This window comes from Coturnix japonica, chromosome W, assembly GCF_054131305.1.
Source record: "Coturnix japonica strain WE chromosome W, WE-NBRP24, whole genome shotgun sequence".
NCBI lineage: Eukaryota > Metazoa > Chordata > Aves > Galliformes > Phasianidae > Coturnix > Coturnix japonica.
Window position 1 is genome coordinate 30410721 of NC_140701.1, and position 576716 is coordinate 30987436.

At 35.5% G+C, this 576716-nt stretch overlaps 8 protein-coding genes and 1 long non-coding RNA gene across 10 annotated transcripts; 1 reads left to right on the plus strand and 8 right to left on the minus strand.

Annotated features, from left to right (window-relative positions):
• Positions 1–11192: 11192 nt before the first annotated feature.
• LOC146754673 (uncharacterized) lies at positions 11193–175071 on the minus strand. 2 transcript variants are annotated; one of them, XM_085527660.1, is made up of 3 exons: positions 173340–175071; positions 18790–19052; positions 11193–12766 (listed from the first exon to the last, which is right to left on the minus strand). In XM_085527660.1, the coding sequence occupies exon 1, from the start codon at positions 174709–174711 to the stop codon at positions 173782–173784; it is 930 nt and encodes a 309-aa protein (XP_085383786.1). In that variant the 5' UTR covers positions 174712–175071; the 3' UTR covers positions 11193–12766; positions 18790–19052; positions 173340–173781. The 2 variants fall into 2 exon arrangements, with proteins under 2 accessions (XP_085383786.1, XP_085383785.1); XM_085527659.1 differs by lacking the exon at positions 18790–19052 and having other exon boundaries at positions 11193–12168; positions 172526–175071.
• LOC146754674 (endogenous retrovirus group K member 8 Gag polyprotein-like) lies at positions 13871–15346 on the plus strand. Its single transcript, XM_085527658.1, has one exon. It carries the CDS (start codon positions 13959–13961, stop codon positions 15030–15032), a length of 1074 nt encoding a protein of 357 aa, XP_085383784.1. The 5' UTR covers positions 13871–13958; the 3' UTR covers positions 15033–15346.
• Positions 171518–456615, minus strand: LOC146754675 (uncharacterized). The gene is made up of 2 exons (XR_014938936.1): positions 455506–456615; positions 171518–171695 (listed from the first exon to the last, which is right to left on the minus strand). It is a non-coding gene; the product is annotated as an uncharacterized LOC146754675 (long non-coding RNA).
• On the minus strand, positions 245460–252847 carry LOC107308085 (uncharacterized). The gene is made up of 4 exons (XM_085527475.1): positions 250536–252847; positions 250164–250398; positions 247736–249990; positions 245460–247565 (listed from the first exon to the last, which is right to left on the minus strand). The coding sequence occupies exons 1-4, from the start codon at positions 252493–252495 to the stop codon at positions 245824–245826; spliced, it is 6192 nt and encodes a 2063-aa protein (XP_085383601.1). The 5' UTR covers positions 252496–252847; the 3' UTR covers positions 245460–245823.
• On the minus strand, positions 365638–368537 carry LOC146754676 (uncharacterized). The gene has a single exon (XM_085527657.1). The coding sequence runs from the start codon at positions 367754–367756 to the stop codon at positions 366251–366253; it is 1506 nt and encodes a 501-aa protein (XP_085383783.1). The 5' UTR covers positions 367757–368537; the 3' UTR covers positions 365638–366250.
• LOC146754677 (uncharacterized) lies at positions 379613–383539 on the minus strand. The gene has a single exon (XM_085527655.1). It carries the CDS (start codon positions 383196–383198, stop codon positions 379974–379976), a length of 3225 nt encoding a protein of 1074 aa, XP_085383781.1. The 5' UTR covers positions 383199–383539; the 3' UTR covers positions 379613–379973.
• LOC146754678 (uncharacterized) lies at positions 393084–396594 on the minus strand. The gene is made up of 2 exons (XM_085527661.1): positions 393790–396594; positions 393084–393557 (listed from the first exon to the last, which is right to left on the minus strand). The coding sequence occupies exon 1, from the start codon at positions 396092–396094 to the stop codon at positions 395366–395368; it is 729 nt and encodes a 242-aa protein (XP_085383787.1). The 5' UTR covers positions 396095–396594; the 3' UTR covers positions 393084–393557; positions 393790–395365.
• Positions 456616–458726: 2111 nt separating the features above from the next.
• LOC146754679 (endogenous retrovirus group K member 8 Gag polyprotein-like) lies at positions 458727–461177 on the minus strand. Its single transcript, XM_085527656.1, has one exon. The coding sequence runs from the start codon at positions 460871–460873 to the stop codon at positions 459044–459046; it is 1830 nt and encodes a 609-aa protein (XP_085383782.1). The 5' UTR covers positions 460874–461177; the 3' UTR covers positions 458727–459043.
• Positions 461178–531950: 70773 nt separating this feature from the next.
• On the minus strand, positions 531951–538965 carry LOC146754680 (uncharacterized). Its single transcript, XM_085527813.1, has 4 exons — positions 536911–538965; positions 536480–536815; positions 533929–536087; positions 531951–533874 (listed from the first exon to the last, which is right to left on the minus strand). The coding sequence occupies exons 1-4, from the start codon at positions 538691–538693 to the stop codon at positions 532222–532224; spliced, it is 5931 nt and encodes a 1976-aa protein (XP_085383939.1). The 5' UTR covers positions 538694–538965; the 3' UTR covers positions 531951–532221.
• Between the last annotated feature and the right edge of the window lie 37751 nt (positions 538966–576716).

The window sequence follows — 576716 nt, forward strand, 5'->3', positions numbered from 1 at the left end:
AATTGTGGACATTACTAACAGAAATACCTTTTCTCCTCTACAAAATAAGGACATTTCCAACAGATATATCCTTTTCTGACAGATTTTAGAAAAATTTCCCAGGAATATCAATACTTATACCAGAAATAAAAAGGTCTATCTTAGGTATCACTCTTTACCCTTGCAAAAATATGGTTTTCTTACCAAAATAATGCTTTTCATCTCTACAAACAGCATTTTCTAAACATAAAAGTGGTTTTCATCACCAAAAGAAATCGATTTCTCTACACAATTATCGTTTGTAGTTAAATATGACACATTGTTTCCAGAATAACTCTTTTCATTTAAAAAAGAATGACATTTCCAACAGAAATATCGATTTCTGACCAATTTTAGAAGTAGGCCACATGAATATCGATACTTATCCCAGAAATGAAAAGTACGCTCTTAGGCATCATTCTTCATCCTTGCAAAACTATGGTTTTCTTCCCAAACTAATGCTTTTCATCCCTACAAATAGCAATTTCTCCCTAAATTACTGGTTTTCATCCCCAAAAGAAGACACATTCTCTTTAAAATGATGCTTTGTAACAAATTATGACTCATTGATTCCAGAATATCTGTCTTCCCCTACAAAATAATGACATTAACATAAGAATTATCCATTTCAGACAAATTTCCGATGTATTTCACACTAATATCAATACTTACGCCAGAAAAAAATGTGTTCTCTCTTAGGTATCACTCTTGAATCTTGCCTAAAATTCATTTTCTTACCAATACAAAGCTTTTCATCATTACAAGTAGCATTTTCTACCCAAAAAAGTGGTTTTCATCCCCAATAGAAATCGTTTTCTCTACAAATGGTCCCTTGTAGCAACATATGAAACACTGTTTATGGAATACCTCTTTCCCTCTTCAAAATAAGGACATTTCCAACAGAAATATCGATTTCTGACAAATTTTAGAAGAATGTCACACAAATATCAGTACCTATCCCAGGAATAAAAAGTTCTCTCCTAAGAATCATTCTTTATCCTTGCAAAAACATGGTTTTCTCACCAAAATAATGCTTTTTATCCCTTTCAAATAGCGTTGTTTCCCAGAAATACTGGTTTTCATCCCCAAAAGAAGACATTTTCTCTACAAAATGAAGCTTTGTAGCAAAATATGACACATTGTTTCCAGAATACCTTTTCTCTTCTACAAATTGAGGACATTACTAACAGAAATACCTTTTCTCCTCTACAAAATAAGGACATTTCCAACAGATATATCCTTTTCTGACAGATTTTAGAAAAATTTCACAGGAATATCAATACTTATACCAGAAATAAAAAGGTCTCTCTTAGGTATCACTCTTTACCCTTGCAAAAATATGGTTTTCTTACCAAAATAATGCTTTTCATCTCTACAAACAGCATTTTCTAAACATAAAGGTGGTTTTCGTCACAAAAAGAAATCGATTTCTCTACAAAATTATCGTTTGTAGCCAAATATGACACATTGTTTCCAGAATAACTCTTTTCATCTAAAAAAGAATGACATTTCCAACAGAAATATCGATTTCTGACAAATTTTAGAAGTCGGCCACATGAATATCGATACTTATCCCAGAAATGAAAAGTACGCTCTTAGGCATCACTCTTCATCCTTGAAAAACTATGGTTTTCTTCCCAAACTAATGCTTTTCATCCCTACAAATAGCAATTTCTACCTAAATTACTGCTTTTCATCCCCAAAAGAAGACACATTCTCTTTAAAATGATGCTTTGTAACAAATTATGACTCATTGATTCCAGAATATCTGTCTTCCCCTACAAAATAATGACATTAACATAAGAATTATCCATTTCAGACAAATTTCCGATGTATTTCACACTAATCTCAATACTTACGCCAGAATCAAATGTATTCTCTCTTAGGTATCACTCTTGAATCTTGCCAAAAATTCATTTTCTTACCAATACAAAGCTTTTCATCATTACAAGTAGCATTTTCTACCCAAAAAAGTGGTTTTCATTCCCAATAGAAATCGTTTTCTCTACAAATGGTCCATTGTAGCAACATATGAAACACTGTTATTGGAATACCTCTTTCCCTCTTCAAAATAAGGACATTTCCAACAGAAATATCAATTTCTGACAAATTTTAGAAGAATGTCACACAAATATCAGTACCTATCCCAGAAATAAAAAGTTCTCTCCTAAGAGTCATTCCTTATCCTTGCAAAAACATGGTTTTCTCACCAAAATAATGCTTTTTATCCCTTTCAAATAGCGTTGTTTCCCAGAAATACTGGTTTTCATCCCCAAAAGAAGACATTTTCTCTACAAAATGAAGCTTTGTAGCAAAATATGACACATTGTTTCCAGAATACCTTTTCTCTTCTACAAATTGAGGACATTTCCAACAGAAATACCTTTTCTCCTCTACAAAATAAGGACATTTCCAACAGATATATCCTTTTCTGACAGATTTTAGAAAAATTTCACAGCAGTATCTATACTTATACCAGAAATGAAAAGGTCTCTCTTAACTATCACTCTTTACCCTTGCAAAAATATGGTTTTCTTACCAAAATAATGTTTTTCATCTCTACAAACAGCATTTTCTAAACGTAAAGGTGGTTTTCGTCACCAAAAGAAATCGATTTCTCTACAAAATTATCGTTTGTAGCCAAATATGACACATTGTTTCCAGAATAACTCTTTTCATCTAAAAAAGAATGACATTTCCAACAGAAATATCGATTTCTGACAAATTTTAGAAGTAGGCCACATGAAAATCGATACTTATCCCAGAAATGAAAAGTACGCTCTTAGGCATCACTCTTCATCCTTGCAAAACTATGGTTTTCTTCCCAAACTAATGCTTTTCATCCATACAAATAGCAATTTCTCCCTAAATTACTGGTTTTCATCCCCAAAAGAAGACACATTCTCTTTAAAATGATGCTTTGTAACAAATTATGACTCACTGATTCCAGACTGTCTTCCCCTACAAAATAATGACATTAACATAAGAATTATCCATTTCAGACAAATTTCTGATGTATTTCACACTAATATCAATACTTACGCCAGAAAAAAAATGTGTTCATTTCAGACAAATTTCCGATGTATTTCACACTAATATCAATACTTATGCCAGAATCAAATGTATTCTCTCTTAGGTATTACTCTTGAATCTTGCCTAAAATTCATTTTCTTACCAATTCAAAGCTTTTCATCATTACAAGTAGCATTTTCTAACCAAAAAAGTGGTTTTCATCCCCAATAGAAATCGTTTTCTCTACAAATGGTCCCCTGTAGCAACATATGAAACACTGTTATTGGAATACCTCTTTCCCTCTTCAAAATAAGGACATTTCCATCAGGAATATCCATTTCTGACAAATTTTAGAAGAATGTCACACAAATATCAGTACCTATCCCAGAAATAAAAAGTTCTCTCCTAAGAGTCATTCCTTATCCTTGCAAAAACATGGTTTTCTCACCAAAATAATGCTTTTTATCCCTTTAAAATAGCGTTGTTTCCCAGAAAGACTGGTTTTCATCCCCAGAAGAAGACATTTTCTCTACAAAATGAAGCTTTGCAGCAAAATATGACACACTGTTTCCAGAATACCTTTTCTCTTCTACAAATTGAGGACATTACTAACAGAAATACCTTTTCTCCTCTACAAAATAAGGACATTTCCAACAGATATATTCTTTTCTGACAGATTTCAGAAAAATTTCACAGGAATATCAATACTTATACCAGAAATAAAAAGGTCTCTCTTAGGTTTCACACTTTACCCTTGCAAAAATATGGTTTTCTTACCAAAATAATGTTTTTCATCTCTACAAACAGCATTTTCTAAACGTAAAGGTGGTTTTCGTCACCAAAAGAAATCGATTTCTCTACAAAATTATCGTTTGTAGCCAAATATGACACATTGTTTCCAGAATAACTCTTTTCATCTAAAAAAGAATGACATTTCCAACAGAAATATCGATTTCTGACAAATTTTAGAAGTAGGCCACATGAATATCGATACTTATCCCAGAAATGAAAAGTACGCTCTTAGGCATCACTCTTCATCCTTGCAAAACTATGGTTTTCTTCCCAAACTAATGCTTTTCATCCCTACAAATAGCAATTTCTCCCTAAATTACTGGTTTTCATCCCCAAAAGAAGACACATTCTCTTTAAAATGATGCTTTGTAACAAATTATGACTCACTGATTCCAGACTATTTGTCTTCCCCTACAAAATAATGACATTAACATAAGAATTATCCATTTCAGACAAATTTCCCATGTATTTCACACTAATATCAATACTTACGCCAGAAAAAAAATGTGTTCATTTCAGATAAATTTCCGATGTATTTCACACTAATATCAATGCTTACGCCAGAATCAAATGTATTCTCTCTTAGATAGCACTCTTGAATCTTGCCAAAAATTCATTTTCTTACCAATACAAAGCTTTTCATCATTACAAGTAGCATTTTCTACCCAAAAAAGTGGTTTTCATCCCCAATAGAAATCGTTTTCTCTACAAATGGTCCCTTGTAGCAACATATGAAACACTGATATTGGAATACCTCTTTCCCTCTTCAAAATAAGGACATTTCCAACAGAAATATCGATTTCTGAAAAATTTTAGAAGAATATCACACAAATATCAGTACCTATCCCAGAAATAAAAAGTTCTCTCCTAAGAATCATTCTTTATCCTTGCAAAAACATGGTTTTCTCACCAAAATAATGCTTTTTATCCCTTTCAAATAGCATTGTTTCCCAGAAAGACTGGTTTTCATCCCCAAAAGAAGACATTTTCTCTACAAAATGAAGCTTTGTAGCAAAATATGACACATTGTTTCCAGAATACCTTTTCTCTTCTACAAATTGAGGACATTACTAACAGAAATACCTTTTCTCCTCTACAAAATAAGGACATTTCCAACAGATATATCCTTTTCTGACAGATTTTCGAAAAATTTCACAGGAATATCAATACTTATACCAGAAATAAAAAGGTCTCTCTTAGGTATCACTCTTTACCCTTGCAAAAATATGGTTTTCTTACCAAAATAATGCTTTTCATCTCTACAAACAGCATTTTCTAAACATAAAGGTGGTTTTCGTCACAAAAAGAAATCGATTTCTCTACAAAATTATCGTTTGTAGCCAAATATGACACATTGTTTCCAGAATAACTCTTTTCATCTAAAAAAGAATGACATTTCCAACAGAAATATCGATTTCTGACAAATTTTAGAAGTCGGCCACATGAATATCGATACTTATCCCAGAAATGAAAAGTACGCTCTTAGGCATCACTCTTCATCCTTGAAAAACTATGGTTTTCTTCCCAAACTAATGCTTTTCATCCCTACAAATAGCAATTTCTACCTAAATTACTGCTTTTCATCCCCAAAAGAAGACACATTCTCTTTAAAATGATGCTTTGTAACAAATTATGACTCATTGATTCCAGAATATCTGTCTTCCCCTACAAAATAATGACATTAACATAAGAATTATCCATTTCAGACAAATTTCCGATGTATTTCACACTAATCTCAATACTTACGCCAGAATCAAATGTGTTCTCTCTTAGGTATCACTCTTGAATCTTGCCAAAAATTCATTTTCTTACCAATACAAAGCTTTTCATCATTACAAGTAGCATTTTCTACCCAAAAAAGTGGTTTTCATCCCCAATAGAAATCGTTTTCTCTACAAATGGTCCCTTGTAGCAACATGTGAAACACTGTTATTGGAATACCTCTTTCCCTCTTCAAAATAAGGACATTTCCAACAGAAATATCAATTTCTGACAAATTTTAGAAGAATGTCACACAAATATCAGTACCTATCCCAGAAATAAAAAGTTCTCTCCTAAGAGTCATTCCTTATCCTTGCAAAAACATGGTTTTCTCACCAAAATAATGCTTTTTATCCCTTTCAAATAGCGTTGTTTCCCAGAAATACTGGTTTTCATCCCCAAAAGAAGACATTTTCTCTACAAAATGAAGCTTTGTAGCAAAATATGACACATTGTTTCCAGAATACCTTTTCTCTTCTACAAATTGAGGACATTTCCAACAGAAATACCTTTTCTCCTCTACAAAATAAGGACATTTCCAACAGATATATCCTTTTCTGACAGATTTTAAAAAAATTTCACAGCAGTATCTATACTTATACCAGAAATGAAAAGGTCTCTCTTAGGTATCACTCTTTACCCTTGCAAAAATATGGTTTTCTTACCAAAATAATGTTTTTCATCTCTACAAACAGCATTTTCTAAACGTAAAGGTGGTTTTCGTCACCAAAAGAAATCGATTTCTCTACAAAATTATCGTTTGTAGCCAAATATGACACATTGTTTCCAGAATAACTCTTTTCATCTAAAAAAGAATGACATTTCCAACAGAAATATCGATTTCTGACAAATTTTAGAAGTAGGCCACATGAAAATCGATACTTATCCCAGAAATGAAAAGTACGCTCTTAGGCATCACTCTTCATCCTTGCAAAACTATGGTTTTCTTCCCAAACTAATGCTTTTCATCCATACAAATAGCAATTTCTCCCTAAATTACTGGTTTTCATCCCCAAAAGAAGACACATTCTCTTTAAAATGATGCTTTGTAACAAATTATGACTCACTGATTCCAGACTATCTGTCTTCCCCTACAAAATAATGACATTAACATAAGAATTATCCATTTCAGACAAATTTCTGATGTATTTCACACTAATATCAATACTTACGCCAGAAAAAAAATGTGTTCATTTCAGACAAATTTCCGATGTATTTCACACTAATATCAATACTTATGCCAGAATCAAATGTATTCTCTCTTAGGTATTACTCTTGAATCTTGCCTAAAATTCATTTTCTTACCAATTCAAAGCTTTTCATCATTACAAGTAGCATTTTCTAACCAAAAAAGTGGTTTTCATCCCCAATAGAAATCGTTTTCTCTACAAATGGTCCCCTGTAGCAACATATGAAACACTGTTATTGGAATACCTCTTTCCCTCTTCAAAATAAGGACATTTCCATCAGGAATATCCATTTCTGACAAATTTTAGAAGAATGTCACACAAATATCAGTACCTATCCCAGAAATAAAAAGTTCTCTCCTAAGAGTCATTCCTTATCCTTGCAAAAACATGGTTTTCTCACCAAAATAATGCTTTTTATCCCTTTAAAATAGCGTTGTTTCCCAGAAAGACTGGTTTTCATCCCCAGAAGAAGACATTTTCTCTACAAAATGAAGCTTTGTAGCAAAATATGACACACTGTTTCCAGAATACCTTTTCTCTTCTACAAATTGAGGACATTACTAACAGAAATACCTTTTCTCCTCTACAAAATAAGGACATTTCCAACAGATATATTCTTTTCTGACAGATTTCAGAAAAATTTCACAGGAATATCAATACTTATACCAGAAATAAAAAGGTCTCTCTTAGGTTTCACACTTTACCCTTGCAAAAATATGGTTTTCTTACCAAAATAATGTTTTTCATCTCTACAAACAGCATTTTCTAAACGTAAAGGTGGTTTTCATCACCAAAAGAAATCGATTTCTCTACAAAATTATCGTTTGTAGCCAAATATGACACATTGTTTCCAGAATAACTCTTTTCATCTAAAAAAGAATGACATTTCCAACAGAAATATCGATTTCTGACAAATTTTAGAAGTAGCCCACATGAATATCGATACTTATCCCAGAAATGAAAAGTACGCTCTTAGGCATCACTCTTCATCCTTGCAAAACTATGGTTTTCTTCCCAAACTAATGCTTTTCATCCCTACAAATAGCAATTTCTCCCTAAATTACTGGTTTTCATCCCCAAAAGAAGACACATTCTCTTTAAAATGATGCTTTGTAACAAATTATGACTCACTGATTCCAGACTATTTGTCTTCCCCTACAAAATAATGACATTAACATAAGAATTATCCATTTCAGACAAATTTCCCATGTATTTCACACTAATATCAATACTTACGCCAGAAAAAAAATGTGTTCATTTCAGACAAATTTCCGATGTATTTCACACTAATATCAATGCTTACGCCAGAATCAAATGTATTCTCTCTTAGATAGCACTCTTGAATCTTGCCTAAAATTCTTTTTCTTACCAATACAAAGCTTTTCATCATTACAAGTAGCATTTTCTACCCAAAAGAGTGGTTTTCATCCCCAATAGAAATCGTTTTCTCTACAAATGGTCCCTTGTAGCAACATATGAAACACTGATATTGGAATACCTCTTTCCCTCTTCAAAATAAGGACATTTCCAACAGAAATATCGATTTCTGACAAATTTTAGAAGAATATCACACAAATATCAGTACCTATTCCAGAAATAAAAAGTTCTCTCCTAAGAATCATTCTTTATCCTTGCAAAAACATGGTTTTCTCACCAAAATAATGCTTTTTATCCCTTTCAAATAGCATTGTTTCCCAGAAAGACTGGTTTTCATCCCCAAAAGAAGACATTTTCTCTACAAAATGAAGCTTTGTAGCAAAATATGACACATTGTTTCCAGAATACCTTTTCTCTTCTACAAATTGAGGACATTACTAACAGAAATACCTTTTCTCCTCTACAAAATAAGGACATTTCCATCAGATATATCCTTTTCTGACAGATTTTAGAAAAATTTCACAGGAATATCAATACTTATAGCAGAAATAAAAAAGTCTCTCTTAGGTATCACTCTTTACCCTTGCAAAAATATGGTTTTCTTACAAAAATAATGATTTTCATCTCTACAAACAGCATTTTCTAAACATAAAGGTGGTTTTCGTCACAAAAAGAAATCGATTTCTCTACAAAATTATCGTTTGTAGCCAAATATGACACATTGTTTTCAGGATAACTCTTTTCATCTAAAAAAGAATGACATTTCCAACAGAAATATCGATTTCTGACAAATTTTAGAAGTAGGCCACATGAAAATCGATACTTATCCCAGAAATGAAAAGTACGCTCTTAGGCATCACTCTTCATCCTTGCAAAACTATGGTTTTCTTCCCAAAATAATGCTTTTCATCCCTACAAATAGCAATTTCTCCCTAAATTACTGGTTTTCATCCCCAAAAGAAGACACATTCTCTTTAAAATGATGCTTTGTAACAAATTATGACTCACTGATTCCAGACTATCTGTCTTCCCCTACAAAATAATGACATTAACATAAGAATTATCCATTTCAGAAAAATTTCTGATGTATTTCACACTAATATCAATACTTACGCCAGAAAAAAAATGTGTTCATTTCAGACAAATTTCCGATGTATTTCACACTAATATCAATACTTACGCCAGAATCAAATGTGTTCTCTCTTAGGTATCACTCTTGAATCTTGCCAAAAATTCATTTTCTTACCAATACAAAGCTTTTCATCATTACAAGTAGCATTTTCTACCCAAAAAAGTGGTTTTCATCCCCAAAAGAAATCGTTTTCTCTACAAATGGTCCCTTGTAGCAACATATGAAACACTGTTATTGGAATACCTCTTTCCCTCTTCAAAATAAGGACATTTCCAACAGAAATATGGATTTCTGACAAATTTTAGAAGAATGTCACACAAATATCAGTACCTATCCCAGAAATAAAAAGTTCTCTCCTAAGAATCATTCTTTATCCTTGCAAAAACATGGTTTTCTCACCAAAATAATGCTTTTTATCCCTTTCAAATAGCGTTGTTTCCCAGAAATACTGGTTTTCATCCCCAAAAGAAGACATTTTCTCTACAAAATGAAGCTTTGTAGCAAAATATGACACATTGTTTCCAGAATACCTTTTCTCTTCTACAAATTGAGGACATTACTAACAGAAATACCTTTTCTCCTCTACAAAATAAGGACATTTCCAACAGATATATCCTTTTCTGACAGATTTTAGAAAAATTTCACAGGAATATCAATACTTATACCAGAAATAAAAAGGTCTCTCTTAGGTATCACTCTTTACCCTTGCAAAAATATGGTTTTCTTACCAAAATAATGCTTTTCATCTCTACAAACAGCATTTTCTATACGTAAAGGTGGTTTTAATCACCAAAAGAAATCGATTTCTCTACAAAATTATCATTTGTAGCCAAATACGACACATTGTTTCCAGAATAACTCTTTTCATCTAGAAAAGAATGACATTTCCAACAGAAATATCGATTTCTGACAAATTTTAGAAGTAGGCCACATGAATATCGATACTTATCCCAGAAATGTAAAGTACGCTCTTAGGCATCACTCTTCATCCTTGCAAAACTATGGTTTTCTTCCCAAACTAATGCTTTTCATCCCTACAAATAGCAATTTCTCCCTAAATTACTGGTTTTCATCCCCAAAAGAAGACACATTCTCTTTAAAATGATGCTTTGTAACAAATTATGACTCACTGATTCCAGACTATCTGTCTTCCCCTACAAAATAATGACATTAACTTAAGAATTATCCATTTCAGACAAATTTCTGAAGTATTTCACACTAATATCAATACTTACGCCAGAAAAAAAATGTGTTCATTTCAGACAAATTTCCGATGTATTTCACACTAATATCAATACTAACGCCAGAATCAAATGTATTCTCTCTTAGGTATCACTCTTGAATCTTGCCAAAAATTCATTTTCTTACCAATACAAAGCTTTTCATCATTACAAGTAGCATTTTCTACCCAAAAAAGTGGTTTTCATCCCCAATAGAAATCGTTTTCTCTACAAATGATCCCTTGTAGCAGCATATGAAACACTGTTATTGGAATACCTCTTTCCCTCTTCAAAATAAGGACATTTCCAACAGAAATATCCATTTCTGACAAATTTTAGAAGAATGTCACACAAATATCAGTACCTATCCCAGAAATAAAAAGTTCTCTCCTAAGAGTCATTCCTTATCCTTGCAAAAACATGCTTTTCTCACCAAAATAATGCTTTTTATCCCTTTCAAATAGCGTTGTTTCCCAGAAATACTGGTTTTCATCCGCAGAAGAAGACATTTTCTCTACAAAATGAAGCTTTGTAGCAAAATATGACACATTGTTTCCAGAATACCTTTTCTCTTCTACAAATTGAGGACATTACTGTTACCTCGATCTGGTAACCTGGAAAGTCAAGTCCCTTTGTGAATGTGTATCGACGGCCCCGACCAAGTCACAGCTGTTTGTTACACCATTATGGTGAGCTGTAAAATGGCGTTTATTGGAATGTGAGGGTCCCTTATATAGGTATCCAGTTTCATCCTTATCTTTTTTACATATGCATGACCCAGCAGGAGAGGGCCTATCACGTTACATCCCAAGGGTCCGATTTCGCCTAATACAACATCTCCCTCTCCCCATGCTTAACAAAACCATGCCCCGTTACAACGCAAGCTCCAATCCTAATCCTAGTATATAAAAGTGTTAGTACTTATATAAATTTTTGTGGTGAGTTATTTAAAAAGTGACGTAAACATGCAGAGGTATGTGGTGCAGTGTGTAATAATGTTAGTGCTTCTTTAGTTAGTATTTTCAAGGCATCTTGGGCTATATTATACAGTTCATCCTTCTGCTCAAAGCTTCTCATATATCTGCTGGAACTCCATTTTCTCATTCAAAGTCCTTGCACCTGTGCCTCTTGAGCCAGCAGCAGGAAATCTATTGCAGCTTTATTCTGTAAAACAGTATGCCTGAAAGAAAAGTACTCAGCATTCGATTAGTTTTCTGTTTCTCCCAGACCGCCCTTTTGGGTGATCACTGCATCAGGTTTTACTTTTCTCGATGGGACCCATAAAATTTTTCCTGATTCTCTGTCCTTTACTGCGGCATAACCTCTTCGTTCAAAATGATTGATTGCATAATGTGCTGTGCCAATACTTCTGCCTGCTGGGCTACCAGGATCCAACCTCTGTGACCTTCCCGCTCCCCAAGGACACGTATCTTGTCCTTCAGGAGATGGTTGGCCCTTTCCACAATGCTTGTCCCTGGGAATTCCCAGGGATGCCTGTCGAGTGAGATATTCCCCAATGCTCCTTGAGTAGATCTCGAGATGAAGCACGAGCCATTGTCTGTCTTGATGTGTTGCAGCACACCAAGGACCACGATGGCAGTGGCCCAGTGTCGCTGAGCTTCAGGGGACTTAAATGTTAACATAATCATCATCACTCAATCAAAACCTTGACTGATAATACACTAAACAGAAGATTACATGTAACGTCATAATTTTTTGAGTTGACATATACACACTCATTCCAGCATTCATTTTAGACAATTCTATAAATGGAAATTTCTAAGCTAATGTATTATTACTTATCGATAACTATGAGGTGGCAAACCACCAAAATGAGAGAGAAGGAACACAATAGTGATGGATGCGATAGGCAGTGCCTGCAGGGCGTCCCCTGCTTCAAAATGCACTTTGCCCTTCTCACCCATCACAGATTCTCTCCTGTTTTAATTCTTGCTAAAGATTGCAAGGTTTTTTCACATGTGCTCCATATATGCATGGCCAGTGCATGATACAGAGCCCAGATGAAACACCTGTTCTTAAAAGATAACAAACCACTATATTAGATCTCTCTACAATACAAACTACTCAGAAAAGTTATTAATAGCTATAGTCACTTATTTCTATTGTTACTTGCTTCACCCTTAGCTTTCTTCTTTTTTCTTTTAATTGGTAAGCTTTTTCTTGTTGACCTACTCCTACTATAGTTACAAAAATCATCTATGGGTAGTATAGTAATTCTTGATGCAGTATAGAGTGAGATGCACCTGTGTTGTATTAGGCGAAGTACGACCCTCGGGATGTAACGTGATAGGCCTTCCCCTGCTGGGTCATGCATATGTATAAAAGATAAGGATGAAACTGGATACCTATATAAGGGACCCTCACATTCCAATAAATGCCATTTTACCGCTGACCATATTGGTGTAACAAGCAGCTGTGACTTGGTCGGGGCCGTCGATACACATTCACAAAGGGACTTGACTCTCCAGGTTACCAGATCGAGGTAACAATTGGTGCCCCGTGTGAGGCAAAGTCCTGGAGGTGAGTGTGCGACGGCTAAAACCGCGCTGACGGACGCGGTATCCACGGTTCGAGCCCGTGGAAGCACTCTCGGTGGGGTGCAAAGGGGAATGCAGCGCTGCGCCTATCCTACGGCCGATAGTTCGTAGAAGACCAGGAAGACTTCAGGTCTCTGGGTAAATGGATTCCGTCTTTAGAGTAGTATTGCAACTTTGTAAAACCTATTGTGGTAAGAATGCTCCTTCTAAGAAGGATATTGCCGCTGTTGCCTCTTGCTTGGAGTCGGCGCGGCTTTTACCCTCCCCTGGCGTTTTGCTCGATTCGGGGCGGTGGGACTCTTTCACTGAGGCCCTGCTCCAGAGAGCCACCCGCGAGCATAAAGCGAAAGAATTAAAAACCTGGGGTTTGGTCCTAGGTGCGCTTAAAGCGGCTAGGGAGGAGAAGCAAGTCCAGGCCATCGCGAAAGGGGTCTTTGGTCTGGATTCCGGGACGTCTGGGGTCTCGGGGGGTGCGGGGGATCTGCTTTCTTGCAGTGACTCCGGATCCAAGATGGCGTCGGCCACGCCGGCTGATTCCAAGATGGCCATGGCCGCGCTCGAAACAACAACTCCGGAAAAGAAGGCGGAAGCTGAGTCATCAAAGGAGGCGCCACCATCATATCCCCGCCTTTACCCCTCTTTGCAGAGCTTTCACTCACCCGAAGGGGGCGGTTCTTGTCCGGAGGGTGGAGGGTTTATGGAGGCGGCGCGCCGTGGAGGCGTGGGCTCGCCCTCATACCCGCCCCCCTCAGAGGAGGGATCGTGTTCCAAAAAGGGGGAGGAACGGAAGGCTTTGCCCAGCCCCACAGTATCGGGTTCGCCTCCATGGAGGGAGGAGTTGTGGGGGGAGCAAGAGTTATCACGCAGGCCCACTAATTGGGCTGACATCCAGGAATCAATGCGTGAGTCGGGACTCAAGGAGCGAGATCATGCAGTGTTCCCGATTGTCGTCAGACAGGAGGGACCGGTTTGGGTACCTTTGGAAGCAAAAGCAGTTACTCGGTTTGCAGAAGCGATTGAGAAAAAGGGGCTGAGATCTCCGATGACACTAAGTGCTTTTGAGGCACTCATTGCCCCAGGTCCCCTACTCCCGTATGACATTGAGAGTCTAATGAGAGTCGTTCTCGAGCCAGTGCAGTTTACTTTGTGGAGGGAGGAGTGGATGATACAACTTAAAGCTATTGTAGCTGAGGCTGGACGTGATGCTCAACACCCTGCTAATGGGAGGGAGGGGGAACCGAGAACTGATATAATGAGGCTTTCAGGAGTAACTGCGGAAATGGCTGGGTCCCCAGAGAGACAGCTTAGGCTCCTGCGCCCAGGGGAATTGCTTTCCACTACAGGGGCGGCTGCTACTGCCTTTAGAAACTTTATAAGAAAGGCAGAGCCTGCAGCCCCGTGGTCAGAGATTGCTCAGGGTCCCTCAGAGTCATTCTCTGATTTTGCTAATCGATTGATACGAGCAGTAGAAGGATCAGATCTACCTAAGGACGCGCAAGCTTCTGTTTTAAAGGATTGCCTGAAGCAGAAGGCTCACAAAAATGTTAGGGACATCATTCGAGCTGCCCCTGACGATCTTGAGACTCCGGGTGAAATTATTAAGTATGTGCTGGACAAACAACAGACAACACCGCTGTCTAATGAGGGGCTAGCAAGCGCATTGCTTTCTGTCATGGCCATACAAAATGGTCAGTCCAAGGGCAATTGCTTTAAATGTGGTCAGCCTGGCCATTTCAAGGTACAGTGTAAAGCTTCAGGTGGGCAGCTCAAGACTAACAGCAAGTGCCAAGCCTGTAATAGACTGGGTCATACAGCTCGTCATTGCCGAAAATACACTCTTATGCCGCAGGGAAACGAGAATGGGAGGGCACCTCAGGCCCAGGGTCCCTCCCGCAGTCAAGTACTTGGGCCCCACATGCCATTGAGTTTGGCGCAGGGGAGAGTCCACATCTCTCACCCGCAGTGGCCTTAACTATGGATCTCAGTCAACGGCCTATAGTCAAGATAATTATGGCTTTTATGGGACAATTGCCTTATAAAAAGGTTCCTCGCTCCGTCCTTATCACAGCCTTGCTTGACTCAGGAGCAGATGTTACGGTAATAGCAGAAAAGGACTGGCCTCCATCCTGGCCAGTGCTTGGTTTGGCGAAATCCATCTCTGGGGTTGGGGGTACAGTGTCAACTGGCGAGTCAGCGGAACGGGTGGAAATCACTCTGATTAATAGGGACGGTTCCATAGACAAACCTGTACTGATTGGACCTCTGATTGGGTCTGTTCCAGGCACAATTTTGGGCCGGGACTTCCTTGATGCCTTAGGGGTTCGCATGACAAATTTATAGTAAGGGCCACTGTCTACCAATTAGCAATGAAACACGCCATTCCCTTGCGCTGGAAGCAGGATGCTCGTCCTGTTTGGGTAGATCAGTGGCCCCTTACTCATGAAAAGTTAACAGCGCTCAAGAAGTTGGTTTTGAGAGAGCTATTTTTAGGCCATTTGGAGCCTTCTCTTAGTTCTTGGAACACTCCTGTTTTTGTTATCCGAAAATCTTCAGGGTCATTTCGGTTGTTACACGACCTTCGCATGGTTAATGCACAGCTCATCCTCTTTGGTCCGGTGCAACAAGGTGGTCCTCTGCTATCAGCCATACCGGAGGGATGGCCTTTGGTGGTTATTGATCTTAAAGATTGTTTCTTCTCTATCCCCTTAGCAGTGAAGGATCGGGAGGCCTTTGCTTTTACTGTACCCACTCTCAATAACCAAGGGCCTTCGGAGAGGTTCCATTGGAAGGTACTTCCTCAAGGTATGGCATGCTCTCCCACAATCTGCCAACTCGTGGTGGGAAGAATAATTGAGCCGGTACGAACATCACTGCCTGATTGTCGAATTACTCATTATATGGACGACTTGTTGCTTGCAGCTCCCAGTGAGGTTCAATTACACGATTTGGAAAGGCGGGTGGTTGACGCTCTCACTACAGCAGGTTTTACCATCTCCCTGGAAAAGATACAGAAGGGGCCAGGGATTGAATTTCTGGGATATCGTTTTGGGCCCACAATGGTAGCTCCCCAGGGCCTGGATATTAAACCCCACGTTAGGACCTTGTGGGACGTCCAGAAGCTGGTGGGGGCTATTCAGTGGGTGCGCAATGCCCTTGGCATACCTCCACGACTTATGAAGCCATTTTATGATCAGTTGAAGGGTTCGGATCCCAGGGAAGAGAGAGCATGGACACAGGAAATGGATTTGGCCTGGCGGGAAATCCTACAGGCTTGTTCTTCCAATGTCCTTGCTCGATGGAGCCCTGATCGACCCTTGGAGGGGGCTGTCACCAAGTGCCAAGATGGGGCGGTGGGGATACTTGGACATACTCTGGGTTCCCGGCCACATCCACTCTGGTGGCTGTTCTCTGTACAGCCAGTGAGAGCATTTACCTCCTGGCTTGAACAGTTATCCTCCTTGCTTCAGAAGATTAGGCTTGCTGCTGTGAGAGCGTTAGGAAAAGAACCAGATATCATATACATGCCAAGTGCCTTCAGAAATGTAAACCCTCTGCCTGATGCCATTTTACTTGCTTTGCAAGGCTTTGGTGGAAAAATCTTCTACTCGGATTCATTGCCGATCTTTGAACTTGCAAAGCCCCTTCAGGTTTCATTAAAGCTCAGGGTACTTGACACCCCGATGGAGGGACCAACTGTATTCACAGATGCCTCTTCTGCCACGGGTCAGGGAGCGGTGGTTTGGCAGAATTCATCCAATAGGTGGGAACACAAGCTGATAACAGATAAAACAGTCAGTGTTCAGGTGCTTGAAGCCAGGGCCGTAGCAGTGGCTTTACGTTTGTGGCCAGAAACTCCGTGTAATGTGGTCACTGATTCAGCATTTGTGGCTAAGTTACTGCTTCGCATGGGCAATGAGGGTGTGCCTAACACTGAGATCGCTTTCTTGCTGGAGGAGGCTCTGGTCTCCCGATCTGCATCTGTGGCCATTCTTCATGTCCGCAGTCATTCGGAGGTTCCAGGGTTCTTTACAGCTGGAAATGCGGTGGCTGACCGGGTAGCAGGTGGACAGGTGCTTACCAAAAGGCACGTGACTTACACTCCTCTCTGCACATTGGAGCACGAGCTTTGTCACGAGCATGTTCCATTCCTCTATCCGCAGCTCGAGAAGTGGTTCAAACATGCCCGATCTGGCAGACTGACTTCACTTTAGAACAACGTATGGCTCCAAAGCAATGGTTGGCGGTCACCGTGGACACATCATCGACGATCATCATTGCCACCCAACACACGCGTGCTAACTCTCCTGCTGCTCAGCAACATTGGGCCACTGCCATCGCGGTCCTGGGGGTGCCGCGACACATCAAAACAGACAATGGCTCGTGTTTCATCTCGCGGTCTACACAAGATTGGCTTGAACGGTGGGGAATATCTCACTCTACAGGCATCCCTGGGAATTCCCAGGGACAAGCAATTGTGGAGAGGGCCAACCGCCTCCTGAAGGATAAGATACGTGTCTTTGGGGAGGGGGAGGGTCACAGAGGTAGAATCCCAATAGCCCAACAGGCAGAAGTATTGGCCCGAGCACTTTATGCAATCAATCATTTTGAACGAGGAGAGAGTAAGCACACCCCAATACAGAAACACTGGCAACCAAGAATCATTGACGAGGGGCCACCAGTAAAGATAAGACGGGATGATGGTACCTGGGAATCAGGGTGGTCTGTTTTAGTTTGGGGCAGAGGTTATGCTGCAGTAAAGGACAGAGAATCGGGAAAAATTTTATGGGTTCCGTCGAGAAAAATAAAACCTGATACAGCGATCGCCCAAAAGGATGTTCTGGGAGAAACAGAAAACTAATCGAAAAGCTGAGTACTTTCCTTCTAGGTACGGTTGGTGGGAGCCCGCCAGCTGCATCCGTGAAACGACCCCACAGGAAAAAGAAAAGGGACGAATGAAGAACAGCTGTCAGTACTCACGAGAAGGACATCTGTTACATTATTGACTGTGTGCCTTTGTGTGATTGTTATAAGGGGATGAAGTTCGTTTGTGGGGTTCTACAGCCAGAATTTTTTGCATTTATTTTAGCTCTAGGAGTAGTTGTAGTCTATGCTTTTAGAGAAATTGAGAGGCTGGCATGCTGGCATGCTGGTCTGTTAAGCTAATGCCACCACAGTGTTCCTATCATTTTAGTCTTTTAGTTTTAAGAATTTGTTTACCTTGTTTGTTTCAATGTATTCAGGGTTGTTTACAGCGCATGATAATGAGCTGCATAAGCCCAAGATGCCTTGAAAATACTAACTAAAGAACCACTAACATTATTATACACTGCACCACATACCTTTGCATGTTTACGTCACTTTTTAAATAACTCACCACAAAATTTATATATGAAAACTAACACTTTTATATGTTAGGGATAGTTTTAGCGGTCGCGTGTTACGGGTCTTGATTTTATTGGGCATGGGGAAGGGGAGATGTTCCTGTGTTGTATTAGGCGAAGTACGACCCTCGGGATGTAACGTGATAGGCCTTCCCCTGCTGGGTCATGCATATGTATAAAAGATAAGGATGAAACTGGATACCTATATAAGGGACCCTCACATTCCAATAAATGCCATTTTACCGCTGACCATATTGGTGTAACAAGCAGCTGTGACTTGGTCGGGGCCGTCGATACACATTCACAAAGGGACTTGACTCTCCAGGTTACCAGATCGAGGTAACACACCTGTAACTGTCAGAAAACAAATATCTTTGCACTGCTGTGTGCACATTGCATTCAGCCCACTGCGGGCAAAACTCATCCTGGGATCTTCAGGACCTGCTCTAGTACGGCTGCCACCGTTCCATCCAACTCCACCACCACAATTCCCCCTCCATACAATTTCAAGCTCCATCAACAAATTTGTCCAAGTACCCTACCCTAGTTCCCTAAATGTGTATATTATTGGGAGAAAATGAAGGCATTCTTGCTCCGACTAGCAAGAGATACTTCTAATGTCTTGCTTTTGTCCCATTCGGAAGTAACGATTTGTTTACTTTCACAAGCGGCGGAGGAGAGGGGCGGGGGGGGGGTAAGCAGTGAGGGGGGGCAGCGCGGGGGTTTGCATTCTCTTGCTGGCACTTAAACTTCTCTGGCTAGAGCAGATCACATTCAATATTTTAACTCACTATTCTTCTGTAACCTTTTTCCCGTTTTTTTGTTTTTCACAGTTCCACTACTCGAACCCTCAATTACACTTCCATGTAACATTAATAATTCCACTTCCATATAGCATTCATGTTTACACATCCCTATTACATTAACAGTTCCATACACCATTTGCATTTATACTTTCACATACCATAAACATTTAACAATCACAAAGACAGTGACAATAATCAATACAGTTTATCCTAAGAATTCTTCCTCTCCTCCAAGTTGTCAGCAGGAGTTTAACCGACTCCAACTCGGGCTGCCGTGGCTCGCTCGTCAGCTGGACTTGTTCCAGCTTCAGAGACTCCACTCGAGCCCGGGGCCCCCTGACCGGGCCCCCAATTAACGATAAAAAGGAATGCCTCCCTTATCTTTGACCAATCCGAGACTTGGTCGCTCTTGTTCTCCCCTCTCCCTCCCCCCAAGTAGAGCTGGACCAGCAGCCCACCCTCTTGGGGAAGGGTTATGATGACTAGGAATGCCTCCGCCTCCGCCCCCGCTGATGCGGATTGGCTTCCATCTTGGTTAGTCCTATCCACCCCGCCCCACGGGGCGGAACCACACCCACAACACATCCCATCTCGAGGAAGGGACCCATCCTCCCGCCCCTGCTCACTCCCCTTCCCCACCCCCGAGGATGGGCGAAGGAACGCAGGTTGCTTTGGATACCGTGATGGGGCCTCCGAGGAAGGCTTCTGCTGGTCAAGAGATAAGGATGTGGAATGTGTGGAATGCTGCTGGATAGGGCCATCTGGTTGTTGTTCGGCCGGATCAATAGGTGCGGTTGGGATGGCAGGCGCCACCTTGTCTTTGTCTCTCAAATCCTCGGATCTGCAAGAGAAAAGGCTTCCCGACCCACATTCCGCCGTCCCAACCTGAGTTTCAGTCTTCCCCTCTTTCCGAGCCGCTTTCAATGCCCGTAGCACCAATGCCCACGTTTTGAGCTCAGAAGCTTTTTGCTCATTCATTGTGCGCTCAAAGAGCGAAAAAGTTAGAGTCCCACTTATTGTGATCCAAAATCACCCGAGGAGAGGAAAGCTCCCTCTCCTTTTAAAGACAACTAATGACGACTGCAATGTCCTTCTTAGAAGGCGTAGCTTTCCTACCATAGTAGGTTTTACAAAGTTGCAATACTACTCTAATGACGGAATACATTTACCCAGAGACCTGAAGTCTTCCTGGTCTTCTACGAACTATCGGCCGTAGGATAGGCGCAGCGCTGCATTCCCCTTTGCACCCCACCGAGAGTGCTTCCACGGGCTCGAACCGTGGATACCGCGTCCGTCAGCGCGGTTTTAGCCGTCGCACACTCACCTCCAGGACTTTGCCTCACACGGGGCACCATTTGTTACCTCGATCTGGTAACCTGGAAAGTCAAGTCCCTTTGTGAATGTGTATCGACGGCCCCGACCAAGTCACAGCTGTTTGTTACACCATTATGGTGAGCTGTAAAATGGCGTTTATTGGAATGTGAGGGTCCCTTATATAGGTATCCAGTTTCATCCTTATCTTTTTTACATATGCATGACCCAGCAGGGGAGGGCCTATCACGTTACATCCCGAGGGTCCGATTTCGCCTAATACAACACATTACTAACAGAAATACCTTTTCTCCTCTACAAAATAAGGACATTTCAAACAGATATATCCTTTTCTGACAGATTTGAGAAAAATTTCACAGCAGTATCTATACTAATACCAGAAATGAAAAGGTCTCTCTTAACTATCACTTTTTACCCTTGCAAAAATATGGTTTTCTTACCAAAATAATGTTTTTCATCTCTACAAACAGCATTTTCTAAACGTAAAGGTGGTTTTCATCACCAAAAGAAATCGATTTCTCTACAAAATTATCGTTTGTAGCCAAATATGACACATTGTTTCCAGAATAACTCTTTTCATCTAAATAAGAATGACATTTCCAACAGAAATATCGATTTCTGACAAATTTTAGAAGTTGGCCACATGAAAATCGATACTTATCCCAGAAATGAAAAGTACGCTCTTAGGCATCACTCTTCATCCTTGCAAAACTATGGTTTTCTTCCCAAACTAATGCTTTTCATCCCTACAAATAGCAATTTCACCCTAAATTACTGGTTTTCATCCCCAAAAGAAGACACATTCTCTTTAAAATGATGCTTTGTAACAAATTATGACTCACTGATTCCAGACTATCTGTCTTCCCCTACAAAATAATGACATTAACTTAAGAATTATCCATTTCAGACAAATTTCTGAAGTATTTCACACTAATATCAATACTTACGCCAGAAAAAAAATGTGTTCATTTCAGACAAATTTCCGATGTATTTCACACTAATATCAATATTTACGCCAGAATCAAATGTATTCTCTCTTAGGTATCACTCTTGAATCTTGCCTAAAATTCATTTTCTTACCAATACAAAGCTTTTCATCATTACAAGTAGCATTTTCTACCCAAAAAAGTGGTTTTCATCCCCAATAGAAATCGTTTTCTCTACAAATGGTCCCTTGTAGCAACATATGAAACACTGTTATTGGAATACCTCTTTCCCTCTTCAAAATAAGGACATTTCCAAGAGAAATATCAATTTCTGACAAATTTTAGAAGAATGTCACACAAATATCAGTACCTATCCCAGAAATAAAAAGTTCTCTCCTAAGAATCATTCCTTATCCTTGCAAAAACATGCTTTTCTCACCAAAATAATGGTTTTTATCCCTTTCAAATAGCGTTGTTTCCCAGAAAGACTGGTTTTCATCCCCAAAAGAAGACATTTTCTCTACAAAATGAATCTTTGTAGCAAAATATGACACATTGTTTCCAGAATACATTTTCTCTTCTACAAACTGAGGACAGTACTAACAGAAATACCTTTTCTCCTCTGCAAAATAAGGACATTTCCAACAGATATATCCTTTTCTGACAGATTTGAGAAAAATTTCACAGGAATATCAATACTTATACCAGAAATAAGAAGGTCTCTCTTAGGTATCACTCTTTACCCTTGCAAAAATATGGTTTTCTTACCAAAATAATGCTTTTTCATCTCTACAAACAGCATTTTCTAAACATAAAGGTGGTTTTCGTCACAAAAAGAAATCGATTTCTCTACAAAATTATCGTTTGTAGCCAAATATGACACATTTTTTCCAGAATAACTCTTTTCATCTAAAAAAGAATGACATTTCCAACAGAAATATCGATTTCTGACAAATTTTATAAGTTGGCCACATGAATATCGATACTTATCCCAGAAATGAAAAGTACGCTCTTAGGCATCACTCTTCATCCTTGCAAAACTAGAGTTTTCTTCCTAAACTAATGCTTTTCATCCCTACAAATAGCAATTTCTCCCTAAATTACTGGTTTTCATCCCCAAAAGAAGACACATTCTCTTTAAAATGATGCTTTGTAACAAATTATGACTCACTGATTCCAGAGTATCTGTCTTCCCCTACAAAATAATGACATTAACATAAGAATTATCCATTTCAGACAAATTTCTGATGTATTTCACACTAATATCAATACTTACTCCAGAAAAAAAATGTGTTCATTTCAGACAAATTTCCGATGTATTTCACACTAATATCAATGCTTACGCCAGAATCAAATGTATTCTCTCTTAGATAGCACTCTTGAATCTTGCCTAAAATTCATTTTCTTACCAATACAAAGCTTTTCATCATTACAAGTAGCATTTTCTACCCAAAAGAGTGGTTTTCATCCCCAATAGAAATCGTTTTCTCTACAAATGGTCCCTTGTAGCAACATATGAAACACTGATATTGGAATACCTCTTTCCCTCTTCAAAATAAGGACATTTCCAACAGAAATATCCATTTCTGACAAATTTTAGAAGAATGTCACACAAATATCAGTTCCTATCCCAGAAATAAAAAGTTCTCTCCTAAGAATCATTCCTTATCCTTGCAAAAACATGGTTTTCTCACCAAAATAATGCTTTTTATCCCTTTCAAATAGCGTTGTTTCCCAGAAATACTGGTTTTCATCCCCAAAAGAAGACATTTTCTCTACAAAATGAATCTTTGTAGCAAAATATGACACATTGTTTCCAGAATACCTTTGCTCTTCTACAAATTGAGGACATTACTAACAGAAATACCTTTTCTCCTCTACAAAATAAGGACATTTCCATCAGATATATCCTTTTCTGACAGATTTTAGAAAAATTTCACAGGAATATCAATACTTATACCAGAAATAAAAAGGTCTCTCTTAGGTATCACACTTTACCCTTGCAAAAATATGGTTTTCTTACCAAAATAATGCTTTTCATCTCTACAAACAGCATTTTCTATACGTAAAGGTGGTTTTCATCACCAAAAGTAATCGATTTCTCTACAAAATTATCGTTTGTAGCCAAATATGACACATTGTTTCCAGAATAACTCTTTTCATCTAAAAAAGAATGACATTTCCAACAGAAATATTGATTTCTGACAAATTTTAGAAGTAGGCCACATGAATATCGATACTTATCCCAGAAATGAAAAGTACGCTCTTAGGCATCACTCTTCATCCTTGCAAAACTATGGTTTTCTTCCTAAACTAATGCTTTTCATCCCTACAAATAGCAATTTCTCCCTAAATTACTGGTTTTCATCCCCTAAAGAAGACACATTCTCTTTAAAATGATGCTTTGTAACAAATTATGACTCACTGATTCCAGACTATCTGTCTTCCCCTACAAAATAATGACATTAACATAAGAATTATCCATTTCAGACAAATTTCTGATGTATTTCACACTAATATCAATACTTACGCCAGAAAAAAATGTGTTCATTTCAGACAAATTTCCGATGTATTTCACACTAATATCAATACTTACGCCAGAATCAAATGTATTCTCTCTTAGGTATCACTCTTGAATCTTGCCTAAAATTCATTTTCTTACCAATACAAAGCTTCTCATCATTACAAGTAGCATTTTCTACCCAAAAAAGTGGTTTTCATCCCCAATAGAAATCGTTTTCTCTACAAATGGTCCCTTGTAGCAACATATGAAACACTGTTATTGGAATACCTCTTTCCCTCTTCAAAATAAGGACATTTCCAACAGAAATATCCATTTCTGACAAATTTTAGAAGAATGCCACACAAATATCAGTACCTATCCCAGAAATAAAAAGTTCTCTCCTAAGAATCATTTTTTATCCTTGCAAAAACATGGTTTTCTCACCAAAATAATGCTTTTTATCCCTTTAAAATAGCATTGTTTCCCAGAAATACTGGTTTTCATCCCCAAAAGAAGACATTTTCTCTACAAAATGAAGCTTTGTAGCAAAATATGACACATTGTTTCCAGAATACCTTTTCTCTTCTACAAATTGAGGACATTACTAACAGAAATACCTTTTCTCCTCTACAAAATAAGGACATTTCCAAGAGATATATCCTTTTCTGACAGATTTTAGAAAAATTTCACAGGAATATCAATACTTATACCAGAAATAAAAAAGTCTCTCTTAGGTTTCACACTTTACCCTTGCAAAAATATGGTTTTCTTACCAAAATAATGTTTTTTATCTCTACAAACAGCATTTTCTAAACGTAAAGGTGGTTTTCATCACCAAAAGAAATCGATTTCTCTACAAAATTATCGTTTGTAGCCAAATATGACACATTGTTTCCAGAATAACTCTTTCCATCTAAAAAAGAATGACATTTCCAACAGAAATATCGATTTCTGACAAATTTTAGAAGTAGGTCACACGAATATCGATACTTATCCCAGAAATGAAAAGTACGCTCTTAGGCATCACTCTTCATCCTTGCAAAACTATGGTTTTCTTCCCAAACTAATGCTTTTCATCCCTACAAATAGCAATTTCTCCCTAAATTACTGGTTTTCATCCCCAAAAGAAGACACATTCTCTTTAAAATGATGCTTTGTAACAAATTATGACTCATTGATTCCAGAGTATCTGTCTTCCCCTACAAAATAATGACATTAACATAAGAATTATCCATTTCAGACAAATTTCCGATGTATTTCACACTAATATCAATACTTACGCCAGAATCAAATGTATTCTCTCTTAGGTATCACTCTTGAATCTTGCCTAAAATTCATTTTCTTACCAATACAAAGCTTTTCATCATTACAAGTAGCATTTTCTACCCAAAAAAGTGGTTTTCATCCCCAATAGAAATCGTTTTCTCTACAAATGGTCCCTTGTAGCAACATATGAAACACTGTTATTGGAATACCTCTTTCCCTCTTCAAAATAAGGACATTTCCAACAGAAATATCCATTTCTGACAAATTTTAGAAGAATGTCACACAAATATCAGTACCTATCCCAGAAATAAAAAGTTCTCTCCTAAGAGTCATTCCATATCCTTGCAAAAACATGGTTTTCTCACCAAAATAATGCTTTTTATCCCTTTCAAATAGCGTTGTTTCCCAGAAATACTGGTTTTCATCCCCAAAAGAAGACATTTTCTCTACAAAATGAAGCTTTGTAGCAAAATATGACACATTGTTTCCAGAATACCTTTTCTCTTCTACAAATTGAGGACATTACTAACAGAAATACCTTTTCTCCTCTACAAAATAAGGACACTTCCAACAGAAATACCTTTTCTCCTCTACAAAATAAGGACATTTCCAACAGATATATCCTTTTCTGACAGATTTTAGAAAAATTTCACAGCAGTATCTATACTTATACCAGAAATGAAAAGGTCTCTCTTAACTATCACTCTTTACCCTTGTAAAAATATGGTTTTCTTACCAAAATAATGTTTTTCATCTCTACAAACAGCATTTTCTAAACGTAAAGGTGGTTTTCCTCACCAAAAGAAATCGATTTCTCTACAAAATTATCGTTTGTAGCCAAATATGACACATTGTTTCCAGAATAACTCTTTTCATCTAAAAAAGAATGACATTTCCAACAGAAATATCGATTTCTGACAAATTTTAGAAGTAGGCCACATGAATATCGATACTTATCCCAGAAATGAAAAGTACGCTCTTAGGCATCACTCTTCATCCTTGCAAAACTATGGTTTTCTTCCCAAACTAATGCTTTTCATCCCTACAAATAGCAATTTCTCCCTAAATTACTGGTTTTCATCCCCAAAAGAAGACACATTCTCTTTAAAATGATGCTTTGTAACAAATTATGACTCATTGATTCCAGACTATCTGTCTTCCCCTACAAAATAATGACATTAACATAAGAATTATCCATTTCAGACAAATTTCCGATGTATTTCACACTAATATCAATACTTACTCCAGAAAAAAAATGTGTTCATTTCAGACAAATTTCCGATGTATTTCACACTAATATCAATACTTACGCCAGAATCAAATGTATTCTCTCTTAGGTATTTCTCTTGAATCTTGCCTAAAATTCATTTTCTTACCAATACAAAGCTTTTCATCATTACAAGTAGCATTTTCTACCCAAAAAAGTGGTTTTCATCCCCAATAGAAATCGTTTTCTCTACAAATGGTCCCTTGTAGCAACATATGAAACACTGTTATTGGAATACCTCTTTCCCTCTTCAAAATAAGGACATTTCCAACAGAAATATCGATTTCTGACAAATTTTAGAAGAATGTCACACAAATATCAGCACCTATCCCAAAAATAAAAAGTTATCTCCTAAGAGTCATTCCTTATCCTTGCAAAAACATGGTTTTCTCACCAAAATAATGCTTTTTATCCCTTTTAAATAGCGTTGTTTCCCAGAAATACTGGTTTTCATCTCTCAAAAGAAGACTTTTTCTCTACAAAATGAAGCTTTGTAACAAAATATGACACATTGTTTCCAGAATACCTTTTCTCTTCTACAAATTGAGGACATTACTAACAGAAATACCTTTTCTCCTCGACAAAATAAGGACATTTCCAACAGATATATCCTTTTCTGACAGATTTGAGAAAAATTTCACAGGAATATCAATACTTATACCAGAAATAAAAAGGTCTCTCTTAGGTATCACTCTTTGCCCTTGCAAAAATATGGTTTTCTTACCAAAATAATGCTTTTTCATCTCTACAAACAGCATTTTCTAAACATAAAGGTGGTTTTCGTCACAAAAAGAAATCGATTTCTCTACAAAATTATCGTTTGTAGCCAAATATGACACATTGTTTTCAGAATAACTCTTTTCATCTAAAAAAGAATGACATTTCCAACAGAAATATCGATTTCTGACAAATTTTAGAAGTAGGCCACATGAATATCGATACTTATCCCAGATATGAAAAGTACGCTCTTAGGCATCACTCTTCATCCTTGCAAAACTATGGTTTTCTTCCCAAACTAATGCTTTTCATCCCTACAAATAGCAATTTCTCCCTAAATTACTGGTTTTCATCCCCAAAAGAAGACACATTCTCTTTAAAATGATGCTTTGTAACAAATTATGACTCACTGATTCCAGAATATGTCTTCCCCTACAAAATAATGACATTAACATAAGAATTATCCATTTCAGACAAATTTCTGATGTATTTCACACTAATATCAATACTTACTCCAGAAAAAAAATGTGTTCATTTCAGACAAATTTCCGATGTATTTCACACTAATATCAATACTTACGCCAGAATCAAATGTATTCTCTCTTAAGTATCACTCTTGAATCTTGCCAAAAATTCATTTTCTTACCAATACAAAGCTTTTCATCATTACAAGTAGCATTTTCTACCCAAAAAAGTGGTTTTCATCCCCAATAGAAATCCTTTTCTCTACAAAAAGTCCCTTGTAGCAACATATGAAACACTGTTATTGGAATACCTCTTTCCCTCTTCAAAATAAGGACATTTCCAACAGAAATATCCATTTCTGACAAATTTTAGAAGAATGTCACACAAATATCAGTACCTATCCCAGAAATAAAAAGTTCTCTCCTAAGAATCATTCTTTATCCTTGCAAAAACATGGTTTTCTCACCAAAATAATGCTTTTTATCCCTTTCAAATAGCATTGTTTCCCAGAAATACTGGTTTTCATCCCCAAAAGAAGACATTTTCTCTACAAAATGAAGCTTTGTAGCAAAATATGACACATTGTTTCCAGAATACCTTTTCTCTTCTACAAATTGAGGACATTACTAACAGAAATACCTTTTCTCCTCTACAAAATAAGGACATTTCCAACAGATATATCCTTTTCTGACAGATTTTCGAAAAATTTCACAGGAATATCAATACTTATACCAGAAATAAAAAGGTCTCTCTTAGGTATCACTCTTTACCCTTGCAAAAATATGGTTTTCTTACCAAAATAATGCTTTTCATCTCTACAAACAGCATTTTCTAAACATAAAGGTGGTTTTCATCACCAAAAGAAATCGATTTCTCTACAAAATTATCGTTTGTAGCCAAATATGACACATTGTTTCCAGAATAACTCTTTTCATCTAAAAAAGAATGACATTTCCAACAGAAATATCGATTTCTGACAAATTTTAGAAGTAGGTCACACGAATATCGATACTTATCCCAGAAATGAAAAGTACGCTCTTAGGCATCACTCTTCATCCTTGCAAAACTATGGTTTTCTTCCCAAACTAATGCTTTTCATCCCTACAAATAGCAATTTCTCCCTAAATTACTAGTTTTCATCCCCAAAAGAAGACACATCCTCTTTAAAATGATGCTTTGTAACAAATTATGACTCATTGATGCCAGAGTATCTGTCTTCCCCTACAAAATAATGACATTAACATAAGAATTATCCATTTCAGACAAATTTCCGATGTATTTCACACTAATATCAATACTTACGCCAGAATCAAATGTGTTCTCTCTTAGGTATCACTCTTGAATCTTGCCAAAAATTCATTTTCTTACCAATACAAAGCTTTTCATCATTACAAGTAGCATTTTCTACCCAAAAGAGTGGTTTTCATCCCCAATAGAAATCGTTTTCTCTACAAATGGTCCCTTGTAGCAACATACGAAACACTGTTATTGGAAAACCTCTTTCCCTCTTCAAAATAAGGACATTTCCAACAGAAATATCGATTTCTGACAAATTTTAGAAGAATGTCACACAAATATCAGCACCTATCCCAGAAATAAAAAGTTATCTCCTAAGAATCATTCCTTATCCTTGCAAAAACATGGTTTTCTCACCAAAATAATGCTTTTTATCCCTTTTAAATAGCGTTGTTTCCCAGAAATACTGCTTTTCATCTCTCAAAAGAAGACATTTTCTCTACAAAATGAAGCTTTGTAGCAAAATATGACACATTGTTTCCAGAATACCTTTTCTCTTCTACAAATTGAGGACATTACTAACAGAAATACCTTTTCTCCTCTACAAAATAAGGACATTTCCAACAGATATATCCTTTTCTGACAGATTTGAGAAAAATTTCACAGGAATATCAATACTTATACCAGAAATAAAAAGGTCTCTCTTAGGTATCACTCTTTGCCCTTGCAAAAATATGGTTTTCTTACCAAAATAATGCTTTTTCATCTCTACAAACAGCATTTTCTAAACATAAAGGTGGTTTTCGTCACAAAAAGAAATCGATTTCTCTACAAAATTATCGTTTGTAGCCAAATATGACACACTGTTTTCAGAATAACTCTTTTCATCTAAAAAAGAATGACATTTCCAACAGAAATATCGATTTCTGACAAATTTTAGAAGTAGGCCACATGAATATCGATACTTATCCCAGATATGAAAAGTACGCTCTTAGGCATCACTCTTCATCCTTGCAAAACTATGGTTTTCTTCCCAAACTAATGCTTTTCATCCCTACAAATAGCAATTTCTCCCTAAATTACTGGTTTTCATCCCCAAAAGAAGACACATTCTCTTTAAAATGATGCTTTGTAACAAATTATGACTCACTGATTCCAGAATATGTCTTCCGCTACAAAATAATGACATTAACATAAGAATTATCCATTTCGGACAAATTTCTGATGTATTTCACACTAATATCAATACTTACTCCAGAAAAATATGTGTTCATTTCAGACAAATTTCCGATGTATTTCACACTAATATCAATACTTACGCCAGAATCAAATATGTTCTCTCTTAGGTATCACTCTTGAATCTTGCCAAAAATTCATTTTCTTACCAATACAAAGCTTTTCATCATTACAAGTAGCATTTTCTACCCAAAAAAGTGGTTTTCATCCCCAATAGAAATCGTTTTCTCTACAAATGGTCCCCTGTAGCAACATATGAAACACTGTTATTGGAATACCTCTTTCCCTCTTCAAAATAAGGACATTTCCAACAGAAATATCGATTTCTGACAAATTTTAGAAGAATGTCACACAAATATCAGCACCTATCCCAGAAATAAAAAGTTATCTCCTAAGAGTCATTCCTTATCCTTGCAAAAACATGGTTTTCTCACCAAAATAATGCTTTTTATCCCTTTTAAATAGCGTTGTTTCCCAGAAATACTGGTTTTCATCTCTCAAAAGAAGACATTTTCTCTACAAAATGAAGCTTTGTAGCAAAATATGACACATTGTTTCCAGAATACCTTTTCTCTTCTACAAATTGAGGACATTACTAACAGAAATACCTTTTCTCCTCTACAAAATAAGGACATTTCCAACAGATATATCCTTTTCTGACAGATTTGAAAAAAATTTCACAGGAATATCAATACTTATACCAGAAATGAAAAGGTCTCTCTTAGGTATCACTCTTTACCCTTGCAAAAATATGGTTTTCTTACCAAAATAATTCTTTTCATCTCTACAAACAGCATTTTCTAAACATAAAGGTGGTTTTCATCACCAAAAGAAATCGATTTCTCTACAAAATTATCGTTTGTAGCCAAATATGACACATTGTTTCCAGAATAACTCTTTTCATCTAAAAAAGAATGACATTTCCAACAGAAATATCGATTTCTGACAAATTTTAGAAGTTGGCCACATGAATATCGATACTTATCCCAGAAATGAAAAGTACGCTCTTAGGCATCACTCTTCATCCTTGCAAAACTATGGTTTTCTTCCCAAACAAATGCTTTTCATCCCTACAAATAGCAATTTCTCCCTAAATTACTGGTTTTCATCCACAAAAGAAGACACATTCTCTTTAAAATGATGCTTTGTAACAAATTATGACTCACTGATTCCAGAATATGTCTTCCCCTACAAAATAATGACATTAACATAAGAATTATCCATTTCAGACAAATTTCTGATGTATTTCACACTAATATCAATACTTACGCCAGAAAAAAAATGTGTTCATTTCAGACAAATTTCCGATGTATTTCACACTAATATCAATACTTACGCCAGAATCAAATGTATTCTCTCTTAAGTATCACTCTTGAATCTTGCCTAAAATTCATTTTCTTACCAATAGAAAGCTTGTCATCATTACAAGTAGCATTTTCTACCCAAAAAAGTGGTTTTCATCCCTAATAGAAATCGTTTTCTCTACAAATGGTCCCTTGTAGCAACATATGAAACACTGTTATTGGAATACCTCTTTCCCTCTTCAAAATAAGGACATTTCCAACAGAAATATCGATTTCTGACAAATTTTAGAAGAATGTCACACAAATATCAGCACCTATCCCAGAAATAAAAAGTTATCTCCTAAGAGTCATTCCTTATCCTTGCAAAAACATGGTTTTCTCACCAAAATAATGCTTTTTATCCCTTTTAAATAGCGTTGTTTCCCAGAAATACTGGTTTTCATCTCTCAAAAGAAGACTTTTTCTCTACAAAATGAAGCTTTGTAACAAAATATGACACATTGTTTCCAGAATACCTTTTCTCTTCTACAAATTGAGGACATTACTAACAGAAATACCTTTTCTCCTCGACAAAATAAGGACATTTCCAACAGATATATCCTTTTCTGACAGATTTGAGAAAAATTTCACAGGAATATCAATACTTATACCAGAAATAAAAAGGTCTCTCTTAGGTATCACTCTTTGCCCTTGCAAAAATATGGTTTTCTTACCAAAATAATGCTTTTTCATCTCTACAAACAGCATTTTCTAAACATAAAGGTGGTTTTCGTCACAAAAAGAAATCGATTTCTCTACAAAATTATCGTTTGTAGCCAAATATGACACATTGTTTTCAGAATAACTCTTTTCATCTAAAAAAGAATGACATTTCCAACAGAAATATCGATTTCTGACAAATTTTAGAAGTAGGCCACATGAATATCGATACTTATCCCAGATATGAAAAGTACGCTCTTAGGCATCACTCTTCATCCTTGCAAAACTATGGTTTTCTTCCCAAACTAATGCTTTTCATCCCTACAAATAGCAATTTCTCCCTAAATTACTGGTTTTCATCCCCAAAAGAAGACACATTCTCTTTAAAATGATGCTTTGTAACAAATTATGACTCACTGATTCCAGAATATGTCTTCCCCTACAAAATAATGACATTAACATAAGAATTATCCATTTCAGACAAATTTCTGATGTATTTCACACTAATATCAATACTTACTCCAGAAAAAAAATGTGTTCATTTCAGACAAATTTCCGATGTATTTCACACTAATATCAATACTTAATCCAGAATCAAATGTATTCTCTCTTAAGTATCACTCTTGAATCTTGCCTAAAATTCATTTTCTTACCAATACAAAGCTTGTCATCATTACAAGTAGCATTTTCTACCCAAAAAAGTGGTTTTCATCCCCAATAGAAATCGTTTTCTCTACAAATAGTCCCTTGTAGCAACATATGAAACACTGTTATTGGAATACCTCTTTCCCTCTTCAAAATAAGGACATTTCCAACAGAAATATCCATTTCTGACAAATTTTAGAAGAATGTCACACAAATATCAGTACCTATCCCAGAAATAAAAAGTTCTCTCCTAAGAATCATTCCTTATCCTTGCAAAAACATGGTTTTCTCACCAAAATAATGCTTTTTATCCCTTTAAAATAGCATTGTTTCCCAGAAATACTGGTTTTCATCCCCAAAAGAAGACATTTTCTCTACAAAATGAAGCTTTGTAGCAAAATATGACACATTGTTTCCGGAATACCTTTTCTCTTCTACAAATTGAGGACATTACTAACAGAAATACCTTTTCTCCTCTACAAAATAAGGACATTTCCAACAGATATATCCTTTTCTGACAGATTTGAGAAAAATTTCACAGGAATATCAATACTTATACCAGAAATGAAAAGGTCTCTCTTAGGTATCACTCTTTACCCTTGCAAAAATATGGTTTTCTTACAAAAATAATGCTTTTTCATCTCTACAAACAGCATTTTCTAAACATAAAGGTGGTTTTCGTCACAAAAAGAAATCGATTTCTCTACAAAATTATCGTTTGTAGCCAAATATGACACATTGTTTCCAGAATAACTCTTTTCATCTAAAAAAGAATGACATTTCCAACAGAAATATTGATTTCTGACAAATTTTAGAAGTAGGCCACGTGAATATCGATACTTATCCCAGAAATGAAAAGTACGCTCTTAGGCATCACTCTTCATCCTTGCAAAACTATGGTTTTCTTCCCAAACTAATGCTTTTCATCCCTACAAATAGCAATTTCTCCCTAAATTACTAGTTTTCATCCCCAAAAGAAGACACATTCTCTTTAAAATGATGCTTTGTAACAAATTATGACTCATTGATTCCAGAGTATCTGTCTTCCCCTACAAAATAATGACATTAACATAAGAATTATCCATTTCAGACAAATTTCCGATGTATTTCACACTAATATCAATACTTACGCCAGAATCAAATGTGTTCTCTCTTAGGTATCACTCTTGAATCTTGCCAAAAATTCATTTTCTTACCAATACAAAGCTTTTCATCATTACAAGTAGCATTTTCTACCCAAAAGAGTGGTTTTCATCCCCAATAGAAATCGTTTTCTCTACAAATGGTCCCCTGTAGCAACATATGAAACACTGTTATTGGAATACCTCTTTCCCTCTTCAAAATAAGGACATTTCCAACAGAAATATCGATTTCTGACAAATTTTAGAAGAATGTCACACAAATATCAGCACCTATCCCAGAAATAAAAAGTTCTCTCCTAAGAATCATTCCTTATCCTTGCAAAAACATGGTTTTCTCACCAAAATAATGCTTTTTATCCCTTTAAAATAGCATTGTTTCCCAGAAATACTGGTTTTCATCCCCAAAAGAAGACATTTTCTCTACAAAATGAAGCTTTGTAGCAAAATATGACACATTGTTTCCGGAATACCTTTTCTCTTCTACAAATTGAGGACATTACTAACAGAAATACCTTTTCTCCTCTACAAAATAAGGACATTTCCAACAGATATATCCTTTTCTGACAGATTTGAGAAAAATTTCACAGGAATATCAATACTTATACCAGAAATGAAAAGGTCTCTCTTAGGTATCACTCTTTACCCTTGCAAAAATATGGTTTTCTTACAAAAATAATGCTTTTTCATCTCTACAAACAGCATTTTCTAAACATAAAGGTGGTTTTCGTCACAAAAAGAAATCGATTTCTCTACAAAATTATCGTTTGTAGCCAAATATGACACATTGTTTCCAGAATAACTCTTTTCATCAAAAAAAGAATGACATTTCCAACAGAAATATTGATTTCTGACAAATTTTAGAAGTAGGCCACATGAATATCGATACTTATCCCAGAAATGAAAAGTACGCTCTTAGGCATCACTCTTCATCCTTGCAAAACTATGGTTTTCTTCCCAAACTAATGCTTTTCATCCCTACAAATAGCAATTTCTCCCTAAATTACTGGTTTTCATCCCCAAAAGAAGACACATTCTCTTTAAAATGATGCTTTGTAACAAATTATGACTCACTGATTCCAGAATATGTCTTCCCCTACAAAATAATGACATTAACATAAGAATTATCCATTTCAGACAAATTTCTGATGTATTTCACACTAATATCAATACTTACGCCAGAAAAAAAATGTGTTCATTTCAGACAAATTTCCGATGTATTTCACACTAATATCAATATTTACGCCAGAATCAAATGTATTCTCTCTTAAGTATCACTCTTGAATCTTGCCTAAAATTCATTTTCTTACCAATACAAAGCTTGTCATCATTACAAGTAGCATTTTCTACCCAAAAAAGTGGTTTTCATCCCCAATAGAAATCGTTTTCTCTACAAATAGTCCCTTGTACCAACATATGAAACACTGTTATTGGAATACCTCTTTCCCTCTTCAAAATAAGGACATTTTCAACAGAAATATCCATTTCTGACAAATTTTAGAAGAATGTCACACAAATATCAGTACCTATCCCAGAAATAAAAAGTTCTCTCCTAAGAATCATTCCTTATCCTTGCAAAAACATGGTTTTCTCACCAAAATAATGCTTTTTATCCCTTTTAAATAGCATTGTTTCCAAGAAATACTGGTTTTCATCCCCAAAAGAAGACATTTTCTCTACAAAATGAAGCTTTGTAGCAAAATATGACACATTGTTTCCGGAATACCTTTTCTCTTCTACAAATTGAGGACATTACTAACAGAAATACCTTTTCTCCTCTACAAAATAAGGACATTTCCAACAGATATATCCTTTTCTGACAGATTTGAAAAAAATTTCACAGGAATATCAATACTTATACCAGAAATGAAAAGGTCTCTCTTAGGTATCACTCTTTACCCTTGCAAAAATATGGTTTTCTTACCAAAATAATTCTTTTCATCTCTACAAACAGCATTTTCTAAACATAAAGGTGGTTTTCATCACCAAAAGAAATCGATTTCTCTACAAAATTATCGTTTGTAGCCAAATATGACACATTGTTTCCAGAATAACTCTTTTCATCTAAAAAAGAATGACATTTCCAACAGAAATATCGATTTCTGACAAATTTTAGAAGTTGGCCACATGAATATCGATACTTATCCCAGAAATGAAAAGTACGCTCTTAGGCATCACTCTTCATCCTTGCAAAACTATGGTTTTCTTCCCAAACAAATGCTTTTCATCCCTACAAATAGCAATTTCTCCCTAAATTACTGGTTTTCATCCCCAAAAGAAGACACATTCTCTTTAAAATGATGCTTTGTAACAAATTATGACTCACTGATTCCAGAATATGTCTTCCCCTACAAAATAATGACATTAACATAAGAATTATCCATTTCAGACAAATTTCTGATGTATTTCACACTAATATCAATACTTACGCCAGAAAAAAAATGTGTTCATTTCAGACAAATTTCCGATGTATTTCACACTAATATCAATACTTACGCCAGAATCAAATGTATTCTCTCTTAAGTATCACTCTTGAATCTTGCCTAAAATTCATTTTCTTACCAATAGAAAGCTTGTCATCATTACAAGTAGCATTTTCTACCCAAAAAAGTGGTTTTCATCCCCAATAGAAATCGTTTTCTCTACAAATAGTCCCTTGTAGCAACATATGAAACACTGTTATTGGAATACCTCTTTCCCTCTTCAAAATAAGGACATTTCCAACAGAAATATCCATTTCTTACAAATTTTAGAAGAATGTCACACAAATATCAGTACCTATCCCAGAAATAATAAGTTCTCTCCTAAGAATCATTCCTTATCCTTGCAAAAACATGGTTTTCTCACCAAAATAATGCTTTTTATCCCTTTAAAATAGCATTGTTTCCCAGAAATACTGGTTTTCATCCCCAAAAGAAGACATTTTCTCTACAAAATGAAGCTTTGTAGCAAAATATGACACATTGTTTCCGGAATACCTTTTCTCTTCTACAAATTGAGGACATTACTAACAGAAATACCTTTTCTCCTCTACAAAATAAGGACATTTCCAACAGATATATCCTTTTCTGACAGATTTGAGAAAAATTTCACAGGAATATCAATACTTATACCAGAAATGAAAAGGTCTCTCTTAGGTATCACTCTTTACCCTTGCAAAAATATGGTTTTCTTACAAAAATAATGCTTTTTCATCTCTACAAACAGCATTTTCTAAACATAAAGGTGGTTTTCGTCACAAAAAGAAATCGATTTCTCTACAAAATTATCGTTTGTAGCCAAATATGACACATTGTTTCCAGAATAACTCTTTTCATCTAAAAAAGAATGACATTTCCAACAGAAATATTGATTTCTGACAAATTTTAGAAGTAGGCCACGTGAATATCGATACTTATCCCAGAAATGAAAAGTACGCTCTTAGGCATCACTCTTCATCCTTGCAAAACTATGGTTTTCTTCCCAAACTAATGCTTTTCATCCCTACAAATAGCAATTTCTCCCTAAATTACTAGTTTTCATCCCCAAAAGAAGACACATTCTCTTTAAAATGATGCTTTGTAACAAATTATGACTCATTGATTCCAGAGTATCTGTCTTCCCCTACAAAATAATGACATTAACATAAGAATTATCCATTTCAGACAAATTTCCGATGTATTTCACACTAATATCAATACTTACGCCAGAATCAAATGTGTTCTCTCTTAGGTATCACTCTTGAATCTTGCCAAAAATTCATTTTCTTACCAATACAAAGCTTGTCATCATTACAAGTAGTATTTTCTACCCAAAAGAGTGGTTTTCATCCCCAATAGAAATCGTTTTCTCTACAAATGGTCCCCTGTAGCAACATATGAAACACTGTTATTGGAATACCTCTTTCCCTCTTCAAAATAAGGACATTTCCAACAGAAATATCGATTTCTGACAAATTTTAGAAGAATGTCACACAAATATCAGCACCTATCCCAGAAATAAAAAGTTCTCTCCTAAGAATCATTCCTTATCCTTGCAAAAACATGGTTTTCTCACCAAAATAATGCTTTTTATCCCTTTAAAATAGCATTGTTTCCCAGAAATACTGGTTTTCATCCCCAAAAGAAGACATTTTCTCTACAAAATGAAGCTTTGTAGCAAAATATGACACATTGTTTCCGGAATACCTTTTCTCTTCTACAAATTGAGGACATTACTAACAGAAATACCTTTTCTCCTCTACAAAATAAGGACATTTCCAACAGATATATCCTTTTCTGACAGATTTGAAAAAAATTTCACAGGAATATCAATACTTATACCAGAAATGAAAAGGTCTCTCTTAGGTATCACTCTTTACCCTTGCAAAAATATGGTTTTCTTACAAAAATAATGCTTTTTCATCTCTACAAACAGCATTTTCTAAACATAAAGGTGGTTTTCGTCACAAAAAGAAATCGATTTCTCTACAAAATTATCGTTTGTAGCCAAATATGACACGTTGTTTCCAGAATAACTCTTTTCATCAAAAAAAGAATGACATTTCCAACAGAAATATTGATTTCTGACAAATTTTAGAAGTAGGCCACATGAATATCGATACTTATCCCAGAAATGAAAAGTACGCTCTTAGGCATCACTCTTCATCCTTGCAAAACTATGGTTTTCTTCCCAAACTAATGCTTTTCATCCCTACAAATAGCAATTTCTCCCTAAATTACTGGTTTTCATCCCCAAAAGAAGACACATTCTCTTTAAAATGATGCTTTGTAACAAATTATGACTCACTGATTCCAGAATATGTCTTCCCCTACAAAATAATGACATTAACATAAGAATTATCCATTTCAGACAAATTTCTGATGTATTTCACACTAATATCAATACTTACGCCAGAAAAAAAATGTGTTCATTTCAGACAAATTTCCGATGTATTTCACACTAATATCAATACTTACGCCAGAATCAAATGTATTCTCTCTTAAGTATCACTCTTGAATCTTGCCTAAAATTCATTTTCTTACCAATACAAAGCTTGTCATCATTACAAGTAGCATTTTCTACCCAAAAAAGTGGTTTTCATCCCCAATAGAAATCGTTTTCTCTACAAATAGTCCCTTGTACCAACATATGAAACACTGTTATTGGAATACCTCTTTCCCTCTTCAAAATAAGGACATTTTCAACAGAAATATCCATTTCTGACAAATTTTAGAAGAATGTCACACAAATATCAGTACCTATCCCAGAAATAAAAAGTTCTCTCCTAAGAATCATTCCTTATCCTTGCAAAAACATGGTTTTCTCACCAAAATAATGCTTTTTATCCCTTTTAAATAGCATTGTTTCCAAGAAATACTGGTTTTCATCCCCAAAAGAAGACATTTTCTCTACAAAATGAAGCTTTGTAGCAAAATATGACACATTGTTTCCGGAATACCTTTTCTCTTCTACAAATTGAGGACATTACTAACAGAAATACCTTTTCTCCTCTACAAAATAAGGACATTTCCAACAGATATATCCTTTTCTGACAGATTTGAGAAAAATTTCACAGGAATATCAATACTTATACCAGAAATGAAAAGGTCTCTCTTAGGTATCACTCTTTACCCTTGCAAAAATATGGTTTTCTTACCAAAATAATGCTTTTTCATCTCTACAAACAGCATTTTCTAAACATAAAGGTGGTTTTCGTCACAAAAAGAAATCGATTTCTCTACAAAATTATCGTTTGTAGCCAAATATGACACATTGTTTCCAGAATAACTCTTTTTATCTAAAAAAGAATGACATTTCCAACAGAAATATTGATTTCTGACAAATTTTAGAAGTAGGCCACATGAATATCGATACTTATCCCAGATATGAAAAGTACGCTCTTAGGCATCACTCTTCATCCTTGCAAAACTATGGTTTTCTTCCCAAACTAATGCTTTTCATCCCTACAAATAGCAATTTCTCCCTAAATTACTGGTTTTCATCCCCAAAAGAAGACACATTCTCTTTAAAATGATGCTTTGTAACAAATTATGACTCATTGATTCCAGAGTATCTGTCTTCCCCTACAAAATAATGGCATTAACATAAGAATTATCCATTTCAGACAAATTTCCGATGTATTTCACACTAATATCAATACTTACGCCAGAAAAAAAATGTGTTCATTTCAGACAAATTTCCGATGTATTTCACACTAATATCAATACTTACGCCAGAATCAAATGTATTCTCTCTTAAGTATCACTCTTGAATCTTGCCTAAAATTCATTTTCTTACCAATACAAAGCTTTTCATCATTACAAGTAGCATTTTCTACCCAAAAAAGTGGTTTTCATCCCCAATAGAAATCGTTTTCTCTACAAATAGTCCCTTGTAGCAACATATGAAACACTGTTATTGGAATACCTCTTTCCCTCTTCAAAAGAAGGACATTTCCAACAGAAATATCCATTTCTGACAAATTTTAGAAGAATGTCACACAAATATCAGTACCTATCCCAGAAATAAAAAGTTCTCTCCTAAGAATCATTCTTTATCCTTGCAAAAACATGGTTTTCTCACCAAAATAATGCTTTTTATCCCTTTTAAATAGCATTGTTTCCCAGAAATACTGGTTTTCATCCCCAAAAGAAGACATTTTCTCTACAAAATGAAGCTTTGTAGCAAAATATGACACATTGTTTCCAGAATACCTTTTCTCTTCTACAAATTGAGGACATTACTAACAGAAATACCTTTTCTCCTCTACAAAATAAGGACATTTCCAACAGATATATCCTTTTCTGACAGATTTGAAAAAAATTTCACAGGAATATCAATACTTATACCAGAAATGAAAAGGTCTCTCTTAGGTATCACTCTTTACCCTTGCAAAAATATGGTTTTCGTACCAAAATAATTCTTTTCATCTCTACAAACAGCATTTTCTAAACATAAAGGTGGTTTTCATCACCAAAAGAAATCGATTTCTCTACAAAATTATCGTTTGTAGCCAAATATGACACATTGTTTCCAGAATAACTCTTTTCATCTAAAAAAGAATGACATTTCCAACAGAAATATCGATTTCTGACAAATTTTAGAAGTTGGCCACATGAATATCGATACTTATCCCAGAAATGAAAAGTACGCTCTTAGGCATCACTCTTCATCCTTGCAAAACTATGGTTTTCTTCCCAAACTAATGCTTTTCATCCCTACAAATAGCAATTTCTCCCTAAATTACTGGTTTTCATCCCCAAAAGAAGACACATTCTCTTTAAAATGATGCTTTGTAACAAATTATGACTCACTGATTCCAGAATATGTCTTCCCCTACAAAATAATGACATTAACATAAGAATTATCCATTTCAGACAAATTTCTGATGTATTTCACACTAATATCAATACTTACGCCAGAAAAAAAATGTGTTCATTTCAGACAAATTTCCGATGTATTTCACACTAATATCAATACTTACGCCAGAATCAAATGTATTCTCTCTTAAGTATCACTCTTGAATCTTGCCTAAAATTCATTTTCTTACCAATACAAAGCTTGTCATCATTACAAGTAGCATTTTCTACCCAAAAAAGTGGTTTTCATCCCCAATAGAAATCGTTTTCTCTACAAATAGTCCCTTGTAGCAACATATGAAACACTGTTATTGGAATACCTCTTTCCCTCTTCAAAATAAGGACATTTCCAACAGAAATATCCATTTCTGACAAATTTTAGAAGAATGTCACACAAATATCAGTACCTATCCCAGAAATAAAAAGTTCTCTCCTAAGAATCATTCCTTATCCTTGCAAAAACATGGTTTTCTCACCAAAATAATGCTTTTTATCCCTTTAAAATAGCATTGTTTCCCAGAAATACTGGTTTTCATCCCCAAAAGAAGACATTTTCTCTACAAAATGAAGCTTTGTAGCAAAATATGACACATTGTTTCCGGAATACCTTTTCTCTTCTACAAATTGAGGACATTACTAACAGAAATACCTTTTCTCCTCTACAAAATAAGGACATTTCCAACAGATATATCCTTTTCTGACAGATTTGAGAAAAATTTCACAGGAATATCAATACTTATACCAGAAATGAAAAGGTCTCTCTTAGGTATCACTCTTTACCCTTGCAAAAATATGGTTTTCTTACAAAAATAATGCTTTTTCATCTCTACAAACAGCATTTTCTAAACATAAAGGTGGTTTTCGTCACAAAAAGAAATCGATTTCTCTACAAAATTATCGTTTGTAGCCAAATATGACACATTGTTTCCAGAATAACTCTTTTCATCTAAAAAAGAATGACATTTCCAACAGAAATATTGATTTCTGACAAATTTTAGAAGTAGGCCACGTGAATATCGATACTTATACCAGAAATGAAAAGTACGCTCTTAGGCATCACTCTTCATCCTTGCAAAACTATGGTTTTCTTCCCAAACTAATGCTTTTCATCCCTACAAATAGCAATTTCTCCCTAAATTACTAGTTTTCATCCCCAAAAGAAGACACATTCTCTTTAAAATGATGCTTTGTAACAAATTATGACTCATTGATTCCAGAGTATCTGTCTTCCCCTACAAAATAATGACATTAACATAAGAATTATCCATTTCAGACAAATTTCCGATGTATTTCACACTAATATCAATACTTACGCCAGAATCAAATGTGTTCTCTCTTAGGTATCACTCTTGAATCTTGCCAAAAATTCATTTTCTTACCAATACAAAGCTTTTCATCATTACAAGTAGCATTTTCTACCCAAAAGAGTGGTTTTCATCCCCAATAGAAATCGTTTTCTCTACAAATGGTCCCCTGTAGCAACATATGAAACACTGTTATTGGAATACCTCTTTCCCTCTTCAAAATAAGGACATTTCCAACAGAAATATCGATTTCTGACAAATTTTAGAAGAATGTCACACAAATATCAGCACCTATCCCAGAAATAAAAAGTTATCTCCTAAGAGTCATTCCTTATCCTTGCAAAAACATGGTTTTCTCACCAAAATAATGCTTTTTATCCCTTTTAAATAGCGTTGTTTCCCAGAAATACTGGTTTTCATCTCTCAAAAGAAGACATTTTCTCTACAAAATGAAGCTTTGTAGCAAAATATGACACATTGTTTCCAGAATACCTTTTCTCTTCTACAAATTGAGCACATTACTAACAGAAATACCTTTTCTCCTCTACAAAATAAGGACATTTCCAACAGATATATCCTTTTCTGACAGATTTGAGAAAAATTTCACAGGAATATCAATACTTATACCAGAAATGAAAAGGTCTCTCTTAGGTATCACTCTTTACCCTTGCAAAAATATGGTTTTCTTACAAAAATAATGCTTTTTCATCTCTACAAACAGCATTTTCTAAACATAAAGGTGGTTTTCGTCACAAAAAGAAATCGATTTCTCTACAAAATTATCGTTTGTAGCCAAATATGACACATTGTTTCCAGAATAACTCTTTTCATCAAAAAAAGAATGACATTTCCAACAGAAATATTGATTTCTGACAAATTTTAGAAGTAGGCCACATGAATATCGATACTTATCCCAGAAATGAAAAGTACGCTCTTAGGCATCACTCTTCATCCTTGCAAAACTATGGTTTTCTTCCCAAACTAATGCTTTTCATCCCTACAAATAGCAATTTCTCCCTAAATTACTGGTTTTCATCCCCAAAAGAAGACACATTCTCTTTAAAATGATGCTTTGTAACAAATTATGACTCACTGATTCCAGAATATGTCTTCCCCTACAAAATAATGACATTAACATAAGAATTATCCATTTCAGACAAATTTCTGATGTATTTCACACTAATATCAATACTTACGCCAGAAAAAAAATGTGTTCATTTCAGACAAATTTCCGATGTATTTCACACTAATATCAATATTTACGCCAGAATCAAATGTATTCTCTCTTAAGTATCACTCTTGAATCTTGCCTAAAATTCATTTTCTTACCAATACAAAGCTTGTCATCATTACAAGTAGCATTTTCTACCCAAAAAAGTGGTTTTCATCCCCAATAGAAATCGTTTTCTCTACAAATAGTCCCTTGTACCAACATATGAAACACTGTTATTGGAATACCTCTTTCCCTCTTCAAAATAAGGACATTTCCAACAGAAATATCCATTTCTGACAAATTTTAGAAGAATGTCACACAAATATCAGTACCTATCCCAGAAATAAAAAGTTCTCTCCTAAGAATCATTCCTTATCCTTGCAAAAACATGGTTTTCTCACAAAAATAATGCTTTTTATCCCTTTTAAATAGCATTGTTTCCAAGAAATACTGGTTTTCATCCCCAAAAGAAGACATTTTCTCTACAAAATGAAGCTTTGTAGCAAAATATGACACATTGTTTCCGGAATACCTTTTCTCTTCTACAAATTGAGGACATTACTAACAGAAATACCTTTTCTCCTCTACAAAATAAGGACATTTCCAACAGATATATCCTTTTCTGACAGATTTGAGAAAAATTTCACAGGAATATCAATACTTATACCAGAAATGAAAAGGTCTCTCTTAGGTATCACTCTTTACCCTTGCAAAAATATGGTTTTCTTACAAAAATAATGCTTTTTCATCTCTACAAACAGCATTTTCTAAACATAAAGGTGGTTTTCGTCACAAAAAGAAATCGATTTCTCTACAAAATTATCGTTTGTAGCCAAATATGACACATTGTTTCCAGAATAACTCTTTTTATCTAAAAAAGAATGACATTTCCAACAGAAATATTGATTTCTGACAAATTTTAGAAGTAGGCCACATGAATATCGATACTTATCCCAGAAATGAAAAGTACGCTCTTAGGCAGCACTCTTCATCCTTGCAAAACTATGGTTTTCTTCCCAAACTAATGCTTTTCATCCCTACAAATAGCAATTTCTTTCTAAATTACTAGTTTTCATCCCCAAAAGAAGACACATTCTCTTTAAAATGATGCTTTGTAACAAATTATGACTCATTGATTCCGGAGTATCTGTCTTCCCCTACAAAATAATGACATTAACATAAGAATTATCCATTTCAGACAAATTTCCGATGTATTTCACACTAATATCAATACTTACGCCAGAATCCAATGTGTTCTCTCTTAGGTATCACTCTTGAATCTTGCCAAAAATTCATTTTCTTACCAATACAAAGCTTTTCATCATTACAAGTAGCATTTTCTACCCAAAAGAGTGGTTTTCATCCCCAATAGAAATCGTTTTCTCTACAAATGGTCCCTTGTAGCAACATATGAAACACTGTTATTGGAATACCTCTTTCCCTCTTCAAAATAAGGACATTTCCAACAGAAATATCGATTTCTGACAAATTTTAGAAGAATGTCACACAAATATCAGCACCTATCCCAGAAATAAAAAGTTCTCTCCTAAGAATCATTCCTTATCCTTGCAAAAACATGGTTTTCTCACCAAAATAATGCTTTTTATCCCTTTTAAATAGCGTTGTTTCCCAGAAATACTGGTTTTCATCCCCAAAAGAAGACACATTCTCTTTAAAATGATGCTTTGTAACAAATTATGACTCACTGATTCCAGAGTATCTGTCTTCCCCTACAAAATAATGACATTAACATAAGAATTATCCATTTCAGACAAATTTCTGATGTATTTCACACTAATATCAATACTTACTCCAGAAAAAAAATGTGTTCATTTCAGACAAATTTCCCATGTATTTCACACTAATATCAATACTTACGCCAGAATCAAATGTATTCTCTCTTAGGTATCACTCTTGAATCTTGCCAAAAATTCATTTTCTTACCAATACAAAGCTTTTCATCATTACAAGTAGCATTTTCTACCCAAAAAAGTGGTTTTCATCCCCAATAGAAATCGTTTTCTCTACAAATGGTCCCTTGTAGCAACATATGAAACACTGTTATTGGAATACCTCTTTCCCTCTTCAAAAGAAGGACATTTCCAACAGAAATATCGATTTCTGACAAATTTTAGAAGAATGTCACACAAATATCAGTACCTATCCCAGAAATAAAAAGTTCTCTCCTAAGAATCATTCCTTATCCTTGCAAAAGCATGGTTTTCTCACCAAAATAATGCTTTTTATCCCTTTTAAATAGCGTTGTTTCCCAGAAATACTGGTTTTCATCCCCAAAAGAAGACATTTTCTGTACAAAATGAAGCTTTGTAGCAAAATATGACACATTGTTTCCAGAATACCTTTTCTCTTCTACAAATTGAGGACATTACTAACAGAAATACCTTTTCTCCTCTACAAAATAAGGACATTTCCAACAGATATATCCTTTTCTGACAGATTTCAGAAAAATTTCACAGGAATATCAATACTTATACCAGAAATAAAAAGGTCTCTCTTAGGTATCACTCTTTACCCTTGCAAAAATATGGTTTTCTTACCAAAATAATGCTTTTCATCTCTACAAACAGCATTTTCTAAACATAAATGTGGTTTTCATCACCAAAAGAAATCGATTTCTCTACAAAATTATCGTTTGTAGCCAAATATGACACATTGTTTCCAGAATAACTCTTTTCATCTAAAAAAGAATGACATTTCCAACAGAAATATTGATTTCTGACAAATTTTAGAAGTAGGCCACATGAATATCGATACTTATCCCAGAAATGAAAAGTACGCTCTTAGGCATCACTCTTCATCCTTGCAAAACTATGGTTTTCTTCCCAAACTAATGCTTTTCATCCCTACAAATAGCAATTTCTTTCTAAATTACTAGTTTTCATCCCCAAAAGAAGACACCTTCTCTTTAAAATGATGCTTTGTAACAAATTATGACTCATTGATTCCAGAATATCTGTCTTCCCCTACAAAATAATGACATTAACATAAGAATTATCCATTTCAGACAAATTTCCGATGTATTTCACACTAATATCAATACTTACGCCAGAATCAAATGTGTTCTCTCTTAGGTATCACTCTTGAATCTTGCCAAAAATTCATTTTCTTACCAATACAAAGCTTTTCATCATTACAAGTAGCATTTTCTACCCAAAAGAGTGGTTTTCATCCCCAATAGAAATCGTTTTCTCTACAAATGGTCCCTTGTAGCAACATATGAAACACTGTTATTGGAATACCTCTTTCCCTCTTCAAAATAAGGACATTTCCAACAGAAATATCGATTTCTGACAAATTTTAGAAGAATGTCACACAAATATCAGCACCTATCCCAGAAATAAAAAGTTCTCTCCTAAGAATCATTCCTTATCCTTGCAAAAACATGGTTTTCTCACCAAAATAATGCTTTTTATCCCTTTTAAATAGCGTTGTTTCCCAGAAATACTGGTTTTCATCCCCAAAAGAAGACACATTCTCTTTAAAATGATGCTTTGTAACAAATTATGACTCACTGATTCCAGAGTATCTGTCTTCCCCTACAAAATAATGACATTAACATAAGAATTATCCATTTCAGACAAATTTCTGATGTATTTCACACTAATATCAATACTTACTCCAGAAAAAAAATGTGTTCATTTCAGACAAATTTCCCATGTATTTCACACTAATATCAATACTTACGCCAGAATCAAATGTATTCTCTCTTAGGTATCACTCTTGAATCTTGCCAAAAATTCATTTTCTTACCAATACAAAGCTTTTCATCATTACAAGTAGCATTTTCTACCCAAAAGAGTGGTTTTCATCCCCAATAGAAATCGTTTTCTCTACAAATGGTCCCTTGTAGCAACATATGAAACACTGTTATTGGAATACCTCTTTCCCTCTTCAAAATAAGGACATTTCCAACAGAAATATCGATTTCTGACAAATTTTAGAAGAATGTCACACAAATATCAGCACCTATCCCAGAAATAAAAAGTTCTCTCCTAAGAGTCATTCCTTATCCTTGCAAAAACATGGTTTTCTCACCAAAATAATGCTTTTTATCCCTTTTAAATAGCGTTGTTTCCCAGAAATACTGGTTTTCATCTCTCAAAAGAAGACATTTTCTCTACAAAATGAAGCTTTGTAGCAAAATATGACACATTGTTTCCAGAATACCTTTTCTCTTCTACAAATTGAGGACATTACTAACAGAAATACCTTTTCTCCTCTACAAAATAAGGACATTTCCAACAGATATATCCTTTTCTGACAGATTTCAGAAAAATTTCACAGGAATATCAATACTTATACCAGAAATAAAAAGGTCTCTCTTAGGTATCACTCTTTACCCTTGCAAAAATATGGTTTTCTTACCAAAATAATGCTTTTCATCTCTACAAACAGCATTTTCTAAACATAAAGGTGGTTTTCATCACCAAACGAAATCGATTTCTCTACAAAATTATCGTTTGTAGCCAAATATGACACATTGTTTCCAGAATAACTCTTTTCATCTAAAAAAGAATGACATTTCCAACAGAAATATTGATTTCTGACAAATTTTAGAAGTAGGCCACATGAATATCGATACTTATCCCAGAAATGAAAAGTACGCTCTTAGGCATCACTCTTCATCCTTGCAAAACTATGGTTTTCTTCCCAAACTAATGCTTTTCATCCCTACAAATAGCAATTTCTCCCTAAATTACTGGTTTTCATCCCCAAAAGAAGACACATTCTCTTTAAAATGATGCTTTGTAACAAATTATGACTCACTGATTCCAGACTATCTGTCTTCCCCTACAAAATAATGACAATAACATAAGAATTATCCATTTCAGACAAATTTCCGATGTATTTCACACTAATCTCAATACTTACGCCAGAAAAAAAATGTGTTCATTTCAGACAAATTTCCCATGTATTTCACACTAATATCAATACTTACGCCAGAATCAAATGTATTCTCTCTTAGGTATCACTCTTGAATCTTGCCTAAAATTCATTTTCTTACCAATATAAAGCTTTTCATCATTACAAGTAGCATTTTCTACCCAAAAGAGTGGTTTTCATCCCCAATAGAAATCGTTTTCTCTACAAATGGTCCCTTGTAGCAACATATGAAACACTGTTATTGGAATACCTCTTTCCCTCTTCAAAATAAGGACATTTCCAAGAGAAATATCAGTTTCTGACAAATTTTAGAAGTATGTCACACAAATATCAGTACCTATCCCTGAAATAAAAAGTTCTCTCCTAAGAATCATTCCTTATCCTTGCAAAAACATGGTTTTCTCACCAAAATAATGCTTTTTATCCCTTTCAAATAGCGTTGTTTCGCAGAAATACTGGTTTTCATCCCCAAAAGAAGACATTTTCTCTACAAAATGAAGCTTTGTAGCAAAATATGACACATTGTTTCCAGAATACCTTTTCTCATCTACAAATTGAGGACATTACTAACAGAAATACCTTTTCTCCTCTACAAAATAAGGACATTTCCAACAGAAATACCTTTTCTCCTCTACAAAATAAGGACATTTCCAACTGATATATCCTTTTCTGACAATTTTTAGAAAAATTTCACAGCAGTATCTTTACTTAAACCAGAAATGAAAAGGTCTCTCTTAACTACAACTCTTTACCCTTGTAAAAATATGGTTTTCTTACCAAAATAATGTTTTTCATCTCTACAAACAGCATTTTCTACACGTAAAGGTGGTTTTCATCACCAAAAGAAATCGATTTCTCTACAAAATTATCATTTGCAGCCAAATATGACACATTGTTTCCAGAATAACTCTTTTCATCTAAAAAAGAATGACATTTCCAACAGAAATATCGATTTCTGACAAATTTTAGAAGTAGGTCACACGAATATCGATACTTATCCCAGAAATGAAAAGTACGCTCTTAGGCATCACTCTTCATCCTTGCAAAACTATGGTTTTCTTCCCAAACTAATGCTTTTCATCCCTACAAATAGCAATTTCTCCCTAAATTACTGGTTTTCATCCCCAAAAGAAGACACATTCTCTTTAAAATGATGCTTTGTAACAAATTATGACTCATTGATTCCAGAGTATCTGTCTTCCCCTACAAAATAATGACATTAACATAAGAATTATCCATTTCAGACAAATTTCTGATGTATTTCACACTAATATAAATACTTACGCCAGAAAAAAAATGTGTTCATTTCTGACAAATTTCCGATGTATTTCACACTAATATCAATACTTACGCCAGAATCAAATGTATTCTCTCTTAGGTATCACTCTTGAATCTTGCCAAAAATTCATTTTCTTACCAATACAAAGCTTTTCATCATTACAAGTAGCATTTTCTACCCAAAAGAGTGGTTTTCATCCCCAATAGAAATCGTTTTCTCTACAAATGGTCCCTTGTAGCAACATATGAAACACTGTTATTGGAATACCTCTTTCCCTCTTCAAAATAAGGACATTTCCAACAGAAATATCGATTTCTGACAAATTTTAGAAGAATGTCACACAAATATCAGCACCTATCCCAGAAATAAAAAGTTCTCTCCTAAGAGTCATTCCTTATCCTTGCAAAAACATGGTTTTCTCACCAAAATAATGCTTTTTATCCCTTTTAAATAGCGTTGTTTCCCAGAAATACTGGTTTTCATCTCTCAAAAGAAGACATTTTCTCTACAAAATGAAGCTTTGTAGCAAAATATGACACATTGTTTCCAGAATACCTTTTCTCTTCTACAAATTGAGGACATTACTAACAGAAATACCTTTTCTCCTCTACAAAATAAGGACATTTCCAACAGATATATCCTTTTCTGACAGATTTCAGAAAAATTTCACAGGAATATCAATACTTATACCAGAAATAAAAAGGTCTCTCTTAGGTATCACTCTTTACCCTTGCAAAAATATGGTTTTCTTACCAAAATAATGCTTTTCATCTCTACAAACAGCATTTTCTAAACATAAAGGTGGTTTTCATCACCAAAAGAAATCGATTTCTCTACAAAATTATCGTTTGTAGCCAAATATGACACATTGTTTCCAGAATAACTCTTTTCATCTAAAAAAGAATGACATTTCCAACAGAAATATTGATTTCTGACAAATTTTAGAAGTAGGCCACATGAATATCGATACTTATCCCAGAAATGAAAAGTACGCTCTTAGGCATCACTCTTCATCCTTGCAAAACTATGGTTTTCTTCCCAAACTAATGCTTTTCATCCCTACAAATAGCAATTTCTCCCTAAATTACTGGTTTTCATCCCCAAAAGAAGACACATTCTCTTTAAAATGATGCTTTGTAACAAATTATGACTCACTGATTCCAGACTATCTGTCTTCCCCTACAAAATAATGACAATAACATAAGAATTATCCATTTCAGACAAATTTCCGATGTATTTCACACTAATCTCAATACTTACGCCAGAAAAAAAATGTGTTCATTTCAGACAAATTTCCCATGTATTTCACACTAATATCAATACTTACGCCAGAATCAAATGTATTCTCTCTTAGGTATCACTCTTGAATCTTGCCTAAAATTCATTTTCTTACCAATATAAAGCTTTTCATCATTACAAGTAGCATTTTCTACCCAAAAGAGTGGTTTTCATCCCCAATAGAAATCGTTTTCTCTACAAATGGTCCCTTGTAGCAACATATGAAACACTGTTATTGGAATACCTCTTTCCCTCTTCAAAATAAGGACATTTCCAAGAGAAATATCAGTTTCTGACAAATTTTAGAAGTATGTCACACAAATATCAGTACCTATCCCTGAAATAAAAAGTTCTCTCCTAAGAATCATTCCTTATCCTTGCAAAAACATGGTTTTCTCACCAAAATAATGCTTTTTATCCCTTTCAAATAGCGTTGTTTCGCAGAAATACTGGTTTTCATCCCCAAAAGAAGACATTTTCTCTACAAAATGAAGCTTTGTAGCAAAATATGACACATTGTTTCCAGAATACCTTTTCTCATCTACAAATTGAGGACATTACTAACAGAAATACCTTTTCTCCTCTACAAAATAAGGACATTTCCAACAGAAATACCTTTTCTCCTCTACAAAATAAGGACATTTCCAACTGATATATCCTTTTCTGACAATTTTTAGAAAAATTTCACAGCAGTATCTTTACTTAAACCAGAAATGAAAAGGTCTCTCTTAACTACAACTCTTTACCCTTGTAAAAATATGGTTTTCTTACCAAAATAATGTTTTTCATCTCTACAAACAGCATTTTCTACACGTAAAGGTGGTTTTCATCACCAAAAGAAATCGATTTCTCTACAAAATTATCATTTGCAGCCAAATATGACACATTGTTTCCAGAATAACTCTTTTCATCTAAAAAAGAATGACATTTCCAACAGAAATATCGATTTCTGACAAATTTTAGAAGTAGGTCACACGAATATCGATACTTATCCCAGAAATGAAAAGTACGCTCTTAGGCATCACTCTTCATCCTTGCAAAACTATGGTTTTCTTCCCAAACTAATGCTTTTCATCCCTACAAATAGCAATTTCTCCCTAAATTACTGGTTTTCATCCCCAAAAGAAGACACATTCTCTTTAAAATGATGCTTTGTAACAAATTATGACTCATTGATTCCAGAGTATCTGTCTTCCCCTACAAAATAATGACATTAACATCAGAATTATCCATTTCAGACAAATTTCTGATGTATTTCACACTAATATAAATACTTACGCCAGAAAAAAAATGTGTTCATTTCTGACAAATTTCCGATGTATTTCACACTAATATCAATACTTACGCCAGAATCAAATGTATTCTCTCTTAGGTATCACTCTTGAATCTTGCCAAAAATTCATTTTCTTACCAATACAAAGCTTTTCATCATTACAAGTAGCATTTTCTACCCAAAAAAGTGGTTTTCATCCCCAATAGAAATCGTTTTCTCTACAAATGGTCCCTTGTAGCAACATATGAAACACTGTTATTGGAATACCTCTTTCCCTCTTCAAAATAAGGGCATTTCCAACAGAAATATCGATTTCTGACAAATTTTAGAAGAATGTCACACAAATATCAGTACCTATCCCAGAAATAAAAAGTTCTCTCCTAAGAATCATTCTTTATCCTTACAAAAACATGGTTTTCTCACCAAAATAATGCTTTTTATCCCTTTAAAATAGCATTGTTTCCCAGAAATACTGGTTTTCATCCCCAAAAGAAGACATTTTCTCTACAAAATGAAGCTTTGTAGCAAAATATGACACATTGTTTCCAGAATACCTTTTCTCTTCTACAAATTGAGGACATTACTAACAGAAATACCTTTTCTCCTCTACAAAATAAGGACATTTCCAACAGATATATCCTTTTCTGACAGATTTTAGAAAAATTTCACAGGAATATCAATACTTATACCAGAAATAAAAAAGTCTCTCTTAGGTTTCACACTTTACCCTTGCAAAAATATGGTTTTCTTACCAAAATAATGCTTTTCATCTCTACAAACAGCATTTTCTAAACGTAAAGGTGGTTTTCCTCACCAAATAAATCGATTTCTCTACAAAATTATCGTTTGTAGCCAAATATGACACATTGTTTCCAGAATAACTCTTTTCATCTAAAAAAGAATGACATTTCCAACAGAAATATCGATTTCTGAGATATTTTAGAAGTAGGTCACACGAATATCGATACTTATCCCAGAAATGAAAAGTACGCTCTTAGGCATCACTCTTCATCCTTGCAAAACTATGGTTTTCTTCCCAAACAAATGCTTTTCATCCCTACAAATAGCAATTTCTCCCTAAATTACTGGTTTTCATCCCCAAAAGAAGACACATTCTCTTTAAAATGATGCTTTGTAACAAATTATGACTCATTGATTCCAGAATATCTGTCTTCCCCTACAAAATAATGACATTAACATAAAAAATTATCCATTTCAGACAAATTTCTGATGTATTTCACACTAATATCAATACTTACGCCAGAATCAAATGTGTTCTCTCTTAGGTATCACTCTTGAATCTTGCCAAAAATTCTTTTTCTTACCAATACAAAGCTTTTCATCATTACAAGTAGCATTTTCTACCCAAAAGAGTGGTTTTCATCCCTAATAGAAATCGTTTTCTCTACAAATGGTCCCCTGTAGCAACATATGAAACACTGTTATTGGAATACCTCTTTCCCTCTTCAAAATAAGGACATTTCCAACAGAAATATCGATTTCTCACAAATTTTAGAAGAATGTCACACAAATATCAGTACCTATCCCAGAAATAAAAAGTTCTCTCCAAAGAATCATTCCTTATCCTTGCAAAAGCATGGTTTTCTCACCAAAATAATGCTTTTTATCCCTTTTAAATACCGTTGTTTCCCAGAAATACTGGTTTTCATCCCCAAAAGAAGACATTTTCTATACAAAATGAAGCTTTGTAGCAAAATATGACACATTGTTTCCAGAATACCTTTTCTCTTCTACAAATTGAGGACATTACTAACAGAAATACCTTTTCTCCTCTACAAAATAAGGACATTTCCAACAGATATATCCTTTTTTGACAGATTTGAGAAAAATTTCACAGGAATATCAATACTTATACCAGAAATAAAAAGGTCTCTCTTAGGTATCACTCTTTACCGTTGCAAAAATATGGTTTTCTTACCAAAATAATGCTTTTTCTTCTCTACAAACAGCATTTTCTAAACATAAAGGTGGTTTTCGTCACAAAAAGAAATCGATTTCTCTACAAAATTATCGTTTGTAGCCAAATATGACACATTGTTTCCAGAATAACTCTTTTCATCTAAAAAAGAATGACATTTCCAACAGAAATATCGATTTCAGACAAATTTTAGAAGTAGGCCACATGAATATCGATACTTATCCCAGATATGAAAAGTACGCTCTTAGGCATCACTCTTCATCCTTGCAAAACTATGGTTTTCTTCCCAAACTAATGCTTTTCATCCCTACAAATAGCAATTTCTCCCTAAATTACTGGTTTTCATCCCCAAAAGAAGACACATTCTCTTTAAAATGATGCTTTGTAACAAATTATGACTCACTGATTCCAGAGTATCTGTCTTCCCCTACAAAATAATGACATTAACATAAGAATTATCCATTTCAGACAAATTTCTGATGTATTTCACACTAATATCAATACTTACGCCAGAAAAAAAATGTGTTCATTTCAGACAAATTTCCGATGTATTTCACACTAATATCAATACTTACGCCAGAATCAAATGTATTCTCTCTTAGGTATCACTCTTGAATCTTGCCTAAAATTCATTTTCTTACCAATACAAAGCTTTTCATCATTACAAGTAGCATTTTCTACCCAAAAGAGTGGTTTTCATCCCCAATAGAAATCGTTTTCTCTACAAATGGTCCCTTGTAGCAACATATGAAACACTGTTATTGGAATACCTCTTTCCCTCTTCAAAATAAGGACATTTCCAACAGAAATATCCATTTCTGACAAATTTTAGAAGAATGTCACACAAATTTCAGTACCTATCCCAGAAATAAAAAGTTCTCTCCTAAGAGTCATTCCTTATCCTTGCAAAAACATGGTTTTCTCACCAAAATAATGCTTTTTATCCCTTTCAAATAGCGTTGTTTCCCAGAAATACTGGTTTTCATCCCCAAAAGAAGACATTTTCTCTACAATACGAAGCTTTGTAGCAAAATATGACACATTGTTTCCAGAATACCTTATCTCTTCTACAAATTGAGGACATTACTAACAGAAATACCTTTTCTCCTCTACAAAATAAGGACATTTCCAACAGATATATCCTTTTCTGACAGATTTCAGAAAAATTTCACAGGAATATCAATACTTATACCAGAAATAAAAAGGTCTCTCTTAGGTATCACTCTTTACCGTTGCAAAAATATGGTTTTCTTACCAAAATAATGCTTTTCATCTCTACAAACAGCATTTTCTAAACATAAAGGTGGTTTTCATCACCAAAAGAAATCGATTTCTCTACAAAATTATCGTTTGTAGCCAAATATGACACATTGTTTCCAGAATAACTCTTTTCATCTAAAAAAGAATGACATTTCCAACAGAAATATCGATTTCTGACAAATTTTAGAAGTAGGCCACATGAATATCGATACTTATCCCAGAAATGAAAAGTACGCTCTTAGGCATCACTCTTCATCCTTGCAAAACTATGGTTTTCTTCCCAAACTAAAGCTTTTCCTCCCTACAAATAGCAATTTCTCCCTAAATTACTGGTTTTCATCCCCAAAAGAAGACACATTCTCTTTAAAATGATGCTTTGTAACAAATTATGACTCACTGATTCCAGACTATTTTTCTTCCCCTACAAAATAATGACAATAACATAAGAATTATCCATTTCAGACAAATTTCCCATGTATTTCACACTAATATCAATACTTACGCCAGAAAAAAAATGTGTTCATTTCAGACAAATTTCCCATGTATTTCACACTAATATCAATACTTACGCCAGAATCAAATGTATTCTCTCTTAGGTATCACTCTTGAATCTTGCCAAAAATTCATTTTCTTACCAATACAAAGCTTTTCATCATTACAAGTAGCATTTTCTACCCAAAAAAGTGGTTTTCATCCCCAATAGAAATCGTTTTCTCTACAAATGGTCCCTTGTAGCAACATATGAAACACTGTTATTGGAATACCTCTTTCCCTCTTCAAAATAAGGACATTTCCAACAGAAATATCGATTTCTGACAAATTTTAGAAGAATGTCACACAAATATCAGTACCTATCCCAGAAATAAAAAGTTCTCTCCAAAGAATCATTCCTTATCCTTGCAAAAGCATGGTTTTCTCACAAAAATAATGCTTTTTATCCCTTTTATATAGCGTTGTTTCCCAGAAATACTGGTTTTCATCCCCAAAAGAAGACATTTTCTCTACAAAATGAAGCTTTGTAGCAAAATATGACACATTGTTTCCAGAATACCTTTTCTCTTCTACAAATTGAGGACATTACTAACAGAAATACCTTTTCTCCTCTACAAAATAAGGACATTTCCAACAGATATATCCTTTTCTGACAGATTTGAGAAAAATTTCACAGGAATATCAATACTTATACCAGAAATAAAAAGGTCTCTCTTAGGTATCACTCTTTACCCTTGCAAAACTATGGTTTTCTTCCCAAACAAATGCTTTTCATCCCTACAAATAGCAATTTCTCCCTAAATTACTGGTTTTCATCCCCAAAAGAAGACACATTCTCTTTAAAATGATGCTTTGTAACAAATTATGACTCACTGATTCCAGAATATCTGACTTCCCCTACAAAATAATGACATTAACATAAGAATTATCCATTTCAGACAAATTTCCCATGTATTTCACACTAATATCAAGACTTACACCAGAAAAAAATGTGTTCTCTCTTAGGTATCCCTCTTGAATCTTGCCTAAAATTCATTTTCTTACCAATACAAAGCTTTTCATCATTACAAGTAGCATTTTCTACCCAAAAAAGTGGTTTTCATCCCCAATAGAAATCGTTTTCTCAACAAATGGTCCCTTGTAGCAACATATGAAACACTGTTATTGGAATACCTCTTTCCCTCTTCAAAATAAGGGCATTTCCAACAGAAATATCCATTTCTGACAAATTTTAGAAGAATGTCACACAAATTTCAGTACCTATCCCAGAAATAAAAAGTTCTCTCCTAAGAGTCATTCCTTATCCTTGCAAAAACATGGTTTTCTCACCAAAATAATGCTTTTTATCCCTTTCAAATAGCGTTGTTTCGCAGAAATACTGGTTTTCATCCCCAAAAGAAGACATTTTCTCTACAAAATGAAGCTTTGTAGCAAAATATGACACATTGTTTCCAGAATACCTTTTCTCATCTACAAATTGAGGACATTACTAACAGAAATACCTTTTCTCCTCTACAAAATAAGGACATTTCCAACAGAAATACCTTTTCTCCTCTACAAAATAAGGACATTTCCAACTGATATATCCTTTTCTGACAATTTTTAGAAAAATTTCACAGCAGTATCTTTACTTATACCAGAAATGAAAAGGTCTCTCTTAACTATAACTCTTTACCCTTGTAAAAATATGGTTTTCTTACCAAAATAATGTTTTTCATCTCTACAAACAGCATTTTCTATACGTAAAGGTGGTTTTCATCACCAAAAGAAATCGATTTCTCTACAAAATTATCATTTGTAGCCAAATATGACACATTGTTTCCAGAATAACTCTTTTCATCTAAAAAAGAATGACATTTCCAACAGAAATATCGATTTCTGACAAATTTTAGAAGTAGGCCACATGAATATCGATACTTATCCCAGAAATGAAAAGTACGCTCTTAGGCATCACTCTTCATCCTTGCAAAACTATGGTTTTCTTCCCAAACTAATGCTTTTCATCCCTACAAATAGCAATTTCTCCCTAAATTACTGGTTTTCATCCCCAAAAGAAGACACATTCTCTTTAAAATGATGCTTTGTAACAAATTATGACTCATTGATTCCAGAGTATCTGTCTTCCCCTACAAAATAATGACATTAACATAAGAATTATCCATTTCAGACAAATTTCTGATGTATTTCACACTAATATAAATACTTACTCCAGAAAAAAAAAGTGTTAATTTCTGACAGATTTCCGATGTATTTCACACTAATATCAATACTTACGCCAGAATCAAATGTATTCTCTCTTAGGTATCACTCTTGAATCTTGCCTAAAATTCATTTTCTTACCAATACAAAGCTTTTCATCATTACAAGTAGCATTTTCTACCCAAAAAAGTGGTTTTCATCCCCAATAGAAATCGTTTTCTCTACAAATGGTCCCTTGTAGCAACATATGAAACACTGTTATTGGAATACCTCTTTCCCTCTTCAAAATAAGGGCATTTCCAACAGAAATATCGATTTCTGACAAATTTTAGAAGAATGTCACACAAATATCAGTACCTATCCCAGAAATAAAAAGTTCTCTCCTAAGAATCATTCTTTATCCTTACAAAAACATGGTTTTCTCACCAAAATAATGCTTTTTATCCCTTTAAAATAGCATTGTTTCCCAGAAATACTGGTTTTCATCCCCAAAAGAAGACATTTTCTCTACAAAATGAAGCTTTGTAGCAAAATATGACACATTGTTTCCAGAATACCTTTTCTCTTCTACAAAATAAGGACATTTCCAACAGATATATCCTTTTCTGACAGATTTTAGGAAAATTTCACAGGAATATCAATACTTATACCAGAAATAAAAAAGTCTCTCTTAGGTTTCACACTTTACCCTTGCAAAAATATGGTTTTCGTACCAAAATAATGCTTTTCATCTCTACAAACAGCATTTTCTAAACGTAAAGGTGGTTTTCCTCACCAAAAGATATCGATTTCTCTACAAAATTATCGTTTGTAGCCAAATATGACACATTGTTTCCAGAATAACTCTTTTCATCTAAAAAAGAATGACATTTCCAACAGAAATATCGATTTCTGACAAATTTTAGAAGTAGGTCACACGAATATCGATACTTATCCCAGAAATGAAAAGTACGCTCTTAGGCATCACTCTTCATCCTTGCAAAACTATGGTTTTCTTCCCAAACTAATGCTTTTCATCCCTACAAATAGCAATTTCTCCCTAAATTACTGGTTTTCATCCCCAAAAGAAGACACATTCTCTTTAAAATGATGCTTTGTAACAAATTATGACTCATTGATTCCAGAATATCTGTCTTCCCCTACAAAATAATGACATTAACATAAAAAATTATCCATTTCAGACAAATTTCTGATGTATTTCACACTAATATCAATACTTATGCCAGAATCAAATGTGTTCTCTCTTAGGTATCACTCTTGAATCTTGCCAAAAATTCATTTTCTTACCAATATAAAGCTTTTCATCATTACAAGTAGCATTTTCTACCCAAAAGAGTGGTTTTCATCCCCAATAGAAATCGTTTTCTCTACAAATGGTCCCTTGTAGCAACATATGAAACACTGTTATTGGATACCTCTTTCCCTCTTCAAAATAAGGACATTTCCAACAGAAATATCGATTTCTGACAAATTTTAGAAGAATGTCACACAAATTTCAGTACCTATCCCAGAAATAAAAAGTTCTCTCCAAAGTGTCACTCCTTATCCTTGCAAAAACATGGTTTTCTCACCAAAATAATGCTTTTTATCCCTTTTAAATAGCATTGTTTCCCAGAAATACTGGTTTTAATCCCCAAAAGAAGACATTTTCTGTACAAAATGAAGCTTTGTAGCAAAATATGACACATTGTTTCCAGAATACCTTTTCTCTTCTACAAATTGAGGACATTACTAACAGAAATACCTTTTCTCCTCTACAAAATAAGGACATTTCCAACAGATATATCCTTTTCTGACAGATTTGAGAAAAATTTCACAGGAATATCAATACTTATACCAGAAATAAAAAGGTCTCTCTTAGGTATCACTCTTTACCCTTGCAAAAATATGGTTTTCTTACCAAAATAATGCTTTTTCATCTCTACAAACAGCATTTTCTAAACATAAAGGTGGTATTCGTCACAAAAAGAAATCGATTTCTCTACAAAATTATCGTTTGTAGCCAAATATGACACATTGTTTTCAGAATAACTCTTTTCATCTAAAAAAGAATGACATTTCCAACAGAAATATCGATTTCTGTCAAATTTTAGAAGTAGGCCACATGAATATCGATACTTATCCCAGATATGAAAAGTACGCTCTTAGGCATCACTCTTCATCCTTGCAAAACTATGGTTTTCTTCCCAAACTAATGCTTTTCATCCCTACAAATAGCAATTTCTCCCTAAATTACTGGTTTTCATCCCCAAAAGAAGACACATTCTCTTTAAAATGATGCTTTGTAACAAATTATGACTCACTGATTCCAGAGTATCTGTCTTCCCCTACAAAATAATGACATTAACATAAGAATTATCCATTTCAGACAAATTTCTGATGTATTTCACACTAATATCAATACTTACGCCAGAAAAAAATGTGTTCATTTCAGACAAATTTCCGATGTATTTCACACTAATATCAATACTTACGCCAGAATCAAATGTATTCTCTCTTAGGTATCACTCTTGAATCTTGCCTAAAATTCATTTTCTTACCAATACAAAGCTTTTCATCATTACAAGTAGCATTTTCTACCCAAAAGAGTGGTTTTCATCCCCAATAGAAATCGTTTTCTCTACAAATGGTCCCTTGTTGCAACATATGAAACACTGTTATAGGAATACCTCTTTCCCTCTTCAAAATAAGGACATTTCCAAGAGAAATATCAGTTTCTGACAAATTTTAGAAGAATGTCACACAAATATCAGTACCTATCCCAGAAATAAAAAGTTCTCTCCTAAGAATCATTCCTTATCCTTGCAAAAACATGGTTTTCTCACCAAAATAATGCTTTTTATCCCTTTCAAATAGTGTTGTTTCCCAGAAAAACTGGTTTTCATCCCCAAAAGAAGACATTTTCTCTACAAAATGAAGCTTTGTAGCAAAATATGACACATTGTTTCCAGATTACCTTTTCTCTTCTACAAATTGAGGACATTACTAACAGAAATACCTTTTCTCCTCTACAAAATAAGGACATTTCCAACAGATATATCCTTTTCTGACAGATTTGAGAAAAATTTCACAGGAATATCAATACTTATACCAGAAATAAAAAAGTCTCTCTTAGGTTTCACACTTTACCCTTGCAAAAATATGGTTTTCTTACCAAAATAATGTTTTTCATATCTACAAACAGCACTTTCTAAACGTAAAGGTGGTTTTCCTCACCAAAAGCAATCGATTTCTCTACAAAATTATCGTTTGTAGCCAAATATGACACATTGTTTCCAGAATAACTCTTTTCATCTAAAAAAGAATGACATTTCCAACAGAAATATCGATTTCTGAGAAATTTTAGAAGTAGGTCACACGAATATCGATACTTATCCCAGAAATGAAAAGTACGCTCTTAGGCATCACTCTTCATCCTTGCAAAACTATGGTTTTCTTCCCAAACTAATGCTTTTCATCCCTACAAATAGCAATTTCTCCCTAAATTACTGGTTTTCATCCCCAAAAGAAGACACATTCTCTTTAAAATGATGCTTTGTAACAAATTATGACTCATTGATTCCAGAATATCTGTCTTCCCCTACAAAATAATGACATTAACATAAGAATTATCCGTTTCAGACAAATTTCCGATGTATTTCACACTAATATCAATACTTGCACCAGAAAAAAATGTGTTCTCTCTTAGGTATCACTCTTGAATCTTGCCAAAAATTCATTTTCTTACCAATACAAAGCTTTTCATCATTACAAGTAGCATTTTCTACCCAAAAGAGTGGTTTTCATCCCCAATAGAAATCGTTTTCTGTACAAATGGTCCCTTGTAGCAACATATGAAACACTGTTATTGGAATACCTCTTTCCCTCTTCAAAATAAGGACATTTCCAACAGAAATATCGATTTCTGACAAATTTTAGAAGAATGTCACACAAATATCAGTACCTATCCCAGAAATAAAAAGTTCTCTCCTAAGAATCATTCCTTATCCTTGCAAAAGCATGGTTTTCTCACCAAAATAATGCTTTTTATCCCTTTTAAATAGCGTTGTTTCCCAGAAATACTGGTTTTCATTCCCAAAAGAAGACATTTTCTGTACAAAATGAAGCTTTGTAGCAAAATATGACACATTGTTTCCAGAATACCTTTTCTCTTCTACAAATTGAGGACATTACTAACAGAAATACCTATTCTCCTCTACAAAATAAGGACATTTCCAACAGATATATCCTTTTCTGACAGATTTTAGAAAAATTGCACAGGAATATCAATACTTATACCAGAAATAAAAAGGTCTCTCTTAGGTATCACTCTTTACCCTTGCAAAAATATGGTTTTCTTACCAAAATAATGCTTTTTCATCTCTACAAACAGCATTTTCTAAACATAAAGGTGGTATTCGTCACAAAAAGAAATCGATTTCTCTACAAAATTATCGTTTGTAGCCAAATATGACACATTGTTTTCAGAATAACTCTTTTCATCTAAAAAAGAATGACATTTCCAACAGAAATATCGATTTCTGTCAAATTTTAGAAGTAGGCCACACGAATATCGATACTTATAACAGAAATGAAAAGTACGCTTTTAGGTATCACTCTTTACCCTTTCAAAACTATGGTTTTCTTCCCAAACTAATGCTTTTCATCCCTACAAATAGCAATTTCTCCCTAAATTACTGGTTTTCATCCCCAAAAGAAGACACATTCTCTTTAAAATGATGCTTTGTAACAAATTATGACTCATTGATTCCAGAATATCTGTCTTCCCCTACAAAATAATGACATTAACATAAGAATTATCCGTTTCAGACAAATTTCCGATGTATTTCACACTAATATCAATACTTGCACCAGAAAAAAATGTGTTCTCTCTTAGGTATCACTCTTGAATCTTGCCAAAAATTCATTTTCTTACCAATACAAAGATTTTCATCATTACAAGTAGCATTTTCTACCCAAAAAAGTGGTTTTCATCCCCAATAGAAATCGTTTCCTCTACAAATGGTCCCTTGTAGCAACATATGAAACACTGTTATTGGAATACCTCTTTCCCTCTTCAAAATAAAGACATTTCCAACAGAAATATCGATTTCTGACAAATTTTAGAAGAATGTCACGCAAATATCAGTACCTATCCCAGAAATAAAAAGTTCTCTCCTAAGAATCATTCTTTATCCTTGCAAAAACATGGTTTTCTCACCAAAATAATTCTTTTTATCCCTTTCAAATAGCGTTGTTTCCCAGAAATTCTGGTTTTCATCCCCAAAAGAAGATATCTTCTCTACAAAATGAAGCTTTGTAGCAAAATATGACACATTGTTTCCAGATTACCTTTTCTCTTCTACAAATTGAGGACATTACTAACAGAAATACCTATTCTCCTCTACAAAATAAGGACATTTCCAACAGATATATCCTTTTCTGACAGATTTTAGAAAAATTGCACAGGAATATCAATACTTATACCAGAAATAAAAAGGTCTCTCTTAGGTATCACTCTTTACCCTTGCAAAAATATGGTTTTCTTACCAAAAAAATGTTTTTCGTCTCTACAAACAGGATTTTCTAAACATAAAAGTGGTTTTCATCACCAAAAGAAATCGATTTCTCTACAAAATTATCGTTTGTAGCCAAATATGACACATTGTTTCCAGAATAACTCTTTTCATCTAAAAAAGAATGACATTTCCAACAGAAATATCGATTTCTGACAAATTTTAGAAGTAGGCCACACGAATATCGATACTTATGCCAGAAATGAAAAGTACGCTTTTAGGTATCACTCTTTACCCTTGCAAAACTATGGTTTTCTTCCCAAACTAATGCTTTTCATCCGTACAAATAGCAATTTCTCCCTAAATTACTGGTTTTCATCCCCAAAAGAAGACACATTCTCTTTAAAATGATGCTTTGTAACAAATTATGACTCATTGATTCCAGAATATCTGTCTTCCCCTACAAAATAATGACATTAACATAAGAATTATCCGTTTCAGACAAATTTCCGATGTATTTCACACTAATATCAATACTTACACCAGAAAAAAATGTGTTCTCTCTTAGGTATCACTCTTGAATCTTTCCAAAAATTCATTTTCTTGCCAATACAAAGCTTTTCATCATTACAAGTAGCATTTTCTACCCAAAAAAGTGGTTTTCATCCCTAATAGAAATCGTTTTCTCTACAAATGGTCCCTTGTAGCAACATATGAAACACTGTTATTGGAATACCTCTTTCCCTCTTCAAAATAAGGACATTTCCAAGAGAAATATCAGTTTCTGACAAATTTTAGAAGAATGTCACACAAATATCAGTACCTATCCCAGAAATAAAAAGTTCTCTCCTATGAATCATTCCTTATCCTTGCAAAAACATGGTTTTCTCACCAAAAAGATGCTTTTTATCCCTTTCAAATAGCGTTGTTTCCCAGAAATACTGGTTTTCATCCCCAAAAGAAGACATTTTCTCTACAAAATGAAGCTTTGTAGCAAAATATGACACATTGTTTCCAGATTACCTTTTCTCTTCTACAAATTGAGGACATTACTAACAGAAATACCTTTTCTCCTCTACAAAATCAGGACATTTCCAACAGATATATCCTTTTCTGAAAGATTTTAGAAAAATTTCACAGGAATAGCAATACTTATACCAGAAATAAAAAGATCTCTCTTAGTATCACTCTTTACCCTTGCAAAAATATGGTTTTCTTACCAAAACAATGCTTTTTATCCCTTTCAAATAGCGTTGTTTCCCAGAAATACTGGTTTTCATCCCCAAAAGAAGACATTTTCTCTACAAAATGAAGCTTTGTAGCAAAATATGACACATTGTTTCCCGATTACCTTTTCTCTACTACAAATTGAGGACATTACTAACAGAAATACCTTTTCTCCTCTACAAAATAAGGACATTTCCAACAGATATATCCTTTTCTGACAGATTTCAGAAAAATTTCACAGGAATATCAATACTTATACCAGAAATAAAAAGGTCTCTCTTAGGTATCACTCTTTACCGTTGCAAAAATATGGTTTTCTTACCAAAATAATGCTTTTCATCTCTACAAACAGCATTTTCTAAACATAAAGGTGGTTTTCATCACCAAAAGAAATCGATTTCTCTACAAAATTATTGTTTGTAGCCAAATATGACACATTGTTTCCAGAATAACTCTTTTCATCTAAAAAAGAATGACATTTCCAACAGAAATATCGATTTCTGTCAAATTTTAGAAGTAGGCCACATGAATATCGATACTTATCCCAGAAATGAAAAGTACGCTCTTAGGCATCACTCTTCATCCTTGCAAAACTATGGTTTTCTTCCCAAACTAAAGCTTTTCATCCCTACAAATAGCAATTTCTCCCTAAATTACTGGTTTTCATCCCCAAAAGAAGACACATTCTCTTTAAAATGATGCTTTGTAACAAAATATGACACATTGTTTCCAGATTACCTTTTCTCTTCTACAAATTGAGGACGTTACTAACAGAAATACCTTTTCTCCTCTACAAAATAAGGACATTTCCAACAGATATGTCATTTTCTGACAGATTTTAGAAACATTTCTCAGGAATATCAATTCATATACCAGAAATAAAAAGGTCTCTCTTAGGTATCACTCTTTACCCTTGCAAAAATATGGTTTTCTTACCAAAATAATGTTTTTCATCTCTACAAACAGCATTTTCTAAACATAAATGTCGTTTTCATCACCAAAAGAAATCGATTTCTCTACAAAATTATCGTTTGTAGCCAAATATGACACATGGTTTCCAGAATAACTCTTTTCATCTAAAAAAGAATGACATTTCCAACAGAAATATCGATTTCTGACAAATTTTAGAAGTAGGTCACATGAATAACGATACTTATCCCAGAAATGAAAAGTACGCTTTTAGGTATCACTCTTTACCCTTGCAAAACTATGGTTTTCTTCCCAAACTAATGCTTTTCATCCCTACAAATAGCAATTTCTCCCTAAATTACTGGTTTTCATCCCCAAAAGAAGACACATTCTCTTTAAAATGATGCTTTGTAACAAATTATGACTCACTGATTCCAGAGTATCTGTCTTCCCTACAAAATAATGACATTAACATAAGAATTATCCATTTCAGACAAATTTCCGATGTATTTCACAGTAATATCAATACTTGCACCAGAAAAAAATGTGTTCTCTCTTAGGTATCACTCTTGAATCTTGCCAAAAATTCATTTTCTTACCAATACAAAGCTTTTCATCATTACAAGTAGCATTTTCTACCCAAAAAAGTGGTTTTCATCCCCAATAGAAATCGTTTTCTCCACAAATGGTCCCTTGTAGCAACATATGAAACACTGTTATTGGAATACCTCTTTCCCTCTTCAAAATAAGGACATTTCCAACAGAAATATCGATTTCTGACAAATTTTAGAAGAATGTCACACAAATATCAGTACCTATCCCAGAAATAAAAAGTTCTCTCCTAAGAATCATTCCTTATCCTTGCAAAAACATGGTTTTCTCACCAAAATAATGCTTTTTATCCCTTTCAAATAGCGTTGTTTCCCAGAAATACTGGTTTTCATCCCCAAAAGAAGACATTTTCTCTACAAAATGAAGCTTTGTAGCAAAATATGACACATTGTTTCCGGAATACCTTTTCTCTTCTACAAATTGAGGACATTACTAACAGAAATACCTTTTCTCCTCTACAAAATAAGGACATTTCCAACAGATATGTCCTTTTCTGACAGATTTTAGAAACATTTCTCAGGAATATCAATTCATATACCAGAAATAAAAAGGTCTCTCTTAGGTATCACTCTTTACCCTTGCAAAAATATGGTTTTCTTACCAAAATAATGTTTTTCATCTCTACAAACAGCATTTTCTAAACATAAATGTCGTTTTCATCACCAAAAGAAATCGATTTCTCTACAAAATTATCGTTTGTAGCCAAATATGACACATGGTTTCCAGAATAACTCTTTTCATCTAAAAAAGGATGACATTTCCAACAGAAATATCGATTTCTGACAAATTTTAGAAGTAGGCCACATGAATATCTATACTTATCCCAGAAATGAAAAGTACGCTCTTAGGCATCACTCTTCATCCTTGCAAAACTATGGTTTTCTTCCCAAACTAATGCTTTTCATCCCTACAAATAGCAATTTCTCCCTAAATTACTGGTTTTCATCCCCAAAAGAAGACACATTCTCTTTAAAATGATGCTTTGTAACAAATTATGACTCATTGATTCCAGAATATCTGTCTTCCCCTACAAAATAATGACATTAACATAAAAATTATCCGTTTCAGACTAATTTCAGATGTATTTCACACTAATATCAATACTTACACCAGAAAAAAATGTGTTCTCTCTTAGGTATCACTCTTGAATCTTTCCAAAAATTCATTTTCTTACCAATACAAAGCTTTTCATCATTACAAGTAGCATTTTCTACCCAAAAAAGTGGTTTTCATCCCCAATAGAAATCGTTTTCTCTACAAATGGTCCCTTGTAGCAACATATGAAACACTCTTATTGGAATACCTCTTTCCCTCTTCAAAATAAGGACATTTCCAACAGAAATATCGATTTCTGACAAATTTTAGAAGAATGTCACACAAATATCAGTACCTATCCCAGAAATAAAAAGTTCTCTCCTAAGAATCATTCTTTATCCTTGCAAAAACATGGTTTTCTCACCAAAAAGATGCTTTTTATCCCTTTCAAATAGCGTTGTTTCCCAGAAATACTGGTTTTCATCCCCAAAAGAAGACATTTTCTCTACAAAATGAAGCTTTGTAGCAAAATATGACACATTGTTTCCAGATTACCTTTTCTCTTCTACAAATTGAGGACATTACTAACAGAAATACCTTTTCTCCTCTACAAAATAAGGACATTTCCAACAGATATGTCATTTTCTGACAGATTTTAGAAACATTTCTCAGGAATATCAATTCATATACCAGAAATAAAAAGGTCTCTCTTAGGTATCACTCTTTACCCTTGCAAAAATATGGTTTTCTTACCAAAATAATGTTTTTCATCTCTACAAACAGCATTTTCTAAACATAAAGGTCGTTTTCATCACCAAAAGAAATCGATTTCTCTACAAAATTATCGTTTGTAGCCAAATATGACACATGGTTTCCAGAATAACTCTTTTCATCTAAAAAAGAATGACATTTCCAACAGAAATATCGATTTCTGACAAATTTTAGAAGTAGGTCACATGAATAACGATACTTATCCCAGAAATGAAAAGTACGCTTTTAGGTATCACTCTTTACCCTTGCAAAACTATGGTTTTCTTCCCAAACTAATGCTTTTCATCCCTACAAATAGCAATTTCTCCTAAATTACTGGTTTTCATCCCCAAAAGAAGACACATTCTCTTTAAAATGATGCTTTGTAACAAATTATGACTCATTGATTCAGGAATATCTGTCTTCCCCTACAAAATAATGACATTAACATAAAAATTATCCGTTTCAGACTAATTTCAGATGTATTTCACACTAATATCAATACTTACACCAGAAAAAAATGTGTTCTCTCTTAGGTATCACTCTTGAATCTTTCCAAAAATTCATTTTCTTAACAATACAAAGCTTTTCATCATTACAAGTAGCATTTTCTACCCAAAAAAGTGGTTTTCATCCCCAATAGAAATCGTTTTCTCTACAAATGGTCCCTTGTAGCAACATATGAAACACTGTTATTGGAATACCTCTTTCCCCATTCAAAATAAGGACATTTCCAACAGAAATATCGATTTCTGACAAATTTTAGAAGAATGTCACACAAATATCAGTACCTATCCCAGAAATAACAAGTTCTCTCCTAAGAATCATTCTTTATCCTTGCAAAAACGTGGTTTTCTCACCAAAATAATGCTTTTTATCCCTTTCAAATAGCGTTGTTTCCCAGAAATACTGGTTTTCATCCCCAAAAGAAGACATTTTCTCTACAAAATGAAGCTTTGTAGCAAAATATGACACATTGTTTCTGGAATACCTTTTCTCTTCTACAAATTGAGGACATTACTAACAGAAATACCTTTTCTCCTCTACAAAATAAGGACATTTCCAACAGATATGTCCTTTTCTGACAGATTTTAGAAACATTTCTCAGGAATATCAATTCATATACCAGAAATAAAAAGGTCTCTCTTAGGTATCACTCTTTACCCTTGCAAAAATATGGTTTTCTTACCAAAATAATGTTTTTCATCTCTACAAACAGCATTTTCTAAACATAAAGGTGCTTTTCCTCACCAAAAGCAATCGATTTCTCTACAAAATTATCGTTTGTATCCAAATATGACACATTGTTTCCAGAATAACTCTTTTCATCTAAAAAAGAATGACATTTCCAACAGAAATATCGATTTCTGAGAAATTTTAGAAGTAGGTCACACGAATATCGATACTTATCCCAGAAATGAAAAGTACGCTCTTAGGCATCACTCTTCATCCTTGCAAAACTATGGTTTTCTTCCCAAACTAATGCTTTTCATCCCTACAAATAGCAATTTCTCCCTAAATTACTGGTTTTCATCCCCAAAAGAAGACACATTCTCTTTAAAATGATGCTTTGTAACAAATTATGACTCATTGATTCCAGAGTATCTGTCTTCCCCTACAAAATAATGACAGTAACATAAAAAATTATCCATTTCAGACAAATTTCTGATGTATTTCACACTAATATCAATACTTACGCCAGAATCAAATGTGTTCTCTCTTAGGTATCACTCTTGAATCTTGCCAAAAATTCATTTTCTTACCAATACAAAGCTTTTCATCATTACAAGTAGCATTTTCTACCCAAAAAAGTGGTTTTCATCTTCAATAGAAATCGTTTTCCCTACAAATGGTCCCTTGTAGCAACATATGAAACACTGTTATTGGAAGACCTCTTTCCCTCTTCAAAATAAGGAGATTTCCAACAGAAATATCGATTTCTGACAAATTTTAGAAGAATGTCACACAAATATCAGTACCTATCCCAGAAATAAAAAGTTCTCTCCTAAGAATCATTCCTTATCCTTGCAAAAACATGGTTTTCTCACCAAAATAATGCTTTTTATCCCTTTCAAATAGCGTTGTTTCCCAGAAATACTGGTTTTCATCCCCAAAAGAAGACATTTTCTCTACAAAATGAAGCTTTGTAGCAAAATATGACACATTGTTTCCGAAATACCTTTTCTCTTCTACAAATTGAGGACATTACTAACAGAAATACCTTTTCTCCTCTACAAAATAAGGACATTTCCAACAGATATGTCCTTTTCTGACAGATTTTAGAAACATTTCTCAGGAATATCAATTCATATACCAGAAATAAAAAGGTCTCTCTTAGGTATCACTCTTTACCCTTGCAAAAATATGGTTTTCTTACCAAAATAATGTTTTTCATCTCTACAAACAGCATTTTCTAAACATAAAGGTCGTTTTCATCACCAAAAGAAATCGATTTCTCTACAAAATTATCGTTTGTAGCCAAATATGACACATGGTTTCCAGAATAACTCTTTTCATCTAAAAAAGAATGACATTTCCAACAGAAATATCGATTTCTGACAAATTTTAGAAGTAGGCCACATGAATATCGATACTTATCCCAGAAATGAAAAGTAGGCTTTTAGGTATCACTCTTTACCCTTGCAAAACTATGGTTTTCTTCCCAAACTAATGCTTTTCATCCCTACAAATAGCTATTTCTCCCTAAATTACTGGTTTTCATCCCCAAAAGAAGACACATTCTCTTTAAAATGATGCTTTGTAACAAATTATGACTCATTGATTCCAGAATATCTGTCTTCCCCTACAAAATAATGACATTAACATAAAAATTATCCGTTTCACACAAATTTCAGATGTATTTCACACTAATATCAATACTTACACCAGAAAAAAATGTGTTCTCTCTTAGGTATCACTCTTGAATCTTTCCAAAAATTCATTTTCTTACCAATACAAAGCTTTTCATCATTACAAGTAGCATTTTCTACCCAAAAAAGTGGTTTTCATCCCCAATAGAAATCGTTTTCTCTACAAATGGTCCCTTGTAGCAACATATGAAACACTCTTATTGGAATACCTCTTTCCCTCTTCAAAATAAGGACATTTCCAACAGAAATATCGATTTCTGACAAATTTTAGAAGAATGTCACACAAATATCAGTACCTATCCCAGAAATAACAAGTTCTCTCCTAAGAATCATTCTTTATCCTTGCAAAAACATGGTTTTCTCACCAAAATAATTCTTTTTATCCCTTTCAAATAGCGTTGTTTCCCAGAAATTCTGGTTTTCATCCCCAAAAGAAGACATCTTCTCTACAAAATGAAGCTTTGTAGCAAAATATGACACATTGTTTCCAGATTACCTTTTCTCTTCTACAAATTGAGGACATTACTAACAGAAATACCTTTTCTCCTCTACAAAATAAGGACATTTCCAACAGATATGTCCTTTTCTGACAGATTTTAGAAACATTTCTCAGGAATATCAATTCATATACCAGAAATAAAAAGGTCTCTCTTAGGTATCACACTTTACCCTTGCAAAAATATGGTTTTCTTACCAAAATAATGTTTTTCATCTCTACAAACAGCATTTTCTAAACATAAAGGTGGTTTTCCTCACCAAAAGCAATCGATTTCTCTACAAAATTATCGTTTGTAGCCAAATATGACACATTGTTTCCAGAATAACTCTTTTCATCTAAAAAAGAATGACATTTCCAACAGAAATATCGATTTCTGAGAAATTTTAGAAGTAGGTCACACGAATATCGATACTTATCCCAGAAATGAAAAGTACGCTCTTAGGCATCACTATTCATCCTTGCAAAACTATGGTTTTCTTCCCAAACTAATGCTTTTCATCCCTACAAATAGCAATTTCTCCCTAAATTACTGGTTTTCATCCCCAAAAGAAGACACATTCTCTTTAAAATGATGCTTTGTAACAAATTATGACTCACTGATTCCAGAGTATCTGTCTTCCCTACAAAATAATGACATTAACATAAGAATTATTCATTTTAGACAAATTTCTGATGTATTCCACACTAATATCAATAGCCAGAAAAAAAATGTGTTCTCTCTTAGGTATCACTCTTGAATCTTGCCTATAATTCATTTTCTTACTAATACAAAGCTTTTCATCATTACAAGTAGCATTTTCTACCCAAAAGAGTGGTTTTCATCCCCAATAGAAATCGTTTTCTCTACAAATGGTCCCTTGTAGCAACATATGAAACACTGTTATTGGATACCTCTTTCCCTCTTCAAAATAAGGACATTTCCAACAGAAATATCGATTTCTGACAAATTTTAGAAGAATGTCACACAAATATCAGTACCTATCCCAGAAATAAAAAGTTCTCTCCTAAGAATCATTCCTTATCCTTGCAAAAACATGGTTTTCTCACCAAAATAATGCTTTTTATCCCTTTCAAATAGCGTTGTTTCCCAGAAATACTGGTTTTCATCCCCAAAAGAAGACATTTTCTCTACAAAATGAAGCTTTGTAGCAAAATATGACACATTGTTTCCAGAATACCTTTTCTCTTCTACAAATTGAGGACATTACTAACAGAAATACCTTTTCTCCTCTACAAAATAAGGACATTTCCAACAGATATATCCTTTTCTGACAGATTTGAGAAAAATTTCACAGGAATATCAATACTTATACCAGAAATAAAAAGGTCTCTCTTAGGTATCACTCTTTACCCTTGCAAAAATATGGTTTTCTTACCAAAATAATGCTTTTTCATCTCTACAAACAGCATTTTCTAAACATAAAGGTGGTTTTCGTCACAAAAAGAAATCGATTTCTCTACAAAATTATCGTTTGTAGCCAAATATGACACATTGTTTTCAGAATAACTCTTTTCATCTAAAAAAGAATGACATTTCCAACAGAAATATTGATTTCTGTCAAATTTTAGAAGTAGGCCACATGAATATCGATACTTATCCCAGATATGAAAAGTACGCTCTTAGGCATCACTCTTCATCCTTGCAAAACTATGGTTTTCTTCCCAAACTAATGCTTTTCATCCCTACAAATAGCAATTTCTCCCTAAATTACTGGTTTTCATCCCCAAAAGAAGACACATTCTCTTTAAAATGATGCTTTGTAACAAATTATGACTCACTGATTCCAGAGTATCTGTCTTCCCCTACAAAATAATGACATTAACATAAGAATTATTCATTTCAGACAAATTTCTGATGTATTTCACACTAATATCAATACTTACGCCAGAAAAAAATGTGTTCATTTCAGACAAATTTCCGATGTATTTCACACTAATATCAATACTTACGCCAGAATCAAATGTATTCTCTCTTAGGTATCACTCTTGAATCTTGCCTAAAATTCATTTTCTTACCAATACAAAGCTTTTCATCATTACAAGTAGCATTTTCTACCCAAAAGAGTGGTTTTCATCCCCAATAGAAATCGTTTTCTCCACAAATGGTCCCTTGTAGCAACATATGAAACACTCTTATTGGAATACCTCTTTCCCTCTTCAAAATAAGGACATTTCCAACAGAAATATCGATTTCTGACAAATTTTAGAAGAATGTCACACAAATATCAGTACCTATCCCAGAAATAAAAAGTTCTCTCCTAAGAATCATTCCTTATCCTTGCAAAAACATGGTTTTCTCACCAAAATAATGCTTTTTATCCCTTTCAAATAGTGTTGTTTCCCAGAAATACTGGTTTTCATCCCCAAAAGAAGACATTTTCTCTACAAAATGAAGCTTTGTAGCAAAATATGACACATTGTTTCCAGATTACCTTTTCTCTACTACAAATTGAGGACATTACTAACAGAAATACCTTTTCTCCTCTACAAAATCAGGACATTTCCAACAGATATATCCTTTTCTGAAAGATTTTAGAAAAATTTCACAGGAATAGCAATACTTATACCAGAAATAAAAAGATCTCTCTTAGGTATCACTCTTTACCCTTGCAAAAATATGGTTTTCTTACCAAAACAATGCTTTTTATCCCTTTCAAATAGCGTTGTTTCCCAGAAATACTGGTTTTCATCCCCAAAAGAAGACATTTTCTCTACAAAATGAAGCTTTGTAGCAAAATATGACACATTGTTTCCCGATTACCTTTTCTCTACTACAAATTGAGGACATTACTAACAGAAATACCTTTTCTCCTCTACAAAATAAGGACATTTCCAACAGATATGTTTTTTTCTGACAGATTTTGGAAACATTACTCAGGAATTCATATACCAGAAATAAAAAGGTCTCTCTTAGGTATCACTCTTTACCCTGGCAAAAATATGGTTTTCTTACCAAAATAATGTTTTTCGTCTCTACAAACAGCATTTTCTAAACATAAAGGTGGTTTTCATCACCAAAAGAAATCGATTTCTCTACAAAATTATCGTTTGTAGCCAAATATGACACATTGTTTCCAGAATAACTCTTTTCATCTAAAAAAGAATGTCATTTCCAACAGAAATATCGATTTCTGACAAATTATAGAAGTAGGCCACACGAATATCGATACTTATAACAGAAATGAAAAGTACGCTTTTAGGTATCACTCTTTACCCTTGCAAAACTATGGTTTTCTTCCCAAACTAATGCTTTTCATCCCTACAAATAGCAATTTCTCCCTAAATTACTGGTTTTCATCCCCAAAAGAAGACACATTCTCTTTAAAATGATGCTTTGTAACAAATTATGACTCACTGATTCCAGAGTATCTGTCTTCCCTACAAAATAATGACATTAACATAAGAATTATCCATTTCAGACAAATTTCCGATGTATTTCACAGTAATATCAATACTTGCACCAGAAAAATATGTGTTCTCTCTTAGGTATCACTTTTGAATCTTGCCAAAAATTCATTTTCTTACCAATACAAAGCTTTTCATCATTACAAGTAGCATTTTCTACCCAAAAAAGTGGTTTTCATCCCCAATAGAAATCGTTTTCTCCACAAATGGTCCCTTGTAGCAACATATGAAACACTGTTATTGGAATACCTCTTTCCCTCTTCAAAATAAGGACATTTCCAACAGAAATATCGATTTCTGACAAATTTTAGAAGAATGTCACACAAATATCAGTACCTATCCCAGAAATAAAAAGTTCTCTCCTAAGAATCATTCCTTATCCTTGCAAAAACATGGTTTTCTCACCAAAATAATGCTTTTTATCCCTTTCAAATAGCGTTGTTTCCCAGAAATACTGGTTTTCATCCCCAAAAGAAGACATTTTCTCTACAAAATGAAGCTTTGTAGCAAAATATGACACATTGTTTCTGGAATACCTTTTCTCTTCTACAAATTGAGGACATTACTAACAGAAATACCTTTTCTCCTCTACAAAATAAGGACATTTCCAACAGATATGTCCTTTTCTGACAGATTTTAGAAACATTTCTCAGGAATATCAATTCATATACCAGAAATAAAAAGGTCTCTCTTAGGTATCACTCTTTACCCTTGCAAAAATATGGTTTTCTTACCAAAATAATGTTTTTCATCTCTACAAACAGCATTTTCTAAACATAAATATCGTTTTCATCACCAAAAGAAATCGATTTCTCTACAAAATTATCGTTTGTAGCCAAATATGACACATTGTTTCCAAAATAACTCTTTTCATCTAAAAAAGAATGACATTTCCAACAGAAATATCGATTTCTGACAAATTTTAGAAGTAGGCCACATGAATATCGATACTTATCCCAGAAATGAAAAGTACGCTTTTAGGTATCACTCTTTACCCTTGCAAAACTATGGTTTTCTTCCCAAACTAATGCTTTTCATCCCTACAAATAGCAATTTCTCCTAAATTACTGGTTTTCATCCCCAAAAGAAGACACATTCTCTTTAAAATGATGCTTTGTAACAAATTATGACTCATTGATTCCAGAATATCTGTCTTCCCCTACAAAATAATGACATTAACATAAAAATTATCCGTTTCAGACAAATTTCAGATGTATTTCACACTAATATCAATACTTACACCAGAAAAAAATGTGTTCTCTCTTAGGTATCACTCTTGAATCTTTCCAAAAATTCATTTTCTTACCAATACAAAGCTTTTCATCATTACAAGTAGCATTTTCTACCCAAAAAAGTGGTTTTCATCCCCAATAGAAATCGTTTTCTCCACAAATGGTCCCTTGTAGCAACATATGAAACACTCTTATTGGAATACCTCTTTCCCTCTTCAAAATAAGGACATTTCCAACAGAAATATCGATTTCTGACAAATTTTAGAAGAATGTCACACAAATATCAGTACCTATCCCTGAAATAAAAAGTTCTCTCCTAAGAATCATTCCTTATCCTTGCAAAAACATGGTTTTCTCACCAAAATAATGCTTTTTATCCCTTTCAAATAGCGTTGTTTCCCAGAAATACTGGTTTTCATCCCCAAAAGAAGACATTTTCTCTACAAAATGAAGCTTTGTAGCAAAATATGACACATTGTTTCCAGATTACCTTTTCTCTTCTACAAATTGTGGACATTACTAACAGAAATACCTTTTCTCCTCTACAAAATCAGGACATTTCCAATAGATATGTCATTTTCTGACAGATTTTAGAAACATTTCTCAGGAATATCAATTCATATACCAGAAATAAAAAGGTCTCTCTTAGGTATCACTCTTTACCCTTGCAAAAATATGGTTTTCTTACCAAAATAATGTTTTTCATCTCTACAAACAGCATTTTCTAAACATAAATGTCGTTTTCATCACCAAAAGAAATCGATTTCTCTACAAAATTATCGTTTGTAGCCAAATATGACACATGGTTTCCAGAATAACTCTTTTCATCTAAAAAAGAATGACATTTCCAACAGAAATATCGATTTCTGACAAATTTTAGAAGTAGGTCACATGAATAACGATACTTATCCCAGAAATGAAAAGTACGCTTTTAGGTATCACTCTTTACCCTTGCAAAACTATGGTTTTCTTCCCAAACTAATGCTTTTCATCCCTACAAATAGCAATTTCTCCTAAATTACTGGTTTTCATCCCCAAAAGAAGACACATTCTCTTTAAAATGATGCTTTGTAACAAATTATGACTCACTGATTCCAGAGTATCTGTCTTCCCCTACAAAATAATGACATTAACATAAAAATTATCCGTTTCAGACAAATTTCAGATGTATTTCACACTAATATCAATACTTACACCAGAAAAAAATGTGTTCTCTCTTAGGTATCACTCTTGAATCTTGCCAAATATTCATTTTCTTAACAATACAAAGCTTTTCATCATTACAAGTAGCATTTTCTACCCAAAAAAGTGGTTTTCATCCCCAATAGAAATCGTTTTCTCTACAAATGGTCCCTTGTAGCAACATATGAAACACTGTTATTGGAATACCTCTTTCCCTCTTCAAAATAAGGACATTTCCAACAGAAATATCGATTTCTGACAAATTTTAGAAGAATGTCACACAAATATCAGTACCTATCCCAGAAATAACAAGTTCTCTCCTAAGAATCATTCTTTATCCTTGCAAAAACATGGTTTTCTCACCAAAATAATGCTTTTTATCCCTTTCAAATAGCGTTGTTTCCCAGAAATACTGGTTTTCATCCCCAAAAGAAGACATTTTCTCTACAAAATGAAGCTTTGTAGCAAAATATGACACATTGTTTCCAGATTACCTTTTCTCTTCTACAAATTGAGGACATTACTAACAGAAATACCTTTTCTCCTCTACAAAATAAGGACATTTCCAACAGATATGTCCTTTTCTGACAGATTTTAGAAACATTTCTCAGGAATATCAATTCATATACCAGAAATAAAAAGGTCTCTCTTAGGTATCACACTTTACCCTTGCAAAAATATGGTTTTCTTACCAAAATAATGTTTTTCATCTCTACAAACAGCATTTTCTAAACATAAAGGTGGTTTTCATCACCAAAAGAAATCGATTTCTCTACAAAATTATCGTTTGTAGCCAAATATGACACATTGTTTCCAAAATAACTCTTTTCATCTAAAAAAGAATGACATTTCCAACAGAAATATCGATTTCTGACAAATTTTAGAAGTAGGCCACATGAATATCGATACTTATCCCAGAAATGAAAAGTACGCTTTTAGGTATCACTCTTTACCCTTGCAAAACTATGGTTTTCTTCCCAAACTAATGCTTTTCATCCCTACAAATAGCAATTTCTCCTAAATTACTGGTTTTCATCCCCAAAAGAAGACACATTCTCTTTAAAATGATGCTTTGTAACAAATTATGACTCATTGATTCCAGAATATCTGTCTTCCCCTACAAAATAGTGACATTAACATAAAAATTATCCGTTTCAGACAAATTTCCGATGTACTTCACACTAATATCAATACTTACACCAGAAAAAAATGTGTTCTCTCTTTGGTATCACTCTTGAATCTTTCCAAAAATTCATTTTCTTACCAATACAAAGCTTTTCATCATTACAAGTAGCATTTTCTACCCAAAAAAGTGGTTTTCATCCCCAATAGAAATCGTTTTCTCTACAAATGGTCCCTTGTAGCAACATATGAAACACTCTTATTGGAATACCTCTTTCCCTCTTCAAAATAAGGACATTTCAAACAGAAATATCGATTTCTGACAAATTTTAGAAGAATGTCACACAAATATCAGTACCTATCCCAGAAATAAAAAGTTCTCTCCTAAGAATCATTCTTTATCCTTGCAAAAACATGGTTTTCTCACCAAAATAATGCTTTTTATCCCTTTCAAATAGCGTTGTTTCCCAGAAATACTGGTTTTCATCCCCAAAAGAAGACATTTTCTCTACAAAATGAAGCTTTGTAGCAAAATATGACACATTGTTTCCGGAATACCTTTTCTCTTCTACAAATTGAGGACATTACTAACAGAAATACCTTTTCTCCTCTACAAAATAAGGACATTTCCAACAGATATGTCCTTTTCTGACAGATTTTAGAAACATTTCTCAGGAATATCAATTCATATACCAGAAATAAAAAGGTCTCTCTTAGGTATCACTCTTTACCCTTGCAAAAATATGGTTTTCTTACCAAAATAATGTTTTTCATCTCTACAAACAGCATTTTCTAAACATAAATGTCGTTTTCATCACCAAAAGAAATCGATTTCTCTACAAAATTATCGTTTGTAGCCAAATATGACACATGGTTTCCAGAATAACTCTTTTCATCTAAAAAAGAATGACATTTCCAACAGAAATATCGATTTCTGACAAATTTTAGAAGTAGGCCACATGAATATCGATACTTATCCCAGAAATGAAAAGTACGCTTTTAGGTATCACTCTTTACCCTTGCAAAACTATGGTTTTCTTCCCAAACTAATGCTTTTCATCCCTACAAATAGCAATTTCTCCTAAATTACTGGTTTTCATCCCCAAAAGAAGACACATTCTCTTTAAAATGATGCTTTGTAACAAATTATGACTCATTGATTCCAGAATATCTGTCTTCCCCTACAAAATAGTGACATTAACATAAAAATTATCCGTTTCAGACAAATTTCCGATGTACTTCACACTAATATCAATACTTACACCAGAAAAAAATGTGTTCTCTCTTTGGTATCACTCTTGAATCTTGCCAAAAATTCATTTTCTTACCAATACAAAGCTTTTCATCATTACAAGTAGCATTTTCTACCCAAAAAAGTGGTTTTCATCCCCAATAGAAATCGTTTTCTCTACAAATGGTCCCTTGTAGCAACATATGAAACACTCTTATTGGAATACCTCTTTCCCTCTTCAAAATAAGGACATTTCAAACAGAAATATCGATTTCTGACAAATTTTAGAAGAATGTCACACAAATATCAGTACCTATCCCAGAAATAAAAAGTTCTCTCCTAAGAATCATTCTTTATCCTTGCAAAAACATGGTTTTCTCACCAAAATAATGCTTTTTATCCCTTTCAAATAGCGTTGTTTCCCAGAAATACTGGTTTTCATCCCCAAAAGAAGACATTTTCTCTACAAAATGAAGCTTTGTAGCAAAATATGACACATTGTTTCCGGAATACCTTTTCTCTTCTACAAATTGAGGACATTACTAACAGAAATACCTTTTCTCCTCTACAAAATAAGGACATTTCCAACAGATATGTCCTTTTCTGACAGATTTTAGAAACATTTCTCAGGAATATCAATTCATATACCAGAAATAAAAAGGTCTCTCTTAGGTATCACTCTTTACCCTTGCAAAAATATGGTTTTCTTACCAAAATAATGTTTTTCATCTCTACAAACAGCATTTTCTAAACATAAATGTCGTTTTCATCACCAAAAGAAATCGATTTCTCTACAAAATTATCGTTTGTAGCCAAATATGACACATGGTTTCCAGAATAACTCTTTTCATCTAAAAAAGAATGACATTTCCAACAGAAATATCGATTTCTGACAAATTTTAGAAGTAGGCCACATGAATATCGATACTTATCCCAGAAATGAAAAGTACGCTTTTAGGTATCACTCTTTACCCTTGCAAAACTATGGTTTTCTTCCCAAACTAATGCTTTTCATCCCTACAAATAGCAATTTCTCCTAAATTACTGGTTTTCATCCCCAAAAGAAGACACATTCTCTTTAAAATGATGCTTTGTAACAAATTATGACTCATTGATTCCAGAATATCTGTCTTCCCCTACAAAATAATGACATTAACATAAAAATTATCCGTTTCAGACAAATTTCAGATGTATTTCACACTAATATCAATACTTACACCAGAAGAAAATGTGTTCTCTCTTAGGTATCACTCTTGAATCTTTCCAAAAATTCATTTTCTTACCAATACAAAGCTTTTCATCATTACAAGTAGCATTTTCTACCCAAAAAAGTGGTTTTCATCCCCAATAGAAATCGTTTTCTCTACAAATGGTCCCTTGTAGCAACATATGAAACACTCTTATTGGAATACCTCTTTCCCTCTTCAAAATAAGGACATTTCCAACAGAAATATCGATTTCTGACAAATTTTAGAAGAATGTCACACAAATATCAGTACCTATCCCAGAAATAAAAAGTTCTCTCCTAAGAATCATTCTTTATCCTTGCAAAAACATGGTTTTCTCACCAAAATGATGCTTTTTATCCCTTTCAAATAGCGTTGTTTCCCAGAAATACTGGTTTTCATCCCCAAAAGAAGACATTTTCTCTACAAAATGAAGCTTTGTAGCAAAATATGACACATTGTTTCCAGATTACCTTTTCTCTTCTACAAATTGAGGACGTTACTAACAGAAATACCTTTTCTCCTCTACAAAATAAGGACATTTCCAACAGATATGTCATTTTCTGACAGATTTTAGAAACATTTCTCAGGAATATCAATTCATATACCAGAAATAAAAAGGTCTCTCTTAGGTATCACTCTTTACCCTTGCAAAAATATGGTTTTCTTACCAAAATAATGTTTTTCATCTCTACAAACAGCATTTTCTAAACATAAAGGTCGTTTTCATCACCAAAAGAAATCGATTTCTCTACAAAATTATCGTTTGTAGCCAAATATGACACATTGTTTCCAAAATAACTCTTTTCATCTAAAAAAGAATGACATTTCCAACAGAAATATCGATTTCTGACAAATTTTAGAAGTAGGCCACATGAATATCGATACTTATCCCAGAAATGAAAAGTACGCTTTTAGGTATCACTCTTTACCCTTGCAAAACTATGGTTTTCTTCCCAAACTAATGCTTTTCATCCCTACAAATAGCAATTTCTCCCTAAATTACTGGTTTTCATCCCCAAAAGAAGACACATTCTCTTTAAAATGATGCTTTGTAACAAATTATGACTCACTGATTCCAGAGTGTCTGTCTTCCCTACAAAATAATGACATTAACATAAGAATTATCCATTTCAGACAAATTTCCGATGTATTTCACAGTAATATCAATACTTGCACCAGAAAAAAATGTGTTCTCTCTTAGGTATCACTCTTGAATCTTGCCAAAAATTCATTTTCTTACCAATACAAAGCTTTTCATCATTACAAGTAGCATTTTCTACCCAAAAAAGTGGTTTTCATCCCCAATAGAAATCGTTTTCTCTACAAATGGTCCCTTGTAGCAACATATGAAACACTGTTATTGGAATACCTCTTTCCCTCTTCAAAATAAGGAGATTTCCAACAGAAATATCGATTTCTGACAAATTTTAGAAGAATGTCACACAAATATCAGTACCTATCCCAGAAATAAAAAGTTCTCTCCTAAGAATCATTCCTTATCCTTGCAAAAACATGGTTTTCTCACCAAAATAATGCTTTTTATCCCTTTCAAATAGCGTTGTTTCCCAGAAATACTGGTTTTCATCCCCAAAAGAAGACATTTTCTCTACAAAATGAAGCTTTGTAGCAAAATATGACACATTGTTTCCAGATTACCTTTTCTCTTCTACAAATTGAGGACATTACTAACAGAAATACCTTTTCTCCTCTACAAAATAAGGACATTTCCAACAGATATGTCCTTTTCTGACAGATTTTAGAAACATTTCTCAGGAATATCAATTCATATACCAGAAATAAAAAGGTCTCTCTTAGGTATCACTCTTTACCCTTGCAAAAATATGGTTTTCTTACCAAAATAATGTTTTTCATCTCTACAAACAGCATTTTCTAAACATAAAGGTCGTTTTCATCACCAAAAGAAATCGATTTCTCTACAAAATTATCGTTTGTAGCCAAATATGACACATTGTTTCCAAAATAACTCTTTTCATCTAAAAAAGAATGACATTTCCAACAGAAATAGCGATTTCTGACCAATTTTACAAGTAGGCCACATGAATATCGATACTTATCCCAGAAATGAAAAGTACGCTTTTAGGTATCACTCTTTACCCTTGCAAAACTATGGTTTTCTTCCCAAACTAATGCTTTTCATCCCTACAAATAGCAATTTCTCCTAAATTACTGGTTTTCATCCCCAAAAGAAGACACATTCTCTTTAAAATGATGCTTTGTAACAAATTATGACTCATTGATTCCAGAATATCTGTCTTCCCCTACAAAATAATGACATTAACATAAAAATTATCCGTTTCAGACAAATTTCAGATGTATTTCACACTAATATCAATACTTACACCAGAAAAAAATGTGTTCTCTCTTAGGTATCACTCTTGAATCTTGCCAAAAATTCTTTTTATTACCAATACAAAGCTTTTCATCATTACAAGTAGCATTTTCTACCCAAAAAAGTGGTTTTCATCCCCAATAGAAATCGTTTTCTCCACAAATGGTCCCTTGTAGCAACATATGAAACACTCTTATTGGAATACCTCTTTCCCTCTTCAAAATAAGGACATTTCAAACAGAAATATCGATTTCTGACAAATTTTAGAAGAATGTCACACAAATATCAGTACCTATCCCTGAAATAAAAAGTTCTCTCCTAAGAATCATTCCTTATCCTTGCAAAAACATGGTTTTCTCACCAAAATAATGCTTTTTATCCCTTTCAAATAGCGTTGTTTCCCAGAAATACTGGTTTTCATCCCCAAAAGAAGACATTTTCTCTACAAAATGAAGCTTTGTAGCAAAATATGACACATTGTTTCCAGAATACCTTTTCTCTTCTACAAACTGAGGACAGTACTAACAGAAATACCTTTTCTCCTCTGCAAAATAAGGACATTTCCAACAGATATGTCCTTTTCTGACAGATTTTAGAAACATTTCTCAGGAATATCAATTCATATACCAGAAATAAAAAGGTCTCTCTTAGGTATCACTCTTTACCCTTGCAAAAATATGGTTTTCTTACCAAAATAATGTTTTTCATCTCTACAAACAGCATTTTCTAAACATAAAGGTCGTTTTCATCACCAAAAGAAATCGATTTCTCTACAAAATTATCGTTTGTAGCCAAATATGACACATGGTTTCAAGAATAACTCTTTTCATCTAAAAAAGAATGACATTTCCAACAGAAATATCGATTTCTGACAAATTTTAGAAGTAGGTCACATGAATAACGATACTTATCCCAGAAATGAAAAGTACGCTTTTAGGTATCACTCTTTACCCTTGCAAAACTATGGTTTTCTTCCCAAACTAATGCTTTTCATCCCTACAAATAGCAATTTCTCCTAAATTACTGGTTTTCATCCCCAAAAGAAGACACATTCTCTTTAAAATGATGCTTTGTAACAAATTATGACTCACTGATTCCAGAGTATCTGTCTTCCCCTACAAAATAATGACATTAACATAAAAATTATCCGTTTCAGACAAATTTCAGATGTATTTCACACTAATATCAATACTTACACCAGAAAAAAATGTGTTCTCTCTTAGGTATCACTCTTGAATCTTTCCAAAAATTCATTTTCTTAACAATACAAAGCTTTTCATCATTACAAGTAGCATTTTCTACCCAAAAAAGTGGTTTTCATCCCCAATAGAAATCGTTTTCTTTACAAATGGACCCTTGTAGCAACATATGAAACACTGTTATTGGAATACCTCTTTCCCTCTTCAAAATAAGGACATTTCCAACAGAAATATCGATTTCTGACAAATTTTAGAAGAATGTCACACAAATATCAGTACCTATCCCTGAAATAAAAAGTTCTCTCCTAAGAATCATTCCTTATCCTTGCAAAAACATGGTTTTCTCACAAAAATAATGCTTTTTATCCCTTTCAAATAGCGTTGTTTCCCAGAAATACTGGTTTTCATCCCCAAAAGAAGACATTTTCTCTACAAAATGAAGCTTTGTAGCAAAATATGACACATTGTTTCCAGATTACCTTTTCTCTTCTACAAATTGAGGACATTACTAACAGAAATACCTTTTCTCCTCTACAAAATAAGGACATTTCCAACAGATATGTCCTTTTCTGACAGATTTTAGAAACATTTCTCAGGAATATCAATTCATATACCAGAAATAAAAAGGTCTCTCTTAGGTATCACACTTTACCCTTGCAAAAATATGGTTTTCTTACCAAAATAATGTTTTTCATCTCTACAAACAGCATTTTCTAAACATAAAGGTGGTTTTCATCACCAAAAGAAATCGATTTCTCTACAAAATTATCGTTTGTAGCCAAATATGACACATTGTTTCCAAAATAACTCTTTTCATCTAAAAAAGAATGACATTTCCAACAGAAATATCGATTTCTGACAAATTTTAGAAGTAGGCCACATGAATATCGATACTTATCCCAGAAATGAAAAGTACGCTTTTAGGTATCACTCTTTACCCTTGCAAAACTATGGTTTTCTTCCCAAACTAATGCTTTTCATCCCTACAAATAGCAATTTCTCCCTAAATTACTGGTTTTCATCCCCAAAAGAAGACACATTCTCTTTAAAATGATGCTTTGTAACAAATTATGACTCACTGATTCCAGAGTGTCTGTCTTCCCTACAAAATAATGACATTAACATAAGAATTATCCATTTCAGACAAATTTCCGATGTATTTCACAGTAATATCAATACTTGCACCAGAAAAAAATGTGTTCTCTCTTAGGTATCACTCTTGAATCTTGCCAAAAATTCATTTTCTTACCAATACAAAGCTTTTCATCATTACAAGTAGCATTTTCTACCCAAAAAAGTGGTTTTCATCCCCAATAGAAATCGTTTTCTCTACAAATGGTCCCTTGTAGCAACATATGAAACACTCTTATTGGAATACCTCTTTCCCTCTTCAAAATAAGGACATTTCAAACAGAAATATCGATTTCTGACAAATTTTAGAAGAATGTCACACAAATATCAGTACCTATCCCAGAAATAAAAAGTTCTCTCCTAAGAATCATTCTTTATCCTTGCAAAAACATGGTTTTCTCACCAAAATAATGCTTTTTATCCCTTTCAAATAGCGTTGTTTCCCAGAAATACTGGTTTTCATCCCCAAAAGAAGACATTTTCTCTACAAAATGAAGCTTTGTAGCAAAATATGACACATTGTTTCCAGATTACCTTTTCTAATCTACAAATTGAGGACATTACTAACAGAAATACCTTTTCTCCTCTACAAAATAAGGACATTTCCAACAGATATGTCATTTTCTGACAGATTTTAGAAACATTTCTCAGGAATATCAATTCATATACCAGAAATAAAAAGGTCTCTCTTAGGTATCACTCTTTACCCTTGCAAAAATATGGTTTTCTTACCAAAATAATGTTTTTCATCTCTACAAAAAGCATTTTCTAAACATAAAGTTCGTTTTCATCACCAAAAGAAATCGATTTCTCTACAAAATTATCATTTGTAGCCAAATATGACACATGGTTTCTAGAATAACTCTTTTCATCTAAAAAAGAATGACATTTCCAACAGAAATATCGATTTCTGACAAATTTTAGAAGTTGGTCACATGAATATCGATACTTATCCCAGAAATGAAAAGTACGCTTTTAGGTATCACTCTTTACCCTTGCAAAACTATGGTTTTTTCCCAAACTAATGCTTTTCATCCCTACAAATAGCAATTTCTCCCTAAATTACTGGTTTTCATCCCCAAATGAAGACACATTCTCTTTAAAATGATGCTTTGTAACAAATTATGACTCATTGATTCCAGAGTATCTGTCTTCCCCTACAAAATAATGACATTAACATAAGAATTATCCGTTTCAGACAAATTTCCGATGTATTTCACACTAATATCAATACTTGCACCAGAAAAAAATGTGTTCTCTCTTAGGTATCACTCTTGAATATTGCCAAAAATTCATTTTCTTACCAATACAAAGCTTTTCATCATTACAAGTAGCATTTTCTACCCAAAAAAGTGGTTTTCATCCCCAATAGAAATTGTTTTCTCTACAAATGGTCCCTTGTAGCAACATATGAAACACTCTTATTGGAATACCTCTTTCCCTCTTCAAAATAAGGACATTTCCAACAGAAATATCGATTTCTGACAAATTTTAGAAGAATGTCACACAAATATCAGTACCTATCCCAGAAATAAAAAGTTCTCTCCTAAGAATCATTCTTTATCCTTGCAAAAACATGGTTTTCTCACCAAAATAATGCTTTTTATCCCTTTCAAATAGCGTTGTTTCCCAGAAATACTGGTTTTCATCCCCAAAAGAAGACATTTTCTCTACAAAATGAAGCTTTGTAGCAAAATATGACACATTTTTTCCAGAATACCTTTTCTCTTCTACAAATTGAGGACATTACTAACAGAAATACCTTTTCTCCTCTACAAAATAAGGACATTTCCAACAGATATATCCTTTTCTGACAGATTTTAGAAACATTTCTCAGGAATATCAATTCATATACCAGAAATAAAAAGGTCTCTCTTTGGTATCACTCTTTACCCTGGCAAAAATATGGTTTTCTTACCAAAATAATGTTTCTCATCTCTACAAACAGCATTTTCTAAACATAAAGATGGTTTTCATCACCAAAAGAAATCGATTTCTCTACAAAATTATCGTTTGTAGCCAAATATGACACATGGTTTCCAGAATAACTCTTTTCATCTAAAAAAGAATGACATTTCCAACAGAAATATCGATTTCTGACAAATTTTAGAAGTAGGTCACATGAATATCGATACTTATCCCAGAAATGAAAAGTACGCTTTTAGGTATCACTCTTTACCCTTGCAAAACTATGGTTTTCTTCCCAAACTAATGCTTTTCATCCCTACAAATAGCAATTTCTCCCTAAATTACTGGTTTCCATCCCCAAAAGAAGACACATTCTCTTTAAAATGATGCTTTGTAACAAATTATGACTCACTGATTCCAGAGTATCTGTCTTCCCTACAAAATAATGACATTAACATAAGAATTATCCATTTCAGACAAATTTCCGATGTATTTCACAGTAATATCAATACTTGCACCAGAAAAAAATGTGTTCTCTCTTAGGTATCACTCTTGAATCTTGCCAAATATTCATTTTCTTACCAATACAAAGCTTTTCATCATTACAAGTAGCATTTTCTACCCAAAAAAGTGGTTTTCATCCCCAATAGAAATCGTTTTCTCTACAAATGGTCCCTTGTAGCAACATATGAAACACTCTTATTGGAATACCTCTTTCCCTCTTCAAAATAAGGACATTTCAAACAGAAATATCGATTTCTGACAAATTTTAGAAGAATGTCACACAAATATCAGTACCTATCCCAGAAATAAAAAGTTCTCTCCTAAGAATCATTCTTTATCCTTGCAAAAACATGGTTTTCTCACCAAAATAATGCTTTTTATCCCTTTCAAATAGCGTTGTTTCCCAGAAATACTGGTTTTCATCCCCAAAAGAAGACATTTTCTCTACAAAATGAAGCTTTGTAGCAAAATATGACACATTGTTTCCAGATTACCTTTTCTAATCTACAAATTGAGGACATTACTAACAGAAATACCTTTTCTCCTCTACAAAATAAGGACATTTCCAACAGATATGTCATTTTCTGACAGATTTTAGAAACATTTCTCAGGAATATCAATTCATATACCAGAAATAAAAAGGTCTCTCTTAGGTATCACTCTTTACCCTTGCAAAAATATGGTTTTCTTACCAAAATAATGTTTTTCATCTCTACAAAAAGCATTTTCTAAACATAAAGTTCGTTTTCATCACCAAAAGAAATCGATTTCTCTACAAAATTATCATTTGTAGCCAAATATGACACATGGTTTCTAGAATAACTCTTTTCATCTAAAAAAGAATGACATTTCCAACAGAAATATCGATTTCTGACAAATTTTAGAAGTTGGTCACATGAATATCGATACTTATCCCAGAAATGAAAAGTACGCTTTTAGGTATCACTCTTTACCCTTGCAAAACTATGGTTTTTTCCCAAACTAATGCTTTTCATCCCTACAAATAGCAATTTCTCCCTAAATTACTGGTTTTCATCCCCAAATGAAGACACATTCTCTTTAAAATGATGCTTTGTAACAAATTATGACTCATTGATTCCAGAGTATCTGTCTTCCCCTACAAAATAATGACATTAACATAAGAATTATCCGTTTCAGACAAATTTCCGATGTATTTCACACTAATATCAATACTTGCACCAGAAAAAAATGTGTTCTCTCTTAGGTATCACTCTTGAATATTGCCAAAAATTAATTTTCTTACCAATACAAAGCTTTTCATCATTACAAGTAGCATTTTCTACCCAAAAAAGTGGTTTTCATCCCCAATAGAAATTGTTTTCTCTACAAATGGTCCCTTGTAGCAACATATGAAACACTCTTATTGGAATACCTCTTTCCCTCTTCAAAATAAGGACATTTCCAACAGAAATATCGATTTCTGACAAATTTTAGAAGAATGTCACACAAATATCAGTACCTATCCCAGAAATAAAAAGTTCTCTCCTAAGAATCATTCTTTATCCTTGCAAAAACATGGTTTTCTCACCAAAATAATGCTTTTTATCCCTTTCAAATAGCGTTGTTTCCCAGAAATACTGGTTTTCATCCCCAAAAGAAGACATTTTCTCTACAAAATGAAGCTTTGTAGCAAAATATGACACATTTTTTCCAGAATACCTTTTCTCTTCTACAAATTGAGGACATTACTAACAGAAATACCTTTTCTCCTCTACAAAATAAGGACATTTCCAACAGATATATCCTTTTCTGACAGATTTTAGAAACATTTCTCAGGAATATCAATTCATATACCAGAAATAAAAAGGTCTCTCTTTGGTATCACTCTTTACCCTGGCAAAAATATGGTTTTCTTACCAAAATAATGTTTCTCATCTCTACAAACAGCATTTTCTAAACATAAAGATGGTTTTCATCACCAAAAGAAATCGATTTCTCTACAAAATTATCGTTTGTAGCCAAATATGACACATGGTTTCCAGAATAACTCTTTTCATCTAAAAAAGAATGACATTTCCAACAGAAATATCGATTTCTGACAAATTTTAGAAGTAGGTCACATGAATATCGATACTTATCCCAGAAATGAAAAGTACGCTTTTAGGTATCACTCTTTACCCTTGCAAAACTATGGTTTTCTTCCCAAACTAATGCTTTTCATCCCTACAAATAGCAATTTCTCCCTAAATTACTGGTTTCCATCCCCAAAAGAAGACACATTCTCTTTAAAATGATGCTTTGTAACAAATTATGACTCACTGATTCCAGAGTATCTGTCTTCCCTACAAAATAATGACATTAACATAAGAATTATCCATTTCAGACAAATTTCCGATGTATTTCACAGTAATATCAATACTTGCACCAGAAAAAAATGTGTTCTCTCTTAGGTATCACTCTTGAATCTTGCCAAATATTCATTTTCTTAACAATACAAAGCTTTTCATCATTACAAGTAGCATTTTCTACCCAAAAAAGTGGTTTTCATCCCCAATAGAAATCGTTTTCTCTACAAATGGTCCCTTGTAGCAACATATGAAACACTCTTATTGGAATACCTCTTTCCCTCTTCAAAATAAGGACATTTCAAACAGAAATATCGATTTCTGACAAATTTTAGAAGAATGTCACACAAATATCAGTACCTATCCCAGAAATAAAAAGTTCTCTCCTAAGAATCATTCTTTATCCTTGCAAAAACATGGTTTTCTCACCAAAATAATGCTTTTTATCCCTTTCAAATAGCGTTGTTTCCCAGAAATACTGGTTTTCATCCCCAAAAGAAGACATTTTCTCTACAAAATGAAGCTTTGTAGCAAAATATGACACATTGTTTCCAGATTACCTTTTCTAATCTACAAATTGAGGACATTACTAACAGAAATACCTTTTCTCCTCTACAAAATAAGGACATTTCCAACAGATATGTCATTTTCTGACAGATTTTAGAAACATTTCTCAGGAATATCAATTCATATACCAGAAATAAAAAGGTCTCTCTTAGGTATCACTCTTTACCCTTGCAAAAATATGGTTTTCTTACCAAAATAATGTTTTTCATTTCTATAAAAAGCATTTTCTAAACATAAAGTTCGTTTTCATCACCAAAAGAAATCGATTTCTCTACAAAATTATCATTTGTAGCCAAATATGACACATGGTTTCTAGAATAACTCTTTTCATCTAAAAAAGAATGACATTTCCAACAGAAATATCGATTTCTGACAAATTTTAGAAGTTGGTCACATGAATATCGATACTTATCCCAGAAATGAAAAGTACGCTTTTAGGTATCACTCTTTACCCTTGCAAAACTATGGTTTTTTCCCAAACTAATGCTTTTCATCCCTACAAATAGCAATTTCTCCCTAAATTACTGGTTTTCATCCCCAAATGAAGACACATTCTCTTTAAAATGATGCTTTGTAACAAATTATGACTCATTGATTCCAGAGTATCTGTCTTCCCCTACAAAATAATGACATTAACATAAGAATTATCCGTTTCAGACAAATTTCCGATGTATTTCACACTAATATCAATACTTGCACCAGAAAAAAATGTGTTCTCTCTTAGGTATCACTCTTGAATCTTGCCAAAAATTCATTTTCTTACCAATACAAAGCTTTTCATCATTACAAGTAGCATTTTCTACCCAAAAAAGTGGTTTTCATCCCCAATAGAAATTGTTTTCTCTACAAATGGTCCCTTGTAGCAACATATGAAACACTCTTATTGGAATACCTCTTTCCCTCTTCAAAATAAGGACATTTCCAACAGAAATATCGATTTCTGACAAATTTTAGAAGAATGTCACACAAATATCAGTACCTATCCCAGAAATAAAAAGTTCTCTCCTAAGAATCATTCTTTATCCTTGCAAAAACATGGTTTTCTCACCAAAATAATGCTTTTTATCCCTTTCAAATAGCGTTGTTTCCCAGAAATACTGGTTTTCATCCCCAAAAGAAGACATTTTCTCTACAAAATGAAGCTTTGTAGCAAAATATGACACATTTTTTCCAGAATACCTTTTCTCTTCTACAAATTGAGGACATTACTAACAGAAATACCTTTTCTCCTCTACAAAATAAGGACATTTCCAACAGATATATCCTTTTCTGACAGATTTTAGAAACATTTCTCAGGAATATCAATTCATATACCAGAAATAAAAAGGTCTCTCTTTGGTATCACTCTTTACCCTGGCAAAAATATGGTTTTCTTACCAAAATAATGTTTCTCATCTCTACAAACAGCATTTTCTAAACATAAAGATGGTTTTCATCACCAAAAGAAATCGATTTCTCTACAAAATTATCGTTTGTAGCCAAATATGACACATGGTTTCCAGAATAACTCTTTTCATCTAAAAAAGAATGACATTTCCAACAGAAATATCGATTTCTGACAAATTTTAGAAGTAGGTCACATGAATATCGATACTTATCCCAGAAATGAAAAGTACGCTTTTAGGTATCACTCTTTACCCTTGCAAAACTATGGTTTTCTTCCCAAACTAATGCTTTTCATCCCTACAAATAGCAATTTCTCCCTAAATTACTGGTTTTCATCCCCAAAAGAAGACACATTCTCTTTAAAATGATGCTTTGTAACAAATTATGACTCATTGATTCCAGAATATCTGTCTTCCCCTACAAAATAATGACATTAACATAAGAATTATCCATTTCAGACAAATTTCCGATGTATTTCACACTAATATCAATACTTCCACCAGAATCAAATGTGTTCTCTCTTAGGTATCACTCTTGAATCTTGCCAAATATTCATTTTCTTACCAATACAAAGCTTTTCATCATTACAAGTAGCATTTTCTACCCAAAAAAGTGGTTTTCATCCCCAATAGAAATCGTTTTCTCTACAAATGGTCCCTTGTAGCAACATATGAAACACTCTTATTGGAATACCTCTTTCCCTCTTCAAAATAAGGACATTTCCAACAGAAATATCGATTTCTGACAAATTTTAGAAGAATGTCACACAAATATCAGTACCTATCCCAGAAATAAAAAGTTCTCTCCTAAGAATCATTCTTTATCCTTGCAAAAACATGGTTTTCTCACCAAAACAATGCTTTTTATCCCTTTCAAATAGCGTTGTTTCCCAGAAATACTGGTTTTCATCCCCAAAAGAAGACATTTTCTCTACAAAATGAAGCTTTGTAGCAAAATATGACACATTGTTTCCAGAATACCTTTTCTCTTCTACAAATTGAGGACATTACTAACAGAAATACCTTTTCTCCTCTACAAAATCAGGACATTTCCAACAGATATGTCCTTTTCTGACAGATTTTAGAAACATTTCTCAGGAATATCAATTCATACACCAGAAATAAAAAGGTCTCTCTTAGTTATCACTCTTTACCCTTGCAAAAATATGGTTTTCTTACCAAAATAATGTTTCTCATCCCTACAAACAGCATTTTCTAAACTTAAAGATGGTTTTCATCACCAAAAGAAATCGATTTCTCTACAAAATTATCGTTTGTAGCCAAATATGACACATTGTTTCCAGAATAACTCTTTTCATCTAAAAAAGAATGACATTTCCAACAGAAATATCGATTTCTGACAAATTTTAGAAGTAGGCCACATGAATATCGATACTTATCCCAGAAATGAAAAGTACGCTTTTAGGTATCACTCTTTACCCTTGCAAAACTATGGTTTTCTTCCCAAACTAATGCTTTTCATCCCTACAAATAGCAATTTCTCCCTAAATTACTGGTTTTCATCCCCAAAAGAAGACACATTCTCTTTAAAATGATGCTTTGTAACAAATTATGACTCATTGATTCCAGAATATCTGTCTTCCCTTACAAAATAATGACATTAACATAAAAATTATCCGTTTCAGACTAATTTCAGATGTATTTCACACTAATATCAATACTTACACCAGAAAAAAATGTGTTCTCTCTTAGGTATCACTCTTGAATCTTGCCAAAAATTCATTTTCTTACCAATACAAAGCTTTGCATCATTACAAGTAGCATTTTCTACCCAAAAAAGTGGTTTTCATCCCCAATAGAAATTGTTTTCTCTACAAATGGTCCCTTGTAGCAACATATGAAACACTCTTATTGGAATACCTCTTTTCCTTTTCAAAATAAGGACATTTCCAACAGAAATATCGATTTCTGACAAATTTTAGAAGAATGTCACACAAATATCAGTACCTATCCCAGAAATAAAAAGTTCTCTCCTAAGAATCATTCTTTATCCTTGCAAAAACATGGTTTTCTCACCAAAATAATGCTTTTTATCCCTTTCAAATAGCGTTGTTTCCCAGAAATACTGGTTTTCATCCCCAAAAGAAGACATTTTCTCTACAAAATGAAGCTTTGTAGCAAAATATGACACATTGTTTCCAGATTACCTTTTCTCTTCTACAAATTGAGGACATTACTAACAGAAATACCTTTTCTCCTCTACAAAATAAGGACATTTCCAACAGATATGTCCTTTTCTGACAGATTTTAGAAACATTTCTCAGGAATATCAATTCATATACCAGAAATAAAAAGGTCTCTCTTAGGTATCACTCTTTACCCTTGCAAAAATATGGTTTTCTTACCAAAATAATGTTTTTCATCTCTACAAACAGCATTTTCTAAACATAAAGGTCGTTTTCATCACCAAAAGAAATCGATTTCTCTACAAAATTATCGTTTGTAGCCAAATATGACACATGGTTTCCAGAATAACTCTTTTCATCTAAAAAAGAATGACATTTCCAACAGAAATATCGATTTCTGACAAATTTTAGAAGTAGGTCACATGAATATCGATACTTATCCCAGAAATGAAAAGTACGCTTTTAGGTATCACTCTTTACCCTTGCAAAACTATGGTTTTCTTCCCAAACTAATGCTTTTCATCCCTACAAATAGCAATTTCTCCCTAAATTACTGGTTTTCATCCCCAAAAGAAGACACATTCTCTTTAAAATGATGCTTTGTAACAAATTATGACTCACTGATTCCAGAATATCTGTCTTCCCCTACAAAATAATGACATTAACATAAGAATTATCCGTTTCAGACAAATTTCCGATGTATTTCACACTAATATCAATAGTTACACCAGAAAAAAATGTGTTCTCTCTTAGGTATCACTCTTGAATCTTTCCAAAAATTCATTTTCTTACCAATACAAAGCTTTTCATCGTTACAAGTAGCATTTTCTACCCAAAAAAGTGGTTTTCATCCCCAATAGAAATCGTTTTCTCTACAAATGGTCCCTTGTAGCAACATACGAAACACTGTTATTGGACAACCTCTTTCCCTCTTCAAAATAAGGACATTTCCCACAGAAATATCCATTTCTGACAAATTTTAGAAGAATGTCACACAAACATCAGTACCTATCCCAGAAATAAAAAATTCTCTCCTAAGAATCATTCTTTATCCTTGCAAAAACATGGTTTTCTCACCAAAATAATGCTTTTTATCCCTTTCAAATAGTGTTGTTTCCCAGAAATACTGGTTTTCATCCCCAAAAGAAGACATTTTCTCTACAAAATGAAGCTTTGTAGCAAAATATGACACATTGTTTCCAGAATACCTTTTCTCTTCTACAAAGTGAGGACATTACTAACAGAAATACCTTTTCTCCTCTACAAAATAAGGACATTTCCAACAGATATGTCCTTTTCTGACAGATTTTAGAAAAATTTCACAGGAATATCAATACTTATACCAGAAATAAAAAGTTCTCTCTTAGGTATCACTCTTTACCCATGCAAAAAATATGGTTTTCTTACCAAAATAATGCTTTTCATCTCTACAAACAGCATTTTCTAAACATAAAGGTGGTTTTCATCACCAAAAGAAATCGATTTCTCTACAAAATTAAATAATCGTTTGTAGCCAAATATGACACATTGTTTCCAGAATAACTTTTTTCATCTAAGAAAGAATGACATTTCCAACAGAGTTTTCCAATAGAAATATAACACACTAGAGATGTGAGAAGTAAAAGAAAATGTAAAACAGCATTCGCCACTGTCTTCTACCTCCTCCTCCAGAGGGGGAATAAATGCTTGAAGGCTAAGGAGAAGCTTCTGAAATCCAACTGAAAAAAAAAAAAAAAAAAAAAAGAAAAGTGCACCACCAAAGAAATCAAAAGCTACGAGAGAAGTGGATGTATTAAAGGTCCAGGTACATTGTTTACCTCAAGCAACACAGAGAAATAGGGAAAGGATTCTCTCCCATATACTTATCATAGCAGTATTTTCCTCTCTAAAATCAGTTCTCCCAGATGTATAGTCAATATCACTCATTGCTCAACTCCAGCCAGAAGCAGGTCCTTTTCTGAGCCGACTTGACAGAGCTCATTTTGATCTGACATGGAGAATCAGTAGAGCTCTACTCACAGAAGCCTCCACAGCATCCCCCTACCACCAAAACCCTGCCATGTAAAACTAATTGACAAAAGGATGCAGAAGATAAGACACAAGAACTGGAGATGCCAATGGCCCAAATACTTAGCATCTCTTACAGAAACTTAAATAATTTAAATTTACATTCTGGAAGGCTTAAGAAGTTTTCTTTGCTAAGGGATGCTTAACTAACCTCCTACAGCCCCAAAGTCAGCAGGGACCTGGATTCTCCGCCCATGATGAGTTATGTGGGTTCTACAATGAGTGAAAGTCATATTATTTCTTACGTAAACTTGATCTAAAGATCAGTGGTTCCAGTTCTTCCCATGTTACAGAAAGCTTCTGTCTACCTCCAAAACACCAATACAAACAATCTACAAACTGCGTAAAGTAGTGTCCTAATTTCAACCAAGACAGTGTTGATAGCATACCAATGTTTTGGTTGTTATTCTGTGATGATTTTGCTGGGCCGGGCTGCTCACCAGCGAAGAAAATCCACTACTCAGCATCTGGGCAAGGGGCAGAGCAAGCATGTGGCTGACCCAGGAAAACTAACCTGATTTACATAAGGGATCATTCCATGCCACATGATGTTATACAGAAGTCTGTAAAGCTGTGGGGAGCTGGTTGGGGTTGCATTGCTTTTCAGGGATTGACTGTGTTTTGTTTGGCAGATGTTGAGTAATTGTCCTGAGGGTATATTGTTATGATTGCATTTTCCTTCTTTTCCTTTTCTTTTGTAGTCAATACAAAAAATGAATAAATTAAGTTTTTATTTTAACACAAGTTCTACTTCTTTCCCAGTTACCACAACAAACTGTGTAGTGATCAGCCACCCGCTAAACAACTTCTATTTTCTAAAGCAAAAATCACTCAAAATTGATGTCTAAGAAAAAATACATAGTTTTCTATTGATGAGGGACCATTTATAAGTTCTCGTATACTATCCTGTAAATCTGAGAACATTCTTCCCATTTTCAAAATTCAGTAGAATTTGTTTATATCTAGAAATGATTAAATTTCAGATGAAGCAAATATGTATCATAGAAATGTGTTGTATTTCTAATCTCACTGTCTAGTTTTATGGAAAATAGATTTTTTTATGGAAAATGCACTTACATGTAGATGTAAACTTGTGAGATTTGCCAATTTTAGATATAAATGGTAGTACTGTCCACTTTGTGGGAATCACTTGCTCTCAAGAGCAGTATCATAAAATTCTGGATAAATTTATCTATTTATATTGAGTCGTTAATGTACAGCATATTATGCAAAAACAAAATCCTGCTGTGGCTCTTTTGGGTGTTTTTGTGAGCAGTAATGCAATTCAGATCAAAGATCCAAGACAGCTGGATGACCGTCCAAGTCTTTTGGCTTGCCTGCACCCACATCAAATGAAGAGGAACTGTCTTGGCCTGCAGTTGCTCTGAAAAGAATGCTTCCAATTTTATTTCTATATAACTATGAGAGATAGAAATAGTACAAAACATCATTTGGGCACATGAAGATTTTGTTTGACCTTCATGACTGGCTCCCAAGAGAACCTCTCAGTCAACATCATAAACAGTCCAAAGTCAGCTCGAATCCCAGGGGCTGGACTCGATGATCTCTAAGGTCCCTTCCAACCCGCATGAGACTATGATACTATGATACTATGATGATATGATGAACATCATAAACAGTCCAAAGTCAGTATTTCAGAAATCCAGGGAAGCAGTTTTCCTGACGCCCCAATTTCTTATTTCACCAATAATCAGGATCTAAATAATTTTGCATTTGCTATGGCCAAGACTGCATCCAACAAACTTCTCTACTCATAAACAGCAAGCCTAGCAGTGCACTTCCATTGATAGGCTGTCTTAACATATGTGTCAGGAAGTGATCTACCATACACTTCAGGAATGTTCTGTGATGTTTAAAGACTCTGTTATATTTTATCGCAGCTAAGGCGTTATAACTTGAATTCCCTCTCTAGAATAAGGGCTAGTAAATGCGAGACTATCTCTAAATGGTCTTCATGCATTTGGCAGTTCATAAAAGAACCTTAACAGGATGTCAGTCCTATTAGCCTTGTCTCACTCCATTTGGTGGATTTCAAGGGAGATAAATCTTTTTCTGTATCCTGAGTTGTGATTTACCTATTTAGCAAGGGTCTCAATAATCCAAAACTCAGGGAAATACTACAAATCATTTTATTGAGAGCTTTTGTAACAACTAATACTCTGCCTAGATGTAACATTTTCTCATGAGTAATAACAATTAGTGTTACATGCAAGACAACAATAAGCAACAGCTACAAAAAAAGAGCAAAAGAACATAGAAAATAGGGAGAGACACATAAAAACAAGCAGATATACAGACATGGAAAAGCAGTTCATCTGCCCTCAATACAGCAAAGTGTTCTGGTGCTGATCTTTGGTACTGTTGTTTCATTCATGACTGTGAAGATCAGCTGATGATGGATTACTTGTTAATATTCCAGAGTGGTCAGCTGATATCCTTTAAATGACATCTTCAGACTAGAAAAATCTCATCAGTAAATCTCTTTTTTTTCACGGCTTCCAGGCCATGCAAGTTTAAGTCAGCAGATAAGAGGAAGCAGGGAGACACCTACTTGTATCATGCCTTCATAGAATATAGCGATATCAAGAATTATTATTCTCTATAAAGCTAGAATCATTTACTCCCAGTCAAAGTCTTCAGCCAGAATAAATTCCTATGTCACCCCATTTGAAAGAAAACTGTGCTTATACATTAAAACTTTCAAATGGAAAACTGTCCAAAAAAGTGCTTTTGGTTATCTCATGTTGATTTGAAACAATCTTTACCCATCTGAAAAAGCCTTCCCCTGATAGTTGTCCATGAGGATTCAGCTTCTTTACCATGGCCTCTAGTGAGATCCACTAGACCAAAACAGCCTGCACATACAGAACCACCCCACCATTCCTGCTTCCCTGCCTGTCCCTTAGAGCTTACAGATGGTCACTGAAGAACAAAACCATGTTTCAGTACTGGCAAGTATGTCATACATTTTCTGCAACACAATGGCATCTAGCTCCTCCTGTTTGTTGCCAATGCTATATTCAGTGGAATAGATGCATTTCAGATAGGCTACCAGTCTCACTCCAAACCCTGCCATGCAGCTCCTAGGCTTGTGTCTGGTTTTATTTATCCCCTTATAAACTAGCCTAAGGACAATTTGCAGTTTAGCTTTCAGAGAATAACTTGCAGGGAGAGAAAGAGAAGTGCACAAGGGAAGCCCCTTCCAAACCTCTTCATGAAAGACCAGTGAAAAACAGACTTAGCATGTTCAAAGGAGACTATAAAAGACACTGAGGACCTGTGTTATTATTATGGCGCTTAACATTGAGGGAATTTTCTTCAGTCCTCATTCTAACATGTTGAAAAACTTGTGCACTGGGGGACAGAGACCATCTCACATTCCAGCAAGGGTACAGCAGATAAGCAGAGACAGGCTTTTGTGTTTGATGCCCCCCAAGCCTGAGTCAAAGGAGCATATCCAGGTTGCACTGCTTCCACTCAGTCTCCTTCGACCTCCGTGGGTGGATGTGTGAGCTAGTAGGAGCATACGACATTGAGCAGTAAGTGTTTCCTGCCTTCCTGCTCTGCATCTACGTGGTGGGACTAAAAGGAACCTCAGAGCAAAAGTGGCAAGGCACCAAGGTTTACCACTGCTTGGAGCCGCGCACTTCAGGAGAGCTGGGACACAGCTCGCACTTTCTCCTGTCAGCAGAGCCCTCCGAACTTCTCTGATAGCCCATGTGAGGACGATTTGTAGTGTTGGACTAACCTCTAGCACCGCCAGTACGGCAGGGCTCGGCAACAGACTGCGAAGCTCCGAAAGCCTTGCTGGCAAGTTCTGCTGGGCAATTGCAATCCTCAGACACGGAGTCACATCGTCGCCAAAACAACAGGCTCCGATCTTGACTACGCCTCACCGTACTAGCAGTCCACAATGACAAAGCTGTCAAAAAACTCCCGCTCACACTGAAACCAGAGCGATGCAGCATTCCCTGCAAGACTGTTCACAGGGACAACATAGTGTCACCACTGTGGACCTAAATGCCACGACAGCTGTGATAGTCATTTCTCATAGTTGGCAAGAGTAATGAATGCATACTTGTCAAAGTTAGTATACCCTGTATCTCGAGGGTGGTCCTAGTGTGTTCAGGCAGTAGCAGCATCTACACTCCTGGTGGGAGAAAGCAGGAAATTAACTTTCAGGGGGCAATTGATTGTTAGTCCTCATCAGGTAATAGCAGTTTTCACTCAGAAAGAAAAGAGATGGCTGATGGATTCCAGAATACCTAAATACAATGCAATGTTGATTGAAAAAGATTATTTAACTGTTATCTCTGATGCTATCGTGAATTCTGCTTCCTTCTTAATAAAGATGCTATAGACATAGAACATATTTCTTGACTTAAGAAATTACCAAATAGAAATAAGGTTAGAAATGCAGAATGTACCTTTAGGTGCAGAAGAAATTTTGTTAATAGATGAATCTCCCAGAGTCGTAAATGGGAAACAGTGTAATGGTTGTGCAGTTACTGGGGGAACAGATGGGAAGGTAGCAGAAATGGGAAGATTCATGAATTACTGGTCAGCTCAGACTTCTGGAAGAGACCTCTAGAGATCATGTAGTCCAACTCCCCTGCCAAAGCAGGCTCTCTAGACCAGACTGCACAAGTAGACATCGAGGTGGGTCTTCAGTGTTTCCAGAGGAGGAGATTCCATAGCCTCTGTGGGCAGCCTGTTCCAATGCTCTGTCACCCTTACCAAGAAGTTTTTCTTACATACATTTGTGTGGAACTTCCTATGCTTCGGTTTGTGGCCATTTCCTTTTGTCCTTTTGCCATGCACTGCTGAAAAGACTCTGGCCTCATCCCTTTCCTTCCCACAACATAGATATTTACAGACATTGATCAGATCCCCTCCAAGTCTTCTTTTCTCCAGGCTGATCAGACCCAGGTTGTACAAACTTTCCTCATTAGAGAGGTGCTCCAGGCCCTTTATCATCTTTGTGGCTGTCCACTGAACTCTTTCCAGGATATCCCTGTCCTTTTTATACCAGTGAGCCCAGAATTGGACACAGGGCTCCAGGTGAGGCCACACGTGGGTAGAGTACAGGGGGAAATGATTGATATGCCTTGAATCAAACATTAAAACTTTCACAATAGGGAATTACATAGACAGAGACATGTTATTTATATAAATTTGTACATACACTTGAAAAAAAAAAAAAAAAAAAAAAAAAAAGGAAGAAAGTGGTAATAAACAGCAGAAAGAAGGAGCTGGCTCATGAAGACAGATCTTGCAAAACCTGTTACTACCCTAAGAAATTTCTGTAGTACATATAAGGGGACATCCAAAAGGAAATTCTTTGTTAGCACAGGAAAATAGAGTTGCTGATGAGAAAGTGAAGGAGACTGCTTTTCTCTTAGAAAAAGTGATGAAACCATCATCATGGTATTGTGTATTCCTTCCCAACTCATAGCAGTGAAGAGCCAACAGAGACAAAACCACTGGAGGTCCAGGATGTTCACAACATATTCACGACGTATTCTGGAAGCTAGCTTCTGAAAAATGCTTGAGCTAGGTTAGGATTATTATTTCTGGCATTCAGGATCCTCCATAAAATCCTCATCCAGAGTATGAAGTCCATCTTGGAAAGTAACTAGTTGAAAAGCAGAACAGTCAGAGATAGAGATTATCATGGTTAAAGGACCCATGAGGGGACTACGATTCAGATTCCTTTCCTACAGATTCTAACCACCTTGCCATTCCTTAGACAGCCACCTACCTGTTGAGCAATCCCCTTTGAGTCTTCTCCCTGGAGAGAAGTTTAACTCTCCAGGGAGTTAAACACTAGATAGTCAAGCACCGAATGAAAACAGTTTCATGGAGCAGACACCACATTATTTGCACCTATGGAGTTTACTTATTTTGCTCACCTTCCAGTACACTAACAACCCTGGCTATATGATGTCCAAAAGCAATCCCTTTGCCCTGAGAAAGGATGAGATACAGATATAGCTCAGTTCCTAAGCAAAATGAAGGAAACTATTTCAGGAACCCCCCCCCCCCCCCCCCCATTTTAGGCAACACCCCTAACCCCTAAGTACACCTAAGAGTGTACTTTTCATTTCTGGGATAAGTATTGATATTCATGTGAATAAAAATTTGTCAGAAATCGATATTTCTGTTGGAAATGTCATTCTTTTTTAGATGAAAAGAGTTATTCCAGAAACAATGTGTCATATTTGGCTACAAACGATAATTTTGTAGAGAAACTGATTTCTTTTGGTGATGAAAACCACCTTTATGTTTAGAAAATGCTGTTTGTAGAGATGAAAAGCATTATTTTGGTAAGAAAACCATATTTTTGCAAGGGTAAAGAGTGATACCTAAGAGAGACCTTTTTATTTCTGGTATAAGTATTGATATTCCAGTGAAATTTTTCTAAAATCTGTCAGAAAAGGATATATCTGTTGGAAATGTCCTTATTTTGTAGAGGAGAAAAGGTATTTCTGTGAGTAATGTCCTCAATTTGTAGAAGAGAAAAGGTATTCTGGAAACAATGTGTCATATTTTGCTACAAAGCTTCATTTTGCAGAGAAAATGTCTTCTTTTGGGGATGAAAACCAGTATTTCTGGGAAAGAACGCTATTTGAAAGGGATTAAAAGCATTATTTTGGTGAGAAAAGCAAGTTTTTGCAAGGATAAAGAATGATTCTTAGGAGAGAACTTTTTATTTCTGGGATAGATACTGATATTTGTGTGACATTCTTCTAAAATTTGTCAGAAATCGTTATTTCTGTTGGAAATGTCCTTATTTTGAAGAGGGAAAGAGGTATTCCAATAACAGTGTTTCATATGTTGCTACAAGGGACCATTTGTAGAGAAATCGATTTTTTTTGGTGATGAAAACCACATTTACGTCTAGAAAATGCTGTTTGTAGAGATGAAAAACATTATTTTGGTAAGAAAACCATATTTTGCAAGGGTAAAGTGTGGTACCTAAGAGAGTCCTTTTTATTTCTGGTATAAGTATTGATATTTCTGAGAAATTTTTCTAAAATCTGTCAGAAAAGGATATATCTGTTGGAAATGTCCTTATTTTGTAGAGGAGAATAGGTATTTCTGTTGGAAATGTCATTATTTTGTAGAGGAAAAAAGGTATTCTGGAAACAATGTCTCATATTTTGCTACAAAGCTTCATTTTGTAGAGAAAATGTCTACTTTTGAGGATGAAAACCAGTATTTCTGGGAAAGAACGCTATTTGAAAGGGATAAAACCATCATTTTGGTGAGAAAACCATAGTTTTGGCAAGGATAAAGAATGACTCTTAAAAGAGAACTTTTTATTTCTGGGATAGGTATTGATATTGGTGTGACATTCTTCTAAAATTTGTCAGAAATCGATATTTCTGTTGGAAACGTCATTCTTTTCTAGATGAAAAAAGTTATTCTGGAAACAATGTGTCATATTTGGCTACAAACGATAATTTTGTAGAGAAATCGATTTCTTTTGGTGATGAAAACCACCTTTATGTTTAGAAAATGCTGTTTGTAGAGATGAAAAACATTATTTTGGTAAGAAAACCATATTTTTGCAAGGGTAAAGAGTGATACCTAAGAGAGACCTTTTTATTTCTGGTATATGAATTGATATTCCTGAGAAATGTTTCTGAAATCTGTCAGAAAAGGATATATCTGTTGGAAATGTCCTTATTTTGTAGAGGAGAAAAGGTATTTCTGTTGGAAATGTCCTTATTTTGTAGAGGAGAAAAGGTATTCTGGAAACAATGTGTCATATTTTGCTACAAAGCTTCATTTTGTAGAGAAAATGTCTTTTTTTGGGGATGAAAACCAGTATTTCTGGGAAACAACGCAATTTGAAAGGGATAAAAAGCATTATTTTGGTGAGAAAACCATGTTTTTGCAAGGATAAAGAATGATTCTTAGGAGAGAACTTTTTATTTCTGGGATAGGTACTGATATTTGTGTGACATTCTTCTAAAATTTGTCAGAAATCGTTATTTCTGTTGGAAATGTCCTTATTTTGAAGAGGGAAAGAGGTATTCCAATAACAGTGTTTCATATGTTGCTGCAATTGACCATTTGTAGAGAAAACAATTTCTATTGGGGATGAAAACAACTTTTTTGGGTAGAACATGCTACTTGTAATGATGAAAAGCTTTGTATTGGTAAGAAAATGAATTTTAGGCAAGATTCAAGAGTGATACCTAAGAGAGAACAAATTTTTTCTGGTGTAAGTATTGATATTAGTGTGAAATACATCGGAAATTTGTCTGAAATGGATAATTCTTATGTTAATGTCATTATTTTGAAGGGGAAGACAGATATTCTGGAATCAATGAGTCATAATTTATTACAAAGCATCATTTTAAAGAGAATGTGTCTTCTTTTGGGGATGAAAACCAGTAATTTAGGGAGAAATTGCTATTTGTAGGGATGAAAAGCATTAGTTTGGGAAGAAAACCATAGTTTTGCAAGAATGAAGAGTGATGCCTAAGAGCGTACTTTTCATTTCTGGGATAAGTATCGATATTCATGTGGCCTACTTCTAAAATTTGTCAGAAATCGATATTTCTGTTGGAAATGTCATTCTTTTTTAGATGAAAAGTGTTATTCTTGAAACAATGTGCCATATTTGGCTACAAACGATAATTTTGTAGAGAAATCGATTTCTTTTGGTGATGAAAACCATCTTTACGTCAAGAAAATGCTGTTTGTACAGATGAAAAACATTATTTTGGTAAGAAAACCATATTTTGCAAGGGTAAAGAGTGATACCTAAGAGAGGCCTTTTTATTTCTGGTATAAGTATTTATATTCCTGTGAAATTTTTCTAAAATCTGTCTGAAAAGGATATATCTGTTGGAAATGTCCTTATTTTGTAGAGGAGAAAAGGTATTTCTGTTAGTAATGTCCTCAATTTGTAGAAGAGAAAAGGTATTCTGGAAACAATGTGTCATATTTTGCTACAAAGCTTCATTTTGTAGAGAAAATGTCTTCTTTTGGGGATGAAAACCAGTATTTCTGGGAAACAACGCTATTTGAAAGGGATAAAAAGCATTATTTTGGTGGGAAATCATGTTTTTGCAAGGTTAAAGAATGATTCTTAGGAGAGAACTTTTTATTTCTCGGATAGGTACTGATATTTGTGTGACATTCTTCTAAAATTTGTCAGAAATCAATATTTCTGTTGGAAATGTCCTTATTTTGAATAGGAAAAGAGGTATTCCAATAACAGTGTTTCATATGTTGCTACAAGCGACCATTTGTAGAGAAAACGATTTCTATTGGGGATGAAAACCACTCTTTTGGGTAGAAAATGCTACTTGTAATGATGAAAAGCTTTGTATTGGTAAGAAAATGAATTTTAGGCAAGATTCAAGAGTGATACCTAAGAGAGAATACATTTTTTTCTTGCGTAAGTATTGATATTAGTGTGAAATACATCGGAAATTGGTATGAAATGGATAATTCTTATGTTAATGTCATTATTTTGTAGGGGAAGACAGATACTCTGGAATCAATGAGTCATAATTTGTTACAAAGCATCATTTTAAAGAGTATGTGTCTTCTTTTGGGGATGAAAACCAGTAATTTAGGGAGAAATTGCTATTTGTAGGGATGAAAAGCATTACTTTGGGAAGAAAACCATAGTTTTGCAAGGATGAAGAGTGATACCTAAGAGCGTACTTTTCATTTCTGGGATACGTATTGATATTCATGTGACCTACTTCTAAAATTTGTCAGAAATTGATATTTCTGTAGGAAATGTCATGCTTTTTTAGATGAAAAGAGTTATTCTGGAAACAATGTGTCATATTTGGCTACAAACAATAATTTTGTAGAGAAATCGATTTCTTTTAATGATGAAAACCACCTTTATGATTAGAAAATGCTGTTTGTAGAGATGAAAAGCATTATTTTGGTAAGAAAACCATATTTTTGCAAGGGTAAATAGTGATACCTAAGAATGATCTTTTTATTTCTGGTATAAGTATTGATATTCCTGTGAAGTTTTTCTAAAATCTGTCAGAAAAGGATATATCTGTTGGAAATGTCCTTATTTTGTAGAGGAGAAAAGGTATTTCTGTTAGTAAGGTCCTCAATTTGTAGAAGAGAAAAGGTATTCTGGAAACAATGTGTCATATTTTGCTACAAAGCTTCATTTTGTAGAGAAAATGTCTTCTTTTGGGGATGAAAACCAGAATTTCTGGGAAACAACGCTATTTGAAAGGGATAAAAAGCATTATTTTGGTGAGAAAACCATGTTTTTGCAAGGATAAGGAATGATTCTTAGGAGAGAACTTTTTATTTCTGGGATAGGTACTGATATTTGTGTGACATTCTTCTAAAATTTGTCAGAAATCGATATTTCTGTTGGAAATGTCATTCTTTTTTAGATGAAAAGAGTTATTCTGGAAACAATGTGTCATATTTGGCTACAAACGAAAATTTTGTAGAGAAATCGATTTCTTTTGGTGATGAAAACCACCTTTACGTTTAGAAAATGCTGTTTGTAGAGATGAAAAACATTATTTTGGTAATAAAACCATATTTTTGCAAGGGTAAAGAGTGGTACCGAAGAATGATCTTTTTATTTCTGGTATAAGTATTGATATTCCTGTGAAATTTTTCTAAACTCTGTCAGAAAAGGATATATCTGTTGGAAATGTCCTTATTTTGTAGAGGAGAAAAGGTATTTCTGTTGGAAATGTCCTTATTTTGTAGAGGAGAAAAGGTATTACTGTTAGTAATGTCCTCAATTTGTAGAAGAGAAAAGGTATTCTGGAAACAATGTGTCATATTTTGCTACAAAGCTTCATTTTGTAGAGAAAATGTCTTCTTTTGGGGATTAAAACCAGTATTTCTGGGAAACAACGCTATTTGAAAGGGATAAAAAGCATTATTTTGGTGAGAAATCATGTTTTTGCAAGGTTAAAGAATGATTCTTAGGAGAGAACTTTTTATTTCTGGGATAGGTACTGATATTTGTGTGACATTCTTCTAAAATTTGTCAGGAATCGATATTTCTGTTGGAAATGTCCTTATTTTGAAGAGGGAAAGAGGTATTCCAATAACAGTGTTTCATATGTTGCTACAAGGGACCATTTGTAGAGAAAACGATTTCTATTGGGGATGAAAACCACTTTTTTTGGGTAGAATATGTTACTTGTAATGATGAAAAGCTTTGTATTGGTAAGAAAATGAATTTTAGGCAAGATTCAAGAGTGATACCTAAGAGAGAACACATTTTTTTCTTGCGTAAGTATTGATATTAGTGTGAAATACATCAGAAATTGGTCTGAAATGGATAATTCTTATGTTAATGCCATTATTTTGTAGGGGAAGACAGATACTCTGGAATCAATGAGTCATAATTTGTTACAAAGCATCATTTTAAAGAGAATGTGTCTTCTTTTAGGGATGAAAACCAGTAATTTAGGGAAAAATTGCTATTTGTAGGGATGAAAAGCATTAGTTTGGGAAGAAAACCATTGTTTTGCAAGGATGAAGAGTGATACCTAAGAGCGTACTTTTCATTTCTGGGATAAGTATTGATATTCATGTGACCTACTTCTAAAATTTGTCAGAAATCGATATTTCTGTTGGAAATGTCATGCTTTTTTAGATGAAAAGAGTTATTCTGGAAACAATGTGTCATATTTGGCTACAAACAATAATTTTGTAGAGAAATCGATTTCTTTTGGTGATGAAAACCACCTTTACGTTTAGAAAATGCTGTTTGTAGAGATGAAAAACATTATTTTGGTAATAAAACCATATTTTTGCAAGGATGAAGAGTGGTACCTAAGAGAGACCTTTTTATTTCTGGTATAAGTATTGATATTCCTATGAAATTTTTCTAAAATCTGTCAGAAAAGGATATATCTATTGGAAATGTCCTTATTTTGTAGAGGAGAATAGGTATTTCTGTTAGTAATGTCCTCAATTTGTAGAAGAGAAAAAGTATTCTGGAAACAATGTGTCATATTTTGCTACAAAGCTTCATTTTGTAGAGAAAATGTCTTCTTTTGGGGATGAAAACCAGTATTTCTGGGAAACAACGCTATTTGAAAGGGATAAAAAGCATTATTTTGGTGAGAAAACCATGTTTTTGCAAGGATAAAGAATGATTCTTAGGAGAGAACTTTTTATTTCTGGGATAGGTACTGATATTTGTGTGACATTCTTCTAAAATTTGTCAGAAATCGATATTTCTGTTGGAAATGTCCTTATTTTGAAAAGGGAAAGAGGTATTCCAATAACAGTGTTTCATATGTTGCTACAAGGGACCATTTGTAGAGTAAACGATTTCTATTGGGGATGAAAACCACTTTTTTGGGTAGAAAATGCTACTTGTAATGATGAAAAGTTTTGTCTTGGTAAGAAAATGAATTTTTGGCAAGATTCAAGAGGGATAGCTAAGGGAGAACACATTTTTTTCTGGTGTAAGTATTGATATTATTGTGAAATACATCGGAAATTTGTCTGAAATGGATAATTCTTATGTTAATGTCATTATTTTGCAGGGGAAGATAGATATTCTGGAATCAATGAGTCATATTTTGTTAGAAAGCATCATTTTAAAGAGAATGTGTCTTCTTTAGGGGATGAAAACCAGTAATTTAGGGAGAAATTGCTATTTGTAGGGATGAAAAGCATTACTTTGGGAAGAAAACCATAGTTTTGCAAGGATGAAGAGTGATACCTAAGAGCGTACTTTTCATTTCTGGGATACGTATTGATATTCATGTGACCTACTTCAAAAATTTGTCAGAAATCGATATTTCTGTTGGAAATGTCATTCTTTTTTAGATGAAAAGAGTTATTCTGAAAACAATGTGTCATATTTGGCTACAAACTATAATTTTGTAGAGAAATCGATTTCTTTTGGTGATGAAAACCACTTTTACTTTTAGAAAACTCTGTTTGTAGAGATGAAAAACATTATTTTGGTAAGAAAACCATATTATTGCAAGGGTAAAGAGTGGTACCTAAGAGAGACCTTTTTATTTCTGGTATAAGTATTGATATTCCTGTGAAATTTTTCTAAACTCAGTCAGAAAAGGATATATCTGTTGGAATTTCCTTATTTTGTAGAGGAGAAAAGGTATTTCTGTTAGTAATGTCCTCAAGTTGTAGAAGAGAAAAGGTATTCTGGAAACAATGTGTCATATTTTGCTACAAAGCTTCATTTTGTAAAGGAAATGTTTTCTTTTGGGGATGAAAACCAGTATTTCTGGGAAACAACGCTATTTGAAAGGGATAAAAAGCATTATTTTGGTGAGAAAACCATGTTTTTGCAAGGATAAAGAATGATTTTTAGGAGAGAACTTGTTATTTCTGGGATAGGTACTGATATTTGTGTGACATTCTTCTAAAATTTGTCAGAAATCGATATTTCTGTTGGAAATGTACTTATTTTGAAGAGGGAAAGAGGTATTCCAATAACAGTGTTTCATATGTTGCTACAAGGGACCATTTGTAGAGAAAACGATTTCTATTGGGGATGAAAACCACTTTTTTGGGTAGAAAATGCTACTTGTAATGATGAAAAGCTTTGTATTGGTAAGAAAATGAATTTTTGGCAAGATTCAAGAGGGATACCTAAGGGAGAACACATTTTTTTCTGGTGTAAGTATTGATATTATTGTGAAATACATCGGAAATTTGTCTGAAATGGATAATTCTTATGTTAATGTCATTATTTTGCAGGGGAAGATAGATATTCTGGAATCAGTGAGTCATAATTTGTTACAAAGCATCATTTTAAAGAGAATGTGTCTTCTTTTGGGGATGAAAACCAGTAATTTAGGGAGAAATTGCTATTTGTAGAGATGAAAAGCATTAGTTTGGGAAGAAAACCATAGTTTTCCAAGGATGTTGAGTGATACCTAAGAGTGTACTTTTCATTTCTGGGATAGGTACTGATATTTGTGTGACATTCTTCTAAAATTTGTCAGAAATCGATATTTCTGTTGGAAATGTCATTCTTTTTTAGATGAAAAGAGTTATTCTGGAAACAATGTGTCATATTTGGCTACAAACGATAATTTTGTAGAGAAATCGATTTCTTTTGGTGATGAAAACCACCTTTACGTCTAGAAAATGCTGTTTGTAGAGATGAAAAACATTATTTTGGTAAGAAAACCATATTTTTGCAAGGGTAAAGAGTGGTACCTAAGAATGATCTTTTTTTTTCTGGTATAAGTATTGATATTCCTGTGAAATTTTTCTAAAATCTGTCAGAAAAGGATATATCTGTTGGAAATGTCCTTATTTTGTAGAGGAGAAAAGGTATTTCTGTTAGTAATGTCCTCAATTTGTAGAAGAGAAAAGGTATTCTGGAAACAATGTATCATATTTTGCTACAAAGCTTCATTTTGTAGAGAAAATGTCATTTTTTAAGGATGAAAACCAGTATTTCTGGGAAACAACGCTATTTGAAAGGGATAAAAAGCATCATTTTGGTGAGATAACCATGTTTTTGCAAGGATAAGGAATGATTCTTAGGAGAGAACTTTTTATTTCTGGGATAGGTACTGATATTTGTGTGACATTCTTCTAAAATTTGTCAGAAATCGATATTTCTGTTGGAAATGTCCTTATTTTGAAGAGGGAAAGAGGTATTCCAATAACAGTGTTTCATATGTTGCTACAAGGGACAATTTGTAGAGAAAACGATTTCTATTGGGGATGAAAACCACTTTTTTTGGGTAGAAAATGCTACTTGTAATGATGAAAAGCTTTGTATTGGTAAGAAAATGAATTTTAGGCAAGATTCAAGAGTGATACCTAAGAGAGAACACATTTTTTTCTTGCGTAAGTATTGATATTAGTGTGAAATACATCAGAAATTGGTCTGAAATGGATAATTCTTATGTTAATGTCATTATTTTGTAGGGGAAGACAGATACTCTGGAATCAGTGAGTCATAATTTGTTACAAAGCATCATTTTAAAGAGAATGTGTCTTCTTTTGGGGATGAAAAGCAGTAATTTAGGGAGAAATTGCTATTTGTAGGGATGAAAAGCATTAGTTTGGGAAGAAAACCATTGTTTTGCAAGGATGAAGAGTGATACCTAAGAGCGTACTTTTCATTTCTGGGATAAGTATTGATATTCATGTGACCTACTTCTAAAATTTGTCAGAAATCGATATTTCTGTTGGAAATGTCATTCTTTTTTAGATGAAAAGAGTTATTCTGGAAACAATTTGTCATATTTGGCTACAAACAATAATTTTGTAGAGAAATCGATTTCTTTTGGTGATGAAAACCACCTTTATGATTAGAAAATGCTGTTTGTAGAGATGAAAAGCATTATTTTGGTAAGAAAACCATATTTTTGCAAGGGTAAAGAGTGATACCTAAGAGAGACATTTTTATTTCTGGTATAAATATTGATATTCCAGTGAAATTTTTCTCAAATCTGTCAGAAAAGAATATATCTGTTGGAAATGTCGTTATGTTGTAGAGGAGAAAAGGTATTTCTGTTAGTAATGTCCTCAATTTGTAGAGGAGAAAAGGTATTCTGGAAACAGTGTGTCATATTTTGCAACAAAGCTTCATTTTGTAGAGAAAATGTCTTCTTTGGGGGATGAAAACCAGTATTTCTGGGAAACAACGCTATTTGAAAGGGATAAAAAGCATTATTTTGGTGAGAAAACCATGTTTTTGGAAGGATAAATAATGATTCTTAGGAGAGAACTTTTTATTTCTGGGATAGGTACTGATAGTTGTGTGACATTCCTCTAAAATTGGTCAGAAATCGATATTTCTGTTGGAAATGTCCTTATTTTGAAGAGGGAAAGAGGTATTCCAATAACAGTGTTTCATATGTTGCTACAAGGGACCATTTGTAGAGAAAACGATTTCTATTGGGGATGAAAACCACTTTTTTGGGTAGAAAATGCTACTTGTAATGATGAAAAGCTTTGTATTGGTAAGAAAATGAATTTTTGGTAGATTCAAGAGTGATACCTAAGAGAGAACACATTTTTTTCTTGCGTAAGTATTGATATTAGTGTGAAATACATCGGAAATTTGTCTGAAATGGATAATTCTTATGTTAATGTCATTATCTTGTAGGGGAAGACAGATATTCTGGAATCAATGAGTCATATTTTGTTAGAAAGCATCATTTTAAAGAGAATGTGTCTTCTTTAGGGGATGAAAACCAGTAATTTAGGGAGAAACTGCTATTTGTAGGGATGAAAAGCATTAGTTTGGGAAGAAAACCATAGTTTTGCAAGGATGAAGAGTGATACCTAAGAGTGTACTTTTCATTTCTGGGATAAGTGTTGATATTCATGTGACCTACTTCTAAAATTGGTCAGAAATCGATATTTCTGTTGGAAATGTCATTCTTTTTTAGATGAAAAGAGTTATTCTGGAAACAATGTGTCATATTTGGCTACAAACGATAATTTTGTAGAGAAATCGATTTCTTTTGGTGATGAAAACCACCTTTACGTTTAGAAAATGCTGTTTGTAGAGATGAAAAACATTATTTTGGCAAGAAAACCATATTTTTGCAAGGGTAAAGAGTGGTACCTAAGAGAGACCTTTTTATTTCTGGTATAAGTATTGATATTCCTGAGAACTTTTTCTACAATCTGTCAGAAAAGGATATATCTGTTGGAAATGTCGTTATTTTGTAGAGGAGAAAAGGTATTTCTGTTAGTAATGTCCTCAATTTGTAGAAGAGAAAAGGTATTCTGGAAACAATGTGTCATATTTTGCTACAAAGCTTCATTTTGTAAAGAAAATGTCTTCTTTTGGGGATGAAAACCAGTATTTCTGGGAAACAACGCTATTTGAAAGGGATAAAAAGCATTATTTTGGTGAGAAAACCATGTTTTTGCAAGGATAAAGAATGATTCTTAGGAGAGAACTTTTTATTTCTGGGATAGGTACTGATATTTGCGTGACATTCTTCTAAAATTTGTCAGAAATCGATATTTCTGTTGGAAATGTCATTCTTTTTTAGATGAAAAGAGTTGTTCTGGAAACAATGTGTCATATTTGGCTACAAACAATTCTTTTGTAGAGAAATCGATTTCTTTTGGTGATGAAAACCACTTTTATGTTTAGAAAATGCTGTTTGTAGAGATGAAATGCATTATTTTGGTTAGAAAACCATATTTTTGCAAGGGTAAAGAGTGATACCTAAGAGAGACCTTTTTATTTCTGGTATAAGTATCGATATTCCTGTGAAATTTTTCTACAATCTGTCAGAAAAGGATATATCTGTTGGAAATGTCCTTATTTTGTAGAGGAGAAAAGGTATTTCTGTTAGTAATGTCCTCAATTTGTAGAAGAGAAAAGGTATTCTGGAAACAATGTGTCCTATTTTGCTTCAAAGCTTCATTTTGTAAAGGAAATGTTTTCTTTTGGGGATGAAAAAAAGTATTTCTGGGAAACAACGCTATTTGAAAGGGATTAAAAGCATTATTTTGGTGAGAAAACCATGTTTTTGCAAGGATAAAGAATGATTCTTAGGAGAGAACTTGTTATTTCTGGGATAGGTACTGATATTTGTGTGACATTCTTCTAAAATTTGTCAGAAATCGATCTTTCTGTTGGAAATGTCCTTATTTTGAAGAGGGAAAGAGGTATTCCAATAACAGTGTTTCATATGTTGCTACAAGGGACCATTTGTAGAGAAAACGATTTCTATTGGGGATGAAAACCACTTTTTTGGGTAGAAAATGCTACTTGTAATGATGAAAAGTTTTGTATTGGTAAGAAAATGAATTTTTGGCAAGATTCCAGAGGGATACCTAAGGGAGAACACATTTTTTTCTGGTGTAAGTATTGATATTAGTGTGAAATACATCGGAAATTTGTCTGAAATGGATAATTCTTATGTTAATGTCACTATTTTGTAGGGGAAGACAGATATTCTGGAATCAATGAGTCATAATTTGTTACAAAGCATCATTTTAAAGAGAATGTGTCTTCTTTAGGGGATGAAAACCCGTAATTTAGGGAGAAATTGCTATTTGTAGGGATGAAAAGCATTAGTTTGGGAAGAAAACCATAGTTTTGCAAGGATGAAGAGTGATACCTAAGAGTGTACTTTTCATTTCTGGGATAAGTGTCGTTATTCATGTGACCTACTTCTAAAATTTGTCAGAAATCGATATTTCTGTTGGAAATGTCATTCTTTTTTAGATGAAAAGAGTTATTCTGGAAACAATGTGTCATATTTGGCTACAAACAATAATTTTGTAGAGAAATCGATTTCTTTTGGTGATGAAAACCACTTTTACGTTTAGAAAATGCTGTTTGTAGAGATGAAAAACATTATTTTGGTAAGAAAACCATATTTTTGCAAGCGTAAAGAGTGATACCTAAGAGAGACCTTTTTATTTCTGGTATAAGTATTGATATTCCTGAGAACTTTTTCTACAATCTGTCAGAAAAGGATATATCTGTTGGAAATGTCCTTATTTTGTAGAGGAGAAAAGGTATTTCTGTTAGTAATGTCCTCAATTTGTAGAAGAGAAAAGGCATTCTGGAAACAATGTGTCATATTTTGCTACAAAGCTTCATTTTGTAAAGAAAATGTCTTCTTTTGGGGATGAAAACCAGTATTTCTGGGAAACAACGCTATTTGAAAGGGATAAAAAGCATTATTTTGGTGAGAAAACCATGTTTTTGCAAGGATAAAGAATGATTTTTAGGAGAGAACTTGTTATTTCTGGGATAGGTACTGATATTTGTGTGACATTCTTCTAAAATTTGTCAGAAATCGATATTTCTGTTGGAAATGTACTTATTTTGAAGAGGGAAAGAGGTATTTTAATAACAGTGTTTCATATGTTGCTACAAGGGACCATTTGTAGAGAAAACGATTTCTATTGGGGATGAAAACCACTTTTTTGGGTAGAAAATGCTACTTGTAATGATGAAAAGCTTTGTATTGGTAAGAAAATGAATTTTTGGCAAGATTCAAGAGGGATACCTAAGGGAGAACACATTTTTTTTCTGGTGCAAGTATTGATATTAGTGTGAAATACATCGGAAATTTGTCTGAAATGGATAATTCTTATGTTAATGTCATTATTTTGTAGGGGAAGACATATATTCTGGAATCAATGAGTCATAATTTGTTACAAAGCATCATTTTAAAGATAATGTGTCTTCTTTAGGGGATGAAAACCAGTAATTTAGGGAGAAATTGCTATTTGTAGGGATGAAAGGCATTAGTTTGGGAAGAAAACCATAGTTTTGCAAGGATGAAGAGTGATACCTAAGAGTGTACTTTTCATTTCTGGGAGAAGTGTTGATATTCATGTGACCTACTTCTAAAATTTGTCAGAAATCGATATTTCTGTTGGAAATGTCATTGTTTTTTAGATGAAAAGAGTTATTCTGGAAACAATGTGTCATATTTGGCTACAAACGATAATTTTGTATAGAAATCGATTTCTTTTGGTGATGAAAACCACCTTTACGTTTAGAAAATGCTGTTTGTAGAGATGAAAAGCATTATTTTGGTAAGAAAACCATATTTTTGCAAGGGTAAAGAGTGATACCTAAGAGAGACCTTTTTATTTCTGGTATAAGTATTGATATTCCTGTGAAATTTTTCTCAAATCTGTCAGAAAAGGATATATCTGTTGGAAATGTCCTTATTTTGTAGAGGAGAAAAGGTATTTCTGTTAGTAATGTCCTCAATTTGTAGAAGGGAAAAGGTATTCTGGAAACAATGTGTCATATTTTGCTACAAAGCTTCATTTTGTAGAGAAAATGTCTTCTTTTGGGGATGAAAACCAGTATTTCTGGGAAACAACGCTATTTGAAAGGGATAAAAAGCATTATTTTGGTGAGAAAACCATGTTTTTGCAAGGATAAAGAATGATTTTTAGGAGAGAACTTGTTATTTCTGGGATAGGTACTGATATTTGTGTGACATTCTTCTAAAATTTGTCAGAAATCGATATTTCTGTTGGAAATGTCCTTATTTTGAAGAGGGAAAGAGGTATTCCAATAACAGTGTTTCATATGTTGCTACAAGGGACCATTTGTAGAGAAAACGATTTCTGTTGGGGACGAAAACCACTTTTTTGGATAGAAAATGCTACTTGTAATGATGAAAAGCTTTGTATTGGTAAGAAAATGAATTTTTGGCAAGATTCAAGAGGGATACCTAAGAGAGAACACATTTTTTTTCTGGTGCAAGTATTGATATTAGTGTGAAATACATCGGAAATTTGTCTGAAATGGATAATTCTTATGTTAATGTCATTATTTTGTAGGGGAAGACATATATTCTGGAATCAATGAGTCATAATTTGTTACAAAGCATCATTTTAAAGATAATGTGTCTTCTTTAGGGGATGAAAACCAGTAATTTAGGGAGAAATTGCTATTTGTAGGGATGAAAAGCATTAGTTTGGGAAGAAAACCATAGTTTTGCAAGGATGAAGAGTGATACCTAAGAGTGTATTTTCATTTCTGGGAGAAGTGTTGATATTCATGTGACCTACTTCTAAAATTTGTCAGAAATCGATATTTCTGTTGGAAATGTCATTGTTTTTTAGATGAAAAGAGTTATTCTGGAAACAATGTGTCATATTTGGCTACAAACGATAATTTTGTATAGAAATCGATTTCTTTTGGTGATGAAAACCACCTTTACGTTTAGAAAATGCTGTTTGTAGAGATGAAAAGCATTATTTTGGTAAGAAAACCATATTTTTGCAAGGGTAAAGAGTGATACCTAAGAGAGACCTTTTTATTTCTGGTATAAGTATTGATATTCCTGTGAAATTTTTCTCAAATCTGTCAGAAAAGGATATATCTGTTGGAAATGTCCTTATTTTGTAGAGGAGAAAAGGTATTTCTGTTAGTAATGTCCTCAATTTGTAGAAGGGAAAAGGTATTCTGGAAACAATGTGTCATATTTTGCTACAAAGCTTCATTTTGTAGAGAAAATGTCTTCTTTTGGGGATGAAAACCAGTATTTCTGGGAAACAACGCTATTTGAAAGGGATAAAAAGCATTATTTTGGTGAGAAAACCATGTTTTTGCAAGGATAAAGAATGATTTTTAGGAGAGAACTTGTTATTTCTGGGATAGGTACTGATATTTGTGTGACATTCTTCTAAAATTTGTCAGAAATCGATATTTCTGTTGGAAATGTCCTTATTTTGAAGAGGGAAAGAGGTATTCCAATAAGAGTGTTTCATATGTTGCTACAAGGGACCATTTGTAGAGAAAACGATTTCTGTTGGGGATGAAAACCACTTTTTTGGGTAGAAAATGCTACTTGTAATGATGAAAAGTTTTGTATTGGTAAGAAAATGAATTTTTTGCAAGATTCAAGAGGGATACCTAAGGGAGAACACATTTTTTTCTGGCGTAAGTATTGATATTAGTGTGAAATACATCGGAAATTTGTCTGAAATGGATAATTCTTATGTTAATGTCATTATTTTGTAGGGGAAGACAGATATTCTGGAATCAATGAGTCATATTTTGTTACAAAGCATCATTTTAAAGAGAATGTGTCTTCCTTAGGGGATGAAAACCAGTAATTTAGGGAGAAATTGCTATTTGTAGGGATGAAAAGCATTAGTTTGGGAAGAAAACCATAGTTTTGCAAGGATGAAGAGTGATACCTAAGAGTGTACTTTTCATTTCTGGGATAAGTGTTGATATTCATGTGACCTACTTCAAAAATTTGTCAGAAATCGATATTTCTGACTGAAATGTCATTCTTTTTTAGATGAAAAGAGTTATTCTGGAAACAATGTGTCATATATGGCTACAAACAATAATTTTGTAGAGAAATCGATTTCTTTTGGTGATGAAAACCACCATTATGATTAGAAAATGCTGTTTGTAAAGATGAAAAGCATTATTTTGGTAAGAAAACCATATTTTTGCAAGGGTAAAGAGTGATACCTAAGAGAGACCTTTTTATTTCTGGTATAAGTATTGATATTCCTGAGAAATTTTTCTACAATCTGTCAGAAAAGGATATATCTGTTGGAAATGTCCTTATTTTGTAGAGAAGAAAAGGTATTTCTGTTAGTAATGTCCTCAATTTGTAGAAGAGAAAAGCTATTCTGGAAACAATGTGTCATATTTTGCTACAAAGCTTCATTTTGTAGAGAAAATGTCTTCTTTTGGGGATGAAAACCAGTATTTCTGGGAAACAGCGCTATTTGAAAGGGATAAAAAGCATTATTTTGGTGAGAAAACCATGTTTTTGCAAGGATAAAGAATGATTCTTAGGAGAGAACTTTTTATTTCAGGGATAGGTACTGATATTTGCGTGACATTCTTCTAAAATTTGTCAGAAATCGATATTTCTGTTGGAAATGTACTTATTTTGAAGAGGGAAAGAGGTATTCCAATAACAGTGTTTCATATGTTGCTACAAGGGACCATTTGTAGAGAAAACGATTTCTGTTGGGGACGAAAACCACTTTTTTGGATAGAAAATGCTACTTGTAATGATGAAAAGCTTTGTATTGGTAAGAAAATGAATTTTTGGCAAGATTCAAGAGGGATACCTAAGAGAGAACACATTTTTTTTCTGGTGCAAGTATTGATATTAGTGTGAAATACATCGGAAATTTGTCTGAAATGGATAATTCTTATGTTAATGTCATTATTTTGTAGGGGAAGACATATATTCTGGAATCAATGAGTCATAATTTGTTACAAAGCATCATTTTAAAGATAATGTGTCTTCTTTAGGGGATGAAAACCAGTAATTTAGGGAGAAATTGCTATTTGTAGGGATGAAAAGCATTAGTTTGGGAAGAAAACCATAGTTTTGCAAGGATGAAGAGTGATACCTAAGAGTGTACTTTTCATTTCTGGGAGAAGTGTTGATATTCATGTGACCTACTTCGAAAATTTGTCAGAAATCGATATTTCTGTTGGAAATGTCATTGTTTTTTAGATGAAAAGAGTTATTCTGGAAACAATGTGTCATATTTGGCTACAAACGATAATTTTGTATAGAAATCGATTTCTTTTGGTGATGAAAACCACCTTTACGTTTAGAAACTGCTGTTTGTAGAGATGAAAAGCATTATTTTGGTAAGAAAACCATATTTTTGCAAGCGTAAAGAGTGATACCTAAGAGAGACCTTTTTATTTCTGGTATAAGTATTGATATTCCTGTGAAATTTTTCTCAAATCTGTCAGAAAAGGATATATCTGTTGGAAATGTCCTTATTTTGTAGAGGAGAAAAGGTATTTCTGTTAGTAATGTCCTCAATTTGTAGAAGGGAAAAGGTATTCTGGAAACAATGTGTCATATTTTGCTACAAAGCTTCATTTTGTAGAGAAAATGTCTTCTTTTGGGGATGAAAACCAGTATTTCTGGGAAACAACGCTATTTGAAAGGGATAAAAAGCATTATTTTGGTGAGAAAACCATGTTTTTGCAAGGATAAAGAATGATTTTTAGGAGAGAACTTGTTATTTCTGGGATAGGTACTGATATTTGTGTGACATTCTTCTAAAATTTGTCAGAAATCGATATTTCTGTTGGAAATGTCCTTATTTTGAAGAGGGAAAGAGGTATTCCAATAAGAGTGTTTCATATGTTGCTACAAGGGACCATTTGTAGAGAAAACGATTTCTGTTGGGGATGAAAACCACTTTTTTGGGAAGAAAATGCTACTTGTAATGATGAAAAGTTTTGTATTGGTAAGAAAATGAATTTTTTGCAAGATTCAAGAGGGATACCTAAGGGAGAACACATTTTTTTCTGGCGTAAGTATTAATATTAGTGTGAAATACATCGGAAATTTGTCTGAAATGGATAATTCTTATGTTAATGTCATTATTTTGTAGGGGAAGACAGATATTCTGGAATCAATGAGTCATATTTTGTTACAAAGCATCATTTTAAAGAGAATGTGTCTTCTTTAGGGGATGAAAACCAGTAATTTAGGGAGAAATTGCTATTTGTAGGGATGAAAAGCATTAGTTTGGGAAGAAAACCATAGTTTTGCAAGGATGAAGAGTGATACCTAAGAGTGTACTTTTCATTTCTGGGATAAGTGTTGATATTCATGTGACCTACTTCAAAAATTTGTCAGAAATCGATATTTCTGACTGAAATGTCATTCTTTTTTAGATGAAAAGAGTTATTCTGGAAACAATGTGTCATATTTGGCTACAAACAATAATTTTGTAGAGAAATCGATTTCTTTTGGTGATGAAAACCACCTTTATGATTAGAAAATGCTGTTTGTAAAGATGAAAAGCATTATTTTGGTAAGAAAACCATATTTTTGCAAGGGTAAAGAGTGATACCTAAGAGAGACCTTTTTATTTCTGGTATAAGTATTGATATTCCTGAGAAATTTTTCTACAATCTGTCAGAAAAGGATATATCTGTTGGAAATGTCCTTATTTTGTAGAGAAGAAAAGGTATTTCTGTTAGTAATGTCCTCAATTTGTAGAAGAGAAAAGCTATTCTGGAAACAATGTGTCATATTTTGCTACAAAGCTTCATTTTGTAGAGAAAATGCCTTCTTTTGGGGATGAAAACCAGTATTTCTGGGAAACAGCGCTATTTGAAAGGGATAAAAAGCATTATTTTGGTGAGAAAACCATGTTTTTGCAAGGATAAAGAATGATTCTTAGGAGAGAACTTTTTATTTCAGGGATAGGTACTGATATTTGCGTGACATTCTTCTAAAATTTGTCAGAAATCGATATTTCTGTTGGAAATGTCATTCTTTTTTAGATGAAAAGAGTTATTCTGGAAACAATGTGTCATATTTGGCTACAAACGATAATTTTGTAGAGAAATCGATTTCTTTTAATGATGAAAACCACCTTTATGATTAGAAAATGCTGTTTGTAGAGATGAAAAGCATTATTTTGGTAAGAAAACCATATTTTTGCAAGGGTAAAGAGTGATACCTAAGAGAGACCTTTTTATTTCTGGTATAAGTATTGATATTCCTGTGAAATTTTTCTAAAATCTGTCAGAAAAGGATATATCTGTTGGAAATGTCCTTATTTTGTAGAGGAGAAAAGGTATTTCTGTTAGTAATGTCCTCAATTTGTAGAAGAGAAAAGGTATTCTGGAAACAATGTGTCATATTTTGCTACAAAGCTTCATTTTGTAGAGAAAATGTCTTCTTTTGGGAATGAAAACCAGTATTTCTGGGAAACAACGCTATTTGAAAGGGATAAAAAGCATTATTTTGGTGAGAAAACCATGTTTTTGCAAGGATAAAGAATGATTCTTAGGAGAGAACTTGTTATTTCTGGGATAGGTACTGATATTTGTGTGACATTCTTCTAAAATTTGTCAGAAATCGATATTTCTGTTGGAAATGTCCTTATTTTGAAGAGGGAAAGAGGTATTCCAATAAGAGTGTTTCATATGTTGCTACAAGGGACCATTTGTAGAGAAAACGATTTCTGTTGGGGATGAAAACCACTTTTTTGGGTAGAAAATGCTACTTGTAATGATGAAAAGTTTTGTATTGGTAAGAAAATGAATTTTTTGCAAGATTCAAGAGGGATACCTAAGGGAGAACACATTTTTTTCTGGCGTAAGTATTGATATTAGTGTGAAATACATCGGAAATTTGTCTGAAATGGATAATTCTTATGTTAATGTCATTATTTTGTAGGGGAAGACAGATATTCTGGAATCAATGAGTCATAATTTGTTACAAAGCATCATTTTAAAGAGAATGTGTCTTCTTTAGGGGATGAAAACCAGTAATTTAGGGAGAAACTGCTATTCGTAGGGATGAAAAGCATTAGTTTGGGAAGAAAACCATAGTTTTGAAGGATGAAGAGTGATACCTAAGAGTGTACTTTTCATTTCTGGGAGAAGTGTTGATATTCATGTGACCTACTTCTAAAATTTGTCAGAAATCGATATTTCAGTTGGAAATGTCATTCTTTTTTAGATGAAAAGAGTTATTCTGGAAACAATGTGTCATATTTGGCTACAAACAATAATTTTGTATAGAAATCGATTTCTTTTGGTGATGAAAACCACCTTTATGTTTAGAACATGCTGATTGTAGAGATGAAAAGCATTATTTTGGTAAGAAAACCATATTTTTGCAAGGGTAAAGAGTGATACCTAAGAGAGACCTTTTTATTTCTGGTATAAGTATTGATATTCCTGTGAAATTTTTCTCAAATCTGTCAGAAAAGGATATATCTGTTGGAAATGTCCTTCTTTTGTAGAGGAGAAAAGGTATTTCTGTTAGTAATGTCCTCAATTTGTAGAAGAGAAAAGGTATTCTGGAAACAATGTGTCATATTTTGCTACAAAGCTTCATTTTGTAGAGAAAATGTCTTCTTTTGGGGATGAAAACCAGTATTTCTGGGAAACAACGCTATTTGAAAGGGATAAAAAGCATTATTTTGGTGAGAAAACCATGTTTTTGCAAGGATAAAGAATGATTCTTAGGAGAGAACTTTTTATTTCAGGGATAGGTACTGATATTTGCGTGACATTCTTCTAAAATTTGTCAGAAATCGATATTTCTGTTGGAAATGTCATTCTTTTTTAGATGAAAAGAGTTATTCTGGAAACAATGTGTCATATTTGGCTACAAACAATAATTTTGTATAGAAATCGATTTCTTTTGGTGATGAAAACCACCTTTATGATTAGAAAATGCTGTTTGTAGAGATGAAAAGCATTATTTTGGTAAGAAAACCATATTTTTGCAAGGGTAAAGAGTGATACCTAAGAGAGACCTTTTTATTTCTGGTATAAGTATTGATATTCCTGTGAGATTTTTCTACAATCTGTCAGAAAAGGATATATCTGTTGGAAATGTCCTTATTTTGTAGAGGAGAAAAGGTATTTCTGTTAGTAATGTCCTCAATTTGTAGAAGAGAAAAGGTATTCTGGAAACAATGTGTCATATTTTGCTACAAAGCTTCATTTTGTAGAGAAAATGTCTTCTTTTGGGGATGAAAACCAGTATTTCTGGGAAACAACGCTATTTGAAAGGGATAAAAAGCATTATTTTGGTGAGAAAACCATGTTTTTGCAAGGATAAAGAATGATTTTTAGGAGATAACTTTTTATTTCTGGGATAGGTACTGATATTTGTGTGACATTCTTCTAAAATTTGTCAGAAATCGATATTTCTGTTAGTAATGTCCTTATTTTGAAGAGGGAAAGAGGTATTCCAATAACAGTGTTTCATATGTTGCTACAAGGGACCATTTGTAGAGAAAACGATTTCTGTTGGGGACGAAAACCACTTTTTTGGGTAGAAAATGCTACTTGTAATGATGAAAAGCTTTGTATTGGTAAGAAAATGAATTTTTGGCAAGATTCAAGAGGGATACCTAAGAGAGAACACATTTTTTTTCTGGTGTAAGTATTGATATTAGTGTGAAATACATCGGAAATTTGTCTGAAATGGATAATTCTTATGTTAATGTCATTATTTTGTAGGGGAAGACAGATATTCTGGAATCAATGAGTCATAATTTGTTACAAAGCATCATTTTAAATATAATGTGTCTTCTTTAGGGGATGAAAACCAGTAATTTAAGGAGAAATTGCTATTTGTAGGGATGAAAAGCATTAGTTTGGGAAGAAAACCATAGTTTTGCAAGGATGAAGAGTGATACCTAAGAGTGTACTTTTCATTTCTGGGATAAGTGTTGATATTAATGTGACCTACTTCAAAAATTTGTCAGAAATCAATATTTCTGTTGGAAATGTCATTCTTTTTTAGATGAAAAGAGTTATTCTGGAAACAATGTGTCATATTTGGCTACAAACAATAATTTTGTATAGAAATCGATTTCTTTTGGTGATGAAAACCACCTTTACGTTTAGAAAATGCTGTTTGTATAGATGAAAAGCATTATTTTGGTAAGAAAACCATATTTTTGCAAGGGTAAAGAGTGATACCTAAGAGAGACCTTTTTATTTCTGGTATAAGTATTGATATTCCTGTGAAATTTTTCTCAAATCTGTCAGAAAAGGATATATCTGTAGGAAATGTTCTTATTTTGAAGAGGGAAAGAGGTATTCCAATAACAGTGTTTCATATGTTGCTACAAGGGATCATTTGTAGAGAAAACGATTTCTATTGGGGATGAAAACCACATTTTTGGGTAGAAAATGCTACTTGTAATGATGAAAAGTTTTGTATTGGTAAGAAAATGAATTTTTGGCAAGATTCAAGAGGGATACCTAAGGGAGAACACATTTTTTTCTGGTGTAAGTATTGATATTAGTGTGAAATACTTCGGAAATTTGTCTGAAATGGATAATTCTTATGTTAATGTCATTATTTTGTAGGGGAAGACAGATATTCTGGAATCAATGAGTCATATTTTGTTACAAAGCATCATTTTAAAGAGAATGTGTCTTCTTTAGGGGATGAAAACCAGTAATTTAGGGAGAAATTGCTATTTGTAGGGATGAAAAGCATTAGTTTGGGAAGAAAACCATAGTTTTGCAAGGATGAAGAGTGATACCTAAGAGTGTACTTTTCATTACTGGGATAAGTGTCGATATTCATGTGACCTACTTCTAAAATTTGTCAGAAATCGATATTTCTGTTGGAAATGTCATTCTTTTTTAGATGAAAAGAGTTATTCTGGAAACAATGTGTCATATTTGGCTACAAACAATAATTTTGTATAGAAATCGATTTCTTTTGGTGATGAAAACCACTTTTATGTTTAGAAAACGCTGTTTGTAGAGATGAAATGCATTATTTTGGTAAGAAAACCATATTTTTGCAAGGGTAAAGAGTGATACCTAAGAGAGACCTTTTTATTTCTGGTATAAGTATTGATATTCCTGTGAAATTTTTCTAAACTCTGTCAGAAAAGGATATATCTGTTGGAAATGTCCTTATTTTGTAGAGGAGAAAAGGTATTTCTGTTAGTAATGTCCTCAATTTGTAGAAGAGAAAAGGTATTCTGGAAACAATGTGTCATATTTTGCTACAAAGCTTCATTTTGTAGAGAAAATGTCTTCTTTTGGGGATGAAAACCAGTATTTCTGGGAAACAACGCTATTTGAAAGGGATAAAAAGCATTATTTTGGTGAGAAAACCATGTTTTTGCAAGGATAAAGAATGATTTTTAGGAGAGAACTTTTTATTTCTGGGATAGGTACTGATATTTGTGTGACATTCTTCTAAAATTTGTCAGAAGGCGATATTTCTGTTGGAAATGTCCTTATTTTGAAGAGGGAAAGAGGTATTCCAATAAGAGTGTTTCATATGTTGCTACAAGGGACCATTTGAAGAGAAAACGATTTCTATTGGGGATGAAAACCACTTTTTTGGGTAGAAAATGCTACTTGTAATGATGAAGAGCTTTGTATTGGTAAGAAAAAGAATTTTTGGCAAGATTCAAGAGGGATACCTAAGGGAGAACACATTTTTTTCTGGTGTAAGCATTGATATTAGTGTGAAATACATCGGAAATTTGTCTGAAATGGATAATTCTTATGTTAATGTCATTATTTTGTAGGGCAAGACAGACACTCTGGAATCAATGAGTCATAATTTGTTACAAAGCATCATTTTAAAGAGAATGTGTCTTCTTTTGGGGACGAAAACCAGTAATTTAGGGAGAAATTGCTATTTGTAGGGATGAAAAGCATTAGTTTGGGAAGAAAACCATAGTTTTGCAAGGATGAAGAGTGATACCTAATAGTGTACTTTTCATTTCTGGGAGAAGTGTTGATATTCATGTGACCTACTTAAAAAATTTGTCAGAAATCGATATTTCTGTTGGAAATGTCATTCTTTTTTAGATGAAAAGAGTTATTCTGGAAACAATGTGTAATATTTGGGTACAAACAATAATTTTGTAGAGAAATCGATTTCTTTTGGTGATGAAAACCACCTTTATGTTTAGAAAATGCTGTTTGTAGAGATGAAAAACTTTATTTTGGTAAGAAAACCATGTTTTTGAAAGGATAAAGAATGATTCTTAGGAGAGAACTTTTTATTTCTGGGATAGGTACTGATATTTGTGTGACATTCTTCTAAAATTTGTCAGAAATCGATATTTCTGTTGGAAATGTCCTTATTTTGAAGAGGGAAAGAGGTATTCCAATAACAGTGTTTGATATGTTACTACAAGGGACCATTTGTAGAGAAAACGATTTCTATTGGGGATGAAAACCACTTTTTTGGGTAGAAAATGCTACTTGTAATGATGAAAAGCTTTGTATTGGTAAGAAAATAATTTTTGGCAAGATTCAAGAATGATACCTAAGAGAGAACCCATTTTTTTCTGGTGTAAGTATTGATATTAGTGTGAAATACATCGGAAATTTGTCTGAAATGGATAATTCTTATGTTAATGTCATTATTTTGTAGGGGAAGACAGATATTCTGGAATCAATGAGTCATAATTTGCTACAAAGCATCATTTTAATGAGAATGTGTCTTCTTTTGGGGACGAAAACCAGTAATTAGGGAGAAATTGCTATTTGTAGGGATGAAAAGCATTAGTTTGGGAAGAAAACCATAGTTTTGCAAGGATGAAGAGTGATACCTAAGAGTGTACTTTTCATTTCTGGGATAAGTGTTGATATTCATGTGACCTACTTCAAAAATTTGTCAGAAATCGATATTTCTGTTGGAAATGTCATTCTTTTTTAGATTAAAAGAGTTATTCTGGAAACAATGTGTCATATTTGGCTACAAACAATAATTTTGTATAGAAATCGATTTCTTTTGGTGATGAAAACCACCTTTATGATTAGAAAATGCTGTTTGTAGAGATGAAAAGCATTATTTTGGTAAGAAAACCATATTTTTGCAAGGGTAAAGAGTGATACCTAAGAGAGACCTTTTTATTTCTGGTATAAGTATTGATATTCCTGTGAAATTTTTCTAAACTCTGTCAGAAAATGATATATCTGTTGGAAATGTCCTTATTTTGTAGAGGAGAAAAGGTATTTCTGTTAGTAATGTCCTCAATTTGTAGAAGAGAAAAGGTATTCTGGAAACAATGTGTCATATTTTGCTACAAAGCTTCATTTTGTAGAGAAAATGTCTTCTTTCGGGGATGAAAACCAGTATTTCTGGGAAACAACGCTATTTGAAAGGGATAAAAAGCATTATTTTGGTGAGAAAACCATGTTTTTGCAAGGATAAAGAATGATTTTTAGGAGAGAACTTGTTAATTCTGGGATAGGTACTGATATTTGTGTGACATTCTTCTAAAATTTGTCAGAATCATCTTTTGGTGATGAAAACCACCTTTACGTTTAGAAAATGCTGTTTGTAGAGATGAAAAACATTATTTTGGTAAGAAAACCATATTTTTGCAAGGGTAAAGAGTGATACCTAAGAGAGACCTTTTCATTTCTGGTATAAGTATTGATATTCCTGTGAAATTTTTCTAAAATCTGTCAGAAAAGGATATATCTGTTGGAAATATCCTTATTTTGTAGAGGAGAAAAGGTATTTCTGTTAGTAATGTCCTCAATTTGTAGAAGAGAAAAGGTATTCTGGAAACAGTGTGTCATATTTTGCTACAAAGCTTCATTTTGTAGAGAAAATGTCTTCTTTTGGGGATGAAAACCAGTATTTCTGGGAAACAACGCTATTTGAAAGGGATAAAAAGCATTATTTTGGTGAGAAAACCATGTTTTTGCAAGGATAAAGAATGATTCTTAGGAGAGAACTTTTTATTTCTGGGATAGGTACTGATATTTGTGTGACATTCTTCTAAAATTTGTCAGAAGGCGATATTTCTGTTGGAAATGTCCTTATTTTGAAGAGGGAAAGAGGTATTCCAATAACAGTGTTTGATATGTTACTACAAGGGACCATTTGTAGAGAAAACGATTTCTATTGGTAATGAAAACCACTTTTTTGGGTAGAAAATGCTACTTGTAATGATGAAAAGCTTTGTATTGGTAAGAAAAAGAATTTTTGGCAAGATTCAAGAGTGATACCTAAGAGAGAACCCATTTTTTTCTGGTGTAAGTATTGATATTAGTGTGAAATACATCGGAAATTTGTCTGAAATGGATAATTCTTATGTTAATGTCATTATTTTCTAGGGCAAGACAGATACTGTGGAATCAATGAGTCATAATTTGTTACAAAGCATCATTTTAAAGAGAATGTGTCTTCTTTTGGGGACGAAAACCAGTAATTTAGGGAGAAATTGCTATTTGTAGGGATGAAAAGCATTAGTTTGGGAAGAAAACCATAGTTTTCCAAGGATGAAGAGTGATACCTAAGAGTGTACTTTTCATTTCTGGGATAAGTGTTGATATTCATGTGACCTACTTCAAAAATTTGTCAGAAATCGATATTTCTGTTGGAAATGTCATTCTTTTTTAGATTAAAAGAGTTATTCTGGAAACAATGTGTCATATTTGGCTACAAACAATAATTTTGTATAGAAATCGATTTCTTTTGGTGATGAAAACCACCTTTATGATTAGAAAATGCTGTTTGTAGAGATGAAAAGCATTATTTTGGTAAGAAAACCATATTTTTGCAAGGGTAAAGAGTGATACCTAAGAGAGACCTTTTTATTTCTGGTATAAGTATTGATATTCCTGTGAAATTTTTCTAAACTCTGTCAGAAAATGATATATCTGTTGGAAATGTCCTTATTTTGTAGAGGAGAAAAGGTATTTCTGTTAGTAATGTCCTCAATTTGTAGAAGAGAAAAGGTATTCTGGAAACAATGTGTCATATTTTGCTACAAAGCTTCATTTTGTAGAGAAAATGTCTTCTTTTGGGGATGAAAACCAGTATTTCTGGGAAACAACGCTATTTGAAAGGGATAAAAAGCATTATTTTGGTGAGAAAACCATGTTTTTGCAAGGATAAAGAATGATTCTTAGGAGAGAACTTTTTATTTCTGGGATAGGTACTGATATTTGTGTGACATTCTTCTAAAATTTGTCAGAAATGGATATTTCTGTTGGAAATGTCCTTATTTTGAAGAGGGAAAGAGGTATTCCAATAAGAGTGTTTCATATGTTGCTGCAAGGGAGCATTTGAAGAGAAAACGATTTCTATTGGGGATGAAAACCACTTTTTTGGGTAGAAAATGCTACTTGTAATGATGAAGAGCTTTGTATTGGTAAGAAAAAGAATTTTTGGCAAGATTCAAGAGTGATACCTAAGAGAGAACACATTTGATTCTGGTGTAAGCATTGATATTAGTGTGAAATACATCGGAAATTTGTCTGAAATGGATAATTCTTATGTTAATGTCATTATTTTGTAGGGCAAGACAGACACTCTGGAATCAATGAGTCATAATTTGTTACAAAGCATCATTTTAAAGAGAATGTGTCTTCTTTTGGGGACGGAAACCAGTAATTTAGGGAGAAATTGCTATTTGTAGGGATGAAAAGCATTAGTTTGGGAAGAAAACCATAGTTTTGCAAGGATGAAGAGTGATACCTAAGAGTGTACTTTTCATTTCTGGGATAAGTGTTGATATTCATGTGACCTACTTAAAAAATTTGTCAGAAATCGATATTTCTGTTGGAAATGTCATTCTTTTTTAGATGAAAAGAGTTATTCTGGAAACAATGTGTCATATTTGGCTACAAACGCTAATTTTGAAGAGAAATCGATTTCTTTTGGTGATGAAAACCACCTTTATGTTTAGAAAATGCTGTTTGTAGAGATGAAAAACTTTATTTTGGTAAGAAAACCATGTTTTTGAAAGGATAAAGAATGATTCTTAGGAGAGAACTTTTTATTTCTGGGATAGGTACTGATATTTGTGTGACATTCTTCTAAAATTTGTCTGAAATCGATATTTCTGTTGGAAATGTCCTTATTTTGAAGAGGGAAAGAGGTATTCCAATAACAGTGTTTGATATGTTACTACAAGGGACCATTTGTAGAGAAAACGATTTCTATTGGTAATGAAAACCACTTTTTTGGGTAGAAAATTCTACTTGTAATGATGAAAAGCTTTGTATTGGTAAGAAAAAGAATTTTTGGCAAGATTCAAGAATGATACCTAAGAGAGAACCCATTTTTTTCTGGTGTAAGTATTGATATTAGTGTGAAATACATCGGAAATTTGTCTGAAATGGATAATTCTTATGTTAATGTCATTATTTTGTAGGGAAGACAGATATTCTGGAATCAATGAGTCATAATTTGTTACAAAGCATCATTTTAATGAGAATGTGTCTTCTTTTGGGGACGAAAACCAGTAATTTAGGGAGAAATTGCTATTTGTAGGGATGAAAAGCATTAGTTTGGGAAGAAAACCATAGTTTTCAAAGGATGAAGAGTGATACCTAAGAGTGTACTTTTCATTTCTGGGATAAGTGTTGATATTCATGTGACCTACTTAAAAAATTTGTCAGAAATCGATATTTCTGTTGGAAATGTCATTCTTTTTTAGATGAAAAGAGTTATTCTGGAAACAATGTGTCATATTTGGCTACAAACGATAATTTTGTAGAGAAATCAATTTCTTTTGGTGATGAAAACCACCTTTACGTTTAGAAAATGCTGTTTGTAGAGATGAAAAGCTTTATTTTGGTAAGAAAACCATATTTTGCAAGGGTAAAGTGTGATACCTAAGAGAGACCTTTTTATTTCTGGTATAAGTATTGATATTCCTGTGAAATTTTTCTGAAATCTGTCAGAAAAGGATATATCTTTTGGAAATGTCCTTATTTTGTAGAGGAGAAAAGGTATTTCTGTTAGTAATGTCCTCAATTTGTAGAAGAGAAAAGGTATTCTGGAAACAGTGTGTCATATTTTGCTACAAAGCTTCATTTTGTAGAGAAAATGTCTTCTTTTGGGGATGAAAACCAGTATTTCTGGGAAACAACGCTATTTGAAAGGGATAAAAAGCATTATTTTGGTGAGAAAACCATGTTTTTGCAAGGATAAAGAATGATTCTTAGGAGAGAACTTTTTATTTCTGGGATAGGTACTGAAATTTGTGTGACATTCTTCTAAAATTTGTCAGAAATCGATATTTCTGTTGAAAATGTCCTTATTTTGAAGAGGGAAAGAGGTATTCCAATAAGAGTGTTTCATATGTAGCTGCAAGGGACCATTTGTAAAGAAAGCGATTTCTATTGGTAATGAAAACCACTTTTTTGGGTAGAAAATGCTACTTGTAATGATGAAAAGCTTTGTATTGGTAAGAAAAAGAATTTTTGGCAAGATTCAAGAGGGATACCTAAGGGAGAACACATTTTTTTCTGGTGTAAGTATTGATATTAGTGTGAAATACATCGGAAATTTGTCTGAAATGGATCATTCTTATGTTAATGTCATTATTTTGTAGGGGAAGACAGATATTCTGGAATCAATGAGTCATAATTTGTTACAAAGCATCATTTTAAAGAGAATGTGTCTTCTTTTGGGGACGAAAACCAGTAATTTAGGGAGAAATTGCTATTTGTAGGGATGAAAAGCATTAGTTTGGGAAGAAAACCATAGTTTTGCAAGGATGAAGAGTGATACCTAAGAGTGTACTTTTCATTTCTGGGATAAGTGTTGATATTCATGTGACCTACTTAAAAAATTTGTCAGAAATCGATATTTCTGTTGGAAATGTCATTCTTTTTTAGATGAAAAGAGTTATTCTGGAAACAGTGTGTCATATTTGGCTACAAACGATAATTTTGTAGAGAAATCGATATCTTTTGGTGATGAAAACCACCTTTACGTTTAGAAAATGCTGTTTGTAGAGATGAAAAACATTATTTTGGTAAGAAAACCATATTTTTGCAAGGGTAAAGAGTGATACCTAAGAGAGACCTTTTCATTTCTGGTATAAGTATTGATATTCCTGTGAAATTTTTCTAAAATCTGTCAGAAAAGGATATATCTGTTGGAAATATCCTTATTTTGTAGAGGAGAAAAGGTATTTCTGTTAGTAATGTCCTCAATTTGTAGAAGAGAAAAGGTATTCTGGAAACAGTGTGTCATATTTTGCTACAAAGCTTCATTTTGTAGAGAAAATGTCTTCTTTTGGGGATGAAAACCAGTATTTCTGGGAAACAACGCTATTTGAAAGGGATAAAAAGCATTATTTTGGTGAGAAAACCATGTTTTTGCAAGGATAAAGAATGATTCTTAGGAGAGAACTTTTTATTTCTGGGATAGGTACTGATATTTGTGTGACATTCTTCTAAAATTTGTCAGAAGGCGATATTTCTGTTGGAAATGTCCTTATTTTGAAGAGGGAAAGAGGTATTCCAATAACAGTGTTTGATATGTTACTACAAGGGACCATTTGTAGAGAAAACGATTTCTATTGGTAATGAAAACCACTTTTTTGGGTAGAAAATGCTACTTGTAATGATGAAAAGCTTTGTATTGGTAATAAAAAGAATTTTTGGCAAGATTCAAGAGTGATACCTAAGAGAGAACCCATTTTTTTCTGGTGTAAGTATTGATATTAGTGTGAAATACATCGGAAATTTGTCTGAAATGGATCATTCTTATGTTAATGTCATTATTTTGTAGGGGAAGACAGATATTCTGGAATCAATGAGTCATAATTTGTTACAAAGCATCATTTTAAAGAGAATGTGTCTTCTTTTGGGGACGAAAACCAGTAATTTAGGGAGAAATTGCTATTTGTAGGGATGAAAAGCATTAGTTTGGGAAGAAAACCATAGTTTTGCAAGGATGAAGAGTGATACCTAAGAGTGTACTTTTCATTTCTGGGATAAGTGTTGATATTCATGTGACCTACTTAAAAAATTTGTCAGAAATCGATATTTCTGTTGGAAATGTCATTCTTTTTTAGATGAAAAGAGTTATTCTGGAAACAGTGTGTCATATTTGGCTACAAACGATAATTTTGTAGAGAAATCGATATCTTTTGGTGATGAAAACCACCTTTACGTTTAGAAAATGCTGTTTGTAGAGATGAAAAACATTATTTTGGTAAGAAAACCATATTTTTGCAAGGGTAAAGAGTGATACCTAAGAGAGACCTTTTCATTTCTGGTATAAGTATTGATATTCCTGTGAAATTTTTCTAAAATCTGTCAGAAAAGGATATATCTGTTGGAAATATCCTTATTTTGTAGAGGAGAAAAGGTATTTCTGTTAGTAATGTCCTCAATTTGTAGAAGAGAAAAGGTATTCTGGAAACAGTGTGTCATATTTTGCTACAAAGCTTCATTTTGTAGAGAAAATGTCTTCTTTTGGGGATGAAAACCAGTATTTCTGGGAAACAACGCTATTTGAAAGGGATAAAAAGCATTATTTTGGTGAGAAAACCATGTTTTTGCAAGGATAAAGAATGATTCTTAGGAGAGAACTTTTTATTTCTGGGATAGGTACTGATATTTGTGTGACATTCTTCTAAAATTTGTCAGAAGGCGATATTTCTGTTGGAAATGTCCTTATTTTGAAGAGGGAAAGAGGTATTCCAATAACAGTGTTTGATATGTTACTACAAGGGACCATTTGTAGAGAAAACGATTTCTATTGGTAATGAAAACCACTTTTTTGGGTAGAAAATGCTACTTGTAATGATGAAAAGCTTTGTATTGGTAATAAAAAGAATTTTTGGCAAGATTCAAGAGTGATACCTAAGAGAGAACCCATTTTTTTCTGGTGTAAGTATTGATATTAGTGTGAAATACATCGGAAATTTGTCTGAAATGGATCATTCTTATGTTAATGTCATTATTTTGTAGGGGAAGACAGATATTCTGGAATCAATGAGTCATAATTTGTTACAAAGCATCATTTTAAAGAGAATGTGTCTTCTTTTGGGGACGAAAACCAGTAATTTAGGGAGAAATTGCTATTTGTAGGGATGAAAAGCATTAGTTTGGGAAGAAAACCATAGTTTTGCAAGGATGAAGAGTGATACCTAAGAGTGTACTTTTCATTTCTGGGATAAGTGTTGATATTCATGTGACCTACTTAAAAAATTTGTCAGAAATCGATATTTCTGTTGGAAATGTCTTTCTTTTTTAGATGAAAAGAGTTATTCTGGAAACAATGTGTCATATTTGGCTACAAACGATAATTTTGTAGAGAAATCGATTTCTTTTGGTGATGAAAACCACCTTTACGTTTAGAAAATGCTGTTTGTAGAGATGAAAAACATTATTTTGGTAAGAAAACCATATTTTTGCAAGGGTAAAGAGTGATACCTAAGAGAGACCTTTTTATTTCTGGTATAAGTATTGATATTCCTGTGAAATTTTTCTAAAATCTGTCAGAAAAGGATATATCTGTTGGAAATATCCTTATTTTGTAGAGGAGAAAAGGTATTTCTGTTAGTAATGTCCTCAATTTGTAGAAGAGAAAAGGTATTCTGGAAACAGTGTGTCATATTTTGCTACAAAGCTTCATTTTGTAGAGAAAATGTGTTCTTTTGTGGATGAAAACCAGTATTTCTGGGAAACAATGCTATTTGAAAGGGATAAAAAGCATTATTTTGGTGAGAAAACCATGTTTTTGCAAGGATAAAGAATGATTTTTAGGAGAGAACTTTTTATTTCTGGGATAGGTACTGATATTTGTGTGACATTCTTCTAAAATTTGTCAGAAGGCGATATTTCTGTTGGAAATGTCCTTATTTTGAAGAGGGAAAGAGGTATTCCAATAACAGTGTTTGATATGTTACTACAAGGGACCATTTGTAGAGAAAACGATTTCTATTGGTAATGAAAACCACTTTTTTGGGTAGAAAATGCTACTTGTAATGATGAAAAGCTTTGTATTGGTAATAAAAAGAATTTTTGGCAAGATTCAAGAGTGATACCTAAGAGAGAACCCATTTTTTTCTGGTGTAAGTATTGATATTAGTGTGAAATACATCGGAAATTTGTCTGAAATGGATAATTCTTATGTTAATGTCATTATTTTGTAGGGGAAGACAGATATTCTGGAATCAATGAGTCATAATTTGTTACAAAGCATCATTTTAAAGAGAATGTGTCTTCTTTTGGGGACGAAAACCAGTAATTTAGGGAGAAATTGCTATTTGTAGGGATGAAAAGCATTAGTTTGGGAAGAAAACCATAGTTTTGCAAGGATGAAGAGTGATACCTAAGAGTGTACTTTTCATTTCTGGGATTAGTGTTGATATTCATGTGACCTACTTAAAAAATTTGTCAGAAATCGATATTTCTGTTGGAAATGTCTTTCTTTTTTAGATGAAAAGAGTTATTCTGGAAACAATGTGTCATATTTGGCTACAAACGATAATTTTGTAGAGAAATCGATTTCTTTTGGTGATGAAAACCACCTTTACGTTTAGAAAATGCTGTTTGTAGAGATGAAAAACGTTATTTTGGTAAGAAAACCATATTTTTGCAAGGGTAAAGAGTGATACCTAAGAGAGACCTTTTTATTTCTGGTATAAGTATTGATATTCCTGTGAAATTTTTCTAAAATCTGTCAGAAAAGGATATATCTGTTGGAAATATCCTTATTTTGTAGAGGAGAAAAGGTATTTCTGTTAGTAATGTCCTCAATTTGTAGAAGAGAAAAGGTATTCTGGAAACAATGTGTCATATTTTCTACAAAGCTTAATTTTGTAGAGAAAATGTGTTCTTTTGGGGATGAAAACCAGTATTTCTGGGAAACAACGCTATTTGAAAGGGATAAAAAGCATTATTTTGGTGAGAAAACCATGTTTTTGCAAGGATAAAGAATGATTTTTAGGAGAGAACTTTTTATTTCTGGGATAGGTACTGATATTTGTGTGACATTCTTCTAAAATTTGTTAGAAATCGATATTTCTGTTGGAAATGTCCTTATTTTGAAGAGGGAATGAGGTATTACAATAACAGTGTTTCATATGTTGCTGCAAGGGACCATTTGTAGAGAAAGCGATTTCTATTGGTAATGAAAACCACTTTTTTGGGTAGAAAATGCTACTTGTAATGATGAAAAGCTTTGTATTGGTAAGAAAAAGAATTTTTGGCAAGATTCAAGAGTGATACCTAAGAGAGAACACATTTGATTCTGGTGAAAGTATTGATATTAGTGTGAAATACATCGGAAATTTGTCTGAAATGGATAATTCTTATGTTAATGTCATTATTTTGTAGGGGAAGACAGATATTCTGGAATCAATGAGTCATAATTTGTTACAAAGCATCATTTTAAAGAGAATGTGTCTTCTTTTGGGGACGAAAACCAGTAATTTAGGGAGAAATTGCTATTTGTAGGGATGATAAGCATTAGTTTGGGAAGAAAACCATAGTTTTGCAAGGATGAAGAGTGATACCTAAGAGTGTACTTTTCATTTCTGGGATAAGTGTTGATATTCATGTGACCTACTTAAAAAATTTGTCAGAAATCGATATTTCTGTTGGAAATGTCATTCTTTTTAAATGAAAAGAGTTATTCTGGAAACAGTGTGTCATATTTGGCTACAAACGATAATTTTGTAGAGAAATCGATTTCTTTTGGTGATGAAAACCACCTTTACGTTTAGAAAATGCTGTTTGTAGAGATGAAAAACATTATTTTGGTAAGAAAACCATATTTTTGCAAGGGTAAAGAGTGATACCTAAGAGAGACCTTTTTATTTCTGGTATAAGTATTGATATTCCTGTGAAATTTTTCTAAAATCTGTCAGAAAAGGATATATCTGTTGGAAATATCCTTATTTTGTAGAGGAGAAAAGGTATTTCTGTTAGTAATGTCCTCAATTTGTAGAAGAGAAAAGGTATTCTGGAAACAGTGTGTCATATTTTGCTACAAAGCTTCATTTTGTAGAGAAAATGTGTTCTTTTGTGGATGAAAACCAGTATTTCTGGGAAACAACGCTATTTGAAAGGGATAAAAAGCATTATTTTGGTGAGAAAACCATGTTTTTGCAAGGATAAAGAATGATTCTTAGGAGAGAACTTTTTATTTCTGGGATAGGTACTGATATTTGTGTGACATTCTTCTAAAATTTGTCAGAAATCGATATTTCTGTTGGAAATGTCCTTATTTTGAAGAGGGAAAGAGGTATTACAATTACAGTGTTTGATATGTTACTACAAGGGACCATTTGTAGAGAAAACGATTTCTATTGGTAATGAAAACCACTTTTTTGGGTAGAAAATGCTACTTGTAATGATGAAAAGCTTTGTATTGGTAAGAAAATGAATTTTTGGCAAGATTAAAGAGTGATACCTAAGAGAGAAAACATTTGATTCTGGTGTAAGTACTGATATTAGTGTGAAATACATCGGAAATTTGTCTGAAATGGATAATTCTTATGTTAATGTCATTATTTTGTAGGGGAAGACAGATATTCTGGAATCAAAGAGTCATAATTTGTTACAAAGCATCATTTTAAAGAGAATGTGTCTTCTTTTGGGGACGGAAACCAGTAATTTAGGGAGAAATTGCTATTTGTAGGGATGAAAAGCATTAGTTTGGGAAGAAAACCATAGTTTTGCAAGGATGAAGAGTGATACCTAAGAGTGTACTTTTCATTTCTGGGATAAGTGTTGATATTCATGTGACCTACTTCTAAAATTTGTCAGAAATCGATATTTCTGTTGGAAATGTCATTCTTTTTTAGATGAAAAGAGTTATTCTGGAAACAGTGTGTCATATTTGGCTACAAACGATAATTTTGTAGAGAAATCGATTTCTTTTGGTGATGAAAACCACCTTTACGTTTAGAAAATGCTGTTTGTAGAGATGAAAAGCTTTATTTTGGTAAGAAAACCATATTTTGCAAGGGTAAAGTGTGATACCTAAGAGAGACCTTTTTATTTCTGGTATAAGTATTGATATTCCTCTGAAATTTTTTTGAAATCTGTCAGAAAAGGATATATCTTTAGGAAATGTCCTTATTTTGTAGAGGAGAAAAGGTATTTCTGTTAGTAATGTCCTCAATTTGTAGAAGAGAAAAGGTATTCTGGAAACAATGTGTCATATTTTCTAAAAAGCTTCATTTTGTAGAGAAAATGTCTTCTTTTGGGGATGAAAACCAGTATTTCTGGGAAACAACGCTATTTTAAAGGGATAAAAAGCATTATTTTGGTGAGAAAACCATGTTTTTGCAAGGATAAAGAATGATTCTTAGGAGAGAACTTTTTATTTCTGGGATAGGTACTGATATTTGTGTGACATTCTTCTAAAATTTGTCAGAAGGCGATCTTTCTGTTGGAAATGTCCTTATTTTGAAGAGGGAAAGAGGTATTCCAATAACAGTGTTTCATATGTTGCTACAAGGGACCATTTGTAGAGAAAACGATTTCTATTGGTAATGAAAACCACTTTTTTGGGTAGAAAATGCTACTTGTAATGATGAAAAGCTTTGTATTGGTAAGAAAATGAATTTTTGGCAAGATTAAAGAGTGATACCTAAGAGAGAAAACATTTGATTCTGGTGTAAGTACTGATATTAGTGTGAAATACATCGGAAATTTGTCTGAAATGGATAATTCTTATGTTAATGTCATTATTTTGTAGGGGAAGACAGATATTCTGGAATCAATGAGTCATAATTTGTTACAAAGCATCATTTTAAAGAGAATGTGTCTTCTTTTGGGACGAAAACCAGTAATTTAGGGAGAAATTGCTATTTGTAGGGATGAAAAGCATTAGTTTGGGAAGAAAACCATAGTTTTGCAAGGATGAAGAGTGATACCTCAGAGTGTACTTTTCATTTCTGGGATAAGTGTTGATATTCATGTGACCTACTTAAAAAATTTGTCAGAAATCGATATTTCTGTTGGAAATGTCATTCTTTTTTTAAATGAAAAGAGTTATTCTGGAAACAATGTGTCATATTTGGCTACGAACGTTAATTTTGTAGAGAAATCGATTTCTTTTGGTGATGAAAACCACCTTTACGTTTAGAAAATGCTGTTTGTAGAGATGAAAAGCTTTATTATGGTAAGAAAACCATATTTTGCAAGGGTAAAGTGTGATACCTAAGAGAGACCTTTTTATTTCTGGTATAAGTATTGGTATTCCTGTGAAATTTTTCTGAAATCTGTCAGAAAAGGATATATCTTTAGGAAATGTCCTTATTTTGTAGAGGAGAAAAGGTATTTCTGTTAGTAATGTCCTCAATTTGTAGAAGAGAAAAGGTATTCTGGAAACAATGTGTCATATTTTCTACAAAGCTTCATTTTGTAGAGAAAATGTCTTCTTTTGGGGATGAAAACCAGTATTTCTGGGAAACAACGCTATTTGAAAGGGATAAAAAGCATTATTTTTGTGAGAAAACCATGTTTTTGCAAGGATAAAGAATGATTCTTAGGAGAGAACTTTTTATTTCTGGGATAGGTACTGATATTTGTGTGACATTCTTCTAAAATTTGTCAGAAATGGATATTTCTGTTGGAAATGTCCTTATTTTGAAGAGGGAAAGAGGTATTCCAATAACAGTGTTTCATATGTTGCTACAAGGGACCATTTGTAGAGAAAACGATTTCTATTGGTAATGAAAACCACTTTTTTGGGTAGAAAATGCTACTTGTAATAATGAAAAGCTTTGTATTGGTAAGAAAATGAATTTTTGGCAAGATTCAAGAGTGATACCTAAGAGAGAAAACATTTGATTCTGGCGTAAGTACTGATATTAGTGTGAAATACATCGGAAATTTGTCTGAAATGGATAATTCTTATGTTAATGTCATTATTTTGTAGGGGAAGACAGATATTCTGGAATCAATGAGTCATAATTTGTTACAAAGCATCATTTTAAAGAGAATGTGTCTTCTTTTGGGACGAAAACCAGTAATTTAGGGAGAAATTGCTATTTGTAGGGATGAAAAGCATTAGTTTGGGAAGAAAACCATAGTTTTGCAAGGATGAAGAGTGATACCTAAGAGTGTACTTTTCATTTCTGGGATAAGTGTTGATATTCATGTGACCTACTTCAAAAATTTGTCAGAAATCGATATTTCTGTTGGAAATGTCATTCTTTTTTAGATTAAAAGAGTTATTCTGGAAACAATGTGTCATATTTGGCTACAAACAATAATTTTGTATAGAAATCGATTTCTTTTGGTGATGAAAACCACCTTTATGTTTAGAAAATGCTGTTTGTAGAGATGAAAAACTTTATTTTGGTAAGAAAACCATATTTTTGCAAGGGTAAAGAGTGATACCTAAGAGAGACCTTTTTATTTCTGGTATAAGTATTGATATTCCTGTGAAATTTTTCTAAAATCTGTCAGAAAAGGATATATCTGTTGGAAATGTCCTTATTTTGTAGAGGAGAAAAGGTATTTCTGTTAGTAATGTCCTCAATTTGTAGAAGAGAAAAGGTATTCTGGAAACAATGTGTCATATTTTGCTACAAAGCTTCATTTTGTAGAGAAAATGTCTTCTTTTGTGGATGAAAACCAGTATTTCTGGGAAACAACGCTATTTGAAAGGGATAAAAAGCATTATTTTGGTGAGAAAACCATGTTTTTGCAAGGATAAAGAATGATTCTTAGGAGAGAACTTTTTATTTCTGGGATAGGTAATGATATTTGTGTGACATTCTTCTAAAATTTGTCAGAAGGCGATATTTCTGTTGGAAATGTCCTTATTTTGAAGAGGGAAAGAGGTATTCCAATAAGAGTGTTTCATATGTTGCTACAAGGGACCATTTGAAGAGAAAACGATTTCTATTGGGGATGAAAACCACTTTTTTGGGTAGAAAATGCTACTTGTAATGATGAAGAGCTTTGTATTGGTAAGAAAAAGAATTTTTGGCAAGATTCAAGAGTGATACCTAAGAGAGAACACATTTGATTCTGGTGTAAGCATTGATATTAGTGTGAAATACATCGGAAATTTGTCTGAAATGGATAATTCTTATGTTAATGTCATTATTTTGTAGGGCAAGACAGACACTCTGGAATCAATGAGTCATAATTTGTTACAAAGCATCATTTTAAAGAGAATGTGTCTTCTTTTGGGGACGAAAACCAGTAATTTAGGGAGAAATTGCTATTTGTAGGGATGAAAAGCATTAGTTTGGGAAGAAAACCATAGTTTTGCAAGGATGAAGAGTGATACCTAAGAGTGTACTTTTCATTTCTGGGATAAGTGTTGATATTCATGTGACCTACTTAAAAAATTTGTCAGAAATCGATATTTCTGTTGGAAATGTCATTCTTTTTTAGATGAAAAGAGTTATTCTGGAAACAATGTGTCATATTTGGGTACAAACGCTAATTTTGAAGAGAAATCGATTACTTTTGATGATGAAAACCACCTTTATGTTTAGAAAATGCTGTTTGTAGAGATGAAAAACTTTATTTTGGTAAGAAAACCATGTTTTTGAAAGGATAAAGAATGATTCTTAGGAGAGAACTTTTTATTTCTGGGATAGGTACTGATATTTGTGTGACATTCTTCTAAAATTTGTCAGAAATCGATATTTCTGTTGGAAATGTCCTTATTTTGAAGAGGGAAATAGGTATTCCAATAACAGTGTTTGATATGTTACTACAAGGGACCATTTGTAGAGAAAACGATTTCTATTGGTAATGAAAACCACTTTTTTGGGTAGAAAATTCTACTTGTAATGATGAAAAGCTTTGTATTGGTAATAAAAAGAATTTTTGGCAAGATTCAAGAGTGATACCTAAGAGAGAACCCATTTTTTTCTGGTGTAAGTATTGATATTAGTGTGAAATACATCGGAAATTTGTCTGAAATGGATAATTCTTATGTTAATGTCATTATTTTGTAGGGGAAGACAGATATTCTGGAATCAATGAGTCATAATTTCTTACAAAGCATCATTTTAATGAGAATGTGTCTTCTTTTGGGGACGAAAACCAGTAATTTAGGGAGAAATTGCTATTTGTAGGGATGAAAAGCATTAGTTTGGGAAGAAAACCATAGTTTTGCAAGGATGAAGAGTGATACCTAAGAGTGTACTTTTCATTTCTGGGATAAGTGTTGATATTCATGTGACCTACTTAAAAAATTTGTCAGAAATCGATATTTCTGTTGGAAATGTCATTCTTTTTTAGATGAAAAGAGTTATTCTGGAAACAATGTGTCATATTTGGCTACAAACGATAATTTTGTAGAGAAATCAATTTCTTTTGGTGATGAAAACCACCTTTACGTTTAGAAAATGCTGTTTGTAGAGATGAAAAGCTTTATTTTGGTAAGAAAACCATATTTTGCAAGGGTAAAGTGTGATACCTAAGAGAGACCTTTTTATTTCTGGTATAAGTATTGATATTCCTCTGAAATTTTTCTGAAATCTGTCAGAAAAGGATATATCTTTTGGAAATGTCCTTATTTTGTAGAGGAGAAAAGGTATTTCTGTTAGTAATGTCCTCAATTTGTAGAAGAGAAAAGGTATTCTGGAAGCAATGTGTCATATTTTGCTACAAAGCTTCATTTTGTAGAGAAAATGTCTTCTTTTGGGGATGAAAACCAGTATTTCTGGGAAACAACGCTATTTGAAAGGGATAAAAAGCATTATTTTGGTGAGAAAACCATGTTTTTGCAAGGATAAAGAATGATTCTTAGGAGAGAACTTTTTATTTCTGGGATAGGTACTGAAATTTGTGTGACATTCTTCTAAAATTTGTCAGAAATCGATATTTCTGTTGAAAATGTCCTTATTTTGAAGAGGGAAAGAGGTATTCCAATAAGAGTGTTTCATATGTAGCTGCAAGGGACCATTTGTAGAGAAAGCGATTTCTATTGGTAATGAAAACCACTTTTTTGGGTAGAAAATGCTACTTGTAATGATGAAAAGCTTTGTATTGGTAAGAAAAAGAATTTTTGGCAAGATTCAAGAGGGATACCTAAGGGAGAACACATTTTTTTCTGGTGTAAGTATTGATATTACTGTGAAATACATCGGAAATTTGTCTGAAATGGATAATTCTTATGTTAATGTCATTATTTTCTAGGGCAAGACAGATACTGTGGAATCAATGAGTCATATTTTGTTACAAAGCATCATTTTAAAGAGAATGTGTCTTCTTTTGGGGACGAAAACCAGTAATTTAGGGAGAAATTGCTATTTGTAGGGATGAAAAGCATTAGTTTGGGAAGAAAACCATAGTTTTGCAAGGATGAAGTGTGATACCTAAGAGTGTACTTTTCATTTCTGGGATAAGTGTTGATATTCATGTGACCTACTTAAAAAATTTGTCAGAAATCGATATTTCTGTTGGAAATGTCATTCTTTTTTAGATGAAAAGAGTTATTCTGGAAACAATGTGTCATATTTGGCTACAAACGATAATTTTGTAGAGAAATCGATTTCTTTTGGTGATGAAAACCACCTTTACGTTTAGAAAATGCTGTTTGTAGAGATGAAAAACATTATTTTGGTAAGAAAACCATATTTTTGCAAGGGTAAAGAGTGATACCTAAGAGAGACCTTTTCATTTCTGGTATAAGTATTGATATTCCTGTGAAATTTTTCTAAAATCTGTCAGAAAAGGATATATCTGTTGGAAATATCCTTATTTTGTAGAGGAGAAAAGGTATTTCTGTTAGTAATGTCCTCAATTTGTAGAAGAGAAAAGGTATTCTGGAAACAGTGTGTCATATTTTGCTACAAAGCTTCATTTTGTAGAGAAAATGTCTTCTTTTGGGGATGAAAACCAGTATTTCTGGGAAACAACGCTATTTGAAAGGGATAAAAAGCATTATTTTGGTGAGAAAACCATGTTTTTGCAAGGATAAAGAATGATTCTTAGGAGAGAACTTTTTATTTCTGGGATAGGTACTGATATTTGTGTGACATTCTTCTAAAATTTGTCAGAAGGCGATATTTCTGTTGGAAATGTCCTTATTTTGAAGAGGGAAAGAGGTATTCCAATAACAGTGTTTGATATGTTACTACAAGGGACCATTTGTAGAGAAAACGATTTCTATTGGTAATGAAAACCACTTTTTTGGGTAGAAAATGCTACTTGTAATGATGAAAAGCTTTGTATTGGTAATAAAAAGAATTTTTGGCAAGATTCAAGAGTGATACCTAAGAGAGAACCCATTTTTTTCTGGTGTAAGTATTGATATTAGTGTGAAATACATCGGAAATTTGTCTGAAATGGATCATTCTTATGTTAATGTCATTATTTTGTAGGGGAAGACAGATATTCTGGAATCAATGAGTCATAATTTGTTACAAAGCATCATTTTAAAGAGAATGTGTCTTCTTTTGGGGACGAAAACCAGTAATTTAGGGAGAAATTGCTATTTGTAGGGATGAAAAGCATTAGTTTGGGAAGAAAACCATAGTTTTGCAAGGATGAAGAGTGATACCTAAGAGTGTACTTTTCATTTCTGGGATAAGTGTTGATATTCATGTGACCTACTTAAAAAATTTGTCAGAAATCGATATTTCTGTTGGAAATGTCTTTCTTTTTTAGATGAAAAGAGTTATTCTGGAAACAATGTGTCATATTTGGCTACAAACGATAATTTTGTAGAGAAATCGATTTCTTTTGGTGATGAAAACCACCTTTACGTTTAGAAAATGCTGTTTGTAGAGATGAAAAACATTATTTTGGTAAGAAAACCATATTTTTGCAAGGGTAAAGAGTGATACCTAAGAGAGACCTTTTTATTTCTGGTATAAGTATTGATATTCCTGTGAAATTTTTCTAAAATCTGTCAGAAAAGGATATATCTGTTGGAAATATCCTTATTTTGTAGAGGAGAAAAGGTATTTCTGTTAGTAATGTCCTCAATTTGTAGAAGAGAAAAGGTATTCTGGAAACAGTGTGTCATATTTTGCTACAAAGCTTCATTTTGTAGAGAAAATGTCTTCTTTTGGGGATGAAAACCAGTATTTCTGGGAAACAATGCTATTTGAAAGGGATAAAAAGCATTATTTTGGTGAGAAAACCATGTTTTTGCAAGGATAAAGAATGATTCTTAGGAGAGAACTTTTTATTTCTGGGATAGGTACTGATATTTGTGTGACATTCTTCTAAAATTTGTCAGAAGGCGATATTTCTGTTGGAAATGTCCTTATTTTGAAGAGGGAAAGAGGTATTCCAATAACAGTGTTTGATATGTTACTACAAGGGACCATTTGTAGAGAAAACGATTTCTATTGGTAATGAAAACCACTTTTTTGGGTAGAAAATGCTACTTGTAATGATGAAAAGCTTTGTATTGGTAATAAAAAGAATTTTTGGCAAGATTCAAGAGTGATACCTAAGAGAGAACCCATTTTTTTCTGGTGTAAGTATTGATATTAGTGTGAAATACATCGGAAATTTGTCTGAAATGGATCATTCTTATGTTAATGTCATTATTTTGTAGGGGAAGACAGATATTCTGGAATCAATGAGTCATAATTTGTTACAAAGCATCATTTTAAAGAGAATGTGTCTTCTTTTGGGGACGAAAACCAGTAATTTAGGGAGAAATTGCTATTTGTAGGGATGAAAAGCATTAGTTTGGGAAGAAAACCATAGTTTTGCAAGGATGAAGAGTGATACCTAAGAGTGTACTTTTCATTTCTGGGATAAGTGTTGATATTCATGTGACCTACTTAAAAAATTTGTCAGAAATCGATATTTCTGTTGGAAATGTCTTTCTTTTTTAGATGAAAAGAGTTATTCTGGAAACAATGTGTCATATTTGGCTACAAACGATAATTTTGTAGAGAAATCGATTTCTTTTGGTGATGAAAACCACCTTTACGTTTAGAAAATGCTGTTTGTAGAGATGAAAAACATTATTTTGGTAAGAAAACCATATTTTTGCAAGGGTAAAGAGTGATACCTAAGAGAGACCTTTTTATTTCTGGTATAAGTATTGATATTCCTGTGAAATTTTTCTAAAATCTGTCAGAAAAGGATATATCTGTTGGAAATATCCTTATTTTGTAGAGGAGAAAAGGTATTTCTGTTAGTAATGTCCTCAATTTGTAGAAGAGAAAAGGTATTCTGGAAACAGTGTGTCATATTTTGCTACAAAGCTTCATTTTGTAGAGAAAATGTGTTCTTTTGTGGATGAAAACCAGTATTTCTGGGAAACAATGCTATTTGAAAGGGATAAAAAGCATTATTTTGGTGAGAAAACCATGTTTTTGCAAGGATAAAGAATGATTTTTAGGAGAGAACTTTTTATTTCTGGGATAGGTACAGATATTTGTGTGACATTCTTCTAAAATTTGTCAGAAGGCGATATTTCTGTTGGAAATGTCCTTATTTTGAAGAGGGAAAGAGGTATTCCAATAACAGTGTTTGATATGTTACTACAAGGGACCATTTGTAGAGAAAACGATTTCTATTGGTAATGAAAACCACTTTTTTGGGTAGAAAATGCTACTTGTAATGATGAAAAGCTTTGTATTGGTAATAAAAAGAATTTTTGGCAAGATTCAAGAGTGATACCTAAGAGAGAACCCATTTTTTTCTGGTGTAAGTATTGATATTAGTGTGAAATACATCGGAAATTTGTCTGAAATGGATCATTCTTATGTTAATGTCATTATTTTGTAGGGGAAGACAGATATTCTGGAATCAATGAGTCATAATTTGTTACAAAGCATCATTTTAAAGAGAATGTGTCTTCTTTTGGGGACGAAAACCAGTAATTTAGGGAGAAATTGCTATTTGTAGGGATGAAAAGCATTAGTTTGGGAAGAAAACCATAGTTTTGCAAGGATGAAGAGTGATACCTAAGAGTGTACTTTTCATTTCTGGGATAAGTGTTGATATTCATGTGACCTACTTAAAAAATTTGTCAGAAATCGATATTTCTGTTGGAAATGTCTTTCTTTTTTAGATGAAAAGAGTTATTCTGGAAACAATGTGTCATATTTGGCTACAAACGATAATTTTGTAGAGAAATCGATTTCTTTTGGTGATGAAAACCACCTTTACGTTTAGAAAATGCTGTTTGTAGAGATGAAAAACATTATTTTGGTAAGAAAACCATATTTTTGCAAGGGTAAAGAGTGATACCTAAGAGAGACCTTTTTATTTCTGGTATAAGTATTGATATTCCTGTGAAATTTTTCTAAAATCTGTCAGAAAAGGATATATCTGTTGGAAATATCCTTATTTTGTAGAGGAGAAAAGGTATTTCTGTTAGTAATGTTTTCAATTTGTAGAAGAGAAAAGGTATTCTGGAAACAGTGTGTCATATTTTGCTACAAAGCTTCATTTTGTAGAGAAAATGTGTTCTTTTGTGGATGAAAACCAGTATTTCTGGGAAACAACGCTATTTGAAAGGGATAAAAAGCATTATTTTGGTGAGAAAACCATGTTTTTGCAAGGATAAAGAATGATTTTTAGGAGAGAACTTTTTATTTCTGGGATAGGTACTGATATTTGTGTGACATTCTTCTAAAATTTGTCAGAAATCGATATTTCTGTTGGAAATGTCCTTATTTTGAAGAGGGAAAGAGGTATTACAATAACAGTGTTTGATATGTTACTACAAGGGACCATTTGTAGAGAAAACGATTTCTATTGGTAATGAAAACCACTTTTTTGGGTAGAAAATGCTACTTGTAATGATGAAAAGCTTTGTATTGGTAAGAAAATGAATTTTTGGCAAGATTCAAGAGTGATACCTAAGAGAGAACACATTTGATTCTGGTGAAAGTATTGATATTAGTGTGAAATACATCGGAAATTTGTCTGAAATGGATAATTCTTATGTTAATGTCATTATTTTGTAGGGGAAGACAGATATTCTGGAATCAATGAGTCATAATTTGTTACAAAGCATCATTTTAAAGAGAATGTGTCTTCTTTTGGGGACGAAAACCAGTAATTTAGGGAGAAATTGCTATTTGTAGGGATGAAAAGCATTAGTTTGGGAAGAAAACCATAGTTTTGCAAGGATGAAGAGTGATACCTAAGAGTGTACTTTTCATTTCTGGGATAAGTGTTGATATTCATGTGACCTACTTAAAAAATTTGTCAGAAATCGATATTTCTGTTGGAAATGTCATTCTTTTTAAATGAAAAGAGTTATTCTGGAAACAGTGTGTCATATTTGGCTACAAACGATAATTTTGTAGAGAAATCGATTTCTTTTGGTGATGAAAACCACCTTTACGTTTAGAAAATGCTGTTTGTAGAGATGAAAAACATTATTTTGGTAAGAAAACCATATTTTTGCAAGGGTAAAGAGTGATACCTAAGAGAGACCTTTTTATTTCTGGTATAAGTATTGATATTCCTGTGAAATTTTTCTAAAATCTGTCAGAAAAGGATATATCTGTTGGAAATATCCTTATTTTGTAGAGGAGAAAAGGTATTTCTGTTAGTAATGTCCTCAATTTGTAGAAGAGAAAAGGTATTCTGGAAACAGTGTGTCATATTTTGCTACAAAGCTTCATTTTGTAGAGAAAATGTGTTCTTTTGTGGATGAAAACCAGTATTTCTGGGAAACAACGCTATTTGAAAGGGATAAAAAGCATTATTTTTGTGAGAAAACCATGTTTTTGCAAGGATAAAGAATGATTCTTAGGAGAGAACTTTTTATTTCTGGGATAGGTACTGATATTTGTGTGACATTCTTCTAAAATTTGTCAGAAATGGATCTTTCTGTTGGAAATGTCCTTATTTTGAAGAGGGAAAGAGGTATTCCAATAACAGTGTTTCATATGTTGCTACAAGGGACCATTTGTAGAGAAAACGATTTCTATTGGGGATGAAAACCACTTTTTTGGGTAGAAAATGCTACTTGTAATGATGAAAAGCTTTGTATTGGTAAGAAAATGAATTTTTGGCAAGATTAAAGAGGGATACCTAAGAGAGAACACATTTTTTTTCTGGTGCAAGTATTGATATTAGTGTGAAATACATCGGAAATTTGTCTGAAATGGATAATTCTTATGTTAATGTCATTATTTTGTAGGGGAAGACATATATTCTGGAATCAATGAGTCATAATTTGTTACAAAGCATCATTTTAAAGAGAATGTGTCTTCTTTTGGGGACAAAAACCAGTAATTTAGGGAGAAATTGCTATTTGTAGGGATGAAAAGCATTAGTTTGGGAAGAAAACCATAGTTTTGCAAGGATGAAGAGTGATACCTAAGAGTGTACTTTTCATTTCTGGGATAAGTGTTGATATTCATGTGACCTACTTCAAAAATTTGTCAGAAATCGATATTTCTGTTGGAAATGTCATTCTTTTTTAGATGAAAGGAGTTATTCTGGAAACAATGTGTCATATTTGGCTACAAACAATAATTTTGTAGAGAAATCGATTTCTTTTGGTGATGAAAACCACCTTTACGTTTAGAAAATGCTGTTTGTAGAGATGAAAAGCTTTATTTTGGTAAGAAAACCATATTTTGCAAGGGTAAAGTGTGATACCTAAGAGAGACCTTTTTATTTCTGGTATAAGTATTGATATTCCTGTGAAATTTTTCTGAAATCTGTCAGAAAAGGATATATCTTTAGGAAATGTCCTTATTTTGTAGAGGAGAAAAGGTATTTCTGTTAGTAATGTCCTCAATTTGTAGAAGAGAAAAGGTATTCTGGAAACAATGTGTCATATTTTCTACAAAGCTTCATTTTGTAGAGAATATGTCTTCTTTTGGGGATGAAAACCAGTATTTCTGGGAAACAACGCTATTTGAAAGGGATAAAAAGCATTATTTTGGTGAGAAAACCATGTTTTTGCAAGGATAAAGAATGATTCTTAGGAGAGAACTTTTTATTTCTGGGATAGGTACTGATATTTGTGTGACATTCTTCTAAAATTTTTCAGAAGGCGATATTTCTGTTGGAAATGTCCTTATTTTGAAGAGGGAAAGAGGTATTCCAATAACAGTGTTTGATATGTTACTACAAGGGACCATTTGTAGAGAAAACGATTTCTATTGGTAATGAAAACCACTTTTTTGGGTAGAAAATGCTACTTGTAATGATGAAAAGCTTTGTATTGGTAATAAAAAGAATTTTTGGCAAGATTCAAGAGTGATACCTAAGAGAGAACCCATTTTTTTCTGGTGTAAGTATTGATATTAGTGTGAAATACATCGGAAATTTGTCTGAAATGGATCATTCTTATGTTAATGTCATTATTTTGTAGGGGAAGACAGATATTCTGGAATCAATGAGTCATAATTTGTTACAAAGCATCATTTTAAAGAGAATGTGTCTTCTTTTGGGGACGAAAACCAGTAATTTAGGGAGAAATTGCTATTTGTAGGGATGAAAAGCATTAGTTTGGGAAGAAAACCATAGTTTTGCAAGGATGAAGAGTGATACCTAAGAGTGTACTTTTCATTTCTGGGATAAGTGTTGATATTCATGTGACCTACTTAAAAAATTTGTCAGAAATCGATATTTCTGTTGGAAATGTCTTTCTTTTTTAGATGAAAAGAGTTATTCTGGAAACAATGTGTCATATTTGGCTACAAACGATAATTTTGTAGAGAAATCGATTTCTTTTGGTGATGAAAACCACCTTTACGTTTAGAAAATGCTGTTTGTAGAGATGAAAAACATTATTTTGGTAAGAAAACCATATTTTTGCAAGGGTAAAGAGTGATACCTAAGAAAGACCTTTTTATTTCTGGTATAAGTATTGATATTCCTGTGAAATTTTTCTAAAATCTGTCAGAAAAGGATATATCTGTTGGAAATATCCTTATTTTGTAGAGGAGAAAAGGTATTTCTGTTAGTAATGTTTTCAATTTATAGAAGAGAAAAGGTATTCTGGAAACAGTGTGTCATATTTTGCTACAAAGCTTCATTTTGTAGAGAAAATGTGTTCTTTTGTGGATGAAAACCAGTATTTCTGGGAAACAACGCTATTTGAAAGGGATAAAAAGCATTATTTTGGTGAGAAAACCATGTTTTTGCAAGGATAAAGAATGATTTTTAGGAGAGAACTTTTTATTTCTGGGATAGGTACTGATATTTGTGTGACATTCTTCTAAAATTTGTCAGAAATCGATATTTCTGTTGGAAATGTCCTTATTTTGAAGAGGGAAAGAGGTATTACAATAACAGTGTTTGATATGTTACTACAAGGGACCATTTGTAGAGAAAACGATTTCTATTGGTAATGAAAACCACTTTTTTGGGTAGAAAATGCTACTTGTAATGATGAAAAGCTTTGTATTGGTAAGAAAATGAATTTTTGGCAAGATTCAAGAGTGATACCTAAGAGAGAACACATTTGATTCTGGTGAAAGTATTGATATTAGTGTGAAATACATCGGAAATTTGTCTGAAATGGATAATTCTTATGTTAAAGTCATTATTTTGTAGGGGAAGACAGATATTCTGGAATCAATGAGTCATAATTTGTTACAAAGCATCATTTTAAAGAGAATGTGTCTTCTTTTGGGGACGAAAACCAGTAATTTAGGGAGAAATTGCTATTTGTAGGGATGAAAAGCATTAGTTTGGGAAGAAAACCATAGTTTTGCAAGGATGAAGAGTGATACCTAAGAGTGTACTTTTCATTTCTGGGATAAGTGTTGATATTCATGTGACCTACTTAAAAAATTTGTCAGAAATCGATATTTCTGTTGGAAATGTCATTCTTTTTAAATGAAAAGAGTTATTCTGGAAACAGTGTGTCATATTTGGCTACAAACGATAATTTTGTAGAGAAATCGATTTCTTTTGGTGATGAAAACCACCTTTACGTTTAGAAAATGCTGTTTGTAGAGATGAAAAACATTATTTTGGTAAGAAAACCATATTTTTGCAAGGGTAAAGAGTGATACCTAAGAGAGACCTTTTTATTTCTGGTATAAGTATTGATATTCCTGTGAAATTTTTCTAAAATCTGTCAGAAAAGGATATATCTGTTGGAAATATCCTTATTTTGTAGAGGAGAAAAGGTATTTCTGTTAGTAATGTCCTCAATTTGTAGAAGAGAAAAGGTATTCTGGAAACAGTGTGTCATATTTTGCTACAAAGCTTCATTTTGTAGAGAAAATGTGTTCTTTTGTGGATGAAAACCAGTATTTCTGGGAAACAACGCTATTTGAAAGGGATAAAAAGCATTATTTTTGTGAGAAAACCATGTTTTTGCAAGGATAAAGAATGATTCTTAGGAGAGAACTTTTTATTTCTGGGATAGGTACTGATATTTGTGTGACATTCTTCTAAAATTTGTCAGAAATGGATCTTTCTGTTGGAAATGTCCTTATTTTGAAGAGGGAAAGAGGTATTCCAATAACAGTGTTTCATATGTTGCTACAAGGGACCATTTGTAGAGAAAACGATTTCTATTGGGGATGAAAACCACTTTTTTGGGTAGAAAATGCTACTTGTAATGATGAAAAGCTTTGTATTGGTAAGAAAATGAATTTTTGGCAAGATTAAAGAGTGATACCTAAGAGAGAAAACATTTGATTCTGGTGTAAGTACTGATATTAGTGTGAAATACATCGGAAATTTGTCTGAAATGGATAATTCTTATGTTAATGTCATTATTTTGTAGGGGAAGACAGATATTCTGGAATCAATGAGTCATAATTTGTTACAAAGCATCATTTTAAAGAGAATGTGTCTTCTTTTGGGGACAAAAACCAGTAATTTAGGGAGAAATTGCTATTTGTAGGGATGAAAAGCATTAGTTTGGGAAGAAAACCATAGTTTTGCAAGGATGAAGAGTGATACCTAAGAGTGTACTTTTCATTTCTGGGATAAGTGTTGATATTCATGTGACCTACTTCAAAAATTTGTCAGAAATCGATATTTCTGTTGGAAATGTCATTCTTTTTTAGATGAAAAGAGTTATTCTGGAAACAATGTGTCATATTTGGCTACAAACAATAATTTTGTAGAGAAATCGATTTCTTTTGGTGATGAAAACCACCTTTACGTTTAGAAAATGCTGTTTGTAGAGATGAAAAGCTTTATTTTGGTAAGAAAACCATATTTTGCAAGGGTAAAGTGTGATACCTAAGAGAGACCTTTTTATTTCTGGTATAAGTATTGATATTCCTGTGAAATTTTTCTGAAATCTGTCAGAAAAGGATATATCTTTAGGAAATGTCCTTATTTTGTAGAGGAGAAAAGGTATTTCTGTTAGTAATGTCCTCAATTTGTAGAAGAGAAAAGGTATTCTGGAAACAATGTGTCATATTTTCTACAAAGCTTCATTTTGTAGAGAATATGTCTTCTTTTGGGGATGAAAACCAGTATTTCTGGGAAACAACGCTATTTGAAAGGGATAAAAAGCATTATTTTTGTGAGAAAACCATGTTTTTGCAAGGATAAAGAATGATTTTTAGGAGAGAACTTTTTATTTCTGGGATAGGTACTGATATTTGTGTGACATTCTTCTAAAATTTGTCAGAAATCGATATTTCTGTTGGAAATGTCCTTATTTTGAAGAGGGAAAGAGGTATTCCAATAACAGTGTTTCATATGTTGCTACAAGGGACCATTTGTAGAGGAAACGATTTCTATAGGGGATGAAAATCACTTTTTTGGGTAGAAAATGCTACTTGTAATGATGAAAAGCTTTGTATTGGTAAGAAAATGAATTTTTGGCAAGATTCAAGAGTGATACCTAAGAGAGAACACATTTGATTCTGGTGTAAGTATTGATATTTGTGTGAAATACATCGGAAATTTGTCTGAAATGGATAATTCTTATGTTAATGTCATTATTTTGTAGGGGAAGACAGATATTCTGGAATCAATGAGTCATAATTTGTTACAAAGCATCATTTTAAAGAGAATGTGTCTTCTTTTGGGACGAAAACCAGTAATTTAGGGAGAAATTGCTATTTGTAGGGATGAAAAGCATTAGTTTGGGAAGAAAACCATAGTTTTGCAAGGATGAAGAGTGATACCTAAGAGTGTACTTTTCATTTCTGGGATAAGTGTTGATATTCATGTGACCTACTTAAAAAATTTGTCAGAAATCGATATTTCTGTTGGAAATGTCATTCTTTTTTAGATGAAAAGAGTTATTCTGGAAACAGTGTGTCATATTTGGCTACAAACGATAATTTTGTAGAGAAATCGATTTCTTTTGGTGATGAAAACCACCTTTACGTTTAGAAAATGCTGTTTGTAGAGATGAAAAGCTTTATTTTGGTAAGAAAACCATATTTTGCAAGGGTAAAGTGTGATACCTAAGAGAGACCTTTTTATTTCTGGTATAAGTATTGATATTCCTGTGAAATTTTTCTGAAATCTGTCAGAAAATAATATATCTTTAGGAAATGTCCTTATTTTGTAGAGGAGAAAAGGTATTTCTGTTAGTAATGTCCTCAATTTGTAGAAGAGAAAAGGTATTCTGGAAACAATGTGTCATATTTTCTAAAAAGCTTCATTTTGTAGAGAAAATGTCTTCTTTTGGGGATGAAAACCAGTATTTCTGGGAAACAACGCTATTTGAAAGGGATAAAAAGCATTATTTTGGTGAGAAAACCATGTTTTTGCAAGGATAAAGAATGATTCTTAGGAGAGAACTTTTTATTTCTGGGATAGGTACTGATATTTGTGTGACATTCTTCTAAAATTTGTCAGAAATGGATATTTCTGTTGGAAATGTACTTATTTTGAAGAGGGAAAGAGGTATTCCAATAACAGTGTTTCATATGTTGCTACAAGGGACCATTTGTAGAGAAAACGATTTCTATTGGTAATGAAAACCACTTTTTTGGGTAGAAAATGCTACTTGTAATGATGAAAAGCTTTGTATTGGTAAGAAAATGAATTTTTGGCAAGATTCAAGAGTGATACCTAAGAGAGAACACATTTGATTCTGGTGAAAGTATTGATATTAGTGTGAAATACATCGGAAATTTGTCTGAAATGGATAATTCTTATGTTAATGTCATTATTTTGTAGGGGAAGACAGATATTCTGGAATCAATGAGTCATAATTTGTTACAAAGCATCATTTTAAAGAGAATGTGTCTTCTTTTGGGGACGAAAACCAGTAATTTAGGGAGAAATTGCTATTTGTAGGGATGAAAAGCATTAGTTTGGGAAGAAAACCATAGTTTTGCAAGGATGAAGAGTGATACCTAAGAGTGTACTTTTCATTTCTGGGATAAGTGTTGATATTCATGTGACCTACTTAAAAAATTTGTCAGAAATCGATATTTCTGTTGGAAATGTCATTCTTTTTAAATGAAAAGAGTTATTCTGGAAACAGTGTGTCATATTTGGCTACAAACGATAATTTTGTAGAGAAATCGATTTCTTTTGGTGATGAAAACCACCTTTACGTTTAGAAAATGCTGTTTGTAGAGATGAAAAACATTATTTTGGTAAGAAAACCATATTTTTGCAAGGGTAAAGAGTGATACCTAAGAGAGACCTTTTTATTTCTGGTATAAGTATTGGTATTCCTGTGAAATTTTTCTGAAATCTGTCAGAAAAGGATATATCTTTAGGAAATGTCCTTATTTTGTAGAGGAGAAAAGGTATTTCTGTTAGTAATGTCCTCAATTTGTAGAAGAGAAAAGGTATTCTGGAAACAATGTGTCATATTTTCTACAAAGCTTCATTTTGTAGAGAAAATGTGTTCTTTTGGGGATGAATACCAGTATTTCTGGGAAACAACGCTATTTGAAAGGGATAAAAAGCATTATTTTTGTGAGAAAACCATGTTTTTGCAAGGATAAAGAATGATTCTTAGGAGAGAACTTTTTATTTCTGGGATAGGTACTGATATTTGTGTGACATTCTTCTAAAATTTGTCAGAAATGGATATTTCTGTTGGAAATGTCCTTATTTTGAAGAGGGAAAGAGGTATTCCAATAACAGTGTTTCATATGTTGCTACAAGGGACCATTTGTAGAGGAAACGATTTCTATTGGGGATGAAAATCACTTTTTTGGGTAGAAAATGCTACTTGTAATGATGAAAAGCTTTGTATTGGTAAGAAAAAGAATTTTTGGCAAGATTCAAGAGTGATACCTAAGAGAGAATACATTTGATTCTGGTGTAAGTATTGATATTAGTGTGAAATACATCAGAAATTTGTCTGAAATGGATAATTCTTATGTTAATGTCATTATTTTGTAGGGGAAGACAGATATTCTGGAATCAATGAGTCATAATTTGTTACAAAGCATCATTTTAAAGAGAATGTGTCTTCTTTTGGGGACGAAAACCAGTAATTTAGGGAGAAATTGCTATTTGTAGGGATGAAAAGCATTAGTTTGGGAAGAAAACCATAGTTTTGCAAGGATGAAGAGTGATATCTAAGAGTGTACTTTTCATTTCTGGAATAAGTGTTGATATTCATGTGACCTACTTGTAAAATTGGTCAGAAATCGCTATTTCTGTTGGAAATATCATTCTTTTTTAGATGAAAAGAGTTATTCTGGAAACAGTGTGTCATATTTGGCTACAAACGATAATTTTGTAGAGAAATCGATTTCTTTTGGTGATGAAAACCACCTTTACGTTTAGAAAATGCTGTTTGTAGAGATGAAAAACATTATTTTGGTAAGAAAACCATATTTTGCAAGGGTAAAGTGTGATACCTAAGAGAGACCTTTTTATTTCTGGTATAAGTATTGATATTCCTGTGAAATTTTTCTAAAATCTGTCAGAAAAGGATATATCTTTAGGAAATGTCCTTATTTTGTAGAGGAGAAAAGGTATTTCTGTTAGTAATGTCCTCAATTTGTAGAAGAGAAAAGGTATTCTGGAAACAATGTGTCATATTTTCTACAAAGCTTCATTTTGTAGAGAAAATGTCTTCTTTTGGGGATGAAAACCAGTATTTCTGGGAAACAACGCGATTTGAAAGGGATAAAAAGCATTATTTTTGTGAGAAAACCATGTTTTTGCAAGGATAAAGAATGATTCTTAGGAGAGAACTTTTTATTTCTGGGATAGGTACTGATATTTGTGTGACATTCTTCTAAAATTTGTCAGAAATGGATATTTCTGTTGGAAATGTCCTTATTTTGAAGAGGGAAAGAGGTATTCCAATAACAGTGTTTCATATGTTGCTACAAGGGACCATTTGTAGAGGAAAGGATTTCTATTGGGGATTAAAATCACTTTTTTGGGTAGAAAATGCTACTTGTAATGATGAAAAGCTTTGTATTGGTAAGAAAAAAAATTTTTGGCAAGATTCAAGAGTGATACCTAAGAGAGAACACATTTGATTCTGGTGTAAGTATTGATATTAGTGTGAAATACATCGGAAATTTGTCTGAAATGGATAATTCTTATGTTAATGTCATTATTTTGTAGGGGAAGACAGATATTCTGGAATCAATGAGTCATAATTTGTTACAAAGCATCATTTTAAAGAGAATGTGTCTTCTTTTGGGGACGAAAACCAGTAATTTAGGGAGAAATTGCTATTTGTAGGGATGAAAAGCATTAGTTTGGGAAGAAAACCATAGTTTTGCAAGGATGAAGAGTGATACCTAAGAGTGTACTTTTCATTTCTGGGATAAGTGTTGATATTCATGTGACCTACTTCAAAAATTTGTCAGAAATCGATATTTCTGTTGGAAATATCATTCTTTTTTAGATGAAAAGAGTTATTCTGGAAACAGTGTGTCATATTTGGCTACAAACGATAATTTTGTAGAGAAATCGATTTCTTTTGGTGATGAAAACCACCTTTACGTTTAGAAAATGCTGTTTGTAGAGATGAAAAACATTATTTTGGTAAGAAAACCATATTTTGCAAGGGTAAAGTGTGATACCTAAGAGAGACCTTTTTATTTCTGGTATAAGTATTGATATTCCTGTGAAATTTTTCTAAAATCTGTCAGAAAAGGATATATCTTTAGGAAATGTCCTTATTTTGTAGAGGAGAAAAGGTATTTCTGTTAGTAATGTCCTCAATTTGTAGAAGAGAAAAGGTATTCTGGAAACAATGTGTCATATTTTCTACAAAGCTTCATTTTGTAGAGAAAATGTCTTCTTTTGGGGATGAAAACCAGTATTTCTGGGAAACAACGCGATTTGAAAGGGATAAAAAGCATTATTTTTGTGAGAAAACCATGTTTTTGCAAGGATAAAGAATGATTCTTAGGAGAGAACTTTTTATTTCTGGGATAGGTACTGATATTTGTGTGACATTCTTCTAAAATTTGTCAGAAATGGATATTTCTGTTGGAAATGTCCTTATTTTGAAGAGGGAAAGAGGTATTCCAATAACAGTGTTTCATATGTTGCTACAAGGGACCATTTGTAGAGGAAAGGATTTCTATTGGGGATTAAAATCACTTTTTTGGGTAGAAAATGCTACTTGTAATGATGAAAAGCTTTGTATTGGTAAGAAAAAAAATTTTTGGCAAGATTCAAGAGTGATACCTAAGAGAGAACACATTTGATTCTGGTGTAAGTATTGATATTAGTGTGAAATACATCGGAAATTTGTCTGAAATGGATAATTCTTATGTTAATGTCATTATTTTGTAGGGGAAGACAGATATTCTGGAATCAATGAGTCATAATTTGTTACAAAGCATAATTTTAAAGAGAATGTGTCTTCTTTTGGGGACGAAAACCAGTAATTTAGGGAGAAATTGCTATTTGTAGGGATGAAAAGCATTAGTTTGGGAAGAAAACCATAGTTTTGCAAGGATGAAGAGTGATACCTAAGAGTGTACTTTTCATTTCTGGGATAAGTGTTGATATTCATGTGACCTACTTAAAAAATTTGTCAGAAATCGATATTTCTGTTGGAAATGTCATTCTTTTTTAGATGAAAAGAGTTATTCTGGAAACAATGTGTCATATTTGGCTACAAACAATAATTTTTTAGAGAAATCGATTTCTTTTGGTGATGAAAACCACCTTTACGTTTAGAAAATGCTGTTTGTAGAGATGAAAAGCTTTATTTTGGTAAGAAAACCATATTTTGCAAGGGTAAAGTGTGATACCTAAGAGAGACCTTTTTATTTCTGGTATAAGTATTGGTATTCCTGTGAAATTTTTCTGAAATCTGTCAGAAAAGGATATATCTGTTGGAAATGTCCTTATTTTGTAGAGGAGAAAAGGTATTTCTGTTAGTAATGTCCTCAATTTGTAGAAGAGAAAAGGTATTCTGGAAGCAATGTGTCATATTTTCTACAAAGCTTCATTTTGTAGAGAAAATGTGTTCTTTTGTGGATGAAAACCAGTATTTCTGGGAAACAACGCTATTTGAAAGGGATAAAAAGCATTATTTTGGTGAGAAAACCATGTTTTTGCAAGGATAAAGAATGATTTTTAGGAGAGAACTTTTTATTTCTGGGATAGGTACTGATATTTGTGTGACATTCTTCTAAAATTTGTCAGAAATGGATATTTCTGTTGGAAATGTCCTTATTTTGAAGAAGGAAAGAGGTATTCCAATAACAGTGTTTCATATGTTGCTACAAGGGACCATTTGTAGAGAAAACGATTTCTATTGGGGATGAAAACCACTTTTTTGGGTAGAAAATGCTACTTGTAATGATGAAAAGCTTTGTATTGGTAAGAAAAAGAATTTTTGGCAAGATTCAAGAGTGATACCTAAGAGAGAACCCATTTTTTTCTGGTGTAAGTATTGATATTAGTGTGAAATACATCGGAAATTTGTCTGAAATGGATAATTCTTATGTTAATGTCATTATTTTGTAGGGCAAGACAGATATTCTGGAATCAATGAGTCATAATTTGTTACAAAGCATCATTTTAAAGAGAATGTGTCTTCTTTTGGGGACGAAAACCAGTAATTTAGGGAGAAATTGCTATTTGTAGGGATGAAAAGCATTAGTTTGGGAAGAAAACCATAGTTTTGCAAGGATGAAGAGTGATGCATAAGTGCGTACTTTTCATTTCTGGGATAAGTATCGATTTTCATGTGGCCTACTTCTAAAATTTGTCAGAAATCGATATTTCTGTTGGAAATGTCATTCTTTTTTAGATGAAAAGAGTTATTCTGGAAACAATGTGTCATATTTGGCTACAAACGATAATTTTGCAGAGAAATCGATTTCTTTTGGTGATGAAAACCACCTTTATGTTTAGAACATGCTGTTTGTAGAGATGAAAAACATTATTTTGGTAAGAAAACCATATTTTTGCAAGGGTAAAGAGTGATACCTAAGAGAGACCTTTTTATTTCTGGTATAAGTATTGATATTCCTGTGCAATTTTTCTAAAATCTCTCAGAAAAGGATATATCTGTTGGAAATGTCCTTATTCTGTAGAGGAGAAAAGGTGTTTCTGTTAGTAATGTCCTCAATTTGTAGAAGAGAAAAGGTATTCTGGAAGCAATGTGTCATATTTTGCTACAAAGCTTCATTTTGTAGAGAAAATGTGTTCTTTTGGGGATGAATACCAGTATTTCTGGGAAACAACGCTATTTGAAAGGGATAAAAAGCATAATTTTGGTGAGAAAACCATGTTTTTGCAAGGATAAAGAATGATTCTTAGGAGAGAACTTTTTATTTCACAGAATCACAGAATCACAGAATTACCCGGGTTGGAAGGGACCTCAAGGATCATGTAGTTCCAACCCCCCTGCCTGGCAGGGCCACCAAACATACACATTTACTAGATCAGGTGTCCCAGGGCCCCGTCCAACCTGGTCTTGAACACCTCCAAGGACGGGGCATCCACAACCTCACTGGGCAGCCTGTTCCAGGACCTAACCACCCTTCTAGTAAAGAACTTACCCCTAACATCCAACCTAAATCTTCCCTCCTTCAACTTAAAACCATTTCCCCTAGTCCTGCTATTATCAGCCCTTTCGAAGAGTTTACTCCCCTCCTGGGAGTAAGTTCCCTTCAGGTACTGAAAGGCTGCAATGAGGTCACCCCGCAACCTTCTCTTCTCCAGGCTGAACAAACCCAACTCCCTCAGCCTGTCCTCATAGGGGAGGTGCTCCAGCCCCCTGATCATCTTTGTGGCCCTCCTCTGGACCCTTTCCAAAATCTCCATATCTTTTTTGTACTGAGGGCTCCACACCTGGACACAGTACTCCAGATGGGGCCTCACAAGAGCAGAGTAGAGAGGGACGATCACCTCCCTATCCCTGCTGACCACCCCTCTCCTGATGGAGCCCAGGATCCCATTTGCTTTCTGGGCTGCCAGAGCGCACTGCTGGCTCATGTTAAGTTTCTCATCTATCAGGACCCCTAGGTCTTTTTCAGCCGAGCTGCTCTCAAGGACAACTCCTCCCAGCCTGTACAGGTGCCTGGGGTTCTTCCGGCCCAAGTGCAAAACCTTGCACTTTGCCGTGTTGAACCTCATTAGGTTCACCCGAGCCCAGCTTTCCAGCCTGTCAAGGTCCCTCTGAATGGCATCTGTTCCCTCCACCGTATCAACTGCACCACTCAGCTTGGTGTCATCAGCAAACTTGCTGAGGGTGCACTCCATTCCCTCATCGATGTCATTAATAAAGATGTTAAAGAGCACCGGTCCCAAGACAGACCCTTGAGGGACGCCGCTCGTTACCGGCCTCCACCTGGACATAGAGCCATTGACCACCACCCTCTGTCTGCGGCCTTTCAACCAATTGCTTATCCATCTAGTTGTCCACCCATCAAATCCACCTCCCTCCAATTTGGAGATGAGGATGTGATGGGGGACCATGTCAAAGGCCTTGCTCAGGTCCAGGTAAATGACATCGGTCGCCTTCCCTTCATCCACCAACGCCGTCACTCCATCATAGAAGGCCACAAGATTAGTTAAGCATGACCTTCCCCTTAACTAATCTTGTGGCCTTCTATTATTTCTGGGATAGGTACTGATATTTGTGTGACATTCTTCTAAAATTTGTCAGAAATCGATATTTCTGTTGGAAATGTCCTTATTTTGAAGAGGGAAAGAGGTATTCCAATAACAGTGTTTCATATGTTGCTACAGGGGACCATTTGTAGAGAAAACGATTTCTATTGGGGATGAAAACCACTTTTTTGGGTAGAAAATGCTACTTGTAATGATGACAAGCTTTGTATTGGTAAGAAAATGAATTTTTTGCAAGATTCAAGAGTGATACCTAAGAGAGAACACATTTTTTTCTGGTGTAAGTCTTGATATTAGTGTGAAATACATGGGAAATTTGTCTGAAATGGATAATTCTTATGTTAATGTCATTATTTTGTAGGGGAAGACAGATATTCTGGAATCAGTGAGTCATAATTTGTTACAAAGCATCACTTTAAAGAGAATGTGTCTTCTTTTGGGGATGAAAACCAGTAATTTAGGGAGAAATTGCTATTTGTAGGGATGAAAAGCATTAGTTTGGGAAGAAAACCATAGTTGTGCAAGGATGAAGAGTGATACCTAAGAGTGTACTTTTCATTTCTGGGATAAGTATTGATATTCATGTGACCTACTTCTAAAATGTGTCAGAAATGGATATTTCTGTTGGAAATGTCATTCTTTTTTAGATGAAAAGAGTTATTCTGGAAACAATGTGTCATATTTGGCTACAAACGCTAATTTTGAAGAGAAATCGATTTCTTTTGGTGATGAAAACCACCTTTATGTTTAGAACATGCTGTTTGTAGAGATGAAAAACATTATTTTGGTAAGAAAACCATATTTTTGCAAGGGTAAAGAGTGATACCTAAGAGAGACCTTTTTATTTCTGGTATAAGTATTGATATTCCTTTGAAATTTTTCTAAAATCTCTCAGAAAAGGATATATCTGTTGGAAATGTCCTTATTCTGTAGAGGAGAAAAGGTGTTTCTGTTAGTAATGTCCTCAATTTGTAGAAGAGAAGAGGTATTCTGGAAGCAATGTGTCATATTTTGCTACAAAGCTTCATTTTGTAGAGAAAATGTCTTCTTCTGGGGATGAAAACCAGTATTTCTGGGAAACAATGCTATTTTAAAGGGAAAAAAGCGTAATTTTGGTGAGAAAACCATGTTTTTGCAAGGATAAAGAATGATTCTTAATAGAGAACTTTTTATTTCTGGGATAGGTACTGATATTTGTGTGACATTCTTCTAAAATTTGTCAGAAATCGATATTTCTGTTGGAAATGTCCTTATTTTGAAGAGGGAGAATGGTATTCCAATAACAGTGTTTCATATGTTGCCACAGGGGACGATTTGTAGAGAAAACGATTTCTATTGGGGATGAAAACCACTTTTTTGGGTAGAAAATGCTACTTGTAATGATGACAAGCTTTGTATTGGTAAGAAAATGAATTTTTTGCAAGATTCAAGAGTGATACCTAAGAGAGAACACATTTTTTTCTGGTGTAAGTCTTGATATTAGTGTGAAATACATGGGAAATTTGTCTGAAATGGATAATTCTTATGTTAATGTCATTATTTTGTAGGGGAAGACAGATATTCTGGAATCAGTGAGTCATAATTTGTTACAAAGCATCATTTGAAAGAGAATGTGTCTTCTTTTGGGGATGAAAACCAGTAATTTAGGGAGAAATTGCTATTTGTAGGGATGAAAAGCATTAGTTTGGGAAGAAAACCATAGTTGTGCAAGGATGAAGAGTGATACCTAAGAGTGTACTTTTCATTTCTGGGATAAGTATTGATATTCATGTGACCTACTTCTAAAACCTGTCAAAAATGGATATTTCAGTTGGAAATGTCATTCTTTTTTAGATGAAAAGAGTTATTCTGGAAACAATGTGTCATATTTGGCTACAAACGCTAATTTTGAAGAGAAATCGATTTCTTTTGGTGATGAAAACCACCTTTATGTTTAGAACATGCTGATTGTAGAGATGAAAAACATTATTTTGGTAAGAAAACCGTATTTTTGCAAGGGTAAAGAGTGATACCTAAGAGAGACCTTTTTATTTCTGGTATAAGTATTGATATTCCTGTGAAATTTTTCTAAAATCTGTCAGAAAAGGATATATCTGTTGGAAATGTCCTTATTCTGTAGAGGAGAAAAGGTGTTTCTGCTAGTAATGTCCTCAATTTGTAGAAGAGAAAAGGTATTCTGGAAGCAATGTGTCATATTTTGCTACAAAGCTTCATTTTGTAGAGAACATATCTTCTTCTGGGGATGAAAACCAGTATTTCTGGGAAACAACGCTATTTTAAAGGGAAAAATTCATAATTTTGGTGAGAAAACCATGTTTTTGCAAGGATAAAGAATGATTCTTAATAGAGAACTTTTTATTTCTGGGATAGGTACTGATTTTTGTGTGACATACTTCTAAAATTTGTCAGAAATCGATCTTTCTGTTGGAAATGTCCTTATTTTGAAGAGGGAGAGAGGTATTCCAATAACAGTGTTTCATATTTTGCTACAGGGGACCATTTGTAGAGAAAACGATTTCTATTGGGGATGAAAGCCTCTGCAGCCCGGAGAGGATCACTTTTGTCCTCAACTTCTTTTCTCGCTGAAAGCACAACTCCTAGCACTGTTTCGAGGTGTTACCTTTCAAATGGGGAAAGATTTTGCTTCTTTCATTTTTTTCGTTACTACACTTTTGGTTTCTCAGTCGACATAGGAAAGAAACGAATATCTCCTTCTTACATATCTGACTAGCTAGCTGAATAGCTCTGCGATATGCGCTGTCGGAGAGAAATCGACTTGATGTCCCCATCGCTCCTTTCTGAGCTGCAGGCATAAGCCTTTTCCTCTGAAGAAAGAAGCCGGCTAAAGACGCACACCCCGAGCGCAACGGAGATGTTGGAATCACGGTTCCCTGCGATTGCCGCTTGTGCGAGAAAAGAGCGCTTGCGGCCAAATCGGTAGCCGAAAAAGAGCGACTTTAGCCGGCTGCTTTCTTCCGCTGAGGGGGGTTCCTCTCTGCAGCCCGGAGAGGGTCACTTTTGTCCTCAACTTCTTTTCTCGCTGAAAGCACAACTCCTAGCACTGTATCGAGCAGTTATCTTTCCACTGGGGAAAAATAAGTTGGTGTACTCCAAATCAGACAGAAAATACCCTAAATCAGACACAAAATCGAGAAACCCCACATTTTTATACCCCCCCCCATTTAAGGATCAACGTCCCTTTTTCAGGTCCCTCTCCATATTAATGCTTCACACATTATAGGTTCCCCCCATTTAAAAACACCCCCCCATTTAAAGAACTTCTACCATTATAAACCCCCACTTTTAAGTCCCCCCAATTTTATTGTCTCCCCTACATTAATGAAGCCTTACCCATTTATATGGATCCCCCCCAAATTTAAAGGACTCCTCCCATTTTAATAACACCCCCATTTCAATGTCCCCCCCCATTTAAGAACCTCCCCATTTAAATGCCTCCCCTTTTTAAAAAACACCCCCCCCCATTTTAAGCCCTCCCACCCATTATTGGTTCCAGCTCAATTTAAGGATTCCCCCCCATTTTTTGGACCGCCCCCTGTTTAAGGACTCCCTATTTTCAGCGAGAAAAGATGTTAAGGACAAAAGTGCTCCTTTCCGGGCTGCAGAGAGGAACCCCCCTCAGCGGAAGAAAGCAGCCGGCTAACGTCGCTCTTTTTCGGCTACCGATTTGGCCGCAACCGCTCTTTTCTCGCACAAGCGGCAATCGCAGGGAACCGTGATTCCAACATCTCCGCTGCACTCGGGGAGTGCCTCTTCAGCCTTCTAAAGGACTCCTCCCAATTTTAAAGACGGGGGCCGGCTGACGAGGCTCTTAAAATGGGGGGGGCTTTAAATGGGAAAAGGTCTTTAAATGGGGGGGTCCTTAAACAGGGGGCGGTCCAAAAAATTGGGGGGAGTCTTTAAATTGAGCTGGAACCAATAATGGGTGGAAGGGCTTAAAATGGGGGGGGGGGGTGTTTTTTAAAAAGGGGAGGCATTTAAATGGGGGGGTTCTTAAATGGAGGGGGACATTGAAATGGGGGTGTCTTTAAAATGGGGGGGAGTCCTTTAAATTGGGGGGAGATCCATATAAATGGGTAAGGGTTCATTAATGTGTGGGAGACAATAAAATTTGGAGGACTTAAAAGGGGGGGTTTATAATGGTAGGAGTTCTTTAAATGGGTGGGTGTTTTTAAATGGGGGGGACCCTCTAATGTGTGAAGGGGTTAAAATGGAGAAGGACCTTAAAAAGGGAGGTTGATCCTTAAATGGGGGGGTGTTAAAATTTGGAGTTTCTCGATTTTGTGTCTGATTTATGGTATTTTCTGTCTGATTTGGAGTACCCCTACTTATTTTTCCTCAGTGGAAAGATAACTGCTCGATACAGTGCTAGGAGTTGTGCTTTCAGCGAGAAAAGAAGTTGAGTACAAAAGTGATCCTCTCCGGGCTGCAGAGAGGAACCCCCCTCAGCGGAAGAAAGCAGCCGGCTAAAGTCGCTCTTTTTCGGCTACCGATTTGGCCGCAAGCGCTCTTTTCTCGCACAAGCGGCAATCGCAGGGAACCGTGATTCCAACATCTCCGTTGCGCTCGGGGTGTGCGTCTTTAGCCGGCTTCTTTCTTCAGAGGAAAAGGCTTATGCCTGCAGCTCAGAAAGGAGCGATGGGGACATCAAGTCGATTTCTCTCCGACAGCGCATATCGCAGAGCTATTCAGCTAGCTAGTCAGATATGTAAGAAGGAGATATTCGTTTCTTTCCTATGTCGACTGAGAAACCAAAAGTGTAGTAACGAAAAAAATGAAAGAAGCAAAATCTTTCCCCATTTGAAAGGTAACACCTCGAAACAGTTCTAGGAGTTGTGCTTTCAGTGAGAAAAGAAGTTGAGGATAAAAGTGATCCTCTCCGGGCTGCAGAGAGGAACCCCCCTTAGCGGAAGAAAGCAGCCGGCTAAAGTCGCTCTTTTTCGGCTACCGATTTGGCCGCAACCGCTCTTTTCTCGCACAAGCGGCAATCGCAGGGAACCGTGATTCCAACATCTCCGCTGCACTCGGGGAGTGCCTCTTCAGCCTTCTAAAGGACTCCTCCCAATTTTAAAGACGGGGGCCGGCTGAAGAGGCTCTTAAAATGGGGGGGGCTTTAAATGGAGAGGGTAGTTAAATGGGGGGTCCTTAAACGGGGGGCGGTCCAAAAAATTGGGGGGGAGTCCTTAAATTGAGCTGGAACCAATAATGGGTGGGAGGGGTTAAAATGGGGGGGGTTGTTTAAAAGGGGGAGGCATTTAAATGGGGGGGTTCTTAAATGGAGGGGGACATTGAAATGGGGGTGTCTTTAAAATGGGGGGGAGTTCTTTAAATTGGGGGAGGGATCCATATAAATGGGAAAGAGTTCATTAATGTGTGGGAGACCATAAAATTGGGGGGACTTAAAAGGGGGGGGTTTAAAATGAGAGGAGTTCTTTAAATGGGGGGGGGTGTCCTTAAATGGGGGGGACCCTATAATGTGTGTGAAGGGGTTAAATTGTGATGGTCCTTTAAATGGAGGGGGGTTATTAATTTGTGGGAGGCTTTAAAAGTGCGAGGTACATTAAATGGGTGTTCCATGGCCATAAAGGACTTGGAGAGGGTCATAATGGAGGTGGGGGGGGGGGTCATAAAATGGGGGTGATGCCTAAAATTGGAGGGGTCCTAAAATGTGGGGTAGTTCATAAAAGGGGGGGTGAACGTCTTTAAAATGGGAAGCGGTCTTAAATGGGGGTGAGGGTCCTTAAATAAGGAGGGGGGGTTAAAATGTGGGACCCTATAACGGTGGGGATTGTTAAAATGGGGAAGGCTACATAAAATTTGGGGGGTGCTTAAAATGGGGAGTCAATGGCCAAAAAGGACCTGGAAGAGGCAGGTTGGGGAGGGTTGTCCTTAAGGGGGGGGTCCTTAAATGTGGGGCGGTCCATAAAATGGCATGTAGTTCTTAAGTTGTGGGGGAACCAATAATGCGTGGAGGTGGTTAAAATGGAAAGGTCCTTTAAAAGAAGGGTGCATTTAGAAGTGGGTGTTCTTAAATGGAGGAGGACATTAAAATGGAGGGGTCTTTAAATGGGCGGGGGGGGGCTTTAAAATGAGAGGAGTCCTTTAAATTGGAGGGGATCCATGTAAATGGGTAGGGGTCGATTACTGTGGGGGAACCATAAAATGGGTGGTAGTCCTTAAATTGAGGGGGAACCAATAATGGGTGTGGGGGGTTAAAATGGAGGGGTCATTTAAAAGGGAGGGGCATTTAATTGGGGTGTTCTTAACTGGAGGGGGACATTAAAATGGGGGGGTATTTAAATGGGAGGAGTCCTTTAAATTGGGGGGGGACCCATATAAATGTGTAGGGGTCGATTAATGTGGGGGGGACCATAGAATGGGAGGATTTTAGAAGGGGGGGAGGTTGAAAATTAAAGGAGTCCTTTACAGGGAGGTTGTGCTTAAATGGGGGGACCCTATAATGTGTGGGGGGGTTAAAATGTGATGGTCCTTTAAATAGCGGGAAGATCATTAATTTGTGGGGGGTCCTTAAATAGGGGGGTCCTTAAATAGGGGGCGGTCCAAAAAATGGTGGCGAGTCCTTAAATTGAGCTGGAACCAATAATGGGTGGTGGTATTAAATTGGGGGAGTGTCTTTAAAAGAGGGGGGTCCTTATAATGGGGGGACTTAAATGTGGTTCTTTGGCCATAAATGACCTGGAGGTGCATTAGCATCAGGAAATGCAGGAGGCTAATATCAGGAGGTCCTGATATTCCTGTAAAATTCTTCTAAGAATTTGTCAGAAAATGATGTATCTTTGGAAATGTCCTTAAATTGTAGCGTAAGATAGGTATTCTGGAATCAGTGTGTCATATTTTGCTACAAAGCATCATTTTGTAGAGAAAATTTCTTCTTTTGGGGATGAAAACCAGTAATTTAGGGAGAAATTGCTATTTGTAGGAATGAAAAGCATTAGTTTGGGAAGAAAAACATAGTTTTGCTAGGATCAAGAGTGATACCTAAGAGTGTACTTTTCATTTTAACCCCCCCCCCCAACCCATTATTGGTTCTCCCTCAATTTAAGGACTACCCCCCATATTATGGACCGCCATCCCATTTAAGGACCTCCCCCATTTTATGCAACACCCCCATTATACAAACCCCCTCAAACCCACCACAATTATGTCCCTCTCCAAGTACTTTACGGCCATGCAATCAGATTTAAAGGACCCCCCCACCATTTAAAGCACCCCCTGCATTTAACTACCCCCCCCTTTTAAGGACCTGCCTCCTGCAGCTCCTGACGCTGATGCACATCCAGGTCATTTATGGCCAATGAACACCATTTAAGTCCCCCCATTTTAAGAAAACCATATTTATGCAAGGGTAAAGAGTGATACCTAAGAGAGACCTTTTTATTTCTGGGAAACAATGCTATTTTAAAGGGATAAAAAGCATAATTTTGGTGAGAAAACCATGTTTTTGCAAGGATAAAGAATGATTCTTAGGAGAGAACTTTTTATTTCTGGGATAGGTACTGATATTTGTGTGACATTCTTCGAAAATTTGTCAGAAATCGATATTTCTGTTGGAAATGTCCTTATTTTGAAGAGGGAGAATGGTATTCCAATAACAGTGTTTCATATGTTGCTACAGGGGACCATTTGTAGAGAAAACGATTTCTATTGGGGATGAAAACCACTTTTTTGGGTAGAAAATGCTACTTGTAATGATGACAAGCTTTGTATTGCTAAGAAAATGAATTTTTTGCAAGATTCAAGAGTGATACCTAAGAGAGAACACATTTTTATCTGGTGTAAGTATTGATATTAGTGTGAAATACATGGGAAATTTGTCTGAAATGGATAATCCTTATGTTAATGTCATCATTTTGTAGGGGAAGACAGATATTCTGGAATCAGTGAGTCATAATTTGTTACAAAGCATCATTTTAAAGAGAATGTGTCTTCTTTTGGGGATGAAAACCAGTAATTTAGGGAGAAATTGCTATTTGTAGGGATGAAAAGCATTAGTTTGGGAAGAAAACCATAGTTCTGCAAGGATGAAGAGTGATACCTAAGAGTGTACTTTTCATTTCTGGGATAAGTATTGATATTCATGTGACCTACTTCTAAAATCTGTCAGAAATGGATATTTCTGTTGGAAATGTCATTCTTTTTTAGATGAAAAGAGTTATTCTGGAAACAATGTGTCATATTTGGCTACAAACAATAATTTTGTATAGAAATCGATTTCTTTTGGTGATGAAAACTACTTTTATGTTTAGAAAACGCTGTTTGTAGAGATGAAATGCATTATTTTGGTAAGAAAACCATATTTTTGCAAGGGTAAAGAGTGATACCTAAGAGAGACCTTTTTATTTCTGGTATAAGTATTGATATTCCTGTGAAATTTTTCTAAAATCTCTCAGAAAAGGATATATCTGTTGGAAATGTCCTTATTTTGTAGAGGAGAAAAGGTGTTTCTGTTAGTAATGTCCTCAATTTGTAGAAGAGAAAAGTTATTCTGGAAGCAATGTGTCATATTTTGCTACAAAGCTTCATTTTATAGAGAACATGTTCTTTTGAGGATGAAAACCAGTATTTCTGGGAAACAACGCTATTTTAAAGTGATAAAAAGCATAATTTTGGTGAGAAAACCATGTTTTTGCAAGGATAAAGAATGATTCTTAGGAGAGAACTTTTTATTTCTGGGATAGGTACTGATATTTGTGTGACATTCTTCGAAAATTTGTCAGAAATCGATATTTCTGTTGGAAATGTCTTTATTTTGAAGAGGGAGAATGGTATTCCAATAACAGTGTTTCATATGTTGCTACAGGGGACCATTTGTAGAGAAAACGATTTCTATTGGGGATGAAAACCACTTTTTTGGGTAGAAAATGCTACTTGTAATGATGACAATCTTTGTCTTGGTAAGAAAATGAATTTTTTGCAAGATTCAAGAGTGATACCTAAGAGAGAACACATTTTTATCTGGTGTAAGTCTTGATATTAGTGTGAAATACATGGGAAATTTGTCTGAAATGGATAATTCTTATGTTAATGTCATCATTTTGTAGGGGAAGTGTTACCTAGATCTGGTAACCTGGAAAGTCAAGTCCCTTTGTGAATGTGTATCGACGGCCCCGACCAAGTCACAGCTGTTTGTTACACCATTATGGTGAGCTGTAAAATGGCGTTTATTGGAATGTGAGGGTCCCTTATATAGGTATCCAGTTTCATCCTTATCTTTTTTACATATGCATGACCCAGCAGGGGAGGGCCTATCACTTACATCCCGAGGGTCCGATTTCGCCTAATACAACATCTCCCTCTCCCCATGCTTAACAAAACCATGCCCTGTTACAACGCAAGCTCCGATCCTAATCCTAATATATAAAAGTGTTAGTACTTATATAAATTTTTGTGGTGAGTTATTTAAAAAGTGATGTAAACATGCAGAGGTATGTGGTGCAGTGTGTAATAATGTTAGTGTTTCTTTAGTTAGTATTTTCAAGGCATCTTGGGCTATATTATACAGTTCATCCTTCTGCTCAAAGCTTCTCGTATATCTGCTGGAACTCCATTTTCTCATTAAGCACTCTTTCCATCGTAAGTTGTAAGCAACCCCTCAAAGTCCTTGCACTTGTGCCCTTGAGTCAGCAGCAGGAAATCTATTGCAGCTCTTTTCTGTAAAACAGCATGCCTGAAAGAAAAGTACTCAGCTTTCGATTAGTTTTCTGTTTCTCCCAGACCGCCCTTTTGGGTGATCACTGCATCAGATTTTACTTTTCTCGATGGGATCCATAAAATTTTTCCCGATTCTCTGTCCTTTACTGTGGCATAACCTCTTCGTTCAAAATGATTGATTGCATAATGTGCTGTGCCAATACTTCTGCCTGCTGGGCTACCAGGATCCTACCTCTGTGACCCTCCCCCTCCCCAAGGACACGTATCTTGTCCTTCAGGAGACGGTTGGCCCTTTCCACAATTGCTTGTCCCTGGGAATTCCCAGCGATGCCTGTTGAATGAGATATTCCCCAATGCTCTTTAAGTAGATCTTGAGATGAAGCACGAGCCATTGTCTGTCTTGATGTGTCGCAGCACACCAAGGACCATGATGGCAGTGGCCCAGTGTCTCTGAGCTGCAGGGGACTTAAATGTTAACATAACCATCACTCAATCAAAACCTTCACTGATAATGCACTAACTAAACATGAGGTTACATGTAAGGTCATAATTTTTTGAGTTGACATATACACACTCATTCAAGCATTCATTTTAGACAATTCCATAAATGAAAATTTCAAAGCTAATGTATTATTACTTATCAACAACTATGAGGTGGCAAACCACCAAAAGGAGAGAGAAAAGGAACACAGTAGTGATGGATGCGATAGGCAATGCCAGCAGGGCGTCCCCTGCTTCAAAATGCACTTTGCCTTTCTCACCCATCACAGACTCTCTCCTGTGCAGGGCTTTTTTCACATGTGCTCCATATATGCATGGCCAGTGCATGATACAGAGCCCAGGTGAAACACCTGCTCATAAAACATAACAAACCACTATATTAGATCTCTCTACAATACAAACTACTCACAGAAAGTTATTTACAGCTATAGTTACTTATTTCTATTGTTACTTGCTTCACCCTTAGCTCCCTTCTTTTTTCTTTTAATTGGTAAGCTTTTTCTTGTTGACCTACTCCTACTATAGTTACAAAAATCATCTATGGGTAGTATAGTAATTCTTGATGCAGTATAGAGTGAGATGCACCTGAAACTGTCAGAAAACAAATATCTTTGCACTGCTGTGTGCACATTGCATTCAGCCCACTAGGGCAAAACTCATCCTGGGATCTTCAGGACCTGCTCTAGTACAGCTGCCACCGTTCCATCCAACTCCACCACCACAATTCCCCCTCTATACAATTTCCAAGTCCCCTAAATGTGTATATTATTGGGAGAAAATGAAGACATTCTTGCTCCGACTAGCAAGAGATACTTCTAATGTCTTGCTTTTGTCCCCATTCAGAAGTAACGATTTGTTTACTTTCACAAGCGGCGGAGCTGAGGGGCGGGGGGGGGTAAGCAGTGAGGAGGGGCAGCGCGGGGGTTTGCGTTCTCTTGCTGGCACTTAAACTTCTCTGGCTAGAGCAGATCACATTCAATATTTTAACTCACTGTTCTTTTGTAACCTTTTCCCTGTTTTTTGTTTTTCACAATTTCACTACTCGTACCCTCAATTACACTTCCATGTAACATTAATAATTCCACATCCATATAGCATTCATGTTTACACATCCCTATAACATTAACAGTTCCATACACCATTTGCATTTATACTTTCATATACCATAAACATTTAACAATCACAAAGACAGTGACAATAATCAATACAGTTTATCCTAAGCATTCTTCCTCTCCTCCAAGTTGTCAGCAGGAGTTTAACCGACTCCAACTCGGGCTAAAGTAGCTCGCTCGTCAGCTGAATTTGTTTCTGCTTCAGAGGCTCCACTCGAGCCCGGGGCCCCCTGACCGGGCCCCCAATTAACGATAAAAAGGAATGCCTCCCTTATCTTTGACCAATCCGAGACTTGGTCGCTCTTGTTCTCCCTTCTCCCTCCCCCCAGGTAGAGCCGGACCAGCAGCCCACCCTCTTGGGGAAAGGTTATGATGATTAGGAACGCCTCCGCCTCCGCCCCCGCTGATGAGGATTGGCTTCCATCTTGGTTAGTCCTATCCACCCCGCCCCACGGGGCGGAACCACACCCACAACACATCCCATCTCGAGGAAGGGACCCATCCTCCCGCCCCTGCTCACTCCCCTTCCCCACCCCCAAGGATGGGCGAAGGAGTGCAGAAGATACCGGTTGCTTTGGATACCGATATGGGGCCTCAGAGGAAGGCTTCTGCGGGTCAAGAGATAAGGATGTGGAATGTGTGGAATGCTGCTGGACGGGGCCATCTGATCGTTGTTCAGCCGGAGTGATGGGTGTGGTCGGGATGGCTCGCGCCACCTTGTCTTTGTCTTTCAAATCCTCACATCTGCAAGAGAAAAAGCCTCCCGACCCAATTCCCAAAGCAGCCCCAAGCCGAGCATCCGTCTTCCCTTCTTTCCGAGCCGCTTTCAGCGCCCCAAGCACCAACCCCCACGTTTTGAGCTCAGCATCTTTCTGCTCATTCATTGCGCGCTCACAGAGCGAAAAAGTTAAAGAGTCCCGCTTATTGTGATCCAAAATCTCCCGAGGAGAGGAAAGCACCCCCTCCTTTTCAAGACAACTAATAACGGCCTCAAGGTCCTTCTTAGAAGGCGTATCTTTCCTACCATAGTAGGTTTTACAAAGTTGCAATACTACTCTAATGACGGAATACATATACCCAGAGACCCGAAGTCTTCCTGGTCTTCTACGAACTATCGGCCGTAGGATAGGCGCAGCGCTGCATTCCCCTTTGCACCCCACCGAGAGTGCTTCCACGGGCTCGAACCGTGGATACCGCGTCCGTCAGCGCGGTTTTAGCCGTCGCACACTCACCTCCAGGACTTTTCCTCACACGGGGCACCATTTGTTACCTCGATCTGGTAACCTGGAAAGTCAAGTCCCTTTGTGAATGTGTATCGACGGCCCCGACAAAGTCACAGCTGTTTGTTACACCATTATGGTGAGCTGTAAAATGGCGTTTATTGGAATGTGAGGGTCCCTTATATAGGTATCCAGTTTCATCCTTATCTTTTTAACATATGCATGACCCAGCAGGGGAGGGCCTATCACGTTACATCCCGAGGGTCCGATTTCGCCTAATAAAACAGGGAAAACAGATATTCTGGAATCAGTGAGTCATAATTTGTTACAAAGCATCATTTGAAAGAGAATGTGTCTTCTTTTGGGGATGAAAACCAGTAATTTAGGGAGAAATTGCTATTTGTAGGGATGAAAAGCATTAATTTGGGAAGGAAACCATAGTTCTGCAAGGATGAAGAGTGATATCTAAGTGTGTACTTTTCATTTCTGGGATAAGTATTGATATTCATGTGACCTACTTCTAAAATCTGTCAGAAATGGATATTTCTGTTGGAAATGTCATTCTTTTTTAGATGAAAAGAGTTATTCTGGAAACAATGTGTCATATTTGGCTACAAACGCTAATTTTGAAGAGAAATCGATTTCTTTTGGTGATGAAAACCACCTTTATGTTTAGAAAATGCTGATTGTAGAGATGAAAAACATTATTTTGGTAAGAAAACCATATTTTTGCAAGGGTAAAGAGTGATACCTAAGAGAGACCATTTTATTTCTGGTATAAGTATTGATATTCCTGTGAAATTTTTCTAAAATCTCTCAGAAAAGGATATATCTGTTGGAAATGTCCTTATTCTGTAGTGGAGTAAAGGTGTTTCTGCTAGTAATGTCCTCAATTTGTAGAAGAGAAAAGGTATTCTGGAAGCAATGTGTCATATTTTGCTACAAAGCTTCATTTTGTAGAGAAAATGTCTTCTTCTGGGGATGAAAACCAGTATTTCTGGGAAACAACGCTATTTTAAAGGGATAAAAAGCATAATTTTGGTGAGAAAACCATGTTTTTGCAAGGATAAAGAATGATTCTTAATAGAGAACTTTTTATTTCTGGGATAGGTACTGATATTTGTGTGACATTCTTCTAAAATTTGTCAGAAATCGATATTTCTGTTGGAAATGTCCTTATTTTGAAGAGGAAAAGAGGTATATCAATAACAGTGTTTCATATGTTGCTACAGGGGACCATTTGTAGAGAAAACGATTTCTATTGGGGATGAAAACCACTTTTTTGGGTAGAAAATGCTACTTGTAATGATGACAAGCTTTGTATTGGTAAGAAAATGAATTTTTTGCAAGATTCAGGAGTGATACCTAAGAGAGAACACATTTTTTTCTGGTGTAAGTATTGATATTAGTGTGAAATACATGGGAAATTTGTCTGAAATGGATAATCCTTATGTTAATGTCATTATTTTGTAGGGGAAGACAGATATTCTGGAATCAGTGAGTCATAATTTGTTACAAAGCATCATTTGAAAGAGAATGTGTCTTCTTTTGGGGATGAAAACCAGTAATTTAGGGAGAAATTGCTATTTGTAGGGATGAAAAGCATTAGTTTGGGAAGAAAACCATAGTTCTGCAAGGATGAAGAGTGATACCTAAGAGTGTACTTTTCATTTCTGGGATAAGTATTGATATTCATGTGACCTACTTCTAAAATCTGTCAGAAATGGATATTTCTGTTGGAAATGTCATTCTTTTTTAGATGAAAAGAGTTATTCTGGAAACAATGTGTCATATTTGTCTACAAACGCTAATTTTGAAGAGAAATCGATTTCTTTTGGTGATGAAAACCACCTTTATGTTTAGAAAATGCTGATTGTAGAGATGAAAAACATTATTTTGGTAAGAAAACCATATTTTTGCAAGGGTAAAGAGTGATACCTAAGAGAGACCTTTTTATTTCTGGTATAAGTAATGATATTCCTTTGAAATTTTTCTAAAATCTCTCAGAAAAGGATATATCTGTTGGAAATGTCCTTATTCTGTAGAGGAGAAAAGGTGTTTCTGCTAGTAATGTCCTCAATTTGTAGAAGAGAAAAGGTATTCTGGAAGCAATGTGTCATATTTTGCTACAAAGCTTCATTTTGTAGAGAACATGTCTTCTTCTGAAGATGAAAACCAGTATTTCTGGGAAACAATGCTATTTTAAAGGGATAAAAAGCATAATTTTGGTGAGAAAACCATGTTTTTGCAAGGATAAAGAATGATTCTTAGGAGAGAACTTTTTATTTCTGGGATAGGTACTGATATTTGTGTGACATTCTTCTAAAATTTGTCAGAAATTGATATTTCTGTTGGAAATGTCCTTATTTTGAAGAGGAAAAGAGGTATTCCGATAACAGTGTTTCATATGTTGCTACAGGGGACCATTTGTAGAGAAAACGATTTCTATTGGGGATGAAAACCACTTTTTTGGGTAGAAAATGCTACTTGTAATGATGACAAGCTTTGTATTGGTAAGAAAATGAATTTTTTGCAAGATTCAAGAGTGATACCTAAGAGAGAACACATTTTTTTCTGGTGTAAGTATTGATATTAGTGTGAAATACATGGGAAATTTGTCTGAAATGGATAATTCTTATGTTAATGTCATTATTTTGTAGGGGAAGACAGATATTCTGGAATCAGTGAGTCATAATTTGTTACAAAGCATCATTTGAAAGAGAATGTGTCTTCTTTTGGGGATGAAAACCAGTAATTTAGGGAGAAATTGCTATTTGTAGGGATGAAAAGCATTAGTTTGGGAAGAAAACCATAGTTGTGCAAGGATGAAGAGTGATACCTAAGAGTGTACTTTTCATTTCTGGGATAAGTATTGATATTCATGTGACCTACTTCTAAAATCTGTCAGAAATGGATATTTCTGTTGGAAATGTCATTCTTTTTTAGATGAAAAGAGTTATTCTGGAAACAATGTGTCATATTTGGCTACAAACGCTAATTTTGTAGAGAAATCGATTTCTTTTGGTGATGAAAACCACCTTTATGTTTAGAAAATGCTGATTGTAGAGATGAAAAACATTATTTTGGTAAGAAAACCATATTTTTGCAAGGGTAAAGAGTGATACCTAAGAGAGACCTTTTTATTTCTGGTATAAGTATTGATATTCCTGTGAAATTTTTCTAAAATCTCTCAGAAAAGGATATATCTGTTGGAAATGTCCTTATTCTGTAGAGGAGAAAAGGTGTTTCTGTTAGTAATGTCCTCAATTTGTAGAAGAGAAAAGGTATTCTGGAAGCAATGTGTCATATTTTGCTACAAAGCTTCATTTTGTAGAGAAAATGTCTTCTTCTGGGGATGAAAACCAGTGTTTCTGGGAAACAACGCTATTTTAAAGGGATAAAAAGCATAATTTTGGTGAGAAAACCATGTTTTTGCAAGGATAAAGAATGATTCTTAGGAGAGAACTTTTTATTTCTGGGATAGGTACTGATATTTGTGTGACATTCTTCGAAAATTTGTCAGAAATCGATCTTTCTGTTGGAAATGTCTTTATTTTGAAGAGGGAGAATGGTATTCCAATAACAGTGTTTCATATGTTGCTACAGGGGACCATTTGTAGAGAAAACGATTTCTATTGGGGATGAAAACCACTTTTTTGGGTAGAAAATGCTACTTGTAATGATGACAAGCTTTGTATTGGTAAGAAAATGAATTTTTTGCAAGATTCAGGAGTGATACCTAAGAGAGAACACATTTTTTTCTGGTGTAAGTCTTGATATTAGTGTGAAATACATGGGAAATTTGTCTGAAATGGATAATCCTTATGTTAATGTCATTATTTTGTAGGGGAAGACAGATATTCTGGAATCAGTGAGTCATAATTTGTTACAAAGCATCATTTGAAAGAGAATGTGTCTTCTTTTGGGGATGAAAACCAGTAATTTAGGGCGAAATTGCTATTTGTAGGGATGAAAAGCATTAGTTTGGGAAGAAAACCATAGTTGTGCAAGGATGAAGAGTGATACTTAAGAGTGTACTTTTCATTTCTGGGATAAGTATTGATATTCATGTGACCTACTTCTAAAATCTGTCAGAAATGGATATTTCTGTTGGAAATGTCATTCTTTTTTAGATGAAAAGAGTTATTCTGGAAACAATGTGTCATATTTGGCTACAAACGCTAATTTTGAAGAGAAATCGATTTTTTTGGTGATGAAAACCACCTTTATGTTTAGAACATGCTGTTTGTAGAGATGAAAAACATTATTTTGGTAAGAAAACCGTATTTTTGCAAGGGTAAAGAGTGATACCTAAGAGAGACCTTTATATTTCTGGTATAAGTATTGATATTCCTGTGAAATTTTTCTAAAATCTCTCAGAAAAGGATATATCTGTTGGAAATGTCCTTATTCTGTAGAGGAGAAAAGGTGTTTCTGCTAGTAATGTCCTCAATTTGTAGAAGAGAAAAGGTATTCTGGAAGCAATGTGTCATATTTTGCTACAACGCTTCATTTTGTAGAGAACATGTCTTCTTCTGAGGATGAAAACCAGTATTTCTGGGAAACAACGCTATTTTAAAGGGATAAAAAGCATAATTTTGGTGAGAAAACCATGTTTTTGCAAGGATAAAGAATGATTCTTAATAGAGAACTTTTTATTTCTGGGATAGGAACTGATTTTTCTGTGACATACTTCTAAAATTTGTCAGAAATTGATCTTTCTATTGGAAATGTCCTTATTTTGAAGAGGGAAAGAGGTATTCCAATAACAGTGTTTCATATGTTTCTACAGGGGACCATTTGTAGAGAAAACGATTTCTATTGGGGATGAAAACCACTTTTTTGGGTAGAAAATGCTACTTGTAATGATGACAAGCTTTGTATTGGTAAGAAAATGAATTTTTTGCAAGATTCAGGAGTGATACCTAAGAGAGAACACATTTTTTTCTGGTGTAAGTCTTGATATTAGTGTGAAATACATGGGAAATTTGTCTGAAATGGATAATCCTTATGTTAATGTCATTATTTTGTAGGGGAAGACAGATATTCTGGAATCAGTGAGTCATAATTTGTTACAAAGCATCACTTTAAAGAGAATGTGTCTTCTTTTGGGGATGAAAACCAGTAATTTAGGGAGAAATTGCTATTTGTAGGGATGAAAAGCATTAGTTTGGGAAGAAAACCATAGTTCTGCAAGGATGAAGAGTGATACCTAAGAGTGTACTTTTCATTTCTGGGATAAGTATTGATATTCATGTGACCAACTTCTAAAACCTGTCAGAAATGGATATTTCTGTTGGAAATGTCATTCTTTTTTAGATGAAAAGAGTTATTCTGGAAACAATGTGTCATATTTGGCTACAAACGCTAATTTTGAAGAGAAATCGATTTCTTTTGGTGATGAAAACCACCTTTATGTTTAGAACATGCTGTTTGTAGAGATGAAAAACATTATTTTGGTAAGAAAACCGTATTTTTGCAAGGGTAAAGAGTGATACCTAAGAGAGACCTTTTTATTTCTGGTATAAGTATTGATATTCCTGTGAAATTTTTCTAAAATCTCTCAGAAAAGGATATATCTGTTGGAAATGTCCTTATTCTGTAGAGGAGAAAAGGTGTTTCTGCTAGTAATGTCCTCAATTTGTAGAAGAGAAAAGGTATTCTGGAAGCAATGTGTCATATTTTGCTACAAAGCTTCATTTTGTAGAGAACATGTCTTCTTCTGAGGATGAAAACCAGTATTTCTGGGAAACAACGCTATTTTAAAGGGATAAAAAGCATAATTTTGGTGAGAAAACCATGTTTTTGCAAGAATAAAGAATGATTCTTAATAGAGAACTTTTTAATTCTTGGATAGGAACTGATTTTTCTGTGACATACTTCTAAAATTTGTCAGAAATCGATCTTTCTATTGGAAATGTCCTTATTTTGAAGAGGGAAAGAGGTATTCCAATAACAGTGTTTCATATGTTGCTACAGGGGACCATTTGTAGAGAAAACGATTTCTATTGGGGATGAAAACCACTTTTTTGGGTAGAAAATGCTACTTGTAATGATGACAAGCTTTGTCTTGGTAAGAAAATGAATTTTTTGCAAGATTCAAGAGTGATACCTAAGAGAGAACACATTTTTTTCTGGTGTAAGTCTTGATATTAGTGTGAAATACATGGGAAATTTGTCTGAAATGGATAATTCTTATGTTAATGTCATTATTTTGTAGGGGAAGACAGATATTCTGGAATCAGTGAGTCATAATTTGTTACAAAGCATCATTTTAAAGAGAACGTGTATTCTTTTGGGGATGAAAACCAGTAATTTAGGGAGAAATTGCTATTTGTAGGGATGAAAAGCATTAATTTGGGAAGGAAACCATAGTTCTGCAAGGATGAAGAGTGATATCTAAGAGTGTACTTTTCATTTCTGGGATAAGTATTGATATTCATGTGACCTACTTCTAAAATCTGTCAGAAATGGATATTTCTGTTGGAAATGTCATTCTTTTTTAGATGAAAAAAGTTATTCTGGAAACAATGTGTCATATTTGGCTACAAACGCTAATTTTGAAGAGAAATCGATTTCTTTTGGTGATGAAAACCACCTTTATGTTTAGAAAATGCTGATTGTAGAGATGAAAAACATTATTTTGGTAAGAAAACCATATTTTTGCAAGGGTAAAGAGTGATACCTAAGAGAGACCTTTTTATTTCTGGTATAAGTATTGATATTCCTGTGAAATTTTTCTAAAATCTCTCAGAAAAGGATATATCTGTTGGAAATGTCCTTATTCTGTAGAGGAGAAAAGGTGTTTCTGATAGTAATGTCCTCAATTTGTAGAAGAGAAAAGGTATTCTGGAAACAATGTGTCATATTTTGCTACAAAGCTTCATTTTGTAGAGAAAATGTCTTCTTCTGGGGATGAAAACCAGTGTTTCTGGGAAACAACGCTATTTTAAAGGGATAAAAAGCATAATTTTGGTGAGAAAACCATGTTTTTGCAAGGATAAAGAATGATTCTTAGGAGAGAACTTTTTATTTCTGGGATAGGTACTGATATTTGTGTGACATTCTTCTAAAATTTGTCAGAAATCGATATTTCTGTTGGAAATGTCCTTATTTTGAAGAGGAAAAGAGGTATTCCAATAACAGTGTTTCATATGTTGCTACAGGGGACCATTTGTAAAGAAAACGATTTCTATTGGGGATGAAAACCACTTTTTTGGGTAGAAAATGCTACTTGTAATGATGACAAGCTTTGTCTTGGTAAGAAAATGAATTTTTTGCAAGATTCAGGAGTGATACCTAAGAGAGAACACATTTTTTTCTGGTGTAAGTATTGATATTAGTGTGAAATACATGGGAAATTTGTCTGAAATGGATAATTCTTATGTTAATGTCATTATTTTGTAGGGGAAGACAGATATTCTGGAATCAGTGAGTCATAATTTGTTACAAAGCATCATTTTAAAGAGAACGTGTATTCTTTTGGGGATGAAAACCAGTAATTTAGGGAGAAATTGCTATTTGTAGGGATGAAAAGCATTAATTTGGGAAGGAAACCATAGTTCTGCAAGGATGAAGAGTGATATCTAAGAGTGTACTTTTCATTTCTGGGATAAGTATTGATATTCATGTGACCTACTTCTAAAATCTGTCAGAAATGGATATTTCTGTTGGAAATGTCATTCTTTTTTAGATGAAAAAAGTTATTCTGGAAACAATGTGTCATATTTGTCTACAAACGCTAATTTTGAAGAGAAATCGATTTCTTTTGGTGATGAAAACCACCTTTATGTTTAGAAAATGCTGATTGTAGAGATGAAAAACATTATTTTGGTAAGAAAACCGTATTTTTGCAAGGGTAAAGAGTGATACCTAAGAGAGACCTTTTTATTTCTGGTATAAGTATTGATATGCCTGTGCAATTTTTCTAAAATCTCTCAGAAAAGGATATATCTGTTGGAAATATCCTTATTCTGTAGTGGAGTAAAGGTGTTTCTGCTAGTAATGTCCTCAATTTGTAGAAGAGAAAAGGTATTCTGGAAGCAATGTGTCATATTTTGCTACAAAGCTTCATTTTGTAGAGAAAATGTCTTCTTCTGGGGATGAAAACCAGTATTTCTGGGAAACAACGCTATTTTAAAGGGATAAAAAGCATAATTTTGGTGAGAAAACCATGTTTTTGCAAGGATAAAGAATGATTCTTAGGAGAGAACTTTTTATTTCTGGGATAGGTACTGATATTTGTGTGACATTCTTCTAAAATTTGTCAGAAATCGATATTTCTGTTGGAAATGTCCTTATTTTGAAGAGGGAAAGAGGTATTCCAATAACAGTGTTTCATATGTTTCTACAGGGGACCATTTGTAGAGAAAACGATTTCTATTGGGGATGAAAACCACTTTTTTGGGTAGAAAATGCTACTTGTAATGATGACAAGCTTTGTATTGGTAAGAAAATGAATTTTTTGCAAGATTCAGGAGTGATACCTAAGAGAGAACACATTTTTTTCTGGTGTAAGTCTTGATATTAGTGTGAAATACATGGGAAATTTGTCTGAAATGGATAATCCTTATGTTAATGTCATTATTTTGTAGGGGAAGACAGATATTCTGGAATCAGTGAGTCATAATTTGTTACAAAGCATCATTTGAAAGAGAATGTGTCTTCTTTTGGGGATGAAAACCAGTAATTTAGGGAGAAATTGCTATTTGTAGGGATGAAAAGCATTAGTTTGGGAAGAAAACCATAGTTGTGCAAGGATGAAGAGTGATACCTAAGAGTGTACTTTTCATTTCTGGGATAAGTATTGATATTCATGTGACCTACTTCTAAAATCTGTCAGAAATGGATATTTCTGTTGGAAATGTCATTCTTTTTTAGATGAAAAGAGTTATTCTGGAAACAATGTGTCATATTTGGCTACAAACGCTAATTTTGAAGAGAAATCGATTTCTTTTGGTGATGAAAACCACCTTTATGTTTAGAAAATGCTGATTGTAGAGATGAAAAACATTATTTTGGTAAGAAAACCATATTTTTGCAAGGGTAAAGAGTGATACCTAAGAGAGACCTTTTTATTTCTGGTATAAGTATTGATATTCCTGTGAAATTTTTCTAAAATCTCTCAGAAAAGGATATATCTGTTGGAAATGTCCTTATTCTGTAGAGGAGAAAAGGTGTTTCTGCTAGTAATGTCCTCAATTTGTAGAAGAGAAAAGGTATTCTGGAAGCAATGTGTCATATTTTGCTACAAAGCTTCATTTTGTAGAGAACATGTCTTCTTCTGAGGATGAAAACCAGTATTTCTGGGAAACAACGCTATTTTAAAGGGATAAAAAGCATAATTTTGGTGAGAAAACCATGTTTTTGCAAGGATAAAGAATGATTCTTAGGAGAGAACTTTTTATTTCTGGGATAGGTACTGATATTTGTGTGACATTCTTCTAAAATTTGTCAGAAATAGATATTTCTGTTGGAAATGTCCTTATTTTGAAGAGGAAAAGAGGTATTCCAATAACAGTGTTTCATATGTTGCTACAGGGGACCATTTGTAGAGAAAACGATTTCTATTGGGGATGAAAACCACTTTTTTGGGTAGAAAATGCTACTTGTAATGATGACAAGCTTTGTATTGGTAAGAAAATGAATTTTTTGCAAGATTCAGGAGTGATACCTAAGAGAGAACACATTTTTTTCTGGTGTAAGTCTTGATATTAGTGTGAAATACATGGGAAATTTGTCTGAAATGGATAATTCTTATGTTAATGTCATTATTTTGTAGGGGAAGACAGATATTCTGGAATCAGTGAGTCATAATTTGTTACAAAGCATCATTTGAAAGAGAATGTGTCTTCTTTTGGGGATGAAAACCAGTAATTTAGGGAGAAATTGCTATTTGTAGGGATGAAAAGCATTAGTTTGGGAAGAAAACCATAGTTCTGCAAGGATGAAGAATGATACCTAAGAGTGTACTTTTCATTTCTGGGATAAGAACTGATACTCACGTGACCTACTTCTAAAATCTGTCAGAAATGGATATTTCTGTTGGAAATGTCATTCTTTTTTAGATGAAAAAAGTTATTCTGGAAACAATGTGTCATATTTGGCTACAAACGCTAATTTTGAAGAGAAATCGATTTCTTTTGGTGATGAAAACCACCTTTATGTTTAGAAAATGCTGATTGTAGAGATGAAAAACATTATTTTGGTAAGAAAACCATATTTTTGCAAGGGTAAAGAGTGATACCTAAGAGAGACCTTTTTATTTCTGGTATAAGTATTGATATTCCTGTGCAATTTTTCTAAAATCTCTCAGAAAAGGATATATCTGTTGGAAATGTCCTTATTCTGTAGAGGAGAAAAGGTGTTTCTGCTAGTAATGTCCTCAATTTGTAGAAGAGAAAAGGTATTCTGGAAGCAGTGTGTCATATTTTGCTACAAAGCTTCATTTTGTAGAGAACATGTCTTCTTCTGAGGATGAAAACCAGTATTTCTGGGAAACAACGCTATTTTAAAGGGATAAAAAGCATAATTTTGGTGAGAAAACCATGTTTTTGCAAGGATAAAGAATGATTCTTAGGAGAGAACTTTTTATTTCTGGGATAGGTACTGATATTTGTGTGACATTCTTCGAAAATTTGTCAGAAATCGATATTTCTGTTGGAAATGTCCTTATTTTGAAGAGGGAAAGAGGTATTCCAATAACAGTGTTTCATATGTTGCTACAGGGGACCATTTGTAGAGAAAACGATTTCTATTGGGGATGAAAACCACTTTTTTGGGTAGAAAATGCTACTTGTAATGATGACAAGCTTTGTATTGGTAAGAAAATGAATTTTTTGCAAGATTCAGGAGTGATACCTAAGAGAGAACACATTTTTTTCTGGTGTAAGTCTTGATATTAGTGTGAAATACATGGGAAATTTGTCTGAAATGGATAATCCTTATGTTAATGTCATTATTTTGTAGGGGAAGACAGATATTCTGGAATCAGTGAGTGATAATTTGTTACAAAGCATCATTTTCAAGAGAATGTGTCTTCTTTTGGGGATGAAAACCAGTAATTTAGGGAGAAATTGCTATTTGTAGGGATGAAAAGCATTAGTTTGGGAAGAAAACCATAGTTCTGCAAGGATGAAGAGTGATACCTAAGAGTGTACTTTTCATTTCTGGGATAAGTATTGATATTCATGTGACCTACTTCTAAAACCTGTCAGAAATGGATATTTCAGTTGGAAATGTCATTCTTTTTTAGATGAAAAGAGTTATTCTGGAAACAATGTGTCATATTTGGCTACAAACGCTAATTTTGAAGAGAAATCGATTTCTTTTGGTGATGAAAACCACCTTTATGTTTAGAACATGCTGTTTGTAGAGATGAAAAACATTATTTTGGTAAGAAAACCATATTTTGGCAAGGGTAAAAAGTGATACCTAAGAGAGACCTTTTTATTTCTGGTATAAGTATTGATATTCCTGTGAAATTTTTCTAAAATCTCTCAGAAAAGGATATATCTGTTGGAAATGTCCTTATTCTGTAGAGGAGAAAAGGTGTTTCTGCTAGTAATGTCCTCAATTTGTAGAAGAGAAAAGGTATTCTGGAAGCAATGTGTCATATTTTGCTACAAAGCTTCATTTTGTAGAGAAAATGTCTTCTTCTGGGGATGAAAACCAGTGTTTCTGGGAAACAACGCTATTTTAAAGGGAAAAAAGCATAATTTTGGTGAGAAAACCATGTTTTTGCAAGGATAAAGAATGATTCTTAGGAGAGAACTTTTTATTTCTGGGATAGGTACTGATATTTGTGTGACATTCTTCGAAAATTTGTCAGAAATCGATATTTCTGTTGGAAATGTCCTTATTTTGAAGAGGGAAAGAGGTATTCCAATAACAGTGTTTCATATGTTGCTACAGGGGACCATTTGTAGAGAAAACGATTTCTATTGGGGATGAAAACCACTTTTTTGGGTAGAAAATGCTACTTGTAATGATGACAAGCTTTGTATTGGTAAGAAAATGAATTTTTTGCAAGATTCAAGAGTGATACCTAAGAGAATACATTTTTATCTGGTGTAAGTATTGATATTAGTGTGAAATACATGGGAAATTTGTCTGAAATGGATAATTCTTATGTTAATGTCATCATTTTGTAGGGGAAGACAGATATTCTGGAATCAGTGAGTCATAATTTGTTACAAAGCATCATTTTAAAGAGAATGTGACTTCTTTTGGGGATGAAAACCAGTAATTTAGGGAGAAAATGCTATTTGTAGGGATGAAAAGCATTAATTTGGGAAGGAAACCATAGTTCTGCAAGGATGAAGAGTGATATCTAAGAGTGTACTTTTCATTTCTGGGATAAGTATTGATATTCATGTGACCTACTTCTAAAATCTGTCAGAAATGGATATTTCTGTTGGAAATGTCCTTATTCTGTAGTGGAGTAAAGGTGTTTCTGCTAGTAATGTCCTCAATTTGTGGAAGAGAAAAGGTATTCTGGAAGCAATGTGTCATATTTTGCTACAAAGCTTCATTTTGTAGAGAAAATGTCTTCTTCTGGGGATGAAAACCAGTATTTCTGGGAAACAACGCTATTTTAAAGGGATAAAAAGCATAATTTTGGTGAGAAAACCATGTTTTTGCAAGGATAAAGAATGATTCTTAGGAGAGAACTTTTTATTTCTGGGATAGGTACTGATATTTGTGTGACATTCTTCTAAAATTTGTCAGAAATCGATATTTCTGTTGGAAATGTCCTTATTTTGAAGAGGGAAAGAGGTATTCCAATAACAGTGTTTCATATGTTGCTACAGGGGACCATTTGTAGAGAAAACAATTTCTAATGGGGATGAAAACCACTTTTTTGGGTAGAAAATGCTACTTGTAATGATGACAAGCTTTGTATTGGTAAGAAAATGAATTTTTTGCAAGATTCAGGAGTGATACCTAAGAGAGAACACATTTTTTTCTGGTGTAAGTATTGATATTAGTGTGAAATACATGGGAAATTTGTCTGAAATGGATAATCCTTATGTTAATGTCATTATTTTGTAGGGGAAGACAGATATTCTGGAATCAGTGAGTCATAATTTGTTACAAAGCATCATTTGAAAGAGAATGTGTCTTCTTTTGGGGATGAAAACCAGTAATTTAGGGAGAAATTGCTATTTGTAGGGATGAAAAGCATTAGTTTGGGAAGAAAACCATAGTTCTGCAAGGATGAAGAGTGATACCTAAGAGTGTACTTTTCATTTCTGGGATAAGTATTGATATTCATGTGACCTACTTCTAAAATCTGTCAGAAATGGATATTTCTGTTGGAAATGTCATTCTTTTTTAGATGAAAAGAGTTATTCTGGAAACAATGTGTCATATTTGGCTACAAACGCTAATTTTGAAGAGAAATCGATTTCTTTTGGTGATGAAAACCACCTTTATGTTTAGAAAATGCTGATTGTAGAGATGAAAAACATTATTTTGGTAAGAAAACCATATTTTTGCAAGGGTAAAGAGTGATACCTAAGAGAGACCTTTTTATTTCTGGTATAAGTATTGATATTCCTGTGAAATTTTTCTAAAATCTCTCAGAAAAGGATATATCTGTTGGAAATGTCCTTATTCTGTAGTGGAGTAATGGTGTTTCTGCTAGTAATGTCCTCAATTTGTAGAAGAGAAAAGGTATTCTGGAAGCAATGTGTCATATTTTGCTACAAAGCTTCATTTTGTAGAGAAAATGTCTTCTTCTGGGGATGAAAACCAGTATTTCTGGGAAACAACGCTATTTTAAAGGGATAAAAACCATAATTTTGGTGAGAAAACCATGTTTTTGCAAGGATAAAGAATGATTCTTAGGAGAGAACTTTTTATTTCTGGGATAGGTACTGATATTTGTGTGACATTCTTCTAAAATTTGTCAGAAATCGATATTTCTGTTGGAAATGTCCTTATTTTGAAGAGGGAAAGAGGTATTCCAATAACAGTGTTTCATATGTTGCTACAGGGGACCATTTGTAGAGAAAACGATTTCTATTGGGGATGAAAACCACTTTTTTGGGTAGAAAATGCTAGTTGTAATGATGACAAGCTTTGCATTGGTAAGAAAATGAATTTTTTGCAAGATTCAAGAGTGATACCTAAGAGAGAACACATTTTTACCTGGTGTAAGTATTGATATTAGTGTGAAATACATGGGAAATTTGTCTGAAATGGATAATTCTTATGTTAATGTCATCATTTTGTAGGGGAAGACAGATATTCTGGAATCAGTGAGTCATAATTTGTTACAAAGCATCATTTTAAAGAGAATGTGTCTTCTTTTGGGGATGAAAACCAGTAATTTAGGGAGAAATTGCTATTTGTAGGGATGAAAAGCATTAATTTGGGAAGGAAACCATAGTTCTGCAAGGATGAAGAGTGATATCTAAGAGTGTACTTTTCATTTCTGGGATAAGTATTGATATTCATGTGACCTACTTCTAAAATCTGTCAGAAATGGATATTTCTGTTGGAAATGTCATTATTTTTTAGATGAAAAAAGTTATTCTGGAAACAATGTGTCATATTTGGCTACAAACGCTAATTTTGAAGAGAAATCGATTTCTTTTGGTGATGAAAACCACCTTTATGTTTAGAAAATGCTGATTGTAGAGATGAAAAACATTATTTTGGTAAGAAAACCATATTTTTGCAAGGGTAAAGAGTGATACCTAAGAGAGACCTTTTTATTTCTGGTATAAGTATTGATATTCCTGTGCAATTTTTCTAAAATCTCTCAGAAAAGTATATATCTGTTGGAAATGTCCTTATTCTGTAGTGGAGTAAAGGTGTTTCTGCTAGTAATGTCCTCAATTTGTAGAAGAGAAAAGGTATTCTGGAAGCAATGTGTCATATTTTGATACAAAGCTTCATTTTGTAGAGAACATGTCTTCTTCTGGGGATGAAAACCAGTATTTCTGGGAAACAACGCTATTTTAAAGGGATAAAAAGCATAATTTTGGTGAGAAAACCATGTTTTTGCAAGGATAAAGAATGATTCTTAATAGAGAACTTTTTATTTCTGGGATAGGTACTGATATTTGTGTGACATTCTTCTAAAATTTGTCAGAAATCGATCTTTCTGTTGGAAATGTCCTTATTTTGAAGAGGGAAAGAGGTATTCCAATAACAGTGTTTCATATGTTGCTACAGGGGACCATTTGTAGAGAAAACGATTTCTATTGGGGATGAAAACCACTTTTTTGGGTAGAAAATGCTACTTGTAATGATGACAAGCTTTGTATTGGTAAGAAAATGAATTTTTTGCAAGATTCAGGAGTGATACCTAAGAGAGAACACATTTTTTTTCTGGTGTAAGTATTGATATTAGTGTGAAATACATGGGAAATTTGTCTGAAATGGATAATCCTTATGTTAATGTCATTATTTTGTAGGGGAAGACAGATATTCTGGAATCAGTGAGTCATAATTTGTTACAAAGCATCATTTGAAAGAGAATGTGTCTTCTTTTGGGGATGAAAACCAGTAATTTAGGGAGAAATTGCTATTTGTAGGGATGAAAAGCATTAGTTTGGGAAGAAAACCATAGTTGTGCAAGGATGAAGAGTGATACCTAAGAGTGTACTTTTCATTTCTGGGATAAGTATTGATATTCATGTGACCTACTTCTAAAATCTGTCAGAAATGGATATTTCTGTTGGAAATGTCATTCTTTTTTAGATGAAAAGAGTTATTCTGGAAACAATGTGTCATATTTGGCTACAAACGCTAATTTTGAAGAGAAATCGATTTCTTTTGGTGATGAAAACCACCTTTATGTTTAGAAAATGCTGATTGTAGAGATGAAAAACATTATTTTGGTAAGAAAACCATATTTTTGCAAGGGTAAAGAGTGATAACTAAGAGAGACCTTTTTATTTCTGGTATAAGTATTGATATTCCTGTGCAATTTTTCTAAAATCTGTCAGAAAAGGATATATCTGTTGGAAATGTCCTTATTCTGTAGAGGAGAAAAGGTGTTTCTGCTAGTAATGTCCTCAATTTGTAGAAGAGAAAAGGTATTCTGGAAGCAATGTGTCATATTTTGCTACAAAGCTTCATTTTGTAGAGAAAATGTCTTCTTCTGAGGATGAAAACCAGTATTTCTGGTAAACAATGCTATTTTAAAGGAATAAAAAGCATAATTTTGGTGAGAAAACCATGTTTTTGCAAGGATAAAGAATGATTCTTAGGAGAGAACTTTTTATTTCTGGGATAGGTACTGATATTTGTGTGACATTCTTCTAAAATTTGTCAGAAATCGATATTTCTGTTGGAAATGTCCTTATTTTGAAGCGGGAGAATGGTATTCCAATAACAGTGTTTCATATGTTGCTACAGGGGACCATTTGTAGAGAAAACGATTTCTATTGGGGATGAAAACCACTTTTTTGGGTAGAAAATGCTACTTGTAATGATGACAAGCTTTGTCTTGGTAAGAAAATGAATTTTTTGCAAGATTCAAGAGTGATACCTAAGAGAGAACACATTTTTTTCTGGTGTAAGTCTTGATATTAGTGTGAAATACATGGGTAATTTGTCTGAAATGGATAATCCTTATGTTAATGTCATTATTTTGTAGGGGAAGACAGATATTCTGGAATCAGTGAGTCATAATTTGTTACAAAGCATCACTTTAAAGAGAATGTGTCTTCTTTTGGGGATGAAAACCAGTAATTTAGGGAGAAATTGCTATTTGTAGGGATGAAAAGCATTAGTTTGGGAAGAAAACCATAGTTCTGCAAGGATGAAGAGTGATACCTAAGAGTGTACTTTTCATTTCTGGGATAAGTATTGATATTCATGTGACCTACTTCTAAAATCTGTCAGAAATGGATATTTCTGTTGGAAATGTCATTCTTTTTTAGATGAAAAGAGTTATTCTGGAAACAATGTGTCATATTTGGCTACAAACGCTAATTTTGAAGAGAAATCGATTTCTTTTGGTGATGAAAACCACCTTTATGTTTAGAACATGCTGTTTGTAGAGATGAAAAACATTATTTTGGTAAGAAAACCGTATTTTTGCAAGGGTAAAGAGTGATACCTAAGAGAGACCTTTTTATTTCTGGTATAAGTATAGATATTCCTGTGCAATTTTTCTAAAATCTGTCAGAAAAGGATATATCTGTTGGAAATGTCCTTATTCTGTAGAGGAGAAAAGGTGTTTAGGCTAGTAATGTCCTCAATTTGTAGAAGAGAAAAGGTATTCTGGAAGCAATGTGTCATATTTTGCTACAAAGCTTCATTTTGTAGAGAAAATGTCTTCTTCTGAGGATGAAAACCAGTATTTCTGGTAAACAATGCTATTTTAAAGGAATAAAAAGCATAATTTTGGTGAGAAAACCATGTTTTTGCAAGGATAAAGAATGATTCTTAGGAGAGAACTTTTTATTTCTGGGATAGGTACTGATATTTGTGTGACATTCTTCTAAAATTTGTCAGAAATCGATCTTTCTGTTGGAAATGTCCTTATTTTGAAGAGGGAAAGAGGTATTCCAATAACAGTGTTTCATATGTTGCTACAGGGGACCATTTGTAGAGAAAACGATTTCTATTGGGGATGAAAACCACTTTTTTGGGTAGAAAATGCTACTTGTAATGATGAAAAGCTTTGTATTGGTAAGAAAATGAATTTTTTGCAAGATTCAAGAGTGATACCTAAGAGAGAACACATTTTTTTCTGGTGTAAGTATTGATATTAGTGTGAAATACATGGGAAATTTGTCTGAAATGGATAATTCTTATGTTAATGTCATTATTTTGTAGGGGAAGACAGATATTCTGGAATCAGTGAGTCATAATTTGTTACAAAGCATCATTTGAAAGAGAATGTGTCTTCTTTTGGGGATGAAAACCAGTAATTTAGGGAGAAATTGCTATTTGTAGGGATGAAAAGCATTAGTTTGGGAAGAAAACCATAGTTCTGCAAAGATGAAGAGTGAAAGAGTGATACGTAATAGTGTACTTTTCATTTCTGGGATAAGTATTGATATTCATGTGACCTACTTCTAAAATGTGTCAGAAATGGATATTTCTGTTGGAAATGTCATTCTTTTTTAGATGAAAAGAGTTATTCTGGAAACAATGTGTCATATTTGGCTACAAACGCTAATTTTGAAGAGAAATCGATTTCTTTTGGTGATGAAAACCACCTTTATGTTTAGAACATGCTGTTTGTAGAGATGAAAAACATTATTTTGGTAAGAAAACCATATTTTTGCAAGGGTAAAGAGTGATACCTAAGAGAGACCTTTTTATTTCTGGTATAAGTATATTCCTGTGCAATTTTTCTAAAATCTGTCAGAAAAGGATATATCTGTTGGAAATGTCCTTATTCTGTAGAGGAGAAAAGGTGTTTCTGTTAGTAATGTCCTCAATTCAATTTGTAGAAGAGAAAAGGTATTCTGGAAGCAATGTGTCATATTTTGCTACAAAGCTTCATTTTGTAGAGAAAATGTCTTCTTCTGGGGATGAAAACCAGTATTTCTGGGAAACAATGCTATTTTAAAGGGATAAAAAGCATAATTTTGGTGAGAAAACCATGTTTTTGCAAGGATAAAGAATGATTCTTAGGAGAGAACTTTTTATTTCTGGGATAGGTACTGATATTTGTGTGACATTCTTCTAAAATTTGTCAGAAATTGATATTTCTGTTGGAAATGTCCTTATTTTGAAGAGGGAAAGAGGTATTCCAATAACAGTGTTTCATATGTTGCTACAGGGGACCATTTGTAGAGAAAACGATTTCTATTGGGGATGAAAACCACTTTTTTGGGTAGAAAATGCTACTTGTAATGATGACAAGCTTTGTCTTGGTAAGAAAATGAATTTTTTGCAAGATTCAAGAGTGATACCTAAGAGAGAACACATTTTTTTCTGGTGTAAGTCTTGATATTAGTGTGAAATACATGGGAAATTTGTCTGAAATGGATAATTCTTATGTTAATGTCATTATTTTGTAGGGGAAGACAGATATTCTGGAATCAGTGAGTCATAATTTGTTACAAAGCATCACTTTAAAGAGAATGTGCCTTCTTTTGGGGATGAAAACCAGTAATTTAGGGAGAAATGCTATTTGTAGGGATGAAAAGCATTAGTTTGGGAAGAAAACCATAGTTCTGCAAGGATGAAGAGTGATACCTAAGAGTGTACTTTTCATTTCTGGGATAAGAATTGATACTCATGTGACCAACTTCTAAAATGTGTCAGAAATGGATATTTCTGTTGGAAATGTCATTCTTTTTTAGATGAAAAGAGTTATTCTGGAAACAATGTGTCATATTTGGCTACAAACGCTAATTTTGAAGAGAAATCGATTTCTTTTGGTGATGAAAACCATTTTTATGATTAGAACATGCTGTTTGTAGAGATGAAAAACATTATTTTGGTAAGAAAACCATATTTTTGCAAGGGTAAAGAGTGATACCTAAGAGAGACCTTTTTATTTCTGGTATAAGTATTGATATTCCTGTGCAATTTTTCTAAAATCTCTCAGAAAAGGATATATCTGTTGGAAATGTTCTTATTCTGTAGAGGAGAAAAGGTGTTTCTGTTAGTAATGTCCTCAATTTGTAGAAGAGAAAAGGTATTCTGGAAGCAATGTGTCATATTTTGCTACAAAGCTTCATTTTGTAGAGAAAATGTCTTCTTCTGGGGATGAAAACCAGTATTTCTGGGAAACAATCTACTTTAAAGGGAAAAAAGCAAAATTTTGGTGAGAAAACCATGTTCTTGCAAGGATAAAGAATGATTCTTAATAGAGAACTTTTTATTTCTGGGATAGGTACTGATTTTTGTGTGACATTCTTCTAAAATTTGTCAGAAATCGATCTTTCTGTTGGAAATGTCCTTATTTTGAAGAGGGAAAGAGGTATTCCAATAACAGTGTTTCATATGTTGCTACAGGGGACCATTTGTAGAGAAAACGATTTCTATTGGGGATGAAAACCACTTTTTTGGGTAGAAAATGCTACTTGTAATGATGAAAAGCTTTGTATTGGTAAGAAAATGAATTTTTTGCAAGATTCAAGAGTGATACCTAAGAGAGAACACATTTTTTTCTGGTGTAAGTCTTGATATTAGTGTGAAATACATGGGAAATTTGTCTGAAATGGATAATTCTTATGTTAATGTCATTATTTTGTAGGGGAAGACAGATATTCTGGAATCAGTGAGTCATAATTTGTTACAAAGCATCATTTGAAAGAGAATGTGTCTTCTTTTGGGGATGAAAACCAGTAATTTAGGGAGAAATTGCTATTTGTAGGGATGAAAAGCATTAGTTTGGGAAGAAAACCATAGTTCTGCAAAGATGAAGAGTGATACGTAATAGTGTACTTTTCATTTCTGGGATAAGTATTGATATTCATGTGACCTACTTCTAAAATGTGTCAGAAATGGATATTTCTGTTGGAAATGTCATTCTTTTTTAGATGAAAAGAGTTATTCTGGAAACAATGTGTCATATTTGGCTACAAACGCTAATTTTGAAGAGAAATCGATTTCTTTTGGTGATGAAAACCACCTTTATGTTTAGAACATGCTGTTTGTAGAGATGAAAAACATTATTTTGGTAAGAAAACCATATTTTTGCAAGGGTAAAGAGTGATACCTAAGAGAGACATTTTTATTTCTGGTATAAGTATATTCCTGTGCAATTTTTCTAAAATCTGTCAGAAAAGGATATATCTGTTGGAAATGTCCTTATTCTGTAGAGGAGAAAAGGTGTTTCTTTTAGTAATGTCCTCAATTCAATTTGTAGAAGAGAAAAGGTATTCTGGAAGCAATGTGTCATATTTTGCTACAAAGCTTCATTTTGTAGAGAAAATGTCTTCTTCTGGGGATGAAAACCAGTATTTCTGGGCAACAATGCTATTTTAAAGGGATAAAAAGCATAATTTTGGTGAGAAAACCATGTTTTTGCAAGGATAAAGAATGATTCTTAGGAGAGAACTTTTTATTTCTGGGATAGGTACTGATATTTGTGTGACATTCTTCTAAAATTTGTCAGAAATTGATATTTCTGTTGGAAATGTCCTTATTTTGAAGAGGGAAAGAGGTATTCCAATAACAGTGTTTCATATGTTGCTACAGGGGACCATTTGTAGAGAAAACGATTTCTATTGGGGATGAAAACCACTTTTTTGGGTAGAAAATGCTACTTGTAATGATGACAAGCTTTGTCTTGGTAAGAAAATGAATTTTTTGCAAGATTCAAGAGTGATACCTAAGAGAGAACACATTTTTTTCTGGTGTAAGTCTTGATATTAGTGTGAAATACATGGGAAATTTGTCTGAAATGGATAATTCTTATGTTAATGTCATTATTTTGTAGGGGAAGACAGATATTCTGGAATCAGTGAGTCATAATTTGTTACAAAGCATCACTTTAAAGAGAATGTGCCTTCTTTTGGGGATGAAAACCAGTAATTTAGGGAGAAATGCTATTTGTAGGGATGAAAAGCATTAGTTTGGGAAGAAAACCATAGTTCTGCAAGGATGAAGAGTGATACCTAAGAGTGTACTTTTCATTTCTGGGATAAGTATTGATATTCATGTGACCTACTTCTAAAATGTGTCAGAAATGGATATTTCTGTTGGAAATGTCATTCTTTTTTAGATGAAAAGAGTTATTCTGGAAACAATGTGTCATATTTGGCTACAAACGCTAATTTTGAAGAGAAATCGATTTCTTTTGGTGATGAAAACCACCTTTATGTTTAGAACATGCTGTTTGTAGAGATGAAAAACATTATTTTGGTAAGAAAACCATATTTTTGCAAGGGTAAAGAGTGATACCTAAGAGAGACCTTTTTATTTCTGGTATAAGTATTGATATTCCTGTGCAATTTTTCTAAAATCTCTCAGAAAAGGATATATCTGTTGGAAATGTCCTTATTCTGTAGAGGAGAAAAGGTGTATCTGTTAGTAATGTCCTCCATTTGTAGAAGAGAAAAGGTATTCTGGAAGCAATGTGTCATATTTTGCTACAAAGCTTCATTTTGTAGAGAAAATGTCTTCTTCTGGGGATGAAAACCAGTATTTCTGGGAAACAATGCTATTTTAAAGGGATAAAAACCATAATTTTTGTGAGAAAACCATGTTTTTGCAAGGATAAAGAATGATTCTTAGGAGAGAACTTTTTATTTCTGGGATAGGTACTGATATTTGTGTGACATTCTTCTAAAATTTGTCAGAAATTGATATTTCTGTTGGAAATGTCCTTATTTTGAAGAGGGAAAGAGGTATTCCAATAACAGTGTTTCATATGTTGCTACAGGGGACCATTTGTAGAGAAAACGATTTCTATTGGGGATGAAAACCACTTTTTTGGGTAGAAAATGCTACTTGTAATGATGACAAGCTTTGTCTTGGTAAGAAAATGAATTTTTTGCAAGATTCAAGAGTGATACCTAAGAGAGAACACATTTTTTTCTGGTGTAAGTCTTGATATTAGTGTGAAATACATGGGAAATTTGTCTGAAATGGATAATTCTTATGTTAATGTCATTATTTTGTAGGGGAAGACAGATATTCTGGAATCAGTGAGTCATAATTTGTTACAAAGCATCACTTTAAAGAGAATGTGTCTTCTTTTGGGGATGAAAACCAGTAATTTAGGGAGAAATTGCTATTTGTAGGGATGAAAAGCATTAGTTTGGGAAGAAAACCATAGTTCTGCAAGGATGAAGAGTGATACCTAAGAGTGTACTTTTCATTTCTGGGATAAGAATTGATACTCATGTGACCTACTTCTAAAATCTGTCAGAAATGGATATTTCTGTTGGAAATGTCATTCTTTTTTAGATGAAAAGAGTTATTCTGGAAACAATGTGTCATATTTGGCTACAAACGCTAATTTTGAAGAGAAATCGATTTCTTTTGGTGATGAAAACCACCTTTATGTTTAGAACATGCTGTTTGTAGAGATGAAAAACATTATTTTGGTAAGAAAACCATATTTTTGCAAGGGTAAAGAGTGATACCTAAGAGAGACCTTTTTATTTCTGGTATAAGTATTGATATTCCTGTGCAATTTTTCTAAAATCTCTCAGAAAAGGATATATCTGTTGGAAATGTCCTTATTCTGTAGAGGAGAAAAGGTGTTTCTGTTAGTAATGTCCTCAATTCAATTTGTAGAAGAGAAAAGGTATTCTGGAAGCAATGTGTCATATTTTGCTACAAAGCTTCATTTTGTAGAGAAAATGTCTTCTTCTGGAAATGAAAACCAGTATTTCTGGGAAACAATGCTATTTTAAAGGGATAAAAAGCATAATTTTGGTGAGAAAACCATGTTTTTGCAAGGATAAAGAATGATTCTTAGGAGAGAACTTTTTATTTCTGGGATAGGTACTGATATTTGTGTGACATTCTTCTAAAATTTGTCAGAAATTGATATTTCTGTTGGAAATGTCCTTATTTTGAAGAGGGAAAGAGGTATTCCAATAACAGTGTTTCATATGTTGCTACAGGGGACCATTTGTAGAGAAAACGATTTCTATTGGGGATGAAAACCACTTTTTTGGGTAGAAAATGCTACTTGTAATGATGACAAGCTTTGTATTGGTAAGAAAATGAATTTTTTGCAAGATTCAAGAGTGATACCTAAGAGAGAACACATTTTTTTCTGGTGTAAGTCTTGATATTAGTGTGAAATACATGGGAAATTTGTCTGAAATGGAAAATTCTTATGTTAATGTCATTATTTTGTAGGGGAAGACAGATATTCTGGAATCAGTGAGTCATAATTTGTTACAAAGCATCACTTTAAAGAGAATGTGCCTTCTTTTGGGGATGAAAACCAGTAATTTAGGGAGAAAATGCTATTTGTAGGGATGAAAAGCATTAGTTTGGGAAGAAAACCATAGTTCTGCAAGGATGAAGAGTGATACCTAAGAGTGTACTTTTCATTTCTGGGATACGAATTGATACTCATGTGACCTACTTCTAAAATGTGTCAGAAATGGATATTTCTGTTGGAAATGTCATTTTTTTAGATGAAAAGAGTTATTCTGGAAACAATGTGTCATATTTGGCTACAAACGCTAATTTTGAAGAGAAATCGATTTCTTTTGGTGATGAAAACCACCTTTATGTTTAGAACATGCTGTTTGTAGAGATGAAAAACATTATTTTGGTAAGAAAACCATATTTTTGCAAGGGTAAAGAGTGATACCTAAGAGAGACCTTTTTATTTCTGGTATAAGTATTGATATTCCTGTGAAATTTTTCTAAAATCTGTCAGAAAAGTATATATCTGTTGGAAATGTCCTTATTCTGTAGAGGAGAAAAGGTGTTTCTGTTAGTAATGTCCTCCATTTGTAGAAGAGAAAAGGTATTCTGGAAGCAATGTGTCATATTTTGCTACAAAGCTTCATTTTGTAGAGAAAATGTCTTCTTCTGGGGATGAAAACCAGTATTTCTGGGAAACAATGCTATTTTAAAGGGATAAAAAGCATAATTTTGGTGAGAAAACCATGTTTTTGCAAGGATAAAGAATGATTCTTAGGAGAGAACTTTTTATTTCTGGGATAGGTACTGATATTTGTGTGACATTCTTCTAAAATTTGTCAGAAATTGATATTTCTGTTGGAAATGTCCTTATTTTGAAGAGGGAAAGAGGTATTCCAATAACAGTGTTTCATATGTTGCTACAGGGGACCATTTGTAGAGAAAAGGATTTCTATTGGGGATGAAAACCACTTTTTTGGGTAGAAAATGCTACTTGTAATGATGACAAGCTTTGTATTGGTAAGAAAATGAATTTTTTGCAAGATTCAAGAGTGATACCTAAGAGAGAACACATTTTTTTTCTGGTGTAAGTCTTGATATTAGTGTGAAATACATGGGAAATTTGTCTGAAATGGAAAATTCTTATGTTAATGTCATTATTTTGTAGGGGAAGACAGATATTCTGGAATCAGTGAGTCATAATTTGTTACAAAGCATCACTTTAAAGAGAATGTGTCTTCTTTTGGGGATGAAAACCAGTAATTTAGGGAGAAAATGCTATTTGTAGGGATGAAAAGCATTAGTTTGGGAAGAAAACCATAGTTCTGCAAGGATGAAGAGTGATACCTAAGAGTGTACTTTTCATTTCTGGGATAAGAATTGATACTCATGTGACCTACTTCTAAAATGTGTCAGAAATGGATATTTCTGTTGGAAATGTCATTCTTTTTTAGATGAAAAGAGTTATTCTGGAAACAATGTGTCATATTTGGCTACAAATGCTAATTTTGAAGAGAAATCGATTTCTTTTGGTGATGAAAACCACCTTTATGTTTAGAACATGCTGTTTGTAGAGATGAAAAACATTATTTTGGTAAGAAAACCATATTTTTGCAAGGGTAAAGAGTGATACCTAAGAGAGACCTTTTTATTTCTGGTATAAGTATTGATATTCCTGTGCAATATTTCTAAAATCTGTCAGAAAAGGATATATCTGTTGGAAATGTCCTTATTCTGTAGAGGAGTAAAGGTGTTTCTGTTAGTAATGTCCTCAATTCAATTTGTAGAAGAGAAAAGGTATTCTGGAAGCAATGTGTCATATTTTGCTACAAAGCTTCATTTTGTAGAGAAAATGTCTTCTTCTGGGGATGAAAACCAGTATTTCTGGGAAACAATGCTATTTTAAAGGGATAAAAAGCATAATTTTGGTGAGAAAACCATGTTTTTGCAAGGATAAAGAATGATTCTTAGGAGAGAACTTTTTATTTCTGGGATAGGTACTGATATTTGTGTGACATTCTTCTAAAATTTGTCAGAAATTGATATTTCTGTTGGAAATGTCCTTATTTTGAAGAGGGAAAGAGGTATTCCAATAACAGTGTTTCATATGTTGCTACAGGGGACCATTTGTAGAGAAAACGATTTCTATTGGGGATGAAAACCACTTTTTTGGGTAGAAAATGCTACTTGTAATGATGACAAGCTTTGTCTTGGTAAGAAAATGAATTTTTTGCAAGATTCAAGAGTGATACCTAAGAGAGAACACATTTTTTTCTGGTATAAGTCTTGATATTAGTGTGAAATACATGGGAAATTTGTCTGAAATGGAAAATTCTTATGTTAATGTCATTATTTTGTAGGGGAAGACAGATATTCTGGAATCAGTGAGTCATAATTTGTTACAAAGCATCACTTTAAAGAGAATGTGCCTTCTTTTGGGGATGAAAACCAGTAATTTAGGGAGAAAATGCTATTTGTAGGGATGAAAAGCATTAGTTTGGGAAGAAAACCATAGTTCTGCAAGGATGAAGAGTGATACCTAAGAGTGTACTTTTAATTTCTGGGATACGAATTGATACTCATGTGACCTACTTCTAAAATGTGTCAGAAATGGATATTTCTGTTGGAAATGTCATTTTTTTAGATGAAAAGAGTTATTCTGGAAACAATGTGTCATATTTGGCTACAAACGCTAATTTTGAAGAGAAATCGATTTCTTTTGGTGATGAAAACCACCTTTATGTTTAGAACATGCTGTTTGTAGAGATGAAAAACATTATTTTGGTAAGAAAACCATATTTTTGCAAGGGTAAAGAGTGATACCTAAGAGAGACCTTTTTATTTCTGGTATAAGTATTGATATTCCTGTGAAATTTTTCTAAAATCTCTCAGAAAAGGATATATCTGTTGGAAATGTCCTTATTCTGTAGAGGAGAAAAGGTGTTTCTTTTAGTAATGTCCTCCATTTGTAGAAGAGAAAAGGTATTCTGGAAGCAATGTGTCATATTTTGCTACAAAGCTTCATTTTGTAGAGAAAATGTCTTCTTCTGGGGATGAAAACCAGTATTTCTGCGAAACAATGCTATTTTAAAGGGATAAAAACCATAATTTTGGTGAGAAAACCATGTTTTTGCAAGGATAAAGAATGATTCTTAGGAGAGAACTTTTTATTTCTGGGATAGGTACTGATATTTGTGTGACATTCTTCTAAAATTTGTCAGAAATCGATCTTTCTGTTGGAAATGTCCTTATTTTGAAGAGGGAAAGAGGTATTCCAATAACAGTGTTTCATATGTTGCTACAGGGGACCATTTGTAGAGAAAACGATTTCTATTGAGGATGAAAACCACTTTTTTGGGTAGAAAATGCTACTTGTAATGATGAAAAGCTTTGTATTGGTAAGAAAATGAATTTTTTGCAAGATTCAAGAGTGATACCTAAGAGAGAACACATTTTTTTCTGGTGTAAGTCTTGATATTAGTGTGAAATAAATGGGAAATTTGTCTGAAATGGATAATTCTTATGTTAATGTCATTATTTTGTAGGGGAAGACAGATATTCTGGAATCAGTGAGTCATAATTTGTTACAAAGCATCATTTGTAAGAGAATGTGTCTTCTTTTGGGGATGAAAACCAGTAATTTAGGGAGAAATTGCTATTTGTAGGGATGAAAAGCATTAGTTTGGGAAGAAAACCATAGTTCTGCAAGGATGAAGAGTGATACCTAAGAGTGTACTTTTCATTTCTGGGATAAGTATTGATATTCATGTGACCTACTTCTAAAATCTGTCAGAAATGGATATTTCTGTTGGAAATGTCATTCTTTTTTAGATGAAAAGAGTTATTCTGGAAACAATGTGTCATATTTGGCTACAAACGCTAATTTTGAAGAGAAATCGATTTCTTTTGGTGATGAAAACCACCTTTATGTTTAGAACATGCTGTTTGTAGAGATGAAAAACATTATTTTGGTAAGAAAACCATATTTTTGCAAGGGTAAAGAGTGATACCTAAGAGAGACCTTTTTATTTCTGGTATAAGTATTGATATTCCTGTGCAATTTTTCTAAAATCTCTCAGAAAAGGATATATCTGTTGGAAATGTCCTTATTCTGTAGAGGAGAAAAGGTGTTTCTGTTAGTAATGTCCTCAATTCAATTTGTAGAAGAGAAAAGGTATTCTGGAAGCAATGTGTCATATTTTGCTACAAAGCTTCATTTTGTAGAGAAAATGTCTTCTTCTGGGGATGAAAACCAGTATTTCTGGGCAACAATGCTATTTTAAAGGGATAAAAAGCATAATTTTGGTGAGAAAACCATGTTTTTGCAAGGATAAAGAATGATTCTTAGGAGAGAACTTTTTATTTCTGGGATAGGTACTGATATTTGTGTGACATTCTTCTAAAATTTGTCAGAAATTGATATTTCTGTTGGAAATGTCCTTATTTTGAAGAGGGAAAGAGGTATTCCAATAACAGTGTTTCATATGTTGCTTCAGGGGACCATTTGTAGAGAAAAGGATTTCTATTGGGGATGAAAACCACTTTTTTGGGTAGAAAATGCTACTTGTAATGATGACAAGCTTTGTCTTGGTAAGAAAATGAATTTTTTGCAAGATTCAGGAGTGATACCTAAGAGAGAACACATTTTTTTCTGGTGTAAGTCTTGATATTAGTGTGAAATACATGGGAAATTTGTCTGAAATGGATAATTCTTATGTTAATGTCATTATTTTGTAGGGGAAGACAGATATTCTGGAATCAGTGAGTCATAATTTGTTACAAAGCATCACTTTAAAGAGAATGTGTCTTCTTTTGGGGATGAAAACCAGTAATTTAGGGAGAAATTGCTATTTGTAGGGATGAAAAGCATTAGTTTGGGAAGAAAACCATAGTTCTGCAAGGATGAAGAGTGATACCTAAGAGTGTACTTTTCATTTCTGGGATAAGTATTGATATTCATGTGACCTACTTCTAAAATCTGTCAGAAATGGATATTTCTGTTGGAAATGTCATTCTTTTTTAGATGAAAAGAGTTATTCTGGAAACAATGTGTCATATTTGGCTACAAACGCTAATTTTGAAGAGAAATCGATTTCTTTTGGTGATGAAAACCACCTTTATGTTTAGAACATGCTGTTTGTAGAGATGAAAAACATTATTTTGGTAAGAAAACCGTATTTTTGCAAGGGTAAAGAGTGATACCTAAGAGAGACCTTTTTATTTCTGGTATAAGTATTGATATTCCTGTGAAATTTTTCTAAAATCTGTCAGAAAAGGATATATCTGTTGGAAATGTCCTTATTCTGTAGAGGAGAAAAGGTGTTTCTGCTAGTAATGTCCTCAATTTGTAGAAGAGAAAAGGTATTCTGGAAGCAATGTGTCATATTTTGCTACAAAGCTTCATTTTGTAGAGAAAATGTCTTCTTCTGGGGATGAAAACCAGTATTTCTGGGAAACAATCTATTTTAAAGGGAAAAAAGCATAATTTTGGTGAGAAAACCATGTTTTTGCAAGGATAAAGAATGATTCTTAGGAGAGAACTTTTTATTTCTGGGATAGGAACTGATTTTTGTGTGACATACTTCTAAAATTTGTCAGAAATCGATCTTTCTTTTGGAAATGTCCCTATTTTGGAGAGGGAAAGAGGTATTCCAATAACAGTGTTTCATATGTTGCCACAGGGGACCATTTGTAGAGAAAACGATTTCTATTGGGGATGAAAACCACTTTTTTGGGTAGAAAATGCTACTTGTAATGATGACAAGCTTTGTATTGGTAAGAAAATGAATTTTTTGCAAGATTCAAGAGTGATACCTAAGAGAGAACACAGTTTTTTCTGGTGTAAGTACTGATATTAGTGTGAAATACATGGGAAATTTGTCTGAAATGGATAATTCTTATGTTAATGTCATTATTTTGTAGGGGAAGACAGATATTCTGGAATCAGTGAGTCATAATTTGTTACAAAGCATCACTTTAAAGAGAATGTGTCTTCTTTTGGGGATGAAAACCAGTAATTTAGGGCGAAATTGCTATTTGTACGGATGAAAAGCATTAGTTTGGGAAGAAAACCATAGTTCTGCAAAGATGAAGAGTGATACGTAAGAGTGTACTTTTCATTTCTGGGATAAGTATTGATATTCATGTGACCTACTTCTAAAATCTGTCAGAAATGGATATTTCTGTTGGAAATGTCATTCTTTTTTAGATGAAAAGAGTTATTCTGGAAACAATGTGTCATATTTGGCTACAAACGATAATTTTGTAGAGAAATCGATTTCTTTTGGTGATGAAAGCCACCTTTATGTTTAGAACATGCTGTTTGTAGAGATGAAAAACATTATTTTGGTAAGAAAACCATATTTTTGCAAGGGTAAAGAGTGATACCTAAGAGAGACCTTTTTATTTCTGGTATAAGTAATGATATTCCTGTGAAATTTTCCTAAAATCTGTCAGAAAAGGATATATCTGTTGGAAATGTCCTTATTCTGTAGAGGAGTAAAGGTGTTTCTGCTAGTAATGTCCTCAATTTGTAGAAGAGAAAAGGTATTCTGGAAACAATGTGTCATATTTGGCTACAAACGCTAATTTTGAAGAGAAATCGATTTCTTTTGGTGATGAAAACCACCTTTACGTTTAGAAAATGCTGTTTGTAGAGATGAAAAACATTATTTTGGTAAGAAAACCATGTTTTTGCAAGGATAAAGAATGATTCTTAGGAGAGAACTTTTTATTTCTGTGATAGGTACCGATATTTGTGTGACATTCTTCTAAAATTTGTCAGAAATCGCTATTTCTGTTGGAAATGTCCTTATTTTGAAGAGGGAAAGAGGTATTCCAATAACAGTGTTTGATATGTTCCTACAAGGGACCATTTGTAGAGAAAACGATTTCTATTGGGGATGAAAACCACTTTTTTGGGTAGAAAATGCTACTTGTAATGATGACAAGCTTTGTATTGATAAGAAAATGAATTTTTTGCAAGATTCAAGAGTGATACCTAAGAGAGAACACATTTTTTTCTGGTGTAAGTCTTGATATTAGTGTGAAATACATGGGAAATTTGTCTGAAATGGATAATTCTTATGTTAATGTCATTATTTTGTAGGGGAAGACAGATATTCTGGAATCAGTGAGTCATAATTTGTTACAAAGCATCATTTTAAAGAGAATGTGTATTCTTTTGGGGATGAAAACCAGTAATTTAGGGAGAAATTGCTATTTGTAGAGATGAAAAGCATTAGTTTGGGAAGAAAACCATAGTTCTGCAAGGATGAAGAGTGATACCTAAGAGTGTACTTTTCATTTCTGGGATAAGTATTGATATTCATGTGACCTACTTCTAAAATCTGTCAGAAATGGATATTTCTGTTGGAAATGTCATTCTTTTTTAGATGAAAAGAGTTATTCTGGAAACAATGTGTCATATTTGGCTACAAACGCTAATTTTGAAGAGAAATCGATTTCTTTTGGTGATGAAAGCCACCTTTATGTTTAGAACATGCTGTTTGTAGAGATGAAAAACATTATTTTGGTAAGAAAACCATATTTTTGCAAGGGTAAAGAGTGATACCTAAGAGAGACCTTTTTATTTCTGGTATAAGTATTGATATTCCTGTGAAATTTTTCTAAAATCTTTCAGAAAAGGATATATCTGTTTGAAATGTCCTTATTCTGTAGAGGAGAAAACGTGTTTCTGTTAGTAATGTCCTCAATCTGTAGAAGAGAAAAGGTATTCTGGAAGCAATGTGTCATATTTTGCTACAAAGCTTCATTTTGTAGAGAAAATGTCTTCTTCTGGGGATGAAAACCAGTATTTCTGAAAAACAATCTATTTTAATGGGAAAAAAGCATAATTTTGGTGAGAAAACCATGTTTTTGCAAGGATAAAGAATGATTCTTAGGAGAGAACTTTTTATTTCTGGGATAGGTACTGATATTTGTGTGACATTCTTCTAAAATTTGTCAGAAATTGATATTTCTGTTGGAAATGTCCCTATTTTGAAGAGGGAAAGAGGTATTCCATTAACAGTGTTTCATATGTTGCTACAGGGGACCATTTGTAGAGAAAACGATTTCTATTGGGGATGAAAACCACTTTTTTGGGTAGAAAATGCTACTTGTAATGATGACAAGCTTTGTCTTGGTAAGAAAATGAATTTTTTGCAAGATTCAAGAGTGATACCTAAGAGAGAACACATTTTTTTCTGGTGTAAGTATTGATATTAGTGTGAAATACATGGGAAATTTGTCTGAAATGGATAATTCTTATGTTAATGTCATTATTTTGTATGGGAAGACAGATATTCTGGAATCAGTGAGTCATAATTTGTTACAAAGCATCACTTTAAAGAGAATGTGTCTTCTTTTGGGGATGAAAACCAGTAATTTAGGGAGAAATTGCTATTTGTAGGGATGAAAAGCATTAGTTTGGGAAGAAAACCATAGTTCTGCAAGGATGAAGAGTGATACGTAAGAGTGTACTTTTCATTTCTGGGATAAGTATTGATATTCATGTGACCTACTTCTAAAATCTGTCAGAAATGGATATTTCTGTTGGAAATGTCATTCTTATTTAGATGAAAAGAGTTATTCTGGAAACAATGTGTCATATTTGGCTACAAACGCTAATTTTGAAGAGAAATCGATTTCTTTTGGTGATGAAAACCACCTTTATGTTTAGAACATGCTGTTTGTAGAGATGAAAAACATTATTTTGGTAAGAAAACCATATTTTTGCAAGGGTAAAGAGTGATACCTAAGAGAGACCTTTTTATTTCTGGTATAAGTATTGATATTCCTGTGCAATTTTTCTAAAATCTCTCAGAAAAGGATATATCTGTTGGAAATGTCCTTATTCTGTAGAGGAGTAAAGGTGTTTCTGTTAGTAATGTCCTCAATCTGTAGAAGAGAAAAGGTATTCTGGAAGCAATGTGTCATATTTTGCTACAAAGCTTCATTTTGTAGAGAAAATGTCTTCTTTTGGGGATGAAAACCAGTATTTCTGGGAAACAATCTATTTTAAAGGGAAAAAAGCATAATTTTGGTGAGAAAACCATGTTTTTGCAAGGATAAAGAATGATTCTTAGGAGAGAACTTTTTATTTCTGGGATAGGTACTGATATTTGTGTGACATTCTTCTAAAATTTGTCAGAAATCGATCTTTCTGTTGGAAATGTCCTTATTTTGAAGAGGGAAAGAGGTATTCCAATAACTGTGTCTCATATGTTGCTACAGGGGACCATTTGTAGAGAAAACGATTTCTATTGGGGATGAAAACCACTTTTTTGGGTAGAAAATGCTACTTGTAATGATGACAAGCTTTGTATTGGTAAGGAAATGAATTTTTTGCAAGATTCAAGAGTGATACCTTAGAGAGAACACATTTTTTTCTGGTGTAAGTCTTGATATTAGTGTGAAATACATGGGAAATTTGTCTGAAATGGATAATTCTTATGTTAATGTCATTATTTTGTAGGGGAAGACAGATATTCTGGAATCAGTGAGTCATAATTTGTTACAAAGCATCATTTGAAAGAGAATGTGTCTTCTTTTGGGGATGAAAACCAGTAATTTAGGGAGAAATTGCTATTTGTAGGGATGAAAAGCATTAGTTTGGGAAGAAAACCATAGTTGTGCAAGAATGAAGAGTGATACCTAAGAGTGTACTTTTCATTTCTGGGATAAGTATTGATATTCATGTGACCTACTTCTAAAATCTGTCAGAAATGGATATTTCTGTTGGAAATGTCATTCTTTTTTAGATGAAAAGAGTTATTCTGGAAACAATGTGTCATATTTGGCTACAAACGCTAATTTTGAAGAGAAATCGATTTCTTTTGGTGATGAAAACCACCTTTATGTTTAGAACATGCTGTTTGTAGAGATGAAAAACATTATTTTGGTAAGAAAAACATATTTTTGCAAGGGTAAAGAGTGATACCTAAGAGAGACCTTTTTATTTCTGGTATAAGTATTGATATTCCTGTGCAATTTTTCTAAAATCTCTCAGAAAAGGATATATCTGTTGGAAATGTCCTTATTCTGTAGAGGAGTAAAGGTGTTTCTGTTAGTAATGTCCTCAATTTGTAGAAGAGAAAAGGTATTCTGGAAGCAATGTGTCATATTTTGCTACAAAGCTTCATTTTGTAGAGAAAATGTCTTCTTCTGGGGATGAAAACCAGTATTTCTGGGAAACAATCTATTTTAAAGGGAAAAAAGCATAATTTTGGTGAGAAAACCATGTTTTTGCAAGGATAAAGAATGATTCTTAGGAGAGAACTTTTTATTTCTGGGATAGGTACTGATATTTGTGTGACATTCTTCTAAAATTTGTCAGAAATCGATCTTTCTGTTGGAAATGTCCTTATTTTGAAGAGGGAAAGAGGTATTCCAATAACTGTGTCTCATATGTTGCTACAGGGGACCATTTGTAGAGAAAACGATTTCTATTGGGGATGAAAACCACTTTTTTGGGTAGAAAATACTACTTGTAATGATGACAAGCTTTGTATTGGTAAGAAAATGAATTTTTTGAAGATTCAAGAGTGATACCTAAGAGAGAACACATTTTTTTCTGGTGTAAGTCTTGATATTAGTGTGAAATACATGGGAAATTTGTCTGAAATGGATAATTCTTATGTTAATGTCATTATTTTGTAGGGGAAGACAGATATTCTGGAATCAGTGAGTCATAATTTGTTACAAAGCATCATTTGAAAGAGAATGTGTCTTCTTTTAGGGATGAAAACCAGTAATTTAGGGAGAAATTGCTATTTGTAGGGATGAAAAGCATTAGTTTGGGAAGAAAACCATAGTTCTGCAAGGATGAAGAGTGATACCTAAGAGTGTACTTTTCATTTCTGGGATAAGTATTGATATTCATGTGACCTACTTCTAAAATCTGTCAGAAATGGATATTTCTGTTGGAAATGTCATTCTGTTTTAGATGAAAAGAGTTATTCTGGAAACAATGTGTCATATTTGGCTACAAACGCTAATTTTGAAGAGAAATCGATTTCTTTTGGTGATGAAAACCACCTTTATGTTTAGAAAATGCTGATTGTAGAGATGAAAAACATTATTTTGGTAAGAAAACCATATTTTTGCAAGGGTAAAGAGTGATACCTAAGAGAGACCTTTTTATTTCTGGTATAAGTATTGATATTCCTGTGCAATTTTTCTAAAATCTCTCAGAAAAGGATATATCTGTTGGAAATGTCCTTATTCTGTAGAGGAGTAAAGGTGTTTCTGTTAGTAATGTCCTCAATTTGTAGAAGAGAAAAGGTATTCTGGAAGCAATGTGTCATATTTTGCTACAAAGCTTCATTTTGTAGAGAAAATGTCTTCTTCTGGGGATGAAAACCAGTATTTCTGGGAAACAATCTATTTTAAAGGGAAAAAAGCATAATTTTGGTAAGAAAACCATGTTTTTGCAAGGATAAAGAATGATTCTTAGGAGAGAACTTTTTATTTCTGGGATAGGTACTGATATTTGTTTGACATTCTTCGAAAATTTGTCAGAAATCGATATTTCTGTTGGAAATGTCCTTATTTTGAAGAGGGAGAATGGTATTCCAATAACAGTGTTTCATATGTTGCTACAGGGGACCATTTGTAGAGAAAACGATTTCTATTGGGGATGAAAACCACTTTTTTGGGTAGAAAATGCTACTTGTAATGATGACAAGCTTTGTATTGGTAAGAAAATGAATTTTTTGCAAGATTCAAGAGTGATACCTAAGAGAGAACACATTTTTTTCTGGTGTAAGTCTTGATATTAGTGTGAAATACATGGGAAATTTGTCTGAAATGGATAATCCTTATGTTAATGTCATTTTTTTGTAGGGGAAGACAGATATTCTGGAATCAGTGAGTCATAATTTGTTACAAAGCATCATTTGAAAGAGAATGTGTCTTCTTTTGGGGATGAAAACCAGTAATTTAGGGAGAAATTGCTATTTGTAGGGATGAAAAGCATTAGTTTGGGAAGAAAACCATAGTTCTGCAAGGATGAAGAGTGATACCTAAGAGTGTACTTTTCATTTCTGGGATAAGAATTGATATTCATGTGACCTACTTCTAAAATCTGTCAGAAATGGATATTTCTGTTGGAAATGTCATTCTTTTTTAGATGAAAAGAGTTATTCTGGAAACAATGTGTCATATTTGGCTACAAACGCTAATTTTGAAGAGAAATCGATTTCTTTTGGTGATGAAAACCACCTTTATGTTTAGAACATGCTGTTTGTAGAGATGAAAAACATTATTTTGGTAAGAAAACCATATTTTTGCAAGGGTAAAGAGTGATACCTAAGAGAGACCTTTTTATTTCTGGTATAAGTATTGATATTCCTGTGCAATTTTTCTAAAATCTCTCAGAAAAGGATATATCTGTTGGAAATGTTCTTGTTCTGTAGAGCAGAAAAGGTGTTTCTGTTAGTAATGTCCTCAATTTGTAGAAGAGAAAAGGTATTCTGGAAGCAATGTGTCATATTTTGCTACAAAGCTTCATTTTGTAGAGAAAATGTCTTCTTCTGGGGATGAAAACCAGTATTTCTGGGAAACAATCTATTTTAAAGGGAAAAAAGCATAATTTTGGTAAGAAAACCATGTTTTTGCAAGGATAAAGAATGATTCTTTGGAGAGAACTTTTTATTTCTGGGATAGGTATTGATATTTGTGTGACATTCTTCTAAAATTTGTCAGAAATCGATCTTTCTGTTGGAAATGTCCTTATTTTGAAGAGGGAAAGAGGTATTCCAATAACAGTGTCTCATATTTTAGAAGAATGTCACACAAATATCAGTACCTATCCCAGAAATAAAAAGTTCTCTCCTAGGAATCATTCTTTATCCTTGCAAAAACATGGTTTTCTCACCAAAATTATGCTTTTTTCCCTTTAAAATAGATTGTTTCCCAGAAATACCGGTTTTCATCCCCAGAAGAAGACATTTTCTCTACAAAATGAAGCTTTGTAGCAAAATATGACACATTGCTTCCAGAATACCTTTTCTCTTCTACAAATTGAGGACATTACTAACAGAAACACCTTTACTCCTCTACAGAATAAGGACATTTCCAACAGATATATCCTTTTCTGAGAGATTTTAGAAAAATTTCACAGGAATATCAATACTTATACCAGAAATAAAAAGGTCTCTCTTAGGTATCACTCTTTACCCTTGCAAAAATATGGTTTTCTTACCAAAATAATGTTTTTCATCTCTACAAACAGCATGTTCTAAACATAAAGGTGGTTTTCATCTCCAAAAGAAATCGATTTCTCTTCAAAATTAGCGTTTGTAGCCAAATATGACACATTGTTTCCAGAATAACTCTTTTCATCTAAAAAAGAATCACATTTCCAACAGAAATATCCATTTCTGACAGATTTTAGAAGTAGGTCACATGAATATCAATACTTATCCCAGAAATGAAAAGTACACTCTTAGGTATCACTCTTCATCCTTGCAGAACTATGGTTTTCTTCCCAAACTAATGCTTTTCATCCCTACAAATAGCAATTTCTCCCTAAATTACTGGTTTTCATCCCCAAAAGAAGACACATTCTCTTTAAAGTGATGCTTTGTAACATATTATGACTCACTGATTCCAGAATATCTGTCTTCCCCTACAAAATAATGACATTAACATAAGGATTATCCATTTCAGACAAATTTCCCATGTATTTCACACTAATATCAAGACTTACACCAGAAAAAAATGTGTTCTCTCTTAGGTATCACTCTTGAATCTTGCAAAAAATTCATTTTCTTACCAAGACAAAGCTTGTCATCATTACAAGTAGCATTTTCTACCCAAAAAAGTGGTTTTCATCCCCAATAGAAATCGTTTTCTCTACAAATGGTCCCCTGTGGCAACATATGAAACACTGTTATTGGAATACCTCTTTCCCTCTTCAAAATAAGGACATTTCCAACAGAAATATCGATTTCTGGCAAATTTTAGAAGAATGTCACACAAATATCAGTACCTAACCCAGAAATAAAAAGTTCTCTCCTAAGAATCATTCTTTATCCTTGCAAAAACATGGTTTTCTCACCAAAATTATGCTTTTTTTTCCCTTTAAAATAGCGTTGTTTCCCAGAAATACTGGTTTTCATCCCCAGAAGAAGACATTTTCTCTACAAAATGAAGCTTTGTAGCAAAATATGACACATTGCTTCCAGAATACCTTTTCTCTTCTACAAATTGAGGACATTACTAACAGAAACACCTTTTCTCCTCTACAGAATAAGGACATTTCCAACAGATATATCCTTTTCTGACAGATTTTAGAAAAATTTCACAGGAATATCAATACTTATACCAGAAATAAAAATGACTCTCTTAGGTATCACTCTTTACCCTTGCAAAAATATGGTTTTCTTAACAAAATAATGTTTTTCATCTCTACAAACAGCATGTTCTAAACATAAAGGTGGTTTTCATCACCAAAAGTAATCGATTTCTCTTCAAAATTAGCGTTTGTAGCCAAATATGACACATTGTTTCCAGAATAACTCTTTTCATCTAAAAAAGAATGACATTTCCAACAGAAATATCCATTTCTGACAGATTTTAGAAGTAGGTCACATGAATATCAACACTTATCCCAGAAATGAAAAGTACACTCTTAGGTATCACTCTTCATCCTTGCAGAACTATGGTTTTCTTCCCAAACTAATGCTTTTCATCCCTACAAATAGCAATTTCTCCCTAAATTACTGGTTTTCATCCCCAAAAGAAGACACATTCTCTTTAAAGTGATGCTTTGTAACAAATTATGACTCACTGATTCCAGAATATCTGTCTTCCCCTACAAAAAAATGACATTAACATAAGGATTATCCATTTCAGACAAATTTCCCATGTATTTCACACTAATATCAAGACTTACACCAGAAAAAAATGTGTTCTCTCTTAGGTATCACTCTTGAATATTGCAAAAAAATTCATTTTCTTACCGATACAAAGCTTTTCATCATTACAAGTAGCATTTTCTACCCAAAAAAGTGGTTTTCATCCCAAATAGAAATCGTTTTCTCTACAAATGGTCCCCTGTAGCAACATATGAAACACTGCTATTGGAATACCATTCTCCCTCTTCAAAATAAGGACATTTCCAACAGAAATATCGATTTCTGACAAATTTTAGAAGAATGTCACACAAATATCAGTACCTATCCCAGAAATAAAAAGTTCTCTCCTAAGAATCATTCTTTATCCTTGCAAAAACATGGTTTTCTCACCAAAATTATGCTTTTTTCCCTTTAAAATAGCGTTGTTTCCCAGAAATACTGGTTTTCATCCCCAAAAGAAGACATTTTCTCTACAAAATGAAGCTTTGTAGCAAAATATGACACATTGCTTCCAGAATACCTTTTCTCTTCTACAAATTGAGGACATTACGAACAGAAACACCTTTTCTCCTCTACAGAATAAGGACATTTCCAACAGATATATCCTTTTCTGACAGATTTTAGAAAAATTTCACAGGAATATCAATACTTATACCAGAAATAAAAAGGTCTCTCTTAGGTATCACTCTTTACCCTTGCATAAATATGGTTTTCTTACCAAAATAATGTTTTTCATCTCTACAAACAGCATGTTCTAAACATAAAGGTGGTTTTCATCACCAAAAGAAATCGATTTCTGTTCAAAATTAGCGTTTGTAGCCAAATATGACACATTGTTTCCAGAATAACTCTTTTCATCTAAAAAAGAATGACATTTCCAACAGAAATATCGATTTCTGACAGATTTTAGAAGTAGGTCACATGAATATCAATACTTATCCCAGAAATGAAAAGTACACTCTTAGGTATCACTCTTCATCCTTGCAGAACTATGGTTTTCTTCCCAAACTAATGCTTTTCATCCCTACAAATAGCAATTTCTCCCTAAATTACTGGTTTTCATCCCCAAAAGAAGACACATTCTCTTTAAAGTGATGCTTTGTAAAAAATTATTACTCACTGATTCCAGAATATCTGTCTTCCCCTACAAAATAATGACATTAACATAAGAATTATCCATTTCAGACAAATTTCCCATGTATTTCACACTAATATCAATACTTACACCAGAAAAAAATGTGTTCTCTCTCAGGTATCACTCTTGAATCTTGCAAAAAAATTCATTTTCTTACCAATACAAAGCTTGTCATCATTACAAGTAGCATTTTCTACCCAAAAAAGTGGTTTTCATCCCCAATAGAAATCGTTTTCTCTACAAATGGTCCCCTGTAGCAACATATGAAACACTGTTATTGGAATACCTCTTTCCCTCTTCAAAATAAGGACATTTCCAACAGAAATATCGATTTCTGACAAATTTTCGAAGAATGTCAAATAAATATCAGTACCTATCCCAGAAATAAGAAGTTCTCTCCTAAGAATCATTCTTATCCTTGCAAAAACCTTTTGCAAGGATAAAGAATGATTCCTAGGAGAGAACTTTTTATTTCTGGGATAGGTACTGATATTTGTGTGACATTCTTCTAAAATATGAGACACTGTTATTGGAATACCATTCTCCCTCTTCAAAATAAGGACATTTCCAACAGAAATATCGATTTCTGACAAATTTTAGAAGAATGTCACACAAATATCAGTACCTATCCCAGAAATAAAAAGTTCTCTCCTAAGAATCATTCTTTATCCTTGCAAAAACATGGTTTTCTCACCAAAATTATGCTTTTTTCCCTTTAAAATAGCGTTGTTTCCCAGAAATACTGGTTTTCATCCCCAGAAGAAGACATTTTCTCTACAAAATGAAGCTTTGTAGCAAAATATGACACATTGCTTCCAGAATACCTTTTCTCTTCTACAAATTGAGGACATTACTAACAGAAACACCTTTTCTCCTCTACAAAATAAGGACATTTCCAACAGATATATCCTTTTCTGACAGATTTTAGAAAAATTTCACAGGAATATGCGTGAGGCGTCTGGCTCGCGTGAGGCGTCTGGCTCACGGGCTCTTGTCCTGGTGGGGGACTTCAACCATCCTGACATCTGTTGGGAAAACCACACGGCGAGCTGCAAGAGCTCCAGAAGGCTCTTGGAATCCATTGATGATAGCTTTCTGGTTCAGGTATTGGACAGACCGACCAGAGTTCAAGCGTTGCTGGACCTGCTGCTCACCAATGCTGAGGAGATCATCAAAGGCGTCAAGGTTGGAGGCTGCCTGGGCTCCAGCGATCATGCCCTGGTTGAGTTTGTGATCTCAAGCGATGTGGGCCTGGCAAAGAGCAGGACCAGGATGCTCAACTTTAGAAGAGCAGTCTTCAAGCTACTCAATGGAATGCTGGCCAAGATCCCCTGGCGCGCTGCCCTCAAAGATAAGGACGTTGAGGAGAGCTGGCTACTGTTCAAGGATGCCCTCCTGGCAGCACAAGAGGTCTCCATTCCCCTGATTAAGAAAGTGGGCAGGAGAGGTAGAAAACCGGCATGGCTCAGCAAGGACCTGCTAGGAGAACTGAGGGTGAAGAAAGGGGTGTACAAGCTCTGGAAACAAGGCTGTGTCACCCGGGAAGAATACAGGGATGCCGTCCGAACTTGCAGATGTGGGATCAGGAAAGCCAAGGCGCAGGCAGAACTGAACTTGGCGAGGGATGTGAAAAACAATAAGAAAACCTTCTACAGGTACATTGGCCAGAAGAGACAGGCCAAAATGGGCGTACCTACTCTGGTAAATTTAAAAGGAGAAATGGCTTCAACAGATGAAGAGAAAGCTGAGGTGCTAAATGAGTTCTTCACCTCGGTCTTCACTGGTGGCCAGGATTCTAGTCTTTTTCACGTCCCTAAGTCTTGTACCCCCATACCTCCATGTGGGGACCAAGGAGGTAAATCCCTCCCCACTGTAAGGGTAGAGCAAGTCCGAGAGTGCCTCCTTAGACTGAATGAGTATAAGTCTATGGGGCCAGATGGCGTGCATCCCAGGGTCCTGAAGGAGCTGGCTGAGGTGGTTGCTGAGCCGCTCTCCATCATATTTGAGAAGTCGTGGCTGTCAGGTGAGGTCCCGGATGATTGGAGGAAGGGTCACGTCACTCCCATTTACAAGAAGGGGAGCAGGGACGACCCGGGTAACTACAGGCCGGTGAGTCTCACCTCTGTGCCTGGGAAGATTATGGAACAGATCCTCCTGGACAACATGCTTGATCACATAAAGAACAAGCATGTGATCCGAGACAGCCAGCACGGCTTCACCAGGGGAAGGTCATGCTTAACTAATCTTGTGGCCTTCTATGATGGAGTGACGGCGTTGGTGGATGAAGGGAAGGCGACCGATGTCATTTACCTGGACCTGAGCAAGGCCTTTGACATGGTCCCCCATCACATCCTCATCTCCAAATTGGAGGGAGGTGGATTTGATGGGTGGACAACTAGATGGATAAGCAATTGGTTGAAAGGCCGCAGACACAGGGTGGTGGTCAATGGCTCTATGTCCAGGTGGAGGCCGGTAACGAGCGGCGTCCCTCAAGGGTCTGTCTTGGGACCGGTGCTCTTTAACATCTTTATTAATGACATCGATGAGGGAATGGAGTGCACCCTCAGCAAGTTTGCTGATGACACCAAGCTGAGTGGTGCAGTTGATACGGTGGAGGGAACAGATGCCATTCAGAGGGACCTTGACAGGCTGGAAAGCTGGGCTTGGGTGAACCTAATGAGGTTCAACACGGCAAAGTGCAAGGTTTTGCACTTGGGCCGGAAGAACCCCAGGCACCTGTACAGGCTGGGAGGAGTTGTCCTTGAGAGCAGCTCGGCTGAAAAAGACCTAGGGGTCCTGATAGATGAGAAACTTAACATGAGCCAGCAGTGCGCTCTGGCAGCCCAGAAAGCAAATGGGATCCTGGGCTCCATCAGGAGAGGGGTGGTCAGCAGGGATAGGGAGGTGATCGTCCCTCTCTACTCTGCTCTTGTGAGGCCCCATCTGGAGTACTGTGTCCAGGTGTGGAGCCCTCAGTACAAAAAAGATATGGAGATTTTGGAAAGGGTCCAGAGGAGGGCCACAAAGATGATCAGGGGGCTGGAGCACCTCCCCTATGAGGACAGGCTGAAGGAGTTGGGTTTGTTCAGCCTGGAGAAGAGAAGGTTGCGGGGTGACCTCATTGCAGCCTTTCAGTACCTGAAGGGAACTTACTCCCAGGAGGGGAGTAAACTCTTCGAAAGGGCTGATAATAGCAGGACTAGGGGAAATGGTTTTAAGTTGAAGGAGGGAAGATTTAGGTTGGATGTTAGGGGTAAGTTCTTTACTAGAAGGGTGGTTAGGTCCTGGAACAGGCTGCCCAGTGAGGTTGTGGATGCCCCGTCCTTGGAGGTGTTCAAGACCAGGTTGGACGGGGCCCTGGGCAACCTGATCTAGTAAATGTGTATGTTTGGTGGCCCAGCTAGGCAGGGGGGTTGGAACTACATGATCCTTGAGGTCCCTTCCAACCCGGGTAATTCTGTGATTCTGTGATTCTGTAATATCAATACTTATACCAGAAATAAAAAGGTCTCTCTTAGGTATCACTCTTTACCCTTGCAAAAATATGGTTTTCTTACCAAAATAATGTTTTTCACCTCTACAAACAGCATGTTCTAAACATAAAGGTGGTTTTCATCACCAAAAGAAATCGATTTCTCTTCAAAATTAGCGTTTGTAGCCAAATATGACACATTGTTTCCAGAATAACTCTTTTCATCTAAAAAAGAATGACATTTCCAACAGAAATATCCATTTCTGACAGATTTTAGAAGTAGGTCACATGAATATCAATTCTTATCCCAGAAATGAAAAGTACACTCTTAGGTATCACTCTTCATCCTTGCAGAACTATGGTTTTCTTCCCAAACTAATGCTTTTCATCCCTACAAATAGCAATTTCTCCCTAAATTACTGGTTTTCATCCCCAAAAGAAGACACATTCTCTTTAAAGTGATGCTTTGTAACAAATTATGACTCACTGATTCCAGAATATCTGTCTTCCCCTACAAAATAATGACATTAACATAAGAATTATCCATTTCAGACAAATTTCCCATGTATTTCACACTAATATCAAGACTTACACCAGAAAAAAATGTGTTCTCTCTTAGGTATCACTCTTGAATCTTGCAAAAAATTCATTTTCTTAGCAATACAAAGCTTGTCATCATTACAAGTAGCATTTTCTACCCAAAAAAGTGGTTTTCATCCCCAATAGAAATCGTTTTCTCTACAAATGGTCCCCTGTAGCAACATATGAAACACTGTTATTGGAATACCATTCTCCCTCTTCAAAATAAAGACATTTCCAACAGAAATATCAATTTCTGACAAATTTTCGAAGAATGTCACACAAATATCAGTACCTATCCCAGAAATAAAAAGTTCTCTCCTAGGAATCATTCTTTATCCTTGCAAAAACATGGTTTTCTCACCAAAATTATGCTTTTTTCCCTTTAAAATAGATTGTTTCCCAGAAATACTGGTTTTCATCCCCAGAAGAAGACATTTTCTCTACAAAATGAAGCTTTGTAGCAAAATATGACACATTGCTTCCAGAATACCTTTTCTCTTCTACAAATTGAGGACATTACTAACAGAAACACCTTTACTCCTCTACAGAATAAGGACATTTCCAACAGATATATCCTTTTCTGACAGATTTTAGAAAAATTTCACAGGAATATCAATACTTATACCAGAAATAAAAAGGTCTCTCTTAGGTATCACTCTTTACCCTTGCATAAATATGGTTTTCTTACCAAAATAATGTTTTTCATCTCTACAAACAGCATGTTCTAAACATAAAGGTGGTTTTCAACACCAAAAGAAATCGATTTCTCTTCAAAATTAGCGTTTGTAGCCAAATATGACACATTGTTTCCAGAATAACTCTTTTCATCTAAAAAATAAGGACATTTCCAACAGAAATATCCATTTCTGACAGATTTTAGAAGTAGGTCACATGAATATCAATACTTATCCCAGAAATGAAAAGTACACTCTTAGGTATCACTCTTCATCCTTGCAGAACTATGGTTTTCTTCCCAAACTAATGCTTTTCATCCCTACAAATAGCAATTTCTCCCTAAATTACTGGTTTTCATCCCCAAAAGAAGACACATTCTCTTTAAAGTGATGCTTTGTAACAAATTATGACTCACTGATTCCAGAATATCTGTCTTCCCCTACAAAATAATGACATTAACATAAGAATTATCCATTTCAGACAAATTTCCCATGTATTTCACACTAATATCAAGACTTACACCAGAAAAAAATGTGTTCTCTCTTAGGTATCACTCTTGAATCTTGCAAAAAGTTCATTTTCTTACCAATACAAAGCTTGTCATCATTACAAGTAGCATTTTCTACCCAAAAAAAGTGGTTTTCATCCCCAATAGAAATCGTTTTCTCTACAAATGGTCCCCTGTAGCAACATATGAAACACTGTTATTGGAATACCATTCTCCCTCATCAAAATAAAGACATTTCCAAAGGAAATATCGATTTCTGACAAATTTTCGAAGAATGTCACACAAATATCAGTACCTATCCCAGAAATAAAAAGTTCTCGTCTAAGAATCATTCTTATCCTTGCAAAAACCTGGTTTTCTCACCAAAATTATGCTTTTTTCCCTTTAAAATAGCGTTGTTTCCCAGAAATACTGGTTTTCATCCCCAGAAGAAGACATTTTCTCTACAAAATGAAGCTTTGTAGCAAAATATGACACATTGCTTCCAGAATACCTTTTCTCTTCTACAAATTGAGGACATTACTAACAGAAACACCTTTTCTCCTCTACAAAATAAGGACATTTCCAACAGATATATCCTTTTCAGACAGATTTTAGAAAAATTTCACAGGAATATCAATACTTATACCAGAAATAAAAGGGTCTCACTTAGGTATCACTCTTTACCCTTGCAAAAATATGGTTTTCTTACCAAAATAATGCTTTTCATCTCTACAAACAGCATTTTCTAAACATAAAGGTGGTTATCATCACCAAAAGAAATCGATTTCTCTACAAAATTATCGTTTGTAGCCAAATATGACACATTGTTTCCAGAATAACTCTTTTCATCTAAAAAAGAATGACATATCCAACAGAAATATCGATTTCTGACCAATTTTAGAAGTAGGCCACATGAATATCGATACTTATCCCTGAAATGAAAAGTACACTCTTAGGCATCACACTTCATCCTTGCAAAACTATGGTTTTCTTCCCAAACTAATGCTTTTCATCCCTACAAATAGCAATTTCTCCCTAAATTACTGGTTTTCATCCCCAAAAGAAGACACATTCTCTTTAAAATGATGCTTTGTAACAAATTATGACTCATTGATTCCAGAATATCTGTCTTCCCCTACAAAATAATGACATTAACATAAGAATTATCCGTTTCAGACAAATTTCCGATGTATTTCACACTAATATCAATACTTACACCAGAATCAAATGTGTTCTCTCTTAGGTATCACTCTTGAATCTTGCAAAAAATTCTTTTTCTTACCAATACAAAGCTTTTCATCATTACATGTAGCATTTTCTACCCAAAAAAGTGGTTTTCATCCCCAATAGAAATCGTTTTCTCTACAAATGGTCCCTTGTAGCAACATATGAAACACTCTTATTGGAATACCTCTTTCCCTCTTCAAAATAAGGACATTTCCAACAGAAATATCGATTTCAGACAAATTTTAGAAGAATGTCAAACTAATATCAGTACCTATCCCAGAAATAAAAAGTTCTCTCCTAAGAATCATTCTTTATCCTCGCTAAAACACGGTTTTCTCACCAAAATTATGCTTTTTATCCCTTAAAATAGCGTTGTTTTGCAGAAATACTGGTTTTCATCCCCAAAAGAAGACATTTTCTCTACAAAATGAAGCTTTGTAGCAAAATAGGACACATTGTTTCCAGAATACCTTTTCTCTTCTACAAATTGTGGACATTACTAACAGAAATACCTTTTCTCCTCTACAAAATGAGGACATTTCCAACAGATATATCCTTTTCTGACAGATTTTAGAAAAATTTCACAGGAATATCAATACTTATACCAGAAATAAAAAGGTCTCTCTTAGGTATCACTCTTTACCCTTGCAAAAATATGGTTTTCTTACCAAAATAATGTTTTTCATCTCTACAAACAGCATTTTCTAAACATAAAGGTGGTTTTCAACACCAAAAGAAATCGATTTCTCTTCAAAATTAGCGTTTGTAGCCAAATATGACACATTGTTTCCAGAATAACTCTTTTCATCTAAAAAATAAGGACATTTCCAACAGAAATATCCATTTCTGACAGATTTTAGAAGTAGGTCACATGAATATCAATACTTATCCCAGAAATGAAAAGTACACTCTTAGGTATCACTCTTCATCCTTGCAGAACTATGGTTTTCTTCCCAAACTAATGCTTTTCATCCCTACAAATAGCAATTTCTCCCTAAATTACTGGTTTTCATCCCCAAAAGAAGACACATTCTCTTTAAAGTGATGCTTTGTAACAAATTATGACTCACTGATTCCAGAATATCTGTCTTCCCCTACAAAATAATGACATTAATATAAGAATTATCCATTTCAGACAAATTTCCCATGTATTTCACACTAATATCAAGACTTACACCAGAAAAAAATGTGTTCTCTCTTAGGTATCACTCTTGAATCTTGCAAAAAATTCATTTTCTTACCAATACAAAGCTTGTCATCATTACAAGTAGCATTTTCTACCCAAAAAAGTGGTTTTCATCCCCAATAGAAATCGTTTTCTCTACAAATGGTCCCCTGTAGCAACATATGAAACACTGTTATTGGAATACCATTCTCCCTCATCAAAATAAAGACATTTCCAAAGGAAATATCGATTTCTGACAAATTTTCGAAGAATGTCACACAAATATCAGTACCTATCCCAGAAATAAAAAGTTCTCGTCTAAGAATAATTCTTATCCTTGCAAAAACATGGTTTTCTCACCAAAATTATGCTTTTTTCCCTTTAAAATAGCGTTGTTTCCCAGAAATACTGGTTTTCATCCCCAAAAGAAGACATTTTCTCTACAAAATGAAGCTTTGTAGCAAAATATGACACATTGCTTCCAGAATACCTTTTCTCTTCTACAAATTGAGGACATTACTAACAGAAACACCTTTTCTCCTCTACAAAATAAGGACATTTCCAACAGATATATCCTTTTCAGACAGATTTTAGAAAAATTTCACAGGAATATAAATACTTATACCAGAAATAAAAGGGTCTCACTTAGGTATCACTCTTTACCCTTGCAAAAATATGGTTTTCTTACCAAAATAATGCTTTTCATCTCTACAAACAGCATTTTCTAAACATAAAGGTGGTTATCATCACCAAAAGAAATCGATTTCTCTACAAAATTATCGTTTGTAGCCAAATATGACACATTGTTTCCAGAATAACTCTTTTCATCTAAAAAAGAATGACATATCCAACAGAAATATCGATTTCTGACCAATTTTAGAAGTAGGCCACATGAATATCGATACTTATCCCAGAAATGAAAAGTACACTCTTAGGCATCACACTTCATCCTTGCAAAACTATGGTTTTCTTCCCAAACTAATGCTTTTCATCCCTACAAATAGCAATTTCTCCCTAAATTACTGGTTTTCATCCCCAAAAGAAGACACATTCTCTTTAAAATGATGCTTTGTAACAAATTATGACTCATTGATTCCAGAATATCTGTCTTCCCCTACAAAATAATGACATTAACATAAGAATTATCCGTTTCAGACAAATTTCCGATGTATTTCACACTAATATCAATACTTACACCAGAATCAAATGTGTTCTCTCTTAGGTATCACTCTTGAATCTTGCAAAAAATTCTTTTTCTTACCAATACAAAGCTTTTCATCATTACATGTAGCATTTTCTACCCAAAAAAGTGGTTTTCATCCCCAATAGAAATCGTTTTCTCTACAAATGGTCCCTTGTAGCAACATATGAAACACTCTTATTGGAATACCTCTTTCCCTCTTCAAAATAAGGACATTTCCAACAGAAATATCGATTTCAGACAAATTTTAGAAGAATGTCAAACTAATATCAGTACCTATCCCAGAAATAAAAAGTTCTCTCCTAAGAATCATTCTTTATCCTCGCTAAAACACGGTTTTCTCACCAAAATTATGCTTTTTATCCCTTAAAATAGCGTTGTTTTGCAGAAATACTGGTTTTCATCCCCAAAAGAAGACATTTTCTCTACAAAATGAAGCTTTGTAGCAAAATAGGACACATTGTTTCCAGAATACCTTTTCTCTTCTACAAATTGTGGACATTACTAACAGAAATACCTTTTCTCCTCTACAAAATGAGGACATTTCCAACAGATATATCCTTTTCTGACAGATTTTAGAAAAATTTCACAGGAATATCAATACTTATACCAGAAATAAAAAGGTCTCTCTTAGGTATCACTCTTTACCCTTGCAAAAATATGGTTTTCTTACCAAAATAATGTTTTTCATCTCTACAAACAGCATTTTCTAAACATAAAGGTGGTTTTCAACACCAAAAGAAATCGATTTCTCTTCAAAATTAGCGTTTGTAGCCAAATATGACACATTGTTTCCAGAATAACTCTTTTCATCTAAAAAATAAGGACATTTCCAACAGAAATATCCATTTCTGACAGATTTTAGAAGTAGGTCACATGAATATCAATACTTATCCCAGAAATGAAAAGTACACTCTTAGGTATCACTCTTCATCCTTGCAGAACTATGGTTTTCTTCCCAAACTAATGCTTTTCATCCCTACAAATAGCAATTTCTCCCTAAATTACTGGTTTTCATCCCCAAAAGAAGACACATTCTCTTTAAAGTGATGCTTTGTAACAAATTATGACTCACTGATTCCAGAATATCTGTCTTCCCCTACAAAATAATGACATTAACATAAGAATTATCCATTTCAGACAAATTTCCCATGTATTTCACACTAATATCAAGACTTACACCAGAAAAAAATGTGTTCTCTCTTAGGTATCACTCTTGAATCTTGCAAAAAATTCATTTTCTTACCAATACAAAGCTTGTCATCATTACAAGTAGCATTTTCTACCCAAAAAAGTGGTTTTCATCCCCAATAGAAATCGTTTTCTCTACAAATGGTCCCCTGTAGCAACATATGAAACACTGTTATTGGAATACCATTCTCCCTCATCAAAATAAAGACATTTCCAAAGGAAATATCGATTTCTGACAAATTTTCGAAGAATGTCACACAAATATCAGTACCTATCCCAGAAATAAAAAGTTCTCGTCTAAGAATAATTCTTATCCTTGCAAAAACATGGTTTTCTCACCAAAATTATGCTTTTTTCCCTTTAAAATAGCGTTGTTTCCCAGAAATACTGGTTTTCATCCCCAAAAGAAGACATTTTCTCTACAAAATGAAGCTTTGTAGCAAAATATGACACATTGCTTCCAGAATACCTTTTCTCTTCTACAAATTGAGGACATTACTAACAGAAACACCTTTTCTCCTCTACAAAATAAGGACATTTCCAACAGATATATCCTTTTCAGACAGATTTTAGAAAAATTTCACAGGAATATAAATACTTATACCAGAAATAAAAGGGTCTCACTTAGGTATCACTCTTTACCCTTGCAAAAATATGGTTTTCTTACCAAAATAATGCTTTTCATCTCTACAAACAGCATTTTCTAAACATAAAGGTGGTTATCATCACCAAAAGAAATCGATTTCTCTACAAAATTATCGTTTGTAGCCAAATATGACACATTGTTTCCAGAATAACTCTTTTCATCTAAAAAAGAATGACATATCCAACAGAAATATCGATTTCTGACCAATTTTAGAAGTAGGCCACATGAATATCGATACTTATCCCTGAAATGAAAAGTACACTCTTAGGCATCACACTTCATCCTTGCAAAACTATGGTTTTCTTCCCAAACTAATGCTTTTCATCCCTACAAATAGCAATTTCTCCCTAAATTACTGGTTTTCATCCCCAAAAGAAGACACATTCTCTTTAAAATGATGCTTTGTAACAAATTATGACTCATTGATTCCAGAATATCTGTCTTCCCCTACAAAATAATGACATTAACATAAGAATTATCCGTTTCAGACAAATTTCCGATGTATTTCACACTAATATCAATACTTACACCAGAATCAAATGTGTTCTCTCTTAGGTATCACTCTTGAATCTTGCAAAAAATTCTTTTTCTTACCAATACAAAGCTTTTCATCATTACATGTAGCATTTTCTACCCAAAAAAGTGGTTTTCATCCCCAATAGAAATCGTTTTCTCTACAAATGGTCCCTTGTAGCAACATATGAAACACTCTTATTGGAATACCTCTTTCCCTCTTCAAAATAAGGACATTTCCAACAGAAATATCGATTTCAGACAAATTTTAGAAGAATGTCAAACTAATATCAGTACCTATCCCAGAAATAAAAAGTTCTCTCCTAAGAATCATTCTTTATCCTCGCTAAAACACGGTTTTCTCACCAAAATTATGCTTTTTATCCCTTAAAATAGCGTTGTTTTGCAGAAATACTGGTTTTCATCCCCAAAAGAAGACATTTTCTCTACAAAATGAAGCTTTGTAGCAAAATAGGACACATTGTTTCCAGAATACCTTTTCTCTTCTACAAATTGTGGACATTACTAACAGAAATACCTTTTCTCCTCTACAAAATGAGGACATTTCCAACAGATATATCCTTTTCTGACAGATTTTAGAAAAATTTCACAGGAATATCAATACTTATACCAGAAATAAAAAGGTCTCTCTTAGGTATCACACTTTACCCTTGCAAAAATATGGTTTTCTTACCAAAATAATGTTTTTCATCTCTACAAACAGCATTTTCTAAACATAAATGTGGTTTTCATCACCAAAAGAAATCGATTTCTCTACAAAATTATCGTTTGTAGCCAAATATGACACATTGTTTCCAGAATAACTCTTTTCATCTAAAAAAGAATGACATTTCCAACAGAAATATCCATTTCTGACCAATTTTAGAAGTAGGCCACATGAATATCGATACTTCTCCCTGAAATGAAAAGTACGCTCTAAGGCATCACACTTCATCCTTGCAAAACTATGGTTTTCTTCCCAAACTAATGCTTTTCATCCCTACAAATAGCAATTTCTCCCTAACTTACTGGTTTTCATCCCCAAAAGAAGACACATTCTCTATAAAATGATGCTTTGTAACACATTATGACTCATTGATTCCAGAGAATCTGTCTTCCCCTACAAAATAATGACATTAACATAAGAATTTTCCGTTTCAGACAAATTTCCGATGTATTTCACACTAATATCAATACTTACACCAGAAAAAAATGTGTTCTCTCTTAGGTATCACTCTTGAATCTTGCCAAAAATTCATTTTCTTACCAATACAAAGCTTTTCATCATTACAAGTAGCATTTTCTACCCAAAAAAGTGGTTTTCATCCCCAATAGAAATCGTTTTCTCTACAAATGGTCCCTTGTAGCAACATATGAAACACTGTTATTGGAATACCTCTTTCCCTCTTCAAAATAAGGACATTTCCAACAGAAATATCCATTTCTGACAAATTTTAGAAGAATGTCACACAAATATCAGTACCTATCCCAGAAATAAAAAGTTCTCTCCTAAGAATCATTCTTTATCCTTGCAAAAACATGGTTTTCTCACCAAAATAATGCTTTTTATCCCTTTAAAATAGCGTTGTTTCCCAGAAATACTGGTTTTCATCCCCAAAAGAAGACATTTTCTCTACATAATGAAGCTTTGTTGCAAAATATGACACACTGTTTCCAGAATACCTTTTCTCTTCTACAAATTGAGGACGTTACTAACAGAAATACCTTTTCTCCTCTACAAAATAAGGACATTTCCAACAGATATATCCTTTTCTGACAGAGTTTATAAAAATTTCACAGGAATATCAATACTTATACCAGAAATGAAAAGGTCTCTCTTAGGTATCACTCTTTACCCTTGCAAAAATATGGTTTTCTTACCAAAATAATGCTTTTCATCTCTACAATCAGCATTTTCAAAACGTAAAGGTGGTTTTCATCACCAAAAGAAATCGATTTCTCTACAAAATTATCGTTTGTAGCCAAATATGACACACTGTTTCCAGAATAACTCTTTTCATCTAAAAAAGAATGACATTTCCAACAGAAATATCGATTTCTGACAAATTTTAGAAGAATGTCACACAAATATCAGTACCTATCCCAGAAATAAAAAGTTCTCTCCTAAGAATCATTCTTTATCCTTGCAAAAACATGGTTTTCTCACCAAAATAATGCTTTTTATCCCTTTAAAATAGCGTTGTTTCCCAGAAATACTGGTTTTCATCCCCAAAAGAAGACATTTTCTCTACAAAATGAAGCTTTGTTGCAAAATATGACACACTGTTTCCAGAATACCTTTTCTCTTCTACAAACTGAGGACGTTACTAACAGAAATACCTTTTCTCCTCTACAAAATAAGGACATTTCCAACAGATATATCCTTTTCTGACAGATTTTAGAAAAATTTCACAGGAATATCAATACTTATACCAGAAATGAAAAGGTCTCTCTTAGGTATCACTCTTTACCCTTGCAAAAATATGGTTTTCTTACCAAAATAATGCTTTTCATCTCTACAATCAGCATTTTCTAAACGTAAAGGTGGTTTTCATCACCAAAAGAAATCGATTTCTCTACAAAATTATCGTTTGTAGCCAAATATGACACACTGTTTCCAGAATAACTCTTTTCATCTAAAAAAGAATGACATTTCCATCAGAAATTTCCAAAAGAAATTTCCAATAGAAATATCACACACGAGAGAAGTTAGAAGTAAAAAAAAATGTTATACAGCATTCCCCACTGTCTTCTACCTCCTCCTCCAGAGGAGGAATAAATGCTTGAAGGCTAAGAAGAAGCTTCTGAAATCCAACTTTCAGTTGAAAAAGAAAAAAAAAAAAAAAGAACAAAGAGCTGTAGGAAAAGAAACAAACTGAACAAGCAAAGTGCAGCACCAAAGAAATCAAAAGCTAAGAGAGAAGTGGATGTACCAAAGGTCCAGGTACATTGTGTACCTCAAGCAGCACAGAGAAATATGGAAAGGATTCTCTCCCAAATACTTAATCATAGCAGTCTTTTCCTCTCTTAAATCAGTTCTCCCAGATGTATAGTCAATATCACTCATTGCTCAACTCCAGCCAGCAGCAGGTCCTTTTCTGAGCCGTCTTGACGGAGCTCATTCTGATCTGACATGGAGAATCAGTAGAGCTCTACTCACAGAGGCCTCCACAGCATCCCCCTACCACCAAAACCCTGCCATGTAAAACTAATTGACAATAGGAAGCAGAAGATAAGACACAAGAACTGGAGATGCTGTCACGGTTTGAACTAAAATCCACCTGCGTCCGTGACAGGGGCCGCAGGCCCCGGAGGGGCCCTAGGCCGAAAGGAAAAAGTTAATTAGGAAAAGAAAACAGCGGCAACGATCTAAGGAGGCACACTTATTTACTAAATACTATATCGAAATACAGGATAACACAATATAATACAATATAATTGAAAATTGAGCTAACGAATCAAGCAAAATAGGAGAGAGAATGAGTCCCGTAACCGAGAGGCCTACTGTGAATCTAGGCGAACGGCTGAAGGCTCCCACACACTCCCCTGAACGCCAGAACTCGAAAAACCTCAGTCTGTTCTGCGACAGAGTTAATATAGAGTCCAGGTCCCGTGACCCATCGTGTTGTTCCCTGGGAGATGTAGTCTTCTTCTATAAGTTGCAGATTCAGTAAAATTATTCATGCTTTATATGATGTTATGATGTGGAATACTGATAGCAAAAAATACAAAATTATTAAACCATGACATTCCACCCCTTATTCTACATCATTACATTATGTTTATACATACATACACACTCATATGTATAATTGTGAATAATCAGCAACCTTATTTTTCTCAACAATTTACATTTATTCCATACAAATCCCTAAGTTGAGAACAAAACTCTATACCTTAACCTACTATTTATTAATTTTTGAGAAAATGGCAAAACTGCCAGAAAAAGGGAAACATGTCAGCAGTAGAGGGGAAAGGCAGCGCTAGTAGGGCGTCCCCCACATCAAGGTGCACTCATCCTTTCCCAGCCACCACAGCAGATTTCCTTTTGACTTATACTTCTTTCCATGTGTGCTCTACACATGCATGGCCAATGCAGGATATAGAGTCCAGATGGAAAACTTGCTTACAGAATGCCTAATTAAGGTATATAGAGAAAAGTGTTTCCTTAACATTAATCCACTCTATCTTAAGTCCTATACCTAATTGAACTATTCTGTACCTAATTGAAATATTTTCTGAGCCTCTACCTATATATCTACAAGAAAATCATTGGCTGCACTCCCCCAACATCAAATTCCCTTGTGGTACACATTGAACATTCCCATTTTTGTCCATCACCCACCATGTGCACCCAGGTCCCTGGGCAAAGACAGTACCCCGGAGAGGTTTGCCCTTTCCAGACGCTGGAAGGACCCAAACCGTCTTTCCCAACACGCTCTTTATGTGTACTACAGGAACCTTATCTCCCTCCACGGTACGTAGGGAGCTGGATTGGTTAGGACCATTACGATTACTAGATCCTCGAGTGTTGACCAACCAGGTGGCTTCTGCTAAATGGTTCTCCCAGTTTTTATACGTTCCGCCACCCATTGCTTTCAACATAGTTTTCAACAACCCATTGAATCGTTCAATCTTACCAGAAGCTGGTGCATGATAGGGAATATGGTAAATCCACTCAATGCCATGATTTTTGGCCCAAGTGGTTACAAGAGAATTTTTAAAATGGGTCCCATTATCTGATTCAATTCTTTCTGGAGTGCCATGCCGCCACAGGATTTGCTTTTCCAACCCTAATATGGTGTTTCGGGCAGTAGCATGGGGTACTGCGTATGTTTCGAGCCACCCAGTGGTCGCCTCCACCATGGTGAGTACATAACGCTTACCATTGCGAGATCGTGGCAAGGTGATATAATCAACCTGCCATGCCTCTCCATATTTATACTTTTGCCATCGCCCTTCCCCCCCAAAAGGTTTCATCCTCTTGGCTTGTTTAATTATGGCGCATGTTTCACAATCATGAATAACCTGAGCAATAGCGTCCATAGTTAAGTCCACCCCTCGGTCTCTGGCCCACTTATATGTTGCATCCCTTCCTTGATGACCTGAAGTCTCATGGGCCCACCGAGCTAGGAATAATTCACCCTTGTTCTGCCAGTCCAAGTCTATTTGAGCCACCTCAATTTTGGCAGCTCGATCAACCTGATGGTTATTTTTATGTTCTTCAGTAGCCTTACTTTTAGGCACATGAGCATCTGCATGGCGCACCTTTACAACAATGTTCCTTATTCGGGCAGCAATGTCTTTCCACAGTTCAGCAGCCCAAACAGGTTTACCCTTTCGTTGCCAATTATCATCCTCCCACTGTTGCAACCACCCCCATAAGGCATTTGCCACCATCCATGAATCAGTATAAAGATGAAGCATTGGCCACCTCTCCCGTTCAGCCACATCTAAAGCCAGCTGAACAGCCTTTACCTCTGCGAATTGACTTGATTCTCCTTTACCTTCAGTGGCCTCTGCAACCTGTCGTGTGGGGCTCCATACAGCAGCTTTCCATCTGCGATGCTTCCCTACAATACGACATGATCCGTCTGTGAATAGGGCAAATTTCTTTTCGTTTTCTGGTAGCTCATTGTATGGTGGTGCCTCTTTAGCACGTGATACCTCTTCTGTAGGTGGTGTTTCAATTTTTTTACTCTCAGGCCAGTCCATGATCACTTCTAGAATTCCAGGACGGCTGAGTTTTCCCATTCGAGCTCGCTGAGTAATTAATGAAATCCACTTACTCCAAGTGGCATCAGTAGCATGATGGGTGGAGGGAACCTGTCCTTTAAACATCCAGTTAATTACTGGCAAGCGAGGTGCTAGAAGAAGCTGAACCTCTGTCCCAACTACTTCAGAAGCAGCCCGAACCCCCTCATACACGGCTAAGATCTCCTTCTCAGTCGAAGTGTCGCGCTCCTCAGACCCTTTATATGCTCGACTCCAAAATCCTAGGGGTCGGCCTCGGGTCTCTCCTGAGGCACTTTTCCACAAACTCCAGGTGGGACCTTTCTCTCCAGCAGCAGTGTAGAGGATGTTCTTCACATCCTGTCCCGTCCGTACTGGCCCCAAGGCCACGGCACGGGCTATTTCTTGTTTTATCTGCTCAAAAGCCTGCTGCTGCTCAGGACCCCATGAGAAATTATTCTTCTTCCGTGTTACCTGATAGAGAGGGCTCACTATGTGGCTGTAGTTTGGGACATGCATTCTCCAAAAGCCCACTACTCCCAGAAAAGATTGGGTCTCTGTTTTATTTGTGGGCGGAGACATAGCAGTGATTTTGTCAATCACATCTGCTGGGATGTGACGACGTCCATCTTGCCATTTTATACCTAAGAACTGGATTTCCTGGGCAGGCCCCTTCACCTTGCTGCGCTTAATGGCAAAACCAGCTTTCAAAAGAATTTGGATTATCTGTTTCCCTTTCTTGGAAACCTCTGCTGCTGTATGGCCCCACACTACAATGTCATCAATATACTGCAAGTGTTCAGGAGCATTACCCTGTTCCAAAACAGCTTGGATCAATCCATGGCAAATTGTTGGGCTGTGCTTCCACCCCTGGGGTAAACGGTTCCAGGTATACTGAATACCTCTCCAGGTAAAAGCAAACTGTGGCCTACATTTTGCAGCCAATGGGATGGAAAAGAAGGCATTAGCAATATCAATGGTGGCATACCACCTAGCTTCTTTTGACTCCAATTCATACTGGAGTTCTAGCATGTCTGGTACAGCAGCACTTAATGGAGGTGTAACTTCATTCAGGCCACGGTAATCTACCGTCAGCCTCCATTCCCCACTGGTTTTACGCACTGGCCATATGGGGCTGTTAAAAGGCGAGTGCGTTTTGCTAATCACTCCCTGATTTTCTAATTGGCGAATTAGCTTGTGAATGGGGAGCAATGAGTCCCTATCGGTGCGGTACTGCCGTCTGTGAACCACTTTGGTGGCAATTGGTACCTCTTGGTCTTTTACCTGGAGCAACCCCACAGCAGAAGGATCATCTGACAGACCAGGTAAAGTTGACAGCTGCTTAACACCATTTGTGTTTACAGCAGCTATCCCAAAGGCCCATCGATACCCCTTGGGATCCTTGAAATATCCCATCCTAAGGTAATCGATTCCCAGTATACATGGAGCCTCTGGACCAGTCACAATAGGGTGCCTTCGCCAGTTTTTACCAGTGAGGCTTATTTCGGCCTCCAACATAGTCAATTCTTGGGAACCCCCAGTCACTCCATGGATATATATTGGTTGTGTCCCTTGGTGACTTGAGGGCATTAGGGTGCATTGTGCACCAGTGTCCACCAAGGCTTTATATTTCTGTGGTTGAGATGTGCCAGGCCACTTAATCCACACAGTCCAGTATACTCTATTGTCCCTTTCCCCCCCCTGGCTGGGGGCAGGGCCCCTCTATTGTTTACCTCGTTGACTTGCAGCAACTGGAACTCTCCCCTTCTTGGAAGAGTTCACCTTGGTGGTTGTTTCACCTTGTAATTCTTTCACTCGTGCCTGAAGTGCAGAAGTGGATGAATTACACCACTTCTTCATGTCCTCCCCATGACTACAGAGGAAAAGCAACAAGGCAAGACGTGTAGTCTCATTGTTGATTCGAGGTGACTTATCATCGTCATTTGCTTGAATACGAGGACGTCTCTTTTTAATGGTTGAGATTTTCGATGATACAGGTCGAGAGGAACTCATGTTGTTTAGCTTCCTCAATAGGCGATTGTGGAAATCCTGGTTTCCATCATCTTGTACCACCGTGGATTCATCTACATCAGGCACATTAGCCAATTTGTCAATAATATCATTTTGTGTTCCCTCCACTTCGTTTAACCTTTCCATAATTTTGACAATGGCTGAAGTATACAGATTAACTTCTGTGGCGCTTATAAATAATTCAAGTTCCTAAAGTCTGCCAATTAGTTCATTCACAAAGGGTTTCCTGTCCCCTTTGCCATATACTAATGCAAGTGCACTGGCATGCTTTTCTGGAGCTGCTTTTGTAAAGTCACGCCACATCTGTCGTGGAACGCGGACTGCTTCGGGATCATGTAATTGGTCTGGATCATTACGATTGAACTCGCGGCTGTATAGCATTTCCACTAGAGCATTTTCTCTCAAAAATTGGATACCTTTCTCAATATCAGTCCATTTCTTTCTCTCAGGCTCCAAGTCCCTTTTAAAGGGGAATCTATCTCTTACCGCTATCAACATCCGCTTCCAGAGGGTGTAGGACCGATTTTGGCATGTGCCAATACCTCTGTCCACACGTGGGTCCCTGGAAATGCTACCCAGTTGGCGAGCTTCACTGCCATCGAGCCATGCACTGTTGGCACCATTGTCCCAGCAGCGAAGTAACCAAGTGACCATATTTTCTTTTGGCTGACGTGTGTAATCCTTTCTTAGATCTCGAATTTCACTCAGTTTAAAAGATCGATCAATAATGGTCGTAATACTTTGCTCACCTTTTGCTCTATCAAGAGTCCCAGGTGTTGATGGTGGCAACTGTGTTGATGAGGCTGCCCCATCTACAAGTTTGGACTTGAGAAATTCTCGTAAAGAAAAAGTAGCTTTTGGCTCCTCTTCTGACTCTGACCCTGACCCTGATGCTTGTGTTATTTCCTCCAGGTAACCCTCCTTCTTTTTCCTCTCTCCTAACTTTCTCTGCTCCTCTAACTTCTTCTGCTCCTCTATCATCTTCTGCTCCTCTATCATCTTCTTATACCCCTCTAACATCCTCTGCTCCTCCAACTTCTTCTGGTCTTCTGACTCCCCCTGCTCCCCTGAGTCTCCTGAGTCCTGCTCTCCTAACTCCCTCCGCTCTTCTAACTCCTTCTGCATTTTCTCTAACTGAGTTGAAACTTGTTTTGTCTTTCGCCCTCTTACAGGGGCAACCAACATTGTATCTGGTGTCCCAGATGGTTGGTCCAATTGGACTACCTGTGCCCTTGGTGGCTGGTCAGATTGGACTACATGTGCCCCCAATGGCTGGCCAAATTGGACTACATGTGCCCCTGGTAGTTGGTTAAATACATTCAACTCACCCTGGAGGGCACATAGCTGGTCTCGGAGAGCGTTCCGCTCAAACTGGACAGCACCAAGCTCAGTCTGGAGGCTGTTGTAGTTGGACTGGAGAGTGTTGTACCCGAACCGGAGGACGTTATGCTCGGCCTGGAGGGCAGTGTGCTCAGTCTGGAGAGTGTTGAGCTTGGTCTGGAGGGCATTGTGCTCGGTCTGAAGAGCGTTATGCTCGGACTGGAGGGCATTATGCTCGGACTGAAGAGTGTTGTGCTTGGTCCGGAGGGCATTGTGCTCAGTCTGAAGAGCGTTATGCTCGGACCGGAGGGCATTATGCACAGACTGAAGAGTGTTGTGCTCGGACTGGAGGGTGTCGCAGTTGGAATGGAAGGCATCATGCTTGGCCTGGAGGGTGCCGCACTCAGACTGGACGGCGTCATACATGGACTGGAGAGTGTTGTGCTCGGTCTGGAGGGCATTGTGCTCGGTCCGGAGGGCATCGCGCTCAGTCTGGAGAGTGTTGTACTCGGACCGGAGGGCGCTGTGCTCGGACTGGAGAGTGTCGTGCTCGGACCGGAGGGCGCTGTGCTCGGACTGGAGAGTGTCGTGCTCGGACTGGAGGGCGCTGTGCTCGGACTGGAGAGTGTCGTGCTCGGACTGGAGGGCGCTGTGCTCGGACTGGAGAGTGTCGTGCTCGGACCGGAGGGCATCGCGCTCAGTCTGGAGAGTGTCATGCTCGGACCGGAGGGCGCCGTGCTCGGACTGGAGAGTGTCGTGCTCGGACTGGAGGGCGCCGTGCTCGGACTGGAGAGTGTCGTGCTCGGACCGGAGGGCGCTGTGCTCGGACTGGAGAGTGTTGAGTTGGGATTGCAGGGAGCTTTTCTCATCCCAAAGTTTTTCTGCGTCAGCTCTAAGATTCTCTTTCTCGTACCAGATTGAGTCTCGTTGGTACAGGAGATCTTTTCTCTCAGCTTCAAAAACTTTTTCTCTCTCTACCTTCTCATCCCAAAGTTTTTCTGCGTCAGCTCTAAGACTCTCTTTCTCGTACCAGATTGAGTCTCGTTGGTACAGGAGATCTTTTCTCTCAGCTTCAAAAGCTTTTTCTCTCTCTACCTTCTCAGTCCAAAGTTTTTCTGCCTCAGCTCTAAGACTCTCCTTCTCGGCCCTGAGACTCTCTCTCTCAGCTTCAAAAACTTCCCTCTCAGGAATGGTATTGACTAAGGCCCGATAAGCATTAGCTAGGCCCAAAATCATTTGTGCCTCCTGAGATCTGCCTGAGCCACAACATTCCTGCCTCAAATATGCAATCAAACTCTCAGGATTCTTCAAGTGTTCAGGAGTGAAGCTCCATAACACTGAAGATGTCTGTCCTTTGAGAATCTCTTCAATTCCCTGCCACTCAGTATTCTCTGGTTCTAGGGAAGACTTCCTCCGGATGTTATAAATCCAGATACTGAGTGAGATTATTACAATAATCAACAGTAAGATCAGGGAGATTAAGAGTGTGGCCCACTGATCATTCAAAAACTGCATAAAGGATTCATAGAAAGAAAGAGGAGCACGCTTAAAAATCACCATTTCTGTATAATTAGTTGCATTAGTTGCTCCCTCTGGAGCTGTATGCAGATACGAAGTGAGCATTGCTAACCATGCTTTCAATCCATTATACAATTGTATAGCTCCATAAGAAAAAGTGGCTAGCTTAAACATGGCCCAATATGTTCGGAGCGTCTCAAAAAAGGAACCAATGGCACACAGTCCCTGGTAAAACAAATTTAGTAGAGAAAACATTTTTTTTTTTCCTCCAATAGAGAGAAAAAAGTAAAAGAAAACAAAGCTCAGCAGTGTTTATAAAATATACCGGAGTATTGGCAGTCCGCCTGGACTTTCAAGGTCAAGCTCGCAGGTGCAGAACCGCAAACACGAGATAGCTCCTTAACAGGGAAAAAAACTCGTAGCTCTGTTAAAAGCTAAAAGAGCAACAGAAGAAAACACAGAAAAACAGCAACTCAAATTGCCCGCATTCTCCACCAAAATCTGTCACGGTTTGAACTAAAATCCACCTGCGTCCGTGACAGGGGCCGCAGGCCCCGGAGGGGCCCTAGGCCGAAAGGAAAAAGTTAATTAGGAAAAGAAAACAGCGGCAACGATCTAAGGAGGCACACTTATTTACTAAATACTATATCGAAATACAGGATAACACAATATAATACAATATAATTGAAAATTGAGCTAACGAATCAAGCAAAATAGGAGAGAGAATGAGTCCCGTAACCGAGAGGCCTACTGTGAATCTAGGCGAACGGCTGAAGGCTCCCACACACTCCCCTGAACGCCAGAACTCGAAAAACCTCAGTCTGTTCTGCGACAGAGTTAATATAGAGTCCAGGTCCCGTGACCCATCGTGTTGTTCCCTGGGAGATGTAGTCTTCTTCTGTAAGTTGCAGATTCAGTAAAATTATTCATGCTTTATATGATGTTATGATGTGGAATACTGATAGCAAAAAATACAAAATTATTAAACCATGACAGATGCCAATGGCCCAAATACTTAGCATCTCTTACAGAAACTTAAATAATTTAAATTTACATTCTGGAAGGCTTAAGAAGTTTTCTTTGCTAAGGGATGCTTAACTAACCACCTACAGCCCCAAAGTCAGCAGGGACCTGGATTCTCCGCCCATGATGAGTTATGTGGGTTCTACAATGAGTGAAAGTCATATTATTTCTTACGTAAACTTGATCTAAAGATCAGTGGTTCCGGTTCTTCCCATGGTACAGAAAGTTTCTGTCTACCTCCAAAACACCAATACAAACAATCTACTAACTGCATAAAGTAGTGTCCTAATTTCAACCAAGACAGTGTTGATAGCATACCAATGTTTTGGTTGTTATTCTGTGATGATTTTGCTGGGCCGAGCTGCTCACCAGCGAAGAAAATCCACTACTCAGCATCTGGGCAAGGGGCAGAGCAAGCATGTGGCTGACCCAGGAAAACTAACCTGATTTACATAAGGGATCATTCCATGCCACATGATGTTATACAGAAGTCTGTAAAGCTGTGGGGAGCTGGTTGGGGTTGCATTGCTTTTCAGGGATTGACTGTGTTTTGTTTGGCAGATGTTGAGTAATTGTCCTGAGGGTATATTGTTATGATTGCATTTTCCTTCTTTTCCTTTTCTTTTGTAGTCAATACAAAAAATGAATAAATTAAGTTTTTATTTTAACACAAGTTCTACTTCTTTCCCAGTTACCACAACAAACTGTGTAGTGATCAGCCACCCGCTAAACAACTTCTATTTTCTAAAGCAAAAATCACTCAAAATTGATGTCTAAGAAAAAATACATAGTTTTCTATTGATGAGGGACCATTTATAAGTTCTCGTATACTATCCTGTAAATCTGAGAACATTCTTCCCATTTTCAAAATTCAGTAGAATTTGTTTATATCTAGAAATGATTAAATTTCAGATGAAGCAAATATGTATCATAGAAATGTGTTGTATTTCTAATCTCACTGTCTAGTTTTATGGAAAATAGATTTTTTTATGGAAAATGCACTTACATGTAGATGTAAACTTGTGAGATTTGCCAATTTTAGATATAAATGGTAGTACTGTCCACTTTGTGGGAATCACTTGCTCTCAAGAGCAGTATCACAAAATTCTGGATAAATTTATCTATTTATATTGAGTCGTTAATGTACAGCATATTATGCAAAAACAGAATCCTGCTGTGGCTCTTTTGGGTGTTTTTGTGAGCAGTAATGCAATTCAGTTCAAAGATCCAAGACAGCTGGATGATCGTCCAAGTCTTTTGGCTTGCCTGCACCCACAACAAATGAAGAGGAACTGTCTTGGCCTGCAGTTGCTCTGAAAAGAATGCTTCCAATTTTATTTCTATATAACTATGAGAGATAGAAATAGTACAAAACATCATTTGGGCACATGAAGATTTTGTTTGACCTTCATGACTGGCTCCCAAGAGAACCTCTCAGTCAACTGCCCCGGTGGCGCAGTGGTTAAGGACGCCGCCTTGCAACACTGGGGCCCGGAGTTCGAATCCCCCCTGTGGTGCAAGTGGTAGAAGTGCTGCTCTGCTACACAGAGGCTCGAATCCCGGGGGCTGGACTTGATGATCTCTAAGGTCCCTTCCAACCCACACGAGACTATGATACTATGATGATATGATGAACATCATAAACAGTCCAAAGTCAGTATTTCAGAAATCCAGGGAAGCAGTTTTCCTGACGCCCCAATTTCTTATTTCACCAATAATCAGGATCTAAATAATTTTGCATTTGCTATGGCCAAGACTGCATCCAACAAACTTCTCTACTCATAAACAGCAAGCCTAGCAGTGCACTTCCATTGATAGGCTGTCTTAACATATGTGTCAGGAAGTGATCTACCATACACTCCAGGAATGTTCTGTGATCTTTAAAGACTCTGTTATATTTTATTGCAGCTAAGGCATTATAACTTGAATTCCCTCTCTAGAATAAGGGCTAGTAAATGCGAGACTATCTCTAAATGGTCTTCATGCATTTGGCAGTTCATAAAAGACTCTTAACAGGATGTCAGTCCTATTAGCCTTGTCTCACTCCATTTGGTGGATTTCAAGGGAGATAAAACTTTTTCTGTACCCTGAGTTGTGATTTCCCTATTTAGCAAGGGTCTCAATAATCCAAAACTCAGGGAAATACTACAAATCATTTTATTGAGAGCTTTTGTAACAACTAATACTCTACCTAGATGTAACATTTTCACATGAGCAATAACAATTAGTGTTACATGCAAGACAACAATAAGCAACAGCTACAAAAAAAGAGCAAAAGAACATAGAAAATAGGGAGAGACACATAAAAACAAGCAGATATACAGACACGGAAAAGCAGTTCATCTGCCCTCAATACAGCAAAGTGTTGTGGTGCTGATCTTTGGTACTGTTGTTTCATTCATGACTGTGGAGATCAGCTGATGATGGATTACTTGCTAATATTCCAGAGTGGTGTCACGGTTTGAACGAAAAATCCACCTGCGTCCGTGACAGGGGGCCGTGGGCCCCGGAGGGGCCCTAGGCCGAAAGGAAAAAGTTAATTAGGAAAAGAAAACAGCGGCAACGATCTAAGGAGGCACACTTATTTACTAAATACTATATCGAAATACCGGATAACACAATATAATACAATATAATTGAAAATTGAAAATTGAGCTAACGAATCAAGCAAAATAGGAGAGAGAATGAGTCCCGTAACCGAGAGGCCTACTGTGAATCTAGGTGAACGGCTGAAGGCTCCCACACACTCCCCTGAACGCCAGAACTCGAAAAGACGTCAGTCTAGTCTGCGACAGAGTTAATATAGAGTCCAGGTCCCGTGACCGATCGTGTTGCTCTCTGGGAGATGTAGTCTTCTTCTGTAAGTTGCAGATTCAGTAAAATTATTCATGCTTTATATGATGTTATGATGTGGAATACTGATAGCAAAATTACAAAATTATTAAACCATTCCACCCCTTATTCTACATCATTACATTATGTTTATACATACATACACACTCATACGTATAGTTGTGAATAATCAGTAACCTTATTTTCTCAACAATTTATATTTGTTCCATACAAATCTCTAAGTTGAGAACAAAACTCTATACCTTAACCTACTATTTATTTATTTTGAGAAAATGGCAAAACTGCCAGAAAAAGGGAAACATGTCAGCGGTAGAGGGGAAAGGCAGCGCTAGTAGGGCGTCCCCCACATCAAGGTGCACTCATCCTTTCCCAGGCACCACAGCAGATTTCCTTTTAACTTATACTTCTTTCCATGTGTGCTCTACACATGCATGGCCAGTGCAGGATATAGAGTCCAGATGGAAAACTTGCTTACAGAATGCCTAATTAAGGTATATGGGAAAAAAAAAAGTGTTTCCTTAACATTAATCCACTCTATCTTAAGTCTGATATCTAATTGAAAATTCGTCAAATATTTTCTGAGACTCTACCTATATATCTACAAGAAAATCATTGGCTGCACTCCCCCAACATCAAATTCCCTTGTGGTACACATTGAACATTCCCATTTTTGTCCATCACCCACCACGTGCACCCAGGTCGCTGGGCAAAGACAGTACCCCGGAGAGGTTTGCCCTTTCCAGATGCTGGAAGGACCCAAACCGTCTTTCCCAACACGCTCTTTATGTGTACTACAGGAACCTTATCTCCCTCCACGGTACGTAGGGAGCTGGATTGGTTAGGACCATTACGATTACTAGATCCTCGAGTGTTGACTAACCAGGTGGCTTCTGCTAAATGGTTCTCCCAGTTTTTATATGTTCCGCCACCCATTGCTTTCAACATAGTTTTCAACAACCCATTGAATCGTTCAATCTTACCAGAAGCTGGTGCATGATAGGGAATATGGTAAATCCACTCAATGCCATGATTTTTGGCCCAAGTGGTTACAAGAGAATTTTTAAAATGGGTCCCATTATCTGATTCAATTCTTTCTGGAGTGCCATGCCGCCACAGGATTTGCTTTTCCAACCCTAATATGGTGTTTCGGGCGGTAGCATGGGGTACTGCGTATGTTTCGAGCCACCCAGTGGTTGCCTCCACCATGGTGAGTACATAACGCTTACCATTGCGAGATCGTGGCAAGGTGATATAATCAACCTGCCATGCCTCTCCATATTTATACTTTTGCCATCGCCCTTCCCCCCCAAAAGGTTTCATCCTCTTGGCTTGTTTAATTATGGCGCATGTTTCACAATCATGAATAACCTGAGCAATAGCGTCCATAGTTAAGTCCACCCCTCGGTCTCTGGCCCACTTATATGTTGCATCCCTTCCTTGATGACCTGAAGTCTCATGGGCCCACCGAGCTAGGAATAATTCACCCTTGTTCTGCCAGTCCAAGTCTATTTGAGCCACCTCAATTTTGGCAGCTCGATCAACCTGATGGTTATTTTTATGTTCTTCAGTAGCCTTACTTTTAGGCACATGAGCATCTGCATGGCGCACCTTTACAACAATGTTCCTTATTCGGGCAGCAATGTCTTTCCACAGTTCAGCAGCCCAAACAGGTTTACCCTTTCGTTGCCAATTATCATCCTCCCACTGTTGCAACCACCCCCATAAGGCATTTGCCACCATCCATGAATCAGTATAAAGATGAAGCATTGGCCACCTCTCCCGTTCAGCCACATCTAAAGCCAGCTGAACAGCCTTTAACTCTGCGAATTGACTTGATTCTCCTTTACCTTCAGTGGCCTCTGCAACTTGTCGTGTGGGGTTCCATACAGCAGCTTTCCATCTGCGATGCTTCCCTACAATACAACATGATCCGTCTGTGAATAGGGCAAATTTCTTTTCGTTTTCTGGTAGCTCATTGTATGGTGGTGCCTCTTTAGCACGTGATACCTCTTCTGTAGGTGGTGTTTCAATTTTTTTACTCTCAGGCAAGTCCATGATCACTTCTAGAATTCCAGGACGGCTGAGTTTTCCCATTCGAGCTCGTTGAGTAATTAATGAAATCCACTTACTCCAAGTGGCATCAGTAGCATGATGGGTGGAGGGAACCTGTCCTTTAAACATCCAGTTTATTACTGGCAAGCGAGGTGCTAGAAGAAGCTGAACCTCTGTCCCAACTACTTCAGAAGCAGCCCGAACCCCCTCATACACGGCTAAGATCTCCTTCTCAGTCGGAGTGTAGCGCTCCTCAGACCCTTTATATGCTCGACTCCAAAATCCTAGGGGTCGGCCTCGGGTCTCTCCTGAGGCTCTTTGCCACAAACTCCAGGTGGGACCTTTCTCTCCAGCAGCAGTGTAGAGGATTTTCTTCACATCCTGTCCCGTCCGTACTGGCCCCAAGGCCACGGCACGGGCTATCTCTTGTTTTACCTGCTCAAAAGCCTGCTGCTGCTCGGGACCCCATGAGAAGTTATTCTTCTTCCGTGTTACCTGATAGAGAGGGCTCACTATGTGGCTGTAGTTTTGGACATGCATTCTCCAAAAGCACACTACTCCCAGAAAAGATTGGGTCTCTGTTTTGTTGGTGGGCGGAGACATAGCAGTGATTTTGTCAATCACATCTGCTGGGATGTGACGACGTCCATCTTGCCATTTTATACCTAAGAACTGGATTTCCTGGGCAGGCCCCTTCACCTTGCTGCGCTTAATGGCAAAACCAGCTTGCAAAAGAATTTGGATTATCTGTTTTCCTTTCTGGAAAACCTCTGCTGCTGTATGGCCCCACACTACAATATCATCAATATACTGCAAGTGCTCAGGAGCATTACCCTGTTCCAACACAGCTTGGATCAATCCATGGCAAATTGTTGGGCTGTGCTTCCACCCCTGAGGTAAACGTTCCCAAGTATACTGAATACCTCTCCAGGTAAAAGCAAACTGTGGCCTGCATTTTGTAGCCAATGGAATGGAAAAGAAGGCATTAGCAATATCAATGGTGGCATACCACCTAGCTTCTTTTGACTCCAATTCATACTGGAGTTCTAGCATGTCTGGTACAGCAGCACTTAAAGGAGGTGTAACTTCATTCAGGCCACGGTAATCTACCGTCAGCCTCCATTCCCCACTGGTTTTACGCACTGGCCATATGGGGCTGTTAAAAGGCGAGTGCGTTTTGCTAATCACTCCCTGATTTTCTAATTGGCAAATTAGCTTGTGAATGGGGAGCAATGAGTCCCTATTGGTGCGGTACTGCCGTCTGTAAACCACTTTGGTGGCAATTGGTACCTCTTGGTCTTTTACCTGGAGCAACCCCACAGCAGAAGGATCATCTGACAGACCAGGTAAAGTTGACAGCTGCTTAACACCGTTTGTGTTTACAGCAGCTATCCCAAAGGCCCATCGATACCCCTTGGGATCCTTGAAATATCCCATCCTAAGGTAATCGATTCCCAGTATACATGGAGCCTCTGGACCAGTCACAATAGGGTGCCTTTGCCAGTTTTTACCAGTGAGGCTTTTTTCGGCCTCCAACATAGTCAATTCTTGGGAACCCCCAGTCACTCCATGTATATATATTGGTTGTGTCCCTTGGTGACTTGAGGGCATTAGGGTGCATTGTGCACCAGTGTCCACCAAGGCTTTATATTTCTGTGGTCGAGATGTGCCAGGCCACATAATCCACACAGTCCAATATACTCTATTGTCCCTTTCCCCCCCCTGGCTGGGGGCAGGGCCCCTCTATTGTTTACCTCGGTGGCTTGCAGCAACTGGAACTCTCCCCTTCTTGGAAGAGTTCACCTTGGTGGTTGTTTCACCTTGTAATTCTTTCACTCGTGCCTGAAGTGCAGAAGTGGATGAATTACACCACTTCTTCATGTCCTCCCCATGACTACAGAGGAAAAACAACAAGGCAAGACGTGTAGTCTTATCGTTGTCATTTGCTTGAATACGAGGTGTCTTATCGTTGTCATTTGCTTGAATACGAGGACGTCTCTTTTTTATGGTTGACATTTTCGATGATACAGGTCGAGAGGAACTCATGTTGTTTAGCTTTCTCAATAGGCGATCGTGGAAATCCTGGTCTCCATCATCTTGTACCACCGTGAATTCATCTACATCAGGCACATTAGCCAATTTGTCAATATCACTTTGTGTTCCCTCTATTTTGTTTAATCTTTCCACTATTTTGACAATGGCTGAAGTATACAGATTAACTTCTGTAGCGCTTATAAATAATTCAAGTTCCTGAAGCCTGCCAATTAGTTCATTCACAAAGGGTTTCCTGTCCCCTTTGCCATATACTAATGCAAGTGCACTGGCATGCTTTTCTGGAGCTGCTTTTGTAAAGTCACGCCACATTTGTCGTGGAACGCGGACTGCTTCAGGATCATGTAATTGGTTTGGATCGTTACGATTGAACTGGGGGCTGTATAGCATTTCCACCAGAGCATTTTCTCTCAAAAATTGGATACCTTTCTCTATATCAGTCCATTTCTTTCTCTCAGGCTCCAAGTCCCGTTTAAAGGGGAATCTATCTCTTACCGCTATCAACATCCGCTTCCAGAGGGTGTAGGACTGATTTTGGCATGTGCCAATACCTCTGTCCACACGTGAGTCCTTGGAAATGCTACCCAATTGGCGAGCTTCACTGCCATCGAGCCACGCACTATTGGCACCATTGTCCCAGCAGCGAAGTAACCAAGTGACCATATTTTCTTTTGGCTGACGTGTGAAATCCTTTCTTAGATCTCGAATTTCACTCAGTTTAAAAGATCGATCAATAATGGTCGTTATACTTTGCTCACCTTTTGCTCTATCAAGAGTCCCGGGTGTTGATGGTGGCAGCTGTGTTGGTGAGGCTGCCCCATCTCTAAGTTTGGACTCAAGAAATTCTCGTAAAGAAAATCTGGCTTTTGGCTCCTCTTCTGACTCTGACCCTGACCCTGACGCTTGTGTTATTTCCTCCAGGTAACCCTCCTTCTTTTTCCTCTCTCCAAACTTCCTCTGCTCCTCTAACTTCTTCTGCTCCTCTCACATCTTCTTGTACCCTGTTACCTCGATCTGGTAACCTGGAAAGTCAAGTCCCTTTGTGAATGTGTATCGACGGCCCCGACCAAGTCACAGCTGTTTGTTACACCATTATGGTGAGCTGTAAAATGGCGTTTAATGAACCGTGTGAGACCCTTATATAGGGCTCCAATTTCAGCCTCATACATATACATTACCGAGCACGGGGAGGCCTATCGCGTTACATCCCGTGAGTTCGTGCCGCCTAATACATCATTTCCCCCTCTCCATGCTCGATAAAGTATGCCCCGTTACATCCCGAACGCTAATCCTTAATCCTAATATAAAAATGTTAGTCTCTATAATTTAAACTTAATAAGTTATCTAAAAAGTGAGGTAGACAAGCTACAGAGGTAGGTAGTGCAATATCTAATAACATCAGTAGTTTTCTAATGATTATATCCAAGGCATCTTGGGTTTATACAGTTCCTTCTTCTCAAAGTTTATCATATACCCGTTGGTACTCCATTTTTTCGTTAAACATTCTTTCTATCATACGCTGTAAACAACCCTGGACACATTGAAACAAACAAGGTAAGCAAATCATTAAAGCTAAAAAGAATAAAATACCTATGATTAATACTTTGAGAAACTGCTTAAGCCATGGGCCCAGATTACCAAACAGTCCCTCCAACCAGCTTCCGAATGCATCATCTATTGCGATCTTCTTCGTGTGTTCTTGCATCCATTCCAACTTCCTATGTATCGAATCGCTGTGGTCGCTCAGATTGAAACAACACATCCCTTCAAAGTCCTTGCACCCGTGCCCTTGAGCAAGCAGCAGAAAGTCAATTGCAGCTCTATTTTGAAGAACAGCGTGTCTGATGTTGTTAACGTCCATCAGGAGTTCCGACAGGACTGCTGTGGTGACATTAGCTTGCTTCACGGACCAGCATGCCAATCTCTCAATTTCTCTTAGGGCCTGGGTTGAAGCTACTCCCGGAGCTAAGACGGATGCAAAGATTCTAGCTGCGGGACCCCACAGCTGAACCTCATCACTACAATCCTGGTCCAATGTTTTTATTGACCTTTTCTGGCGTCGAGCTCGATCGATCTTTTTCATAACACTTATCATTGCAGTGTGATCGGGAGCCAACAATGTCAGCTTTCCCAAATAACACGGCCCCCCAACTGGATTCTTTGGTATCCCTTGCCAAGCTCTATCCCCACATATCAAAAATATGTCCTTAGGAAGGGCCTTGGCTGTACCATTGCAGTTTATTCCTTCCCCAGCTAAAGGTTCCTTTCGAGAACAACAACCAGAACATGCCAGATCGTCAGGGCCCCAGTAGCATGAGAGATTATAGGTGGACCCGTTAGGATGACGTACCACATACTTCTGATTGTAAGAGAGCCACCTCCCACCCTGCTTTATGCATTGGTCTGCAAATCCATTCTTGGAGCCATCCCCGGAGCAGGGACGGGAGAATCCCTGCACCCTTTCAGTTGAGAAACCACAATATGCCCCTGTCAAGCTATATGTGTCAAATTGAATGGGGTTAAGTAAAGTAAAGGGTTCCGACCCAGTTGTTCCCGAGAATGGTGCCCCATTCCCGAGTAGGCCTTCCCATACCCTGCGATTGGACAGTTGACCCGGTGTTCTAAAACCCGAAAAATACAAACATCTAACCGGGCGTTCCCACTTTTGAGAGTTCTTATTCCATGTTACGTTACCAACCGATTGGGATCCAAGAAGCTGCAACTCTGGTGGATCCCAGGGCAAGGAGGTGTTCAAGGATCTAATAAAACATGCAGACATTCTGGCCCAGTCAGTGAATTTAGACTCAAATGCTTTCATAAAGAAAACTTTGTCCACTGCATCTCTCTTGCAGTTGTTCTTATGCACATATCCGTTAAACTCCTTTGGGTCCCACCTGGGTACACCTATAAGGCATGTTCTAAACGGTGATGTGGCTGACTGCAGGCTAAGGCAGAAATCTTTCTGCCCAGTTCGATTAGACCATGTAACCCAAATATTTTCTGGTTGTGATGTTAAGTGAGTACCCTCTCCCCCGGTAATGAATGCAATTACACAAAGACACACAGCAAGTGATACAACAGATGTCCTTCTCGTTGGTACTAGCAGCAGTTCTTTATCTGTTCTTTTTCCTTTTTCTGAAGAGTCACTTCGCGGTTGCGGCTGGCGGGTTCCCATCAACCATGCCTGAAAAGAAAGTACTCAACTTTCTATTAGTTTTTTGTTTCTCCCAGAACATCCTTTTGGGTGATCGCTGTATCAGGTTTTATTTTTCTCGATGGAACCCATAAAATTCTCCCCGATTCTCTGTCTTTTACAGCAGCATAACCTCTGCCCCAAACTAAAACAGACCACCCTGATTCCCAGGTACCATCATCCCTTTTTATCTTTACCGGTGGCCCCTCATCAATGATTGTTGGTCTCCAGTGTCTCTGTATTGGGGTGTGCTTACTCTCTCCTCGCTCAAAATGGTTGACTGCATAAAGTGCTCGTGCCAATACTTCAGCCTGCTGGGCTAGTGGGATCCTGCCTTTGTGACCATCCCCCTCCCCAAGGACACGTATCTTGTCCTTCAAGAGACGGTTGGCCCTCTCGACAATTGCTTGCCCCTGGGAATTCCCAGGGATACCTGTCGAATGCGATATTCCCCAACGCTCGAGCCAATCCTGAGTGGATCGTGAGATGAAGCACGAGCCATTATCAGTCTTGATGTGTTGTGGCAAACCGAGGGCCGCAATGGCAGTGGCCCAGTGTTGCTGAGCTGCAGGAGAGTTAGCACGCGCATGCTGGGTGGCTATGATGATTGTCGATGATGTGTCAATTGTGACCGCCAACCATTGCTTTGGTGCCATGCGTTGTTCGAAAGTGAAGTCAGTCTGCCAAATATCTAGAGGAGAGAGCCCCCGAGGGTTAACTCCCGCCCCCAACACAGGTGCTGAATTACAATGCGGACACGTTTGAACCACGTCTCGGGCTGCAGATAAAGGAATGGAGCATGTTCGTGACAAAGCTCGTGCTCCAATGTGCAGAGTGGAGTGTAAGTCACGTGCTTTCTGAAGGGTGAACACCTGTCCACCAGCAACCCGGTCAGCCATCGCATTCCCAGTTGTAAAGAACCCCGGTACCTCCGAATGACTGCGGACATGAAGAATAGCCACAGGTGCAGATCGGAAGGCCAGAGCCTCCTCCAACAGAAAAGCAATCTCAGTGCTAGGCACACCCTCATTGCCCATGCGAAGCAACAACTTTGCCACAAAGGCTGAATCGGTGACCACATTACATGGAATTTCTGGCCACAAGCGTAAGGCTATTGCTACAGCCCTGGCTTCAAGCACCTGAACACTGACCGTTTTATCTGTTATCAGCTTGTGCTCCCATTTTTTAGATGAATTCTGCCAAACCACTGCTCCCTGGCCTGTGGCAGAAGAAGCGTCTGTAAATACAGTTGGTCCCTTCATCGGTTTGTCAAATACCCTGAGTTTTAATGAAATCTGAAGGGGTTTTGCAAGATCATAGATTGGCAGTGAGTCTGAGTAGAAGATTTTACCACCGAAACCTTGCAAAGCAAGTAGGATGGCATCAGGTAAAGGGTTAACATTTCTAAAGGCACTTGGTATGTATATAACATCTGGCTCTTTTCCCAATGCCCTCACAGCAGCGAGCCTGATTTTTTGAAGCAAAGAGGATAGCTGCTCAAGCCAGGAGGTGAATGCTCTCGCTGGCTGTACAGAGAACAGCCACCAGAGCGGACGTGGCCGGGAACCCAGAGTATGTCCGAGAATCCCCACCGCCCCATCTTGGCACTTGGTAATCGCCCCCTCCAGGGGTTGATCAGGGCTCCATCGAGCAAGAGCATTGGAGGAGCAAGCCTGCAAGATTTCCTGCCAGGCCGAGTCCATCTCTTGTGTCCACGCTCTCTCCTCTCTGGGGTCCGATCCTTTCAGCTGGTCATAAAATGGTTTCATAATACGTGGAGGTATGCCAAGGGCATTGCGCACCCACTGGATAGCCCCCACCAGCTTCTGGACATCCCACAAAGTCCTAATGTGGGGTTTAATATCCAAGCCTTGGGGTGCTACCATTGTGGGTCCAAAACGGTAACCCAAAAATTCAATCCCTGGCCCCTTTTGAATCTTTTCTTGGGAAATAGTAAAACCCGCCGTGGTGAGAGCTTCAACCACCCGCCTTTCCAAGTCGTGTAATTGAACCTCACTAGGAGCCGCAAGCAACAGGTCATCCATATAGTGAGCAACTCGACAAGCAGGTAGCATTGCTCGGACTGGCTCAATTAGCTTGCCCACAACAAGTTGGCAAATTGTGGGGGAGCATGCCATACCCTGAGGGAGTACCTTCCAATGGTACCTCTCAGCAGGCCCTTGGTTATTAACGGTGGGTACAGTAAAGGCAAAGGCCTCTCGATCCTGGACTGCCAAAGGAATGGAAAAGAAACAATCTTTAAGATCGATAACCACCAAAGGCCAACCCTCAGGTACAGCTGATAGTAGAGGGCTGCCCTGCTGCACCGGACCAAAGAGGATGAGCTGAGCGTTAACCATGCGGAGGTCATGTAACAGCCGAAACGAGCCTGATGATTTTCGAATGACAAAAACAGGAGTGTTCCAAGAACTAAGAGAGGGTTCCAAATGACCTAAAAGGAGTTCTCGTGAAACCAACTCCTTGAGCGCTGTTAATTTTTTATAAGGAAGAGGCCACTGATCTACCCAAACAGGACGAGCATCCTGCTTCCAGCGCAAAGGAATGGCGTGTTTTATTGCCAATTGGTAGACAGTGGCCCTTACCATAAATTTGTCATGCGAACCCCTAAGGCGTCAAGGAAGTCTCGGCCCAAAATTGTGCCTGGAACAGACCCAATCATAGGTTCGATCAGTACAGGTTTGTCTATGGAGTCATCCCTATTGACAAGGGCGATTTCCACCTGTTCCGCTGACTCGCCAGCTGACACTGTACCTCCAACCCCAGAGATGGAATTCATCAAGGCAAGAACTGGCCAAGCTGGTGGCCAGTCCCTTTCTGCTATTACCGTAACATCCGCTCCGGAATCAAGCAGGGCGGTGATAAGGATGGAGCGAGGAATCTTTTTATAAGGCAATTGTCCCATATATGTCAAGATTATCTTGACTATGGGGCGCTTGCTGAGGTCCATAGTTAGCGCCACTGTGGGCGAGAGGTCTGGCCTCTCCCCCTGAACGAATTCGATGGGATGGTAGGCCCAACTGCTTGATTGTGGGAGGGACCCAGGGCCTGAGGTGCCCTCCCAAAATCGTTTCCCTGCGGCATGATAACATATTTCCGGCACTGTCGGGCCTCATGACCCAGCTTGCCACAGGCCTGGCACTTTTCTCTACTCCTATGCCCCTCTTCTTTAGCTGTACACTGCGTCTTGTAATGGCCAGTCTGGCCACACTTAAAGCAAGGGCCTTTAGATCGATCATTTTGTATGGACATAACAGAAAGCCATGCGCTTGCTAGCCCTTCACTGGACAACGGCGTTGTTTGTTGTTTGTCCAGTACATACTTAATAATTTCACCAGGAGTCTCAAGATCTTCAGGAGCCGCTCGAATGATATCCTTAATCTCTTTATGAGCCTTTTGCTTCAGGCAATCCTTTATAACAGAAGTCAGCGCTTCCTTAGGCAGTTCCGATCCTTCTACTGCCCGTATCAATCGATTGGCAAACTCAGAGAATGACTCTGAGGGACCCTGCATAATCTCTGACCACGGGGCTACAGGCTCTGCTTTTCTTATAAAGCGTATAAAAGCAGAGGTAGCCGCCCCCGTGGTGGCAAGCAGCTCTCCTGGGCGGAGGTCCCTAAGCTGCCTCTCTGCAGATCCAGCCAAATCCGCAGATGAACCTGAAAGCCTCATTAAATCAGTTTTTGGATCTCCCTCCTTCCCATTTGCTGGATGCTGTGGATCGCGCGCAGCCTGTGCTAAAACAGCTTTGAGTTGTATTATCCACTCCTCCTTCCACACAGTAAACTGTACTGGTTCGAGGGCTACTCTCATAAGGCTTTCAATATCATATGGGAGTAGGGGACCTGGGGCTACGAGAGCCTCAAAGGCACTCATTGTCATCGGGGATCTCAATCCCTTTTTGTCAATCGCCTCTATAAACCGAGCAACTGCTTTTGCTTCCAAAGGTACCCAAACCGGTCCCTCCTGTTTGACTACAATTGGGAACACCGCCCAGTCCCGCTCCTTGAGCCCCACCTCTCGCATTGTATCGCAAATGTCAGTCCAATCAGTGGGCTTACGCGATATCTCTCGCTCCTCCCACTTCTCCCCCCTCCTCCGGGGAACCACGACCGACTGGGTGGGGACAGGCAATTCCTTCCGTTCCTCCCCTTTCTCCTCCCCCTTCGCGGGAGACGAAACCGACGGGGTGAAGGCAGACAGTACCTTTTGTTCCTCCCCTTTCTCCTCCCCCTCCGCGGGAGACGAAACCAAAGGGGTAGGGGCAGGCAGTACCTTTCGTTCCTCCCCTTTCGCGGGATGAGGTCCCTCCTCCGGGGGCGGGTCTAGGGGTGGCTTAACGCCTCCACGGCGAGCCTCCCCCCATGACTCTCCCTCCCTCGGACAGGACCCACCCCCCTCAGGTGAACGAAAGCTCTGCAAACAGGGGTATAGGCGGGGATAATATGGCGGCGCCTCCCCAGATGAGGCAACTTCCGCCATCCCTTCCGGAGTTGTTACGGGCGCCGCCATGGCCATTGTGAAAACGGCCGGCGTGGTCGGCGCCATCTTGGGTACGGAGTCGCCGCAAGGGAGCGGTTCCTCCGCACCCTCCGGGACCCAAGACGTCCCGGAACCCACCCCAAAAACCCCATTCGCGACTGCCTGGATCTTTTTCTCCTCCTTAGCCGCTTTAAGCGCACCCAGGACCAAAACCCAGGTTTTTAACTCCTCCGCCTTATAATCGTTTGTTGCTCTTAGGAGCAGGGCAGCGGTGAAAGATTCCCACCGCTCCGAATCGAGCAAATTACAAGGGGAGGGTGAAAGCTCCGCTTCCTGCAAAAAAGTAATAACGGCAACAATCTCCTTCTTAGAAGGAGCATTCCTACCGCAGTGGGTTTTACAAACCCGTAATAGTACCTTTGTGACGGAATCCATGTTTTTTCTGGTGCTCGACACCGTACGTCCTCGCACCCTTTGTATATATACCCGGGCCCAAAGTCCCACGGTCTTCCACGGTCTTACCGCAGGATAATCAGTAGCTGCAGCCAATATATCGCCCCTCCGGCGCTTCCACGGGATCTAACCGTAGGATTCGCGTCCGTCTCGCGGTTAGCCGTCGCACACTCACTCTCAGGACAGCCTCACACGGGGCACCAATTGTTGCCTTGTGTAAGGTAACCTAAAGAACTACGTCCATCATTGAGAATGTGCATCTGACGGCCCCATGACCAAGTTACACGCTGATCACACCAATATGGTGAGCTGTAAAATGGCGTTTAATGAACCGTGTGAGACCCTTATATAGGGCTCCAATTTCAGCCTCATACATATACATTACCGAGCACGGGGAGGCCTATCGCATTACATCCCGTGAGTTCGTGCCGCCTAATACATCAGTACCCCTCTAACATCCTCTGCTCCTCCAACTTCCTCTCGTCTTCTGACTCCCCCTGCTCTCCTGAGTCCCCCTGCTCTCCTGAGTCCTGCTCTACTAACTCCCTCCACTCTTCCAACCCGTATACATCGCAGACTAGACTGACACCTTTTCGAGTTCTGGCGTTCAGGGGAGTGTGTGGGAGCCTTCAGCCGTTCACCTAGATTCACAGTAGGCCTCTCGGTTACGGGACTCATTCTCTCTCCTATTTTGCTTGATTCGTTAGCTCAATTTTCAATTTTCAATTATATTGTATTATATTGTGTTATCCGGTATTTCGATATAGTATTTAGTAAATAAGTGTGCCTCCTTAGATCGTTGCCGCTGTTTTCTTTTCCTAATTAACTTTTTCCTTTCGGCCTAGGGCCCCTCCGGGGCCCACGGCCCCCTGTCACGGACGCAGGTGGATTTTTCGTTCAAACCGTGACACCACTCTGGAATATTAGCAAGTAATCCATCATCAGCTGATCTCCACAGTCATGAATGAAACAACAGTACCAAAGATCAGCACCACAACACTTTGCTGTATTGAGGGCAGATGAACTGCTTTTCCGTGTCTGTATATCTGCTTGTTTTTATGTGTCTCTCCCTATTTTCTATGTTCTTTTGCTCTTTTTTTGTAGCTGTTGCTTATTGTTGTCTTGCATGTAACACTAATTGTTATTGCTCATGTGAAAATGTTACATCTAGGTAGAGTATTAGTTGTTACAAAAGCTCTCAATAAAATGATTTGTAGTATTTCCCTGAGTTTTGGATTATTGAGACCCTTGCTAAATAGGGAAATCACAACTCAGGGTACAGAAAAAGTTTTATCTCCCTTGAAATCCACCAAATGGAGTGAGACAAGGCTAATAGGACTGACATCCTGTTAAGAGTCTTTTATGAACTGCCAAATGCATGAAGACCATTTAGAGATAGTCTCGCATTTACTAGCCCTTATTCTAGAGAGGGAATTCAAGTTATAATGCCTTAGCTGCAATAAAATATAACAGAGTCTTTAAAGATCACAGAACATTCCTGGAGTGTATGGTAGATCACTTCCTGACACATATGTTAAGACAGCCTATCAATGGAAGTGCACTGCTAGGCTTGCTGTTTATGAGTAGAGAAGTTTGTTGGATGCAGTCTTGGCCATAGCAAATGCAAAATTATTTAGATCCTGATTATTGGTGAAATAAGAAATTGGGGCGTCAGGAAAACTGCTTCCCTGGATTTCTGAAATACTGACTTTGGACTGTTTATGATGTTCATCATATCATCATAGTATCATAGTCTCGTGTGGGTTGGAAGGGACCTTAGAGATCATCAAGTCCAGCCCCCGGGATTCGAGCCTCTGTGTAGCAGAGCAGCACTTCTACCACTTGCACCACAGGGGGGATTCGAACTCCGGGCCCCAGTGTTGCAAGGCGGCGTCCTTAACCACTGCGCCACCGGGGCAGTTGACTGAGAGGTTCTCTTGGGAGCCAGTCATGAAGGTCAAACAAAATCTTCATGTGCCCAAATGATGTTTTGTACTATTTCTATCTCTCATAGTTATATAGAAATAAAATTGGAAGCATTCTTTTCAGAGCAACTGCAGGCCAAGACAGTTCCTCTTCATTTGTTGTGGGTGCAGGCAAGCCAAAAGACTTGGACGATCATCCAGCTGTCTTGGATCTTTGAACTGAATTGCATTACTGCTCACAAAAACACCCAAAAGAGCCACAGCAGGATTCTGTTTTTGCATAATATGCTGTACATTAACGACTCAATATAAATAGATAAATTTATCCAGAATTTTGTGATACTGCTCTTGAGAGCAAGTGATTCCCACAAAGTGGACAGTACTACCATTTATATCTAAAATTGGCAAATCTCACAAGTTTACATCTACATGTAAGTGCATTTTCCATAAAAAAATCTATTTTCCATAAAACTAGACAGTGATATTAGAAATACAACACATTTCTATGATACATATTTGCTTCATCTGAAATTTAATCATTTCTAGATATAAACAAATTCTACTGAATTTTGAAAATGGGAAGAATGTTCTCAGATTTACAGGATAGTATACGAGAACTTATAAATGGTCCCTCATCAATAGAAAACTATGTATTTTTTCTTAGACATCAATTTTGAGTGATTTTTGCTTTAGAAAATAGAAGTTGTTTAGCGGGTGGCTGATCACTACACAGTTTGTTGTGGTAACTGGGAAAGAAGTAGAACTTGTGTTAAAATAAAAACTTAATTTATTCATTTTTTGTATTGACTACAAAAGAAAAGGAAAAGAAGGAAAATGCAATCATAACAATATACCCTCAGGACAATTACTCAACATCTGCCAAACAAAACACAGTCAATCCCTGAAAAGCAATGCAACCCCAACCAGCTCCCCACAGCTTTACAGACTTCTGTATAACATCATGTGGCATGGAATGATCCCTTATGTAAATCAGGTTAGTTTTCCTGGGTCAGCCACATGCTTGCTCTGCCCCTTGCCCAGATGCTGAGTAGTGGATTTTCTTCGCTGGTGAGCAGCTCGGCCCAGCAAAATCATCACAGAATAACAACCAAAACATTGGTATGCTATCAACACTGTCTTGGTTGAAATTAGGACACTACTTTACGCAGTTTGTAGATTGTTTGTATTGGTGTTTTGGAGGTAGACAGAAGCTTTCTGTACCATGGGAAGAACCGGAACCACTGATCTTTAGATCAAGTTTACGTAAGAAATAATATGACTTTCACTCATTGTAGAACCCACATAACTCATCATGGGCGGAGAATCCAGGTCCCTGCTGACTTTGGGGCTGTAGGTGGTTAGTTAAGCATCCCTTAGCAAAGAAAACTTCTTAAGCCTTCCAGAATGTAAATTTAAATTATTTAAGTTTCTGTAAGAGATGCTAAGTATTTGGGCCATTGGCATCTCCAGTTCTTGTGTCTTATCTTCTGCTTCCTATTGTCAATTAGTTTTACATGGCAGGGTTTTGGTGGTAGGGGGATGCTGTGGAGGCCTCTGTGAGTAGAGCTCTACTGATTCTCCATGTCAGATCAGAATGAGCTCCGTCAAGACGGCTCAGAAAAGGACCTGCTGCTGGCTGGAGTTGAGCAATGAGTGATATTGACTATACATCTGGGATAACTGATTTAAGAGAAAAAAAGACTGCTATGATTAAGTATTTGGGAGAGAATCCTTTCCTTATTTCTCTGTGCTGCTTGAGGTACACAATGTACCTGGACCATTGGTACATCCACTTCTCTCTTAGCTTTTGATTTCTTTGGTGCTGCACTTTGCTTGTTCAGTTTGCTTCTTTTCCTACAGCTCTTGGTTCTTTTTTTTTTTTTTTCTTTTTCAACTGAAAGTTGAATTTCAGAAGCTTCTTCTTAGCCTTCAAGCATTTATTCCTCCTCTGGAGGAGGAAATAGAAGGCAGTGGGGAATGCTGTATAACATTTTTTTTTACTTCTCACTTCTCTCGTGTGTGATATTTCTATTGGAAATTTCTTTTGGAAATTTCTGATGGAAATGTCATTCTTTTTTAGATGAAAAGAGTTATTCTGGAAACAATGTGTCATATTTGGCTACAAACGATAATTTTGTAGAGAAATCGATTTCTTTTGGTGATGAAAACCACCTTATTTTGTCCTTATTTTGAAGAGGGAAAGAGGTATTCCAATAACAGTGTTTCATATCTTGCTACAAGGGACCATTTGTAGAGAAAACGATTTCTATTGGGGATGAAAACCACTTTTTTGGGTAGAAAATGCTACTTGTAATGATGAAAAGCTTTGTATTGGTAAGAAAATGAATTTTTGGAAAGATTCAAGAGTGATACCTAAGAGAGAACACATTTTTTTCTGGTGTAAGTATTGATATTAGTGTGAAATACATCGGAAATTTGTCTGAAACGGAAAATTCTTATGTTAATGTCATTAGTTTGTAGGGGAAGGCAGATTCTCTGGAATCAATGAGTCATAATGTGTTACAAAGCATCATTTTATAGAGAATGTGTCTTCTTTTGGGGATGAAAACCAGTAAGTTAGAGAGAAATTGCTATTTGTAGGGATGAAAAGCATTAGTTTGGGAAGAAAACCATAGTTTTGCAAGGATGAAGTGTGATGCCTTAGAGCGTACTTTTCATTTCAGGGAGAAGTATCGATATTCATGTGGCCTACTTCTAAAATTGGTCAGAAATGGATATTTCTGTTGGAAATGTCATTCTTTTTTAGATGAAAAGAGTTATTCTGGAAACAATGTGTCATATTTGGCTACAAACGATAATTTTGTAGAGAAATCGATTTCTTTTGGTGATGAAAACCACATTTATGTTTAGAAAATGCTGTTTGTAGAGATGAAAAACATTATTTTGGTAAGAAAACCATATTTTTGCAAGGGTAAAGAGTGATACCTAAGAGAGACCTTTTTATTTCTGGTATAAGTATTGATATTCCTGTGAAATTTTTCTAAAATCTGTCAGAAAAGGATATATCTGTTGGAAATGTCCTTATTTTGTAGAGGAGAAAAGGTATTTCTGTTAGTAATGTCCACAATTTGTAGAAGAGAAAAGGTATTCTGGAAACAATGTGTCATATTTTGCTACAAAGCTTCATTTTGTAGAGAAAATGTCTTCTTTTGGGGATGAAAACCAGTATTTCTGCAAAACAACGCTATTTTAAGGGATAAAAAGCATAATTTTGGTGAGAAAACCGTGTTTTAGCGAGGATAAAGAATGATTCTTAGGAGAGAACTTTTTATTTCTGGGATAGGTACTGATATTTGTTTGACATTCTTCTAAAATTTGTCTGAAATCGATATTTCTGTTGGAAATGTCCTTATTTTGAAGAGGGAAAGAGGTATTCCAATAAGAGTGTTTCATATGTTGCTACAAGGGACCATTTGTAGAGAAAACGATTTCTATTGGGGATGAAAACCACTTTTTTGGGTAGAAAATGCTACATGTAATGATGAAAAGCTTTGTATTGGTAAGAAAAAGAATTTTTGACAATATTCAAGAGTGATACCTAAGAGAGAACACATTTTTTTCTGGTGGAAGTATTGATATTAGTGTGAAATACATCGGAAATTTGTCTGAAACGGATAATTCTTATGTTAATGTCATTATTATGTAGGGGAAGAGAGATATTCTGGAATCAATGAGTCATAATTTGTTACAAAGCATCATTTTAAAGAGAATGTGTCTTCTTTTGGGGATGAAAACCAGTAATTTAGGGAGAAATTGCTATTTGTAGGGATGAAAAGCATTAGTTTGGGAAGAAAACCATAGTTTTGCAAGGATGAAGTGTGATGCCTTAGAGCGTACTTTTCATTTCAGGGATAAGTATCGATATTCATGTGGCCTACTTCTAAAATTGGTCAGAAATCGATATTTCTGTTGGATATGTCATTCTTTTTTAGATGAAAAGAGTTATTCTGGAAACAATGTGTCATATTTGGCTACAAACGATAATTTTGTAGAGAAATCGATTTCTTTTGGTGATGATAACCACCTTTATGTTTAGAAAATGCTGTTTGTAGAGATGAAAAGCATTATTTTGGTAAGAAAACCATATTTTTGCAAGGGTAAAGAGTGATACCGAAGTGAGACCCTTTTATTTCTGGTATAAGTATTTATATTCCTGTGAAATTTTTCTAAAATCTGTCAGAAAAGGATATATCTGTTGGAAATGTCCTTATTTTGTAGAGGAGAAAAGGTATTTCTGTTAGTAATGTCCTCAATTTGTAGAAGAGAAAAGGTATTCTGGAAGCAATGTGTCATATTTTGCTACAAAGCTTCATTTTGTAGAGAAAATGTCTTCTTTTGGGGATGAAAACCAGTATTTCTGGGAAACAACGCTATTTTAAAGGGATAAAAAGCATTATTTTGGTGAGAAAACCATGTTTTTGCAAGGATAAAGAATGATTCTTAGGAGAGAACTTTTTATTTCTGGGATAGGTACTGATATTTGTGTGACATTCTTCTAAAATTTGTCAGAAATCGATATTTCTGTTGGAAATGTCCTTATTTTGAAGAGGGAAAGAGGTATTCCAATAAGAGTGTTTCATATGTTGCTACATGGGACCATTTGTAAACGATTTCTATTGGGGATGAAAACCACTTTTTTGGGTAGAAAATGCTACTTGTAATGATGAAAAGCTTTGTATTGGTAAGAAAAAGAATTTTTGGCAAGATTCAAGAGTTATACCTAAGAGAGAACACATTTGATTCTGGTGTAAGTATTGATATTAGTGTGAAATACATCGAAAATTTGTCTGAAACGGATAATTCTTATGTTAATGTCATTATTTTGTAGGGGAAGACAGATATTCTGGAATCAATGAGTCATAATTTGTTACAAAGCATCATTTTAAAGAGAATGTGTCTTCTTTTGGGGATGAAAACCAGTAATTTAGGGAGAAATTGCTATTTGTAGGGATGAAAAGCATTAGTTTGGGAAGAAAACCATAGTTCTGCAAGGATGAAGAGTGATGCCTTAGAGCATACTTTTCATTTCAGGGATAAGTATCGATATTCATGTGGCCTACTTCTAAAATTGGTCAGAAATCGATATTTCTGTTGGATATGTCATTCTTTTTTAGATGAAAAGAGTTATTATGGAAACAATGTGTCATATTTGGCTACAAACGATAATTTTGTAGAGAAATCGATTTCTTTTGGTGATGATAACCACCTTTATGTTTAGAAAATGCTGTTTGTAGAGATGAAAAGCATTATTTTGGTAAGAAAACCATATTTTTGCAAGGGTAAAGAGTGATACCTAAGTGAGACCCTTTTATTTCTGGTATAAGTATTTATATTCCTGTGAAATTTTTCTAAAATCTTTCTGAAAAGGATATATCTGTTGGAAATGTCCTTATTTTGTAGAGGAGAAAAGGTATTTCTGTTAGTAATGTCCTCAATTTGTAGAAGAGAAAAGGTATTCTGGAAACAATGGTTCATATTTTGCTACAAAGCTTCATTTTGTAGAGAAAATGTCTTCTTTTGGGGATGAAAACCAGTATTTCTGGGAAACAACGCTATTTTAAAGGGATAAAAAGCATTATTTTGGTGAGAAAACCATGTTTTTGCAAGGATAAAGAATGATTCTTAGGAGAGAACTTTTTATTTCTGGGATAGGTACTGATATTTGTGTGACATTCTTCGAAAATTTGTCAGAAATCGATATTTCCTTTGGAAATGTCTTTATTTTGATGAGGGAGAATGGTATTCCAATAACAGTGTTTCATATGTTGCTACAGGGGACCATTTGTAGAGAAAACGATTTCTATTGGGGATGAAAACCACTTTTTTGGGTAGAAAATGCTACTTGTAATGATGACAAGCTTTGTCTTGGTAAGAAAATGAATTTTTTGCAAGATTCAAGAGTGATACCTAAGAGAGAACACATTTTTTTCTGGTGTAAGTCTTGATATTAGTGTGAAATACATGGGAAATTTGTCTGAAATGGATAATTCTTATGTTAATGTCATTATTTTGTAGGGGAAGACAGATATTCTGGAATCAGTGAGTCATAATTTGTTACAAAGCATCACTTTAAAGAGAATGTGTCTTCTTTTGGGGATGAAAACCAGTAATTTAGGGAGAAATTGCTATTTGTAGGGATGAAAAGCATTAGTTTGGGAAGAAAACCATAGTTCTGCAAGGATGAAGAGTGATACCTAAGAGTGTACTTTTCATTTCTGGGATAAGTATTGATATTCATGTGACCTACTTCTAAAATCTGTCAGAAATGGATATTTCTGTTGGAAATGTCCTTATTTTTTAGATGAAAAGAGTTATTCTGGAAACAATGTGTCATATTTGGGTACAAACGCTAATTTTGAAGAGAAATCGATTTCTTTTGGTGATGAAAACCACCTTTATGTTTAGAACATGCTGTTTGTAGAGATGAAAAACATTATTTTGGTAAGAAAACCATATTTATGCAAGGGTAAAGAGTGATACCTAAGAGAGACCTTTTTATTTCTGGTATAAGTATTGATATTCCTGTGAAATTTTTCTAAAATCTGTCAGAAAAGGATATATCTGTTGGAAATGTCCTTATTCTGTAGAGGAGAAAAGGTGTTTCTGTTAGTAATGTCCTCAATTTGTAGAAGAGTAAAGGTATTCTGGAAGCAATGTGTCATATTTTGCTACAAAGCTTCATTTTGTAGAGAAAATGTCTTCTTCTGGGGATGAAAACCAGTATTTCTGGGAAACAACGCTATTTTAAAGGGATAAAAAGCATTATTTTGGTGAGAAAACCATGTTTTTGCAAGGATAAAGAATGATTCTTAGGAGAGAACTTTTTATTTCTGGGATAGGTACTGATATTTGTGTGACATTCTTCTAAAATTTGTCAGAAATCGATATTTCTGTTGGAAATGTCCTTATTTTGAAGAGGGAAAGAGGTATTCCAATAAGAGTGTTTCATATGTTGCTACATGGGACCATTTCTAAACGATTTCTATTGGGGATGAAAACCACTTTTTTGGGTAGAAAATGCTACTTGTAATGATGACAAGCTTTGTATTGCTAAGAAAATGAATTTTTTGCAAGATTCAAGAGTGATACCTAAGAGAGAACACATTTTTTTCTGGTGTAAGTCTTGATATTAGTGTGAAATACATGGGAAATTTGTCTGAAATGGATAATTCTTATGTTAATGTCATTATTTTGTAGGGGAAGACAGATATTCTGGAATCAGTGAGTCATAATTTGTTACAAAGCATCATTTGAAAGAGAATGTGTCTTCTTTTGGGGATGAAAACCAGTAATTTAGGGAGAAATTGCTATTTGTAGGGATGAAAAGCATTAGTTTGGGAAGAAAACCACAGTTCTGCAAGGATGAAGAGTGATACCTAAGAGTGTACTTTTCATTTCTGGGATAAGTATTGATATTCATGTGACCTACTTCTAAAATGTGTCAGAAATGGATATTTCTGTTGGAAATGTCATTCTTTTTTAGATGAAAAGAGTTATTCTGGAAACAGTGTGTCATATTTGGCTACAAACGATTATTTTGTAGAGAAATCGATTTCTTTTGGTGATGAAAACCACCTTTATGTTTAGAAAATGCTGTTTGTAGAGAAGAAAACATTATTTTGGCAGGAAAACTGCTTCCCTGGATTTCTGAAATACTGACTTTGGACTGTTTATGATGTTCATCATATCATCATAGTATCATAGTATCATAGTCTCGTGCGGGTTGGAAGGGACCTTAGAGATCATCGAGTCCAGTCCCCGGGATTCGAGCCTCTGTGTAGCAGAGCGGCACTTCTACCACTTGCGCCACAGGGGGGATTCGAACTCTGGGCCCCAGTGTTGCAAGGCGGCGTCCTTAACTGTTGCAGAACGGCGGGAGAAAAGCAGACGACCACACCTGTCATTGACATATGATCAGCTATTCTCGTTTATTCCTTGGCTGCGTGTACCTTTATAATACGGATAATTAGCTCATACATATTGCAAAAGTGGAGCTCATCATTGGTTCCCAATTACATACCATCCCCGAGTATCTTTGCAGCTTGTTGTTATCATCCTTTAAGTTACTCCCTTGCCGAGTTCACAAAACCATGGTTAGTTTCTCACCATCCCAGGGCATCCTGTTGATCTCACTTTCCTTGCAGGTGGCATGGCTGCTTGATTAACTGCACCGTGTTTACGACCCTTCTCAGCTAGCTGTAAAAAACACTCTCTACATTTCCCCCGTTTTCTTTTAGGATGAAAAAGGGTTTGATTTATCGACCGATTAATCATATTTAACAAGCAGTTCAGTTCATTTGTTCCGTCAGTTCTCATGTAGTTTTATCCTGCTTCATAGCTGCTGTTCTGTGAACTTCTCATCTGGATCCATGACTGACGCTCTGTAGAATTCTTCTTACAATACTGCCTATAGAATAGCAACACTACTTAAATTAATAACATAACTATTATAACTCAATCAAGGCCTCGATTGACAATACTCTAAAAATGAAAAAGAGACAAGTCAAATACAACATAACAACATAACTATTGAACCCACTAAAAAGAACAAACATGTTTGTACTGCAACCTAAGTTTCTGCAACCTGAAAATAAATCCGTGAGGGTCCTATTGTGCTAATCTGTAACTGATCAGGAAAAGTCTTCAATTTTCATATACTCTAATATATTGATTTTAATGACCACTAAAATTTGTGCAATAAATGCTTTTAGGATGCTCATAACCATGCTCTACCAACTGAGTTATCCGGGCTAATAATTGATTAATGATCGCACAATTTAATGGAATAGCATGTCAAATAGAACCAATTTTAGAAGACAAATGTACTAGAGTATCACTAGGGGCATTAATACTTATTGACCCTTGAGAAACAGCAAGCCATGTTGGTGTTGGATGTGACAGGTAGTGCCAGCAGGGCGTCCCCTGCTTCAAGGTGCACATTTCCTCTCTCACCCATCACAGATTCTCTCCTGCATTCAGGGTCTGAAGGATTTCTTCCAGTTGTACACCATATCCGCATGGCCAGTGCGTAATATAGAGCCCAGGTGGAACACCTGCTTGGAAAACAAAATAAACTATCAAATTTAGTTCTATTAGCGTGCACTTTTGTCTAAAATGATGCATGGTTATATTTTCAGAACCCAATTAATTGGATGTAAAAGAGGTATCCGTTCTATGATACAGGGTCATCTCTTTGCCTGGGTTTCCTTTCCAGGTTTTGTCTTTGCAAATTAAGAAAAGCTAACTAATAGGCTAATAACATCATAACCAAACAGTACTAAAACATTAAAAGAACTATTCCTGTAGATTCTAGCATTGATTAGATCAAATCCTGTTTAATACACATCTGATCTATTACTAAAATAGAAGAAGCACACAACATCCTAGATAATGCTTTAAACTCTAAATCTTGAGACTGCATTGGTAAAACAGAAAATCACAGAATCACAGAATTATCAAGGTTGGAAAAGACCTAAAAGATCATCTAGTCCAACCATTACCAATACTTCCTGGCTAAATCATATTCCTCAGTGCCACATCCAAGCGTTTCTTGAACACTCCCATGGTCGGTGACTTCACCACCTCCCTGGGCAGTGCATTCCAATGCCTGACTACCCTTTCTGAGAAGTAATACTTCCTAATGTCCAGCCTGAATCTCCCCTGATGCAGCTTAAAACCATTCCCTCTAGTTCTAGTTCTATCACTATCACACACTATGTCAGACTATTACTAATATTATCTATAACACAGCAAGTTACAAAGCAATACCACTAAGTAAGAAACACACAGTTACAATTACTATAAAGGCTGGATGCTATTTTCTGCCTTCAGATGAGACCGAAGATATCATGCTGGAACCCACATAGGGCCAGTCCCTGTGGAAATACGAGCATATTCACGACCCCAAATTGTCAGTTGTTGGGAACAGTCCCAAAGTCCTGTGGCCATATTCCAAACATTAACCATAGGCTGTTCCTTTTGCACTGGGGAAGCCTCAAAATGACGATCCACATAAGCTGTATCTGTATGAACACGATTCAAAAACTTCAGCACAAGCAAAACAAGCAAAACCTTACATAATATTTTCAAAAAATTCAGCACAAGCAAAACAAGCAAAACCTTGCATAATATTTCTTGTAGTGTGCCTCCCATATTCCCCCTTTTTTGTTTAATAATAAGAATGGATTTCAATGTTTGATAAATGTGATCAGTGATAGCTTGTTCAGTGGGAGAATGAGCAATGGCTGTAGTATGTTTAACACACCCTTCTTGGAGGAAAGTTTGAGTGGCCTTAGAGGTATATGCAGGCCCATTATCTGTTTTTGTAGTATGTGGGATTCCCATAGCAGCATAAGCAGATAACCAGTGTTTATGGGTGTCATGACTGTGTTCACCTGTATGTGCTTTGGCAAATACGTAAGAAGAATGAATATCTATTGTTACATGTGCATATTTTAGACAGCCAAATTCAGGAACGTGAGTGACATTTGTCTGACACAGTTGAAGAGGTGCTGTGCCACATGGATTTGTCCCAGTTTGAGGCAAAGAGGTATCAGTCAAATTATGTAGCTGGTATTCAGTCACAAACACGGTGTATTGCGTAGGAGAGAGGATCATTCTTAACACAGTTTTCCAATCGTGAGGGGTCATAGAGTAACTGTCACTGTTTGCAACCAAAAGATTGTATGTAAAGGCTGACTGAACTCCGTATGTTCTCACTGACTCCTTTAGCTCCTTCACTGCCTCACAAGGCAGGGATTCCAAATGGGGGACCTGATTAGGAAAGGTTTGCAACGTGTCAGCATCACCCCTTAATATTGTTTCTTTTCTGCATTGCTCTAAGACATCACAGTATGCTGTAGGGAAATTTGTCATTCCTGCTCCAAACAAAGTATCATCAGGAGGAAATGCGTCCGATTCGCTTTCTGGATCTACAGGACCGGGGTCACAACGATCCTCTGGTTTCGGTCCATCCGCATCTTTAACCACGTTATACACGGGCTGCACAGACGCAGCCGCGCACGACGAGGGGGGGGCGGAATGGCGAGGCGCAGAGAACGACGTGGGTGAAGCAGAGGGCGGGGGGGCCGTAGAGGCCGACAACTAGGCGAGAGACGTGTGCGGGGGGGCAGGCGGCCGCTGGCTGGGAACGGCAGCTTGTATCGGAGCGCGGCCGCTGTTCTTTCTTGCGCTGGGCTGGAGGTTTCTTGACCGGCGACGGCAGGTGACGGTGTTGTGGTTGTCCGAGCGGCAGTTCTGGCACCACACACCGACAGCTTGGCAATTCCGTCGCAAATGTCCCTTAACGCCGCACCGGAAACATTTAAAAGAGGTGCTTGGGCCTGCACTGGTTACCGCAGACGCTTGTAAGGGTGCAAGAGCTGCTAACACTTGATTCTGGGAAGCCTCAGCCTGTGCCTTTAATCCTGCCCCTAGCTCTCTAATAGCCTCAACTATGAAAGCCTGAGCCCCTGTGGGCACACTCGATAGTCTGTCTAACGCCTCCTCTATTGTCCAGTTACTCCTCAAAGTACTTAGAATGCCACGAGCTGTAGCATTACAATTCTGAAGTGCACAATGTTTTAGCATTATTTCCCTCATGTACTCTGGTACTCCAGCCTTCTCTATAGCTTCGGCTACCTTATCTAGAAATGCTCCAAAATCCTCATTTCTTCCCTGCTGGATTCCCATATAAGACGGCAGCCCACCTGGTGCCTTGATCTTATCCATAGCCTGCCTGGCCAGATACATTGACTCCCTACATTTAGCTGGTCCTAATAAAGCCTGGGCCTCCGTCCGGATGAAAGGACCCACCCCTAAAAGTTCTTCAACGGTGACATTATACAAGGGATCTCCGGGCTGCCTAACTATCGCAACGCTCTGTTGGCACATCTCTTCCCAATAAGCATTAAATAGCAGTTGTTGGTGCTGCGAAAAAATCAACCTAGCTATAGCCTGACAATCAGATGGCAACAAAACCTGAGTGCTCCAGATATAATCCAGTATCTGTCTTGCTGGTTCACTTTTTACTCCAAACTGACTGACCGTAGACCGCAATTGTGACAACAACCTCCAATCTTAAGCACTGATAGCAGCCTGTGTCCCGCCTGCAGCATTAGGCGAATACCCCCACGGCAGCACCACCTGTCGCACCGCTTCCAACGCCTCACCGTCTCCCGCCTCTAAACAAGCCCGCGCCAACGCAGCCCAAGCCCCCCCCCGCTCCCGCGCGACGGCCTCCACCAGGGCACTCTGTGCCCCAGGGAGCGGCTCATTGCAAAGGGGGGTCGAGGGGGCCGGCTGTAGCGCCATGGTCGATGCAGGCAGCTCGTCTGATACAGACGTGCCGGGAGACGGAGACGGGGCACTCGGCTCCGGAGCCACCGGCAACGCAGGCTCGGAGGCCGGCGGCAACTGTACGGTGGACACAGCAGGGGGCACCGGGCAATCCGACCACTCATTATAATTCTTATTCCTCCCCTGCACAGCACGAGCTTCCTCTGCCGCTTTCTTTTCTGCCTGATGTAGCAACAAATCATTATAAACCATACGCCACCACTTCCCGCATTTTTTAGCTGTTTTATCCCCATCTAATATTCCCAGAAAAATTGCATCTCCAAATTTACGCCACTCAACAAGATCATACACTAAATGCGGATTCTGAAATAACCCTTTAGCATACCCATACGCTAATAACTCGGGGAGTTACTTTTGCAAGTCTGTCCCCTTAACCTGACGCTTTCTTTTCAAAAAACAAGAAAATACCTGACACCTTTCTTTTAAAAAGCAAGAAAATACCTGACACCTTTCTTTTAAAAAGCAAGAAAATAATTCATAAACCGCTTGCCTTCCCATACCTATTTGTCAGCGCGCTGTTTCAGCCTTAAAGGACGTCGTCGGCCCGTATCAGCTAGGCCCTTCTATAAGGTCATGTAGAGCACCTGCACCTTCTTTTCCTGGTGCATGCTATCCCCGCTGCTTAAGGATCCGAACACCTTCGCCGCTGCGATCCTTCCTGGTAGGCCACGTCAGGGGTCACCAATTGTTGCAGAACGGCGGGAGAAAAGCAGACGACCACACCTGTCATTGACATATGATCATATGACCCTTGGTGACTTGAGGGCATTAGGGTGCATTGTGCACCAGTGTCCACCAAGGCTTTATATTTCTGTGGTCGAGATGTGCCAGGCCACATAATCCACACAGTCCAATATACTCTATTGTCCCTTTCCCCCCCCTGGCTGGGGGCAGGGCCCCTCTATTGTTTACCTCGGTGGCTTGCAGCAACTGGAACTCTCCCCTTCTTGGAAGAGTTCACCTTGGTGGTTGTTTCACCTTGTAATTCTTTCACTCGTGCCTGAAGTGCAGAAGTGGATGAATTACACCACTTCTTCATGTCCTCCCCATGACTACAGAGGAAAAACAACAAGGCAAGACGTGTAGTCTTATCGTTGTCATTTGCTTGAATACGAGGTGTCTTATCGTTGTCATTTGCTTGAATACGAGGACGTCTCTTTTTTATGGTTGACATTTTCGATGATACAGGTCGAGAGGAACTCATGTTGTTTAGCTTTCTCAATAGGCGATCGTGGAAATCCTGGTCTCCATCATCTTGTACCACCGTGAATTCATCTACATCAGGCACATTAGCCAATTTGTCAATATCACTTTGTGTTCCCTCTATTTTGTTTAATCTTTCCACTATTTTGACAATGGCTGAAGTATACAGATTAACTTCTGTAGCGCTTATAAATAATTCAAGTTCCTGAAGCCTGCCAATTAGTTCATTCACAAAGGGTTTCCTGTCCCCTTTGCCATATACTAATGCAAGTGCACTGGCATGCTTTTCTGGAGCTGCTTTTGTAAAGTCACGCCACATTTGTCGTGGAACGCGGACTGCTTCAGGATCATGTAATTGGTTTGGATCGTTACGATTGAACTGGGGGCTGTATAGCATTTCCACCAGAGCATTTTCTCTCAAAAATTGGATACCTTTCTCTATATCAGTCCATTTCTTTCTCTCAGGCTCCAAGTCCCGTTTAAAGGGGAATCTATCTCTTACCGCTATCAACATCCGCTTCCAGAGGGTGTAGGACTGATTTTGGCATGTGCCAATACCTCTGTCCACACGTGAGTCCTTGGAAATGCTACCCAATTGGCGAGCTTCACTGCCATCGAGCCACGCACTATTGGCACCATTGTCCCAGCAGCGAAGTAACCAAGTGACCATATTTTCTTTTGGCTGACGTGTGAAATCCTTTCTTAGATCTCGAATTTCACTCAGTTTAAAAGATCGATCAATAATGGTCGTTATACTTTGCTCACCTTTTGCTCTATCAAGAGTCCCGGGTGTTGATGGTGGCAGCTGTGTTGGTGAGGCTGCCCCATCTCTAAGTTTGGACTCAAGAAATTCTCGTAAAGAAAATCTGGCTTTTGGCTCCTCTTCTGACTCTGACCCTGACCCTGACGCTTGTGTTATTTCCTCCAGGTAACCCTCCTTCTTTTTCCTCTCTCCAAACTTCCTCTGCTCCTCTAACTTCTTCTGCTCCTCTCACATCTTCTTGTACCCCTCTAACATCCTCTGCTCCTCCAACTTCCTCTCGTCTTCTGACTCCCCCTGCTCTCCTGAGTCCCCCTGCTCTCCTGAGTCCTGCTCTACTAACTCCCTCCACTCTTCCAACCCGTATACATCGCAGACTAGACTGACACCTTTTCGAGTTCTGGCGTTCAGGGGAGTGTGTGGGAGCCTTCAGCCGTTCACCTAGATTCACAGTAGGCCTCTCGGTTACGGGACTCATTCTCTCTCCTATTTTGCTTGATTCGTTAGCTCAATTTTCAATTTTCAATTATATTGTATTATATTGTGTTATCCGGTATTTCGATATAGTATTTAGTAAATAAGTGTGCCTCCTTAGATCGTTGCCGCTGTTTTCTTTTCCTAATTAACTTTTTCCTTTCGGCCTAGGGCCCCTCCGGGGCCCACGGCCCCCTGTCACGGACGCAGGTGGATTTTTCGTTCAAACCGTGACACCACTCTGGAATATTAGCAAGTAATCCATCATCAGCTGATCTCCACAGTCATGAATGAAACAACAGTACCAAAGATCAGCACCACAACACTTTGCTGTATTGAGGGCAGATGAACTGCTTTTCCGTGTCTGTATATCTGCTTGTTTTTATGTGTCTCTCCCTATTTTCTATGTTCTTTTGCTCTTTTTTTGTAGCTGTTGCTTATTGTTGTCTTGCATGTAACACTAATTGTTATTGCTCATGTGAAAATGTTACATCTAGGTAGAGTATTAGTTGTTACAAAAGCTCTCAATAAAATGATTTGTAGTATTTCCCTGAGTTTTGGATTATTGAGACCCTTGCTAAATAGGGAAATCACAACTCAGGGTACAGAAAAAGTTTTATCTCCCTTGAAATCCACCAAATGGAGTGAGACAAGGCTAATAGGACTGACATCCTGTTAAGAGTCTTTTATGAACTGCCAAATGCATGAAGACCATTTAGAGATAGTCTCGCATTTACTAGCCCTTATTCTAGAGAGGGAATTCAAGTTATAATGCCTTAGCTGCAATAAAATATAACAGAGTCTTTAAAGATCACAGAACATTCCTGGAGTGTATGGTAGATCACTTCCTGACACATATGTTAAGACAGCCTATCAATGGAAGTGCACTGCTAGGCTTGCTGTTTATGAGTAGAGAAGTTTGTTGGATGCAGTCTTGGCCATAGCAAATGCAAAATTATTTAGATCCTGATTATTGGTGAAATAAGAAATTGGGGCGTCAGGAAAACTGCTTCCCTGGATTTCTGAAATACTGACTTTGGACTGTTTATGATGTTCATCATATCATCATAGTATCATAGTCTCGTGTGGGTTGGAAGGGACCTTAGAGATCATCAAGTCCAGCCCCCGGGATTCGAGCCTCTGTGTAGCAGAGCGGCACTTCTACCACTTGCACCACAGGGGGGATTCGAACTCCGGGCCCCAGTGTTGCAAGGCGGCGTCCTTAACCACTGCGCCACCGGGGCAGTTGACTGAGAGGTTCTCTTGGGAGCCAGTCATGAAGGTCAAACAAAATCTTCATGTGCCCAAATGATGTTTTGTACTATTTCTATCTCTCATAGTTATATAGAAATAAAATTGGAAGCATTCTTTTCAGAGCAACTGCAGGCCAAGACAGTTCCTCTTCATTTGTTGTGGGTGCAGGCAAGCCAAAAGACTTGGACGATCATCCAGCTGTCTTGGATCTTTGAACTGAATTGCATTACTGCTCACAAAAACACCCAAAAGAGCCACAGCAGGATTCTGTTTTTGCATAATATGCTGTACATTAACGACTCAATATAAATAGATAAATTTATCCAGAATTTTGTGATACTGCTCTTGAGAGCAAGTGATTCCCACAAAGTGGACAGTACTACCATTTATATCTAAAATTGGCAAATCTCACAAGTTTACATCTACATGTAAGTGCATTTTCCATAAAAAAATCTATTTTCCATAAAACTAGACAGTGAGATTAGAAATACAACACATTTCTATGATACATATTTGCTTCATCTGAAATTTAATCATTTCTAGATATAAACAAATTCTACTGAATTTTGAAAATGGGAAGAATGTTCTCAGATTTACAGGATAGTATACGAGAACTTATAAATGGTCCCTCATCAATAGAAAACTATGTATTTTTTCTTAGACATCAATTTTGAGTGATTTTTGCTTTAGAAAATAGAAGTTGTTTAGCGGGTGGCTGATCACTACACAGTTTGTTGTGGTAACTGGGAAAGAAGTAGAACTTGTGTTAAAATAAAAACTTAATTTATTCATTTTTTGTATTGACTACAAAAGAAAAGGAAAAGAAGGAAAATGCAATCATAACAATATACCCTCAGGACAATTACTCAACATCTGCCAAACAAAACACAGTCAATCCCTGAAAAGCAATGCAACCCCAACCAGCTCCCCACAGCTTTACAGACTTCTGTATAACATCATGTGGCATGGAATGATCCCTTATGTAAATCAGGTTAGTTTTCCTGGGTCAGCCACATGCTTGCTCTGCCCCTTGCCCAGATGCTGAGTAGTGGATTTTCTTCGCTGGTGAGCAGCTCGGCCCAGCAAAATCATCACAGAATAGCAACCAAAACATTGGTATGCTATCAACACTGTCTTGGTTGAAATTAGGACACTACTTTATGCAGTTAGTAGATTGTTTGTATTGGTGTTTTGGAGGTAGACAGAAACTTTCTGTACCATGGGAAGAACCGGAACCACTGATCTTTAGATCAAGTTTACGTAAGAAATAATATGACTTTCACTCATTGTAGAACCCACATAACTCATCATGGGCGGAGAATCCAGGTCCCTGCTGACTTTGGGGCTGTAGGTGGTTAGTTAAGCATCCCTTAGCAAAGAAAACTTCTTAAGCCTTCCAGAATGTAAATTTAAATTATTTAAGTTTCTGTAAGAGATGCTAAGTATTTGGGCCATTGGCATCTCCAGTTCTTGTGTCTTATCTTCTGCTTCCTATTGTCAATTAGTTTTACATGGCAGGGTTTTGGTGGTAGGGGGATGCTGTGGAGGCCTCTGTGAGTAGAGCTCTACTGATTCTCCATGTCAGATCAGAATGAGCTCCGTCAAGACGGCTCAGAAAAGGACCTGCTGCTGGCTGGAGTTGAGCAATGAGTGATATTGACTATACATCTGGGATAACTGATTTAAGAGAAAAAAAGACTGCTATGATTAAGTATTTGGGAGAGAATCCTTTCCTTATTTCTCTGTGCTGCTTGAGGTACACAATGTACCTGGACCTTTGGTACATCCACTTCTCTCTTAGCTTTTGATTTCTTTGGTGCTGCACTTTGCTTGTTCAGTTTGTTTCTTTTCCTACAGCTCTTTGTTCTTTTTTTTTTTTTTTTCTTTTTCAACTGAAAGTTGGATTTGAGAAGCTTCTTCTTAGCCTTCAAGCATTTATTCCTCCTCTGGAGGAGGAGGTAGAAGACAGTGGGGAATGCTGTATAACATTTTTTTTTACTTCTCACTTCTCTCGTGTGTGATATTTCTATTGGAAATTTCTTTTGGAAATTTCTGATGGAAATGTCATTCTTTTTTAGATGAAAAGAGTTATTCTGGAAACAATGTGTCATATTTGGCTACAAACGATAATTTTGTAGAGAAATCGATTTCTTTTGGTGATGGAAACCACCTTTACGTTTAGAAAATGCTGTTTGTAGAGATGAAAAACATTATTTTCGTGAGAAAACCATATTTTTGCAAGGGTAAAGAGTGATACCTAAGAGAGACCTTTTTATTTCTGGTATAAGTATTGATATTCCTGTGAAATTTTTCTAAAATCTGTCAGAAAAGGATATATCTGTTGGAAATGTCCTTATTTTATAGAGGAGAAAAGGTATTTCTGTTAGTAACGTCCTCAATTTGTAGAAGAGAAAAGGTATTCTGGAAGTAGTATCTAGGTAAAACAAAGAGCAAAATACTACTGAAAGCAATAAGGAATGTGTTATCCCAGAACTCATGCATTTTTCCTATTGTCTGATGTAAGGCTGCCAATCGTGACCTTACCAGACTTTGTCCTTCCTGCATGACACTCATTTACTGAGATCCCTTCCAGAGCTGTTGGGTGCTAGAGCACCACTGATATTTTCAGAATTTTCTGTTCCTAGTTGAAAAATATAAAATATATTTGCTACTGATGAAAACCATTGCTTGATTTCACAAGCCCATACATGCTAGTAGTTATTAATTCTTTATGTCAAAGTTGCAGTTTTTACAGGTTATTATAATTCTAGCATTGCCACCATAGAATTAACTTCCATAGCCTCTGGCTTTAATTCAGACTTGAAAAGGATTAATGTGAAGGAAAATTCTACCAGATATATCACTCTATTTAGCTTTCCCATCTACTGATGCATCCTAAGAAGCAAGAAATAATAAACCAGACTGGAGCTGATGAGACTAAGTATCATATAGGGAATCTCCTGCTTTACGTGAAAGGATGTGCTGACCAGTTTGGGAAGCCCTTTAAAATATGATTATTAGGGGCTTAAAGTTTCAGAACAATATTTAATATTACTTACGTTATAATTCACTGGAAAATTATTTCCTTCCTGACTCTTCACTCTCATTTTATTTTCAGTGAATTAATACAATATTTTAGGAAGAAATTCTACCAGGGTTAACTTTTCTGGTATTGCATGTAGTAATACTAAAAATTTCATTTGTAGCTACAAGAGTGTGTGAAAATTAGACTGTACAAATCTTGTACAAATCTTGTACAGTCTGTACAGCTTACTAACAGTTGTTGTACAGCTGCTAGCTGTCAAGCACCTTCATTCCTCTTTCAATGTTGTATTTTCCCAAATTTTAATTATCTGCTTGGATAATGTATACTGTACTCCCCCAGCTGTTTTTCTCAAAAAGCAAAATGCAGCTTCAGTATGCGTTTGCACTATAAGCTAACCGTCATTGTTGCTTACTGCAAACAGGGGGCAGCCTTAGGTGTACAGCACAGCAGCAGCATTTCCTACTTAACAGGAAAGAACGTTCGAATGTTATGTAGTTTGAATGTAGAGACACCACTGCAAGATTTTAGTAGACTTCATAAATCTAAACTACCCTCCACGCCACAGAGTTGCACGGTATGTATAGTCTTAAAATCTGTAAGGGTGAAAATAATTTTGTTCATAGCTATTAGGAGGGATTTAAGAGATAACTCTTAATATGTGTCTTCTTACATCCATTCACGTTCAATCTCATTTTTACTCTTCAGATAATTAATTCATTTTGTGTTGTGAGTGCAAGAGTTCTTCTGTATAGCCACAGGCTAGATAGTGTAAAAGAAATACAGGAATTGCCATCCTATGTAACAAGCAAAACCAAACAAAAAGTGTTCTGAGAAGATGATTAGGCTCTCTCAATAAAGCCCAGCAGTCAATAACATCCTTTCCTGTCTTCCCTCCTGCACAGGATAAATATCAAATTATTACATGACAGGACACATCAAATTTATTTCATACAAGATTGATTTGACTTGAAGAAGCAACATGACAGACGTATGCACCTAAGAATTTAGGTGAGGAAATTTGAGAAGAGGTGAGGAAACTGATATGATACATACTTTGATGGTACCACAGGGTTTCTTACAATGTAAGCCAGAGTGTTTTTTCTCTGTAAGTCCTTCAGAGTTTAATTTAATATTTTGATTTCCTGAGAGGCCTTTGGGTGGTGCTGTCATTGTTAACAAGCAAGAGAATGATAGTAAGAAAGGTCAGACTATGAATGTTAGAATGCAAGGATTTTTTGAGTAGCTAGAGAACGTCAAATACAAAGAACTGAAGCATCTTGGAAAAAAAAAATAACAAAAAGTGATATAGACAGAGATTTTCTTATTGTTCAATAAAGGGGATGTTTAATATTTCATGGGAGGTAGAAGCTAAGGGCTTAGATTGATGTTATTTAACATGTTGTCATTTGGAAGAGCTTAGCTACAATAAGTCTGTATCTCTTACAGCCTTCCTGCTTTGTTTTAGTTCAGTAGAGTATTTTACTCTGCCTTGCATTGTACTGATTGGCTAGTGCTGCACCAGCAGCTCTGGAAATTAGCCGTGTCTGGATTGTGTAGGTCCAATATTCATCAGGAGATAATAGATTCTCTGCTCTGAAGGCTGCAAGAAAATTATTTGTGCCTACCTTTAGTATGTAGAAACAAGTACTTCTACGTTTGTGAAATGAGAAAGCTAAGTTTATATTTTCTTTCTCATTGCAACATGTTGATATACTTAGGGGATGAGCATTATGCCTCAGAATGAACTCAGCTGCCCTGAGGAAGGGTGAAAATGTGGTTCACTGTGTATTGTCATACGGGAAGCCTGCTGCTTTATGCCATTTCTTATCAAATGTACAGACCGAAAGCAAATACAACTGTGAGCAGCGTTGCCCCAGAAGTAAGTGTTATGGAGGAAATACAGTAATGTAAAACTGATTCATATTAGAACTGGCTAACAAGTTTCCAACATGGATTTATGCATAAAAGCAGTTTTTAAGGTCCTTGAGAGGTTTGAGGCACTTAAGAGTTTCTGCCTTGCCAACTCTGAGCTGAAGCTGTGTGTCTGGGAGAGTGCAGGGACTGAGAAGGGGACAACAGTCAAGGTGTCTGGTTGCTCATCTAACATGATCAAGAACAATCCCACAGCTGAAAGCGAGCCGTTATGGTAGAATTGCTAGGGGAAGGAGAAAGAATGTGAATAGCTGTCATTGTAGGATGTATTGGTGGTAACTATACAGATGTTAACAAGAACAGCAACTACAAGGATGACAGTAGAAGTACAGAAGGTAAAAGTGAAAAAGGAAAACTCACCAGTGATGACACTAGGAGCTGAAGCAATCATCACCAGCAAGCAATCTCCAAGAGATGCTGCCTCAGTGAGGGTCATCCCTTAAATGAGGTCTCAGAGGAGGTGGAGTCGAACTCCACCCCTCCCGGGAGCACAGCTACATAAGTTTCACCTGTGCTCCCGCAGCTGACTCCATACTTGCCTCAGCTGATTAATCAGTGGTTCACGCTGTGATTACCAATCTCCCATACACAGGATAAGGATCAGACTGGCAAAATGCTATAAATTAATTTTTGTGTAGAAAATGCTATTTGTAAGGATTAAATGTTTTGTCTCTAAAAAGGGAGGGAGGGGGGGGGGGGGGGTTCTTTAAAGGGTGGGGGGGTCCTTAAAATGGGGGGACATTAATGGGGTTCATTAGTCATAAATGACCTGGAGGTGCATCAGCATCAGGAGCTGCAGGAGGCAGGTCCTAAAAAGAGGGGGGTTCCTTAAATGGGGGGGTTCCTTAAATGGGGGGGGGGAGGTCATTTAAATCGGTGTTCCATGGCCATAAAGTACTTGTAGAGGGACATAATGGGGGGGGTGTGTTCTTAAAATGGGGGAGTTGCCTAAAATAAGGTGGTTTCCTAAAGTAGGGGTGAGGGCCTTTAAAATAGGGAGGGGTCTTAAATGGCGGTGAGGGGTTTTAAATAAGGAGGGGTAAAATGTGGGGGGTCCTTACATTGGGGGGGGCTGTAAATGGGGAGTCAATGCCGTAAAGGACCTGGAGGAGGCAGGTTGGGAAGGGTAGTCCCAACTGTGAAATGGGGAGGTCTTAAAATGGGGGGGTTTAAAATGGGAGGAGTCCTTTAAATTGGGGGGGGATCCCTATAAATTGATAGGGGTCCATACATGTGGGGTTGACCGTAAAATGTGGGTGTCTTAAAAGGGGGGGTTTAAAATGGGAGGAGTACTTTAAATTGGGGGGGTGTCCTTGAATGGGGGGGACCCTATAATATGTGTGGGGGGTTAAAATGTGATGGTCCTTTAAATGGGGGGGGGGGTCATTAATTTGTGGGTGGTCCTTAAATGGGGCGGGGGGCCTATAATTGGTGGAGGTGTTAAAATTGGGGTGTCTTTATATGGGGGGTGTCCTTAAAATGAGGGGACTTAAATGGGGTTAATAGGCCATAAATGACCTGGAGGTGCATCAGTGTCAGGAGCTGCAGGAGGCAGGTTCTTAAAAGGGGGGGGGGTACTTAAATGTGGTGGATCCTTAAATGGGGGAAAGGCTTTAAATGGGGTGGTGTCCTTTAAATGGGGGGGAGGCTTTAAATGGGTGGGGCCCTTTAATTGTGGTTTCCATGGCCATAAAGTACTTGGAGAGGGACATAATGGGGGTGGTGTTGGGGGAGTTCCCAAAATGGGGGTGTTGCCTAAAATTGGGGGGGCTCTTAAATGGGGGGTGGTTCCTAAAATGAGGTGAGGGTCTTTAAAATGGGGAGGGGTCTTAAATGGGGGTGAGGGTCCTTAAATAAGGAGGGGGGGTTAAATGGAGAGGGTCAGTCAGAAGGGCTCAGAAGCGTTTCAGACTTTGAATCACTTCTGACACCATTCTCATGCCTGTTTACTTGGTCATTTCAGGGGCTTTTGGAATTGCTTGATCTTTGTTTTGGCCTGAAAGATATCTGTATTTTTATATGTGAACTTTATTGTTTATTTAATACTAGCCTTTCTGGGAACTAAGCTTTAAGACACTAATCTGAATTAACTAACTGTTCTTAGGAAAATGTTGAAACAAGAGGAAACAAACTTTGACTCTTTTTTAAGTCACAGAATGACCCGGGTTGAAAGGGACCTCAAGGATCATGTAGTTCCAGTCAAGTAAAAGGAAAGGAACATCACTATTGCCAATCCTGCTGGAAATTAGCTTTGGATGAGCTAATGACTGGTGAATATTTGATGCTGGAGGTTTACTAAAATAAAAGTGCAAAAATTTTATTTTTTTCTCCTAGAGAGAAAAAACAAACAGAAAACAGCCAGCTCACCCGCTGCCCAAGCTTAAGTTTTTTGAAGCATATCCGCCTAACATTGAAAGTGTCTATATAACAAGTTCTTAAAATTGTTTTTATTTTTTTAATTTTTTTTTTGTAGGCTGCGTTTACAGATTATTCCAAATCTTTTCCCTGAAGTTAATATACTTCATTCTTAAATTGCCTGTAAACTTGAATCATGCAGAATTCCAGCAGCTTCAGTGGCTCTGGTACATATTCTCTAGAGGACGTTTAGAAGGACAAATGCCTGTTGACTTACAAGGCCATTTCATAAGGACCAGACTCGTAAAGATAAAAGCAAAGAGAGAACAATCTGGTCAGAGGCACACTTCCTTAAGGATCAGGGATGAGGGTATAATTTAGGCATCTACCTTTCTACTTGCTCCAGTGCATGCTGAATTTACTGTTCTTGTTTTGCTTTTTCTTTTACTCTTTTTCCTCCTTACATCGTCATTTACTAGAATTAAAATTACCAATGTAATTTATGTTCCAAATTCCTTTCCAGCAACAAAAGCTGTAGGTTTTTCTACAGGACTTTTCTTTTAAAGGTGCCGTGCATTTTTCTCTCTAGGACCATGGGATGGGGCACAAAAAATGCTCCAGTAGTGACCCTTTTGCTGTGTAACCTTTCCTTAAAATGCCAGCAACTGTGCTTCCACAGAAAGGAACAACAAATTGAACGAGAAATGCTAAGGACGTTATGAAAGACTAAGGCAAGCAAAAGAATCTGCTCAGAAATGTTTCTCGGGGAAGGTGATGTAATATGCACTGCAGAAAATACCAGTAGTTGACATAATTTACTGTTTTTCTAAGCAGTTGTGGCTGCCAGCAGACCAGGAGAAACAAAACATACAGCTAGGAATACAGCTGATCAGATTTTTTTTTTGTCTAAAAGAAATATAGTAGATATAAAACTTGTTTTCAAAAGATGTCATTGAAGTTCGATGGAATAGTGTCCTATTAATAAAGACTAATGACCGACAGATGAAAGTCTCACTTCTATTGGAGCAATCCGTGTAACATTAAATTTTACATACAAACTTTTTAACAGCTATCTTGAAAATGATCTGGCTTAATATTAACTGATTCTCTACTTAAGTCCGGTTTCTTAAAGAAGTGAGACTTGTGGTAATGTTACAAAACTTCATCTGTAGTTTTCCTTGGAATTTACTGGACTCCCTGTAAGAGAAAGTTTCCCCAAACTAAAATCCTGGTGGCTGTAGTCTTAGGGGAGGAAGGGCAGTGAAGGTGCTTCCATTTTGCAGAGAGATGAAAATCAGCTGTTTGTTCCAGCTGGCCTTTAGGCCAAGGTTTGATAAAAGCTTGTTCCTTTGCTGTTCACACCAAATCCTTTCTGGTGTCACATACATAGCTTATTCCCACTCCTGCATAATCTCAATGTATACTGCTTCTTATGAAAGTCCATTTGTGGCTTGAAAAGCACCAGAAACAAAGCAATTTAAAATCTTTCATGGTTTTTTGCTTACCACAGAATCACAGAATCGTAGGGGTTGGAAGGGACCTCTAGAGATCATCAACTCCAACCCCCCTGCCAAAGCAGGTTCCCTACACCAGGTCGCACAGGTAGGCATCCAAGCGGGACTCGAATATCTCCAGAGAAGGAGACTCTACAACCCCCCTGGGCAGCCTGTTCCAGTGCTCTGTCACCCTCACTGTGAAGAAGTTCTTGCAAACATTCGTGTGGAGCTTCCTATGTTCCAGCTTATGTCCATTTCCCCTTGTCCTGTCTCCACGTACCACTGGAAAGAGACTGGCCTCCCCACTATGGCCCCCACACCTCAGATATTTATAAACCTGGAATGTTTCATCTTCTTTTAGGTTCTGAGAACAGTTGCTAGAAGTCTGACAATAGTTGCTGCCCTGACCTGAATTTCTTCCCCTTCTCATCGCTAAGCCAGGTGATGTTTTTAGGTTTAAATTATACAGAAAGCACATTAACTATCACAGCTGAGAAAAACAGTAAACATGCTGCAAACAAACCAACTATTCATTAAAAAAAACAACATTGTTTTTTTGTTTGTTTGTTTTGCTTAGCGCATGATGAGTCCATCAAAAAGCTACCTGGGAGATGGAATGTATGCCTGCCTAGTTTGCTTCCTGTTAGGTTATTAACACTTACTTACTGCAACTGTAACTGCTGGTTATTGAAGGAGGGGCTTAGCTTTCTATCAGAACCCTGGGACTAATTAAAACATTGCTATTAATGTTTAATGAGCAAGTTGTTACTTTCACCAGTAAATTGCCTTAGACTCTCAGTCCTGTAAATGAGGAATTGCCCATAACTGAATTGTAGTTAACAAGCTGATTTGAGGAAGAAAGGCAGTTTGGGGAGCACAGCTTGCTGCAGATGTTAGAAATGATGGGTTGTTTTCTTCTTGCTTTCCCCACTAGTACTGGGTATTATATATGGCAACTAGTATTCATCTCTCAGTGAGGTACCCAGACCTTGTAAGGCCAGTTCTTTCTTCCAGTAAGACCTTTGCATCATTAAAAAGACCCAGAAAAACATCCCCAGGGGAAAATCCTATGCTTATAGGAACTCCCAAGCCAGAATATAGCATTGATTGCTTGCCTGGCTGCTGTGTGGAGGAGAATGGCCTTTTAGAAAGGAGTGCCCAACTCAAGTGAAGAATATATAAGACACTCAAGGATGTATCACAATGTAGAGGACACAAAAAGATGAAGTTTTTTCTCCTTTTCTGTGCTAGCCTTGTGCAGAGGAATGGATCTGATAAGTTTTAGCTCTGTATAGCTGTCAGCCAATTTTGCTCTCTTATCATTTATACATCCACAGAGTAAGCAGTCCCATCGTATCTTCACTGATAGCCATACTAATGTTATAAATGTTAAGAAAAAAATTGTATCTGGCCATTTCATAAACTCAGCAAAGTCATTATGTTGTGTAAAACTCAATAAAAGAGTGAATCTTGCTATCTCATTCAATTCCATACAAATACAGCAGTACATTTAAAAGCAATGCAAAATCAGAGCAGAACAGTAAACCCATGCCCTAAATTTGGTACAGATTTTTTGAGTAAAATTTCCATTTAAGTACCCTGAATAATACAGCACTAAGTCACCGTTTCCTTTGGTATAAGGTTTAGTCCGGGTTTCTATTTTTTCTTTCTCTTTTGTTCTGTTTTCCCAGAAAGAATTTTGTATATATATATAAATATGCATATTTATATATATTTGGAAACAAACCACATTGATCACATGGCTGACTTCTGGGAAGAAAACTTCAAAGACCATGTATTTGATATATATTAAAAGACAACAATCCACAGGCTTCAGTTTTGAAGCTCAGTTTTTACGTCTATCAGCGTTTTATCTTCTTCACCATTTCTCTGCATACTAGAAAACACGTGGCCTTAAGAGGTTAACATTAAAAACAAATTACCTGGGAAAATAATTTTTTCCCTTATGAAAATTACGTGTCCTATATTTGTGAAATGAATTAGTCACATAACACACCTTTCACAACCTCGAAAGACTTGGATTATGAGCTATATGAGCTATATTTTCCCATGCATAACAGGAGCTCCTCTGCATGTTCTTCTCATGGGAAGGCTATCCATTCTTCTTTGTACATGCACCACTGTCACTCCAGTTTCTGACTGTGTTTTATTTGGATATAATCATAAATCACTCACAAATGAGTCCAAGACATAAAATTAACATTACCGGTTCATATTTTTGAATTGAGCTATTCTATTTGCACTACTCTCCAGATTAAAGCATTTCTTATGACATGGAAAGATTCCAGGTATGTGGTGTTTAGCAGGGAAAGGTGACAGAATGACATTTTAGGACATATGTGTGGGGAAGGGAGGAAAAGCAGCAGTGAAAGAAACATCCTTTTGATTTTGAGTCAATCAATCCACAGAAGTAAGTCAACTGAACAATAACTACAAAATTCATCCTTTGTTTTAGCATTCTACTTTCTGGAACTGTTCAGCCTGGAGGAAAGAAGGCTCACGGGGAAACTTAGAATCCTAAAGTGGTTTGAGTTGGAAGGAGCCTTAAAGATCATCTGGGTCCAACTCCCCTGCTATAGGCAGGGTCACCTCCCCTAGACCAGGTTGCTCAAAGAGCCATCTGGCCTGGCCTTGCATGCTTCCAGGGAAGAGGAATCCACAACCTCTCTGGGCAACCTATCAATCTATATAAATACCTGAAGAGAGGGTGTGAAAAGATGGAGCCAGACTGTTTTCAGTGGTGCCTAGTGCCAAGACAAGTTGGTGCCAGGCAGCACTTCTGTGCAGTGTGAGTGACAGTCTCTGGCAGATATTGTGGGGTCTCCTTCTTGGAGATCTTCAGAAGCTGCCTGGACATAGGACTGAGCACCCAGCTATGGATGTCTCTGCTGGAACAGAAGTTGGAGCAGACAGACCCAGAGGTACCTGCTCATTCTTGGATTCTGCTTTGAACTCTGTCTGTCATGAGTTCTTTCGGAACTTCAGTATGGTTATTGCTTATGTAAGTAATCTCAGCAAGGGCTATTTGCTGCTTTTAACCTTTCTGCCTGCATATATGATATTGCTGATGTGCTAAAGCTGTTAGAGCCATTAAGCCAGTGATGTATAATTACAGCTCCTCAGGCTAAAACCATATGTTCCAGACATATGTGCTATTTTTGACATATTCCATGTGTTTTTTGTATTCCCTGTTTTGTTTGTTTGTTTTGTTTGTTTTGTTTTTTGTTTTTTGTTTTGTTTTGTTTTCAAGGTGAAAGCAGTGAGCAGTAGGTAACTCTAAACACCAGTTTTGGAATATAGTGCATCTAAGATTCGGAGTTCCAGAAGACCTTCTCCCAAATCACTAAAAATCTGTTTTCCCTTCCACCTCCTCCTGGCCAACTGAGTGTTCCCTACCTTCTGTAAGCTCCATCCCTCTGGCTGCTTGACTCGCTGTATGCATAGAAATTGTTAGAAAATGAAGCATCTCACCAAAATGCCTCTCATATCTGCATCCCTAAAGCTTCTCACCAGCTTTTCTACTGAAAATGAACTTTCTACCCAACAATTTCAGCTGCTGCAATCAGACCATGCCTGTATTTTTCTCTTACTCCCTCACTTTTAGATTTCTTCAAGTTCCTGTTCCAATTATACAAGTTTTTTGTTCTTCCCCAGCTCCTCTCTGCTCAGTACCTTCTCTATTGGTGTATGCTTTCCTCAGTTCTTTTCCAGTAAACCATTTGAAAGCCATTCTTTTGCAGCACTGAATGGGAAATCACAGACAGCGACCGTCTCTTTGGCAGAGGAAGGGTGTGCTAGACTCCTTACAACACAATATCTCTGTGTTGTGCAGAACAAACTGACCAGAAGCCTGGCTAGTGCCAACCACTGAACAGGAGCAGCAAACCAAAAGCACTGGTCAGCTACTGAAGCTAAGGAGACAGCCTGTACAAACAGGGTTGCAATGACCTGCAATCTCATGCACCCTGAACTGAAAAGAAAATCCACGTGGAAAACAGACATTCATGTTATGAACAGCAGATGAAATAGGTTTAGTATTGAGAGCTGGTATCTAATGAGCAAATCGGAGAAAAAAAGAGAAAAAACAAACCCCAAACACCCCAAAACTTTCTATTTAATTCTATTGGTGTTAATATGTTGTAATATGTAATAAGTTAAAGAACCAGAAACATGGAAGATGGGAAAGAAGCCCCAAGTCTTGTAGACTGCAGGAAGGCACCAGGAAGGTAAGATAGGTAGAGCAGAAAGAACATATTGCTGAAATGCACGAGTGAGCCTGTGGCAAATGAAATGAAAATTATTCTTCAAAAGATTTCTGATGCAAATAATCATGATTTCTCACAAATCCTTTCTTGTATTTCTGAATTTTTTTTCTTCTAAAGCTCCTGCCCTTGGATGAACAACTAGAGAAGAAAAAGAAAAAAGCTGAGTGACAAAAATTTTTGCACTTTTATTTTAGTAAACCTCCAGCATCAAATATTCACCAGTCATTAGCTCATCCAAAGCTAATTTCCAGCAGGATTGGCAATAGTGATGTTCCTTTCCTTTTACTTGACTGGAACTACATGATCCTTGAGGTCCCTTTCAACCCGGGTCATTCTGTGACTTAAAAAAGAGTCAAAGTTTGTTTCCTCTTGTTTCAACATTTTCCTAGGAACAGTTAGTTAATTCAGATTAGTGTCTTAAAGCTTAGTTCCCAGAAAGGCTAGTATTAAATAAACAATAAAGTTCACATATAAAAATACAGATATCTTTCAGGCCAAAACAAAGATCAAGCAATTCCAAAAGCCCCTGAAATGACCAAGTAAACAGGCATGAGAATGGTGTCAGAAGTGATTCAAAGTCTGAAACGCTTCTGAGCCCTTCTGACTGACCCTCTCCATTTAACCCCCCCCCCCTTATTTTAAGGACCCTCACCCCCATTTAAGACCCCTCCCCATTTTAAAGACCCTCACCTCATTTAAGGAACCACCCCCCATTTTAGGACCCCTCCCATTTTAGGCAACACCCCGATTTTAGGAACCCCCCCCAACCCCACCCCCATTATGTCCCTCTCCAAGTCCTTTATGGCCATGGAAATCCCAATTAAAGGGCCCCACACATTTAAAGCCTCCCCCCCTTTTAAGCACCCACCGCATTTAAGTACCCAACCCATTAAGGACCTGCCTCCTGCAGCTCCTGACACTGATGCACCTCCAGGTCATTTATGGCCTATGAATCCCATTTAAGTCCCCCCAATTTAAGGAGACCCCCATTTAAAGACCCCCACATTTTAACATTCCCACCCATTATAGTGTTCTCCCCATTTAAGGACCCCTCACATATTAATTACCACCCGCCTATTTAAAGGACCATCACATTTTAACCCCCCACACACATATTGTAGGGTCCACCCAATTTAAGGACACCCCCTCCATTTAAAGGACTCCTCCAATTTTAAACCCCCCCCTTTTAAGACCCGCCCAATTTATAGTCCCCCTCACATTAATGGACCCCTACCCATTTATATGGATCCCCTCCACAATTTAAAGGACTCCTAATATTTTAAAGCCTCCCCCCCATTTAAAGACCCCTCCCTTTTAATGTCTCCCTCCATTTAAACCCCCCCCATTTATATGTCCTCCTTTTAAAAAAGACCACCATTTTACCCCCCCCTACCCATTATTGGTTCCCCCTCAATTTAAGGACTACCCCCCATTTTATGGAAGGCCCCCCCACTTAAGGACCCCCCCTTATTTAAGTACCATTCTCCCCAACCTGCCTCCACCAGGTCTTTTATGGCCATTGACTCCCCATTTACACCCCCCAACCCCCAGTTTATGGACCCCCGACATTTTATGGACCCCCCCCATTTTAACAATGCCTTCTATTATAGGGTCCCCCCATTTTATCTCCTCCTCACTATTTAAAGACCCTCACCCCCATTTAAGACCCCTCCCCATTTTAAAGACTCTCACCCCCATTTTAGGAACCACCCCGCATTTTAGGACCCCTCCCATTTTAGGCAACCCCCCCATTTAAAGAACCCCCCCCACCCCAATTATGTCCCTCTCCAAGTCCTTTATGGCCATGGAACCACCATTTAAAGGACCCCCCCCCATTTAAACCCTCCCTCCCATTTAAAGGACACCACCCCATTTAAAACCTTTCCCCCATTTAAGGATCCACCGCATTTAAATATCCCCCCTTTTAAGGACCTGCCTCCTGCAGCTCCTGACGCTGATGCACCTCCAGGTCATTTATAGCCTATGAACCACATTTAAGTCCCCCCATTTTAAGGACGCCCCCCATATAAAGACACCCCAGTTTTAACACCTCCACCAATTATAGGCCCCCCGCCCAATTTAAGGTCCACCCACAAATTAATGACCACCCCCCCCCCCCCCATTTAAAGGACCATCACATTTTAACCCCCCACACATATTATAGGGTCCCTCCCATTCAAGGACACCCTCCCAATTTAAATGACTCCTCCCATTTTTACCACCCCCCGTTTTAAGAACTCCCCATTTTATAGTCCCCGCCACATTAATGGACCCCTACCCATTTATATGGATCCCCCCCAAATTTAATGACTCCTCCTATTTTAAAGACTCCCCCCCATTTCAATGTCCACCTCCATTTAAGAAACCTACCATTTAAATGCCCCACCCCCCCTTTTAAATAAGCCCCGTATTTTAACCCCCCCCCTCCTCCTCCTCCTCCTCCTCCTCCTCCTCCTCCTCCTCCTCCTCCTCCTCCTCCTCCTCCTCCTCCTCCTCCTCCTCCTCCTCCTCCTCCTCCTCCTCCTTGACGTTCTCTAGCTACTCAACAAATCCTTGCATTCTAACAGTCATAGTCTGACCTTTCTTACTATCATTCGCTTGCTTGTTAACAATGACAGCACCACCCAAAGGCCTCTCAGGAAATCAAAATATTAAATTAAACTCTGAAGGACTTACAGAGAAAAAACACTCTGGCTTACATTGTAAGAAACTCTGTGGTACCATCAAAGTATGTATCATATCAGTTTCCTCACCTCTTCTCAAATTTCCTCACCTAAATTCTTAGGTGCATACGTCTGTCATGTTGCTTCTTCAAGTCAAATCAATCTTGTATGAAATAAATTTGATGTGTCCTGTCATGTAATAATTTGATATTTATCCTGTGCAGGAGGGAAGACAGGAAAGGATGTTATTGACTGCTGGGCTTTATTGAGAGAGCCTAATCATCTTCTCAGAACACTTTTTGTTTGGTTTTGCTTGTTACATAGGATGGCAATTCCTGTATTTCTTTTACACTATCTAGCCTGTGGCTATACAGAAGAACTCTTGCACTCACAACACAAAATGAATTAATTATCTGAAGAGTAAAAATGAGATTGAACGTGAATGGATGTAAGAAGACACATATTAAGAGTTATCTCTTAAATCCCTCCTAATAGCTATGAACAAAATTATTTTCACCCTTACAGATTTTAAGACTATATATACCGTGCAACTCTGTGGCGTGGAGGGTAGTTTAGATTTATGAAGTCTACTAAAATCTTGCAGTGGTGTCTCTACATTCAAACTACATAACATTCGAACGTTCTTTCCTGTTAAGTAGGAAATGCTGCTGCTGTGCTGTACACCTAAGGCTGCCCCCTGTTTGCAGTAAGCAACAATGACGGTTAGCTTATAGTGCAAACGCATACTGAAGCTGCATTTTGCTTTTTGAGAAAAACAGCTGGGGGAGTACAGTATACATTATCCAAGCAGATAATTAAAATTTGGGAAAATACAACATTGAAAGAGGAATGAAGGTGCTTGACAGCTAGCAGCTGTACAACAACTGTTAGTAAGCTGTACAGACTGTACAAGATTTGTACAAGATTTGTACAGTCTAATTTTCACACACTCTTGTAGCTACAAATGAAATTTTTAGTATTACTACATGCAATACCAGAAAAGTTAACCCTGGTAGAATTTCTTCCTAAAATATTGTATTAATTCACTGAAAATAAAATGAGAGTGAAGAGTCAGGAAGGAAATAATTTTCCAGTGAATTATAACGTAAGTAATATTAAATATTGTTCTGAAACTTTAAGCCCCTAATAATCATATTTTAAAGGGCTTCCCAAACTGGTCAGCACATCCTTTCACGTAAAGCAGGAGATTCCCTATATGATACTTAGTCTCATCAGCTCCAGTCTGGTTTATTATTTCTTGCTTCTTAGGATGCATCAGTAGATGGGAAAGCTAAATAGAGTGATATATCTGGTAGAATTTTCCTTCACATTAATCCTTTTCAAGTCTGAATTAAAGCCAGAGGCTATGGAAGTTAATTCTATGGTGGCAATGCTAGAATTATAATAACCTGTAAAAACTGCAACTTTGACATAAAGAATTAATAACTACTAGCATGTATGGGCTTGTGAAATCAAGCAATGGTTTTCATCAGTAGCAAATATATTTTATATTTTTCAACTAGGAACAGAAAATTCTGAAAATATCAGTGGTGCTCTAGCACCCAACAGCTCTGGAAGGGATCTCAGTAAATGAGTGTCATGCAGGAAGGACAAAGTCTGGTAAGGTCACGATTGGCAGCCTTACATCAGACAATAGGAAAAATGCATGAGTTCTGGGATAACACATTCCTTATTGCTTTCAGTAGTATTTTGCTCTTTGTTTTACCTAGATACTACTTCCAGAATACCTTTTCTCTTCTACAAATTGAGGACGTTACTAACAGAAATACCTTTTCTCCTCTATAAAATAAGGACATTTCCAACAGATATATCCTTTTCTGACAGATTTTAGAAAAATTTCACAGGAATATCAATACTTATACCAGAAATAAAAAGGTCTCTCTTAGGTATCACTCTTTACCCTTGCAAAAATATGGTTTTCTCACGAAAATAATGTTTTTCATCTCTACAAACAGCATTTTCTAAACGTAAAGGTGGTTTCCATCACCAAAAGAAATCGATTTCTCTACAAAATTATCGTTTGTAGCCAAATATGACACATTGTTTCCAGAATAACTCTTTTCATCTAAAAAAGAATGACATTTCCAACAGAAATATCCATTTCTGACAGATTTTAGAAGTAGGTCACATGAATATCAACACTTATCCCAGAAATGAAAAGTACACTCTTAGGTATCACTCTTCATCCTTGCAGAACTATGGTTTTCTTCCCAAACTAATGCTTTTCATCCCTACAAATAGCAATTTCTCCCTAAATTACTGGTTTTCGTCCCCTAAAGAAGACACATTCTCTTTAAAATGATGCTTTGTAACAAATTATGACACATTGATTCCAGAATATCTGTCTTGCCCTACAAAATAATGACATTAACATAAGAATTATCCATTTCAGACAAATTTCCGATGTATTTCACACTAATATCAATACTTACACCAGAAAAAAATGTGTTCTCTCTTAGGTATCACTCTTGAATCTTGCCAAAAATTATTTTCTTACCAATACAAAGCTTTTCATCATTACAAGTAGCATTTTCTACCCAAAAAAGTGGTTTTCATCCCCAATAGAAATCGTTTTCTCTACAAATGGTCCCCTGTAGCAACATATGAAACACTGTTATTGGAATACCTCTTTCCCTCTTCAAAATAAGGAGATTTCCAACAGAAATATCGATTTCTGACAAATTTTAGAAGAATGTCACGCAAATATCAGTACCTATCCCAGAAATAAAAAGTTCTCTCCTAAGAATCATTCTTTATCCTTGCAAAAACATGGTTTTCTCACCAAAATAATTCTTTTTATCCCTTTCAAATAGCGTTGTTTCCCAGAAATACTGGTTTTCATCACCAAAAGAAGACATTTTCTCTACAAAATGAAGCTTTGTAGCAAAATATGACACATTGTTTCCAGAATAACTCTTTTCATCTAAAAATGAAAGACATTTCCAACAGAAATATCGATTTCTGACAAATTGTAGAAGTAGGTCACATGAATATCAATACTTATCCCAGAAATGAAAAGTACGCTCTTAGGTATCACTCTTCATCCTTGCAAAACTATGGTTTTCTTACCAAACTAATGCTATTCATCCCTACAAATAGCAATTTCTCCCTAAATTACTGGTTTTCATCCCCAAAAGAAGACACATTCTCTTTAAAATGATGCTTTGTAACAAATTATGACTCATTGATTCCAGAATATTTGTCGTATCTACAAAATAATGACATTAACATAAGAATTATCCATTTCAGACAAATTTCCAATGTATTTCACACGAATATCAATACTTACACCAGAAAAAAATGTGTTTTCTCTTAGGTATCACTCTTGAATCTTGCCAAAAATTCATTTTCTTACCAATACAAAGCTTTTCATCATTACAAGTAGCATTTTCTACCCAAAAAAGTGGTTTTCATCCCCAAAAGAAATCGTTTTCTCTACAAATGGTCCCTTGTAGCAACATATGAAACACTGTTATTGGAATACCTCTTTCCCTCTTCAAAATAAGGAGATTTCCAACAGAAATATCGATTTCTGACAAATTTTAGAAGAATGTCACGCAAATATCAGTAGCTATCCCAGAAATAAAAAGTTCTCTCCTAAGAATCATTCTTTATCCTTGCAAAAACATGGTTTTCTCACCAAAATAATGCTTTTTATCCCTTTCAAATAGCATTGTTTCCCAGAAATACTGGTTTTCATCCCCAAAAGAAGACATTTTCTCTACAAAATGAAGCTTTGTAGCAAAATATGACACATTGTTTCCAGAATACCTTTTCTCTTCTACAAATTGAGGACATTACTAACAGAAATACCTTTTCTCCTCTACAAAATAAGGACATTTCCAACAGATATATCCTTTTCTGACAGATTTTAGAAAAATTTCACAGGAATATCAATACTTATACCAGAAATAAAAAGGTCTCTCTTAGGTATCACTCTTTACCCTTGCATAAATATGGTTTTCTTACCAAAATAATGTTTTTCATCTCTACAAACAGCATGTTCTAAACATAAAGGTGGTTTTCATCACCAAAAGAAATCGATTTCTCTTCAAAATTAGCGTTTGTACCCAAATATGACACATTGTTTCCAGAATAACTCTTTTCATCTAAAAAATAAGGACATTTCCAACAGAAATATCCATTTCTGACAGATTTTAGAAGTAGGTCACATGAATATCAATACTTATCCCAGAAATGAAAAGTACACTCTTAGGTATCACTCTTCATCCTTGCAAAACTATGGTTTTCTTCCCAAACTAATGCTTTTCATCCCTACAAATAGCAATTTCTCCCTAAATTACTGGTTTTCATCCCCAAAAGAAGACACATTCTCTTTAAAATGATGCTTTGTAACAAATTATGACTCACTGATTCCAGAATATCTGTCGTATCTACAAAATAATGACATTAACATAAGAATTATCCATTTCAGACAAATTTCCGATGTATTTCACACTAATATCAATACTTACACCAGAAAAAAATGTGTTCTCTCTTAGGTATCACTCTTGAATCTTGCAAAAAATTCTTTTTCTTCCCAATACAAAGCTTTTCATCATTACAAGTAGCATTTTCTACCCAAAAAAGTGGTTTTCATCCCCAATAGAAATCGTTTTCTCTACAAATGGTCCCCTGTAGCAACATATGAAACACTGTTATTGGAATACCTCTTTCCCTCTTCAAAATAAGGACATTTCCAACAGAAATATCCATTTCTGACAAATTTTAGAAGTATGTCACGCAAATATCAGTACCTATCCCAGAATTAAAAAGTTCTCTCCTAAGAATCATTCTTTATCCTTGCAAAAACATGGTTTTCTCACCAAAATAATGCTTTTTATCCCTTTCAAATAGCGTTGTTTCCCAGAAATACTGGTTTTCATCCCCAAAAGAAGGCATTTTCTCTACAAAATGAAGCTTTGTAGCAAAATATGACACATTGTTTCCAGAATACCTTTTCTCTTCTACAAATTGAGGACATTACTAACAGAAACACCTTTTCTCCTCTACAGAATAAGGACATTTCCTACAGATATATCCTTTTCTGACAGATTTTAGAAAAATTGCACAGGAATATCAATACTTATACCAGAAATAAAAAGGTCTCTCTTAGGTATAACACTTTACCCTTGCAAAATATGGTTTTCTTACCAAAATAATGTTTTTCATCTCTACAAAGAGCATTTTCTAAACGTAAAGGTGGTTTTCATCACCAAAAGAAATCGATTTCTCTACAAAATTATCGTTTGTAGCCAAATATGACACATTGTTTCCAGAATAACTCTTTTCATCTAAAAAAGAATGTCGTTTCCAACAGAAATATCGATTTCTGACCAATTTTAGAAGTAGGTCACATGAATATCGATACTTATCGCAGAAATGAAAAGTACATTCTTAGGTATCACTCTTCATCCTTGCAAAACTATGGTTTTCTTCCCAAACTAATGATTTTCATCCGTATAAATAACAATTTCTCCCTAAATTACTGGTTTTCATCCCCAAAAGAAGACACATTCTCTTTAAAATGATGCTTTGTAACAAATTATGACTCATTGATTCCAGAGTATCTGACATCCCCTACAAAATAATGACATTAACATAAGAATTATCCATTTCAGACAAATTTCCGATGTATTTCACACTAATATCAATACTTACACCAGAAAAAAAATGTGTTCTCTCTTAGGTATCACTCTTGAATCTTGCCAAAAATTCTTTTTCTTACCAATACAAAGCTTTTCATCATTACAAGTAGCATTTTCTACCCAAAAAAAGTGGTTTTCATCCCCAAAAGAAATCGTTTTCTCTACAAATGGTCCCTTGTAGCAACATATGAAACACTGTTATTGGAATACCACTTTCCCTCTTCAAAATAAGGGCATTTCCAACAGAAATATCGATTTCGGACAAATTTTAGAAGAATGTCACGCAAATATCAGTACCTATCCCAGAAATAAAAGGTTCTCTCCTAAGAATCATTCTTTATCCTTGCAAAAAAATGGTTTTCTCACCAAAATAATGCTTTTTATCCCTTTCAAATAGCGTTGTTTCCCAGAAATACTGGTTTTCATCCCCAAAAGAAGACATTTTCTCTACAAAATGAAGCTTTGTAGCAAAATATGACACATTGTTTCCAGAATACCTTTTCTCTTCTACAAATTGAGGACATTACTAACAGAAATACCTTTTCTCCTCTACAAAATAAGGACATTTCCAACAGATATATCCTTTTCTGACAGATTTTAGAAAAATTTCACAGGAATATCAATACTTATACCAGAAATAAAAAGGTCTCTCTTAGGTATCACTCTTTACCCTTGCAAAAATATGGTTTTCTTACCAAAATAATGTTTTTCATCTCTACAAAGAGCATTTTCTAATTGTAAAGGTGGTTTTCATCACCAAATGAAATCGATTTCTCTACAAAATTACCGTTTGTAGCCAAATATGACACATTGTTTCCAGAATAACTCTTTTCATCTAAAAAAGGATGACATTTCCAACAGAAATAGCGATTTCTGACAAATTTTTGAAGTAGGTCACATGAATATCGATACTTATCCCAGAAATGAAAAGTACCCTCTTAGGTATCACTCTTCATCCTTGCAAAACTATGGTTTTCTTCCCAAACTAATGCTTTTCATCCCTACAAATAGCAATTTCTCCCTAAATTACTGGTTTTCATCCCACAAAGAAGACACATTCTCTTTAAAATGATGCTTTGTAACAAATTATGACTCACTGATTCCAGAATATCTGTCGTATCTACAAAATAATGACATTAACATAAGAATTATCCATTTCAGAAAAATTTCCGATGTATTTCACAATAATATCAATACTTACACCAGAAAAAAATGTGTTCTCTCTTAGGTATCACTCTTGAATCTTGCCAAAAATTCTTTTTCTTACCAATACAAAGCTTTTCATCATTACAAGTAGCATTTTCTACCCAAAAAAAGTGGTTTTCATCCCCAAAAGAAATCGTTTTCTCTACAAATGGTCCCTTGTAGCAACATATGAAACACTGTTATTGGAATACCTCTTTCCCTCTTCAAAATAAGGGCATTTCCAACAGAAATATCGATTTCGGACAAATTTTAGAAGAATGTCACACAAATATCAGTACCTATTCCAGAAATAAAACGTTCTCTCCGTAGAATCATTCTTTATCCTTGCAAAAACATGGTTTTCTCACCAAAATAATGCTTTTTATACCTTTCAAATAGCGTTGTTTCCCAGAAATACTGGTTTTCATTCCCAAAAGAAGGCATTTTCTCTACAAAATGAAGCTTTGTAGCAAAATATGACACATTGTTTCCACAATACCTTTTCTCTTCTACAAATTGAGGACATTACTAACAGAAATACCTTTTCTCCTCTACAAAATTAGGACATTTCCAACAGATATATCCTTTTCTGACAGATTTTAGAAAAATTTCACAGGAATATCAATACTTATACCAGAAATGAAAAGGTCTCTCTTAGGTATCACTCTTTACCCTTGCAAAAATATGGTTTTCTTACCAAAATAATGCTTTTCATCTCTACAAACAGCATTTTCTAAACGTCAAGGTGGTTTTCATCACCAAAAGAAATCGATTTCTCTACAAAATTATCGTTTGTAGCCAAATATGACACATTGTTTCCAGAATAACTCTTTTCATCTAAAAAAGAATGTCGTTTCCAACAGAAATATCGATTTCTGACCAATTTTAGAAGTAGGTCACATGAATATCGATACTTATCCCAGAAATGACAAGTACACTCTTAGGTATCACTCTTCATCCTTGCAAAACTATGGTTTTCTTCCCAAACTAATGATTTTCATCCGTATAAATAACAATTTCTCCCTAAATTACTGGTTTTCATCCCCAAAAGAAGACACATTCTCTTTAAAATGATGCTTTGTAACAAATTATGACTCATTGATTCCAGAATATCTGTCGTATCTACAAAATAATGACATTAACATAAGAATTATCCATTTCAGACAAATTTCCGATGTATTTCACACTAATATCAATACTTACACCAGAAAAAAATGTGTTCTCTCTTAGGTATCACTCTTGAATCTTGCCAAAAATTCTTTTTCTTACCAATACAAAGCTTTTCATCATTACAAGTAGCATTTTCTACCCAAAAAAGTGGTTTTCATCCCCAAAAGAAATCGTTTTCTCTACAAATGGTCCCTTGTAGCAACATATGAAACACTGTTATTGGAATACCTCTTTCCCTCTTCAAAATAAGGGCATTTCCAACAGAAATATCCATTTCTGACAAATTTTAGAAGAATGTCACGCAAATATCAGTACCTATCCCAGAAATAAAAAGTTCTCTCCTAAGAATCATTCTTTATCCTTGCAAAAACATGGTTTTCTCACCAAAATAATGCTTTTTATCCCTTTCAAATAGCGTTGTTTCCCAGAAATACTGGTTTTCATCCCCAAAAGAAGACATTTTCTCCACAAAATGAAGCTTTGTAGCAAAATATGTCACATTGTTTCCAGAATACCTTTTCTCTTCTACAAATTGAGGACATTACTAACAGAAATACCTTTTCTCCTCTACAAAATAAGGACATTTCCAACAGATATATCCTTTTCTGACAGATTTTAGAAAAATTTCACAGGAATATCAATACTTATACCAGAAATAAAAAGGTCTCTCTTAGGTATCACACTTTACCCTTGCAAAATATGGTTTTCTTACCAAAATAATGTTTTTCATCTCTACAAAGAGCATTTTCTAAACGTAAAGGTGGTTTTCATCACCAAAAGAAATCGATTTCTCTACAAAATTATCGTTTGTAGCCAAATATGACACATTGTTTCCAGAATAACTCTTTTCATCTAAAAAAGAATGACATTTCCAACAGAAATAGCGATTTCTGACAAATTTTAGAAGTAGGTCACATGAATATCAATACTTATCCCAGAAATGAAAAGTTCGCTCTTAGGTATCACTCTTCATCCTTGCAAAACTATGGTTTTCTTCCCAAACTAATGCTTTTCATCCTTACAAATAGCTATTTCTCCCTAAATTACTGGTTTTCATCCCCAAAAGAAGACACATTCTCTTTAAAATGATGCTCTGTAACCAATTATGACACATTGATTCGAGAATATCTGTCTTCCCCTACAAAATAATGACATTAACATAAGAATTATCCGTTTCAGAAAAATTTCCAATGTATTTCACAGTAATATCAATACTTACACCAGAATCAAATGTGTTCTCTCTTACGTATCACTCTTGAATCTTGCCAAAAATTCATTTTCTTACCAATACAAAGCTTTTCATCATTACAAGTAGCATTTTCTACCACAAAAAGTGGTTTTCATCCCCAAAAGAAATCGTTTTCTCTACAAATGGTCCCTTTTAGCAACATATGAAACACTGTTATTTGAATACTTCTTTCCCTCTTCAAAATAAGGGCATTTCCAACAGAAATATCGATTTCTGACCAATTTTAGAAGTAGGTCACATGAATATCGATACTTATCCCAGAAATGAAAAGTACGCTCTTAGGTATCACTCTTCATCCTTGCAAAGCTATGGTTTTCTTCCCATACTATTGCTTTTCATCCCTACAAAAAGCAATTTCTCCCTAAATTACTGGTTTTCATCCCCAAAAGAAGACACATTCTCTTTAAAATGATGCTTTGTAACAAATTATGACTCATTGATTCCAGAATATCTGTCGTATCTACAAAATAATGACATTAACATAAGAATTATCCATTTCAGAAAAATTTCCGATGTATTTCACAATAATATCAATACTTACACCAGAAAAAAATGTGTTCTCTCTTAGGTATCACTCTTGAATCTTGCAAAAAATTCTTTTTCTTACCAATACAAAGCTTTTCATCATTACAAGTAGCATTTTCTACCCAAAAAATTGGTTTTCATCCCCAATAGAAATCGTTTTCTCTACAAATGGTCCCTTTTAGGAACATATGAAACACTGTTATTGGAATACCTCTTTCCCTCTTCAAAATAAGGACATTTCCAACAGAAATATCGATTTCTGATAAATTTTAGAAGAATGTCACGCAAATATCAGTACCTATCCCAGAAATAAAAAGTTCTCTCCTAAGAGTCATTCCTTATCCTTGCAAAAACATGGTTTTCTCTCCAAAATAATGCTTTTTATCCCTTTCAAATAGCGTTGTTTCCCAGAAATACTGGTTTTCATCCCCAAAAGAAGGCATTTTCTCTACAAAATGAAGCTTTGTAGCAAAATATGACACATTGTTTCCAGAATACCTTTTCTCTCCTACAAATTGAGGACATTACTAACAGAAATACCTTCTCTCCTCTACAAAATAAGGACATTTCCAACAGATATATCCTTTTCTGACAGATTTTAGAAAAATTTCACAGGAATATCAATACATATACCAGAAATAAAAAGGTCTCTCTTAGGTATCACTCTTTACCCTTGCAAAAATATGGTTTTCTTACCAAAATAATGCTTTTCATCTCTACAAACAGCATTTTCTAAACGTAAAGGTGGTTTTCATCACCAAAAGAAATCGATTTCTCTACAAAATTATCGTTTGTAGCCAAATATGACACATTGTTTCCAGAATAACTCTTTTCATCTAAAAAAGAATGTCATTTCCAACAGAAATATCGATTTCTGACCAATTTTAGAAGTAGGCCACATGAATATCGATACTTATCCCAGAAATGAAAAGTACACTCTTAGGTATCACTCTTCATCCTTGCAAAACTGTGGTTTTCTTCCCAAACTAATGCTTTTCATCCCTACAAATAGCAATTTCTCCCTAAATTACTGGTTTTCGTCCCCAAAAGAAGACACATTCTCTTTAAAATGATGCTTTGTAACAAATTATGACTCACTGATTCCAGAATATCTGTCGTATCTACAAAATAATGACATTAACATAAGAATTATCCATTTCAGACAAATTTCCGATGTATTTCACACTAATATCAATACTTACACCTGAATCAAATGTGTTCTCTCTTAGGTATCACTCTTGAATCTTGCCAAAAATTCTTTTTCTTACCAATACAAAGCTTTTCATCATTACAAGTAGCATTTTCTACCCAAAAAAGTGGTTTTCATCCCCAAAAGAAATCGTTTTCTCTACAAATGGTCCCTTTTAGCAAAATATGAAACACTGTTATTGGAATACCTCTTTCCCTCTTCAAAATAAGGGCATTACCAACAGAAATATTGATTTCTGACAAATTTTAGAAGAACGTCACGCAAATATCAGTACCTATCCCAGAAATAAAAAGTTCTCTCCTAAGAATCATTCTTTATCCTTGCAAAAACATGGTTTTCTCACCAAAATAATGCTTTTTATCCCTTTCAAATAGCGTTGTTTCCCAGAAATACTGGTTTTCATGCCCAAAAGAAGACATTTTCTCTACAAAATGAAGCTTAGTAGCAAAATATGACACATTGTTTCCAGTATACTATTTCTCTTCTACAAATTGAGGACATTACTAACAGAAATACCTTTTCTCCTCTACAAAATAAGGACATTTCCAACAGATATATCCTTTTCTGACAGATTTTAGAAAAATTTCACAGGAATATCAACACATATACCAGAAATGAAAAGGTCTCTCTTAGGTATCACTCTTTACCCTTGCAAAAATATGGTTTTCTTACCAAAATAATGCTTTTCATCTCTAAAAACAGCATTTTCTAAACATAAAGGTGGTTTTCATCACCAAAAGAAATCGATTTATCTACAAAGTTATCGTTTGTAGCCAAATATGACACATTTTTTCCAGAATAACTCTTTTCATCTAAAAAAGAATGTCATTTCCAACAGAAATATCGATTTCTGACCAATTTTACAAGTAGGCCACACGAATATCGATACTTATCCCAAAAATGAAAAGTACGCTTGTTGGTATCACTCTTCATCCTTGCAGAACTATGGTTTTCTTCCCAAACTATTGCTTTTCATCCCTACAAATAGCAATTTCTCCCTAAATTACTGGTTTTCGACCCCAAAAGAAGACACATTCTCTTTAAAATGATGCTTTGTAACAAATTATGACTCACTGATTCCAGAATATCTGTCTTCCCCTACAAAATAATGACATTATCATAAGAAATACCCATTTCAGACAAATTTCCCATGTATTTCACACTAATATCAATACTTAAACCAGAAAAAAATGTGTTCTCTCTTAAGTATCACTCTTGAATTCTGCCAAAAATTCTTTTTCTTACCAATACAAAGCTTTTCATCATTACAAGTAGCATTTTCTACCCAAAAAAGTGGTTTTCATCCCCAATAGAAATCGTTTTCTCTACAAATGGTCCCTTTTAGCAACATATGAAACACTGTTATTGGAATACCTCTTTCCCTCTTCAAAATAAGGACATTTCCAACAGAAATATCGATTTCTGACAAATTTTAGAAGAATGTCACACAAATATCAGTACCTATCCCAGAAATAAAAAGTTCTCTCCTAAGAATCATTCTTTATCCTTGCAAAAACATGGTTTTCTCACCAAAATAATGCTTTTTATCCATTTAAAGCAGCTTCGTTTCCCAGAAATGCTGGTTTTCATCCCCAAAAGAAGACATTTTCTCTACAAAATGAAGCTTTGTAGCAAAATATGATACATTGTTTCCAGAATACCTTTTCTCTTCTACAAATTGAGGACATTACTAAGAGAAATACCTTTTCTCCTCTACAAAATAAGGACATTTCCAACAGATATATCCTTTTCTGACATATTTTAGAAAAATTTCACAGGAATATCAATACTTATACCAGAAATGAAAAGGTCTCTCTTAGGTATCACTCTTTACCCTTGCAAAAATATGGTTTTCTTACCAAAATAATGTTTTTCATCTCTACAAACAGCATTTTCTAAACGTAAAGGTGGTTTTCATCACAAAAAGAAATCGATTTCTCTACAAAATTATCGTTTGTAGCCAAATATGACACATTGTTTCCAGAATAACTCTTTTCATCTAAAAAAGAATGTCATTTCCAACAGAAATATCGATTTCTGACCAATTTTAGAAGAAGGCAACACGAATATCGATACTTATCCCAAAAATTAAAAGTACGCTCTTTGGTATCACTCTTCATCCTTGCAAAACTATGGTTTTCTTCCCAAACTAATGCTTATCATCCCTACAAATAGCAATTTCTCCCTAAATTACTGGTTTTCGTCCCCTAAAGAAGACACATTCTCTTTAAAATGATGCTTTGTAACAAATTATGACACATTGATTCCAGAATATCTGTCTTGCCCTACAAAATAATGACATTAACATAAGAATTATCCATTTCAGACAAATTTCCAATGTATTTCACACTAATATCAGTACTTACACCTGAATCAAATGTGTTCTCTCTTAGGTATCACTCTTGAATCTTGCCAAAAATTCATTTTCTTACCAATACAAAGCTTTTCATCATTACAAGTAGCATTTTCTACCCAAAAAAGTGGTTTTCAACCCCAATAGAAATTGTTTTCTCTACAAATGGTCCCTTGTAGCAACATATGAAACACTGTTATTGGAATACCTCTTTCCCTCTTCAAAATAAGGAGATTTCCAACAGAAATATCGATTTCTGACAAATTTTAGAAGAATGTCACACAAATATCAGTACCTATCCCAGAAATAAAAAGTTCTCTCCTAAGAATCATTCTTTATCCTTGCAAAAACATGGTTTTCTCACCAAAATAATGCTTTTTATCCCTTTCAAATAGCGTTGTTTCCCAGAAATACTGGTTTTCATCCCCAAAAGAAGACATTTTCTCCACAAAATGAAGCTTTGTAGCAAAATATGTCACATTGTTTCCAGAATACCTTTTCTCTTCTACAAATTGAGGACATTACTAACAGAAATACCATTTCTCCTCTACAAAATAAGGACATTTCCAACAGATATATCCTTTTCTGACAGATTTTAGAAAAATTTCACAGGAATATCAATACTTATACCAGAAATAAAAAGGTCTCTCTTAGGTATCACACTTTACCCTTGCAAAATATGGTTTTCTTACCAAAATAATGTTTTTCATCTCTACAAAGAGCATTTTCTAAACGTAAAGGTGGTTTTCATCACCAAAAGAAATCGATTTCTCTACAAAATTATCGTTTGTAGCCAAATATGACACATTGTTTCCAGAATAACTCTTTTCATCTAAAAAAGAATGACATTTCCAACAGAAATAGCGATTTCTGACAAATTTTAGAAGTAGGTCACATGAATATCAATACTTATCCCAGAAATGAAAAGTTCGCTCTTAGGTATCACTCTTCATCCTTGCAAAACTATGGTTTTCTTCCCAAACTAATGCTTTTCATCCTTACAAATAGCTATTTCTCCCTAAATTACTGGTTTTCATCCCCAAAAGAAGACACATTCTCTTTAAAATGATGCTCTGTAACCAATTATGACACATTGATTCGAGAATATCTGTCTTCCCCTACAAAATAATGACATTAACATAAGAATTATCCGTTTCAGAAAAATTTCCAATGTATTTCACAGTAATATCAATACTTACACCAGAATCAAATGTGTTCTCTCTTACGTATCACTCTTGAATCTTGCCAAAAATTCATTTTCTTACCAATACAAAGCTTTTCATCATTACAAGTAGCATTTTCTACCACAAAAAGTGGTTTTCATCCCCAAAAGAAATCGTTTTCTCTACAAATGGTCCCTTTTAGCAACATATGAAACACTGTTATTTGAATACTTCTTTCCCTCTTCAAAATAAGGGCATTTCCAACAGAAATATCGATTTCTGACCAATTTTAGAAGTAGGTCACATGAATATCGATACTTATCCCAGAAATGAAAAGTACGCTCTTAGGTATCACTCTTCATCCTTGCAAAGCTATGGTTTTCTTCCCATACTATTGCTTTTCATCCCTACAAAAAGCAATTTCTCCCTAAATTACTGGTTTTCATCCCCAAAAGAAGACACATTCTCTTTAAAATGATGCTTTGTAACAAATTATGACTCATTGATTCCAGAATATCTGTCGTATCTACAAAATAATGACATTAACATAAGAATTATCCATTTCAGAAAAATTTCCGATGTATTTCACAATAATATCAATACTTACACCAGAAAAAAATGTGTTCTCTCTTAGGTATCACTCTTGAATCTTGCAAAAAATTCTTTTTCTTACCAATACAAAGCTTTTCATCATTACAAGTAGCATTTTCTACCCAAAAAATTGGTTTTCATCCCCAATAGAAATCGTTTTCTCTACAAATGGTCCCTTTTAGGAACATATGAAACACTGTTATTGGAATACCTCTTTCCCTCTTCAAAATAAGGACATTTCCAACAGAAATATCGATTTCTGATAAATTTTAGAAGAATGTCACGCAAATATCAGTACCTATCCCAGAAATAAAAAGTTCTCTCCTAAGAGTCATTCCTTATCCTTGCAAAAACATGGTTTTCTCTCCAAAATAATGCTTTTTATCCCTTTCAAATAGCGTTGTTTCCCAGAAATACTGGTTTTCATCCCCAAAAGAAGGCATTTTCTCTACAAAATGAAGCTTTGTAGCAAAATATGACACATTGTTTCCAGAATACCTTTTCTCTTCTACAAATTGAGGACATTACTAACAGAAATACCTTCTCTCCTCTACAAAATAAGGACATTTCCAACAGATATATCCTTTTCTGACAGATTTTAGAAAAATTTCACAGGAATATCAATACATATACCAGAAATAAAAAGGTCTCTCTTAGGTATCACTCTTTACCCTTGCAAAAATATGGTTTTCTTACCAAAATAATGCTTTTCATCTCTACAAACAGCATTTTCTAAACGTAAAGGTGGTTTTCATCACCAAAAGAAATCGATTTCTCTACAAAATTATCGTTTGTAGCCAAATATGACACATTGTTTCCAGAATAACTCTTTTCATCTAAAAAAGAATGTCATTTCCAACAGAAATATCGATTTCTGACCAATTTTAGAAGTAGGCCACATGAATATCGATACTTATCCCAGAAATGAAAAGTACACTCTTAGGTATCACTCTTCATCCTTGCAAAACTGTGGTTTTCTTCCCAAACTAATGCTTTTCATCCCTACAAATAGCAATTTCTCCCTAAATTACTGGTTTTCGTCCCCAAAAGAAGACACATTCTCTTTAAAATGATGCTTTGTAACAAATTATGACTCACTGATTCCAGAATATCTGTCGTATCTACAAAATAATGACATTAACATAAGAATTATCCATTTCAGACAAATTTCCGATGTATTTCACACTAATATCAATACTTACACCTGAATCAAATGTGTTCTCTCTTAGGTATCACTCTTGAATCTTGCCAAAAATTCTTTTTCTTACCAATACAAAGCTTTTCATCATTACAAGTAGCATTTTCTACCCAAAAAAGTGGTTTTCATCCCCAAAAGAAATCGTTTTCTCTACAAATGGTCCCTTTTAGCAAAATATGAAACACTGTTATTGGAATACCTCTTTCCCTCTTCAAAATAAGGGCATTACCAACAGAAATATTGATTTCTGACAAATTTTAGAAGAACGTCACGCAAATATCAGTACCTATCCCAGAAATAAAAAGTTCTCTCCTAAGAATCATTCTTTATCCTTGCAAAAACATGGTTTTCTCACCAAAATAATGCTTTTTATCCCTTTCAAATAGCGTTGTTTCCCAGAAATACTGGTTTTCATCCCCAAAAGAAGACATTTTCTCTACAAAATGAAGCTTAGTAGCAAAATATGACACATTGTTTCCAGTATACTATTTCTCTTCTACAAATTGAGGACATTACTAACAGAAATACCTTTTCTCCTCTACAAAATAAGGACATTTCCAACAGATATATCCTTTTCTGACAGATTTTAGAAAAATTTCACAGGAATATCAACACATATACCAGAAATGAAAAGGTCTCTCTTAGGTATCACTCTTTACCCTTGCAAAAATATGGTTTTCTTACCAAAATAATGCTTTTCATCTCTAAAAACAGCATTTTCTAAACATAAAGGTGGTTTTCATCACCAAAAGAAATCGATTTATCTACAAAGTTATCGTTTGTAGCCAAATATGACACATTTTTTCCAGAATAACTCTTTTCATCTAAAAAAGAATGTCATTTCCAACAGAAATATCGATTTCTGACCAATTTTACAAGTAGGCCACACGAATATCGATACTTATCCCAAAAATGAAAAGTACGCTTGTTGGTATCACTCTTCATCCTTGCAGAACTATGGTTTTCTTCCCAAACTATTGCTTTTCATCCCTACAAATAGCAATTTCTCCCTAAATTACTGGTTTTCGACCCCAAAAGAAGACACATTCTCTTTAAAATGATGCTTTGTAACAAATTATGACTCACTGATTCCAGAATATCTGTCTTCCCCTACAAAATAATGACATTATCATAAGAAATACCCATTTCAGACAAATTTCCCATGTATTTCACACTAATATCAATACTTAAACCAGAAAAAAATGTGTTCTCTCTTAAGTATCACTCTTGAATTCTGCCAAAAATTCTTTTTCTTACCAATACAAAGCTTTTCATCATTACAAGTAGCATTTTCTACCCAAAAAAGTGGTTTTCATCCCCAATAGAAATCGTTTTCTCTACAAATGGTCCCTTTTAGCAACATATGAAACACTGTTATTGGAATACCTCTTTCCCTCTTCAAAATAAGGACATTTCCAACAGAAATATCGATTTCTGACAAATTTTAGAAGAATGTCACACAAATATCAGTACCTATCCCAGAAATAAAAAGTTCTCTCCTAAGAATCATTCTTTATCCTTGCAAAAACATGGTTTTCTCACCAAAATAATGCTTTTTATCCATTTAAAGCAGCTTCGTTTCCCAGAAATGCTGGTTTTCATCCCCAAAAGAAGACATTTTCTCTACAAAATGAAGCTTTGTAGCAAAATATGATACATTGTTTCCAGAATACCTTTTCTCTTCTACAAATTGAGGACATTACTAAGAGAAACACCTTTTCTCCTCTACAAATTAAGGACATTTCCAACAGATATATCCTTTTCTGACATATTTTAGAAAAATTTCACAGGAATATCAATACTTATACCAGAAATGAAAAGGTCTCTCTTAGGTATCACTCTTTACCCTTGCAAAAATATGGTTTTCTTACCAAAATAATGTTTTTCATCTCTACAAACAGCATTTTCTAAACGTAAAGGTGGTTTTCATCACAAAAAGAAATCGATTTCTCTACAAAATTATTGTTTGTAGCCAAATATGACACATTGTTTCCAGAATAACTCTTTTCATCTAAAAAGAATGACATTTCCAACAGAAATATCGATTTCTGACAAATTTTTGAAGTAGGTCACATGAATATCAATACTTATCCCAGAAATGAAAAGTACACTCTTAGGTATCAATCTTCATCCTTGCAAAACTATGGTTTTCTTCCCAAACTAATGCTTTTCATCCCTACAAATAGCAATTTCTCCCTAAATTACTGGTTTTCGTCCCCAAAAGAGGACACATTCTCTTTAAAATGATGCTTTGTAACAAAATATGACTCATTGATTCCAGAATATCTGTCTTCCCCTACAAAATAATGACATTAACATAAGAATTATCCATTTCAGACAAATTTCCGATGTATTTCACACTAATATCAATACTTACACCAGAAAAAAATGTGTTCTCTCTTAGGTATCACTCTTGAATCTTGCCAAAAATTATTTTCTTACCAATACAAAGCTTTTCATCATTACAAGTAGCATTTTCTACCCAAAAAAGTGGTTTTCATCCCCAATAGAAATCGTTTTCTCTACAAATGGTCCCTTGTAGCAACATATGAAACACTGTTATTGGAATACCTCTTTCCCTCTTCAAAATAAGGGCATTTCCAACAGAAATATCCATTTCTGACAAATTATAGAAGAATGTCACGCAAATATCAGTACCTATCCCAGAAATAAAAAGTTCTCTCCTAAGAATCATTCTTTATCCTTGCAAAAACATGGTTTTCTCACCAAAATAATTCTTTTTATCCCTTTCAAATAGCATTGTTTCCCAGAAATACTGGTTTTCATCACCAAAAGAAGACATTTTCTCTACAAAATGAAGCTTTGTAGAAAAATATGACACATTGTTTCCAGAATACCTTTTCTCTTCTACAAATTGAGGACATTAATAACAGAAATACCTTTTCTCCTCTACAAAATAAGGACATTTCAAACAGATATATCCATTTCTGACAGATTTTAGAAAAATTTCACAGGAATATCAATACTTATACCAGAAATGAAAAGGTCTCTCTTAGGTATCACACTTTACCCTTGCAAAATATGGTTTTCTTACCAAAATAATATTTTTCATCTCTACAAACAGCATTTTCTAAACATAAAGGTGGTTTTCATCACCAAAAGAAATCGATTTCTCTACAAAATTATCGTTTGTAGCCAAATATGACACATTGTTTCCAGAATAACTCTTTTCATCTAAAAATGAAAGACATTTCCAACAGAAATATCGATTTCTGACAAATTGTAGAAGTAGGTCACATGAATATCAATACTTATCCCAGAAATGAAAAGTACGCTCTTAGGTATCACTCTTCATCCTTGCAAAACTATGGTTTTCTTACCAAACTAATGCTATTCATCCCTACAAATAGCAATTTCTCCCTAAATTACTGGTTTTCATCCCCAAAAGAAGACACATTCTCTTTAAAATGATGCTTTGTAACAAATTATGACTCATTGATTCCAGAATATTTGTCGTATCTAAAAAATAATGACATTAACATAAGAATTATCCATTTCAGACAAATTTCCAATGTATTTCACACGAATATCAATACTTACACCAGAAAAAAATGTGTTTTCTCTTAGGTATCACTCTTGAATCTTGCCAAAAATTCATTTTCTTACCAATACAAAGCTTTTCATCATTACAAGTAGCATTTTCTACCCAAAAAAGTGGTTTTCATCCCCAAAAGAAATCGTTTTCTCTACAAATGGTCCCTTGTAGCAACATATGAAACACTGTTATTGGAATACCTCTTTCCCTCTTCAAAATAAGGAGATTTCCAACAGAAATATCGATTTCTGACAAATTTTAGAAGAATGTCACGCAAATATCAGTAGCTATCCCAGAAATAAAAAGTTCTCTCCTAAGAATCATTCTTTATCCTTGCAAAAACATGGTTTTCTCACCAAAATAATGCTTTTTATCCCATTCAAATAGCATTGTTTCCCAGAAATACTGGTTTTCGTCCTTAAAAGAAGACATTTTCTCTACAAAATGAAGCTTTGTAGCAAAATATGACACATTGTTTCCAGAATACCTTTTCTCTTCTACAAATTGAGGACATTACTAACAGAAATACCTTTTCTCCTCTACAAAATGAGGGCATTTCCCACAGATATATCCTTTTCTGACAGATTTTAGAAAAATTTCACAGGAATATCAATACTTATACCAGAAATAAAAAGGTCTCTCTTAGGTATCACTCTTTACCCTTGCAAAAATATGGTTTTCTTACCAAAATAATGTTTTTCATCTCTACAAAGAGCATTTTCTAAACGTAAAGGTGGTTTTCATCACCAAAAGAAATCGATTTATCTACAAAATTATCGTTTGTAGCCAAATATTACACATTGTTTCCAGAAAACTCTTTTCATCTAAAAAAGAATGACATTTCCAACAGAAATATCGATTTCTGACAAATTTTAGAAGTAGGTCACATGAATATCAATACTTATCCCAGAAATGAAAAGTACACTCTTAGATATCACTCTTCATCCTTGCAAAACTATGGTTTTCTTCCCAAACTAATGCTTTTCATCCCTACAAATAGCAATTTCTCCCTAAATTACTGGTTTTCATCCCCAAAAGAAGACACATTCTCTTTAAAATGATGCTTTGTAATAAATTATGACTCATTGATTCCAGAATATCTGTCTTCCCCTACAAAATAATGACATTAACATAAGAATTATCCATTTCAGACAAATTTCCGATGTATTTCACACTAATATCAATACTTACACCAGAATCAAATGTGTTCTCTCTTAGGTATCACTCTTGAATCTTGCCAAAAATTCTTTTTCTTCCCAATACAAAGCTTTTCATCATTACAAGTAGCATTTTCTACCCAAAGAAGTTGTTTTCATCCCCAATAGAAATCGTTTTCTCTACAAATGGTCCCTTGTAGCAACATATGAAACACTGTTATTGGAATACCTCTTTCCCTCTTCAAAATAAGGACATTTCCAACAGAAATATCGATTTCTGACAAATTTTAGAAGAATGTCACGCAAATATCAGTACCTATCCCAGAAATAAAAGGTTCTCACCTAAGAATCATTCTTTATCCTTGCAAAAACATGGTTTTCTCACCAAAATAATGCTTTTTATCCCTTTCAAATAGCGTTGTTTCCCAGAAATACTGGTTTTCATCCCCAAAAGAAGACATTTTCTCTACAAAATGAAGCTTTGTAGCAAAATATGACACATTGTTTCCAGAATACCTTTTCTCTTCTACAAATTGAGGACATTACTAACAGAAATACCTTTTCTCCTCTACAAAATAAGGACATTTCCAACAGATATATCCTTTTCTGACAGATTTTAGAAAAATTTCACAGGAATATCAATACTTATACCAGAAATAAAAAGGTCTCTCTTAGGTATCACTATTTACCCTTGCAAAAATATGGTTTTCTTACCAAAATAATGTTTTTCATCTCTACAAAGAGCATTTTCTAATTGTAAAGGTGGTTTTCATCACCAAATGAAATCGATTTCTCTACAAAATTATCGTTTGTAGCCAAATATGACACATTGTTTCCAGAATAACACTTTTCATCTAAAAAAGGATGACATTTCCAACAGAAATAGCGATTTCTGACAAATTTTAGAAGTAGGTCACATGAATATCGATCCTTATCCCAGAAATGAAAAGTACACTCTTAGGTATCACTCTTCATCCTTGCAAAACTATGGTTTTCTTCCCAAACTAATGCTTTTCATCCCTACAAATAGCAATTTCTCCCTAAATTACTGGTTTTCATCCCCAAAAGAAGACACATTCTCTTTAAAATGATGCTTTGTAACAAATTATGACTCACTGATTCCAGAATATCTGTCGTATCTACAAAATAATGACATTAACATAAGAATTATCCATTTCAGACAAATTTCCGATGTATTTCACACTAATATCAATACTTACACCAGAAAAAAATGTGTTCTCTCTTAGGTATCACTCTTGAATCTGGCAAAAAATTCTTTTTCTTCCCAATACAAAGCTTTTCATCATTACAAGTAGCATTTTCTACCCAAAAAAGTGGTTTTCATCCCCAATAGAAATCGTTTTCTCTACAAATGGTCCCCTGTAGCAACATATGAAACACTGTTATTGGAATACCTCTTTCCCTCTTCAAAATAAGGACATTTCCAACAGAAATATCCATTTCTGACAAATTTTAGAAGTATGTCACGCAAATATCAGTACCTATCCCAGAATTAAAAAGTTCTCTCCTAAGAATCATTCTTTATCCTTGCAAAAACATGGTTTTCTCACCAAAATAATGCTTTTTATCCCTTTCAAATAGCGTTGTTTCCCAGAAATACTGGTTTTCATCCCCAAAAGAAGGCATTTTCTCTACAAAATGAAGCTTTGTAGCAAAATATGACACATTGTTTCCAGAATACCTTTTCTCTTCTACAAATTGAGGACATTACTAACAGAAATACCTTTTCTCCTCTACAAAATAAGGACATTTCCAACAGATATATCCTTTTCTGACAGATTTTAGAAAAATTTCACAGGAATATCAATACTTATACCAGAAATAAAAAGGTCTCTCTTAGGTATCACTATTTACCCTTGCAAAAATATGGTTTTCTTACCAAAATAATGTTTTTCATCTCTACAAAGAGCATTTTCTAATTGTAAAGGTGGTTTTCATCACCAAATGAAATCGATTTCTCTACAAAATTATCGTTTGTAGCCAAATATGACACATTGTTTCCAGAATAACACTTTTCATCTAAAAAAGGATGACATTTCCAACAGAAATAGCGATTTCTGACAAATTTTAGAAGTAGGTCACATGAATATCGATCCTTATCCCAGAAATGAAAAGTACACTCTTAGGTATCACTCTTCATCCTTGCAAAACTATGGTTTTCTTCCCAAACTAATGCTTTTCATCCCTACAAATAGCAATTTCTCCCTAAATTACTGGTTTTCATCCCCAAAAGAAGACACATTCTCTTTAAAATGATGCTTTGTAACAAATTATGACTCACTGATTCCAGAATATCTGTCGTATCTACAAAATAATGACATTAACATAAGAATTATCCATTTCAGACAAATTTCCGATGTATTTCACACTAATATCAATACTTACACCAGAAAAAAATGTGTTCTCTCTTAGGTATCACTCTTGAATCTTGCAAAAAATTCTTTTTCTTCCCAATACAAAGCTTTTCATCATTACAAGTAGCATTTTCTACCCAAAAAAGTGGTTTTCATCCCCAATAGAAATCGTTTTCTCTACAAATGGTCCCCTGTAGCAACATATGAAACACTGTTATTGGAATACCTCTTTCCCTCTTCAAAATAAGGACATTTCCAACAGAAATATCCATTTCTGACAAATTTTAGAAGTATGTCACGCAAATATCAGTACCTATCCCAGAATTAAAAAGTTCTCTCCTAAGAATCATTCTTTATCCTTGCAAAAACATGGTTTTCTCACCAAAATAATGCTTTTTATCCCTTTCAAATAGCGTTGTTTCCCAGAAATACTGGTTTTCATCCCCAAAAGAAGGCATTTTCTCTACAAAATGAAGCTTTGTAGCAAAATATGACACATTGTTTCCAGAATACCTTTTCTCTTCTACAAATTGAGGACATTACTAACAGAAACACCTTTTCTCCTCTACAGAATAAGGACATTTCCTACAGATATATCCTTTTCTGACAGATTTTAGAAAAATTGCACAGGAATATCAATACTTATACCAGAAATAAAAAGGTCTCTCTTAGGTATAACACTTTACCCTTGCAAAATATGGTTTTCTTACCAAAATAATGTTTTTCATCTCTACAAAGAGCATTTTCTAAACGTAAAGGTGGTTTTCATCACCAAAAGAAATCGATTTCTCTACAAAATTATCGTTTGTAGCCAAATATGACACATTGTTTCCAGAATAACTCTTTTCATCTAAAAAAGAATGTCGTTTCCAACAGAAATATCGATTTCTGACCAATTTTAGAAGTAGGTCACATGAATATCGATACTTATCGCAGAAATGAAAAGTACATTCTTAGGTATCACTCTTCATCCTTGCAAAACTATGGTTTTCTTCCCAAACTAATGATTTTCATCCGTATAAATAACAATTTCTCCCTAAATTACTGGTTTTCATCCCCAAAAGAAGACACATTCTCTTTAAAATGATGCTTTGTAACAAATTATGACTCATTGATTCCAGAGTATCTGACATCCCCTACAAAATAATGACATTAACATAAGAATTATCCATTTCAGACAAATTTCCGATGTATTTCACACTAATATCAATACTTACACCAGAAAAAAAATGTGTTCTCTCTTAGGTATCACTCTTGAATCTTGCCAAAAATTCTTTTTCTTACCAATACAAAGCTTTTCATCATTACAAGTAGCATTTTCTACCCAAAAAAAGTGGTTTTCATCCCCAAAAGAAATCGTTTTCTCTACAAATGGTCCCTTGTAGCAACATATGAAACACTGTTATTGGAATACCTCTTTCCCTCTTCAAAATAAGGGCATTTCCAACAGAAATATCGATTTCGGACAAATTTTAGAAGAATGTCACGCAAATATCAGTACCTATCCCAGAAATAAAAGGTTCTCTCCTAAGAATCATTCTTTATCCTTGCAAAAAAATGGTTTTCTCACCAAAATAATGCTTTTTATCCCTTTCAAATAGCGTTGTTTCCCAGAAATACTGGTTTTCATCCCCAAAAGAAGACATTTTCTCTACAAAATGAAGCTTTGTAGCAAAATATGACACATTGTTTCCAGAATACCTTTTCTCTTCTACAAATTGAGGACATTACTAACAGAAATACCTTTTCTCCTCTACAAAATAAGGACATTTCCAACAGATATATCCTTTTCTGACAGAGTTTAGAAAAATTTCACAGGAATATCAATACTTATACCAGAAATAAAAAGGTCTCTCTTAGGTATCACTCTTTACCCTTGCAAAAATATGGTTTTCTTACCAAAATAATGTTTTTCATCTCTACAAAGAGCATTTTCAAATTGTAAAGGTGGTTTTCATCACCAAATGAAATCGATTTCTCTACAAAATTATCGTTTGTAGCCAAATATGACACATTGTTTCCAGAATAACTCTTTTCATCTAAAAAAGGATGACATTTCCAACAGAAATAGCGATTTCTGACAAATTTTTGAAGTAGGTCACATGAATATCGATACTTATCCCAGAAATGAAAAGTACCCTCTTAGGTATCACTCTTCATCCTTGCAAAACTATGGTTTTCTTCCCAAACTAATGCTTTTCATCCCTACAAATAGCAATTTCTCCCTAAATTACTGGTTTTCATCCCACAAAGAAGACACATTCTCTTTAAAATGATGCTTTGTAACAAATTATGACTCACTGATTCCAGAATATCTGTCGTATCTACAAAATAATGACATTAACATAAGAATTATCCATTTCAGAAAAATTTCCGATGTATTTCACAATAATATCAATACTTACACCAGAAAAAAATGTGTTCTCTCTTAGGTATCACTCTTGAATCTTGCCAAAAATTCTTTTTGTTACCAATACAAAGCTTTTCATCATTACAAGTAGCATTTTCTACCCAAAAAAAGTGGTTTTCATCCCCAAAAGAAATCGTTTTCTCTACAAATGGTCCCTTGTAGCAACATATGAAACACTGTTATTGGAATACCTCTTTCCCTCTTCAAAATAAGGGCATTTCCAACAGAAATATCGATTTCGGACAAATTTTAGAAGAATGTCACACAAATATCAGTACCTATTCCAGAAATAAAACGTTCTCTCCGTAGAATCATTCTTTATCCTTGCAAAAACATGGTTTTCTCACCAAAATAATGCTTTTTATACCTTTCAAATAGCGTTGTTTCCCAGAAATACTGGTTTTCATTCCCAAAAGAAGGCATTTTCTCTACAAAATGAAGCTTTGTAGCAAAATATGACACATTGTTTCCACAATACCTTTTCTCTTCTACAAATTGAGGACATTACTAACAGAAATACCTTTTCTCCTCTACAAAATAAGGACATTTCCAACAGATATATCCTTTTCTGACAGATTTTAGAAAAATTTCACAGGAATATCAATACTTATACCAGAAATGAAAAGGTCTCTCTTAGGTATCACTCTTTACCCTTGCAAAAATATGGTTTTCTTACCAAAATAATGCTTTTCATCTCTACAAACAGCATTTTCTAAACGTCAAGGTGGTTTTCATCACCAAAAGAAATCGATTTCTCTACAAAATTATCGTTTGTAGCCAAATATGACACATTGTTTCCAGAATAACTCTTTTCATCTAAAAAAGAATGTCGTTTCCAACAGAAATATCGATTTCTGACCAATTTTAGAAGTAGGTCACATGAATATCGATACTTATCCCAGAAATGACAAGTACACTCTTAGGTATCACTCTTCATCCTTGCAAAACTATGGTTTTCTTCCCAAACTAATGATTTTCATCCGTATAAATAACAATTTCTCCCTAAATTACTGGTTTTCATCCCCAAAAGAAGACACATTCTCTTTAAAATGATGCTTTGTAACAAATTATGACTCATTGATTCCAGAATATCTGTCGTATCTACAAAATAATGACATTAACATAAGAATTATCCATTTCAGACAAATTTCCGATGTATTTCACACTAATATCAATACTTACACCAGAAAAAAATGTGTTCTCTCTTAGGTATCACTCTTGAATCTTGCCAAAAATTCTTTTTCTTACCAATACAAAGCTTTTCATCATTACAAGTAGCATTTTCTACCCAAAAAAGTGGTTTTCATCCCCAAAAGAAATCGTTTTCTCTACAAATGGTCCCTTGTAGCAACATATGAAACACTGTTATTGGAATACCTCTTTCCCTCTTCAAAATAAGGGCATTTCCAACAGAAATATCCATTTCTGACAAATTTTAGAAGAATGTCACGCAAATATCAGTACCTATCCCAGAAATAAAAAGTACTCTCCTAAGAATCATTCTTTATCCTTGCAAAAACATGGTTTTCTCACCAAAATAATGCTTTTTATCCCTTTCAAATAGCGTTGTTTCCCAGAAATACTGGTTTTCATCCCCAAAAGAAGACATTTTCTCCACAAAATGAAGCTTTGTAGCAAAATATGTCACATTGTTTCCAGAATACCTTTTCTCTTCTACAAATTGAGGACATTACTAACAGAAATACCTTTTCTCCTCTACAAAATAAGGACATTTCCAACAGATATATCCTTTTCTGACAGATTTTAGAAAAATTTCACAGGAATATCAATACTTATACCAGAAATAAAAAGGTCTCTCTTAGGTATCACACTTTACCCTTGCAAAATATGGTTTTCTTACCAAAATAATGTTTTTCATCTCTACAAAGAGCATTTTCTAAACGTAAAGGTGGTTTTCATCACCAAAAGAAATCGATTTCTCTACAAAATTATCGTTTGTAGCCAAATATGACACATTGTTTCCAGAATAACTCTTTTCATCTAAAAAAGAATGACATTTCCAACAGAAATAGCGATTTCTGACAAATTTTAGAAGTAGGTCACATGAATATCAATACTTATCCCAGAAATGAAAAGTTCGCTCTTAGGTATCACTCTTCATCCTTGCAAAACTATGGTTTTCTTCCCAAACTAATGCTTTTCATCCTTACAAATAGCTATTTCTCCCTAAATTACTGGTTTTCATCCCCAAAAGAAGACACATTCTCTTTAAAATGATGCTCTGTAACCAATTATGACACATTGATTCGAGAATATCTGTCTTCCCCTACAAAATAATGACATTAACATAAGAATTATCCGTTTCAGAAAAATTTCCAATGTATTTCACAGTAATATCAATACTTACACCAGAATCAAATGTGTTCTCTCTTACGTATCACTCTTGAATCTTGCCAAAAATTCATTTTCTTACCAATACAAAGCTTTTCATCATTACAAGTAGCATTTTCTACCCAAAAAAGTGGTTTTCATCCCCAAAAGAAATCGTTTTCTCTACAAATGGTCCCTTTTAGCAACATATGAAACACTGTTATTTGAATACTTCTTTCCCTCTTCAAAATAAGGGCATTTCCAACAGAAATATCGATTTCTGACCAATTTTAGAAGTAGGTCACATGAATATCGATACTTATCCCAGAAATGAAAAGTACGCTCTTAGGTATCACTCTTCATCCTTGCAAAGCTATGGTTTTCTTCCCATACTATTGCTTTTCATCCCTACAAAAAGCAATTTCTCCCTAAATTACTGGTTTTCATCCCCAAAAGAAGACACATTCTCTTTAAAATGATGCTTTGTAACAAATTATGACTCATTGATTCCAGAATATCTGTCGTATCTACAAAATAATGACATTAACATAAGAATTATCCATTTCAGAAAAATTTCCGATGTATTTCACAATAATATCAATACTTACACCAGAAAAAAATGTGTTCTCTCTTAGGTATCACTCTTGAATCTTGCAAAAAATTCTTTTTCTTACCAATACAAAGCTTTTCATCATTACAAGTAGCATTTTCTACCCAAAAAATTGGTTTTCATCCCCAATAGAAATCGTTTTCTCTACAAATGGTCCCTTTTAGGAACATATGAAACACTGTTATTGGAATACCTCTTTCCCTCTTCAAAATAAGGACATTTCCAACAGAAATATCGATTTCTGATAAATTTTAGAAGAATGTCACGCAAATATCAGTACCTATCCCAGAAATAAAAAGTTCTCTCCTAAGAGTCATTCCTTATCCTTGCAAAAACATGGTTTTCTCTCCAAAATAATGCTTTTTATCCCTTTCAAATAGCGTTGTTTCCCAGAAATACTGGTTTTCATCCCCAAAAGAAGGCATTTTCTCTACAAAATGAAGCTTTGTAGCAAAATATGACACATTGTTTCCAGAATACCTTTTCTCTCCTACAAATTGAGGACATTACTAACAGAAATACCTTCTCTCCTCTACAAAATAAGGACATTTCCAACAGATATATCCTTTTCTGACAGATTTGAGAAAAATTTCACAGGAATATCAATACATATACCAGAAATAAAAAGGTCTCTCTTAGGTATCACTCTTTACCCTTGCAAAAATATGGTTTTCTTACCAAAATAATGCTTTTCATCTCTACAAACAGCATTTTCTAAACGTAAAGGTGGTTTTCATCACCAAAAGAAATCGATTTCTCTACAAAATTATCGTTTGTAGCCAAATATGACACATTGTTTCCAGAATAACTCTTTTCATCTAAAAAAGAATGTCATTTCCAACAGAAATATCGATTTCTGACCAATTTTAGAAGTAGGCCACATGAATATCGATACTTATCCCAGAAATGAAAAGTACACTCTTAGGTATCACTCTTCATCCTTGCAAAACTGTGGTTTTCTTCCCAAACTAATGCTTTTCATCCCTACAAATAGCAATTTCTCCCTAAATTACTGGTTTTCGTCCCCAAAAGAAGACACATTCTCTTTAAAATGATGCTTTGTAACAAATTATGACTCACTGATTCCAGAATATCTGTCGTATCTACAAAATAATGACATTAACATAAGAATTATCCATTTCAGACAAATTTCCGATGTATTTCACACTAATATCAATACTTACACCAGAAAAAAATGTGTTCTCTCTTAGGTATCACTCTTGAATCTTGCCAAAAATTCATTTTCTTACCAATACAAAGCTTTTCATCATTACAAGTAGCATTTTCTACCCAAAAAAAGTGGTTTTCATCCCCAAAAGAAATCGTTTTCTCTACAAATGGTCCCTTGTAGCAACATATGAAACACTGTTATTGGAATACCTCTTTCCCTCTTCAAAATAAGGGCATTTCCAACAGAAATATCGATTTCGGACAAATTTTAGAAGAATGTCACACAAATATCAGTATATATTCCAGAAATAAAACGTTCTCTCCGTAGAATCATTCTTTATCCTTGCAAAAACATGGTTTTCTCACCAAAATAATGCTTTTTATACCTTTCAAATAGCGTTGTTTCCCAGAAATACTGATTTTCATTCCCAAAAGAAGGCATTTTCTCTACAAAATGAAGCTTTGTAGCAAAATATGACACATTGTTTCCACAATACCTTTTCTCTTCTACAAATTGAGGACATTACTAACAGAAATACCTTTTCTCCTCTACAAAATAAGGACATTTCCAACAGATATATCCTTTTCTGACAGATTTTAGAAAAATTTCACAGGAATATCAATACTTATACCAGAAATGAAAAGGTCTCTCTTAGGTATCACTCTTTACCCTTGCAAAAATATGGTTTTCTTACCAAAATAATGCTTTTCATCTCTACAAACAGCATTTTCTAAACGTCAAGGTGGTTTTCATCACCAAAAGAAATCGATTTCTCTACAAAATTATCGTTTGTAGCCAAATATGACACATTGTTTCCAGAATAACTCTTTTCATCTAAAAAAGAATGTCGTTTCCAACAGAAATATCGATTTCTGACCAATTTTAGAAGTAGGTCACATGAATATCGATACTTATCCCAGAAATGACAAGTACACTCTTAGGTATCACTCTTCATCCTTGCAAAACTATGGTTTTCTTCCCAAACTAATGATTTTCATCCGTATAAATAACAATTTCTCCCTAAATTACTGGTTTTCATCCCCAAAAGAAGACACATTCTCTTTAAAATGATGCTTTGTAACAAATTATGACTCACTGATTCCAGAATATCTGTCGTATCTACAAAATAATGACATTAACATAAGAATTATCCATTTCAGACAAATTTCCGATGTATTTCACACTAATATCAATACTTACACCAGAAAAAAATGTGTTCTCTCTTAGGTATCACTCTTGAATCTTGCCAAAAATTCTTTTTCTTACCAATACAAAGCTTTTCATCATTACAAGTAGCATTTTCTACCCAAAAAAGTGGTTTTCATCCCCAAAAGAAATCGTTTTCTCTACAAATGGTCCCTTGTAGCAACATATGAAACACTGTTATTGGAATACCTCTTTCCCTCTTCAAAATAAGGGCATTTCCAACAGAAATATCCATTTCTGACAAATTTTAGAAGAATGTCACGCAAATATCAGTACCTATCCCAGAAATAAAAAGTACTCTCCTAAGAATCATTCTTTATCCTTGCAAAAACATGGTTTTCTCACCAAAATAATGCTTTTTATCCCTTTCAAATAGCGTTGTTTCCCAGAAATACTGGTTTTCATCCCCAAAAGAAGACATTTTCTCCACAAAATGAAGCTTTGTAGCAAAATATGTCACATTGTTTCCAGAATACCTTTTCTCTTCTACAAATTGAGGACATTACTAACAGAAATACCTTTTCTCCTCTACAAAATAAGGACATTTCCAACAGATATATCCTTTTCTGACAGATTTTAGAAAAATTTCACAGGAATATCAATACTTATACCAGAAATAAAAAGGTCTCTCTTAGGTATCACACTTTACCCTTGCAAAATATGGTTTTCTTACCAAAATAATGTTTTTCATCTCTACAAAGAGCATTTTCTAAACGTAAAGGTGGTTTTCATCACCAAAAGAAATCGATTTCTCTACAAAATTATCGTTTGTAGCCAAATATGACACATTGTTTCCAGAATAACTCTTTTCATCTAAAAAAGAATGACATTTCCAACAGAAATAGCGATTTCTGACAAATTTTAGAAGTAGGTCACATGAATATCAATACTTATCCCAGAAATGAAAAGTTCGCTCTTAGGTATCACTCTTCATCCTTGCAAAACTATGGTTTTCTTCCCAAACTAATGCTTTTCATCCTTACAAATAGCTATTTCTCCCTAAATTACTGGTTTTCATCCCCAAAAGAAGACACATTCTCTTTAAAATGATGCTCTGTAACCAATTATGACACATTGATTCGAGAATATCTGTCTTCCCCTACAAAATAATGACATTAACATAAGAATTATCCGTTTCAGAAAAATTTCCAATGTATTTCACAGTAATATCAATACTTACACCAGAATCAAATGTGTTCTCTCTTACGTATCACTCTTGAATCTTGCCAAAAATTCATTTTCTTACCAATACAAAGCTTTTCATCATTACAAGTAGCATTTTCTACCCAAAAAAGTGGTTTTCATCCCCAAAAGAAATCGTTTTCTCTACAAATGGTCCCTTTTAGCAACATATGAAACACTGTTATTTGAATACTTCTTTCCCTCTTCAAAATAAGGGCATTTCCAACAGAAATATCGATTTCTGACCAATTTTAGAAGTAGGTCACATGAATATCGATACTTATCCCAGAAATGAAAAGTACGCTCTTAGGTATCACTCTTCATCCTTGCAAAGCTATGGTTTTCTTCCCATACTATTGCTTTTCATCCCTACAAAAAGCAATTTCTCCCTAAATTACTGGTTTTCATCCCCAAAAGAAGACACATTCTCTTTAAAATGATGCTTTGTAACAAATTATGACTCATTGATTCCAGAATATCTGTCGTATCTACAAAATAATGACATTAACATAAGAATTATCCATTTCAGAAAAATTTCCGATGTATTTCACAATAATATCAATACTTACACCAGAAAAAAATGTGTTCTCTCTTAGGTATCACTCTTGAATCTTGCAAAAAATTCTTTTTCTTACCAATACAAAGCTTTTCATCATTACAAGTAGCATTTTCTACCCAAAAAATTGGTTTTCATCCCCAATAGAAATCGTTTTCTCTACAAATGGTCCCTTTTAGGAACATATGAAACACTGTTATTGGAATACCTCTTTCCCTCTTCAAAATAAGGAGATTTCCAACAGAAATATCGATTTCTGATAAATTTTAGAAGAATGTCACGCAAATATCAGTACCTATCCCAGAAATAAAAAGTTCTCTCCTAAGAGTCATTCCTTATCCTTGCAAAAACATGGTTTTCTCTCCAAAATAATGCTTTTTATCCCTTTCAAATAGCGTTGTTTCCCAGAAATACTGGTTTTCATCCCCAAAAGAAGGCATTTTCTCTACAAAATGAAGCTTTGTAGCAAAATATGACACATTGTTTCCAGAATACCTTTTCTCTCCTACAAATTGAGGACATTACTAACAGAAATACCTTCTCTCCTCTACAAAATAAGGACATTTCCAACAGATATATCCTTTTCTGACAGATTTGAGAAAAATTTCACAGGAATATCAATACATATACCAGAAATAAAAAGGTCTCTCTTAGGTATCACTCTTTACCCTTGCAAAAATATGGTTTTCTTACCAAAATAATGCTTTTCATCTCTACAAACAGCATTTTCTAAACGTAAAGGTGGTTTTCATCACCAAAAGAAATCGATTTCTCTACAAAATTATCGTTTGTAGCCAAATATGACACATTGTTTCCAGAATAACTCTTTTCATCTAAAAAAGAATGTCATTTCCAACAGAAATATCGATTTCTGACCAATTTTAGAAGTAGGCCACATGAATATCGATACTTATCCCAGAAATGAAAAGTACACTCTTAGGTATCACTCTTCATCCTTGCAAAACTGTGGTTTTCTTCCCAAACTAATGCTTTTCATCCCTACAAATAGCAATTTCTCCCTAAATTACTGGTTTTCGTCCCCAAAAGAAGACACATTCTCTTTAAAATGATGCTTTGTAACAAATTATGACTCACTGATTCCAGAATATCTGTCGTATCTACAAAATAATGACATTAACATAAGAATTATCCATTTCAGACAAATTTCCGATGTATTTCACACTAATATCAATACTTACACCAGAAAAAAATGTGTTCTCTCTTAGGTATCACTCTTGAATCTTGCCAAAAATTCATTTTCTTACCAATACAAAGCTTTTCATCATTACAAGTAGCATTTTCTACCCAAAAAAAGTGGTTTTCATCCCCAAAAGAAATCGTTTTCTCTACAAATGGTCCCTTGTAGCAACATATGAAACACTGTTATTGGAATACCTCTTTCCCTCTTCAAAATAAGGGCATTTCCAACAGAAATATCGATTTCGGACAAATTTTAGAAGAATGTCACACAAATATCAGTATATATTCCAGAAATAAAACGTTCTCTCCGTAGAATCATTCTTTATCCTTGCAAAAACATGGTTTTCTCACCAAAATAATGCTTTTTATACCTTTCAAATAGCGTTGTTTCCCAGAAATACTGATTTTCATTCCCAAAAGAAGGCATTTTCTCTACAAAATGAAGCTTTGTAGCAAAATATGACACATTGTTTCCACAATACCTTTTCTCTTCTACAAATTGAGGACATTACTAACAGAAATACCTTTTCTCCTCTACAAAATAAGGACATTTCCAACAGATATATCCTTTTCTGACAGATTTTAGAAAAATTTCACAGGAATATCAATACTTATACCAGAAATGAAAAGGTCTCTCTTAGGTATCACTCTTTACCCTTGCAAAAATATGGTTTTCTTACCAAAATAATGCTTTTCATCTCTACAAACAGCATTTTCTAAACGTCAAGGTGGTTTTCATCACCAAAAGAAATCGATTTCTCTACAAAATTATCGTTTGTAGCCAAATATGACACATTGTTTCCAGAATAACTCTTTTCATCTAAAAAAGAATGTCGTTTCCAACAGAAATATCGATTTCTGACCAATTTTAGAAGTAGGTCACATGAATATCGATACTTATCCCAGAAATGACAAGTACACTCTTAGGTATCACTCTTCATCCTTGCAAAACTATGGTTTTCTTCCCAAACTAATGATTTTCATCCGTATAAATAACAATTTCTCCCTAAATTACTGGTTTTCATCCCCAAAAGAAGACACATTCTCTTTAAAATGATGCTTTGTAACAAATTATGACTCATTGATTCCAGAATATCTGTCGTATCTACAAAATAATGACATTAACATAAGAATTATCCATTTCAGACAAATTTCCGATGTATTTCACACTAATATCAATACTTACACCAGAAAAAAATGTGTTCTCTCTTAGGTATCACTCTTGAATCTTGCCAAAAATTCTTTTTCTTACCAATACAAAGCTTTTCATCATTACAAGTAGCATTTTCTACCCAAAAAAGTGGTTTTCATCCCCAAAAGAAATCGTTTTCTCTACAAATGGTCCCTTGTAGCAACATATGAAACACTGTTATTGGAATACCTCTTTCCCTCTTCAAAATAAGGGCATTTCCAACAGAAATATCCATTTCTGACAAATTTTAGAAGAATGTCACGCAAATATCAGTACCTATCCCAGAAATAAAAAGTACTCTCCTAAGAATCATTCTTTATCCTTGCAAAAACATGGTTTTCTCACCAAAATAATGCTTTTTATCCCTTTCAAATAGCGTTGTTTCCCAGAAATACTGGTTTTCATCCCCAAAAGAAGACATTTTCTCCACAAAATGAAGCTTTGTAGCAAAATATGTCACATTGTTTCCAGAATACCTTTTCTCTTCTACAAATTGAGGACATTACTAACAGAAATACCTTTTCTCCTCTACAAAATAAGGACATTTCCAACAGATATATCCTTTTCTGACAGATTTTAGAAAAATTTCACAGGAATATCAATACTTATACCAGAAATAAAAAGGTCTCTCTTAGGTATCACACTTTACCCTTGCAAAATATGGTTTTCTTACCAAAATAATGTTTTTCATCTCTACAAAGAGCATTTTCTAAACGTAAAGGTGGTTTTCATCACCAAAAGAAATCGATTTCTCTACAAAATTATCGTTTGTAGCCAAATATGACACATTGTTTCCAGAATAACTCTTTTCATCTAAAAAAGAATGACATTTCCAACAGAAATAGCGATTTCTGACAAATTTTAGAAGTAGGTCACATGAATATCAATACTTATCCCAGAAATGAAAAGTTCGCTCTTAGGTATCACTCTTCATCCTTGCAAAACTATGGTTTTCTTCCCAAACTAATGCTTTTCATCCTTACAAATAGCTATTTCTCCCTAAATTACTGGTTTTCATCCCCAAAAGAAGACACATTCTCTTTAAAATGATGCTCTGTAACCAATTATGACACATTGATTCGAGAATATCTGTCTTCCCCTACAAAATAATGACATTAACATAAGAATTATCCGTTTCAGAAAAATTTCCAATGTATTTCACAGTAATATCAATACTTACACCAGAATCAAATGTGTTCTCTCTTACGTATCACTCTTGAATCTTGCCAAAAATTCATTTTCTTACCAATACAAAGCTTTTCATCATTACAAGTAGCATTTTCTACCCAAAAAAGTGGTTTTCATCCCCAAAAGAAATCGTTTTCTCTACAAATGGTCCCTTTTAGCAACATATGAAACACTGTTATTTGAATACTTCTTTCCCTCTTCAAAATAAGGGCATTTCCAACAGAAATATCGATTTCTGACCAATTTTAGAAGTAGGTCACATGAATATCGATACTTATCCCAGAAATGAAAAGTACGCTCTTAGGTATCACTCTTCATCCTTGCAAAGCTATGGTTTTCTTCCCATACTATTGCTTTTCATCCCTACAAAAAGCAATTTCTCCCTAAATTACTGGTTTTCATCCCCAAAAGAAGACACATTCTCTTTAAAATGATGCTTTGTAACAAATTATGACTCATTGATTCCAGAATATCTGTCGTATCTACAAAATAATGACATTAACATAAGAATTATCCATTTCAGAAAAATTTCCGATGTATTTCACAATAATATCAATACTTACACCAGAAAAAAATGTGTTCTCTCTTAGGTATCACTCTTGAATCTTGCAAAAAATTCTTTTTCTTACCAATACAAAGCTTTTCATCATTACAAGTAGCATTTTCTACCCAAAAAATTGGTTTTCATCCCCAATAGAAATCGTTTTCTCTACAAATGGTCCCTTTTAGGAACATATGAAACACTGTTATTGGAATACCTCTTTCCCTCTTCAAAATAAGGACATTTCCAACAGAAATATCGATTTCTGATAAATTTTAGAAGAATGTCACGCAAATATCAGTACCTATCCCAGAAATAAAAAGTTCTCTCCTAAGAGTCATTCCTTATCCTTGCAAAAACATGGTTTTCTCTCCAAAATAATGCTTTTTATCCCTTTCAAATAGCGTTGTTTCCCAGAAATACTGGTTTTCATCCCCAAAAGAAGGCATTTTCTCTACAAAATGAAGCTTTGTAGCAAAATATGACACATTGTTTCCAGAATACCTTTTCTCTCCTACAAATTGAGGACATTACTAACAGAAATACCTTCTCTCCTCTACAAAATAAGGACATTTCCAACAGATATATCCTTTTCTGACAGATTTGAGAAAAATTTCACAGGAATATCAATACATATACCAGAAATAAAAAGGTCTCTCTTAGGTATCACTCTTTACCCTTGCAAAAATATGGTTTTCTTACCAAAATAATGCTTTTCATCTCTACAAACAGCATTTTCTAAACGTAAAGGTGGTTTTCATCACCAAAAGAAATCGATTTCTCTACAAAATTATCGTTTGTAGCCAAATATGACACATTGTTTCCAGAATAACTCTTTTCATCTAAAAAAGAATGTCATTTCCAACAGAAATATCGATTTCTGACCAATTTTAGAAGTAGGCCACATGAATATCGATACTTATCCCAGAAATGAAAAGTACACTCTTAGGTATCACTCTTCATCCTTGCAAAACTGTGGTTTTCTTCCCAAACTAATGCTTTTCATCCCTACAAATAGCAATTTCTCCCTAAATTACTGGTTTTCGTCCCCAGAAGAAGACACATTCTCTTTAAAATGATGCTTTGTAACAAATTATGACTCACTGATTCCAGAATATCTGTCGTATCTACAAAATAATGACATTAACATAAGAATTATCCATTTCAGACAAATTTCCGATGTATTTCACACTAATATCAATACTTACACCAGAAAAAAATGTGTTCTCTCTTAGGTATCACTCTTGAATCTTGCCAAAAATTCTTTTTCTTACCAATACAAAGATTTTCATCATTACAAGTAGCATTTTCTACCCAAAAAAGTGGTTTTCATCCCCAAATGAAATCGTTTTCTCTACAAATGGTCCCTTTTAGCAACATATGAAACACTGTTATTGGAATACCTCTTTCCCTCTTCAAAATAAGGGCATTACCAACAGAAATATTGATTTCTGACAAATTTTAGAAGAACGTCACGCAAATATCAGTACCTATCCCAGAAATAAAAAGTTCTCTCCTAAGAATCATTCTTTATCCTTGCAAAAACATGGTTTTCTCACCAAAATAATGCTTTTTACCCCTTTCAAATAGCGTCGTTACCATGAAATACTGGTTTTCATCCCCAAAAGAAGACGTTTTCTCTACAAAATGAAGTTTTGTAGCAAAATATGACACACTGTTTCCAGAATACCTTTTCTCCTATACGAAATAAGGACATTTTAACAGATATATTCTTTTCTGACAGATTTTAGAAAAATTTCACAGGAATATCAATACTTATACCAGAAATAAAAAGGTCTCTCTTAGGTATTACTCTTTACCCTTGCAAAATATGGTTTTCTTACGAAAATAATGTTTTGCATCTCTACAAACAGCATTTTCTAAACGTCAAAGTGGTTTTCATCACCAAAAGGAATCGATTTCTCTACAGAATTATCGTTTGTAGCTAAATATGACACATTGTTTCCAGAATAACTCTTTTCATCTATAAAAGAATGACATTTCCAACAGAAATATCGATTTCTGATAAATTTTAGAAGTAGGTCACACGAATATCGATACTTATACCAGAAATTAAAAGTACGCTCTTAGGTATCACTCTTCATCCTTGCAATGCTATGGTTTTCTTCCCAAACTAATGCTTTTCATCCCTACAAATAGCAATTTCTCCCTAAATTACTGGTTTTCGTCCCCAAAAGAAGACACATTCTCTTTAAAATGATGCTTTGTAACAAATTATGACTCACTGATTCCAGAATATCTGTCTTCCCCTACAAATTAATGACATTAACATAAGAATTATCCATTTCAGACAAATTTCCGATGTATTTCACACTAATATCAATACTTACGCCAGAATCAAATGTCTTCTCTCTTAGGTATCACTCTTGAATCTTGCCAAAAATTGATTTTCTTACCAATACAAAGCTTTTCATCATTACAAGTAGCATTTTCTACCGAAAAAAGTGGTTTTCATCCCCAAAAGAATTCGTTTTCTCTACAAATGGTCCCTTGTAGCAACATATGAAACACTGTTATTGGAATACCTCTTTCCCTCTTCAAAATAAGGGCATTTCCAACAGAAATATCCATTTCTGACAAATTTTAGAAGAATGTCACGCAAATATCAGTACCTATCCCAGAAATAAAAAGTACTCTCCTAAGAATCATTCTTTATCCTTGCAAAAACATGGTTTTCTCACCAAAATGATGCTTTTTATCCCTTTAAAATAGCGTTGTTTCCCAGAAATGCTGGTTTTCATCCCCAAAAGAAGACATTTTCTCTACAAAATGAAGCTTTGTAGCAAAATATGACACATTGTTTCCAGAATAACTTTTCTCTTCTACAAATTGAGGACATTACTAACAGAAATACCTTTTCTCCTCTACAAAATAAGGACATTTCCAACAGATATATCCTTTTCTGACAGATTTTAGAAAAATTACACAGGAATATCAATACTTATACCAGAAATAAAAAGGTCTCTCTTAGGTATCACTCTTTACCCTTGCAAAAATATGGTTTTCTTACCAAAATAATGCTTTTCATCTCTACAAACAGCATTTTCTAAACATAAAGGTGGTTTTCGTCACAAAAAGAAATCGATTTCTCTACAAAATTATCGTTTGTAGCCAAATATGACACATTGTTTCCAGAATAACTCTTTTCATCTAAAAAAGAATGACATTTCCAACAGAAATATCGATTTCTGACAAATTTTAGAAGTAGGTCACACAAATATCGATACTTATCCCAGAAATTAAAAGTACGCTCTTAGGTATCACTCTTCATCCTTGCAAAGCTATGGTTTTCTTACCATACTATTGCTTTTCATCCGTACAAATAGCAATTTCTCCCTAAATTACTGGTTTTCATCCCCAAAAGAAGACACATTCTCTTTAAAGTGATGCTTTGTAACAAATTATGACTCACTGATTCCAGAATATCTGTCTTCCCCTACAAAATAATGACATTAACTTAAGAATTATCCATTTCAGACAAATTTCTGATGTATTTCACACTAATATCAATACTTATGCCAGAATCAAATGTATTCTCTCTTAGGTATCACTCTTGAATCTTGCCTAAAATTCATTTTCTTACCAATACAAAGCTTTTCATCATTACAAGTAGCATTTTCTACCCAAAAAAGTGGTTTTTATCCCCAATAGAAATCATTTTCTGTACAAATGGTCCCTTGTAGCAACATATGAAACACTGTTATTGGAATACCTCTTTCCCTCTTCAAAATAAGGACATTTCCAACAGAAATATTGATTTCTGACAAATTTTAGAAGAATGTCACACAAATATCAGTACCTCTCCCAGAAATAAAAAGTTCTCTCCTAAGAGTCATTCCTTATCCTTGCAAAAACATGGTTTTCTCACCAAAATAATGCTTTTTATCCCTTTCAAATAGCGTTGTTTCCCAGAAATACTGGTTTTCATCCCAAAAAGAAGACATTTTCTCTACAAAATGAAGCTTTGTAGCAAAATATGACACATTGTTTCCAGAATACCTTTTCTCTTCTACAAATTGAGGACATTAATAACAGAAATACCTTTTCTCCTCTACAAAATAAGGACATTTCAAACAGATATATCCTTTTCTGACAGATTTGAGAAAAATTTCACAGGAATATCAATACTTATACCAGAAATAAAAAAGTCTCTCTTAGGTTTCACACTTTACCCTTGCAAAAATATGGTTTTCTTACCAAAATAATGTTTTTTATCTGTACAAACAGCATTTTCTAAACGTAAAGGTGGTTTTCATCACCAAAAGAAATCGATTTCTCTACAAAATTATCGTTTGTAGCCAAATATGACACATTGTTTCCAGAATAACTCTTTTCATCTAAAAATGAAAGACATTTCCAACAGAAATATCGATTTCTGACAAATTTTAGAAGAAGGTCACATGAATATCGATACTTATCCCAGAAATGAAATGTACGTTCTTAGGCATCACTCTTCATCCTTGCAAAACTATGGTTTTCTTCCCAAACTAATGCTTTTCATCCCTACAAATAGCAATTTCTCCCTAAATTACTGGTTTTCCTCCCCAAAAGAAGACACATTCTCTTTAAAATGATGCTTTGTAACAAATTATGACTCATTGATTCCAGAGTATCTGTCTTCCCCTACAAAATAATGACATTAACATAAGAATTATCCATTTCAGACAAATTTCCGATGTATTTCACACTAATATCAATACTTACACCAGAAAAATATGTGTTCTCTCTTAGGTATCACTCTTGAATCTTGCGAAAAATTCATTTTCTTACCAATACAAAGCTTTTCATCATTACAAGTAGCATTTTCTATCCAAAAAAGTGGTTTTCATCCCCAAAAGAAATCGTTTTCTCTACAAATAGTCCCTTGTAGCAACATATGAAACACTGTTATTGGAATACCTCTTTCCCTCTTCAAAATAAGTACATTTCCAACAGAAATATCGATTTCTGACAAATTTTAGAAGAATGTCACACAAATATCAGTACCTATCCCAGAAATAAAAAGTTCTCTCTTAAGAATCATTCTTTATCCTTGCAAAAACATGGTTTTCTCACCAAAATGATGCTTTTTATCCCTTTAAAATAGCGTTGTTTCCCAGAAATGCTGGTTTTCATTCCCAAAAGAAGACATTTTCTCTACAAAATGATGCTTTGTAGCAAAATATGACACATTGTTTCCAGAATAACTTTTCTCCTCTACAAAATAAGGACATTTCCAACAGATATATCCTTTTCTGACAGATTTGAGAAAAATTTCACAGCAGTATCAATACTTATACCAGAAATGAAAAGGTCTCTCTTAAGTATCACTCTTTACCCTTGCAAAAATATGGTTTTCTTACCAAAATAATGTTTTTCATCTCTACAAACAGCATTTTCTAAACGTAAAGGTGGTTTTCATCACCAAAAGAAATCGATTTCTCTACAAAATTATCGTTTGTAGCCAAATATGACACACTGTTTCCAGAATAACTCTTTTCATCTAAATAAGAATGACATTTCCAACAGAAATATCGATCTCTGACAAATTTTAGAAGTAGGCCACATGAAAATCGATACTTATCCCAGAAATGAAAAGTACGCTCTTAGGCATCACTCTTCATCCTTGCAAAACTATGGTTTTCCTCTCAAACTAATGCTTTTCATCCCTACAAATAGCAATTTCTCCCTAAATTACTGGTTTTCATCCCCAAAAGAAGACACATTCTCTTTAAAATGATGCTTTGTAACAAATTATGACTCACTGATTCCAGACTATCTGTCTTCCCCTACAAAATAATGACATTAACATAAGAATTATCCATTTCAGACAAATTTCCGATGTATTTCACACTAATATCAATACTTACACCAGAATCAAATGTGTTCTCTCTTAGGTATCACTCTTGAATCTTGCCTAAAATTCATTTTCTTACCAATACAAAGCTTTTCATCATTACAAGTAGCATTTTCTACCCAAAAAAGTGGTTTTCATCCCCAAAAGAATTCGTTTTCTCTACAAATGGTCCCTTGTAGCAACATATGAAACACTGTTATTGGAATACCTCTTTCCCTCTTCAAAATAAGGACATTTCCAACAGAAATATCGATTTCTGACAAATTTTAGAAGAATGTCACACAAATATCAGTACCTATCCCAGAAATAAAAAGTTCTCTCCTAAGAATCATTCTTTATCCTTGCAAAAACATGGTTTTCTCACCAAAATGATGCTTTTTATCCCTTTAAAATAGCGTTGTTTCCCAGAAATTCTGGTTTTCATCCCCAAAAGAAGACATTTTCTCTACAAAATGAAGCTTTGTAGCAAAATATGACACATTGTTTCCAGAATGACTTTTCTCCTCTACAAAATAAGGACATTTCGAACAGATATATCCTTTTCTGACAGATTTTAGAAAAATTTCACAGCAGTATCTATACTTATACCAGAAATGAAAAGTTCTCTCTTAAGTATCACTCTTTACCCTTGCAAAAATATGGTTTTCTTACCAAAATAATGTTTTTCATCTCTACAAACAGAATTTTCTAAACGTAAAGGTGGTTTTCATCACCAAAAGAAATCGATTTCTCTACAAAATTATCGTTTGTAGCCAAATATGACACATTGTTTCCAGAATAACTCTTTTCATCTAAAAAAGAATGTCATTTCCAACAGAAATATCGATCTCTGACAAATTTTAGAAGTAGGTCACATGAAAATCGATACTTATCCCAGAAATGAAAAGTACGCACTTAGGCATCACTCTTCATCCTTGCAAAACTATGGTTTTCTTCCCAAACTAATGCTTTTCATCCCTACAAATAGCAATTTCTCCCTAAATTACTGGTTTTCATCCCCAAAAGAAGACACATTCTCTTTAAAATGATGCTTTGTAACAAATTATGACTCACTGATTCCAGACTATCTGTCTTCCCCTACAAAATAATGACATTAACATAAGAATTATCCATTTCAGACAAATTTCCGATGTATTTCACACTAATATCAATACTTACGCCAGAAAAAAATGTGTTCTCTCTTAGGTATCACTCTTGAATCTTGCCTAAAATTCATTTTCTTACCAATACAAAGCTTTTCATCATTACAAGTAGCATTTTCTACCCAAAAAAGTGGTTTTCATCCCCAATAGAAATCGTTTTCTCTACAAATGGTCCCTTGTAGCAACATATGAAACACTGTTATTGGAATACCTCTTTCCCTCTGCAAAATAAGGACATTTTTAACAGAAATATCGATTTCTGACAAATTTTAGAAGAATGTCAAACAAATATCAGTACCTATCCCAGAAATAAAAAGTTCTCTCCTAAGAGTCATTCCTTATCCTTGCAAAAACATGGTTTTCTCACCAAAGTAATGCTTTTTATCCCTTTCAAATAGCGTTGTTTCCCAGAAATACTGGTTTTCATCCCCAAAAGAAGACATTTTCTCTACAAAATGAAGCTTTGTAGCAAAATATGACACATTGTTTCCAGAATACCTTTTCTCTTCTACAAATTGAGGACATTACTAACAGAAATACCTTTTCTCCTCTACAAAATAAGGACATTTCCAACAGATATATCCTTTTCTGACAGATTTGAGAAAAATTACACAGGAATATCAATACTTATACCAGAAATAAAAAGGTCTCTCTTAGGTATCACTCTTTACCCTTGCAAAAATATGGTTTTCTTACCAAAATAATGCTTTTCATCTCTACAAACAGCATTTTCTAAACATAAAGGTGGTTTTCGTCACAAAAAGAAATCGATTTCTCTACAAAATTATCGTTTGTAGCCAAATATGACACATTGTTTCCAGAATAACTCTTTTCATCTAAAAAAGAATGACATTTCCAACAGAAATATCGATTTCTGACAAATTTTAGAAGTAGGCCTCATGAATATCGATACTTATCCCAGAAATGAAAAGTATGCTCTTAGGCATCACTCTTCATCCTTGCAAAACTATGGTTTTCTTCACAAACTAATGCTTTTCATCCCTACAAATAGCAATTTCTCCCTAAATTACTGGTTTTCATCCCCAAAAGAAGACACATTCTCTTTAAAGTGATGCTTTGTAACAAATTATGACTCACTGATTCCAGAATATCTGTCTTCCCCTACAAAATAATGACATTAACATAAGAATTATCCATTTCAGACAAATTTCTGATGTATTTCACACTAATATCAATACTTACGCCAGAAAAAAATGTGTTCATTTCAGACAAATTTCCGATGTATTTCACACTAATATCAATACTTATGCCAGAATCAAATGTATTCTCTCTTAGGTATCACTCTTGAATCTTGCCTAAAATTCATTTTCTTACCAATACAAAGCTTTTCATCATTACAAGTAGCATTTTCTATCCAAAAAAGTGGTTTTTATCCCCAATATAAATCAGTTTCTGTACAAATGGTCCCTTGTAGCAACATATGAAACACTGTTATTGGAATACCTCTTTCCCTCTTCAAAATAAGGACATTTCCAACAGAAATATTGATTTCTGACAAATTTTAGAAGAATGTCACACAAATATCAGTACCTCTCCCAGAAATAAAAAGTTCTCTCCTAAGTGTCATTCCTTATCCTTGCAAAAACATGGTTTTCTCACCAAAATAATGCTTTTTATCCCTTTCAAATAGCGTTGTTTCCCAGAAATACTGGTTTTCATCCCAAAAAGAAGACATTTTCTCTACAAAATGAAGCTTTGTAGCAAAATATGACACATTGTTTCCAGAATACCTTTTCTCTTCTACAAATTGAGGACATTACTAACAGAAATACCTTTTGTCCTCTACAAAATAAGGACATTTCCAACAGATATATCCTTTTCTGACAGATTTGAGAAAAATTTCACAGGAATATCAATACTTATACCAGAAATAAAAAAGTCTCTCTTAGGTTTCACACTTTACCCTTGCAAAAATATGGTTTTCTTACCAAAATAATGTTTTTTATCTCTACAAACAGCATTTTCTAAACGTAAAGGTGGTTTTCATCACCAAAAGAAATCGATTTCTCTACAAAATTATCGTTTGTAGCCAAATATGACACATTGTTTCCAGAATAACTCTTTTCATCTAATAATGAAAGACATTTCCAACAGAAATATCGATTTCTGTCAAATTTTAGAAGAAGGTCACATGAATATCGATACTTATCCCAGAAATGAAAAGTACGCTCTTAGGCATCACTCTTCATCCTTGCAAAACTATGGTTTTCTTCCCAAACTAATGCTTTTCATCCCTACAAATAGCAATTTCTCCCTAAATTACTGGTTTTCCTCCCCAAAAGAAGACACATTCTCTTTAAAATGATGCTTTGTAACAAATTATGACTCATTGATTCCAGAGTATCTGTCTTCCCCTACAAAATAATGACATTAACATAAGAATTATCCATTTCAGACAAATTTCCGATGTATTTCACACTAATATCAATACTTACACCAGAAAAAAATGTGTTCTCTCTTAGGTATCACTCTTGAATCTTGCGAAAAATTCATTTTCTTACCAATACAAAGCTTTTCATCATTACAAGTAGCATTTTCTACCCAAAAAATTGGTTTTCATCCCCAAAAGAAATCGTTTTCTCTACAAATAGTCCCTTGTAGCAACATATGAAACACTGTTATTGGAATACCTCTTTCCCTCTTCAAAATAAGGACATTTCCAACAGAAATATCGATTTCTGACAAATTTTAGAAGAATGTCACACAAATATCAGTACCTATCCCAGAAATAAAAAGTTCTCTCCTAAGAATCATTCTTTATCCTTGCAAAAACATGGTTTTCTCACCAAAATGATGCTTTTTATCCCTTTAAAATAGCGTTGTTTCCCAGAAATGCTGGTTTTCATCCCCAAAAGAAGACATTTTCTCTACAAAATGAAGCTTTGTAGCAAAATATGACACACTGTTTCCAGAATACCTTTTCTCTTCTACAAATTGAGGACATTACTAACAGAAATACCTTTTCTCCTCTACAAAATAAGGACATTTCCAACAGATATATCCTTTTCTGACAGATTTGAGAAAAATTTCACAGGAATATCAATACTTATACCAGAAATAAAAAGGTCTCTCTTAGGTATCACTCTTTAACCTTGCAAAAATATGGTTTTCTTACCAAAATAATGCTTTTCATCTCTACAAACAGCATTTTCTAAACGTAAAGGTGGTTTTCATCACCAAAAGAAATCGACTTCTCTAAAAATTATCGTTTGTAGCCAAATATGACACATTGTTTCCAGAATAACTCTTTTCATCTAAAAAAGAATGACATTTCCAACAGAAATATCGATTTCTGACAAATTTTAGAAGTAGTCCACATGAATATCTATACTTATCCCAGAAATGAAAAGTACGCTCTTAGGCATCACTCTTCATCCTTGCAAAACTATGGTTTTCTTCCCAAACTAATGCTTTTCATCCCTACAAATAGCAATTTCTCCCTAAATTACTGGTTTTCCTCCCCAAAAGAAGACACATTCTCTTTAAAATGATGCTTTGTAACAAATTATGACTCATTGATTCCAGAGTATCTGTCTTCCCCTACAAAATAATGACATTAACATAAGAATTATCCATTTCAGACAAATTTCCGATGTATTTCACACTAATATCAATACTTACACCAGAAAAAAATGTGTTCTCTCTTAGGTATCACTCTTGAATCTTGCGAAAAATTCATTTTCTTACCAATACAAAGCTTTTCATCATTACAAGTAGCATTTTCTATCCAAAAAAGTGGTTTTCATCCCCAAAAGAAATCGTTTTCTCTACAAATAGTCCCTTGTAGCAACATATGAAACACTGTTATTGGAATACCTCTTTCCCTCTTCAAAATAAGTACATTTCCAACAGAAATATCGATTTCTGACAAATTTTAGAAGAATGTCACACAAATATCAGTACCTATCCCAGAAATAAAAAGTTCTCTCTTAAGAATCATTCTTTATCCTTGCAAAAACATGGTTTTCTCACCAAAATGATGCTTTTTATCCCTTTAAAATAGCGTTGTTTCCCAGAAATGCTGGTTTTCATCCCCAAAAGAAGACATTTTCTCTACAAAATGAAGCTTTGTAGCAAAATATGACACATTGTTTCCAGAATAACTTTTCTCCTCTACAAAATAAGGACATTTCCAACAGATATATCCTTTTCTGACAGATTTGAGAAAAATTTCACAGCAGTATCAATACTTATACCAGAAATGAAAAGGTCTCTCTTAAGTATCACTCTTTACCCTTGCAAAAATATGGTTTTCTTACCAAAATAATGTTTTTCATCTCTACAAACAGCATTTTCTAAACGTAAAGGTGGTTTTCATCACCAAAAGAAATCGATTTCTCTACAAAATTATCGTTTGTAGCCAAATATGACACATTGTTTCCAGAATAACTCTTTTCCTCAAAAAAGAATGACATTTCCAACAGAAATATCGATCTCTGACAAATTTTAGAAGTAGGCCACATGGAAATCGATACTTATCCCAGAAATGAAAAGTACGCTCTTAGGCATCACTCTTCATCCTTGCAAAACTATGGTTTTCCTCTCAAACTAATGCTTTTCATCCCTACAAATAGCAATTTCTCCCTAAATTACTGGTTTTCATCCCCAAAAGAAGACACATTCTCTTTAAAATGATGCTTTGTAACAAATTATGACTCACTGATTCCAGACTATCTGTCTTCCCCTACAAAATAATGACATTAACATAAGAATTATCCATTTCAGACAAATTTCCGATGTATTTCACACTAATATCAATACTTACGCCAGAATCAAATGTGTTCTCTCTTAGGTATCACTCTTGAATCTTGCCTAAAATTCATTTTCTTACCAATACAAAGCTTTTCATCATTACAAGTAGCATTTTCTACCCAAAAAAGTGGTTTTCATCCCCAAAAGAATTCGTTTTCTCTACAAATGGTCCCTTGTAGCAACATATGAAACACTGTTATTGGAATACCTCTTTCCCTCTTCAAAATAAGGACATTTCCAACAGAAATATCGATTTCTGACAAATTTTAGAAGAATGTCACACAAATATCAGTACCTATCCCAGAAATAAAAAGTTCTCTCCTAAGAATCATTCTTTATCCTTGCAAAAACATGGTTTTCTCACCAAAATGATGCTTTTTATCCCTTTAAAATAGCGTTGTTTCCCAGAAATGCTGGTTTTCATCCACAAAAGAAGACATTTTCTCTACAAAATGAAGCTTTGTAGCAAAATATGACACATTGTTTCCAGAATAACTTTTCTCCTCTACAAAATAAGGACATTTCCAACAGATATATCCTTTTCTGACAGATTTGAGAAAAATTTCACAGCAGTATCAATACTTATACCAGAAATGAAAAGGTCTCTCTTAAGTATCACTCTTTACCCTTGCAAAAATATGGTTTTCTTACCAAAATAATGTTTTTCATCTCTACAAACAGCATTTTCTAAACGTAAAGGTGGTTTTCATCACCAAAAGAAATCGATTTCTCTACAAAATTATCGTTTGTAGCCAAATATGACACATTGTTTCCAGAATAACTCTTTTCCTCAAAAAAGAATGACATTTCCAACAGAAATATCGATCTCTGACAAATTTTAGAAGTAGGCCACATGGAAATCGATACTTATCCCAGAAATGAAAAGTACGCTCTTAGGCATCACTCTTCATCCTTGCAAAACTATGGTTTTCCTCTCAAACTAATGCTTTTCATCCCTACAAATAGCAATTTCTCCCTAAATTACTGGTTTTCATCCCCAAAAGAAGACACATTCTCTTTAAAATGATGCTTTGTAACAAATTATGACTCACTGATTCCAGACTATCTGTCTTCCCCTACAAAATAATGACATTAACATAAGAATTATCCATTTCAGACAAATTTCCGATGTATTTCACACTAATATCAATACTTACGCCAGAATCAAATGTGTTCTCTCTTAGGTATCACTCTTGAATCTTGCCAAAAATTCATTTTCTTACCAATACAAAGCTTTTCATCATTACAAGTAGCATTTTCTACCCAAAAAAGTGGTTTTCATCCCCAAAAGAATTCGTTTTCTCTACAAATGGTCCCTTGTAGCAACATATGAAACACTGTTATTGGAATACCTCTTTCCCTCTTCAAAATAAGGACATTTCCAACAGAAATATCGATTTCTGACAAATTTTAGAAGAATGTCACACAAATATCAGTACCTATCCCAGAAATAAAAAGTTCTCTCCTAAGAATCATTCTTTATCCTTGCAAAAACATGGTTTTCTCACCAAAATGATGCTTTTTATCCCTTTAAAATAGCGTTGTTTCCCAGAAATGCTGGTTTTCATCCCCAAAAGAAGACATTTTCTCTACAAAATGAAGCTTTGTAGCAAAATATGACACATTGTTTCCAGAATGACTTTTCTCCTCTACAAAATAAGGACATTTCCAACAGATATATCCTTTTCTGACAGATTTTAGAAAAATTTCACAGCAGTATCTATACTTATACCAGAAATGAAAAGTTCTCTCTTAAGTATCACTCTTTACCCTTGCAAAAATATGGTTTTCTTACCAAAATAATGTTTTTCATCTCTACAAACAGAATTTTCTAAACGTAAAGGTGGTTTTCATCACCAAAAGAAATCGATTTCTCTACAAAATTATCGTTTGTAGCCAAATATGACACATTGTTTCCAGAATAACTCTTTTCATCTAAAAAAGAATGTCATTTCCAACAGAAATATCGATCTCTGACAAATTTTAGAAGTAGGCCACATGAAAATCGATACTTATCCCAGAAATGAAAAGTACGCACTTAGGCATCACTCTTCATCCTTGCAAAACTATGGTTTTCTTCCCAAACTAATGCTTTTCATCCCTACAAATAGCAATTTCTCCCTAAATTACTGGTTTTCATCCCCAAAAGAAGACACATTCTCTTTAAAATGATGCTTTGTAACAAATTATGACTCACTGATTCCAGACTATCTGTCTTCCCCTACAAATTAATGACATTAACATAAGAATTATCCATTTCAGACAAATTTCCGATGTATTTCACACTAATATCAATACTTACGCCAGAAAAAAATGTGTTCTCTCTTAGGTATCACTCTTGAATCTTGCCTAAAATTCATTTTCTTACCAATACAAAGCTTTTCATCATTACAAGTAGCATTTTCTACCCAAAAAAGTGGTTTTCATCCCCAATAGAAATCGTTTTCTCTACAAATGGTCCCTTGTAGCAACATATGAAACACTGTTATTGGAATACCTCTTTCCCTCTGCAAAATAAGGACATTTTTAACAGAAATATCGATTTCTGACAAATTTTAGAAGAATGTCAAACAAATATCAGTACCTATCCCAGAAATAAAAAGTTCTCTCCTAAGAGTCATTCCTTATCCTTGCAAAAACATGGTTTTCTCACCAAAATAATGCTTTTTATCCCTTTCAAATAGCGTTGTTTCCCAGAAATACTGGTTTTCATCCCCAAAAGAAGACATTTTCTCTACAAAATGAAGCTTTGTAGCAAAATATGACACATTGTTTCCAGAATACCTTTTCTCTTCTACAAATTGAGGACATTACTAACAGAAATACCTTTTCTCCTCTACAAAATAAGGACATTTCCAACAGATATATCCTTTTCTGACAGATTTGAGAAAAATTACACAGGAATATCAATACTTATACCAGAAATAAAAAGGTCTCTCTTAGGTATCACTCTTTACCCTTGCAAAAATATGGTTTTCTTACCAAAATAATGCTTTTCATCTCTACAAACAGCATTTTCTAAACATAAAGGTGGTTTTCGTCACAAAAAGAAATCGATTTCTCTACAAAATTATCGTTTGTAGCCAAATATGACACATTGTTTCCAGAATAACTCTTTTCATCTAAAAAAGAATGACATTTCCAACAGAAATATCGATTTCTGACAAATTTTAGAAGTAGGCCTCATGAATATCGATACTTATCCCAGAAATGAAAAGTATGCTCTTAGGCATCACTCTTCATCCTTGCAAAACTATGGTTTTCTTCACAAACTAATGCTTTTCATCCCTACAAATAGCAATTTCTCCCTAAATTACTGGTTTTCATCCCCAAAAGAAGACACATTCTCTTTAAAGTGATGCTTTGTAACAAATTATGACTCACTGATTCCAGAATATCTGTCTTCCCCTACAAAATAATGACATTAACATAAGAATTATCCATTTCAGACAAATTTCTGATGTATTTCACACTAATATCAATACTTACGCCAGAAAAAAATGTGTTCATTTCAGACAAATTTCCGATGTATTTCACACTAATATCAATACTTATGCCAGAATCAAATGTATTCTCTCTTAGGTATCACTCTTGAATCTTGCCTAAAATTCATTTTCTTACCAATACAAAGCTTTTCATCATTACAAGTAGCATTTTCTATCCAAAAAAGTGGTTTTTATCCCCAATATAAATCAGTTTCTGTACAAATGGTCCCTTGTAGCAACATATGAAACACTGTTATTGGAATACCTCTTTCCCTCTTCAAAATAAGGACATTTCCAACAGAAATATTGATTTCTGACAAATTTTAGAAGAATGTCACACAAATATCAGTACCTCTCCCAGAAATAAAAAGTTCTCTCCTAAGAGTCATTCCTTATCCTTGCAAAAACATGGTTTTCTCACCAAAATAATGCTTTTTATCCCTTTCAAATAGCGTTGTTTCCCAGAAATACTGGTTTTCATCCCAAAAAGAAGACATTTTCTCTACAAAATGAAGCTTTGTAGCAAAATATGACACATTGTTTCCAGAATACCTTTTCTCTTCTACAAATTGAGGACATTACTAACAGAAATACCTTTTGTCCTCTACAAAATAAGGACATTTCCAACAGATATATCCTTTTCTGACAGATTTGAGAAAAATTTCACAGGAATATCAATACTTATACCAGAAATAAAAAAGTCTCTCTTAGGTTTCACACTTTACCCTTGCAAAAATATGGTTTTCTTACCAAAATAATGTTTTTTATCTCTACAAACAGCATTTTCTAAACGTAAAGGTGGTTTTCATCACCAAAAGAAATCGATTTCTCTACAAAATTATCGTTTGTAGCCAAATATGACACATTGTTTCCAGAATAACTCTTTTCATCTAATAATGAAAGACATTTCCAACAGAAATATCGATTTCTGTCAAATTTTAGAAGAAGGTCACATGAATATCGATACTTATCCCAGAAATGAAAAGTACGCTCTTAGGCATCACTCTTCATCCTTGCAAAACTATGGTTTTCTTCCCAAACTAATGCTTTTCATCCCTACAAATAGCAATTTCTCCCTAAATTACTGGTTTTCCTCCCCAAAAGAAGACACATTCTCTTTAAAATGATGCTTTGTAACAAATTATGACTCATTGATTCCAGAGTATCTGTCTTCCCCTACAAAATAATGACATTAACATAAGAATTATCCATTTCAGACAAATTTCCGATGTATTTCACACTAATATCAATACTTACACCAGAAAAAAATGTGTTCTCTCTTAGGTATCACTCTTGAATCTTGCGAAAAATTCATTTTCTTACCAATACAAAGCTTTTCATCATTACAAGTAGCATTTTCTACCCAAAAAATTGGTTTTCATCCCCAAAAGAAATCGTTTTCTCTACAAATAGTCCCTTGTAGCAACATATGAAACACTGTTATTGGAATACCTCTTTCCCTCTTCAAAATAAGGACATTTCCAACAGAAATATCGATTTCTGACAAATTTTAGAAGAATGTCACACAAATATCAGTACCTATCCCAGAAATAAAAAGTTCTCTCCTAAGAATCATTCTTTATCCTTGCAAAAACATGGTTTTCTCACCAAAATGATGCTTTTTATCCCTTTAAAATAGCGTTGTTTCCCAGAAATGCTGGTTTTCATCCCCAAAAGAAGACATTTTCTCTACAAAATGAAGCTTTGTAGCAAAATATGACACACTGTTTCCAGAATACCTTTTCTCTTCTACAAATTGAGGACATTACTAACAGAAATACCTTTTCTCCTCTACAAAATAAGGACATTTCCAACAGATATATCCTTTTCTGACAGATTTGAGAAAAATTTCACAGGAATATCAATACTTATACCAGAAATAAAAAGGTCTCTCTTAGGTATCACTCTTTAACCTTGCAAAAATATGGTTTTCTTACCAAAATAATGCTTTTCATCTCTACAAACAGCATTTTCTAAACGTAAAGGTGGTTTTCATCACCAAAAGAAATCGACTTCTCTAAAAATTATCGTTTGTAGCCAAATATGACACATTGTTTCCAGAATAACTCTTTTCATCTAAAAAAGAATGACATTTCCAACAGAAATATCGATTTCTGACAAATTTTAGAAGTAGTCCACATGAATATCGATACTTATCCCAGAAATGAAAAGTACGCTCTTAGGCATCACTCTTCATCCTTGCAAAACTATGGTTTTCTTCCCAAACTAATGCTTTTCATCCCTACAAATAGCAATTTCTCCCTAAATTACTGGTTTTCCTCCCCAAAAGAAGACACATTCTCTTTAAAATGATGCTTTGTAACAAATTATGACTCATTGATTCCAGAGTATCTGTCTTCCCCTACAAAATAATGACATTAACATAAGAATTATCCATTTCAGACAAATTTCCGATGTATTTCACACTAATATCAATACTTACACCAGAAAAAAATGTGTTCTCTCTTAGGTATCACTCTTGAATCTTGCGAAAAATTCATTTTCTTACCAATACAAAGCTTTTCATCATTACAAGTAGCATTTTCTATCCAAAAAAGTGGTTTTCATCCCCAAAAGAAATCGTTTTCTCTACAAATAGTCCCTTGTAGCAACATATGAAACACTGTTATTGGAATACCTCTTTCCCTCTTCAAAATAAGTACATTTCCAACAGAAATATCGATTTCTGACAAATTTTAGAAGAATGTCACACAAATATCAGTACCTATCCCAGAAATAAAAAGTTCTCTCTTAAGAATCATTCTTTATCCTTGCAAAAACATGGTTTTCTCACCAAAATGATGCTTTTTATCCCTTTAAAATAGCGTTGTTTCCCAGAAATGCTGGTTTTCATCCCCAAAAGAAGACATTTTCTCTACAAAATGAAGCTTTGTAGCAAAATATGACACATTGTTTCCAGAATAACTTTTCTCCTCTACAAAATAAGGACATTTCCAACAGATATATACTTTTCTGACAGATTTGAGAAAAATTTCACAGCAGTATCAATACTTATACCAGAAATGAAAAGGTCTCTCTTAAGTATCACTCTTTACCCTTGCAAAAATATGGTTTTCTTACCAAAATAATGTTTTTCATCTCTACAAACAGCATTTTCTAAACGTAAAGGTGGTTTTCATCACCAAAAGAAATCGATTTCTCTACAAAATTATCGTTTGTAGCCAAATATGACACATTGTTTCCAGAATAACTCTTTTCCTCAAAAAAGAATGACATTTCCAACAGAAATATCGATCTCTGACAAATTTTAGAAGTAGGCCACATGGAAATCGATACTTATCCCAGAAATGAAAAGTACGCTCTTAGGCATCACTCTTCATCCTTGCAAAACTATGGTTTTCCTCTCAAACTAATGCTTTTCATCCCTACAAATAGCAATTTCTCCCTAAATTACTGGTTTTCATCCCCAAAAGAAGACACATTCTCTTTAAAATGATGCTTTGTAACAAATTATGACTCACTGATTCCAGACTATCTGTCTTCCCCTACAAAATAATGACATTAACATAAGAATTATCCATTTCAGACAAATTTCCGATGTATTTCACACTAATATCAATACTTACGCCAGAATCAAATGTGTTCTCTCTTAGGTATCACTCTTGAATCTTGCCTAAAATTCATTTTCTTACCAATACAAAGCTTTTCATCATTACAAGTAGCATTTTCTACCCAAAAAAGTGGTTTTCATCCCCAAAAGAATTCGTTTTCTCTACAAATGGTCCCTTGTAGCAACATATGAAACACTGTTATTGGAATACCTCTTTCCCTCTTCAAAATAAGGACATTTCCAACAGAAATATCGATTTCTGACAAATTTTAGAAGAATGTCACACAAATATCAGTACCTATCCCAGAAATAAAAAGTTCTCTCCTAAGAATCATTCTTTATCCTTGCAAAAACATGGTTTTCTCACCAAAATGATGCTTTTTATCCCTTTAAAATAGCGTTGTTTCCCAGAAATGCTGGTTTTCATCCACAAAAGAAGACATTTTCTCTACAAAATGAAGCTTTGTAGCAAAATATGACACATTGTTTCCAGAATAACTTTTCTCCTCTACAAAATAAGGACATTTCCAACAGATATATCCTTTTCTGACAGATTTGAGAAAAATTTCACAGCAGTATCAATACTTATACCAGAAATGAAAAGGTCTCTCTTAAGTATCACTCTTTACCCTTGCAAAAATATGGTTTTCTTACCAAAATAATGTTTTTCATCTCTACAAACAGCATTTTCTAAACGTAAAGGTGGTTTTCATCACCAAAAGAAATCGATTTCTCTACAAAATTATCGTTTGTAGCCAAATATGACACATTGTTTCCAGAATAACTCTTTTCCTCAAAAAAGAATGACATTTCCAACAGAAATATCGATCTCTGACAAATTTTAGAAGTAGGCCACATGGAAATCGATACTTATCCCAGAAATGAAAAGTACGCTCTTAGGCATCACTCTTCATCCTTGCAAAACTATGGTTTTCCTCTCAAACTAATGATTTTCATCCCTACAAATAGCAATTTCTCCCTAAATTACTGGTTTTCATCCCCAAAAGAAGACACATTCTCTTTAAAATGATGCTTTGTAACAAATTATGACTCACTGATTCCAGACTATCTGTCTTCCCCTACAAAATAATGACATTAACATAAGAATTATCCATTTCAGACAAATTTCCGATGTATTTCACACTAATATCAATACTTACGCCAGAATCAAATGTGTTCTCTCTTAGGTATCACTCTTGAATCTTGCCAAAAATTCATTTTCTTACCAATACAAAGCTTTTCATCATTACAAGTAGCATTTTCTACCCAAAAAAGTGGTTTTCATCCCCAAAAGAATTCGTTTTCTCTACAAATGGTCCCTTGTAGCAACATATGAAACACTGTTATTGGAATACCTCTTTCCCTCTTCAAAATAAGGACATTTCCAACAGAAATATCGATTTCTGACAAATTTTAGAAGAATGTCACACAAATATCAGTACCTATCCCAGAAATAAAAAGTTCTCTCCTAAGAATCATTCTTTATCCTTGCAAAAACATGGTTTTCTCACCAAAATGATGCTTTTTATCCCTTTAAAATAGCGTTGTTTCCCAGAAATGCTGGTTTTCATCCCCAAAAGAAGACATTTTCTCTACAAAATGAAGCTTTGTAGCAAAATATGACACATTGTTTCCAGAATGACTTTTCTCCTCTACAAAATAAGGACATTTCCAACAGATATATCCTTTTCTGACAGATTTTAGAAAAATTTCACAGCAGTATCTATACTTATACCAGAAATGAAAAGTTCTCTCTTAAGTATAACTCTTTACCCTTGCAAAAATATGGTTTTCTTACCAAAATAATGTTTTTCATCTCTACAAACAGAATTTTCTAAACGTAAAGGTGGTTTTCATCACCAAAAGAAATCGATTTCTCTACAAAATTATCGTTTGTAGCCAAATATGACACATTGTTTCCAGAATAACTCTTTTCATCTAAAAAAGAATGTCATTTCCAACAGAAATATCGATCTCTGACAAATTTTAGAAGTAGGCCACATGAAAATCGATACTTATCCCAGAAATGAAAAGTACGCACTTAGGCATCACTCTTCATCCTTGCAAAACTATGGTTTTCTTCCCAAACTAATGCTTTTCATCCCTACAAATAGCAATTTCTCCCTAAATTACTGGTTTTCATCCCCAAAAGAAGACACATTCTCTTTAAAATGATGCTTTGTAACAAATTATGACTCACTGATTCCAGACTATCTGTCTTCCCCTACAAATTAATGACATTAACATAAGAATTATCCATTTCAGACAAATTTCCGATGTATTTCACACTAATATCAATACTTACACCAGAATCAAATGTATTCTCTCTTAGGTATCACTCTTGAATCTTGCCTAAAATTCATTTTCTTACCAATACAAAGCTTTTCATCATTACAAGTAGCATTTTCTACCCAAAAAAGTGGTTTTCATCCCCAATAGAAATCGTTTTCTCTACAAATGGTCCCTTGTAGCAACATATGAAACACTGTTATTGGAATACCTCTTTCCCTCTGCAAAATAAGGACATTTTTAACAGAAATATCGATTTCTGACAAATTTTAGAAGAATGTCAAACAAATATCAGTACCTATCCCAGAAATAAAAAGTTCTCTCCTAAGAGTCATTCCTTATCCTTGCAAAAACATGGTTTTCTCACCAAAATAATGCTTTTTATCCCTTTCAAATAGCGTTGTTTCCCAGAAATACTGGTTTTCATCCCCAAAAGAAGACATTTTCTCTACAAAATGAAGCTTTGTAGCAAAATATGACACATTGTTTCCAGAATACCTTTTCTCTTCTACAAATTGAGGACATTACTAACAGAAATACCTTTTCTCCTCTACAAAATAAGGACATTTCCAACAGATATATCCTTTTCTGACAGATTTGAGAAAAATTTCACAGCAGTATCAATACTTATACCAGAAATGAAATGTTCTCTCTTAAGTATCACTCTTTACCCTTGCAAAAATATGGTTTTCTTACCAAAATAATGTTTTTCATCTCTACAAACAGCATTTTCTAAACGTAAAGGTGGTTTTCATCACCAAAAGAAATCGATTTCTCTACAAAATTATCGTTTGTAGCCAAATATGACACACTGTTTCCAGAATAACTCTTTTCATCTAAATAAGAATGACATTTCCAACAGAAATATCGATCTCTGACAAATTTTAGAAGTAGGCCACATGAAAATCGATACTTATCCCTGAAATGAAAAGTACGCTCTTAGGCATCACTCTTCATCCTTGCAAAACTATGGTTTTCTTCCCAAACTAATGCTTTTCATCCCTACAAATAGCAATTTCTCCCTAAATTACTGGTTTTCATCCCCAAAAGAAGACACATTCTCTTTAAAATGATGCTTTGTAACAAATTATGACTCATTGATTCCAGAATATCTGTCTTCCCTTACAAAATAATGACATTAACATAAGAATTATCCATTTCAGACAAATTTCCGATGTATTTCACACTAATATCAATACTTACGCCAGAAAAAAATGTGTTCTCTCTTAGGTATCACTCTTGAATCTTGCAAAAAATTCTTTTTCTTACCAATACAAAGCTTTTCATCATTACAAGTAGCATTTTCTACCCAAAAAAGTGGTTTTCATCTGCAAAAGAAATCGTTTTCTCTACAAATGGTCCTTTGTAGCAACATATGAAACACTGTTATTGGAATACCTCTTTCCCTCTTCAAAATAAGGACATTTCCAACAGAAATATCCATTTCTGACAAATTTTAGAAGAATGTCACACAAATAAAAGTACCTATCCCAGAAATAAAAAGTTCTCTCCTAAGAATCATTCTTTATCCTTGCAAAAACATGGTTTTCTCCAAAATAATGCTTTTTATCCCTTTCAAATAGCGGTGTTTCCCAGAAATACTGGTTTTCATCCCCAAAAGAAGACATTTTCTCTACAAAATGAAGCTTTGTAGCAAAATATGACACACTGTTTCCAGAATACCTTTTCTCTTCTACAAATTGAGGACATTACTAACAGAAATACCTTTTCTCCTCTACAAAATAAGGACATTTCCAACAGATATATCCTTTTCTGACAGATTTGAGAAAAATTTCACAGGAATATCAATACTTATACCAGAAATAAAAAGGTCTCTCTTAGGTATCACTCTTTAACCTTGCAAAAATATGGTTTTCTTACCAAAATAATGTTTTTCATCTCTACAAACAGCATTTTCTAAACGTAAAAGTGGTTTTCATCACCAAAAGAAATCGACTTCTCTAAAAATTATCGTTTGTAGCCAAATATGACACATTGTTTCCAGAATAACTCTTTTCATCTAAAAAAGAATGACATTTCCAACAGAAATATCGATTTCTGACAAATTTTAGAAGTAGTCCACATGAATATCGATACTTATCCCAGAAATGAAAAGTACGCTCTTAGGCATCACTCTTCATCCTTGCAAAACTATGGTTTTCTTCCCAAAATAATGCTTTTCATCCCTACAAATAGCAATTTCTCCCTAAATTACTGCTTTTCATCCCCAAAAGAAGACACATTCTCTTTAAAATGATGCTTTGTAACAAATTATGACTCATTGATTCCAGAATATCTGTCTTCCCCAACAAAATAATGACATTAACATAAGAATTATCCATTTCAGACAAATTTCCGATGTATTTCACACTAATCTCAATACTTACACCAGAAAAAAATGTGTTCTCTCTTAGGTATCACTCTTGAATCTTGCAAAAAATTATTTTTCTTACCAATACAAAGCTTTTCATCATTACAAGTAGCATTTTCTACCCAAAAAAGTGGTTTTCATCCCCAAAAGAAATCGTTTTCTCTACAAATGGTCCTTTGTAGCAACATATGAAACACTGTTATTGGAATACCTCTTTCCCTCTTCAAAATAAGGACATTTCCAACAGAAATATTGATTTCTGACAAATTTTAGAAGAATGTCACACAAATATCAGTACCTATCCCAGAAATAAAAAGTTCTCTCCTAAGAATCATTCTTTATCCTTGCAAAAACATGGTTTTCTCCAAAATAATGCTTTTTATCCTATTCAAATAGCGGTGTTTCCCAGAAATACTGGTTTTCATCCCCAAAAGAAGACATTTTCTCTACAAAATGAAGCTTTGTAGCAAAATATGACACACTGTTTCCAGAATACCTTTTCTCTTCTACAAATTGAGGACATTACTAACAGAAATACCTTTTCTCCTCTACAAAATAAGGACATTTCCAACAGATATATCCTTTTCTGACAGATTTGAGAAAAATTTCACAGGAATATCAATACTTATACCAGAAATAAAAAGGTCTCTCTTAGGTATCACTCTTTAACCTTGCAAAAATATGGTTTTCTTACCAAAATAATGCTTTTCATCTCTACAAACAGCATTTTCTAAACGTAAAGGTGGTTTTCATCACCAAAAGAAATCGATTTCTCTACAAAATTATCGTTTGTAGCCAAATATGACACATTGTTTCCAGAATAACTCTTTTCATCTAAAAAAGAATGACATTTCCAACAGAAATATCGATTTCTGACAAATTTTAGAAGTAGGCCACATGAATATCGATACTTATCCCAGAAATGAAAAGTACGCTCTTAGGCATCACTCTTCATCCTTGCAAAACTATGGTTTTCTTCCCAAAATAATGCTTTTCATCCCTACAAATAGCAATTTCTCCCTAAATTACTGCTTTTCATCCCCAAAAGAAGACACATTCTCTTTAAAATGATGCTTTGTAACAAATTATGACTCATTGATTCCAGACTATCTGTCTTCCCCTACAAAATAATGACATTAACATAAGAATTATCCATTTCAGACAAATTTCCGATGTATTTCACACTAATCTCAATACTTACGCCAGAATCAAATGTGTTCTCTCTTAGGTATCACTCTTGAATCTTGCCAAAAATTCATTTTCTTACCAATACAAAGCTTTTCATCATTACAAGTAGCATTTTCTACCCAAAAAAGTGGTTTTCATCCCCAATAGAAATCGTTTTCTCTACAAATGGTCCCTTGTAGCAACATATGAAACACTGTTATTGGAATACCTCTTTCCCTCTTCAAAATAAGGACATTTCCAACAGAAATATTGATTTCTGACAAATTTTAGAAGAATGTCACACAAATATCAGTACCTATCCCAGAAATAAAAAGTTCTCTCCTAAGAATCATTCTTTATCCTTGCAAAAACATGGTTTTCTCCAAAATAATGCTTTTTATCCTATTCAAATAGCGGTGTTTCCCAGAAATACTGGTTTTCATCCCCAAAAGAAGACATTTTCTCTACAAAATGAAGCTTTGTAGCAAAATATGACACACTGTTTCCAGAATACCTTTTCTCTTCTACAAATTGAGGACATTACTAACAGAAATACCTTTTCTCCTCTACAAAATAAGGACATTTCCAACAGATATATCCTTTTCTGACAGATTTGAGAAAAATTTCACAGGAATATCAATACTTATACCAGAAATAAAAAGGTCTCTCTTAGGTATCACTCTTTAACCTTGCAAAAATATGGTTTTCTTACCAAAATAATGCTTTTCATCTCTACAAACAGCATTTTCTAAACGTAAAGGTGGTTTTCATCACCAAAAGAAATCGATTTCTCTACAAAATTATCGTTTGTAGCCAAATATGACACATTGTTTCCAGAATAACTCTTTTCATCTAAAAAAGAATGACATTTCCAACAGAAATATCGATTTCTGACAAATTTTAGAAGTAGGCCACATGAATATCGATACTTATCCCAGAAATGAAAAGTACGCTCTTAGGCATCACTCTTCATCCTTGCAAAACTATGGTTTTCTTCCCAAAATAATGCTTTTCATCCCTACAAATAGCAATTTCTCCCTAAATTACTGCTTTTCATCCCCAAAAGAAGACACATTCTCTTTAAAATGATGCTTTGTAACAAATTATGACTCATTGATTCCAGAATATCTGTCTTCCCCTACAAAATAATGACATTAACATAAGAATTATCCATTTCAGACAAATTTCCGATGTATTTCACACTAATCTCAATACTTACGCCAGAATCAAATGTGTTCTCTCTTAGGTATCACTCTTGAATCTCGCCAAAAATTCATTTTCTTACCAATACAAAGCTTTTCATCATTACAAGTAGCATTTTCTACCCAAAAAAGTGGTTTTCATCCCCAATAGAAATCGTTTTCTCTACAAATGGTCCCTTGTAGCAACATATGAAACACTGTTATTGGAATACCTCTTTCCCTCTTCAAAATAAGGACATTTCCAACAGAAATATTGATTTCTGACAAATTTTAGAAGAATGTCACACAAATATCAGTACCTATCCCAGAAATAAAAAGTTCTCTCCTAAGAATCATTCTTTATCCTTGCAAAAACATGGTTTTCTCCAAAATAATGCTTTTTATCCTATTCAAATAGCGGTGTTTCCCAGAAATACTGGTTTTCATCCCCAAAAGAAGACATTTTCTCTACAAAATGAAGCTTTGTAGCAAAATATGACACACTGTTTCCAGAATACCTTTTCTCTTCTACAAATTGAGGACATTACTAACAGAAATACCTTTTCTCCTCTACAAAATAAGGACATTTCCAACAGATATATCCTTTTCTGACAGATTTGAGAAAAATTTCACAGGAATATCAATACTTATACCAGAAATAAAAAGGTCTCTCTTAGGTATCACTCTTTAACCTTGCAAAAATATGGTTTTCTTACCAAAATAATGCTTTTCATCTCTACAAACAGCATTTTCTAAACGTAAAGGTGGTTTTCATCACCAAAAGAAATCGATTTCTCTACAAAATTATCGTTTGTAGCCAAATATGACACATTGTTTCCAGAATAACTCTTTTCATCTAAAAAAGAATGACATTTCCAACAGAAATATCGATTTCTGACAAATTTTAGAAGTAGTCCACATGAATATCGATACTTATCCCAGAAATGAAAAGTACGCTCTTAGGCATCACTCTTCATCCTTGCAAAACTATGGTTTTCTTCCCAAAATAATGCTTTTCATCCCTACAAATAGCAATTTCTCCCTAAATTACTGCTTTTCATCCCCAAAAGAAGACACATTCTCTTTAAAATGATGCTTTGTAACAAATTATGACTCATTGATTCCAGAATATCTGTCTTCCCCTACAAAATAATGACATTAACATAAGAATTATCCATTTCAGACAAATTTCCGATGTATTTCACACTAATCTCAATACTTACGCCAGAATCAAATGTGTTCTCTCTTAGGTATCACTCTTGAATCTCGCCAAAAATTCATTTTCTTACCAATACAAAGCTTTTCATCATTACAAGTAGCATTTTCTACCCAAAAAAGTGGTTTTCATCCCCAATAGAAATCGTTTTCTCTACAAATGGTCCCTTGTAGCAACATATGAAACACTGTTATTGGAATACCTCTTTCCCTCTTCAAAATAAGGACATTTTTAACAGAAATATTGATTTCTGACAAATTTTAGAAGAATGTCACACAAATATCAGTACCTATCCCAGAAATAAAAAGTTCTCTCCTAAGAATCATTCTTTATCCTTGCAAAAACATGGTTTTCTCCAAAATAATGCTTTTTATCCTATTCAAATAGCGGTGTTTCCCAGAAATACTGGTTTTCATCCCCAAAAGAAGACATTTTCTCTACAAAATGAAGCTTTGTAGCAAAATATGACACACTGTTTCCAGAATACCTTTTCTCTTCTACAAATTGAGGACATTACTAACAGAAATACCTTTTCTCCTCTACAAAATAAGGACATTTCCAACAGATATATCCTTTTCTGACAGATTTGAGAAAAATTTCACAGGAATATCAATACTTATACCAGAAATAAAAAGGTCTCTCTTAGGTATCACTCTTTAACCTTGCAAAAATATGGTTTTCTTACCAAAATAATGCTTTTCATCTCTACAAACAGCATTTTCTAAACGTAAAGGTGGTTTTCATCACCAAAAGAAATCGATTTCTCTACAAAATTATCGTTTGTAGCCAAATATGACACATTGTTTCCAGAATAACTCTTTTCATCTAAAAAAGAATGACATTTCCAACAGAAATATCGATTTCTGACAAATTTTAGAAGTAGGCCACATGAATATCGATACTTATCCCAGAAATGAAAAGTACGCTCTTAGGCATCACTCTTCATCCTTGCAAAACTATGGTTTTCTTCCCAAAATAATGCTTTTCATCCCTACAAATAGCAATTTCTCCCTAAATTACTGCTTTTCATCCCCAAAAGAAGACACATTCTCTTTAAAATGATGCTTTGTAACAAATTATGACTCATTGATTCCAGAATATCTGTCTTCCCCTACAAAATAATGACATTAACATAAGAATTATCCATTTCAGACAAATTTCCGATGTATTTCACACTAATCTCAATACTTACGCCAGAATCAAATGTGTTCTCTCTTAGGTATCACTCTTGAATCTCGCCAAAAATTCATTTTCTTACCAATACAAAGCTTTTCATCATTACAAGTAGCATTTTCTACCCAAAAAAGTGGTTTTCATCCCCAATAGAAATCGTTTTCTCTACAAATGGTCCCTTGTAGCAACATATGAAACACTGTTATTGGAATACCTCTTTCCCTCTTCAAAATAAGGACATTTCCAACAGAAATATTGATTTCTGACAAATTTTAGAAGAATGTCACACAAATATCAGTACCTATCCCAGAAATAAAAAGTTCTCTCCTAAGAATCATTCTTTATCCTTGCAAAAACATGGTTTTCTCCAAAATAATGCTTTTTATCCTATTCAAATAGCGTTGTTTCCCAGAAATACTGGTTTTCATCCCCAAAAGAAGACATTTTCTCTACAAAATGAAGCTTTGTAGCAAAATATGACACACTGTTTCCAGAATACCTTTTCTCTTCTACAAATTGAGGACATTACTAACAGAAATACCTTTTCTCTTCTACAAAATAAGGACATTTCCAACAGATATATCCTTTTCTGACAGATTTGAGGAAAATTTCACAGGAATATCAATACTTATACCAGAAATAAAAAGGTCTCTCTTAGGTATCACTCTTTAACCTTGCAAAAATATGGTTTTCTTACCAAAATAATGCTTTTCATCTCTACAAACAGCATTTTCTAAACGTAAAGGTGGTTTTCATCACCAAAAGAAATCGACTTCTCTACAAAATTATCGTTTGTAGCCAAATATGACACATTGTTTCCAGAATAACTCTTTTCATCTAAAAAAGAATGACATTTCCAACAGAAATATCGATTTCTGACAAATTTTAGAAGTAGGCCACATGAAAATCGATACTTATCCCAGAAATGAAAAGTACGCTCTTAGGCATCACTCTTCATCCTTAAAAACTATGGTTTTCTTCCCAAACTAATGCTTTTCATCCCTACAAATAGCAATTTCTCCCTGAATTACTGGTTTTCATCCCCTAAAGAAGACACATTCTCTTTAAAAGGATGCTTTGTAACAAATTATGACTCATTGATTCCAGAATATCTGTCTTCCCCTACAAAATAATGACATTAACATAAGAATTATCCATTTCAGACAAATTTCCGATGTATTTCACACTAATATCAATACTTACGCCAGAAAAAAATGTGTTCTCTCTTAGGTATCACTCTTGAATCTTGCAAAAAATTCTTTTTCTTACCACTACAAAGCTTTTCATCATTACAAGTAGCATTTTCTACCCAAAAAAGTGGTTTTCATCCCCAAAAAAAATCGTTTTCTCTACAAATGGTCCTTTGTAGCAACATATGAAACACTGTTATTGGAATACCTCTTTCCCTCTTCAAAATAAGGACATTTCCAACAGAAATATCGATTTCTGACAAATTTTAGAAGAATGTCACACAAATATCAGTACCTATCCCAGAAATAAAAAGTTCTCTCCTAAGAATCATTCTTTATCCTTGCAAAAACATGGTTTTCTCACCAAAATAATGCTTTTTATCCCTTTCAAATAGCGTTGTTTCCCAGAAATACTGGTTTTCATCCCCAAAAGAAGACATTTTCTCTACAAAATGAAGCTTTGTAGGAAAATATGACACACTGTTTCCAGAATACCTTTTCTCTTCTACAAATTGAGGACATTACTAACAGAAATACCTTTTCTCCTCTACAAAATAAGGACATTTCGAACAGATATATCCTTTTCTGACAGATTTGAGAAAAATTTCACAGGAATATCAATACTTATACCAGAAATAAAAAGGTCTCTCTTAGGTATCACTCTTTAACCTTGCAAAAATATGGTTTTCTTACCAAAATAATGCTTTTCATCTCTACAAACAGCATTTTCTAAACGTAAAGGTGGTTTTCATCACCAAAAGAAATCGACTTCTCTACAAAATTATCGTTTGTAGCCAAATATGACACATTGTTTCCAGAATAACTCTTTTCATCTAAAAAAGAATGACATTTCCAACAGAAATATCGATTTCTGACAAATTTTAGAAGTAGGCCACATGAAAATCGATACTTATCCCAGAAATGAAAAGTACGCTCTTAGGCATTACTCTTCATCCTTAAAAACTATGGTTTTCTTCCCAAACTAATGCTTTTCATCCCTACAAATAGCAATTTCTCCCTAAATTACTGGTTTTCATCCCCAAAAGAAGACACATTCTCTTTAAAATGATGCTTTGTAACAAATTATGACTCATTGATTCCAGAATATCTGTCTTCCCCTTCAAAATAATGACATTAACATAAGAATTATCCATTTCAGACAAATTTCCGATGTATTTCACACTAATATCACTACTTACACCAGAAAAAAATGTGTTCTCTCTTAGGTATCACTCTTGAATCTTGCAAAAAATTCTTTTTCTTACCAATACAAAGCTTTTCATCATTACAAGTAGCATTTTCTACCCAAAAAAGTGGTTTTCATCCCCAATAGAAATCGTTTTCTCTACAAATGGTCCCTTGTAGCAACATAAGAAACACTCTTATTGGAATACCTCTTTCCCTCTTCAAAATAAGGACATTTCCAACAGAAATATCGATTTCTGACAAATTTTAGAAGAATGTCACACAAATATCAGTACCTATCCCAGAAATGAAAAGTTCTCTCCTAAGAATCATTCTTTATCCTTGCAAAAACATGGTTTTCTCACCAAAATAATGCTTTTTATCCCTTTCAAATAGCGTTGTTTCCCAGAAATACTGGTTTTCCTCCTTAAAAGAAGACATTTTCTCTACAAAATGAAGCTTTGTAGCAAAATATGACACATTGTTTCCAGAATAACTTTTCTCCTCTACAAAATAAGGACATTTCCAACAGATATATCCTTTTCTGACAGATTTTAGAAAAATTTCACAGCAGTATCTATACTTATACCAGAAATGAAAAGTTCTCTCTTAAGTATCACTCTTTACCCTTGCAAAAATATGGTTTTCTTACCAAAATAATGCTTTTCATCTCTACAAACAGCATTTTCTAAACGTAAAGGTGGTTTTCATCACCAAAAGAAATCGATTTCTCTACAAAATTATCGTTTGTAGCCAAATATGACACATTGTTTCCAGAATAACTCTTTTCATCTAAAAAAGAATGACATTTCCAACAGAAATATCGATCTCTGACAAATTTTAGAAGTAGGCCACATGAATATCGATACTTATCCCAGAAATGAAAAGTACGCACTTAGGCATCACTCTTCATCCTTGCAAAACTATGGTTTTCTTCCCAAACTAATGCTTTTCATCCCTACAAATAGCAATTTCTCCCTAAATTACTGGTTTTCATCCCCAAAAGAAGACACATTCTCTTTCAAATGATGCTTTGTAACAAATTATGACTCACTGATTCCAGACTATCTGTCTTCCCCTAAAAATTAATGACATTAACATAAGAATTATCCATTTCAGACAAATTTCTGATGTATTTCACACTAATATCAACACTTACACCAGAATCAAATGTATTCTCTCTTAGGTATCACTCTTGAATCTTGCAAAAAATTCTTTTTCTTACCAATACAAAGCTTTTCATCATTACAAGTAGCATTTTCTACCCAAAAAAGTGGTTTTCATCCCCAAAAAAAATCGTTTTCTCTACAAATGGTCCTTTGTAGCAACATATGAAACACTGTTATTGGAATACCTCTTTCCCTCTTCAAAATAAGGACATTTCCAACAGAAATATCGATTTCTGACAAATTTTAGAAGAATGTCACACAAATATCAGTACCTATCCCAGAAATAAAAAGTTCTCTCCTAAGAATCATTCTTTATCCTTGCAAAAACATGGTTTTCTCCAAAATAATGCTTTTTATCCCTTTCAAATAGCGGTGTTTCCCAGAAATACTGGTTTTCATCCCCAAAAGAAGACATTTTCTCTACAAAATGAAGCTTTGTAGCAAAATATGACACACTGTTTCCAGAATACCTTTTCTCTTCTACAAATTGAGGACATTACTAACAGAAATACCTTTTCTCCTCTACAAAATAAGGACATTTCCAACAGATATATCCTTTTCTGACAGATTTGAGAAAAATTTCACAGGAATATCAATACTTATACCAGAAATAAAAAGGTCTCTCTTAGGTATCACTCTTTAACCTTGCAAAAATATGGTTTTCTTACCAAAATAATGCTTTTCATCTCTACAAACAGCATTTTCTAAACGTAAAGGTGGTTTTCATCACCAAAAGAAATCGACTTCTCTACAAAATTATCGTTTGTAGCCAAATATGACACATTGTTTCCAGAATAACTCTTTTCATCTAAAAAAGAATGACATTTCCAACAGAAATATCGATTTCTGACAAATTTTAGAAGTAGGCCACATGAAAATCGATACTTATCCCAGAAATGAAAAGTACGCTCTTAGGCATCACTCTTCATCCTTAAAAACTATGGTTTTCTTCCCAAACTAATGCTTTTCATCCCTACAAATAGCAATTTCTCCCTGAATTACTGGTTTTCATCCCCTAAAGAAGACACATTCTCTTTAAAAGGATGCTTTGTAACAAATTATGACTCATTGATTCCAGAATATCTGTCTTCCCCTACAAAATAATGACATTAACATAAGAATTATCCATTTCAGACAAATTTCCGATGTATTTCACACTAATATCAATACTTACGCCAGAAAAAAATGTGTTCTCTCTTAGGTATCACTCTTGAATCTTGCAAAAAATTCTTTTTCTTACCAATACAAAGCTTTTCATCATTACAAGTAGCATTTTCTACCCAAAAAAGTGGTTTTCATCCCCAATAGAAATCGTTTTCTCTACAAATGGTCCTTTGTAGCAACATATGAAACACTGTTATTGGAATACCTCTTTCCCTCTTCAAAATAAGGACATTTCCAACAGAAATATCGATTTCTGACAAATTTTAGAAGAATGTCACACAAATATCAGTACCTATCCCAGAAATAAAAAGTTCTCTCCTAAGAATCATTCTTTATCCTTGCAAAAACATGGTTTTCTCCAAAATAATGCTTTTTATCCTATTCAAATAGCGGTGTTTCCCAGAAATACTGGTTTTCATCCCCAAAAGAAGACATTTTCTCTACAAAATGAAGCTTTGTAGCAAAATATGACACACTGTTTCCAGAATACCTTTTCTCTTCTACAAATTGAGGACATTACTAACAGAAATACCTTTTCTCCTCTACAAAATAAGGACATTTCCAACAGATATATCCTTTTCTGACAGATTTGAGAAAAATTTCACAGGAATATCAATACTTATACCAGAAATAAAAAGGTCTCTCTTAGGTATCACTCTTTAACCTTGCAAAAATATGGTTATCTTACCAAAATAATGCTTTTCATCTCTACAAACAGCATTTTCTAAACGTAAAGGTGGTTTTCATCACCAAAAGAAATCGACTTCTCTACAAAATTATCGTTTGTAGCCAAATATGACACATTGTTTCCAGAATAACTCTTTTCATCTAGAAAAGAATGACATTTCCAACAGAAATATCGATTTCTGACAAATTTTAGAAGTAGGTCACATGAAAATCGATACTTATCCCAGAAATGAAAAGTACGCTCTTAGCCATCACTCTTCATCCTTGCAAAACTATGGTTTTCTTCCCAAACTAATGCTTTTCATCCCTACAAATAGCAATTTATCCCTAAATTACTGGTTTTCATCCCCTAAAGAAGACACATTCTCTTTAAAAGGATGCTTTGTAACAAATTATGACTCATTGATTCCAGAATATCTGTCTTCCCCTACAAAATAATGACATTAACATAAGAATTATCCATTTCAGACAAATTTCCGATGTATTTCACACTAATATCACTACTTACACCAGAAAAAAATGTGTTCTCTCTTAGGTATCACTCTTGAATCTTGCAAAAAATTATTTTTCTTACCAATACAAAGCTTTTCATCATTACAAGTAGCATTTTCTACCCAAAAAAGTGGTTTTCATCCCCAAAAGAAATCGTTTTCTCTACAAATGGTCCTTTGTAGCAACATATGAAACACTGTTATTGGAATACCTCTTTCCCTCTTCAAAATAAGGACATTTCCAACAGAAATATCCATTTCTGACAAATTTTAGAAGAATGTCACACAAATATCAGTACCTATCCCAGAAATAAAAAGTTCTCTCCTAAGAGTCATTCCTTATCCTTGCAGAAACATGGTTTTCTCACCTAAATAATGCTTTTTATCCCTCTCAAATTGCGTTGTTTCCCAGAAATACTGGTTTTCATCCCCAAAAGAAGACATTTTCTCTACAATATGAAGCTTTGTAGCAAAATATGACACATTGTTTCCAGAATACCTTTTCTCTTCTACAAATTGAGGACATTACTAACAGAAATACCTTTTCTCCTCTACAAAATAAGGACATTTCCAACAGATATATCGTTTTCTGACTGATTTCAGAAAAATTTCACAGGAATATCAATACTTATACCAGAAATAAAAACGTCTCTCTTAGGTATCACTCTTTAACCTTGCAAAAATATGGTTTTCTTACCAAAATAATGCTTTTCATCTCTACAAACAGCATTTTCTAAACGTAAAGGTGGTTTTCATCACCAAAAGAAATCGACTTCTCTACAAAATTATCGTTTGTAGCCAAATATGACACATTGTTTCCAGAATAACTCTTTCCATCTAAAAAAGAATGACATTTCCAACAGAAATATCGATTTCTGACAAATTTTAGAAGTAGTTCACACGAATATCGATACTTATTCCAGAAATGAAAAGTACGCTCTCAGGCATCACTCTTCATCCTTGCAAAACCATGGTTTTCTTCCCAAACTAATGTTTTTCATCCCTACAAATAGCAATTTCTCCCTAAATTACTGGTTTTCATCCCCAAAAGAAGACACATTCTCTTTAAAATGATGCTTTGTAACAAATTATGACTCACCGATTCCAGACTATCTGTCTTCCCCTACAAAATAATGACATTAACATAAGAATTATCCATTTCAGACAAATTTCCGATGTATTTCACACTAATATCAATACTTACGCCAGAAAAAAATGTGTTCTCTCTTAGGTATCACTCTTGAATCTTGCCAAAAGTTCTTTTTCTTACCAATACAAAGCTTTTCATCATTACAAGTAGCATTTTCTACCCAAAAAAGTGGTTTTCATCCCCAAAAGAAATCGTTTTCTCTACAAATGGTCACTTGTAGCAACATATGAAACACTGTTATTGGAATACCTCTTTCCCTCTTCAAAATAAGGACATTTCCATCAGAAATATCAATTTCTGACAAATTTTAGAAGAATGTCACACAAATATCAGTACCTATCCCAGAAATAAAAAGTTCTCTCCTAAGAGTCATTCCTTATCCTTGCAAAAACATGGTTTTCTCACCTAAATAATGCTTTTTATCCCTTTCAAATAGCGTTGTTTCCCAGAAATACTGGTTTTCATCCCCAAAAGAAGACATTTTCTCTACAATATGAAGCTTTGTAGCAAAATATGACACATTGTTTCCAGAATACCTTTTCTCTTCTACAAATTGAGGACATTACTAACAGAAATACCTTTTCACCTCTACAAAATAAGGACATTTCCAACAGATATATCCTTTTCTGACAGATTTCAGAAAAATTTCACAGGAATATCAATACTTATACCAGAAATAAAAAGGTCTCTCTTAGGTATCACTCTTTAACCTTGCAAAAATATGGTTTTCTTACCAAAATAATGCTTTTCATCTCTACAAACAGCATTTTCTAAACGTAAAGGTGGTTTTCATCACCAAAAGAAATCGACTTCTCTACAAAATTATCGTTTGTAGCCAAATATGACACATTGTTTCCAGAATAACTCTTTTCATCTAAAAAAGAATGACATTTCCAACAGAAATATCGATTTCTGACAAATTTTAGAACTAGGTCACATGAATATCAATACTTATCCCAGAAATGAAAAGTACGCTCTTAGGCATCACTCTTCATCCTTGCAAAACTATGGTTTTCTTCCCAAACTTATGCTTTTCATCCCTACAAATAGCAATTTCTCCCTAAATTACTGGTTTTCATCCCCAAAAGAAGACACATTCTCTTTAAAATGATGCTTTGTAAAAAATTATGACTCACTGATTCCAGAATATCTGTCTTCCCCTACAAAATAATGACATTAACATAAGAATTATCCATTTCAGACAAATTTCCCATGGATTTCACACTAATATCAATACTTCCACCAGAATCAAATGTGTTCTCTCTTAGGTATCACTCTTGAATCTTGCCAAAAATTCATTTTCTTACCAATACAAAGCTTTTCATCATTACAAGTAGCATTTTCTACCCAAAAGAGTGGTTTTCATCCCCAATAGAAATCGTTTTCTCTACAAATGGTCCCTTGTAGCAACATATGAAACACTGTTATTGGAATACCTCTTTCCCTCTTCAAAATAAGGACATTTCCAACAGAAATATCGATTTCTGACAAATTTTAGAAGAATGTCACACAAATATCAGTACCTATCCCAGAAATAAAAAGTTCTCTCCTAGGAATCATTCCTTATCCTTGCAAAAACATGGTTTTCTCACCAAAATAATGCTTTTTATCCCTTTCAAATAGCGTTGTTTCCCAGAAATACTGGTTTTCATCCCCAAAAGAAGACATTTTCTCTACAAAATGAAGCTTTGTAGCAAAATATGACACATTGTTTCCAGAATACCTTTTCTCTTCTACAAATTGAGGACATTACTAACAGAAATACCTTTTCTCCTCTACAAAATAAGGACATTTCCAACAGATATATCCTTTTCTGACAGATTTTAGAAAAATTTCACAGGAATATCAATACTTATACCAGAAATAAAAACGTCTCTCTTAGGTATCAGTCTTTACCCTTGCAAAAATATGGTTTTCCGAAGTAGTTGGGACTGAAACACAGCTCCTTTTGGCACCTCGACTGCCAGTGCTTGTCTCGCTCCAATTTAGGAGTGAGGCAAAGGTTCTTTTAGTAATGTTATGCCCGGCGTGAGATTAAGAAGAAGAGCATTCAAATGTTGATCCGACCAGTTTATTGGAAATAATAGACAATTGAGGGGATGGGGAAGAGAGAGTGACGAATGCCAAAATTAGGGTGATGGGGAAGGGAAAGTAGGCGATAGAAAAAGGTAGAAAAGAGCAAGAATTACGTTAAAGCGGGGAATAGTCACCTCCTGGATGCAGCAGCGTCCCGTAGCACGTTGTTAACGTTGGTCCGGGGCAAAATAAGCGTAGGGGAGAGCAGCTACGGAATAGCAGGCTGCAAGCAGCAGATCGGTGAATCGCAGAAAAGATGGTCAGAGTATCGTCGTCTCTAGAAGCAGAGTCTCGGGCAGCGAGGTCCCTCGGAGCAGAGTCTCGAGCAGCAATCCCAGAAGAGAGAATAGGCAGCAGTAGGACAACGGTGGAGGGATCTGAGGTCAGATACCTAGATGCCCACAAAACCGTGGTTTGTTCATGCCTTTTTTATCCTTCTTTCCAGCCTTCCAGAGATTTCGGGACGGCTCGGGTCAGAGTCTTGTGACTTCCTCAGAGCTGTCAATCTTCCTTGAGATGGGCCAACAGGAAAGACCACTTAAGGGCCATTAGTCCTCAGGGATGGCCATCTTCCTTTAGATAGGCCAACACAAAAAGACCACTCAAGGGCCATTGATCAGTATCTTATCTCCCTTTCGTAGCTCCCGGACTTGTCCATCTCCTGTGTGTCTCCATTTCAGCAAACTTTGAGACAGTAATGTAAAAAGCATGGCTTCTTACACCACCCCGTGACTCAAAGTTTGCTTAAAAAGTAGGCCACTGGTGATCCAGGATGGCGAGAAAAAGATAGCAAGCATGAGGAAAAAAGGAGAGGGAGGGGGAATCAATATGTTTCATGCAATCATTACAAAGGATCTTTCCTGCTTGGTTACAAGTGTTGCGCGGATGTGCTGGACTTCCCCATCACTTGATGAGGTTACAAAATACATAGACGATACAACATGTTGGATAAGTTGAATGAAACAAGGTATCATACATGGAAGAAACAGTAGAGTTGCGACAACACATAATAGATAAAATAAGATGCGTTTTACCCAAGGTCCACCTGGAAGCCAGGAGAAAAGGTCAAGGTCCGGGCTTTTCCAAGTTTGGACAGGAACATGTGCTATTTTCCGTATACCTTCAGCAATTTGTTTGACAACTTTACCATTATCATCAATCTTTAGACAACAAGTGGAATCATTTAATTTGCCACAGACACCCCCTTCTTCAGCTAACAAGTAATCTAAAACCATGCGATGTTGGAGTATTGCCGCCCGCATCTGTGAGGCTTGATCTGCAAGGAGATCAAGGGCATAGGCTGTCTCGTTTGTAATGATTTCTAGGACAGCTTGTAATCTGATAATACGGTTTAGGTTGTAGATGGGTTCTCGAGCACCATTAATCCACTCATTGGGGTTCCACGTAGCTGGCCCATAGTGTTTGATTATACGTTGAGGGGGCCACTCATCTTTGCCCCAAGTTTGTTTGCTACCACGTGTTATGGAGGTGTCGATAGACCTCCTGTATCTGTTGAGATCATCATATACTTTGACGCCCAATTCACTACCATCCTTTCCTGGGAGCAAAAAGAACATCGGGCGGATTACTCCAACATAACATACCCCAGTCCAATTAACAGGTAGTCGTTTATATGCATGATGACCACAAATCCAGTAATGTCCTTTTAACGCTACTGAACCATTCTCGAAGGGTCCATTCCATTTGCTAGTTAGTTTATTTACATGTTCTTTAGCCTGAAAGTATGTGGTGTTGAGAGGTCCAAAAGGATGTCCTTCTACATTGCAGTTCCAACTATTACTGGTAACCCTTTCATTTCTGCACCATCTACATCTCCAGGCACCAGCATCAGGGCTCCAGGTACATTCTGTACCCCCAGCTTTATTAAACAAAGTGTTGTTAGTGGAGGACCAAAAATGAGAAAACCCTTGCAACATTCCTGACTGATTGTACCACCCCCATTGACCACCCTTAATTTGTGAAGTAACCTTACCATACGTCCAAGTACAATTGCCAGTCCCAACATAGACGCCACCGGGCTGTGTACGATTCAGACAATACATTCCCATAGCAGGATACTGGACTGGCCATGGAGATGTATTCTTATCTTCCCAGTAGATGTTGTGGTTGGTCCCACTATAGTTGCTTACCAGCCATTTAGGGGCAAGAGGAGTTGATACCCAGGGCCAGGTTTCAAGTCCCATGGGTCCTCCACAGACCCAACAATTACTCAAATTATAAACATTTGCTACTTGTTCAGCTAGTTGAAAAAAGGAGTTTTTTATATCATTTCCCTCTTCCCGAAAGTCTATCAGGGGATAGCTAATAGTTACAGAAATTACAATCCACATGATACATCTAATAAACAAAAATGAAATTCCACCCAAGTGTTGCATATTACCAAAACACCAATTATAGAAGTCAGCAACAGTTGTGTTCAGTCAGGATCCAACGAAGGTCCTCTGCAAAATAAAACAAGACATCGGCTCGCCCCCTTGGGCTTTGTTAGTATGATCAAAATGAGGGAATAATCCATCGAACATTAATCTTATATTCCTTCTCCCGTGCGTCCTTAGCCCTCCAGGTATACATGTTAAGGGATTCAGTTAAGGTCAGTGGTACTGGACCTACATTGGGCAGGTCAACCAACACAGGTTGGCCAGGAAAATAAGAGGGTTTTTCTAATTTATCAGGATTAAGAGTAATTGGCAAAGGTGGTGGGGCCTTAGGACAGAAGGCATTAAATCGGGGACAGCCATTAATTCCCCAGCGATCATTAACTCTTCTGACTGCATCAGAGGTACGGGCAGTCCAATTGTTCTTTTCTGGCTTCAGAAATTTCTTAAGAAGGCCATTGGATCGTTCCACAATACCATTAGCCTGGGGATAATAGGGAGTGTGAAAAATCCAGAGAATACCTTCCTCTCTGGCCCATTCTTGTACAGCTCCAGAAGTAAAATGAGAGCCATTATCTGACTGGATGGAACTGGGTTTTGGGAGAATGCTAAACCACTTCTTTAAAGCCTTTATAGTATTCTCCCCTGTTGCCCGAGGAACGGATTCAGCTTGTAATAAACCAGAGACTACCTCAACACCTACTAGTACATATTGTTTTCCTTCAGATTTACGGAAAGGACCAATGTAGTCAATCTGCCATGTTTCCCATAAGTGCTTTCCCTCTCTCAAATGGAGAGGATTATCCTGTAAGGGATGTCGGTCCAGGCGGGAACGGCATAGATCACAGGCAGAAATGCAGGTACGACACTGTTCTCTGGTAACTGGCCAACCACGAGCCTGGGTTTCACGATAGAGATCAAGAGCACCAGTATGCCCCCTTTTCACATGTAACCATTCCACAAGTCTCTCCCAGTTATCACTGTCTGGTTCTCCTTGTCTTAATGAAGCAATCCTAGCAAGTTCATCAGCTTTGTTGTTCCAATAACTAACAGGGGATCCATCCTCCTGGTGGGAAGCCACCCATGCAACAGAAAATTGTCCCCCTTTAGCAATAGACAAAATCTCCTGCCATTTTTCCTTTTGCCATACTGGGATACGGTTAACTTCCCAGCTGTTTCTCTCCCAAAAGGGAAGCCACTCTGTACAACCTTTGAAGACGGCATATGAATCAGTATAAATATGCACACGTGTAGTGGACTGTGATTCATGTTGAAACACACTCCATACTGCTACTAACTCACCAACCTGAGCACTCCCCTCCCCTTCAGTAACAATAGTGACATTAGTCCCTATCTGTAGGGCCACGGCCCGATACTTCCAAATTTTCCCTTCACGCTTTGAAGAAGCATCTGTGAACCAGACATTTTGCAACTGGTCTGAATAGGGAGGAGCAACCTGGATGACAGAGGGGAGATCAGCATCAATAGCAGAAAGAACATCATCCTGTATAGCGAGTGTTTTTGAAGCACCTTCAGTGACTGAAAAGATATTACAGTAGTGTTCAATTTGAGCATACCACTTTCTGACAGAAGCTTGTTGTGCCACCCCATCAGGGGGGGCGGTGCCAGACATAACAGACTTGATAACCTTGAATGGACCTCTGTCGTATGGTTCTCTGTCGTATGACCTGCTGTCGTATGGTTCTTTCAGCTTCCCGCAAAGCCAGACTAACAACAAACAACCCCTTCTCCATTTGAGAGTATCGTTTCTCTGCATCTTTGAAACTACGGGAATAGAACCCAATAGGTCTGGTGGGGCCTTCTGGACCCTTTTGCCAGAGATGTATAGATAACCCTGATTGAGCAAATCCCCATTCTATCTGTACAGGGTCAGAAGGATGGATAGGACCTAAGGACTGATGTGTGATAGCTTCGAAAATTAGGAGCTGCAGAGCTTCTTCATGGACTGGGGTCCATTCCCATGATACCTTCTTTCGCAACAAGTCATGCAGTGGACGGGCAATAATAGAGAAATCAGGAATGTGTTTTCTCCAAAAGACTAAGAGTCCAAGGGCATGCTGTAATTCCTTTTTATTCTCTGGCATTTTGAGTTGGTCTAAAGCTAGGAGGGTATCCTGTGGGATACAGGCCATACCACCTTTCCACCAGATACCCAAGAATTTCACCTCAGCAGCTGGAGGCTGGATTTTGTCTGAAGGAATTGTCAACCCCAGCTCTTCTAATCGCTTGATTATTCTGTCATGCATTATTTTCACTGGTGCCAATTGTTCACCTCCTATAAGGATATCATCAGTGTATTGATAGAGCTTAACCCCTTCTTCCAAGGGAATCTGTTCAAGTTCTTTTGCCAGAGCATGATGAGCCAAAGTTGGGGAGTGTTTGAACCCCTGAGGGAGGCGGGTGAAAGTATATTGCTGACCCTCCCATGTAAAAGCAAAACGGGGTTGATCATCAGGGTGTAGGGGAACCATAAAGAACATATCTTTGACATCAATGGTAGCCATAATAGGGTGAGCCTGCTCCTGGATAGCTGCTATTAATTCTGAAATATTAGGCACTGCAGCAGTCAGTGGTCCAGTATTGGCATTTAGCCTACGATAATGAATAGTCAATCGCCATTTGCCATTTGGTTTCCTGACAGGCCATACTGGAGAGTTAAAAGGTGAATGGGTAGGTACCACAATTCCTTGTTCTTTTAGTTCGGCCAGCACTGGGCTAATACCAGTGCGTGCTCCCAGAGGTAAAGGGTAAGGTTTAACTGAAGTCAGATGGGAAGGAGGGAGTGGTGGTGCTGTCTGTAGTAAACGAATATTTAGGGAGGGGATACCAAACATCCACTCTCTCCCTTCATCATCTGTCCAACTTCTACCCTTCAATACGTCTAGTCCTAATAAGTTAAGCGGGAGAGTTCCCACAACCATAGGGACTTCCCAGGACTGCTCTTCTCCAGGTAGCCTTAGCTTCACTGTGGCCATGGTCTGTGAATGTACACCACCCATGGCATCTGCCACAAATATCTTTTTGCGTGATAAAATTACACCAGCACGATCAGCATCCTCCTTCTTAATAGCTGAGATTTGAGCTCCTGTGTCTACCAGAAACGTTACTGGAACTAATCTAGGTTCAACAACACATGTAATTAACAAATCATTCCCTTTAGTCGTGAGCCTCCTAACAAACATCCATCCTTCACCCCCCCGCTCACTTGAAGAGGGTGAAGGAATCAGTTTCCCGACTGCTCAGGTAATTCTTTTGTTACTGCAGGGGGAGCACTAGGAACCAGATTTTCAGGTTTAGCTGGCCAACCAGTCACCAGCCTCTCAAGCCTGTCTGTTGCTAGTCCATTCATTATTTCTCGAGGAACACCCTTTTTCCAGCCCAAAGTCCATAGTCCATGACGTTTATGATCAATGTTTCGCCTACCAGTTCTTTCTGAGGCTAGAGCCTTTTCTATTCTATTAAATTTTGGGCTAGGTGGCCTGAGAGCAAGGGTGGTTGCTGCGAGCCTTACTCCCCTTGGCTCAATTCTGCTGGTGGATGAAGCCACCGGTCCATACTTCCTACCATAATTAATCAATTCTTGGGCAACCTCTCCCCATGTCCATACCTTATAACTTGATTGTAAAGAGCCTGAAGAACCAACTCCCTCTAAAACAGCTCGAGCTCTCTCTCCCTGGGACATGGCCTGTATTTTACTTTGAAGTTGTATACCTATGGGTTTCAGCGATTCTGGAAGTCCCCTGATTAATGGAGTCATCCGTTCAGGATCAACAGGCATCATCATAGGTGATTCGTGCCGTGGCTGCAATTTCCTGTCATACATCATTTGCAGGCAAGCGGCCTTTTGGACACTTTCAACCAGTTGGTCAACTGTCCCATTAATGGCAAGAGGGTCTCCCCTTTCTAAAGGGTTGAGACCACCAGCCCAGTAAGCAGCCCTCTGTGTTAGGGACCAGGGAGCACGGTTATTACCAGTAGTCAAAAATACTCCTGGCCCCCAATAACCCTCAGCCTCCTTTTCGGTTAACATTATTTGGTCTCCACCAGTTAAGCTGACTCTCCATACATATTCTGTTTCTGATTCCTTTGGAGAGCGGCTAAAATCTTTTTTCAGTTTTGCTAATTCAGTGGCAGAAAAGGGAATTTCTTTAACATTCATTTGAGGATCCAGGTCCTCTCCGTTATCAAAGGTATATTCTGTTTTTATTAGAGGGCGCAGAGGGGCTATTGGAGTTTCAAACTTATCAAAATTTTCTTTTGCTTCTTTTAGTTCTTCCTGAGGATACAGTTTTTCTTGTGGTGCACCATGAATATCAGTGTCACCAGTATCTTTATATGTTAAAATTTCCTTAAAAGCCATCTGTAACAAGGCCGAATTATGTCTCTCTCTTTCCAATTGTACTTCTAGATTTCCAATTTGGTTTTGCAAAGCTTTCACAAGTTCCTGGGTTGCTTTAACTGTTTCTTGTAACGACTGTATAGTCTGGTTTTCCGCCTCAAACTGCTGGTCTCGGAACTCCACGGCTGCTTTTAAAGCAGCACCGAGTACTGCACAAATAAATGATTTGCCTTTCCCGGCTCGGGTACGAGCCCCATGTTGTAAAACGCAAATGCGGTCAGAAACAGCCTGCAAATTATACCAATTTTCACGTGCCCAGTCCATCCCTGATGACGATGGCCGAGACGCGTGCTTTTCAAGGATATCAAACAACATATTTTCACCTTCCATATCAGATATAATTTTACTCACAACCAAAAATCTACAGGTAACGAAATCTACGCTGAGGGAGGAGGCGATTCCTTATCTCCTCAGAGAGGCAAACACTGAACAAAACCAACAACTACTCAAAACACTCCTTTACACAAAAGTCCAAATGACTCAATCAACACTTCCAAAGAAAGTGTAAACACCTCAATCGGTCCTGGCTATTCTGGCAAGCCACAACGAAAAACTTCAACCTCCAAGCAAAAAAAAGTTAGAAATAACTTCTAAGTTTCTCAAAAGTAATAAACTTCTTGGAGAAGCACACACCACTTCCACAAGAGGCGCGCACACAAAACTTTAAAACCAAAGGTACGTCACAAGATACTTAAAACCACCACAATGCAAAATAGTCTTCCCAGGGAGGCACACACGTGTAAAACAAAAGCAAACAGTCAAAATTAATTCACTCGTCGCCGAGAGGTAGACACGTAAGAAAGAAAGTTTCAGAATGTGGAGCGGTCTTCCTGGAGAAGTGCACACATCAAATTAAGTTATCAAAACAATCGCTCCTTGCAACTCCAGGAGAAACAGACAGAAAAGTTTTAGAGAAACTGGAAGGATAACACTCTCACGACGGGTATCCTGCCGACTACGCCAATAAAAATGTCTCGCTCCAATTTAGGAGTGAGGCAAAGGTTCTTTTAATAATGTTATGCCCGGCGTGAGATTAAGAAGAAGAGCATTCAAATGTTGATCCGACCAGTTTATTGGAAATAATAGACAATTGAGGGGATGGGGAAGAGAGAGTGACAGTACTTTGAGACAGTACTGTAAAAAGCATGGCTTCTTACAGTGCTGAACTGGATGTTCAAAGGACAGGTTCCCTCCACCCATCATGCTACCGATGTCACCTGGAGCAAGTGGATTACGCTGATTACACAGCGAGCGCGAATGGGAAACCTCAATCGTCCAGGAATCCTAGAGGTAATCATGGACTAGCCTGAAGATAAAAAGTTTGGAACATCACCAGCAGAAGAGGTATCACGTGCTAAAGAGGCCCCACCATACAACGAATTACCAGAAAATGAAAAGAAATATGCCCTATTCACTGACGGATCATGTCGCATTGTAGGGAAGCATCGCAAATGGAAAGCTGCTGTGTGGAGCCCCACACGACAGGTTGCAGAGGCCACTGAAGGTAAGGGAGAATCAAGTCAGTTTGCAGAGGTAAAAGCTGTCCAGCTGGCCTTAGATGTTGCTGAACGGGAGAGGTGGCCAATGCTGTATCTTTATACTGACTCATGGATGGTGGCAAATGCCTTATGGGGGTGGTTACAGCGGTGGGAACAAAATAACTGGCAACGGAGGGGAAAATCTGTTTGGGCCGCTGAACTATGGAAGGACATTGCTGCCCGAACAAAGAATATGGTTGTAAAGGTGCGTCATGTGGATGCACATGTGCCCAAAAGTCGGGCTACTGAAGAACAACAAAACAACCATCAGGTAGATAAAGCTGCTAGAATTGAGGTGGCTCAAATCGACTTGGATTGGCAGAATAAGGGCGAATTATTTCTAGCTCGATGGGCTCATGAGACCTCAGGCCATCAAGGAAGAGACGCAACATATAAGTGGGCCAGAGACCGAGGGGTGGACTTAACCATGGACGCTATTGCGCAGATTATTCATGATTGTGAAACATGTGCCATAATTAAACAAGCCAGAAGGATGAAACCTCTCTGGGAGGAAGGGCGATGGCAAAAGTATAAATATGGGGAGGCGTGGCAGGTTGATTATATCACCTTGCCACGATCTCGCAGTGGTAAGTGTTATGTACTCACTATGGTAGAGGCAACCACTGGGTGGCTTGAAACATACGCAGTACCCCATGCAACTGCTCGAAACACCATATTAGGTCTTGAGAAACAAGTCCTGTGGCGACATGTCACCCCAGAAAGAATTGAATCTGATAATGGGACACATTTCAAGACACATTCTCTATAAAATGATGCTTTGTAACAAATTATGACTCACTGATTCCAGACTATCTGTCTTCCCCTACAAAATAATGACATTAACATAAGAATTATCCATTTCAGACAAATTTCCGATGTATTTCACACTAATATCAATACTTACGCCAGAAAAAAATGTGTTCTCTCTTAGGTATCACTCTTGAATCTTGCCTAAAATTCATTTTCTTACCAATACAAAGCTTTTCATCATTACAAGTAGCATTTTCTACCCAAAAAACTGGTTTTCATCCCCAATAGAAATCGTTTTCTCTACAAATGGTCCCTTGTAGCAACATATGAAAAACTGTTTATGGAATACCTCTTTCCCTCTTCAAAATAAGGACATTTCCAACAGAAATATCGATTTCTGACAAATTTTAGAAGAAAGTCACACAAATATCAGTACCTATCCCAGAAATAAAAAGTTCTCTCCTAAGAATCATTCTTTATCCTTGCAAAAACATAATTTTCTCACCAAAATAATGCTTTTTATCCCTTTCAAATAGCGTTGTTTCCCAGAAATACTGGTTTTCATTCCCAAAAGAAGACATTTTCTCTACAAAATGAAGCTTTGTAGCAAAATATGACACACTGTTTCCAGAATACCTTTTCTCTTCTACAAATTGAGGACATTACTAACAGAAATACCTTTTCTCCTCTACAAAATAAGGACATTTCCAACAGATATATCCTTTTCTGACAGATTTTAGAAAAATTTCACAGGAATAGCAATACTTATACCAGAAATGAAAAGGTCTCTCTTAGGTATCACTCTTTACCCTTGCAAAAATATGGTTTTCTTACCAAAATAATGCTTTTCATCTCTACAAATAGCATTTTCTAAACATAAAAGTGGTTTTCATCACCAAAAGAAATCGATTTCTCTACAAAATTATCGTTTGTAGCCAAATATGACACATTGTTTCCAGAATAACTCTTTTCATCTAAAAAAGAATGACATTTCCAACAGAAATATCGATTTCTGACAAATTTTAGAAGTAGGCCACATGAATATCGATACTTATCCCAGAAATGAAAAGTACGCTCTTAGGCATCACTCTTCATCCTTGCAAAACTATGGTTTTCTTCCCAAACTAATGCTTTTCATCCCTACAAATAGCAATTTCTCCCTAAATTACTGGTTTTCATCCCCAAAAGAAGACACATTCTCTTTAAAATGATGCTTTGTAACAAATTATGACTCACTGATTCCAGACTATCTGTCTTCCCCTACAAAATAATGACATTAACATAAGAATTATCCATTTCAGACAAATTTCCGATGTATTTCACACTAATATCAATACTTACGCCAGAAAAAAATGTGTTCTCTCTTAGGTATCACTCTTGAATCTTGCCTAAAATTCATTTTCTTACCAATACAAAGCTTTTCATCATTACAAGTAGCATTTTCTACCCAAAAAACTGGTTTTCATCCCCAATAGAAATCGTTTTCTCTACAAATGGTCCCTTGTAGCAACATATGAAACACTGTTTATGGAATACCTCTTTCCCTCTTCAAAATAAGGACATTTCCAACAGAAATATTGATTTCTGACAAATTTTAGAAGAATGTCACACAAATATCAGTACCTATCCCAGAAATAAAAAGTTCTCTCCTAAGAATCATTCTTTATCCTTGCAAAAACATGGTTTTCTCACCAAAATAATGCTTTTTATCCCTTTCAAATAGCGTTGTTTCCCAGAAATACTGGTTTTCATTCCCAAAAGAAGACATTTTCTCTACAAAATGAAGCTTTGTAGCAAAATATGACACATTGTTTCCAGAATACCTTTTCTCTTCTACAAATTGAGGACATTACTAACAGAAATACCTTTTCTCCTCTACAAAATAAGGACATTTCCAACAGATATATCCTTTTCTGACAGATTTTAGAAAAATTTCCCAGGAATATCAATACTTATACCAGAAATAAAAAGGTCTCTCTTAGGTATCACTCTTTACCCTTGCAAAAATATGGTTTTCTTACCAAAATAATGCTTTTCATCTCTACAAACAGCATTTTCTAAACATAAAAGTGGTTTTCATCACCAAAAGAAATCGATTTCTCTACAAAATTATCGTTTGTAGCCAAATATGACACATTGTTTCCAGAATAACTCTTTTCATTTAAAAAAGAATGACATTTCCAACAGAAATATCGATTTCTGACCAATTTTAGAAGTAGGCCACATGAATATCGATACTTATCCCAGAAATGAAAAGTACGCTCTTAGGCATCACTCTTCATCCTTGCAAAACTATGGTTTTCTTCCCAAACTAATGCTTTTCATCCCTACAAATAGCAATTTCTCCCTAAATTACTGGTTTTCATCCCCAAAAGAAGACACATTCTCTTTAAAATGATGCTTTGTAACAAATTATGACTCACTGATTCCAGACTATCTGTCTTCCCCTACAAAATAATGACATTAACATAAGAATTATCCATTTCAGACAAATTTCCGATGTATTTCACACTAATATCAATACTTACGCCAGAAAAAAATGTGTTCTCTCTTAGGTATCACTCTTGAATCTTGCCTAAAATTCATTTTCTTACCAATACAAAGCTTTTCATCATTACAAGTAGCATTTTCTACCCAAAAAACTGTTTTTCATCCCCAATAGAAATCGTTTTCTCTACAAATGGTCCCTTGTAGCAACATATGAAACACTGTTTATGGAATACCTCTTTCCCTCTTCAAAATAAGGACATTTCCAACAGAAATATTGATTTCTGACAAATTTTAGAAGAATGTCACACAAATATCAGTACCTATCCCAGAAATAAAAAGTTCTCTCCTAAGAATCATTCTTTATCCTTGCAAAAACATGGTTTTCTCACCAAAATAATCCTTTTTATCCCTTTCAAATAGCGTTGTTTCCCAGAAATACTGGTTTTCATTCCCAAAAGAAGACATTTTCTCTACAAAATGAAGCTTTGTAGCAAAATATGACACATTGTTTCCAGAATACCTTTTCTCTTCTACAAATTGAGGACATTACTAACAGAAATACCTTTTCTCCTCTACAAAATAAGGACATTTCCAACAGATATATCCTTTTCTGACAGATTTTAGAAAAATTTCCCAGGAATATCAATACTTATACCAGAAATAAAAAGGTCTCTCTTAGGTATCACTCTTTACCCTTGCAAAAATATGGTTTTCTTACTAAAATAATGCTTTTCATCCTTACAAACAGCATTTTCTAAACATAAAAGTGGTTTTCATCACCAAAAGAAATCGATTTCTCTACAAAATTATCGTTTGTAGCCAAATATGACACATTGTTTCCAGAATAACTCTTTTCATTTAAAAAAGAATGACATTTCCAACAGAAATATCGATTTCTGACCAATTTTAGAAGTAGGCCACATGAATATCGATACTTATCCCAGAAATGAAAAGTACGCTCTTAGGCATCATTCTTCATCCTTGCAAAACTATGGTTTTCTTCCCAAACTAATGCTTTTCATCCCTACAAATAGCAATTTCTCCCTAAATTACTGGTTTTCATCCCCAAAAGAAGACACATTCTCTTTAAAATGATGCTTTGTAACAAATTATGACTCATTGATTCCAGAATATCTGTCTTCCCCTACAATATAATGACATTAACATAAGAATTATCCATTTCAGACAAATTTTTGATGTATTTCACACTAATCTCAATACTTACGCCAGAAAAAAATGTGTTCTCTCTTAGGTATCACTCTTGAATCTTGCCTAAAATTCATTTTCTTACCAATACAAAGCTTTTCATCATTACAAGTAGCATTTTCTACCCAAAAAACTGGTTTTCATCCCCAATAGAAATCGTTTTCTCTACAAATGGTCTCTTGTAGCAACATATGAAACACTGTTTATGGAATACCTCTTTCCCTCTTCAAAATAAGGACATTTCCAACAGAAATATCGATTTCTGACAAATTTTAGAAGAATGTCACACAAATATCAGTACCTATCCCATTTAAAAAAGAATGACATTTCCAACAGAAATATCGATTTCTGACCAATTTTAGAAGTAGGCCACATGAATATCGATACTTATCCCAGAAATGAAAAGTACGCTCTTAGGCATCATTCTTCATCCTTGCAAAACTATGGTTTTCTTCCCAAACTAATGCTTTTCATCCCTACAAATAGCAATTTCTCCCTAAATTGCTGGTTTTCATCCCCAAAAGAAGACACATTCTCTTTAAAATGATGCTTTGTAACAAATTATGACTCATTGATTCCAGAATATCTGTCTTCCCCTACAAAATAATGACATTAACATAAGAATTATCCATTTCAGACAAATTTCCCATGGATTTCACACAAATATAAATACTTACGCCAGAAAAAAATGTGTTCTCTCTTAGGTATCACTCTTGAATCTTGCCTAAAATTCATTTTCTTACCAATACAAAGCTTTTCATCATTACAAGTAGCATTTTCTACCCAAAAAACTGGTTTTCATCCCCAATAGAAATCGTTTTCTCTACAAATGGTCTCTTGTAGCAACATATGAAACACTGTTTATGGAATACCTCTTTCCCTCTTCAAAATAAGGACATTTCCAACAGAAATATCGATTTCTGACAAATTTTAGAAGAATGTCACACAAATATCAGTACCTATCCCAGGAATAAAAAGTTCTCTCCTAAGAATCATTCTTTATCCTTGCAAAAACATAATTTTCTCACCAAAATAATGCTTTTTATCCCTTTCAAATAGCGTTGTTTCCCAGAAATACTGGTTTTCATCCCCAAAAGAAGACATTTTCTCTACAAAATGAAGCTTTGTAGCAAAATATGACACATTGTTTCCAGAATACCTTTTCTCTTCTACAAATTGAGGACATTACTAACAGAAATACCTTTTCTCCTCTACAAAATAAGGACATTTCCAACAGATATATCCTTTTCTGACAGATTTTAGAAAAATTTACCAGGAATATCAATACTTATACCAGAAATAAAAAGGTCTCTCTTAGGTATCACTCTTTAACCTTGCAAAAATATGGTTTTCTTACCAAAATAATGCTTTTCATCTCTACAAACAGCATTTTCTAAACATAAAAGTGGTTTTCATCACCAAAAGAAATCGATTTCTCTACAAAATTATCGTTTGTAGCCAAATATGACACATTTTTTCCAGATGTCACGGGTTACTTAGATTTACCTATGCCCGTGACAGGGGAAGCCACCCCACGCCCCCCCCCCGGGGCCCAGAAAGGAGGGGGAAAAAGGGAGTGGGATAAAACAGTGACAATCTAAGGAGGAAAAACTTATTTTACTAAATATGATATCGAAATACAAGATAACACAATATAATATAATTAAGGCTAACAAAATCGAACGAAACAGAGAGAGAGAGAGAGTCTCCGAAAACCGAGAGGCCTACTGTGAACTCTAGGCAACACGGCTGGAACGCTTCCCACTCTCCGAGAAGTTCGAGAGAAGAAGGAGGGCACTCCAGCCTGGGAACGAGATTATATAGAGTCCTGGTCCCGTGACTTATTGTTACTCCTGTTGTTCTCTGGGATATGTAGTCTTCTTCTGTGGACTGCACATTCAACAGAAGTATCCATACTTGACATGATGTTATGATGTGGAATACTGATAGCAAAATTACAAAATTACAAAACCATGACACCAGAATAAATCTTTTCATCTAAATAAGAATGACATTTCCAACAGAAATATCGATTTCTGACAAATTTTAGAAGTAGGCCACATGAAAATCGATACTTATCCCAGAAATGAAAAGTACGCTCTTAGGCATCACTCTTCATCCTAGCAAAACTATGGTTTTCTTCCCAAACTAATGCTTTTCATCCCTACAAATAGCAATTTCTCCCTAAATTGCTGGTTTTCATCCCCAAAAGAAGACACATTCTCTTTAAAATGATGCTTTGTAACAAATTATGACTCATTGATTCCAGAATATCTGTCTTCCCCTACAAAATAATGACATTAACATAAGAATTATCCATTTCAGACAAATTTCCGATGTATTTCACACTAATATCAATACTTACGCCAGAATCAAATGTGTTCTCTCTTAGGTATCACTCTTGAATCTTGCCAAAAATTCATTTTCTTACCAATACAAAGCTTTTCATCATTACAAGTAGTTTTTTCTACCCAAAAAAGTGGTTTTCATCCCCAATAGAAATCGTTTTCTCTACAAATGGTCCCTTGTAGCAACATATGAAACACTGTTATTGGAATACCTCTTTCCCTCTTCAAAATAAGGACATTTCCAACAGAAATATCGATTTCTGACAAATTTTAGAAGAATGTCACACAAATATCAGTACCTATCCCAGAAATAAAAAGTTCTCTCCTAAGAATCATTCCTTATCCTTGCAAAAACATGGTTTTCTCACCAAAATAATGCTTTTTATCCCTTTCAAATAGCGTTGTTTCCCAGAAATACTGGTTTTCATCCCCAAAAGAAGACATTTTCTCTACAAAATGAAGCTTTGTAGCAAAATATGACACATTGTTTCCAGAATACCTTTTCTCTTCTACAAATTGAGGACATTACTAACAGAAATACCTTTTCTCCTCTACAAAATAAGGACATTTCCAACAGATATATCCTTTTCTGACAGATTTTAGAAAAATTTACCAGGAATATCAATACTTATACCAGAAATAAAAAGGTCTCTCTTAGGTATCACTCTTTACCCTTGCAAAAATATGGTTTTCTTACCAAAATAATGCTTTTCATCTCTACAAACAGCATTTTCTAAACATAAAGGTGGTTTTCGTCACAAAAAGAAATCGATTTCTCTACAAAATTATCGTTTGTAGCCAAATATGACACATTGTTTCCAGAATAACTCTTTTCATCTAAAAAAGAATGACATTTCCAACAGAAATATCGATTTCTGACAAATTTTAGAAGTAGGCCACATGAATATCGATACTTATCCCAGAAATGAAAAGTACGCTCTTAGGCATCACTCTTCATCCTTGCAAAACTATGGTTTTCTTCCCAAAATAATGCTTTTCATCCCTACAAATAGCAATTTCTCCCTAAATTACTGCTTTTCATCCCCAAAAGAAGACACATTCTCTTTAAAATGATGCTTTGTAACAAATTATGACTCATTGATTCCAGAATATCTGTCTTCCCCTACAAAATAATGACATTAACATAAGAATTATCCATTTCAGACAAATTTCCGATGTATTTCACACTAATCTCAATACTTACGCGAGAATCAAATGTGTTCTCTCTTAGGTATCACTCTTGAATCTTGCCAAAAATTCATTTTCTTACCAATACAAAGCTTTTCATCATTACAAGTAGCATTTTCTACCCAAAAAAGTGGTTTTCATCCCCAATAGAAATCGTTTTCTCTACAAATGGTCCCTTGTAGCAACATACGAAACACTGTTATTGGAATACCTCTTTCCCTCTTCAAAATAAGGACATTTCCAACAGAAATATCCATTTCTGACAAATTTTAGAAGAATGTCACACAAATATCAGTACCTATCCCAGAAATAAAAAGTTCTCTCCTAAGAATCATTCCTTATCCTTGCAAAAACATGGTTTTCTCACCAAAATAATGCTTTTTATCCCTTTAAAATAGCGTTGTTTCCCAGAAAGACTGGTTTTCATCCCCAAAAGAAGACATTTTCTCTACAAAATGAAGCTTTGTAGCAAAATATGACACACTGTTTCCAGAATACCTTTTCTCTTCTACAAATTGAGGACATTACTAACAGAAATACCTTTTCTCCTCTACAAAATAAGGACATTTCCAACAGATATATCCTTTTCTGACAGATTTTAGAAAAATTTCACAGGAATATCAATACTTATACCAGAAATAAAAAGGTCTCTCTTAGGTATCACTCTTTACCCTTGCAAAAATATGGTTTTCTTACCAAAATAATGCTTTTCATCTCTACAAACAGCATTTTCTAAACATAAAGGTGGTTTTCATCACCAAAAGAAATCGATTTCTCTACAAAATTATCGTTTGTAGCCAAATATGACACATTGTTTCCAGAATAACTCTTTTCATCTAAAAAAGAATGACATTTCCAACAGAAATATCGATTTCTGACAAATTTTAGAAGTAGGCCACATGAATATCGATACTTATCCCAGAAATGAAAAGTACGCTCTTAGGCATCACTCTTCATCCTTGCAAAACTATGGTTTTCTTCCCAAAATAATGCTTTTCATCCCTACAAATAGCAATTTCTCCCTAAATTACTGCTTTTCATCCCCAAAAGAAGACACATTCTCTTTAAAATGATGCTTTGTAACAAATTATGACTCATTGATTCCAGAATATCTGTCTTCCCCTACAAAATAATGACATTAACATAAGAATTATCCATTTCAGACAAATTTCCGATGTATTTCACACTAATATCAATACTTACGCCAGAATCAAATGTGTTCTCTCTTAGGTATCACTCTTGAATCTTGCCAAAAATTCATTTTCTTACCAATACAAAGCTTTTCATCATTACAAGTAGCATTTTCTACCCAAAAAAGTGGTTTTCATCCCCAATAGAAATCGTTTGCTCTACAAATGGTCCCTTGTAGCAACATATGAAACACTGTTTATGGAATACCTCTTTCCCTCTTCAAAATATTTCCAACAGAAATATCGATTTCTGACAAATTTTAGAAGAATGTCACACAAATATCAGTACCTATCCCAGAAATAAAAAGTTCTCTCCTAAGAATCATTCTTTATCCTTGCAAAAACATGGTTTTCTCACCAAAATAATGCTTTTTATCCCTTTAAAATAGCGTTGTTTCCCAGAAATACTGGTTTTCATTCCCAAAAGAAGACATTTTCTCTACAAAATGAAGCTTTGTAGCAAAATATGACACATTGTTTCCAGAATACCTTTTCTCTTCTACAAATTGAGGACATTACTAACAGAAATACCTTTTCTCCTCTACAAAATAAGGACATTTCCAACAGATATATCCTTTTCTGACAGATTTTAGAAAAATTTCCCAGGAATATCAATACTTATACCAGAAATAAAAAGATCTCTCTTAGGTATCACTCTTTACCCTTGCAAAAATATGGTTTTCTTACCAAAATAATGCTTTTCATCTCTACAAACAGCATTTTCTAAACATAAAAGTGGTTTTCATCACCAAAAGAAATCGATTTCTCTACAAAATTATCGTTTGTAGCCAAATATGACACATTGTTTCCAGAATAACTCTTTTCATCTAAAAAAGAATGACATTTCCAACAGAAATATCGATTTCTGACAAATTTTAGAAGTAGCCCACATGAATATCGATACTTATCCCAGAAATGAAAAGTACGCTCTTAGGCATCATTCTTCATCCTTGCAAAACTATGGTTTTCTTCCCAAACTAATGCTTTTCATCCCTACAAATAGCAATTTCTCCCTAAATTACTGGTTTTCATCCCCAAAAGAAGACACATTCTCTTTAAAATGATGCTTTGTAACAAATTATGACTCATTGATTCCAGAATATCTGTCTTCCCCTACAAAATAATGACATTAACATAAGAATTATCCATTTCAGGCAAATTTCCGATATATTTCACACTAATCTCAATACTTACGCCAGAAAAAAATGTGTTCTCTCTTAGGTATCACTCTTGAATCTTGCCAAAAGTTCTTTTTCTTACCAATACAAAGCTTTTCATCATTACAAGTAGCATTTTCTACCCAAAAAAGTGGTTTTCATCCCCAAAAGAAATCGTTTTCTCTACAAATGGTCCCTTGTAGGAACATATGAAACACTGTTTGTTGCCTTGTGTAAGGTAACCTAAAGAACTACGTCCATCATTGAGAATGTGCATCTGACGGCCCCATGACCAAGTTACACGCTGATCACACCAATATGGTGAGCTGTAAAATGGCGTTTAATGAACCGTGTGAGACCCTTATATAGGGCTCCAATTTCAGCCTCATACATATACATTACCGAGCACGGGGAGGCCTATCGCGTTACATCCCGTGAGTTCGTGCCGCCTAATACATCATTTCCCCCTCTCCATGCTCGATAAAGTATGCCCCGTTACATCCCGAACGCTAATCCTTAACCCTAATATAAAAATGTTAGTCTCTATAATTTAAACTTAATAAGTTATCTAAAAAGTGAGGTAGACAAGCTACAGAGGTAGGTAGTGCAATATCTAATAACATCAGTAGTTTTCTAATGATTATATCCAAGGCATCTTGGGTTTATACAGTTCCTTCTTCTCAAAGTTTATCATATACCCGTTGGTACTCCATTTTTTCGTTAAACATTCTTTCTATCATACGCTGTAAACAACCCTGGACACATTGAAACAAACAAGGTAAGCAAATCATTAAAGCTAAAAAGAATAAAATACCTATGATTAATACTTTGAGAAACTGCTTAAGCCATGGGCCCAGATTACCAAACAGTCCCTCCAACCAGCTTCCGAATGCATCATCTATTGCGATCTTCTTCGTGTGTTCTTGCATCCATTCCAACTTCCTATGTATCGAATCGCTGTGGTCGCTCAGATTGAAACAACACATCCCTTCAAAGTCCTTGCACCCGTGCCCTTGAGCAAGCAGCAGAAAGTCAATTGCAGCTCTATTTTGAAGAACAGCGTGTCTGATGTTGTTAACGTCCATCAGGAGTTCCGACAGGACTGCTGTGGTGACATTAGCTTGCTTCACGGACCAGCATGCCAATCTCTCAATTTCTCTTAGGGCCTGGGCTGAAGCTACTCCCGGAGCTAAGACGGATGCAAAGATTCTAGCTGTGGGACCCCACAGCTGAACCTCATCACTACAATCCTGGTCCAATGTTTTTATTGACCTTTTCTGGCGTCGAGCTCGATCGATCTTTTTCATAACACTTATCATTGCAGTGTGATTGGGAGCCAACAAGGTCAGCTTTCCCAAATAACACGGCCCCCCAACTGGATTCTTTGGTATCCCTTGCCAAGCTCTATCCCCACATATCAAAAATATGTCCTTAGGAAGGGCCTTGGCTGTACCATTGCAGTTTATTCCTTCCCCAGCTAAAGGTTCTTTTCGAGAACAACAACCAGAACATGCCAGATCGTCAGGGCCCCAGTAGCATGAGAGATTATAGGTGGACCCGTTAGGATGACGTACCACATACTTCTGATTGTAAGAGAGCCACCTCCCACCCTGCTTTATGCATTGGTCTGCAAATCCATTCTTGGAGCCATCCCCGGAGCAGGGATGGGAGAATCCCTCCACCCTTTCAGCTGAGAAACCACAATATGCCCCTGACAAGCTATATATGTCAAATTGAATGGGGTTAAGTAAAGTAAAGGGTTCCGACCCAGTTGTTCCCGAGAATGGTGCCCCATTCCCGAGTAGGCCTTCCCATACCCTGCGATTGGACAGTTGACCCGGTGTCCTAAAACCCGAAAAATACAAACATCTAACTGGGCGTTCCCACTTTTGAGAGTTCTTATTCCATGTTACGTTACCAACCGATTGGGATCCAAGAAGCTGCAACTCTGGTGGATCCCAGGGCAAGGAGGTGTTCAAGGATCTAATAAAACATGCAGACATTCTGGCCCAGTCAGTGAATTTAGACTCAAATGCTTTCATAAAGAAAACTTTGTCCACTGCATCTCTCTTGCAGTTGTTCTTATGCACATATCCGTTAAACTCCTTTGGGTCCCACCTGGGTACACCTATAAGGCATGTTCTAAACGGTGATGTGGCTGACTGCAGGCTAAGGCAGAAATCTTTCTGCCCAGTTCGATTAGACCATGTAACCCAAATATTTTCTGGTTGTGATGTTAAGTGAGTACCCTCTCCCCCGGTAATGAATGCAATTACACAAAGACACACAGCAAGTGATACAACAGATGTCCTTCTCGTTGGTACTAGCAGCAGTTCTTTATCTGTTCTTTTTCCTTTTTCTGAAGAGTCACTTTTATGAGCCTTTTGCTTCAGGCAATCCTTTATAACAGAAGTCAGCGCTTCCTTAGGCAGTTCCGATCCTTCTACTGCCCATATCAATCGATTGGCAAACTCAGAGAATGACTCTGAGGGACCCTGCATAATCTCTGACCACGGGGCTACAGGCTCTGCTTTTCTTATAAAGTGTATAAAAGCAGAGGTAGCTGCCCCCGTGGTGGCAAGCAGCTCTCCTGGGCGGAGGTCCCTAAGCTGCCTCTCTGCAGATCCAGCCAAATCCGCAGATGAACCTGAAAGCCTCATTAAATCAGTTTTTGGATCTCCCTCCTTCCCATTTGCTGGATGCTGTGGATCGTGCGCAGCCTGTGCTAAAACAGCTTTGAGTTGTATTATCCACTCCTCCTTCCACACAGTAAACTGTACTGGTTCGAGGGCTACTCTCATAAGGCTTTCAATATCATATGGGAGTAGGGGACCTGGGGCTACGAGAGCCTCAAAGGCACTCATTGTCATCGGGGATCTCAATCCCTTTTTGTCAATCGCCTCTATAAACCGAGCAACTGCTTTTGCTTCCAAAGGTACCCAAACCGGTCCCTCCTGTTTGACTACAATTGGGAACACCGCCCAGTCCCGCTCCTTGAGCCCCACCTCTCGCATTGTATCGCAAATGTCAGTCCAATCAGTGGGCTTACGCGATATCTCTCGCTCCTCCCACTTCTCCCCCCTCCTCCGGGGAACCACGACCGACTGGGTGGGGACAGGCAATTCCTTCCGTTCCTCCCCTTTCTCCTCCCCCTTCGCGGGAGACGAAACCGACGGGGTGAAGGCAGACAGTACCTTTTGTTCCTCCCCTTTCTCCTCCCCCTCCTCGGGAGGCGAAACCAAAGGGGTAGGGGCAGGCAGTACCTTTCGTTCCTCCCCTTTCGCGGGATGAGGTCCCTCCTCCGGGGGCGGGTCTAGGGGTGGCTTAACGCCTCCACGGCGCACCTCCCCCCATGACTCTCCCTCCCTCGGACAGGACCCACCCCCCTCAGGTGAACGAAAGCTCTGCAAACAGGGGTATAGGCGGGGATAATATGGCGGCGCCTCCCCAGATGAGGCAACTTCCGCCATCCCTTCCGGAGTTGTTTCGGGCGCCGCCATGGCCATTGTGAAAACGGCCGGCGTGGTCGGCGCCATCTTGGGTATGGAGTCGCCGCAAGGGAGCGGTTCCTCCGCACCCTCCGGGACCCCAGACGTCCCGGAACCCACCCCAAAAACCCCATTCGCGACTGCCTGGATCTTTTTCTCCTCCTTAGCCGCTTTAAGCGCACCCAGGACCAAAACCCAGGTTTTTAACTCCTCCGCCTTATAATCGTTTGTTGCTCTTAGGAGCAGGGCAGCGGTGAAAGATTCCCACCGCTCCGAATCGAGCAAATTACAAGGGGAGGGTGAAAGCTCCGCTTCCTGCAAAAAAGTAATAACGGCAACAATCTCCTTCTTAGAAGGAGCATTCCTACCGCAGTGGGTTTTACAAACCCGTAATAGTACCTTTGTGACGGAATCCATGTTTTTTCTGGTGCTCGACACCGTACGTCCTCGCACCCTTTGTATATATACCCGGGCCCAAAGTCCCACGGTCTTCCACGGTCTTACCGCAGGATAATCAGTAGCTGCAGTCAATATATCGCCCCTCCGGCGCTTCCACGGGATCTAACCGTAGGATTCGCGTCCGTCTCACGGTTAGCCGTCGCACACTCACTCTCAGGACGGCCTCACACGGGGCACCAATTGTTGCCTTGTGTAAGGTAACCTAAAGAACTACGTCCATCATTGAGAATGTGCATCTGACGGCCCCATGACCAAGTTACACGCTGATCACACCAATATGGTGAGCTGTAAAATGGCGTTTAATGAACCGTGTGAGACCCTTATATAGGGCTCCAATTTCAGCCTCATACATATACATTACCGAGCACGGGGAGGCCTATCGCGTTACATCCCGTGAGTTCGTGCCGCCTAATACATCAACTGTTATTGGAATACCTCTTTCCCTCTTCAAAATAAGGACATTTCCAACAGAAATATCGATTTCTGACAAATTTTAGAAGAATGTCACACAAATATCAGTACCTATCCCAGGAATAAAAAGTTCTCTCCTAAGAATCATTCTTTATCCTTGCAAAAACATAATTTTCTCACCAAAATAATGCTTTTTATCCCTTTCAAATAGCGTTGTTTCCCAGAAATACTGGTTTTCATCCCCAAAAGAAGACATTTTCTCTACAAAATGAAGCTTTGTAGCAAAATATGACACATTGTTTCCAGAATACCTTTTCTCTTCTACAAATTGAGGACATTACTAACAGAAATACCTTTTCTCCTCTACAAAATAAGGACATTTCCAACAGATATATCCTTTTCTGACAGATTTTAGAAAAATTTACCAGGAATATCAATACTTATACCAGAAATAAAAAGGTCTCTCTTAGGTATCACTCTTTAACCTTGCAAAAATATGGTTTTCTTACCAAAATAATGCTTTTCATCTCTACAAACAGCATTTTCTAAACATAAAAGTGGTTTTCATCACCAAAAGAAATCGATTTCTCTACAAAATTATCGTTTGTAGCCAAATATGACACATTTTTTCCAGATGTCACGGGTTACTTAGATTTACCTATGCCCGTGACAGGGGAAGCCACCCCACGCCCCCCCCCCGGGGCCCAGAAAGGAGGGGGAAAAAGGGAGTGGGATAAAACAGTGACAATCTAAGGAGGAAAAACTTATTTTACTAAATATGATATCGAAATACAAGATAACACAATATAATATAATTAAGGCTAACAAAATCGAACGAAACAGAGAGAGAGAGAGAGTCTCCGAAAACCGAGAGGCCTACTGTGAACTCTAGGCGACACGGCTGGAACGCTTCCCACTCTCCGAGAAGTTCGAGAGAAGAAGGAGGGCACTCCAGCCTGGGAACGAGATTATATAGAGTCCTGGTCCCGTGACTTATTGTTACTCCTGTTGTTCTCTGGGATATGTAGTCTTCTTCTGTGGACTGCACATTCAACAGAAGTATCCATACTTGACATGATGTTATGATGTGGAATACTGATAGCAAAATTACAAAATTACAAAACCATGACATTCCACCCCTTATTCTACATTATTACATCATGGTTAATATATACATATATATACATATATATACACGTATGTAAAATTGTGATAGCTAAATAGTAGAATTGCATGTAATATAACTAAATGTACAACTATAATAACTAAAATACACTACACATGCAAACATATATATATATATATAGATACATAAAATTATTGACTGCACTCCCCCAGCATCAAGTTCCCTTGTGGCACACATTGAACATCCCCATCCTTCTGCATTACCCACCAAGTGCACCCAGGTCCCTGGGCAAAGACAGTTCCACGGATAGGTTTGCCCTTTCCAGAAGCTGGAAGGACCCAAACAGCTTTTCCCAACATGTTCTTTACATGTATAACAGGGACCTTATCTCCTTCTACAGTGTGTAGGGGGATAGATTGACTAGGACCATCACGATTGACAGATCCTCTAGTATTGACCAACCAAGTGGCTTCTGCCAGATTCTTCTCCCAGTGCTTAAATGTTCCACCACCCATTGCTTTCAACATAGTTTTCAACAACCCATTATATCGTTCAATTTTACCAGAAGCTGGTGCATGGTAGGGAATATGATAAATCCACTCAATGCCATGATCTTTGGCCCAAGTATTTATAAGAGAATTTTTGAAATGTGTCCCATTATCAGATTCAATTCTTTCTGGGGTGCCATGTCGCCACAGGACTTGTTTCTCAAGACCTAATATGGTGTTTCGAGCAGTTGCATGGGGTACTGCGTATGTTTCAAGCCACCCAGTGGTTGCCTCTACCATAGTGAGTACATAACACTTACCACTGCGAGATCGTGGCAAGGTGATATAATCAACCTGCCACGCCTCCCCATATTTATACTTTTGCCATCGCCCTTCCTCCCAGAGAGGTTTCATCCTTCTGGCTTGTTTAATTATGGCACATGTTTCACAATCATGAATAATCTGCGCAATAGCGTCCATGGTTAAGTCCACCCCTCGGTCTCTGGCCCACTTATATGTTGCGTCTCTTCCTTGATGGCCTGAGGTCTCATGAGCCCATCGAGCTAGAAATAATTCACCCTTATTCTGCCAATCCAAGTCGATTTGAGCCACCTCAATTCTAGCAGCTTTATCTACCTGATGGTTGTTTTGTTGTTCTTCAGTAGCCCGACTTTTGGGCACATGTGCATCCACATGACGCACCTTTACAACCATATTCTTTGTTCGGGCAGCAATGTCCTTCCATAGTTCAGCGGCCCAAACAGATTTTCCCCTCCGTTGCCAGTTATTTTGTTCCCACCGCTGTAACCACCCCCATAAGGCATTTGCCACCATCCATGAGTCAGTATAAAGATACAGCATTGGCCACCTCTCCCGTTCAGCAACATCTAAGGCCAGCTGGACAGCTTTTACCTCTGCAAACTAACTTGATTCTCCCTTACCTTCAGTGGCCTCTGCAACCTGTCGTGTGGGGCTCCACACAGCAGCTTTCCATTTGCGATGCTTCCCTACAATGCGACATGATCCGTCAGTGAATAGGGCATATTTCTTTTCATTTTCTGGTAATTCGTTGTATGGTGGGGCCTCTTTAGCACGTGATACCTCTTCTGCTGGTGATGTTCCAAACTTTTTATCTTCAGGCCAGTCCATAATTACCTCTAGGATTCCTGGACGATTGAGGTTTCCCATTCGCGCTCGCTGTGTAATCAGCGTAATCCACTTGCTCCAGGTGACATCGGTAGCATGATGGGTGGAGGGAACCTGTCCTTTGAACATCCAGTTCAGCACTGGCAGTCGAGGTGCCAAAAGGAGCTGTGTTTCAGTCCCAACTACTTCGGAAGCAGCCCGAACCCCCTCATACGCGGCTAAGATCTCCTTCTCAGTTGGAGTGTAGCACTCTTCAGACCCCTTATATGATCGACTCCAGAATCCCAGGGGTCGGCCTCGGGTCTCTCCTGAGGCTCTTTGCCACAAACTCCAAGTGGGGCCTTTCTCTCCAGCAGCAGTGTAGAGGATGTTCTTTACATCCTGTCCAGTCCGTACTGGCCCCAGGGCTACAGCACGGGCTATCTCTTGTTTAATCTGTTCAAAAGCCTGCTGCTGCTCAGGGCCCCATGCAAAATCATTCTTCTTCCGCGTTACCTGATAAAGGGGGCTTACAATGAGGCTGTAGTTTGGAATGTGCATCCTCCAAAAGCCCACTGCACCCAGGAAAGATTGTGTCTCTTTCTTGCTAGTTGGTGGAGACATGGCAGTGATTTTGTCGATCACATCTTCTGGGATGTGACGACGTCCATCCTGCCACTTTATACCTAAGAACTGAATTTCCTGGGCAGGTCCTTTTACTTTGCTTCGCTTAATAGCAAAGCCAGCTTGTAGAAGAATCCGGATTATCTGCTCTCCTTTTGTGAAAACTTCTTCTGCTGTATCGCCCCACACAACAATGTCATCAATGTACTGCAGGTGTTCAGAAGCACCACCATGTTCCAGTACAGTTTGGACCAACCCATGGCAAATGGTTGGGCTGTGTTTCCACCCCTGGGGCAAACGGTTCCAAGTATACTGAATGCCCCTCCAGGTGAAGGCAAACTGTGGCTTGCATTCTGCGGCCAAAGGAATAGAAAAGAAGGCATTGGCAATGTCAATAGTGGCATACCATTTGGCTGCTTTTGACTCCAGCTCGTACTGGAGTTCCAACATGTCCGGCACAGCAGCGCTCAATGGGGGTGTGACCTCATTCAGGCCACGGTAGTCTACTGTCAGCCTCCATTCTCCACTGGCTTTACGCACTGGCCATATGGGACTGTTAAATGGTGAGTGAGTTTTACTGATCACTCCCTGATTCTCCAACTGGCAAATCAAATCATGAATGGGGAGCAAGGAATCCCTGTTGGTGCGATACTGCCGTCTGTGCACTGTCTTTGTAGCAATCGGTACCTGCTGCTCTTTTACTCGTAGCAGCCCCACAACAGACGGGTCCTCTGACAGGCCAGGCAAAACAGACAGCTGCTTAATGTTGTCCATGTCTACAGCAGCTATCCCAAAGGCCCATCGATACCCCTTAGGATCCTTGAAATGCCCCCTTCTGAGGTAATCAATACCCAGTATACATGGAGCCCCTGGGCCAGTCACAATAGGATGTTTTTGCCAGTCTTTGCCAGTGAGGCTTATTTCAGCCTCCAGCACAGTCAATTCTTGAGAGCCCCCAGTCACTCCAGAAATATGGATTGATTCTGTCCCTTCATGACTGGAGGGCATTAGGGTGCACTGTGCACCGGTATCCACCAGCGCCTTATATTCCTGTGGTTCTGATGTGCCAGGCCATCGAATCCACACAGTCCAATAAACTCTATTATCCCTTTCCCTCCCCTGACTGAGGGCAGGGCCCCTCTATTGGTTACCTGTGATGACTGGAGCAACTCCACTGGTGGTTGGTATGTCTAGTAGTTCTTTCACCCGTGCTCGTAGTGCAGAAGTGGGCTGATCATGCCACTTCCTCATGTCTTCTCCACGGTCACGTAGGTAGCGCCACATGGAAACACGCGGTGCAATCGTACTGTTGTTCTTTGCTCGAGCTGGGAAGCGTGTGCGTTTAACAGCTGAGACTTTTGATGATGCAGGTGAGGAGTAGGACTGGACTAGTTTGATCAGATCCTTCATTAGACCTGGTGGCCCGTACGAGGATTGACCTTCATCAGTTGTTTGTGATACTATTATGGGATCATTACAATTAGTTGATGGAAACAATTTCTTGCACATTTCATCTACTCGGTTTTCTAGCCGTGAGATGGCAGAAACTGCGGCATGCAGTTGGGGGAGCTGCTGATCGGTGGTTTGAAGCATTATAATCAGCTCAACAACTCGGGGCCATCTGTCCACGAATCCTTTAGATCCTGATACCAATGACTGTGCAATTCTCTCTGGTGCTGTACTTGTGATTTTCTGCCACATGTCAGGATCGGCCCTCACTCTCTCAGGGTCAAGTTCGCTTGGATCAGGGCTGTACAACATTTTCGCCATGGCCAATTCCCTCAGGCGCTGAATACCTTTTTGGACGGTATTCCAACTATCAAATTTAGGCTTCAAAGCATCCTTATAGGGGTACCTTTCTCTCACGGCTTCTAACAGCCGCAACCAGAGAGTGGCAGCTCCATCCGAACATCTGCTAATCCCTCTGTCGATACCTGCATCTTGGGCAATGCTTCCTAGTTGGCGAGCTTCATTACCATCTAGAGACAAGCTGTTGGCCCCGTTGTCCCAGCAGCGAAGCAACCAAGCAAGGATACCTTCATCTTGACGCCGTGTGAACTCCTTTCTTGAGCCTTGGATTTCAGTCAGCTTCAGAGGTCGACAATAGGTGATTTCCTCCTCATCATCAGTCTCTTCTTCATGCCTCTTGGTTTTTGCCTTTGCTTTTTTCGGTACTGCTCCATGCCCGGCACCTGGGTCTTCTGCTGCCCCCCCCTGTGCTTCTCCTTCTTTTCGTTCTAGACGCATGGACACCCGTTTCCATTTCATGCCTTCCACAGGGGCAACTGATATTGCTACTGATGCCTCCTGTGACTGATCAGAATTAACTTGGGCTTGAATCTCAGATCGGAAACTCTCTCTCTCCAGAATAGTATGATACAAAGCACGGTATGCATAAGCCAAACCCCACATAAGGTTTACCTCCTTAGATCTCTGACCCAAATACTCACTTAATTTCTTAGGGTCCCTTAGGTGTTCAAGAGTGAAATCCCATGACACTGCGGGTCCCCATGCTTCTAAGACTTTTCCTAAACCTTTCCATATTCCCTGCCAGTCATCATTCTCTGGTTCTGGAGGAGACTTCCGCATAGAACGAATGCATAGGAACATATATGCATGCATTGATAGTGATAACATGAATGCAAGTATGAACCCTATCTCAGTTATTGAAAAGCGTGTGGAAATCTGAGAGTACAACCTAAATAAAAAGGGTTTTTTTGCCTGTACAATGAATTAAACATGGTGGTGTTTGTAAAATTGCCTGTTCCATCTGGGATGCAAGTATTTGTAAAATTGCCTGTTCCATCTGGGATGCAAGTGTTTGTAAGATTCACAATTCCATCTGGGGTGTAGATGCCAAAATTCTGACCATACCACAGCTCGTAAAAGTACCAGGCAGGTGTCTCCATCAGTATCCACCTTATTAGGCTATATATCTGCACAATTCCACAACACCAAATTATGGTGTTAATAGTTGACCAATACTTTAAGAAGATCATAATTGCTTTCAATCCCTTAAACAGAGCAACTGGGATGAAGAGTGGATTCATAGCTGGCAGGCTCTGTAAAAGTCAGAGCTAGCTAGCTTTGCTCTAAGGGAGAAAGAAATCCCTTTGTTTTCTACACAAAAGTTAGATAGCAATGCTGAGAATGTGCAGCAGCCGTTAATGTTGACAATTTGTCTGGTATTTCAAGGTCACGTTCTCCGTGAGCAGCTACGGAAAGATAACACTCCCAACACTCCCGTAACGAAGCTCTTTAAGAGCAAAGAGAGAGTTGTTCTAAAAGCTAAAAAGCTCTATGCCCGCATTCTCCACCAAAAATCTGTCACGGGTTACTTAGATTTACCTATGCCCGTGACAGGGGAAGCCACCCCACGCCCCCCCCCCGGGGCCCAGAAAGGAGGGGGAAAAAGGGAGTGGGATAAAACAGCGACAATCTAAGGAGGAAAAACTTATTTTACTAAATATGATATCGAAATACAAGATAACACAATATAATATAATTAAGGCTAACAAAATCGAACGAAACAGAGAGAGAGAGAGAGTCTCCGAAAACCGAGAGGCCTACTGTGAACTCTAGGCGACACGGCTGGAACGCTTCCCACTCTCCGAGAAGTTCGAGAGAAGAAGGAGGGCACTCCAGCCTGGGAACGAGATTATATAGAGTCCTGGTCCCGTGACTTATTGTTACTCCTGTTGTTCTCTGGGATATGTAGTCTTCTTCTGTGGACTGCACATTCAACAGAAGTATCCATACTTGACATGATGTTATGATGTGGAATACTGATAGCAAAATTACAAAATTACAAAACCATGACACCAGAATAAATCTTTTCATCTAAATAAGAATGACATTTCCAACAGAAATATCGATTTCTGAAAAATTTTAGAAGTAGGCCACATGAAAATCGATACTTATCCCAGAAATGAAAAGTACGCTCTTAGGCATCACTCTTCATCCTAGCAAAACTATGGTTTTCTTCCCAAACTAATGCTTTTCATCCCTACAAATAGCAATTTCTCCCTAAATTACTGGTTTTCATCCCCAAAAGAAGACACATTCTCTTTAAAATGATGCTTTGTAACAAATTATGACTCATTGATTCCAGAATATCTGTCTTCCCCTACAAAATAATGACATTAACATAAGAATTATCCATTTCAGACAAATTTCCCATGGATTTCACACAAATATAAATACTTACGCCAGAAAAAAATGTGTTCTCTCTTAGGTATCACTCTTGAATCTTGCCAAAAATTCATTTTCTTACCAATACAAAGCTTTTCATCATTACAAGTAGCATTTTCTACCCAAAAAAGTGGTTTTCATCCCCAAAAGAAATCGTTTTCTCTACAAGTGGTCCCTTGTAGGAACATATGAAACACTGTTATTGGAATACCTCTTTCCCTCTTCAAAATAAGGACTTTTCCAACAGAAATATGGATTTCTGACAAATTTTAGAAGAATGTCACACAAATATCAGTACCTATCCCAGAAATAAAAAGTTCTCTCCTAAGAATCATTCCTTATCCTTGCAAAAACATGGTTTTCTCACCAAAATAATGCTTTTTATCCCTTTAAAATAGCGTTGTTTCCCAGAAATACTGGTTTTCATCCCCAAAAGAAGACATTTTCTCTACAAAATGAAGCTTTGTAGCAAAATATGACACATTGTTTCCAGAATACCTTTTCTCTTCTACAAATTGAGGACATTACTAACAGAAATACCTTTTCTCCTCTACAAAATAAGGACATTTCCAACAGATATATCCTTTTCTGACAGATTTTAGAAAAATTTCACAGGAATATCAATACTTATACCAGAAATAAAAAGGTCTCTCTTAGGTTTCACACTTTACCCTTGCAAAAATATGGTTTTCTTACCAAAATAATGTTTTTCTTCTCTACAAACAGCATTTTCTAAACGTAAAGGTGGTTTTCATCACCAAAAGAAATCGATTTCTCTACAAAATTATCGTTTGTAGCCAAATACGACACATTGTTTCCAGAATAACTTTTTTCATCTAGAAAAGAATGACATTTCCAACAGAAATATCGATTTCTAACAAATTTTAGAAGTAGCCCACATGAATATCGATACTTATCCCAGAAATGTAAAGTACGCTCTTAGGCATCACTCTTCATCCTTGCAAAACTATGGTTTTCTTCCCAAACTAATGCTTTTCATCCCTACAAATAGCAATTTCTCCCTAAATTACTGGTTTTCATCCCCAAAAGAAAACACATTCTCTTTAAAATGATGCTTTGTAACAAATTATGACTCACTGATTCCAGAGTATCTGTCTTCCCCTACAAAATAATGACATTAACTTAAGAATTATCCATTTCAGACAAATTTCTGAAGTGTTTCACACTAATATCAATACTTACGCCAGAAAAAAAATGTGTTCATTTCAGACAAATTTCCGATGTATTTCACACTAATATCAATATTTACGCCAGAATCAAATGTGTTCTCTCTTAGGTATCACTCTTGAATCTTGCCAAAAATTCATTTTCTTACCAATACAAAGCTTTTCATCATTACAAGTAGCATTTTCTACCCAAAAAAGTGGTTTTCATCCCCAATAGAAATCGTTTTCTCTACAAATGGTCCCTTGTAGCAGCATATGAAACACTGTTATTGGAATACCTCTTTCCCTCTTCAAAATAAGGACATTTCCAACAGAAATATCCATTTCTGACAAATTTTAGAAGAATGTCACACAAATATCAGTACCTATCCCAGAAATAAAAAGTTCTCTCCTAAGAGTCATTCCTTATCCTTGCAAAAACATGCTTTTCTCACCAAAATAATGCTTTTTATCCCTTTAAAATAGCATTGTTTCCAAGAAATACTGGTTTTCATCCGCAGAAGAAGACATTTTCTCTACAAAATGAAGCTTTGTAGCAAAATATGACACATTGTTTCCAGAATACCTTTTCTCTTCTACAAATTGAGGACATTACTGTTACCTCGATCTGGTAACCTGGAAAGTCAAGTCCCTTTGTGAATGTGTATCGACGGCCCCGACCAAGTCACAGCTGTTTGTTACACCATTATGGTGAGCTGTAAAATGGCGTTTATTGGAATGTGAGGGTCCCTTATATAGGTATCCAGTTTCATCCTTATCTTTTTTACATATGCATGACCCAGCAGGGGAGGGCCTATCACGTTACATCCCAAGGGTCCGATTTCGCCTAATACAACATCTCCCTCTCCCCATGCTTAACAAAACCATGCCCCGTTACAACGCAAGCTCCAATCCTAATCCTAGTATATAAAAGTGTTAGTACTTATATAAATTTTTGTGGTGAGTTATTTAAAAAGTGACGTAAACATGCAGAGGTATGTGGTGCAGTGTGTAATAATGTTAGTGCTTCTTTAGTTAGTATTTTCAAGGCATCTTGGGCTATATTATACAGTTCATCCTTCTGCTCAAAGCTTCTCATATATCTGCTGGAACTCCATTTTCTCATTCAAAGTCCTTGCACCTGTGCCTCTTGAGCCAGCAGCAGGAAATCTATTGCAGCTTTATTCTGTAAAACAGTATGCCTGAAAGAAAAGTACTCAGCATTCGATTAGTTTTCTGTTTCTCCCAGACCGCCCTTTTGGGTGATCACTGCATCAGGTTTTACTTTTCTCGATGGGACCTATAAAATTTTTCCTGATTCTCTGTCCTTTACTGCGGCATAACCTCTTCGTTCAAAATGATTGATTGCATAATGTGCTGTGCCAATACTTCTGCCTGCTGGGCTACCAGGATCCTACCTCTGTGACCTTCCCGCTCCCCAAGGACACGTATCTTGTCCTTCAGGAGACGGTTGGCCCTTTCCACAATGCTTGTCCCTGGGAATTCCCAGGGATGCCTGTCGAGTGAGATATTCCCCAATGCTCCTTGAGTAGATCTCGAGATGAAGCACGAGCCATTGTCTGTCTTGATGTGTTGCAGCACACCAAGGACCACGATGGCAGTGGCCCAGTGTCGCTGAGCTGCAGGGGACTTAAATGTTAACATAATCATCATCACTCAATCAAAACCTTGACTGATAATACACTAAACAGAAGATTACATGTAACGTCATAATTTTTTGAGTTGACATATACACACTCATTCCAGCATTCATTTTAGACAATTCTATAAATGGAAATTTCTAAGCTAATGTATTATTACTTATCGATAACTATGAGGTGGCAAACCACCAAAATGAGAGAGAAGGAACACAATAGTGATGGATGCGATAGGCAGTGCCTGCAGGGCGTCCCCTGCTTCAAAATGCACTTTGCCCTTCTCACCCATCACAGATTCTCTCCTGTTTTAATTCTTGCTAAAGATTGCAAGGTTTTTTCACATGTGCTCCATATATGCATGGCCAGTGCATGATACAGAGCCCAGATGAAACACCTGTTCTTAAAAGATAACAAACCACTATATTAGATCTCTCTACAATACAAACTACTCAGAAAAGTTATTAATAGCTATAGTCACTTATTTCTATTGTTACTTGCTTCACCCTTAGCTTTCTTCTTTTTTCTTTTAATTGGTAAGCTTTTTCTTGTTGACCTACTCCTACTATAGTTACAAAAATCATCTATGGGTAGTATAGTAATTCTTGATGCAGTATAGAGTGAGATACACCTGTAACTGTCAGAAAACAAATATCTTTGCACTGCTGTGTGCACATTGCATTCAGCCCACTGCGGGCAAAACTCATCCTGGGATCTTCAGGACCTGCTCTAGTACGGCTGCCACCGTTCCATCCAACTCCACCACCACAATTCCCCCTCCATACAATTTCAAGCTCCATCAACAAATTTGTCCAAGTACCCTACCCTAGTTCCTTAAATGTGTATATTATTGGGAGAAAATGAAGGCATTCTTGCTCCGACTAGCAAGAGATACTTCTAATGTCTTGCTTTTGTCCCATTCGGAAGTAACGATTTGTTTACTTTCACAAGCGGCGGAGGAGAGGGGCGGGGGGGGGGGTAAGCAGTGAGGGGGGGCAGCGCGGGGGTTTGCATTCTCTTGCTGGCACTTAAACTTCTCTGGCTAGAGCAGATCACATTCAATATTTTAACTCACTATTCTTCTGTAACCTTTTTCCCGTTTTTTTGTTTTTCACAGTTCCACTACTCGAACCCTCAATTACACTTCCATGTAACATTAATAATTCCACTTCCATATAGCATTCATGTTTACACATCCCTATTACATTAACAGTTCCATACACCATTTGCATTTATACTTTCACATACCATAAACATTTAACAATCACAAAGACAGTGACAATAATCAATACAGTTTATCCTAAGCATTCTTCCTCTCCTCCAAGTTGTCAGCAGGAGTTTAACCGACTCCAACTCGGGCTGCCGTGGCTCGCTCGTCAGCTGGACTTGTTCCAGCTTCAGAGACTCCACTCGAGCCCGGGGCCCCCTGACCGGGCCCCCAATTAACGATAAAAAGGAATGCCTCCCTTATCTTTGACCAATCCGAGACTTGGTCGCTCTTGTTCTCCCCTCTCCCTCCCCCCAAGTAGAGCTGGACCAGAAGCCCACCCTCTTGGGGAAGGGTTATGATGACTAGGAACGCCTCCGCCTCCGCCCCCGCTGATGCGGATTGGCTTCCATCTTGGTTAGTCCTATCCACCCCGCCCCACGGGGCGGAACCACACCCACAACACATCCCATCTCGAGGAAGGGACCCATCCTCCCGCCCCTGCTCACTCCCCTTCCCCACCCCCGAGGATGGGCGAAGGAACGCAGGTTGCTTTGGATACCGTGATGGGGCCTCCGAGGAAGGCTTCTGCTGGTCAAGAGATAAGGATGTGGAATGTGTGGAATGCTGCTGGATAGGGCCATCTGGTTGTTGTTCGGCCGGATCAATAGGTGCGGTTGGGATGGCAGGCGCCACCTTGTCTTTGTCTCTCAAATCCTCGGATCTGCAAGAGAAAAGGCTTCCCGACCCACATTCCGCCGTCCCAACCTGAGTTTCAGTCTTCCCATCTTTCCGAGCCGCTTTCAATGCCCGTAGCACCAATGCCCACGTTTTGAGCTCAGAAGCTTTTTGCTCATTCATTGCGCGCTCAAAGAGCGAAAAAGTTAGAGTCCCACTTATTGTGATCCAAAATCACCCGAGGAGAGGAAAGCTCCCTCTCCTTTTCAAGACAACTAATGACGACTGCAATGTCCTTCTTAGAAGGCGTAGCTTTCCTACCATAGTAGGTTTTACAAAGTTGCAATACTACTCTAATGACGGAATACATTTACCCAGAGACCTGAAGTCTTCCTGGTCTTCTACGAACTATCGGCCGTAGGATAGGCGCAGCGCTGCATTCCCCTTTGCACCCCACCGAGAGTGCTTCCACGGGCTCGAACCGTGGATACCGCGTCCGTCAGCGCGGTTTTAGCCGTCGCACACTCACCTCCAGGACTTTGCCTCACACGGGGCACCATTTGTTACCTCGATCTGGTAACCTGGAAAGTCAAGTCCCTTTGTGAATGTGTATCGACGGCCCCGACCAAGTCACAGCTGTTTGTTACACCATTATGGTGAGCTGTAAAATGGCGTTTATTGGAATGTGAGGGTCCCTTATATAGGTATCCAGTATCATCCTTATCTTTTTTACATATGCATGACCCAGCAGGGGAGGGCCTATCACGTTACATCCCGAGGGTCCGATTTCGCCTAATACAACACATTACTAACAGAAATACCTTTTCTCCTCTACAAAATAAGGACATTTCCAACAGATATATCCTTTTCTGACAGATTTGAGAAAAATTTCACAGGAATATCAATACTTATACCAGAAATAAAAAGGTCTCTCTTAGGTATCACTCTTTACCCTTGCAAAAATATGGTTTTCTTACCAAAATAATGTTTTTCATCTCTACAAACAGCATTTTCTAAACGTAAAGGTGGTTTTCATCACCAAAAGAAATCGATTTCTAGACGAAATTATCGTTTGTAGCCAAATATGACACATTGTTTCCAGAATAACTCTTTTCATCTAAAAAAGAATGACATTTCCACAGAAATATCGATTTCTGACAAATTTTAGAAGTAGGTCACACGAATATCGATACTTATCCCAGAAATGTAAAGTACGCTCTTAGGCATCACTCTTCATCCTTGCAAAACTATGGTTTTCTTCCCAAACTAATGCTTTTCATCCCTACAAATAGCAATTCCTCCCTAAATTACTGGTTTTCATCCCCAAAAGAAGACACATTCTCTTTAAAATGATGCTTTGTAACAAATTATGACTCACTGATTCCAGACTATCTGTCTTTTCCTACAAAATAATGACATTAACATAAGAATTATCCATTTCAGACAAATTTCCGATGTATTTCACACTAATATCAATACTTAAGCCAGAATCAAATGTGTTCTCTCTTAGGTATCACTCTTGAATCTTGCAAAAAATTCATTTTCTTACCAATACAAAGCTTTTCATCATTACAAGTAGCATTTTCTACCCAAAAAAGTGGTTTTCATCCCCAATAGAAATCGTTTTCTCTACAAATGGTCCCTTAAAGCAACATATGAAACACTCTTATTGGAATACCTCTTTCCCTCTTCAAAATAAGGACATTTCCAACAGAAATATCCATTTCTGACAAATTTTAGAAGAATGTCACACAAAAATCAGTACCTATCCCAGAAATAAAAAGTTCTCTCCTAAGAGTCATTCCTTATCCTTGCAAAAACATGGTTTTCTCACCAAAATAATGCTTTTTATCCCTTTCAAATAGCGTTGTTTCCCAGAAATACTGGTTTTCATCCCCAAAAGAAGACATTTTCTCTACAAAATGAAGCTTTGTAGCAAAATATGACACATTGTTTCCAGAATACCTTTTCTCTTCTACAAATTGAGGACATTACTAACAGAAATACCTTTTCTCCTCTACAAAATAAGGACATTTCCAACAGATATATCCTTTTCTGACAGATTTGAGAAAAATTTCACAGGAATATCAATACTTATACCAGAAATAAAAAGGTCTCTCTTAGGTATCACTCTTTACCCTTGCAAAAATATGGTTTTCTTACCAAAATAATGCTTTTCATCTCTACAAACAGCATTTTCTAAACATAAAGGTGGTTTTCGTCACAAAAAGAAATCGATTTCTCTACAAAATTATCGTTTGTAGCCAAATATGACACATTGTTTCCAGAATAACTCTTTTCATCTAAAAAAGAATGACATTTCCAACAGAAATATTGATTTCTGACAAATTTTAGAAGTAGGCCACATGAATATCGATACTTATCCCAGAAATGAAAAGTACGCTCTTAGGCATCACTCTTCATCCTTGCAAAACTATGGTTTTCTTCCCAAACTAATGCTTTTCATCCCTACAAATAGCAATTTCTCCCTAAATTACTGGTTTTCATCCCCAAAAGAAGACACATTCTCTTTAAAATGATGCTTTGTAACAAATTATGACTCATTGATTCCAGACTATCTGACTTCCCCTACAAAATAATGACATTAACATAAGAATTATCCATTTCAGACAAATTTCTGATGTATTTCACACTAATATCAATACTTACTCCAGAAAAAAAATGTGTTCATTTCAGACAAATTTCCGATGTATTTCACACTAATATCAATACTTACGCCAGAATCAAATGTATTCTCTCTTAGGTATCACTCTTGAATCTTGCCTAAAATTCATTTTCTTACCAATACAAAGCTTTTCATCATTACAAGTAGCATTTTCTACCCAAAAAAGTGGTTTTCATCCTCAATAGAAATCGTTTTCTCTACAAATGGTCCCTTGTAGCAACATATGAAACACTGTTATTGGAATACCTCTTTCCCTCTTCAAAATAAGGACATTTCCAACAGAAATATCCATTTCTGACAAATTTTAGAAGAATGTCACTCAAATATCAGTACCTATCCCAGAAATAAAAAGTTCTCTCCTAAGAATCATTCTTTATCCTTGCAAAAACATGGTTTTCTCACCAAAATAATGCTTTTTATCCCTTTCAAATAGCATTGTTTCCCAGAAATACTGGTTTTCATCCCCAAAAGAAGACATTTTCTCTACAAAATGAAGCTTTGTAGCAAAATATGACACATTGTTTCCAGAATACCTTTTCTCTTCTACAAATTGAGGACATTACTAACAGAAATACCTTTTCTCCTCTACAAAATAAGGACATTTCCAACAGATATATCCTTTTCTGACAGATTTTAGAAAAATTTCACAGGAATATCAATACTTATACCAGAAATAAAAAAGTCTCTCTTAGGTTTCACACTTTACCCTTGCAAAAATATGGTTTTCTTACCAAAATAATGTTTTTTATCTCTAAAAACAGCATTTTCTAAACATAAAGGTGGTTTTCATCACCAAAAGAAATCGATTTCTCTACAAAATTATCGTTTGTAGCCAAATATGACACATTGTTTCCAGAATAACTCTTTTCATCTAAAAAAGAATGACATTTCCAACAGAAATATCGATTTCTGACAAATTTTAGAAGTAGGTCACACGAATATCGATACTTATCCCAGAAATGAAAAGTACGCTCTTAGGCATCACTCTTCATCCTTGCAAAACTATGGTTTTCTTCCCAAACTAATGCTTTTCATCCCTACAAATAGCAATTTCAACCTAAATTACTGGTTTTCATCCCCAAAAGAAGACACATTCTCTTTAAAATGATGCTTTGTAACAAATTATGACTCATTGATTCCAGAGTATCTGTCTTCCCTTACAAAATAATGACATTAACATAAGAATTATCCATTTCAGACAAATTTCCGATGTATTTCACACTAATATCAATACTTACGCCAGAATCAAATGTGTTCTCTCTTAGGTATCACTCTTGAATCTTGCCAAAAATTCATTTTCTTACCAATACAAAGCTTTTCATCATTACAATTAGCATTTTCTACCCAAAAGAGTGGTTTTCATCCCCAATAGAAATCGTTTTCTCTACAAATGGTCCCTTGTAGCAACATATGAAACACTGTTATTGGAATACCTCTTTCCCTCTTCAAAATAAGGACATTTCCAACAGAAATATCGATTTCTCACGAATTTTAGAAGAATGTCACACAAATATCAGTTCCTATCCCAGAAATAAAAAGTTCTCTCCTAAGAATCATTCCTTATCCTTGCAAAAACATGGTTTTCTCACCAAAATAATGCTTTTTATCCCTTTCAAATAGCGTTGATTCCCAGAAATACTGGTTTTCATCCCCAAAAGAAGACATTTTCTCTACAAAATGAAGCTTTGTAGCAAAATATGACACATTGTTTCCAGAATACCTTTTCTCTTCTACAAATTGAGGACATTACTAACAGAAATACCTTTTCTCCTCTACAAAATAAGGACATTTTCAACAGATATATCCTTTTCTGACTGATTTTAGAAAAATTTCACAGGAATATCAATACTTATACCAGAAATAAAAAGGTCTCTCTTAGGTATCACTCTTTACCCTTGCAAAAATATGGTTTTCTTACCAAAATAATGCTTTTCATCTCTACAAACAGCATTTTCTAAACATAAAGGTGGTTTTCGTCACAAAAAGAAATCGATTTCTCTACAAAATTATCGTTTGTAGCCAAATATGACACATTGTTTCCAGAATAACTCTTTTCATCTAAAAAAGAATGACATTTCCAACAGAAATATCGATTTCTGACAAATTTTAGAAGTAGGCCACATGAATATCGATACTTATCCCAGAAATGAAAAGTACGCTCTTAGGCATCACTCTTCATCCTTGCAAAACTATGGTTTTCTTCCCAAACTAATGCTTTTCATCCCTACAAATAGCAATTTCTCCCTAAATTACTGCTTTTCATCCCCAAAAGAAGACACATTCTCTTTAAAATGATGCTTTGTAACAAATTATGACTCACTGATTCCAGACTATCTGACTTCCCCTACAAAATAATGACATTAACATAAGAATTATCCATTTCAGACAAATTTCTGATGTATTTCACACTAATATCAATACTTACGCCAGAAAAAAAATGTGTTCATTTCAGACAAATTTCCCATGTATTTCACACTAATATCAATACTTACGCCAGAATCAAATGTATTCTCTCTTAGGTATCACTCTTGAATCTTGCCTAAAATTCATTTTCTTACCAATACAAAGCTTTTCATCATTACAAGTAGCATTTTCTACCCAAAAAAATGGTTTTCATCCCTAATAAAATTCGTTTTCTCTACAAATGGTCCCTTCTAGCAACATATGAAGCACTGTTATTGGAATACCTCTTTCCCTCTTCAAAATAAGGGCATTTCCAACAGAAATATCCATTTCTGACAAATTTTAGAAGAATGTCACACAAATATCAGTACCTATCCCAGAAATAAAAAGTTCTCTCCTAAGAATCATTCCTTATCCTTGCAAAAACATGATTTTCTCACCAAAATAATGCTTTTTATCCCTTTAAAATAGCATTGTTTCCCAGAAATACTGGTTTTCATCCCCAAAAGAAGACATTTTCTCTACAAAATGAAGCTTTGTAGCAAAATATGACACATTGTTTCCAGAATACCTTTTCTCATCTACAAAATGAGGACATTACTAACAGAAATACCTTTTCTCCTCTACAAAATAAGGACATTTCCAACAGAAATACCTTTTCTCCTCTACAAAATAAGGACATTTCCAACAGATATATCGTTTTCTGACAATTTTTAGAAAAATTTCACAGCAGTATCTTTACTTATACCAGAAATGAAAAAATCTCTCTTAACTATCACTCTTTACCCTTGTAAAAATATGGTTTTCTTACCAAAATAATGTTTTTCATCTCTACAAACAGCATTTTCTATACGTAAAAGTGGTTTTCATCACCAAAAGTAATCGATTTCTCTACAAAATTATCATTTGTAGCCAAATATGACACATTGTTTCCAGAATAACTCTTTTCATCTAAAAAAGAATGACATTTCCAACAGAAATATCGATTTCTGAAAAATTTTAGAAGTAGGCCACATGAATATCGATACTTATCCCAGAAATGAAAAGTACGCTCTTAGGCATCACTCTTCATCCTTGCAAAACTATGGTTTTCTTCCCAAACTAATGCTTTTCATCCCTACAAATAGCAATTTCTCCCTAAATTACTGGTTTTCATCCACAAAAGAAGACACATTCTCTTTAAAATGATGCTTTGTAACAAATTATGACTCTCTGATTCCAGAGTATCTGTCTTCCCCTACAAAATAATGACATTAACATAAGAATTATCCATTTCAGACAAATTTCTGATGTATTTCACACTAATATAAATACTTACTCCAGAAAAAAAAAGTGTTCATTTCAGACAAATTTCCCATGTATTTCACACTAATATCAATACTTACGCCAGAATCAAATGTATTCTCTCTTAGGTATCACTCTTGAATCTTGCCTAAAATTCATTTTCTTACCAATACAAAGCTTTTCATCATTACAAGTAGCATTTTCTACCCAAAAAAGTGGTTTTCATCCCCAATAGAAATCGTTTTCTCTACAAATGGTCCCTTGTAGCAACATATGAAACACTGTTATTGGAATACCTCTTTCCCTCTTCAAAATAAGGACATTTCCAACAGAAATATCGATTTCTGACAAATTTTAGAAGAATGTCACACAAATATCAGCACCTATCCCAGAAATAAAAAGTTATCTCCTATGAGTCATTCCTTATCCTTGCAAAAACATGGTTTTCTCACCAAAATAATGCTTTTTATCCCTTTCAAATAGCGTTGTTTCCCAGAAATACTGGTTTTCATCTCTCAAAAGAAGACATTTTCTCTACAAAATGAAGCTTTGTAGCAAAATATGACACATTGTTTCCAGAATACCTTTGCTCTTCTACAAATTGAGGACATTACTAACAGGAATACCTTTTCTCCTCTACAAAATAAGGACATTTCCATCAGATATATCCTTTTCTGACAGATTTTAGAAAAATTTCACAGGAATATCAATACTTATACCAGAAATAAAAAGGTCTCTCTTAGGTATCACACTTTACCCTTGCAAAAATATGGTTTTCTTACCAAAATAATGCTTTTCATCTCTACAAACAGCATTTTCTAAACATAAAGGTGGTTTTCGTCACAAAAAGAAATCGATTTCTCTACAAAATTATCGTTTGTAGCCAAATATGACACATTGTTTCCAGAATAACTCTTTTCATCTAAAAAAGAATGACATTTCCAACAGAAATATTGATTTCTGACAAATTTTAGAAGTAGGCCACATGAATATCGATACTTATCCCAGAAATGAAAAGTACGCTCTTAGGCATCACTCTTCATCCTTGCAAAACTATGGTTTTCTTCCCAAACTAATGCTTTTCATCCCTACAAATAGCAATTTCTCCCTAAATTACTGGTTTTTGTCCCCAAAAGAAGACACATTCTCTTTAAAATGATGCTTTGTAACAAATTATGACTCTTTATTTCCAGAATATCTGTCTTCCCCTACAAAATAATGACATTAACATAAGAATTATCCATTTCAGACAAATTTCCGATGTATTTCACACTAATATCAGTACTTACACCAGAATCAAATGTTTTCTCTCTTAGGTATCACTCTTGAATCTTGCCAAAAATTCATTTTCTTACCAATACAAAGCTTTTCATCATTACAAGTAGCATTTTCCACCCAAAAAAGTGGTTTTCATCCCCAATAGAAATCGTTTTCTCTACAAATGGTCCCTTGTAGCAACATATGAAACACTGTTATTGGAATACCTCTTTCCCTCTTCAAAATAAGGGCATTTCCAACAGAAATATCGATTTCTGACAAATTTTAGAAGAATGTCACACAAATATCAGTACCTATCCCAGAAATAAAAAGTTCTCTCCTAAGAATCATTCTTTATCCTTGCAAAAACATGATTTTCTCACCAAAATAATGCTTTTTATCCCTTTAAAATAGCATTGTTTCCCAGAAATACTGGTTTTCATCCCCAAAAGAAGACATTTTCTCTACAAAATGAAGCTTTGTAGCAAAATATGACACATTGTTTCCAGAATACCTTTTCTCATCTACAAAATGAGGACATTACTAACAGAAATACCTTTTCTCCTCTACAAAATAAGGACATTTCCAACAGAAATACCTTTTCTCCTCTACAAAATAAGGACATTTCCAACAGATATATCGTTTTCTGACAATTTTTAGAAAAATTTCACAGCAGTATCTTTACTTATACCAGAAATGAAAAAATCTCTCTTAACTATCACTCTTTACCCTTGTAAAAATATGGTTTTCTTACCAAAATAATGTTTTTCATCTCTACAAACAGCATTTTCTATACGTAAAAGTGGTTTTCATCACCAAAAGAAATCGATTTCTCTACAAAATTATCATTTGTAGCCAAATATGACACATTGTTTCCAGAATAACTCTTTTCATCTAAAAAAGAATGACATTTCCAACAGAAATATCGATTTCTGACAAATTTTAGAAGTAGGCCACATGAATATCGATACTTATCCCAGAAATGAAAAGTACGCTCTTAGGCATCACTCTTCATCCTTGCAAAACTATGGTTTTCTTCCCAAACTAATGCTTTTCATCCCTACAAATAGCAATTTCTCCCTAAATTACTGGTTTTCATCCCCAAAAGAAGACACATTCTCTTTAAAATGATGCTTTGTAACAAATTATGACTCATTGATTCCAGAGTATCTGTCTTCCCCTACAAAATAATGACATTAACATAAGAATTATCCATTTCAGACAAATTTCTGATGTATTTCACACTAATATAAATACTTACTCCAGAAAAAAAAAGTGTTCATTTCAGACAAATTTCCCATGTATTTCACACTAATATCAATACTTACGCCAGAATCAAATGTATTCTCTCTTAGGTATCACTCTTGAATCTTGCCTAAAATTCATTTTCTTACCAATACAAAGCTTTTCATCATTACAAGTAGCATTTTCTACCCAAAAAAGTGGTTTTCATCCCCAATAGATATCGTTTTCTCTACAAATGGTCCCTTGTAGCAACATATGAAACACTGTTATTGGAATACCTCTTTCCCTCTTCAAAATAAGGGCATTTCCAACAGAAATATCGATTTCTGACAAATTTTAGAAGAATGTCACACAAATATCAGTACCTATCCCAGAAATAAAAAGTTCTCTCCTAAGAATCATTCTTTATCCTTGCAAAAACATGATTTTCTCACCAAAATAATGCTTTTTATCCCTTTAAAATAGCATTGTTTCCCAGAAATACTGGTTTTCATCCCCAAAAGAAGACATTTTCTCTACAAAATGAAGCTTTGTAGCAAAATATGACACATTGTTTCCAGAATACCTTTTCTCATCTACAAAATGAGGACATTACTAACAGAAATACCTTTTCTCCTCTACAAAATAAGGACATTTCCAACAGAAATACCTTTTCTCCTCTACAAAATAAGGACATTTCCAACAGATATATCGTTTTCTGACAATTTTTAGAAAAATTTCACAGCAGTATCTTTACTTATACCAGAAATGAAAAAATCTCTCTTAACTATCACTCTTTACCCTTGTAAAAATATGGTTTTCTTACCAAAATAATGTTTTTCATCTCTACAAACAGCATTTTCTATACGTAAAAGTGGTTTTCATCACCAAAAGAAATCGATTTCTCTACAAAATTATCATTTGTAGCCAAATATGACACATTGTTTCCAGAATAACTCTTTTCATCTAAAAAAGAATGACATTTCCAACAGAAATATCGATTTCTGACAAATTTTAGAAGTAGGCCACATGAATATCGATACTTATCCCAGAAATGAAAAGTACGCTCTTAGGCATCACTCTTCATCCTTGCAAAACTATGGTTTTCTTCCCAAACTAATGCTTTTCATCCCTACAAATAGCAATTTCTCCCTAAATTACTGGTTTTCATCCCCAAAAGAAGACACATTCTCTTTAAAATGATGCTTTGTAACAAATTATGACTCATTGATTCCAGAGTATCTGTCTTCCCCTACAAAATAATGACATTAACATAAGAATTATCCATTTCAGACAAATTTCTGATGTATTTCACACTAATATAAATACTTACTCCAGAAAAAAAAAGTGTTCATTTCAGACAAATTTCCCATGTATTTCACACTAATATCAATACTTACGCCAGAATCAAATGTATTCTCTCTTAGGTATCACTCTTGAATCTTGCCTAAAATTCATTTTCTTACCAATACAAAGCTTTTCATCATTACAAGTAGCATTTTCTACCCAAAAAAGTGGTTTTCATCCCCAATAGAAATCGTTTTCTCTACAAATGGTCCCTTGTAGCAACATATGAAACACTGTTATTGGAATACCTCTTTCCCTCTTCAAAATAAGGGCATTTCCAACAGAAATATCGATTTCTGACAAATTTTAGAAGAATGTCACACAAATATCAGTACCTATCCCAGAAATAAAAAGTTCTCTCCTAAGAATCATTCTTTATCCTTACAAAAACATGGTTTTCTCACCAAAATAATGCTTTTTATCCCTTTCAAATAGCGTTGTTTCCCAGAAATACTGGTTTTCATCTCTCAAAAGAAGACATTTTCTCTACAAAATGAAGCTTTGTAGCAAAATATGACACATTGTTTCCAGAATACCTTTTCTCTTCTACAAATTGAGGACATTACTAACAGAAATACCTTTTCTCCTCTACAAAATAAGGACATTTCCAACAGATATATCCTTTTCTGACAGATTTGAGAAAAATTTCACAGGAATATCAATACTTATACCAGAAATAAAAAGGTCTCTCTTAGGTATCACTCTTTACCCTTGCAAAAATATGGTTTTCTTACCAAAATAATGCTTTTTCATCTCTACAAACAGCATTTTCTAAACATAAAGGTGGTTTTCGTCACAAAAAGAAATCGATTTCTCTACAAAATTATCGTTTGTAGCCAAATATGACACATTGTTTCCAGAATAACTCTTTTCATCTAAAAAAGAATGACATTTCCAACAGAAATATTGATTTCTGACAAATTTTAGAAGTAGGCCACATGAATATCGGTACTTATCCCAGAAATGAAAAGTACGCTCTTAGGCATCACTCTTCATCCTTGCAAAACTATGGTTTTCTTCCCAAACTAATGCTTTTCATCCCTACAAATAGCAATTTCTCCCTAAATTACTGGTTTTTGTCCCCAAGAGAAGACACATTCTCTTTAAAATGATGCTTTGTAACAAATTATGACTCTTTATTTCCAGAATATCTGTCTTCCCCTACAAAATAATGACATTAACATAAGAATTATCCATTTCAGACAAATTTCCGATGTATTTCACACTAATATCAGTACTTACACCAGAATCAAATGTTTTCTCTCTTAGGTATCACTCTTGAATCTTGCCAAAAATTCATTTTCTTACCAATACAAAGCTTTTCATCATTACAAGTAGCATTTTCCACCCAAAAAAGTGGTTTTCATCCCCAATAGAAATCGTTTTCTCTACAAATGGTCCCTTGTAGCAACATATGAAACACTGTTATTGGAATACCTCTTTCCCTCTTCAAAATAAGGGCATTTCCAACAGAAATATCGATTTCTGACAAATTTTAGAAGAATGTCACACAAATATCAGTACCTATCCCAGAAATAAAAAGTTCTCTCCTAAGAATCATTCTTTATCCTTGCAAAAACATGATTTTCTCACCAAAATAATGCTTTTTATCCCTTTAAAATAGCATTGTTTCCCAGAAATACTGGTTTTCATCCCCAAAAGAAGACATTTTCTCTACAAAATGAAGCTTTGTAGCAAAATATGACACATTGTTTCCAGAATACCTTTTCTCATCTACAAAATGAGGACATTACTAACAGAAATACCTTTTCTCCTCTACAAAATAAGGACATTTCCAACAGAAATACCTTTTCTCCTCTACAAAATAAGGACATTTCCAACAGATATATCGTTTTCTGACAATTTTTAGAAAAATTTCACAGCAGTATCTTTACTTATACCAGAAATGAAAAGGTCTCTCTTAACTATCACTCTTTACCCTTGTAAAAATATGGTTTTCTTACCAAAATAATGTTTTTCATCTCTACAAACAGCATTTTCTATACGTAAAAGTGGTTTTCATCACCAAAAGAAATCGATTTCTCTACAAAATTATCATTTGTAGCCAAATATGACACATTGTTTCCAGAATAACTCTTTTCATCTAAAAAAGAATGACATTTCCAACAGAAATATCGATTTCTGACAAATTTTAGAAGTAGGCCACATGAATATCGATACTTATCCCAGATATGAAAAGTACGCTCTTAGGCATCACTCTTCATCCTTGCAAAACTATGGTTTTCTTCCCAAACTAATGCTTTTCATCCCTACAAATAGCAATTTCTCCCTAAATTACTGGTTTTCATCCCCAAAAGAAGACACATTCTCTTTAAAATGATGCTTTGTAACAAATTATGACTCATTGATTCCAGAGTATCTGTCTTCCCCTACAAAATAATGACATTAACATAAAAATTATCCATTTCAGACAAATTTCTGATGTATTTCACACTAATATAAATACTTACTCCAGAAAAAAAAAGTGTTCATTTCAGACAAATTTCCCATGTATTTCACACTAATATCAATACTTACGCCAGAATCAAATGTATTCTCTCTTAGGTATCACTCTTGAATCTTGCCTAAAATTCATTTTCTTACCAATACAAAGCTTTTCATCATTACAAGTAGCATTTTCTACCCAAAAAAGTGGTTTTCATCCCCAATAGAAATCGTTTTCTCTACAAATGGTCCCTTGTAGCAACATATGAAACACTGTTATTGGAATACCTCTTTCTCTCTTCAAAATAAGGGCATTTCCAACAGAAATATCGATTTCTGACAAATTTTAGAAGAATGTCACACAAATATCAGTACCTATCCCAGAAATAAAAAGTTCTCTCCTAAGAATCATTCTTTATCCTTACAAAAACATGGTTTTCTCACCAAAATAATGCTTTTTATCCCTTTAAAATAGCATTGTTTCCCAGAAATACTGGTTTTCATCCCCAAAAGAAGACATTTTCTCTACAAAATGAAGCTTTGTAGCAAAATATGACACATTGTTTCCAGAATACCTTTTCTCTTCTACAAATTGAGGACATTACTAACAGAAATACCTTTTCTCCTCTACAAAATAAGGACATTTCCAACAGATATATCCTTTTCTGACAGATTTTAGAAAAATTTCACAGGAATATCAATACTTATACCAGAAATAAAAAAGTCTCTCTTAGGTTTCACACTTTACCCTTGCAAAAATATGGTTTTCTTACCAAAATAATGCTTTTCATCTCTACAAACAGCATTTTCTAAACGTAAAGGTGGTTTTCCTCACCAAAAGAAATCGATTTCTCTACAAAATTATCGTTTGTAGCCAAATATGACACATTGTTTCCAGAATAACTCTTTTCATCTAAAAAAGAATGACATTTCCAACAGAAATATCGATTTCAGACAAATTTTAGAAGTAGGCCACATGAATATCGATACTTATCCCAGATATGAAAAATACGCTCTTAGGCATCACTCTTCATCCTTGCAAAACTATGGTTTTCTTCCCAAACTAATGCTTTTCATCCCTACAAATAGCAATTTCTCCCTAAATTACTAGTTTTCATCCCCAAAAGAAGACACATTCTCTTTAAAATGATGCTTTGTAACAAATTATGACTCTTTATTTCCAGAATATCTGTCTTCCCCTACAAAATAATGACATTAACATAAGAATTATCCATTTCAGACAAATTTCCGATGTATTTCACACTGATATCAGTACTTACACCAGAATCAAATGTTTTCTCTCTTAGGTATCACTCTTGAATCTTGCCAAAAATTCATTTTCTTACCAATACAAAGCTTTTCATCATTACAAGTAGCATTTTCCACCCAAAAAAGTGGTTTTCATCCCCAATAGAAATCGTTTTCTCTACAAATGGTCCCTTGTAGCAACATATGAAACACTGTTATTGGAATACCTCTTTCCCTCTTCAAAATAAGGACATTTCCAACAGAAATATCGATTTCTGACAAATTTTAGAAGAATGTCACACAAATATCAGTACCTATCCCAGAAATAAAAAGTTCTCTCCTAAGAATCATTCCTTATCCTTGCAAAAGCATGGTTTTCTCACCAAAATAATGCTTTTTATCCCTTTCAAATAGCGTTGTTTCCCAGAAATACTGGTTTTCATCCCCAAAAGAAGACATTTTCTCTACAAAATGAAGCTTTGTAGCAAAATATGACACATTCTTTCCAGAATACCTTTTCTCTTCTACAAATTGAGGACATTACTAACAGAAATACCTTTTCTCCTCTACAAAATAAGGACATTTCCAACAGATATATCCTTTTCTGACAGATTTGAGAAAAATTTCACAGGAATATCAATACTTATACCAGAAATAAAAAGGTCTCTCTTAGGTATCACTCTTTACCCTTGCAAAAATATGGTTTTCTTACCAAAATAATGCTTTTTCTTCTCTACAAACAGCATTTTCTAAACATAAAGGTGGTTTTCGTCACAAAAAGAAATCGATTTCTCTACAAAATTATCGTTTGTAGCCAAATATGACACATTGTTTTCGGAATAACTCTTTTCATCTAAAAAAGAATGACATTTCCAACAGAAATATCGATTTCAGACAAATTTTAGAAGTAGGCCACATGAATATCGATACTTATCCCAGATATGAAAAGTACGCTCTTAGGCATCACTCTTCATCCTTGCAAAACTATGGTTTTCTTCCCAAACTAATGCTTTTCATCCCTACAAATAGCAATTTCTCCCTAAATTACTGGTTTTCATCCCCAAAAGAAGACACATTCTCTTTAAAATGATGCTTTGTAACAAATTATGACTCTCTGATTCCAGAGTATCTGTCTTCCCCTACAAAATAATGACATTAACATAAGAATTATCCATTTTAGACAAATTTCTGATGTATTTCACACTAATATCAATACTTACGCCAGAAAAAAAATGTGTTCATTTCAGACAAATTTCCCATGTATTTCACACTAATATCAAGACTTACGCCAGAAAAAAATGTGTTCTCTCTTAGGTATCCCTCTTGAATCTTGCCTAAAATTCATTTTCTTACCAATACAAAGCTTTTCATCATTACAAGTAGCATTTTCTATCCAAAAAAGTGGTTTTCATCCCCAATAGAAATCGTTTTCTCAACAAATGGTCCCTTGTAGCAACATATGAAACACTGTTATTGGAATACCTCTTTCCCTCTTCAAAATAAGGACATTTCCAACAGAAATATCCATTTCTGACAAATTTTAGAAGAATGTCACACAAATTTCAGTACCTATCCCAGAAATAAAAAGTTCTCTCCTAAGAGTCATTCCTTATCCTTGCAAAAACATGGTTTTCTCACCAAAATAATGCTTTTTATCCCTTTCAAATAGCGTTGTTTCCCAAAAATACTGGTTTTCATCCCCAAAAGAAGACATTTTCTGTACAAAATGAAGCTTTGTAGCAAAATATGACACATTGTTTCCAGAATACCTTTTCTCTTCTACAAATTGAGGACATTACTAACAGAAATACCTTTTCTCCTCTACAAAATAAGGACATTTCCAACAGATATATCCTTTTCTGACAGATTTTAGAAAAATTTCACAGGAATATCAATACTTATACCAGAAATAAAAAAGTCTCTCTTAGGTTTCACACTTTACCCTTGCAAAAATATGGTTTTCTTACCAAAATAATGTTTTTCATATCTACAAACAGCATTTTCTAAACGTAAAGGTGGTTTTCCTCACCAAAAGCAATCGATTTCTCTACAAAATTATCGTTTGTAGCCAAATATGACACATGGTTTCCAGAATAACTCTTTTCATCTAAAAAAGAATGACATTTCCAACAGAAATATCGATTTCTGACAAATTTTAGAAGTAGGTCACACGAATATCGATACTTATCCCAGAAATGAAAAGTACGCTCTTAGGCATCACTCTTCATCCTTGCAAAACTATGGTTTTCTTCCCAAACTAATGCTTTTCATCCCTACAAATAGCAATTTCTCCCTAAATTACTGGTTTTCATCCCCAAAAGAAGACACATTCTCTTTAAAATGATGCTTTGTAACAAATTATGACTCATTGATTCCAGAGTATCTGTCTTCCCCTACAAAATAATGACATTAACATAAAAAATTATCCATTTCAGACAAATTTCTGATGTATTTCACACTAATATCAATACTTACGCCAGAATCAAATGTGTTCTCTCTTAGGTATCACTCTTGAATCTTGCCAAAAATTCATTTTCTTACCAATACAAAGCTTTTCATCATTACAAGTAGCATTTTCTACCCAAAAAAGTGGTTTTCATCCCCAATAGAAATCGTTTTCTCTACAAATGGTCCCTTGTAGCAACATATGAAACACTGTTATTGGAATACCTCTTTCCCTCTTCAAAATAAGGACATTTCCAACAGAAATATCGATTTCTGACAAATTTTAGAAGAATGTCACACAAATATCAGTACCTATCCCAGAAATAAAAAGTTCTCTCCTAAGAATCATTCCTTATCCTTGCAAAAGCATGGTTTTCTCACCAAAATAATGCTTTTTATCCCTTTTAAATAGCGTTGTTTCCCAGAAATACTGGTTTTCATCCCCAAAAGAAGACATTTTCTGTACAAAATGAAGCTTTGTAGCAAAATATGACACATTCTTTCCAGAATACCTTTTCTCTTCTACAAATTGAGGACATTACTAACAGAAATAACTTTTCTCCTCTACAAAATAAGGACATTTCCAACAGATATATCCTTTTCTGACAGATTTGAGAAAAATTTCACAGGAATATCAATACTTATACCAGAAATAAAAAGGTCTCTCTTAGGTATCACTCTTTACCCTTGCAAAAATATGGTTTTCTTACCAAAATAATGCTTTTTCATCTCTACAAACAGCATTTTCTAAACATAAAGGTGGTTTTCGTCACAAAAAGAAATCGATTTCTCTACAAAATTATCGTTTGTAGCCAAATATGACACATTGTTTTCAGAATAACTCTTTTCATCTAAAAAAGAATGACATTTCCAACAGAAATATCGATTTCTGTCAAATTTTAGAAGTAGGCCACATGAATATCGATACTTATCCCAGATATGAAAAGTACGCTCTTAGGCATCACTCTTCATCCTTGCAAAACTATGGTTTTCTTCCCAAACTAATGCTTTTCATCCCTACAAATAGCAATTTCTCCCTAAATTACTGGTTTTCATCCCCAAAAGAAGACACATTCTCTTTAAAATGATGCTTTGTAACAAATTATGACTCACTGATTCCAGAGTATCTGTCTTCCCCTACAAAATAATGACATTAACATAAGAATTATCCATTTCAGACAAATTTCTGATGTATTTCACACTAATATCAATACTTACGCCAGAAAAAAATGTGTTCATTTCAGACAAATTTCCGATGTATTTCACACTAATATCAATACTTACGCCAGAATCAAATGTATTCTCTCTTAGGTATCACTCTTGAATCTTGCCTAAAATTCATTTTCTTACCAATACAAAGCTTTTCATCATTACAAGTAGCATTTTCTACCCAAAAGAGTGGTTTTCATCCCCAATAGAAATCGTTTTCTCTACAAATGGTCCCTTGTAGCAACATATGAAACACTGTTATTGGATACCTCTTTCCCTCTTCAAAATAAGGACATTTCCAAGAGAAATATCAGTTTCTGACAAATTTTAGAAGAATGTCACACAAATATCAGTACCTATCCCAGAAATATAAAGTTCTCTCCTAAGAATCATTCCTTATCCTTGCAAAAACATGGTTTTCTCACCAAAATAATGCTTTTTATCCCTTTCAAATAGTGTTGTTTCCCAGAAATACTGGTTTTCATCCCCAAAAGAAGACATTTTCTCTACAAAATGAAGCTTTGTAGCAAAATATGACACATTGTTTCCAGATTACCTTTTCTCTACTACAAATTGAGGACATTACTAACAGAAATACCTTTTCTCCTCTACAAAATCAGGACATTTCCAACAGATATATCCTTTTCAGAAAGATTTTAGAAAAATTTCACAGGAATAGCAATACTTATACCAGAAATAAAAAGATCTCTCTTAGGTATCACTCTTTACCCTTGCAAAAATATGGTTTTCTTACCAAAACAATGCTTTTTATCCCTTTCAAATAGCGTTGTTTCCCAGAAATACTGGTTTTCATCCCCAAAAGAAGTCATTTTCTCTACAAAATGAAGCTTTGTAGCAAAATATGACACATTGTTTCCCGATTACCTTTTCTCTACTACAAATTGAGGACATTACTAACAGAAATACCTTTTCTCCTCTACAAAATCAGGACATTTCCAACAGATATGTCCTTTTCTGACAGATTTTGGAAACATTACTCAGGAATTCATATACCAGAAATAAAAAGGTCTCTCTTAGGTATCACTCTTTACCCTTGCAAAAATATGGTTTTCTTACCAAAATAATGCTTTTTCATCTCTACAAACAGCATTTTCTAAACATAAAGGTGGTTTTCGTCACAAAAAGAAATCGATTTCTCTACAAAATTATCGTTTGTAGCCAAATATGACACATTGTTTTCAGAATAACTCTTTTCATCTAAAAAAGAATGACATTTCCAACAGAAATATCGATTTCTGTCAAATTTTAGAAGTAGGCCACATGAATATCGATACTTATCCCAGATATGAAAAGTACGCTCTTAGGCATCACTCTTCATCCTTGCAAAACTATGGTTTTCTTCCCAAACTAATGCTTTTCATCCCTACAAATAGCAATTTCTCCCTAAATTACTGGTTTTCATCCCCAAAAGAAGACACATTCTCTTTAAAATGATGCTTTGTAACAAATTATGACTCACTGATTCCAGAGTATCTGTCTTCCCCTACAAAATAATGACATTAACATAAGAATTATCCATTTCAGACAAATTTCTGATGTATTTCACACTAATATCAATACTTACGCCAGAAAAAAATGTGTTCATTTCAGACAAATTTCCGATGTATTTCACACTAATATCAATACTTACGCCAGAATCAAATGTATTCTCTCTTAGGTATCACTCTTGAATCTTGCCTAAAATTCATTTTCTTACCAATACAAAGCTTTTCATCATTACAAGTAGCATTTTCTACCCAAAAGAGTGGTTTTCATCCCCAATAGAAATCGTTTTCTCTACAAATGGTCCCTTGTAGCAACATATGAAACACTGTTATTGGATACCTCTTTCCCTCTTCAAAATAAGGACATTTCCAAGAGAAATATCAGTTTCTGACAAATTTTAGAAGAATGTCACACAAATATCAGTACCTATCCCAGAAATATAAAGTTCTCTCCTAAGAATCATTCCTTATCCTTGCAAAAACATGGTTTTCTCACCAAAATAATGCTTTTTATCCCTTTCAAATAGTGTTGTTTCCCAGAAATACTGGTTTTCATCCCCAAAAGAAGACATTTTCTCTACAAAATGAAGCTTTGTAGCAAAATATGACACATTGTTTCCAGATTACCTTTTCTCTACTACAAATTGAGGACATTACTAACAGAAATACCTTTTCTCCTCTACAAAATCAGGACATTTCCAACAGATATATCCTTTTCAGAAAGATTTTAGAAAAATTTCACAGGAATAGCAATACTTATACCAGAAATAAAAAGATCTCTCTTAGGTATCACTCTTTACCCTTGCAAAAATATGGTTTTCTTACCAAAACAATGCTTTTTATCCCTTTCAAATAGCGTTGTTTCCCAGAAATACTGGTTTTCATCCCCAAAAGAAGTCATTTTCTCTACAAAATGAAGCTTTGTAGCAAAATATGACACATTGTTTCCCGATTACCTTTTCTCTACTACAAATTGAGGACATTACTAACAGAAATACCTTTTCTCCTCTACAAAATCAGGACATTTCCAACAGATATGTCCTTTTCTGACAGATTTTGGAAACATTACTCAGGAATTCATATACCAGAAATAAAAAGGTCTCTCTTAGGTATCACTCTTTACCCTGGCAAAAATATGGTTTTCTTACCAAAATAATGTTTTTCGTCTCTACAAACAGCATTTTCTAAACATAAAGGTGGTTTTCATCACCAAAAGAAATCGATTTCTCTACAAAATTATCGTTTGTAGCCAAATATGACACATTGTTTCCAGAATAACTCTTTTCATCTAAAAAAGAATGTCATTTCCAACAGAAATATCGATTTCTGACAAATTATAGAAGTAGGCCACACGAATATCGATACTTATCCCAGAAATGAAAAGTACGCTTTTAGGTATCACTCTTTACCCTTGCAAAACTATGGTTTTCTTCCCAAACTAATGCTTTTCATCCCTACAAATAGCAATTTCTCCCTAAATTACTGGTTTTCATCCCCCAAAGAAGACACATTCTCTTTAAAATGATGCTTTGTAACAAATTATGACTCATTGATTCCAGAATATCTGTCTTCCCCTACAAAATAATGACATTAACATAAGAATTATCCGTTTCAGACAAATTTCCGATGTATTTCACACTAATATCAATACTTACACCAGAAAAAAATGTGTTCTCTCTTAGGTATCACTCTTGAATCTTGCCAAAAATTCATTTTCTTACCAATACAAAGATTTTCATCATTACAAGTAGCATTTTCTACCCAAAAAAGTGGTTTTCATTCCCAATAGAAATCGTTTCCTCTACAAATGGTCCCTTGTAGCAACATATGAAACACTGTTATTGGAATACCATTCTCCCTCTTCAAAATAAAGACATTTCCAACAGAAATATCGATTTCTGACAAATTTTAGAAGAATGTCACACAAATATCAGTACCTATCCCAGAAATAAAAAGTTCTATCCTAAGAATCATTCTTTATCCTTGCAAAAACATGGTTTTCTCACCAAAATAATTCTTTTTATCCCTTTCAAATAGCGTTGTTTCCCAGAAATTCTGGTTTTCATCCCCAAAAGAAGACATCTTCTCTACAAAATGAAGCTCTGTAGCAAAATATGACACATTGTTTCCAGAATACCTTTTCTCTTCTACAAATTGAGGACATTACTAACAGAAATACCTATTCTCCTCTACAAAATAAAGACATTTCCAACAGATATATCCTTTTCTGACAGATTTTAGAAAAATTTCACAGGAATATCAATACTTATACCAGAAATAAAAAGGTCTCTCTTAGGTATCACTCTTTACCCTTGCAAAAATATGGTTTTCTTACCAAAATAATGTTTTTCGTCTCTACAAACAGGATTTTCTAAACATAAAAGTGGTTTTCGTCACCAAAAGAAATCGATTTCTCTACAAAATTATCGTTTGTAGCCAAATATGACACATTGTTTCCAGAATAACTCTTTTCATCTAAAAAAGAATGACATTTCCAACAGAAATATCGATTTCTGACAAATTTTAGAAGTAGGCCACACGAATATCGATACTTATCCCAGAAATGAAAAGTACGCTTTTAGGTATCACTCTTTACCCTTGCAAAACTATGGTTTTCTTCCCAAACTAATGCTTTTCATCCCTACAAATAGCAATTTCTCCCTAAATTACTGGTTTTCATCCCCAAAAGAAGACACATTCTCTTTAAAATGATGCTTTGTAACAAATTATGACTCATTGATTCCAGAATATCTGTCTTCCCCTACAAAATAATGACATTAACATAAAAAATTATCCATTTCAGACAAATTTCTGATGTATTTCACACTAATATCAATACTTACGCCAGAATCAAATGTGTTCTCTCTTAGGTATCACTCTTGAATCTTGCCAAAAATTCATTTTCTTACCAATACAAAGCTTTTCATCATTACAAGTAGCATTTTCTACCCAAAAAAGTGGTTTTCATCCCCAATAGAAATCGTTTTCTCTACAAATGGTCCCTTGTAGCAACATATGAAACACTGTTATTGGAATACCTCTTTCCCTCTTCAAAATAAGGACATTTCCAACAGAAATATCGATTTCTGACAAATTTTAGAAGAATGTCACACAAATATCAGTACCTATCCCAGAAATAAAAAGTTCTCTCCTAAGAATCATTCCTTATCCTTGCAAAAGCATGGTTTTCTCACCAAAATAATGCTTTTTATCCCTTTTAAATAGCGTTGTTTCCCAGAAATACTGGTTTTCATCCCCAAAAGAAGACATTTTCTGTACAAAATGAAGCTTTGTAGCAAAATATGACACATTCTTTCCAGAATACCTTTTCTCTTCTACAAATTGAGGACATTACTAACAGAAATACCTTTTCTCCTCTACAAAATAAGGACATTTCCAACAGATATATCCTTTTCTGACAGATTTGAGAAAAATTTCACAGGAATATCAATACTTATACCAGAAATAAAAAGGTCTCTCTTAGGTATCACTCTTTACCCTTGCAAAAATATGGTTTTCTTACCAAAATAATGCTTTTTCATCTCTACAAACAGCATTTTCTAAACATAAAGGTGGTTTTCGTCACAAAAAGAAATCGATTTCTCTACAAAATTATCGTTTGTAGCCAAATATGACACATTGTTTTCAGAATAACTCTTTTCATCTAAAAAAGAATGACATTTCCAACAGAAATATCGATTTCTGTCAAATTTTAGAAGTAGGCCACATGAATATCGATACTTATCCCAGATATGAAAAGTACGCTCTTAGGCATCACTCTTCATCCTTGCAAAACTATGGTTTTCTTCCCAAACTAATGCTTTTCATCCCTACAAATAGCAATTTCTCCCTAAATTACTGGTTTTCATCCCCAAAAGAAGACACATTCTCTTTAAAATGATGCTTTGTAACAAATTATGACTCACTGATTCCAGAGTATCTGTCTTCCCCTACAAAATAATGACATTAACATAAGAATTATCCATTTCAGACAAATTTCTGATGTATTTCACACTAATATCAATACTTACGCCAGAAAAAAATGTGTTCATTTCAGACAAATTTCCGATGTATTTCACACTAATATCAATACTTACGCCAGAATCAAATGTATTCTCTCTTAGGTATCACTCTTGAATCTTGCCTAAAATTCATTTTCTTACCAATACAAAGCTTTTCATCATTACAAGTAGCATTTTCTACCCAAAAGAGTGGTTTTCATCCCCAATAGAAATCGTTTTCTCTACAAATGGTCCCTTGTAGCAACATATGAAACACTGTTATTGGATACCTCTTTCCCTCTTCAAAATAAGGACATTTCCAAGAGAAATATCAGTTTCTGACAAATTTTAGAAGAATGTCACACAAATATCAGTACCTATCCCAGAAATAAAAAGTTCTCTCCTAAGAATCATTCCTTATCCTTGCAAAAACATGGTTTTCTCACCAAAATAATGCTTTTTATCCCTTTCAAATAGTGTTGTTTCCCAGAAATACTGGTTTTCATCCCCAAAAGAAGACATTTTCTCTACAAAATGAAGCTTTGTAGCAAAATATGACACATTGTTTCCAGATTACCTTTTCTCTACTACAAATTGAGGACATTACTAACAGAAATACCTTTTCTCCTCTACAAAATCAGGACATTTCCAACAGATATATCCTTTTCTGAAAGATTTTAGAAAAATTTCACAGGAATAGCAATACTTATACCAGAAATAAAAAGATCTCTCTTAGGTATCACTCTTTACCCTTGCAAAAATATGGTTTTCTTACCAAAACAATGCTTTTTATCCCTTTCAAATAGCGTTGTTTCCCAGAAATTCTGGTTTTCATCCCCAAAAGAAGACATTTTCTCTACAAAATGAAGCTTTGTAGCAAAATATGACACATTGTTTCCCGATTACCTTTTCTCTACTACAAATTGAGGACATTACTAACAGAAATACCTTTTCTCCTCTACAAAATCTGGACATTTCCAACAGATATGTCCTTTTCTGACAGATTTTGGAAACATTATTCAGGAATTCATATACCAGAAATAAAAAGGTCTCTCTTAGGTATCACTCTTTACCCTTGCAAAAATATGGTTTTCTTACCAAAATAATGTTTTTCGTCTCTACAAACAGCATTTTCTAAACATAAAGGTGGTTTTCATCACCAAAAGAAATCGATTTCTCTACAAAATTATCGTTTGTAGCCAAATATGACACATTGTTACCAGAATAACTCTTTTCATCTAAAAAAGAATGTCATTTCCAACAGAAATATCGATTTCTGACAAATTATAGAAGTAGGCCACACGAATATCGATACTTATCCCAGAAATGAAAAGTACGCTTTTAGGTATCACTCTTTACCCTTGCAAAACTATGGTTTTCTTCCCAAACTAATGCTTTTCATCCCTACAAATAGCAATTTCTCCCTAAATTACTGGTTTTCATCCCCAAAAGAAGACACATTCTCTTTAAAATGATGCTTTGTAACAAATTATGACTCATTGATTCCAGAATATCTGTCTTCCCCTACAAAATAATGACATTAACATAAGAATTATCCGTTTCAGACAAATTTCCGATGTATTTCACACTAATATCAATACTTACACCAGAAAAAAATGTGTTCTCTCTTAGGTATCACTCTTGAATCTTGCCAAAAATTCATTTTCTTACCAATACAAAGATTTTCATCATTACAAGTAGCATTTTCTACCCAAAAAAGTGGTTTTCATCCCCAATAGAAATCGTTTCCTCTACAAATGGTCCCTTGTAGCAACATATGAAACACTGTTATTGGAATACCATTCTCCCTCTTCAAAATAAAGACATTTCCAACAGAAATATCGATTTCTGACAAATTTTAGAAGAATGTCACACAAATATCAGTACCTATCCCAGAAATAAAAAGTTCTATCCTAAGAATCATTCTTTATCCTTGCAAAAACATGGTTTTCTCACCAAAATAATTCTTTTTATCCCTTTCAAATAGCGTTGTTTCCCAGAAATTCTGGTTTTCATCCCCAAAAGAAGACATCTTCTCTACAAAATGAAGCTCTGTAGCAAAATATGACACATTGTTTCCAGAATACCTTTTCTCTTCTACAAATTGAGGACATTACTAACAGAAATACCTATTCTCCTCTACAAAATAAGGACATTTCCAACAGATATATCCTTTTCTGACAGATTTTAGAAAAATTTCACAGGAATATCAATACTTATACCAGAAATAAAAAGGTCTCTCTTAGGTATCACTCTTTACCCTTGCAAAAATATGGTTTTCTTACCAAAATAATGTTTTTCGTCTCTACAAAGAGGATTTTCTAAACATAAAAGTGGTTTTCGTCACCAAAAGAAATCGATTTCTCTACAAAATTATCGTTTGTAGCCAAATATGACACATTGTTTCCAGAATAACTCTTTTCATCTAAAAAAGAATGTCATTTCCAACAGAAATATCGATTTCTGACAAATTATAGAAGTAGGCCACACGAATATCGATACTTATCCCAGAAATGAAAAGTACGCTTTTAGGTATCACTCTTTACCCTTGCAAAACTATGGTTTTCTTCCCAAACTAATGCTTTTCATCCCTACAAATAGCAATTTCTCCCTAAATTACTGGTTTTCATCCCCAGAAGAAGACACATTCTCTTTAAAATGATGCTTTGTAACAAATTATGACTCATTGATTCCAGAATATCTGTCTTCCCCTACAAAATAATGACATTAACATAAGAATTATCCGTTTCAGACAAATTTCCGATGTATTTCACACTAATATCAATACTTACACGAGAAAAAAATGTGTTCTCTCTTAGGTATCACTCTTGAATCTTGCCAAAAATTCATTTTCTTACCAATACAAAGATTTTCATCATTACAAGTAGCATTTTCTACCCAAAAAAGTGGTTTTCATCCCCAATAGAAATCGTTTCCCCTACAAATGGTCCCTTGTAGCAACATATGAAACACTGTTATTGGAATACCATTCTCCCTCTTCAAAATAAAGACATTTCCAACAGAAATATCGATTTCTGACAAATTTTAGAAGAATGTCACACAAATATCAGTACCTATCCCAGAAATAAAAAGTTCTATCCTAAGAATCATTCTTTATCCTTGCAAAAACATGGTTTTCTCACCAAAATAATTCTTTTTATCCCTTTCAAATAGCGTTGTTTCCCAGAAATTCTGGTTTTCATCCCCAAAAGAAGACATCTTCTCTACAAAATGAAGCTCTGTAGCAAAATATGACACATTGTTTCCAGAATACCTTTTCTCTTCTACAAATTGAGGACATTACTAACAGAAATACCTATTCTCCTCTACAAAATCAGGACATTTCCAACAGATATATCCTTTTCTGACAGATTTTAGAAAAATTTCACAGGAATATCAATACTTATACCAGAAATAAAAAGGTCTCTCTTAGGTATCACTCTTTACCCTTGCAAAAATATGGTTTTCTTACCAAAATAATGTTTTTCGTCTCTACAAACAGCATTTTCTAAACATAAAAGTGGTATTCGTCACCAAAAGAAATCGATTTCTCTACAAAATTATCGTTTGTAGCCAAATATGACACATTGTTTCCAGAATAACTCTTTTCATCTAAAAAAGAATGTCATTTCCAACAGAAATATCGATTTCTGACAAATTACAGAAGTAGGCCACACGAATATCGATACTTATCCCAGAAATGAAAAGTACGCTTTTAGGTATCACTCTTTACCCTTGCAAAACTATGGTTTTCTTCCCAAACTAATGCTTTTCATCCCTACAAATAGCAATTTCTCCCTAAATTACTGGTTTTCATCCCCAGAAGAAGACACATTCTCTTTAAAATGATGCTTTGTAACAAATTATGACTCATTGATTCCAGAATATCTGTCTTCCCCTACAAAATAATGACATTAACATAAGAATTATCCGTTTCAGACAAATTTCCGATGTATTTCACACTAATATCAATACTTACACCAGAAAAAAATGTGTTCTCTCTTAGGTATCACTCTTGAATCTTGCCAAAAATTCATTTTCTTACCAATACAAAGATTTTCATCATTACAAGTAGCATTTTCTACCCAAAAAAGTGGTTTTCATCCCCAATAGAAATCGTTTCCTCTACAAATGGTCCCTTGTAGCAACATATGAAACACTGTTATTGGAATACCATTCTCCCTCTTCAAAATAAAGACATTTCCAACAGAAATATCGATTTCTGACAAATTTTAGAAGAATGTCACACAAATATCAGTACCTATCCCAGAAATAAAAAGTTCTATCCTAAGAATCATTCTTTATCCTTGCAAAAACATGGTTTTCTCACCAAAATAATTCTTTTTATCCCTTTCAAATAGCGTTGTTTCCCAGAAATTCTGGTTTTCATCCCCAAAAGAAGACATCTTCTCTACAAAATGAAGCTCTGTAGCAAAATATGACACATTGTTTCCAGAATACCTTTTCTCTTCTACAAATTGAGGACATTACTAACAGAAATACCTATTCTCCTCTACAAAATCAGGACATTTCCAACAGATATATCCTTTTCTGACAGATTTCAGAAAAATTTCACAGGAATGTCAATACTTATACCAGAAATAAAAAGGTCTCTCTTAGGTATCACTCTTTACCCTTGCAAAAATATGGTTTTCTTACCAAAATAATGTTTTTCGTCTCTACAAACAGGATTTTCTAAACATAAAAGTGGTTTTCGTCACCAAAAGAAATCGATTTCTCTACAAAATTATCGTTTGTAGCCAAATATGACACATTGTTTCCAGAATAACTCTTTTCATCTAAAAAAGAATGACATTTCCAACAGAAATATCGATTTCTGACAGATTTTAGAAGTAGGCCACACGAATATCGATACTTATCCCAGAAATGAAAAGTACGCTTTTAGGTATCACTCTTTACCCTTGCAAAACTATGGTTTTCTTCCCAAACTAATGCTTTTCATCCCTACAAATAGCAATTTCTCCCTAAATTACTGGTTTTCATCCCCAAAAGAAGACACATTCTCTTTAAAATGATGCTTTGTAACAAATTATGACTCATTGATTCCAGAATATCTGTCTTCCCCTACGAAATAGTGACATTAACATAAAAATTATCCGTTTCAGACTAATTTCAGATGTATTTCACACTAATATCAATACTTACACCAGAAAAAAATGTGTTCTCTCTTAGGTATCACTCTTGAATCTTTCCAAAAATTCATTTTCTTACCAATACAAAGCTTTTCATCATTACAAGTAGCATTTTCTACCCAAAAAAGTGGTTTTCATCCCCAATAGAAATCGTTTTCTCTACAAATGGTCCCTTGTAGCAACATATGAAACACTCTTATTGGAATACCTCTTTCCCTCTTCAAAATAAGGACATTTCCAACAGAAATATCGATTTCTGACAAATTTTAGAAGAATGTCACACAAATATCAGTACCTATCCCAGAAATAAAAAGTTCTCTCCTAAGAATCATTCTTTATCCTTGCAAAAACATGGTTTTCTCACCAAAATAATGCTTTTTATCCCTTTCAAATAGCGTTGTTTCCCAGAAATACTGGTTTTCATCCCCAAAAGAAGACATTTTCTCTACAAAATGAAGCTTTGTAGCAAAATATGACACATTGTTTCCAGATTACCTTTTCTCTTCTACAAATTGAGGACATTACTAACAGAAATAACTTTTCTCCTCTACAAAATAAGGACATTTCCAACAGATATGTCCTTTTCTGACAGATTTTAGAAACATTTCTCAGGAATATCAATTCATATACCAGAAATAAAAAGGTCTCTCTTTGGTATCACTCTTTACCCTGGCAAAAATATGGTTTTCTTACCAAAATAATGTTTCTCATCTCTACAAACAGCATTTTCTAAACATAAAGATGGTTTTCATCACCAAAAGAAATCGATTTCTCTACAAAATTATCGATTGTAGCCAAATATGACACATTTTTTCCAGAATAACACTTTTCATCTAAAAAAGAATGACATTTCCAACAGAAATATCGATTTCTGACAAATTTTAGAAGTAGGCCACACGAATATCGATACTTATCCCAGAAATGAAAAGTACGCTTTTAGGTATCACTCTTTACCCTTGCAAAACTATGGTTTTCTTCCCAAACTAATGCTTTTCATCCCTACAAATAGCAATTTCTCCCTAAATTACTGGTTTTCATCCCCAAAAGAAGACACATTCTCTTTAAAATGATGCTTTGTAACAAATTATGACTCATTGATTCCAGAATATCTGTCTTCCCCTACAAAATAGTGACATTAACATAAAAATTATCCGTTTCAGACTAATTTCAGATGTATTTCACACTAATATCAATACTTACACCAGAAAAAATTGTGTTCTCTCTTAGGTATCACTCTTGAATCTTTCCAAAAATTCATTTTCTTACCAATACAAAGCTTTTCATCATTACAAGTAGCATTTTCTACCCAAAAAAGTGGTTTTCATCCCCAATAGAAATCGTTTTCTCTACAAATGGTCCCTTGTAGCAACATATGAAACACTCTTATTGGAATACCTCTTTCCCTCTTCAAAATAAGGACATTTCCAACAGAAATATCGATTTCTGACAAATTTTAGAAGAATGTCACACAAATATCAGTACCTATCCCAGAAATAAAAAGTTCTCTCCTAAGAATCATTCTTTATCCTTGCAAAAACATGGTTTTCTCACCAAAATAATGCTTTTTATCCCTTTCAAATAGCGTTGTTTCCCAGAAATACTGGTTTTCATCCCCAAAAGAAGACATTTTCTCTACAAAATGAAGCTTTGTAGCAAAATATGACACATTGTTTCCAGATTACCTTTTCTCTTCTAGAAATTGAGGACATTACTAACAGAAATACCTTTTCTCCTCTACAAAATAAGGACATTTCCAACAGATATGTCCTTTTCTGACAGATTTTAGAAACATTTCTCAGGAATATCAATTCATATACGAGAAATAAAAAGGTCTCTCTTAGGTATCACTCTTTACCCTTGCAAAAATATGGTTTTCTTACCAAAATAATGTGTTTCATCTCTACAAACAGCATTTTCTAAACATAAAGGTGGTTTTCATCACCAAAAGAAATGGATTTCTCTACAAAATTATCGTTTGTAGCCAAATATGACACATTGTTTTAAGAATAACTCTTTTCATCTAAAAAAGAATGACATTTCCAACAGAAATATCGATTTCTGACAAATTTTAGAAGAATGTCACACAAATATCAGTACCTATCCCAGAAATAAAAAGTTCTCTCCTAAGAATCATTCTTTATCCTTGCAAAAACATGGTTTTCTCACCAAAACAATGCTTTTTATCCCTTTCAAATAGCGTTGTTTCCCAGAAATACTGGTTTTCATCCCCAAAAGAAGACATTTTCTCTACAAAATGAAGCTTTGTAGCAAAATATGACACATTGTTTCCAGATTACATTTTCTCTTCTACAAATTGAGGACATTACTAACAGAAATACCTTTTCTCCTCTACAAAATAAGGACATTTCCAACAGATATGTCCTTTTCTGACAGATTTTAGAAACATTTCTCAGGAATATCAATTCATATACCAGAAATAAAAAGGTCTCTCTTTGGTATCACTCTTTACCCTGGCAAAAATATGGTTTTCTTACCAAAATAATGTTTCTCATCTCTACAAACAGCATTTTCTAAACATAAAGATGGTTTTCATCACCAAAAGAAATCGATTTCTCTACAAAATTATCGTTTGTAGCCAAATATGACACATTGTTTCCAGAATAACTCTTTTCATCTAAAAAAGAATGACATTTCCAACAGAAATATCGATTTCTGACAAATTTTAGAAGTAGGTCACACGAATATCGATACTTATCCCAGAAATGAAAAGTACGCTTTTAGGTATCACTCTTTACCCTTGCAAAACTATGGTTTTCTTCCCAAACTAATACTTTTCATCCCTACAAATAGCAATTTCTCCTAAATTACTGGTTTTCATCCCCAAAAGAAGACACATTCTCTTTAAAATGATGCTTTGTAACAAATTATGACTCATTGATTCCAGAATATCTGTCTTCCCTTACAAAATAATGACATTAACATAAAAATTATCCGTTTCAGACTAATTTCAGATGTATTTCACACTAATATCAATACTTACACCAGAAAAAAATGTGTTCTCTCTTAGGTATCACTCTTGAATCTTTCCAAAAATTCATTTTCTTACCAATACAAAGCTTTTCATCATTACAAGTAGCATTTTCTACCCAAAAAAGTGGTTTTCATCCCCAATAGAAATCGTTTTCTCTACAAATGGTCCCTTGTAGCAACATATGAAACACTCTTATTGGAATACCTCTTTCCCTCTTCAAAATAAGGACATTTCCAACAGAAATATCGATTTCTGACAAATTTTAGAAGAATGTCACACAAATATCAGTACCTATCCCAGAAATAACAAGTTCTCTCCTAAGAATCATTCTTTATCCTTGCAAAAACATGGTTTTCTCACCAAAATAATGCTTTTTATCCATTTAAAGCAGCTTCGTTTCCCAGAAATGCTGGTTTTCATCCCCAAAAGAAGACATTTTCTCTACAAAATGAAGCTTTGTAGCAAAATATGATACATTGTTTCCAGAATACCTTTTCTCTTCTACAAATTGAGGACATTACTAAGAGAAATACCTTTTCTCCTCTACAAAATAAGGACATTTCCAACAGATATATCCTTTTCTGACATATTTTAGAAAAATTTCACAGGAATATCAATACTTATACCAGAAATGAAAAGGTCTCTCTTAGGTATCACTCTTTACCCTTGCAAAAATATGGTTTTCTTACCAAAATAATGTTTTTCATCTCTACAAACAGCATTTTCTAAACGTAAAGGTGGTTTTCATCACAAAAAGAAATCGATTTCTCTACAAAATTATTGTTTGTAGCCAAATATGACACATTGTTTCCAGAATAACTCTTTTCATCTAAAAAGAATGACATTTCCAACAGAAATATCGATTTCTGACAAATTTTAGAAGTAGGCCACACGAATATCGATACTTATCCCAGAAATGAAAAGTACGCTTTTAGGTATCACTCTTTACCCTTGCAAAACTATGGTTTTCTTCCCAAACTAATGCTTTTCATCCCTACAAATAGCAATTTCTCCCTAAATTACTGGTTTTCATCCCCAAAAGAAGACACATTCTCTTTAAAATGATGCTTTGTAACAAATTATGACTCATTGATTCCAGAATATCTGTCTTCCCCTACAAAATAGTGACATTAACATAAAAATTATCCGTTTCAGACTAATTTCAGATGTATTTCACACTAATATCAATACTTACACCAGGAAAAAATGTGTTCTCTCTTAGGTATCACTCTTGAATCTTTCCAAAAATTCATTTTCTTACCACTACAAAGCTTTTCATCATTACAAGTAGCAATTTCTACCCAAAAAAGTGGTTTTCATCCCCAATAGAAATCGTTTTCTCTACAAATGGTCCCTTGTAGCAACATATGAAACACTCTTATTGGAATACCTCTTTCCCTCTTCAAAATAAGGACATTTCCAACAGAAATATCGATTTCTGACAAATTTTAGAAGAATGTCACACAAATATCAGTACCTATCCCAGAAATAAAAAGTTCTCTCCTAAGAATCATTCTTTATCCTCTCAAAAACATGGTTTTCTCACCAAAACAATGCTTTTTATCCCTTTCAAATAGAGTTGTTTCCCAGAAATACTGGTTTTCATCCCCAAAAGAAGACATTTTCTCTACAAAATGAAGCTTTGTAGCAAAATATGACACATTGTTTCCAGAATACCTTTTCTCTTCTACAAATTGAGGACATTACTAACAGAAATACCTTTTCTCCTCTACAAAATCAGGACATTTCCAACAGATATGTCCTTTTCTGACAGATTTTAGAAACATTTCTCAGGAATATCAATTCATATACCAGAAATAAAAAGGTCTCTCTTAGGTATCACTCTTTACCCTTGCAAAAATATGGTTTTCTTACCAAAATAATGTTTTTCATCTCTACAAACAGCATTTTCTAAACATAAAGGTGGTTTTCATCACCAAAAGAAATCGATTTCTCTACAAAATTATCGTTTGTAGCCAAATATGACACATTGTTTTAAGAATAACTCTTTTCATCTAAAAAAGAATGACATTTCCAACAGAAATATCGATTTCTGACAAATTTTAGAAGAATGTCACACAAATATCAGTACCTATCCCAGAAATAAAAAGTTCTCTCCTAAGAATCATTCTTTATCGTTGCAAAAACATGGTTTTCTCACCAAAACAATGCTTTTTATCCCTTTCAAATAGCGTTGTTTCCCAGAAATACTGGTTTTCATCCCCAAAAGAAGACATTTTCTCTACAAAATGAAGCTTTGTAGCAAAATATGACACATTGTTTCCAGAATACCTTTTCTCTTCTACAAATTGAGGACATTACTAACAGAAATACCTTTTCTCCTCTACAAAATCAGGACATTTCCAACAGATATGTCCTTTTCTGACAGATTTTAGAAACATTTCTCAGGAATATCAATTCATATACCAGAAATAAAAAGGTCTCTCTTTGGTATCACTCTTTACCCTGGCAAAAATATGGTTTTCTTACCAAAATAATGTTTCTCATCTCTACAAACAGCATTTTCTAAACATAAAGATGGTTTTCATCACCAAAAGAAATCGATTTCTCTACAAAATTATCGTTTGTAGCCAAATATGACACATTGTTTCCAGAATAACACTTTTCATCTAAAAAAGAATGACATTTCCAACAGAAATATCGATTTCTGACAAATTTTAGAAGTAGGCCACACGAATATCGATACTTATCCCAGAAATGAAAAGTACGCTTTTAGGTATCACTCTTTACCCTTGCAAAACTATGGTTTTCTTCCCAAACTAATGCTTTTCATCCCTACAAATAGCAATTTCTCCCTAAATTACTGGTTTTCATCCCCAAAAGAAGACACATTCTCTTTAAAATGATGCTTTGTAACAAATTATGACTCATTGATTCCAGAATATCTGTCTTCCCCTACAAAATAGTGACATTAACATTAGAATTATCCGTTTCAGACTAATTTCAGATGTATTTCACACTAATATCAATACTTACACCAGAAAAAAATGTGTTCTCTCTTAGGTATCACTCTTGAATCTTTCCAAAAATTCATTTTCTTACCAATACAAAGCTTTTCATCATTACAAGTAGCATTTTCTACCCAAAAAAGTGGTTTTCATCCCCAATAGAAATCGTTTTCTCTACAAATGGTCCCTTGTAGCAACATATGAAACACTCTTATTGGAATACCTCTTTCCCTCTTCAAAATAAGGACATTTCCAACAGAAATATCGATTTCTGACAAATTTTAGAAGAATGTCACACAAATATCAGTACCTATCCCAGAAATAAAAAGTTCTCTCCTAAGAATCATTCTTTATCCTTGCAAAAACATGGTTTTCTCACCAAAATAATGCTTTTTATCCCTTTCAAATAGCGTTGTTTCCCAGAAATACTGGTTTTCATCCCCAAAAGAAGACATTTTCTCTACAAAATGAAGCTTTGTAGAAAATATGACACATTGTTTCCAGAATACCTTTTCTCTTCTACAAATTGAGGACATTACTAACAGAAATACCTTTTCTCCTCTACAAAATAAGGACATTTCCAACAGATATGTCCTTTTCTGACAGATTTTAGAAACATTTCTCAGGAATATCAATTCATATACCAGAAATAAAAAGGTCTCTCTTAGGTATCACTCTTTACCCTTGCAAAAATATGGTTTTCTTACCAAAATAATGTTTCTCATCTCTACAAACAGCATTTTCTAAACATAAAGATGGTTTTCATCACCAAAAGAAATCGATTTCTCTACAAAATTATCGTTTGTAGCCAAATATGACACATTGTTTCCAGAATAACTCTTTTCATCTAAAAAAGAATGACATTTCCAACAGAAATATCGATTTCTGACAAATTTTAGAAGTAGGCCACACGAATATCGATACTTATCCCAGAAATGAAAAGTACGCTTTTAGGTATCACTCTTTACCCTTGCAAAACTATGGTTTTCTTCCCAAACTAATGCTTTTCATCCCTACAAATAGCAATTTCTCCCTAAATTACTGGTTTTCATCCCCAAAAGAAGACACATTCTCTTTAAAATGATGCTTTGTAACAAATTATGACTCATTGATTCCAGAGTATCTGTCTTCCCCTACAAAATAGTGACATTAACATAAAAATTATCCGTTTCAGACTAATTTCAGATGTATTTCACACTAATATCAAGACTTACACCAGAAAAAAATGTGTTCTCTCTTAGGTATCACTCTTGAATCTTTCCAAAATTTCATTTTCTTACCAATACAAAGCTTTTCATCATTACAAGTAGCATTTTCTACCCAAAAAAGTGGTTTTCATCCCCAATAGAAATCGTTTTCTCTACAAATGGTCCCTTGTAGCAACATATGAAACACTCTTATTGGAATACCTCTTTCCCTCTTCAAAATAAGGACATTTCCAACAGAAATATCGATTTCTGACAAATTTTAGAAGAATGTCACACAAATATCAGTACCTATCCCAGAAATAAAAAGTTCTCTCCTAAGAATCATTCTTTATCCTTGCAAAAACATGGTTTTCTCACCAAAATAATGCTTTTTATCCCTTTCAAATAGCGTTGTTTCCCAGAAATACTGGTTTTCATCCCCAAAAGAAGACATTTTCTCTACAAAATGAAGCTTTGTAGCAAAATATGACACATTGTTTCCAGATTACATTTTCTCTTCTACAAATTGAGGACATTACTAACTGAAATAACTTTTCTCCTCTACAAAATAAGGACATTTCCAACAGATATGTCCTTTTCTGACAGATTTTAGAAACATTTCTCAGGAATATCAATTCATATACCAGAAATAAAAAGGTCTCTCTTAGGTATCACTCTTTACCCTTGCAAAAATATGGTTTTCTTACCAAAATAATGTTTTTCATCTCTACAAACAGCATTTTCTAAACATAAAGATGGTTTTCATCACCAAAAGAAATCGATTTCTCTACAAAATTATCGTTTGTAGCCAAATATGACACATGGTTTCCAGAATAACTCTTTTCATCTAAAAAAGAATGACATTTCCAACAGAAATATCGATTTCTGACAAATTTTAGAAGTAGGCCACACGAATATCGATACTTATCCCAGAAATGAAAAGTACGCTTTTAGGTATCACTCTTTACCCTTGCAAAACTATGGTTTTCTTCCCAAACTAATGCTTTTCATCCCTACAAATAGCAATTTCTCCCTAAATTACTGGTTTTCATCCCCTAAAGAAGACACATTCTCTTTAAAATGATGCTTTGTAACAAATTATGACTCATTGATTCCAGAATATCTGTCTTCCCCTACAAAATAATGACATTAACATAAGAATTATCCATTTCAGACAAATTTCCCATGTATTTCACACTAATATCAATACTTACACCAGAAAAAAATGTGTTCTCTCTTAGGTATCACTCTTGAATCTTGCCAAAAATTCATTTTCTTACCAATACAAAGCTTTTCATCATTACAAGTAGCATTTTCAACCCAAAAAAGTGGTTTTCATCCCCAATAGAAATCGTTTTCTCTACAAATCGTCCCTTGTAGCAACATATGAAACACTGTTATTGGAATACCTCTTTCCCTCTTCAAAATAAGGACATTTCCAACAGAAATATCGATTTCTGACAAATTTTAGAAGAATGTCACACAAATATCAGTACCTATCTCAGAAATAAAAAGTTCTCTCCTAAAAATCATTCTTTATCCTTGCAAAAACATGGTTTTCTCACCAAAATAATGCTTTTTATCCCTTTCAAATAGTGTTGATTCCCAGAAATACTGGTTTTCATCTTCGAAAGAAGACATTTTCTCTACAAAATAAAGCTTTGTAGCAAAATATGACACATTGTTTCCAGAATGCCTTTTCTCTTCTACAAATTGAGGACATTACTAACAGAAATACCTTTTCTCCTCTACAAAATAAGGATATTTCCAACAGATATATCCTTTTCTGACAGATTTTAGAAACATTTCTCAGGAATATCAATTCATATACCAGAAATAAAAAGGTCACTCTTAGGTATCACACTATACCCTTGCAAAAATATGGTTTTCTTACCAAAATAATGTTTTTCATCTCTACAAACAGCATTTTCTAAACATAAAGGTGGTTTTCATCACCAAAAGAAATCGATTTCTCTACAAAATTATCGTTTGTAGCCAAATATGACACATTGTTTTCAGAATAACTCTTTTCATCTAAAAAAGAATGACATTTCCAACAGAAATATCGATTTCTGACAAATTTTAGAAGAATGTCACACAAATATCAGTACCTATCCCAGAAATAAAAAGTTCTCTCCTAAGAATCATTCTTTATCCTTGCAAAAACATGGTTTTCTCACCAAAACAATGCTTTTTATCCCTTTCAAATAGCGTTGTTTCCCAGAAATACTGGTTTTCATCCCCAAAAGAAGACATTTTCTCTACGAAATGAAGCTTTGTAGCAAAATATGACACATTGTTTCCAGAATACCTTTTCTCTTCTACAAATTGAGGACATTACTAACAGAAATAACTTTTCTCCTCTACAAAATCAGGACATTTCCAACAGATATGTCCTTTTCTGACAGATTTTAGAAACATTTCTCAGGAATATCAATTCATATACCAGAACTAAAAAGGTCTCTCTTAGGTATCACTCTTTACCCTGGCAAAAATATGGTTTTCTTACCAAAATAATGTTTCTCATCTCTACAAACAGCATTTTCTAAACATAAAGATGGTTTTCATCACCAAAAGAAATCGATTTCTCTACAAAATTATCGTTTGTAGCCAAATATGACACATTGTTTCCAGAATAACTCTTTTCATCTAAAAAAGAATGACATTTCCAACAGAAATATCGATTTCTGACAAATTTTAGAAGTAGGCCACACGAATATCGATACTTATCCCAGAAATGAAAAGTACGCTTTTTGGTATCACTCTTTACCCTTGCAAAACTATGGTTTTCTTCCCAAACTAATGCTTTTCATCCCTACAAATAGCAATTTCTCCCTAAATTACTGGTTTTCATCCCCAAAAGAAGACACATTCTCTTTAAAATGATGCTTTGTAACAAATTATGACTCATTGATTCCAGAATATCTGTCTTCCCCTACAAAATAATGACATTAACATAAGAATTATCCGTTTCAGACAAATTTCAGATGTATTTCACACTAATATCAATACTTACACCAGAAAAAAATGTGTTCTCTCTTAGGTATCACTCTTGAATCTTTCCAAAAATTCATTTTCTTACCAATACAAAGCTTTTCATCATTACAAGTAGCATTTTCTACCCAAAAAAGTGGTTTTCATCCCCAATAGAAATCGTTTTCTCTACAAATGGTCCCTTGTAGCAACATACGAAACACTGTTATTGGAAAACCTCTTTCCCTCTTCAAAATAAGGACATTTCCCACAGAAATATCCATTTCTGACAAATTTTAGAAGAATGTCACACAAATATCAGTACCTATCCCAGAAATAAAAAATTCTCTCCTAAGAATCATTCTTTATCCTTGCAAAAACATGGTTTTCTCACCAAAATAATGCTTTTTATCCCTTTCAAATAGTGTTGTTTTCGCAGAAATACTGGTTTTCATCCCCAAAAGAAGACATTTTCTCTACAAAATGAAGCTTTGTAGCAAAATATGACACATTGTTTCCAGAATACCTTTTCTCTTCTACAAATTGAGGACATTACTAACAGAAATACCTTTTCTCCTCTACAAAATAAGGACATTTCCAACAGATATATCCTTTTCTGACAGATTTTAGAAAAATTTCACAGGAATATCAATACTTATACCAGAAATAAAAAGTTCTCTTTTAGGTATCACTCTTTACCCATGCAAAAAATATGGTTTTCTTACCAAAATAATGCTTTTCATCTCTACAAACAGCATTTTCTAAACATAAAGGTGGTTTTCATCACCAAAAGAAATCGATTTCTCTACAAAATTAAGTTATCGTTTGTAGCCAAATATGACACATTGTTTCCAGAATAACTCTTTTCATCTAAGAAAGAATGACATTTCCAACAGAGTTTTCCAATAGAAATATAACACACTAGAGATGTGAGAAGTAAAAGAAAATGTAAAACAGCATTCGCCACTGTCTTCTACCTCCTCCTCCAGAGGGGGAATAAATGCTTGAAGGCTAAGGAGAAGCTTCTGAAATCCAACTGAAAAAAAAAAAAAAAAAAAAAAAAAAAAAAAAAAAAGAAAGAAGAAAGAGATGTAGGAAGAGAAACAAACTGAACAAGAAAAGTGCACCACCAAAGAAATCAAAAGCTAAGAGAGAAGTGGATGTATTAAAGGTCCAGGTACATTGTTTACCTCAAGCAACACAGAGAAATAGGGAAAGGATTCTCTCCCATATACTTATCATAGCAGTATTTTCCTCTCTAAAATCAGTTCTCCCAGATGTATAGTCAATATCACTCATTGCTCAACTCCAGCCAGAAGCAGGTCCTTTTCTGAGCCGTCTTGACAGAGCTCATTTTGATCTGACATGGAGAATCAGTAGAGCTCTACTCACAGAAGCCTCCACAGCATCCCCCTACCACCAAAACCCTGCCATGTAAAACTAATTGACAAAAGGATGCAGAAGATAAGACACAAGAACTGGAGATGCCAATGGCCCAAATACTTAGCATCTCTTACAGAAACTTAAATAATTTAAATTTACATTCTGGAAGGCTTAAGAAGTTTTCTTTGCTAAGGGATGCTTAACTAACCTCCTACAGCCCCAAAGTCAGCAGGGACCTGGATTCTCCGCCCATGATGAGTTATGTGGGTTCTACAATGAGTGAAAGTCATATTATTTCTTACGTAAACTTGATCTAAAGATCAGTGGTTCCAGTTCTTCCCATGTTACAGAAAGCTTCTGTCTACCTCCAAAACACCAATACAAACAATCTACAAACTGCGTAAAGTAGTGTCCTAATTTCAACCAAGACAGTGTTGATAGCATACCAATGTTTTGGTTGTTATTCTGTGATGATTTTGCTGGGCCGGGCTGCTCACCAGCGAAGAAAATCCACTACTCAGCATCTGGGCAAGGGGCAGAGCAAGCATGTGGCTGACCCAGGAAAACTAACCTGATTTACATAAGGGATCATTCCATGCCACATGATGTTATACAGAAGTCTGTAAAGCTGTGGGGAGCTGGTTGGGGTTGCATTGCTTTTCAGGGATTGACTGTGTTTTGTTTGGCAGATGTTGAGTAATTGTCCTGAGGGTATATTGTTATGATTGCATTTTCCTTCTTTTCCTTTTCTTTTGTAGTCAATACAAAAAATGAATAAATTAAGTTTTTATTTTAACACAAGTTCTACTTCTTTCCCAGTTACCACAACAAACTGTGTAGTGATCAGCCACCCGCTAAACAACTTCTATTTTCTAAAGCAAAAATCACTCAAAATTGATGTCTAAGAAAAAATACATAGTTTTCTATTGATGAGGGACCATTTATAAGTTCTCGTATACTATCCTGTAAATCTGAGAACATTCTTCCCATTTTCAAAATTCAGTAGAATTTGTTTATATCTAGAAATGATTAAATTTCAGATGAAGCAAATATGTATCATAGAAATGTGTTGTATTTCTAATATCACTGTCTAGTTTTATGGAAAATAGATTTTTTTATGGAAAATGCACTTACATGTAGATGTAAACTTGTGAGATTTGCCAATTTTAGATATAAATGGTAGTACTGTCCACTTTGTGGGAATCACTTGCTCTCAAGAGCAGTATCATAAAATTCTGGATAAATTTATCTATTTATATTGAGTCGTTAATGTACAGCATATTATGCAAAAACAAAATCCTGCTGTGGCTCTTTTGGGTGTTTTTGTGAGCAGTAATGCAATTCAGTTCAAAGATCCAAGACAGCTGGATGACCGTCCAAGTCTTTTGGCTTGCCTGCACCCACATCAAATGAAGAGGAACTGTCTTGGCCTGCAGTTGCTCTGAAAAGAATGCTTCCAATTTTATTTCTATATAACTATGAGAGATAGAAATAGTACAAAACATCATTTGGGCACATGAAGATTTTGTTTGACCTTCATGACTGGCTCCCAAGAGAACCTCTCAGTCAACATCATAAACAGTCCAAAGTCAGCTCGAATCCCAGGGGCTGGACTCGATGATCTCTAAGGTCCCTTCCAACCCGCATGAGACTATGATACTATGATACTATGATGATATGATGAACATCATAAACAGTCCAAAGTCAGTATTTCAGAAATCCAGGGAAGCAGTTTTCCTGACGCCCCAATTTCTTATTTCACCAATAATCAGGATCTAAATAATTTTGCATTTGCTATGGCCAAGACTGCATCCAACAAACTTCTCTACTCATAAACAGCAAGCCTAGCAGTGCACTTCCATTGATAGGCTGTCTTAACATATGTGTCAGGAAGTGATCTACCATACACTTCAGGAATGTTCTGTGATGTTTAAAGACTCTGTTATATTTTATCGCAGCTAAGGCGTTATAACTTGAATTCCCTCTCTAGAATAAGGGCTAGTAAATGCGAGACTATCTCTAAATGGTCTTCATGCATTTGGCAGTTCATAAAAGAACCTTAACAGGATGTCAGTCCTATTAGCCTTGTCTCACTCCATTTGGTGGATTTCAAGGGAGATAAATCTTTTTCTGTATCCTGAGTTGTGATTTACCTATTTAGCAAGGGTCTCAATAATCCAAAACTCAGGGAAATACTACAAATCATTTTATTAAGAGCTTTTGTAACAACTAATACTCTACCTAGATGTAACATTTTCTCATGAGTAATAACAATTAGTGTTACATGCAAGACAACAATAAGCAACAGCTACAAAAAAAGAGCAAAAGAACATAGAAAATAGGGAGAGACACATAAAAACAAGCAGATATACAGACATGGAAAAGCAGTTCATCTGCCCTCAATACAGCAAAGTGTTCTGGTGCTGATCTTTGGTACTGTTGTTTCATTCATGACTGTGGAGATCAGCTGATGATGGATTACTTGTTAATATTCCAGAGTGGTCAGCTGATATCCTTTAAATGACATCTTCAGACTAGAAAAATCTCATCAGTAAATCTCTTTTTTTTCACAGCTTCCAGGCCATGCAAGTTTAAGTCAGCAGATAAGAGGAAGCAGGGAGACACCTACTTGTATCATGCCTTCATAGAATATAGCGATATCAAGAATTATTATTCTCTATAAAGCTAGAATCATTTACTCCCAGTCAAAGTCTTCAGCCAGAATAAATTCCTATGTCACCCCATTTGAAAGAAAACTGTGCTTATACATTAAAACTTTCAAATGGAAAACTGTCCAAAAAAGTGCTTTTGGTTATCTCATGTTGATTTGAAACAATCTTTACCCATCTGAAAAAGCCTTCCCCTGATAGTTGTCCATGAGGATTCAGCTTCTTTACCATGGCCTCTAGTGAGATCCACTAGACCAAAACAGCCTGCACATACAGAACCACCCCACCATTCCTGCTTCCCTGCCTGTCCCTTAGAGCTTACAGATGGTCACTGAAGAACAAAACCATGTTTCAGTACTGGCAAGTATGTCATACATTTTCTGCAACACAATGGCATCTAGCTCCTCCTGTTTGTTGCCAATGCTATATTCAGTGGAATAGATGCATTTCAGATAGGCTACCAGTCTCACTCCAAACCCTGCCATGCAGCTCCTAGGCTTGTGTCTGGTTTTATTTATCCCCTTATAAACTAGCCTAAGGACAATTTGCAGTTTAGCTTTCAGAGAATAACTTGCAGGGAGAGAAAGAGAAGTGCACAAGGGAAGCCCCTTCCAAACCTCTTCATGAAAGACCAGTGAAAAACAGACTTAGCATGTTCAAAGGAGACTATAAAAGACACTGAGGACCTGTGTTATTATTATGGCGCTTAACATTGAGGGAATTTTCTTCAGTCCTCATTCTAACATGTTGAAAAACTTGTGCACTGGGGGACAGAGACCATCTCACATTCCAGCAAGGGTACAGCAGATAAGCAGAGACAGGCTTTTGTGTTTGATGCCCCCCAAGCCTGAGTCAAAGGAGCATATCCAGGTTGCACTGCTTCCACTCAGTCTCCTTCGACCTCCGTGGGTGGATGTGTGAGCTAGTAGGAGCATACGACATTGAGCAGTAAGTGTTTCCTGCCTTCCTGCTCTGCATCTACGTGGTGGGACTAAAAGGAACCTCAGAGCAAAAGTGGCAAGGCACCAAGGTTTACCACTGCTTGGAGCCGCGCACTTCAGGAGAGCTGGGACACAGCTCGCACTTTCTCCTGTCAGCAGAGCCCTCCGAACTTCTCTGATAGCCCATGTGAGGACGATTTGTAGTGTTGGACTAACCTCTAGCACCGCCAGTACGGCAGGGCTCGGCAACAGACTGCGAAGCTCCGAAAGCCTTGCTGGCAAGTTCTGCTGGGCAATTGCAATCCTCAGACACGGAGTCACATCGTCGCCAAAACAACAGGCTCCGATCTTGACTACGCCTCACCGTACTAGCAGTCCACAATGACAAAGCTGTCAAAAAACTCCCGCTCACACTGAAACCAGAGCGATGCAGCATTCCCTGCAAGACTGTTCACAGGGACAACATAGTGTCACCACTGTGGACCTAAATGCCACGACAGCTGTGATAGTCATTTCTCATAGTTGGCAAGAGTAATGAATGCATACTTGTCAAAGTTAGTATACCCTGTATCTCGAGGGTGGTCCTAGTGTGTTCAGGCAGTAGCAGCATCTACACTCCTGGTGGGAGAAAGCAGGAAATTAACTTTCAGGGGGCAATTGATTGTTAGTCCTCATCAGGTAATAGCAGTTTTCACTCAAAAAGAAAAGAGATGGCTGATGGATTCCAGAATACCTAAATACAATGCAATGTTGATTGAAAAAGATTATTTAACTGTTATCTCTGATGCTATCGTGAATTCTGCTTCCTTCTTAATAAAGATGCTATAGACATAGAACATATTTCTTGACTTAAGAAATTACCAAATAGAAATAAGGTTAGAAATGCAGAATGTACCTTTAGGTGCAGAAGAAATTTTGTTAATAGATGAATCTCCCAGAGTCGTAAATGGGAAACAGTGTAATGGTTGTGCAGTTACTGGGGGAACAGATGGGAAGGTAGCAGAAATGGGAAGATTCATGAATTACTGGTCAGCTCAGACTTCTGGAAGAGACCTCTAGAGATCATGTAGTCCAACTCCCCTGCCAAAGCAGGCTCTCTAGACCAGACTGCACAAGTAGACATCGAGGTGGGTCTTCAGTGTTTCCAGAGGAGGAGATTCCATAGCCTCTGTGGGCAGCCTGTTCCAATGCTCTGTCACCCTTACCAAGAAGTTTTTCTTACATACATTTGTGTGGAACTTCCTATGCTTCGGTTTGTGGCCATTTCCTTTTGTCCTTTTGCCATGCACTGCTGAAAAGACTCTGGCCTCATCCCTTTCCTTCCCACAACATAGATATTTACAGACATTGATCAGATCCCCTCCAAGTCTTCTTTTCTCCAGGCTGATCAGACCCAGGTTGTACAAACTTTCCTCATTAGAGAGGTGCTCCAGGCCCTTTATCATCTTTGTGGCTGTCCACTGAACTCTTTCCAGGATATCCCTGTCCTTTTTATACCAGTGAGCCCAGAATTGGACACAGGGCTCCAGGTGAGGCCACACGTGGGTAGAGTACAGGGGGAAATGATTGATATGCCTTGAATCAAACATTAAAACTTTCACAATAGGGAATTACATAGACAGAGACATGTTATTTATATAAATTTGTACATACACTTGAAAAAAAAAAAAAAAAAAAAAAAAAAGGAAGAAAGTGGTAATAAACAGCAGAAAGAAGGAGCTGGCTCATGAAGACAGATCTTGCAAAACCTGTTACTACCCTAAGAAATTTCTGTAGTACATATAAGGGGACATCCAAAAGGAAATTCTTTGTTAGCACAGGAAAATAGAGTTGCTGATGAGAAAGTGAAGGAGACTGCTTTTCTCTTAGAAAAAGTGATGAAACCATCATCATGGTATTGTGTATTCCTTCCCAACTCATAGCAGTGAAGAGCCAACAGAGACAAAACCACTGGAGGTCCAGGATGTTCACAACATATTCACGACGTATTCTGGAAGCTAGCTTCTGAAAAATGCTTGAGCTAGGTTAGGATTATTATTTCTGGCATTCAGGATCCTCCATAAAATCCTCATCCAGAGTATGAAGTCCATCTTGGAAAGTAACTAGTTGAAAAGCAGAACAGTCAGAGATAGAGATTATCATGGTTAAAGGACCCATGAGGGGACTACGATTCAGATTCCTTTCCTACAGATTCTAACCACCTTGCCATTCCTTAGACAGCCACCTACCTGTTGAGCAATCCCCTTTGAGTCTTCTCCCTGGAGAGAAGTTTAACTCTCCAGGGAGTTAAACACTAGATAGTCAAGCACCGAATGAAAACAGTTTCATGGAGCAGACACCACATTATTTGCACCTATGGAGTTTACTTATTTTGCTCACCTTCCAGTACACTAACAACCCTGGCTATATGATGTCCAAAAGCAATCCCTTTGCCCTGAGAAAGGATGAGATACAGATATAGCTCAGTTCCTAAGTAAAATGAAGGAAACTATTTCAGGAACCCCCCCCATTTTAGGCAACACCCCTAACCCCTAAGTACACCTAAGAGTGTACTTTTCATTTCTGGGATAAGTATTGATATTCATGTGAATAAAAATTTGTCAGAAATCGATATTTCTGTTGGAAATGTCATTCTTTTTTAGATGAAAAGAGTTATTCCAGAAACAATGTGTCATATTTGGCTACAAACGATAATTTTGTAGAGAAACTGATTTCTTTTGGTGATGAAAACCACCTTTATGTTTAGAAAATGCTGTTTGTAGAGATGAAAAGCATTATTTTGGTAAGAAAACCATATTTTTGCAAGGGTAAAGAGTGATACCTAAGAGAGACCTTTTTATTTCCGGTATAAGTATTGATATTCCAGTGAAATTTTTCTAAAATCTGTCAGAAAAGGATATATCTGTTGGAAATGTCCTTATTTTGTAGAGGAGAAAAGGTATTTCTGTGAGTAATGTCCTCAATTTGTAGAAGAGAAAAGGTATTCTGGAAACAATGTGTCATATTTTGCTACAAAGCTTCATTTTGTAGAGAAAATGTCTTCTTTTGGGGATGAAAACCAGTATTTCTGGGAAACAACGCTATTTGAAAGGGATAAAAAGCATCATTTTGGTAAGAAAACCATGTTTTTGCAAGGATAAAGAAGGATTCTTAGGAGAGAACTTTTTATTTCTGGGATAGGTACAGATATTTGTGTGACATTCTTCTAAAATTTGTCAGAAATCGATATTTCTGTTGGAAACGTCATTCTTTTCTAGATGAAAAAAGTTATTCTGGAAACAATGTGTCATATTTGGCTACAAACGATAATTTTGTAGAGAAATCGATTTCTTTTGGTGATGAAAACCAACTTTATGTTTAGAAAATGCTGTTTGTAGAGATGAAAAGCATTATCGTGGTAAGAAAACCATATTTTTGCAAGGGTAAAGAGTGATACCTAAGAGAGACCTTTTTATTTCCGGTATAAGTATTGATATTCCTGTGAAATTTTTCTAAAATCTGTCAGAAAAGGATATATCTGTTGGAAATGTCCTTATTCTGTAGAGGAGAAAAGGTATTTCTGTTGGAAATGTCCTTATTTATAGAGGAGAAAAGGTATTACTGTTAGTAATGTCCTCAATTTGTAGAAGAGAAAAGGTATTCTGGAAACAATGTGTCATATTTTGCTACAAAGCTTCATTTTGTAGAGAAAATGTCTTCTTTTGGGGATGAAAACCAGTATTTCTGGGAAACAACGCTATTTGAAAGGGATTAAAAGCATTATTTTGGTGAGAAATCATGTTTTTGCAAGGTTAAAGAATGATTCTTAGGAGAGAACTTTTTATTTCTGGGATAGGTACTGATATTTGTGTGACATTCTTCTAAAATTTGTCAGAAATCGATATTTCTGTTGTAAATGTCCTTATTTTGAAGAGGGAAAGAGGTATTCCAATAAGAGTGTTTCATATGTTGCTACAAGGGACCATTTGTAGAGAAAACGATTTCTATTGGGGATGAAAACCACTTTTTTTGGGTAGAAAATGCTACTTGTAATGATGAAAAGCTTTGTATTGGTAAGAAAATGAATTTTAGGCAAGATTCAAGAGTGATACCTAAGAGAGAACACATTTTTTTCTAGTGTAAGTATTGATATTAGTGTGAAATACATCGGAAATTGGTCTGAAATAGATAATTCTTATGTTAATGTCATTATTTTGTAGGGGAAGACAGATACTCTGGAATCAATGAGTCATAATTTGTTACAAAGCATCATTTTAAAGAGTATGTGTCTTCTTTTGGGGATGAAAACCAGTAATTTAGGGAGAAATTGCTATTTGTAGGGATGAAAAGCATTACTTTGGGAAGAAAACCATAGTTTTGCAAGGATGAAGAGTGATACCTAAGAGCGTACTTTTCATTTCTGGTATACGTATTGATATTCATGTGACCTACTTCTAAAATTTGTCAGAAATCGATATTTCTGTTGGAAATGTCATTCTTTTCTAGATGAAAAGAGTTATTCTGGAAACAATGTGTCATATTTGGCTACAAACGATAATTTTATAGAGAAATCGATTTCTTTTGGTGATTTAAACCACCATTACGTTTAGAAAATGCTGTTTGTAGAGATGAAAAACATTATTTTGGTAAAAAAACCATATTTTTGCAAGGGTAAAGAGTGGTACCTAAGAGAGACCTTTTTATTTCTGGTATAAGTATTGATATTCCTGTGAAATTTTTCTAAAATCTGTCAGAAAAGGATATATCTGTTGGAAATGTCCTTATTTTGTAGAGGAGAAAAGGTATTTCTGTTAGTAATGTCCTCAATTTGTAGAAGAGAAAAGGTATTCTGGAAACAATGTGTCATTTTTTGCTACAAAGCTTCATTTTGTAGAGAAAATGTCTTCTTCTGGGGATGAAAACCAGTATTTCTGGGAAACAACACTATTTGAAAGGGATTAAAAGCATTATTTTGGTGAGAAATCGTTTTTGCAAGGTTAAAAAATGATTCTTAGGAGAGAACTTTTTATTTCTGGGATAGGTACTGATATTTGTGTGACATTCTTCTAAAATTTGTCAGAAATCGATATTTCTGTTGTAAATGTCCTTATTTTGAAGAGGGAAAGAGGTATTCCAATAACAGTGTTTCATATGTTGCTACAGGGGACCATTTGTAGAGAAAACGATTTCTATTGGGGATGAAAACAACTTTTTTTGCGTAGAAAATGCTACTTGTAATGATGAAAAGCTTTGTATTGGTAAGAAAATGAATTTTAGGCAAGATTCAAGAGTGATACCTAAGAGAGAACACATTTTTTTCTTGCGTAAGTATAGATATTAGTGTGAAATACATCGGAAATTGGTCTGTAATGGATAATTCTTATGTTAATGTCATTATTTTGTAGGGGAAGACAGATACTCTGGAATCAATGAGTAATAATTTGTTACAAAGCATCATTTTAAAGAGTATGTGTCTTCTTTTGGGGATGAAAACCAGTAATTTAGGGAGAAATTGCTATTTGTAGGGATGAAAAGCATTACTTTGGGAAGAAAACCATAGTTTTGCAAGGATGAAGAGTGATACCTAAGAGCGTACTTTTCATTTCTGGGATAAGTGTTGATATTCATGTGACCTACTTCTAAAATTTGTCAGAAATCGATATTTCTGTTGGATATGTCATTCTTTTTTAGATGAAAAGAGTTATTCTGGAAACAATGTGTCATATTTGGCTACAAACGATAATTTTGTAGAGAAATCGATTTCTTTTGGTGATGAAAACCACCTTTACGTTTAGAAAATCCTGTTTGTAGAGATGAAAAGCATTATTTTGGTAAGAAAACCATATTTTTGCAAGGGTAAAGAGTGATACCTAAGAGAGACCTTTTTATTTCTGGTATATGTATTGATATTCCTGTGAAATTTTTCTAAAATCTGTCAGAAAAGGATATATCTGTTGGAAATGTCCTTATTTTGTAGAGGAGAATAGGTATTTCTGTTAGTAATGTCCTCAATTTGTAGAAGAGAAAAGGTATTCTGGAAACAGTGTGTCATATTTTGCTACAAAGCTTCATTTTGTAGAGAAAATGTCTTTTTTTAGGGATGAAAACCAGTATTTCTGGGAAACAACTCTATTTGAAGGGGATAAAAAGCATCATTTTGGTGAGAAAACCATGTTTTTGCAAGGATAAAGAAGGATTCTTAGGAGAGAACTTTTTATTTCTGGGATAGGTACTGATATTTGTCTGACATTCTTCTAAAATTTGTCAGAAATCGATATTTCTGTTGGAAACGTCATTCTTTTCTAGATGAAAAAAGTTATTCTGGAAACACAGTGTCATATTTTCTACAAACGATATTTTTGTAGAGAAATCGATTTCTTTTGGTGATGAAAACCAACTTTATGTTTAGAAAATGCTGTTTGTAGAAATGAAAAGCATTATTTTGGTAAGAAAACCATATTTTTGCAAGGGTAAAGAGTGATACCTAAGAGAGACCTTTTTATTTCCGGTATAAGTATTGATATTCCTGTGAAATTTTTCTAAACTCTGTCAGAAAAGTATATATCTGTTGGAAATGTCCTTATTTTGTAGAGGAGAAAAAGTATTTCTGTTGGAAATGTCCTTATTTTGTAGAGGAGAAAAGGTATTACTGTTAGTAATGTCCTCAATTTGTAGAAGAGAAAAGGTATTCTGGAAACAATGTGTCATATTTTGCTACAAAGCTTCATTTTGTAGAGAAAATGTCTTCTTTTGGGGATGAAAACCAGTATTTCTGGGAAACAACGCTATTTGAAAGGGATAAAAAGCATTATTTTGGTGAGAAATCATGTTTTTGCAAGGTTAAAGAATGATTCTTAGGAGAGAACTTTTTATTTCTGGGATAGGTACTGATATTTGTGTGACATTCTTCTAAAATTTGTCAGAAATCGATATTTCTGTTGTAAATGTCCTTATTTTGAAGAGGGAAAGAGGTATTCCAATAAGAGTGTTTCATATGTTGCTACAAGGGACCATTTGTAGAGAAAACGATTTCTATTGGGGATGAAAACCACTTTTTTTGGGTAGAAAATGCTACTTGTAATGATGAAAAGCTTTGTATTGGTAAGAAAATGAATTTTAGGCAAGATTCAAGAGTGATACCTAAGAGAGAACACATTTTTTTCTAGTGTAAGTATTGATATTAGTGTGAAATACATCGGAAATTGGTCTGAAATAGATAATTCTTATGTTAATGTCATTATTTTGTAGGGGAAGACAGATACTCTGGAATCAATGAGTCATAATTTGTTACAAAGCATCATTTTAAAGAGTATGTGTCTTCTTTTGGGGATGAAAACCAGTAATTTAGGGAGAAATTGCTATTTGTAGGGATGAAAAGCATTACTTTGGGAAGAAAACCATAGTTTTGCAAGGATGAAGAGTGATACCTAAGAGCGTACTTTTCATTTCTGGGATACGTATTGATATTCATGTGACCTACTTCTAAAATTTGTCAGAAATCGATATTTCTGTTGGAAATGTCATTCTTTTCTAGATGAAAAGAGTTATTCTGGAAACAATGTGTCATATTTGGCTACAAACGATAATTTTATAGAGAAATCGATTTCTTTTGGTGATTTAAACCACCATTACGTTTAGAAAATGCTGTTTGTAGAGATGAAAAACATTATTTTGGTAAAAAAACCAGATTTTTGCAAGGGTAAAGAGTGGTACCTAAGAGAGACCTTTTTATTTCTGGTATAAGTATTGATATTCCTGTGAAATTTTTCTAAACTCTGTGAGAAAAGTATATATCTGTTGGAAATGTCCTTATTTTGTAGAGGAGAAAAGGTATTACTGTTAGAAATGTTCTCAATTTGTAGAAGGGAAAAGGTATTCTGGAAACAATGTGTCATTTTTTGCTACAAAGCTTCATTTTGTAGAGAAAATGTCTTCTTCTGGGGATGAAAACCAGTATTTCTGGGAAACAACGCTATTTGAAAGGGATTAAAAGCATTATTTTGGTGAGAAATCATGTTTTTGCAAGGTTAAAAAATGATTCTTAGGAGAGAACTTTTTATTTCTGGGATAGGTACTGATATTTGTGTGACATTCTTCTAAAATTTGTCAGAAATCGATATTTCTGTTGGAAATGTCCTTATTTTGAAGAGGGAAAGAGGTATTCCAATAACAGTGTTTCATATGTTGCTACAGGGGACCATTTGTAGAGAAAACGATTTCTATTGGGGATGAAAACCACTTTTTTTGGGTAGAAAATGCTACTTGTAATGATGAAAAGCTTTGTATTGGTAAGAAAATGAATTTTAGGCAAGATTCAAGAGTGATACCTAAGAGAGAACACATTTTTTTCTTGCGTAAGTATAGATATTAGTGTGAAATACATCGGAAATTGGTCTGTAATGGATAATTCTTATGTTAATGTCATTATTTTGTAGGGGAAGACAGATACTCTGGAATCAATGAGTAATAATTTGTTACAAAGCATCATTTTAAAGAGTATGTGTCTTCTTTTGGGGATGAAAACCAGTAATTTAGGGAGAAATTGCTATTTGTAGGGATGAAAAGCATTAGTTTGGGAAGAAAACCATAGTTTTGCAAGGATGAAGAGTGATACCTAAGAGCGTACTTTTCATTTCTGGGATAAGTGTTGATATTCATGTGACCTACTTCTAAAATTTGTCAGAAATCGATATTTCTGTTGGATATGTCATTCTTTTTTAGATGAAAAGAGTTATTCTGGAAACAATGTGTCATATTTGGCTACAAACGATAATTTTGTAGAGAAATCGATTTCTTTTGGTGATGAAAACCACCTTTACGTTTAGAAAATCCTGTTTGTAGAGATGAAAAGCATTATTTTGGTAAGAAAACCATATTTTTGCAAGGGTAAAGAGTGATACCTAAGAGAGACCTTTTTATTTCTGGTATATGTATTGATATTCCTGTGAAATTTTTCTAAAATCTGTCAGAAAAGGATATATCTGTTGGAAATGTCCTTATTTTGTAGAGGAGAATAGGTATTTCTGTTAGTAATGTCCTCAATTTGTAGAAGAGAAAAGGTATTCTGGAAACAGTGTGTCATATTTTGCTACAAAGCTTCATTTTGTAGAGAAAATGTCTTTTTTTAGGGATGAAAACCAGTATTTCTGGGAAACAACTCTATTTGAAGGGGATAAAAAGCATCATTTTGGTGAGAAAACCATGTTTTTGCAAGGATAAAGAAGGATTCTTAGGAGAGAACTTTTTATTTCTGGGATAGGTACTGATATTTGTCTGACATTCTTCTAAAATTTGTCAGAAATCGATATTTCTGTTGGAAACGTCATTCTTTTCTAGATGAAAAAAGTTATTCTGGAAACACAGTGTCATATTTTCTACAAACGATAATTTTGTAGAGAAATCGATTTCTTTTGGTGATGAAAACCAACTTTATGTTTAGAAAATGCTGTTTGTAGAGATGAAAAGCATTATTTTGGTAAGAAAACCATATTTTTGCAAGGGTAAAGAGTGATACCTAAGAGAGACCTTTTTATTTCCGGTATAAGTATTGATATTCCTGTGAAATTTTTCTAAACTCTGTCAGAAAAGGATATATCTCTTGGAAATGTCCTTATTTTGTAGAGGAGAAAAAGTATTTCTGTTGGAAATGTCCTTATTTTGTAGAGGAGAAAAGGTATTACTGTTAGTAATGTCCTCAATTTGTAGAAGAGAAAAGGTATTCTGGAAACAATGTGTCATATTTTGCTACAAAGCTTCATTTTGTAGAGAAAATGTCTTCTTTTGGGGATGAAAACCAGTATTTCTGGGAAACAACGCTATTTGAAAGGGATAAAAAGCATTATTTTGGTGAGAAATCATGTTTTTGCAAGGTTAAAGAATGATTCTTAGGAGAGAACTTTTTATTTCTGGGATAGGTACTGATATTTGTGTGACATTCTTCTAAAATTTGTCAGAAATCGATATTTCTGTTGTAAATGTCCTTATTTTGAAGAGGGAAAGAGGTATTCCAATAAGAGTGTTTCATATGTTGCTACAAGGGACCATTTGTAGAGAAAACGATTTCTATTGGGGATGAAAACCACTTTTTTTGGGTAGAAAATGCTACTTGTAATGATGAAAAGCTTTGTATTGGTAAGAAAATGAATTTTAGGCAAGATTCAAGAGTGATACCTAAGAGAGAACACATTTTTTTCTAGTGTAAGTATTGATATTAGTGTGAAATACGTCGGAAATTGGTCTGAAATAGATAATTCTTATGTTAATGTCATTATTTTGTAGGGGAAGACAGATACTCTGGAATCAATGAGTCATAATTTGTTACAAAGCATCATTTTAAAGAGTATGTGTCTTCTTTTGGGGATGAAAACCAGTAATTTAGGGAGAAATTGCTATTTGTAGGGATGAAAAGCATTACTTTGGGAAGAAAACCATAGTTTTGCAAGGATGAAGAGTGATACCTAAGAGCGTACTTTTCATTTCTGGGATACGTATTGATATTCATGTGACCTACTTCTAAAATTTGTCAGAAATCGATATTTCTGTTGGAAATGTCATTCTTTTCTAGATGAAAAGAGTTATTCTGGAAACAATGTGTCATATTTGGCTACAAACGATAATTTTGTAGAGAAATCGATTTCTTTTGGTGATGAAAACCACCTTTACGTTTAGAAAATGCTGTTTGTAGAGATGAAAAACATTATTTTGGTAATAAAACCATATTTTTGCAAGTGTAAAGAGTGGTTCCTAAGAATGATCTTTTTATTTCTGGTATAAGTATTGATATTCCTGTGAAGTTTTTCTCAAATCTGTCAGAAAAGGATATATCTGTTGGAAATGTCCTTATTTTGTAGAGGAGAAAAGGTATTTCTGTTAGTAATGTCCTCAATTTGTAGAAGAGAAAAGGTATTCTGGAAACAATGTGTCATATTTTGCTACAAAGCATCATTTTGTAGAGAAAATGTCTTCTTTTTGGGATGAAAACCAGTATTTCTGGGAAACAACGCTATTTGAAAGGGATAAAAAGCATTATTTTGGTGAGAAAACCATGTTTTTGCAAGGTTAAAGAATGATTCTTAGGAGAGAACTTTTTATTTCTGGGATAGGTACTGATATTTGTGTGACATTCTTATAAAATTTGTCAGAAATCGATATTTCTGTTGGAAATGTCATGCTTTTTTAGATGAAAAGAGTTATTCTGGAAACAATGTGTCATATTTGGCTACAAACGAAAATTTTGTAGAGAAATCGATTTCTTTTGGTGATGAAAACCACATTTACGTTTAGAAAATGCTGTTTGTAGAGATGAAAAACATTATTTTGGTAATAAAACCATATTTTTGCAAGGGTAAAGAGTGGTACCGAAGAATGATCTTTTTATTTCTGGTATAAGTATTGATATTCCTGTGAAATTTTTCTAAACTCTGTCAGAAAAGGATATATCTGTTGGAAATGTCCTTATTTTGTAGAGGAGAAAAGGTATTTCTGTTGGAAATGTCCTTATTTTGTAGAGGAGAAAAGGTATTACTGTTAGTAATGTCCACAATTTGTAGAAGAGAAAAGGTATTCTGGAAACAATGTTTCATATTTTGCTACAAAGCTTCATTTTGTAGAGAGAATGTCTTCTTTTTGGGATGAAAACCAGTATTTCTGGGAAACAACGCTATTTCAAAGGGATAAAAAGCATTATTTTGGTGAGAAAACCATGTTTTTGCAAGGTTAAAGAATGATTCTTAGGAGAGAACTTTTTATTTCTGGGATAGGTACTGATATTTGTGTGACATTCTTCTAAAATTTGTCAGGAATCGATATTTCTGTTGGAAATGTCCTTATTTTGAATAGGGAAAGAGGTATTCCAATAACAGTGTTTCATATGTTGCTACAAGGGACCATTTGTAGAGAAAACGATTTCTATTGGGGATGAAAACCACTTTTTTGGGTAGAATATGCTACTTGTAATGATGAAAAGCTTTGTATTGGTAAGAAAATGAATTTTAGGCAAGATTCAAGAGTGATACCTAAGAGAGAACACATTTTTTTCTTGCGTAAGTATTGATATTAGTGTGAAATACATCAGAAATTGGTCTGAAATGGATAATTCTTATGTTAATGCCATTATTTTGTAGGGGAAGACAGATACTCTGGAATCAATGAGTCATAATTTGTTACAAAGCATCATTTTAAAGAGAATGTGTCTTCTCTTAGGGATGAAAACCAGTAATTTAGGGAAAAATTGCTATTTGTAGGGATGAAAAGCATTAGTTTGGGAAGAAAACCATTGTTTTGCAAGGATGAAGAGTGGTACCTAAGAGAGACCTTTTTATTTCTGGTATAAGTATTGATATTCCTATGAAATTTTTCTAAAATCTGTCAGAAAAGGATATATCTATTGGAAATGTCCTTATTTTGTAGAGGAGAATAGGTATTTCTGTTAGTAATGTCCTCAATTTGTAGAAGAGAAAAGGTATTCTGGAAACAATGTGTCATATTTTGCTACAAAGCTTCATTTTGTAGAGAAAATGTCTTCTTTTGGGGATGAAAACCAGAATTTCTGGGAAACAACGCTATTTGAAAGGGATAAAAAGCATTATTTTGGTGAGAAAACCATGTTTTTGCAAGGATAAAGAATGATTCTTAGGAGAGAACTTTTTATTTCTGGGATAGGTACTGATATTTGTGTGACATTCTTCTAAAATTTGTCAGAAATCGATATTTCTGTTGGAAATGTCCTTATTTTGAAGAGGGAAAGAGGTATTCCAATAACAGTGTTTCATATGTTGCTACAAGGGACCATTTGTAGAGAAAACGATTTCTATTCGGGATGAAAACCACTTTTTTGGGTAGAAAATGCTACTTGTAATGATGAAAAGTTTTGTCTTGGTAAGAAAATGAATTTTTGGCAAGATTCAAGAGGGATACCTAAGGGAGAACACATTTTTTTCTGGTGTAAGTATTGATATTAGTGTGAAATACATCGGAAATTTGTCTGAAATGGATAGTTCTTATGTTAATGTCATTATTTTGTAGGGGAAGACAGATATTCTGGAATCAGTGAGTCATAATTTGTTAGAAAGCATCATTTTAAAGAGAATGTGTCTTCTTTTGGGGATGAAAACCAGTAATTTAGGGAGAAATTGCTATTTGTAGAGATGAAAAGCATTAGTTTGGGAAGAAAACCATAGTTTTCCAAGGATGTAGAGTGATACCTAAGAGTGTAATTTTCATTTCTTGGATAGGTACTGATATTTGTGTGACATTCTTCTAAAATTTGTCAGAAATCGATATTTCTGTTGGAAATGTCATGCTTTTTTAGATGAAAAGAGTTATTCTGGAAACAATGTGTCATATTTAGCTACAAACGATAATTTTGTAGAGAAATCGATTTCTTTTGGTGATGAAAACCACCTTTACGTCTAGAAAATGCTGTTTGTAGAGATGAAAAACATTATTTTGGTAAGAAAACCATATTTTTGCAAGGGTAAAGAGTGGTACCTAAGAATGATCTTTTTTTTTCTGGTATAAGTATTGATATTCCTGTGAAATTTTTCTAAAATCTGTCAGAAAAGGATATATCTGTTGGAAATGTCCTTATTTTGTAGAGGAGAAAAGGTATTTCTGTTAGTAATGTCCTCAATTTGTAGAAGAGAAAAGGTATTCTGGAAACAATGTGTCATATTTTGCTACAAAGCTTCATTTTGTAGAGAAAATGTCATTTTTTAAGGATGAAAACCAGTATTTCTGGGAAACAACGCTATTTGAAAGGGATAAAAAGCATCATTTTGGTGAGAAAACCATGTTTTTGCAAGGATAAAGAATGATTCTTAGGAGAGAACTTTTTATTTCTGGGATAGGTACTGATATTTGCGTGACATTCTTCTAAAATTTGTCAGAAATCGATATTTCTGTTGGAAATGTCATTCTTTTTTAGATGAAAAGAGTTATTCTGGAAACAATGTGTCATATTTGGCTACAAACAATAATTTTGTAGAGAAATCGACTTCTATTGGTGATGAAAACCACTTTTACGTTTAGAAAATGCTGTTTGTTGAGATGAAAAACATTATTTTGGTAATAAAACCATATTTTTGCAAGGGTAAAGAGTGATACCTAAGAGAGACCTTTTTATTTCTGGTATAAGTATTGATATTCCTGTGAAATTTTTCGAAACTGTGTCAGAAAAGGATATATCTGTTGGAAATGTCCTTATTTTGTAGAGGAGAAAAGGTATTTCTGTTAGTAATGTCCTCAATTTGTAGAAGAGAAAAGGCATTCTGGAAACAATGTGTCATATTTTGCTACAAAGCTTCATTTTGTAAAGAAAATGTCTTCTTTTGGGGATGAAAACCAGTATTTCTGGGAAACAACGCTATTTTAAAGGGATAAAAAGCATTATTTTGGAGAGAAAACCATGTTTTTGCAAGGATAAAGAATGATTCTTAGGAGAGAACTTGTTATTTCTGGGATAGGTACTGATATTTGTGTGACATTCTTCTAAAATTTGTCAGAAACCGATAATTCTGTTGGAAATGTCCTTATTTTGAAGAGGGAAAGAGGTATTCCAATAACAGTGTTTCATATGTTGCTACAAGAGACCATTTGTAGAGAAAACGATTTCTATTGGGGATGAAAACCACTTTTTTTGGGTAGAAAATGCTACTTGTAATGATGAAAAGCTTTGTATTGGTAAGAAAATGAATTTTTGGCAAGATTCAAGAGTGATACCTAAGAGAGAACACATTTTTTTCTGGTGTAAGTATTGATATTAGTGTGAAATACATCGGAAATTTGTCTGAAATGGATAATTCTTATGTTAATGTCATTATTTTGTAGGGGAAGACAGATATTCTGGAATCAATGAGTCATAATTTGTTAGAAAGCATCATTTTAAAGAGAATGTGTCTTCTTTAGGGGATGAAAACCAGTAATTTATGGTGCAACTGCTATTTGTAGGGATGAAAAGCATTAGTTTGGGAAGAAAACCATAGTTTTGCAAGGATGAAGAGTGATACCTAAGAGTGTACTTTTCATTTCTGGGTTAAGTGTCCTTATTCATGTGACCTACTTCTAAAATTTGTCAGAAATCGATATTTCTGTTGGAAATGTCATTCTTTTTTAGATGAAAAGAGTTATTCTGGAAACAATGTGTCATATTTGGCTACAAACAATAATTTTGTAGAGAAATCGATTTCTTTTGGTGATGAAAACCACTTTTACGTTTAGAAAACTCTGTTTGTAGAGATGAAAAACATTATTTTGGTAAGAAAACCATATTATTGCAAGGGTAAAGAGTGGTACCTAAGAGAGACCTTTTTATTTCTGGTATAAGTATTGATATTCCTGTGAAATTTTTCTAAACTCAGTCAGAAAAGGATATATCTGTTGGAATTTCCTTATTTTGTAGAGGAGAAAAGGTATTTCTGTTAGTAATGTCCTCAATTTGTAGAAGAGAAAAGGTATTCTGGAAACAATGTGTCATATTTTGCTACAAAGCTTCATTTTGTAAAGGAAATGTTTTCTTTTGGGGATGAAAACCAGTATTTCTGGGAAACAACGCTATTTGAAAGGGATAAAAAGCATTATTTTGGTGAGAAAACCATGTTTTTGCAAGGATAAAGAATGATTTTTAGGAGAGAACTTGTTATTTCTGGGATAGGTATTGATATTTGTGTGACATTCTTCTAAAATTTGTCAGAAATCGATATTTCTGTTGGAAATGTACTTATTTTGAAGAGGGAAAGAGGTATTCCAATAACAGTGTTTCATATGTTGCTACAAGGGACCATTTGTAGAGAAAACGATTTCTATTGGGGATGAAAACCACTTTTTTGGGTAGAAAATGCTACTTGTAATGATGAAAAGCTTTGTATTGGTAAGAAAATGAATTTTTGGCAAGATTCCAGAGGGATACCTATAGGGAGAACACATTTTTTTCTCGTGTAAGTATTGATATTAGTGTGAAATACATCGGAAATTTGTCTGAAATGGATAATTCTTATGTTAATGTCATTATTTTGTAGGGGAAGTGTTACCTCGATCTGGTAACCTGGAAAGTCAAGTCCCTTTGTGAATATGTATCGACGGCCCCGACCAAGTCACAGCTGCTTGTTACACCAATATGGTCAGCGGTAAAATGGCATTTATTGGAATGTGAGGGTCCCTTATATAGGTATCCAGTTTCATCCTTATCTTTTATACATATGCATGACCCAGCAGGGGAAGGCCTATCACGTTACATCCCGAGGGTCGTACTTCGCCTAATACAACATCTCCCCTTCCCCATGCCCAATAAAATCAAGACCCGTAACACGCGACCGCTAAAACTATCCCTAACATATAAAAGTGTTAGTTTTCATATATAAATTTTGTGGTGAGTTATTTAAAAAGTGACGTAAACATGCAAAGGTATGTGGTGCAGTGTATAATAATGTTAGTGGTTCTTTAGTTAGTATTTTCAAGGCATCTTGGGCTTATGCAGCTCATTATCATGCGCTGTAAACAACCCTGAATACATTGAAACAAACAAGGTAAACAAATTCTTAAAACTAAAAGACTAAAATGATAGGAACACTGTGGTGGCATTAGCTTAACAGACCAGCATGCCAGCATGCCAGCCTCTCAATTTCTCTAAAAGCATGGACTACAACTACTCCTAGAGCTAAAATAAATGCAAAAAATTCTGGCTGTAGAACCCCACAAACGAACCTCATCCCCTTATAACAATCACACAAAGGCACACAGTCAATAATGTAACAGATGTCCTTCTCGTGAGTACTGACAGCTGTTCTTCATTCGTCCCTTTTCTTTTTCCTGTGGGGTCGTTTCACGGATGCAGCTGGCGGGCTCCCACCAACCGTACCTAGAAGGAAAGTACTCAGCTTTTCGATTAGTTTTCTGTTTCTCCCAGAACATCCTTTTGGGCGATCGCTGTATCAGGTTTTATTTTTCTCGACGGAACCCATAAAATTTTTCCCGATTCTCTGTCCTTTACTGCAGCATAACCTCTGCCCCAAACTAAAACAGACCACCCTGATTCCCAGGTACCATCATCCCGTCTTATCTTTACTGGTGGCCCCTCGTCAATGATTCTTGGTTGCCAGTGTTTCTGTATTGGGGTGTGCTTACTCTCTCCTCGTTCAAAATGATTGATTGCATAAAGTGCTCGGGCCAATACTTCTGCCTGTTGGGCTATTGGGATCCTACCTCTGTGACCCTCCCCCTCCCCAAGGACACGTATCTTATCCTTCAGGAGGCGGTTGGCCCTCTCCACAATTGCTTGTCCCTGGGAATTCCCAGGGATGCCTGTAGAGTGAGATATTCCCCACCGTTCAAGCCAATCTTGTGTAGACCGCGAGATGAAACACGAGCCATTGTCTGTTTTGATGTGTCGCGGCACCCCCAGGACCGCGATGGCAGTGGCCTAATGTTGCTGAGCAGCAGGAGAGTTAGCACGCGTGTGTTGGGTGGCAATGATGATCGTCGATGATGTGTCCACGGTGACCGCCAACCATTGCTTTGGAGCCATACGTTGTTCTAAAGTGAAGTCAGTCTGCCAGATATCTAGAGGAGAGAGCCCCCGAGGGTTAACTCCCGCCCCCAACGCAGGTGCTGAATTACAGTGCGGGCATGTTTGAACCACTTCTCGAGCTGCGGATAGAGGAATGGAACATGCTCGTGACAAAGCTCGTGCTCCAATGTGCAGAGAGGAGTGTAAGTCACGTGCCTTTTGAAGTGTAAGCACCTGTCCACCTGCTACCCGGTCAGCCACCGCATTTCCAGCTGTAAAGAACCCTGGAACCTCCGAATGACTGCGGACATGAAGAATGGCCACAGATGCAGATCGGGAGACCAGAGCCTCCTCCAGCAAGAAAGCGATCTCAGTGTTAGGCACACCCTCATTGCTCATGCGAAGCAGTAACTTAGCCACAAATGCTGAATCAGTGACCACATTACACGGAGTTTCTGGCCACAAACGTAAAGCCACTGCTACGGCCCTGGCTTCAAGCACCTGAACACTGACTGTTTTATCTGTTATCAGCTTGTGTTCCCACCTATTGGATGAATTCTGCCAAACCACCGCTCCCTGACCCGTGGCAGAAGAGGCATCTGTGAATACAGTTGGTCCCTCCATCGGGGTGTCAAGTACCCTGAGCTTTAATGAAACCTGAAGGGGCTTTGCAAGTTCAAAGATCGGCAATGAATCTGAGTAGAAGATTTTTCCACCAAAGCCTTGCAAAGCAAGTAAAATGGCATCAGGCAGAGGGTTGACATTTCTGAAGGCACTTGGCATGTATATGATATCTGGTTCTTTTCCTAACGCTCTCACAGCAGCAAGCCTAATCTTCTGAAGCAAGGAGGATAACTGTTCAAGCCAGGAGGTAAATGCTCTCACTGGCTGTACAGAGAACAGCCACCAGAGTGGATGTGGCCGGGAACCCAGAGTATGTCCAAGTATCCCCACCGCCCCATCTTGGCACTTGGTGACAGCCCCCTCCAAGGGTCGATCAGGGCTCCATCGAGCAAGGACATTGGAAGAACAAGCCTGTAGGATTTCCTGCCAGGCCAAATCCATTTCCTGTGTCCATGCTCTCTCTTCCCTGGGATCCGAACCCTTCAACTGATCATAAAATGGCTTCATGAGTCGTGGAGGTATGCCAAGGGCATTGCGCACCCACTGAATAGCCCCCACCAGCTTCTGGACGTCCCACAAGGTCCTAACGTGGGGTTTAATATCCAGGCCCTGGGGAGCTACCATTGTGGGCCCAAAACGATATCCCAGAAATTCAATCCCTGGCCCCTTCTGTATCTTTTCCAGGGAGATGGTAAAACCTGCTGTAGTGAGAGCGTCAACCACCCGCCTTTCCAAATCGTGTAATTGAACCTCACTGGGAGCTGCAAGCAACAAGTCGTCCATATAATGAGTAATTCGACAATCAGGCAGTGATGTTCGTACCGGCTCAATTATTCTTCCCACCACGAGTTGGCAGATTGTGGGAGAGCATGCCATACCTTGAGGAAGTACCTTCCAATGGAACCTCTCCGAAGGCCCTTGGTTATTGAGAGTGGGTACAGTAAAAGCAAAGGCCTCCCGATCCTTCACTGCTAAGGGGATAGAGAAGAAACAATCTTTAAGATCAATAACCACCAAAGGCCATCCCTCCGGTATGGCTGATAGCAGAGGACCACCTTGTTGCACCGGACCAAAGAGGATGAGCTGTGCATTAACCATGCGAAGGTCGTGTAACAACCGAAATGACCCTGAAGATTTTCGGATAACAAAAACAGGAGTGTTCCAAGAACTAAGAGAAGGCTCCAAATGGCCTAAAAATAGCTCTCTCGAAACCAACTTCTTGAGCGCTGTTAACTTTTCATGAGTAAGGGGCCACTGATCTACCCAAACAGGACGAGCATCCTGCTTCCAGCGCAAGGGAATGGCGTGTTTCATTGCTAATTGGTAGACAGTGGCCCTTACTATAAATTTGTCATGAGAACCCCTAAGGCATCAAGGAAGTCTCGGCCCAAAATTGTGCCTGGAACAGACCCAATCAGAGGTCCAATCAGTACAGGTTTGTCTATGGAACCGTCCCTATTAATCAGAGTGATTTCCACCCGTTCCGCTGACTCGCCAGTTGACACTGTACCCCCAACCCCAGAGATGGATTTCGCCAAACCAAGCACTGGCCAGGATGGAGGCCAGTCCTTTTCTGCTATTACCGTAACATCTGCTCCTGAGTCAAGCAAGGCTGTGATAAGGACGGAGCGAGGAACCTTTTTATAAGGCAATTGTCCCATAAAAGCCATAATTATCTTGACTATAGGCCGTTGACTGAGATCCATAGTTAAGGCCACTGCGGGTGAGAGATGTGGACTCTCCCCTGCGCCAAACTCAATGGCATGTGGGGCCCAAGTACTTGACTGCGGGAGGGACCCTGGGCCTGAGGTGCCCTCCCATTCTCGTTTCCCTGCGGCATAAGAGTGTATTTTCGGCAATGACGAGCTGTATGACCCAGCCTATTACAGGCTTGGCACTTGCTGTTAGTCTTGAGCTGCCCACCTGAAGCTTTACACTGTACCTTGAAATGGCCAGGCTGACCACATTTAAAGCAATTGCCCTTGGACTGACCATTTTGTATGGCCATGACAGAAAGCAATGCGTTTGCTAGCCCCTCATTAGACAGCGGTGTTGTCTGTTGTTTGTCCAGAACATACTTAATAATTTCACCCGGAGTCTCAAGATCGTCAGGGGCAGCTCGAATGATGTCCCTAACATTTTTGTGAGCCTTCTGCTTCAGGCAATCCTTTAAAACAGAAGCTTGCGCGTCCTTAGGTAGATCTGATCCTTCTACTGCTCGTATCAATCGATTAGCAAAATCAGAGAATGACTCTGAGGGACCCTGAGCAATCTCTGACCACGGGGCTGCAGGCTCTGCCTTTCTTATAAAGTTTCTAAAGGCAGTAGCAGCCGCCCCTGTAGTGGAAAGCAATTCCCCTGGGCGCAGGAGCCTAAGCTGTCTCTCTGGGGACCCAGCCATTTCCGCAGTTACTCCCGAAAGCCTCATTATATCAGTTCTCGGTTCCCCCTCCCTCCCATTAGCAGGGTGTTGAGCATCACGTCCAGCCTCAGCTACAATAGCTTTAAGTTGTATCATCCACTCCTCCCTCCACAAAGTAAACTGAACTGGCTCGAGAACGACTCTCATTAGACTCTCAATGTCATACGGGAGTAGGGGACCTGGGGCAATGAGTGCCTCAAAAGCACTTAGTGTCATCGGAGATCTCAGCCCCTTTTTCTCAATCGCTTCTGCAAACCGAGTAACTGCTTTTGCTTCCAAAGGTACCCAAACCGGTCCCTCCTGTCTGACGACAATCGGGAACACTGCATGATCTCGCTCCTTGAGTCCCGACTCACGCATTGATTCCTGGATGTCAGCCCAATTAGTGGGCCTGCGTGATAACTCTTGCTCCCCCCACAACTCCTCCCTCCGCGGAGGCGAACCCGATCCTGTGGGGCCGGGCAAAGCCTTCCGTTCCTCCCCCTTTTTGGAACACGATCCCTCCTCTGAGGGGGGCGGGTATGAGGGCGAGCCCACGCCTCCACGGCGCGCCGCCTCCATAAACCCTCCCCCCTCCGGACAAGAACCGCCCCCTTCGGGTGAGTGAAAGCTCTGCAAAGAGGGGTAAAGGCGGGGATATGATGGTGGCGCCTCCTTCGATGACTCAGCTTCCGCCTTCTTTTCCGGAGTTGTTGTTTCGAGCGCGGCCATGGCCATCTTGGAATCAGCCGGCGTGGCCGACGCCATCTTGGATCCGGAGTCACTGCAAGAAAGCAGATCCCCCGCACCCCCCGAGACCCCGGACGTCCCGGAATCCAGACCAAAGACCCCTTTCGCGATGGCCTGGACTTGCTTCTCCTCCCTAGCCGCTTTAAGCGCACCTAGGACCAAACCCCAGGTTTTTAATTCTTTCGCTTTATGCTCGCGGGTGGCTCTCTGGAGCAGGGCCTCAGTGAAAGAGTCCCACCGCCCCGAATCGAGCAAAACGCCAGGGGAGGGTAAAAGCCGCGCCGACTCCAAGCAAGAGGCAACAGCGGCAATATCCTTCTTAGAAGGAGCATTCTTACCACAATAGGTTTTACAAAGTTGCAATACTACTCTAAAGACGGAATCCATTTACCCAGAGACCTGAAGTCTTCCTGGTCTTCTACGAACTATCGGCCGTAGGATAGGCGCAGCGCTGCATTCCCCTTTGCACCCCACCGAGAGTGCTTCCACGGGCTCGAACCGTGGATACCGCGTCCGTCAGCGCGGTTTTAGCCGTCGCACACTCACCTCCAGGACTTTGCCTCACACGGGGCACCAATTGTTACCTCGATCTGGTAACCTGGAAAGTCAAGTCCCTTTGTGAATGTGTATCGACGGCCCCGACCAAGTCACAGCTGCTTGTTACACCAATATGGTCAGCGGTAAAATGGCATTTATTGGAATGTGAGGGTCCCGTATATAGGTATCCAGTTTCATCCTTATCTTTTATACATATGCATGACCCAGCAGGGGAAGGCCTATCACGTTACATCCCGAGGGTCGTACTTCGCCTAATACAACAGGGAAGACAGATATTCTGGAATCAATGAGTCATATTTTGTTACAAAGCATCATTTTAAAGAGAATGTGTCTTCTTTAGGGGATGAAAACCAGTAATTTAGGGAGAAATTGCTATTTGTAGGGATGAATGGCATTAGTTTGGGAAGAAAACCATAGTTTTGCAAGGATGAAGAGTGATACCTAAGAGTGTACTTTTCATTTCTGGGATAAGTGTTGATATTCATGTGACCTACTTCAAAAATTTGTCACAAATCGATATTTCTGTTGGAAAAGTCATTCTTTTTTAGATGAAAAGAGTTATTCTGGAAACAATGTGTCATATTTGGCTACAAACAATAATTTTGTAGAGAAATCGATTTCTTTTGGTGATGAAAACCACCTTTATGATTAGAAAATGCTGTTTGTAGAGATGAAAAGCATTATTTTGGTAAGAAAACCATATTTTTGCAAGGGTAAAGAGTGATACCTAAGAGAGACCTTTTTATTTCTGGTATAAGTATTGATATTCCTGTGAAATTTTTCTACAATCTGTCAGAAAAGGATATATCTGTTGGAAATGTCCTTATTTTGTAGAGAAGAAAAGGAATTTCTGTTAGTAATGTCCTCAATTTGTAGAAGAGAAAAGGTATTCTGGAAACAATGTGTCATATTTTGCTACAAAGCTTCATTTTGTAGAGAAAATGTCTTCTTTTGGGGATGAAAACCAGTATTTCTGGGAAACAGCGCTATTTGAAAGGGATAAAAAGCATTATTTTGGTGAGAAAACCATGTTTTTGCAAGGATAAAGAATGATTCTTAGGAGAGAACTTTTTATTTCTGGGATAGGTACTGATATTTGCGTGACATTCTTCTAAAATTTGTCAGAAATCGATATTTCTGTTGGAAATGTCATTCTTTTTTAGATGAAAAGAGTTATTCTGGAAACAATGTGTCATATTTGGCTACAAACGATAATTTTGCATAGAAATCGATTTCTTTTGGTGATGAAAACCACCTTTATGATTAGAAAATGCTGTTTGTAGAGATGAAAAGCATTATTTTGGTAAGAAAACCATATTTTTGCAAGGGTAAAGAGTGATACCTAAGAGAGACCTTTTTATTTCTGGTATAAGTATTGATATTCCTGTGAAATTTTTCGAAACTCTGTCAGAAAAGGATATATCTGTTGGAAATGTCCTTACTTTGTAGAGGAGAAAAGGTATTTCTGTTAGTAATGTCCTCAATTTGTAGAAGAGAAAAGGTATTCTGGAAACAATGTGTCATATTTTGCTACAAAGCTTCATTTTGTAGAGAAAATGTCTTCTTTTGGGGATGAAAACCAGTATTTCTGGGAAACAACGCTATTTGAAAGGGATAAAAAGCATTATTTTGGTGAGAAAACCATGTTTTTGCAAGGATAAAGAATGATTTTTAGGAGAGAACTTGTTATATCTGGGATAGGTACTGATATTTGTGTGACATTCTTCTAAAATTTGTCAGAAATCGATATTTCTGTTGTAAATGTCCTTATTTTGAAGAGGGAAAGAGGTATTCCAATAACAGTGTTTCATATGTTGCTACAAGGGACCATTTGTAGAGAAAACGATTTCTATTGGGGATGAAAACCACTTTTTTGGGTAGAAAATGCTACTTGTAATGATGAAAAGCTTTGTATTGGTAAGAAAATGAATTTTTGGCAAGATTCAAGAGGGATAACTAAGAGAGAACACATTTTTTTTCTGGTGTAAGTATTGATATTAGTGTGAAATACATCGGAAATTTGTCTGAAATGGATAATTCTTATGTTAATGTCATTATTTTGTAGGGGAAGACAGATATTCTGGAATCAATGAGTCATAATTTGTTACAAAGCATCATTTTAAAGATAATGTGTCTTCTTTAGGGGATGAAAACCAGTAATTTAGGGAGAAATTGCTATTTGTAGGGATGAAAAGCATTAGTTTGGGAAGAAAACCATAGTTTTGCAAGGATGAAGAGTGATACCTAAGAGTGTACTTTTCATTTCTGGGAGAAGTGTTGATATTCATGTGACCTACTTCTAACATTTGTCAGAAATCGATATTTCTGTTGGAAATGTCATTCTTTTTTAGATGAAAAGAGTTATTCTGGAAACAATGTGTCATATTTGGCTACAAACGATAATTTTGTGGAGAAATCGATTTCTTTTGGTGATGAAAACCACCTTTACGTTTAGAAAATGCTGTTTGTAGAGATGGAAAGCATTATTTTGGTAAGAAAACCATATTTTTGCAAGGGTAAAGAGTGATACCTAAGAGAGACCTTATTATTTCTGGTATAAGTATTGATATTCCTGTGAAATTTTTCTCAAATCTGTCAGAAAAGGATATATCTGTTTGAAATGTCCTTATTTTGTAGAGGAGAAAAGGTATTTCTGTTAGTAATGTCCTCAATTTGTAGAAGAGAAAAGGTATTCTGGAAACAATGTGTCATATTTTGCTACAAAGCTTCATTTTGTAGAGAAAATGTCTTCTTTTGGGGATGAAAACCAGTATTTCTGGGAAACAACGCTATTTGAAAGAGATAAAAAGCATTATTTTGGTGAGAAAACCATGTTTTTGCAAGGATAAAGAATGATTCTTAGGAGAGAACTTGTTATTTCTGGGATAGGTACTGATATTTGTGTGACCTACTTCTAAAATTTGTCAGAAATCGATATTTCTGTTGGAAATGTCATTCTTTTTTAGATGAAAAGAGTTATTCTGGAAACAATGTGTCATATTTGGCTACAAACAATAATTTTGTATAGAAATCGATTTCTTTTGGTGATGAAAACCACCTTTACGTTTAGAAAATGCTGTTTGTAGAGATGAAAAGCATTATTTTGGTAAGAAAACCATATTTTTGCAAGGGTAAAGAGTGATACGTAAGAGAGACCTTTTTATTTCTGGTATAAGTATTGATATTCCTGTGAAATTTTTCTCAAATCTGTCAGAAAAGCATATATCTGTTGGAAATGTCATTATTTTGTAGAGGAGAAAAGGTATTTCTGTTAGTAATGTCCTCAATTTGTAGAAGAGAAAAGGTATTCTGGAAACAATGTGTCATATTTTGCTACAAAGCTTCATTTTGTAGAGAAAATGTCTTCTTTTGGGGATGAAAACCAGTATTTCTGGGAAACAACGCTATTTGAAAGGGATAAAAAGCATTATTTTGGTGAGAAAACCATGTTTTTGCAAGGATAAAGAATGATTTTTAGGAGAGAACTTGTTATTTCTGGGATAGGTTCTGATATTTGTGTGACAATCTTCTAAAATTTGTCAGAAATCGATCTTTCTGTTGGAAATGTCCTTATTTTGAAGAGGGAAAGAGGTATTCCAATAACAGTGTTTCATATGTTGCTACAAGGGACCATTTGTAGAGAAAACGATTTCTGTTGGGGATGAAAACCACTTTTTTGGGTAGAAAATGCTACTTGTAATGATGAAAAGTTTTGTATTGGTAAGAAAATGAATTTTTGGCAAGATTCAAGAGGGATACCTAAGGGAGAACACATTTTTTTCTGGTGTAAGTATTGATATTAGTGTGAAATACATCGGAAATTTGTCTGAAATGGATAATTCTTATGTTAATGTCATTATTTTGTAGGGGAAGACAGATATTCTGGAATCAATGAGTCATAATTTGTTACAAAGCATCATTTTAAAGAGAATGTGTCTTCTTTAGGGGATGAAAACCAGTAATTTAGGGAGAAATTGCTATTTGTAGGGATGAAAAGCATTAGTTTGGGAGGAAAACCATAGTTTTGCAAGGATGAAGAGTGATACCTAAGAGTGTACTTTTCATTTCTGGGATAAGTGTTGATATTAATGTGACCTACTTCAAAAATTTGTCAGAAATCGATATTTCTGTTGGAAATGTCATTCTTTTTTAGATGAAAAGAGTTATTCTGGAAACAATGTGTCATATTTGGCTACAAACAATAATTTTGTATAGAAATCGATTTCTTTTGGTGATGAAAACCACCTTTACGTTTAGAAAATGCTGTTTGTAGAGATGAAAAGCATTATTTTGGTAAGAAAACCATATTTTTGCAAGGGTAAAGAGTGATAACTAAGAGAGACCTTTTTATTTCTGGTATAAGTATTGATATTCCTGTGAAATTTTTCTAAACTCTGTCAGAAATCGATATTTCTGTTGGAAATGTCCTTATTTTGAAGAGGGAAAGAGGTATTCCAATAACAGTGTTTCATATGTTGCTACAAGGGATCATTTGTAGAGAAAACGATTTCTATTGGGGATGAAAACCGCTTTTTTGGGTAGAAAATGCTACTTGTAATGATGAAAAGTTTTGTACTGGTAAGAAAATGAATTTTTGGAAAGATTCAAGAGTGATACCTAAGAGAGAACACATTTTTTTCTGGTGTAAGTATTGATATTAGTGTGAAATACATCGGAAATTTGTCTGAAATGGATAATTCTTATGTTAATGTCATTATTTTGTAGGGGAAGACAGATATTCTGGAATCAATGAGTCATATTTTGTTACAAAGCATCATTTTAAAGAGAATGTGTCTTCTTTAGGGGATGAAAACCAGTAATTTAGGGAGAAATTGCTATTTGTAGGGATGAAAAGCATTAGTTTGGGAAGAAAACCATAGTTTTCCAAGGATGAAGAGTGATACCTATGAGTGTACTTTTCATTACTGGGATAAGTGTCGATATTCATGTGACCTACTTCTGAAATTTGTCAGAAATCGATATTTCTGTTGGAAATGTCATTCTTTTTTAGATGAAAAGAGTTATTCTAGAAACAATGTGTCATATTTGTGTACAAACAATAATTTTGTATAGAAATCGAATTCTTATGGTGATGAAAACCACGTTTATGATTAGAAAATGCTGTTTGTAGAGATGAAAAGCATTATTTTGGTAAGAAAACCATATTTTTGCAAGGGTAAAGAGTGATACCTAAGAGAGACCTTTTTATTTCTGGTATAAGTATTGATATTCCTGTGAAATTTTTCGAAACTCTGTCAGAAAAGGATATATCTGTTGGAAATGTCCTTATTTTGTAGAGGAGAAAAGGTATTTCTGTTAGTAATGTCCTCAATTTGTAGAAGAGAAAAGGTATTCTGGAAACAATGTGTCATATTTTGCTACAAAGCTTCATTTTGTAGAGAAAATGTCTTCTTTTGGGGATGAAAACCAGTATTTCTGGGAAACAACGCTATTTGAAAGGGATAAAAAGCATTATTTTGGTGAGAAAACCATGTTTTTGCAAGGATAAAGAATGATTCTTAGGAGAGAACTTTTTATTTCTGGGATAGGTACTGATATTTGTGTGACATTCTTCTAAAATTTGTCAGAAATCGATATTTCTGTTGGAAATGTCATTCTTTTTTAGATGAAATAAGTTATTCTGGAAACAATGTGTCATATTTGGCTACAAACAATAATTTTGTAGAGAAATCGATTTCTTTTGGTGATGAAAACCACCTTTATGATTAGAAAATGCTGTTTGTAGAGATGAAAAGCATTATTTTGGTAAGAAAACCATATTTTTGCAAGGGTAAAGAGTGATACCTAAGAGAGACCTTTTTATTTCTGGTATAAGTATTGATATTCCTGTGAAATTTTTCGAAACTCTGTCAGAAAAGGATATATCTGTTGGAAATGTCCTTATTTTGTAGAGGAGAAAAGGTATTTCTGTTAGTAATGTCCTCAATTTGTAGAAGAGAAAAGGTATTCTGGAAACAATGTGTCATATTTTGCTACAAAGCTTCATTTTGTAGAGAAAATGTCTTCTTTTGGGGATGAAAACCAGTATTTCTGGGAAACAACGCTATTTGAAAGGGATAAAAAGCATTATTTTGGTGAGAAAACCATGTTTTTGCAAGGATAAAGAATGATTTTTAGGAGAGAACTTGTTATATCTGGGATAGGTACTGATATTTGTGTGACATTCTTCTAAAATTTGTCAGAAATCGATATTTCTGTTGGAAATGCCCTTATTTTGAAGAGGGAAAGAGGTATTCCAATAACAGTGTTTCATATGTTGCTACAAGGGACCATTTGTAGAGAAAACGATTTCTATTGGGGATGAAAACCACTTTTTTGGGTAGAAAATGCTACTTGTAATGATGAAAAGCTTTGTATTGGTAAGAAAATGAATTTTTGGCAAGATTCAAGAGGGATACCTAAGAGAGAACACATTTTTTTTCTGGCGTAAGTATTGATATTAGTGTGAAATACATCGGAAATTTGTCTGAAATGGATAATTCTTATGTTAATGTCATTATTTTGTAGGGGAAGACAGATATTCTGGAATCAATGAGTCATAATTTGTTACAAAGCATCATTTTAAAGATAATGTGTCTTCTTTAGGGGATGAAAACCAGTAATTTAGGGAGAAATTGCTATTTGTAGGGATGAAAAGCATTAGTTTGGGAAGAAAACCATAGTTTTGCAAGGATGAAGAGTGATACCTAAGAGTGTACTTTTCATTTCTGGGAGAAGTGTTGATATTCATGTGACCTACTTCTAACATTTGTCAGAAATCGATATTTCTGTTGGAAATGTCATTCTTTTTTAGATGAAAAGAGTTATTCTGGAAACAATGTGTCATATTTGGCTACAAACGATAATTTTGTGGAGAAATCGATTTCTTTTGGTGATGAAAACCACCTTTACGTTTAGAAAATGCTGTTTGTAGAGATGAAAAGCATTATTTTGGTAAGAAAACCATATTTTTGCAAGGGTAAAGAGTGATACCTAAGAGAGACCTTTTTATTTCTGGTATAAGTATTGATATTCCTGTGAAATTTTTCTCAAATCTGTCAGAAAAGGATATATCTGTTGGAAATGTCCTTATTTTGTAGAGGAGAAAAGGTATTTCTGTTAGTAATGTCCTCAATTTGTAGAAGAGAAAAGGTATTCTGGAAACAATGTGTCATATTTTGCTACAAAGCTTCATTTTGTAGAGAAAATGTCTTCTTTTGGGGATGAAAACCAGTATTTCTGGGAAACAACGCTATTTGAAAGGGATAAAAAGCATTATTTTGGTGAGAAAACCATGTTTTTGCAAGGATAAAGAATGATTTTTAGGAGAGAACTTTTTATTTCTGGGATAGGTACTGATATTTGTGTGACATTCTTCTAAAATTTGTCAGAAATGGATATTTCTGTTGGAAATGTCCTTATTTTGAAGAGGGAAAGAGGTATTCCAATAACAGTGTTTCATATGTTGCTACAAGGGACCATTTGTAGAGAAAACGATTTCTGTTGGGGACGAAAACCACTTTTTTGGGTAGAAAATGCTACTTGTAATGATGAAAAGCTTTGTATTGGTAAGAAAATGAATTTTTGGCAAGATTCAAGAGGGATACCTAAGAGAGAACACATTTTTTTTCTGGTGCAAGTATTGATATTAGTGTGAAATACATCGGAAATTTGTCTGAAATGGATAATTCTTATGTTAATGTCATTATTTTGTAGGGGAAGACAGATATTCTGGAATCAATGAGTCATAATTTGTTACAAAGCATCATTTTAAAGATAATGTGTCTTCTTTAGGGGATGAAAACCAGTAATTTAGGGAGAAATTGCTATTTGTAGGGATGAAAAGCATTAGTTTGGGAAGAAAACCATAGTTTTGCAAGGATGAAGAGTGATACCTAAGAGTGTACTTTTCATTTCTGGGAGAAGTGTTGATATTCATGTGACCTACTTCTAACATTTGTCAGAAATCGATATTTCTGTTGGAAATGTCATTCTTTTTTAGATGAAAAGAGTTATTCTGGAAACAATGTGTCATATTTGGCTACAAACGATAATTTTGTGGAGAAATCGATTTCTTTTGGTGATGAAAACCACCTTTACGTTTAGAAAATGCTGTTTGTAGAGATGAAAAGCATTATTTTGGTAAGAAAACCATATTTTTGCAAGGGTAAAGAGTGATACCTAAGAGAGACCTTTTTATTTCTGGTATAAGTATTGATATTCCTGTGAAATTTTTCTCAAATCTGTCAGAAAAGGATATATCTGTTGGAAATGTCCTTATTTTGTAGAGGAGAAAAGGTATTTCTGTTAGTAATGTCCTCAATTTGTAGAAGAGAAAAGGTATTCTGGAAACAATGTGTCATATTTTGCTACAAAGCTTCATTTTGTAGAGAAAATGTCTTCTTTTGGGGATGAAAACCAGTATTTCTGGGAAACAACGCTATTTGAAAGGGATAAAAAGCATTATTTTGGTGAGAAAACCATGTTTTTGCAAGGATAAAGAATGATTTTTAGGAGAGAACTTTTTATTTCTGGGATAGGTACTGATATTTGTGTGACATTCTTCTAAAATTTGTCAGAAATGGATATTTCTGTTGGAAATGTCCTTATTTTGAAGAGGGAAAGAGGTATTCCAATAACAGTGTTTCATATGTTGCTACAAGGGACCATTTGTAGAGAAAACGATTTCTGTTGGGGACGAAAACCACTTTTTTGGGTAGAAAATGCTACTTGTAATGATGAAAAGCTTTGTATTGGTAAGAAAATGAATTTTTGGCAAGATTCAAGAGGGATACCTAAGAGAGAACACATTTTTTTTCTGGTGCAAGTATTGATATTAGTGTGAAATACATCGGAAATTTGTCTGAAATGGATAATTCTTATGTTAATGTCATTATTTTGTAGGGGAAGACACATATTCTGGAATCAATGAGTCATAATTTGTTACAAAGCATCATTTTAAAGATAATGTGTCTTCTTTAGGGGATGAAAACCAGTAATTTAGGGAGAAATTGCTATTTGTAGGGATGAAAAGCATTAGTTTGGGAAGAAAACCATAGTTTTGCAAGGATGAAGAGTGATACCTAAGAGTGTACTTTTCATTTCTGGGAGAAGTGTTGATATTCATGTGACCTACTTCTAAAATTTGTCAGAAATCGATATTTCTGTTGGAAATGTCATTCTTTTTTAGATGAAAAGAGTTATTCTGGAAACAATGTGTCATATTTGGCTACAAACGATAATTTTGTATAGAAATCGATTTCTTTTGGTGATGAAAACCACCTTTACGTTTAGAAAATGCTGTTTGTAGAGATGAAAAGCATTATTTTGGTAAGAAAACCATATTTTTGCAAGGGTAAAGAGTGATACCTAAGAGAGACCTTTTTATTTCTGGTATAAGTATTGATATTCCTGTGAAATTTTTCTCAAATCTGTCAGAAAAGGATATATCTGTTGGAAATGTCCTTATTTTGTAAAGGAGAAAAGGTATTTCTGTTAGTAATGTCCTCAATTTGTAGAAGAGAAAAGGTATTCTGGAAACAATGTGTCATATTTTGCTACAAAGCTTCATTTTGTAGAGAAAATGTCTTCTTTTGGGGATGAAAACCAGTATTTCTGGGAAACAACGCTATTTGAAAGGGATAAAAAGCATTATTTTGGTGAGAAAACCATGTTTTTGCAAGGATAAAGAATGATTTTTAGGAGAGAACTTGTTATTTCTGGGATAGGTACTGATATTTGTGTGACATTCTTCTAAAATTTGTCAGAAATCGATATTTCTGTTGGAAATGTCCTTATTTTGAAGAGGGAAAGAGGTATTCCAATAACAGTGTTTCATATGTTGCTACAAGGGACCATTTGTAGAGAAAACGATTTCTATTGGGGATGAAAACCACTTTTTTGGGTAGAAAATGCTACTTGTAATGATGAAAAGTTTTGTATTGGTAAGAAAATGAATTTTTGGCAAGATTCAAGAGGGATACCTAAGGGAGAACACATTTTTTTCTGGCGTAAGTATTGATATTAGTGTGAAATACATCGGAAATTTGTCTGAAATGGATAATTCTTATGTTAATGTCATTATTTTGTAGGGGAAGACACATATTCTGGAATCAATGAGTCATAATTTGTTACAAAGCATCATTTTAAAGAGAATGTGTCTTCTTTAGGGGATGAAAACCAGTAATTTAGGGAGAAATTGCTATTTGTAGGGATGAAAAGCATTAGTTTGGGAAGAAAACCATAGTTTTGAAGGATGAAGAGTGATACCTAAGAGTGTACTTTTCATTTCTGGGAGAAGTGTTGATATTCATGTGACCTACTTCTAAAATTTGTCAGAAATCGATATTTCTGTTGGAAATGTCATTCTTTTTTAGATGAAAAGAGTTATTCTGGAAACAATGTGTCATATTTGGCTACAAACAATAATTTTGTAGAGAAATCGATTTCTTTTGGTGATGAAAACCACCTTTATGATTAGAAAGTGCTGTTTGTAGAGATGAAAAGCATTATTTTGGTAAGAAAACCATATTTTTGCAAGGGTAAAGAGTGATACCTAAGAGAGACCTTTTTATTTCTGGTATAAGTATTGATATTCCTGTGAAATTTTTCTAAACTCTGTCAGAAAAGGATATATCTGTTGGAAATGTCCTTATTTTGTAGAGGAGAGAAGGTATTTCTGTTAGTAATGTCCTCAATTTGTAGAAGAGAAAAGGTATTCTGGAAACAATGTGTCATATTTTGCTACAAAGCTTCATTTTGTAGAGAAAATGTCTTCTTTTGGGGATGAAAACCAGTATTTCTGGGAAACAACGCTATTTGAAAGGGATAAAAAGCATTATTTTGGTGAGAAAACCATGTTTTTGCAAGGATAAAGAATGATTCTTAGGAGAGAACTTTTTATTTCTGGGATAGGTACTGATATTTGTGTGACATTCTTCTAAAATTTGTCAGAAATGGATATTTCTGTTGGAAATGTCCTTATTTTGAAGAGAGAAAGAGGTATTCCAATAACAGTGTTTCATATGTTGCTACAAGGGACCATTTGTAGAGAAAACGATTTCTGTTGGGGACGAAAACCACTTTTTTGGGTAGAAAATGCTACTTGTAATGATGAAAAGCTTTGTATTGGTAAGAAAATGAATTTTTGGCAAGATTCAAGAGGGATACCTAAGAGAGAACACATTTTTTTTCTGGTGCAAGTATTGATATTAGTGTGAAATACATCGGAAATTTGTCTGAAATGGATAATTCTTATGTTAATGTCATTATTTTGTAGGGGAAGACAGATATTCTGGAATCAATGAGTCATAATTTGTTACAAAGCATCATTTTAAAGATAATGTGTCTTCTTTAGGGGATGAAAACCAGTAATTTAGGGAGAAATTGCTATTTGTAGGGATGAAAAGCATTAGTTTGGGAAGAAAACCATAGTTTTGCAAGGATGAAGAGTGATACCTAAGAGTGTACTTTTCATTTCTGGGAGAAGTGTTGATATTCATGTGACCTACTTCTAAAATTTGTCAGAAATCGATATTTCTGTTGGAAATGTCATTCTTTTTTAGATGAAAAGAGTTATTCTGGAAACAATGTGTCATATTTGGCTACAAACGATAATTTTGTATAGAAATCGATTTCTTTTGGTGATGAAAACCACCTTTACGTTTAGAAAATGCTGTTTGTAGAGATGAAAAGCATTATTTTGGTAAGAAAACCATATTTTTGCAAGGGTAAAGAGTGATACCTAAGAGAGACCTTTTTATTTCTGGTATAAGTATTGATATTCCTGTGAAATTTTTCTCAAATCTGTCAGAAAAGGATATATCTGTTGGAAATGTCCTTATTTTGTAAAGGAGAAAAGGTATTTCTGTTAGTAATGTCCTCAATTTGTAGAAGAGAAAAGGTATTCTGGAAACAATGTGTCATATTTTGCTACAAAGCTTCATTTTGTAGAGAAAATGTCTTCTTTTGGGGATGAAAACCAGTATTTCTGGGAAACAACGCTATTTGAAAGGGATAAAAAGCATTATTTTGGTGAGAAAACCATGTTTTTGCAAGGATAAAGAATGATTTTTAGGAGAGAACTTGTTATTTCTGGGATAGGTACTGATATTTGTGTGACATTCTTCTAAAATTTGTCAGAAATCGATATTTCTGTTGGAAATGTCCTTATTTTGAAGAGGGAAAGAGGTATTCCAATAACAGTGTTTCATATGTTGCTACAAGGGACCATTTGTAGAGAAAACGATTTCTATTGGGGATGAAAACCACTTTTTTGGGTAGAAAATGCTACTTGTAATGATGAAAAGTTTTGTATTGGTAAGAAAATGAATTTTTGGCAAGATTCAAGAGGGATACCTAAGGGAGAACACATTTTTTTCTGGAGTAAGTATTGATATTAGTGTGAAATACATCGGAAATTTGTCTGAAATGGATAATTCTTATGTTAATGTCATTATTTTGTAGGGGATGACAGATATTCTGGAATCAATGAGTCATAATTTGTTACAAAGCATCATTTTAAAGAGAATGTGTCTTCTTTAGGGGATGAAAACCAGTAATTTAGGGAGAAATTGCTATTTGTAGGGATGAAAAGCATTAGTTTGGGAAGAAAACCATAGTTTTGAAGGATGAAGAGTGATACCTAAGAGTGTACTTTTCATTTCTGGGAGAAGTGTTGATATTCATGTGACCTACTTGTAAAATTTGTCAGAAATCGATATTTCTGTTGGAAATGTCATTCTTTTTTAGATGAAAAGAGTTATTCTGGAAACAATGTGTCATATTTGGCTACAAACAATAATTTTGTAGAGAAATCGATTTCTTTTGGTGATGAAAACCACCTTTATGATTAGAAAGTGCTGTTTGTAGAGATGAAAAGCATTATTTTGGTAAGAAAACCATATTTTTGCAAGGGTAAAGAGTGATACCTAAGAGAGACCTTTTTATTTCTGGTATAAGTATTGATATTCCTGTGAAATTTTTCTAAACTCTGTCAGAAAAGGATATATCTGTTGGAAATGTCCTTATTTTGTAGAGGAGAGAAGGTATTTCTGTTAGTAATGTCCTCAATTTGTAGAAAAGAAAAGGTATTCTGGAAACAATGTGTCATATTTTGCTACAAAGCTTCATTTTGTAGAGAAAATGTCTTCTTTTGGGGATGAAAACCAGTATTTCTGGGAAACAACGCTATTTGAAAGGGATAAAAAGCATTATTTTGGTGAGAAAACCATGTTTTTGCAAGGATAAAGAATGATTCTTAGGAGAGAACTTTTTATTTCTGGGATAGGTACTGATATTTGTGTGACATTCTTCTAAAATTTGTCAGAAATGGATATTTCTGTTGGAAATGTCCTTATTTTGAAGAGGGAAAGAGGTATTCCAATAACAGTGTTTCATATGTTGCTACAAGGGACCATTTGTAGAGAAAACGATTTCTGTTGGGGACGAAAACCACTTTTTTGGGTAGAAAATGCTACTTGTAATGATGAAAAGCTTTGTATTGGTAAGAAAATGAATTTTTGGCAAGATTCAAGAGGGATACCTAAGAGAGAACACATTTTTTTTCTGGTGCAAGTATTGATATTAGTGTGAAATACATCGGAAATTTGTCTGAAATGGATAATTCTTATGTTAATGTCATTATTTTGTAGGGGAAGACAGATATTCTGGAATCAATGAGTCATAATTTGTTACAAAGCATCATTTTAAAGATAATGTGTCTTCTTTAGGGGACGAAAACCAGTAATTTAGGGAGAAATTGCTATTTGTAGGGATGAAAAGCATTAGTTTGGGAAGAAAACCATAGTTTTGCAAGGATGAAGAGTGATACCTAAGAGTGTACTTTTCATTTCTGGGAGAAGTGTTGATATTCATGTGACCTACTTCTAAAATTTGTCAGAAATCGATATTTCTGTTGGAAATGTCATTCTTTTTTAGATGAAAAGAGTTATTCTGGAAACAATGTGTCATATTTGGCTACAAACGATAATTTTGTGGAGAAATCGATTTCTTTTGGTGATGAAAACCACCTTTACGTTTAGAAAATGCTGTTTGTAGAGATGAAAAGCATTATTTTGGTAAGAAAACCATATTTTTGCAAGGGTAAAGAGTGATACCTAAGAGAGACCTTTTTATTTCTGGTATAAGTATTGATATTCCTGTGAAATTTTTCTAAACTCTGTCAGAAAAGGATATATCTGTTGGAAATGTCCTTATTTTGTAGAGGAGAAAAGGTATTTCTGTTAGTAATGTCCTCAATTTGTAGAAGAGAAAAGGTATTCTGGAAACAATGTGTCATATTTTGCTACAAAGCTTCATTTTGTAGAGAAAATGTCTTCTTTTGGGGATGAAAACCAGTATTTCTGGGAAACAACGTTATTTGAAAGGGATAAAAAGCATTATTTTGGTGAGAAAACCATGTTTTTGCAAGGATAAAGAATGATTCTTAGGAGAGAACTTTTTATTTCTGGGATAGGTACTGATATTTGTGTGACATTCTTCTAAAATTTGTCAGAAATCGATATTTCTGTTGGAAATGTCATTCTTTTTTAGATGAAAAGAGTTATTCTGGAAACAATGTGTCATATTTGGCTACAAACAATAATTTTGTAGAGAAATCGATTTCTTTTGGTGATGAAAACCACTTTTATGTTTTTGAAAACGCTGTTTGTTGAGATGAAATGCATTATTTTGGTAAGAAAACCATATTTTTGCAAGGGTAAAGAGTGATACCTAAGAGAGACCTTTTTATTTCTGGTATAAGTATTGATATTCCTGTGAAATTTTTCTAAACTCTGTCAGAAATCGATATTTCTGTTGGAAATGTCCTTATTTTGAAGAGGGAAAGAGGTATTCCAATAACAGTGTTTCATATGTTGCTACAAGGGATCATTTGTAGAGAAAACGATTTCTATTGGGGATGAAAACCACTTTTTTGGGTAGAAAATGCTACTTGTAATGATGAAAAGTTTTGTACTGGTAAGAAAATGAATTTTTGGCAAGATTCAAGAGGGATACCTAAGGGAGAACACATTTTTTTCTGGTGTAAGTATTGATATTAGTGTGAAATACTTCGGAAATTTGTCTGAAATGGATAATTCTTATGTTAATGTCATTATTTTGTAGGGGAAGACACATATTCTGGAATCAATGAGTCATAATTTGTTAGAAAGCATCATTTTAAAGAGAATGTGTCTTCTTTAGGGGATGAAAACCAGTAATTTAGGGAGAAATTGCTATTTGTAGGGATGAAAAGCATTAGTTTGGGAAGAAAACCATAGTTTTCCAAGGATGAAGAGTGATACCTAAGAGTGTACTTTTCATTACTGGGATAAGTGTCGATATTCATGTGACCTACTTCTAAAATTTGTCAGAAATCGATATTTCTGTTGGAAATGTCATTCTTTTTTAGATGAAAACAGTTATTCTGGAAACAATGTGTCATATTTGGCTACAAACAATAATTTTGTATAGAAATCGATTTCTTTTGGTGATGAAAACCACCTTTATGATTCGAAAATGCTGTTTGTAGAGATGAAAAGCTTTATTTTGGTAAGAAAACCATATTTTTGCAAGGGTAAAGAGTGATACCTAAGAGAGACCTTTTTATTTCTGGTATAAGTACTGATATTCCTGTGAAATTTTTCTACAATCTGTCAGAAAAGGATATATCTGTTGGAAATGTCCTTATTTTGTAGAGGAGAAAAGGTATTTCTGTTAGTAATGTCCTCAATTTGTAGAAGAGAAAAGGTATTCTGGAAACAATGTGTCATATTTTGCTACAAAGCTTCATTTTGTAGAGAAAATGTCTTCTTTTGGGGATGAAAACCAGTATTTCTGGGAAACAACGCTATTTGAAAGGGATAAAAAGCATTATTTTGGTGAGAAAACCATGTTTTTGCAAGGATAAAGAATGATTCTTAGGAGAGAACTTTTTATTTCTGGGATAGGTACTGATATTTGTGTGACATTCTTCTAAAATTTGTCAGAAATCGATATTTCTGTTGGAAATGTCCTTATTTTGAAGAGGGAAAGAGGTATTCCAATAAGAGTGTTTCATATGTTGCTACAAGGGACCATTTGTAGAGAAAACGATTTCTATTGGGGATGAAAACCACTTTTTTGGGTAGAAAATGCTACTTGTAATGATGAAAAGTTTTGTATTGGTAAGAAAATGAATTTTTGGCAAGATTCAAGAGGGATACCTAAGGGAGAACACATTTTTTTCTGGTGTAAGTATTGATATTAGTGTGAAATACATGGGAAATTTGTCTGAAATGGATAATTCTTATGTTAATGTCATTATTTTGTAGGGGAAGACAGATATTCTGGAATCAATGAGTAATATTTTGTTACAAAGCATCATTTTAAAGATAATGTGTCTTCTTTAGGGGATGAAAACCAGTAATTTAGGGAGAAATTGCTATTTGTAGGGATGAAAAGCATTAGTTTGGGAAGAAAACCATAGTTTTCCAAGGATGAAGAGTGATACCTAAGAGTGTACTTTTCATTACTGGGATAAGTGTCGATATTCATGTGACCTACTTCAAAAATTCGTCAGAAATCGATATTTCTGTTGGAAATGTCATTCTTTTTTAGATGAAAAGAGTTATTCTGGAAACAATGTGTCATATTTGGCTACAAACAATAATTTTGTAGAGAAATCGATTTCTTTTGGTGATGAAAACCACCTTTATGATTAGAAAATGCTGTTTGTAGAGATGAAAAGCATTATTTTGGTAAGAAAACCATATTTTTGCAAGGGTAAAGAGTGATACCTAAGAGAGACCTTTTTATTTCTGGTATAAGTATTGATATTCCTGTGAAATTTTTCGAAACTCTGTCAGAAAAGGATATATCTGTTTGAAATGTCCTTATTTTGTAGAGGAGAAAAGGTATTTCTGTTAGTAATGTCCTCAATTTGTAGAAGAGAAAAGGTATTCTGGAAACAATGTGTCATATTTTGCTACAAAGCTTCATTTTGTAGAGAAAATGTCTTCTTTTGGGGATGAAAACCAGTATTTCTGGGAAACAACGCTATTTGAAAGGGATAAAAAGCATTATTTTGGTGAGAAAACCATGTTTTTGCAAGGATAAAGAATGATTTTTAGGAGAGAACTTGTTATTTCTGGGATAGGTACTGATATTTGTGTGACATTCTTCTAAAATTTGTCAGAAATCGATATTTCTGTTGGAAATGTCCTTATTTTGAAGAGGGAAAGAGGTATTCCAATAACAGTGTTTCATATGTTGCTACAAGGGACCATTTGTAGAGAAAACGATTTCTATTGGGGATGAAAACCACTTTTTTGGGTAGAAAATGCTACTTGTAATGATGAAAAGCTTTGTATTGGTAAGAAAATGAATTTTTGGCAAGATTCAAGAGGGATACCTAAGGGAGAACACATTTTTTTCTGGCGTAAGTATTGATATTAGTGTGAAATACATCGGAAATTTGTCTGAAATGGATAATTCTTATGTTAATGTCATTATTTTGTAGGGGAACACAGATATTCTGGAATCAATGAGTCATAATTTGTTACAAAGCATCATTTTAAAGAGAATGTGTCTTCTTTAGGGGATGAAAACCAGTAATTTAGGGAGAAATTGCTATTTGTAGGGATGAAAAGCATTAGTTTGGGAAGAAAACCATAGTTTTGAAGGATGAAGAGTGATACCTAAGAGTGTACTTTTCATTTCTGGGAGAAGTGTTGATATTCATGTGACCTACTTCTAAAATTTGTCAGAAATCGATATTTCTGTTGGAAATGTCATTCTTTTTTAGGTGAAAAGAGTTATTCTGGAAACAATGTGTCATATTTGGCTACAAACAATAATTTTGTATAGAAATCGATTTCTTTTGGTGATGAAAACCACCTTTACGTTTAGAATATGCTGTTTGTAGAGATGAAAAGCATTATTTTGGTAAGAAAACCATATTTTTGCAAGGGTAAAGAGTGATACCTAAGAGAGACCTTTTTATTTCTGGTATAAGTATTGATATTCCTGTGAAATTTTTCTCAAATCTGTCAGAAAAGGATATATCTGTTGGAAATGTCCTTATTTTGTAGAGGAGAAAAGGTATTTCTGTTAGTAATGTCCTCAATTTGTAGAAGAGAAAAGGTATTCTGGAAACAATGTGTCATATTTTGCTACAAAGCTTCATTTTGTAGAGAAAATGTCTTCTTTTAAGGATGAAAACCAGTATTTCTGGGAAACAACGCTATTTGAAAGGGATAAAAAGCATTATTTTGGTGAGAAAACCATGTTTTTGCAAGGATAAAGAATGATTCTTAGGAGAGAACTTTTTATTTCTGGGATAGGTACTGATATTTGTGTGACATTCTTCTAAAATTTGTCAGAAATCGATATTTCTGTTGGAAATGTCCTTATTTTGAAGAGTGAAAGAGGTATTCCAATAACAGTGTTTCATATGTTGCTACAAGGGACCATTTGTAGAGAAAACGATTTCTATTGGGGATGAAAACCACTTTTTTGGGTAGAAAATGCTACTTGTAATGATGAAAAGCTTTGTATTGGTAAGAAAATGAATTTTTGGCAAGATTCAAGAGGGATACCTAAGGGAGAACACATTTTTTTCTGGCGTAAGTATTGATATTAGTGTGAAATACATCGGAAATTTGTCTGAAATGGATAATTCTTATGTTAATGTCATTATTTTGTAGGGGAAGACAGATATTCTGGAATCAATGAGTCATAATTTGTTACAAAGCATCATTTTAAAGAGAATGTGTCTTCTTTAGGGGATGAAAACCAGTAATTTAGGGAGAAATTGCTATTTGTAGGGATGAAAAGCATTAGTTTGGGAAGAAAACCATAGTTTTCCAAGGATGAAGAGTGATACCTAAGAGTGTACTTTTCATTTCTGGGAGAAGTGTTGATATTCATGTGACCTACTTCTAAAATTTGTCAGAAATCGATATTTCTGTTGGAAATGTCATTCTTTTTTAGATGAAAAGAGTTATTCTGGAAACAATGTGTCATATTTGGCTACAAACAATAATTTTGTATAGAAATCGATTTCTTTTGGTGATGAAAACCACCTTTACGTTTAGAATATGCTGTTTGTAGAGATGAAAAGCATTATTTTGGTAAGAAAACCATATTTTTGCAAGGGTAAAGAGTGATACCTAAGAGAGACCTTTTTATTTCTGGTATAAGTATTGATATTCCTGTGAAATTTTTCTCAAATCTGTCAGAAAAGGATATATCTGTTGGAAATGTCCTTATTTTGTAGAGGAGAAAAGGTATTTCTGTTAGTAATGTCCTCAATTTGTAGAAGAGAAAAGGTATTCTGGAAACAATGTGTCATATTTGCTACAAAGCTTCATTTTGTAGAGAAAATGTCTTCTTTTGGGGATGAAAACCAGTCTTTCTGGGAAACAACGCTATTTGAAAGGGATAAAAAGCATTATTTTGGTGAGAAAACCATGTTTTTGCAAGGATAAAGAATGATTCTTAGGAGAGAACTTGTTATTTCTGGGATAGGTACTGATATTTGTGTGACCTACTTCTAAAATTTGTCAGAAATCGATATTTCTGTTGGAAATGTCATTCTTTTTTAGATGAAAAGAGTTATTCTGGAAACAATGTGTCATATTTGGCTACAAACAATAATTTTGTAGAGAAATCGATTTCTTTTGGTGATGAAAACCACTTTTATTTTTAGAAAATGATGTTTGTAGAGATGAAAAGCATTATTTTGGTAAGAAAACCATATTTTTGCAAGGGTAAAGAGTGATACCTAAGAGAGACCTTTTTATTTCTGGTATAAGTATTGATATTCCTGTGAAATTTTTCTAAACTCTGTCAGAAAAGGATATATCTGTTGGAAATGTCCTTATTTTGTAGAGGAGAAAAGGTATTTCTGTTAGTAATGTCCTCAATTTGTAGAAGAGAAAAGGTATTCTGGAAACAATGTGTCATATTTTGCTACAAAGCTTCATTTTGTAGAGAAAATGTCTTCTTTTGGGGATGAAAACCAGTATTTCTGGGAAACAACGCTATTTGAAAGGGATAAAAAGCATTATTTTGGTGAGAAAACCATGTTTTTGCAAGGATAAAGAATGATTTTTAGGAGAGAACTTGTTATTTCTGGGATAGGTACTGATATTTGTGTGACATTCTTCTAAAATTTGTCAGAAATCGATATTTCTGTTGGAAATGTCCTTATTTTGAAGAGGGAAAGAGGTATTCCAATAAGAGTGTTTCATATGTTGCTACAAGGGACCATTTGTAGAGAAAACGATTTCTATTGGGGATGAAAACCACTTTTTTGGGTAGAAAATGCTACTTGTAATGATGAAAAGCTTTGTATTGGTAAGAAAATGAATTTTTGGCAAGATTCAAGAGGGATACCTAAGAGAGAACACATTGTTTTTCTGGTGCAAGTATTGATATTAGTGTGAAATACATCGGAAATTTGTCTGAAATGGATAATTCTTATGTTAATGTCATTATTTTGTAGGGGAAGACAGATATTCTGGAATCAATGAGTCATAATTTGTTACAAAGCATCATTTTAAAGAGAATGTGTCTTCTTTAGGGGATGAAAACCAGTAATTTAGGGAGAAATTGCTATTTGTAGGGATGAAAAGCATTAGTTTGGGAAGAAAACCATAGTTTTGAAGGATGAAGAGTGATACCTAAGAGTGTACTTTTCATTTCTGGGATAAGTGTTGATATTCATGTGACCTACTTCAAAAATTTGTCAGAAATCGATATTTCTGTTGGAAATGTAATTCTTTTCTAGATGAAAAGAGTTATTCTGGAAACAATGTGTCATATTTGGCTACAAACAATAATTTTGTATAGAAATCGATTTCTTTTGGTGATGAAAACCACCTTTATGATTCGAAAATGCTGTTTGTAGAGATGAAAAGCATTATTTTGGTAAGAAAACCATATTTTTGCAAGGGTAAAGAGTGATACCTAAGAGAGACCTTTTTATTTCTGGTATAAGTATTGATATTCCTGTGAAATTTTTCTAAACTCTGTCAGAAAAGGATATATCTGTTGGAAATGTCCTTATTTTGTAGAGGAGAAAAGGTATTTCTGTTAGTAATGTCCTCAATTTGTAGAAGAGAAAAGGTATTCTGGAAACAATGTGTCATATTTTGCTACAAAGCTTCATTTTGTAGAGAAAATGTCTTCTTTTGGGGATGAAAACCAGTATTTCTGGGAAACAACGCTATTTGAAAGGGATAAAAAGCATTATTTTTGTGAGAAAACCATGTTTTTGCAAGGATAAAGAATGATTCTTAGGAGAGAACTTGTTATTTCTGGAATAGGTACTGATATTTGTGTGACATTCTTCTAAAATTTGTCAGAAATCGATATTTCTGTTGGAAATGTCCTTATTTTGAAGAGGGAAAGAGGTATTCCAATAACAGTGTTTCATATGTTGCTACAAGGGACCATTTGTTGAGAAAACGATTTCTATTGGGGATGAAAACCACTTTTTTGTGTAGAAAATGCTACTTGTAATGATGAAAAGTTTTGTATTGGTAAGAAAATGAATTTTTGGCAAGATTCAAGAGGGATACCTAAGGGAGAACACATTTTTTTCTGGCGTAAGTATTGATATTAGTGTGAAATACATCGGAAATTTGTCTGAAATGGATAATTCTTATGTTAATGTCATTATTTTGTAGGGGAAGACAGATATTCTGGAATCAATGAGTCATAATTTGTTACAAATCATCATTTTAAAGAGAATGTGTCTTCTTCAGGGGATGAAAACCAGTAATTTAGGGAGAAATTGCTATTTGTAGGGATGAAAAGCATTAGTTTGGGAAGAAAACCATAGTTTTGAAGGATGAAGAGTGATACCTAAGAGTGTACTTTTCATTTCTGGGATAAGTGTTGATATTCATGTGACCTACTTCAAAAATTTGTCAGAAATCGATATTTCTGTTGGAAATGTCATTCTTTTTTAGATGAAAAGAGTTATTCTGGAAACAATGTGTCATATTTGGCTACAAACAATAATTTTGTAGAGAAATCGATTTCTTTTGGTGATGAAAACCACCTTTATGATTAGAAAATGCTGTTTGTAGAGATGAAAAGCATTATTTTGGTAAGAAAACCATATTTTTGCAAGGGTAAAGAGTGATACCTAAGAGAGACCTTTTTATTTCTGGTATAAGTATTGATATTCCTGTGAAATTTTTCTAAACTCTGTCAGAAAAGGATATATCTGTTGGAAATGTCCTTATTTTGTAGAGGAGAAAAGGTATTTCTGTTAGTAATGTCCTCAATTTGTAGAAGAGAAAAGGTATTCTGGAAACAATGTGTCATATTTTGCTACAAAGCTTCATTTTGTAGAGAAAATGTCTTCTTTTGGGGATGAAAACCAGTATTTCTGGGAAACAACGCTATTTGAAAGGGATAAAAAGCATTATTTTTGTGAGAAAACCATGTTTTTGCAAGGATAAAGAATGATTCTTAGGAGAGAACTTGTTATTTCTGGAATAGGTACTGATATTTGTGTGACATTCTTCTAAAATTTGTCAGAAATCGATATTTCTGTTGGAAATGTCCTTATTTTGAAGAGGGAAAGAGGTATTCCAATAACAGTGTTTCATATGTTGCTACAAGGGACCATTTGTAGAGAAAACGATTTCTATTGGGGATGAAAACCACTTTTTTGGGTAGAAAATGCTACTTGTAATGATGAAAAGTTTTGTATTGGTAAGAAAATGAATTTTTGGCAAGATTCAAGAGGGATACCTAAGGGAGAACACATTTTTTTCTGGTGTAAGTATTGATATTAGTGTGAAATACATCGGAAATTTGTCTGAAATGGATAATTCTTATGTTAATGTCATTATTTTGTAGGGGAAGACAGATATTCTGGAATCAATGAGTAATATTTTGTTACAAAGCATCATTTTAAAGAGAATGTGTCTTCTTTAGGGGATGAAAACCAGTAATTTAGGGAGAAATTGCTATTTGTAGGGATGAAAAGCATTAGTTTGGGAAGAAAACCATAGTTTTGAGGGATGAAGAGTGATACCTAAGAGTGTACTTTTCATTTCTGGGCTAATTGTTGATATTCATGTGACCTACTTCAAAAATTTGTCAGAAATCGATATTTCTGTTGGAAATGTAATTCTTTTCTAGATGAAAAGAGTTATTCTGGAAACAATGTGTCATATTTGGCTACAAACAATAATTTTGTATAGAAATCGATTTCTTTTGGTGATGAAAACCACCTTTATGATTCGAAAATGCTGTTTGTAGAGATGAAAAGCATTATTTTGGTAAGAAAACCATATTTTTGCAAGGGTAAAGAGTGATACCTAAGAGAGACCTTTTTATTTCTGGTATAAGTATTGATATTCCTGTGAAATTTTTCTAAACTCTGTCAGAAAAGGATATATCTGTTGGAAATGTCCTTATTTTGTAGAGGAGAAAAGGTATTTCTGTTAGTAATGTCCTCAATTTGTAGAAGAGAAAAGGTATTCTGGAAACAATGTGTCATATTTTGCTACAAAGCTTCATTTTGTAGAGAAAATGTCTTCTTTTGGGGATGAAAACCAGTATTTCTGGGAAACAACGCTATTTGAAAGGGATAAAAAGCATTATTTTGGTGAGAAAACCATGTTTTTGCAAGGATAAAGAATGATTCTTAGGAGAGAACTTGTTATTTCTGGGGTAGGTACTGATATTTGTGTGACATTCTTCTAAAATTTGTCAGAAATCGATATTTCTGTTGGAAATGCCCTTATTTTGAAGAGGGAAAGAGGTATTCCAATAACAGTGTTTCATATGTTGCTACAAGGGACCATTCGTAGAGAAAACGATTTCTATTGGGGATGAAAACCACTTTTTTGGGTAGAAAATGCTACTTGTAATGATGAAAAGTTTTGTATTGGTAAGAAAATGAATTTTTGGCAAGATTCAAGAGGGATACCTAAGGGAGAACACATTTTTTTTCTGGTGTAAGTATTGATATTAGTGTGAAATACATCGGAAATTTGTCTGAAATGGATAATTCTTATGTTAATGTCATTATTTTGTAGGGGAAGACAGATATTCTGGAATCAATGAGTAATATTTTGTTACAAAGCATCATTTTAAAGAGAATGTGTCTTCTTTAGGCGATGAAAACCAGTAATTTAGGGAGAAATTGCTATTTGTAGGGATGAAAAGCATTAGTTTGGGAAGAAAACCATAGTTTTCCAAGGATGAAGAGTGATACCTAAGAGTGTACTTTTCATTTCTGGGATAAGTGTTGATATTCATGTGACCTACTTCAAAAATTTGTCAGAAATGGATATTTCTGTTGGAAATGTCATTCTTTTTTAGATGAAAAGAGTTATTCTGGAAACAATGTGTCATATTTGGCTACAAACAATAATTTTGTAGAGAAATCGATTTCTTTTGGTGATGAAAACCACCTTTATGTTTAGAAAACGCTGTTTGTAGAGATGAAATGCATTATTTTGGTAAGAAAACCATATTTTTGCAAGGGTAAAGAGTGATACCTAAGAGAGACCTTTTTATTTCTGGTATAAGTATTGATATTCCTGTGAAATTTTTCTAAACTCTGTCAGAAAAGGATATATCTGTTGGAAATGTCCTTATTTTGTAGAGGAGAAAAGGTATTTCTGTTAGTAATGTCCTCAATTTGTAGAAGAGAAAAGGTATTCTGGAAACAATGTGTCATATTTTGCTACAAAGCTTCATTTTGTAGAGAAAATGTCTTCTTTTGGGGATGAAAACCAGTATTTCTGGGAAACAACGCTATTTGAAAGGGATAAAAAGCATTATTTTGGTGAGAAAACCATGTTTTTGCAAGGATAAAGAATGATTTTTAGGAGAGAACTTGTTATTTCTGGGATAGGTACTGATATTTGTGTGACATTCTTCTAAAATTTGTCAGAAATCGATATTTCTGTTGGAAATGTCCTTATTTTGAAGAGGGAAAGAGGTATTCCAATAAGAGTGTTTCATATGTTGCTACAAGGGACCATTTGAAGAGAAAATGATTTCTATTGGGGATGAAAACCACTTTTTTGGGTAGAAAATGCTACTTGTAATGATGAAGAGCTTTGTATTGGTAAGAAAAAGAATTTTTGGCAAGATTGAAGAGTGATACCTAAGAGAGAACACATTTGATTCTGGTGTAAGCATTGATATTAGTGTGAAATACATCGGAAATTTGTCTGAAATGGATAATTCTTATGTTAATGTCATTATTTTGTAGGGCAAGACAGACACTCTGGAATCAATGAGTCATAATTTGTTACAAAGCATCATTTTAAAGAGAATGTGTCTTCTTTTGGGGACGAAAACCAGTAATTTAGGGAGAAATTGCTATTTGTAGGGATGAAAAGCATTAGTTTTGGAAGAAAACCATAGTTTTGCAAGGATGAAGAGTGATACCTAAGAGTGTACTTTTCATTTCTGGGATAAGTGTTGATATTCATGTGACCTACTTAAAAAATTTGTCAGAAATCGATATTTCTGTTGGAAATGTCATTCTTTTTTAGATGAAAAGAGTTATTCTGGAAACAATGTGTCATATTTGGCTACGAACGATAATTTTGTAGAGAAATCGATTTCTTTTGGTGATGAAAACCACCTTTACGTTTAGAAAATGCTGTTTGTAGAGATGAAAAGCTTTATTTTGGTAAGAAAACCATATTTTGCAAGGGTAAAGTGTGATACCTAAGAGAGACCTTTTTATTTCTGGTATAAGTATTGGTATTCCTGTGAAATTTTTCTGAAATCTGTCAGAAAAGGATATATCTTTAGGAAATGTCCTTATTTTGTAGAGGAGAAAAGGTATTTCTGTTAGTAATGTCCTCAATTTGTTGAAGAGAAAAGGTATTCTGGAAACAATGTGTCATATTTTCTACAAAGCTTCATTTTGTAGAGAAAATGTCTTCTTTTGGGGATGAAAACCAGTATTTCTGGGAAACAACGCTATTTGAAAGGGATAAAAAGCATTATTTTGGTGAGAAAACCATGTTTTTGCAAGGATAAAGAATGATTCTTAGGAGAGAACTTTTTATTTCTGGGATAGGTACTGATATTTGTGTGACATTCTTCTAAAATTTGTCAGAAATGGATATTTCTGTTGGAAATGTCCTTATTTTGAAGAGGGAAAGAGGTATTCCAATAACAGTGTTTCATATGTTGCTACAAGGGACCATTTGTAGAGAAAACGATTTCTATTGGTAATGAAAACCACTTTTTTGGGTAGAAAATGCTACTTGTAATGATGAAAAGCTTTGTATTGGTAAGAAAATGAATTTTTGGCAAGATTCAAGAGTGATACCTAAGAGAGAAAACATTTGATTCTGGTGTAAGTACTGATATTAGTGTGAAATGCATCGGAAATTTGTCTGAAATGGATAATTCTTATGTTAATGTCATTATTTTGTAGGGGAAGACAGATATTCTGGAAATAAAGAGTCATAATTTGTTACAAAGCATCATTTTAAAGAGAATGTGTCTTCTTTTGGGGACAAAAACCAGTAATTTAGGGAGAAATTGCTATTTGTAGGGATGAAAAGCATTAGTTTGGGAAGAAAACCATAGTTTTGCAAGGATGAAGAGTGATACCTAAGAGTGTACTTTTCATTTCTGGGATAAGTGTTGATATTCATGTGACCTACTTAAAAAATTTGACAGAAATCGATATTTCTGTTGGAAATGTCATTCTTTTTTAGATGAAAAGAGTTATTCTGGAAACAATGTGTCATATTTGGCTACAAACAATAATTTTGTAGAGAAATCGATTTCTTTTGGTGATGAAAACCACCTTTACGTTTAGAAAATGCTGTTTGTAGAGATGAAAAGCTTTATTTTGGTAAGAAAACCATATTTTGCAAGGGTAAAGTGTGATACCTAAGAGAGACCTTTTTATTTCTGGTATAAGTATTGACATTCCTGTGAAATTTTTCTGAAATCTGTCAGAAAAGGATATATCTTTTGGAAATGTCCTTATTTTGTAGAGGAGAAAAGGTATTTCTGTTAGTAATGTCCTCAATTTGTAGAAGAGAAAAGGTATTCTGGAAACAATGTGTCATATTTTCTACAAAGCTTCATTTTGTAGAGAAAATGTCTTCTTTTGGGGATGAAAACCAGTATTTCTGGGAAACAACGCTATTTGAAAGGGATAAAAAGCATTATTTTGGTGAGAAAACCATGTTTTTGCAAGGATAAAGAATGATTTTTAGGAGAGAACTTTTTATTTCTGGGATAGGTACTGATATTTGTGTGACATTCTTCTAAAATTTGTCAGAAATGGATATTTCTGTTGGAAATGTCCTTATTTTGAAGAGGGAAAGAGGTATTCCAATAACAGTGTTTCATATGTTGCTACAAGGGACCATTTGTAGAGGAAACGATTTCTATTGGTAATGAAAACCACTTTTTTGGGTAGAAAATGCTAATTGTAATGATGAAAAGCTTTGTATTGGTAAGAAAATGAATTTTTGGCAAGATTCAAGAGTGATACCTAAGAGAGAAAACATTTGATTCTGGTGTAAGTACTGATATTAGTGTGAAATACATCGGAAATTTGTCTGAAATGGATAATTCTTATGTTAATGTCATTATTTTGTAGGGGAAGACAGATATTCTGGAATCAATGAGTCATAATTTGTTACAAAGCATCATTTTAAAGAGAATGTGTCTTCTTTTGGGGACAAAAACCAGTAATTTAGGGAGAAATTGCTATTTGTAGGGATGAAAAGCATTAGTTTGGGAAGAAAACCATAGTTTTGCAAGGATGAAGAGTGATACCTAAGAGTGTACTTTTCATTTCTGGGATAAGTGTTGATATTCATGTGACCTACTTGTAAAATTGGTCAGAAATCGCTATTTCTGTTGGAAATGTCATTCTTTTTTAGATGAAAAAAGTTATTCTGGAAACAGTGTGTCATATTTGGCTACAAACGATAATTTTGTAGAGAAATCGATTTCTTTTGGTGATGAAAACCACCTTTACGTTTAGAAAATGCTGTTTGTAGAGATGAAAAGCTTTATTTTGGTAAGAAAACCATATTTTGCAAGGGTAAAGTGTGATACCTAAGAGAGACCTTTTTATTTCTGGTATAAGTATTTGTATTCCTGTGAAATTTTTCTGAAATCTGTCAGAAAAGGATATATCTTTAGGAAATGTCCTTATTTTGTAGAGGAGAAAAGGTATTTCTGTTAGTAATGTCCTCAATTTGTAGAAGAGAAAAGGTATTCTGGAAACAATGTGTCATATTTTCTACAAAGCTTCATTTTGTAGAGAAAATGTCTTCTTTTGGGGATGAAAACCAGTATTTCTGGGAAACAACGCTATTTGAAAGGGATAAAAAGCATTATTTTTGTGAGAAAACCATGTTTTTGCAAGGATAAAGAATGATTCTTAGGAGAGAACTTTTTATTTCTGGGATAGGTACTGATATTTGTGTGACATTCTTCTAAAATTTGTCAGAAATGGATATTTCTGTTGGAAATGTCCTTATTTTGAAGAGGGAAAGAGGTATTCCAATAACAGTGTTTCATATGTTGCTACAAGGGACCATTTGTAGAGGAAACGATTTCTATTGGTAATGAAAACCACTTTTTTGGGTAGAAAATGCTACTTGTAATGATGAAAAGCTTTGTATTGGTAAGAAAAAGAATTTTTGGCAAGATTCAAGAGTGATACCTAAGAGAGAAAACATTTGATTCTGGTGTAAGTACTGATATCAGTGTGAAATACATCGGAAATTTGTCTGAAATGGATAATTCTTATGTTAATGTCATTATTTTGTAGGGGAAGACAGATATTCTGGAAATAAAGAGTCATAATTTGTTACAAAGCATCATTTTAAAGAGAATGTGTCTTCTTTTGGGGACGGAAACCAGTAATTTAGGGAGAAATTGCTATTTGTAGGGATGAAAAGCATTAGTTTGGGAAGAAAACCATAGTTTTGCAAGGATGAAGAGTGATACCTAAGAGTGTACTTTTCATTTCTGGGATAAGTGTTGATATTCATGTGACCTACTTAAAAAATTTGTCAGAAATCGATATTTCTGTTGGAAATGTCATTCTTTTTTAGATGAAAAGAGTTATTCTGGAAACAATGTGTCATATTTGGCTACAAACAATAATTTTGTAGAGAAATCGATTTCATTTGGTGATGAAAACCACCTTTACGTTTAGAAAATGCTGTTTGTAGAGATGAAAAGCTTTATTTTGGTAAGAAAACAATATTTTGCAAGGGTAAAGTGTGATACCTAAGAGAGACCTTTTTATTTCTGGTATAAGTATTGATATTCCTGTGAAATTTTTCTGAAATCTGTCAGAAAAGGATATATCTTTTGGAAATGTCCTTATTTTGTAGAGGAGAAAAGGTATTTCTGTTAGTAATGTCCTCAATTTGTAGAAGAGAAAAGGTATTCTGTAAACAATGTGCCATATTTTGCTACAAATCTTCATTTTGTAGAGAAAATGTCTTCTTTTGGGGATGAAAACCAGTATTTCTGGGAAACAACGCTATTTGAAAGGGATAAAAAGCATTATTTTGGTGAGAAAACCATGTTTTTGCAAGGATAAAGAATGATTCTTAGGAGAGAACTTTTTATTTCTGGGATAGGTACTGATATTTGTGTGACATTCTTCTAAAATTTGTCAGAAATCGATATTTCTGTTGGAAATGTCCTTATTTTGAAGAGGGAAAGAGGTATTCCAATAACAGTGTTTCATATGTTGCTACAAGGGACCATTTGTAGAGGAAACGATTTCTATTGGGGATGAAAATCACTTTTTTGGGTAGAAAATGCTACTTGTAATGATGAAAAGCTTTGTATTGGTAAGAAAAAGAATTTTTGGCAAGATTCAAGAGTGATACCTAAGAGAGAAAACATTTGATTCTGGTGTAAGTATTGATATTAGTGTGAAAGACATCGGAAATTTGTCTGAAATGGATAATTCTTATGTTAATGTCATTATTTTGTAGGGGAAGACAGATATTCTGGAATCAATGAGTCATAATTTGTTACAAAGCATCATTTTAAAGAGAATGTGTCTTCTTTTGGGGACGAAAACCAGTAATTTAGGGAGAAATTGCTATTTGTAGGGATGAAAAGCATTAGTTTGGGAAGAAAACCATAGTTTTGCAAGGATGAAGAGTGATACCTAAGAGTGTACTTTTCATTTCTGGGATAAGTATTGATATTCATGTGACCTACTTCTAAAATCTGTCAGAAATCGATATTTCTGTTGGAAATGTCATTCTTTTTTAGATGAAAAGAGTTATTCTGGAAACAATGTGTCATATTTGGCTACAAACAATAATTTTGTAGAGAAATCGATTTCTTTTGGTGATGAAAACCACCTTTACGTTTAGAAAATGCTGTTTGTAGAGATGAAAAGCTTTATTTTGGTAAGAAAACCATATTTTGCAAGGGTAAAGTGTGATACCTAAGAGAGACCTTTTTATTTCTGGTATAAGTATTGATATTCCTGTGAAATTTTTCTGAAATCTGTCAGAAAAGGATATATCTTTTGGAAATGTCCTTATTTTGTAGAGGAGAAAAGGTATTTCTGTTAGTAATGTCCTCAATTTGTAGAAGAGAAAAGGTATTCTGGAAACAATGTGTCATATTTTCTACAAAGCTTCATTTTGTAGAGAAAATGTGTTCTTTTGGGGATGAAAACCAGTATTTCTGGGAAACAACGCTATTTGAAAGGGATAAAAAGCATTATTTTGGTGAGAAAACCATGTTTTTGCAAGGATAAAGAATGATTCTTAGGAGAGAACTTTTTATTTCTGGGATAGGTACTGATATTTGTGTGACATTCTTCTAAAATTTGTCAGAAATGGATATTTCTGTTGGAAATGTCCTTATTTTGAAGAGGGAAAGAGGTATTCCAATAACAGTATTTCATATGTTGCTACAAGGGACCATTTGTAGAGGAAACGATTTCTATTGGGGATGAAAATCACTTTTTTGGGTAGAAAATGCTACTTGTAATGATGAAAAGCTTTGTATTGGTAAGAAAATGAATTTTTGGCAAGATTCAAGAGTGATACCTAAGAGAAAACACATTTGATTCTGGTGTAAGTACTGATATTAGTGTGAAATACATCGGAAATTTGTCTGAAATGGATAATTCTTATGTTAATGTCATTATTTTGTAGGGGAAGACAGATATTCTGGAATCAATGAGTCATAATTTGTTACAAAGCATCATTTTAAAGAGAATGTGTCTTCTTTTGGGGACAAAAACCAGTAATTTAGGGAGAAATTGCTATTTGTAGGGATGAAAAGCATTAGTTTGGGAAGAAAACCATAGTTTTGCAAGGATGAAGAGTGATACCTAAGAGTGTACTTTTCATTTCTGGGATAAGTGTTGATATTCATGTGACCTACTTAAAAAATTTGACAGAAATCGATATTTCTGTTGGAAATGTCATTCTTTTTTAGATGAAAAGAGTTATTCTGGAAACAATGTGTCATATTTGGCTACGAACGATAATTTTGTAGAGAAATCGATTTCTTTTGGTGATGAAAACCACCTTTACGTTTAGAAAATGCTGTTTGTAGAGATGAAAAGCTTTATTTTGGTAAGAAAACCATATTTTGCAAGGGTAAAGTGTGATACCTAAGAGAGACCTTTTTATTTCTGGTATAAGTATTGATATTCCTGTGAAATTTTTCTGAAATCTGTCAGAAAAGGATATATCTTTTGGAAATGTCCTTATTTTGTAGAGGAGAAAAGGTATTTCTGTTAGTAATGTCCTCAATTTGTAGAAGAGAAAAGGTATTCTGTAAACAATGTGTCATATTTTCTACAAAGCTTCATTTTGTAGAGAAAATGTCTTCTTTTGTGGATGAAAACCAGTATTTCTGGGAAACAACGCTATTTGAAAGGGATAAAAAGCATTATTTTTGTGAGAAAACCATGTTTTTGCAAGGATAAAGAATGATTCTTAGGAGAGAACTTTTTATTTCTGGGATAGGTACTGATATTTGTGTGACATTCTTCTAAAATTTGTCAGAAATGGATATTTCTGTTGGAAATGTCCTTATTTTGAAGAGGGAAAGAGGTATTCCAATAACAGTGTTTCATATGTTGCTACAAGGGACCATTTGTAGAGAAAACGATTTCTATTGGTAATGAAAACCACTTTTTTGGGTAGAAAATGCTACTTGTAATGATGAAAAGCTTTGTATTGGTAAGAAAATGAATTTTTGGCAAGATTCAAGAGTGATACCTAAGAGAGAAAACATTTGATTCTGGTGTAAGTACTGATATTAGTGTGAAATACATCGGAAATTTGTCTGAAATGGATAATTCTTATGTTAATGTCATTATTTTGTAGGGGAAGACAGATATTCTGGAATCAATGAGTCATAATTTGTTACAAAGCATCATTTTAAAGAGAATGTGTCTTCTTTTGGGGACAAAAACCAGTAATTTAGGGAGAAATTGCTATTTGTAGGGATGAAAAGCATTAGTTTGGGAAGAAAACCATAGTTTTGCAAGGATGAAGAGTGATACCTAAGAGTGTACTTTTCATTTCTGGGATAAGTGTTGATATTCATGTGACCTACTTAAAAAATTTGTCAGAAATCGATATTTCTGTTGGTAATGTCATTCTTTTTTAGATGAAAAGAGTTATTCTGGAAACAACGTGTCATATTTGGCCACAAACAATAATTTTGTAGAGAAATCGATTTCTTTTGGTGATGAAAACCACCTTTACGTTTAGAAAATGCTGTTTGTAGAGATGAAAAGCTTTATTTTGGTAAGAAAACCATATTTTGCAAGGGTAAAGTGTGATACCTAAGAGAGACCTTTTTATTTCTGGTATAAGTATTGACATTCCTGTGAAATTTTTCTGAAATCTGTCAGAAAAGGATATATCTTTAGGAAATGTCCTTATTTTGTAGAGGAGAAAAGGTATTTCTGTTAGTAATGTCCTCAATTTGTAGAAGAGAAAAGGTATTCTGGAAACAATGTGTCATATTTTCTACAAAGCTTCATTTTGTAGAGAAAATGTGTTCTTTTGGGGATGAAAACCAGTATTTCTGGGAAACAACGCTATTTGAAAGGGATAAAAAGCATTATTTTGGTGAGAAAACCATGTTTTTGCAAGGATAAAGAATGATTCTTAGGAGAGAACTTTTTATTTCTGGGATAGGTACTGATATTTTTGTGACATTCTTCTAAAATTTGTCAGAAATGGATATTTCTGTTGGAAATGTCCTTATTTTGAAGAGGGAAAGAGGTATTCCAATAACAGTGTTTCATATGTTGCTACAAGGGACCATTAGTAGAGAAAACGATTTCTATTGGTAATGAAAACCACTTTTTTGGGTAGAAAATGCTACTTGTAATGATGAAAAGCTTTGTATTGGTAAGAAAATGAATTTTTGGCAAGATTCAAGAGTGATACCTAAGAGAGAACCCATTTGATTCTGGTGTAAGTACTGATATTAGTGTGAAATACATCGGAAATTTGTCTGAAATGGATAATTCTTATGTTAATGTCATTATTTTGTAGGGGAAGACAGATATTCTGGAATCAATGAGTCATAATTTGTTACAAAGCATCATTTTAAAGAGAATGTGTCTTCTTTTGGGGACAAAAACCAGTAATTTAGGGAGAAATTGCTATTTGTAGGGATGAAAAGCATTAGTTTGGGAAGAAAACCATAGTTTTGCAAGGATGAAGAGTGATACCTAAGAGTGTACTTTTCATTTCTGGGATAAGTGTTGATATTCATGTGACCTACTTAAAAAATTTGTCAGAAATCGATATTTCTGTTGGAAATGTCATTCTTTTTTAGATGAAAAGAGTTATTCTGGAAACAGTGTGTCATATTTGGCTACAAACGATAATTTTGTAGAGAAATCGATTTCTTTTGGTGATGAAAACCACCTTTACGTTTAGAAAATGCTGTTTGTAGAGATGAAAAGCTTTATTTTGGTAAGAAAACCATATTTTGCAAGGGTAAAGTGTGATACCTAAGAGAGACCTTTTTATTTCTGGTATAAGTATTGATATTCCTGTGAAATTTTTTTGAAATCTGTCAGAAAAGGATATATCTTTAGGAAATGTCCTTATTTTGTAGAGGAGAAAAGGTATTTGTATTTCTGTTAGTAATGTCCTCAATTTGTAGAAGAGAAAAGGTATTCTGGAAACAATGTGTCATATTTTCTACAAAGCTTCATTTTGTAGAGAAAATGTGTTCTTTTGGGGATGAAAACCAGTATTTCTGGGAAACAACGCTATTTGAAAGGGATAAAAAGCATTATTTTGGTGAGAAAACCATGTTTTTGCAAGGATAAAGAATGATTCTTAGGAGAGAACTTTTTATTTCTGGGATAGGTACTGATATTTGTGTGCCATTCTTCTAAAATTTGTCAGAAATGGATATTTCTGTTGGAAATTTCCTTATTTTGAAGAGGGAAGGAGGTATTCCAATAACAGTTTTTGATATGTTACTACAAGGGACCATTTGTAGAGAAAACGATTTCTATTGGTAATGAAAACCACTTTTTTGGGTAGAAAATGCTACTTGTAATGATGAAAAGCTTTGTATTGGTAAGAAAAAGAATTTTTGGCAAGTTTCAAGAGTGATACCTAAGAGAGAACCCATTTTTTTCTGGTGTAAGTATTGATATTAGTGTGAAATACATCGGAAATTTGTCTGAAATGGATAATTCTTATGTTAATGTCATTATTTTGTAGGGGAAGACAGATATTCTGGAATCAATGAGTCATAATTTGTTACAAAGCATCATTTTAAAGAGAATGTGTCTTCTTTTGGGGACGAAAACCAGTAATTTAGGGAGAAATTGCTATTTGTAGGGATGAAAAGCATTAGTTTGGGAAGAAAACCATAGTTTTGCAAGGATGAAGTGTGATACCTAAGAGTGTACTTTTCATTTCTAGGATAAGTGTTGATATTCATGTGACCTACTTAAAAAATTTGTCAGAAATTGATATTTCTGTTGGAAATGTCATTCTTTTTTAGATGAAAAAAGTTATTCTGGAAACAGTGTGTCATATTTGGCTACAAACGATAATTTTGTAGAGAAATCGATTTCTTTTGGTGATGAAAACCACCTTTACGTTTAGAAAATGCTGTTTGTAGAGATGAAAAACATAATTTTGGTAAGAAAACCATATTTTGCAAGGGTAAAGTGTGATACCTAAGAGAGACCTTTTTATTTCTGGTATAAGTATTGATATTCCTGTGAAATTTTTCTGAAATCTGTCAGAAAAGGATATATCTTTAGGAAATGTCCTTATTTTGTAGAGGAGAAAAGGTATTTCTGTTAGTAATGTCCTCAATTTGTAGAAGAGAAAAGGTATTCTGGAAACAATGTGTCATATTTTCTACAAAGCTTCATTTTGTAGAGAAAATGTCTTCTTTTGGGGATGAAAACCAGTATTTCTGGGAAACAACGCTATTTGAAAGGGATAAAAAGCATTATTTTGGTGAGAAAACCATGTTTTTGCAAGGATAAAGAATGATTCTTAGGAGAGAACTTTTTATTTCTGGGATAGGTACTGATATTTGTGTGACATTCTTCTAAAATTTGTCAGAAATGGATATTTCTGTTGGAAATTTCCTTATTTTGAAGAGGGAAAGAGGTATTCCAATAACAGTGTTTCATATGTTGCTACAAGGGACCATTTGTAGAGAAAACGATTTCTATTGGTAATGAAAACCACTTTTTTGGGTAGAAAATGCTACTTGTAATGATGAAAAGCTTTGTATTGGTAAGAAAATGAATTTTTGGCAAGATTCAAGAGTGATACCTAAGAGAGAAAACATTTGATTCTGGTGTAAGTACTGATATTAGTGTGAAATACATCGGAAATTTGTCTGAAATGGATAATTCTTATGTTAATGTCATTATTTTGTAGGGGAAGACAGATATTCTGGAATCAATGAGTCATAATTTGTTACAAAGCATCATTTTAAAGAGAATGTGTCTTCTTTTGGGGACAAAAACCAGTAATTTAGGGAGAAATTGCTATTTGTAGGGATGAAAAGCATTAGTTTGGGAAGAAAACCATAGTTTTGCAAGGATGAAGTGTGATACCTAAGAGTGTACTTTTCATTTCTAGGATAAGTGTTGATATTCATGTGACCTACTTAAAAAATTTGTCAGAAATTGATATTTCTGTTGGAAATGTCATTCTTTTTTAGATGAAAAGAGTTATTCTGGAAACAATGTGTCATATTTGGCTACAAACAATAATTTTTTAGAGAAATCGATTTCTTTTGGTGATGAAAACCACCTTTACGTTTAGAAAATGCTGTTTGTAGAGATGAAAAGCTTTATTTTGGTAAGAAAACCATATTTTGCAAGGGTAAAGTGTGATACCTAAGAGAGACCTTTTTATTTCTGGTATAAGTATTGGTATTCCTGTGAAATTTTTCTGAAATCTGTCAGAAAAGGATATATCTTTAGGAAATGTCCTTATTTTGTAGAGGAGAAAAGGTATTTCTGTTAGTAATGTCCTCAATTTGTAGAAGAGAAAAGGTATTCTGGAAACAATGTGTCTTATTTTCTACAAAGCTTCATTTTGTAGAGAAAATGTCTTCTTTTGGGGATGAAAACCAGTATTTCTGGGAAACAACGCTATTTGAAAGGGATAAAAAGCATTATTTTTGTGAGAAAACCATGTTTTTGCAAGGATAAAGAATGATTCTTAGGAGAGAACTTTTTATTTCTGGGATAGGTACTGATATTTGTGTGACATTCTTCTAAAATTTGTCAGAAATGGATATTTCTGTTGGAAATGTCCTTATTTTGAAGAGGGAAAGAGGTATTCCAATAACAGTGTTTCATATGTTGCTACAAGGGACCATTTGTAGAGAAAACGATTTCTATTGGTAATGAAAACCACTTTTTTGGGTAGAAAATGCTACTTGTAATGATGAAAAGCTTTGTATTGGTAAGAAAATGAATTTTTGGCAAGATTCAAGAGTGATACCTAAGAGAGAAAACATTTGATTCTGGTGTAAGTATTGATATTAGTGTGAAATACATCGGAAATTTGTCTGAAATGGATAATTCTTATGTTAATGTCATTATTTTGTAGGGGAACACAGATATTCTGGAATCAATGAGTCATAATTTGTTACAAAGCATCATTTTAAAGAGAATGTGTCTTCTTTTGGGGACGAAAACCAGTAATTTAGGGAGAAATTGCTATTTGTAGGGATGAAAAGCTTTAGTTTGGGAAGAAAACCATAGATTTGCAAGGATGAAGAGTGATACCTAAGAGTGTACTTTTCATTTCTGGGATAAGTGTTGATATTCATGTGACCTACTTGTAAAATTGGTCAGAAATCGCTATTTCTGTTGGAAATGTCATTCTTTTTTAGATGAAAAAAGTTATTCTGGAAACAGTGTGTCATATTTGGCTACAAACGATAATTTTGTAGAGAAATCGATTTCTTTTGGTGATGAAAACCACCTTTACGTTTAGAAAATGCTGTTTGTAGAGATGAAAAACATTATTTTGGTAAGAAAACCATATTTTGCAAGGGTAAAGTGTGATACCTAAGAGAGACCTTTTTATTTCTGGTATAAGTATTGATATTCCTGTGAAATTTTTCTAAAATCTGTCAGAAAAGGATATATCTTTAGGAAATGTCCTTATTTTGTAGAGGAGAAAAGGTATTTCTGTTAGTAATGTCCTCAATTTGTAGAAGAGAAAAGGTATTCTGGAAACAATGTGTCATATTTTCTACAAAGCTTCATTTTGTAGAGAAAATGTCTTCTTTTCGGGATGAAAACCAGTATTTCTGGGAAACAACGCTATTTGAAAGGGATAAAAAGCATTATTTTGGTGAGAAAACCATGTTTTTGCAAGGATAAAGAATGATTCTTAGGAGAGAACTTTTTATTTCTGGGATAGGTACTGATATTTGTGTGACATTCTTCTAAAATTTGTCAGAAATGGATATTTCTGTTGGAAATGTCCTTATTTTGAAGAGGGAAAGAGGTATTCCAATAACAGTGTTTCATATGTTGCTACAAGGGACCATTTGTAGAGAAAACGATTTCTATTGGTAATGAAAACCACTTTTTTGGGTAGAAAATGCTACTTGTAATGATGAAAAGCTTTGTATTGGTAAGAAAATGAATTTTTGGCAAGATTCAAGAGTGATACCTAAGAGAGAAAACATTTGATTCTGGTGTAAGTATTGATATTAGTGTGAAATACATCGGAAATTTGTCTGAAATGGATAATTCTTATGTTAATGTCATTATTTTGTAGGGGAAGACAGATATTCTGGAATCAATGAGTCATAATTTGTTACAAAGCATCATTTTAAAGAGAATGTGTCTTCTTTTGGGGACGAAAACCAGTAATTTAGGGAGAAATGGCTATTTGTAGGGATGAAAAGCATTAGTTTGGGAAGAAAACCATAGTTTTCAAGGATGAAGAGTGATATCTAAGAGTGTACTTTTCATTTCTGGGATAAGTGTTGATATTCATGTGACCTACTTGTAAAATTGGTCAGAAATCGCTATTTCTGTTGGAAATATCATTCTTTTTTAGATGAAAAGAGTTATTCTGGAAACAGTGTGTCATATTTGGCTACAAACGATAATTTTGTAGAGAAATCGATTTCTTTTGGTGATGAAAACCACTTTTACGTTTAGAAAATGCTGTTTGTAGAGATGAAAAACATTATTTTGGTAAGAAAACCATATTTTTGCAAGGGTAAAGAGTGATAGCTAAGAGAGACCTTTTTATTTCTGGTATAAGTATTGATATTCCTGTGAAATTTTTTTAAAATCTGTCAGAAAAGGATATATCTGTTGGAAATATCCTTATTTTGTAGAGGAGAAAAGGTATTTCTGTTAGTAATGTCCTCAATTTGTAGAAGAGAAAAGGTATTCTGGAAACAGTGTGTCATATTTTGCTACAAAGCTTCATTTTGTAGAGAAAATGTGTTCTTTTGGGGATGAAAACCAGTATTTCTGGGAAACAACGCTATTTGAAAGGGATAAAAAGCATTATTTTTGTGAGAAAACCATGTTTTTGCAAGGATAAAGAATGATTCATAGGAGAGAACTTTTTATTTCTGGGATAAGTACTGATATTTGTGTGCCATTCTTCTAAAATTTGTCAGAAATCGATATTTCTGTTGGAAATTTCCTTATTTTGAAGAGGGAAAGAGGTATTCCAATAACAGTGTTTGATATGTTACTACAAGGGACCATTTGTAGAGAAAACGATTTCTATTGGTAATGAAAACCACTTTTTTGGGTAGAAAATGCTACTTGTAATGATGAAAAGCTTTGTATTGGTAAGAAAAAGAATTTTTGGCAAGTTTCAAGAGTGATACCTAAGAGAGAACCCATTTTTTTCTGGTGTAAGTATTGATATTAGTGTGAAATACATCGGAAATTTGTCTGAAATGGATAATTCTTATGTTAATGTCATTATTTTGTAGGGGAACACAGATATTCTGGAATCAATGAGTCATAATTTGTTACAAAGCATCATTTTAAAGAGAATGTGTCTTCTTTTGGGGACGAAAACCAGTAATTTAGGGAGAAATTGCTATTTGTAGGGATGAAAAGCATTAGTTTGGGAAGAAAACCATAGTTTTGCAAGGATGAAGAGTGATATCTAAGAGTGTACTTTTCATTTCTGGGATAAGTGTTGATATTCATGTGACCTACTTGTAAAATTGGTCAGAAATCGCTATTTCTGTTGGAAATATCATTCTTTTTTAGATGAAAAAAGTTATTCTGGAAACAGTGTGTCATATTTGGCTACAAACGATAATTTTGTAGAGAAATCGATTTCTTTTGGTGATGAAAACCACTTTTACGTTTAGAAAATGCTGTTTGTAGAGATGAAAAACATTATTTTGGTAAGAAAACCATATTTTTGCAAGGGTAAAGAGTGATACCTAAGAGAGACCTTTTTATTTCTGGTATAAGTATTGATATTCCTGTGAAATTTTTCTAAAATCTGTCAGAAAAGGATATATCTGTTGGAAATATCCTTATTTTGTAGACGAGAAAAGGTATTTCTGTTAGTAATGTCCTCAATTTGTAGAAGAGAAAAGGTATTCTGGAAACAATGTGTCATATTTTGCTACAAAGCTTCATTTTGTAGAGAAAATGTGTTCTTTTGGGGATGAAAACCAGTATTTCTGGGAAACAACGCTATTTGAAAGGGATAAAAAGCATTATTTTGGTGAGAAAACCATGTTTTTGCAAGGATAAAGAATGATTCTTAGGAGAGAACTTTTTATTTCTGGGATAGGTACTGATATTTGTGTGCCATTCTTCTAAAATTTGTCAGAAATCGATATTTCTGTTGGAAATGTCCTTATTTTGAAGAGGGAAAGAGGTATTCCAATAACAGTGTTTGATATGTTACTACAAGGGACCATTTGTAGAGAAAACGATTTCTATTGGTAATGAAAACCACTTTTTTTGGGTAGAAAATGCTACTTGTAATGATGAAAAGCTTTGTATTGGTAAGAAAATGAATTTTTGGCAAGATTCAAGAGTGATACCTAAGAGAGAAAACATTTGATTCTGGTGTAAGTACTGATATTAGTGTGAAATACATCGGAAATTTGTCTGAAATGGATAATTCTTATGTTAATGTCATTATTTTGTAGGGGAAGACAGATATTCTGGAATCAATGAGTCATAATTTGTTACAAAGCATCATTTTAAAGAGAATGTGTCTTCTTTTGGGGACGAAAACCAGTAATTTAGGGAGAAATTGCTATTTGTAGGGATGAAAAGCATTAGTTTGGGAAGAAAACCATAGTTTTGCAAGGATGAAGAGTGATACCTAAGAGTGTACTTTTCATTTCTGGGATAAGTGTTGATATTCATGTGACCTACTTAAAAAATTTGACAGAAATCGATATTTCTGTTGGAAATGTCATTCTTTTTTAGATGAAAAGAGTTATTCTGGAAACAATGTGTCATATTTGGCTACGAACGATAATTTTGTAGAGAAATCGATTTCTTTTGGTGATGAAAACCACCTTTACGTTTAGAAAATGCTGTTTGTAGAGATGAAAAGCTTTATTTTGGTAAGAAAACCATATTTTGCAAGGGTAAAGAGTGATACCTAAGAGAGACCTTTTTATTTCTGGTATAAGTATTGATATTCCTGTGAAATTTTTCTGAAATCTGTCAGAAAAGGATATATCTTTAGGAAATGTCCTTATTTTGTAGAGGAGAAAAGATATTTCTGTTAGTAATGTCCTCAATTTGTAGAAGAGAAAACGTATTCTGGAAACAATGTGTCATATTTTCTACAAAGCTTCATTTTGTAGAGAAAATGTCTTCTTTTGTGGATGAAAACCAGTATTTCTGGGAAACAACGCTATTTGAAAGGGATAAAAAGCATTATTTTTGTGAGAAAACCATGTTTTTGCAAGGATAAAGAATGATTCTTAGGAGAGAACTTTTTATTTCTGGGATAGGTACTGATATTTGTGTGACATTCTTCTAAAATTTGTCAGAAATGGATATTTCTGTTGGAAATGTCCTTATTTTGAAGAGGGAAAGAGGTATTCCAATAACAGTGTTTCATATGTTGCTACAAGGGACCATTTGTAGAGAAAACGATTTCTATTGGTAATGAAAACCACTTTTTTGGGTAGAAAATGCTACTTGTAATGATGAAAAGCTTTGTATTGGTAAGAAAATGAATTTTTGGCAAGATTCAAGAGTGATACCTAAGAGAGAAAACATTTGATTCTGGTGTAAGTACTGATATTAGTGTGAAATACATCGGAAATTTGTCTGAAATGGATAATTCTTATGTTAATGTCATTATTTTGTAGGGGAAGACAGATATTCTGGAATCAATGAGTCATAATTTGTTACAAAGCATCATTTTAAAGAGAATGTGTCTTCTTTTGGGGACAAAAACCAGTAATTTAGGGAGAAATTGCTATTTGTAGGGATGAAAAGCATTAGTTTGGGAAGAAAACCATAGTTTTGCAAGGATGAAGAGTGATACCTAAGAGTGTACTTTTCATTTCTGGGATAAGTGTTGATATTCATGTGACCTACTTAAAAAATTTGTCAGAAATCGATATTTCTGTTGGTAATGTCATTCTTTTTTAGATGAAAAGAGTTATTCTGGAAACAACGTGTCATATTTGGCCACAAACAATAATTTTGTAGAGAAATCGATTTCTTTTGGTGATGAAAACCACCTTTACGTTTAGAAAATGCTGTTTGTAGAGATGAAAAGCTTTATTTTGGTAAGAAAACCATATTTTGCAAGGGTAAAGTGTGATACCTAAGAGAGACCTTTTTATTTCTGGTATAAGTATTGACATTCCTGTGAAATTTTTCTGAAATCTGTCAGAAAAGGATATATCTTTAGGAAATGTCCTTATTTTGTAGAGGAGAAAAGGTATTTCTGTTAGTAATGTCCTCAATTTGTAGAAGAGAAAAGGTATTCTGGAAACAATGTGTCATATTTTCTACAAAGCTTCATTTTGTAGAGAAAATGTCTTCTTTTGGGGATGAAAACCAGTATTTCTGGGAAACAACGCTATTTGAAAGGGATAAAAAGCATTATTTTGGTGAGAAAACCATGTTTTTGCAAGGATAAAGAATGATTCTTAGGAGAGAACTTTTTATTTCTGGGATAGGTACTGATATTTTTGTGACATTCTTCTAAAATTTGTCAGAAATGGATATTTCTGTTGGAAATGTCCTTATTTTGAAGAGGGAAAGAGGTATTCCAATAACAGTGTTTCATATGTTGCTACAAGGGACCATTTGTAGAGAAAACGATTTCTATTGGTAATGAAAACCACTTTTTTGGGTAGAAAATGCTACTTGTAATGATGAAAAGCTTTGTATTGGTAAGAAAATGAATTTTTGGCAAGATTCAAAAGTGATACCTAAGAGAGAACCCATTTGATTCTGGTGTAAGTACTGATATTAGTGTGAAATACATCGGAAATTTGTCTGAAATGGATAATTCTTATGTTAATGTCATTATTTTGTAGGGGAAGACAGATATTCTGGAATCAATGAGTCATAATTTGTTACAAAGCATCATTTTAAAGAGAATGTGTCTTCTTTTGGGGACAAAAACCAGTAATTTAGGGAGAAATTGCTATTTGTAGGGATGAAAAGCATTAGTTTGGGAAGAAAACCATAGTTTTGCAAGGATGAAGAGTGATACCTAAGAGTGTACTTTTCATTTCTGGGATAAGTGTTGATATTCATGTGACCTACTTAAAAAATTTGTCAGAAATCGATATTTCTGTTGGAAATGTCATTCTTTTTTAGATGAAAAGAGTTATTCTGGAAACAGTGTGTCATATTTGGCTACAAACGATAATTTTGTAGAGAAATCGATTTCTTTTGGTGATGAAAACCACCTTTACGTTTAGAAAATGCTGTTTGTAGAGATGAAAAGCTTTATTTTGGTAAGAAAACCATATTTTGCAAGGGTAAAGTGTGATACCTAAGAGAGACCTTTTTATTTCTGGTATAAGTATTGATATTCCTGTGAAATTTTTTTGAAATCTGTCAGAAAAGGATATATCTTTAGGAAATGTCCTTATTTTGTAGAGGAGAAAAGGTATTTGTATTTCTGTTAGTAATGTCCTCAATTTGTAGAAGAGAAAAGGTATTCTGGAAACAATGTGTCATATTTTCTACAAAGCTTCATTTTGTAGAGAAAATGTGTTCTTTTGGGGATGAAAACCAGTATTTCTGGGAAACAACGCTATTTGAAAGGGATAAAAAGCATTATTTTGGTGAGAAAACCATGTTTTTGCAAGGATAAAGAATGATTCTTAGGAGAGAACTTTTTATTTCTGGGATAGGTACTGATATTTGTGTGCCATTCTTCTAAAATTTGTCAGAAATGGATATTTCTGTTGGAAATTTCCTTATTTTGAAGAGGGAAGGAGGTATTCCAATAACAGTTTTTGATATGTTACTACAAGGGACCATTTGTAGAGAAAACGATTTCTATTGGTAATGAAAACCACTTTTTTGGGTAGAAAATGCTACTTGTAATGATGAAAAGCTTTGTATTGGTAAGAAAAAGAATTTTTGGCAAGTTTCAAGAGTGATACCTAAGAGAGAACCCATTTTTTTCTGGTGTAAGTACTGATATTAGTGTGAAATACATCGGAAATTTGTCTGAAATGGATAATTCTTATGTTAATGTCATTATTTTGTAGGGGAAGACAGATATTCTGGAATCAATGAGTCATAATTTGTTACAAAGCATCATTTTAAAGAGAATGTGTCTTCTTTTGGGGACGAAAACCAGTAATTTAGGGAGAAATTGCTATTTGTAGGGATGAAAAGCATTAGTTTGGGAAGAAAACCATAGTTTTGCAAGGATGAAGTGTGATACCTAAGAGTGTACTTTTCATTTCTAGGATAAGTGTTGATATTCATGTGACCTACTTAAAAAATTTGTCAGAAATTGATATTTCTGTTGGAAATGTCATTCTTTTTTAGATGAAAAAAGTTATTCTGGAAACAGTGTGTCATATTTGGCTACAAACGATAATTTTGTAGAGAAATCGATTTCTTTTGGTGATGAAAACCACCTTTACGTTTAGAAAATGCTGTTTGTAGAGATGAAAAACATAATTTTGGTAAGAAAACCATATTTTCAAGGGTAAAGTGTGATACCTAAGAGAGACCTTTTTATTTCTGGTATAAGTATTGATATTCCTGTGAAATTTTTCTGAAATCTGTCAGAAAAGGATATATCTTTAGGAAATGTCCTTATTTTGTAGAGGAGAAAAGGTATTTGTATTTCTGTTAGTAATGTCCTCAATTTGTAGAAGAGAAAAGGTATTCTGGAAACAATGTGTCATATTTTCTACAAAGCTTCATTTTGTAGAGAAAATGTCTTCTTTTGGGGATGAAAACCAGCATTTCTGGGAAACAACGCTATTTGAAAGGGATAAAAAGCATTATTTTGGTGAGAAAACCATGTTTTTGCAAGGATAAAGAATGATTCTTAGGAGAGAACTTTTTATTTCTGGGATAGGTACTGATATTTGTGTGACATTCTTCTAAAATTTGTCAGAAATGGATATTTCTGTTGGAAATTTCCTTATTTTGAAGAGGGAAGGAGGTATTCCAATAACAGTTTTTGATATGTTACTACAAGGGACCATTTGTAGAGAAAACGATTTCTATTGGTAATGAAAACCACTTTTTTGGGTAGAAAATGCTACTTGTAATGATGAAAAGCTTTGTATTGGTAAGAAAAAGAATTTTTGGCAAGTTTCAAGAGTGATACCTAAGAGAGAACCCATTTTTTTCTGGTGTAAGTACTGATATTAGTGTGAAATACATCGGAAATTTGTCTGAAATGGATAATTCTTATGTTAATGTCATTATTTTGTAGGGGAAGACAGATATTCTGGAATCAATGAGTCATAATTTGTTACAAAGCATCATTTTAAAGAGAATGTGTCTTCTTTTGGGGACGAAAACCAGTAATTTAGGGAGAAATTGCTATTTGTAGGGATGAAAAGCATTAGTTTGGGAAGAAAACCATAGTTTTGCAAGGATGAAGTGTGATACCTAAGAGTGTACTTTTCATTTCTAGGATAAGTGTTGATATTCATGTGACCTACTTAAAAAATTTGTCAGAAATTGATATTTCTGTTGGAAATGTCATTCTTTTTTAGATGAAAAAAGTTATTCTGGAAACAGTGTGTCATATTTGGCTACAAACGATAATTTTGTAGAGAAATCGATTTCTTTTGGTGATGAAAACCACCTTTACGTTTAGAAAATGCTGTTTGTAGAGATGAAAAACATAATTTTGGTAAGAAAACCATATTTTGCAAGGGTAAAGTGTGATACCTAAGAGAGACCTTTTTATTTCTGGTATAAGTATTGATATTCCTGTGAAATTTTTCTGAAATCTGTCAGAAAAGGATATATCTTTAGGAAATGTCCTTATTTTGTAGAGGAGAAAAGGTATTTCTGTTAGTAATGTCCTCAATTTGTAGAAGAGAAAAGGTATTCTGGAAACAATGTGTCATATTTTCTACAAAGCTTCATTTTGTAGAGAAAATGTCTTCTTTTGGGGATGAAAACCAGTATTTCTGGGAAACAACGCTATTTGAAAGGGATAAAAAGCATTATTTTGGTGAGAAAACCATGTTTTTGCAAGGATAAAGAATGATTCTTAGGAGAGAACTTTTTATTTCTGGGATAGGTACTGATATTTGTGTGACATTCTTCTAAAATTTGTCAGAAATGGATATTTCTGTTGGAAATGTCCTTATTTTGAAGAGGGAAAGAGGTATTCCAATAACAGTGTTTCATATGTTGCTACAAGGGACCATTTGTAGAGAAAACGATTTCTATTGGTAATGAAAACCACTTTTTTGGGTAGAAAATGCTACTTGTAATGATGAAAAGCTTTGTATTGGTAAGAAAATGAATTTTTGGCAAGATTCAAGAGTGATACCTAAGAGAGAAAACATTTGATTCTGGTGTAAGTACTGATATTAGTGTGAAATACATCGGAAATTTGTCTGAAATGGATAATTCTTATGTTAATGTCATTATTTTGTAGGGGAAGACAGATATTCTGGAATCAATGAGTCATAATTTGTTACAAAGCATCATTTTAAAGAGAATGTGTCTTCTTTTGGGGACGAAAACCAGTAATTTAGGGAGAAATTGCTATTTGTAGGGATGAAAAGCATTAGTTTGGGAAGAAAACCATAGTTTTGCAAGGATGAAGTGTGATACCTAAGAGTGTACTTTTCATTTCTAGGATAAGTGTTGATATTCATGTGACCTACTTAAAAAATTTGTCAGAAATTGATATTTCTGTTGGAAATGTCATTCTTTTTTAGATGAAAAGAGTTATTCTGGAAACAATGTGTCATATTTGGCTACAAACAATAATTTTTTAGAGAAATCGATTTCTTTTGGTGATGAAAACCACCTTTACGTTTAGAAAATGCTGTTTGTAGAGATGAAAAGCTTTATTTTGGTAAGAAAACCATATTTTGCAAGGGTAAAGTGTGATACCTAAGAGAGACCTTTTTATTTCTGGTATAAGTATTGGTATTCCTGTGAAATTTTTCTGAAATCTGTCAGAAAAGGATATATCTTTAGGAAATGTCCTTATTTTGTAGAGGAGAAAAGGTATTTCTGTTAGTAATGTCCTCAATTTGTAGAAGAGAAAAGGTATTCTGGAAACAATGTGTCTTATTTTCTACAAAGCTTCATTTTGTAGAGAAAATGTCTTCTTTTGGGGATGAAAACCAGTATTTCTGGGAAACAACGCTATTTGAAAGGGATAAAAAGCATTATTTTTGTGAGAAAACCATGTTTTTGCAAGGATAAAGAATGATTCTTAGGAGAGAACTTTTTATTTCTGGGATAGGTACTGATATTTGTGTGACATTCTTCTAAAATTTGTCAGAAATGGATATTTCTGTTGGAAATGTCCTTATTTTGAAGAGGGAAAGAGGTATTCCAATAACAGTGTTTCATATGTTGCTACAAGGGACCATTTGTAGAGAAAACGATTTCTATTGGTAATGAAAACCACTTTTTTGGGTAGAAAATGCTACTTGTAATGATGAAAAGCTTTGTATTGGTAAGAAAATGAATTTTTGGCAAGATTCAAGAGTGATACCTAAGAGAGAAAACATTTGATTCTGGTGTAAGTATTGATATTAGTGTGAAATACATCGGAAATTTGTCTGAAATGGATAATTCTTATGTTAATGTCATTATTTTGTAGGGGAACACAGATATTCTGGAATCAATGAGTCATAATTTGTTACAAAGCATCATTTTAAAGAGAATGTGTCTTCTTTTGGGGACGAAAACCAGTAATTTAGGGAGAAATTGCTATTTGTAGGGATGAAAAGCTTTAGTTTGGGAAGAAAACCATAGATTTGCAAGGATGAAGAGTGATACCTAAGAGTGTACTTTTCATTTCTGGGATAAGTGTTGATATTCATGTGACCTACTTGTAAAATTGGTCAGAAATCGCTATTTCTGTTGGAAATGTCATTCTTTTTTAGATGAAAAAAGTTATTCTGGAAACAGTGTGTCATATTTGGCTACAAACGATAATTTTGTAGAGAAATCGATTTCTTTTGGTGATGAAAACCACCTTTACGTTTAGAAAATGCTGTTTGTAGAGATGAAAAACATTATTTTGGTAAGAAAACCATATTTTGCAAGGGTAAAGTGTGATACCTAAGAGAGACCTTTTTATTTCTGGTATAAGTATTGATATTCCTGTGAAATTTTTCTAAAATCTGTCAGAAAAGGATATATCTTTAGGAAATGTCCTTATTTTGTAGAGGAGAAAAGGTATTTCTGTTAGTAATGTCCTCAATTTGTAGAAGAGAAAAGGTATTCTGGAAACAATGTGTCATATTTTCTACAAAGCTTCATTTTGTAGAGAAAATGTCTTCTTTTCGGGATGAAAACCAGTATTTCTGGGAAACAACGCTATTTGAAAGGGATAAAAAGCATTATTTTTGTGAGAAAACCATGTTTTTGCAAGGATAAAGAATGATTCTTAGGAGAGAACTTTTTATTTCTGGGATAGGTACTGATATTTGTGTGACATTCTTCTAAAATTTGTCAGAAATGGATATTTCTGTTGGAAATGTCCTTATTTTGAAGAGGGAAAGAGGTATTCCAATAACAGTGTTTCATATGTTGCTACAAGGGACCATTTGTAGAGAAAACGATTTCTATTGGTAATGAAAACCACTTTTTTGGGTAGAAAATGCTACTTGTAATGATGAAAAGCTTTGTATTGGTAAGAAAATGAATTTTTGGCAAGATTCAAGAGTGATACCTAAGAGAGAAAACATTTGATTCTGGTGTAAGTATTGATATTAGTGTGAAATACATCGGAAATTTGTCTGAAATGGATAATTCTTATGTTAATGTCATTATTTTGTAGGGGAAGACAGATATTCTGGAATCAATGAGTCATAATTTGTTACAAAGCATCATTTTAAAGAGAATGTGTCTTCTTTTGGGGACGAAAACCAGTAATTTAGGGAGAAATGGCTATTTGTAGGGATGAAAAGCATTAGTTTGGGAAGAAAACCATAGTTTTCAAGGATGAAGAGTGATATCTAAGAGTGTACTTTTCATTTCTGGGATAAGTGTTGATATTCATGTGACCTACTTGTAAAATTGGTCAGAAATCGCTATTTCTGTTGGAAATATCATTCTTTTTTAGATGAAAAGAGTTATTCTGGAAACAGTGTGTCATATTTGGCTACAAACGATAATTTTGTAGAGAAATCGATTTCTTTTGGTGATGAAAACCACTTTTACGTTTAGAAAATGCTGTTTGTAGAGATGAAAAACATTATTTTGGTAAGAAAACCATATTTTTGCAAGGGTAAAGAGTGATAGCTAAGAGAGACCTTTTTATTTCTGGTATAAGTATTGATATTCCTGTGAAATTTTTTTAAAATCTGTCAGAAAAGGATATATCTGTTGGAAATATCCTTATTTTGTAGAGGAGAAAAGGTATTTCTGTTAGTAATGTCCTCAATTTGTAGAAGAGAAAAGGTATTCTGGAAACAGTGTGTCATATTTTGCTACAAAGCTTCATTTTGTAGAGAAAATGTGTTCTTTTGGGGATGAAAACCAGTATTTCTGGGAAACAACGCTATTTGAAAGGGATAAAAAGCATTATTTTTGTGAGAAAACCATGTTTTTGCAAGGATAAAGAATGATTCATAGGAGAGAACTTTTTATTTCTGGGATAGGTACTGATATTTGTGTGCCATTCTTCTAAAATTTGTCAGAAATCGATATTTCTGTTGGAAATTTCCTTATTTTGAAGAGGGAAAGAGGTATTCCAATAACAGTGTTTGATATGTTACTACAAGGGACCATTTGTAGAGAAAACGATTTCTATTGGTAATGAAAACCACTTTTTTGGGTAGAAAATGCTACTTGTAATGATGAAAAGCTTTGTATTGGTAAGAAAAAGAATTTTTGGCAAGTTTCAAGAGTGATACCTAAGAGAGAACCCATTTTTTTCTGGTGTAAGTATTGATATTAGTGTGAAATACATCGGAAATTTGTCTGAAATGGATAATTCTTATGTTAATGTCATTATTTTGTAGGGGAACACAGATATTCTGGAATCAATGAGTCATAATTTGTTACAAAGCATCATTTTAAAGAGAATGTGTCTTCTTTTGGGGACGAAAACCAGTAATTTAGGGAGAAATTGCTATTTGTAGGGATGAAAAGCATTAGTTTGGGAAGAAAACCATAGTTTTGCAAGGATGAAGAGTGATATCTAAGAGTGTACTTTTCATTTCTGGGATAAGTGTTGATATTCATGTGACCTACTTGTAAAATTGGTCAGAAATCGCTATTTCTGTTGGAAATATCATTCTTTTTTAGATGAAAAAAGTTATTCTGGAAACAGTGTGTCATATTTGGCTACAAACGATAATTTTGTAGAGAAATCGATTTCTTTTGGTGATGAAAACCACTTTTACGTTTAGAAAATGCTGTTTGTAGAGATGAAAAACATTATTTTGGTAAGAAAACCATATTTTTGCAAGGGTAAAGAGTGATACCTAAGAGAGACCTTTTTATTTCTGGTATAAGTATTGATATTCCTGTGAAATTTTTCTAAAATCTGTCAGAAAAGGATATATCTGTTGGAAATATCCTTATTTTGTAGACGAGAAAAGGTATTTCTGTTAGTAATGTCCTCAATTTGTAGAAGAGAAAAGGTATTCTGGAAACAATGTGTCATATTTTGCTACAAAGCTTCATTTTGTAGAGAAAATGTGTTCTTTTGGGGATGAAAACCAGTATTTCTGGGAAACAACGCTATTTGAAAGGGATAAAAAGCATTATTTTGGTGAGAAAACCATGTTTTTGCAAGGATAAAGAATGATTCTTAGGAGAGAACTTTTTATTTCTGGGATAGGTACTGATATTTGTGTGCCATTCTTCTAAAATTTGTCAGAAATCGATATTTCTGTTGGAAATGTCCTTATTTTGAAGAGGGAAAGAGGTATTCCAATAACAGTGTTTCATATGTTACTACAAGGGACCATTTGTAGAGAAAACGATTTCTATTGGTAATGAAAACCACTTTTTTTGGGTAGAAAATGCTACTTGTAATGATGAAAAGCTTTGTATTGGTAAGAAAATGAATTTTTGGCAAGATTCAAGAGTGATACCTAAGAGAGAAAACATTTGATTCTGGAGTAAGTACTGATATTAGTGTGAAATACATCGGAAATTTGTCTGAAATGGATAATTCTTATGTTAATGTCATTATTTTGTAGGGGAAGACAGATATTCTGGAATCAATGAGTCATAATTTGTTACAAAGCATCATTTTAAAGAGAATGTGTCTTCTTTTGGGGACGAAAACCAGTAATTTAGGGAGAAATTGCTATTTGTAGGGATGAAAAGCATTAGTTTGGGAAGAAAACCATAGTTTTGCAAGGATGAAGAGTGATACCTAAGAGTGTACTTTTCATTTCTGGGATAAGTGTTGATATTCATGTGACCTACTTAAAAAATTTGTCAGAAATCGATATTTCTGTTGGAAATGTCATTCTTTTTTAGATGAAAAGAGTTATTCTGGAAACAATGTGTCATATTTGGCTACAAACAATAATTTTTTAGAGAAATCGATTTCTTTTGGTGATGAAAACCACCTTTACGTTTAGAAAATGCTGTTTGTAGAGATGAAAAGCTTTATTTTGGTAAGAAAACCATATTTTGCAAGGGTAAAGTGTGATACCTAAGAGAGACCTTTTTATTTCTGGTATAAGTATTGATATTCCTGTGAAATTTTTCTAAAATCTGTCAGAAAAGGATATATCTTTAGGAAATGTCCTTATTTTGTAGAGGAGAAAAGGTATTTCTGTTAGTAATGTCCTCAATTTGTAGAAGAGAAAAGGTATTCTGGAAACAATGTGTCATATTTTCTACAAAGCTTCATTTTGTAGAGAAAATGTCTTCTTTTCGGGATGAAAACCAGTATTTCTGGGAAACAACGCTATTTGAAAGGGATAAAAAGCATTATTTTTGTGAGAAAACCATGTTTTTGCAAGGATAAAGAATGATTCTTAGGAGAGAACTTTTTATTTCTGGGATAGGTACTGATATTTGTGTGACATTCTTCTAAAATTTGTCAGAAATGGATATTTCTGTTGGAAATGTCCTTATTTTGAAGAGGGAAAGAGGTATTCCAATAACAGTGTTTCATATGTTGCTACAAGGGACCATTTGTAGAGAAAACGATTTCTATTGGTAATGAAAACCACTTTTTTGGGTAGAAAATGCTACTTGTAATGATGAAAAGCTTTGTATTGGTAAGAAAATGAATTTTTGGCAAGATTCAAGAGTGATACCTAAGAGAGAAAACATTTGATTCTGGTGTAAGTATTGATATTAGTGTGAAATACATCGGAAATTTGTCTGAAATGGATAATTCTTATGTTAATGTCATTATTTTGTAGGGGAAGACAGATATTCTGGAATCAATGAGTCATAATTTGTTACAAAGCATCATTTTAAAGAGAATGTGTCTTCTTTTGGGGACGAAAACCAGTAATTTAGGGAGAAATGGCTATTTGTAGGGATGAAAAGCATTAGTTTGGGAAGAAAACCATAGTTTTCAAGGATGAAGAGTGATATCTAAGAGTGTACTTTTCATTTCTGGGATAAGTGTTGATATTCATGTGACCTACTTGTAAAATTGGTCAGAAATCGCTATTTCTGTTGGAAATATCATTCTTTTTTAGATGAAAAGAGTTATTCTGGAAACAGTGTGTCATATTTGGCTACAAACGATAATTTTGTAGAGAAATCGATTTCTTTTGGTGATGAAAACCACTTTTACGTTTAGAAAATGCTGTTTGTAGAGATGAAAAACATTATTTTGGTAAGAAAACCATATTTTTGCAAGGGTAAAGAGTGATAGCTAAGAGAGACCTTTTTATTTCTGGTATAAGTATTGATATTCCTGTGAAATTTTTCTAAAATCTGTCAGAAAAGGATATATCTGTTGGAAATATCCTTATTTTGTAGAGGAGAAAAGGTATTTCTGTTAGTAATGTCCTCAATTTGTAGAAGAGAAAAGGTATTCTGGAAACAGTGTGTCATATTTTGCTACAAAGCTTCATTTTGTAGAGAAAATGTGTTCTTTTGGGGATGAAAACCAGTATTTCTGGGAAACAACGCTATTTGAAAGGGATAAAAAGCATTATTTTTGTGAGAAAACCATGTTTTTGCAAGGATAAAGAATGATTCATAGGAGAGAACTTTTTATTTCTGGGATAGGTACTGATATTTGTGTGCCATTCTTCTAAAATTTGTCAGAAATCGATATTTCTGTTGGAAATTTCCTTATTTTGAAGAGGGAAAGAGGTATTCCAATAACAGTGTTTGATATGTTACTACAAGGGACCATTTGTAGAGAAAACGATTTCTATTGGTAATGAAAACCACTTTTTTGGGTAGAAAATGCTACTTGTAATGATGAAAAGCTTTGTATTGGTAAGAAAAAGAATTTTTGGCAAGTTTCAAGAGTGATACCTAAGAGAGAACCCATTTTTTTCTGGTGTAAGTATTGATATTAGTGTGAAATACATCGGAAATTTGTCTGAAATGGATAATTCTTATGTTAATGTCATTATTTTGTAGGGGAACACAGATATTCTGGAATCAATGAGTCATAATTTGTTACAAAGCATCATTTTAAAGAGAATGTGTCTTCTTTTGGGGACGAAAACCAGTAATTTAGGGAGAAATTGCTATTTGTAGGGATGAAAAGCATTAGTTTGGGAAGAAAACCATAGTTTTGCAAGGATGAAGAGTGATATCTAAGAGTGTACTTTTCATTTCTGGGATAAGTGTTGATATTCATGTGACCTACTTGTAAAATTGGTCAGAAATCGCTATTTCTGTTGGAAATATCATTCTTTTTTAGATGAAAAGAGTTATTCTGGAAACAGTGTGTCATATTTGGCTACAAACGATAATTTTGTAGAGAAATCGATTTCTTTTGGTGATGAAAACCACTTTTACGTTTAGAAAATGCTGTTTGTAGAGATGAAAAACATTATTTTGGTAAGAAAACCATATTTTTGCAAGGGTAAAGAGTGATACCTAAGAGAGACCTTTTTATTTCTGGTATAAGTATTGATATTCCTGTGAAATTTTTCTAAAATCTGTCAGAAAAGGATATATCTGTTGGAAATATCCTTATTTTGTAGACGAGAAAAGGTATTTCTGTTAGTAATGTCCTCAATTTGTAGAAGAGAAAAGGTATTCTGGAAACAATGTGTCATATTTTGCTACAAAGCTTCATTTTGTAGAGAAAATGTGTTCTTTTGGGGATGAAAACCAGTATTTCTGGGAAACAACGCTATTTGAAAGGGATAAAAAGCATTATTTTTGTGAGAAAACCATGTTTTTGCAAGGATAAAGAATGATTCATAGGAGAGAACTTTTTATTTCTGGGATAGGTACTGATATTTGTGTGCCATTCTTCTAAAATTTGTCAGAAATCGATATTTCTGTTGGAAATGTCCTTATTTTGAAGAGGGAAAGAGGTATTCCAATAACAGTGTTTGATATGTTACTACAAGGGACCATTTGTAGAGAAAACGATTTCTATTGGTAATGAAAACCACTTTTTTTGGGTAGAAAATGCTACTTGTAATGATGAAAAGCTTTGTATTGGTAAGAAAATGAATTTTTGGCAAGATTCAAGAGTGATACCTAAGAGAGAAAACATTTGATTCTGGTGTAAGTACTGATATTAGTGTGAAATACATCGGAAATTTGTCTGAAATGGATAATTCTTATGTTAATGTCATTATTTTGCAGGGGAAGACAGATATTCTGGAATCAATGAGTCATAATTTGTTACAAAGCATCATTTTAAAGAGAATGTGTCTTCTTTTGGGGACGAAAACCAGTAATTTAGGGAGAAATTGCTATTTGTAGGGATGAAAAGCATTAGTTTGGGAAGAAAACCATAGTTTTGCAAGGATGAAGAGTGATACCTAAGAGTGTACTTTTCATTTCTGGGATAAGTGTTGATATTCATGTGACCTACTTAAAAAATTTGTCAGAAATCGATATTTCTGTTGGAAATGTCATTCTTTTTTAGATGAAAAGAGTTATTCTGGAAACAATGTGTCATATTTGGCTACAAACAATAATTTTTTAGAGAAATCGATTTCTTTTGGTGATGAAAACCACCTTTACGTTTAGAAAATGCTGTTTGTAGAGATGAAAAGCTTTATTTTGGTAAGAAAACCATATTTTGCAAGGGTAAAGTGTGATACCTAAGAGAGACCTTTTTATTTCTGGTATAAGTATTGGTATTCCTGTGAAATTTTTCTGAAATCTGTCAGAAAAGGATATATCTTTAGGAAATGTCCTTATTTTGTAGAGGAGAAAAGGTATTTCTGTTAGTAATGTCCTCAATTTGTAGAAGAGAAAAGGTATTCTGGAAACAATGTGTCATATTTTCTACAAAGCTTCATTTTGTAGAGAAAATGTCTTCTTTTCGGGATGAAAACCAGTATTTCTGGGAAACAACGCTATTTGAAAGGGATAAAAAGCATTATTTTGGTGAGAAAACCATGTTTTTGCAAGGATAAAGAATGATTCTTAGGAGAGAACTTTTTATTTCTGGGATAGGTACTGATATTTGTGTGACATTCTTCTAAAATTTGTCAGAAATGGATATTTCTGTTGGAAATGTCCTTATTTTGAAGAGGGAAAGAGGTATTCCAATAACAGTGTTTCATATGTTGCTACAAGGGACCATTTGTAGAGAAAACAATTTCTATTGGTAATGAAAACCACTTTTTTGGGTAGAAAATGCTACTTGTAATGATGAAAAGCTTTGTATTGGTAAGAAAATGAATTTTTGGCAAGATTCAAGAGTGATACCTAGGAGAGAAAACATTTGATTCTGGTTTAAGTACTGATATTAGTGTGAAATACATGGGAAATTTGTCTGAAATGGATAATCCTTATGTTAAAGTCATTATTTTGTAGGGGAAGACAGATATTCTGGAATCAGTGAGTCATAATTTGTTACAAAGCATCATTTTAAAGAGAATGTGTCTTCTTTTGGGGACGAAAACCAGTAATTTAGGGAGAAATTGCTATTTGTAGGGATGAAAAGCATTAGTTTGGGAAGAAAACCATAGTTTTGCAAGGATGAAGTGTGATACCTAAGAGTGTACTTTTCATTTCTGGGATAAGTGTTGATATTCATGTGACCTACTTAAAAAATTTGTCAGAAATTGATATTTCTGTTGGAAATGTCATTCTTTTTTAGATGAAAAGAGTTATTCTGGAAACAATGTGTCATATTTGGCTACAAACAATAATTTTTTAGAGAAATCGATTTCTTTTGGTGATGAAAACCACCTTTACGTTTAGAAAATGCTGTTTGTAGAGATGAAAAGCTTTATTTTGGTAAGGAAACCATATTTTGCAAGGGTAAAGTGTGATACCTAAGAGAGACCTTTTTATTTCTGGTATAAGTATTGGTATTCCTGTGAAATTTTTCTGAAATCTGTCAGAAAAGGATATATCTGTTGGAAATGTCCTTATTTTGTAGAGGAGAAAAGGTATTTCTGTTAGTAATGTCCTCAATTTGTAGAAGAGAAAAGGTATTCTGGAAACAATGTGTCATATTTTCTACAAAGCTTCATTTTGTAGAGAAAATGTCTTCTTTTCGGGATGAAAACCAGTATTTCTGGGAAACAACGCTATTTGAAAGGGATAAAAAGCATTATTTTGGTGAGAAAACCATGTTTTTGCAAGGATAAAGAATGATTCTTAGGAGAGAACTTTTTATTTCTGGGATAGGTACTGATATTTGTGTGACATTCTTCTAAAATTTGTCAGAAATGGATATTTCTGTTGGAAATGTCCTTATTTTGAAGAGGGAAAGAGGTATTCCAATAACAGTGTTTCATATGTTGCTACAAGGGACCATTTGTAGAGAAAACGATTTCTATTGGTAATGAAAACCACTTTTTTGGGTAGAAAATGCTACTTGTAATGATGAAAAGCTTTGTATTGGTAAGAAAAAGAATTTTTGGCAAGATTCAAGAGTGATACCTAAGAGAGAACACATTTGATTCTGGTGTAAGTATTGATATTAGTGTGAAATACATCGGAAATTTGTCTGAAATGGATAATTCTTATGTTAATGTCATTATTTTGTAGGGGAAGACAGATATTCTGGAATCAATGAGTCATAATTTGTTACAAAGCATCATTTTAAAGAGAATGTGTCTTCTTTTGGGGACAAAAACCAGTAATTTAGGGAGAAATTGCTATTTGTAGGGATGAAAAGCATTAGTTTGGGAAGAAAACCATAGTTTTCAAGGATGAAGAGTGATATCTAAGAGTGTACTTTTCATTTCTGGGATAAGTGTTGATATTCATGTGACCTACTTGTAAAATTGGTCAGAAATCGCTATTTCTGTTGGAAATATCATTCTTTTTTAGATGAAAAGAGTTATTCTGGAAACAGTGTGTCATATTTGGCTACAAACGATAATTTTGTAGAGAAATCGATTTCTTTTGGTGATGAAAACCACTTTTACGTTTAGAAAATGCTGTTTGTAGAGATGAAAAACATTATTTTGGTAAGAAAACCATATTTTTGCAAGGGTAAAGAGTGATAGCTAAGAGAGACCTTTTTATTTCTGGTATAAGTATTGATATTCCTGTGAAATTTTTCTAAAATCTGTCAGAAAAGGATATATCTGTTGGAAATATCCTTATTTTGTAGAGGAGAAAAGGTATTTCTGTTAGTAATGTCCTCAATTTGTAGAAGAGAAAAGGTATTCTGGAAACAGTGTGTCATATTTTGCTACAAAGCTTCATTTTGTAGAGAAAATGTGTTCTTTTGGGGATGAAAACCAGTATTTCTGGGAAACAACGCTATTTGAAAGGGATAAAAAGCATTATTTTGGTGAGAAAACCATGTTTTTGCAAGGATAAAGAATGATTCATAGGAGAGAACTTTTTATTTCTGGGATAGGTACTGATATTTGTGTGCCATTCTTCTAAAATTTGTCAGAAATCGATATTTCTGTTGGAAATTTCCTTATTTTGAAGAGGGAAAGAGGTATTCCAATAACAGTGTTTGATATGTTACTACAAGGGACCATTTGTAGAGAAAACGATTTCTATTGGTAATGAAAACCACTTTTTTGGGTAGAAAATGCTACTTGTAATGATGAAAAGCTTTGTATTGGTAAGAAAAAGAATTTTTGGCAAGTTTCAAGAGTGATACCTAAGAGAGAACCCATTTTTTTCTGGTGTAAGTATTGATATTAGTGTGAAATACATCGGAAATTTGTCTGAAATGGATAATTCTTATGTTAATGTCATTATTTTGTAGGGGAACACAGATATTCTGGAATCAATGAGTCATAATTTGTTACAAAGCATCATTTTAAAGAGAATGTGTCTTCTTTTGGGGACGAAAACCAGTAATTTAGGGAGAAATTGCTATTTGTAGGGATGAAAAGCATTAGTTTGGGAAGAAAACCATAGTTTTGCAAGGATGAAGAGTGATATCTAAGAGTGTACTTTTCATTTCTGGGATAAGTGTTGATATTCATGTGACCTACTTGTAAAATTTGTCAGAAATCGCTATTTCTGTTGGAAATATCATTCTTTTTTAGATGAAAAGAGTTATTCTGGAAACAGTGTGTCATATTTGGCTACAAACGATAATTTTGTAGAGAAATCGATTTCTTTTGGTGATGAAAACCACTTTTACGTTTAGAAAATGCTGTTTGTAGAGATGAAAAACATTATTTTGGTAAGAAAACCATATTTTTGCAAGGGTAAAGAGTGATACCTAAGAGAGACCTTTTTATTTCTGGTATAAGTATTGATATTCCTGTGAAATTTTTCTAAAATCTGTCAGAAAAGGATATATCTGTTGGAAATATCCTTATTTTGTAGAGGAGAAAAGGTATTTCTGTTAGTAATGTCCTCAATTTGTAGAAGAGAAAAGGTATTCTGGAAACAATGTGTCATATTTTGCTACAAAGCTTCATTTTGTAGAGAAAATGTGTTCTTTTGGGGATGAAAACCAGTATTTCTGGGAAACAACGCTATTTGAAAGGGATAAAAAGCATTATTTTGGTGAGAAAACCATGTTTTTGCAAGGATAAAGAATGATTCTTAGGAGAGAACTTTTTATTTCTGGGATAGGTACTGATATTTGTGTGCCATTCTTCTAAAATTTGTCAGAAATGGATATTTCTGTTGGAAATGTCCTTATTTTGAAGAGGGAAAGAGGTATTCCAATAACAGTGTTTCATATGTTGCTACAAGGGACCATTTGTAGAGGAAACGATTTCTATTGGGGATGAAAATCACTTTTTTGGGTAGAAAATGCTACTTGTAATGATGAAAAGCTTTGTATTGGTAAGAAAAAGAATTTTTGGCAAGATTCAAGAGTGATACCTAAGAGAGAACACATTTGATTCTGGTGTAAGTATTGATATTAGTGTGAAATACATCGGAAATTTGTCTGAAATGGATAATTCTTATGTTAATGTCATTATTTTGTAGGGGAAGACAGATATTCTGGAATCAATGAGTCATAATTTGTTACAAAGCATCATTTTAAAGAGAATGTGTCTTCTTTTGGGGACGAAAACCAGTAATTTAGGGAGACATTGCTATTTGTAGGGATGAAAAGCATTAGTTTGGGAAGAAAACCATAGTTTTGCAAGGATGAAGAGTGATATCTAAGAGTGTACTTTTCATTTCTGGGATAAGTGTTGATATTCATGTGACCTACTTGTAAAATTGGTCAGAAATCGCTATTTCTGTTGGAAATATCATTCTTTTTTAGATGAAAAGAGTTATTCTGGAAACAGTGTGTCATATTTGGCTACAAACGATAATTTTGTAGAGAAATTGATATATTTTGGTGATGAAAACCACTTTTACGTTTAGAAAATGCTGTTTGTAGAGATGAAAAACATTATTTTGGTAAGAAAACCATATTTTTGCAAGGGTAAAGAGTGATACCTAAGAGAGACCTTTTTATTTCTGGTATAAGTATTGATATTCCTGTGAAATTTTTCTAAAATCTGTCAGAAAAGGATATATCTGTTGGAAATGTCCTTATTTTGTAGAGGAGAAAAGGTATTTCTGTTAGTAATGTCCTCAATTTGTAGAAGAGAAAAGGTATTCTGGAAACAGTGTGTCATATTTTGCTACAAAGCTTCATTTTGTAGAGAAAATGTGTTCTTTTGGGGATGAAAACCAGTATTTCTGGGAAACAACGCTATTTGAAAGGGATAAAAAGCATTATTTTGGTGAGAAAACCATGTTTTTGCAAGGATAAAGAATGATTCTTAGGAGAGAACTTTTTATTTCTGGGATAGGTACTGATATTTGTGTGCCATTCTTCTAAAATTTGTCAGAAATCGATATTTCTGTTGGAAATGTCCTTATTTTGAAGAGGGAAAGAGGTATTCCAATAACAGTGTTTGATATGTTACTACAAGGGACCATTTGTAGAGAAAACGATTTCTATTGGTAATGAAAACCACTTTTTTGGGTAGAAAATGCTACTTGTAATGATGAAAAGCTTTGTATTGGTAAGAAAATGAATTTTTGGCAAGATTCAAGAGTGATACCTAAGAGAGAAAACATTTGATTCTGGTGTAAGTACTGATATTAGTGTGAAATACATCGGAAATTTGTCTGAAATGGATAATTCTTATGTTAATGTCATTATTTTGTAGGGGAAGACAGATATTCTGGAATCAATGAGTCATAATTTGTTACAAAGCATCATTTTAAAGAGAATGTGTCTTCTTTTGGGGACGAAAACCAGTAATTTAGGGAGAAATTGCTATTTGTAGGGATGAAAAGCATTAGTTTGGGAAGAAAACCATAGTTTTGCAAGGATGAAGAGTGATACCTAAGAGTGTACTTTTCATTTCTGGGATAAGTGTTGATATTCATGTGACCTACTTAAAAAATTTGTCAGAAATCGATATTTCTGTTGGAAATGTCATTCTTTTTTAGATGAAAAGAGTTATTCTGGAAACAATGTGTCATATTTGGCTACGAACGATAATTTTGTAGAGAAATCGATTTCTTTTGGTGATGAAAACCACCTTTACGTTTAGAAAATGCTGTTTGTAGAGATGAAAAGCTTTATTTTGGTAAGAAAACCATATTTTGCAAGGGTAAAGTGTGATACCTAAGAGAGACCTTTTTATTTCTGGTATAAGTATTGATATTCCTGTGAAATTTTTCTAAAATCTGTCAGAAAAGGATATATCTGTTGGAAATGTCCTTATTTTGTAGAGGAGAAAAGGTATTTCTGTTAGTAATGTCCTCAATTTGTAGAAGAGAAAAGGTATTCTGGAAACAATGTGTCATATTTTCTACAAAGCTTCATTTTGTAGAGAAAATGTCTTCTTTTGGGGATGAAAACAAGTATTTCTGGGAAACAACGCTATTTGAAAGGGATAAAACGCATTATTTTTGTGAGAAAACCATGTTTTTGCAAGGATAAAGAATGATTCTTAGGAGAGAACTTTTTATTTCTGGGATAGGTACTGATATTTGTGTGACATTCTTCTAAAATTTGTCAGAAATGGATATTTCTGTTGGAAATGTCCTTATTTTGAAGAGGGAAAGAGGTATTCCAATAACAGTGTTTCATATGTTGCTACAAGGGACCATTTGTAGAGGAAAGGATTTCTATTGGGGATTAAAATCACTTTTTTGGGTAGAAAATGCTACTTGTAATGATGAAAAGCTTTGTATTGGTAAGAAAAAGAATTTTTGGCAAGATTCAAGAGTGATACCTAAGAGAGAACACATTTGATTCTGGTGTAAGTATTGATATTAGTGTGAAATACATCGGAAATTTGTCTGAAATGGATAATTCTTATGTTAATGTCATTATTTTGTAGGGGAAGACAGATATTCTGGAATCAATGAGTCATAATTTGTTACAAAGCATCATTTTAAAGAGAATGTGTCTTCTTTTGGGGACGAAAACCAGTAATTTAGGGAGAAATTGCTATTTGTAGGGATGAAAAGCATTAGTTTGGGAAGAAAACCATAGTTTTGCAAGGATGAAGAGTGATACCTAAGAGTGTACTTTTCATTTCTGGGATAAGTGTTGATATTCATGTGACCTACTTAAAAAATTTGTCAGAAGTCGATATTTCTGTTGGAAATGTCATTCTTTTTTAGATGAAAAGAGTTATTCTGGAAACAATGTGTCATATTTGGCTACAAACAATAATTTTGTTGAGAAATCGATTTCTTTTGGTGATGAAAACCACCTTTACGTTTAGAAAATGCTGTTTGTAGAGATGAAAAGCTTTATTTTGGTAAGAAAACCATGTTTTTGCAAGGATAAAGAATGATTCTTAGGAGAGAACTTTTTATTTCTGGATAGGTACTGATATTTGTGTGACATTCTTCTAAAATTTGTCAGAAATCGCTATTTCTGTTGGAAATGTCCTTATTTTGAAGAGGGAAAATGGTATTCCAATAACAGTGTTTGATATGTTGCTACAAGGGAATATTTGTAGAGAAAACGATTTCTATTGGGGATGAAAACCACTTTTTTGGGTAGAAAATGCTACTTGTAATGATGAAAAGCTTTGTATTGGTAAGAAAAAGAATTTTTGGCAAGATTCAAGAGTGATACCTAAGAGAGAACACATTTGATTCTGGTGTAAGTATTGATATTAGTGTGAAATACATCGGAAATTTGTCTGAAATGGATAATTCTTATGTTAATGTCATTATTTTGTAGGGGAAGACAGATATTCTGGAATCAATGAGTCATAATTTGTTACAAAGCATCATTTTAAAGAGAATGTGTCTTCTTTTGGGGACGAAAACCAGTAATTTAGGGAGAAATTGCTATTTGTAGGGATGAAAAGCATTAGTTTGGGAAGAAAACCATAGTTTTGCAAGGATGAAGAGTGATACCTAAGAGTGTACTTTTCATTTCTGGGATAAGTGTTGATATTCATGTGACCTACTTAAAAAATTTGTCAGAAGTCGATATTTCTGTTGGAAATGTCATTCTTTTTTAGATGAAAAGAGTTATTCTGGAAACAATGTGTCATATTTGGCTACAAACAATAATTTTGTTGAGAAATCGATTTCTTTTGGTGATGAAAACCACCTTTACGTTTAGAAAATGCTGTTTGTAGAGATGAAAAGCTTTATTTTGGTAAGAAAACCATGTTTTTGCAAGGATAAAGAATGATTCTTAGGAGAGAACTTTTTATTTCTGGATAGGTACTGATATTTGTGTGACATTCTTCTAAAATTTGTCAGAAATCGCTATTTCTGTTGGAAATGTCCTTATTTTGAAGAGGGAAAATGGTATTCCAATAACAGTGTTTGATATGTTGCTACAAGGGAATATTTGTAGAGAAAACGATTTCTATTGGGGATGAAAACCACTTTTTTGGGTAGAAAATGCTACTTGTAATGATGAAAAGCTTTGTATTGGTAAGAAAAAGAATTTTTGGCAAGATTCAAGAGTGATACCTAAGAGAGAACACATTTGATTCTGGTGTAAGTATTGATATTAGTGTGAAATACATCGGAAATTTGTCTGAAATGGATAATTCTTATGTTAATGTCATTATTTTGTAGGGGAAGACAGATATTCTGGAATCAATGAGTCATAATTTGTTACAAAGCATCATTTTAAAGAGAATGTGTCTTCTTTTGGGGACGAAAACCAGTAATTTAGGGAGAAATTGCTATTTGTAGGGATGAAAAGCATTAGTTTGGGAAGAAAACCATAGTTTTGCAAGGATGAAGAGTGATACCTAAGAGTGTACTTTTCATTTCTGGGATAAGTGTTGATATTCATGTGACCTACTTAAAAAATTTGTCAGAAGTCGATATTTCTGTTGGAAATGTCATTCTTTTTTAGATGAAAAGAGTTATTCTGGAAACAATGTGTCATATTTGGCTACAAACAATAATTTTGTTGAGAAATCGATTTCTTTTGGTGATGAAAACCACCTTTACGTTTAGAAAATGCTGTTTGTAGAGATGAAAAGCTTTATTTTGGTAAGAAAACCATGTTTTTGCAAGGATAAAGAATGATTCTTAGGAGAGAACTTTTTATTTCTGGATAGGTACTGATATTTGTGTGACATTCTTCTAAAATTTGTCAGAAATCGCTATTTCTGTTGGAAATGTCCTTATTTTGAAGAGGGAAAATGGTATTCCAATAACAGTGTTTGATATGTTGCTACAAGGGAATATTTGTAGAGAAAACGATTTCTATTGGGGATGAAAACCACTTTTTTGGGTAGAAAATGCTACTTGTAATGATGAAAAGCTTTGTATTGGTAAGAAAAAGAATTTTTGGCAAGATTCAAGAGTGATACCTAAGAGAGAACCCATTTTTTTCTGGTGTAAGTATTGATATTACTGTGAAATACATCGGAAATTTGTCTGAAATGGATAATTCTTATGTTAATGTCATTATTTTGTAGGGGAAGACAGATATTCTGGAATCAATGAGTCATAATTTGTTACAAAGCATCATTTTAAAGAGAATGTGTCTTCTTTTGGGGACGAAAACCAGTAATTTAGGGAGAAATTGCTATTTGTAGGGATGAAAAGCATTAGTTTGGGAAGAAAACCATAGTTTTGCAAGGATGAAGAGTGATACCTAAGAGTGTACTTTTCATTTCTGGGATAAGTGTTGATATTCATGTGACCTACTTCAAAAATTTGTCAGAAATCTATATTTCTGTTGGAAATGTCATTCTTTTTTAGATGAAAAGAGTTATTCTGGAAACAATGTGTCATATTTGGCTAAAAACGATAATTTTGTAGAGAAGTCGATTTCTTTTGGTGATGAAAACCACCTTTACGTTTAGAAAATGCTGTTTGTAGAGATGAAAAACTTTATTTTGTTAAGGAAACCATATTTTTGCAAGGGTAAAGAGTGATACCTAAGAGAGACCTTTTTATTTCTGGTATAAGTATTGATATTCCTGTGAAATTTTTCTAAAATCTGTCAGAAAAGGGTATATCTGTTGGAAATATCCTTATTTTGTAGAGGAGAAAAGGTATTTCTGTTAGTAATGTCCTCAGTTTGTAGAAGAGAAAAGGTGTTCTGGAAACAGTGTGTCATATTTTGCTACAAAGCTTCATTTTGTAGAGAAAATGTCTTCTTTTGGGGATGAAAACCAGTATTTCTGGGAAACAACGCTATTTGAAAGGGATAAAAAGCATTATTTTGGTGAGAAAACCATGTTTTTGCAAGGATAAAGAATGATTCTTAGGAGAGAACTTTTTATTTCTGGGATAGGTACTGATATTTGTGTGACATTCTTCTAAAATTTGTCAGAAATCGATATTTCTGTTGGAAATGTCCTTATTTTGAAGAGGGAAAGAGGTATTCCAATAACAGTGTTTCATATGTTGCTACAAGGGACCATTTGTAGAGAAAACGATTTCTATTGGGGATGAAAACCACTTTTTTGGGTAGAAAATTCTACTTGTAATGATGAAAAGCTTTGTATTGGTAAGAAAAAGAATTTTTGGCAAGATTCAAGAGTGATACCTAAGAGAGAACCCATTTTTTTCTGGTGTAAGTATTGATATTAGTGTGAAATACATCGGAAATTTGTCTGAAATGGATAATTCTTATGTTAATGTCATTATTTTGTAGGGGAAGACAGATATTCTGGAATAAATGAGTCATAATTTGTTACAAAGCATCATTTTAAAGAGAATGTGTCTTCTTTTGGGGACGAAAACCAGTAATTTAGGGAGAAATTGCTATTTGTAGGGATGAAAAGCATTAGTTTGGGAAGAAAACCATAGTTCTGCAAGGATGAAGAGTGATACCTAAGAGTGTACTTTTCATTTCTGGGATAAGTATTGATATTCATGTGACCTACTTCTAAAATCTGTCAGAAATGGATATTTCTGTTGGAAATGTCATTCTTTTTTAGATGAAAAGAGTTATTCTGGAAACAATGTGTCATATTTGGCTACAAACGCTAATTTTGAAGAGAAATCGATTTCTTTTGGTGATGAAAACCACCTTTATGTTTAGAAAATGCTGATTGTAGAGATGAAAAACATTATTTTGGTAAGAAAACCGTATTTTTGCAAGGGTAAAGAGTGATACCTAAGAGAGACCTTTTTATTTCTGGTATAAGTATTGATATTCCTGTGAAATTTTTCTAAAATCTGTCAGAAAAGGATATATCTGTTTGAAATGTCCTTATTTTGTAGAGGAGAAAAGGTATTTCTGTTAGTAATGTCCTCAATTTGTAGAAGAGAAAAGGTATTCTGGAAACAGTGTGTCATATTTTCTACAAATCTTCATTTTGTAGAGAAAATGTCTTCTTTTGGGGATGAAAACCAGTATTTCTGGGAAACAACGCTATTTGAAAGGGATAAAAAGCATTATTTTGGTGAGAAAACCATGTTTTTGCAAGGATAAAGAATGATTCTTAGGAGAGAACTTTTTATTTCCGGGATAGGTACTGATATTTGTGTGACATTCTTCTAAAATTTGTCAGAAATCGATATTTCTGTTGGAAATGTCCTTATTTTGAAGAGGGAAAGAGGTATTCCAATAACAGTGTTTCATATGTTGCTACAAGGGACCATTTGTAGAGAAAACGATTTCTATTGGGGATGAAAACCACTTTTTTGGGTAGAAAATGCTACTTGTAATGATGAAAAGCTTTGTATTGGTATGAAAAAGAATTTTTGGCAAGATTCAAGAGTGATACCTTAGAGAGAACACATTTTTTTCTGGTGTAAGTATTGATATTACTGTGAAATACATCGGAAATTTGTCTGAAATGGATAATTCTTATGTTAATGTCATTATTTTGTAGGGGAAGACAGATATTCTGGAATCAATGAGTCATAATTTGTTACAAAGCATCATTTTAAAGAGAATGTGTCTTCTTTTGGGGACGAAAACCAGTAATTTAGGGAGAAATTGCTATTTGTAGGGATGAAAAGCATTAGTTTGGGAAGAAAACCATAGATTTGCAAGGATGAAGAGTGATACCTAAGAGTGTACTTTTCATTTCTGGGATAAGTATTGATATTCATGTGACCTACTTCAAAAATTTGTCAGAAATCGATATTTCTGTTGGAAATGTCATTCTTTTTTAGATGAAAAGAGTTATTCTGGAAACAATGTGTCATATTTGGCTACAAACACTAATTTTGAAGAGAAATCGATTTCTTTTGGTGATGAAAACCACCTTTACGTTTAGAAAACGCTGTTTGTAGAGATGAAAAGCTTTATTTTGGTAAGAAAACCATATTTTGCAAGGGTAAAGTGTGATACCTAAGAGAGACCTTTTTATTTCTGGTATAAGTATTGATATTCCTGTGAAATTTTTCTAAAATCTGTCAGAAAAGGATATATCTATTTGAAATGTCCTTATTTTGTAGAGGAGAAAAGGTATTTCTGTTAGTAATGTCCTCAATTTGTAGAAGAGAAAAGGTATTCTGGAAACAGTGTGTCATATTTTCTACAAATCTTCATTTTGTAGAGAAAATGTCTTCTTTTGGGGATGAAAACCAGTATTTCTGGGAAACAACGCTATTTGAAAGGGATAAAAAGCATTATTTTGGTGAGAAAACCATGTTTTTGCAAGGATAAAGAATGATTCTTAGGAGAGAACTTTTTATTTCTGGGATAGGTACTGATATTTGTGTGACATTCTTCTAAAATTTGTCAGAAATGGATATTTCTGTTGGAAATGTCCTTATTTTGAAGAGGGAAAGAGGTATTCCAATAACAGTGTTTCATATGTTGCTACAAGGGACCATTTGTAGAGAAAACGATTTCTATTGGGGATGAAAACCACTTTTTTGGGTAGAAAATGCTACTTGTAATGATGAAAAGCTTTGTATTGGTAAGAAAAAGAATTTTTGGCAAGATTCAAGAGTGATACCTTAGAGAGAACACATTTTTTTCTGGTGTAAGTATTGATATTACTGTGAAATACATCGGAAATTTGTCTGAAATGGATAATTCTTATGTTAATGTCATTATTTTTTAGGGGAAGACAGATATTCTGGAATCAATGAGTCATAATTTGTTACAAAGCATCATTTTAAAGAGAATGTGTCTTCTTTTGGGGACGAAAACCAGTAATTTAGGGAGAAATTGCTGTTTGTAAGGATGAAAAGCATTAGTTTGGGAAGAAAACCATAGATTTGCAAGGATGAAGAGTGATACCTAAGAGTGTACTTTTCATTTCTGGGATAAGTATTGATATTCATGTGACCTACTTCAAAAATTTGTCAGAAATCGATATTTCTGTTGGAAATGTCATTCTTTTTTAGATGAAAAGAGTTATTCTGGAAACAATGTGTCATATTTGGCTACAAACGCTAATTTTGAAGAGAAATCGATTTCTTTTGGTGATGAAAACCACCTTTACGTTTAGAAAATGCTGTTTGTAGAGATGAAAAACTTTATTTTGGTAAGAAAACCATATTTTGCAAGGGTAAAGTGTGATACCTAAGAGAGACCTTTTTATTTCTGGTATAAGTATTGATATTCCTGTGAAATTTTTCTAAAATCTGTCAGAAAAGGATATATCTGTTGGAAATGTCCTTATTTTGTAGAGGAGAAAAGGTATTTCTGTTAGTAATGTCCTCAATTTGTAGAAGAGAAAAGGTATTCTGGAAACAGTGTGTCATATTTTCTACAAATCTTCATTTTGTAGAGAAAATGTCTTCTTTTGGGGATGAAAACCAGTATTTCTGGGAAACAACGCTATTTGAAAGGGATAAAAAGCATTATTTTGGTGAGAAAACCATGTTTTTGCAAGGATAAAGAATGATTCTTAGGAGAGAACTTTTTATTTCTGGGATAGGTACTGATATTTGTGTGACATTCTTCTAAAATTTGTCAGAAATCGATATTTCTGTTGGAAATGTCCTTATTTTGAAGAGGGAAAGAGGTATTCCAATAACAGTGTTTCATATGTTGCTACAAGGGACCATTTGTAGAGAAAACGATTTCTATTGGGGATGAAAACCACTTTTTTGGGTAGAAAATGCTACTTGTAATGATGAAAAGCTTTGTATTGGTAAGAAAAAGAATTTTTGGCAAGATTCAAGAGTGATACCTTAGAGAGAACACATTTTTTTCTGGTGTAAGTATTGATATTACTGTGAAATACATCGGAAATTTGTCTGAAATGGATAATTCTTATGTTAATGTCATTATTTTGTAGGGGAAGACAGATATTCTGGAATCAATGAGTCATAATTTGTTACAAAGCATCATTTTAAAGAGAATGTGTCTTCTTTTGGGGACGAAAACCAGTAATTTAGGGAGAAATTGCTATTTGTAGGGATGTGTCACGGGTTACTTAGATTTACCTATGCCCGTGACAGGGGAAGAAACACCGTGGGCCCCCCCGCCGGGGCCCGGAAAGGAGGGAAAAAAGAGGGAGTGGGATAAAACAGCGACAATCTAAGGATGAAAAACTTATTTTACTAAATATGATACCGAAATACAAGATAACACAATATAATATAATTGAGGCTAACAAATCGAACGAAACAGAGAGAGAGAGTCCCCGAAAACCGAGAGGCCTACTGTGAACTCTAGGCGACACGGCTGGAACGCTTCCCACTCTCCGAGAAGTTCGAGAGAAGAAGGAGGGCACTCCAGCCTGGAAACGAGACTATATAGAGTCCTGGTCCCGTGACTTATCATTAACCCTGTTGTTCCCTGGGATATGTAGTCTTCTTCTGTGGACTGCACATTCAATAGAAGTATCCATACTTTACATGATGTTATGATGTGGAATACTGATAGCAAAATTACAAAATTACAAAACCATGACATTCCACCCCTTATTCTACATTATTACATCATGGTTAATATATACATATATATACATACATACAGACGTATGTAAAATTGTGATAGCTAAATAGTAGAATTGCATGTAACATAACTAAATGTACAACTATAATAACTAAAATACACTACACATGCAAACATATATATATAAATACATAAAATTATTGACTGCACTCCCCCAGCATCAATTTCCCTTGTGGCACACATTGAACATCCCCATCCTTCTGCATTACCCACCAAGTGCACCCAGGTCCCTGGGCAAAGACAGTTCCACGGATAGGTTTGCCCTTTCCAGAAGCTGGAAGGACCCAAACAGCTTTTCCCAACATGTTCTTTACATGTACAACAGGGACCTTATCTCCTTCTACAGTGTGTAGGGGGCTAGATTGACTAGGACCATCACGATTGACAGATCCTCTAGTATTGACCAACCAAGTGGCTTCTGCCAGATTCTTCTCCCAGTGCTTAAATGTTCCACCACCCATTGCTTTCAACATAGTTTTCAACAACCCATTATATCGTTCAATTTTACCAGAAGCTGGTGCATGGTAGGGAATATGATAAATCCACTCAATGCCATGATCTTTGGCCCAAGTATTTATAAGGGAATTTTTAAAATGTGTCCCATTATCAGATTCAATTCTTTCTGGGGTGCCATGTCGCCACAGGACTTGTTTCTCAAGACCTAATATGGTGTTTCGAGCAGTAGCATGGGGTACTGCGTATGTTTCAAGCCACCCAGTGGTTGCCTCTACCATGGTGAGTACATAACACTTACCACTGCGAGATCGTGGCAAGGTGATATAATCAACCTGCCACGCCTCCCCATATTTATACTTTTGCCACTGTTACCAGTGGTCCCTTTCACGCCAGGATTCAAGGGTTAAGCCTCCGCGAATCCGGCCTCCTCCAGCCGGGGCCCATTTAACTACACGTTCACACCAATATGGTGAATAGCTAAATGGCGTTTTATTGTGCGTGTTAGCGGTTTAAATAAGCCGCTATCTACTTCGTCTACACCCCTTCTTCTACATATGCATAACCCCTTCTACATATGCATAACCCCTTCTACACATGCATAACTGAGCAGGGGAGGGCCTATCGCGTTACATCCCGAGTGTTCGAGTACGCCTAATACAACATCTCTCCCTCCCCATGCTTAACAAAACCATGCCCGTTACAATGCAAGCGCTAAGTTTCTACTCTAATAATATGCTCTAATTATAACCCGTCGCGAAGCCTGTGGTACTCTAAGCGTTGATCAAATGCTCTGTCCATCATGTTTCCAAGACAGCGTTGCAAGCATCCTATAAAGCAAGGTACACAGATCATAAGGCACACAAACACTAGGAGCACCACTCCTAGGCCCTTCAGTAACTGGATAAACCATGACCCCCACCCTCCAAATAAGTTTCGTAACCAGTCTCCGAAGGGGTCATCTTCAGTCTCTATCTTCTTGGTGTGTTCCTTCATCCACTCCAACTTCTTGTGTATTGATTCGCCGTGATCGCTCAGATTGAAGCAACACATGCCTTCGACGTCTTGGCACCCATGTCCATGAGCAAGTAGAAGACAGTCTATAGCCGCCCTATTCTGGAGAACTGCGTGTCTGGTGTTACTCAAATCTCTTAAAAGTTCTGACAGTGCCTGGGTCGTGGCATTAGCCTGCTTGACAGACCAACATGCCAGTCTTTCTATCTCGCTTAAAGCTCGTGTCACAGCAACGCCGGGTGCAAATATAGAGGCGAATATACGTGCGGTAGGACCCCATAACTGAACTTTGTCGCCACAGTCCTCCTGTAATTCCTTTATACTACGTCGTGTTCTAGGGGCTATACTAAGGTTTTTTGCTAGCTGCATCCAAGAAGAGTGACTTAAAGCAAGCACTGTTAGTTTCCCTAGGTAACAAGGCCCCCCAATCGGATTCTTTGGAATGCCTTGCCAAGCTCGGTCACCACAAATTAAGAACACACCTGGTGGCAATGCTTTGGCCGTGTCGTTATTCCATAACTTCTCCCTGCCCCACCTTCTTTTGAGACCATATGCAGAATATGCGAAGTCGGCCCGACATGTAGCCCCACTAATAGTGCCAGAGGTGTCGCCTGACCACCAGATCCATCGACTACCCTTCAATTGCTGGCACCACTGCCGTAAAGTATTCCAGTCATGATGAAGACGCCGAGAATACCGATAGAAACGTGTGATGTTAGTAGAGAACCCACAGTAGGAACCATCTGTTGTAAAGCTATCCGAATTTATCGGGTTCAATAATGTCCATGTCTTGTTAATGTAAGGGTTAGTGTGTGGCTGAAATAGATAACAAAGGTAAGGCCCCTCTTTCTTAGTACACAGTGCACCAAAAGAAATGCACGTGCGTTCTGTATTATTCTCAACCATCTGTGATCCTAGTATCTCTAATTCTTGGGGATCCCATGGTAAAGTGACATTCAGGGAATTTATCAAGCAAGCACTTCGCATCGCTGTATCTTTCTCCTCTCTACAACGATCAGGATTGGTGACATAACCCCAGAATTCATCCACCTGGTAACTAGGGATTCCCACCAAGCAAGTGCGAAAAGGTGAAGTGGCAGATTGAAGGCTTAAGCAGAAATCTGTCTGGCCAGTTCGATTGGCCCACGTAACCCAAATGTTTTCAGGCTGACGTATGAGGTGGGCAGTTTGTTCTGAGTGAACAGGTGTGAGCATAAGAATAATCAACAGACCCAAATAGTTAGATGGAACAGAACTTCTCGAAGTTATCAGCGGAGTCTTTTCCGGGTCTTTTCCTGGACGGATGGGACGAACAAGACTCCTCGGCTGGTCATCTGTTCCTCTCTTTGGTCTCCCCAGGAACCATCGCTGCAAAGCAAAGCTCTATTCGGTATCAGGGTTTCGTTTCAGCTGAACATTTTGTAGGTCTGGTTTTACTTTTCGAGATGGCACCCATACAATTTCACCCGTCTCTTCTTGTTTGACTGCAGCATACCCTCTTCCCCACACTAGAATTCGCCATCCTGGCTCCCAAACCCCGCTGTCTGTTTTGATAGACACTGGTGGGCCTGTCTCCAGGATCTTTGGGTGCCAGTGTTTCTGCACAGGGGTACGCTTATTGTCCCCTCGTTCAAAATGATTTAAAGCATACAGGGCTTTTGACAAAAGTTCAGCCTGTCTATTAATCGGGATTCTGTCTCTGTATCCCTCTCCCTCCCCAAGGATGCGCAGCTTATCCTTAAGGAGACGGTTAGCACGCTCTATAATAGCTTGACCCTGGGAATTGCCAGGGATACCTGTGACATGATGGATCCCCCATCTAGCTATCCAATCTGCTGTGGAACGCGAAACGAAACATGACCCATTATCAGTTTTTATCTGACGTGGCAAACCCATGACAGCGATCGCAGTAGCCCAATGATTTTGTGCCGCCGACGAATTGGCTTTTGCATGCTGAGTGGCCACGATTACAGTAGAGTAGGTGTCCACCGTTACAGCCAGCCACTTACGAGGGCTCATACGGTTCTCCCATGTAAAGTCCGTCTGCCAGATCTGCAGCGGGCCAAGACCCCGAGGGTTGACCCCAGCACATATGACGGGTGCGGAATTACAGTATGGGCACGCCTGGGTCACATCACGTGCAACAGATAATGGGATGGAGCAGGCTCTGGATAATGCACGAGCTCCTATATGCAAGGTAGAGTGGAGATCTCGGGCCTCTTGTAGCGTGTAAATCTGCATACCAGCAGCTTTATCAGCTGCGGCATTGCCCTCTGTAAAAAATCCAGGCACATCCGAATGACTCCGCACATGTAATATTGCAACAGGAGCTGATCGGGTTGCCAACGCCTCCTCCAAAATACAAGCAGCCTCTGTGCTAGGAGAGCCCTCTTGGCCCATACGAGTCAGGAGCCTCGCGGCAAAAGCCGAATCTGTAACAACGTTGCATGGTACCTCTTTCCAGAGCTGCAAAGCCATCGCGATAGCCCTTACCTCAAGCATCTGTACACTGGCTGACAAATCAGTGATGATAGAGACCTCCCACTGACCACCTGATTTTTGCCAAACCACCGCTCCTTGTCCTGTGCGTGAGGACGCATCGGTGAATAAAGTAGGCCCTTCAAGCGGGGAGGTCTGCACCCGAATTTGGAGAGAAATTTTTAGAAACCCAGCTAGATCAAAAATAGGCAGGGAGTCTGAAAAGCAGATCATGCCTCCAAAGCCCTGCAGTGAAAGGAGAATAACCTCAGGTAGTGGCTGCAGGTTACGAAAGGTGCCAGGAAGATAGAGTCTGTCAGGCTCCTTCCCTATCGCACGCAGCGACAGCAGTCGAGACTTTCTTAATAGAGCTGCTAATACTTCCAGCCAGGAGGTGAAGGCACGAGTAGGCTGTACTGAAAAAAGCCACCATAGCGGTCGTGGTTTGGAATCTAGAGAATGTCCTAACACTGCAGTTGACCCTTCGACACATCTGCAAACTGCCACCTCAAGTGGTTGATTGGGATCTTGTCTGGCAAGCGATCTACTCATGAACGTCTCAGAAATCTCCTTCCAAGCCACCGTCATCTCGGGCGTAAATTCTCGCAATTCACTGGGGTTGGTTCCCTTCAGCTGATCATAAAATGGCTTCATCAGCCGAGGTGGTATCCCAATGGCATTTCTAACCCACTGGAGGGCCCCAACCAGCTTTTGTACATCCCATAGAGAAGCAATATGGGGAACGATACCTAAGCCCATTGGCCGCACTGCTTCTGGCCCTAATTTGTATCCTAAATATTCCACCCTTGGGCCCCTCTGGACTTTCTGCTCAGAAATGGTGAATCCTACCTTCACAAGAGTAGACATCACCTGCTGTTCAAGCTTACGCATCCCAATTTCCGTAGGGGCCGCTAGCAACAGATCATCCATATAATGCAGAATCATATATTGAGGGAAATCTTTCCTGATGGGTTCCAGCACCTTTCCTACCACTAGTTGGCATATCGTAGGAGAACAGGCCATCCCTTGCGGGAGGACCCGCCACTGGAACCTGTCAGCAGGGCCCTGATTGTTAGGAGTCGGAACAGTAAAGGCGAAAGCCTCCCTGTCGCTTTCTGCTAGGGGAATAGAGAAAAAACAGTCCTTGAGATCTATAACCACAATCGGCCAGTGAACTGGTATTGCTGATAGCAATGGTCCGCCTTGCTGGACCACTCCGAAGGGAACTAATTGTGCATTGACCGCACGCAAGTCATGCAACAGCCGAAAGGCACCTGTACGTTTTCTAATGACGAAAATTGGGGTATTCCATTGACTAAGAGAAGGTTCTATATGGCCTAATTGTAATTCTTGTTCAATCAACAGTCTAAGCGCATCGAGTTTCTCACGAGGGAGGGGCCACTGATCTACCCATACGGGGCGTGCACCCTGCTTCCACCGTAACGGGATTGCATGATCGGTGGATAGCTGGCAGACAGTGGCCCTTATGATAAATTTGTGATACGCGCACCCACTCTGTATAGGTAGTCTCGTCCCAACAGAGTCCCTGGCACATCTGCAATCAATGGCTGGAGTAGAGCAGGTCGCTCCACCGACCCATCTCTATTGACTACCTCCATTCGTATCTCCCCTAATGCTTTCCTAGTAGATTGCATCCCTCCTATTCCCCTAATGGACTGAGAGGGGCCGGCCGGCCATTCCGGTGGCCAATCCTTCTCAGCAATGACAGTAATGTCGGCGCCTGAGTCAAGAAGCGCGACCACAGGTACCGATGCTTGGTCCCTAAGTTCAGGTGGTGGATCAGCAAGAGACATGAAAACCTTGACCAATGGACGGTCCCAACAGTCTAGGGTTAGAGCAACATCGAGCACACCCTCAGGGGTGGAGTCTTCAGAGAGATATTGTTGGAGGTTTCTTAACGCACGCCAGTTGGCCCGTCCTAATGTGTTGGGGAGGGGTCCCGGGCCTGAGACACCCTCCCTCTGCCGTTTCCCTGCGGCAGTATTTTAAAAGCTCGGCAGATGCGGGCTACATGTCCCCTTTTCCCACACGCCTGGCATATTATCTCTGCCTGGGCCCCTCCTTCCACCCCGTCTTCTCCTGGTAACTTCACCCTGCACTGGGCTCTAATATGGCCATATTGGCCACATCGGAAACAAGGGCCTGTCTTACCCGGCTGCTGATTTCCAGCTATAGCCATAACCTCCATTAAGGCCTCTGCTACCTCCTGTTTAACCGATGGAGCCGCCTTTTGTTTATCTAAAACATACTTAATTATTTCGCCTGGAGTTGTCATATTTTCAGGGGCTGATCTTAATAAAGCCTTAATATCATCGTGTGATCTCTGGCGCAGGCAGTCTATGATAACGGGCCCCTGCGCGCCTCTAGGGAGATCTGACCCTTCTACTGCCTTCAAGAGTCTGTTCGCAAAATCTTGAAAGGATTCAAGCGGCCCTTGGGCAATATCCGTCCAAGGATCCGGTGCCTCTACGTCCTTAGATAATTTCTTGAATGCCACAAGCATTGCATCAGTAGTAGCCATAAGCTCTCCTGGCCTCAGCCTAGCTGCCTGCGCTTGCGGAGAGGTCATGCCCCTGGCATTCCCTGTCAGCCTTTGCAGGCTAGTCCTGTATACAGGATGTGCAGGGTTGCCCTCTGCGGCTGCCGTAACTGCTTTCAACTCCGTTGTCCAGACAGTAGTGAATAGTGTGAACTGCACTGGAGTGAGCACCATGCTCATCAAATTGGTGACATCATATGGAAGAAGAGGCCCTCGTGCAGTCAGTGCCTCTAATGCATTAAGTGTCAGGGGTGATCTAAGCCCCTTTTTCTCTATACTTTCCATCAATCTGCTTATCCCTTTAGGATCAAGGGGTACCCACTCCGGCCCGTTGTTCCCTACAGTGACCGGAAAGGCATTTGTGGTTCTACCTTCATCCATCACCCCTTCTCTGATCCCGTCCCAATCTGTGAACTCTCTCCCGCGGCTCTTATCTCTGAGCCCAACTACATCCTCCTCCTCCCCGCTGCTGCTCTCTTCCAGATCCTGGACACACCTCCTTCCTTGCCCTCCTCCCCCCCCCTTCTCGTGGGCGGCACCACCCATATCGGCAATATGAGACGTTCCCGCCCCCACCGGGGTGCTACCACCTGGCTCAGGGGCGCAAGACTTCCCCGCCTCTCCCAAATTGGGTGGAGCGGTACCGCGCAGTGAAGGATATAACGGTTGCCTTGGATACGGGGGTGGGGCCTCGGAGGAGGTCTTCTGCGGGTTAAGAGATAAGGATGTGGAATGTGTGGAATGCTGCTGCAAAGGGCCATCTGGTTGTTGTTCGGCCGGATCAATAGGTGCGGTTGGGATGGCAGGCGCCACCTTGTCTTTGTCTCTCGAATCCTCGGATCTGCAAGAGAAAAGGCTTCCCGACCCACATTCCCCTGTCCCAACCTGAGTTTCAGTCTTCCCCTCTTTCCGAGCCGCTTTCAATGCCCGCAGCACCAATGCCCACGTTTTGAGCTCAGAAGCTTTTTGCTCATTCATTACGCGCTCACAGAGCGAAGCAGTTAAAGATTCCCACCTATTGTGATCCAGAATCTCCTGAGGAGAGGAAAGTTCCTTCTCCTTTTCTAGACATTTAATGACGGCCGCGATGTCCTTTTTTGAAGGAACACGCTCGCCCCCATAATCTTTACAAAATTGAAGCAATACCTTTACGACTTGCTCCATAGTCGATCCGAGACGAAGAAGTTCGCTCGGCCCCGAAACCACGGTCCTACCGCCGGTAGCCTGCCGCCGACCTCACAGACTCTCTCAATCCGACGGGCATGCAGAGGATGTCCAGCGCCTTGAATCCTAACGTCCTCACACGGGGCACCACTTGTTACCAGTGGTCCCTTTCACGCCAGGATTCAAGGGTTAAGCCTCCGCGAATCCGGCCTCCTCCAGCCGGGGCCCATTTAACTACACGTTCACACCAATATGGTGAATAGCTAAATGGCGTTTTATTGTGCGTGTTAGCGGTTTAAATAAGCCGCTATCTACTTCGTCTACACCCCTTCTTCTACATATGCATAACCCCTTCTACATATGCATAACCCCTTCTACACATGCATAACTGAGCAGGGGAGGGCCTATCGCGTTACATCCCGAGTGTTCGAGTACGCCTAATACAACATGCCACCGCCCTTCCTCCCAGAGAGGTTTCATCATTTTGGCTTGTTTAATTATGGCACATGTTTCACAATCATGAATAATCTGCGCAATAGCGTCCATGGTTAAGTCCACCCCTCGGTCTCTGGCCCACTTATATGTCGCGTCTCTTCCTTGATGACCTGAGGTCTCATGAGCCCATCGAGCTAGAAATAATTCACCCTTATTCTGCCAGTCCAAGTAAATTTGAGGCACCTCAATTTTGGCAGCTTTATCTACCTGATGGTTGTTTTGTTGTTCTTCAGTAGCCCGACTTTTGGGCACATGTGCATCCACGTGACGCACCTTTACAACCATATTCTTTGTTCGGGCAGCAATGTCCTTCCATAATTCAGCGGCCCAAACAGATTTACCCTTCCGTTGCCAGTTGTTTTGTTCCCACCTCTGTAACCACCCCCATAAGGCATTTGCCACCATCCATGAGTCAGTATAAAGATACAGCATTGGCCACCTCTCCCGTTCAGCAACATCTAAGGCCAGCTGGACAGCTTTTACCTCTGCAAACTGACTTGATTCTCCCTTACCTTCGGTGGCCTCTGCAACCTGTCGTGTGGGGCTCCACACAGCAGCTTTCCATTTGCGATGCTTCCCTACAATGCGACATGATCCGTCTGTGAATAGGGCATATTTCTTTTCATTTTCTGGTAATTCGTTGTATGGTGGGGCCTCTTTAGCACGTGATACCTCTTCTGCTGGTGATGTTCCAAACCTTTTATCTTCAGGCCAGTCCATGATTACCTCTAGGATTCCTGGACGATTGAGGTTTCCCATTCGCACTCGCTGTGTAATCAGCGTAATCCACTTGCTCCAGGTGACATCGGTAGCATGATGAGTGGAGGGAACCTGTCCTTTGAACATCCAGTTCAGCACTGGCAGTCGAGGTGCCAAAAGGAGCTGTGTTTCAGTCCCAACTACTTCGGAAGCAGCCCGAACCCCCTCATACGCGGCTAAGATCTCCTTCTCAGTTGGAGTGTAGCACTCTTCAGACCCCTTATATGATCGACTCCAGAATCCCAGGGGTCGGCCTCGGGTCTCTCCTGAGGCTCTTTGCCACAAACTCCAAGTGGGGCCTTTCTCTCCAGCAGCAGTATAGAGGATGTTCTTTACATCCTGTCCAGTCCGTACTGGCCCCAGAGCTACAGCTCGGGCTATCTCTTGTTTAATCTGTTCAAAAGCCTGCTGCTGCTCAGGGCCCCATGCAAAATCGTCCTTCTTCCGCGTCACCTGATAAAGGGGGCTTACAATGAGGCTGTAGTTTGGAATGTGCATCCTCCAAAAGCCCACTGCACCCAGGAAAGATTGTGTCTCTTTCTTGCTAGTTGGTGGAGACATGGCAGTGATTTTGTCGATCACATCTGTTGGGATGTGACGACGTCCATCCTGCCACTTTATACCTAAGAACTGAATTTCCTGGGCAGGTCCTTTTACTTTGCTTCGCTTAATAGCAAAGCCGGCTTGTAGAAGAATTTGGATGATCTGCTCTCCTTTTGTGAAAACCTCTTCTGCTGTATCACCCCACACAACAATGTCATCAATGTACTGCAGGTGTTCAGGAGCACCACCCTGTTCCAGTACAGTTTGGACCAACCCATGGCAAATGGTTGGGCTGTGTTTCCACCCCTGGGGCAAACGGTTCCAAGTAAACTGAATGCCCCTCCAGGTGAAGGCAAACTGTGGCTTACATTCTGCAGCCAAAGGAATAGAGAAGAAGGCATTGGCAATGTCAATGGTGGCATACCATTTGGCTGCTTTTGACTCCAGTTCGTACTGGAGTTCCAACATGTCTGGCACAGCAGCGCTCAATGGGGGTGTGACCTCATTCAGGCCACGTTAGTCTACTGTCAGCCTCCATTCTCCACTGGCTTTACGCAATGGCCATATGGGACTGTTAAAAGGTGAGTGAGTTTTACTGATCACTCCCTGATTCTCCAACTGGCGAATCAAATCATGAATGGGGAGCAAGGAATCCCTGTTGGTGCGATACTGCCGTCTGTGCACTGTCTTTGTAGCAATCGGTACCTGCTGCTCTTTTACTCGTAGCAGCCCCACAACAGACGGGTCCTCTGACAGGCCAGGCAAAACAGACAGCTGCTTAATGTTGTCCATATCTACAACAGCTATCCCAAAGGCCCATCGATACCCCTTAGGATCCTTGAAATGCCCCCTTCTGAGGTAATCAATACCCAGTATACATGGAGCCCCTGGGCCAGTCACAATAGGATGTTTTTGCCAGTCTTTGCCAGTGAGGCTTATTTCAGCCTCCAGCACAGTCAATTCTTGAGAGCCCCCAGTCACTCCAGAAATATGGATTGATTCTGTCCCTTCATGACTGGAGGGCATTAGGGTGCACTGTGCACCGGTATCCACCAGCGCCTTATATTCCTGTGGTTCTGATGTGCCAGGCCATCGAATCCACACAGTCCAATAAACTCTATTATCCCTTTCCCTCCTCTGACTTAGGGCAGGGCCCCTCTATTGGTTACCTGTGATGACTGGAGCAACTCCACTGGTGGTTGGTATGTCTAGTAGTTCTTTCACCCGTGCTCGTAGTGCAGACGTAGGCTGATCATGCCACTTCCTCATGTCTTCTCCACGGTCACGTAGGTAGCGCCACATGGAAACACGCGGTGCAATCGTACTGTTGTTCTTTGCTCGAGCTGGGAAGCGTGTGCGTTTAACAGCTGAGACTTTTGATGATGCAGGTGAGGAGTAGGACTGGAATACTTTGATCAGATCCTTCATTAGACCTGGTGGCCCGTACGAGGATTGACCTTCATCAGTTGTTTCTGATACTATTACGGGATCATTACGATTAGTTGATGGAAACAATTTCTTGCACATTTCATCTACTCGGTCTTCTAGCCGTGAGATGGCAGAAACTGCGGCATGCAGTTGAAAAAGCTGCTGATCGGTGGTTTGAAGCATTATAATCAGCTCAACAACTCGGGGCCATCTGTCCACGAACCCTTTAGAACCTGTTACCAATGACTGTGCAATTCTCTCTGGTGCTGTACTTGTGATTTTCTGCCACATGTCAGGATCGGCCCACACTCTCTCAGAGTCAAGTTCGCTTGGATCAGGGCTGTACAACATTTTCGCCATGGCCAATTCCCTCAAGCGCTGAATACCTTTTTGGACAGTATTCCAACTATCAAATTTAGGCTTCAAAGCATCCTTATAGGGGTACCTTTCTCTCACGGCTTCTAACAGCCGCAACCAGAGAGTGGCAGCTCCATCCGAACATCTGCTAATCCCTCTGTCGATACCTGCATCTTGGGCAATGCTTCCTAGTTGGCGAGCTTCATTACCATCTAGAGACAAGCTGTTGGCCCCATTGTCCCAGCAGCGAAGCAACCAAGCAAGGATACCTTCATCTTGACGCCGTGTGAACTTCTTTCTTGAGCCTTGGATTTCAGTCAGCTTCAGAGGTCGAGAATAGGTGATTTCCTCCTCATCATCAGTCTCTTCTTCATGCCTCTTGGTTTTTGCCTTTGCTTTTTTCGGTACTGCTCCATGCCCGGCACCTGGGTCTTCTGCTGCCCACCCCCGAGCTTCTCCTTCTTTTCGTTCTAGACGCATGGACACCCGTTTCCATTTCTTGCCTTCCACAGGGGCAACTGATATTGCTACTGATGCCTCCTGTGACTGATCAGAATTAACTTGGGCTCGAATCTCAGATCGGAAACTCTCTCTCTCCAGAATAGTATGATACAAAGCACGGTATGCATAAGCCAAACCCCACATAAGGTTTACCTCCTTAGATCTCTGACCCAAATACTCACTTAATTTCTTAGGGTCCCTTAGGTGTTCAAGAGTGAAATCCCATGACACTGCAGGTCCCCATGCTTCTAAGACTTTTCCTAAACCTTTCCATATTCCCTCCCAGTCATCATTCTCTGGTTCTGGAGGAGACTTCCGCATAGAACGAATGCATAGGAACATATATGCATTCATTAATAGTGATAACATGGATGCAAGTATGAACCCTATCTCAGTTATTGAAAGGCGTGTGGAAACCTGAGAGTACAACCTAAATAAAAAGGGTTTTTTTAGCCTGTACAATGAATTAAACATGGTGCTGTTTGTAAAATTGCCTGTTCCATCTGGGATGCAAGTACTTGTAAGATTCGCAATTCCATCTGGGATGCAAGTGTTTGTAAGATTCACAATTCCATCTGGGGTGTAGGTGCCAAAATTCTGACCATACCACATCTCATAAAAGTACCAGGCAGGTGTCTCCATCAGTATCCACCTTATTAGGCTATATACCTGCACAATTCCACAACACCAAATTATGGTGTTAATAGTTGACCAATACTTTAAGAAGATCATAATTGCTTTCAATCCCTTAAACAGAGCAACTGGGATGAAGAGTGGATTCATAGCTGGCAGGCTCTGTAAAAGTCAGAGCTAGCTAGCTTTGCTCTAAGGGAGAAAGAAATCCCTTTGTTTTCTACACAAAAGTTAGATAGCAGTGCTGAGAATGTACAGCAGCCCTTAATGTTGACAATTTGTCTGGTATTTCAAGGTCACGTTCTCAGTGAGCAGCTACGAAAAGATAACACTCCCCTAACGAAGCTCTTTAAGAGTAAAGACAGAGTCGTTCTAAAAGCTAAAAGCTCTATGCCCGCATCCTCCACCAATAAATCTGTCACGGGTTACTTAGATTTACCTATGCCCGTGACAGGGGAAGCCACCCCGCGGGCCCCCCCGCCGGGGCCCGGAAAGGAGGGGAAAAAAAGGGAGTGGGATAAAACAGCGACAATCTAAGGAGGAAAAACTTATTTTACTAAATATGATACCGAAATACAAGATACCACAATATAATATAATTGAGGCTAACAAATCGAACGAAACAGAGAGAGAGAGAGAGTCCCCGAAAACCGAGAGGCCTACTGTGAACTCTAGGCGACACGGCTGGAACGCTTCCCACTCTCCGAGAAGTTCGAGAGAAGAAGGAGGGCACTCCAGCCTGGAAACGAGACTATATAGAGTCCTGGTCCCGTGACTTATCATTTACCCTGTTGTTCTCTGGGATATGTAGTCTTCTTCTGTGGACTGTACATTCAATAGAAGTATCCATACTTTACATGATGTTATGATGTGGAATACTGATAGCAAAATTACAAAATTACAAAAACATGACAGGATGAAAAGCATTAGTTTGGGAAGAAAACCATAGTTTTGCAAGGATGAAGAGTGATACCTAAGAGTGTACTTTTCATTTCTGGGATAAGTGTTGATATTCATGTGACCTACTTCTAAAATTTGTCAGAAATCGCTATTTCTGTAGGAAATGTCATTCTTTTTTAGATGAAAAGAGTTATTCTGGAAACAATGTGTCATATTTGGCTACAAACAATTTTGTAGAGAAATCGATTTCTTTTGGTGATGAAAACCACCTTTACGTTTAGAAAATGCTGTTTGTAGAGATGAAAAACATTATTTTGGTAAGAAAACCATATTTTGCAAGGGTAAAGTGTGATACCTAAGAGAGACCTTTTTATTTCTGGTATAAGTATTGATATTCCTGTGAAATTTTTCTAAAATCTGTCAGAAAAGGATATATCTGTTGGAAATGTCCTTATTTTGTAGAGGAGAAAAGGTATTTCTGTTAGTAATGTCCTCAATTTGTAGAAGAGAAAAGGTATTCTGGAAACAATGTGTCATATTTTCTACAAATCTTCATTTTGTAGAGAAAATGTCTTCTTTTGGGGATGAAAACCAGTATTTCTGGGAAACAACGCTATTTGAAAGGGATAAAAAGCATTATTTTGGTGAGAAAACCATGTTTTTGCAAGGATAAAGAATGATTCTTAGGAGAGAACTTTTTATTTCTGGGACAGGTACTGATATTTCTGTGACATTCTTCTAAAATTTGTCAGAAATCAATATTTCTGTTGGAAATGTCCTTATTTTGAAGAGGGAAATAGGTATTCCAATAACAGTGTTTCGTATGTTGCTACAAGGGACCATTTGTAGAGAAAAAGATTTCTATTGGGAATGAAAACCACTTTTTTGGGTAGAAAATGCTACTTGTAATGATGAAAAGCTTTGTATAGGTAAGAAAAAGAATTTTTGGCAAGATTCAAGAGTGATACCTAAGAGAGAACACATTTCTTTCTGGTGTAAGTATTGATATTAGTGTGAAATACATCGGAAATTTGTCTGAAATGGATAATTCTTATGTTAATGTCATTATTTTGTAGGGGAAGACAGATATTCTGGAATCAATGAGTCATAACTTGTTATAAAGCATCATTTTAAAGAGAATGTGTCTTCTTTTGGGGACGAAAACCAGTAATTTAGGGAGAAATTGCTATTTGTAGGGATGAAAAGCATTAGTTTGGGAAGAAAACCATAGATTTGCAAGGATGAAGAGTGATACCTAAGAGTGTACTTTTCATTTCTGGGATAAGTATTGATATTCTTGTGACCTACTTCTAAAATTTGTCAGAAATCGCTATTTCTGTTGGAAATGTCATTCTTTTTTAGATGAAAAGAGTTATTCTGGAAACAATGTGTCATATTTGGCTACAAACGATAATTTTGAAGAGAAATCGATTTCCTTTGGTGATGAAAACCTCCTTTACGTTTAGAAAATGCTGTTTGTAGAGATGAAAAACATTATTTTGGTAAGAAAACCATATTTTTGCAAGGGTAAAGAGTGATACCTAAGAGAGACCTTTTCATTTCTGGTATAAGTATTGATATTCCTGTGAAATTTTTCTAAAATCTGTCAGAAAAGGATATATCTGTTGGAAATGTCCTTATTTTGTAGAGGAGAAAAGGTATTTCTGTTAGTAACGTCCTCAATTTGTAGAAGAGAAAAGGTATTCTGGAAGTAGTATCTAGGTAAAACAAAGAACAAAATACTACTGAAAGCAATAAGGAATGTGTTATCCCAGAACTCATGCATTTTTCCTATTGTCTGATGTAAGGCTGCCAATCGTGACCTTACCAGACTTTGTCCTTCCTGCTGCACACTCATTCACTGAGATCCCTTCCAGAGCTGTTGGGTGCTAGAGCACCACTGGTATTTTCAGAATTTTCTGTTCCTAGTTGAAAAATATAAAATATATTTGCTACTGATGAAAACCATTGCTTGATTTCACAAGCCCATACATGCTAGTAGTTATTAATTCTTTATGTCAAAGTTGCAGTTTTTACAGGTTATTATAATTCTAGCATGGCCACCATAGAATTAACTTCCATAGCCTCTGGCTTTAATTCAGACTTGAAAAGGATTAATGTGAAGGAAAATTCTACCAGATATATCACTCTATTTAGCTTTCCCATCTACTGATGCATCCTAAGAAGCAAGAAATAATAAACCAGACTGGAGCTGATGAGACTAAGTATCATATAGGAAATCTCCTGCTTTACGTGAAAGGATGTGCTGACCAGTTTGGGAAGCTCTTTAAAATATGATTATTAGGGGCTTAAAGTTTCAGAACAATATTTAATATTACTTACGTTATAATTCACTGGAAAATTATTTCCTTCCTGACTCTTCACTCTCATTTTATTTTCAGTGAATTAATACAATATTTTAGGAAGAAATTCTACCAGGATTAACTTTTCTGGTCTTGCATGTAGTAATACTAAAAATTTCATTTGTAGCTACAAGAGTGTGTGAAAATTAGACTGTACAAGCTTGTACAGTCTGTACAGCTTACTAACAGTTGTTGTACAGCTGCTAGCTGTCAAGCACCTTCATTCCTCTTTCAATGTTGTATTTTCCCAAATTTTAATTATCTGCTTGGATAATGTATACTGTACTCCCCCAGCTGTTTTTCTCAGAAAGCAAAATGCAGCTTCAGTATGCGTTTGCACTATAAGCTAACCGTCATTGTTGCTTACTGCAAACAGGGGGCAGCCTTAGGTGTACAGCACAGCAGCAGCATTTCCTACTTAATAGGAAAGAACGTTTGAATGTTATGTAGTTTGAATGTAGAGACACCACTGCAAGATTGTAGTAGACTTCATAAATCTAAACTACCCTCCACGCCACAGAGTTGCACGGTATATATAGTCTTAAAATCTGTAAGGGTGAAAATAATTTTGTTCATAGCTATTAGGAGGGATTTAAGAGATAACTCTTAATATGTGTCTTCTTACATCCATTCACGTTCAATCTCATTTTTACTCTTCAGATAATTAATTCATTTTGTGTTGTGAGTGCAAGAGTTCTTCTGTATAGCCACAGGCTAGATAGTGTAAAAGAAATACAGGAATTGCCATCCTATGTAACAAGGGAAACCAAACAAAAAGTGTTCTGAGAAGATGATTAGGCTCTCTCAGTAAAGCCCAGCAGTCAATAACATCCTTTCCTGTCTTCCCTCCTGCACAGGATAAATATCAAATTATTACATGACAGGACACATCAAATTTATTTCATACAAGATTGATTTGACTTGAAGAAGCAACATGACAGACGTATGCACCTAAGAATTTAGGTGAGGAAATTTGAGAAGAGGTGAGGAAACTGATATGATACATACTTTGATGGTACCACAGAGTTTCTTACAATGTAAGCCAGAGTGTTTTTTCTCTGTAAGTCCTTCAGAGTTTAATTTAATATTTTGATTTCCTGAGAGGCCTTTGGGTGGTGCTGTCATTGTTAACAAGCAAGCGAATGATAGTAAGAAAGGTCAGACTATGACTGTTAGAATGCATGGATTTGTTGAGTAGCTAGAGAACGTCAAATACAAAGAACTGAAGCATCTTGGAAAAAAAAAATAACAAAAAGTGATATAGACAGAGATTTTCTTATTGTTCAATAAAGGGGATGTTTAATATTTCATGGGAGGTAGAAGCTAAGGGCTTAGATTGATGTTATTTAACATGTTGTCATTTGGAAGAGCTTAGCTACAATAAGTCTGTATCTCTTACAGCCTTCCTGCCTTGTTTTAGTTCAGTAGAGTATTTTACTCTGCCTTGCATTGTACTGATTGGCTAGTGCTGCACCAGCAGCTCTGGAAATTAGCCGTGTCTGGATTGTGTAGGTCCAATATTCATCAGGAGATAATAGATTCTCTGCTCTGAAGGCTGCAAGAAAATTATTTGTGCCTGCCTTTAGTATGTAGAAACAAGTACTTCTACGTTTGTGAAATGAGAAAGCTAAGTTTATATTTTCTTTCTCATTGCAACATGTTGATATACTTAGGGGATGAGCATTATGCCTCAGAATGAACTCAGCTGCCCTGAGGAAGGGTGAAAATGTGGTTCACTGTGTATTGTCATACGGGAAGCCTGCTGCTTTATGCCATTTCTTATCAAATGTACAGACCGAAAGCAAATACAACTGTGAGCAGCGTTGCCCCAGAAGTAAGTGTTATGGAGGAAATACAGTAATGTAAAACTGATTCATATTAGAACTGGCTAACAAGTTTCCAACATGGATTTATGCATAAAAGCAGTTTTTAAGGTCCTTGAGAGGTTTGAGGCACTTAAGAGTTTCTGCCTTGCCAACTCTGAGCTGAAGCTGTGTGTCTGGGAGAGTGCAGGGACTGAGAAGGGGACAACAGTCAAGGTGTCTGGTTGCTCATCTAACATGATCAAGAACAATCCCACATCTGAAAGCGAGCCGTTATGGTAGAATTGCTAGGGGAAGGAGAAAGAATGTGAATAGCTGTCATTGCAGGATGTATTGGTGGTAAATATACAGGTGTTAACAAGAATGGCAACTACAAGGATGATAGTAGAAGTACAGAAGGTATAAGGGAAAAAAGGGAAACTCACCAGTGATGACACTAAGAGCTGAAGCAATCATCACCAGCAAGCAATCCACAAGAGATGCTGCCTCAGTGAGGGTCAGCCCTTAAATGAGGTCTCAGAGGAGGTGGAGTCGAACTCCACCCCTCCCGGGAGCACAGCTACATAAGTTTCACCTGTGCTCCCGTAGCTGACCCCATACTTGCCTCAGCTGATTAATCAGTGGTTCACGCTGTGATTACCAATCTCCCATACACAGGATAAGCATCAGACTGGCAAAATGCTATAAATTAATTTTTGTGTAGAAAATGCTATTTGTAAGGATGAAATGTTTTGTCTCTAAAAAGGGAGGGGGGGGGGGGGGTCCTTAAAATGGGGGGACATAAATGGGGTTCATTGGTCATAAATGACCTGGAGGTGCATCAGCATCAGGAGCTGCAGGAGGCAGGTCCTAAAACGAGGGTGGGGTACTTAAGTGGGGCGGTTCCTTAAATGGGGGGGGGGGGGGGGGGAGGGGAGGGGAGGGGAGGGGAGGGGGAGGGGGAGGGGGAGGGGGAGGGGAGGGGGAGGGGGAGGGGAGGGGAGGGGAGGTCGGGAGGTCATTTAAATCGGTGTTCCATGGCCATAAAGTACTTGTAGAGGGACATAATGGGGAGGGGGGGGTGTGTTCTTAAAATGGGGGTGTTGCCTAAAATGGGGGGGGTTCCTAAAGTAGGGGTGAGGGCCTTTAAAATAGGGAGGGGTCTTTAATGGGGGTGAGGGTTTTTAAATAAAGAGGGGTAAAATGTGGGGAGTCCTTAAATTGGGGGGGGCCTGTAAATGGGGAGTCAATGCCATAAAGGACCTGGAGGAGGCAGGTTGGGAAGGGTAGTCCTTAATTAAGAGGAGGTCCTTAAATGGGGGGGCGGTCCATAAAATGGGGGGGTAGTTCTTAAATTGAGGGGGAACCAGTAAAGGGTGGGTGGGGGGGTTAAAATACGGGGGTTATTTAAAAAGGGGGGTGGGGCATTTAAATGGTAGGTTTCTTAAATGGAGGTGGACATTGAAATGGGGGGGAGTCTTTAAAATAGGAGGAGTCATTAAATTTGGGGGGGATCCATATAAATGGGTAGGGGTCCATTAATGTGGCGGGAACTATAAAATGGGGAGTTCTTAAAAGGGGGGGTGGTAAAAATGGGAGGAGTCATTTAAATTGGGAGGGTGTCCTTGAATGGGAGGGACCCTATAATATGTGTGGGGGGTTAAAATGTGATGGTCCTTTAAATGGGGGGGGGGGGGGGTGGTCATTAATTTGTGGGTGGACCTTAAATTGGGCGGGGGGCCTATAATTGGTGGAGGTGTTAAAACTGGGGTGTCTTTATATGGGGGGCGTCCTTAAAACGGGGGGACTTAAATGTGGTTCATAGGCTATAAATGACCTGGAGGTGCATCAGCGTCAGGAGCTGCAGGAGGCAGGTCCTTAAAAGGGGGGATATTTAAATGCGGTGGATCCTTAAATGGGGGAAAGGTTTTAAATGGGGTGGTGTCCTTTAAATGGGAGGGAGGGTTTAAATGGGGGGGGTCCTTTAAATGGTGGTTCCATGGCCATAAAGGACTTGGAGAGGGACATAATTGGGGTGGGGGGGGTTCTTTAAATGGGGGGGTTGCCTAAAATGGGAGGGGTCCTAAAATGTGGGGTGGTTCCTAAAATGGGGGTGAGAGTCTTTAAAATGGGGAGGGGTCTTAAATGGGGGTGAGGGTCTTTAAATAGTGAGGAGGAGTTAAATGGGGGGACCCTATAATAGAAGGCATTGTTAAAATGGGGGGGTCCATAAAATGTCGGGGGTCCATAAACTGGGGGTTGGGGGGTGTAAATGGGGAGTCAATGGCCATAAAAGACCTGGTGGAGGCAGGTTGGGGAGAATGGTACTTAAATAAGGGGGGGTCCTTAAGTGGGGGGGCCTTCCATAAAATGGGGGGTAGTCCTTAAATTGAGGGGGAACCAATAATGGGTAGGGGGGGGTAAAATGGTGGTCTTTTTTAAAAGGAGGACATATAAATGGGGGGGGTTTAAATGGAGGGAGACATTAAAAGGGAGGGGTCTTTAAATGGGGGGGAGGCTTTAAAATATTAGGAGTCCTTTAAATTGTGGAGGGGATCCATATAAATGGGTAGGGGTCCATTAATGTGAGGGGGACTATAAATTGGGCGGGTCTTAAAAGGGGGGGGTTTAAAATTGGAGGAGTCCTTTAAATGGAGGGGGTGTCCTTAAATTGGGTGGACCCTACAATATGTGTGTGGGGGGTTAAAATGTGATGGTCCTTTAAATAGGCGGGTGGTAATTAATATGTGAGGGGTCCTTAAATGGGGAGAACACTATAATGGGTGGGAATGTTAAAATGTGGGGGTCTTTAAATGGGGGTCTCCTTAAATTGGGGGGACTTAAATGGGATTCATAGGCCATAAATGACCTGGAGGTGCATCAGCGTCAGGAGCTGCAGGAGGCAGGTCCTTAATGGGTTGGGTACTTAAATGCGGTGGGTGCTTAAAAGGGGGGGGGGGCTTAAAATGTGTGGGGCCCTTTAATTGGGATTTCCATGACCATAAAGGACTTGGAGAGGGACATAATGGGGGTGGGGTTGGGGGGGGGTTCCTAAAATCGGGGTGTTGCCTAAAATGGGAGGGGTCCTAAAATGGGGGGTGGTTCCTTAAATGAGGTGAGGGTCTTTAAAATGGGGAGGGGTCTTAAATGGGGGTGAGGGTCCTTAAAATAAGGAGGGGGGGGTTAAATGGAGAGGGTCAGTCAGAAGGGCTCAGAAGCGTTTCAGACTTTGAATCACTTCTGACACCATTCTCATGCCTGTTTACTTGGTCATTTCAGGGGCTTTTGGAATTGCTTGATCTTTGTTTTGGCCTGAAAGATATCTGTATTTTTATATGTGAACTTTATTGTTTATTTAATACTAGCCTTTCTGGGAACTAAGCTTTAAGACACTAATCTGAATTAACTAACTGTTCCTAGGAAAATGTTGAAACAAGAGGAAACAAACTTTGACTCTTTTTTAAGTCACAGAATCACAGAATGACCCGGGTTGAAAGGGACCTCAAGGATCATGTAGTTCCAGTCAAGTAAAAGGAAAGGAACATCACTATTTCCAGTCCTGCTGGAAATTAGCTTTGGATGAGCTAATGACTGGTGAATATTTGATGCTGGAGGTTTACTAAAATAAAAGTGCAAAAATTTTTGTCACTCAGCTTTTTTCTTTTTCTTCTCTAGTTGTTCATCCAAGGGCAGGAGCTTTAGAAGAAAAAAAATTCAGAAATACAAGAAAGGATTTGTGAGAAATCATGATTATTTGCATCAGAAATCTTTTGAAGAATAATTTTCATTTCATTTGCCACAGGCTCACTCGTGCATTTCAGCAATATGTTCTTTCTGCTCTACCTATCTTACCTTCCTGGTGCCTTCCTGCAGTCTACAAGACTTGGGGCTTCTTTCCCATCTTCCATGTTTCTGGTTCTTTAACTTATTACATATTACAACATATTAACACCAATAGAATTAAATAGAAAGTTTTGGGGTGTTTGGGGTTTGTTTTTTCTCTTTTTTTCTCCGATTTGCTCATTAGATACCAGCTCTCAATACTAAACCTATTTCATCTGCTGTTCATAACATGAATGTCTGTTTTCCACGTGGATTTTCTTTTCAGTTCAGGGTGCATGAGATTGCAGGTCATTGCAACCCTGTTTGTACAGGCTGTCTCCTTAGCTTCAGTAGCTGACCAGTGCTTTTGGTTTGCTGCTCCTGTTCAGTGGTTGGCACTAGCCAGGCTTCTGGTCAGTTTGTTCTGCACAACACAGAGATATTGTGTTGTAAGGAGTCTAGCACACCCTTCCTCTGCCAAAGAGACGGTCGCTGTCTGTGATTTCCCATTCAGTGCTGCAAAAGAATGGCTTTCAAATGGTTTACTGGAAAAGAACTGAGGAAAGCATACACCAATAGAGAAGGTACTGAGCAGAGAGGAGCTGGGGAAGAACAAAAAACTTGTATAATTGGAACAGGAACTTGAAGAAATCTAAAAGTGAGGGAGTAAGAGAAAAATACAGGCATGGTCTGATTGCAGCAGCTGAAATTGTTGGGTAGAAAGTTCATTTTCAGTAGAAAAGCTGGTGAGAAGCTTTAGGGATGCAGATATGAGAGGCATTTTGGTGAGATGCTTCATTTTCTAACAATTTCTATGCATACAGCGAGTCAAGCAGCCAGAGGGATGGAGCTTACAGAAGGTAGGGAACACTCAGTTGGCCAGGAGGAGGTGGAAGGGAAAACAGATTTTTAGTGATTTGGGAGAAGGTCTTCTGGAACTCCGAATCTTAGATGCACTATATTCCAAAACTGGTGTTTAGAGTTACCTACTGCTCACTGCTTTCACCTTGAAAACAAAACAAAACAAAAAACAAAAAACAAAACAAACAAAACAAACAAACAAAACAGGGAATACAAAAAACACATGGAATATGTCAAAAATAGCACATATGTCTGGAACATATGGTTTTAGCCTGAGGAGCTGTAATTATACATCACTGGCTTAATGGCTTTAACAGCTTTAGCACATCAGCAATATCATATATGCAGGCAGAAAGGTTAAAAGCAGCAAATAGCCCTTGCTGAGATTACTTACATAAGCAATAACCATACTGAAGTTCCGAAAGAACTCATGACAGACAGAGTTCAAAGCAGAATCCAAGAATGAGCAGGTACCTCTGGGTCTGTCTGCTCCAACTTCTGTTCCAGCAGAGACATCCATAGCTGGGTGCTCAGTCCTATGTCCAGGCAGCTTCTGAAGATCTCCAAGAAGGAGACTCCACAATATCTGCCAGAGACTGTCACTCACACTGCACAGAAGTGCTGCCTGGCACCAACTTGTCTTGGCACTAGGCACCACTGAAAACAGCCTGGCTCCATCTTTTCACACCCTCTCTTCAGGTATTTATATAGATTGATAGGTTGCCCAGAGAGGTTGTGGATTCCTCTTCCCTGGAAGCATGCAAGGCCAGGCCAGATGGCTCTTTGAGCAACCTGGTCTAGGGGGAGGTGACCCTGCCTATAGCAGGGGAGTTGGACCCAGATGATCTTTAAGGCTCCTTCCAACTCAAACCACTTTAGGATTCTAAGTTTCCCCGTGAGCCTTCTTTCCTCCAGGCTGAACAGTTCCAGAAAGTAGAATGCTAAAACAAAGGATGAATTTTGTAGCTATTGTTCAGTTGACTTACTTCTGTGGATTGATTGACTCAAAATCAAAAGGATGTTTCTTTCACTGCTGCTTTTCCTCCCTTCCCCACACATATGTCCTAAAATGTCATTCTGTCACCTTTCCCTGCTAATCACCACATACCTGGAATCTTTCCATGTCATAAGAAATGCTTTAATCTGGAGAGTAGTGCAAATAGAATAGCTCAATTCAAAAATAAGAACCGGTAATGTTAATTTTATGTCTTGGACTCATTTGTGAGTGATTTATGATTATATCCAAATAAAACACAGTCAGAAACTGGAGTGACAGTGGTGCATGTACAAAGAAGAATGGATAGCCTTCCCATGAGAAGAACATCCAGAGGAGCTCCTGTTATGCATGGGAAAATATAGCTCATATAGCTCATAATCCAAGTCTTTCGAGGTTGTGAAAGGTGTGTTGTGACTAAGTCATTTCACAAATATAGGACACGTAATTTTCATAAGGGAAAAAATTAATTTCCCAGGTAATTTGTTTTTAATGTTAACCTCTTAAGGCCACGTGTTTTCTAGTATGCAGAGAAATGGTGAAGAAGATAAAACGCTGATAGACGTAAAAACTGAGCTTCAAAACTGAAGCCTGTGGATTGTTGTCTTTTAATATATATCAAATACATGGTCTTTGAAGTTTTCTTCCCAGAAGTCAGCCATGTGATCAATGTGGTTTGTTTCCAAATATATATAAATATGCATATTTATATATATATATAAAATTCTTTCTGGGAAAACAGAACAAAAGAGAATGAAAAAATTTAGAAACCCGGACTAAACCTTATACCAAAGGAAACGGTGACTTAGTGCTGTATTATTCAGGGTACTTAAATGGAAATTTTACTCAAAAAATCTGTACCAAATTTAGGGCATGGGTTTACTGTTCTGCTCTGATTTTGCATTGCTTTTAAATGTACTGCTGTATTTGTATGGAATTGAATGAGATAGCAAGATTCACTCTTTTATTGAGTTTTACACAACATAATGACTTTGCTGAGTTTATGAAATGGCCAGATACAATTTTTTTCTTAACATTTATAACATTAGTATGGCTATCAGTGAAGATAGGATGGGACTGCTTACTCTGTGGATGTATAAATGATAAGAGAGCAAAATTGGCTGACAGCTATACAGAGCTAAAACTTATCAGATCCATTCCTCTGCACAAGGCTAGCACAGAAAAGGAGAAAAAACTTCATCTTTTTGTGTCCTCTACATTGTGATACATCCTTGAGTGTCTTATTTATTCTTCACTTGAGTTGGGCACTCCTTTCTAAAAGGCCATTCTCCTCCACACAGCAGCCAGGCAAGCAATCAATGCTATATTCTGGCTTGGGAGTTCCTATAAGCATAGGATTTTCCCCTGGGGATGTTTTTCTGGGTCTTTTTAATGATGCAAAGGTCTTACTGGAAGAAAGAACTGGCCTTACAAGGTCTGGGTTCCTCACTGAGAGATGAATACTAGTTGCCATATATAATACCCAGTACTAGTGGGGAAAGCAAGAAGAAAACAACCCATCGTTTCTAACATCTGCAGCAAGCTGTGCTCCCCAAACTGCCTTTCTTCCTCAAAGCAGCTTGTTAACTACAATTCAGTTATGGGCAATTCCTCATTTACAGGACTGAGAGTCTAAGGCAATTTACTGGTGAAAGTAACAACTTGCTCATTAAACATTAATAGCAATGTTTTAATTAGTCCCAGGGTTCTGATAGAAAGCTAAGCCCCTCCTTCAATAACCAGCAGTTACAGTTGCAGTAAGTAAGTGTTAATAACCTAACAGGAAGCAAACTAGGCAGGCATACATTCCATCTCCCAGGTAGCTTTTTGATGGACTCATCATGCGCTAAGCAAAACAAACAAACAAAAAAACAATGTTGTTTTTTTAATGAATAGTTGGTTTGTTTGCAGCATGTTTACTGTTTTTCTCAGCTGTGATAGTTAATGTGCTTTCTGTATTATTTGAACCTAAAAACATCACCTGGCTTAGCGATGAGAAGGGGAAGAAATTCAGGTCAGGGCAGCAACTATTGTCAGACTTCTAGCAACTGTTCTCAGAACCTAAAAGAAGATGAAACATTCCAGGTTTATAAATATCTGAGGTGTGGGGGCCATAGTGGGGAGGCCAGTCTCTTTCCAGTGGTACGTGGAGACAGGACAAGGGGAAATGGACATAAGCTGGAACATAGGAAGTTCCACACGAATGTTTGCAAGAACTTCTTCACAGTGAGGGTGACAGAGCACTGGAACAGGCTGCCCAGGGGGGTTGTGGAGTCTCCTTCTCTGGAGATATTCGAGTCCCGCTTGGATGCCTACCTGTGCGACCTGGTGTAGGGAACCTGCTTTGGCAGGGGGGTTGGAGTTGATGATCTCTAGAGGTCCCTTCCAACCCCTACGATTCTGTGATTCTGTGGTAAGCAAAAAACCATGAAAGATCTTAAATTGCTTTGTTTCTGGTATGGGCTTTTCAAGCCACAAATGGACTTTCATAAGAAGTAGTATACATTGAGATTATGCAGGAGTGGGAATAAGCTATGTATGTGACACCAGAAAGGATTTGGTGTGAACAGCAAAGGAACAAGCTTTTATCAAACCTTGGCCTAAAGGCCAGCTGGAACAAACAGCTGATTTTCATCTCTCTGCAAAATGGAAGCACCTTCACTGCCCTTCCTCCCCTAAGACTACAGCCACCAGGATTTTAGTTTGGGGAAACTTTCTCTTACAGGGAGTCCAGTAAATTCCAAGGAAAACTACAGATGATGTTTTGTAACATTACCACAAGTCTCACTTCTTTAAGAAACCGGACTTAAGTAGAGAATCAGTTAATATTAAGCCAGATCATTTTCAAGATAGCTGTTAAAAAGTTTGTATGTAAAATTTAATGTTACACGGATTGCTCCAACAGAAGTGAGACTTTCATCTGTCGGTCATTAGTCTTTATTAATAGGACACTATTCCATTGAACTTCAATGACATCTTTTGAAAACAAGTTTTATATCTACTATATTTCTTTTAGACAAAAAAAAATCTGATCAGCTGTATTCCTAGCTGTATGTTTTGTTTCTCCTGGTCTGCTGGCAGCCACAACTGCTTAGAAAAACAGTAAATTATGTCAACTACTGGTATTTTCTGCAGTGCATATTACATCACCTTCCCCGAGAAACATTTCTGAGCAGATTCTTTTGCTTGCCTTAGTCTTTCATAACGTCCTTAGCATTTCTTGTTCAATTTGTTGTTTCTTTCTGTGGAAGCACAGTTGCTGGCATTTTAAGGAAAGGTTACACAGCAAAAGGGTCACTACTGGAGCATTTTTTGTGCCCCATCCCATGCTCCTAGAGAGAAAAATGCACGGCACCTTTAAAATGAAAGTCCTGTAGAAAAACCTACAGCTTTTGTTGCTGGAAAGGAATTTGGAACATAAATTACATTGGTAATTTTAATTCTAGTAAATGACGATGTAAGGAGGAAAAAGAGTAAAAGAAAAAGCAAAACAAGAACAGTAAATTCAGCATGCACTGGAGCAAGTAGAAAGGTAGATGCCTAAATTATACCCTCATCCCTGATCCTTAAGCAAGTGTGCCCCTGATCAGATTGTTCTCTCTTTGCTTTTTTCTTTACAAGTCTGGTCCTTATGAAATGGCCTTGTAAGTCAACAGGCATTTGTCCTTCTTAACGTCCTCTAGAGAATATGTACCAGAGCCACTGAAGCTGCTGGAATTCTGCATGATTCAAGTTTACAGGCAATTTAAGAATGAAGTATATTAAGTTCAGGGAAAAGATTTGGAATAATCTGTAAACGCAGCCTACAAAAAAAAAAAATTAAAAAAATAAAAACAAATTTAAGAACTTGTTATATAGACACTTCCAATGCTAGGCGGATATGCTTCAAAGGACTTAAGCTTGGACAGCGGGTGAGCTGGCTGTTTTCTGTTGGTTTTTTCTCTCTAGGAGCAAAAATTAAAATTTGAGTGAGTTTTCCTTTTTCCCTTTTTTCCTTATACCTTCTGTACTTCTACTATCATCCTTGTAGTTGCCATTCTTGTTAACACCTGTATAGTTACCACCAATACATCCTGCAATGACAGCTATTCACATTCTTTCTCCTTCCCCTAGCAATTCTACCATAACGGCTCGCTTTCAGCTGTGGGATTGTTCTTGATCATGTTAGATGAGCAACCAGACACCTTAACTGTTGTCCCCTTCTCAGTCCCTGCACTCTCCCAGACACACAGCTTCAGCTCAGAGTTGGCAAGGCAGAAACTCTTAAGTGCCTCAAACCTCTCAAGGACCTTAAAAACTGCTTTTATGCATAAATCCATGTTGGAAACTTGTTAGCCAGTTCTAATATGAATCAGTTTTACATTACTGTATTTCCTCCATAACACTTACTTCTGGGGCAACGCTGCTCACAGTTGTATTTGCTTTCGGTCTGTACATTTGATAAGAAATGGCATAAAGCAGCAGGCTTCCCGTATGACAATACACAGTGAACCACATTTTCACCCTTCCTCAGGGCAGCTGAGTTCATTCTGAGGCATAATGCTCATCCCCTAAGTATATCAACATGTTGCAATGAGAAAGAAAATATAAACTTAGCTTTCTCATTTCACAAACGTAGAAGTACTTGTTTCTACATACTAAAGGCAGGCACAAATAATTTTCTTGCAGCCTTCAGAGCAGAGAATCTATTATCTCCTGATGAATATTGGACCTACACAATCCAGACACGGCTAATTTCCAGAGCTGCTGGTGCAGCACTAGCCAATCAGTACAATGCAAGGCAGAGTAAAATACTCTACTGAACTAAAACAAGGCAGGAAGGCTGTAAGAGATACAGACTTATTGTAGCTAAGCTCTTCCAAATGACAACATGTTAAATAACATCAATCTAAGCCCTTAGCTTCTACCTCCCATGAAATATTAAACATCCCCTTTATTGAACAATAAGAAAATCTCTGTCTATATCACTTTTTGTTATTTTTTTTTTCCAAGATGCTTCAGTTCTTTGTATTTGACGTTCTCTAGCTACTCAACAAATCCATGCATTCTAACAGTCATAGTCTGACCTTTCTTACTATCATTCGCTTGCTTGTTAACAATGACAGCACCACCCAAAGGCCTCTCAGGAAATCAAAATATTAAATTAAACTCTGAAGGACTTACAGAGAAAAAACACTCTGGCTTACATTGTAAGAAACTCTGTGGTACCATCAAAGTATGTATCATATCAGTTTCCTCACCTCTTCTCAAATTTCCTCACCTAAATTCTTAGGTGCATACGTCTGTCATGTTGCTTCTTCAAGTCAAATCAATCTTGTATGAAATAAATTTGATGTGTCCTGTCATGTAATAATTTGATATTTATCCTGTGCAGGAGGGAAGACAGGAAAGGATGTTATTGACTGCTGGGCTTTACTGAGAGAGCCTAATCATCTTCTCAGAACACTTTTTGTTTGGTTTCCCTTGTTACATAGGATGGCAATTCCTGTATTTCTTTTACACTATCTAGCCTGTGGCTATACAGAAGAACTCTTGCACTCACAACACAAAATGAATTAATTATCTGAAGAGTAAAAATGAGATTGAACGTGAATGGATGTAAGAAGACACATATTAAGAGTTATCTCTTAAATCCCTCCTAATAGCTATGAACAAAATTATTTTCACCCTTACAGATTTTAAGACTATATATACCGTGCAACTCTGTGGCGTGGAGGGTAGTTTAGATTTATGAAGTCTACTACAATCTTGCAGTGGTGTCTCTACATTCAAACTACATAACATTCAAACGTTCTTTCCTATTAAGTAGGAAATGCTGCTGCTGTGCTGTACACCTAAGGCTGCCCCCTGTTTGCAGTAAGCAACAATGACGGTTAGCTTATAGTGCAAACGCATACTGAAGCTGCATTTTGCTTTCTGAGAAAAACAGCTGGGGGAGTACAGTATACATTATCCAAGCAGATAATTAAAATTTGGGAAAATACAACATTGAAAGAGGAATGAAGGTGCTTGACAGCTAGCAGCTGTACAACAACTGTTAGTAAGCTGTACAGACTGTACAAGCTTGTACAGTCTAATTTTCACACACTCTTGTAGCTACAAATGAAATTTTTAGTATTACTACATGCAAGACCAGAAAAGTTAATCCTGGTAGAATTTCTTCCTAAAATATTGTATTAATTCACTGAAAATAAAATGAGAGTGAAGAGTCAGGAAGGAAATAATTTTCCAGTGAATTATAACGTAAGTAATATTAAATATTGTTCTGAAACTTTAAGCCCCTAATAATCATATTTTAAAGAGCTTCCCAAACTGGTCAGCACATCCTTTCACGTAAAGCAGGAGATTTCCTATATGATACTTAGTCTCATCAGCTCCAGTCTGGTTTATTATTTCTTGCTTCTTAGGATGCATCAGTAGATGGGAAAGCTAAATAGAGTGATATATCTGGTAGAATTTTCCTTCACATTAATCCTTTTCAAGTCTGAATTAAAGCCAGAGGCTATGGAAGTTAATTCTATGGTGGCCATGCTAGAATTATAATAACCTGTAAAAACTGCAACTTTGACATAAAGAATTAATAACTACTAGCATGTATGGGCTTGTGAAATCAAGCAATGGTTTTCATCAGTAGCAAATATATTTTATATTTTTCAACTAGGAACAGAAAATTCTGAAAATACCAGTGGTGCTCTAGCACCCAACAGCTCTGGAAGGGATCTCAGTGAATGAGTGTGCAGCAGGAAGGACAAAGTCTGGTAAGGTCACGATTGGCAGCCTTACATCAGACAATAGGAAAAATGCATGAGTTCTGGGATAACACATTCCTTATTGCTTTCAGTAGTATTTTGTTCTTTGTTTTACCTAGATACTACTTCCAGAATACCTTTTCTCTTCTACAAATTGAGGACGTTACTAACAGAAATACCTTTTCTCCTCTAAAAAATAAGGATATTTCCAACAGATATATCCTTTTCTGACAGATTTTAGAAAAATTTCACAGGAATATCAATACTTATACCAGAAATAAAAAGGTCTCTCTTAGGTATCACTCTTTACTCTTGCAAAATATGGTTTTCTTACCAAAATAATGTTTTTCATCTCTACAAACAGCATTTTCTAAACGTAAAAGTGGTTTTCAACACCAAAAGAAATCGATTTCTCTACAAAATTATCGTTTGTAGCCAAATATGACACATTGTTTCCAGAATAACTCTTTTCATCTAAAAAAGAATGACATTTCCAACAGAAATAGCGATTTCTGACAAATTTTTGAAGTAGGTCACATGAATATCAATACTTATCCCAGAAATGAAAAGTACACTCTTAGGTATCACTCTTCATCCTTGCAAAACTATGGTTTTCTTCCCAAACTAATGCTTTTCATCCCTACAAATAGCAACTTCTCCCTAAATTACTGGTTTTCGTCCCCAAAAGAAGACACATTCTCTTTAAAATGATGCTTTGTAACAAATTATGACTCATTGATTCCAGAATATCTGTCTTGCCCTACAAAATAATGACATTAACATAAGAATTATCCATTTCAGATAAATTTCCGATGTATTTCACACTAATATCAATACTTACAGCAGAAAAAAATGTGTTCTCTCTTAGGTATCACTCTTGAATCTTGCCAAAAATTCTTTTTCTTACCAATACAAAGCTTTTCATCATTACAAGTAGCATTTTCTACCCAAAAAAGTGGTTTTCATCCCCAATAGAAATCGTTTTCTCTACAAATGGTCCCTTGTAGCAACATATGAAACACTCTTATTGGAATACCTCTTTCCCTCTTCAAAATAAGGACATTTCCAACAGAAATATCGATTTCTGACAAATTTTAGAAGAATGTCACACAAATATCAGTACCTATCCCAGAAATAAATAGTTCTCTCCTAAGAATCATTCTTTATCCTTGCAAAAACATGGTTTTCTTACCAAAATAATGTTTTTCATCTCTACAAACAGCATTTTCGAATCATAAAGGTGGTTTTCATCACCAAAAGAAATCGATTTCTATACAAAATAATCGTTTGTAGCCAAATATGACACATTGTTTCCAGAATAACTCTTTACATCTAAAAAAATGACATTTCCAACAGAAATATCGATTTCTGACAAATTTTTGAAGTAGGTCACATGAATATCAATACTTATCCCAGAAATGAAAAGTACACTCTTAGGTATCACTTTTCATCCTTGCAAAACTATGCTTTTCTTCCCAAACTAATGCTTTTCATCCCTACAAATAGCAACTTCTCCCTAAATTACTGGTTTTCGTCCCCAAAAGAAGACACATTCTCTTTAAAATGATGCTTTGTAACAAATTATGACTCATTGATTCCAGAATATCTGTCTTGCCCTACAAAATAATGACATTAACATAAGAATTATCCATTTCAGACAAAGTTCCGATGTATTTCACTCTAATATCAATACTTACACCAGAATCAAATGTGTTCTCTCTTAGGTATCACTCTTGAATCTTGCCAAAAATTCTTTTTCTTACCAATACAAAGCTTTTCATCATTACAAGTAGCATTTTCGACCCAAAAAAGTGATTTTCATCCCCAATAGAAATCGTTTTCTCTACAAATGGTCCCTTGTAGCAACATATGAAACACTGTTATTGGAATACCTCTTTCCCTCTTACAAAAAAGGACATTTCCAACAGAAATATCGATATCTGACAAATTTTAGAAGAATGTCACACAAATATCAGAACCTATCCCAGAAATAAAAAGTTCTCTCCTAAGAATCATTCTTTATCCTTGCAAAAACATGGTTTTCTCACCAAAATAATGCTTTTTATCCCTTTCAAATAGCGTTGTTTCCCAGAAATACTGGTTTTCATCCCCAAAAGAAGACATTTTCTCTACAAAATGAAGCTTTGTAGCAAAATATGACACACTGTTTTCAGAATACCTTTTCTCTTCTACAAATTGAGGACATTACTAACAGAAATACCTTTTCTCCTCTACAAAATAAGGACATTTCCAAAAGATATATCCTTTTCTGACAGATTTTAGAAAAATTTCACAGGAATATCAATACTTATACCAGAAATAAAAAGGTCTCTCTTAGGTATCAATCTTTACCCTTGCAAATATATGGTTTTCTTACCAAAATAATGTTTTTCATCTCTACAAACAGCATTTTCTAAACACAAAGGTGGTTTTCATCACCAAAAGAAATCGATTTCTCTACAAAATTATCGTTTGTAGCCATATATGACCCATTGATTCCAGAATAACTCTTTTCATCTAAAAAAGAATGACATTTCCAACAGAAATAGCGATTTCTGACAAATTTTAGAAGTAGGTCACATGAATATCAACACTTATCCCAGAAATGAAAAGTACACTCTTAGGTATCACTCTTCATCCTTGCAAAACTATGGTTTTCTTCCCAAATGTCATGGTTTTGTAATTTTGTAATTTTGCTATCAGTATTCCACATCATAACATCATGTCAAGTATGGATACTTCTGTTGAATGTGCAGTCCACAGAAGAAGACTACATATCCCTGAGAACAACAGGAGTAACAATAAGTCACGGGACCAGGACTCTATATAATCTCGTTCCCAGGCTGGAGTGCCCTCCTTCTTCTCTCGAACTTCTCGGAGAGTGGGAAGCGTTCCAGCCGTGTCGCCTAGAGTTCACAGTAGGCCTCTCGGTTTTCGGAGACTCTCTCTCTCTGTTTCGTTCGATTTGTTAGCTTTAATTATATTATATTGTGTTATCTTGTATTTCGATACCATATTTAGTAAAATAAGTTTTTTTTCCTTAGATTGTCGCTGTTTTATCCCACTCCCCTTTTCCCCCTCCTTTCCGGGCCTTGGGGGGGGCGCCCGAGGGGTGGCTTCCCCTGTCACGGGCATAGGTAAATCTAAGTAACCCGTGACACCAAACTAATGCTTTTCATCCCTACAAATAGCAATTTCTCCCTAAATTACTGGTTTTCATCCCCAAAAGAAGACACATTCTCTTTAAAATGATGCTTTGTAACAAATTATGACTCATTGATTCCAGAATATCTGTCTTCCCCTTAAAAATAATGACATTAACATGAGAATTATCCATTTCAGACAAATTTCCGATGTATTTCACACTAATATCAATACTTACGCCAGAAAAAAAATGTGTTCTCTCTTAGGTATCACTCTTGAATCTTGCCAAAAATTCTTTTTCTTACCAATACAAAGCTTTTCATCATTACAAGTAGCATTTTCTACCCAAAAAAAGTGGTTTTCGTCCCCAATAGAAATTGTTTTCTCTACAAATGTTCCCTTGTAGCAACATATGAAACACTGTTATTGGAATACCTCTTTCCCTCTTCAAAATAAGGACATTTCCAACAGAAATATCGCCTTCTGACAAATTTTAGAAGAATGTCACACAAATATCAGTACCTATCCCAGAAATAAAAAGTTCTCTCCTAAGAATCATTCTTTATCCTTGCAAAAACATGGTTTTCTCACCAAAATAATGCTTTTTATCCCTTTCAAATAGCGTTGTTTCCCAGAAATACTGGTTTTCATCTCCAAAAGAAGACATTTTCTCTACAAAATGAAGATTTGTAGCAAAATATGACGCATTGTTTCCAGAATACCTTTTCTCTTCTACAAATTGAGGGCATTACTAACAGAAATACCTTTTCTCCTCTAAAAAATAAGGATATTTCCAACAGATATATCCTTTTCTGACAGATTTTAGAAAAATTTCACAGGAATATCAGTACTTATACCAGAAATAAAAAGGTCTCTCTTAGGTATCACTCTTTACTCTTGCAAAATATGGTTTTCTTACCAAAATAATGTTTTTCATCTCTACAAACAGCATTTTCTAAACGTAAAGGTGGTTTTCATCACCAAAAGAAATCGATTTCTCTACAAAATTATCGTTTGTAGCCAAATATGACACATTGTTTCCAGAATAACTCTTTTCATCTAAAAAAGAATGACATTTCCATCAGAAATTTCCAAAAGAAATTTCCAATAGAAATGTAACACACGAGAGAAGTGAGAAGTAAAAAAAAATGTTATACAGCATTCCCCACTGTCTTCTACCTCCTCCTCCAGAGGGGGAATAAATGCTTGAAGGCTAAGGAGAAGCTTCTGAAATCCAACTTTCAGTTGAAAAAGAAAAAAAAAAAAAAAAAAGAAGAACAAAGAGCTGTAGGAAGAGAAACAAACTGAACGAGCAAAGTGCAGCACCTAAGAAATCAAAAGCTAAGAGAGAAGTGGATGTACCAAAGGTCCAGGTACATTGTGTACCTCAAGCAGCACAGAGAAATAAGGAAAGGATTCTCTCCCATATACTTAATCATAGCAGTCTTTTCCTCTCTAAAATCAGTTCTCCCAGATGTATAGTCAATATCACTCATTGCTCAACTCCAGCCAGCAGCAGGTCCTTTTCTGAGCCGTCTTGACGGAGCTCATTCTGATCTGACATGGAGAATCAGTAGAGCTCTACTCACAGAAGCCTCCACAGCATCCCCCTACCACCAAAACCCTGCCATGTAAAACTAATTGACAAAAGGAAGCAGAAGATAAGACACAAGAACTTGGAGATGCCAATGGCCCAAATACTTAGCATCTCTTACAGAAACTTAAATAATTTAAATTTACATTCTGGAAGGCTTAAGAAGTTTTCTTTGCTAAGGGATGCTTAACTAACCACCTACAGCCCCAAAGTCAGCAGGGACCTGGATTCTCCGCCCATGATGAGTTATGTGGGTTCTACAGTGAGTGAAAGTCATATTATTTCTTATGTAAACTTGATCTAAAGATCAGTGGTTCCGGTTCTTCCCATGGTACAGAAAGCTTCTGTCTACCTCCAAAACACCAATACAAACAATCTACAAACTGCGTAAAGTAGTGTCCTAATTTCAACCAAGACAGTGTTGATAGCATACCAATGTTTTGGTTGTTATTCTGTGATGATTTTGCTGGGCCGGGCTGCTCACCAGCGAAGAAAATCCACTACTCAGCATCTGGGCAAGGGGCAGAGCAAGCATGTGGCTGACCCAGGAAAACTAACCTGATTTACATAAGGGATCATTCCATGCCACATGATGTTATACAGAAGTCTGTAAAGCTGTGGGGAGCTGGTTGGGGTTGCATTGCTTTTCAGGGATTGACTGTGTTTTGTTTGGCAGATGTTGAGTAATTGTCCTGAGGGTATATTGTTATGATTGCATTTTCCTTCTTTTCCTTTTCTTTTGTAGTCAATACAAAAAATGAATAAATTAAGTTTTTATTTTAACACAAGTTCTACTTCTTTCCCAGTTACCACAACAAACTGTGTAGTGATCAGCCACCCGCTAAACAACTTCTATTTTATAAAGCAAAAATCACTCAAAATTGATGTCTAAGAAAAAAACCCATAGTTTTCTATTGATGAGGGACCATTTATAAGTTCTCGTATACTATCCTGTAAATCTGAGAACATTCTTCCCATTTTCAAAATTCAGTAGAATTTGTTTATATCTAGAAATGATTAAATTTCAGATGAAGCAAATATGTATCATAGAAATGTGTTGTATTTCTAATATCACTGTCTAGTTTTATGGAAAATAGATTTTTTTATGGAAAATGCACTTACATGTAGATGTAAACTTGTGAGATTTGCCAATTTTAGATATAAATGGTAGTACTGTCCACTTTGTGGGAATCACTTGCTCTCAAGAGCAGTATCATAAAATTCTGGATAAATTTAACTATTTATATTGAGTCGTTAATGTACAGCATATTATGCAAAAACAGAATCCTGCTGTGGCTCTTTTGGGTGTTTTTGTGAGCAGTAATGCAATTCAGTTCAAAGATCCAAGACAGCTGGATGATCGTCCAAGTCTTTTGGCTTGCCTGCACCCACATCAAATGAAGAGGAACTGTCTTGGCCTGCAGTTGCTAGGAAAAGAATGCTTCCAATTTTATTTCTATATAACTATGAGAGATAGAAATAGTACAAAACATCATTTGGGCACATGAAAATTTTGTTTGACCTTCATGACTGGCTCCCAAGAGAACCTCTCAGTCAACTGCCCTGGTGGCGCAGTGGTTAAGGACGCCGCCTTGCAACACTGGGGACCGGAGTTCGAATCCCCCCTGTGGCGCAAGTGGTAGAAGTGCCGCTCTGCTACACAGAGGCTCGAATCCCGGGGGCTGGACTCGATGATCTCTAAGGTCCCTTCCAACCCGCACGAGACTATGATACTATGATGATATGATGAACATCATAAACAGTCCAAAGTCAGTATTTCAGAAATCCAGGGAAGCAGTTTTCCTGACGCCCCAATTTCTTATTTCACCAATAATCAGGATCTAAATAATTTTGCATTTGCTATGGCCAAGACTGCATCCAACAAACTTCTCTACTCATAAACAGCAAGCCTAGCAGTGCACTTCCATTGATAGGCTGTCTTAACATATGTGTCAGGAAGTGATCTACCATACACTCCAGGAATGTTCTGTGATGTTTAAAGACTCTGTTATATTTTATTGCAGCTAAGGCATTATAACTTGAATTCCCTCTCTAGAATAAGGGCTAGTAAATGCAAGACTATCTCTAAATGGTCTTCATGCATTTGGCAGTTCATAAAAGACTCTTAACAGAATGTCAGTCCTATTAGCCTTGTCTCACTCCATTTGGTGGATTTCAAGGGACATAAATCTTTTTCTGTATCCTGAGTTGTGATTTACCTATTTAGCAAGGGTCTCAATAATCCAAAACTCAGGGAAATACTACAAATCATTTTATTGAGAGCTTTTGTAACAACTAATACTCTACAGACTTCTGGAAGAGACCTCTAGAGATCATGTAGTCCAACTCCCCTGCCAAATTCCCTCAATGCTAAGCACCATAATAATAACACAGGTCCTCAGTGTCTTTTATAATCTCCTTTGAACATGCTAAGTCTGTTTTTCACTGCTCTTTCACGAGGGGGTTCAGAAGGGGCTTCCCTTGTGCACTTCTCTTTCTCTCCCTGCAAGTTATTCTCTGAAAGCCAAACTGCAAATTGTCCTTAGGCTTGTTTTTAAGGGGATAAATAAAACCAGACACAAGCCTAGGAGCTGCATGGCAGCCACCTCGATGTCTACTTGTGCAGTCTGGTCTAGAGAGCCTGCTTTGGCAGGGGAGTTGGACTACATGATCTCTAGAGGTCTCTTCCAGAAGTCTGAGCTGACCAGTAATTCGTGAATCTTCCCATTTCTGCTACCTTCCCATCTGTTCCCCCAGTAACTGCACAACCATTACACTGTTTCCCATTTACGACTCTGGGAGATTCATCTATTAACAAAATTTCTTCTGCACCTAAAGGTACATTCTGCATTTCTAACCTTATTTCTATTTGGTAATTTCTTAAGAAATATGTTCTATGTCTATAGCATCTTTATTAAGAAGGAAGCAGAATTCACGATAGCATCAGAGATAACAGTTAAATAATCTTTTTCAATCAACATTGCATTGTATTTAGGTATTCTGGAATCCATCAGCCATCTCTTTTCTTTTTGAGTGAAAACTGCTATTACCTGATGAGGACTAACAATCAATTGCCCCCTGAAAGTTAATTTCCTGCTTTCTCCCACCAGGAGTGTAGATGCTGCTACTGCCTGAACACACTAGGACCACCCTCGAGATACAGGGTATACTAACTTTGACAAGTATGCATTCATTACTCTTGCCAACTATGAGAAATGACTATCACAGCTGTCGTGGCATTTAGGTCCACAGTGGTGACACTATGTTGTCCCTGTGAACAGTCTTGCAGGGAATGCTGCATCGCTCTGGTTTCAGTGTGAGCGGGAGTTTTTTGACAGCTTTGTCATTGTGGACTGCTAGTACGGTGAGGCGTAGTCAAGATCGGAGCCTGTTGTTTTGGCGACGATGTGACTCCGTGTCTGAGGATTGCAATTGCCCAGCAGAACTTGCCGGCAGGGCTTTCGGAGCTTCGCAGTCTGTTGCCGAGCCCTGCCGTACCGGCGGCGCTAGAGGTCAGGCCAACACTACAAATCGTCCTCACATGGGCTATCAGAGAAGTTCGGAGGGCTCTGCTGACAGGAGAAAGTGCGAGCTGTGTCCCAGCTCTCCTGCAGTGCGCGGCTCCAAGCAGTGGTAAACCTTGGTGCCTTGCCACTTTTGCTCTGAGGTTCCTTTTAGTCCCACCACGTAGATGCAGAGCAGGAAGGCAGGAAACACTTACTGCTCAATGTTGTATGCTCCTACAAGCTCACACATCCACCCACGGAGGTCGAAGGAGACTGAGTGGAAGCAGTGCAACCTGGATATGCTCCTTTGACTCAGGCTTGGGGGGGCATCAAACACAAAAGCCTGTCTCTGCTTATCTGCTGTACCCTTGCTGGAATGTGAGATGGTCTCTGTCCCCCAGTGCACAAGTTTTTCCCCATGTTAGAATGAGGACTGAAGAAAATTCCCTGAATGCTAAGCGCCGTAATAATAACACAGGTCCTCAGTGTCTTTTATAGTCTCCTTTGAACATGCTAAGTCTGTTTTTCACTGCTCTTTCATGAGGGGGTTCAGAAGGGGCTTCCCTTGTGCACTTCTCTTTCTCTCCCTGCAAGTTATTCTCTGAAAGCCAAACTGCAAATTGTCCTTAGGCTAGTTTTTAAGGGGATAAATAAAACCAGACACAAGCCTAGGAGCTGCATGGCAGGGTTTGGAGTGAGACTGGTAGCCTATCTGAAGTGCATCTATTCCACTGAATATAGCATTGGCAACAAACAGGAGGAGCTAGATGCCATTGTGTTGCAGAAAATGTATGACATACTTGCCAGTACTGAAACATGGTTTTGTTCTTCAGTGACCATCTGTAAGCTCTAAGGGACAGGCAGGGAAGCAGGAATGGTGGGGTGGTTCTGTATGTGCAGGCTGTTTTGGTCTAGTGGATCTCACTAGTGGCCATGGTAAAGAAGCTGAATCCTCATGGACAACTATCAGGGGAAGGCTTTTTCAGATGGGTAAAGATTGTTTCAAATCAACATGAGATAACCAAAAGCACTTTTTTGGACAGTTTTCCATTTGAAAGTTTTAATGTATAAGCACAGTTTTCTTTCAAATGGGGTGACATAGGAATTTATTCTGGCTGAAGACTTTGACTGGGAGTAAATGATTCCAGCTTTATAGAGAATAATAATTCTTGATATCGCTATATTCTATGAAGGCATGATACAAGTATGTGTCTCCCTGCTTCCTCTTATCTGCTGACTTAAACTTGCATGGCCTGGAAGCCGTGAAAAAAAAGAGATTTACTGATGAGATTTTTCTAGTCTGAAGATGTCATTTAAAGGATATCAGTTGACCACTCTGGAATATTAGCAAGTAATCCATCATCAGCTGATCTCCACAGTCATGAATGAAACAACAGTACCAAAGATCAGCACCACCACACTTTGCTGTATTGAGGGCAGATGAACTGCTTTTCCGTGTCTGTATATCTGCTTGTTTTTATGTGTCTCTCCCTATTTTCTATGTTCTTTTGCTCTTTTTTTTGTAGCTGTTGCTTATTGTTGTCTTGCATGTAACACTAATTGTTATTGCTCATGTGAAAATGTTACATCTAGGTAGAGTATTAGTTGTTACAAAAGCTCTCAATAAAATGATTTGTAGTATTTCCCTGAGTTTTGGATTATTGAGACCCTTGCTAAATAGGTAAATCACAACTCAGGATACAGAAAAAGATTTATGTCCCTTGAAATCCACCAAATGGAGTGAGACAAGGCTAATAGGACTGACATTCTGTTAAGAGTCTTTTATGAACTGCCAAATGCATGAAGACCATTTAGAGATAGTCTTGCATTTACTAGCCCTTATTCTAGAGAGGGAATTCAAGTTATAATGCCTTAGCTGCAATAAAATATAACAGAGTCTTTAAACATCACAGAACATTCCTGGAGTGTATGGTAGATCACTTCCTGACACATATGTTAAGACAGCCTATCAATGGAAGTGCACTGCTAGGCTTGCTGTTTATGAGTAGAGAAGTTTGTTGGATGCAGTCTTGGCCATAGCAAATGCAAAATTATTTAGATCCTGATTATTGGTGAAATAAGAAATTGGGGCGTCAGGAAAACTGCTTCCCTGGATTTCTGAAATACTGACTTTGGACTGTTTATGATGTTCATCATATCATCATAGTATCATAGTCTCGTGCGGGTTGGAAGGGACCTTAGAGATCATCGAGTCCAGCCCCCGGGATTCGAGCCTCTGTGTAGCAGAGCGGCACTTCTACCACTTGCGCCACAGGGGGGATTCGAACTCCGGTCCCCAGTGTTGCAAGGCGGCGTCCTTAACCACTGCGCCACCGGGGCAGTTGACTGAGAGGTTCTCTTGGGAGCCAGTCATGAAGGTCAAACAAAATTTTCATGTGCCCAAATGATGTTTTGTACTATTTCTATCTCTCATAGTTATATAGAAATAAAATTGGAAGCATTCTTTTCCTAGCAACTGCAGGCCAAGACAGTTCCTCTTCATTTGATGTGGGTGCAGGCAAGCCAAAAGACTTGGACGATCATCCAGCTGTCTTGGATCTTTGAACTGAATTGCATTACTGCTCACAAAAACACCCAAAAGAGCCACAGCAGGATTCTGTTTTTGCATAATATGCTGTACATTAACGACTCAATATAAATAGTTAAATTTATCCAGAATTTTATGATACTGCTCTTGAGAGCAAGTGATTCCCACAAAGTGGACAGTACTACCATTTATATCTAAAATTGGCAAATCTCACAAGTTTACATCTACATGTAAGTGCATTTTCCATAAAAAAATCTATTTTCCATAAAACTAGACAGTGATATTAGAAATACAACACATTTCTATGATACATATTTGCTTCATCTGAAATTTAATCATTTCTAGATATAAACAAATTCTACTGAATTTTGAAAATGGGAAGAATGTTCTCAGATTTACAGGATAGTATACGAGAACTTATAAATGGTCCCTCATCAATAGAAAACTATGGGTTTTTTTCTTAGACATCAATTTTGAGTGATTTTTGCTTTATAAAATAGAAGTTGTTTAGCGGGTGGCTGATCACTACACAGTTTGTTGTGGTAACTGGGAAAGAAGTAGAACTTGTGTTAAAATAAAAACTTAATTTATTCATTTTTTGTATTGACTACAAAAGAAAAGGAAAAGAAGGAAAATGCAATCATAACAATATACCCTCAGGACAATTACTCAACATCTGCCAAACAAAACACAGTCAATCCCTGAAAAGCAATGCAACCCCAACCAGCTCCCCACAGCTTTACAGACTTCTGTATAACATCATGTGGCATGGAATGATCCCTTATGTAAATCAGGTTAGTTTTCCTGGGTCAGCCACATGCTTGCTCTGCCCCTTGCCCAGATGCTGAGTAGTGGATTTTCTTCGCTGGTGAGCAGCCCGGCCCAGCAAAATCATCACAGAATAACAACCAAAACATTGGTATGCTATCAACACTGTCTTGGTTGAAATTAGGACACTACTTTACGCAGTTTGTAGATTGTTTGTATTGGTGTTTTGGAGGTAGACAGAAGCTTTCTGTACCATGGGAAGAACCGGAACCACTGATCTTTAGATCAAGTTTACATAAGAAATAATATGACTTTCACTCACTGTAGAACCCACATAACTCATCATGGGCGGAGAATCCAGGTCCCTGCTGACTTTGGGGCTGTAGGTGGTTAGTTAAGCATCCCTTAGCAAAGAAAACTTCTTAAGCCTTCCAGAATGTAAATTTAAATTATTTAAGTTTCTGTAAGAGATGCTAAGTATTTGGGCCATTGGCATCTCCAAGTTCTTGTGTCTTATCTTCTGCTTCCTTTTGTCAATTAGTTTTACATGGCAGGGTTTTGGTGGTAGGGGGATGCTGTGGAGGCTTCTGTGAGTAGAGCTCTACTGATTCTCCATGTCAGATCAGAATGAGCTCCGTCAAGACGGCTCAGAAAAGGACCTGCTGCTGGCTGGAGTTGAGCAATGAGTGATATTGACTATACATCTGGGAGAACTGATTTTAGAGAGGAAAAGACTGCTATGATTAAGTATATGGGAGAGAATCCTTTCCTTATTTCTCTGTGCTGCTTGAGGTACACAATGTACCTGGACCTTTGGTACATCCACTTCTCTCTTAGCTTTTGATTTCTTAGGTGCTGCACTTTGCTCGTTCAGTTTGTTTCTCTTCCTACAGCTCTTTGTTCTTCTTTTTTTTTTTTTTTTTTCTTTTTCAACTGAAAGTTGGATTTCAGAAGCTTCTCCTTAGCCTTCAAGCATTTATTCCCCCTCTGGAGGAGGAGGTAGAAGACAGTGGGGAATGCTGTATAACATTTTTTTTTACTTCTCACTTCTCTCGTGTGTTACATTTCTATTGGAAATTTCTTTTGGAAATTTCTGATGGAAATGTCATTCTTTTTTAGATGAAAAGAGTTATTCTGGAAACAATGTGTCATATTTGGCTACAAACGATAATTTTGTAGAGAAATCGATTTCTTTTGGTGATGAAAACCACCTTTACGTTTAGAAAATGCTGTTTGTAGAGATGAAAAACATTATTTTGGTAAGAAAACCATATTTTGCAAGAGTAAAGAGTGATACCTAAGAGAGACCTTTTTATTTCTGGTATAAGTACTGATATTCCTGTGAAATTTTTCTAAAATCTGTCAGAAAAGGATATATCTGTTGGAAATATCCTTATTTTTTAGAGGAGAAAAGGTATTTCTGTTAGTAATGCCCTCAATTTGTAGAAGAGAAAAGGTATTCTGGAAACAATGCGTCATATTTTGCTACAAATCTTCATTTTGTAGAGAAAATGTCTTCTTTTGGAGATGAAAACCAGTATTTCTGGGAAACAACGCTATTTGAAAGGGATAAAAAGCATTATTTTGGTGAGAAAACCATGTTTTTGCAAGGATAAAGAATGATTCTTAGGAGAGAACTTTTTATTTCTGGGATAGGTACTGATATTTGTGTGACATTCTTCTAAAATTTGTCAGAAATCCATATTTCTGTTGGAAATGTCCTTATTTTGAAGAGGGAAAGAGGTATTCCAATAACAGTGTTTCATATGTTGCTACAAGGGAACATTTGTAGAGAAAACAATTTCTATTGGGGACGAAAACCACTTTTTTTGGGTAGAAAATGCTACTTGTAATGATGAAAAGCTTTGTATTGGTAAGAAAAAGAATTTTTGGCAAGATTCAAGAGTGATACCTAAGAGAGAACACATTTTTTTTCTGGCGTAAGTATTGATATTAGTGTGAAATACATCGGAAATTTGTCTGAAATGGATAATTCTCATGTTAATGTCATTATTTTTAAGGGGAAGACAGATATTCTGGAATCAATGAGTCATAATTTGTTACAAAGCATCATTTTAAAGAGAATGTGTCTTCTTTTGGGGATGAAAACCAGTAATTTAGGGAGAAATTGCTATTTGTAGGGATGAAAAGCATTAGTTTGGTGTCACGGGTTACTTAGATTTACCTATGCCCGTGACAGGGGAAGCCACCCCTCGGGCGCCCCCCCCAAGGCCTGGAAAGGAGGGGGAAAAGGGGAGTGGGATAAAACAGCGACAATCTAAGGAAAAAAAACTTATTTTACTAAATATGGTATCGAAATACAAGATAACACAATATAATATAATTAAAGCTAACAAATCGAACGAAACAGAGAGAGAGAGTCTCCGAAAACCGAGAGGCCTACTGTGAACTCTAGGCGACACGGCTGGAACGCTTCCCACTCTCCGAGAAGTTCGAGAGAAGAAGGAGGGCACTCCAGCCTGGGAACGAGATTATATAGAGTCCTGGTCCCGTGACTTATTGTTACTCCTGTTGTTCTCAGGGATATGTAGTCTTCTTCTGTGGACTGCACATTCAACAGAAGTATCCATACTTGACATGATGTTATGATGTGGAATACTGATAGCAAAATTACAAAATTACAAAACCATGACATTTGGGAAGAAAACCATAGTTTTGCAAGGATGAAGAGTGATACCTAAGAGTGTACTTTTCATTTCTGGGATAAGTGTTGATATTCATGTGACCTACTTCTAAAATTTGTCAGAAATCGCTATTTCTGTTGGAAATGTCATTCTTTTTTAGATGAAAAGAGTTATTCTGGAAACAATGGGTCATATATGGCTACAAACGATAATTTTGTAGAGAAATCGATTTCTTTTGGTGATGAAAACCACCTTTGTGTTTAGAGAATGCTGTTTGTAGAGATGAAAAACATTATTTTGGTAAGAAAACCATATATTTGCAAGGGTAAAGATTGATACCTAAGAGAGACCTTTTTATTTCTGGTATAAGTATTGATATTCCTGTGAAATTTTTCTAAAATCTGTCAGAAAAGGATATATCTTTTGGAAATGTCCTTATTTTGTAGAGGAGAAAAGGTATTTCTGTTAGTAATGTCCTCAATTTGTAGAAGAGAAAAGGTATTCTGAAAACAGTGTGTCATATTTTGCTACAAAGCTTCATTTTGTAGAGAAAATGTCTTCTTTTGGGGATGAAAACCAGTATTTCTGGGAAACAACGCTATTTGAAAGGGATAAAAAGCATTATTTTGGTGAGAAAACCATGTTTTTGCAAGGATAAAGAATGATTCTTAGGAGAGAACTTTTTATTTCTGGGATAGGTTCTGATATTTGTGTGACATTCTTCTAAAATTTGTCAGATATCGATATTTCTGTTGGAAATGTCCTTTTTTGTAAGAGGGAAAGAGGTATTCCAATAACAGTGTTTCATATGTTGCTACAAGGGACCATTTGTAGAGAAAACGATTTCTATTGGGGATGAAAATCACTTTTTTGGGTCGAAAATGCTACTTGTAATGATGAAAAGCTTTGTATTGGTAAGAAAAAGAATTTTTGGCAAGATTCAAGAGTGATACCTAAGAGAGAACACATTTGATTCTGGTGTAAGTATTGATATTAGAGTGAAATACATCGGAACTTTGTCTGAAATGGATAATTCTTATGTTAATGTCATTATTTTGTAGGGCAAGACAGATATTCTGGAATCAATGAGTCATAATTTGTTACAAAGCATCATTTTAAAGAGAATGTGTCTTCTTTTGGGGACGAAAACCAGTAATTTAGGGAGAAGTTGCTATTTGTAGGGATGAAAAGCATTAGTTTGGGAAGAAAAGCATAGTTTTGCAAGGATGAAAAGTGATACCTAAGAGTGTACTTTTCATTTCTGGGATAAGTATTGATATTCATGTGACCTACTTCAAAAATTTGTCAGAAATCGATATTTCTGTTGGAAATGTCATTTTTTTAGATGTAAAGAGTTATTCTGGAAACAATGTGTCATATTTGGCTACAAACGATTATTTTGTAGAGAAATCGATTTCTTTTGGTGATCAAAACCACCTTTACGTTTAGAAAATGCTGTTTGTAGAGATGAAAAACATTATTTTGGTAAGAAAACCATGTTTTTGCAAGGATAAAGAATGATTCTTAGGAGAGAACTATTTATTTCTGGGATAGGTACTGATATTTGTGTGACATTCTTCTAAAATTTGTCAGAAATCGATATTTCTGTTG

Bases quoted from the DNA above. Each gene is read 5' to 3' on its own strand.
- LOC146754674 (XM_085527658.1), top strand. From the start codon at position 13,959: ATGCGTGAGTCGGGACTCAAGGAGCGAGATCATGCAGTGTTCCCGATT.
- LOC146754678 (XM_085527661.1), bottom strand. From the start codon at position 396,094: ATGAATGAGCAAAAAGCTTCTGAGCTCAAAACGTGGGCATTGGTGCTA.
- LOC146754677 (XM_085527655.1), bottom strand. From the start codon at position 383,198: ATGGATTCCGTCACAAAGGTACTATTACGGGTTTGTAAAACCCACTGC.
- LOC146754679 (XM_085527656.1), bottom strand. From the start codon at position 460,873: ATGGATTCCGTCTTTAGAGTAGTATTGCAACTTTGTAAAACCTATTGT.
- LOC146754680 (XM_085527813.1), bottom strand. From the start codon at position 538,693: ATGGAGCAAGTCGTAAAGGTATTGCTTCAATTTTGTAAAGATTATGGG. The intron at 536,088-536,479 runs GTGCGCGTATCA...CTATTCCCCTAG, and splicing joins AGACTACCTATACAGAGTGG to CAGAAAGCGACAGGGAGGCT. The intron at 533,875-533,928 runs GTAAAACCAGAC...GATACCGAATAG, and splicing joins TATGGGTGCCATCTCGAAAA to AGCTTTGCTTTGCAGCGATG.
- LOC107308085 (XM_085527475.1), bottom strand. From the start codon at position 252,495: ATGGATTCCGTCACAAAGGTACTATTACGGGTTTGTAAAACCCACTGC. The intron at 250,399-250,535 runs GCTAACTATGGA...TTACGGTAATAG, and splicing joins GACCTCTCGCCCACAGTGGC to CAGAAAGGGACTGGCCACCA. The intron at 247,566-247,735 runs GTACCTGGGAAT...TAGAAAGTTGAG, and splicing joins AAAGATAAAAAGGGATGATG to TACTTTCTTTTCAGGCATGG.
- LOC146754673 (XM_085527660.1), bottom strand. From the start codon at position 174,711: ATGTATTCCGTCATTAGAGTAGTATTGCAACTTTGTAAAACCTACTAT.
- LOC146754676 (XM_085527657.1), bottom strand. From the start codon at position 367,756: ATGGAAGGTGAAAATATGTTGTTTGATATCCTTGAAAAGCACGCGTCT.